This window comes from Balaenoptera physalus (assembly GCF_965194825.1).
Source record: "Balaenoptera physalus genome assembly, chromosome: 2".
In the NCBI taxonomy this organism is placed as follows: Eukaryota; Metazoa; Chordata; class Mammalia; order Artiodactyla; family Balaenopteridae; genus Balaenoptera; species Balaenoptera physalus.
Window position 1 is genome coordinate 150,966,624 of NC_138883.1, and position 576,716 is coordinate 151,543,339.

General features: G+C 46.4%; 2 protein-coding genes across 9 annotated transcripts; one reads left to right on the forward strand and one right to left on the reverse strand.

The window, feature by feature from the left end:
* The first annotated feature begins 3,423 nt into the window (after nt 1-3,423).
* On the forward strand, nt 3,424-92,112 carry WDR37 (WD repeat domain 37). Of its 7 annotated transcripts, XM_082450245.1 has the most exons (15): nt 3,988-4,153; nt 14,381-14,558; nt 18,271-18,367; nt 21,844-21,939; nt 22,238-22,302; nt 25,629-25,764; nt 26,687-26,758; nt 30,839-30,883; nt 33,067-33,143; nt 40,582-40,822; nt 41,976-42,117; nt 53,046-53,180; nt 53,635-53,749; nt 87,635-87,763; nt 91,794-92,103. In XM_082450245.1, the coding sequence occupies exons 2-15, from the start codon at nt 14,421-14,423 to the stop codon at nt 92,085-92,087; spliced, it is 1,782 nt and encodes a 593-aa protein (XP_082306371.1). In that variant the 5' UTR covers nt 3,988-4,153; nt 14,381-14,420; the 3' UTR covers nt 92,088-92,103. The 7 variants fall into 7 exon arrangements, with proteins under 7 accessions (XP_082306377.1, XP_082306371.1, XP_082306372.1 ...); XM_082450251.1 differs by lacking the exons at nt 3,988-4,153; nt 87,635-87,763; nt 91,794-92,103 and adding exons at nt 3,424-3,709; nt 56,654-59,152 and having other exon boundaries at nt 40,585-40,822; XM_082450246.1 differs by lacking the exon at nt 91,794-92,103 and having other exon boundaries at nt 3,989-4,153; nt 18,253-18,367; nt 87,635-87,933.
* Nucleotides 74,567-447,431, reverse strand: ADARB2 (adenosine deaminase RNA specific B2 (inactive)). 2 transcript variants are annotated; one of them, XM_082450243.1, is made up of 10 exons: nt 447,074-447,431; nt 180,642-180,728; nt 171,120-172,003; nt 108,683-108,797; nt 98,386-98,554; nt 96,485-96,636; nt 88,868-89,036; nt 80,539-80,720; nt 77,315-77,493; nt 74,567-76,163 (listed from the first exon to the last, which is right to left on the reverse strand). In XM_082450243.1, exons 1-10 carry the CDS (start codon nt 447,171-447,173, stop codon nt 75,987-75,989), a joined length of 2,214 nt encoding a protein of 737 aa, XP_082306369.1. In that variant the 5' UTR covers nt 447,174-447,431; the 3' UTR covers nt 74,567-75,986. The 2 variants fall into 2 exon arrangements, with proteins under 2 accessions (XP_082306369.1, XP_082306368.1); XM_082450242.1 differs by lacking the exons at nt 180,642-180,728; nt 447,074-447,431 and having other exon boundaries at nt 171,120-173,169.
* Between the last annotated feature and the right edge of the window lie 129,285 nt (nt 447,432-576,716).

Here is a 576,716-nt window from a genome sequence, read left to right on the forward strand (position 1 = left end):
AGGCGCCCGAGGCCCTGCGCTGGTGACGTGCTGATGTCAGGCGTCCCTGCACGCTCGGGCTCTGAGGCGAGGGGAGGCGCCTGTTCGCGGCCGTTCTGTGCACTAAATTGAGATCGGTCGGTAAGCGTGAGCTGTTGCACCCGAAGTGTAGCGACTTAAAATTGTGAATAAAAGGAATTAGAAACCTTGACGTCTACAATTCGGAATTGCTGGCAAGCCACCAGAAACTAAGGGGGAGAGAGAGAGAGAGACGCATGGCATAGATTACCCATCACAGGTCTCAGAAGGAACCAACACTGACACAAACCAAATGTAACACTGACATCTTGATCCTGGACCTCAAGCCTCCAGACCTGAGACAATAAATTTCTGTTGTTTAAGCCTTCAAAGGAATGCGCTGTGGAAAATGTGGACTTTGATGTGGACCTGGATTTTAATCCAATCTTTGCTCCATTGCATACTAGCTCTCCGACTTTTGACAAGTAATTTTTTTAAACATCTTTATTGGAGTATAATTGCTTTACAATGGTGTGTTAGTTTCTGCTTTATAACAAAGTGAATCAGCTATACATACACATATATCCCCATATCCCCTCCCTCTTGCATCTCCCTCCCAGCCTCCCTATCCCACCACTCTAGGTGGTTACAAAGCAGCGAGCTGATCTCCCTGTGCTATGTGGCTGCTTCCCAAAAGCTGTTTTACATTTGGTAGTGTATGTATGTCCATGTCACTCTCTCACTTCGTCCCAGCTTACCCTTCCCCCTCCGTGTCCCCAAGTCCATTCTTTTCGTCTGTGTCTTTATTCCTGTCCTGCCCCTACGTTCTTCAGAACCTTTTTTTTTTTTTTTTTGATTCCATATATATGTGTTAGCAAACTATTTGTTTTTCTCTTTCTGACCTACTTCACTCTGTGTGACAGACTCTAGGTCCATCCACCTCACTACAAATAACTCAATTTCGTTTCTTTTTATGGCTGAGTAATATTCCATTGTATATATGTGCCACATCTTTATCCATTCATCTGTTGATGGACACTTAGGTTGCTTTTGACAAGTAATTTTAACATTTTTACCCTTAATTAGAATTCAATTTAGAATAATTTCTTTTTTAAAAAATTTTATTTATTTACTATTTATTTTTGGCTGTGTTGGGTCCTCGTTTCTGTGCGACGGCTTTCTCCAGTTGCGGCAAGTGGGGGCCACTCTTCATCGCGGTGCGCGGGCCTCTCACTATCGCAGCCTCTCTTGCTGTGGAGCACAGGCTCCAGACGCGCAGGCTCAGCAGTCATGGCTCACAGGCCCAGCTGCTCCGCGGCATGTGGGATCTTCCCAGACCAGGGCTTGAAACCGTGTCCCCTGCATCGGCAGGCAGACTCTCAACCACTGCGCCACCAGGGAAGCCCCACATTTCTTTTTTTTAAATTGAAGTATAGTTGTGTTAATTTCTGGTGTAGAGCAAAGTGATTCAGTTATACATGTAGTTTTCCAATTCTTTTACAGTATAGGTTTACAAGATATTGAATATAGTTCCCTGTGCTTTACAGTAAATCCTTGTTATCTATTTATATATATTAGTGTGTATATATTAATCCCAACCTCCTAATTTATCTCTACCCCCCACCTTTCCCCTTTGATAACCATGTTTGTTTTCTGTATCAGAGTCTATTCTGGTCTATAAATATGTTCATTTGTATCATACTTTAGATCCCACATATAAATGATATATATTTTTATCTTTTTTCACTCAGTATGATAATCTCTAGGTGCATCCATGTTGCAAATGGCATTATTTCATTCGTTTTTATGGCTGAGTAGTATTCCACTATATTCATGTACATTTTCTTTATCCATTCATCTTGTCGATGGACATTTAGGTTCATTCCATGTTTTGACTCTTGTGAATAGTGCTGCTATGAACATAGGGGTGCATGTATCTTTTCAAATTAGAGTTTTGTCCGGATATATGCCCAAGAGTGGGATTGTAGGATCATATGGTAACTCTGTTTTTCGTTTTTAAAGGAACCTCCATACTATTCTCCATAGTGGTTGTACCAATTTACATTCCCATCAACAGTGTAGGAGGGTTCCCTTTTCTCCACACCCTTTCCAGCATTTGTTATTTGTAGATTTTTTGATGATGGTCATTCTGACCAGTGTGAGGTGATACCTCGTTGCAGTTATTTATTTATTTATTTATTTATTTATGGCTATGTTGGGTCTTCGTTTCTGTGCGAGGGCTTTCTCTAGTTGTGGCAAGCGGGGACCACTCTTCATCGTGGTGCACGGGCCTCTCACTATCGCGGCCTCTCTTGTTGCGGAGCACAAGCTCCAGACGTGCAGGCTCAGTAGTTGTGGCTCACGGGCCCAGTTGCTCCACGGCATGTGGGATCTTCCCAGACCAGGGCTTGAACCCGTGTCCCCTGCATTAGCAGGCAGAGTCTTAACCACTGCGCCACCAGGGAAGCCCCTCGTTGTAGTTTTGATTTACATTTCTCTAATAGTAGAATAATTTTACTTTACTGGATTGTTTTGAGGATCAGAGTTACCAAATCTGTGAACTGCCTGGCACGCAACAGGCCCTCAAAGTGTTGATTCCTTTCCTGTCTTAGTTTTGTGACACTTTATGCAATCATTTTATTTACAGTGACTTTTATGGAATCCTAAGTATATCAGAGAAAAGGTTACCCCAATTAACAATACCCTAAGTTTCATCCAAACTGTGGATGCTGTGCTGCAAAGCAAAACCACATATTAGCACGTGAATCAGTTGGAGCCAATATTGTGGTTAATCAGGCATTCTATGTGCTCCCTCACCCAGAGGAATGCCTTGTGCATATTAGGTCTTTAATAAAATTTCTTGTTGAACGATAGCCACAACCTCCAATTTTGACATCCTCAGTTCCCCTTATACAATTTTTTAAAAATTTTGTTTATTTATTTTTGGCTGCGTTGGGTCTTCATTGCTGTGCAAAGGCTTTCTCTAGTTGTGGTGCTTGGGCTTCTCCTTGCAGTGGCTTCTCTTACTGCAGAGCACAGGCTCTAGGCCCGTGGGCTCAGTAGTTGTGGAACATGGGTTTGTCCCCTGCATTGGCAGGCGGATTCTTAACCACTGCAGCACCAGGGAAGTCCCACACCTTATATAATTGATTTTAGTAATAAGCTTTATTATACTCAATGCTGAAGTAACTTCAGGTTTTATTCTACAAACTTTTTGGTTATTTGGATCCCCAAATACGTCAAGTTTGTTCCTTGTGCAACAATCATACTAGTGCTTCTTGACTCCGAATGATGACCTTTACTGTTTAAAAGAAAAATGCTCCCACGCGTCTGATTTCGTCGTTACTTAAGGCTTTAAACGCCCAGCTGGTTGTTCGTAGAGCCGAGGCCGCCTGCGCACCCTGTAATTTTTCCAACCTAGACAAGGACAAGAAGGCCATCAGGTCCCACCTTCCGCGGCGAGAGGCTGCCTTTGTTTCCTCTCTGCAGCCAATGGCTAACACACATTTCAGACAGGAGGCTGCAGTGGGTGAGTCACCCTCCGCAGATCCACCAGGCTCCGCGCGCAGCCACCTCGCTCCCGACGCCCCGGGAAACTGCTCCCGGCACACCCGGCGGTTCTGACTGGGAGCAGCCGTTCCCACATTCCCGACCTGGGTCCCGATGGACGCCGACCTGCGCCAGACCCGGGCGCCCGCACTAACCCGCCGCCGTGAGTACCCGCGGGCCTTCAGCGCCCCCGCCCCCGCTCGGCCCTCCCACGGCGTCTCCAGATGGTCGCCGACCTCGCGGGTCGAGGCCCCGGCGGTCTCGGGGTCGAACAACGACACCACGCCTCCGCCATCTCCCCGACCCCCTTGGGGCCCCCTGCCCGCACTGGCGGCGCGTGGGACTTTCTTCGTGGGGCTGGGCTTCCGGCGGTACTAGCTTGGGGCGGAGGCGGGACTTCCTGCGGCGCCTGCGTGTAGTGGATTTCCGGCGCGGGGCTGAGGGGGGGCCGGGACTTCCGGCGCCGGAAGTGTGGGGCGTCGGGCTGCCGGGTGTTAGGGCTGCGCGTCCGCGTCCGTCCCCGGCGCCGCGTGGTTGGGAAACCACCGGCGGCAGCGCACGGCCCGGCTGGCACTGCGTGGTGGCGGGCTCGGCGGCGGCGTGACAGGTGAGTGCCGGCCTGCTATCTTCAGCCCGGGACGGACCGCCTCACTGTGTGTGGCAGCGGCCTCGCGCCGGGCGGGGCGTGCCTGTGGGGGCCGGCGGCCTAGCACCCTCGGACCCCGACCGCGCTCCCCCGAACCTGGACCGTGTTTCCCCCGAACCCGCACCCCGACCTGGACCGCGCCCCTCTCCGACCCCGAGCCCGGCCGGGTCTTGACGTGGTTGGAACGCGCGCCCCTCGCCCAGAGCGGCCTGTGAGGCGGGTCCTTCGAGGCGCCCGGGAGTCTCCGGCCCGCGAGCACGCAGGAGCCCGGGGGCCGTGGGCCCCTTAGCGGGTGTGGGGCCGCGGGAGGGGCGCCGCGACCTTGGGCAGGAGTTGCCGCGGGTCCGTGTCCAGCTTTGCGTCCTGCAGAGTGCTCGCACGGAGGCATCGGCGAGTGTCCTTCCTTCTCAGGGCTCTGGGCAGCCGTGCGCACCTGCTGTGCCCTGGCCCTGAGCTGACACCCCAGCCCCTTCCCCCAGGGGTAGCGACAGCCCTCTGAATTCCCTAGTCCTGATTTTCCTAAGAAGACTTAATAGGTACGAATTTCGTTCTCGATTCGAGGACCTTAAGAGTTAAGGTCTTTAAACAGTCTTGGTTGTTTTCCGGTTAGACATGCCCCCAGTCCCGTCTCATGTCCAGAGCTGGTGAGCGTGTGTTTCGTGCCTTCGACTGGGTCAACGACAGGACACCTTACCCGGGTTGACCGAGGGTGGACTGCGGGGCTGCCTCTGGTTGATGTCGCTCAGCAGTTGAGTTTGGTGTTTGCCTCCAGGAATTCAGTAACGGTGCTTTCACAGTGAAATGCTGTGAAAAACTCTACTGACCTTTTTGTGGAAATCCAGTCACGTTTTGTATTTTTAAATGCCACATGCAAATTATATCCTTTAACCGTTTTGTACACATGATTAACGTTCATGACATTTACTATTTAGGCAGGTGTTTTTCTTTTGCTAAAAGAAAAGTGTTTAAAAATCCCACTGGATTGTGAGTAATGTTTTGTAGGTGGGGGTAATAGGCGTGTGGCAGCATATAGCAAGGACAAATGAGTTGGGCAGAAGGAGAGTTTATGTTAAATTCATTTGTTTGACCGATAGGATAGGGAGGTTGGATTTTTGGAAGGGACTATTTATGCTTTTTTGAATGTGTTTAAAAAACCAGTAGGACCTTTTAGTTACATAAACCTTCTGTTTAATGTGGTCATATGCCCTGTGATATTGGGTTAGTATGACTATTTTGAAGGAAGATGGTTATCTTGGAATTTCGGGCTTCTGTTTTAGTTTGTATTAAGGTGAAACAGTGCATAGTGGTTAAAGCAGCTTACTCACCTGCGTGAAGAAGTTTTCTTTGTCTTTACAGCTCCATGGCCAATTGACTAAGTGTTTAGTCTGTTAACTACTTGGGAACTGTACCTCACAGAGGTGTTGTGAGCATTATTGACTGTTGTTACTGATCCATTTGAGCCTCACCACAGACTTCCCCACCCATCAGTATCTCTCCATCATTTCTTTTGTCTGTATTTCCCTTCTTGTCTAGCTTAGGTTCCACGCTACATCACTTCAGTATTCTTTTTACATCCCTTCTTGTCTAGCTTAGGTTCCACGCTACATCACTTCAGTATTCTTTTTACAAACACCTGCAACCTGCTCCACTCTCCATGATGTCATCCTGCAAAAACCCTCAACGTGTTATCAGACATTTAAATAAGATTTATGCTAACGCTGACCTGTGGCCTGAGGTGAACACTATAGATATGTCCCTTCCTGGGCTAAGGGGTTGTTCACCACCAGGATGAGCTGTGGAAGGAAGGAAGGAAGTGGTGGTGGGACCAGTGAAGACTGTGGGGAACAAGATGGAGAATGTGAATGAAGAGGCAAGAGTAAAATTTTTAAAAAGTTTCAGGAAAAAGATTGTGATAGATTAACAGAAAAAAAAGAAGAAATTTAAAAGAGGTTAGAAGAACTAGAGAAAACTACAGATCTAATTTTGGAAGAATGGTAAAGTGTAGTTGAAGAAATTACAGGAAGAGACAGAACTTGAATTAGCCAGATAATCTTTGAATGTTAATAACACTGTGTGGCATAGGCGTTATAAACCCATATTGACATATGACTTCACAGAGTTTAGAAAGTTACTAAGAGAGAAAATCAGTATGAAAAAAATCATTTGAGGCCAGGTTTTGGGGAACCAAAACCTCTTCCAGATTTATAATTGTTTGAAATGTATGTGTTTGGTTGGAAATTGATCAATGGGAAAAGATGACCAGTGTTATTGACTATTTTGTGAAGTGACCAGCAAAAAGCAGGCAAAGCCCAGAACAGCACCATGTGGTTCGTGGGGTTGAGGGAGGAGTTAAAGGCTTAGGGACAGGCAGAAGGTGAGGATTTTAAAAGTTAGTTGTGAAGAAGACTGCTTATTTCCTACTGAAGATACAGAGGCTGGAAATGCCGGTGATGTGATACTTAAGGGAAACAATTGTTGAGGTGAAAGGAGGGTTGATACTGCAATTTTCACGCTTCCTATCACCAATTTGTAGAATCTTCGGAATGCATTAACTTCCCAGTTTATGCTTACCAGATGCATAAACTTTCCACTGATGAAGTTCTTAAGGGAGGAAAGAGAAGCTCTTTGCTCTTTTATTTGCTTGATTGAAATGTCCAAAGATAGTCTCCTTTTTTCTTGAGCTTTCACAGGGTGTTAATATGTTTGTTCCTATAAAAAACATAACTTATAAACTGTGAGGTGACTATGATAAATCTGTGTTGAAAATCTTGACAACTGAGATGCTTTATGAAGTTAGTAATTTAATATGTATAATCACTGAAAAAGGGAATTATATCGACCTTCCTTTTTTTTTTTAATAAAGAATATAATTTCTGGATAAGATTCCTTTAAATCAGTTTGATTTCTTGGTCAAGTCAACCTTTGTATATGGCATACTTAAATAGTCTCTAAATGTTTCCATTAAAAAATTACTGGAATACTCTTCAGTGGGATCATAGGAGTTGCTTTATAACATAAATTTGTTATATTCAAATATTTCAAATTAAATATCAATATCTTTTTTTGTGTATATAAAATTCTACCAACCACAGATTCTGCCATTGTGAGTTTTTCTTTATACCTTTGTTTCAACTATTTCTAATTTCTGTAGCTCAAATTTTTCAGATAAATTTCATCAAAAAGATTTGTTCTGTCAAAAATTAATCAAAATTAATTTTTCCATATATCATGTAAGGGACTGATAGTTTTATTTTCTGTTGTCTATATCTATCAGTAATATAACCTTTTTTTTCCTTCTTGCGAAGAAGCGTAATAATGGTAAGGCATTGGACCTGGAGGCATGATGGAGTCAAAGTGACCATCTTTACTTTCTGTGTAGACCTCTTCCAGATTTCTGCATGCTGCCTAGTTCTCTTTTCATCTCTAGACCCATACACCTCCTGCTTCCTTGTATGTTAGATATTCAAAGACATTGCAAAAACATAATACATTCAGTATTAGGTCTTGGTTTCTTCTCCATATCTGCTGCCTCATCTCAGTAATCTGATCTCCGTTTCACCTACCTCTCGCCTCAGAAACAAGGGCTATCCTTGATACCTCTCCCCCGCCCACCGCGCCCCCCCCCCCAGTCCATTCATCTACCTCTAATCTTAACTATTGTCATTTATTGCCTAGACTGTTTCAGTAACTTACTAACTGGCTTCATTCATGGTCATCTAATCTTTCCATGTATTTTTCACATAGCAGCCAATCTAGTGTTGCTTATTTGCTTAAAAACTTTTAAGTAGCTTCCTTTTTATTTTAGGATAAACTATAAACACGAAAGAACAGACTCTAAGCCTGTCTTCTCCACTTATCTTGCACCATTCTCTCCATTGTTTGCTGTATTGTAGCTGTAGTATTTATTTTTTAATATCTCTGATAAACTAGTCTCATTCCTGGCTCAGGACATTTGCACATTGCTGTTCCTGTCCTTAAAATATTTACTCCCTTCTCTGTTTTCCACATGGTTAACTTTTAGGAATTCTTCAGTCTCGATTTAGATGCCAGTTTCTCAGAATGACCTTTGTAACTCTTTAGCTAATAGCTGGCCTCATAATATTTGCATATGTCTTTCGAAGCACTCATCACAATTTATAACTTCTGTAATAAGTTATGAGATTGTGTGTTTAATGTCTGTCTTCCAACTCAACTCTAAGCAACCTGAGGGTAGGGACCAAGCCTGTTTTTTCACAACGTTCCCAGTACCTAGCTCATCTACAGATGAGAGGACTATTGACGAGTGACTTAATGAAATAATGCTGTTATTATCTCTGCTTTAAAGATGACACAGTTAAGCCTTAGGAAGGAGGTTAAGTAACTAGACCAAGGTAACACAGCCTGTCAGTGGTAGATGTAGCATTCATCCATTTCTATTCATGCATACATTCAACAAATATTTGAGGATGAGTTTATGTCAGGCCTAACAAATACAGTAGTGGCCCCAGTTAACTGTGTCCCAGTCCTCATCGTGTTGATGGTGTAGCGGGGGAAACATTCATTAAGTGAGCAAACTATAAATAAGGTCTAAGTACAAACGTGGTGAGGATCATGAAGTGCTGTGACTAGCGGTCGTCAAGGGAAGCCGTTTTGAGGAAGTAACGGTCAAGCTGAGGCTTCATGATGGAAAAGAGCCAACCCTTTGAGGGGTTGGGGTGTGGGGTAGAGGGGACTTAGGTTTGTATGACTCTCAAACTCATGTTCTTAACCATTGGGTTCTTCTATGGATTTTATTCTGAGTGGGTGTTTAACTTAATTGGGTTATTTATATCCATGTTATTCCACTAAATATCTGAAGTGCAAAACTATTTAGTTCCAGTCACTGTTATTCTTTAGGGAAGCAGAATGTTATTCAGTGTATAACCAAAACTAGTGAGTGAAATAAGGTGTGATGGATTACACAAATTCTTTCTCATTCTCCCATCGAGAGTTGGTCTCTGCCCTCTACTTGAATCTGGGTTGGCCTTGTGACCTGCTTTCACAAATTGAATATCCAAAAAATGAGGGGAATGGAAGATTTTTTTTTTTTTTAATGAGAATTTTAGAGATAAAAAAGCAACCTTTTTCCTTTTTTAAGTGTCCTTTTAAAAAGATTTGAGAGTTAAATTTTGTCTATATAATGTGCTACAAAAAGTAAGTGATAATTTTAATGGATTTCAAATTTTTAAACCTAAACACACAGAATTGACCAATTTGAATGTTTTTAGTGTGTTGTGAAACAAGACTTACTTTTTTGTTGCCATTTTAAACCAAGGCCTATACATGTCTAATTTGAGACTCAGAAGATCTCTGCCTTTGGAGTAGATGTACTTTTCCTATTTCTCCAAGAACAGCTAAAAACACTGAGCATTAAATACAGAAGAAATATGAGACTGAGAAGTGGAGAGAAAAAAGTAGACTGGCTAGATGTATGGCGACCTGAGAAATGATGCAGGGCTGAGTTTCCTGGGTTTTCTTTTTGCCCCATACATCCTGGCCTTGGGCCTGGAGAAACCAGCAACCTAGCAACACCAAAGGGCTCAGACAAGCCCCAAGAAAAGCCAAAAGACCAGGAAAGAGACAGCCTGCCAGACAGGACATGTTTAGAAAACATTGTAGCCCCCATCTCACCCTTACTGTCAAAGGCAGGGTGGGGAGTCTAGACTTTCACCCCTGACAGTCTGTATTGAGACAACACTTTGTTCTGGGTGGTATCAGTGCAGAGCTGGGATTTTCATCTCTGTTGGGTCGTAACAAAGAACACCCTCCTTCTTCCTGTTGGGATGGCCTCAGAAGAAACTTAGTAGAGATTCAGGAGTTTTACCATCACCCGTGGTAATGAGGCCGTGTAGGGCACAGTAACAAAGCACCCCTGGTTCAGTGCCTGTGATATGAGTAGAGGTCAGGGGAGAGGCTGAACTCTAACCCCGCCTGGCATTAATGAAGAGTACTTCCACCCAGATGAGTGGAGGCTGAGTGGGAAGCCCTCACTTCCATCTCCACCTTCTACATCCACCTGGCAGAAACAAGGCTGCACACTTGTTTGCCTGCTGGGGCAATGTCAGAAGAGGCCTGCTGTAGTAGAAGGCTGAAACCAGATCCCACGCCTGATAGCAGTGCCCACAATATTGAGGCTTAAGTGGTAAGTATTTTAAAGCAGCCATCATAAAAGTTTTTCAATGAGGAGATACTAACACTAGAGGCAAATGAAAAATAGAAAATCTCAGGAAGAAAATATAGGATATAGAGAAGAAACAAGTGGAAATTTTGGAACTGAGAAGTACAGTAAATGAGCTTGTGGAATCAGTTAACTGATTCTTTTCCTCTGTCCTTTCCATTCTTCCAACAGCAGAATGGAGAGGACAGAGGAGAAGAATCAGTGAACTTGAAGATAAAACAATAGAAATTATCCAATCTGAACAATAGAGAGAAAATAGACTGGAAAAAAGTAAACAGAACCCCAGGGACCTGTGGGACTTTAACAAGAGACCTATCTTTCTTATCATCAGAGTCCCAGAAAGAGAGGAGAAAGACAGTGAGGCTGAAAATATGTTTGAAGAAATACTGGCTGAGTATCTCCCAAATTTGGCAAGCCATAAACTTACAGATTGAAAAAGTTTAGTGAAATCCAGGCAAGATAAACTCAAAGAAATCTATGCTAAGACACATCATAGTCAAGCTTCTGAAACCAAAGATGAAAAAGCAGCGAGAGAGAGAAATGTCCCTTTACCTATAGTGGATTTCTCATCACAAACTACAGAGGCCAGAAGGAAGTAGCACATTTTTCAAGTGCTGAAGGAAAAGAACTATCAACTCAGAATTCTCTATCAAGTGAAAACATCCTTCAAATGATTTGTCACCAGCAGACCTACCCTAAAATAATAGACAGAGGAAATTCTCTAAACAGAAAGGAAATCATGTGGGAACACCAGGAAGGAAGAACAAACAATGGAAAGAAAAAATAAATTGGTAAATTCAGTAGACTTCCTTATTTGAAATTAGGTTTGAAGGTTGAACCATAGCCGTCTGATGTGGTTCTTAGTGTGTATAGAGGAAATACTTAAGATGATTATGTTATAAATGGGGAGGGCAAAGGGACACAGAGGAAGTAAAGCTTCTACACTTTACCATGAACTGGTAGAAGTTGATGATCAGCAGACTGTGATTAAGTTGTGACGAGATAATGAAAACCTAGAGTAGCCACTAAGAAAAGTTATACGAAAGAGAGAAACTCAAAAACTAGATAAATCAAAATGAAATTCTAAAAAATGCTCAAATAACCTACAAGAAGGCAGAAGAAAGAAACAAAATGAGGGAACAAACAGAATGAATTATGCACTATGCCCAAGTGGGATTTATTCCATGGATGCAAGGTTAGATCAATATTTGAAAATCATCAGTGTAATTGACCTTAAAAAAAAAGCCATGTGATCATATTAAGTACTGCAGAAAAAACATGACAAAATTTAACATTCATGAAACTCTCAAAACATGAATAATAGAGGGGGACTTTCTCAATTTGATAAAATATTTACCCAAAACCTACAGCTAGCATCATACTTAATGGTGAAAACTAAATATTTTTACCTTGAGATCAGAATAACGCAAGGGTGTTTGCTATCACTTTCTAATTCAACAGAGTACTGGAATTTCTAGCCAGATCAATAAGATAAGAAAAGGAAATAAAGGCATACAGATGAGAAAGGAAGAAGTAAACTGTTCTTTTTTTACATGACATAATAGTCTACAGAGGAAATGCCAAATAATCTACAACAAAATCTCGAACTAATAAATGAGTTCAACAAGAACGTAGGATACAAGCCCAGTACACAAAAATCAATTGTATTTTTATATACCAGCAATTAACATGTGGAGATGGAAATAAAAATACAGTGTCATTTAAAATTGCTCAAAAATAAAAGTATAATCTTCAGGGTAATTTTAGAATGTACGTGTAGAAATTTTATGGGAAAACTACAAAACTGGGGAAAGAAATCAAAGACGATCTAAAACCTATATGCCGTGTTCATAGATTGGAAGTCTCAGCATAATAAAGATGCCAATTCTCTCCAAACTGGTAAACAGATTAAACACAACTCCTATCAAAATCCTATCAGGATTTTTGTAGATATGGACAAGATTATTCTAAATTTATATGGAAAGGCAAAGAAACTGGACTAGCCAAGACATTTTGAAAAAGATGTAAGTGATAGGAATCACTAATTTCAAGACAGCACAGAACAACGGAACAGAATAGGGAACCAAGAAATAATCCCATAGGAATAAAGCCAATTGATTTTCGACCAAGATGCCAAACTTTCTCAATTTAGTGTAGGATGGATAATCTTCAGCATATGGTGCTAGAATAATTGGATATCACCAGAAAAAAACAAAAACAAAACCCAAAAAACCTTGATCTAAACTTCACATCTTATAAAAATATCGGCCCAAAAATAGCTCATAAATTTAGATGTAACCTATAAAACAAATTTTAAGAAGAAAACATAGAAAAAGTTTGGGATTTAGGACTGGTGAAAAGTTCTTAGGCATGACTCTAAAATTATGATTCTTAGAAGAAGAATAATTGATCAGTTGGACTTCATCAAAATTTAAAAGTTTTGGCAGAGTGGAGTTTGTGTGAATTATATCTCAATAAAGATTTTTAAAAATCTTTAGTTTTTTTTCTTTAAACATACAGCAATCTCACTCTTGGGCCTTCATCCAAAAGAAGTAGAAACTTAAGTTCACACAAAAGCCTGCATATTATTGTCACAGTAGCTTTATTTGCAATAGTAAGAAACTGGAAAGCACCAGAATTTTTTGCAGTAGGCACACAGTTAAGACAACTGTACTCCATCCACACTGGAACAGCACCAGCAATCAAAAGGAGGTGGCTGTTGGCCCACATGGCAAGGGGGCGGGTCCTGTGAGTGCTAAGCTCAGAATCTCCAGAGGGCACATACTCTGTGCTTGGCATTTGTATAACATTCTACGACAGCAAAGTTGGGGGATGTATGGCTGTGGGGTGGGCTCCAGAAAAGGTGGTATACTCTACACCTTACAGAGTGAGGACCCAAAGATGCTGTCAGTAGTTGGAGAAGGAAGAAACATAAGTACATACTTAAATTACATGCACTAAAATAGATTGGGAGAAGGAGGGACCAATAAGAGCAAAAAATGAGTAGGTAATGTCCAAGACGTAAATCTGCAGTTGAAGAAGGAAAATCTCATGTGTAAATATATTTCTTAGAATCATACTAGCTGGGACTTCCCTTGTGGTCCAGTGGCTAAGACTCTGCACTCCCAATGCAGGGGGCCCGGGTTCGTTCCCTGGTCAGAGAGCTAGATCCCGCATGCTGCAACTAAAGATCCTGCACGTGGCAAGAAAGATCCCGCATGCTACAACTAAGACGTGGTGCAGCGGAAAAAAAAAAAAAAAATTAGCTAACGGTGATGTGATTATATTGGGAGGAGGAATTGATAATAGCAGGAAATGAGTAGATAACATCCAAAATGGGTAAAGGAAAATGTTTGCATTATGTGGATATTGGAATGCCGTGCAGGTATGCTGTGTAGCGGTGACCCTGACCACAGGTGTGTACTGGGAACATGGCTGGTTCCAAGCAAGAGGCGTTGTGAGTATGAAGGAAAACGGGGAGCTTACAAACTGAAATACCCCGTTTGTGTTTTTTACATTGACGAAAATGATATTATTTTAAACATATTGGGTTAGATCCTTAGAATTTCACTTGTTCTTTTTTTAATGTGGCTACTGGAAAATTTATGATTACATATGTGGCTTGCATTGGATTTCTCTCGGAGGGTATTGCTCTAGAATCTGTAGCCTGGAAAATGCAATTAGGATTGGTTCCCTCTGGGGAGTAGGCTGAGTCTGCCGAGAGTGGGCTAAGGGAGAGTTGTTCTTTATTTTAAGCCCTTCTTTGCTGTTTGATTTTTTTAAAGGATGTTAGTGAAGTTTGATAAAAAGTTACTTCTTTAATAAAGGCTGTGGTCTCTACCTTAAAACATGATAATTTATCACATTCTAATTTACATAATAAATGTTAACATAGGAAATTTGCAATGAAAAGTAATTGTCTTGTCTATTTTTCCTTCATTTCAGTTTGCTGTATCAGAAATAAAGTACTTGTTTTTCCTGCTCCTGTTTAGCTTCTTGCAGGAGTGACCAGGATATCACCTTTCAGAAGTAATGCCCACAGAAAGCGGGAGTTGTTCAACTGCTCGCCAAGCAAAACAGAAACGCAAATCTCACAGCCTTTCCATACGAAGAACTAACAGCTCAGAGCAGGAGAGGACTGGCCTGCCCAGAGACATGTTAGAGGGACAAGTGAGTGTCTGGTGAAGATGTGGACCATGTTTGCAGTGTTTCAAAAATAGCCAAATATATGCAGGTCTCCAAAGTAGAGAAAAAGTGTGGGTTACCAAAACACACAGCCTCCCTCATAAACCAGTTAAAACTGCTGTCAAGTACAACAGCTTACACAGAGACAGAATTCGGTTTCCAGGTTAATGTGTTTACAGTACTTAATAATAAATGTGGGTGTGACAGTCTGGACTAGTTTTTATTCTTTGTACAGGTGAATTGACAGTGTAGTTTTAGGTTTTCTGTCTCAGAGTCTCCAGAAGAGAAGAGAATCAGGTATAATGATCTCTTTCTATTCTCTGCAGAGTTTTTGGAATCTGATCTTTCAGTAACTTTTCTTGGCTTTATCTTGTGTTTGCTGTAGTTGAGTGTGTTCTCTGCTGTTTATTACATTATGTCTTTCTGATAATTTGATACCACCTTTGATTAAATGATCTAATATTTTATTGATAAGTTTGCTTTTACTTTTTCTAGTTCCTTTATGATGAAGAAAATGTGTTAGATTTTTAAAAGAACATTGTCATGAAGCCTAAATAAAATACATGTTATAATAAAATAAACTATAGCTACATCTGCTATATCTTTACATAGGCCTAAGTATATACGTAAAAAAAAATACATATGAATTTATAATCATTCTTTTGCAATTAGAACTAATTCATCAGCCATAATGTTAAAAGAAAATATGGCTTAAATCTGAGAAACTGGCTCATTTGCATATTGACTTTGTTAGAAGCAAGCCGGGATGTGGAGGATGTGTTTCCAGGAGGCAGCTGTGTGTGCTTGGAACCTAGCGCCACCTTTGCTGGCACGTGGTAAATGTTCACTTAGTGTCCTCTTATGTGTTGACTGGATGAATAAATGAAATGGTTGCATTTTAACTTAAATTTGGAAATAAAATCATAGATTTAAGGAGCCTCCAAAATGGCTTTGATGTTTCTCGTGAGCTCGAATGGCCGTAGCAAAGCATCGCAGACTGGGAGATTAAACTGCAGACACTGCTTACTCCCTGTCCTGGAGGCAGAAAGCTGGAGGTCCAGGTGTGGGCAAGTTGGTCCTCCTGAGGCCTCTCTCGGGTGTGGATGCCATCTTCTCCCTGTGTCCTCACAAGGTCTCCCCTCTGTGGGTGTCTGTGTCCCGATCTCTTCTTATAAGGAATGCTTGAATCAGAGCTGTGCAGTGGAACTTCTGTGATGGAATGTTGTAGATCTGTGCTATCACATATGGGAACCAAGAGCCACATGTGGCTAGTGGGACTGAGGAATTTTAAAAATTGTAATTAACTTACTTTTAAATTTAGTCAAATGTGGCTGTTGGCTACCCCCTTGGACAGTGCAGGTAGTCTAAGATACTTTTAAGTTGTTAGATTTACTTAGATTTCCAGCAGTGACAATTCCGCAGCTGTCTCCGCTGGCATCTTCTGGTGGTAACACCATGTTCTCAGGGCCTTCTGCGCTGTCCCCGTTGTGATGTAGAGCCAGCAGGTAGTTGCATCTTGGGGTAACCCTTTATGAGGGTCATTCAGAACCCTGCGGGCGGGTTGGTGCCTGCTGGTGGATGAGGAGCTCCCTTGAGGGCTGGTGGGGGTGCTCTGCCCGGTTCCGTGGCAGCAGGACGGCGGTGACGGCGTTGGGCATGGGCACTTGGCATGGTAGGCGTGGGGCGGACCTCAGGTGTGAGAGGCCAATGATCAGGGCATCTGAGTGGAGCCACAGGTCATTACCCTAGACAGGGTTGCAGTCAGGCTCTCAGTTGTTGGGGAGTCTTTATGGGAATTTTGTGTCTTGGATTCACGAGTCAGAAGCATTGGAGGCACTGGTGCTTGACTCAGAGGTGGGAGGCCCCTGTCTACACCGGGAAGCACCAACTGAGGCCGGGAAAGGGGCCTCCTGCCTCCTCTTCCACGTCGGCTGGGACAAAACACAGATTCTTTTAGAACTTTACTGAATCGTAGCTTTTGTGTCATGAGTTTTCTCAAATGATACCAGAAGTTCAGCACCTCTCACTTGGGGGTGGGGGTGGGGCGCCTGTGATTGCAGCTCGGAGGTCAGACTGTTGGGAAGCTCGGAGGCAACCACAGAGCTGGGCTGTGCTCCGCTTGCCTCTGGTGGAGAAGTTCCCCTTTCACTGCACGTCTCCTTGATTGTCTTTATTTTATCAAGTGAAGTTAATGCTGACATTGTCTCCCTTTATGATTACACTTACATGAAGCTGCATTTACCATTCGAAGTAAAGGTAACGTTTCAGTTGCTGAATAATGACCTTAACGTTAAATACTGTGAGTGTAGGTGAGTAGGGATTGATACACGGAAGAGAAGATTGACCTTGGGAGGGGCCAGAAAGGCTCAACCGGTGCTGGTGCCGCCCCCTCGAGGAGGGCTAAGTGGATGAGGGGTGTGGGAGAACGGGCGGGGAGGCCACAGGCAGGTGGACAGGGTGTCAGACGTTAATTGTGATGGTTTATTTTGCGTTCTTTGTTATTTTAAGATGTCATTTTTTTTTTCATGATTTTCATTGGTATTTTAGAGGGGTGTTGAGAGAGGCTTATCACCAATTCTGCCAGATTGAATTTTTAAACAAGTGGCGTCACATCTTTAAGTAGCTTGTAAAGTTGACTTTCATGTTCTGTGATTATTTCAAAACATGTTGCTAAACGTTGGTATCATTACAGATCATTTTGCCTAAAATGCCTGTCTTCCTAAGAAGTTAATCTGAGAAAGGATTTAATAAACATACGTCTTTTTTTTTGTATTTGCAACTCATTAAACATCAAAAAGTTTATGCTGCATATAAATTTGAAAACTCACTTGGAAAATTACACTGACATCAGTTAACCATTGAAACATTATTTTAGAAATATCTTTTAAGAATTTTGTTTGAAAATAACTCTTAAGTGGTAGGGTGGGGCACATACAAAATATTGTCTAGGCCGCACCCTGAAGAGGTTGGAGTGGAATATAGCCTCTGTCAGTACCAGCAGTGCCTGGAAAGTGAGTGCCTGAGAACACAGTTGGTGCCTAGGACACCGGGCCAAGGAAGCTGCTGCTGCTTCCTTTGACTTCCCGCCTGGTGGGAGCAGCGCGCTGGTGGTGGGCAGAGCACCTGCGAAGGCCTGGGAGCTTCCACGTGGGTGTTTTCATTTAGCCGATACACGTTTTGCTCTTAGAGCTGAGAGTTCTTTTCCCTGCTTACAACAATCTTCTAGGTATTGAGTAGAGTTACAGGAAATGATCCAGTTTATTTTGCTTGAAGCACAGTGAACATGAGGACTATAAGGTACATCTTCTATTAGTAAACAGCTTATTAAAATTAATTTATAATACCATATGCTAGAGCTTAAAGGATGTTTATAACTTCATTTTCTACAAATTTGGGAGTTTTTGAATAAGGTATGCTTGTTTCTTTCCTTGTGAAAGGAAGTTACATGTTTGAAGACGTGCTTGGTCTTAAATCTCATGCCATCCTGGGTAGCCATTTATACAATTTGATTTTAGTTTCATCTGTAGAAATTTGAAACTTTAAGTTCTTTGAGTGTTTATGTATAAGAAATAAAATATGTAAAGATGTAAAATAAGAGTTTAAATAATTCACTTTGGAAAAATTATATTAGTGCTTGGTGTCAGAGTTTCTTGTTCACTCATTCGTTCATTTTAAGCAGAATCTTCTTTTTCTGCAGGATTCTAAACTGCCTTCCTCGGTTCGCAGTACTCTTTTGGAACTGTTTGGTCAAATAGAAAGAGAATTTGAAAACCTTTATATTGAAAACTTAGAATGTGAGTATCTCTCTTATTTTAAATACTTTTATAACTTTTCACTTCTCCATACAAATATTTGAGAGTTTAATTTGTGGGTAGACATTCACCTTTGTATCCCTTTTCTGTTCTGCTTTGACAAACTTTAAGGGCTCAGGATGGCACACGTTTATTATCTGCCTGCTCTGCACACTCAAGTCAGGGTGTTGGCAGAGCTGTGCTCCTTCTAGAGCATGAGGAGGAGTGTGTCTCCTGCTGGTTTGGGTTGTGATCTCAGTTCCCTGTGGTGTGAGGACAGAGGCCCCCATCTTGCTGGCATTCCCCCGGTCCTTGGCTCGATGGCCTTCCTTCCTCTTTATCTTCAAAGCCATCAGTGGCAGGCAGCGTCCTCCTTGTTCATCTCTGACTCACTCCTAGGGACACGTGGGAAGGATGGGCCGCCTGGGTCACACAGCATCATCTCCCATCAGAGGTCCTTCACCTCAGTCACACCTGCAGGGCATCTTTGCCACCAGGTCATGTGTTCACAGGTTATCTTTGGGGCAGGCAGTATTCTGCTGACCACACCTGGCAATCTGAATTATGATTTTACGAAGAACGAATGCATCTTATAACTTTTCCTACACAAAGTATACTATAAATTAAGAAAACAATTCATTTCTTTAAAATATACTGTGTTTAGAGAATTTCCTAAAATGTGTGTATTACCTGTTTGACTTATTAAAGGTAAATCAAAAGAATTTTTAATTAGCTTGGCTTTAGTTTTTTTTTTTTTTAATTTTAGAAACAATGCATTCATTTGCTTAAAGAGTCAAGCAGTGTAAGAAGGAAAGATCTAACTTTACCCCCTGCCTGTAGGCCCATCCCACACTGCAAAGGAAAACACTTTCTGCATATTTTGCTTTTAGTTCTTCTCATGATAATTTTTGTTTTGTTTTGGACTTTATCCTCTTTTTTTAAATGTCTGTTAAGTTTTAAGGACATACTTTCCAACTTTCCAGCCTTAACACTTAAGCAGTGATTTTGATACAGAGACTTCCACTTTCTCTGAATCCAAGGGTGCTGCCCGGATGCTAGTTTAGAGTTGGATAGGTTGGGAAGTCCCTGGCACGTCTGATCCATTACCTGTGTCATTCACCATAGCAGTGTTTTTGTTTTTTTTTTAACAGAAATTAGTGAAGATTTTCACTTTTTTTTAATTTATTTATTTATTTATTTATTTATTTATTTATTTATTTATTTATTTATGGCTGTGTTGGGTCTTCGTTTCTGTGCGAGGGCTTTCTCTAGTTGCGGCAAGTGGGGGCCGCTCTTCATCACAGTGCGCGGGCCTCTCATTATCGCGGCCTCTCTTGTTGCGGAGCACAGGCTCCAGATGCGCAGGCTCAGTAATTGTGGCTCACGGACCCAATTGCTCCGCGGCATGTGGGATCTTCCCAGACCAGGGCTCGAACCCGTGTCCCCTGCATTGGCAGGCAGATTCTCAACCGCTGCGCCACCAGGGAAGCCCACCATAGCAGTTTTTGATGAAAGGTTTTTCTAATTGCTTTTGCCTGGAAATGATTTTCCCCACGCAGCTCTCCTTCCCTTCTCCTGCATGTCGTCCTGTCCTGGCAGCCAGATCATCAAATCCTAAGAGGAGGGACAGGGAGTTTTCTCTATGTGTCTCTGGAGCTGGTAGCCAGGCATCCACGGCCACAATTAAGAAAGCAGAGGTCAGAAAGGCAGGGTCTGTCTGTGGGCTGCCTTGGCTTCTTGGTCTTGATAATTTTTGTAAATTTAAATAATCTTCTATTTTAGCCATGTCAGCCTTAGGCCACATGTATTCATGCTTCACTGTCAAGCGTTGGGAAATGAACCTGTCTTTCTTTACCCTCTCACTGTTCCATTATCTTCAGTTTTTGTTATTTTTTTTTTAATAATTTTTTTAAATTTATTTATTTATTTATGGCTGCGTTGGGTCTTCGTTGCTGTGTGTAGGCTTTCTCTAGTTGCGGTGAGCGGGGGCTACTCTTCGTTGTGGTGCGTGGGCTTCTCATTGCAGTGGCTTCTCTTGCTGTGGAGCGTGGACTCTAGGCTTGCGGGCTTCAGTAGTTGTGACACACGGGCTCTAGAGCGCAGGCTCAGTAGTTGTGGTGTACAGACTTAGTTGCTCCGTGACATGTGGGATCTTCCCAGACCAGGGCTCGAACCCGTGTCCCCTGCATTGGCAGGCGGATTCTTAACCACTGCGCCACCAGGAAAGTCCAGCTTTTGTTATTTTTATAGGGCTTGTGTTTATAAAATTTATATTATGCAAATGTAACCATAATCAGGATTTTCATGTTTTTTAAGTTGTTTCCAAAAATTGAATACTAATAAACAGCATTTGCATTGTTAAAATATTTTTCACTCTGGAAGTAATTGGTGTGAATCAGTGGTGAAGACTGTAATCCTGTGTCATTTAAACTTTGCTGTTGGAAAATTTAGTGTTTTAATACTGGGTTCTCTTATAAGTCCACCTTGAAAATTTACAGAATGAGTAATTATTCCAGCTTTTTATCAAATAAAAATTAGGTACCGTGTACTGCATCTGATTTTTAAGGGTTTGTTATGAGAGTTGTAGCAACCCAGGTATTACTGAATTTCCATTGTGATCTAAGGCCTTATGTTTTATGAGTTGATGCAGTTTGTTCAAGAAAAACTATAGGGTTACAAACGACTAATGCTGGAGGTACTTGGAGTTTACACTGTCAGTTGCTTAATGGTTTTAGTGGCTTCCTGCTGCTTGTGAACATGTCCAAATGCTCAGGCTGGATCTGTTCCGAGCCTTTTTGCCCTCGGCCTTCCTTCCACACCACCCTCCCCACCCTCCCTGTAGCCTCAGCACACCGTGGGCAGCCTGGGTGGCGGCAGGCACAGAGCCCGAGTGCTGGCTGCATGCGTGGCTCATGGAATCTCAGTTCCCTGACTAGGGATTGAACTGGGCCCTGACAGTGAGAGTGCCAAGTCCTAACCACTGGACCACCAGGGAACTCCCAAATGTTAATTTTTGTTTCTTTTTTTTTTTTTCCCCCCTTGAATTTTTAATCTTTGAGGTATATAATCCTCACTGTGCTCTGTGGTGCCAGGCAGCAATAGTAAGGTTTTGTTATTGTATGTTTTTTCCTCCAATTTCAGTGTTCTCAGCTAGACTGTAAGTGTTTCATTGAGTTTTGGACAGTGTCAGAATAACATTTTTAAGTGCATTGAATAAAGTACAAAGGACACAAACTATATTGAAATCCAAGAGCCCTGCTTGAGGACGCGATAGCACAAGGTCTTTCTGGTGTGGGAAGTGTAGTGGGATTTTTAATTTTGGAATGATGTCTTGAGTTTTTTGGAACTCTGTAAATGTGACCTTGTTTACTGGGATATCATTCCTGTGTTTGTTTAGACAGTACTAATGTATAACATTCTTATGTGCTCACTTTTGGATTTGGTGAATATACATCAAAAGTTCATGTTTTACTTTTCAGTGCGCAGAGAAATTGAGACTCTTAATGACCGTTTAGCTGCCGAAGGACAAGCAATCGATGGGGCAGAGCTGAGTAAGGGCCAACTCAAAACCAAAGGTAAGGCTGCCTTCCCGCAGGGCTCACCCTACACGTTACGCTCGGAGGGAGTTTGGAATTTAGTGGAGGACAGGACTCACTTCCTTTCTGCAGTCATCAGGACTTGGAATAACGTAATTCGGGTGTGGGTGTAGAAGGAAGAGGAGGTTTCGGGAAGCCCCGTGTCCCACGCCCCTGGCTTGCATTGTCCTCCTGTGTGGAACAGAAGGTGGGGCGAGCTGTCTCCCTGTCCCAGCTCTGACGTTCATGGTGCTTTGGTTGTGTGATTGTCTTGACGGTTGGTTCTGTGTCTCTGCAGCCAGTCACAGCACCAGCCAGCTTTCTCAGAAACTGAAGACCACCTACAAGGCCTCCACCAGCAAGGTACTTGTGGCTCTCAGCCTGTCACGTGTATGTAGGGTGTGCACATATGTGCGATAGAGAAACCTAATTTTTAAAAGGAGTATTGTCGATGTTAAGTGGCCACAGTGCATAGACACCTGGATGTTACCTGTGTTACTGCAGCTGATACATTATGTGTTATTTTTGGTTTATGTTTTTTTTTGTGGGAAAGTATATTTTGTATTGTTATTTGGCTTGATATGGAGATTCTGAATTTGGAGAAGCTAATAAATGGGTATAAAGCAGTGGAAGTTACGTTCTGAGCTATAGTTATATTTTAGTTCACCTCTTCTTTAATTTTCTAAGTATGATCAAGAAGTGAAGGTCTGTGTCCAAGGCAAATAGAGATATTTGTCATATTTTGCTTTTTTAAAAATTATCTTTTTCTGACCTTCTTAAAGTGGCAAAGATTTAATTATTTGGGAATTAATTTATCTATGGGGGAGTACTGTTATGAAGTAATATTTTGAGGTAATTTTGTGTGCATCACCACTTTGGAGTATTTGGAATAAACAAAAGATAAATTAATTAGCTAACCTTAATGAGTGTACATTACTTTTGCTAAACCTTAGAAAAAAGTTGAAATTTGTGGTGAGTCTGCTGTGAAGGCTATAGTTAATGTTAGGTTTTTACTTTTCCAATTTGCTCTCTTCAGCGTAAAGTTACTTATTATGATATCCACAGCGAGATGAACTGCAATTCAAGGAGCAGCTTCAGTCTTACGCTATTTCTGCTTATTTGAAAGTCTTTGGTAATTTTTTGTTTTTTAAAAATCTGAATATTGCTGACATTTTTTTGTTTCCTTTGATTATTCTAGAGTGTAAGTGGCTAATTAAAATTTTTTTGTTCTGTATTATCTAGCTTACACTTAGTAGTTTTGCAGTTTTTAATAAATTAACATTAAACTACTTCTTTAAAATGTCAAGTGGGGTTATGTTCTTCCTTATCTAACTTCTTGTTATATTGTTTTGAATTATATTGTTTATTCCAGTTCATGTATACAGTGTATGGTCTTAGAATTCCAAAACTTCGTGATCATTCCTCTTTTTTTTTTTTTTTAATCTTATTTATTTTTGGGTGTGTTGGGTCTTCGTTGCAGTGCTCGGGCTTCTTATTGTGGTGGCTTCTCTTGTTGAGGAGCACGGGCTCTAGGCATGCAGGCTTCCATAGTTGCAGCATGTGGGCTCAGTAGTTGTGGCTCACGGGCTCTAGAGCACAGGCTCAGTAGTTGTGGCACACAGGCTTAGTTGCTCTGTGGCAGGTGGGATCTTCCTGGACTAGGGATTGAACCCGTGTCCCCTGCGTTGGCAGGCGGATTCTTAACCACTCCGCCACCAGGGAAGTCCCTGTGATAATTTCTGAAGTAGAGGAAGAAAGGATTATATAGAGTTACCCCTTACCATGAGTAGTAAAACTTAAGAATTGGGCAAAGGTAAAAATATGTACAATAATTGCTTTAAAAGAATGTGTTAGACATGTTTAAAGCCCCAGTCATTTTAGAGACTAAAAATTCATCTGGATTAGAAGAAACCACCTTCATAGCACTGTGCACCCACCTTAAAGAGTGAAGGTGAACATGGAGACCAGGCGTGTTCTGCCCTGGCCACAGCGTGGGTTCTCATGGTGGAGCCGGGCAGGCTTCTCACTCCCCCGCAGACCCACCCTTCCTGGGGGCCTGGGACGCAGCTCTAAGGCCTGTTGGGGCAGTGCCACATTCTAACCGGCAAACCGCTTTACAGGAACTTGTGAAATTGTTCACACAGGTTTTTATAGAGATAAGTATCTTTTGCTGTGAAAAAGCCTGTTTTGGGTTTTTAGAGCACTTTAAATTGTATCTCAGTACAGAATAATTCGGAAGCATCCTTCTGCTTTTCCATCACAAATGTTCCCTGGGAGTAATTCAGTCTGTCCTGTGGGCCTCTTTGCAGTTGCGACTGAGTCCACATTTTTAAAGTAGTTCATAGGTGGTCAGAGTGTGATGGACACCTGGAAGCAGCACCTGAGACCGTTTGCTCAGTATCATCAACTGCATGCCCTCTCCCCATACTCCTCTGGAAATGCAGTTGGCACGAGTCTTGGCCGTGACCCCAGTTTCTGCTGGTCGAGTTGAGGCGGTTCATGTCTCGTAACAGTGCTGTCTGGGAAGCTTCCCACTGCTCACCGTGCGCTTTGCCCCCGCCCCTCCTAAAGGCGTCTGAGGGGCACTGGAGGCACAAAAGCACTTTTCCTTGTGGAGGGACTGCGTTGTCGGGTTGGGTGGGATATGAGCTTTCAGAAGGAAGAGGAAGGTGAGGGTGTGAGGTTGAGCAAGGCCTTCTTTCTTTTGGAAGCTCATATTGTATCCTGCCCTCCTTTTAAATTTAAACCCAGTCAGTGGAGCCTGTTTATTTAACTGGTGGAAGAGTGGGTCTCTCCGTTGTTCATCTGTTTTAGCCTTTCACAGTATCAGGAATCGTTTGAGGGCTCATCCTGAGGTGGTGGAACAGTGGATTGTGTTTTAAACCTTTAAACTAAAAATAAATTTAGATACATTTTTAGGGCTTTGCTAATAAATCAGTGTGTAAAACAGCTCTGTAATACCACCCATTTTTCTTTTTCACTTGATTTTACGGTTTCAGTATTCTGATTAATTTACATTATTCTAATTTAATTAAAAGCTGAAAAGCCATCTTTTATCTTAGACAATTTAGAAACCAAACTCTTTGTTTTTAATTAGCATCTTCCTTGTGCACTTATAAAAGGAAGTGAGAATTATTTGCTGTTTGTGTCATACAGGAGCAGAGCGACAGCCCTTTCCTAGTGCAGGGCCGGTGCCGAGCCCGTGCTCAGTAACCTCATTTGTTACAAGTGTTGTCTTTTGATTCCTCCCCTACCTTGGACTCTTTTCCTCCTGATAATATGTGGTTGGTATGAATTACCAAAAATAAAAGAGCACAAGTTCCCAAATAATAAGAATAATTAGTGTTAAGGGTTTGGGGTATATGTTCCTAACTTTTTCGTGTCCTGCTACATCTTTTTTTTTTTTTTTTTTTTTGAAAATTTGGAAATTTTGTCTGATGGTTTGGATTTGTGGGGAGGACATGTAAGGTACACAGGTAGGCAAGCATTGGAAGTAGGGGGATCGTGGGGTTCTTCCGAGGCCTTCGTAAGGACTTCCTTCCTGCTATGTGAGATCCAGCTGCACCTACGTTGTGTTGCTGTAACATTTAAAGTTTTCCATTCAGTGATTTATGCATCTTCAAGACATGCTGTCTTATTTTTTTTTAACTTAAACACATTTGCTCAGTAAATTCCCATCACAATTTCAGATCGTCTCCAGCTTCAAGACCACCACGTCCAGGGCAGTGTGCCAGCTCGTGAAGGAGTACATCGGCCACAGGGATGGCATCTGGGACGTCAGTGTGGCGCGGACGCAGCCTGTGGTGCTGGGGACCGCGTCTGCCGGTGAGTCCACACCAGCCTCACTGCTGGCGGGCGTGGCCTGCCCTGGAAGCGGAAGTGGCCGAGCGGCGTTGAAACCTAAGCATGTAGAGGAGTCCGCCGTCAGGAGCCCCAGGGTGGCGTTAGAGAGACCCCCCTTTCTCCTCACTGGAGAGGAGATGCTTTTTAGAGCTAGTTAAGGTGCGTAACCTAATAACCCTTCAGAAAAAAATTCCTAAAATTAAAAATGTGCTCACTTGTGGAAAACGACTGCCAGCCTGTGAAAAGTTACTCACTAGCTCCTACCTTTTATAGTGGAAAGAGGAAATGCTAACATCATTAGAATGATGAAGAAAGTTCTTTTTTTTGTTTAAGACTGTGTTCATATGTGAGCACCCCAGATTGTTTTGGAAATTACAGTTTAAGAAAAGAATACAGAGACCCTTTTCTGATATTTCTGAAATCTCACTTGGATAATCGGCATTTTGTTTCGGGTTTCCCTTATTAAGTCTCCTTTTTATCTTCTTATTACTGTGCCCAGAGAGGAGAGGTCCAAAGAGCATGTATTATCTCAAATAATTTGTAAATGGATTTGGATGCTACTTGCATTTGAATATAGCTTGATATTCTGAAAAGTCTTAATATTTCAACAAAATAACGAGCCCTTGACTCAAGTGACTCCTGTGTCCCAAGTCCCCAGCCTGGTGCTGGCAGTGTACAGCGCCTAGGCATTCAGGTCTCTAGGTTCCCCCTGCCGGTTCTGTGGCCTCGGACGGGTCACCAGCCCCCTATCCTCTCGGATCAGTTGGATCACAGAGGAGATTGAGCACAGTTGCACGAGGTACTGGTGGTGATGTAACTTCTCAGTTTTAGAATTTTTATCTTCCTCTTTTATTAAAAAGACCATAAAATCAGCAGCTCACTCATGTTCGTTTCGATCTTGCAGATCACACGGCTCTGCTGTGGAGCATCGAGACAGGGCGGAGCCTCGCCAAGTACACGGGCCACGTGGGGTCAGGTGAGCAGTGGGACCACGGGGCGTCCTCTCAGAGGGAGGGCCGGGCCTCTGCCTCTGACTGTGTGAGCTTCACGAAGGGGCAGCTCAGCTCCCTGAACAGCGTCGTCCCGAGGGCGGCGTAGAAAGCCGGCCACCCGTGCACACTTTGGAGCTGGAACACGTGCACTAGCATCACGAACTGTGTTCCATTGGGAGGGTCCTCGGGTGCAGAGGTGCTTTGTGTGTCAGCCCCTGGGATCCTGGTGGGTGTGGATGCAGGGCTTTTTCCTGCGGGCACCGGTGGGCAGATGTCACTCTTCCTCCCAGCGCCCCGGCTCCAGGCCATGTGTCACGCTGCCCCCGGCTCACTCACCCCTCACCCCTGCAGACAGGCTTGGCGGTGGTGTCCGCCCTCCACCTCCAGGGTTAGGTGTGTCCCCCACGGACTTGGGTGAAACCCCTTCCTCTGCGTGTCTTCTGGCCTCTTGGTGGAGGGAGTACCTGCTGTCCCGTCAGGGCCGTGGCCAGGCTCCTCCTCCTCTTAGGGCACCTGCTCTCGTCTGTCCCTGTCGCCTCAGCGTGAGAGCCAGCTCCTACCTTCCCACATGGAACATGTCCGTCCGTCCCCCCCCCCCCACACACACACATACACTCCTGCCTTGTCTGCCGTCCCCTCCAGCTGGGACCCACTGTCTTCCCCCAGGTCTGTGTCTGGGTGGCTGCTGCTGCCTGCAGTGGATGTGACAGGCTAAATAGACAACCTAAAAATTAAAGTGTTAGCCAGCCTGTATAAAAAATTCACACCTGTCTCCTGCTCATCCCTCCTCACTCCTCATTTTCACTTCTCAGAAGGCAACCACTTTTAACAGTTTTAAATAGTTTGCTTTTTTCTTCCATTTAAAAAAATAGTCTATCTTATTATTTCTTAATTTTGGAGTTTTCTACAAGGAAGTGACTATGATTAAGGAGAAGGAGATTGGCTCGCTTCCTCCCTCCATCCCTCTGTGCTCCTTGTCATTGTGAAATGGTAACAGCTCGACTTCCATTTAAATGGATGTTCAGGTTTTACCTAGTTGTGGCTGCATCCATATAGTTCACAGCTCCCAAGCACGTACCTTACTTGCAATCCCCAGTTTGGCTTCCTCTGAAGGGAATAGTGGCCTTTTATTTTGGCCTTGTTCTGTGCAGATCTGCCTGACATGTGGCATTCCCTGAATGTCTGTGTTCCTTTGCTGTCACTCTGGCCCCTCCCTGAAGCCTCCCCTCCCTCTGACAGTTGGTACCCAGGACTGTAGCACAGATGCCTGCAGTCTACCTCCTGTGTCCTCCTGGGCTTTCTCTCCACCTCTGTCCTCTGTTACCTCCTGTCTTCTGGACCCTGTTCTTTCTCTTTCTCCAGGGAAGCCTATCTTTCAGTAGCTTCCTTCTTAAAGGGTCTTACAGGAAAAATTTTGAGACTGTAAAATGCTTGAAGAATGTATTTTACCTTTACACTTGATGGGTAGTTTGGCTGAGTATAGTCTTCTATGTAGGAAGTACTTTTCTTTGAAAGTTGAAGGTAGTGCTCTGCTGACGTGTTTTTTTTTTTTTTTGCTTTTTAAAAATTTTTTTATCTATTCTAAATTTATTTATTTATTTATTTTTGGCTGTGTTGGGTCTTTGTTGATGCGCGCGGGCTTTCTCTAGTTGCGGTGAGCAGGGGCTTCTCTTGTGGAGCTTGGGATCTAGGTATGTGGGCTTCAGTAGTTGTGGCATGTGGGCTCAGTAGTTGTGGCACGCGGGCTTAATTGCTCCATGGCATGTGGGATTTTCCCAGACCAGGGATTGAACCTGTGTCCCCTGCATTGGCAGGCAGATTCTTAACGACTGCGCCACCAGGGAAGTCCCTGACTTGTTATTTTCATAGCTTTCAGGATTGATATTAAAAGTCTAATAATGCTCTTTTGAATCTTGGTCCTTCATAGGTAGTTGGAAATTTGTCTCTTGAAGACTTTAGGATTTTTCTTTTAGGTCTTCTTAAAAAAGCATTGTGTTGGACATTTGTGGGACTTGGCAGTCTAGAAATGTACCCCCATGTCCACTCAGTCACCTGCCATCACCCCCATGTCCACTCAGGTGCCATCACCCCTGTGTCCTGTTGGCCCCCTGTGGTCACCCGTGTGTTTGCACCCTGGTGTTTCCCGGGTGCCTCTTCTCACTGTCTTCCGTCTCTGTTGCTGTGAGTTTGTGCCTGTTTCTTTCTGGACTTGTGCACTTAGAGGAGTCTGAGGAGAGAGCAGAGCACAGGCTGCTTTGGGCACTGTCTTTGTCGTGTTTACACCCTGCTTTTGCCTTTTCCTCCTGGTGGTGCTGATTGTGTGACTGAGTTACTGTAATGGAGGGGAGTGTGGAGCCCTGGGGTTTTTAATCAGCGCAGCTCCCTGCAGGTGGGTTGACGTGCCTGGCGCCTGCCTCCTGCCTCCTTCCTCTTGGGTCCTCTGAGCAGAGTGTGCCCACCTGTGGACTGGCGGAGCTGCCTCCAGAGAGGAGGTGCCCGAGGTTTGTGCCCTCTCCCCCCACACACCTCCCAACCCCTGGCGTTGGGGAGCCGAGTGGAGCCGGCGGGGGGCGGGCATGTGTCTTGTTAGACACACACGATCTTGGAGCTTGTTACAAGGAACTGTGGTCTCTGGCCCCCTCTCTTCTATTCCTCATGTGGCTGCTGTGAGTGACATTAGCTGTGCTGTGAATAAGCTGTTGGTGGGGCTGTGGCTTGGCCCAACCCGCTGACTTTGGGCTATAAGGCCTCATCACACCCACGCGTGCTGGGGTTCCCCCGCCCCATGTAGTGATGTTGTGCTGTTAAACGTCTGTGTAAACAGTACTGAGAATAAACTGGCCCTGCAGCTGGTGGTCGTTGGCGCCCACCATTTGCCGGATTCTTGGCTAAGCACGTTGCCTGTGTTCTTCACTTAAACCTCGTGCTCATCTGTGAGTATTACTAAAGTTCCTGCTTACGTCACTAATTTGCTGGAGTCCACATAGACACCAGAAAGTAACAATTGAGGTTGAAATTGGGAGCATTAATACTGTTTGTTAGTAGTGTTTATTTGGGGCATTTTCTATTTAACATTTTTAAGGCAGTTACAGTTTTCACCAGCTCTTCCCACAGTTCTCTCTGGTCTAGTGTTAATGGTAAAAGAGCATCTTCTAGCATTTTTCAGATTCTTAGAAAAGTATCGATCTCATGGCGTACCTGGCAGAGTCTTAGTGGAAGAGAGAACTTGCTGAGGTTTGGGAAGCTCCCTGTATGTCCTGTGTCTGGGCTGTGGGGGGTGTGGGCTGGCTCTCCAGTGCCTTGGGTCGGCCTGTGTTGGGGTGACTGGGAGGTGCTGACCAGGAACAGTGGCCTCCACCCTTCCAGGCTCTCGTTGTCTGCCTGAGGAGAGCGCCTCGGCAGGCGGGCAGGCTCAGGACCGGTCAGTCTCCGGGCAGCGTTGTCATGGGGCCAGAGCCTCCCCAGGACACCTCGGGCAGATTCCTGCATCTGGAGAGGAGACTGGGAGGGTATCGTAACTGTCCTCATCTGGTTCCGATCCGTTCGGATCCAAACCGTCCCTAGGCCATCAGGGGCTTGCCTTCTCTGAGTTCCCGAGTCTTCTGGAACAGAACAGACTGGGTTTTTGGAAGGGTGGGCTTGTGGGCAGCTGGGTAGGCAATAAACAGTGTGCACCACTGTAATCTGCCTCTGCTTGTTATAATTATGTTTTCTTTTTTCATCCTGGTTTATTTTTAACTCTAGGTGACTTCCCTATGTATAAAAAATAGATTATTAATATCCTTTTTCTGTGTAGCCTATTCTTGAGCAGTTTGGTAGTTCATATTTAGTTACTTTGTATTGTACCTCTCTTCTTTTTTTTTGGCCACGGCACGTGGCACTACCTCTGTTCTCTTTAACTTACATGTTTATTCATAGTTTAACTGAATTAGGATATTTAATATTGAACTATCATAGTTCCTTTAGTTTTTAAATTTAACTTTGTAATACATGCTGTAATTATAATAAATATTGATGATACGTTCTTATTTTAAACCTGTTTCTGTAATATTTTTATTTTGCAGTAAATTCCATTAAATTTCATCCATCAGAACAGTTGGCTCTCACCGGTATGTTGATTTTGTTTTTTTTATTTATTGAACAGTTATTGCTGACCTGAAAACAACTGTGTCATCATTCCTTTCTCATCAGTAGCATCAGGATTAGCCACGCCTTTCACAGAAGTTAGTCGTTAGTAGACATTTTACAAAATGCACGAGAAATGAATAAAGAAAACTACACTGAGGGGCACTTTTTTTTTAAATGAGCAGTGGATTGCAAATTAGGTGAACTTGACTTGATGTCAGTTTGAACTCGGCCGCGTTCTCCTGGAGGTCTTTTTACGAAGCCCATCCCTGCCACCTGCTCTTCCTGCTCGCGGGAATGTGCTCGCTTCTCTGAGGCCCTGTCGGCACAGAGATGAGGAATTTAGCAGCCCCGAGTCGGGCTCTCTGCTGGCCCGCATCTTTACTCCTTCCCAGGCAGTTTTCCTGGAAAGAGCTGTGGTACCTTGGGTTTGTTTTCATTTCACGTAGTTTAAAAACACCTTGATTATAGGGACTTCCCTGGTGGCACAGTGGTTAAGAATCTGCCTGCCAGTGCAGGGGACACAGGTTTGAGCCCTGGTCTGGGAAGGTCCCACATGCTGGGGAGCAGCTAAGCCCGTGCGCCACAAGTACTGAGCTTGTGTTCTAGAGCCCGTGAGCCACAACTGCTGAGCCTGTGTGCTGCAACTACTGAAGCCCATTCACCTAGAGCCCGTGCTCTGCAACAAGAGAAGCCACTGCAATGAGAAGCCCATGCACCCCAACGAAGAGTAGCCCCTGCTCGCCGCAGCTAGAGAAAGCCTGTGCGCAGCAACAAAGACTCAGTGCTGCCAAAAATAAATAAAATAAATAAATTTTTTAAAAAAGGCCTGTGTGCAGCAACGAAGACCCAATGCAGCCAAAAATAAATACGTAAATAAATTAAAATAAAAATTAAGAAAAAATAAAATAACACCTTATCATATTGAGGAGTTTTTCCATAAAACTGTCCGACACCTGTGGACCCCCGTGGTGTTTTGGGGACATGGATGGTAACCTGAAGGACGAGTGTTTGTCTAGATCAGAGGTCAGCAAGCTTTTCTGTAAAGGACCAGAAGTAACTGTTTTCATCTTGAGGCCACATGGTCTGAGTCACAGCTGCTCAGCTCCGTTGCCACGGAAGCAGCAGAGATGGTGCACGGATGAGGGGACATGGCAGTGGGCAGTGACCCTTGTGTTTACAGGGTGGGTGGCTGCCTGGATTTGGCCCATGGGCCAGTTCTGCTGACCCCAGGACAGAGGACAGAAGTGGGACTAATCAGTGCTCTTACACTCAAGTCGATCAGGTGGCAGGGTCCTTTGAGGGTCCAGTTTTAACAGGCCTCCCCCACAGAGCTAGTGGATGCCTGAATCAACATCTGGGGAGTAAAGGAGGCCAGGAGTTTAACCTAGTTATGTGGGCCGTTTGTTTTGTGGTTGGGAAGACACGGAGACCAGTGACAACCAGGCTGGAAAGAAGGGATGAAATCGAGACACGTCAGGAAGCTGCAGTGGGAAATGGAAACATAAAGTAGTGGCCTGGAGAGTGGAGCGCCAGATAGGGGTTTGGACAGGACGCTGACTCGGAGGGAGATGGGCAGGTCAGGCACTAAATCCATTTGACGCCACAAGACACGTGCCGCCATCTACTGCTTTGGGGAAGCTGTGCAGCCACGCAGAGAAGGTGGGGTTAAGACGGTGCTCTCATGGGGGCAGTGGAGGTGGCCCTTTCGCACGTCTGCGGGCCTGCCTGTGCCCCTCAGCTGCCCTCTGTCATTCCCAAGTCCAAGCATCGCCTTGCAGCCTGGCTGGTGATAGCAAGGTCTCAGTACCAAGGGCTGCATGGCCAGCTGTGGGGTGCATCCAGGTTCAGTGGATGGAAACGTGCCCTTGAGTTACTGTAGTTTTGGGTTTCCGTTTTCTTAGGTTGGCCAGATGGAGAATAAAATCTACAGCTTGTAAATTTTCTCTGAACCTTTACAGCTTTCCATCCTAAGATGAAGGGGGATTATTTTTATAGATAATCATTATCTTTGTGCACTTTTGCTATTGTCAGTAGCATTACGTAGTCTCAGAAGTAGTTGTTTAAGTACAGTCAGTCACTTGCAATCCCTCAGGTACAGAACTTAGCAGGAGCCTAGCCAGCGCACGTTTGCACCTCGGGTAATTTCCCCTCTTTCTCTCCTCAGCTTCTGGAGATCAGACCGCCCATGTCTGGAGGTACGCGGTTCAGCTGCCCACTCCTCAGCCTGCAGCCGACACTAGTGTAAGCAGCACATTTACTTACCCTGAAAGCACGATATGGGGTATGTTGGTAGGTTCTGGATGCTTGTGAGTTTTAGGATAAACTTATAATTTGTGTTGTGGGCCGAATGTGTGTGTCCCCAAAACTCATAGGTTAGAGTCCTAACCCCACATGCGGTTGTATTTGGAGATGGGCCTCTAAGGAAGTCATTAAGGTCAAATAAGGTCACAAGGGTGGGACCCTGATCCAGTAGGATCAGTGTTTGTAGGAGAAGAGACACCTGAGGGCTCCCTGTACCTTCTCCTTGCACGCACTGAGGAGAGGCCATGCGAGGACACCTGCCAGCTAGGACGCCAGCACTCAACACAGCCAGAGTGCCGCCCCCAGCCTGGCCGCCGAGCGGACCAGGCCCAACTTCTCTGTCTATATCCGGGTGTGTTTGCTTTCACTTTCCTTTCCACAAATGTTAAACATTTACATTAGTTTTTAAAAATTTTATGGCTAAGTTATACTTCTTAATATTTTATGTATTTGATTTTAGACAACTTGTCTGTCTTTCATGTGAGATAAATCCTGTATGTCACTGGTGTGTGTGATACCATTTTCATGTGGGTGAAGTTTGTTTTTTTTTGTGTGCCTGCTTCCTTCTTTTATTTTTTTAATTTAATTTAATTTATTTTTTTATACAGCAGGTTCTTATTAGTCATCCATTTTATACACATCAGTGTATACATGTCAATCCCAATTGCCCAATTCATCACACCACCACCCCCCCCCCCCGCCACTTTCCCCCCTTGGTGTCCATACGTTTGTTCTCTACATGTGTGTCTCTATTTCTGCCCTGCAAACCGGTTCACCTGTACCATTTTTCTAGGTTCCACATATATGTGTTAATATACGATATTTGTTTTTCTCTTTCTGACTTCACTCTGTATGACGGTCTCTAGATTCATCCACATCTCTACAAATGACCCAATTTCGTTCCTTTTTATGGCTGAGTAATATTCCATTGTATATATGTACCACATCTTCTTTATCCATTCATCTGTCGATGGGCATTTAGGTTGCTTCCATGACCTGGCTATTGTAAATAGCGCAGCCATGAACATTGGGGTGCATGTGTCTTTTTGAATTATGGTTTTCTCTGGGTATATGCCCAGTAGTGGGATTGCTAGGTCATATGGTAATTCTATTTTTAGTTTTTTAAGGAACCTCCATACTGTTCTCCATAGTGGCTGTATCAATTTACATTCCCACCAGCAGTACAAGAGGGTTCCTTTTTCTCCACACCCTCTCCAACATTTGTTGTTTGTAGATTTTCTGATGATGCCCATTCTAACTGGTGTGAGGTGATACCTCATTGTAGTTTTGAGTTGCATTTCTCTAATAATGAGTGATGTTGAGCAGCTTTTCATGTGCTTCTTGGCCGTATGTATGTACTCTGGAGAAATGTCTATTTAGGTCTTCTGCCCATTTTTTGATTGGGTTGTTTGTTTTTTTAATATTGAGCTGCATGAGCTGTTTATATATTTTGGAGATTAATCCTTTGTCCGTTGATTCGTTTGCAAATATTTTTTCCCATTCTGACGGTTGTCTTTTCGTCTTGTTTGTAGTTTCCTTTGCTTTGCAAAAGCTTTTAAGTTTCATTAGGTCCCATTTGTTTATTTTTTGTTTTTATTTCCATTACTCTAGGAGGTGGATCACAAAAGATCTTGTGATTTATGTCAAAGAATGTTCTTCCTGTGTTTTCCTCTAAGAGTTTTATAGTGTCCGGTCTTACATTTAGGTCTCTAATCCATTTTGAGTTTATTTTTGTGTGTGGTGTTAGGGAGTGTTTAATTTCATTCTTTTACATGTAGCTGTCCAGTTTTCCCAGCACTGCTTATTGAAGAGACTGTCTTTTCTCCATGGTATATCCTTGCCTCCTTTGTCAGAGATTAGTTGACCTTATGTGCATGGGTTTATCTCTGGGCTTTCTATCTTGTTCCATTGATCTGTATTTCTGTTTTTGTGCCAGTACCATATTGTCTTGATTACTGTAGCTTGGAAGTATAGTCTGAAGTCAGGGAGTCTGATTCCTCCTGCTCCGTTTTTTTCCCTCAAGACTGCTTTGGCTATTCAGGGTGTTTTGTGTCTCCATTACAAATTTTAAGATTTTTTGTTCTAGTTCTGTAAAAAATGCCTTTGGTAATTTGATAGGGATTGCATTGAACCTGTAGATTGCTTTGGGTAGTATAGTCATTTTCACAGTATTGATTCTTCCAATCCAAGAACATTGTATATCTCTTCATCTGTTGATATCATCTTTAATTTCTTTCAACAGTGTCTTATAGTTTTTTGCATACAAGTCTTTTGTCTCCCTAGGTAGGTTTATTCCTAGGTATTTTATTCTTTTTGTTGCAGTGGTAAATGGGAGTGTTTGCTTCATTTCTCTTTTCAGGTTTTTCATCATTAGTGTATAGGAATGCAAGAGATTTCTGTGCATTAATTTTGTAACCTGCAGCTTTACCAAATTCATTGATTAGCTCTAGTAGTTTTCTGGTGGCATCTTTAAGATTCTCTATGTATAGTATCATGTCATCTCCAAACAGTGACAGTTTTACTTCTTCTTTTCCAGTTTGTATTCCTTTTATTTCTTTTTCTTCTCTGAGTGCCATGGCTAGGACTTCCAAAACTGTGTTGAATAATAGGGGCGAGAGTGGACATCCTTGTCTTGTTCCTGATCTTAGAGGAAATGCTTTCAGTTTTTCCCCATTGAGAATGATGTTTGCTGTGGGTTTGTCGTATATGGCCTTTATTATATTGAGGTAGGTTCCCTCTATGCCCACTTTCTGGAGGGTCTTTATCATAAATGGGTGTTGAATTTTGTCAAAAGCTTTTTCTGCATCTATTGAGATGATCATATGGTTTTTATTCTTCAATTTGTTAATATGGTGTATCACATTGATTGATTTGCGTATATTGAAGAATCCTTGCATCCCTGGGATAAATCCCAGTTGATCGTGGTGTATGGTCCTTTTAATGTGTTGTTGGATTCTGTTTGCTAGTATTTTGTTGAGGGTTTTTGCATCTATATTCATCAGTGATATTGGTCTGTAATTTTCTTTTTTTGTAGTATCTTTGTCTGGTTTTGGTATGAGGGTGATGGTGGCCTCATAGAATGAGTTTGGGAGTGTTCCTTCCTCTGCAATTTTTGGAAGAGTTTGAGAAGGATGGGTGTTAGCTCTTCTCTAAATGTTTGATAGAATTTGCCTGTGAAGCCATCTGGTCCTGGGCTTTTGTTTGTTGGAAGATTTTTAATCACAGTTTCAATTTCAGGGCTTGTGATTGGCCTGTTCATATTTTCTATTTTTTCCTGGTTTAGTCTTGGAAGGTTATACCTTTCTAAGAATTTGTCTGTTTCTTCCAGGTTGTCCATCTTACTGGCATAGAGTTGCTTGTAGTAGTCTCTTAGGGTGCTTTGTATTTGTGCAGTGTCTGTTGTAATGTCTCCTTTTTCATTTCTAATTTTATTGATTTGAGTCCTCTCCCTCTTTTTCTTGATGAGACCGGCTAATGGTTTATCAATTTTATTTATCTTCTCAGAGAACCAGCTTTCAGTTTTATTGATCTTTGCTATTGTTTTCTTTGTTTCTATTTCATTTATTTCTGCTCTGATCTTTATGATTTCTTTCTTTCTGCTAACTTTGGGTTTTGTTTGTTCTTCTTTCTCTAGTTCCTTTAGGTGTAAGGTTGGATTGTTTATTTGAGATTTTTCTTGTTTTTTGAGGTAGGCTTGTATTGCTATAAACCTCCCTCTTAGAACTGCTTTTGCTGCATCCCATAGGTTTTGGATCGTCGTGTTTTCGTTGTCATTTGTCTCTAGGTACTTTTTGATTTCCTCTTTGATTTCTTCAGTGATCTCTTGGTTATTTAGTAACGTATTGTTTAGCCTCCATGTGTTTGTGTTTTTTATGTTTTTTATCTCATAGCATTGTGGTCAGAAAAGATGCTTGATATGATTTCAATTTTGTTAAATTTACTGAGGCTTGATTTGTGACCCAACATGTGATCTATCCTGGAGAATGTTCTGTGCGCACTTGAGAAGAAAGTGTAATCTGCTGTTTTTGGATGGAATGTCCTATTAATATCAGTTAAATCTATCTGGTCTATTGTGTCATTTAAAGCTTGTGTTTCCTTGTTAATTTTCTGTTTGGATGATCTGTCCATTGGTGTAAGTGAGGTGTTAAGGTCCCCCACGATTATTGTGTTACTGTTGATTTCCCCTTTTATAGCTGTTAGCAATTGCCTTATGTTCTGAGGTGCCCCTATGTTGGGTACATATATATTTATAATTGTTATTTTTTCTTCTTGGATTGATCCCTTGATCATTATGTAGTGTCCTTCCTTGTCTCTTGTAACATTCTTTATTTTAAAGTCTATTTTATCTGATATGAGTATTGCTACTCCAGCTTTCTTTTGATTTCCATTTGCATGGAATATCTCTTTCCATCCCCTCACTTTCAGTCTGAATGTGTCCCTAGGTCTGAAGTGGGTCTCTTGTAGACAGCATATATATGGGTCTTGTTTTTGTATCCATTCAGCAACCCTGTGTCTTTTGATTGGAGCATTTAATCCATTCACGTTTAACGTAATTATCGATATGTATGTTCCTGTGACCATTTTCTTAATTGTTTTGGGTTTGTTTTTGTAGGTCCTTTTCTTCTCTTGTGTTTCCCACTTAGAGAAGTTCCTTTAGCATTTGTTGTAGAGCTGGTTTGGTGGTGCTGAATTCTCTTAGCTTTTGCTTGTCTGTAAAGCTTTTGATTTCTCCATCGAATCTGAATGAGATCCTTGCCAGGTAGAGTAATCTTGGTTGTAGGGTCTTCCCATTCATCACTTTAAGTATATCATGCCACTCCCTTCTGGCTTGTAGAGTTTCTGCTGAGAAGTCAGTTGTTAACCTTATGGGAGTTCCTTTGTATATTATTTGTCGTTTTTCCCTTGCTGCTTTCAATAATTTTTCTTTGTCTTTAATTTTTGCCAATTTGATTACTATGTGTCTCAGTGTGTTTGTCCTTGGGTTTATCTTGTATGGGACTCTCTGCACTTCCTGGACTTGGGTGGCTATTTCCTTTCCCATGTTAGGGAAGTTTTCGACTCTAATCTATTCAAATATTTTCTCTGGTCCTTTCTCTCTCTCTTCTCCTTCTGGGGCCCCTATAATGCGAATGTTGTTGCATTTAATGTTGTCCCAGAGGTCTCTTAGGCTGTCTTCATTTCTTTTCATTCTTTTTTCTTTATTCTGTTCCACAGCAGTGAATTCCACCATTCTGTCTTCCAGGTCACTTATCTGTTCTTCTGCCTCAGTTATTCTACTATTGATTCCTTCTAGTGTATTTTTCATTTCAGTTATTGTTTCTGGAAGTTTGCCCATCTGCACTTCATTTAGTTGTTTTTCTGGGGTTTTATCTTGTTTCTTCATCTGGTACATAGCCCTCTGAGTTTTCATCTTGTCTTTCTTTCTGTGAATGTCTCATGTGGGTAAAGTTTTAATGTTTGTAACAAAAGAGGTTGCATGTTGAGAAGAATGAATCCACAGGCTTAAACCACAAACCCCTCGGTTACATGCTTGCTTGTCCTGTAGGATACAGATGCACCTTCTTTGGATAATCATGCGGGGTCTTAGTTATCCTTTTTGGTGACTTGATCTTCCTAGTTTCTGTTGAGGGCGGCTCTTTGCTGTGGAGTCTACACATGTTCAGCCCTTCCCTGTGCTGCTCCAGCGGGGGGAAGTTTCGCCAGGCAGAGGGCGCTGAGTGATTTCATGTAGTCGAGCAAACGTTAGGTTTCCATTTACGTTTTGGCTGTAATTGTTAGAGGATTACAGTAATCTTCCAGTTTTCATATCTCTGCCTGTGAATATTCCTTTACTTTTTCTCTTTTTAAACCTTTTAAATGTTGTTCTATTTAGAGATGGGTTAAGTAATTAATGAATTCCAGTAATGAGTAAGAATGAGTTTTCTTTAGGTAAGTGGTCTTAACAATTCATTTTTAATTCAGTGTATTATGTATTTTATTTTAACACAGATTTTTCCCTCGTGGAATTTCCAAACTGTCAAGTGCTGTGCTTAATGCATGCGTTCACTCAAGAAACAGTGAGCACTGGGGGAGGACAGGGCAGAGATGAGCATGAGGACTGATGCTCAAGAAGTTCAGGAGATGAGTTTCCATTGTATGGATTTCTTTTTCCAAATAGAATTTAAAAAGCACCAATTTTGTCAGAGGGATTATTACATATAATACTTAGATTAAAAAACTTAATAGTTTATTTAGAACGTAAGGTTGACTTTATTTTCTTTAGGATTTTGTTTGCGTTGGATGCAGGGACTTTTCTTGCTTGAAAGTTGCTGCCTCAGGACTTGGGGGTTCCCTGGGGGCCCCAGCTTGAATTTGAGATGCACCTGAGGTGTGGTCGGTGCCGGGACCACTCCGTGATCTGCCACGAAAGGAAGACCAGGTGGCGCTCCCTCATTACTGCCCAGCCTGAGCCTTGTGCTTGGATGGGCAGCACTGGTTTTCTTAAGCTTTGCTGGTCAGTCTTGGCTCAGGTCACATCCCTCTACTGTGTTTGTATACATGACATACATCCCTGCGCTGTGTGTGTCCATGTGTGTGTATGCATGACATGTATGTCCATACCTATGACATCTGCTCCCATACCCATGTGTGTGCACTTGTGCCCACGTGTGTGTCTGCCCCCCGCTGGCCCATACGCTCTGTGAGGCGGGGCCCCAGGCCCGCATCACCTCCTACACGAGTTCCACGTGGACACGCCAGGCAGCGGCCATCTCCCCTTCTCTGCTGTGTGACCAGCATGTGGTCTGGCACCGTGTAAGCACTTGATAAATATTTGTTGAATGAATACACAGTATTTTCTTAAAGACCTGAAGCCTAGGGTGACTATTAGGTTTTTTTTTTATCCTTAGCTTTTGACAAAAGATTATTGATAATGTAGGAAAATAAAGTGAACTCTCATATCTATTAACATAGCAATAGAATTCTAAACGTGTTTTAAATAGGCTTCTGATAACTGAATGTTCCTTTTTTTTATTGTGACAAATTATTGATTTTCAATTGTGTTTAGTTTTATTACATTTCTCCTAATCTGTGATGAAAACTTAAAATGTTGAAAATCATTTTATTTTCCCCCCCTTATTGGTTAGTGGAAATGAACTGTAGCTCATTTGATGGTGTAGCTACCTCATTTTTTCTTCTTATGTTTGGCCCAGGGTTTTAGCCAAGTAGGAGATGGTGAAGTTGATACACAGTCACTGAGCACCACTTAGTACCAGACACCCACTGGTGTTGGTCGTAATGGTGGTTAAGTCCTAGAAGGACAGACAGTAACAGTGCGATTGTGCAGCCGTGTCTGGCAGGCTCAGCATTCCCAGGAAACCGCCTCTCTGCTCTCCCCCAGCAGCAGCTCTGTGGCGAGGACGAGGTGGAGTGCTCCGACAAGGACGAGCCTGATGCAGACGCGGACGCATCCAGCGACTGTCCCACCATCCGGGCGCCACTGACATCTCTTAAGAGCCACCAGGGAGTGGTCATAGCCGCCGACTGGCTGGTTGGGGGCAAGCAGGCGGTGACAGCCTCGTGGGACAGAACGGCGAACCTGTATGACGTGGAGACGTCGGAACTTGTTCACTCCCTGACAGGTGTGCAGGCACTGCATTCCCGGTCGTGTGCAGACGACGTCTCGTCTAGAAGGACTGTTGGTTCTCTTGGTGCAGCTGTGATTTTCAGAGCTCCTTTATGATTAATAGAGCTGTTGGCAGTTAAATTTATCTTATCTTTGGGGGGGTTAATTGCATCTAGATACATGCAGTATCTAGATATTTGAATGTGGTTGTTGTATTAGTTTTCTTTTGCTTTGTAACAAATTTCCACACGCTTAATGTCTTAAAATAACATGAATTTATCACATTGTGCCCCTGGGTTAGGAGTTCTGGGCACATGCTCGCTGACCCTCTAGTTCTCAGGGTGTCATGGGTGGAGTGAAGGTGTTGGTGGGGGCTGTGCTCTCACCTGAGACCTGGGGTCCTCTTACTGCCGTTGGGAGGATTCCTTTTCTTGTGGCCCGTGACTGAGATCCCGTTTTCCTGCCTGTTGTCAGCTGGGGGCAGTTCTCAGCATCCAGAGGCTGCCCTCAGTCTCCTGTGGCCACTCCAGAGGCATCTCACCATGTGCTGTTGGCTTTCTTCCAGGCCAGCAGGAGAGCATCTCTGCCGGGACCCTTTGGAAGGGTCCACCTGACTAGGTCAGGCTCATCCAGGACAATCTTTCTTTTGATTAACTCAAAGCCATGTGATTTGGGGGCCTTAGTTATATCTGCAAAATCTGTTTTGCTTTATAATGTACCAAGATTACCAGAGCATTTGCAGGTTCTGCCCAAACACAAGGGCAGGAATCCTGCAGGGTGTGTACTAGGGCTGGGTATCTCTGGGCTGTCTCAGAGCTCTGCCCATCACAGGCCTTTGTGCGTGTTTATCGGTGAGTGCCTTTTCTCATTGAGTGATAAAGGTTGTATTCTACCGAGCGCTCCGCCTATGTATTATTAGAGGTTATTCTGCAAGTGCGGAATTTGGAACTGTACTTATTTACACACTCGGCCTGTTGGAGATCTGCCCGACCTTCCAGCCATCAGGGTCAGGAGTGTCCCACCCACACTTGTCCTGCTCTTCCAAATGCACGAGGGGAATGGACACAGGTCCCACCTCGACCCCACACACCGTTCCCTCGACCCCTCTTACTGGCAGCATAGCAGGGGCCTGCCTCCCTGTGACCGTCTGCCCTTCGTCTCTGTTGCAGGGCACGATCAGGAGCTGACGCACTGCTGCACACACCCGACCCAGCGGCTGGTGGTGACCTCCTCCCGCGACACGACTTTCCGTCTGTGGGACTTCAGGGACCCTTCCATCCACTCCGTGAATGTTTTCCAGGGCCATACGGAGTGAGTCTCAGTCGTTTAGATGTCTCTTTTTAACTATTCGAGAAAGAAGTTTTGCAGGTAGACGTTAAGACTCAGTTCTTATTTTAATTTTCAGTGTTAATTTCCGACTCCACCGTTTTTCAGAATGGCTACTCTTTCCCAAAACACTTAGCTTCATTTTGGAAGATTTCACTGATGTCCCCTCCTGAAATTGGAGGCGGGCAGGAAGTGGGGGAGGGCCAGGAAACGCTCGGGTCGTGGCGTGGACATCAGAGCGGTTCCCTGCCCCTCCTCGTCCTCGCGCTGGGCTCATTCTTATCTAGTCTTGACATGACGCATGTTCGCAGGGCTGTTCCGGGAGAGTCCCCACGTCCCACCCTCTGTCTGGTGGGCAGAGCTGCATCCCGACAGCTTGCCCCCCACATGCTTGTTCTCACCCCGTGTGACCTTCCCAGTGAGTGATGCCCAGCCTCCCAGCTCCTCAGCCTGCAGCCTGGCCCTCTCCCGGCGGCCCCGTGCAGCCCCCAGTGGCACTCCTGTCACCTGCAGCTCCCGACCATGTCCTGTCACCTGCCCCCGCTGTCCCGCAGGGTCCCTCCTGTACGGCAGCGCATCCGTGAAGGCCGGATCGCGGCCATGTCAGCAAACACTTCTTGGCAGATGAACCTGCTTGTCGGCTGCTTCAGTCCAATTTCCTGTCTTTGTCATACAGTCCTGTAAACGAATCCATTTTCTGTGTTTAATGTTAGGTACTAAGTTTTAGATTTAATATTCAAAATTAATAAATGTTCAAAAGGAAGCCAGGACAATGTTCTTCCGGAACCTCGAGGTCGAGAGTTGGTGTGTACAGCCCCAGTGCCTGCCCAGCCGAGTGTGGGCTTCAGTGGGAAGGCCCTCGTCTGCCGGAGGGGCTTGCTCCTGCCAGGGGGACCCCGGGCTCCCCCAAGCCCCTACCTCCTGGGGCCGGTCCTGTTTGTGGAGGGGGGACCCTGCTGGGGTGCCCAGGGGCCCAGGAGCAGCTGCTCTTCCCTGCTTTTCAGGCAAGTCACTCAGGGCCGAGGGAGCAGAAGGGACCGTTTGGTCAGTGTGCTGGACAAGCCAGGACTCTGCCCGCACAGCCCTACTCCTTAGTCAGCACGTCTTTTTTCCAAGTTTCTCATTTTAAAAGTTTAAGCATAACATAAAAGTTGAAAGAATAGTCAGCAAATCCCTAATTACCCTTCTCCTAGAATCACCCATTTTTGTTTCTCCACATTTGCCTCTGTCTCTGCAGACACATGTGCAAAGGGCTGGATGTACAGCACGCACTCGTACTTTCTTTGGCTGAGCCTGTGTCTTTGAGAATAAGGACATTCTCTCAATATCATGGTATCGTTTCCACCTGAGAAAAATAAAAAAGAGCCTGTGACAGCATCTGACATCCAGCCTATGTTCACATTTATCCCTGTTGTCTCCAGAGAATCTTTTATGTTTTTTCAAAGTTTAATTGAGATTCATTCATTACGTTTAGATACTATGTTCCTTGGTCTCTCTTAATCTGGGGCAGTTCCACACATTTTGTTATCGTTACTTTTTGTGACGTCAAGTTTGTGTGTGGAATGCAAGCCAGTCTCTTGTGGAACGTGCACCCTCTGCATTTCTTCTGCGGCTTCCTTTCTGCCGTAAGTCTCACTGCTGTGTGTGCTGCGTCCCGCCCATCACTGCACGACTGGGGCCGCTGGCCTGGACCACAGGTAATGTCTGCCAGGTGTCCCCACAGCCATGAGGGTTGACACGTTGAGGTGACCTTCCACCCAGTGAAAGGTCTCAGCGACCTTCCACCCAGTGAAAGGTCTGATGTCATCGAGGGTCCTTGCCTGAATCAGTTATTCCTTCCAGAGTTGGGAAGGGATGGTTTTGCTGATTCTGTCCTTTCTTCTGCCTGCGTAAGCTGGCACTTTATTCACTGGCATGGTTGAGAGTTAGTGCAGCCTCGCGGACCCTCCTACTCAAGGGTGATGGGCCTTTGTGGCCGTGAGTATGAGCGATGCTCAGGCTGTGCCAGATTCACCGCCGAGCGCCCCGTGGCTCCTCTTCCACAAGACCCTCACTCGGCCAACTCGCCGCCCTGGCCCAGCAGGCGTCTGTCCAGACTTGACCTGCGCCGTCCACCCCAGTCTCCTCACTGAGCTGGCCCTGCTGGTGGTCCTGGACCGAGTGGAATCTGGCTGGAGATCCTGGGCGGGTGGAGGAGTCTCGCATGGAGGACAGGCAGTCTGTCTTGTGGCGCACGGGCCTCTGCCCTGTTCGCTTGAGCCTCCTCTGCCGCACGGGGTAGGGTAGGCCTGCGGGGGCAGAATCCAGGAGGCTCCCCTGGTGAGTGCGGAGCACGGTGAGGACTCGGTGAGTCCTGACAGCCTCCTCCCCGTCTGTGGGTAAACCGAAGCAGGGTCCTCAAGATTGCCGGACTCTGAATTTGGTTCCAGGGAGCTCTGTCTCCGTGTTATTTGAAGGGTCTTTTGGTCACATTTCTATTTTCAGTTGCTCTATTTAACTTCTGAAAGTTTTTATTTTTGTTTTGCACAAAAAGCCAAGAACTTACTTGTCTTACTGGGAGTCGATGGAGGAGCCTGGTGTAGCTTTGAGAGCATGGTAGCAGTGGCCTGTTCCCACCTGTCTTCTCTGACTGTGGAGGGTAGCAAGTACTGTGTCATGTTTAAAATACCTGTTTAATTGCTGGTCTGTTTTTGTAGCTGGTGGGTGTGTAAAACGATGGCTGTTTTGGAGAGAGATACTTACGAGGAGTGTAACCGGGGATGAAGGACTTATTTCCAGTGTGTGACACAGTTTCTTAGGTTTGTTTTTTCTAATGGGATCAGGAGGGGCTTAGAGTTGACAGGATGCTGGGTCCGCCCCTGGGGGCCTCTCCCAACCCCGACCTGAGATGTCGGTTCATGCTTGCGTTCACTTTTACTACGAGGACTCGGGAGCTTTTGGATGGTAATAGAATATACGTAAAGTACCGCTCTTAGAGTATTTACATTTTTTCTTGCTCTGTTAGGATGAGCTAGCATATTTTGTTGATGTGTAGATACAAACATCAATTTTAAAAAGTTCTCTCTTTGGTACTAATTTCCTGCAGTAAGTGTCAGAGAAGGGGAATCTTTACCTTTTTTCAATCCTTCGTGAATTGGCGGGCCCGGTGAGGGGCTGGCTTTTGTGTTTCCCGTCGACTTCACGGTTGCGGCTGCACTGGGGCCCGCAGGCCTTGCAGAGGCCCCAGGCCGCGTGGTCAGCAGGTGGGGCTGCAGGCTGTTCTCTCCCTTTTGGAACCACCATCCCACATTACATCAGCTGCAAGCCTCTGGGAATGACTGCAGTTTGGAAAAGCAGGAAGTGAGACATTTTACAGGCTTTCAGCTAAGGACTCTTCCTAGTCCCTGACTTGACTGCTGCCTTTTTGTGTCTGACATGGGTCTTCTGGGGTCGAGCCATATGAGACATGGTACCCACGGAATGTACTCCCTTTGCACGGGGATGTAAGTGTGGACCCACCAAAAGGCGTCCGTTATCAAAACCAGAGTAGAGGGAGCGCTGTTCACTTTGATCACTCGCAGCTCCGGGTCTCCTGCCTCCCCTCACATCTGTAGGGATGCCCATGACCCCCCGTGCTTGTCCGCATCTGTCCCCCGGCCCCAGGGTTGGCCGTCCTGCCTGCACTTCCAGCCAGAGACAGTTGAGATGTCCTCTCGGGAGCTCACTTCAATGCCTGCAGAGCTTGCTCCTGGGCTGGGAGGTGACTGAGTTTTTTGGGATGGTTTTCTTGATCCTTTTAACCCGATTCTTTTCTGAACATTAAAAGCAACACTCAGAAGTGCTGTTCTCAGGAGCGTTGCTGTTCTTTCCTTGTGTCGCCCTAAAAAGTCCACGTGGAATGTTTTCAGTGGATCATCACTTAAACAGAGGCTGTATTTCTTAAAATTATGTGACCACATATTTCACATTACTATGACGTGGAACACACTTTGGAAAAGCCTATCTTAGGGCATATTTTCATTTATAGGAACTCAGCACAAATTCTTTAGTAAAGAATGTTAGACTCTCACATCTTTCATAATGTGAATAATTCACTTACCTATATGGGTAATTTGAATTTTCTGTGTTGGGTTTTCTTAAGACAAGATGTTGCGGTATAGGCTTCAACATTACGGCTTAGTTCTGCAGTCCAGTTTCTCTGGGAGCTGGGAGAGAGTTTATTTTTCCCTTTTCATTTTCTCTTACCAGGTCTTCGTTACTGGGTGCGGGATCTTTAGTTGCGGCACGTAGGATCTAATTCCCTGACCAGGGATCGAACCCAGGCCCCCTGCTTTGGGAGCACGGAGTCTTAACCACTGGACCACCAGGGAAGTCCCCTATGCCTTTTTGAGAAAGTAGGGTTTGAGATGTTACGCTTCACTGTAAGATAAAAATCTGTAGCCAAATGGGTCCCCTTGAGATTTGTGCTGCATTATTTTTGCTGGGTAGAGAGAGAGCTCCCAGATGGAAGGTCTGTTTTATGGTTTTCCTCATAAATTTTTAGAAAAGACAAAAAATGAGCCCTTTTCTTTTTTGGTATGTTATGTTTATTTTCATTCTGTATTTTAACATAACAGGATTTACTTAGTGGAATTGGGCTGTATTATTGGACTAGCTTTTAGTGGCCCAAGGTGTACAATTTGCATGAAAAGTAATTTTAGAAACCTTATATAACAAACTGTTTTCCTAATAGTGGGAATTGTAGTGTGTACTGTTCTTGGAAATAATAGATATGTTTAATTGGAAAAATTTGGAATGTCACAGGAATTTCAACTCTTGGCAGTTTCTGTCTCATGTATTTCTGTCATCAGCTGGAATTGAAATCCAGTGCTTTTTATCTGAAAGGAGCTAAATCCTTATGTATTCATGTGTTTTCCACCTGACAGTGTAACTCGGGGAGTGAGCCACTTCAAGACAGCCCGGTGGGGACAGTACCTTGGCTCCTCTGTGTACGTTGCATGCAATCCGTGGGGCTGGACTTTGACCTTGTGGGCTGTGGGTACAGAGACGTTCCTGCAAGTGGCTCTACTATAATAAAACCTATACTTAGGTTAAAACCACTGCTGCTCTTGAGAGATGCCCGTGTAGACTGTCCTCTAAAGCAGGGGTCCCCAACCCCTGGGCCGCAAACCGGTATGGGTCCACGGCCTGTTGGAAACCGGGCCACACAGCAGGAGGTGAGCAGGGGACAAGCAAAGCTTCATCTGCTGCTCCCCATCGCTCACATTACTACCTGAACCATCGCTCCTGTTACCACCTGAACAAACCCGCCCCCCTCCCCACCCCGTGGAAAAATTGTCTTCCACGTAATTGGTCCCTGGTGCCAAAAAGGTTGGGGACCGCTGCTGTAAAGGGAGGCTCCTGATCCCTCTCCTCCCAGCACCGCTGCCTCCTGTGGAGCTTGGTAGAGTCGTCACCCCCCCTGTTTTTTTAGATTCATTTTGTTTTGTTTCAATTGCTATTAAAAGGGACTGACAGTTGAGGCAGTCACTGGTCATTAAGCTTCCCCCGTGGGTGGCCGATGACTCCATTCTGTACCCAGCTGACAGTATTTACACGTGCGAATAAATTCTGGCATTGAAAATATCTGAAATTAGCTCAGCACGGGTAAAATGTCTGAGAATGCAAAGTTTTTTGTTTCTTTCTTTTTTGCCTTGATTCTTTTCATATGATTGTAACTTCATCCCCCAAATGTGAACTTAGGTACTTTCTTGCCTAAAGAAAATAAGACATGACATCTAACAAAAACTTTTTTTAAAAAAGTTTAGAGATTATAATGATTGCTTTAAAGTTATGACATTTTCATATGCTTCTCTTGACAAATACCCAGAGATCTAAATTCTAGATCATATGCTTACGAAGGTGAAAGTAGCTTTGAATTTTGTGTCGTGCTGTTGACAGTTTTCTTTATGCTAAGTTTTAAAGAGAAAAAGTGTTTTGACAGTGTGAAACTTTTAACTGGGTGGTGGTTCGATTTAACTGTTGAAGTCTGTGCTTGGTCAGCGACACAGCGTGTGTGCAGGCCTGTGCTAGAGGCGGGCGGCAGGTAGGGGTGGTTGGCAGACCTCTGCGCTGGTCTGAGACTCTGTCATTCCTGGTCATGGTCTTCAGCCCTCGTCCGTGATGAGGAGGAGGAACAGGGATAGCAATGACTGCTGGAGGAAGGAGAGGCCCGGGGCACCACAGGGGCCTCAGAACCCGAACCTGAACTCCCCCCAGTTTACAGCCCCTTCCCCACCTGCCTGGGAGTCTGCCTCTGTCTTCTGTTTGCTTGGGTAGATTGAAAACAGTTTCATTTGGGGAAGTGTAGAGACTTATGTAATTTCTGGCAATAGATGGTTGATATCTGAGGTTACCATCAAACCAAGGCTGACAGCGTGAACTCCCCATAAATTGCCCCGTTTCTGATTTTCTCAGCTCTGTTCGCCCAAAGACTGCTCAGATTCCTAGAGACTGGAGTGGCAGCCGTGGTCTCAGAAATGTGATCTGACCGCAGTGGTTATGAATCAGTGGATGTTTGTCTTGTCGTGGAAATGGGCAGAGGGCATGAGTGGTGGTGCGCGGCAGCTGCCGGGTGGGCGCGTGCACCTCGCACACGTGGGCACTGTGTGGAAAGATCTTGGGAGTGTCTCTGTGTCAGCGGCTGAGGAGCCACCTCCTTCCTGCTCGCTCACCTTGGCTTTAGAGGTAGGTAGTGGATATACAGTAATTTAATTACTGATCCCCGGTGATACATTTAAAAGTTGTTTGAAATTCAAGAGATAGTTTTGAAAAGCAAGAGGAGATTTAATATTTCTCCATTTATCCTTTTTAAATTCCTCATTGAAGAAGGGCTGATTAGTAACTAATAAAAATAAGGACTTAAGGAAATTAGTACATTTAAATGCCTCTTTGTTGTGAGCTGATTGCTTCACTTTTCGTTGAGGTGACCCAGAGCAGCATCGTCAGGTTATTCACACAGATGGACACCTTCCCGACTGCGTCGTTACAGCCTCACTGAGACCTACACGAGGCACGTCTGGACCTGACAGAGGTGTTGGCAGGACCCCCTGAGCGATGGCGAGCAGTGAGCAGAGTGGGGAGGGGGCAGCTGCCGGGCAGAGCCTGGCTTTTGGAGGTGGTAGTGACGGCGGGAGGTTAGTCTTGGCTTACGTTACACACACACACACACACGCATATGTATCTGCACACACATCACAGTCTCTGCAGCCTGTAACACTTCTGGACAGACACGTTTACATGTGCATGTATATGTTTCTGCACACACGTCATACTCCGTGCAGCCTGTGTCACTTCTGTTGGGAACTCCACGCGGTTCTGAGGCGCATTTGCACACGATCTCGGGCTGTCAGGACCCTCCAGCACCTGTTGTCCAGCGTTAGGGGAGTCACCCCACGCTCTGGTGGGAGAGACGCTTTGGGTGGACTCCTCATTATACCAGTGAAGGAGAGGTGCCTTCCCAGCCCCGGGACCATCCGCACAGACCCAGGCCGGGCCCGCTGGCTCCAACTGTGCAATTTAGGGCCAATCTACTAACATATTTGAGAGTAAAAATCTTGTAGTTCCTAATATATTTGTGACTTTTATCTTATGAATAGGGCTTGTTTATATCATATTACTTTCAAAACTTACAAACAGATGTTTTCCTTTTGGAAGATTTAAAAAATAAACCTTTGAAATTTTTTACTTCCAAATTTTTATGCACAGAATCACGTCACATTGATACTGGGACATTGGCTGTTAATTGATGAGCATGTAAGCAGATAAACTCTTGGACTCAGAAAACCAGGGGATGGAGCGTTAAAAAACTTGAGGGAGATCACTCCCCCCCTCATTTAAGTGGAATACGTTCCTCTCAGATTTCTTTAAATTATTGATATAATTGCAGCATTCAAATCTGACTTATGGTTGACTGTTACATTGTTTAGTAAGAATGAAATCATGACCAGGTTTCACAGAAAGGAAATCAGAGTCTTGACCCTTGATACTGCAAGTGTGAAGTTATTGTATCAACCTTACTGATTTTAACTTCTCTGTAATCATTTTAAATCAGGTTGTGTGGACCTGTCATCTTTGAATAATCTGTGGAAAAGGTTCTTATTAATTCGGTTAATAAAATGCTGAGGAGAATTTAGCCTAGTAATAGCAGTGCTGTTTTGACTCCCCCCTTGGAGCCCCTCTCTGTGGCCATGGCGGGCACGTCCCCAGAGCTCTGGCATGGGTGCCGTTGGTAGGAGTGTTGGTGTTAGGACAGCGCCCAGCCCTGCAGCGCACCTGTGTCCTCCGCCAGTGTGGGCTGTGGGGACGTTGTCATGCACCCCTCTGTTGCGTGTTCTCTTGTGGGAAGTGGGACCTGGCACGCGGGAAGTGTGCAGTCTGTCGAGGAAGCAGTTCTGTGGTTCAGACCCGTCGCGAGGTGAGTTGGGAAACTCTCGACTGACCCTAGAGAGGGCGGCTGGGAGAGAAAATAACAAGTGAGACCGAGGCCCTGCACGCTATATGCGTTCCCTGCTTTCTTCCAGGAGCAGTTGGACTTTAAATCCTGAAAAATTAATTGTGATGCAAAACTGACTTTTCCTTTGAATGTTTTTTATCTCAGGGTCTGCTTTTTTGGGAGCCGGCCCTCAAGGACTCTGCAGAAGTGTGTTTCATTTGGAGATGAGTTTTCTATTTCTCGTTCAGGCATCAGAGATCTTGAAACACAGGAGACATGAGTCTCTAACTTCTGAAGAGCACTCCTGATCGGAAGGGCAGTGCTCTCTGAGATCCTGGGTGTTGCCGAAGACTTGTTACTCTGTGGGACGTTTAGCTTGGAAGGCACAGCTTGGAAGCCAGTGGTCAGGAAGGAGGGCGGTGGCCCGATCCCCTACAAGCAGCACCAGTCACAACGGGTCTCCTGTGTGCGGGTGCGGAAAGGCGTTCTGGTCCGTGTGTCATGTCACATCTGTGGGACTGCACTTCACGTGCCCTGCCGCGATCCTAAGCAGGCAAGAGCCACCCGATGCCTCCTGGGGTCTCCTCAAAGGTGGAAGAGCCACAAAGGTTCAGCCTGGGTCCCTGTTTCTGGAGCGCTTGCTCCTCTGGCTTGTACTTCAGGTGGGAAAGTGTCACTTTGCTCCGTCGGAAGCTATGTCCTAAGAATTAGAGGTAGGAGCCCTGCAGATGGTGCCCAACGGGGAGCCAGAGGAGTCACTGCCTCTGTGTCTCCCAGGCTGGCATTTTCCACATCATGTATTTCCTTACTTTGCTGGAAAATTTCGGCAGATTGTTACACAAAGCAGCCGTGTTTCTGTGTGGTGGGGGGACAGCTGTCAGTCCTAAAGAGCAGCGCGAGCTCTCTGGGCGCTCTGTTGATTGAGGCCCATGGAGGGAGCAGAACATTCCAGGCTGCGCAGCGTGTGTGGTGAGTAGGTGCCGCGCCATCAGCTGGAGGCACACACTCGGCTGCTCTCGGCAGCAAGATAAATGAGGCAGTGGGAGCTTGGCGGAGCCGAGCCTTCCCACCCGCCCCTGAGGGACGTGCGTCGGAGGGGCCTTTAGAAGGATGGCCTCACTGGCTTCTCCCTTTGATGCCCTACAATATCTGTCAGGGTCGTGATTTATTGAAAACCTGACGTCTTTCAGCATTTCATTAACATAGAGTTAGACGAGCTTTTGTGGGGATTTTTTCCCACTAATTTAGCAGAATGTTAACTGAAATTTAACTTGGCCAAACCTCCTGAGGCCTCGAGTCCACAGGGAAATCACAGGCAGCAGAGGCATCTGCCCCCAGAGCCTGGCCAATGGCCAAGCTGCTCAGACAGCGCTGTGCCTCGGCCCTAAGGGGCAGCAACACCTCGTTTCTGCTCAAGCCCTTACGGTGTCCTTGTTCTTCAGATGGGGAGTTCAGGTGGGTTATCAGGTTGCTGTTCAGGTTTACCCTCACTTCCACCTCTCTCCCTGTGGCACACGTGGCCTTTGATTTTAACATAGTGCCCTCCAGGTCCATCCACGTTGTCTGAAGTGGCAGGATTTCATTCCTTTTCGTGGCTGAGTAACATTCCATTGTATATATGTATACCACATCCTCTTTATCCATTCATCTGTTGGTGGACACTTAGGTTGCTTCCATGTCCTGGCTATTGTAAATTATGCTGCTATGAACATTGGGGTGCATGTGTCTTTTTGAATTAGTGTTTCTGTTTTTTTCAGATAAATACCCAGGAGTGAAATTGCTGAATCACATGGTAGTTCTGTCTTTAATTGTTTGAGGAACTTCTGCACTGTTTTCCGTAGTGGCTTTACCAATTACATTCCCGCCAACGGTGCACAAGGGTTCCCTTTTCTCCACATCCTCCCCAATGCTTATCTCTTGTCTTTTTGATGACAGCCATTCTAACAGGTGTGAGGTGATAGCTCACTGTGGTTTGATTTGCATTTCCCTGATGATTAATGATGTTGAGCAAATTTTCATGGGCCTATCGGCCATTTGTAAACCTTTCTTGGAGAAGTCTGTTCATATCTTTTTTAAAATTGGTTTTTGTTATTGTTGGAATGAAATTTTTTCCAGTGTTCTGATTAAATTGATTGAAAGTTGCAGTTGGGTTGGATTTTTTTTTTTAATCGTCTGCTGTATAGATTTTGGCAGGTTCTGTCTAATCTAGTCCATCTCTTCTGGGAGCCTTTCCTTGCTCTGTTGCCTGGAGAAGTTGAGGTTGAGTAGGAGAGGTCAGCTGTGCTCAGCTGCATGCCCTGCGGAGGTTTAGGTGGGAGGGCCAGTGAGCGGGGTACACGACTTGCAGCGTTCACATCTCCACCCACCTGCCAGGGCCTCTGGCAGCAAGAGCATGTGTCTGTTACGCAGTGTGGATGGGAACTTCCTGATGAGGTTCTGACCCTGTGTCCTTTACTTGCAGCACCGTGACCTCTGCCGTGTTCACCGTAGGAGATAACGTGGTCTCCGGCAGCGACGACCGCACCGTGAAGGTCTGGGACTTGAAGAACATGAGGTCCCCCATCGCGACCATCCGCACGGACTCTGCCATCAACAGGTGACGGCGGTGCTCCTCACATGAACCATTAGTGTGGCTTGAAGGGGGCCTTGTGGCTTGTGTCTGCTTCATGTAAATTTGTGTTTACTTGGTAGAGCCCTGGGAAAAGTGGTTTAGACTCCTGGGAAAATATTTTTTATTGATTCTCTAATGCATATCTAGTATTCTATAAATACTGAAACTTGGGTGTAAAGTCAGGTTGGTGTATTGAGCTTTGTAAGAATAAGAATGAGCCATTTATGGCCCAAGGTTACTGAGTAGTACATACGTGTAAGTTACATGTAAGTAACTTGGCCTGTTTCCTGATGCCCTAGGCAGATAATACCTGTGGTTTGCTGGTGTGATCTGCCTTGAAGTGTGGATAGTATGAAATCCCTTACTGCATCATAATCTATAAACTCAGACACTTGTGCTGTCATTGTTTTGTATGTAACCTGACTTTATCTCTTTGTAGGATCAATGTGTGCGTTGGCCAAAAAATCATTGCCCTCCCCCACGACAACCGCCAGGTGAGGCTGTTTGACATGTCAGGCGTGCGGCTGGCGAGGCTCCCACGCAGCAGTCGGCAGGTACGCGCTGGGGCCGAGTCTGTTCACAGGGAGCCTGGGGTCCCAGGCCCAGCATCACTGATGGATGGGAACTCCCAGCCAGTCCGGGCGTGTCCAGTGATCCAATAGCCCTTCACAATAGAGAGAAATTAATTCTAACAGTGTATTTTATTTAACCAAATGTATCCGAAATAACATAATTTCAACATATAGTCAATAGAAAAATATTCACAATTTTTACATTCATTTTCTTACTAAGTCTTTGGTTGCTGGATTTCCATTGGAAGTATTTAGTCTGTATTTGGAGTGCATAAAATTGAAAGCGAGAAACATTGCCTGATACCTGAGCTGAGCAGCAGCTTTTAAGTTTAAACTGAGATAATCAGTCTTTCAGTTCCTGGTCTCCCAGCTGTGTTTCAGAACTCCCTGGGCACAGCAGCTGAACTCGCCGCCAGGCAGGCGTGTGCCGTTGTCCTGTGGGGGCAGTGGTCGTGGGTCCTGGAGGCACCTTTCCGTGGCGGTCGTGTCTCCATTTAGATGCACTTTCTCGTGAGGCAGGGGTCGCTCCTGGTTCAACTCGGACCGCGCAGTGCAGGAACCGGTCTCGCTGGGGGGCCTGGGGCTCCGCAGCACCAGCTCAGACCTGCTGAGTCAGCATATCAGGGCGGGGTGCACCTGGGAACCTGGGCAAGTCCAAGTTCAGGGCCCAGTCTCAGCGCCAGCGGGCAGCAGGTGGAGCTATAGTGGACGAAGCTCCTGCTTTCGGGCAGCACCTACAGGCTCTGCTCCGTGGAGCCCACACACACCCACTCTCTCCCCGGCTTCCTTTGGCCTTTTCTGCATTCACAGTGGAAGCTGTGTGGTGGGTCAGCCAGTCCCTTGTTGTTTCCAACAGGGTCTGTGCCTGACCCTGCAGTCAGTGTGTCTGCACCCCTAGTCTCCTCCGCTGCTCCTCTGCCTTGTCCTGGGCAAAACCTCGCAGCGGTTGCTGAGCCGCGGGCCCAGGGCGGTTTTGGAGGCAGATGGGCAGGTAGATTGGTAGATAGGGAAGACACCTCTGCTCTAAGTGGCACCAGCTTCCCAGAGGTCCTCTGTCCTTCAGACAAAGCCATGTCTTCCCTTTTGCAGCTCTTACGTGTACCGTCCCAAGTTAGTTATGGAGCTTTGTTTTCTTTGAGTGCACTTCATAGACAAACTACTCACGAAATTAGAATAACTCAGGAAAGCTTCACCACCCCAACAAAGCCATGAATTGCTTTTCCAGGCAGCTTCACGTTTGCGAACTGCTGGGTATCACCGACGCAGCACCTAAGCTGCACCTTAACCAGATAGGATTCTCTCTCTTAGGTGGGCCTCAGTGTTAAATAGAACAGCTGTACAGCATGTGAGGTCTGCATTCTGACCCAGGAGCCCAGGTCCCTTCATGGCTTTGAGAATCTTCTTCCTCAAGAAAGAGGGAGTTCCAAGCAGTTCTTCGTGGTACTAATTCCATGGAGACAGTTTCATTTTTAATTGTCTGTAAACATTCAGCCTTGTAGGAATTGTAGAATTCGCTTGTGCTTGAATTAATTTCCTCCTAAAGTGGTAGGTGAAATAGATTTATTTATTTATTTAGCTTTTTTTTTTTTTGGCTGCGTTGGGTCTTCGTTGCTGTGCACGGGCTTTCTCTAGTTGTGGCGAGCGGGGGCTACTCTTCGTTGCGGTGCACGGGCTTCTCGTTGCAGTGGTTTCTCTTGTTGTGGAGCACGGGCTTCAGTAGTTGCAGCACGGGGGCTCAGTAGTTGTGGCTTGCGGGCTCTAGAGCGCAGGCTCAGTAGTTGTGGCTTACAGGCTTAGTTGCTCCATGGCATGTGGGATCTTCCCGGACCAGGGCTCGAACCCATGTCCCCTGGATTGGCAGGCAGATTCTTAACCACCGCGCCACCAGGGAAGTCCCGAGAGTTTCTTTTACTTATAGAATTTCTGTCAGCTTTTCTGAATCCTACCTCTTGTACCTGTTGTATGATATTATAGTAACATGTTAGTGTATGTATCTGCTATAAACTTTCCAAGTTATCTGCAAAATTTTTTCCAACATTCTAATATTTAACTGAATTCCTGAAGGTGGCGGGAATCTACTTGAAAGGTCATCTATTTTATCCTTGTTTTATTTGGCACCAAAGGTATATTTCTAGCTCCTTTATTACCTGAGCCGATTATTTATTAAAGTGGTATTTGGGGTCTTTGAGTGAATTTTATTTACTGTTTCCCACATGTCACCCAGCCTCATTTATTCATTAAAAATTTCCAAAGTGACCATTTATGTATTCTTCCTGTTGACTGTGATCTGACTCTTTTTTTTTTTTAATAAATTTTTTAATTTATCTATTTATTTTTGGCTGCATTGGGTCTTTGTTGCTGCACATGGCCTTCTCTAGTTGCAGTGAGCGGGGGCCACTCTTTGTTGCGGTGCACGGGCTTCTCATTGCAGTGGCTTCTCTTGTCGCGGAGCTCAGGCTCTAGGTGCACGGGCTTAAGTAGTTGTGGCGTGTGGGCTCAGTAGTTGTGGATCGTGGGCTCCAGAGCGCAGGCTCAGTGGTTGTGGCTCACGGGCTTAGTTGCTCCGCGGCATGTGGGGTCTTCCTGGACCAGGGCTTGTACCTGTGTCCCCTGCATTGGCAGGCGGATTCTTAACCACTGCGCCACCAGGGAAGCCCTGACTCCTTTTCTTGAAGAAAGAATTCTGAGGCGCTGGTGAGCCTCACTGAGTTCATCCGTGTTCCAACCCCTCATTTCGTGGAGGCTTCTCCACCAGCAACACAGGAGGTGTCACTTGGACTAATTGTGTTCACGGCTCTCATTTCCGTTGGGTCGCTTGGGCGTGTGTGGTTCATCTGGTCCTGCTTGGGGAGCCCTGCTCTGACTGTGCTGTGTGCTTGGTCGCAGGGCCACAGGAGGATGGTGTGTGGCTCGGCCTGGAGCGAGGACCATCCCGTGTGCAACCTGTTCACCTGCGGCTTTGACCGCCAGGCCATCGGCTGGAACATCAACATCCCGGCACTGCTGCAGGAGAAGTGAGGGCACCGCTCTGAGGCTTCTCGGCAGCCAGGGACTGCGACTGCCGGCTCGCCTGGCGCTGGGGAGCCGTTGCTGTGGGTGGTGGATGCTGAGCGGGAGGTGTGTGCTCTCTCCAAGCTGTACCCAGCCTGCATGAAGCGTCCAGAGTGGCCCCTGTTGTTTATTTCTGTGTTGTGTGTGTTGGCATCACGCGCCGTAGAGGTGGAGCCCCTCCCGCGGCTGTTGGTGTTGAGTCCCTGGGTGTGTTGGGGTGACAGGAGGGCGTGGTGTCTGCGCAAGTGAAACATGAACCCTGTTCTCACTGGGAGGTGTCAGTGGTCTCCACGTTTCTGGAACAATGATCCGCTTCTGCCTTGTCCTGGCAGGAGTGAGCAGGGACCTCACGCTCAGGTCTGCGTGGGGTTCCAGCGTGTGTTAACTCAGCTTCACGTCTGTGTTCTGTTACAGTTCTGTAAAGTCAACTTGGATTTTAGAAGTTAAAAAAAAAAAAAAAGCATAGAATGTTGAATTTGCAACATTTGGATAGTTTATTTTGAAAAGAAAGAGTTTCTGCTCTTTTTATAGAAAATCATTTGAGTCTCCTGAAGTCTCATGCTAGCAAATTCTAAAATATAATGATTCTAATCACTGATTCCAGGTATTAAGCAAAATTTAAAGCACTTTAGTTTATAGCTATGGTTATAAACAGTTTTTAGAAGTTTCAAATGACTTGTCCATTGAATGTGACTTGACCTTTTTAGAAGGCCCTGCTACCTGAAAACAAACCTTATTTATTTTCTACACCTTGGGTTTGCATGTTTCCAAGTGGGTTCACTTTCTGGGTGGTATTTGAGAGCCAATAATGCAAATAAATGAGTACTACCTCAAAAGCAAAGTATTTGGAAAACTTGGGGTGTCACTGTTACCTGGTTCATGCACTTTTTGATCTAGAGCTGGAACATGAGTTCGTTCAGAAGGCAGGAGAGGCCAGCGCAGCCCACGTACCTGAAGAGGAAAGGCTCCTTCCTCACTAGCTGCCAGCTCCCAGGCGGCAGGTGGCTCTCGGTGCCCCCTCTACCAGGGAGTCTGTCAGTCTCGCCTTCTTGGGACTTTCTACCTGGTGTTCGTGAGCCATGTTTCTTGTTGAGTTACAGTCTGATAACGAGACATCTCAGTGCCCCTCTCACATATGTAACCCTTGGAGGCCAGCGCTGGGACAGGCACCGGAGGGTGACATTGGAAACTATCGTGATGACCCAGTCCCGGTCACCGCTTCCGTTTTGTGGTGTCGCGGGCAGAGCGTCCCTAGAGATGGCGCCTCGCCCATGGCTCCTTCGCCTCAGGGCCTGCGGTAGACCATCTCAGGCCTCTTGCCCTGGGTCATCGGGTCTGGTTCTGAGATGACTCCTGGCCGGGTAGGAGGGTGTGGGGCCAGGGAGAACCAGAGCGAGGGACAGACAGCAAGAGTTTTAGGGCAGCTTTATAACAACAGCAGCTCAAGAGCTGGTTGTTATAGTCTGACGTTCCCCAACGCCAGGGTCAGGACGGCGCAGGCTGCCGCCTGCCCTTCTGGGGTCTCCACAGCAGGGCTGTCCGCACATGCCGGCTCCTCTTCTGCTTCACTCTCATGTCTGAGTGTCTTAGAATTACTTTTGGAAACGTTGGGAAATGTCTGCAGGTCGCTAAGCCAGGTTTAAGAACCAGATCTCTGCTGGATTAAAAAATTGGAAGCGTGTAAACATATGTGTGTGCGGCCACGTGGCCTGTGCAGACGAGGCTCCATTCGCAGCCATGTCTCCCTTGCCCCCTTCCCGTTCTTCCCCAGGGCTTGGCCCTTCTCAGGAGCAGGACCCGCCACCATGGCTGAGAGGGACGTGTTCAGGCATCGTGAAGGAGATGGGGGTAGTGAGTGTGTGTGTGTGCACGTGTGAGTGTCCGCAGGTTTGTGCATGTGTGTGCCTGAAATGAAGTCGTGTGACCAGCTGCCTTGACCATATCTGAAATGGTGTTTAGAAGTGGAATTGGTTTTGTCCATGTGCCGACATGTCCAGAATTTCATTTAATAACAGAAAGAGATGGGTGGTTACTGAAAACCGTGTTGATGGAGAATTTCATGAGAGGTATGTTGTTGGATGAAGGGGCGCCCTTTCTCAACCACTGCACATCAGCTTATGCAGAGCCAAAATTCTGTACCTGTTTTGGAATCTGAAGAATCCTATGTAAGTCATCTGTTGCTTAAATCTGTGAAAAAAGTTTCTTTTGGGGAGAAGGTGTGCATTTATCAGTGTTGTGTAGAAGCAGTTGTTTTTGTTGTGTTGATGTAATTGTTTTTAAGTGTTCAGTGTCTTCAATGCAGTATGAAATTCATTAAAAATCCATGTTCTGTAACTGCTGTTTTAAAAGTGTTGTTATTAGGAGTCTCTTTTTTTATTATTTTGCCTTTTTTCATGTTTTTGCTTTGGTAAAGCATTGTTAATGGCTATTGAACATCACAATCATGTAGAAGGTAAACAAATTAATTATAGTATTGCCCACTTAAAAAGTTTTAATTTTAGACTTAAAAGCTCAATTGTGTTATATTTTCTATCTGTTATACTATAATTTAATGATCCACATTACACTTCTCCATTCCTGCATCACCACCCCAAAATTTCTGAAGGGAGTTAACAATTTGACAAAATACAGGCATTTGTCAAAGTTCCTCAGAGTTTTCATAAGACGCTTGTCCTGTTCTTACTACAGTTAAGCTTGTTTGAAAGTTGAAAAAAAATTGCGGTAACAGAACGTAGGCCTGTTTTCCATGGGAGAATGCAAATTAGGATTGGCTGCAGCCGCCTGTTCACCGTTCTGTTCTCACCCATGTGGATGGAGCCGTGCCTGTGCTGGGAGCCCTGGCAGGTGGCAGGGCTCTGCCCGGTGTTTCTTGCCTGCCCCAGCCCTGCCTTGGACCAGGAGGCCTCGCTGCCCACCTTGCATGGGCCTCGGGGGCACGTTCAGTCCCCAGAGGGCAGAAATTCTCCACGATTACTCCCTTACCTTACTCTTCAAAAACATGTGAGTATTGTCTAGATTTCATAATTATATCTTCAGTTACATTTAAAAGTTTGCATGTTAGTGTAAAGAATTAAGAAGGCAAGACTTGCTTTGATTTCATCAAAATGCCATTAAGACTTGTCGCCCTCATTATCCATAGGTGTTCTGTTTTGCCTTAATAAGTTAGAAGTCAAGGAAATTATTCCAAAAATTGGGAGCACCTCTGTTTTATATGCAGCATACGATATGTAGTCCATATCGTGGGAAGAGGCTGAAAAGGAAATCATAAAAATGCTGTGAGTTTAAAATCAAATTTATTAAAACGGTCTTTAAGCAGCTTTTGGTCAAAATGCAAGTAGATTGAGCAGCCCTTTGGCGCCCCGAGGGCTGTGTGCCATGTGGGCTGGGGCAGAGTCACAGGGGGCTGCTGCAGGCAGTTTGGTCCAGGAGGCGTTTCCAGAGAGGTGACATTCAAACTGGAGCCTGAAGTTTGACAAAAGTGTCAGGAAATGAAGGGGGGTGGGGCGAGAACAAGTGGGGGAGGGCGCCCCTGATGGAGATCCTTGAACAGGCCTTGGGAAGAGCGGGTTTACTCCACATGCGCCAGGCACTTCGGCATGATGGGGCGGGGGTCCAGTTCATGGGATTTGTGCTGAGGGGTGAGCTGGGGCAGCAGGGTGGGGAGGGCAGGGCTCTTTATCCCACAGTTAGGACGATTCATGGGCTCCCATCGCGAGCACACAGGCATCCCGCAGTACCTAAAGGACGCTAAAGTGAGTGACAAGAATCCCCCACCCCCACCCCCAGTGGTATGGGAATGTGTTGGGAAATTTCAGCCACAGTTTAGAGACTGAGGTTTGTTACTCCCTACTGCTGGGCCCCTTGTCACCACCGCCCCACAACCGTGTTCTCCCACCTGGGTGCCAAGCGAGCCGTCGTTTTATGCTCCACTAACCCAAACGGGGCCGTCAGGATCCCTCCTGGGAAATTTTGGAACTAGAACTGAGAAAGTCCGTCTCTCTCCAGTAGTTCGTCTTCGTGAAAATAATGTCAAGTGCTTCAGAGTGTGAAGGGAAAATAACTAGAATTCTGTGCTCGGCAAGACTTCCTTGAGGAATGTGTGTGCAATGATGGCTTGGGGAATAAACAAAAGCAGTTTTCACCAGTACTCCTTCCCTAAGGGAACTTCTCAAGGAGGAACCATAAGAAGAAAAAGTCATGAAGGAATGGTTCAAAATGGGCCAGTGTGCTGGCAGACATCTGTGCCAAATTACACCTGACCGGAGCTTGTGGTTTAAATGTCCATCTTTGTTTGGCTGGGGGTTTGAAAGATTAAGTCTCTAAGTTATTAAATATTTATAGAGACATTCCAAGGGTAACCACAAAGAAAAAAAACACTTTAGAAAGGTAAAAAAGAAATGATTAAAAGTTACTGTAAGGGGCTGGGAAATGTAAATAAGAACTGGGCAGAAGTGACTTTTTAACGTATTTCTTTTTGTAGTTTTAAAAATTTCAGAACCATTGAAATATATCACCCAGTATCTGAAAAGTTCCTATTTTATGCTAGCAACAAAAACATAAGGTACCTATTGGGAAAAATGTGACAAAAATAAAAAGAGGCTTGAAATCATCCATGGGAATATTTTAAAACTTTAACATAGACATTAAAAAAGACAAATACAGTGACAGATCATCATGTTCATTGATAGGAAGAGTCAATATTGTAAAAATTTCAGTTCTCCTCATACTGGCAAGTAGATTCAATGCAATTCCAATCCAAATCACCCCAGGGTTTTTTGAAGAATTGGACAATCTGGTTCCTAAATTTATTAGAACAAAGGCAAGAGTTAACAAGATGCTCAAGAAGAGAAAAGAGGTGAGAAAGGAGAAGAAAAAAAAAATGATTTACCTCAAGCCTGGCAGGGCTATAGTAAACACACGGAGGGGTTCACACAAGTATGGGGAATTGACCAGTAGAGCAGAAAGAGATCAAAATCGATTCATGCATATATGAAAACCTGCAATATTTCAGCTCATATAATCACAGATCAGTGGGGAGAAAGTGGCTATTTAATTAATGGTTTTAGTACTACTGGTTATTCATGCGGAAGAAGGTAAGGAATTTGGATCCCTACCTCACACCAAAAGAAAATCAATTCCAGCATTATATGTTAAAGGCAAAACACTAACATTAAAAAAAAAGAATATTTTTATGACTTTGTGTTTATTAAACAACTACCTAAAAATACATTAACGATACCAGAAAAGATTGATACATTCAACTACACGAAAAATGAAAAGATCTGTGTGTTAAAGGACTCCTTATAAGGGTGAAACAGTAGGCCACAGAGTGGTTGCAACATATAATTCACAAAGGGTTAGCATCCCAGGCAGCGCACAACAGAATCCGAGAGAATGGGGGAACTGGGTAGCAGACGTGAATAGGTACGTCACAAGAGAGAAAACATAAATATTGTTGGTTTGGATATGAAAGGATATGGCAAATCAGAAACACTCTCTTGTAGGTCTGGACATGTGCAGTCACTCAGTGTGTAGTAGGGACATAGTTTATTAAAGTGTCATGTCGGGAGTCCTTGCCTGTCTATTGAAATGAAGATTCCTGGGTCCAACCCCAGAGCCACTGACTCAGAATCTCTAGGGTTAGGATTTAAGAAGCTGCATTTTACACAGGCTTTCGTTTGTTTAAGCTCCTGTGCAGTTTGAGAGCTGCCGTCCTGGAGAACCTTTTGCACTTGTGCACCAGGGGACACATATGCAAGGTTGTAGCACCAAACACGGGACAACCCAACACACATCAACAGGGACTGGCAAGCAAATCATGGTATATCTACACAGCAAAATATTACATAACAGAAGATGAGTGACCCACGTGCAGCTACGTGCAACTGTTGATATGTATGAAACCTTGTGAGGCACGAGTCAGCCCAGCCACACGTGTGTGATCATGGCTAAGTATTTCATGTGATGAAAACCCAGTGTTCCAAATGGTCGTCTCTAGGCCAGGAGAGAGGGTGGAGTAGGAGGAAAGGGTGGGATCAGGAAGAGCCCAGAGTTGTCAATGTCCAGTTCCTGATTTGGACAGTGGACACACAAGTGTGTGTTCCAGTTTTCACACTTATAACGTAAGTATCTCTACAAATATTCCTATAGTGTATCTAATATCATATAATCAAAAGAGTAATATAAACAATTCTAAAGAGACAGTGTGTGCTGTTCCAGAGATGGATCAAGTGAATGCTGGTAAAATGGGGAAATTTGGAGTAATATTTTTGACTGTGTCAGTCTCAAGCTTATTGCATAACCCTATTTTCTTTTTTCGCTTACAAACGTAGTTTTATTCTAAAATGTTTGATTTTCAGTCATTGTGTACCTTCCATGGGAGGAAACGCAAAGCCAATTTTGTTCCAAGATAATGTTCTTGAAAAAAACCCGTCACCAAGGAAATTGTCAAAAGGCAGAGTGTTATGCTGTCAAAATTGGGTTGTTGTCAAATACATTTTGGAAATCCTGGCTTTAAAGTGGGAAATGTAATAAGGATTTCATTTACCAGGTGTGATCGTAAAACAATAAAAGTTTTCTTATGTTGCTCATAAAATGGGGACTGAAGGTAATTTCAAATCTAGGAGACAGTCCAAAAATTGTGTTGAGCAGGGGCCACACGTCAGAATAAGAATTTTTATTCTCACAGTCTGTGTTTTGGGGAAAGCAGCATTTATTTGGCTAGGTGGATAAGTTCTGGTATATTTGCTGAAATATAATCAGTTTATAAATATAATGTATATACATTACTAATATTTTCTAGCTCTGAATTGATTCTCAATAAATAAAAATGTCCTACTGGTGAACTTTTAATTTTCTTTTTCAGTGATAAAATTAATTGTATATATTCTATAACTAATCCGTCTCTAGTGTTATATGAACCTGATTTTCCTTTTTTTAGAAAAGATTTTATTGTGGTCTAACTGTGTAAAATACACTGAACATATTTTGACATATTCTCCTACAAAATCACCACCACAATCAAGGTAGTGCAGTTATAACCCAAAAAGGTTTACTCATGCCTATGCATTCCCTGCCTCCTGTGCCTCCATACCCCCATCCCTCTAGCCACTGGTCTTCTTTCTGTCACTAAAGATTGGTTTGCGGGACTTCCCTGGTGGCGCAGTGGTTAAGAATCCGCCTGCCAATGCAGGGAACACGGGTTTGAGCCCTGGTCCAGGAAAAGATCCCACAGGCCGCGGAGCAGCTAAGCCTGTGCGCCACAACTACTGAGCCCGCGTGCCACGACCACTGAAGCCCACGCGCCTAGAGCCCGTGCTCTGCAGCAAAGAGAAGTCACCGCAATGAGAAGCCCGTGCACCGCAAAGAAGAGTAGACCCCGCTCGCCGCAGCTAGAGAGAAAGCCCGTGTGCAGCAATGAAGACCTAATGCAGCCATAGATAAATAGGAAGGAAGGAAGGAAGGAAGATTGGTTTGCATTTCCCAGAATTTTATATAAATGCAGTTACATGGTCTGTACTTATTTACTTATTTTTGCCTTTCATTCAGAAAAATTGTTTTGAGATTATTTTGTGTTATTGCCTGTATCAATAATTTATTCCTTTTTATTGCTGAGTAGTAGTTCATGTATGAATGTGTCACATTGTTTACCCATTCAGTTTCTAGCTGTTACAAATAAAGCTGGTATGAACATTTATGGTAAGTCTTTGTATTCACATATACTTTCAGTTTTCTTGGGTAAATACCTAGGAGTGTAATGGCTGGACCATATGGTTAGAATATTTTCAGCTTTTTAAGAAACTCCCATGCAGTTTTCTGAAGTGGTTGTACTGGAGACTCTGGTTTCTGCTCTGACATGTGAAGAGCTTGGCGATTGTATCTCCTTCCCACATAGCAAGATAAAAGGTGAACAAACAAATCATTGATATTTCTTAGGTCTTGTAGAGGACTGAGGGTCAGAGGGCAAACCACTGCTCCGAAAACTGGAGAGACAGACGGGTGATTCAGAGGATCACAGCTTCTGAGAAGCAGAAGCTTCTGGAGCTGGACGAGTCGGGCCCTTAAGTGGTAACCTGATGAACTGCTGAGAGTGGGCTGGCTTGAGATAAAGACCCCAGGGGCCACCACACTTCACCGGTTAGGTTTCCAGGAGCTCCAAGTTCCCATCGTGAAGATCAGAGGAAAGTTCCCTAACCTTTGGTCATAAGCCCAGAGCTAGCTTCACCACAGACACCTCCTAGCCAAGGGAGACGCTTCCCCAGAGCCGTGTCTGACGTGGGGAAGAATGACTCGGCCCCAGCCCCTTCTATCCCTCCTGTCCCTTGTGAAGGTCACAGCCCAAGGCCCCAGGCTCACTGAAAGATGGACCTAATCACAGGTCTTCAGAACACTTCCCATCTCCCGGCCTGACCACCACATCAACCGGCTCCTGCAAAATAGCAGTGGACTTGGACATGGCAGAGATGCTAGAGTTATCCAGCCAGGATTTTTAAACGTGTGATTAACATGCTAAGGGTGAACAGCGTGCAAGAAGCGAGGGGAATGTAAGCAGAGATGCGGAAACGCTAAGAATCAAGACCCCCAGGACAGACATGAAAAATGCCTTTGAGGAGTCTTTCAGTAGACTGGACCTCAAGAAAGCTTCAATATGGGTCAATAGAAATGTCCCAAACAGGAATGCAAAGAGAAAAAAGAATGAAAAAAAGAACAATATCCAGGGGTTGTGGGACAATTACAAAAAGTGTGACATCTACATATGGGAATACCAGGAGAAGAGAGAAAGGAGCAAGGAAAAGATTTAGTAATAGTTGAGAATTTTCCAAAATTAATGACAAAGCAAACCACAAATCGAAGAAGCTGAGGGGATACCAAGTGCATAAATGCCAGAAAATCAACACTTGAGCACATCATATTCAAACTGTGGAACACCAAAGACAAAATCTTGAAAGGTGCAGAGAAAATACACCATACCTACAGAGAACAGTGATAAGAATAACATCAGATTTTCCATCAGAAACCAAGCAAGAAAAGAGTGGAGTTGAATATTTAGTGTGTTTGTGTGTGTACAAAACAATCATTTATTATGCTCATAGATTCTGTGGTCTGGAGTTCAGAAAGGGCGTATCAAAGATGACTTTTTTCTCCTCTGCAATATCTGGAAGACTGAGCTCTGGAATTATCTGCAGGTGTCTTCTTGGGTGTCTGGCACCTGAGCTGGATTGACAGAAGTTTGGCTCAGCTCAGAAGCTGCATACCTGTGTGGACTGGTCTTACAGCACGATGCCTCAGGGAAATCAAACCTCTTAAATTGCGGCTTGAGGTGTCAACAGTTAACGTCCCAGTCTATGAGGCAGAAGCAGGAGTTGGCTGCACAGCCTGTCCCGGGCACTGTCCTGAGTGCTTTGTGTATTAGCTGCTCATTGAGCCTCATGACCACCAGGGAAGTAGTGCGATTATCATACACGTTTTATAGGTGGGTTGGTCCTTTCCCGGTGCCTGTGCAGATCGGAAGAGGAAGAATGAGGTTCTGGCTGCAACAGTTCAGCTCTGGGGTTGGTGCTGACGGCGCTAATAACCCGACCCTGGGGTCGGGTCTCTGCCCACCTGGCCCCTGGGGCTCCCGGGCTGCAGCTGTGCCTCCGGCCGCCCCTGGTCCCCACACCCGTCCTGACGGGCACGAGCTCAGAGCCCTAACCCCTGCTCTGCGGAGCTCCTCCCTGACTACGTCCACATGTGTCACTCCCAGGGGACAGGGTGGGTGGCGTCTGCCTCGAATGGGATGTCTCCTGCCCCTGCCTTGGCCTGTCTGCTCTGTGCTGCCCAGAGTACCCCTGCGAAGCTGCCAGACATGGAAGCCCTCCCCACCTCGAAGTTCTCTCTTGCTTCCAAGGACTTTCACATTTCCCACCCCCTGAAGTGTCCCTCCCCCAGCTCTGGGGACCACACCTGAGCATCATGGGCTGTTCCTGCAGTCATTGCTGGGTCCAACCTGCAACCTGGGCACAGCCGTTCTGTGGGCGTCTCCCCTGAGCTGCGGGGTGTCCAGGAGCAGTACAGCACCCCCCTGTCCCAGGGTCCAGCAGCAGGTACACAACACAGGTGAGAAGGGCAGTGAATGTGTCAGGTCTGGTCCCTTTACAGTGTCTGTGACTTTTTCTCCAAATCTCTGTGCACTTCTCCCAGTGGTTGCCTCTTGAACTAGTTCTCCTGATCTGAAACGACAAGCATTTATAAATCAGGGTTTCTGACATCTCTCCTTGAGGCAGGATGGCTTGCATTTCCCTTTTCTGTCTGCAGAAATGCTGTGGTCTCACCTCCTGACCCTCCCTGTTGATAGACCCTTGCCCAGGGTGATCTTGGCCTCTGACTTTACACCATCCTCATGTCCCTGCCGGGTGCCTTTACCTCCCCCTGGTTATTCAGTCCCCCGGGCACTGGGTTTGCCAGGTCATCCTACTCTGCGGCCCCCTTGCTTCAATTGAAAGCACTGCTGTCCAGCTGCTAATTATGTTCAACCTGGTGACCACTCTTAACTGTTGTTGACACCGTTTAATTTCTTTTAAAATTGCTTTGTGTTCGGTTCCACCAACTAGCCCGTCAGCTCCTTGGGACCAGAGATCGTGGCACGTGTGTGGATAGAGTACAATGACTTGCTCATAACAAGTCTCAATAAATATTATTTATTGAAGAACCTGGAGAGAGTGATCACTTTGACATTCCCTCTCAGTGAGCGGCTGAAATCCCAGTAATGGTGGGAAGGATGGAAAAGCCTTCCTGACTTGAATAAATACCAGTTATTACCAGTTATTACCAGTTATTACCAAAAGTAAGCACTTTCCCCTTTACATACTTATCTCATTGAATTCTCATCACAATCCTTCACTGCATGTATGATTCTGTTAAAAGATGAGGGATTGGGGTTTAAATGCAGAAGCTGCCTTGCTCAGAGCTGTGGGGTGAATGTGGGTCTTTCTGATGCCAAAATCTCTGTGAAAACAGCCTCCACCCACTAAGAAAACCAACTCAGCCAAGTGCCCAGATGGGCTGAGATCAGGGCAAAGAGCTTCTCGGATCTGCAGGGCGCCCGGAGTGGGGCGGGCAGCCGGGGCCCTTGCTGGATGGGTCAGCGGCAGGACCTCATCAGGGGCAGGCTGTCCGCAAAGCAGCACTTGTTTTCAGTGAGCTTTCAGTGTCCAGAGTACTTTTCTCTTTGAAATGCAAAGTAGTCCTCGCTAAGGAGCCGGCAGTTCTGAGACTTGAGTCTTTGGATTTATGTGGAGAAGCTTAGTGGCCGGCAGGGCGAGGGCGGCGCTAAATCCCTGCACGAGGTGCCCGATGCGCTCCTTCAAAGAGAGAGTGTGTGGTTTGGATGTTTGTGGGAAAGGAGATGAAAACCAGGCATTACAGCCAAGGTGGACAGAGGTCACTACATCCCGGAGCTGGAACGTAGCCTCCTTCCCAACCATGCCCTTTCCTCCTCAGCTCCGGCTCCACCCCGCTGATTCGGGAGATGCAGCCCCTTCACAGTCGTCTTGGTGGGGGGGGAGGCTGCTCGGTGCATCAGGCAAACGTTCACAGGAGCCCCCAGCTGCTTCCACTGTGAAGGTGCGAAGGCTCATCGCTGGCTGCCTCAGATGGTCCTTCCGCCACGTCCAGGCCATGTCCAGGAGGCCTCAAGAGTGTCCCCTTCATCCTGGGCTTGGTTGTCCGGGCGTCAAAACCTCACCGCTTCAGCCCAGGGAGTAAATCAAAGGCTTTTTAGTGAAGATAGCAATTACAGTTCCCTTCTGCCTCCCCCTCTGTCCCCTGTGAGCTCCCAGGGACGGGGGCAAAGGTCAGAAGTCACGCTGGACGGAACTGACACTCGGTTCCTCAGCCCGAAGCAGAGTTTGGGGCAAAGCTTGGTAAGGGGAGTCCGCAGGGTCCCTGCCTGGCCTCTTTCAGACACGAGTGTCTGGGTCCCAGCAAAATTGATCATTCATCCGTCTGTGACTCCTGCTATGCTGAGAATCCAAATGCAGAAAGAATTCCAAATGCAGAAAGAATGTTTCCTTTTTCAAATGTCAACAAACGAGTCCTCAGATTTATCCACAGGTAAATAACAAGTGCAGTGGACATTTTTATTCATTTTGGCTGCCGAGTTTCTGAACCCACTTCTCTGCGCAGCCCACCCCGTCCTGTGCCGAAGCAGAGCCTGAGGCCAGGAGCTGTGCGCCTGGGTCATGGAGGAAAGCGGACCGAGTAGAGGGGGGTGGGGTGTGGTCTCCGAGGGCGAGTCCAGCTCAGCCCCAGCCTGCGGGGACTCAAGGCCAGAGGGTCAGCCTTGGTCCGACCTCTGCATTGTCGGCTGTCAGTGTGGCTCCCCCTAGGGCAGGGGCGGTTCTCCGAGACACGCCCAGCAGACACCCAAGAGGCAGATGACCTTCCTTCCCGCCCCATCACGTAGTCACGACAGTAAGGGTCGGTTTCCCGCTTCCTGCGTGTCCACCGCATGGGGAGCCTGCAGTGACCCAGAAACAGCTGTTGCTTTGGGAACAGTGCGGCTCTTACCACAGCCCTGGCTGAAGCATCCTCCCAAGTGGCGGTTTGAGAAACGCGAATTCTCCGAGTGCCTAAGGGAATCATGGAAGTGGGTCCACTTCCTCCCCCTTGGTTTCCAGAACCTGTTTTCCCCCCATGGGGACACGGCTCCGTTGGTTTACAGTAGGTACTATGTCGTGAATGATAGCGTTCCACCTGGGGGTGCCTCCCGCTGCTGCCCCTTCCAGGCCACCTCACCACTCCGCGGTCTGGTCCGTGGTGGGTCACGTAGTCACCGTCCTACCTCCTGTGACGTCAGGGGGGTCCCTCGGTCTGAGATGTGGCACTCAGTGCCTGGGTGGCACCAGTGTTCAGACTAAACGCTCTCATCAGGCCGCCTCTCCGGGAGGAATGACCCTGACCTGATCCACTTGCTGCTGGGTGCCGGCTGGTCTCGTGCTGGCAGGTGTGATCACCCAGCTCAGCTTCGGCTGCAGCAGCCTTGGGGGAAGGACCCACACCCTGTGGTCCATGCAATGCCTCCATCTGCACCCCTGTGGCAACTTTTCTGTGAGGCCCCAGAGTGTCAGAGGACAGAGGGACAGGCTGTCACCTGCCTGCCACGGATGCTCTCGTGGCCTCACCTGAGATACCGTGATGGTCACCTTCTGCTTCCAGCCTGAGCCCCACCCACCTTCCTCCCCAATCCTCCAGCCTTTCTCCTTCCTGGTCCTGGGCAACCAGGGGGCCATTTGTCATCCCCTTTAGTCTGTATGTGTCCTCACCTTTGGCTTGTTTTTCCTCCAGACTGAGTGGGCCTCCAGACCTCTGCTTGAAGCCTGATTACAGGGGGAGTCTCCCCTCACAATCTCACGAGCCACTTCCTTAGAGTTAATCTCTCTCTATGTTCACGTCCCGTTGGGTCTGTTTTCTGGAGACCCCTGGCTGGTAGGTGTGGCCCTAAGTGTCCTCTCTATTTGGGCAACTGACCATAAGACTTGAAAAGTGAGGAGCTGCCCAGCCCTCCCCACCCCCAACCTGAGGATGAAGGAATCTTCAGAACATCCCGTCCTCCCCTACCTCTGCCCCTACCTCCGCCTCCACCCTGAGATCTCACACCCTTGCTGTGCTTAATGGGAAATAAATACAGACGGAAAAACATTTTAAGAAATCCCCACCCTGCCCGGGAGGAACGTGTGTTAGGATTTCAGACTCGGATGGATGAGGCTCTTTCGGATACGAAAGCTCACCTGCGACCATCACACTGCAGCTCACCAGCCCCGTGTTTGGCTCCAGCGCTAGGGTGACAAGCGAAATACTGAAGTCCCTTCCGCCAGCCCGTGGACGGGCAGAGAATGTTGTTGGGAGACGCTCAGTTGAACTCTGGGATGTCCAGCCCGTGCTGAGTCCTGTAGGACTGGGACCGTGAACACCCCTGGGTGATGCTCTAGGTGTTTCCCATGCCCGATAGCCACCTGACTTAGTATTCTGCGGGAAAATGATGGCCATGCCTACACTCATGTGCAGATGTGGGGGGAGCGCTCAGAACACCTTAAGTATGTGCAGTGTTTTTTGAAGCACTGAAATATTCCAACTTTCCCGGTTCCCTTCAGGGGAGGCCCTGGGCACCAGTGGGAAGAGGACGCGGCAGTGAGAAAACGGAGGGAAGGTCCCAGGGACTGAGACGCTGAGTCGGGGTATGGGGGCGTCTTCCACTCCCGGCCCTGGGATACTCTCCGTAGTTCACTGACAGTAAATCCATAAGGGCAGCACCTGGGCCATCCACGCACAGGCGCAATCATTGTAAGGAGACAAAGGTTTTGGAGTGGACTGTGCCATTTCCTTGTGGGGGGCAGACCCTCCGTGGACTCTGAACCCCTAGAACTCTGCTTGATGAAAAAGGCCCAACACCCCAGGAAAGCACAATTGTACTTGATATTTTTATTCTCTTAACAGAAACATTCACTTCTCAGATTTCACTGAAGTGCAATTTACAGAACTTAGAGGTAAATTAACATGTATAAATTCATATTTTAAGGTTTTGGATTTTTTTTTTACAAATATTACAAATATACATCGATTGGTACAATATTGCCATTCAATCATGCTTTTCATGTACATACCTTCACTTAAGAATTACTATTTATTAAGTTCATTTTGCTTAAAAAAATGCTGAAAATTAACTGGGCACTGCTGGGGAAGTTTTTTTTTCTCCCTTTTTTACTGATGCTTATACAGCAGAGTGATAGAAATCTAGTGCCTGTGTAAAAAGAGGCCCTAGAATCCAGATCGTTTGTCTTTATCTTTAGAGGATATTTCATCTCTCCAGCTTTGATTCTGAAATGAGTTGGGAGCTAGGTATTTCCTTCCCCAGGGATTGATGCTGCCTGCATGTCACTGCAGGAGAGATATTGTTTGGTCTAAATTTCTAGAGCTATGGCATCAGTGTCCCTTTCGGTGGACAGTCTCCAGGGGTCTGAAGGGACTTGTAGGTCCCTCTAGACAAGAAGTCACAGGAACACGCCAGGACCTTCTAGTCCTGAGCAAAGGCCTGACCTCAGGTCAGTGAAGTGGGGCTCAGGGGCGGACACGGGCCTGAGACTTAACGCTCGGTCGTACCAGGAACCAGGGGTTTAGGATGGGGAGTCAGCCAAGAAAAAAGGAGGAGGAAGGGCAGGGAGAGGAAATGCAAGAAAGAAGAGGGAGAAGAGGTAGGTTGGGGCCGTGGTGGCGGTGGCCCCGTCGCTGCAGTTCTCCAGAGCCGTCCCTCGATGGCTGCTGCTTCTGTCTTGTTTCTGCTTCCTCATCCCCCCACCCCCCGCCATCCTTTACTTGATCTGATTCAGAATTTGTGGGGGAGTCTTGTCAGTAGCCGGCAGTGTCCCCGCGTTCCCAGAACCAGCCATGCTGCAGCTGGGGGTGAGTCAGCACCGTGGACAGCGGCGGGTACCTGGCAGCTGTGAAGTCCCCACCGCCCTGTCCGCGAGCGCCCGTCACTGTGCCCAGAGGGGCCTCGGAGCGCGGGTCTGTCCCTCCTGAATCACAGAGCTTTCGGTATTTCACCCCACCCCTGACCCCCGCAAGGACTCAGCTGGGACAGCCTTTCGACATGTGCGGGGCGGTGGGTCCCTGCTCCTGGATGGGGAGGGCGGTGGGGAAACCAGCCAGGGTTCACCCGGCTTTGCTGGGTGTTAACGAGGCTTCTGCCAAAAGAGGTCACAGCCATCGATTCGTGGTACATAAACAGAGATTTTCCTAACTTTCCTTTGGTCTTATTAGAAAGTGCTATTTATTGTATTTTGGACCAATTCAATGATTTCATTAGAATGGCTTCTTAAAAAATGGGTATAGAAGTTTCTCTAAATTAAAAATGTCTACTTTAAGTTTCAAATGTCTTTTTAAATTTTTTTAAACAAGATACTATAGACACATCTTGAAATTTTTAATCTAAAAATAGGATTTCATCAAAATACTCTATTCTATTCTGGGCATTGATACACCGTGTATTTACTATTTATGGCTCTCCAGACGTGATAAACACTATACCAAAGAAGAAAAGGAAGAAAGAAAGAAAGAAAGCATTTATCTTTATTGATAAGAACAGAATTCTGTGAAAAAAAATTATGTGGGAAAAATATGAGCTGTGTTTCCTTGAAAAGCAACTCAAGTCAACGTTTCTGAGGAACAGCAGACATCAGACACTGTAGTGGCCAGATGGGTACATACAGACTTAGAAAGGAACAAAAAGGAAACAACAGTTATAGACCTGCAAAATAGACCCGCAAATCATTTGCTCAGCAAAAACAAAACCCAAAGATAATCCTAAACCCAGTAACTTGCTATCACACGTTGTGGGATCACGTGCTGGGAGGGGACAAGCGGAGCCACCGACCTCCTGACCCTCTGGGGCTGGGTCCTGCCAGGAGGACCAGGCTGGGAACTGTAAGTCGCTTACGTTTTTCTGCCTGACGGGAAGTGCTGTGGGCTTGGGAGGCAGATGGAGGTGCTGCCGACTTTATTTGGATGTTAGTGGGAGGGCAGATTGTGGGAGGGTGGATGTGAACACGGAGCAGGGCAAGTGTGAGGCACGGAGACGCAGGATGGTGGTCGAGGCAGGTTCGGCAGGTGGGGGGCCCTTTTGTTGGCTCCGTCCTGCTTTCAGGGCGACTCAAGTGTTTGTTCTCCTCACAGAGACCCAGGTGGGGAGGTGTGCGGGCTCCTCTGGACTCGAATTCCCCCGATTTTTCTAATCGAAAGATGCAGGTGGACCTGCGTAAGTGCTGCTGGTGCTCCCGGGGGCCTGGAGCAAAGGGAGATGCACCTCTGAGCTCCGGGCTGCCCTGAGCCAAGCCCTCCAGCTACCCTGGTGCCATGTTTGAGCCCGGGGCCCCCTCCTCTGGCCGTCCCAGCCCTCCTGTCCCGTCCCCGCCCGCCTGTGCCCGGAGCCCGGGGTCCCTCGTCCCCAGCTCCCTCTCTGTTTCCCACTCACTTGCGGCAAAGCTCCAGGCCCTGAAATGGACTTCCTGCTGCCCTAGGGACTCTTCTCTCATCCATCTCTCCCTCTGAGAAGCGCCCTCCTGACCCGACAGACAAGTCCCCACGCCGGTGCTAACGGGTACCAGGGCGCTAGGGGTGGCTTTCTCCAGGAGCAGATGTTTATACATGAGGAAGTTTGTGTGGTTCTGGAGAGCCAGTGCCTCGAGCCCTGTGGGGTGCTCATCATGGGTGGGTGGGCGCCTTCCAAGCCCCTAGAACCAGGTCCCATGGGCAGTGCCCTCTGTGCCCCTTTGTGGGTCGGCCCCCCCGCATCTTCCCTGCCGTCTGCTCCCTGTAGTAGGAGCTCGTTCATACAAAGCATGGACCACGTCTCCAAGCAACAGCCCAGAGTGCTGTGAGCTGAGCTTCTGGTCACAGATTCCAGCCAGGACTGGACTGTGTCTCCCGCTTTCAGAGCAGGGCTCCAGACACGGGGCTCAGAGCGTCTGAGTCCCAACCAGCCCTGAGGCCTCTGGTTCTCTGAGCTTTGTCCTGATGACACGTCAAATGGTCAGAAACTAACATAAACTGGCCTTTTGATCCCAGCTTTTGTACTGAATTAAGATTTTATTTCCTCGATTTGTATGAAAGATTAATACGAGTCATCTATTTGCAAATCCATTTTCATCTCTCTTGAAACTTTATGCTGGAGAAGTTGTCAAATACCCGGCCCGTTTTCTCTTATAAAAGAACTTGAGTAAGTTTGACTTTATATTAAATCCCAGGAAAAGTTTCTCTCCATACTTAGTATCTCTACTTCTTGTTCTCTTGTGACAATACCTACAACTCACTTTGTTTTGCTTTTGCCCCGTTGTTATGAGATCTTTGTGATGCTGCACTTGCCTTTCTTGGGTTAAGTGAGGTGCCCAGGCTGCTACAGAGCTTTGCTATTTATATTCTGGACGATGAATCTCAGATGCGGATCTTTTAGACGGAGGAACGAGAGGCTGGTTAACCAGCATGACGGAGCCAGAAATGAGTCCTCGGCGGTGAAACAATTCAAGGCATATGATGGACTCAAGATGTCACGGGGGTGCCACCCTCCTGCGTGGACAGGACGTCAGGATCCCGCCCCTCACTCAACCCCGGATGCCCCGTGTGCTCGGGGGAACCTAAAGGGGGCAGAATTCTGCCTCTTGCACTTTTGCAGCTGCTTTAAGTGAATTTTTTTGTTGTTCAGGATGGAGATCAGAGAACCGAGATGAGAGAGCTGGAGGCCCCTCAGGCCTAAGGGGAAGGTTCTGTGAGTTTCTGTGCTTGCTTTCTGATAAAACTCAGTTAAAAAGGCAGGACTTGGTCTGGGACTTGGTTTCCTGATTGATTCCCTGGGGGGGCACCCTATCAGCTCAGACCTTGTCCATGTGGTCGGGTCATCACCTGCCAGGGAAGCAGCTGCGTCAAGCCATGGGCGTGGGGCCCGGGGCTGTGCATCTGGGACCCTCGTCACCAGGACGTGTAGCAGTGGTTTCTTCACGCCCTAAATCTTGGCCCCTGGGTGCTTTGGAAACTGTTCCTTTGCTCTCTGCAAGAATGGTCTCACTCTCTGTTCCTCTTTTAGGGGTTCTTTAATATCATGTGTCTCAAATCGTTTTGAAAGGAGGTGGAGTGAAAAACTTAAATAGTAATGAATATGATAGCTCGTCCTTACTGGCTTCTTTGGGGAGGAGCCCATGGCTTTTCTCTTCACTTGTGGCTTATCCTGAAGTCTCACACACGCTGTGCTCGTGGGAACCCCTCGCTCAGGAGGTGCGTGGCGGGGAGGGAAGCGTCGGGGATGAGCCTGGTTGGTTCTCACCGGCCAAGCCTCGGCACTGCTTTTCAAGGCATCCACTCAGACCCTCTGGCCCAAATGGAAATTCCCTTGGACACACGGAGGAGGGAGAGCCGTTTGTGCGTAGGCGGGTGTGGTGGGCGATCTCGGTCCTGGCACCTTGGGAGCAGCCGTCGGAGAAGCAGCATGTCCCTAACGCAAGGCTATTTGCTCATCTGAGCTTCAGACACGCGTGTGTTTCTGAACACCAAAGGAAAACGAATGCACAGCACAGATCAGCACCGTCAGGGCACGCCACACCCACACACGGCTTCGCCCGCTGCGTGGGGCCAGCTCGGGGCCTCACAGCGTTAGTAGGAACTGGTCTTGCTCTGGCGGCTTCCTCACCCAGGTGCCCAGGCCGGCCTTCTGGAATGCTCTGAACAGCTGCTGTTTGACAGCCTGGTAGGTGCGTGCCCCCCGCTTGGCCTCACAGTACATGGATGGCGTGTCTCCGTGGCTTGGGATCCGTGTGCTCAGCTGTGGGACAGAACGAGAGAGGACGGGTGAGCCCTCGCCAGGAACGGGCCCCGACCAGCAGGACCGCTCAAGCCTGGCAAGCAGGCACTGGCCCTGCCGGTCACTTTTCCTTCTCTCTTCCTTTAAACAGAAAAGCAGCGAGATCATCACGTGGGCTTGGAGTTTGCCAAGAGGGTGGATCTCAGGTTAAGTCCTCTCACCACATGGATGATGGGAGGGGCTGCGTGAGTCAATTAGTGCAATTCTGGGGTCATTTCACAACGTATCAAAATATCCAGTTGTGCACCTTAAATATATACACTGTTCGTATGTCAATTATGCCTCAGTAACAAAGAAAAATATCTATTCTCTCTAATTTGATCTATTGATAAATAAAATTTCATATAAAATTCCAAAAAAAGAAAGACAGTAACAGTAGAAATTTCCCAGTTCTATCAGGCAATTCTGTGATTCCCTGGAAAACCTAGTTATTAGGGAGACTTTGCTTCACAAGAAGTGTGAGTGATTAATGAAAAAAATAAACACAGAACTTGTCTGCTATTAACAACACAAGCTGTGCATAATTTTTTTCTTTTTCGAGGAGGTTTAGGGGGTCAAATTGGCGTGGGTGGTGAGGCCGAGGGGGCCGTGGGAATGAAGGCAGCGTCCCAGGCGGAGTCGCCTGCTAGCCCACTGGGAGGACGGGGACTGGCCCCTGTGTCCAGCGGGGCAGGACCTGGCCTGGCTTCACCACCCATACGCCAGGGTCGGGGGTGCGGTGAGCGGGGAAGTGGTTGGCGGGGGGCGGCACCTGCCACTGGCCGGCCATTCCATCCCTGACACTCACCGCCGTGTAACTGGGGGAACACCTAACTTTTCTGGGCATCCATTTCCTTCCGTCTGAACTGGAATGACATGGACTCCGAAGTTTCTATGGACTTTCTCACGGGCTGCACTGGCCACAGCTGTTCACCAGTGAGCCCCTTTCCACCTATTGCTGGGGCCACAGCATGAGACCCTGCTGCGGGTCGGGGGCCCCACTCGGAGGGGCCACACCTGGGGTTGGCGGGGGGGTGGGCAGGGACACGGGGGCTGGTTTGCGTGTCCCGTGTCACCCTGGCTCTGCCCAAGCGGCAGCTCCCTGGGCCCCGCCCGTGTCCAGCCCCACTGACCTTGCCGTAGAGCCGCGCCCACCGGGCCGAGAGCCTGTGCTTGCAGAGCCTGGACGAGCGGCCGCAGCTCCGCTTGCCGGTGGTGGCATCGATGACCTCCACGTCCGCCGTGCCCACCACCCAGTTCACGCTGAAGTGGGGCGACTTCCCAGGCTGCCGCGCCTCGGCCTGACTCACTCCTGCCGGGAGAGACGGGGCGCTGGGCGTGAGCGCTGCTGGCCGGGCGGGTGGGCAACGGTCCCCACGCTGGTGGGACGGGGTGGACGGCCGGCCCGAGTGCCATCACGGGGGCTTGGATTTGAAGGATTTTAAATGCAAGGCTGTCCTGTAATAACACTCTGCCCACGTTTCCCCCTTTCTCTGGATGTTTGTCGCGTGGACTGGTGAACAGATGGGGCCGCATAAAGGCCAGCTGAGAGCGTGCGTTTACGGGGCACCTGCTGCCTGCCCGCTCCCCACAGGGCAGACGCCAGGGTCACAGTCTGGCTGACGAGATACGAAATGGAGTGAAAACAAGCGAGCTCTGAGGGTGCAAGGCGCCGACCCGGCAAGGTGACTGGAGCCCAGTGGGGACTGGAAACTGGGCCCTGGTTTGAATTTAAGGACCGCAGAGCGTTAAACCGGGAGTGGGTCTTTCTAAGTCCCGGGGCCGCCGAGGATGCTAAACCATGCGGGATGGTGGCCTGGGAGGAGGGGTGCTGACCCCGGGGCCTCGGCCACATGCCCTCCATGCCCCCCGACTCCCCGCGCAGCTGACGGGCTGGCTCCACCCCCAACCCCGGCTCCCACTGGGGTCACGCAGGAGTGAGCAGAGAAGGGCCTTGGTCTCATGTGTGTTCACGGCCACAGTGCTGCAGGATGTTCAGCCTGGACCCCCACCCCCCACCCCGCCGTGCTCCTCCTGACGCCTTCCCTGGATACAGCCCCCTGAGCAGCTGCTCCCATCCACACTCTGCTCCTTCCCCGCCTCCTGCTCCCGAGTGGACGGATTGGACGGCTGGATGGGGCCTCTCAGGGCCCTGGGTGGGTGGGCCCAGGGGCCCCGGCAGCATCTCACGAGGAAGCAGAGCCTGGTGCTGGGAAGCAAGTGGCAACCCAAGGAGCTGGACACATGGAAAAGTTGTCACCTGACTCATCCACATAGATGGAAACTAAATTTAACTTAGACACCCAAGAACTGGACATTTGCTTTTAGCTCCACACCAGGAATTCTAGGTCTTTGGGGGCCACTGCAGAGCTGTTTCTGCTGCTCAACCACAGGAAGTCATTAATCTTTAACATTTTAAGAAAGAACAAGGAGAAAGAAGAAAAGGGAAAGTGAAAGAAAGACATTGAAACTGGGCCCAAAATGATATTTTATCAGAATTACTGAAATTATTGACCGTTTAGAAAATGACTCTGGTTTCATAGACGTTGAATTTGAGGCAAACCTTCCCATCCCCTGCTTGACGATGGTGAGTCAGGACTGAGCCCCTCGGAGACGGGCGTGGGTCTCAGGCTCCCATCCCCACCTCCCACGAGGTGGATGTCGCCACCTCTTCAGCTGGTCTTGTTTGTGTTGTTAATTCTTATGTGGTTAAGAAATGGTGCCGTTGCCACGGGTCACAGTGGGTGTGTTGGGAGAACTTGGCCTTCTGGTTAAACGGGGTTCAAATCCTTGCTCCATGTTGATAAATAGAGCATCTTCACACTTAAATTCCTGTGAGTCTATTTCCACATTTATAAATGGAGGTAACAGCAGCTGTCGTGGTTGGTGTGACAGGGTGTGTGCCTCATCTTGACGTTGACGGGGGTGGCTGCTGGGTTTAGTTAGGTCCCTTCCCTGAATGGTGGAGCTGTTCTCTGGGGGGGACTCGTGGAGGGTGAGTAGCTGCACCGTGCAGACCAGGCCTCTCTGGGCACCCACCCCCGAGGAGAACCACCCACAGGCTGTACGTGGCCATCACCTGCCGGGCTCAGGCCGTAGGGCGCCACAGCCATGGGCACAGCTTTGGGTCAGATCCGAAGGCACCATTCATGGCGAGGACGGGGGTGAGGGAACCCCCTCTGCGACAGGTCGGCCCGAGTCACGGGAAGGGAAGGTGGGGCTGTGGTCCTGGATGGGCACTGCGACCCCTGCTCCCATGGCCTCGCTGTAGTTTGCTGAGTCCCCTCCCTGGACGCTGGGAGCCCCTGGAATCTGACGTGGTCCCCGGATTTGGCAGAGGGTCTTAGATTTTAGGAACAGGGTCTGGTGTGTAAAGAAACCTGGGGCATAGCCACTGAGCCCTGGGCGGTCCCAGCCCCACTGGGAGCATCCTCTTCCGCCCTGTCTGAGCTTTGGGGTCCGTGATGCTGCCCTCGGCTGGTGACTCTCGTGGGAGGGTTGAGGGAGTGGGGAGGTGTGTTCTCTTGGGGGCTGGCCTGGCTGAGAGCTGTCCTCGTGAGTTACCGCCACCCCGTGGGCACCATCGTTGCCCCTGGTTTTCTAACTGAAGACAATCTTAGGGTCCTGGGAGTAACTCTTAGGCCTGACTCTTACCACAACCCTTGACTGGCTCTTTGATCTTCTCTCTCCTCTTTCGGAGGATCTGGTCTAAGCCCCGGACAGGCCAATCGCTGTGGGTCTACACGTGCCCACGCCCCCAGGGCCCCCCACCGCAGATCACGGCTTGCAGCCCCTTCAGAGACAAGGCACCGCCCAGGAGGGAGCCGCAGTGGATTACGGGGATAATTACGGGGGTCACAGCGGGTGGGGCTACCTCCCCAACGCCCCCTCCCGCTGAGCTGAGAGCTTAGCTGCTGCCAGAGTGGTTCACGGCTGCGTGACTCCTGGTCCTCATGACCCCAGGCTGGCTCTGGTGACCTGGGGGCGGCATCCCCCTCCCAGGTTTGGTGCTGGGGGAACATTCAGGAATTTGCTCCTGGATCAGGTGGGGGCGGCCTGTGGCCCTGGGTCCCCCCTGCCCCGCTGGACATGTGTGTTTATTGCCTGTATTTCTCTGGGCACCGCATACACTGCCCTGAAAGTGACACTGTGATGTCTGAGGGGCTCATCCTGTTACACCTTCACTCTGGAACGTCGTCCGGAGATGCTCCGCACCCGGCTGACCTTTGAAGTATCCAATCTCTGCAGTTCTGCTCGCTGAGTCTTAAACGGCCATTGGCCAGACTGGGAGAGCCTGCCTTGGGGGCCTCGGGGCCTGTGGACGGAGGGGTGTGTGCGTTTGAGGACCTGTTCTTACCGCTGAGGAGGGGCCGGTTGTGCCGGTACGAGGCGGGCAGCTGGCCGATGTCCTCGGTCCTGTGGCTCATGACCCGGGAGAGGTGGCCGGTGTGGTGCAGGCTCCCCACCACGATGCTGTGCAGGTACACGGGCTCGATGAAGTGGCAGAGCAGCGCACCCTGCAGCCCCAGCACGTTCCACCTGGGGGGGAGAGGGGCGTCAGCGCCCTGGCTCACTGGCCTCACCTGGGGGAGGACGGGGGGCCTTTCTGCCCCGTTGTCCCCGAGGTGTCACTATCCCCATCATGCAGCTGGCGGTGGGGGGTGGGAGCTGGCCTGGGGCTCGCAGCACAGTGGACCGGGCATGGCTTCGGCCTCGTGACCCCTGGTGACCCCGAGCCCCTCTCTGCCGTCGGGGGGATGGGTGTCGGTGGGTCTGCGTGTGAATAAACGTGGAGCCTTTTCCTGGAAAACGAGTTGTCAGGTGAAGGGGAAGCTACATAGTCTCTCAGGGACTTAAAATCAGATTTAAAAAAAGACCCTCTGTCTCCAAAGTGAATCGGAATTTTTCTTTATGTTCGCTGGGAAATATCAGAAATTGAATTGATTGCAGTTTAGGGGAAAATACTCTCCCTCCCCACCCCTTTGTCAAACTCAGCAGTGGGCGGGACCTACTGTGGTGACGTGAACGACTTCGTTTGGCTCTGGGGGTGATTTGACTTCAGGAGCCCTGATCGGAGGACGAGGCCGTGGTCCTTGACATAAATGAGGCTCTGGGTGAGTGTTTGCTTCTGCCAGCAAAGATGACAGGAGCCTTGTCAGACATTTCCCCGTAAATTTGGGTGGAACAACTTTCCGTGTATCTGTTATTTACGGCAACATTTTGTGGTTTCCACTCTAAATAACATGCTTAAAATCCAGCCTCCATCAGCACAAGCATTATGCAGTTAATTTCTTACATCATTATTCTTTTCATTAATTAACATTTCTCCACGGTTAGAGCAATTAATGTGGTGCCTCCATGCCGTACATTTCCTTTCATGATTAATAAGGAGTCATTCTATTTCCCTTTCCCGAAGCAGTCAATTAACACAGAATTCTTTCCATTAATTACCGAGTGCTCAAACCAGCAGGCCTACCTAGAGATCAGTCTGCTCCGAGAACCTGTGACACCAATTGCCTTAAAAAAATTCTCTTTAAATTTTATTCCAAAAACACAAGCAATTTAGCTGGCGATATTAATTTGCCTCAGAAGCATTGAGGTGAGTGAGAAACATCTTCTAATCTCATGCAAGAAGAGGCAGCCATCTGGCTGGCGAGGATTGAGAAACGGCTCCCCCTCCGTTAAGTGTGGGTCATTAAAGTAATGTGCTCACCCACATAAAACTCAAGTGGAATATAAAAGGTAATATTTATATACAAACAGTTTAGTCCTACAATTTAAACAGTCATTGGTTTTATGAAACGTTTACTTTAGTCTCTCAGATTTGCATAACTTCACTTAAAAAAATAATTGTGGTCATTTCTGTAAGTCACATCCTGTCTCTCAGAAAGGAGTGGAGAATTGCCCTTGGGAGCTAGTGTGTGATTTTCCCAAAGAGTAAGCGTCCAAAAGTGTTGAAGGGGAGCACATTTCTGGAGGCGTGAGAAGCAGGGGAATGGACATTCCCCATCGATAACAAAGCCCTTTCTCCAACCGTGAGATGAGTATTCCAGAGGGGACGCCCCTGTGCTTCAGGCTGTCCATGGACTGGCTTTGAACAAAACTTCTGGAATGTATCTGAATGGCTCTGACTCTGCAGGGAAGTCTAAAGACAAACAAATTCTATATCTGGTCTCCTCCTAATAACCTTTACAATAAAGAGACAATCAGCCTTCTCCTTGCCTGGCTGTAGGAGTTTAACTTATTCAGACAACACCATCAATAAAACCAAATGTCGCCCTGAATACAAACTGGAGAGTTTTCAGCATTCCGGATTGAACGGAAAAGTGCCTCTCCGTTTATTCAAATAGCTGACATGACTGCAGTGTTGACAGAGAAAAAAGTCCCAGGTCTAGTTTTCAATATAGATAATCCCTAAATAAATATATTTTTGTCTGTTTGTCAATCACTGAAATACCAAAGATAAGTGAGGGAGAGATCTTGGGAAAAGGCTGTTTTCTTTAACTGAGAGACAATCTCTGTACCTCGAGGGCTGATGGGGACTGTCCCAGGATGGGCCCCACCCAAGACAGGCCGGGCCCGTGCGCCCGGGGCGTGAGACCGAGAACCGCGGGCACAGGTGCGGGGACTGTGGGTGGTCGGGGTCCCTGTCTGCCGTTTTCACCCCCGAGGCACGGCCGCCGGGAGGAGGTGCGGGTCCAACATGACAGTGAGGTCTGAACATCACCAAATCCATCCTTACTTCACTTCCCTCCTTGTCGGTGGGCAGGTTTGCCCGTGACCTGGAGGCACAATCACACCCACTGGGAAAGGTCACGGTGCAGCTGGGTGACTCAGGCTGAGGCACAGCTGTGAGTACAACGCCATGCGCCCTGGGCTCATTTGGGGGGCTTCGGGGGCCTCCTGCTGCTAGGACCCCCAAGGCCGGGATGGAACTGGTCTGGGTGCAGCCGGCATCCGCGTTTCCAGCGTGCCAGGCAGTTCCACTGTGAGCCGGGTGATGCACAAAGCAGGCAGCATGGACTTGGGAGTCAGTCTACCGGGTCCAGGTGACGTCCGTGTCTTTTGTTGTCACTTAGCCCCTCTTCTGCTTTCCCTCAATGTTTGTGATGTCTCCTGGTCACCTAATTTCTAGTTTGTTTTGCAGCAACGGTGCTTCTCAGCCCTTTGCAGTGTCCTGGGGGCTGGACCGGGGGGTGGACAGGGGCCTGCTGCCTCAGACCTGTGTCCCCGTCTCAGCATTGTTGCAGGAGTAGCAGAGGCGGCAGGTGCGGGCGTGTCATCACTGTTACCACGCTTATGTTGGACAAATATTCCTGAGTTTATCACTCACTACCTTTGAAACAGGAGGGAGAGGGGCAGGGCACAACTTTTAAAAGAATGACATAGCCCAAGGACATGACATAAACTGATTAGAACCAAATGGGTCCAAGATGGCAGACACGTCGACTTCCACTAGACCTTGAGCCTCAGTATATGCTCACTGTAACACATCAGCAAGCTAAATGACACACCCACAGGCGCCAGGACAGTTCCAAGGCCAGACCATAAAGGTCAAAAAGTGGGTGGTGGCCCGATTTTGGGAAGTCCCCACCCCTTCCCCAAAATAGCTGGAATGCTCCTCCCACTCGTTAGCCTATGGAATTACCCATCCCTGTAAAAACTGATACCCTGGTGCCTTTCTCACCTTCTGAGATGGCCCACACTCTGTCTGTGGAGCATGTTTCTCTCTAAATAAATCCACTTGTTACCTATCACTTTGTCTCTCACTGAATGCTTTCTGTGACGAGACTTCAAGAACCTGAGCTTCGTTAAGTCCTGAAACCAGGTGTGTGATCTCAGTTAAAAGACCGTGGGTTTTGGCGAGGTTTGAGTCCCAATCTGAGATACACGGTTGTACCTTCACCACTGGAGATGGGGTGAAGTTTCCCCTAAAGGCTGCAGTAAGGTGACCACGGTCTTCTGTAAAGGAAGAGCAGTGGTTATTACACCAAGCTGGGAACATTTGGGGCTGGGCGTTTAGTAAGAGCAGTGGTTTTAAAATGACCCATATTTGGAGATTGGAAGTATGAACGCATTCCCTCCTGATTTCAGCAGAGCTGTAGGTAACACCATCCGGCTGCCAGGTGGGCTGGGTGCGGAGCCAGGTCCCCACTCTCAGAGGGGGGAACTCTTGCAGCCTGAGATGTCAGTGCGGGGAGTCAGATGGGGCCTCAGTCCCCGGAGAGCAGCCGTAATTCTTTGCAGTTCATTTTTATGGAGAAAGTTTTAATCTGTTCATTTAAAGACACATTGCAATCGATAATCAAGCTCTGGTGCTTAAAATTAGAAACCATATCTAAAGGAACATTAGTTCCAGAAGATTTAGATTTTTATATGCTACTTGCCTCTCGATTCTTAGAGCAAAAACCCCTCCCTGTTTCGCCTGTCCTTTCAGGTGGCCGGTGTTTCCTGTTAGTGACAGTTCAGATCGGCTTCTTACGTCCCGAAAGCCAGGCCAGGTCCATGGGAACATGGGCCTCACTGTGACACTTGTCATCTGTCCTGGGCTCACAGAGGCGCAGGGCTTGGTCTGTTTTATCCCTGAGCTGCAGGAAAATCCAACCCTTTGAGGCGCCTCCAACCTTAACTCGTGGGTTGAAGGTCGAGTTTCCTGGACCTGGTGAAACAACCCACATTCTGCAGTTTCCCTGGGTCTGCACCAGCCTGGCATGAGCGGTGGCATTTTAGGAATAGATTTCACTATGACTTTGGTTCTGTAATTTTGCAAAGACCACATGAGTTGAGCCAAGTGAGTGGTGTCTCCTACGTGGTTATATTGGTTTCCCGGGGCAGGGGGTGAGGTGGGTGGGGAAGGGCTTAAAACATCGGAAATTTACTCATGGTCCTGGAGGCAGAGGTCTTAGGTGAAGGTGTGGCAGCCCGGGGGCACCGGGGAGACCCCACCCCCAGGCCTCGCTCACCTGGCGCTCAGAGGCTTGTGGATGCGTCCCTCTGGGCCCCGCCTCCGTCTCTGTGGCCTCCCCTGTGCACCTGCTCTGGGCGTCTGTCCCCAGGTCCCCAAGGCCTCGCTCACGAGGATACACTAGCTGCATTTAGAGGCCACCTTCTCTCACCATCCTTGGCTTAATCCTGCCTGGTAAGGCCACACTCACGGGTTTAGGGTCTGGGGACAAGGATATCTTTTGGGGCCACCGTTGGGCCCATGCCACCTGCTATGGGGCATTAGGAGACCCCACTGCTTCTGTTTACCCCATACCCTGGGCTCCATAACCCCACCCTGGGGAGTACGTCCTAAGTCTGTACTCGGAGATCTGGAAAAACGCTTCTGCATAGAGATATTTCTAGAAACATGGTGCACGGAGCAACCACTTGTGAGCACCCAGGGATCCAGCAGCAGGGAGGTGCCCTCAGCCTTGCACGTGGATTCAATGCCCCTGACTTTGAAAGGAGCCAGGATCATAGTGTTCAGTGATGGACTGTAAGCAAACTGCCCAAAGCAGCAAAATCCTGATGACAGGAAAAAGCCTGCGTTTAGGAGAAAGGTTAAGGCGATTATAGCCAAGGTGCCTGCTGTTTTCGGTGACGGCTGGGATACTGGCTGGTCGTCTTTTTTACTTTCAAGTCTCCTAATGTTTCTTACTGTCTTTTATGTTTTAATGGGGGGTGAGGGGAACTTCAGATGTGTGATGCCGCTCCCTGTGGGCTGTGTCCACCAGTCGGTGTGACGAGATGGTCCCATCACACTTTCCCTTTATCTGGAGGCATGAGAACGTGTAGCCTTAGGTGCATTTAGGATCTTGTGGCCACAGAGTCTCAGGTTTGGTTCTGTTTTGGATGGAAGCCATTCACCCAAGGGAGAGGTATCCACTATCCCTTGAGCATTGGAACCAGCTTTTATCTGCAAGATAGTATTTTGCTCCAGGGCTTTAACTAAAATTCCTTTTCAGCCAAAAATCTCACTTTCAAAAGACTTCCATGGCCCAAGAATTTTCCTGGGAATTCCAACGACTCTGTCCCAAAGAGAAGAAATTAGATTTCGTTTTCTGCTATGTCAGCATCAAAATTATTTTTAAAGGGAAAAAATGTAGCTGGTGTATCCCCACTTCCGGCCTTGGGTGTTTTTTTCCATGGAAGGGGGAGAAAGCTCTCTCTGCGGCCGGGGTGCTCTGCCCGCATCCAGTCTGCGGTGCTGGGCATCCTGGCTTTGATGCTGGTCCGTCAGACTCTCCAACCTCCCGGTGACGCCCCCGGTGTGCTTCCACACGATGCTGAGCGTGATGTGCCCCCAGGAGCCTGGGGACCTGCGTGCGCTTGCAGACTCTGTTGGCTGTGCACCCGGTTTAGGGAGGGGCGCAGCCTGGGCCTGGTTCCCACGTCTTTGGAGTGAGTTTGATGATAATGACATTCACATAACGCAGCCCTTTTCCCTGGGAGGCCACCCTGACCACTGGACTCATGGGAACGTTGCACAGAGCTTCCGTCCATAGGGTCGACCCCTTCCACATGCTTGGGTCCTGGGCCAGGTCTGACCCAGCCGCTCAGCCTGTGTGAGTCCTGCCCACTGTCCAGCATGGTAGGGGGCCACCCCTCCACTGCCCCGTCCACGAAAGCCTCGCCCCGACTCCGCGTTTCTGAGCACGGCCGTCATCACAAAGGAAACCCCACGCCTGCCCCATCTCTGCTCCAGTCCAGCCTCGCTCGGCCCCCTGCAAAGCTGGATGTCTCTGCTCCCACCTCCCGTTGGGCGATAGATGGGTGCCCACCTGCAGAGACGGGACCCTAACCTGCACATGCACCCCTCACGGTGGCACCAGCGATCCCCTGAGGGTCAGACCTTAGACGCAGAAGCAGATGGTGGGGGTGAATAGGATTCCAGTGCAGGACACGGGGTGCAGGGGGAGGGGAGGCCGAGGAGGGGGAGGGCATCACGGGGGTTGCAGGGAGAGAGGCAGAGATGGTGGGCTTGTCCAGGGAGGAAGGCGGTACAGGGGAGACAGAGAGAGAGACAGAGACAGAGGAGAGTGAGGAGAATGCTCAGGGAACACCTGAGGAAAGTCCTGGGAAGGTGGGCTGGGCTCCCAGGGGACTGAGCGGGGGGAGGGGACCTGGTGCCATGCCCCCAGGCCCCTCCTGCCCCACTGTGTCCCCCACCATCTGGGCCACCAGATTTGGGGACTAGACAGGTGACTGGCAGGGCTACCCGTGAGCTGTATCAACTCCTGGATGAATTTGGGGCAGCCCCCCGCCTGCCCAGAGCCACGGGCATCCCAATGTCCCCAGCATGTCCCCCCTCAAAAGCAGTTAGAATCCTCCTCAGCCCAGGGACGTGACGTGGACTGTGCTTTCTAAGTAGACTTTGTTAAACAGAGCATCACTGGTGGGAAGGAAACCAGGGGGCCTGTGGGCTCCTGGGCACGAAAGCCTTTCTGTCCCCCATTTCTTGTCTCTAGGGAACAGACTGCAGCCTCCATGACCTTCCCTGGGTGCCAAAGGGCAGATTCGAACAGTTGCTAATCAAGAGAGGAGCAGCCAGGAAACCACCCGAGGCGAGATTAAAGGGACCAGAGAAGCCCATCAAGGTTAGGAAACCTGACCACCTAAGACCCTGCACATGGCCTAATCTCGTCAGCAACCCCCCTTGAAGGATTGTTATAAACCCCTCATCAGATCCTCACGGGTGGGGACACATAGTTTTTCGAGGCAGGAGCCTGCTGTGTCCCTCTTTGCCTGGCAAAGCAATAAAGCTATCCTTTCCTACTTCACCTGAAACTCTTGTCTCCGAGATTCGATTCATCATTGGTGCAGAGATGCCGAGCTTTCAGCATCAGAACTGTTGACGCCCCACATCACCCGGGCTTTGTAGCAAGTTTAATTCTCTGTCAATTGACATTTAAGATCCTAGAGACAGTGAAACTTAACTTCTGTATCATTCATTCACTTCATTTTCTAGGGAGTCAGAATTAATTTAGAGACCCAACGCGATCCTGGGAGAGCAAGAGAATTTCCGTTAAGGTGGAAACTGCTGCTTCTCCCCACTTCATGAATAGATGAAAACATTACAAAGGAGGATACGTTTCCTTCTGAAAGATGAGCTAGTTGACGACTACAGGCAGTTCCCTTTGATGCAGAAATCAGTGCTTTGCTGTACTGCAGTCAGGCCGGGGGCAGTCACTCCAGGGGAGTAAAAGGCCGTATTTCTCCTGCAGCTGTTTGGTAATTTCCCTCGAGATTTCGGATCCCTGTTCGCCAGGGCTGAGGTTTTACCTGCCCTGTAGCCTAGGGAGCCTCACAGAGGCACCGAATGCACCTGGGCCACGGCCCGTCCGCATGCAGGCTCGGGTCAGGTTTGGGGTCGGGCCTGGGGTCCCCGCTGCCCTGGCTCCTGAGTCCCTGGGTGTCTGCTTCTCCTCGGCCCCACCTGCCTCTCTGACGGCTCTGTCCGGCTTCCCAGGGAGGCCGTGATGGTACAGAAGGCACCTGGCCGGTGCACAACTGTGTGTGGGGCAGCGGGCGGCCACGTCCCGTGGCGGGTGTGGAGTTCGGGGGCGACAGGGCGGAGTCCGGGACCTCGGAGTGCACCTCAGCACCCGGCCAGGCCCCCCTCTGGGACCACAGTCCCTGTCCCTCCCCCCGCCAAACACACCCCCGGGCGGCACTCGTGCAGAGGACAGAGGGGCCGTTACCTGGCGATCTTGTCCGTGCAGGACATGGTGACCAGCTGCTCGCCCAGCAGGACGCCGTCCCACGTCTGCACCGTGCCTGGGCCACGCACGGGCACTGTCCCCTCCCCGGACTCGATCTTCGTGCGCAGGTGCCCCCGGAACTTCCTGGCCAGGTGCTTGCTGCTGCTCACTAGGGGACGAGAGCTGCGTGAGACAGGGGGGCTGGGGACACGGTGGGGGGGTGACACATGAGGGGCAGGGGGACACAGGGTGGTCACGGTGGGGCTCCGAGGGGAGGGGAAGAAGAGGGGAGCTCTTTGGGAAGCAACTCCAGTGACCCCGGTGCCACCACCCGCGTTCAGGATGAGCAAGCAGCTTTGGAGGTAAGTGCTGGGCGAGACGGACTTGTACAGACACGGGAGGAGCTGGGACAGAGCAACCCCTCTGGTCCAGGCTCAGCCGGCATCACAGCAAAGGGCTGGAGAGTGACCATCGGAGGCTCTGCAGCTGTTTGGTCTCGGTCTGATCCCCGGACCTGCGGCCCAGCTCTCAGCACAGACGGGCCAGGGAAGGAGCTGCATTTACAGACACCGACTTTTGGGTTCCACGTCACCTTCATGTGTCAGGAGACGTTCTTCTCACCCTTTCCAGCCATTAAAAAATGTAAAAACCATGCTTAGTTCTCAGGCGGCTGGTGGGATCCGGCCCAATTGCTGGGCTGCAAACCTTGTCTAGATTTTAGTCCTGGCTCTATGGTTTCCTAGCTGCGTAGCCTTGGAAAAGCTACTTAAAACTACTGTGATACAGTTAGCTCGTCTGAAAATGGGGTAGTGGTGGTGCCTCCCTCCTAGGCTTAGGGACTAAATGAGACGGGACCTGGGACCCCAGAGCTGTTCCCGAGAGTCCCGGTGAGGGGGCGTCTGCTACGCCCAAAGACCGGCCCACGGTAGGGGCGCCTCGATGCCCTGTTACCGCTCTCCTGCCTTTCCTTTCCGGAGTCCTCTCCACACCCATACACACCAGTTATTTGAAGAGCTAGCTTGAACGAGAGGAAGATTAAATTTATTATTTTTTTCTTTTTTAAAAAAAAGTTCTGTACATTTAGTCAGGATTATAATGCGTTATAGAAATGCTTAACTGCTTTGCGTACAAATTATATATGGACTACCATAGTGATACCAACATTGACACGCACGATGGTGGGATGAACACTAAATGCCTTCTTTAAAAGGTTTCTATGTAAGTTTTAGAATTTGTGAAAATGTGTTTCTCCTTCATTTATCTGCACTGGAGTGAGGGTAAATTATTAATATAAATTATTACCCAAATAATTAATAACATTTGGGTTTATATGGGCACGTTCTCTTACAGATCTCGAAGTAATTTCTAGTATATTTTCTCATGATTTCTAAGAACTGAAGTTCCTTTACTATGTATTCATACTACCTAGAGGCCATCTCTTGGGAAGAAAATTGCTGTACTCCGTGGAGAAAGTAAACTTTTGAGAGGTTTTAGATTGCTTATTGACCGTACTACTAACCAAGTCCTTGATGAGATCCAATTTGGACTGGCCTATGAGTCATGTATGGAAGGAAGAACCAAGCTGAGAGACTGAGCCTGGCGGAGGGAGGGGCACAGCCAAGGGATGCCCAGCCCTCCCCCTAGGTAGAGCCTGAATCTCTTCTTTGCAGATTTAAATGGCACTAGGAATCGATGACAATGATGCTGCTGCTGCTGCTGATGATGGTGATGGTGATGATGGTGATGATTCTGGTGATGGTGATGATGATGGTGATGGTGATGACAATAATGGTGATGATGATGGTGATGATGGTGATGATTCTGGTGATGGTGATGATGATGGTGATGATAATAATGGTGATGATGATGGTGATGATGGTGAGACAATCATGATGGTGATGATGACAATGAGACAATGATGATGATAGTGATGATAATAAATTGAACATAAAATGTTTTACCTGACTCAAAAATACTTGAGCAAAACTTTGGTTTGACCTGACTTTTTACACTGTCCAGGTGAGGTCTTTATCACATCAACTTCCTGTGGCAGGTGGCACTGAGGGAAAGGAGGGCCGGCGTAGCTAACAGTTTCCACAATTTACCACAATGTTAGGAACTAAAGTCTTCTGTGTGGGAATACTTTCTTAGGAAATACGGTACTTGCTGTCCCTCTCTTTCTGGTAATTATATTCAATAGTATCCTCACCATTCTCCCAATGCTTCAACTATTGTGTCATTTGCCAGACCTGGAAAGTCACCTATTACATTGTAAGGCTCTTCTGAATTCTTACCCAGTGCTTCTGTGCAACTAACTTTCCCTGAAGCAGACTTTGTAGCCTGTTAAGGCCATGACAACCCGGAGGCCTGGCTTGAGTAACAACTGGTTTCTAGGAGTTAACCTAAAGTTTTCAGGTAGCTGAATTTTTCCTGAAGAGCCAGGTGCATGAGATGCTCCTGACGAGTGTTTATTTTCGGAGGTGTTGAGTCTCGGCTGCCTCCTCCGGCTCCCCCACCAGTGTGATCAGTCCCAGTGGCTCTGAGCGTCACGATCTTGCAGAGCTCGTTTACCCTGGCTCTTTCTTGCCTAATTGCGAGAGGCAGGAGGGAGTTGAAGATGCTGCTTCAAGCAGAACGAAATGCCAATCCAACCAGAAACTGCGGGGAACTGACCTTAAATCATCTGCAGTGGATTTGTCGTGTGCCCTAGACAGTGGAAGTGTGGAGCATTAAGACCCTGCCTGCGTGGATACATAAATGCTCCCAAACCCATAAGAATGTTCTCAGCTAATTCCGATACTTCATCTCATCAGACTCTTCAGTGAAGTGTTCATCTAAAACCCTTACTTTCGGACCCTGATGTCAAGATAAAGTGTGGCTGGTAATATGCTTAAGAAAATTGTTCAAGTGAATATTCTATTTTCAGGAGAGAATCAGATGGCGACTGAGGAAGTCCACCGAGGGAGCAAAGGTCTATCTAAAATGTGATGCATGTTTGCTGCAGTGGTGCAGGGGAGAGAAAGAAGCAGAAATGGGAAAAAAGTATAGGAAAGAAGACAATATTTTTAAACCCCAAATAAGCTTCAAAAGGTATATCCCAGAAGGTATACCCATGATGTGGCCTACCATTTATTGTAATAATGACATCTACAATATTTGTCATGTGGTCACGTGGGTGTTCTTGTCCTACCTGGTGAGGATGGTGACAGTGACGATGTGAGTTAAGAAGCCATTTAAATCCATCGACCCTACAATGCACGGATATTATCATGTGTTGTGTGCTCTGTAGCTCAGTAGTCACATCAGAAGACGGGGCGTCAGGAAGTGTATTTTAGATTCCCTGACTTCCTATGGGATTTTGGGGCGATCTCTTGAGCTGCCGTCATGTACAAAGAATAGAACTGGCTCAGATGTACAGGCATTCAGTTCACACTTGTAAGATAGCTGTGTGATGTAATCATGCTATTTCTCATGGCTTCTTGTGGGAGATAGATCGGAGATTTGAACTAAGTTGTTAAACTCTTGTAAAATGGCAGTAAGGACTGAATTTTCTAGGTTATTTAAAGAATCTGCCAAGCAAGAGGAATTTGCATTAGAGTGTTGGTGAGTTGGAAGGAGAACGGTCACCCAGCCATCGTGACCAGCCCGGGTCTTTTCATTGATCTCTTCATTTAGGTTCTGATCAGAACTGCCGTTGGTCTATCTCGGGCCTCCCAGAGCCACTCTGGAAGTGGACTCATCCCCGTGGGTCTGACCCCCTGGGATGGAGCATCTCTGAGTTGGGTACGACCTCCGTCTCAGAGCCTGTGGCCAGAGGACTTTCTCCCATGTGTGGTCTCCTTCTGTCCCCATCGGGGAAGCCGCATCTGCCCCGGCCCCGCCAGCAACCCCTTCCGCGTCTGCCCCCCTGCCCCGTGTCTGCGGGCCTTGCAGACACTCCTCCAGTCCCCTGTCTGCACGCAGGCCCGCCCTCCGGTGGGAGAGGATAGGAAACCAGTGGGGCAGGAGACAGGTTAGGGGGTTTTGAACCCGGGGGCTCAGAACATGGCTGATCCTCAGAATCACTGGGGAAGTTTTAAAAGTACGGCCCCTCAGACCCACTCCATCCCGAGGCACCAGAATCTTGGGAGAGTGGGCACAGGAACCTGCATTTGTAGAAACTTCCTGGCAGTGCTGTAGGTAAGTCGGGTTTGGAAACAACCAAATCTGTGCACACCTGCTCACAGGCAGCACGCCTCCCCAGACATCTCGACCAACGGACACTGAGTCCATTTCTAAGGACGCTAGGAAGGGAGAATCTACGATCTGTCCAGGTGAATGTTTTTGAGGGAAAAAAACCCCAGGGACTTTAGAATTTCTGGAGACACAGGCGTCCCCGGGGGTGGGGCTGTGTGTTGTCCCTTAGCTGCAGAGCCCCTGAACTGGGCCTCAAGGATCTGGGGCTCCTGCAACTCATGGAACCTTTAGGGCTGTGGCGACAGCTGAGGCCAGAGTCCCTGGTGGACAGTGGGGGCTCTGTCACAGGTGGGTCAGACTTGGTTCTCTGCTGGGGGCCATCTGGGCAGGTCTGCTGAGAACTTCCCTTAGACCTAATCACTGAACAGGTGTGTCTGCGGTCCCGTACGTCAGGCACCTGTTGTGCATGTGTGCCATGTGCTGTGCTCATGTGTGTACTTGTGTGTGAGAGAGGGAGGGGTGACCCCCGGCACCATGGCTGTGGGTTGTGCAGAAAGATGTACAACGGCTCCTGCAGACCAAGCAAGGGGTGACAATCAAACCAGCCAAAGTGACCAGGACCGGCAGGGGACATGCTGGCCAGTGGAGGGGTGGCTCCTGGAGCAGCTGCGGGTGAGAAGCTGGAGGCCTTGGTGTCCAGGGCCAGAGCTTCTCCCGGGTGTGACCCCTCCGGGGAGAGGATTGAGAATGTCATGCTCTGCATCTGTGGACGTGAGGACATTGCCGTGACCTTCAGGGTCGGGTGCCCTGGGCCTGTTCAGGAGCGTGGACCCTGAGGCCGTGGGGCAGTGAGGCTGGGCTTCTGCAGGGGTGACTTGCAGGAGGCGGGAGCGCCCATCCCTGCTAAATGCCCCTCGGGCAGGCCCTGCCTCCAGGGGGCCTGTCACTGTCACCTCTGCCCCGGAGGGGACCCCTAAGGATCCCCATCACCTGCACCCCCTCCTCCGAGGTCCAGCGAAGGAGGCACCCTGAAAGTGAGCCACCAGCAGGGTCACCCTGTCCCCACATTAGCCAATTCTCTCTAAAACTAAACAATTCCGGGGTGTTTGTGCCTTGGGAAATGGAGAAGGCTGAGCCACCTGTAAAGGTCCTCCACCTGGGGGATGGCAGGCATTCGGGGTTTCTTGCCCTGGCCGACGAGTAAGGAAGGTGATGCAGGACACTTGGCTGGCCGTCTGAGGGACAGACCTGCCAGGTGCCCGCTTGGGGCCCCTGTGGGAACCCTGGGGAGAAACACCAGCTGAAATAACCTAGGAGCAGCTTCTCATTTCTGCAGGCACATCTGCAGCAAAAATGTGAGGAAAATGCTTTGTTTTGTCCCTTCTACTTGCACCTGCCACTTCTTAAGACACCACAAAGTAAAAGACATCTGTGCCTGGAGGAGAACCCCAGGGTGCACTGAGAACATATCTGCTTGTTTTTCTAAACCACCGGCTTTGCAAGTTGGAATTAAGGTCGGGGAGGCTGATGAGCTGGAACCGTCCCTGGCAGAGAGCGCAGTCTCGGGGGGGCGGGGTGGGGCGGGCTCCCCGTCCTCACTCAGCCACCCCGACTCCGGCCGGCAGGAAGCTGGTGAGTCAGGGCCTCCCCAGCGTTCTGCGGGACTTTTCCTCCTGGAACCGGAGGGCTCCTGGCTGGGTCTCCACGATGCCAGGTCTTCTGAGAGAAAATGGAAGGATAATTCCAAGTAGCCAATGGACCATATTTCACAATTTCATGTGGGGAGTTGGTACCATGTAGATCCAGCCTGACGAGCGCCTCCAAGAAAATGAATTCTCACGTTTTCTCCTCTCTCTCTCTCTCTCTGAGGCTGCGCGGTCAGAAGGAACACTGCACAACCCCAAGGACCTTTGGAGGGGCCAAAACCCCACTGCTCGCGTTGCCGGTCCCCCAGCCTGCTCTCCTCCTGGGGCAGCTCCTTGGAAGTTCCCTGACATTGAATAGGTTTCCTTTCGTGACTCTCTGTTTGACTTGATTCTCCCACTGACTTTCCAGAGGTGGGTGTTATGGTCTGAATGTGTGGGTCCCCAGATTCTGTATGTTGACACCTAACCCCCAAGGTGATGGTGTCAGGAGGTGGGTCCTCTAGGAGGTGATGGGGTTGTGAGGGTGGAGCCCCCATGATGGGATCAGTGTCCTTATAAAGAGACCCCACACAGCTCCCTGCCCCTCCCTCCAGGTGAGGACACAGCGAGAAGACGCCGTCTGTGAACCAGGAAACGGGTTCTCACCAGACACCGAATCTACCAGCACCTTGATCATGGACTCCCCTATTACAGGGGACTCTGTCCAACCATTCCCCAAAGGGGAAAGCGATGGGCTTGGAGGAACATTGGTAAAAGCAGAAGGCATTTTTTTGGACCCGCATACAATCTGAGTATTAGAGAAATAGTTTAAATTCATGCAGGGTTTTAAGGAGAGCGATTTCCCTGCACGTCCTTATCTTAGACGGAGGCACTCACCGCAAGCCGGGATGCAGCCGGCATTCAGAAAGTGCTCATCGCTCCTGCCCTTGGTAATTAGAACACAAGTGGACCTTCCGTGGGGGGTCAGGGCCCAAACACGCCTTCAGTAACTGTGTTGTCTGTTTCTGCTGTAGGTTCCCTCCGAGCACAACGAGCCGTGGGTGCCTCAGCATCTTAAGCAGGGGCTGACCCCTCATCACACACAGATACTCCATTTCCCCACCCCCGTCAGATTTGCCTCATGCTGCTTCTGGAGGGGTTCACGTGTGTCTGCGTGGGTGTGTGTGTGGTGTGTATACGAGCATGTGTAACGCACACATGTAGCGTCAGTAACAGACTTTCCTAATGGCACCTGGGGAGACACTGACCCCCTGAGACCTGCACAGAGGAGGCTGCGGTATCCTCCCCCCAGGACCATGGTGTCACCTCTTGGGTGGACGCGACTGCGTCTGTGGTCACCTGCTCTCCTAAAATACCCGAGAGGGCAGGTCCTGCCCAGGGCTTTCATACCCTTAGTGGGAGAGGCCAGGTGCCCGGGGAGACGTCATTATCCTCCCCCATGTGCAGACGGAGGCAGACGCAGCCCTGGGGTCAGCTCCACCTCCACGTGACCCGCCTCTGTGCTGCTTCAGCCTGTTCTGTGTACTGGCCACAGGCTGCCTGACCTGCTGCAGCAACGGGGCCCCAGCAATTAGAGAGCCTCTGTCACGTCTCCAGCTACACTGTCCCCAGAGATGTGGGCCCTCGGACCGAGGTTTTAGAGGATGCCATTCCGATGCTGCAGATGCGCTCGCCTGCCTCTCAGGGCCGCGCCACCCAGGCAGGCAGGCGGTGTCTGAGCGGACAGCGGGACCCGCCAACCAGGGAGGAGAGTCTCGGGCTGTTCAAACACAAAGGCAGAAAGCTGGGCACTTACGGTCCGTGGTGAGCTCGTAGGGCGAGTGGAGCCGCGCGTCTCCGCAGGGGGATGTGCTCACGTAGAGGTGGAACAGGACACCCTCCCTCAGCCGGTAGCCGCCCTCCTGCAGCCGCACGAAGATGGAGCGCTCGCTGTCCTCGCGCCGCTTGCTGGGGACAGAGAGGGGCCCCGTCAGCCACGGGAGGCCGGCCGGGGCGCCCGATCCATTTCCTGCATCAAACCTTCTGGACCAGCCGCGGAGCAGCTGGGTGAGAGCAACCGGCCCGCAGAGGCTGCATCCTCGCCCTCCCCGCCGCCCGCGGTCAAGCCCATCCTTCACAAGCCCAGCGTCCTCGGTACACATGACCCCGAATGTGAGCGTCTGTAACACGGCCATCTGTGGGTCACAATGCTCCCTGTGTGCCCGCAGGACGCTGCGCTCTACACGGCCGCCCTGGGCAGGTGGTTCTCTGTTAGACGGAGAACAGGGATAGAGGGGCAGGGCTCGGCCGCAGCCCAGTGAGGAATCTGGTGCAGGGACCCCTCTTCTTCCGCCTCGGCCGTGCCCTGGGGCTGTCTTCCCTACACGACACCCCCTGTGCCCCCCTTCTCAGTGGCGGTGAGGGGCACCCCCTGCACAGAGCGGGACTAGCTGGGGCCCCTCCCGGACCCGTTCTCACCAGTCACGGGCGGCTCCTTCCTGCCAGTCTTGCTGTTTTTACACGTTCTGCCCCCCGGGTGATGGATTCTGAGAGCGCGCAGGCAGCAGAACAGACATTTCTCCCCGGGAACCCTCGAGGCGTCCCACCAGCCTTCCTGCCTCCCTGACTCTGCTCCTTCTGCTGCCCGGCCCCCCAGCCCCTCCCCAAAACCTCGGAGCAAACGCCTGGCCCTGGTTTTCTGCAGCCGTTGCTGGTCTCCGTCCCCTAACCCCAACCCCCTGAGGGCAGGGGCCTGGGTGCCCCCGGCCTGCAGCTTGGTGCCAGCACACAGCCAGCCCTAAACGTCAGCCTGGGGCCACGGTGACACATCCAGAGTTAGGGGTGTTTGGAAACATTTCTGACCTGGCAGTTGGATATTCAGGAGAGAAACCCTTCCCACATTTAGAGAGATTTCCAACTCCCTTCCCCACATTCAACCCTGGCCGCACCATCCGTCAGCCTGGAACCAAGGAGAAACTGCAAATCAGGGGCTCGGACAGAAATTAACTGAGTGTATGAAGGCATCGCTTTCCTGAGTCTACTCAGCACCTCTGGACCCGCCTTCCCTTTGTGTGGCCCCTGCACACGCCAAGGGCAGGCGGGAGTTGCCGCCTGAAGCCCCCAGGCCCCTGTTGCTAGTGGGTTTGAGGAACGCTGCTCCGGAGGCTGTGGAAGGACAGCGGTTCTGGCAGAGACACACGCTGTGCCTACAGCCACCCGTGATTCTGCTACTGCTCAGGGGGTCGTAGAGGGAGATGCCCCCCAGGGGACAGCCTGCTGCTTCCTGATGGCTGCCCAATGGCACTAGGCATCCCACATCTGGGCACGTTGCTCAGGGTCTTCATTACAGACCCCCCCCTTTAAGATGCAAACATGCAGGGAGGAGGAGGAGGCCACAAACGGGGGGAGAGCCCATCACTGGCCGCCTCCGTCGTGGTGCCTGGGGACCAGGTGCAGGAAGGGTTCTGGCTGTGGGGTGGGGTGCAGGGAGAGCCCGCCCCACACAGGAGGACAGGGCTCAGAGCTGCTGGCTGGGCTCGTCCGGGCAGTTGAGCCTGGGGGCCCCAGGACGAGGCCTGTGGAGGGAAACAGACTCGGCCTGGAGTCTGGGAGGGGCTGGTGTGCTTTCGGGGCGTGGCCGTTGGCACGTCCAGGGTCGGCCGGGATAGAGGGACACCAGGCTTGGGGGCTGCATGGCCCCCCAGGATCCCCGCTCACCTCAGGTGCAGCTCCAGCTGTGCATACAGGAAGTGGACCAGCGCCCTCCTGGCCACGATCTCCGCGTGGCAGTCGTTGACCACCAGCCCCTGGTCATTGATGTACTCGCCGCTGATGCACTTGGTCCCCGAGGACAGGACGACGACCTGGGCTTGCCTGACGTCCAGGCCTGGTGGACAGAGGAGGTGTCAGAGCCCTGCGGCCGCTGCCCTCCCCGTGGGGCAGTGAGTCTGCTCTCCACCTCACCCGGCACCGCCCCCCCGCCACCCTGCATCCAAGCCTCAAGTTCACCTGTAAATAGCCAGCCAGTGGGGCAAAAGGTACTGGGGGGTGTGTGTGTGGCGTGTGCACACCTGGCTCAGTTGTGAGGCCGGAGTCACGCCCAGAACTCCGTTCACTCCCCAATCCCAGCCCAGTGGGGCCCCGAGTGTGTGAACCCCAATTCCTGGCCTCATGGACCTGAGGGCTGTGTCTCCCCACGTGTGTGTGACCCAGACAGGGCGGGACACGGGCCTGTGGTTGAGGAAGATTCGCCCCTTAATTGGAAGATTCTCTGACGGGAGGGCCTTGTGCTCAGGACGGGAGGACGTCTGTGAGGACAGACGGCAGGCCAGTCCCCGCCCGCCCGCCTATGCCTCTGAGGCAAACTCAGGACCGTCGGCCACCTTCCCTGCGTGGAGCCAGCGCCCCTCAGAGCCACTGGACCAGGCCCCGGATTCCTGCACGAAGGGACACTTGCTTCTCTGCTCCGCTCACCTTGGCGGCTTTGCCCTGAAGCTGGGGCATGTCTCTGCGTCTGGACTCAAGGCCCAGCCGTGGAGCAGCAGGGGGTCTGGGCACCAGGCAGGCTGGGCCCTGAGGCTCCTGTGAAAGTGCAGCCTGGGCCGAGGGCCACTCTCGACGCCCCCAAGAGGCCAGCAGGGACAGCAGGACACCAGGGCCAGCGTGTCCCTCTCTGGAACCGCCTCTCACAGGAGGTGCGGGGGTCCTGGTGGGGCGGCCCCTCCCTGGGCCCAGCGCAGAGCGGGAGCCACCTGGGACCCTGGCCTCGCTTCTGGGGCCGCATTTCAGGAGCTCCTGAAACAGTCTGACACCTGAGAACAGCGGCAGCAGCAGGGAGAGTGTGTCGAGCTTTCTGATTTGATGGCCCAGGCTCTCCGTTTTCCCTAAAGAGCAGCAGGGCAGATGGGAGGTAGGTAGCGGCAATACAGCCTCCCTTCCATCCAGCAATTTCCGTCCTGAGACCCTTATGACCCCATGGGGGGCATAGGAGGGGCCATGCCCCCGCATCCCCCTCTGGTCCCTTCGAGGGCCGTGCACAGCTGCTTCCTAGCAAAGCTCACGGGTTCGTGGTGAGAACGAAGCAACTGGCCTTCTGTTCGGTGTGGCTGTCGTATCTCTGCACGTGTGTGAAAGTGATGTATGTAAAAGTGATTCACTACCACAATGTTTGCAAGTGAAATAACATGAGTGACCCAATACTGACCCACCAGTAGGGGACTGCTTATAGCAGAGTACGTTCATCTGTATACTGGGCCCCTGTAGAGAACTTCTCTGGAGGAAAAGAAAGATTTCTAAGGGGTATCGTTATGTGAAAAAAGCAAGGCGTGGAGCAGCGCGTGTACACCCCACGTTGTGATGTGAAGGGCAGGGCTGTGGGTCAGGGCTGGGATCCACCCGCCGCCACCAGCTGCTGCTAAGTCAGCCGCTTACTGTCTCGAGGACACGGAAGACACACGATCCCCGGACCGGAGACAAAGGACATTGTGACTCGCAGCACCGCCGGCAGCAAGAGCCTCGTGCCTGCTTAGGTGCCCTTGCCCGTCTCAGGCGGTGTGTGCAGGGGGCTTGCGGGTGCTGCCTGTGCTCGGGGGTCTCTGAACTTGGGGACGGCACCTCTCCGTCATCAATGGTTAGCAAGTCCCAAAGGAAAACTGTACGTCACCCCTTGAGACTGTTCCCTGCAAACACAGCCGAAGAAACGTTCCAGGGAGAGTGACCGCCCCTCTCTGGCTGGCCTCCTGCATTGCCCTCCTCAGCCCGAGGACTGGTGCGCTCATGCCCCAAAGGACTCACCCCACTCTCTCTCCCCCACCAGGGAAACTGCCTCCCAGGACATGCGAAGGTGACTGGGCCGGCTTGCTCTCCAGCGGGCCCACACCTGATGCATGGAACTCCCACGCCATGCATGCACCCTCAGCTCCAACTCTGGGAAATCTCTGGGAATGCACTCTTATTTGTTTAGCCGGGACTAAGCAATTCTTAGCCTCTTCCAACTCTGAATAGATTTTCACAATACTACATCTGACTATGGAGGAAATGATAACCAAATTTCTAAGAATAAAACTGAAGGTAAAATATACCAACCAGTATCAAAGAAACAAATACCCAAACTATAGAAACTAGAGACAGAAAGGAACGGCATTCACCCTGCGTGCAGACCGCCCGACGTTGTGCTGTGTGATTGGTCCTGACGCTCTGTTTCTGGGCCGTGTCTAGTGAGTGTAATGGCTCAAGCATTAGTGTTTCCACCACCCACTGGGGGAAGCCAGGCTCTTCCACCGTGTGGGGTCGGCGTCAGGAGACCCTCCTCCACGGTCCGCTCGATGCTCCTGCACCGTTTCCTTCTCACCCAGGCTCCCAGCCCTGCTGTGGTTTGCACCCTGAGTATTTGCAGAGAATTTCCTGCAGTTTCACATCTAGTCATTATTTGGTCCAAGTCTGTGTTTAATTCTCAGTCTTTTCCTGCGATTCAATATTCTACTCTTCTCAGCTTTCTATTCTCCAAATTTCCTCGAGTCAGTTTGAAAGCAAGCGGATTTAAAAATGCCGGCTCAGACGTGTCTGGTCTGTGACGGATGTGCTAGGACTGAGACTGATAGGAAAAATTTTCACTTTTGATGGGGGGGTGGGGGACTTTCTCCCCCTGGGATCTTGATTTATGGCGTCTCCACAAATCGGAAGGCAACAGTGTCCCAGGGCTTTCAGTCTCTAACCATTGCAAATGCGCCAATTTTAGGAGGACAGTTAGTTATGCGTAGAGATTTGTGCATTGCCCTGTGGATGAGGAGCTCAGAGGGAACCCCATGCAGGCCCTAGGGAGTCGGCTCTCCCCACGTGCCCTGCTGCCAACCTCCTGATGCGGTCTGGTCTTTTCTGGACTGAGGGACGTGAGCTACTTCTGGCTCCAATGGCTGCTGACCATCTGGTTGGTTAGTGAAAACTCTTTCGCTCATGGCGACGATGCAGGTATGAGCCCCTGTGAGATGGGCACCCCCTCGCCTCCCCTCTCCCGACCCTTTCATCCGCGGGAGCCGCCTTCCTGCTCAACTTCCGCCCCGAGGTCCCTGACCTGGGACTGACCCAGCTCCACCTGCCTTAGCTCAGGGGACTGTCCTCTTTCCCAGGCTCCTGCTGGCGGGGTGTCCAGAGCCCTAAACCCTGGGGATCGCCAAGCCCAGCAGAGCAGGACACAGGACTGTTGAGAGGTGCCCTGAGCGGACCTGCAGGGAGGGGCCGTGGTGCTGGCGGCCAAGCCATCGGCAAGAAGCCAGGACCCCGCTTTCCCCCGTTAAACCACGAGGCCTGGGTTTCCTTACGGTGACAGCCCCCCACTTGGGAGGACACCAAGTGCTCCTCCGGGATTTACGTCCCAGCAAGGCCACCTGAGCAGGTGGATGAGTCTTGAAAATGTAAATACAGGGTAACTGGGGGAGAAAGGAGTATAAACCAGGACCCTAAGTGCACGTATCTGAAAATCAAAAGCACGTCAAAGGTACAGCTTTACCCAGCTTCACATTTGCTTATTAATTAGTTCCGACCCTTCAGAATATTGCCGTACCTGCAGCCATGTGGGGTGGGGGGCGATCCGAGCTGATTAAATTCTCGGCTAACGGACAGGACTGTGGCCAGCAACTTTGCTCATGCTTCTTCCTTCCTCCTGTCCTTCCTTCCTCCCTCCCTCCCTCCCTCCTTCCCTTCCTTCCTTCCTTCCTTCTTTCCTCCCTCCCTCTCTCCTCGGTCACAGGCAGGCGTGACCAGCATGTACAACCTGACGCTCATGATTAGGGAGAATGTGGACTATTTTGTTGAATAAGACGACATGGTTTAAACACCCCAAAACAATCCCTGGCACAAAGACAAACAGTACATATTAGTGTCTTCTTTTTATTCTTTCACTAACAAACTTAGTGTTATGTTTCCACTGGGAAAAAAAAAGATTGTAGTTTAAGAGTTTGGAAAAAAAATGGGGTTAGTTTTATGGCCTTGAGATAAAATAGTGTCGGGATTTTTTACCCCGTGAAATCTTTTGGGCAATTAAATGCTGGGTTATGTCTTGATGATCATACAAATGCAGAGCATTTGAGCAGCTTTGATGGGGGGAATCTGATCTCAAAAGAATGCAGGGCAAACTCTGTCTTCCTCCTTTCTTTATGTATTTCCTCACACGCACCTCCTTCCTGAGAAGGAGGAACTAAGGCATTCCGTGGGGGAGTGGCCCAGGGTCAGGGCTCTGATCCATCGGCACCTGGTGATTTCTTCCAGACTAGACTACCGTTCATCTCTACACGAGTCGGGAGTGGGCTGGCTGGGCCTACTGTTCTTTTCCCCTCTATGTTAAGGAGGGACATTTACCATAAACAAGTCAGCATGCGTGCTACGCGGGGTCAGTGGTAAATCTATCCTGCATTTTGTGGTTTAAACCTAACAGTTTAAACCCCAGATTTAAAATCAATTGTCCATCACACTCCTTATTGTGGGGCACGTCAGCCCCCATGGATCTTAATGCTTCTGAGCCTGTGTCCTGTGACTTCACGGAGATGCTGCATCAACTTCACGTTTCTTGGCATCCACTTAGCAATCATTATGATTAATTCCTTGGAATCCAGATGATAATTTACCATCTTTCGTCACAGCCAGGGCTTCTATTTAGGATTTCTGTCCAGTTCATTTGCTGCTGCTTATCTCCCTGTGCCCTACCGGGCATAAATAAAAGAGCCCGCTTTTAATTTTATGATGAAAGTAATTGCCAGTCACTCAGGGAGAAGATGGAAAGAAAGAGTTTTGGAATATGGGGAATAAAGTCCCTGAATCTTGTTTCTGCGAGGGCTCTGTGAAGATGGGCTTTCCCGAGTGCTCCTGGTGAACTGAAAGAAGTTTCACCTGTATTTAAACTGTCAGGATTTATCGAGTGCAAGTGGGAAAACAGTGTTTAAGTGCCAGTTCTTCTCAAGCCAGAGCCCGGCATGGACCCTGCAAATGAGATTCTCCACCTCCCGTGCTCACCTGAGCAAAACGCACGCAGCAAACACCTCCTACAACACACGACTCAGAAAAGTTTGCTAATGTTCCACTGCTGAGTTCATCTTTACGATTAACTTTACGATTTTCCCCCATAAGACAGGCCTGACCACTCTGCCCAGAGCATCTGGCGTTCTGGATGGGGTTGTTCTGGGTTGTGTTCTCTCCTGCCCGACTTCAAGGAAGGTGCACTTCTTCAGGGCACTTATAAATCTCAGATGTTCGTGTATGTTTAAAGCTGCACATTAACTTAAAAGGGAAAGAGTGTTTGTACAAACCATAGCTTCTGCACATGTTTTGCAGGCCAGGCTAGCAAAAGACAGGTTTAAATGTAAACTTCTAAAAATATACACTAGGAAACTCTTTTCTTCTGGCTGTTTAATAACCTTAGAAATAAACAATTACATGGACAGATCTTCAGTATCACACCCGGAGCAACGTCCAGAGGCAACCTGGGCAGGAAGGACAGGAATCTGCAGCCGCATTTTAGTGCCGCCCCCCCAAGATGTGAGGGTCACCCGGCCTCTTGATCTTGGTGTCTGTACGTCTTAAAATCGACAATAAAGATTCCCACCTTTCCCACTTCTCGGGGTCGGAGCAATCAACTGATTAGTGTATGTGAAAATGTTATCAAAATTATAAATTTCATATCAAATAAGAATCATTATTAACAGCCCCTCAAGAATCGCTTCCTTGTGGAAATGCCGGGAGTAGTCAGAGCCATCGCTTGACAACGGGCTCAATAATGTGGTCCAGGTTTGGGTTCGAGAGGGTGGTTTGCTTCTCCTCCCTTTCCAGCCCCCATGGGAAGGAAAGGGTTCCAGAGGGAGCAGATCTGTGACTCTGGCGCGATGGAGGAGGGTGGCTTGACTTCCACAGTCTGCTGGAGAAGAAGCCCTGGGGGTGCAGAGGAGTGAAATGCAGAGGGTAAAAGGGGCCCCGAGTTCCAGCACAGACCAGCTGCCTCAGGGGCTACTCGTGTCCCAGAGAAATCGTGATGCTCCAAGTCAGGGCCAAGGGCAGGTGAGAGCCTGCATCCCAGACGGGACTCATCAAGTTACATTTTAATTAAGTGGCTGCCCCACTGGGCCAACCTCCCAAGAACACAGAGTAAAAAGCAGATTAACAACAAGGAAGGAAGGTAAAAGCCTGGTGATTAACTCAGAATATTAAAAATCTGACAAATATGTGAACGAAGGAAGGCATTTAACAAATAAATGATATAAGGAAAAACTGCACAAATAAACAGCTTAAATATGTCACGGAAGGACTTCCCTGGTGGCACAGTGGTTAAGACTCTGTGCTCCCAATGCAGGGGGCCCGGGTTCGATCTCTGGTCAGGGAACTAGAACCCACATGACACAACTAAGAGTTCGCATGCCACAACTAGGGAGCCGGCGAGCCACAACTAAGGAGCAGACCTGCCACAACTAAGGCCTGGCACAACCAAAAAGAAAAAAATGTCAGGGAAGGTGACTGGCTGACATCCACACAGTCTTATGAAATTATGTAGCATTCAAGTAAAAAAGACCCTTTCCTTCCGTGGGCAGCGGTGGGGCGACCACTGCAACTAAATGTGTCAGACAGGATGTTTCTAGTCAGAGATACTAGATAAGAGATCACAGAAAAATCCCTTGAAAATACTGAGGGCAAGTCAGCTTGAGCTCAGCATCTCCCAGCAAACACTTCCAGGAGCAAGAGAACCAAGTCAAGACACTTAGGGAGACGTGGACATTCAGTTTCTCTCCTGAGCATTTTAAAGGTGTTTCTAGAGACAGAAAGAGGACGGCGTGGATGCTGGGGATGGTGGTCCAGGCGGGAGGTGCGGGGTCCCCTTGGCCGGCTGGGCAGAGGCTCCAGCAGCGGGGGAAGCTGGTCTGCGCCGCGGGTGAGAAGGCTTGGAGGTCACGTGACCTCCCAAAGCCGTTTAAGAAAGTCCAGCTGCTGAACCCGCCTTCAGTGTGACGTGGTTTGAGCTGGTGGTGGGGGCAGGGAGGACAGATGTGACCCCATGGGAGGACGTGCTCTTTCTGCAGAGACGTTCCCGCCACTGAGAACCGCGTGCTTCCAGGAAACCACCTGGCTCTGCCGTGCGATTTACAGTGTCCTGAGCGGTGGACGCTGCTCAGTGGTTTCACCTCTTGGACTCACGGCACAGGGGAAACAGAAAAGACAGTTATGGTACAGGACTGAGTATAAATGTCATTGGTGATGACAGTATAGAAATACGTTCATCGTGCAGAGAAGTCGGCTAGGAAAGACGAGGGTGACTGACGGCCGCCATCCCTAACTTACAGAACAGGAAGTGAAGATGCACCATCCAAACTCGGCAGGGTGAGTATACACTCAAAACAAAGGTTTAAGTGTATACTATAGATACAATAACGAAAAATAAAAAAGTATCTAATTTTAATAGTGCAAATCGATATTTAGAATAGAAAATCTAGAAATATAGAACCAGTATAGTATTCAGAGTCACAAGAACAAAAATTTAAAGTGATTAAAATGTCTGCTCCTGAGTTTGCTTGGGGCCAAGGGTAGGGTGGAGATATGGCTTTTTGTCCGTAAGTTCTCTTCTGTTTGAGTTTTTACCAATGGCTGCAGCATTTTCATAAAGTAAAAACTGTTCTGTTCATAAGTATGTATTTTTGCTATCATATTTCTCAGAACGGCTACAAAATGGTCTTAGTCTCATTCATGAGAAGGACCTTACATGAGCTACTTGATGTGGATGAATTGGCTTCCCACCTAAAAATGAAGGGGGTAACGAATCATGTTTTACTTCAAGATAGGTTTAATTTTATAACATTGTGATATATATTATAAAAACTAGAATAAGACACATCACCCCCTCTTAGAGTTTCTTAGGCATTTGCTTGACTAACTGAACAAGAATTAAGATTAAATTGCCCATCAATTTTAAGTAAGTGAATATTTGAAAATATTTCTATTAGTAATTTTGCACAATCCTCCCTAATCTCTTTTTAATCAACATGTTTATTAAATCTTCTCTTTATAACAGGAAAGTAAATTTCAGCAATTTATCCTTCCATGTTCATAAATTACTAATTACTATAAGTTTACCTTTTAAAGTCTCACTTTCACGTAATACATTTAGTTCCTTTAGATAAATTGCCTGCACGTAAAACAGTGTATTACTGGCCACTTTTAAGTATCGTTTCCCCACCAGTCTTTGTAAAACATCACTGCTTTCCAAGGGAAGTCTGAGAGTAGCTTTCCAGATTTTCTGGAATTGAATTTCCCAGAAAAGTGGAAAGATGTTGGACAATCACAGCTATAGAGCTGGGAACTATTGAAAAACTACTCACTAATCCTACTGACATATGCGTTTGGGGTTGGAGTACATTGCACAACAAAGAAGAAATGTTGGTTGGTGCCTTTGCCCCCTCCCTCCCACCATCCTTCCTTCTCTCCTTCCCATTCATCACGCAGCCCAAGCTAATTTAAACTACGTTATCCTGGAATCCTTGCAGAGAAATGCATGTGACACTCCAAATCTTAAAATTTGCCAAAGTTTGTGGCTGTGACCCTCCAGCCCTGCACGTAACTTCTTTTCACATCGGATCTAAACTCTAAGAGTCAGGAAGGCAGCGCTGGATCTGTTTTGTTCTCTGCTGTTTGCCCAGAAGCCAGGAGGGCCTGCGGCCGCGGCAGATGCCCAGTCATAATCTACGGAGGACACGGACCTGGCACGTCTCTCTAAGTGCTGTATGTACACGAGCACACTTAACCTTCCAACGACCCCCAGGTAGGTTTGACCATCACCCCCTTTTAAAGGTGGGGAACCGAGTCCCAAAGAGGCCAGCTGGCCCGGTCACAGCGCTAGTCACAGGAGTTGCTGGGTTCAACCCTGGGTGCCAACCCACTGCGTCCTGGATACCGTGTCCCCAGGGGGGGCCGTGTCTGTCCTCTGCACCCATTATGCGTGCAGAGTGGAGCCCGCGTCCGGTTAGTGGCTGCCGTGGCTGCGTGGATGGCGTGCCGCCTCCAGCAGCCGTGGTCTGGACTGAGGGGGCTCTTAGCCCTCAATTTGGGACATTTCTTATTCTACAAAGGGGCAGGTGTTACCAAACGCGAGTGGATCGGGCGGGATGCCTGACACCAAATTCAACAGTATCATTGATGGAACAGAATTGCCTTTGACTTAGAACATTATAGAGTAATTTTTACATTCAAAGTTTTTCATGTACTTTATCCTAGGCACCAAGTTACACTGTGAGGAGGCATTTTTATTTCCATTTTACTAAGATGCCCAAAGTGGAAAGGTTAAGTCATATGTCCTGACCCCAGTGGCCTTGCACTTGACACTGCAGGAGCCCCCAGGTGTCCAGAATGAGGGGAAAAACAGGCCAGTTGTCTGGCTGTTAGTTGACTTCTAACATCCATATTTTTGGACATCAGGTAGATGTTCTTTTTCAAGTCTTAGACTTGGTCTACACTGGCAGAGAAAGTGTGTGTCTTTGAAACCTAACTAGCCCAAAAGTCAATTATTTTTTTTCAATAATCATTCTCTGGTAGGTCATTACCAGTTTGCCCCAAACTTTGGAACTAGTTACAGTTGAATTCAAATAACCAGCTAGCTAGTTATTATTAGTAGGTTAGTAGTGAGGTGTTTTCACCAAAAGTGACAGCTTAAAATTAAGCATCACTTTCTCCCAACCTGGCTTGTAAGAGCGGCCACGACCTTGATGGTTGGATGGACTGTTTCCTGCCCGCTCTGTCATCCTGAGAAGGGGACTCCATCAGTGAGCAGTTAGGGGTGGGGGCAGGAAGGAGTGCGTTCAGTCCTCTGTGTGTGTGGAGGCGGCTTTGGGGCGGCTGGTCATCTACTTTGTCACTGAGTCTGGGTCCTATCTCTGCTTTTCTTTCCGTGTCTTCGTGGGGAAGAGAGTCCTGGTTCCCAAGCTCAAGCCCACGCTAGGCTACACTCCTTCCTGGTGGGTGAGGTGCCCGAGGGGAAAGCAAGAGGCATTACCTTGGGTCATGACAATCCCGGCCAGCGCCTTGTGGCGGGCGTGCGCTGACGCCAGGCCCATGGCCAGCTCGTGGAACTTCTGCGTGACCAGCTGGGACACCGTGTCGGCGAATTCCTGCAAGACACAAGCAGCAAGCCTCTGTGACAGCTGCGCCGCTGCCATGTCCTCCAAGCTGTGACCCCATGGGCGTCTGAGGTCCCCCTGCCCTGCGGCGCCCTGTCACCCAGGCACTGTGACCCCCCCAAGGCCTCGGGACATCAAATCTGCGGCCTCGATTCTGAGACTCAGGCCCCGGCGTGGCCCCTGGGCACAAGCCCCTGGGCCTATGCGGAACCTCCGGGTGGGGGGACCATCCCCTACATCCCTCCCTGCCTTGCAGAGGCTTCCTGCGGGAGGTTTGCACACACACATCGAGCAATCGGTTCCTACTTTCTTCTCCGTGTCACAGAACCAATTCTAAACTCCCCCGTGTCCAGGGACTGCTCCCCACAGCTCCTCCACAGCCTGCTCCTTTCAAGTTTCTGCACAAGTGCATGTGTACAAACACACACACACACACACACGTGCATGCACATGATACACACGTGCACATACACATACAGAGAGACCCATGCACATGGCACACATACCCATGCACACCTGTGTGTACATGCATACAAATATGCACACATACAGACATCGCAGCCACACATGGGCACACAAATGCCACACACACACACCACACACACACACACACACACACACACACACACACACAAAGATACATGGGATGTGTGCACGCACACAAACACCAAGGTGATGTAATCCCGGTTGTTGAGTTTTCTGAAATGACCCGTGTTTCTACAACAGCAGCACATGTGAGACTTGCAGGCCCGTGTTCCCCAGAGAGCGAGGCTGTCGACTCCCGCCTTCCTCCTGGTCCCGCGGCTGAAGCACCTGCAGTGGCCCCATCACCGCTTTTCAGTCGACTTTCACAGGCTTGGAGTCGGAGACCCCAGTGTGCATCCACGTGGGCCCGGTTTCACATCCTCTGACCTCACACGGGGGTTGGGGGGGCGGGGGGCAGGGGCCCCATCCAGGTGGAGGATCGGGCCGCTTCTGCCGGTGTGAGAATGGGACCCATCCCCCCCACCCGCCGTTCACCCTGGCAGGGTGGTCCAGCATCCGCGGGCTGTGCCGCGGGGCGCCTCCATCTTTCGCTCTGGAATCGGGTTCTGGTGCCTTCGTGTCGCCTCCCGTCCCCAGGAGTCGAGGGCGGAGCTGATGCCCTTTCCTCCTCCAGTAACTTTCCAGGCGCTTCCCCCGCACCTTCAATGGTCCTTTCCCTTCTTTTTAAAATGAACTTTCTGGATGTGCAGGAGGTGCTGAGACCAACATGACAGAGGAGACATCTCATCCCTCTGCGTCCATTGCACGGGGCCCTGTGGGGCCTCAGAACAGGATGCCCCAAACCACTGAACAATGACATAAACTACACAAAAACCGGTTTCATGCGGAAACCTAGAGGCCAGTGTGCTTCACTCAGGGACGCAGAGCAGACCCGGTGCTGGCACCACCTTCTCGCTGTCCCCGCTTCAGCCTGCAGGGGGGTGCAGGCTCACCCTTCTCACCACTGAAGCCCCGTCTCTGCCAGGATGTGGCGGGGATGGCAGGGGTGGGTGTCAACCCAGCAGCCTTGACTCAGACCCGCCTCTCGAAGCCCCACTCCCTGCTTCTGGGGAAGTGGCTCTCTCTCCTGCGGAGGTTCAGCGGGACCAGCCCGTCTACAAGGGGTCGGGGCTGAGCACTGGGAGTGAGGAGGCGCGTTACCAGGCGGCTTCATCCTGGGTGCCTGGCGCCCTGGTGGAGCCATTCCAGGAAAAGTTGAAGCAGAACAAATCAGAGCTTGTTCCTGACTCTCGTGATTACACGGATGAAGAGTCCCTCCCCTCCCTCCGCCTGGCGAGGCAGGTGGGGCAGCGGACGGAGGTGGGTTGGGTTGTCCAGTCTCTCCAGGGGTGATGAGGACATCTGCTAGTGGACATGACCTCGGACCCAGCAAATCTCCCGTGAAAGAGCTGCACCCCCAAGGGGTGCCCGGGGTTGGGGGGCTGCCCCACCGGCCGGTCAGGCCCCTGGCCTGTCCCAGCAGGCCTGACCCTGGGGTTGGGCTCCTGGCCTGCATCTAGTCCATGGTGCCCCGTCTCTTAAAACCGTCCTCGGCTGAGGACACTGCTTTCCATCACCACAGCCCTCGGCACGGAGCTGGTCCTAGAACCCCGTGCAGCGTCTGTTTGGGGCTTTGTCTGTATCTTGTGCTTCCCCAGCAGCTCCATGTTTTTAACGACGGAGCCCCAACTCCACGCACATTCGAGGTAGGGGTGTGGCTTGTACGCATCTCACACTTTCTTCGTTCTGCCGTGGATGTGTGGTCCCGCGTGTGTCAGTGATGACGCACATCTCGGATGGATGACTGTCTGCACCCACGACTTTTTCAGGGATGGCAGAACACACACACTGGCTGGTGGGAGCGTAGACATTTCAGGAAAAAATTAGTGATGTTTCATCACCCGTCATTCTGGTATTTTCTGACTCTAACATGCTGTCTCAGTCGGCTGAGCTGCCACCACCAGCGCCACTGGCCCTGCGCCCTCGAGGGCTTCCCTGGTGCCCCACCCGGGCCCAGGTTAAGGGGACCATGGCTGGGTGCCAGAGCTGCCCACCTCCACCTCTGAACCACCCATGCTCCATCAAGACCTTTTTTTTTTAAACATCTCCTCCCCTTTAATCCTTTTTTCTTTATCCTTTTTTTTAGGGGTCTTGACATTTATGTTAAGCATGTTTCTCAGTTAACATTTTATAAAGGTGAATTGAAAAAGAAAAAAGCAAAGATTTCTTTAACTTTTCTTACTTTGGGTGAAGGACAATCATTAAGATGTAGAGAGGTATTTAGCTGGTTAAAATTTATCTCTGGTATTTAACCAGTATTACTTCCTAGGACTGCTTTGAAAAGTCTTGCTTACAGTTTTGTCAGGGGGAATTTTACGGAATGTTTATATATTGAACTATGACCCTTAGCTTTTCTGGGTTTAAAAGTCAAAGGAAGAGAATCACGAATAACCATCTCCATTGGAAAAAGAGCATCTCCTCTATTACAGGGACCCGAGTTGTCTCTTTACAGACCTTCTGGAGTCTTTGGGAAATGAACAGTTTTTGGTTTTGGAAAAGGCTGAAGAAACGCAGTCTGCGAGCTTTTCTGCTCCGAGGCCCCCTTTCCCCCAACAAAGCCCGCCCCTCCCCTGCCTCTCCCCGGCACCCCATCTACTGCACCACAGCTATTTTCAGTGATTGACTTTAATTAAATCACATACATGATTACAGCTGTATGTAGTTCTTCATAGTTGGATTTGTGTATGTAAGTGACGTTGTCATTGATTACGTGGGGTGTTAGAAGCCAGGTAGAAACTTGGAATTCACTTAGGGAGACGCAAACTTACTGTCTAATTTAACAGTAGGAATTTTTTATGTTTTAATCACTTGGGATTTAATATATACAGTCAACTTTGGTTACTGCGAACCCAACTAATCAAACCTTGAGATAATTTGATTTTTCCCCACCTGGCACTTGGTTTATGATAGAAGCAGCTAAATGCTCAAAAGCAAGCTTGCATCGAGAATTATTTTTATAAATTCAAATTCCAGGACACGTCCGTGGGCTGGGTGGAGTTCCTTCAGTCTCCTAGGGTGGAGACGTGCGTCCCAACTAACAGCAAACTGTTTAAAGCATATTTTTTGAGCCCCGGGCCAAGCGGTCCTGCATCACTGCTTTCTGGTCTAGTCCGTCCTGGGTGGGAGAGGAGGGATCCTACAGAGATCCCACGTCTGGCTTAGGTCAGCCCTTGGGCACAAGCACAGTGAGAGTTGTGGTGGTGAAGCCCCCAACTGGAAACCTCAGGGTGGGTGGTCCGCCCATCAGGACAGTGAACAGGGGAGGGTCCGGGTGGGGCCTGGGTGGGGCAGGAGAGGCTGGACCTGGGGACAGTTGAGAAGCCAGCTTTGTTATATCAAAAGCCCTACGCAGAGAGTCTCTAAAGATGCACTCCAAAAGTCCCAAATAATGAGCTGAAGTGTCATTTGCAACATAAATTCTTTGTTAAATATGAAAAAGAGAGACATCCAGTTGTACTCATTACTGCTGGTGATTTAGCGATTTAGAAAATGCCTCTGAAGGTCCCCTGGTAGCAGGAGAGCATTATTGTGTCTTCCACAAGTTGGTCATGGCCTCCCCGAGCACTTAAGTGGCAGGGAAGTGTGATCCCCTGAAGGCCCCTCCCTCAGGACCCCACCCCAGCTTTTCTCAGGGCAGGAACAGATGGGGTGGATGGGACTGGGGGCCGTAGAATCTGCAGTGCTGCCCCAAGTCCCTGCAGGGGCCCTATGAGACTTGGTCTGAAATCGGTCAATGCTGTTCATGCAGAAATTGGCACAGGCTGGACATTTGGACCAGAAATGATCAGAGGAGACCGAATCTGGCGTCTGGTTAAATCACGGTGATAATCAGGTGCTTCTGCTTCCAAAGGTTAAGTGGGGAAGTTGGCTCCGCATTTAATGAGCTGTGTGTTACTGTACTTAACAAAAACAGGAACGCGAGGCTACCTAGGCTTCTGCGTGTTGTGGTCTGTGCGCTGCCTGTCGGCCCAATTACCACGGCAAATTAACAGCATTATTTAAATAGGAAAACAAACTTTAAATAGGAACACCAAAAGACTCAAACTCTACTCATTTCCAACACTAATATTTTGAAAGGCTTAAGTAAATAAAATGTGTTCAGATTTGCAGTAGCAGTCCTCAGGGTAAAATTGACATTCAGCCAAAGTGGTGAGGATATTAAAATCGATAGATTATGAGGGAGAGAGCCGTCAGTAAATATTTTCCTGTTGAAATCCCGTCTTTGGGTTTATACTGCTGAAATATCAGAAAGGTTAGATTTGCATATGGACGGGGCCAGGCGGGACCTGGGACACCCTGTGCCATTCCTGTCCGCCTTGTCTGCAGCACACGACGGTGGGCGGGCGCCCTGGAGGTGGGTGTGCCAGGGGCCTAGGGAGTGGGGCCATGTGCCCCCGCTGTTGGGACTCATTCTCCATAAAGCACGGCCAACTTGTGCTCCTTCTTGGCCGTCCACGCGGCCAGAACCGGGAAGGCAGGAGAAACGCTGGCAGGATGGTCATCCGGCCACCGGACAGCGGTCCACAGCTCAGAGGGATCCCAGTGCCTGGGAGGGGATCTTCCCCAGCCTCCATCTCAATACTCCTTCGTGTGTCCGGGGAAAAGCCCACCTCCAGGTCTTGGTAATGACTCCTGTTTGTTGACAATGGCAATAAAGCCTCAATCAATTTCAAAGTCAGGGACTGGTGAACACGTGTCCCACTAAATAACTCAGGTTACCTGACTACTCAATTATTCTATATCTCAAATTACTGAGAGGCCAATAACAAATTTGAAGGAAGGCATGAAAGATGGAAGCCCTTTATCCCCGCTTCTGTGGCATCGTGGGAAAAGCTCTGAACTTGGCATCAGAGGACAGGCTTGCGTTCCTCCACACCTTCTCCGAATTTTTCGACCACCACAGGGCAGTTAGGATCTCTGAGCCCTCGGTCTCCTTTCTGTAAAAGAGGCACTGTAAGAATTACCTGTAAAGTCCACGATCCTGAATCTCAGCGGGGAGACCCAGGCCTGCAGCATCCGCCTAGAACACTTCTGGATGACGTTTTCTTTCCAATGTCGCCAGAAGCAGTTGCTCCATGGTCACCAGGGGCTGTGTGGAAGCGGAAATACACAGAGGCTGGAGGACCGCTCTTCAGAGTTGGCTCCTTCCTGTCGTGGGCAACAGGGAGGTAACTGCACGACACTGCCCCTCAGTGTCCTGTGGCTGTTCCCAGCTCGGGTGTTTCAGTGGGATGGCCCCGAGGCTAGGAGGTACCGCATCCTGGCAGACAGTGTTTTCCAAAGACGGCTGCGCCCTTGTCTCCCACGCTGCTGGCTCTTCTCACCAGTGATCTCCACCTGCCACCTGCCTCCTATCCAGTAGGCTGTGCGTCCTCTCCTCGGAGACGTCTCACCCGCAGAGTGAGAGGGACGGTGGCCCGTGAACGCACGCATCTGTGTCTGGGTCCTGGATGTGACCTCTCGGGACGCAGCTGGGCGTAGCCCCATGGAGAGGCCGCGGGTGAGCTTCCCTGGGAGGGTCCTTGGCCTGCAGTGACCCACGGAGCACAGCCCAAATGACGGCGCAAGAGCAAGACGCACGATGATGTGGTTTTGAGCTGTTGGGTTTGGTGTGGTTTGTGACACAACGACAGCGCCTAAAGCAGATGTGGCGAAGGTGCTGCTAGACCGTGATGGGCAGTTTGGCAGAGGGCTTGGATCGGGCCACTCCTGGCGTTGCTACCTAACAGCAGCCTGACTTTGCGAACATTATTTGGCCTGGACGTTCTCACCTCTCCAACAGGAATAGCGCCTGGGTCATGGGATTTTTATGGGGTGAAACGAGAGCCCAGAAGTAGATGCTGAAAATAGTACCTGGTACTGAAAACTCAGTGTCGAATCCGCCAGCATTAAGTGTTTTGTTATGATCGTCCAAACTGTGCGGACACAGTGCTTCCGGGAGACGGTACAGAGATACCTCTCCGCACTTCTCTGCACCACTGTCTGCTCAGCACGAAGCTGTTTAAAGGAAACGTTTGATGCCATCAGGCAGTGTTGAGCAGTGTCTGTTGAGACAACCGTTCCCGAAACACTTCTCGTGTGCCGAGTGGCTTCCCTGGGCCATCCCTCCCTGCCCGCCTGGCCAACCCTGAGCCCTCAGTGCACCATCTGCCGGGCACGCTTTCAAAGAACCCGGATCACAGGTGAACAATGAGGAACTGGGAAAGCCGCGTGTTGACTTAATCTAAACCCCTGGGCATGGATGCTGTGTGTACTTTGGATCCAAGTCCAATCTTAAGGAGAAATCACATACACGTCAATGTTTCATGCAGTCATTTTTTTAGTGAAATCACGACAATTTTGGGTGAGGAGTTGCTCACCAGTTAAATTATTTGCTTGACCTTTTATCAGCTTTAAGTTTGTTATTATTGTTTAATCTGGAAGACAGTCTCGTTAGTGACAATGCATCTGAACATTAATGTTTGGAGTCAGGTTGACCCGCACTGCAGGCTACCTGGCTTGTCCACTCATTTTGCTGACTTCAGTCTACCCTGATTTCATCCTCGGGCCACAGTGTTCTGTGGTTGGTCACTGATGAACATCATGCTCATGAGCCTGACACCCGAGGACCAGAGCCCCGTCTCTGTCATCCTGGCAACGGCAATGTCCCTCCCCCCCAACATACACCCCAGTCAAAGTGTGCGTTTGCCTCTGGGGCCTCTGGAGCACCCCCCCCCCCACAAGGTAAGCTGGAAAAAGATTGGGAAGGGGTCTGTTGGAGCTGTTGCCATGGAAACCTCACTGTATGTAGAAAAGCCGGGGGAGAGGCCGAGTGGAGGCTGTTTCTCAAGCATTTCTATTCTTATTTCGTCTCTGAACCTGTCCCCTGGGGAAAAGAATCAATCAAAATTTATTGAGCAAGACAGTAGTGAAATCCAGAGACTAATCACACAGGGTCCTCTGTATAGAGAGGCCCGTGACATGACGTCTGTCCGGGGCTGGGAGCCCGCCAGGTGCTGAGTGCCTGGGGCAGCCTGTCCCCTTAATCCAAGGGTCCCCAGCCCCCAGGCCGCGGACCGGTACTGGTCTGCGGCCTGTTAGGAGCCGGGCCGCACAGCAGGAGGTGAGTGGCAGGCGAGCCAGCGAAGCTTCATCTGCCGCCCCCCATCGCTCCCCATAGCTCACATTACTGCCTGAACCATCCCCCCGCACCTCATCTGTGGAAAAATTGTCTTCCACAAAACCGGTCCCTGGTGCCAAAAAGTCTGGGGACCACTGCCTTAATCCACATCATCGTCCCAGAGGTGGTCACTGTTGCTACCCTGTTCACAGACCAACAAGCTGAGGTGGAAGAAGTAGACGTCCCTGCAAGTCTGGTTGGACCCCCCGCAGGTGGGAACCACTGTCCTGCCTGCAGAGGGCTGCTGGGGGTGGGGGGTGGTGAAACGCTGCCCCTTACACCAGTCTGGGTTTCCTGACTGCCTCAAGTCATGAAGTGACCTCGGTTATTGGAGACGGAGGACTTCCTGGAGGAGGCAGGAGGCCCCTCCCAGTAGGAGAGCTGCTCAGGGGCGTCTGTGGGTCAACAGGGCCTGTCGCGGATGCTCTGAATCAGACTTCCGGGCAGCACAGCCGGAGCGCAGATGCTTCTAACACACAGCACATTTGACAACATGTGACAAAGATGCTGTCCCTGAACAAATCGCACAGGGTCCTTGAGCTGGTTTCAGCCACCACCGCCCACCACCCCGTCCCTCTCTGCTTGGTCCAGTTTTAGTGGGGGTCCTGCTGGGTCGGCTTAGCCAGACCCCTCTGACCTGCTGTTCCCTCCTAGTGGTTTTCCGTCCGCTGCCCCACCCGGCCCTGGGCTGCAGCCCCACCGGTCACGCTGTGATCTGAGCTGGGCTCCATGCCTCCCTGCAAGGCCATCGCAGGGGTCTTTACCTGCCACCACTGTCCTCCCCATGAATAAAGTCTTCCTGTTGGTGCTTTAACAGTGACACTGAATATTTCTTTCCTTAACATTGTCTAAAAACTGGCGAGGATCAGAAATAACAATGGGGGAAGGTGGGGAGGGGCAGGAAGCCAGATGTGGGTGGGGACGGTGGACCTGGGACAGGCCAGGCGATGGTGACAGGCAGGCCAGTCGCTCTGCCCGCACCTCCTGGGGCCAGAAAACCGGACAGATGGACACCTCCATGCGAGAGTGCTGAGCTGAATGTGTGTGGTGGGACTTTAGCCCTTGCTGTCATCCTTGGTCTGCGGTCCCCACGCGGCCCCTACACAGCCGGCCGGCCTCCCCTTGCAGGGCTCCAGGCTGGGCCCCCTTCTCTCTCTGTCCCTTTGGTCTACACAGGCCTCACGCCACCTGGGGCTCCTGTGAGAGTCCCACCCAATTCAGCCCTCAGAGGAAGCCCCCTGCCCTCCCTCCTGCCCCTGGACATGCAGAAACCCACCGAATGAATCTTGGAGCAGAACAGCGAGGTTCCCTCCGATCTTGTCTCCCCGCCCCCGGGGGGGGTGGTGTCTAAGCTACGGGTTTCTTGGTGAAACGGAGAATCCTTTGTCTGTGGACAAGAGGCCCCTCAATACCTATGATGGATTCACAAAGACGGGTAGGGAGCTGGTCACACTCGTAAACTCCAATTTTATCAACATGAAGGCATTTAAAATCTTGTACTGTTGGCATTTAAAAATTCTACATGATTAGTTACATTAAAGAAACAGGGGAGGGACGAAGACTCCACGCTCCCAATGCAGGGGGTCCGGGGTCGATCGTTGGTCAGGGAATAGATCCCACATGCGGCAACTAAAGATCCCACATGCCTCAACAAAGATCCCTCATGCCGCAACTAAGACCCGGCGCAGCCAAATAAATACATAAATAGATAGATAGATAAATAGATATTAAAAAAAAAAAGGAAACAGGGGAAATGAAGAAAAGAGGTTTTTTGGATAAGTTTTTTTTCCCGTAAGATGTTACGGAAAATACCGAATGAACCTTTTTGGCCAACCCAATACTGTTGCGGGAAACGGGACTCGTGAAACAGCCCAGGGCCAGCAGGCCGCCAAGTGTAGATTGTGGGTGAATTAGCCAGCTGTCGGCTGTCGTCAGGCTCTCAGGCTCCTCCCTTAGAGAGTGAGTGCAGGGCCAAAGGGCTCGGGGTCGCTGAGTCACTGGGAGCAGTGCAGGTGGGAAGGAGGGGAACCCACAGCTACTGCTGACCTGAGGGGGTCCCCTCCCTTGGGAACCAGGTGCCAGAGGGACCAGCACCTCAGGGAAGAGGTGACCCCGGCTGGGAGAGGTAAACCGACTTCCCACAGGTGACCCAGCTGTGGGAACCAGCAGTGGCAGGGTTAGGATTCACATCCAGATGTTTGAATTGTAGCTCCAATATTTGGGCTCCTGACTACAATGTCAAAAGTGACTTCCAAGGGCTTTTTCATAATCGAGGATTTCAAAAAAGCCCAAGATAAAGATCCCATGTTCATTAACTTGAAAAGTTGAGAATTGAAGTTTGTGTGCACCTGTGTATCTACACATCGATTAAGTAAATTTGTAGCTATTCACAATTACCCAAATTGTTAGATACCCACAAGTTTGTTTAAACATGTTAATAGCAGTTACTGCTTTAACAATTAATTTCAAGTTGGAATACAATAAAAATGTAGATAATGAACTAAAACCGCATTGGAAATGCGATATGTCTTTTTTGTTGAACTGGTGCTTTCTGATGTACTCAGGGAGATATTTTGCATCTGGGTTTAATTAGAATCTTTAAATTCTCATTAGCGCACTAACACGAAGATGCTCACAGATGAGGGCCTCTGTTTGGGGTTGATTCATGGCTGTTTGAGTTCATCTGGATTTAAAAAGATGTAAACAAGAAGAATCATTTCAGCACATCAAGAGAGAAAGACTCTCAATAGGTAACGTAGTTGTTCCTCAAAGGAAGTAATATTTACTTTCTTATCTTTTGTTACATTCAAGAACAGTTGTTTAGCTATTGCCTGAATAATAAGGGATGCTAACACCTGTTTTGCAAAATTATCAGTGACGTCAATGTCATACTTCAAACATAAAGGACGAACTCTCAGCCCCCTTAGTCTCATGACTTTGGCCCCAATCTGCTTTCTTTACACTGAAAAGAGTTTCCACAGAGGTGAAATAAAGTAGGTTAAAATCACTAAATAGTTCCAAACAGTGCATCTGCAGCGCTGACTAAAGCTGCGGCCAGGCCACTGTTGTGCGTTTCTTCAAGCTCATGGAGACCTGAGACCAGAGATCCGCCACCGCTCATTTCCTGTACGTGACAAATGGGAGAGAGATGCTCGAAAGGTGCCTGTTCTCTAAGCTGAACCTCCACAGTCAAGAAAGTCATTGCCCCCATGCCTTGGACTCAGCACCGCCGTGCACACACCTGGGACCTGGACCTGGTGCTTCTCGCTACTGGAACCAGTGCCACACCAATGGTCACCACACATGCCACCCAACTGGCACGCTGTGCCACCAGCAAGTGAAGGTCTTTTCCCGTTGAAGCCAGTCCTTAAAGTCTAGAAGGGGTGAATGTTCAAATGCATAGATACCAATGCAAGGCTACAAGGAACATGAAAATCATGGAAACATGATACCACTGAAGTACATTTCCAGTAAACAATCCTAAAGCATTGGCGATCTATGAATTTCCTGACAAAGAATTCAAAACAATTGTTTTCAAAGAAGCTCAGTGATAGACAACTCAACAAAATCAGGAAAGCAATTTATGAACAAAATGAGGAGCTTAACAAAGAGAGAAATCATAAAATAAAACCAAACAAATTCTGGAGCTGAAGAATACAATGACTGTGATGGAAAAAAAAATACAATAGAGAGCTTTGCCAGCAGACTTGATTGAGCAGAAGGAAGGATCTGTGAACTCAAAGACAAGTCACTTGAAATTATCTGGGCAGAGGAGAAAAATAAAGAATAAAGAAGAGTGGGATTTATGGGACACTGTTAAAGGAATGATGGATGCATTATGGGAGTCCGGAAGAAGCAGAGAAAGAAAAAGAGGCAGAAAGCTTACTTAAGTAAATAATGATAAAAAAGCTTCCTAAATCTGGGGAAGGAAATAGTCACACAGACTCAAGAAGCAAAGGATCTCAAGTAGGTTAAGCACGAAGAGGTCTACATCAGGACACACTGTAATTATATTGTAGAAGTCAAAGACAGAGACTTTTGAAAGCAGCCAGGGAAAAGTGACTCATCACATATATGGGAACACCTATAAGGTTACCAGTGGATTTCTCAGCAGAAAGCTCGCAAGCCAGCAGAGATATATTCAAAGTACTGAAAGAAAGAAAAAGGCCAATCTTTAAAAATGAAGATGAGAGAATGTCTTTCCCAGGCAAACAAAAACTGAGGGAGGGCATTGCCTCTAGGCCTGCCTTGCAAAAATGCTTAGGAGTTATTCATACACGCACACACACACGCATGCACACGCACACACACACTGGAATACTGTTCAACCTTTAAAAAGGAGGAGATCCTGCCATTTGTGACAACGTGGATGAACCTGGAGGGCACTATGCTGAGTGAGATAAGCAGACACAGAAAGACAAACTAGGCCGGATCTCACTTACATGTGGAATGTACAATAGAAGCGGCAGGTGACATTGCAAACTTGTTTAGAACAAACATGACATGGAGATGGCTCCTTTGGGTGGGTGTATTCTGGGGGAAGCACAAGATAACACTTTGGAGTGAATGGTAGACAGGTTCTTATTAGATTTACGTGGGGAGGTGAAAGGGGTTGAGGGGGAGCAGCCTAGATGACCAAGGAGCTGGGCTGTTTTGGGGACGAGAAGCCGAGCTGTTCAGGCAGAGCCTCCCAAGCCCTAGCCTGGATGGCACAGTTTCCCACGGCTGGTGCTGGGGTCTGCCCACCTCCAGGGAAAGCACTTGTGAGCTGTCTAGCATCTATTCGGTGGTTCTGCCGCGTCCTTTTCTGTTACAGATGCGGAGTCTGAGTCCACAGGGGCGTTTGCTGCGGTCCACCCTGACTTCCCCTGGGACCGGCTCAACCCCACTCAGCGGCCGTGGGTCTCAGGTGCTATACTGACTTTAACTTTGTCTGCATCAGGGGTGTCCAGTCGGTCTAGGTGTGGGGGACTGTGGGGGTGACCCGCCCTGTGCAGTTGCTTTAAGGCTATCAGCTCGTCTGCCTCGGGACAAGCCTCTGGGTCGGTGGGTGTCCACCAGGTGCCTCGCCACCGTTCTCTCCCCAGGGAGGCGTGAGACAGAGCCAGCAGGACGCTCGCTCGGGCCAAAGGCACCTGGACTCTGAAAGGAATTGGACTCACACCCCCACTGAGGGCCTCTTATGTGCAGTGAAAGGGGAGTTTGTCTTCACGTTCCCGGCTTCCTCACGCGGGATGAATGTGCCTCAGAATCGGGAGGAAGGATAAAGTGCCCTTGTTGTAGACGAGGTCCGGGCCCTCCAGGCTTCCTCTGAGCAGAGCAGACGCCCGGTAGCTGCTCTGGGGACAAAGGGCCCAGGGTCCCCAGAGGCCTGGCGGGCGTCTCAGGAGGGTGGCTGAGCTGTCAGGGTCTCAGGGTGGGGGTCGGGGGAGAGACTGCATGACGATCAGTGTCTGCCTTGGCCTGGCCTGGCCGCCGAGTTGCCTGGCTACCAGGCAGGTGTCCAGGCCCCGCAGGGCATCCGGCTGCACCTGCGTTTGGCCTTCCTGACACTTAGCCACTTAGCCCGGCCTTTGACTTGCTCCCCTGGGCACAGACCGGCCTCCCCAGGGCCCCCGGGGTCAGGAGTTGCTCCGATGGTGGCTTCCGGCCTTTTCCACCTGCACCTTCCTGCTGGGCGCCACTTGGGCCCCAAGTGGATCCTTGCTTAGGGACGATCAGCTGACATGTGGAGGCCCTGAGTAAGGGTCACGCCCCTCACTGGGATGCAGAGCTGCCGAGAGGGGACGCCGGCCCAGCTGCAGGAAAGGCTCACGTGGGGCGAGGAGGGCCGGGTGACCACGTGCTGGACCAGCACCCCACCGTTCTCCGCAGGAAGCGGGAGCCACAGCAGCAAGTCAGTCCCATGTCGTCCTGGCCGGATGTGATGTGTCCTTCCTCTCCTGTCACCACCTCCTCGGCCTCGGAGCCCTGTGGGGTCCTGGGCCCTCTCCACAGGCCTCCTTATTGGGCCCACCATCCTCGGGACACTTTGCTGGGTCGGGGCGCTGAGCCCAGAGCACGGGGTCCAAGCTGCGCCCCGAACCTTGGCCACACTCTGCTCTCCCGTCCACACCCGCTGCCTGTCCTGAGATTCCTAACCTGTCCCAGAGGGAATTTCAACTAAACTAAGAGAACCTTGAGCACCAGGGCCCGCACTTTTAGTTCCCACACAGCCTGGGTACAGAGCAGACAAATGTCAAAGAAAAACGTTTAGAAAGAAATGGAAAACATTACATAAGTTACTTTTTCAACAACCATCACTTTACCGTGAAGCCTATTTATCCCCCTGATTAGACAAAGTGCTTTGCTCTGAGGCCGGGCTGTGGTCCTTCTCTGTGAAGACATCTGAAATCATAACATACTTCGAAAACCAGCAGTTTTCTCTCTTTTTCCTGATACGGTGAAGTGGGTGTTTGTTGGTGCTGCGTTGCGTCAGGCGTGGAAGAAGCCTCTGCTCGTCTTGAATGGGTGGTGGCAAAGCCTCATGGGACTGGTGACTGCACTGCAGAGTGAAACGCGGTCACTCCCCTGGGACATTGTGCATCTGGGGGGAGGCAACCCAGGTCCTCTGCCTGAGGTCTCGGCCACAGCTAACCCGGGCTGTGAGCCCACTCACAGCAAGTCTGCTGCCCGAAGGCCCAGATAAAGGACTGAGAGACCGAGGTGTGCACCAGGGCCATAGCCTATTCTCCAAGATAAGGGTCCTTGTTAAGAGGATGATTCTGACACGAGGACCCATCCTGGATTTTCTTCAATAACTTGTGGGGAGAAAAAAACCCAAAGCCTTTTGGGAGCAGGTATGTTGCTAAGAAACCAATATTCTTTGACTGAAAATTTGAACCTTTTTAAAAAAGTCTGTGTCACATCCAGAGAGAGAGAGAGAGACAGAGACAGAGACAGAGAATGAGAGAGAGATTTCAAAGCTGCCTTACTTTTCGAGGGGTCGGTTTTATTCTCTTCCCTTCTGTCTTTCTTCTTGTGCACATTTAAAGAACGGTTAATAGGTTTTGGAGCGCAATCTTGCCTTTGTTGTGAACATCTCGGATTTCCCCTTTGCATTTTAAGGGCGCTCCTTGGGAAGGCTTGGAAATGCCAGACAGACTATTATGCCAGTGGAGGTCTGTCCAGTTTCTGATAAAACCAGAACTAATTTATTTTTTGTTTATCCTCCACTGCATTTGACAAAGCTTCCTCTGGAGATGTGTATCTTCATTCTCCGTTCCTTTGGTTTGTCATCTTTTTGCGCTTTGTTTTGCAACTGACAAGGGAAAAAAATCTGACACCAACCTTGGAAGATGGTAATGCATTCAAGATTTTGTTTTCCTCTCAGATCTGATAAAAATCTTGCCTAAAACCATGTCCAACCTTTCAGCAGGAAGTCCAGATGGCTTTGCAGCCTGGATAACAGACTGCAGTCACTGACGCTTTGCAGAGTGTCAGCAGGGCAATGTCTTTCTTGAAACATTAATGCAAAACAAAAGACAGCATCTGTGCTCCAGGCAGGGCTGAGGGCAGAGGGGCCGGGGGCAGAGGGGCTGGCGGTTGTCTGGGAAGGGAAGAGCAAACAAAGGACAGATCTTAGACCTTCTCAGAAGACAGTCTCCTGTGAAGGAGAACTCCATCAGGTGGGACGGGGAGTGAGGGGGGAGACGGCTGAAATCAGCTGCAGATGGCCCCAAAAATGGATGATTTGAGATGAGGAAGAGCTGAACTTCCCTCCCACTGCAGGTGAGTCGTCGCTGATAGGATCAGCTGAGTGTGTCTGCCGCGTCCCTGCACCCGTGTTCCTGCAGTGTCTGCTGCGGGAGATCTCGTTTCCGACGTCCACTGGAGGCTGCCGTGCTGACATTTATCATCAGCGTGAGTGTGGGGCTGGAGGCCCAGGAAGAACAGAGATGGCCCAGGCGCTGCGGGAGGGCCGGCTTCCCCATCTCCCACTCGTTAGCAGAGCCAATGACGCTTCCTTCTTGTCCTCAGCTGGCCACAGCTGGCAGATTATGGGTGGATGACATCGTTTGCAAACTTAGCTGATGAGGCCTTTGGCTCTGGAAAGATGCGCTGTAGGGTTGACTTCTATTTTGCAGCTGGAGAAACGGCCCCAAAGAAGGCGGCCAACTCCTAAGTGACTTTCCCTCGATGCCAGGCCCAGGGGTGCCTTTTCCTACAGTATCTCCAGAAGCCTTCCTCCTTTATACTAATGTCTCGCTACCCCATCCAGCAGCGATACCATGGAGTAAAGCTTCCTTGCCTTCTTCTTTTCTCACTCCCAATTTCAAAGCTTTCTGAAGGCTCCGATGGCATCCAGCCAGCCCATATCCTGTCCTCTGTCGGGTGTTTCCTCTACCACAGCCAACCCTAATTAGCTCCACCCGATCGACCGACATGTGTGCACCCTGGTGTTAAACGGTGGGTCTCCTCCTCGTCTGCATATTATGTTCTCCTGGGGAGATTTAAAAACATTCCAGGGCAAGGCCCCAGCCTGCACGACTATAACGGGTGAGGGCGGGACGGGCGGCCCGTAATGTAATACGGAATGTAAATAGCTCACGTTCGCTTCTAGTGGAAGCACTTTGAATGTCTTCATTGTGTGTGTCCATCTCCTTTCAGCTGTTTACACCTCAGTGTCCCAGGAAGGCCAGCACAACGTCTTCCTGTTTGGGGTCACATCTTAACATGTAGGACGCAGCCCGGACACAGGGACGCCTGCCATGCTGACTGGCTGATTGCTGGGGCCCGGAGGCATGGATATGATCCAGGAGGGAGAAAAGTCAGAAGAATGAAAAACCAAGAAATGACCTTCAAGCATGTTACAAAGTCTTGAAAAGCCTATGAGGCAGTTTGGAGCAGGAAGTTAGGTGGGGATTGCGTGTCATTTGGACACCAGTCAAGGACGTTGAAATGAATTGGTTTGTACTTTTTGGCCTCTTAAAACAACTTAGGAAACGCTAAGATAAGGTTCTGTACTTTCATTAGAAGAAAGCGGGGACAGTGTGAGAGATCACAATGCAAATAGGAGACAGAAGAGGACCATGAACAGGGTGGACGCACTGGTCTGGGCTGTCAGGATGCTGGGTGCCTTTGCTTCTACACCTGCTAAGTACTTTGATGGGGCTGGTTCTGTCTCTAGAATTCTGGTTTATTCAGAGATCAGAAAGTATGTGAAGGGGCTCGTTAAGAATTTTTGATTTTTAGAGTTACCTGACTCTAAAATGTGGAACAGTGATAAATGGCTTCTTTTGTTATTTCAAAATATTCTTCAGAGGAATAATCTCTAGTGTCACCTAATATGGGAGAACTATAGCTTCTTTAAAACTTGGTTAATTCACAGACTTTAGTAGCAACAATGGCTTTATGTGTGGTGTATCAGTAAGTGCTCTCTGTGTAACAAAATATCCCCAAATTCAGTGGCTTAATCAATGAGCATTTATGGTTCACTCCAGTGACCGATGGAGGCTGGGGTCTGGGGGCCTGGTTTCCGCGAGCTCTGGGGTCATGTCTGCTCCACACATGTCTTATCCTCCTTGGTGAGCAGCTGTCTGAGACGTGTTCTCATCACAGGGATGGCGGATAGGCAAGAGTCTAGTCCAGCTGCTCAAACCAATTCAGGTCTCTGCTCATCAGGTCCCCAGAATCCCACTGACCTCATCAAGATACACATATGAGACCTACATCAGTGGGCTGAGAAAGCATTCTCCTTCCATGGAGGAGGGAGGAGAAAGTCAGTCCTCACTGACTTATAACCTGATCTGTCTCTACAGGCTTAGCTACTGCGGAGTGTGGAATAACATAAGGCCCTGGCAAGTTGAGCTAAACATTTCCACCCATGGCTGGCTCTCTTCTGGGACAGACATTCATTAATTTAGACTTCTTGCAACACCGTTACCAGAGGAAAGATTCAAAAGGGTTCTGGCTACTGGTATCTCCTTAGTCTTTGTATATTTGGTGCCTTTCCAAACAGCTACCCAAATGGGACACCAACTGGGTGGGGAAGGGTTGAATGACAGGTCTAGTGAAGGAGGTCCTCTTGTGGCCTTTTGGGATACAGAGGGTCAGACCCGCGGTCAGATGGCGGGGGGGGAGGTCAAGGCAGCTGTCCAAGTTTGCCTGGGATTTTCTGCTTTTAGCGTCTTTCCGTTCACGGCATATCTGATGATGTTGAAACTCCCTGGGTTACATGGCTGGGTGGAGAGCAGGGTGCCTGACCACCTCTGTTTCAAGCTGAGAAGCAGAACTGGAGGAAATCATGGTGCCCGGATGGTTGGCTCCACTTGAATGGAACAGGTCCCCAGTGCTGACCCAGAACCACCTTAGCTGTCCTTTGGGTCTAACTTTTCAAGTCACCTGGGGTCTTCGGCCTCAGTTTTGTTTTGTCTAAGTGAAATCACAATAAGACGGGCTTTTCTGACTTTGACTAAATTCTGGGTAATGACTCTTTGGGATTTTTTAGGATGCCTGTTCCTCGCTAATCTCCCCAGCGGGGTAGGCGATGGCTTTTCTCATTCTCATGACCCCGCCGCCTCCTTCATGGAGAAGCACTCTTACGAAGCATATGTTTCTAACTTCCCTTATTTTACATCAAAACTGCCTCTTTACCCCGCCCCCCACCCCCACTGTCAGAAAATCACTCGTCTCCTCGTCTCCTGTCCTCTGATTCCATCCTCTCCCATCTCCCCCACATGTAAATGATGCCCATCTTTCCTGACTTCAGTCTCTCTGGCATTTTGTCTGTTTGTGTATCTTTTGTGGTCATTTCTTGTTTTCCTCCGGCACAAAATACTTATCTAAACAAACTGTATAGTGAATAGTGTCCCTCCCCACCTTGGACTTGGAGCACAGCTGATGCATTACCATTTTCCACCCCCAGAGGAGCTGCAGTCAAGGACTCAGGCCCCGAGTTGGCCGGCTCGCTCCCGCATCTGCAAGCCTCTCCCAGGCACCTCCGTCCAGCCTCCTTGCTGGGGGCCCTGGCCTGGGCGCCCTTCTCCACTCTGACTCGGGACATTTTCCCACTGGGCTCCCCCTGCTGCCTCCCCTGCCACTTGGTCCACCCCCACCTCCCGCCCTGCACGGCACGTGATCTGACTCTTGCCTGGAACACGGGGGGCCTGAGCCTCCTCCCTGCCCGTCCTGCACTGTTGGCAAGTGGCCTTTATCCCCAGGATCCCAGTGACACCTGACGACAGACCTAAGTGCCCTCCTGCCAGGCTGTGCCGCCGCAGGCTGACCATGCAGAGTGGCTGTTCCCGTCTCCCCAGCCACCTTGCCAGGCTCCTCTCGTCCTGTATGGAGGGATCTTGCCTGTCCTGCTGGGTTTTCATTCTCTGTGCCTGCCAGGTGTTTAAAGAGGATTCTGCCCCATTTGGGTCTCTCGGAATTTTCATTTTTGTTCTCAGAAGAGTGGTGATATAATAGCATATACTAACTGTAGCCTCTTCACTCATCTCTCTGCTTCTCATCTGACTCCCAAACCCTCTTAGCTTTGCTGGAAGATTAAACATTCTCAGATGCAGGTGTAATGTGGTCTGTAGATCAAAGTCCCTGGGGAAGCTGTGGGCCATGCGGGGAGGTGGAGGTCGGGGCCGGGGGGAGGTCTTGCATGACCTGTCCCTCCAGGGTCGCTGCTCCTCCGCCCTCCAGCAGGTCCTCCGGTCAGGCTGCTCCTGCCACGCACTGGACTCTGAGCCTCAGACCTGCCTCTGCCCAGGGCCCCCTCTCTCCTCCCCCCCAGACCCAGCTCTCGCCTCCTGAAGACCCAGCGCAGACAGATGCCACCTCCTCCACTAAGGAATCCCCTCCACTGTGCCCACGACATTGAAGAATTAGCTTTGTTTTTAGGTTACCCATCACATGTGACCGTGTGGTTTGCTCATTCATTCAATAACTATTTACTGAATACTTATTCAAAACACTATTTTAAACAACAAGGTCTTACTGTATAACACAGGGAACTATATTTCAAAAGATACTATTTTAGGTGCCTCCCCGAGGGCAGCAATTTTGTCTTCTTTTAAAAATTCCTGGTGCCTAAATCAGTATTTGTTGAAAAGGCAGCCAGGTTTGGTCAGCTCTGCCAAGCTCCATCTCTGTGGCTTTATACAAAATTTACCCTTGTGCTCATCCACACAACGTGCGTAACAGCCCATCTCCTCCGCCTTGATCTGGACAGTAGATCAAAGAGACAGACACAGGCAGAGGTGTTTGGCAGAAGGCAAAGCAACACGCACACATGAATCCTTCTTGCCGGCGGGTGGGTGACGAGCCATGGAATCAGGGCTCGTGGAGACCAAGGTCCACTTGGTCCCCAAGCCATTTAAAGCCACTGGCTCTGATGGAGGTTTCTCAAAAAACTAAAAATAGAACTACCATATGACCCAGCAATCTCACTCCTGGACATCTATCCAGAGGAAACTCTAATTTGAAAAGATACATGCACCCCAATGTTCACAGCAGCACTATGTACAGTAGCCACGACCTGGAAGCAACCTAAATGTCCATCAACAGATGAATGGATAAAGAAGAAGTGGCACATGTGTACAGTGGAATACTACTCAGCCACAAAAAAGAATGAAAATTTGCCATTTGCAGCATGGATGGACTTGGAGGGCATTATGCTAAGTGAAATGAGTCAGACAGAGAAAGACAAATACTGTATGATATCACTTATATGTGGAATCTAAAAAATATAACAAACTAGTGAATAAAACAAAAAAGAAGCAGGTTCACAGATATAGAGAACAAACTAGTGGGGATCAGTGGGGACAGGGAAAGGGGAGGGGCATGATGGGGTAGGGGAAAAAAGGGTTATTATGGGATTATGTGTAATCAAGTGTGTGAAACTTTTGAAAATTGTAAAGCACTATAGAATTTTTAAAAAGCCACTGGCTCTGATGTCCAAAGCACATATCCCAGGACACTTAGCACTTGGTGGAAAGCCCACGCCTGGTGGTGACAGCATGAGGGCTCACAGGCGCTTCCCCTGCATGACACAGCCATACCAGGTGCACAGATTACAGACCCTGTGCTGGTGTTAGAGACACAAGACAAAGGCACTGAGCTATATATCTAATTGCATTAAAAATTGAAACCAGAGCTATTTAACTTCTGAATGTCACGGACACGGACAAAACTAAGTGGCTGAGCAGAAGCTGTCAGCTCTGGCTGCCGACAGACGGAGATAGTTCTCCGCACGGGCTGAGTCAGAGTCGACGAGACGGGCTGCAGAGCCTAAACTGACGACGGAGAAAAGATTACATGTGTTATTAAGGCAAAAACTCTAGACTATAGAATACCAGCGTGTAACATGAAATCATCAAGACAAACAACCTAACATGGACATGGGCAGATCCATCTTTTCTTGGTGTTTCTCTCTGTCTCTCTGTATCTCTCTCTCTCTCTTTCTCCTCAGGGTTCATTAGTTTGGCTGATTAAATACCAGGGTGACTGATTAGAATCTACAGTGAATATCAGGTAACCCTAAGAAATCATTATAGAATTTCTCTTTTTAAAATATTTATTTATTTATTTTTGGCTGCATTGTGTCGTCATTGCTGCGCTCGGGCTTTCTCTAGTTGCGGTGAGCGGGGGCTACTCTTCATTGGGGTGCACGGGCTTCTCGTTGCGGTGGCTTCTCTTGTTGTGGAGCACGGGCTCTAGGAGCGTGGGCTTCAGTAGTTGTGGCACGCGGGCTCAGTAGTTATGGCTCACGGGCTCTAGAGCGCAGGCTCAGTAGTTGTGGCACATGGGCTTAGCTGTTCCACAGCATGTGGGATCTTCCTGGACCAGGGCTCGAACCCATGTCCCCTGCATTGGCAGGCGGATTCTTAACCACTGCGCCACCAGGGAAGCCCTCATTTTTTTAATACACTTTATTTTCCAGAAGAGTTTTAGGTTTACAGCAAAACTGAGGGGAAGGTACAGAGATTTCCCATGTACCCCTCCTCCCCCACCATCACCATCCCCACCAGATGGGACATCTGTCACAATTGATGAACCTACATGGACACGTCATCGTCACCCAAAGCCCATAGTTTACATCAGGGTTCACTCTTGGCCTTGTGCATTCTATGAGTTTGGAAAAATGTGTAATGACAAGGGTCCATCATTACAGTATCGTCCAGAGTAGTTTCACTGCCCTAAAAATCCTCTGTGCTCCCCAGTCCCTGGCAACCACTGATCCTTTTACTGTCTTCATAGTTTTGCTTTTTCCAGATGTCACAGAGTTGGAATCATACAGTATGAAGCCTTTTCAGATTGGCTTCTTTCACTTAGTAATATGCATTTGAGTTTTCTCCTTGTCTTTTCATGGCTGATAGCTCGTTTCTCTTTTGCTCAGGTTAATGCTCCATTGTCTGGATGTAACCATTTATTTATCCATCACTTACTGAAGGACATCTTGGTTGCTCCCCAGTTTTGACAATTGTGAATAAGCTGATGTAAACATCCATGTCAGATTCTTTTGGTGGATATAAGTTTTCAACTCCTTTGTGTAAATACCAAAGGAGCTGGATCATATGGTAAGAGTATGCTTAGTTTTGTAAGAAACCACCAAACTGTCTTCGACAGTGGCTGTGCCGTCTTGCATTCCTACCAGCAAGTCCACATCCTCGTCAGCATTTGGTGTTGTCAGGGTCCCAGATTTTGGCCATGCTAATAGGTGTGTGGTCGTATCTCACTCTCAAATTGCATTTCTAGGTAGCTAATTTTTGAGCATACCATTTATTTTTGTGGGTGATCTCTTTAGCCACAGGTCACCTCTTTTAATTTTCTCTTTGGAAGAGCAGGATAGAGAGAGAGAGCATGGGAGGCTTAGTCTTCTCTCAATTTAATTTTCTCAGCTGGGGAAGTTATAAAAGCGGTTTTCTAGGACAAATAGATGTGGTTTATTATAAGCCGGTTTTGGCAAGGATCGATTTCTATCAGGCCCGTGACTGAGATGTCCTATGGGAAAAACAAAACAGGCAATAATTCTTTTATAAAATTAGGTTATTTCACTGATTTAGACTACTTGCCCCTCTCCCACAGTAGTAAACTCAACAAAGTTTTAGTGATCGTAGGGATTTGACTGAGGGAAGATGTTTGGGGAAGTTTCCGAGGTTGCCTCTAGGAAGTTCAGGGTGATAATAAATGCTGTCTCTTTGGAGATACTGAGCAATGAACGTAGGAAAAACACGGAGCCATTGCCGAGCACTGTGGAGTTGATTTCAACTGGGTCCTTGACTGCTCAGTCTTATTTTTGCTCACAGACCACCTACCTGTCTGTGGTCATGGTTGTTTTCAGCTGGGTGGGTGTGGAGGTCGCTGTGGTTCCCGGACACGTGTAGTGGACCCGGGTCTGCTCCTCAGACAGAGAATCTGCCAACCTGGCCTGTGAGCCTCTCACAGGGGTGGTCGTGCTGGGGTCCAGTGGCACAATTAGCCGCAATTAGTAGCGATTCCTTTTTTGGTTTTTTCCTGGCTTAGATTCAAAATTTGAGAAGTTTTTTGAAATGTACCAGGACCAATGACTGTCATTCCAACAACAGGGATTTTGGTAAAATGACACATGATGGGTTTTTTTTCCCTGAGCACATGCGTTTACGGTTTAGGATGTGGGAAGTGGGCTGAATTGCTGGGCCCTGGGCTCCAGACCCAGGCCGTGTTTTGCAGTCATCCTAGATTTTGGCTGCGCAGCTGGGGAGGTCTTGTCTGAGGTGGCCTCTGCTTCCTTTTCAGGCACTGGCCCTCTGTGTTTCTCATTTGCTGTTTTCAGGCCTGTCTTCCTGTTCTGTTCCTGACGTCCCCGGCCTTCCTCTAGGTCCTACCTTCTGCCGGCACCTGCTGCTCTGACCGGACGCACCATCCCTCCCGTTCGTCCAGCCCGTCTGCCCTTTGCACCCTCGCTTCACTGTGGTCCTGTCTGCTCTCGTCTGAACCCAGTGTGTCTCTTCATTAACGTCTACCTGGTTCTCAGGCCTTGATTTCAGGACCCCCCCACCCCATGTTTTCCTGCGGCTCTGTCGCTCATTCATTCTCTAAGCAAGTGTTTATTGGGGCTTATTTTGGACCAAGTGTTGTACCAGGTACTGGGTACAGACAGAAATAAGATGTGGTTGGTGGTTAGGCTGTGTGAAAGATTTGAAGCTGTTTATGTTTACGCAGCGGAGCGAGTTCCCATTTCCTCGGTACCTAGTGATGGAAACACTGACAGATATTTGTACTCACCAATCCTCAATTTCAGCGTCACGTAGGGCATTGTCTGCACTGGAGGGTAAATGCTTCTGATAAAGTCTAAGGACCAGTGGGGGGGAAAACTTCTTACTGTCTCTGTGTGCGCATGTGGACGGCTCTTAGAAATTTCCTTGAATGAAAGAAAAATGAGGAAGAAGAAAGAAAGAAGAAAGAAAGAAAGAAGAAGCTGCAGAGGCATTGTAAGGCAAGTGACAAATGTGGGGCGAATCGGAAGATCTGAGCTCAAGCCTAAGCTTTGCCTTTGAGGTGGTGGGCCGGGTGCAGGCGCTGTCCCCCATGTGAACCCCAGTCTGTAAAGGGGGGGCGTGTTGGAGGGTGTGGCCCGGGGACCCTCCGTAGAGCTGTCCCCGCCTGGCTTGCCTAGCTGCACACACCCAAGTGCCCACCTGGTCTGCACGCTGTGGCATCGCTTTCGTTTCTGGGGTCGGCTGTGATTTGGCACCCAACTCGGGCATCTGGACCAGGGGGTCTCGTGCTGGAAAGGGCTGGGGCCCGAGGTGCCCCTCGTGCTGTGCGAGGGGAGGGGTCTGCCCAGCACCCCTCCTGCAGCTGCTCTCTGAGAGCATGTCAGCGAGCCCTCTGGGAGCTCATGGAAGATGAGAGCAGTCACGCCCAGAGTTGTGGTTTGTGATGAGGATTCTCGTGCCCACACTGTGGACATTCAGCCCCGGGATCCCTGCAGACACGCTTCCTGCCAAACGCGGCGAGTCTGCCGCCAGCGCTCGCCGCTCGGTCCAGCAGGTGACCGGGACGGAGTGCACGGTGCTGGCAGCCGGCCCGTTACCTGAGGCCGGAATCAGGCTGAGCCAGCCATGGAGGGCAGCTGTGGGGCAGTGAGGCCCGGGGGTCTCCGAGCCCGAGGTGTGGGTTTGACCTGATTCGTGTCCAGAAGGGCAGCAGGCAAACGTCCCTGGGAGAGTGGGAGTCATGGCCACCGGTGTCTGTTTAGCCGAGGGCAGACCCTTTTCAGCCAGGGGTCAGCCGGAGCTCCTTCCGGATGTGAGGAGGAAGAGAGGAACCCGTGGAGGCCCATCCCACCCACGGCAGTCACATCAGGGACTCAGCGAGAGCCAGCCCCCCACCCCCATGGCCCCCCAGGCCTGTCTCCCAAGACTTGCCCTGCGTCCTCCACTCCCGGGACCCCATCCCCTGGCCCGGGCCCTGCTCCCCCAAAATGATGGAAGCGTGGTTAAAATGAAGTTCTTTCTGGAACCAATGGGCTGGATCTTAAGCCTTCCTGAGAACTGAAGTGTAATTTAAGAAACTGGAAGAAATGATTGAGTCACTGTCCTAATCCCCCGAGAGTCTCTTCTCACTCCAGCGAGCAGCCTAATCCCTGCGACTCCGCGACGCCGGGCAGAATCCTTAATTACCAGCATCTCATTTCTTCCTCGTGGGCGCTGCCTGAGTAGCATCTGTTGCTCAAATGAACTCATGTGAAAATAAAGTATTGAAATCAATAATTCAACTTGGAGGTGAAATGGAACAGAAAAACAACTTTCCTGTTTTCCGGCTCCTTTTCACAGATGTGGTGACCTCTGCTTTCCGTCCGGAGCTGTCAGAGCCCGGGTGGCGAGCAGGCGACTTCACGGTGACCTGGATGCAGGGGCGAAGGCAGCTTGTGCCAGATGTGGGCTCTGCGTTGTGGCTTCTGTGCTTTTGTGGAAACAAAGGCAACGCAGTATGTCTTCCAGGAGCCGAGGCGCCAGCACCCGGGGGGAGCACTGGCCAACTCTCAGTTCCAGACGGGAGGGGGGCTATGGCGGGAGGGGGGCCACAGCGGGAGGGGGGCCACAGCGGGAGGGGGGATACAGTGGGAGGAGGCCACAGCGGGAGGGGGGATATGGTGGGAGGGGGGATATGGCGGGAGGGGGGCTATGGCAGGAGGGGGCTATGGAAGGAGGGGAGCTATGGCAGGATGGGGGCCACAGCGGGAGGGGGCCATGGCAGGAGGGGGACTATGGCAGGATGGGGGCCATGGCAGGAGGGGGACCATGGCAGGAGGGGGGCTATGGCAGGATGGGGACCACAGCAGGAAGGGGTTATGGTGGGAGGGGGCTATGGCAGGAGGGGGGCTATGGCAGGATGGGGGCCACAGCGGGAGAGGGGATATGGCGGGAGGGGGGCTATGGCAGGAGGGGGCTATGGCAGGAGGGGGGCTATGGCAGGATGGGGGCTATGGCAGGAAGGGGGCTATGGTAGGAGGGGGGCTATGGCAGGAGGGGGGCCACAGCAGGAGGGGGGCCATGGCAGGAGGGGGGCTATGGCAGGAGCGTGGCTATGGCAGGAGGGGGGCCATGGCAGGAGGGGGGCCACGGCAGGAGGGGAGCCACGGCAGGAGGGGGGCTATGGCAGGTCTGGGCTATGCTGCTGCCTTTCTCTTAACTTCTTCACATTTCCGTTTCAATCCTGATCAGATGTCAAAGCTTTGTTGACACTCGATAAGTTGCACTAAAGCATTCAGTCGGGCTCGTGGATTCTGGGGACGCAGCAGTAGCCCCTTTCCCGAGGTTCCTCTGGGAGATCAGTCACTTTGGTGGCGCGTGGATTTGTGCGGGTGGGGATGGTCACAGGCCCTCCTGGCTGCATCACGAAGCACTAAAGTGAGTTGTCACCTGTTGACATGCAGGAAGTGGCGCCTGGACACGTCCCTCCTGGTGCAGGGTCCTTGCTGTCCAGCAAAGGCCATGGGCACTTCAGCAGGCGGGATGGACACACGCTCCCCATGGCTTTCGTCACTGCTTTTTAGGAAAACAGGAGAAAGACAAGCAGACGACAAACAGGTGACAGCCCAGCGCAGGGCCTCCTTCCGGCGCCGGTCCAGGGAGGTGCGCGCATGGAGGCCGCGGAGCAGACACCACGGGGAGGCTCCATCCAGGCCCTTCGGCTGGGGAAGCCAAACTCCTGTTTATGAGAAGCTTTCACAAAAACGTGCTTGCTGTCTACTTCCTTGTGGGGTTTGTAGATATTCCAAATCCCCGCGGCAGTCCCGCTGCCTCTCCAGCCACCGGGCAATGCTCAAGACCCTAGCACGACCTTGGCTGGTAATGTTTCTGAGATGGCGGTCTGGGAACCAGCAGTCTGGAATGTTCCTCGGGGCAGCTTCTCGAGTCAGTTCACGACGAAGGAAGGAGGGACGGTGAGCGTGGAAAGGACTCAGGGGAGCTTCAGACGAGGGCCTGCTGACTCAGGGCTGATTACAAACGCGACACTCCCGTCCTGCTACAGTCGCCGCAAGATCGCATGTGTGGCCACAGACTGTGGTCCAGCCTTTCAGCAGCACCGAGAAGCAGCCAGTTCCTCTGATGCCCCCCTTTCCACAGCGACGGCTCCCCTACGCGCCCGGTGCCCACCCTGCCTGCAGCCTGCTCGTTCCCACGTTTGGAGGCCACTGCTGCCCCGAGGGAAGCCTGGGTGGAAGTCCTTACAATTGGGGTGAACAGCTGACCAGGCTTCCACCCCAGCGCCGTCCCTCCCATTACGGCCCCCTTCCTTCCGGGACAACCTCCCTGCGCGGCGAGGCCTGGGGAGCGGGGTGCAGTGCTGCAAACTCCAGGCGCAGACGTGCAGGGTTCAGACCGCTCTTGACCTGACCTGAGCTTCCCTGGACGTGTGGATAACCCACTCCATGGGGACGAATGACGTCCACCCACAAACAGGAAAACAGCTATGGAAATTCCTTCAGATCTTTGAAAGTTTCAGAGGTTCTCAAGGAAAAACAAATGAAACCTCAGTGGGATCCACACCTGGGCTGCTTCCCTGTCCTGTCAGAGTAAACCTCATGGGCCTCTTTGCGCTTGCGTATTTCACTGTTGGTGTAGAATTTTCTAGAATAGGTTTCTTCCTCCTCATGATGAAAAGAGACAAAGGAAAGTCCACCTAGGAAGATGAAGGCGGGGAGGCTGCAGGATATCTGTTCCTTAGACAGCCTCCCTCTCCTCCCCATCTGTCAAAATCACCCTTGACAAGAGCTGACCAGTCGCTCCCACGACGTGGAAAACTCCAGAGCAACCCCGCCCAGCTCTGCTCCAGGGAGGGTCCCCCCTGCAGTCCTGGCTGTCTCCCCATGGGGTCTCCGCACACCCGAGCTGGCGGGGGGTGGGACCGTCTGAAGAGCTCTGCTGGCGTCAGGCTGGCCCGAGCGCAGGGTCCCCTGGTTTCCAAGCCCGCTGACCACCGCCCAGGGTGCGGTGTCCTGGACACCAGCGTCAGCCTGGCCCATGTTCCTGCAGTGCCCAGCAAGCAACACGTCATGAAATATTGATATGGTTCCACCAGACTTCCACCTGACATTTGATTTATGGCTTTAGGTGTTCTTTTTTAATTCTAAGTAGTTGATGAAGGATCAAAGGAAATGTCATATTTGCAGCACTGAGCCCAGAGGGGCACCTCCGCAACCAGGAAGGGGCTGGCCCTCCCGCCATTGGTGGTGTTCCCAGCGGCCGGGGGTCAGGCCTGAGCCCCTCCCTGGTACCACCAACGTTTCAAATATTTATCACATTAAATATCAACCTCCAGAATATTGCCTTCGTTTAAGCTTTTCACGTCCCAATGATTTTTTATTATTTCCATCGACCAAAATAAATGAAGAAAATGTTTTAGACTACACTTGAAAGCATGTAAAAATCAATAACTGGATTTTAAAAGATTTAAAATGTCTTGAATACATTCATTTTCAAACATTTGCCTCTGATCTTTAAATAGCTTTTCTTGGAGCATAACATTTTTTTGAAAAGTCAAATATGGAACATTAAGGGTATAATTACCATTTTAATTATAACTCAATCATCCTATCTGCTTTGCATAGAAATTAAAGCTTTTATGTCAGGATTTTGGGCACTCACAAATGTTCAGGAGCAATTCATGTTAAAAGTTTAATTTTTTTAAAAAAATCGAGTACGAACTTTGCGGTTCTTAATTTCATTCTTGCTCAGACTGAAAATTACAGATGCTCTCACTTGTTATTTTATTTCTAAAGTGAATCCGTTTCCACTTATGAGTCCGTTCCTGTGTCCCTCCCAGAGGCAGGACCACGATGGTTAAGGGGCTCTGAAGGCTTGCTGTCCCGGGGCTGGGGGCCACTGCTCACCTAACACACAGGCCTGCCATGTGACACACGTGGGTGAGCGGCAGACGTTGAGAGCAGGCTGGTGCACACCCTGAGCTAGTGGGATTGTCGTGTGAGCCCCTGTTTGCCATAGGATCTAAAATCATCCCAACTGCTCTGAGAGTTATTGATTTTCCTCCTGTCCCGAATAGAATTGTTTAAAAATTGGTTGTACCTTTAGATCCTTTGTATTTGGGAAGCAGAGGGCTGCTTTCATTAAATCACAGAACAGGACAAAGCCTCAGAAACCTCAAGGACCAGGGGTTCCCCGTGAACCCTGCTCTGGGCTCAAAGAAAGTTATGGGAGGGGGCTTCAAAAGTCTCCAGTTTGCATTAATGAAAACACTGTTTGGCTAAAACTCAGCTAGATTTTCGTTGCATTTAGCCCCGAAAATGAAATACTGAAATGACAGCTTTCCCGTGGTTTTGCTGCAGACGAGTGGCATGCTGAGCGCCGCATCCCGACGCCCAGGCTGCAGGTCTGGGCACGCGTGCGCGCTGGTGTGCAAAGTGCAGTCTCACCATTTTTCTCCTTGTTAAACCCCCATCTAAGATCTGGCCCATTTCCTCCTGTGCTGGAAGGAAAATCATTTTTCTGGGCATTGCCGTGGCAAAATAAAATAATTCCAATTTTAGAAAGTCTGTAGACGGGTCCCTTCCTCTCAGCATTTTTTGCTGACTGCCTCGCTCCACTTTGCTTTTCCCTGGAGCCTATTTTTGTAGTTTGTATTTTTCTTCCTTGTGCTTACATCTTAGTTTTCTGCTTTTATTAGGAAAAATGGCAATGGAGGCAGGCAGACATGATTTAAAAATGATGATCACACCACGTCCTGTGTACCTGGGATGAGACAGCGCCCGGAGACCTACTACCTGACCGTGGTCACCCACTTGCGTGGTCCTAACGGTCACACCACCACTAACCGCCCAGAACTAGAGGCAACCGGCTTCCGAAGTGCGCACACAACCTGGACGCTTCCAGCAGAGGGGGGATTTCACATGATTTTATTATTTCCAGGGAGAAAAAATTTAAAAATCTGAGTAAACATGACTGAGATTTAATGGCTCTGAAAGACTTTTCATATAAATCAGTTCACCCTTCAGAAAACGTCCCTTTCTTGGGCGTCCTCTTCAGGTTTGGGTTCTACAGGAGTTCTCGGTGCCCTCTGGGTAACCTGAGTCCCCAAGCACCGCCGGGGGCTTCCATTTGCCCTCCTCCGTCCCCTGGGGGGCTTCGGCAGTGGGGGCGGGCGGAGCTGGGGGCCTGGAAGAGGAGGGGTCTGTTCCTCCCCCGGCTCCGGCCCCCGTGGGTGGACAGCACCCCGTCCACTGCAGCTCCCCCCCTACCCCCGGCATCCCCACCTCCACAGAATGTGCTCTCCCTGTGGCGTGGCTTCCCCAGTCCTGGCCACGCCTCGGTGAGGGCCTGTCACGCTGAAACTCTCCACCAGCCCGAGGACAGTGTGGGCTTCCTGCTGACTCCCATCCGGGAAAACATGAGTATCAGGAGGGGGCCCCACCCCATCCGAATGGGTTTGAAATGTTTGCTGCTTACACATCTACATTCTGTCTGGCTGGGCAATGAATTCGGTGAAGAATATACCATAATTTTGTTAGACAAAGTGAAATGCATGTCACCTTCCAGTGTTTAGTATTGTGAGAGTTTCCTGGGAGCCAAAGAACAGACACAAACCCGTCCCCAGAGCAGGTGTGGAGTCACTGCTGTTGCCAGGGACATAAAGCCAGAGGCAGGAGGCGGGGCTATTGGCTCATCTCCACAGCCTCGAGAGAGCAGACCGTAACCCGCAACCACTGTGAGGCCCGAGTACCGGCCGCTCCGGCGCAGGAGGGGAGAGCGGTGTGCTTGGGCCGGGCGGTGAGGCGGGAACAGAGCCTCCAGGGCCGTGGGTGGGACGCCTCATCATCCCTCCATCCCCTTATTAACCGCAAGCTCAGCACACACTCGCCCAGGCTGCTGGGTGCTGGCACCTTTCCTGGCAGGAGCAGCGCGGGTGGGACCTCTCCCGCACGGGTCCCCCATCGACAGGATTGGGGGGCAGGCTCCCTCACTCCGCACAGCTTGGTCCCTTTGGGAGAGACTTCTGTGGATTCTAAAGTATAGCCAGGTGTCAGAAAGAGGGACAAAGCGAGGGGACCCTCCCGTTACCATGTGCAGAAGAGGACAACCCGGGTCCCACCCTGACCACGGAAGAGTCTCCCCATCACCCCTGCCAATCCCAGCGTGGCCGACAGGTACTGCAGCCTCCACAGACACCTATTTTAGCAGAAAATCATCAAGAATGGACAGGACCAGCTCTAACAGCTTAGAAGCATGGCACGTGACCTTGACTTCCGATGCCTGCCATATGGCTCCATCCCAAATACTGGTTGAAGAATAGAAAGAAAATCCTAGAAACTAAGAATAAAGAGGGACAGAGGCTGACACACCCCATAAAGTAATAGCTATTAAAACAATGTGAAACTAGATCAAGAATAAGCCCAGATGCATAAGCCAGGACTGTTATCCTAGAACAGACTTTATTACGTATAAAAATGCATGAGAGGGGAGGACCATCAGAAACAGGAAGGAAAGGATTATTCATAAAGGTTTTTAGGATGACTGGTAAGCAAGCATAATCTTGCCTTTGGCTCACACCTCAAAATATATTACAGGTGGGTGGAATAAAATATCAAAATAGCAGAAGCAAACCGCAATGAATGTTTACTAAGCTTCTTGAGGTGGGGTGGATGAGATCTTCCAAAGCAGAGAAGCAGAAGAATAAGTCAGACATTCAACAGATTGACTACAGAGAATTAAACATTTCTCTGTTTCGAAAACCTTTCATCATAATCAAATTAAAAACTGGAACAAAAGATGTATGCAGCCAATGACGATGGATTAGCAAACAAAATGATCACAAACATAATAACTCTGCTGATAAGAACTCACTGCAAAAATGCCTCTCACATCTGGACTTAAGAAAAGCGTGGGCTTCCCTGGTGGTGCAGTGGTTGAGAATCTGCCTGCCAATGCAGGGGACACGGGTTCAAGCCCTGGTTTGGGAAGATCCCACATGCCGTGGAGCAACTAGGCCCGTGAGCCACAATTACTGAGCCTGCGCGTCTGGAGCCTGTGCTCTGCAACAAGAGAGGCCGCGATAGTGAGAGGCCCGCGCACCGCGATGAAGAGTGGCCCCCACTTGCCGCAACTAGAGAAAGCCCTCACACAGAAACGAAGACTCAATGCAACCAAAAATTAAATAAATAAGAAAAGCGTGTTATTTCTGATGAGTGGATAACCAGTATTTTTCCCTTTATGGAGCGCTGGCAACTATGTTTTCCCCTCTGCCTTGAACACCAAGCCGCTCTGCGCTTGGTCGTTGCACCTATCTTTAGCTTGTTTTACTTGCTTCCTGGCATGTCCCTGCCCTTCTGGGAATTAGAGTATACATACAATCTAATGGTGTGGTTGAATTCCTGGCTGGTTAGATAGAACCGTCTTGTCTTTTCCTTCACCAATATGAATAATCTCCTTTGGATGGATTCCCAGGGTGGAATCACGGCACGGATGTGCATAAACGTCTCTGAGATTATTGACCACGGGGCACCTCATCCTTGGTGGGTGCTGGGCCCATGCAGGCTCCCTCTCTGTCCCCTCCCCCCACCCCCCAAGAGGAACAGAGCAAGTGTTTGTTAATAAGTAAATATTGTCGTTAACGCAGCAAAGTGTGGCTCCTGAAGTGTTTGGATTTTAAAAGAGAGAAGGCAGTGATCTGTCCAAGTAAATAAATCAGCCAGACTCAGGGGTTGGTGCCTGCATCTCTCCGATGACATCGCACAGGTGTCATTTTGGTTTGGGGTGAGGCCTTTCCCCGAGGCCAGTCTCGGAGCCCAGGCACGGACTGACCTTAGTGAAGGCAGAACGCCTTCGCTCAGGCCAAGAAGAACGACCAGACCAGGTACAGCTGACCGTTCTTAGTTGTCAAAACTATACCAGCTCAGTCACCGCCTGGGAAGGGGGTTTCACGGTGAGATATTTGGTCACTTTGTTGTTGACCTTGTAACTGTCCTTCTTCCAGATAAGATGAGGTCTGCTGACAGGCTGCTGGGTCCTGTACACTCATCCCTTTTTCCATGACGGGAGAAGATGACAGGTGAACTGCAAAGCAAGAGACAGATGAGAAAACGGTTCCCCGAGGGAGACACGGGGCACAGAAGGGCTGGCGTCCGTGTTCGGGACTTTAGGCACTGGGGTAATGCGTCGTGGACGGCAGGCAGTGTGCACATGGGTGCGGTGTTGCAGCCACGGGCGTACCGAGCTGCCTGAGATTGGACGCTGTGACAGCACAGGCTTATGGGACTAGTTCTTCAGTAGGAACGTATTTTACAGTTAAATGTTCCAATGACCCTGAAAAATGTAAAACCCCATCCCTTAGACAACAGGCTTCATTTCGACTTCCATCTGTCAGACTGATGTGTCACGTGGCTCTGTAGTTAAAAACCAACATGAATCATTTGGAACCGAAACCCATCCTCTGGCTCTTTACAGGTCTCCCCATGTGACTGTGACCACGTGGGGCTCTCGCTTCCCCGTCTGCAGGGTCCTAGTCATCCTTCCTTGGAGTCAGGGTCAGTCATGCAGCGGGCCAGCCCTGGTGTCTTCCTTATTTCAAAGGCCGCACCCCAGCCTGCAATGCTTGGAAAGTCCCACCATGAGCAAAGACTCAGGCACCTGCCTTTCTCAGACACAGGGCAGGGCTACAATTTTAATACCTCCTTGTAAACAGAAATATCTCACTCTGTTCTCCGGAGAATTTCCCAGCCTCCAGGACCTTCGTCCAGGCTTGAGAACAGCACAGGCCAGGAAGCCCAGGGCTCCACATGAGAGGAAGCGGGCAGGGATGGTTTGCGGGCCAAGCTCCAGTCTGTGCACGACTGCATCCAACGTGTAGCTGTGGGAGTGGACGCCGGGCAGGGGAGGAGAGAGGGTCTGTGTCCCCCACAAAGTGGGACGAAGGCTCAAAGCAGAAACAGACTCTCCTGCTTTGTTTCTCTCTCTCCTCAGAGCAGCCCAAGCACTGGGCCCAAATGGATCCCTGGTGATGTTTCTAAGTAACTCGGTTCCAGAGGAAAGTGCAGCCCAGCATCCCTCAGCCTCTTTGATGAGATTCTTTGACGGGTGGGGAGAGGCGATGGGAGATCATTAAGGATGGGCTGTAAACCTGGTCTCTTGAGTTTGGTGCTAAATCTCACTTTTTGCTAGTGGAAAGAACTCAAACCCATTTGATAAAAACTTTGGTGAACACTGTCTGTCTTGGAAACTATTTTTTTTTTAATAAATTTATTTATTTTTATTTATTTACTTTTGGCTGTTTTGGGTCTCTGTTGCTGCGCACAGGCTTTCTCTAGTTGCACCGAGTGGGGGCTACTCTTCGTTGCGGTATGCAGGCTTCTCATTGAGATGGCTTCTCTTGTTGCAGAGCACGGGCTCTAGGCGCGCGGGCTTCAGTAGTTGTGGCACTCGGGCTCAGCAGTTGTGGCTCACGGGCTCTAGAGTGCAGGCTCAGTAGTTGTGGCGCACAGGCTTAGTTGCTCTGTGGCATGTGGGATCTTCCCGGCCCAGGGCTCAAACCGGTGTCCCCTGCATTGGCAGGCGGATTCTTAACCACTGAGTCACCAGGGAAGTCACTGTCTTCGACACTATTTTGCCTTTTTCAAAAAACTCAGTGTAGGGTGGACGAAAACGCCTGGGCTTCAGAGTGGCTGGACTTTTGTTTGAATTCAAATTCTGCTCTCGCTTTCTCTCTGTCTCTCTCTCTCTGTCTGCTTATGCTTTTTCTAATTCTTTAAACTATTGAGCATTTGAGTTGATTTCTTCATTGCTTCCTGCACAAATTTTTGGTTTAGGCAATATAATGATTATTCTAGTTAGTTTAGGGAGCTTCACCAAGTTGAGGAATGATGAGAAAAGAACAATGTTATTTATTAGGCTAATATTGAGGGAGGAGGAAGAAATGTTAAAGAAATAACAGGCAAGGAAATTTAACACATCTAGCCACTTGGGACCCTGTAGTGAAGGAAAAATAAGAAACAGTCAAACAAATCATAACAGCCCTGAGAGCTTCACTCGATTGTAACAGAATATCATCTTCAAAGTCCAAAACGATGGAAGCTCTAGAAACAATATAATTGGTACACTCCCTTTAAGAAGAAAAGGCACTGCATTTATAATGATTCCTATCTAAATTACTTTTAAAAGTTTGGCATTTAAAAATATAATTTTCAATTATTTCAAAATTCAGTGTTGTAGAACTTTTCATTTTTTCATCATGTTGATAAATACAATGGCATCAGTAGTACCAAGACTTGATTCAGCTTTCTCGACGATATTTGGCACAAACAGAAAGAGCTAAGACTCTCTGCTAAACTCATAATGGTGTGAGAATCAAGAAAATACTATGTCTGTTTGGTCTGATGCTGGACAGTGTTTAAAAAGTAAATCAGGGCTTCAAAAAGTATTGAAGGTCAGTAAAGGAGGGAAGCCCTTTTCCAGAGGTTACTTTGTCTTGTTAAGTGAATTAATACACTAATACATGTAGGAGAGGGCTTAGCACCTAGTGTGTGGTATATAAACATCAGTTAATATAGTCGTCATCATCTTTATCACACCTCACAAATTCTCTAGGTTATTTCGGATCTGTACATTGAAAATTATAAAATGTTAGTGAAAGAAACCAAGGAAGACCTAAATTAGTGGAAGGACATGCTGCTTATGGATTGGAAGACTCAAGCAGTGAAAGTGTTGATTCTCATGAAACCGACCTCTAGGTCAGTGTAATACCAGCAAACATGTTTGTAGAGGTACATAGCTTATTCTAAAATTTATATGGAAAGGCACACATACTAGAATAACTAACATATCCATTTTATAAAAAGCAGAAGGAGGGGCTTCCCTGGTGGCACAGTGGTTAAGAATCCACCTGCCAGTGCAGGGGACACAGGTTGGAGTCCTGGTCTGGGAAGATCCCACATGCCACGGAGCAACTAAGCCCATGCACCACAACTACTGAGCCTGTTCTCTAGAGCCCGTGAGCCACAACTACTGAGCCCACGTACCACAACTACTGAAGCCTGTGCGCCTAGAACCCGTGCTCCACAACAAGAGAAGCCACTGCAATGAGAAGTCTGTGCACTGCAACGAAGAGCATCCCCCATTCACCACAGCTAGAGAAAGTCCCCATGCAGCAACGAAGACCCAGCACAGCCAAAAAAAAAAAAAAGTGGAAGGAATCACTACTCAATATTGAGGTTTTCTGGAAAGTGATAGTAATCAAGACTGTGTGGTATTGGTGAAAGGACAGATGCATAGATCAGTGGAACAGAATAGAGAGCCCAGAAGGAGACCCACACAAATGTGACCAACTGTTTTTTGACAAAGGTTCCAGAGCAATTCCGTGGAGGGAGAATCGCCTTTTCGACACAAAGTTCTTGAGCAACTGGACCTCCATGAGCACTGCCCCTCCCCCCACCAGACCCCCAGACCCATCAGTGTATATCTTACACCTTGGATAAAAACTGACTAAAAGTACATCATAGACTTAGATTTTTAGGAAAAACCCAGGAGAAAATTTGGGGGATCTACAGCAAGACAAAGAATTCTTAGACTTGACATCAAAAGCATCACCTGTAAAAGGAAAAATTGAAGGATTAGATTTCATCAAAACTGAAAGACTTTGCCCTGTGAAAGGCCCTCTTAAGAGAATGAAAGACAAGCCACGAACTGAGAGGAAATATTTGCAAATCGCAATCTGACAAAGAACTAGAACCTAGAGTATATGAAGGGCTCTCAAAACTCATCAGTTAAAACACACAGTTGAATTCGAAAATGGGCGGAAAACACTAGGAGACATTCTAGCGAAGAGGATACACAGATGGCAAACGAGCACACGATAAGATGTGCAACTTCTGGGAAATGCAAGTTAAAACCCTGTGCGATACTATTACCACACATCTAGCAGAGCAGCTAAAATAAGAAATAACACCACCACCAAATGCTGGTGAGGCAGTGGAGAAACCGGATCACCCGTACGCTGCCGGTGGGGATGCAGAATGGGGCAGCCGCTCGGGGAAACAGTTTGGGATTTCTTTAAACTAAACACGTGGCTACCACCTGACCCAGCAATGACACTCCTGCGCATTTATCGCAGATAAATACAAATTTATGTTCATACAAAAAACCCTGTGTGCTGATGCTTACAGCAGCTGTATTTGTAATCGTCCCAAACTGGAATCAACCCAGACGTCCTTCACTGGATGAAGGTTAAAGAAATTGTGGTCCATCCACACCGAGGAAGAGCAGTAAAAAAGGATCTATTGATACAGCAACCTGCCTCAGTCTCCGAAGAACTAGTCTGAATGATAAAAACAATCCCAAATGCACACCACGTGATTCCATTTATAGAATATTAATGACGTGATACAATTATAGAAACAAGGACGGGACTCGTGGTGGCCAGGATGAAGGCGAGGTGGGCGTGGCTCTAAAAGGGCAGCAGGAGGGATCTTCGTGCTGATGGATGTTCTGTGTCTTGACTGCAACCTTGGGGACAAAACCCACACATGTGATAAAATCACACAAACCAAACACACACAAATAAGTACAAGTGAAACTGGGGAAAACTGAGCCAGATGGGTGGATTGAATCGGGGCCAACATCACGGTAGTTTTGCAAGGCGTCATCGTTGAGGGACGCCAGGGGAGGGGACCTGCAATCCCCCTGGACCATCTCCTATGAGGGCACGTGGCCTATGACTCAAAGTGGAGTTCACACACACACACAAGCACACACACACACGCACGCACTCTGGGCCTCATCCCATCTGAGTGTTTGGGGCGTGAAGCCAGGTGTGCGTCTGCTATGCAGGGATCCTGTGGAAGGACCCAGCCGGACACTGACCCTCAGACCACCTGGGAGCCCAGCCGGCAGAGTCCTTCCAGCCTTGGGTCCATCCTGGTGCGTGAACCCCGAGGGCAGGGCAATGACGATGTCCCACATAACATGACGACTTCACTGCCTCTTGGGAGGACCTCTGACCCATCACAAGCCCAGCATGTCGATCCCGCAGCCCACCTCCAAGTGCATTCTGTTCTCCTCTGAACTGTAAGCAGTTTGAGGGCTAATGTCATTACATCCAAGCAGGACCGCCTCTTCAAATGACTGCAAATCACTGGGGTAGAATTTGAAGTGATAACGTGAAGTTGAGTTTATTTAAATATTTCTCTCATTCAGGAGAACAAATAAGAAAAGTGCATTCCAGTAGCAGCACGGGACCCCGGGTCCCCTTGCCTCACGGGCTCCACCTACATCCTCCACTGTGGCCACTAACCCGGCATCTTCCTCCAGAGAAAGCCTCTGACAACCCCACTTGGCTCTGCGCTGGGGACACCACTCAAATTTCCTTCTCCTCGTGGAAGGAGCACCGGGCTTTCCACAAGGCCGGTGGAGGGTGGAGTCTTCTAGAGCCTCAGGTAATGTGATTTCTGTAAGTTTAATTTACACTGTTTGCTTTGAAGATGTAGTTTACCAATGAAACCTCTCCCAGAAAATTATCAGAACAGGAAAGGCAATAAAAAGTTAAAACAGTAGATATGCAAATGTTAAGAAATTCTAATCTTGGGGAATTGAATGCAAGTGAATTTGACTTTTTTCCACTTGGTAAACTTACCCATTTAGTGTTTTGAATAAAATTAAAACTACAGAGAAGAATAAATCACTTCCTTGAGTTAAAAAGTACACTTTTAGGAGCTATTCAACATGAAAGGCTAAACAGATACCAATCCATAATTCATTAATTGTCACGACTGAAACAATGTTCTTGGTAGTTGCTTCAGTTTCCTCGCTCGAAAAATACCAAAGTTAACCAATAACCCAAGTGAACCCATGGAGGGGCAAAAATAGAATTATTCTTCTGTGACATTGGCAAAATGATGAGGGTGACCCATGATGAAGATACCGCATGTTCTAATTCCACCTCAGTCACTACTTTTCTACAGCCTCTTTACTGTACTTTTCTGTACTCTGGATTCCACATGTGCAATTGAACTGTTCTCACAAAAGCAGGAGGAGGAACAGGGCAAGAAGAAACAGGAGAAAAACAAGAACCAAAGGAGACTTAATCCCCTCCTCCCGAAGAACCTCTGTTGAGCCCACATTTACGCTAAGAAAGGTGACGGACGGTGGGCTGGCGAGGTGGGAGAGATAGCCCCCCTCCTGCCCGGAGGACACAGGCAGGAAGGCGGGTAGTGATGACGCACAGGACCAGAAAGGGATGCCGAGGGGGTCCTGGGGGCGATGGGGGTGTTTGCGGGCTGATGGGCAGGTGACAGGAGGTGGGTCGGGAGTTGGGAAGGAGTTCCAGGTGGGGACAGGACCTGCAGTGTCTGGGCATTGCGTCTGAGTCAGGGGGACACGGGGCTGGGCTCATTACCGTGCAAATTCATGGTCGGTCTAGTTCAGACGCCGCGCTCTGATTGCCGCCGGCCCGGCGTTCACGGGAGGCTTTGGCTTTGTGATGAGAGTAACAGGAAGAAACGGAAGGATTTTTGAGCAGGTGAGAAACGTAATCAGGGTGAGATCTAGAAGATTAGACCGGCAGCATTTGGCAAAAGCAAGGATGCCCTGCAGTAACTGAGTCCGAGAACAGTGGGGACCCACACCCAGGTTCCCGGGGCCCCGGAAAAGTGGATGCCATGTTGCGGACATGGAGATAAGCCCTTGTGGCCACAGGTTTGCCCCTCATGGGGTGGGGTGGGGGACCCCAGGAGTCAGTGCGGGGCTTGATGGATGCCAGTAACCCTGATGAGGAAGAAGGGCTGCACACGGCTTCAACCTCAAAGAACGGTTCCAGGTTCTGATAGGGAATCAGCAGACACCGACCCTTTGTGTCCTTTCAGTAGCTGGAGCTTCATGAAAGCGAGGTCTGTGTTTGCTACGCTCTCTGTAAACAAACCAAGCAAGGCTGAGCTCTTCACTTCAAGACCAGCTAGTGTTTTTGTTGCTGTTGTTGAACAGTTCAAACCTTCTTATGTATTTCAACGATTACTGTGATCATCCTTTTTTGCAGCTCTTCCTGGAGCAGGGCCTGGCTCCTCCTGGATTGTTCGTAACATGAGGGGAATGTCTTATCACCTTTCCCTGCATTGTCTGTGTCAAAATCACCCCACAGAGCTTTGCACATAAAACTCTTATTTCGCTTTGCTTATCAAGAAAGAGCGCCGGAGAAAGGGGGCTCCAGAAGTTGTCACTGTGCTAATTTATGACCCGTCAAGTTCAGACCCGTCGCTTGGATTCGGTACAAAGTTCACACTCTCACGCTGCAGCCGGTGGCAGCTTTGTAGAAAAAGGATTTAACAAAACGCCGCAATATTGCATTTCAACGTGACAGAGAGCCCTTGGCAGCTGCCGCATATTTTGTGCCTACTGCCAGTTGAGATGTAAAAATTGTCAGACTATTTCTAAGTGGAAATCCAGGTGTTCACGATAATGAAAGTGTAAGTAAAATAATAAGAAAACCTCTGCTATTAAATCTGTTCCAGTGATTCTTAAGAGTTTAAAAAATTAAATCTATTAAAATGTATCCTGTGTTCAAAATATTTCAGACTGGAAACAGAACATCCTGACATTTTCCAATGTGAGAGCCACTGTCGACTTGGTGAGGGAGATGGCGGCTCCAGGCAGCAGGAATTTCTGTGAAGACCCCGCACGCTGACCCAGCCTCTCCTCTGCCCATTCTCCATGCCACACCTGCCCTGTCCTTCTGGCCGTGGTTCCTGACCCCCGAGCTCGCACCTGAACCCCTGCTCTGCACACTCGCTTGGAAGTGTGTGCCTCCCCCGCCCCCTGGCACTTCAGTGACTGCCCCCTGAGCACCGCCTCTTTGCCCCCTTTGAGATCCACACGCGGCAGCCTGGGGCACAGAGTGTCCCAGCCACCTGCCGGCCCAGACTCTCGGTGTCATGGGCCAGCCCAGGCATGCGACAGAAGTGTTCCCAAGCATGGGGAGTTGGGCATGTCCAAGGTTCAGAAGACCCAGGATGGAGGCCCGTGACATGGGGTCTTAGAACTCGTCAGGCTACTTCAAAGAAAATACCTTTTTCTTTTGTTTGCCCCAAACATATGTAGATATGACTGGAGTGTTTCCCAGGACTGAAGGGACATGATCGGTGTCTCTTCCCTGGAAGGGCACTTTTTTTTTTTTTACAAAGAAACATCTCGCCTGAGTTAGAATTCAGGCTTCTTTTTTTTTTTTTTAAAGTTTAATTTTTATTTATTTATTTATTTATTTATTTATTTATGGCTGTGTTGGGTCTTCGTTTCTGTGCGAGGGCTCTCTCTAGTTGCTGCAAGCGGGGGCCACTCTTCATCGCGGTGCGTGGGCCTCTCACTATCACGGCCTCTCTTGTTGCAGAGCACAGGCTCCAGACAGACGCGCAGGCTCAGTAATTGTGGCTCACAGGCCTAGTTGCTCCGCGGTATGTGGGATCTTCCCAGACCAGGGCTCGAACCCGTGTTCCCTGCATTGGCAGGCAGATTCTCAACCACTGCGTCACCAGGGAAGCCCCTGGAAGGGCATTTTTTTACTTGGGGTATTTCCCTGGGGTAAAAGTAGGGAATGGTTGGATAATCGCTGAATCTTATCCCCATCCTTTTCTGTCCTGCAGCCAGGAGGGGCACGTAGGGTCTGTTCAGCCACACGCTCACTTGGTTTCCGCTCAGGCGCTGGACCAGAGGTTGGCAGAGTCTGAAGCGTGTGACTGGAGACGGCCTCCCTGGTGCGGGCTGGTCACCATCATGGCCTTGAAGTTGCCGTGTCTGAACCCAGTGATCTCCAAACTTTCTGACCGTATACGATTATGCCTGAAGTCGTTTTGAACATTCACTCCCCATATGCGTATCAATTCATTTATAGATGATATAAACCACTCTATTCATGTAGCTTGTACACAAATATGCAAATTAAAAAATAATGAGATACGCTCCACAAATGGGGGACCGAAGGGAACTTCCTCAACCTGATAAGGAACATCTACAAAAAGCCCACAGCTCATATCAGACCCATTTTTTTGTGGACACATCTTAAACTCAGCAAGAAAAAGACCCAAATAAAAACAGTTCAAGAATTTGAATAGATATTTCTCCAAAGAAGATATACACACAGCAAATGGCACATTGAAAGATGCTCAGTATCCTTAGTCATGAGGGAAATGCAAGTCAACACTACAGTGACAAAACATTTCACACCAGCTAGGGTGGCTAAAATAAAGACGACAAGGTTGTGGAGAAATCGGAGCCGTCAGACGCTTCTGGTGGGATTGCAAAATGATGCCGCCAATTTGAAGAGTTTGGAAGTTTCTCAAAATGTTAAATACATTTTGAAACAGCAATTCCACCGCTAGGTATCTACCCAAGAGAAATGAAAACATATGTCCACACAAATAGGCGCACACAAATGTTCATAGTGTGCATTATTTATAGTAGCCCCAAAGTGGAAACAACCTAAATGTTGAATGGACCAACTAACAAATGGATAAATAAACCCAGGTATATCCATAAAAGTGGAATATTATTTGGCATAAAAATGAATGAAATACTGATACATTCTACAACATGGATGGACCTTGAAAACATTAGGCTGATTTAAAGAAGCTGGACAAAAAAGTCACGTATTGTATGATTCCATTTACATGAAACACCCAGGACAGGCAAATCCTAAGAGAAAGAAAGTAGGTGGATGGTGGCCGGGGCCTGGGGAGGGGGAAATGCTAATAGGTTTTAAGGGAGGATGAAAATGTTCTGAAATTAGATGATAGTGGTGGCTGCAGAACTCTGTGAATATACTAAAAACCACTTGAAAAGGAAGAATTTTATGGTATCTGATTTATATCACAAGAAAATTGTTATAAAATGATGAGATTAAAATACAAAGTTCTAAAAGGTCTAGACTGTCTTCTCTCTTTTATCCAATGACTCATCTACACACTCCACACTTTGGGGACTTTAACACACTGTGCTAATCAATTATGGACCCATAGACCTATCTATTTGGAATTATTTACAAAGCTTTTAGGAGTTTTTCTGAAATCTTCTTTCCCAGAGACGTGGTGGTCGCCATTTGGGCTGTTTGCTTTCAGAAAAGCTACCCTCACCAACATCAGGAGGCTGCATAAGATGTGGTTTGATCAGACTCGAATGTCACTTACTGGTTTCTCTACCTAAACACATTTAAACATTAAGATTAGGGACCCTGAGAGTTAAAATCCTAAATCTGCAAACAGGCAAGCCTGGAAATGCTTGTAAACCAGTGGCATTCTTTTTGGTGTCTAATAGATGTCAAATACCTTTTGCTGATTAATGAAAAAATACTCCAACCAAGAATGGTGTATTTTTGATAGTTTGACATGGAATTCAAAAGACTTTAAGATGGTGCAGGTGTTTGCCCATTGAAGGCAGAGGATTCACTCAGTTAAGGACCAAAGCCTTCCACTCACCCTGCCCCCTCTTTTATACATTTTTGTGATTTTGGTTCTGTGATGGTATCTGTTCAATTCAGAAACAACTAACTGGTTACTTTAGTGAATTGAAACAGGACTAATGAATTTATTTGAGAAAGAATCCCAGACCTTCAAATGATTTGTTTGGCTAATTTACTGAATGAAAGTCATTGATCTGATTACATAGTTACTGTTTCCCTCTCCCTAGATTTTGGGTTTTCCACAGGCACTTTTGTTGGTGGCAGCAGGGGGCCCTCACCCCAGCAGCAAGTGAGCATCTCAGAGCTCAAGTTCAAGCTCATTAAGGAAAGTGCTGGCTCCGTCTCTCGTCTCACTGCCAAGCTCATTAGATGTGCCCCGGGCTTAGTAGAGTTTACTCAATTTTTGCTATCCTTCTCCATGGTTTTGATGAACTTTGGTGCCATAATTGCTTAGTTTGGCGTTGCCCTTTTATACAACACTCCACCGACCAGCCTTGCGTTGCCACTCGTGTCCCCGTGTGCACCAGGCACCTGGATTTATCCTCACCAAGCCCCGTGCCGTGGGAGCCCCTACTTTCCCTACCTCCCAGGGCAGCGAGAGTGGGCAAAGGGCCTACGGGCATGCAGACAGCATAACGGGCGGAGCAAGAGTCAGACCCGGAGGCCGGGCTCCTGGGTCCACGGACTTGACCACCGTGCCGACCCCCACACCCTGCACAGCGGACGAGCCCGGAATCATTGAGGGTGATTTTGGTCTCAGAAGGTGACTGTCCTCACATCTCTGTGCTTTTTCTCATCATGCCAGTAATACTTAATACTTTTGAACAAGTAGAGCACGTGTGTGTTTAACAGAGAAAAGTTCACAGGAAAGCACAGACGTGTGCAGCGAAGGAGGCTGGGCCAGGGGAGGGATGCAAGCAGGTTACCGAGTGCAGAGGGTAAGACTCATCAGAGAGAGGGGGGCTGAGCTGTCTGCACAGGACGATGGAGATGGGGAGATGGTGGTCAGAGGCCAGCTGTACCCTGTCTGTCCCCTCTGTCTGTCCCCTCTGTCTGAACTGCCACTCCCTCACGCTCAGCCAAGCACTGCAGCGACTGCCCATTTGCAGGGGCATAAAGGCAGCCAAACCCCCAAAACCACGCCTCCTGCCTCTGCTACCCGACTGGGTGAAAGAGGAAAAACAGACCCCCCGAGCAGCCCAGCGGTCCTTTTACAAATGCAGATAAACCTCATAACGGACGTGTTTATCACTTGAATAAGTGGTAACAAGTAGACGGAAGCATAACAGAAGTTACCTCTGTGCGGGGTTCGTCTCTCCTGCGTCGGCTGTGGAGTAGGAATGTTTGGGGGAAGAGGGCCGTGATGCTACAGAGCAGTTGTTCGGTGGGTCTCCAGCAAGCAGGCTGCTTTTCTGTTTCTTACTGATGAGTAAGTTAATGACATGTAGTATGAAAGAGATCAGGCCCTCTTTTGGGTCAGGCATTTGAAAATATTTTATCAAATGCCTTGATTGCTGAGACTGGCTTTGGGTGCTGTGAGCAGTAATGTAATGTCTGAAGCTGTCACATGAGCCTCAGGGACCAATCCCCAGGGCTTCTTAAAGAGAAATGGGCTTCAGGAAAGGAAGAATGTGTCCCTGCACCTGTGTATACACACATATAAAATAACTTGTATCTTCCATGTATGTTTATATATATAGTTATAGTTAGGATTCACATCTGCCAGTCTGGCTACTTCCATATGGGTTGTTAAGATTTGCAACCTTGGGACTTCCCTGGTGGCGCAGTGGTTAAGAATCCGCCTGCCAATGCAGGGGACATGGGTTCAAGCCCTCGTCCTGGAAGATCCCACATGCCACAGAGCAACTAAGCCTGTGCACCACAACTACTGAACCTGCGCTCTAGAGCCCGCGAGCCACAAATACTGAGCCCACGCACCACAACTACTGAAGCCTGTGCGCTCTACGGCCCGTGGTCTGTGAAGAGAAGCCACCGCAATGAGAAGCCCTAGCACCACAACGAAGAGTAGACCCCGCTCACCACAACTAGAGAAAGCCGAACGAAGACCGAATGCAGCCAAAAATAAAAATAAAAAAAATTTAAGATTTGCAACCTTAATAGACGAATCTTTTAGATGTCAAGGTGGATCATCTTCTGTGATTTGGAAGCTTTCCTTTTATAAGAAAGGTTTTTTTTTGCACAAAGCCAAACACGGTTGTAAAGAGTTAGTTAGAATTAACTTCTTATTTTACCGTTTGGAGTTTTTACAGGGTGTGAGGACTTTCTTTGTGCAGCTCCTGTGTGTAGGATGCAAGCTGTGCTATTGCTAACAAAGGGTCTTTATTTCGGGGGATCCGAGTTAGCCCCCTTTCCTCAGCTTGTACAAAACTCTTAGCACATCTCCCCGGCAGCACGATAAAATGTAATTGTTCTCATTTAAACCCTTCCCTGAGTTTAATTCTGAAATTTTAGCAGGACTAAGAATCATTTGGAGTACTTGCTAAAAATGCAGCCTGAGATATTCTGATTTGGTAATTCTAGAGTAAGTGCCCAGGATCTGTTTTTAAATATGGCGCCCAGGCAAATCTTACTCAGAGAATTATTGGGTCACAACTTGGAAAACCCATCGACTAGCTGTGAGTAATTCTCAAGGGCAAGGGCTTTATCTTATACACTTCTGTGTGTTCCTAGCACCTGGCACATTGCCTGGGGCAGAGTACTGCTCATTAAATATGTGTAAAATGATGGATGAATGGATGGGTGGATAGATAGATGGATGGACGGATGGATGGATGGACAGATGGACAGATAGATGGATACGTGGAAACCAGTGTCTTTGCCAGTGGGCCTGCTGTTGGCAAGCCATTGGTGGCACTATGAACAAACGTTGGCAGTCATTTATGCCTTTTCTAAACCTCAAGAAACATTTCGATATGTCTTAAATAAGAATAAATAAGTTCCTGCCTAAATAGGAAAAACTCTGTCACTTTTCTTGGATTTCAAAATCATCAAAGCAGAATTTGCAGATCCTGATTATCTTACTGTTTTTGCAACTAGCTCATTGCTTGGTTTATCCTATTTAGCACATGCAAGTCAGAGATGTGTTTGCATCACAAATAAACTGCCTTCCGTGCCCCAACACTGAATTTGGATTTGAATAATGCTAAGTAGGTCTTCACATTTGGCTGTTATGGTTAATATGACCATTCATAGCATGTTTCCATATATCTTCATTACAAACGTAAACATAATTAGCTCTTATTCAAAAACAATTTGGTTGTAAAATCCAGTGATTTCTAAATGTGCCCCCCATTTTAAGAAACTCCAATATGCAGTCATTCAAATTCATGGAATGCATAAATTCAGCACCAGTTCATTTCAGAACTATTCTTTGCTTTACTATAAGATCCACTGAGGAGGCTTCCAAACAATGGGATTCTGTAAAGCATTTAAAATGTTACTCCCTTTAATAATCAGACATAACCCCAATGGAATGCTGTAGCACCTCCATTAAGGCAATTATCTCATTATTGTGCCTATTTTCATGTCTGTCTCTCATGCTCACTGTGACTTAATGAATTTTATCATGTTTATCTTTGTTTATTCAGATCTTAAATACTTGGTACCTATTTAATGCTCTAAGCATTTAAAGGACATTATTGGATTCCTGCCCATCACTGTATCCCTTCAGATTCCTAATACATTGTGGGAACCCCCCAAAGTATTTACTAAATGAATGTCCTTGCTTCAGGAAGGCAGATAATTCTATATTATGATGTATGGGTAGTGCATGGCTGTGGAAGGAAAATGAAGGGCTTGCAGGTTCCTCGGATATTTCTTCTTGTTATAAAATAAGAATGACCTTTGCAACTCCATTTAGGCTCGGCTGCTTATGAATTATGAGGTGTTCCTCGTGGAAAAGACATTTCCTACAGCCCACTCACCCTCTGAAGACCACGAAAGTTCTCTGTAGAAAAAAATCACACTGTTTCAGTCCACGGAGGGTTACCCATGTCAAGTGGAGTTTTATTATTGTCCTTAGTGCTGGGAAGAATTACTTTTGGGAAGTTTTAGCTCATTACTTCTGGTCTTCATCAGCTGTTCTCGGGGGTAGTGGCCTTTACCGAGCACGGCAGCCCCCCTCTCTGTCGGGTTCCCCCCCCCATTCTCCACGGAAACAGAGCAGGTAGCCTGACAGCAGAGGGAGACTCAGGACACCAGAGGCAGCAGACAGGAGACTGTGGAGCTGGGTGATTTCAGAAGGAATTCCAAGAGATTTATCTCCCTTTTTTATTTAAAGATCTGTTTTGTGAGTTTTATATATAACCAAGAATTGATTTTACAAAGTCAGTTAATTACTGGGAGAGAAAAAAAGTAGATTTATGTAGTAGTTTTATGAGCACGTGGTATAGGGGAGTGTGTGTGTGTATGTGTGTGTGTCTGTGTACTCGTTTGCAAAATAAATCCCAATACTTGCTCATATAATCAAGAATTGGGAAAGACAAAATACCCAGAGTGATTTTCACTCAGGACTCAGACTCTTAACTAAAAACTCTAAAGGCACAACTGTATCAACTCAACTGGGTGGGCTGGCTGAGCGTTGGGGGTCAGCAGAGGAGTCTGGGTTCTCTGAACTGCCCAGTTTAGGGGATGCCCTTGAACCCGTGTGCTTGCGGGCAGGAGTTTACTGCCCACTCCCTGTCCCAACCTCCTCAACATTATCCTGGACGGGGAGGGAAAGGGATAGAGTGAGATCTGACACCCATTCTTTTGTTTAAATCATCCCAATTATCCAGGCCATTTTACTATATTGATTTCATTGGTTTCAATTCCCATTTTCTAATAGCAGGAGAAGTGAAGGGAGTGAGTGAGAACCTTTCCCGGTAACTGGCTGGCTATCAATGGGGCGCGCCCTACTCTCAAGGCTGGGTGGCCGTGGAGTTTGCCTCCCGGGTCACCATACAGTCTTCAGGCCAATCACACACGCGGTGAAGCTACACAGGCCCCACATGGGCTGGGGCTGACGTGTGCTTTGCCTCCGCATTATTATTTTTGGGCATCATTGTTATTTAATCTTGCTGTGGTACTTTGCGAGGTGAATCAGGCTCACTGGCATGCATCATCATGTCCCAAAACAAAAGCCTCTATTTTAAATGAGAGATACTCACTGGAGCCCACACAGAGGGGACAGAGGGGTTGGAGGGGATGGAGGGGAGGAACCACAGTTCTCAACTCCCTGGGCTTTTCCTTAAAAACAGGAAGCACATTAAAATGCGACAGACATTTCTCTTCCCGCCATGCCAGCTGATAAGTACTTAAACGAACGCTCCTTCAGAAGTCCAGCCCTACGTATTTAAATTCATTCAGCCAGAAGCTCAGCTATCTTGGGCTGCAGAGTTTCAATTGACTGTTCCCAGTTCACTGCTTCTCGTTCCTAATAACGACATTGCAGATAAACTACATTTTTCTTTTTATCATTCTTTCCCCATTTCCAATTTCTGTTCTTCAGATCTCTGTCAAATAAAATGTGCAATTTTAGCCATTCTCTCCCGCCCCTCCCCCCCCACCCCCAAAGCCCCGCATAGGGAAAATACTGAAACAAGAGAATCAGGTCCAACTTGTCATCCAAAGTCTTGTCTAGAATGATGTAGAATTTTTACGTTGTGTGAATTTCCCATTCAGGGTGGCCTCCCTGGGAGCTGGTGACGGTCCAAGCCTCTGGGATGTCTCCCTCACGTTTCCCGGAGTGGACAGTGCAGTGGAGCCAAGGGGTTTCGAGGCTGGAAGCAGACAACTCTGCTTTCATCTCTTCTCCCCGGCAGCCGCCCTGGGAGTGGCGGGTGGGCTGCAGGGCTTGGAGGCTGCGGGCCCGCCAGCTGCCCACTCCGATGGCCACGTCAGGCCTGACTCATGTCCAGTCACCGGCAGGCTCTGTGGCCCCATGTTCTGGATTTGACATGTTCCATCCGGAGACCCTTTCCGGTTTTTGGTTGGAGGCTCATGGCTTTGCTGTCCGTCAGGGTCTCTCTTCCCCGACAGCCCAATCCCACCCCTGCTGCCCTGGAGAAAAGTGGGCCAGATCCGAGTCTGCAGCAGAGTGGACACGCCCTCACGGCCACACCTGCTGCTGAGCTGATCCAGGAGAGCAGGTGGAGGTTGTGTCGTTGGGTCACGTTCTTCTGGGAGCCAATCAGAGCCTCTGTTCATTTGTTTCACAGTTTGTGAAGATGCCCACATGGCCCCCGGGCTGTATTCTTGCTCACTTTCCTGCTTGCCTCCCATCTGCTTTGATTACAAAAGGGGTTAAAAACAAACACCACCAAATGAAGCAAAAATACCAACCAGTCCAGGGTAGAGTGGATTCATGCCAAACTTCGAAAATTCTCCAGGTCAACACTTCCGTTAAGAAAGAGGGCTTTCTATCGACACAGGGTGTGCTGGTCCTTTCTAAGAGGGATGGAGAGTCCATCTACGACAGGTGCCTGCCCTCCTGAGCGCACATGTGACATTTAAAAAGTATTCCTAACCACAGAACAGCAAGGTTTGGAATGATCCGCTTCTGACATATATTGTGTTAGTTTCAGATGTGCTCTTGCAGCACCATGACTGCTGTCTTGCTCTAGGACAGAGTCCCCTGAGAAAGCAGGGATGTTGATGGCCAAGTAGAAAAGGAGCAGGTCATACGTGTGACTGTTGACCTTCACATGTTCTGTGGCCCAAAACAGGCTGAGCACCAAATTGGTCTAGAATCCAATTAGCATCAACCAGAAGACCACCTGTCCTCAGCACTGTTTCTGGGGGTGACATGTCACTCTCTTGCAATCAATTACTTCCCTGTGACACCTTCGCCCTCTAACTGCTCCTCCTGCTGTCTGCATCCCAGGCTCCTTGATCAGGTGGTACTTCATGCTTCTTTCAGCCAGATTTTGGCCTGGATTTAGCTGGAATTACATAGCCACAGACAACAGGAAGTGAGATTTGCCAAGGACGCCACGCATCTGGGGGGCCCTCCCACCCGGACCCAGTTCTCTGTGCTCCGTTTCTTCTGCCAACTCTCAAGTATGGTTGTTAAAGAGAAAATATATAGTCAACATCTAACTTGTCGTGAAGGCTCACCCTTTGCCAGGATGTCTCATTTATTCACTAAAACAGCCCTACGATGTGGCCCCTTTATCAACATCCTACTTCACAGGAAGGTAGGTAATGTGTCCACTCACACCAATGGTCACTGGCAGGACCAGGACTGAATTTCTAAGGTTTGACCTCAAAGGTGGTCACCACATCGCCTGTCGCTCTGCGTTCTCCCCTCACGTTAAATGCTGTGCCATCCAAAGTCATTCGGGGCACGACTGTCCCCACTCCTGGACTGTTCCCTTCTCACGATGGGCTGCAGTGGGGCCACTGCCCACCTGTGTCCTCCACAACACCTCCTGGTGAAGGAATGATTCACCTGATCGGGGGTCCCGGGGCAGGTCTCCCCTTGCTCTCTGGGATCCCAGACCTGAGAGGCCCGCGCTCTCAGACGCTCTGGGGCTGGCGAGGCTTGAAGGGCGTCTGCAGGGTCCAGTTAGGAAGCCCGGCGTTGGGGCACCCAGGTCGCCCTCCCCATGTCCCCATCAGTAACCAGATGACGTCCCGATCCGTCTACCTGGCTCCTGTATCTCAGTGGATGGTAAGTTGGTGGGAAAAGAGGTATCTTGCCATTATTAATCCCCTTCTCTCCCACCATTTGTTATTCTGACTTTTCCATTAGCCTTTTTTTTTTTTTTTTAAATTAAATTCTCTCTTTCTCAACAATAAGAGTCTTGGTTGTGTTCATGAAGGGAAGTGATTCCAATTCACAGAATCCACAAAGCCATCCACTGGGAAATGGGAGGAAAATATTAAAACTTTAATTTAAAAGCTTGTGTGATCAGAAAGATTTGTTTTTGTAGTTCCTGCAAACACAGGATTTCAGTTGGCTGTGTTCTTGACATGGGTCAGAATTTGGGTCTCAATTTTGTGGATCTTGGGTTAGACAGAGAAGGTTGCCATGGGCATAGTCTGCATGGCATCCAAACACAGGGTTAGTTATGATCTGTTTGGAACCTAACAGCACAAAGGGTAAAACCGAGGGTAGAAGATACTCCAGGATTAAGAGAAATGGTGTCCACACAGAAGACATAAGTCAGTTGATGGCTCTTCTCACTGCACAGTCATCGAAAGCTTCCTCATAAAAACCAAGTTGGCAGAAGGACTCCTGCTATGAGACGGGCACTGGGTCCCCTTCCTCCCATCAACCCAGCCTCCTCAGGCAGGACTCGAGCTTCCAAGTGTTTGGTGACCATTTCTATAAAATAAGGGCTGGGTTAGCGCTTCTAAAATTCTGCAATCATCTGATTTACCGGCCAACCAAAAAGAACAACAGTGAGTAGATTCACCCTCGATCATGAGTGACCCCTGGAACCAGGGTGACCATGGGGGTCAGATGAACGCCTCTGGACTTGGTCAGCCAGTGTCCGAGGGAGGCCGCAGGGTGGTCTGTGCACCTCCACCTCCGGAGGAGAAAGGCCAGTGGACGGGTCTTCAGGACTTTCATGGGCCTTCTTCCCAGGGACATGGCAGAGAATGGAGGTCAGGAGACTCTGAGTGTGTTCTGTGCACCTCCAAATCACCCGTGCGGTCAAGGCCACCAGCCCTGCTTCACGAGAGGGAACGGGGTCTCGGACACTGGCCCTTGGTCATGCTGGTGAGCGACAGGTTGGGACCCAGACAGAGGGCCGCCTGCCGCCCTCTCCACCCAGCCCCTATGTTCCCAACTCCCCCCTCATCCTTTCCAGGGTAAGAGAGCAAACAGACGGTGGGTTCCGTGGCCTGAGAAGGTGCACGGCTTGTCCACTCCCCGCTGTGCCTGGGAAGATGCAGGTGGACGTTGACCACAGTTGGGGGGAGGCCCCTCTTCACCCCAGACCCAAGGTCATAGCAAGATGAACTGAACTTTCATGGACGCCAGGTCACGTGAGTCTCACAATTTCATACCCTCAACGCCAGGGGGAGCTCAAGGCAGTTCCTTCCATTGGGGAAGCCACCCACATTGCAGACCAGAAACCAGAGGCTTGAGTGAGCTGCCCAAGGGCACCCAGCTGGAAAGGTGGGAGCTGAACTTAAATTCAAGGCCGCCGATCTTGACTTGGCTCTGGTGGCAGCAGGAAGCCCCACGTGCTTGTCCCACGTGTATCTCAAATTTTGCCTGAAGCCGAACTCGTGATTTCTGGCCACTCCCCACACACATCACGCCCTGGCATGGGCGCTGCAGGTGGGGAGGCTAGGGGGCAGCCTACAAACAGCTTGTATTTCAGGAACCACCCAGGCCCGCTGTTGGCTCCCCTCCAGCCGCAAACACGGCAAACTCGGGCTCCTTGGCTGCGACACAGCTGCCCCCTACTGTCCTCCTGCGGTTCCACCCCCCTTCAGAGGCGCCCCCCCACCCCCCCGCCCCGAGTTCCATCAGAATCCATCCACCCCGACTGGCTCTGCTTACGGCCCCATCACACCGTCCTCACAGCCCAGCTGCTGCTGTCGCTGTGATGCCGAGTCCCCCACGGGCACCTGCTTCCTGGTCCCGGGGCTGTTCCTGGCTCTGGGACCTGGATCCCACGGCCTGGCGTGGCTAGGCCATTGGACACCTGACCGAGAGCTGGCAGGAAGAAAGAGCCTTTGCTGAGATCCGGGCGGGCTTGCCTTCCTGTCTTCTTCCTGTCTAGACGCCTGGGGCGAACTCTGTGCTGGCAGGAAGGCCACGTTGCCGAGCGCCTCTGCCTCCGCCTGCCTGTTCACTTCTCGACCCTGTTGTGAACCCAAAATGACATTCCACGAATGCTGCAGGCCAACTCGTGTGCTTTACGGAGGCACATTCTCTCTGATTTCTCCAACTGAATAAAACCTCTACCCAAGACCAGGCAACCCAGAGTCCTTTTTCTGAAATGGTCACAAATGAAACATGGTTAAGATGCGGAGAGACTGACGCCGCTGGCAGAAGATGACTTTTATCACTGATTCGCTGTAATCACGACCTTGGGGAAACAGCCCTGTATTAAAGAGAAGTTTCTACTGCTTGGTGTTTGTAAATTTTGTCCTGTAGGCTTATAATTTTGAGGACTTGAGTAAACTCATAATTCCCCAGAGGGCATTAATGTAGAAAACGCATTTTAAAAATGTTTAATTGTTGAGCTATTGCTACAAATGATTGTTCCTCTTTTCTTGTACCATTTGGGCTCAAACATGCGGGGATGAGGGGTGATGAGACGGAGGGGGGAGGCGATGAGGTCTGGGGACGTGAGCACATCTCTCTCCAAACGGAGAGAGCCTCTCTGCCTCCTGTGTCATGAAGGATGGTGATGTTTCGAACACAGGTCCCAACGCAGAGAACTGGGGAAGCCGCTGCATTTGCCTTAAAAACACGGCCGAGTGTAACAGGGTTCTACAGCACAGCACAGGGACCGATATTCAATATCTTGTAATAACCTACAATGGAAAAGAATCTGAAAACAAATTATATGCATATATGTGTGTGTATAACTGAATCACCGTGCTGCACAACCTAAACCCACCTGGGAAGAAGCGGGCGTTACAACTATGAGGCAGCAACAGCGGGGATCCAGGTCCTGAAGGGCAACTTTCAGACCCAGTTTGCGCTCCAGGCCACGTGTCAACCTTGTCAGAGTAGCCGCGTGGCGGGTCTACACTCGGCACCCATGGAGCCTCGACATCCCGCGATCTGAGGGCCCTCAGCACAAAGAGCCACCCCGTGTGAGTCCTGGGGACCCTGGGGGAGCAGAGGGGGCCAGTGAGCCCAGCCCCAGAGGCCCTACAGGGCGAGGACAGCACAGCCGCCTGGCACAGCTGGGCGACGGAGCTGGATCTGTGTGGGGATGGGGTCTGCAGGGCTCCCTCCCACCGCCCACCCCTGGCATGTCCATCCCTCGGGCAGGTGCAGAGGCAAGTGGCCACGGGGAACCCGCCCTCCTTCTTCATCCTGGGGCTCCCCACACACCCCGCGGCTCCTTGGACTGGAGGCGCTTTCCCCCTGGGATGTTCCTCTTCGCCTCCTCTGCCTCTTTCTCCAAGTTGTCATCTCTTTTCTGCTGTCTCTCCTTTTCACTATAGCAATGTGTCCCCAAGGAAGAGGGAACCTGGCCATCTCGACAAAGCCTGTTGTCTACACGGCCAAGGGCAGCCTCTGCACTGACAAAGGCGGTCTTCCCGAGAGGGAGCTGGCGAGCTCCCCGCCACCCTGCCACCTCAGTGCGGGTGCCCTTGCCCCAGGAGCCCCCTTTCCCCTGCCAGCCCTCCAAGTTGGCTGCTCCCTCCTGCTTCCTGCCCACACTGTGTCCCCTGTGTCGCTCCCATCACTGGGGGCCACGTGCTGCCCCGTTTCCTCGACAAAGCTGTAAAAGTGCCAGGGCCTACGGGGAGGGCAGCCTGGGGTCTGAGGGAGGGTCTCTGCCCCCCTTGGGACCATCCTCCCGGCTCCACCACTCACCAGCCAAACTTTGGCCGAAGGGCTGAGCTTTCCTGCTCCTCGGCATCCTTGTCTGTACAGGGAATGTGAGTGGTGCCACCTGCCAGGTTTCTGTGAGGCCCGGATGTGCTATTATACGTAAAGCGTGTAAAACAACACATGACACAGTTAGTGCCTGATAAATACCAGCTCCTAGTATCCCCGTGGATCATCACCGGCATCAGCAGTGTTAGTCGTGGCTGTAGAATAATGAGGCAACTGGGGAAGCTTGGTTTACAGCCTCTGCTTAATTCATCAACAGTCATGTTAACTGAGACACCAAACACGGTATTGGGAACATATAGGCTTAAATACATATTTAACTCTTCTAACTTAAATTGTACCAAACTTCTTTTAGTAGGAATTCAGATGGTGGGGGCTATTGTATAAATGTATATGGTACATTATATCCATCATGTTTAAGTGTACGTTTATAAGTGCGAGTTGTATACATTGAGTGTACATTGTACAAATTGTATCATATAAGTTATACTGTGTAGACATTGCACACTGTAAATTGTAACATATAAATTATATTATGTAGACATTGAGTGTACATTGTACAAATTGTGTAAGTTGTGTATACATTGTGTACACATTGTACAAATTGTATTGCGTAAATTATATTATGTAGACATTGTGTGTACATTTTATAAATTTCATCATATAAATTATATTGTGCAGACATTGTGTGTATATTGTATAAATTATCTCGTATATATTACATTGTGCATTGTGTGTACATTGTATAAACTGTATCATATAAATTGTACTGTGTATACATTGTGCACACATTATACAAATTGTATCGTATAAATTATATTGTGTGGACATTGTGTCAGTGCGTAAGTGTATTGCTAGCATCTACAGAGCCTTCCACACCCCTGCTGCAGAGGGATTTTTGGAGACTCCTCCGTGTGTGGCAGCCGTGAGGAGACCCATCTCTCCCACTTGGCCATCAGTGCCACTACTGAGGAGACGACGTGGGGAAGGTCAGGGCTGGCTGGACGGGCGGGTGGGCGTCTTCCTTCTGTAAAAGGCTGCTTTTCCCTCCTCGTGGACCACAAGAGGGTGTGTGTGGCCACAGAACGCAGACAGAGCTGAGGTGTTGAAAGGAAGGAGGCTGCCTGAATAATCACGGCCTCGCCTTGAGCAGGGGGCAGAGTGGCCATGGCCGAGCAGCAGAACAGTTACCGGGTGGCGGACAGGCTGCCGGGACCCTGGGCACCCGGGCACCCCGGCATGAGAAATTTAGACCTGGAGCTGGAGTCCTGAGCCTTGCTGCAGGGGCGGGACACCCCAGGGCCTGCTGGTGGGAAGTAACAACTTCCCCTAGACCTACTGCACCCTGGGCACTGGGGTCCAGGCCGGCTCAGCCTAGACAGGCCCTGCCAGCGTCTGCCCCAGGTACCTATCTGAGCCAGGAGGGCCCCCATGATGGGATTAGTGACCTTATGATGGAGACCCCAGAGAGCTCCCACCCCTTCCTCCAGGTGAGCACACAGCGAGAAGACGTGTCTGTGAACCAGGAAGCAGGCTCTCACCAGACACAGAATCTGCGGTCACTTTGATCGTGGATGTCCAGCCTCCAGAACCATGAGGAATCAATGCCTGATGTTTATTAGCCACCCAGTCTGTGCAGTTCTGTTATAACAGCCTGGCTGGACTAAGACAGAGATATACTTTCATAAAAACCCTGAATTGCTAAATTTCAACTTTGTGCACATTGAAAGTAAAACATGAATATTACAGTTTCTTTGTTTCCCCACAAATTCAGTAGAAATCCTCACAGGCAAGTGGCCACCCTCCACCCCGGCTCTCACCAACCACAACCTCTCCATGCTGCCTGCATGGATTTCTACCTGTTCTTTATAACCAGCGTCACCAAAATTAGCCTGGTGTTGAGATCACCTGTCCAGTGATTTCCAAGGGAAGAGACACATTCGATTCCCTGACACCCGGGCTTTTGGGGCAACGTGGTGGTGAGGGTGCACATTCGGGTGGAAAAGGGGAAGGACAGGGAAGGTAGGTGGGTTCTGTACACCACCCCACCCCCAGACCCCCGGCACCTTTTGCCAAAGCCTGCAGGACTCAGGGAAGGTCCCCAGAGACCAGGTGTGTCGCTCTGTCTAGAGACGCACAGGAGTCCAGCTCCTCAGCTTGGGGTCTTTGTGGCCAGAGTCGCTCTAAGTCGGGGTCTGCTGTGCTGGTGGGTCTCAGGATGTGGTGGGGTCCCGTCCTAATCCCAACCCCCCAGGGAACAGAAGGTAAACAGCCAAGAAACTGTGGCCATGAGGAACGCCTTGCTGAGGCAGAAAGAAATCAGCCCTTTTCAGGAAAATAATTAGGACCCAGGACTGTCCCTTTCTGCTTGTAGGACCTGTAAAGCTGCAGCTGTCTTTCGGAGGTCATTCTGGAATTGCTGGGGCTGGACATGCGGCCAGGGCAGAGCTGACCCAAGCGTCTGGGAGAGTGAGGCCCCTGGGCTCATGAGGGGAACCCCAGAGGCGTCTGCTGCAATTTCAGGGTGTCCTTGGGTAGAACATCTCGGACAGTGTTAAACTGTCTCAAAGCCAAGTAGGTGTGATTTCCACACTGTCTGTAACCCAAGCCCATTTAAAATCTGGAGACAGCTCCAACGCTAATTTGTGGCAGCAATATTAACAGTTCTGTGTTACAGCGGTTAAGGTGCTGCCTCTGTTGAAGGAGACAGACCAGCAGGACTGTGAAATTAGAAAAACAACCTGTGAAGTGTCCGGGGTGGCGGGGGTCACCCTGGCTTTTGGGAGAAGGACAGCAGGTCTATTTGTGTCCCAAAGTGCAGCTGTTGAGAACGAGGTGACAGTCAAGCCCTTGGTCTAATTCTGCAGCTAATTCTGGGGGCAGATTCCATGAAATGGATTGCGTATGGGAGCTCTGATCCAAGTTTGCTATAAAATGCTGAACGCTGAAAGCACTGTTCATTTCCATTATGTTATATGCCCCCATGGTTCCCCCCTCCCAGCAGTGAGAGCTGCACCACCAGGGAACAGAGTAGGTGCGGGTTAAGTGTGCCGAGTGCCTGACAAGTGGCCAGGACAGGCCTGGGGTGTCCGCTCCCTAGAAGGACCTGCAAAGGGCTTGAGAAGCAAGCAGGCTTCATGGCTAGTTTTAAAGGCATCCCCTTCTTACTCTCGGGGAGAAAGTGTTTTAGTTGCTTTGACTAAATCTTTGAGACACTGTTAGTTCCACTGCAGCCTGACATGGAAATTAAAAAAACAAAAACAAAAACAAACAAAAAAAGGGAATCACTGCGGGTGAAGAGAGACTCAGGAACAAGACAATAAACCTGGTAGTTTTCAAACGAGGGGCGACGTGTCACCACCTCTCCCGCTTCCTGCATCACCGTAACTTTTAGTCACTTTCTTTCTTCTCTCATCACATGGGAGCTCTTCTGTTTCCACGGAGCCAAAATGCTGAGAGATAAGCCTTTCTGGTTGAATTTAACGCTGTTATTAATTAACTCTTTTCCTGCTAGGGGTGGGAAGTGAAGACCACAGAGATCTAGATTTTGTGATTTTACTTCTGTTTTTTTTTATAACAAGGATGTTCCAGGTAATGAGCATTTATATTCTGACATGGTCTCGTTATTGCTTCCAAGTTTCCCGTGAACCTAGAGGAAATCTGAGGGCTGGCTCTCCCGCCAACCCCTGGGCTCTGCTTTCACCCTGTCAGCTGGTGTTTGCAGAGCGTCCATTCGCTTGGGCCTGCGCCGTTAGAGAATTTAATAAAGTCGTGTTCTCATCACTCTGGCAAAGAGACCTGAAGTCAGATCTCATGAAATTGAAGGAACGAATCAGCCTGGTTCTGAGAAAACCCCCAGGTTGAGGAAATGGTGGAAATCTGATACCGCAGAAATCCACACCTGTGATTTTAATCGTTATTGAGAATGTTATTCTTCAGAACTGTTTTAGAATGGAGGCTGAAACTTTTTACCTCAGCCTGGCCGGGCAGGCACCTCCCTTGTCCACAGAAGGTGATGTCTGGGCGCCGAGGGTGGTGGTTCTTGGGGGTCTGACCCGAGGGACGTCTGGGGGGCTGTGTTGCTCAGAGCTGTCCTCACAACGGGGCGAGCGTCCGACCCACCGAGCTGGCCCTGCCGTGATCTGCTCTGTGGCTGAGGCCGAACAGCCCAGGGCCCCCGACAGAGCAGGTCCTGACCCACCTGCGCGGGGATCAGCACGGCAGGAGCCTCGTCCTGGATTTCCGGCAGCCGGGCCCGGAGTGGCGTTTTATACACGCTCCCCCCACGACCGACACCTTAGAAGTTTTTTGTTCATTTTTCATCACTTAAATAGGGGAGCTCCCCCAGGGATGGTTCTGACACTTCACTCAGAGGAGACTGAGCCTTTGGTTCAAAGCCCTGAGCAGAGGCGCCATCTCTTCATTTGCTTCTGCAGCGCAGGAGCCCGCAAGCGAGCCTTAGAAGCAGACCCCTGGTGTGTCCTGCACACCAAGCCCACTCTGTGGGGCAGAACCCAGACTGCGGGCAGACAGCGTTAAATACTGAGCTTGAGACCCCAGGTCCAGAAGCTGTGTCGCTTCAGCGGTGACCGCTGCTGCCACCCCCTGCCTCTCCTCCCACCCCACCCGGACTTGGGCAGGGTCCCTCACAGGTCAGTGGTGGGAGCTGCCCTTCCTGGGGGTGTGGACGGCGGTTCGGGGGGCCCTGCCAGGGCTGGGGGGCCTGGCTTGTCTCCTGGCACAGGTGCTGATGGCGCAGTTAGACAGGTAACAAAGGTCGTGCCTCTGGCCACCAGGACCTGCGTGAGCAGGAAGCATGCGCTGTAGATGGCGCTGTGCAGAGGAGGAAAGCAAAGCAGCATTTACAGGCACCCTTGGAATCTTTTTTTTGAAGCTCAGTCCCTGAATCCAGACCATGTCCAAGGTGGGATTCGAATTTAATAAAGCCGCAGAGGGCGCCTGGTCCTGAGCGCCCGGCATGCCGGCCCCACCACCCTGCTGCAGGGGCGAGGGGAGTAGGTAATGAGCCTCCAAGACGGGTCTGGTGTGATGGACGGGCTGCGGCCCTCCCGCTGCTCCGCTCTCTCCATCATCCAGTCTGGGTGTTAGCGGACTGTCAGGGAAAAATAATTTAGTGGCTGTGGCTTTAACTGATGTGCTGCATTCTGGGGTCAAATGACTGTTACAAAGTAGTGGTGCCGCCTGGTTCCTGCATCGTGAGAGCTCAGGGTTGACAACATGAAAGGAAAAGGCATCATGGCCGGAACTCACTGACATCATTCAACTCATGGGGATTGGGGTGGGGGGGCAGTGGGAGCTGGAGGAAGGACACTTCTTGCTAAACAGCATCGGGCAGAGGAGGAGGGGGCGCCCACAGCCTGCGGGGAGGGTGACCTTCCAGGGACGGTGGCGGGAGGACACGGGCCAAGGGCAGCCTGGGGTCATCTAGGCCGTGGGGGGCAAAGGGGCTTCCTTGGGAGCTGCTGGTGGGTTTGAGCTACAGACGGTTGTTGGTGGGTGGAGACGCCAGGCAGGAAGGAGGAGGAGAAGAAAAGAGGTGGGGTGGAGGAGTAGGGAAGGGACAGCAGGGCTGCAGTGTTTCTGGCGGGGACTCATGTCAACGCCACACAGCCGCTTTTACCTGGATTGTGTATTATCTGAGGGTGGGTCGAAAGGCAAGACGCATGGAGGTTATGGGCTACCCCCCTCCAACCCGCTCCTAGATGGTGCAGTAAATATTTGAAAATAAATGAATGAATTGGGGGCAGAGGTAGCAGGAGAAACAGCTGCCCCCCGCCATGGGGTTCCCTGTTCAATGGAACCTTCATACGGCCAAGCTGTGGGGACCAGACCAATGTCTGCTGTGCCCGTTTGTGCTCTGCACCTGCCAGAGTCAAATAAATGTTTGTTGGATGGATGAATGGATGGATGGATGAATGGATAGACAGGTGGATGGGTGGATGGATGGATGGATGGGTGGATGGATGGACAGGTGGGTGGATGGATGGACAGGTGGATGGATGGATGGAAGGATGGATGGATGGATGGATGGATGGATGGATGGGTGGATGCTTGCTCCTGGTTTTGATTCAACATAGGGTTCTGTCCTAGTGCATTTGTTTGGTTCACTGTCCAGAACCCCTCCAGTTGCCTGAATCTGGGTGGTGCCCTGGTTTCTCTAGTGGACACGTGACCTCCTGAGGCAAATAGTGGATTCTACCTGAGGTGCTGTGAGGTAAAGATGCCCTGATCTGAGCAATGACTTACAAGTGCCGAGTTCTGACTACGGATCCTGAGCTGGGCTAAAGGCCTTTAACTGTAAAACCTTTCTCTCCTCCATTGATGCCAAAAGTGAATGAGAATAACTTCCTGTAACTAATACCTTAGAGATGCCCACAGATAGTTCTCAAAATGGTAAGAGAAAAGATAATTTGCATAAATAAGCAGTTACAAGAATCGGAAGGAAGAGCTTGCAAAGTGGTACAAGAATATTTCCCGACACAAGGACGGTGCACGAAATACTTCCTGAGTGAGGGAGGTGAGCTCTGTGAGAAGCACACGTGTTCTCTTGTGTGACGAGGCCCTGGAGGCGGCATGAGGCAAGGTCCAGCCCGGAGCTCCTCCCTCCGCCTGGCCCTGTGCTCAGGCAGCGTTCTCCAGCCTCCAGAGCCAGAAACTCAGCCCAAACCAGCACCGAACTCGCGTTCCCACCACAGGTTCCCTCGGCCCAGCTGCAGATAGTCACTGAGGGGCCTTCCTGCCCCTCAGTCCTCTCTGGGGTCAGGAACCCTGCCGCCCCAAACCCCTGCTGCCCCCACTGCCCCCGCACAGCTGGTGTCACCATCACCAAGGTGACCAGTTGCCCAGCTCTCCCTTCCCTCTGCTAAGTCGGGACCAACAGTTTTTCCATTCACACGCTTCCAGGCTCTCTCTCCCCAGAGCCGGCACACGGCTCCGACGCTGCAGTGGGAGAGGCAGCACCTGGCTTGTCTGGGGGGGGGGGGTGCGGGCGCCTCCCACTCACAGGGAGAGAGCAGGGGGTCCTCTGCTGCCCCGTCCCTGCTCCCAGGCACCCCTGCACCCCAAGGACGCCGCCCGCCAGCAGCTACCGGAGAGCTCTCACCTGAGGCAGGAGGTGACTTTTACTCCTGCTGGGGACGTGGCCGGGCAGCCGGATGTCGAAGAGGGCCTGTAGGGCGGCCTGGGCTGCCTGGCCCTTGGCCAGCTTCTTGCTGCGTCCCGAGCCTTCGAATGTTCTCCCGTCCACGCTCACGGCCATGACGAAGCTCTGGGCGCGCCTCTTCTCGGGCTCCGAGAGGCACACGTACCGCAGGCCTGAGCGCAGCTCGTTCAGCAGCACCACTGGGTTCCTCGCGCCTGGAGCCGTGGGGCCCCCCAGGTCCAGGTCCAGGTCCAGGTCCAGCGGGCGGCCCAGTAGCCGGCCCCGCCGGCAGGCTGTGGCCAAGCGCTCGGGGGCGGCAGGGCGGCGGCCCGGGAAGCCCTCGCTGGGGGCCGTGGGCTCGAACCGCTGGAACAGGGAGTCGGGGAAGTCGGCCTGGTCGGAGGTGAAGTCTGGGGCTGTGCCACCTGGGGCCGGGTGGGCCTGGCAGGCGTTGGGGAGCTGCACGAAGGACCTGAGGGCCAGCTCAGCCGCCCGCATCTTGGCCTTCTTCTTGGTGGGCCCGGTGCCCTCGAAGGTGAGCCCATTCACATCCACGGCCACGGCGAAGACGGGTGCGTGCACTGGGCCAGTCTGCGACACCGTGCGGAACTGTAGGCCCGGCCGCAGCTCGTGCAGCTGCACCAGCGCATTCTTGGGTGCCACGGACCACGAGAGCCTCCTCCAGAGGAGCCGCAGCTGGCACAGGTGGCCGCCATTGCCCTCCTCCAGTGGCCGCTTCCTCTTCAGGCCGGGTGCGCCCCCTCGGGCCCTGTCCCCGGAGGGTGGCAGCCTGGTCTCCAGGTTGCTCACGTTGCGGTTTTCCTTCACGTCGGCGCTGCTGGTACCTGGAGGTGAGAACAAACAGCGTGACCCGGGGCTGTGGCCCAACCGAGGGCGTTGTTGCAGGTCACCCCCTGCAACACTCGGCCACCGGACACCAGCCGGCCTGGCACCCTCTGGAGGCCATGGGGAGACCACATGGGCAGCACCTTGGATCACAGGCCCGCAGAACTGACCACACCCCTGCAGGTGGGGGTTAGGGCCCAGAGGAGGGGACCCCCACCCCGTGAGGTGCCCGGAGTGCACTGAGTGGGGTGGACACACACGCAGGGAGCGTGTCCCCACTCGGGGCTGTTCCCAGCTGCCCTCTGAGTGCCGCCGGGTCCCTGCACAGGCCCCCAGACCCCCCAAACCAAAGGAACACGTGGCCTCTCTCTCCATTGGGTTTGGGCGACGCGGAGGTCAGGGAGGCCTTGCCCTCGGGGTGGAATGTGAGGGAATTGTGTGCTCACACCCTGGACGCTGGGTGGCACTTAGGCTTACTGAACTATATCTAGATGCTTCTACGTAGATGAAGCTCTGAAATATAATGTTAGATGATAAAAGCAACTTGCAAAATAATACACAGAGGCTATGGTTAATAAGTTATAAGAACACAGAGGTTACACAGCATTCATGCCTCCACACAGGTGGTAAAGCTCAGACACGTCCCAACTCCCTTGGGACACAGGGAGGAACACAGGCTCAGAAGGTGGCTTCGTTTGTATCTGTGAGGTTTTCTGTCTTTTGCACAAAAAGGTATGAAGCAAATTTAGCAAAATCAGCATTTGCTAACTGTGTGAGAGGAAGGCGGGTAATGACAATTTCGTTTTCTGGTCCGGCCCTCTTGGACCACCCTCCTCCAACACAGCTGTTCCATTTAGGGAACCTCAGCCGTGGGTCCCCACATGGCCACAGATGTGCGTCCCGCTGCCCTGGCCGACGTGCTTCTAGAACGCCCGACCCTTGGGTTTCCCGAGAGGCTCTGAGGATGACAGTGCTGGGCTGTGGGTTACCCTTCCCTGACCTCACTCACACCTTCACTCTGGCCCCTCACTCCTAAAATGCACTCCGGGGTGGGTTATGGCCCTGTTTTCTAGGAGAGGAAACTGAGGTCCCACGTGGTGAAACAGCTGCCCAGGGACACACAGTCGGTTAATCGGGGGAGGTGTGACTGCATCCAGGAAGGTCTGCTGTGTCCGGGAAGGCGATTTTACGGCAACTCGGTCACTTTCTTGTCTGTTTCACAGACGCGGAGCTGGGGAGAGGGGGATGCCCAGGGGAACTCTGCTGACAGCGTGGATGGACGCGGGAGGAAGCAGCCAGGCTCGGGGCCACGCAGGACCTTGATGCCCGCAGATGTCTCCGTAGGAACTCATTCAGCAAGTGGAAACCCGAGGGGGTTCTACCGCCAGCCCAGAGCGCATAGGCAGACTTTGAGCGTGTCTCCCTCACCCCAGCCTGAGAGCTGGCAGCGGGAAGACGCGCTGGGTCAGTGACCTGGTCCCGACGGCGCAGCTGCTGGATGGTCACCACGAGAGAAGGACTGTCTCACAGGCACGCAGGACACGCTGAAGACCGGCGCCCTCGAGAGGCATCCTGGCTCCAGCTCGGGGCCAGCCCTCCTCGACCACGTCGTCCCCAGCAGGTGTGCTCCGCGGAAAGCGTCAGGCTCCGACTTAAGAGCGCTGTTTGCTGAAACCTCAGCGGCTCTGAGTTGGGAGGTGGGCTATCAGCATTCCTCCAGCAGTTTGCTTCTGTAAAACAGTTGGTTTGCAGACGTCGTTTTGTTCAAAGGGGTGAACCTGAGCGTTTTATAAGTTAGAGGTGGGCAACATTTGTTTACAGTCTATTGCGGTAGAAATAATTACCTTCCAAGTATCCACACTGAGTCTCAGCCTCTTTTTTTGGTCACTGTGCATATTGGGTGCACACACAGCGAGGAGTTCTGCCATTTGGGGTATTTCGGGCCAAGGAGTGGTAGATGGGAATAACCATGCAGTTTCCCAAACCGAAGGTAAAGATGGAAAAAAAAATAACCCAATCCAAGAAGCCCACAGCAGATTGCCCAGAAACGCACTGGGAGCTCTCTAATTTCTTATTGATTTCCCACGACGTGGGGATTGAGTGTGGCTGTGAGTGTAATTAAAGTGGCTGGCGTGTCAGATGCCCTCTGAACCTTCTGAGGAGGTTTATCTTGGGGGAACAGCCCGGCAGACCCAGGTTCCCCTCCGCTTGCACTGAAACTGCTTCCACACTCTTCTCTTCGACATCCTAGGACTGTCATCCTTAAAGTCTAAAGTGAGCCACAGAGATCCGAGTGTGGGTGAAGACCCCTTCCTCGATAATCAGTAATTAATAAAAGTTGATGGGAGTGCAGACTTCTGGGCTCCATCCTGATATGCTCTCTGGGGGTGATGTCACACGCTGGTTTTTGCAAACGAGCAGATTAGGGGTTCTGCTCCCACAACATGGCCCAGATGCTCCGTTTAACTGGCCTCCTGAGTTTGTGTGAGGTCAGGGAAGCTGCAGGGTGGGCGGTGGTCACTCCACGGCTCTGGGGTCAAGCAGGTGAGAGGTCACATCTCCCGACCTTGGTGTGTATGACCTTGGGCAGTCCCTCCACCTGCCTGAACTCCATTTTCTTAAGAGGATAAATGTGGGTTTTGGTAGCACTTGCCTTAGGGCTTATTATGAGGTTGAGCTAGAGAACACCCGTAAAGGACTTAGCAAAACCCCTGACACTGAGGAGAGTCAACTGCATTTTTGAAAAGAGCGGGAAAAAGGGAGGCAGACACTTCTAAGCTGCATCTTCTTGTCAAGGCCCAACTTCCCTGCTTATTTCATGAGTTGGGCTTCCAGGACCCCCAGAAAGAAGGGGTGGAGACACACGGGCTCTCGTGATGCAGTCTTGGGCCGAGGAGGGGTGGTGAGGGGGGGACCCTGCCCTGCTGGTCTGGTGCCGCTGAGGTTTGCCAGCCTGGCTCTGCTGGACCCCACGCCCCTTCACCAGGCCCCTGCCAGGTCCATGCGATCCTCTTACAGAACTGTAGCTCTGATCCCACAAGTTCACATTTCCTTCTTCTGCAGCCCCCTCCCCGACCCAGGAAATGATTCTCATTTTCTCCTCCATTGAGTCGATAGGTTTCACACACCTGGCGTCAGAGAGAATAACCCAGAGGTGGACAGTCTAGAGGCTGAGAAGGCTCACTCCTGGCAGACTGGGGAAGCTGCCCCCCACCTGCTTCCTCAGGTTCAGGCATTGCAGGACCCAGGCATCTCCCCAGCCCAGGGCTCTGCTCCTCAGCCCGTGGCCAAATGCCAGGGTCACTCTGAGGGGGGGACAGGGAAGGGCCTAGTCTCCGCCTGCCCTCCTGGCCTGGCTGCTCCCTGGGCCCCCCTGGGGCAGGTTGCCGACCTTAACCCTTTATCTGGGTACGCCGGGGGCACCCTGGGCTGATCTGGTGTCTGCTCAGGACGTGCAAAAGGGAACTGGACGTAGCCTCACACGGCGGCCAGCACGGCAGATCGCCCTTCTCATGCACATGTGGGCAAAGGTCATGCTGATCCCGCGTCGTTGGGAGCCCGTTCTCGCAGGGGACGCTTTTCCCCAGCTCTCCAGGGGTGGGTTTTGTCCTGTCACCAGTGGAGGGCCTGCCGACTCCAGAAGGTGTTTGCACCAGGTGGTCCATCCCTAGAGGCGGGAGGGAAAAGTGTGGGCAGGACTCCGGGTGCTGATGGCTGAGCGGTGTACAAACAGAACCAGCCACACGGGACTTTTCCAGGATTAGTGGAGACAATGAACAGAAACTTTCAGCACAATCTGTGAACGTCGCAGGCTCCAGACCGAGTGTTTTATGTTACGGTGACTGATCATGACCACTGAAGAGGGAACAGCTGCCGTTGCCTTTTAAGTCCTAGGCAAGAGTGGCGGCCCCGCTGCTGGGATGCTCCCAGGGTTCTGGGTGCAGGAGTTGGTCAGAGAATGTTTATTGTGTGATAAAAGCAATCTGATTCTGAAAATGTGTGCGTTGTACACTGGAAGCAGTTCCAGCGGACAGTTCATATGAGGATATAAGAATTAGTGGGTCCTTTAATCCCACTCTGGAATTCATTCCCCAAATAACTGTTATTTTCACCAGTCGTAGCTCAGAGGCTCATACATGTTAGAACCGGGAGTAGCTCTGCAGGAAACCCACCTCCCACTGTGTGTGAGGGGCCGGCCTGGGGGAGGCACATATTAAAAGTCAGCAGTGCACTCAAGTCCCCTTAATGGCTCACCTGGCGCCCCCCCACCCGCCCCCTCTGTTTCTGTCTGTCTGTCTCTGTCCATCTGTCTCTCTGTACAAGCACAGGGCGGGGCCTCAGCCCTGCAGGAGGCGAGCAGGGGGTGTGAGGGGTCCGGGGCCCACTGTGCCCCACCTAGGGCTCACACCACAGTCCCCGCAGAAGACGTCTGACTTGGATGCCAAGTGCCTTCCCTCAAGGCAGCCTCGGAGGCCACGTGTCCTGTGTGCCCCCGCGGGTGGTTGTGGCCTCGACCCTGGGAACTCTCCTGTCCTCGCCGAACCCGACAAGACATCCATGACCACACGTGTCGAAGGTCCGTGTGGGCAGCCTCAGTTTTCCAGACAGTCACACGTGTCCTTCTGTTGTGGAAATCAGGAAAAAAAGAGGCAAATAACCTCAAACGACGTGAGATAAATACCACCCGCGGCAGTAATAGAACCATCGCTGGCAAAGTGAAGACCGCCAGGCACAGAGGGGAACGTCTGAGTCAGAGACACGGGAGGAGAACGTGAAACGGAATTATTTCCCTGTGCTTCTGTCTCCCCGACCCTCTCCTGAGGCCCGGGAGCACCCAGCCTGCTTGACAGAAAGCGTCGGCCCAGGCAGTGCTACAGTCAGAGGTCCAACGCATACGAGGACTGCATTTTGTGGGCAAAGAGCAGACTTTTATATTGGCCTGGCTGTGGCTGGGCTTTCACTTTCCAGGTGAGAGACATTCTTCCCAGTCAAGGTGGGCTTCCCGCTGCCATTGCTTGGACATGGACAGGCCACGCGGGGGCCAGTCCTCGGCTGTCGCCTCCAGGTGGCCAGGCCCCGGGTGAGTGCAGGTGCCTGTGTGTCACCAGCTGCGTCTCCTTCCTCGATGCCCCCTCAGGGCCAGCATCTGTCTGGTCATCACGCTGCCAGACTTCCCGGCACCACGTCCGCAGGTAGGAGATACAGAGAACCGGCCATTGGATCCACCACGTCCAGATCGGATGGGCCTGGCCGGCGGGATGGAGCCCAGGGCCTGGAGTCTCCATTGGCTCAGGAAGGAGGGTCCGAGGTGGTGCTCAGGGGATGGCTGTGGCAGCTGCGGCCGTGCGGGCTTCGGGACACCTGGTCCTGGCGTTGTGGTCGGGCGCAGGCCTGACCCCGACAGCTCCTGTGTCAGGCTCGGCAGCAGACAGGAGACGGCCTCTCTCCCAGGTGGGCCCCACGCGTCCTGGAAGGACCAGGTCAGTGGGGCAGGCGGGTCTCCCTCCCTCCCTCCAGACCCCAGTGCTGTTCTGCGGGCCTGACAGGGAGTGGGCTTCTCGGCCCCTCCTCATGTGACCCAGTCAATCACGCCCTTGGGTCAGTGGTGGGCACGGAGGGGATGGGCTGGGGCAGTGATTGGCTCCTTCTCAGCATTCAAGGAAGATCGCATTCAGAGTTGCCCTCCTGGACAAGAAGAATGGAAAACCTGCATCTTCCCGTAGACTCGGCCGAAACCCACCCTGAGGATGGCTGGTCCACGGGTGGGCTCGCAGGCACCATCCTCTTGCAGGCCGAGCCTCTGACGGCCCGACCCCAACCTAGCTCCACCCTTCACACTGGGGCTCAAGCTCCAGCGCCACGCAGAGATGAATGCGGACCAAGGACGTGAGGCTGCAGGGGGCGAACCCGGTGGTCCTGAGGGGTGAGGCCGCATGGGGAGGGGCAGGGCCTTCACTTCAACCAAACACAGGCGCCCACCCTCAGGGTCTGAAGATAAAACAGGAGACTTCCAGGAGAAATCACCCTGCCTTCTGTCACCTCCCTTCCTCCCTGATGTGTACACACACCACACACGCACACACACACACCACACACACACCCCTTCCCCGACGTCCACGGCATCTGGATGCACATTAATAGCACTGCATTGGCAACGCTCATGAGAGGTATTATGACAAGTGCATTAATTTGGAGGTTTATCTTTGAATAATGTATGAAAACAGGGTCTTCAATAACAGCACATATTACAAAGGGGGATGACTAATCCACTGATAGAAAATAAGATTTTCCAAGCGTTTCAAAGGCACTTTAACATGTAATAAACAATTAAAAATCATTCTCATCTCTAAGTTTCCACCTCTCAGCCGTGAGCTGAGTTAGGGGAAGTGCCTTAATTACTAGCGTCAGCCAACCTGATCCACGTTCCCTGTTTCCCCAGGTCTTTGCCTAAAACGTCCTCGTGCATCATCCCCCTACTTGATTCCATCCTCAACTCTACCACCAGGCCACCCTCCCCGCCCCTCACACGGGCACTGATGCCCTGAGGGATGGATTCACTGCCCAAGGCTGTGAAGCTGGAGCTTGGGGTCGCAGCCATCAGGCTCCCCTGCCCTTGGATGGGGAGAGAGGGCTCCTACAGGGAGACTAGACTCAGCCAGGGTCCCAGCAGCTCGAGCAGGAAAGGGGTGAAACAGAGTAAGATTTTCTTCCTCAAGGTGTCTATTCCACGTGCTTATCAAATAGCTTTGTCCACATGTCCAGGTCAGCTTGGGGGTGCGTGTGTATTTTTAGATATATAAGTAAATGTGTGTGTGTGTGTGTGTACATGTGGCACACCTCAGAGATATGGTGGGTTCAGTTCCAGGTCACTGCAATAAAGCAAATGACATGGATTTCCAGTTTCCCAGTGCATAAACGTTATGTTTACACTCAACTGCAGTCTATTAAGTGTGCAGTGGCATTACTTCTGACAAAACTATGTGCCGATAGACTTGCTCGATGCGGGGTGGCCTCAGACCTTCAATTTGTAAGAAGCATAGTATCCGTGAAGCGTAGTAAATAGAAGGGTGGTAAGACAAGGTGTGCATGTGTGTTCCACATTACTGAAGTAGTTACCAGTAAGTTAACTAAGTTAACTAAGTAAGTTAACTAAGTTAACTAAGTCCTAGAAACTTTCCAATTTTGGTCAGGAGAGAACAGAACCAGCCGTTGGAGCTTCACGGGACCTGCGAGGTCGGGCCTGTGGGCAGTGGGGAGGCCACGCTCTGACCCACTGGCACCCTGTCCACACCCTCCACGCTCGCCTCCATCTAGGAAACAAGGGCTCAAACCACAGGGTCACTGAGGTTGCTCAGTTCTGTGACTTTGCTTTTGTGGAACAGTCAGGGTAACAGCCTCAGCTTCCCATCTTGTTGGTGGTTGTGTTTTATGGGAAGGGGATATTCATGAGAGCTTGTCGTGTTTCTTAAAATCTGAGGCTGAGTGGACAACGTTCCAGGGCCAGTCCCTTCTGCCGTGGCTTCCCGGCCCCACCAAAAACCAGTGACCGGAAGCTAGCCTCCCGCTGCCCACAAGCACAGGCCTGACTCCAGCTGCAAAGGTAACCACCTGTCAGGTAATTTTGAAATGCAAGAGGTGCTCCTGTCATTTGGACTGTTTCATCCCCCATGTTTTCCTTCTACAAGCAAGAAGGAGGTGCACCACCTGACAGACACGCCTGCACTTTCCCTCACCGGCACACATGCTCCGTCTGCTCTGGGGTCTCCTCCACACTCCCAGCAGATCCACCCCCAACCGGCTTTTCAGTCCCCACCCCACACGGCTTTGTTGTCTCTCCGGTTTCATGAGCCAAAACATTGTTTCGACTGCAGGCACCCGTCCAGCTCTTTCCTTGTTAAATAATTGTACAAACTGTTCAAACAAGCTGTGTTCATTTTTCTTTTTCTTTTCTTTTTTTCCCCTTTTTGGTTTGGAGGGGAAAAAATAAAGGAAAGAGAGAAGGGATGGTCCCAGAGAACTGGGTATTTTTCTTGAGAACTCCAGAACCTGGAGTTCTCAATCACACAGTCACTGCTAATATTTCCTACCACCCAGGTGGGCATGGGATCCTGGGGATGGGGAACGGGATTCCAGGGAGGATGGGATCTGGGGGATGGGATTCCAGGTGGGGATGGGATTCCATGGCGCGGGGATGAGATTCCACAGGGGGAGTGGGATTCCAGGTGGGGAAAGGATCCCGGGTAGGGACAGGATTCTAGCGGGGAATGGGATCCCAGGAGGGGATGGGATTCCAGGGGGGATGAGATCTTGCGGGGGGGATGGGATTCCAGGGGGGATGGGATTCCAGGTGGGGATGGGATCCTGGGGTGGGGACGGGATTCCGGGGGGAATGGGATTCAATGGGGGATGGGATTCCAAGGGGGATTGGATACCAGGGGGGATGCGATCCCAGGCTGGGATGGGATCCTGGGGAGGGGGGAACGGGATTCCAGGCGGGGAAGGGATCCCAGGGGGGTGGGAGCAGGTCCTCCTGCTCTGGGAAGCCCAGGTGGTGCCCCCCACCACCCCAGGGTCTCAACCTTTGGGGTCCCCCTCTGCACGTGGGGCTGGGGCTCTCGGGGAAGGGGCTCTGCTTACTGAGGTTGTCCTCATCCTCCGTGTGCGCGGCCCCGGGGCTCACGTGCTTGAAGGAAGCGATGAAGGCGGACAGCATGCTCACTTTGTCTGGAAAGAAGAGAAGGACAGGAAATGCACTTTTGACATCGAGTTTCAGAAAAACTCAGTGCTTTCATATGTTCTTATTACTGAGGGTTTGGACATGGGAGGTTGAAAGGTCATTTTTGGTTTTAGCCACTTCATTCTGGTTCAGTCTTTTATTGAATTTCTGACAGCATTTTATCAAATTCCCCTCTCCAGCTTTAAACTTTATGATTTCCATCTTTCTTCTTTTCTTATTTTTGGAATCTCCATGTCCCTCAAAACTGGAAGTCACTATCTGCAGGGCAGCCCCCTAGCCTGAGCCTGCACGGAGCTGGGTGGGCAGGGCCTGCAGACAAAGGACGTTTCACAGAGAGGAGCTAAGGCCAGTGAAGAAATGCCTCAATGAAAAGAGAGTCCTGCAAACAGAGCCAAGACTATTTCTCCCCAGTAGTGGAGAACCTGTTTGTGGGCTTGAGAAAATGAAAAAAAAAGGACTTATGAAACCTGTAAAATATAGTTACTGTTTGTTTGAGCAAAAGTAGATGGAACAGGAGGAGGGAACGGACAGGGGCCCTAGAGGTTCCCCTTAGTGGGGGCGGTAACTGAAGTAGGAGAGGAGCCCAGGGACCCCCTGCCTGCAGCCCCGGGGGTGGTCCCGGGTGCAGACCTCCTGAGCACAGCGCAGAGGGGAACTCGGACCAGAGAGGAGGTGGTGCTTGGGACCAACGGGCTCAGCTATTTCCCTCTGAACAGAGACGAAGGACAGGTGGGTTGAAGCCCAATTGGGAGAAATGAAAGAATGACTACTGAAGGGACAAGAAGGAAAGCTCCTTATATCAGAGGCCTAACCCTAACACTAACCCCTAACCCCTAACCCTAACCCTAACCTCTAACCCAAACCCTTAACCCAACCCTAACCCCTAACCCCTAACCCTAACCCTAACCCTTAACCCTAACCTCTAACCCAAACCCCTAACCCAACCCTAATCCCTAACCCTAACCATAACCCCTAACCCCTAACCCTAACCTTAACCCCAACCAGAAGTGAGTCCACAGGAGAACTCAGCCCCAACACCCCCGGAGCCGCTGTGCTCAGGCCCCTGCCCCTCACGGCTCTGTCCCCTCGAGGCTGCAGCATTCGTGACTTTCCATGTGAACCTTGACTATGTTTAGAAAACCGCAGAAGGCAGAACCCTTGTTGCTCATCCATTGTGTCACAGGGTCGCCATGGGGTTGCCCTTGCCCTGCCTTTGGCTGGGTTGTCCAGGGTCCCTCGTCAGAGACACTTTAACATGCTCCGTGCATCATGCTGCCTTTGTCTGCTTCTGTTGTAGGAAAGGAGCTCTGGTTTCGGGCTCATCTAAGTGTGATCTCTCCTGGAAACGTCAACTGGTGGTTTATTATGCAGTCAGCCTCCAGGTGTCCAGACCCAGGCCTGAAACTTACTCTTTTTCTTTCAATTCTGAGCCTGTTTTCTCTTTAGCCAAGCTTTCCAGAGGCCAGGGGAGTTCACACTGAAATTCATTCAGGAGCCTGTTAACAGCTGTTGTTTCCATTAGGGACGAGCAACAATACAATGTTCACTCGGAGAACAATAAATAACTCAAATACAGAAGGCCTGCTACCTCTTCATTCTGCCGAACACGAAGAATAAGCCCAGGGAAGGCCCAGTTCCCCAAACCCTCATGGCCGAGCTAATTTACTACACGAGAATGAAATCTCTTGCTTGAGCTATAATTTCATTAAGAGAGAACAATAATGTTCCAGAAAGAGTGTGAAGCTCAAATGATTTAGTCTCGAGCATCTCAAAATGAAATTACAATTTTCTAATAAAGCAGGGCTACCAGCCAGACACCCACAAAAACACACTAAAACAATTCAGAGCTCACCTTAGCCAAACTGTGAAATACTTAAAGATTGTTTTCCATCCATCAGAGTTCTGGATTTCTAGGGTGGCCAGATTTGTCAAATAAAAATTCAAGACACCTGGTTAAGATTGAGTTTTGAATACACAACAGATACTTGTCTGTGTATATACATCTCTAATATCATGTGGGACATACATACACTAAAAAAATTATTCATTGTTTATATGAAATTCAAATTTAAGGCAAAGGACTTGAATAAGCATTTCTACAAAGAAGATATACAAATGGCCAATTAGCACATGAAAAGATATTCAGCATCATTAATCATTAGGGAAATGCAAATAAAAACTATAGGGAGACACCATCTCACACACATTAGGATGGCTGCTATCAAAAAAACCCTAGAAAGTAACAAGTGTTGGTGAGAATGTGGAGAAATTGGAACCCTTGTGTGCTGTTGGTGGGAATGTAAAATGGTTCAACCACTGTGAAACCCGCAACTCCGCTCTGGGTATAGACCCAAAAAGAACTGAAAGCAGGGACTCAAAGAGTTATCTGTACACCCACATTCACAGTAGCATGATTCTCAATAGCCAAATGTGGAAGCAACCCAAGTGTCCACGGATGGATGGATGGATGGATAAAGAAATGTGGTCTGTACACACAGGGAATATTATTTGTCCTTAAAAAGGAACGGAATTCTGACACAGGCTACAACACGGATGAACCTTGAAGGCATTATACTAAACTCAATAAGCCAGTCACAAAAAGACAAATGCTATATGATCCATGTAGATGAGGTCGCTAGAGAAGTAGAAATTATAGACACAGAAAGGAGAATGGTGGTTCCCAGGGGCTGGGGGATGGAGAGGGGGAGAGATGTTTAGTGAAGACAGAGTTTCAGTTTGAGGAAATAAGAAAGTTCTGGACACAGATGTGGTGATGGTTGCACAACAATACAAATGTACTCAATGTCACCGAACTACATGCTTAAAAATGGTGAATATGGCACATTTCATGTTATGTATGTTTTATTACAATTTAAAAAATAAAAAATAATTCAAATTTGACTGGACATCCTGTGGTTTTTCTGTGAACCCTATCCCTTCTTGCCCCATCCACTCCTTGGTGGATTTTGGATTTCACGGGCCGGCTTAAACCCAGCAGACAAACCAGGCAGGAAGCACCAAAGCTGCTGAGTCAGCCCACCTGAAACTCCAACTTCCATCTCCTGCCACGATACTTCATGAAAGAGAAATGTTTAACCCTGAAGGCACATACCCTCTGACTGAGAAACAATTGTTCTTGAGAAAGGACAGACCGAGTATTTATTTATTTATTTATAAATCTTTGGCCGCAGCACACGGCTTGTGAGATCTTCGTTCCCCGACCAGGGATCAAACCCGCACCCTTGGCAGCGAAAGTGCAGAGTCCTAACTACTGGACCGCCAGGGAATTCCCCCAGACCGAGTCTTTAGAATGTCATTAGGGAAAAGGGTGAGGAATTACATTTTCTATTTAGAAAAATTTTTTTAAAAATTATTTGCTGTCGATGACTTTTTCGGTAGTTGTTTCCTTGACATGCGCCTGTCAGTTTGGTATCTACGTCTGCTGGCTCCAGGTGAGCAGAGCCCCAGTAGCCAACTGGTTCTGGTCTTTGTGTTTCTCACGGTCACCTTAGAAAACCTGGTTTCATGCCGGTTACTTACTGATGGAAAATAGAGGCCCTGCTTTTCTTTCTCGCAGTTCTGGTTTGGGGCCACTGAAAGCAGCTGGTTAACAGGACTCCCAGCCTCTCACTGGAGAGTCAGAAGAAGGAGAGGGACTTCCTCCAGGGAAAGCGGCTGGAAGGGCTGGGTGGTCCCTGCCCCGCAGCTGTGTCTGTGGCTCTCAGCTCGGGCCCAGGGGCCCTGCGAACCAGCTGGATGTTGGCCTGAGTGAGATGCACTGACCTGGACTGGCCCCTGTGAGGAGAGCACCTGACGTGGCCTCCAATCAGGGGTTGTTTCTAGGGAAGTTCTGGTCACCATCCATCATATTAACGGTGTTTTTAATGAATTACTTGGAATGATCCAGGGCATTTGTATAAACCTTATTGCTCACTGCAAAATAAATGGCTCTGGCCTAAGTTGATGTGATTTCATATATTTCTGGAGCATGTGGGGAAGCATTTTCAGGGGCAGAAGCCGTTTCCTGGAAACGGATGAGATCCCATTGGTTGACAATATTGATAATGAAGAGCAAACACAATTTGGTAACGACATAAAGATAGAAAAATGGAACAAAATGGAGGGTTCAGAAATGGAATCATACCTGTGTGATCAACCGATTTTCAACAAAGATCTCAAAGTCATACACTGAGGTGAAAGAAAGTCTTTTTAACAAACAGTGCTGAAAACCTGTACACCATCTTGGAAAAAAGTGAATTCTGAGCTCTATCTTGTATCATAATGAAAATGTTCACTAAATGGATCATAAAATCTAATACTATAAAACTCCTAGAAGAAAATATAGGAGCTTACTTTCATGGTCTCCACATTGGCAGATTTCTTAGACATAGAAAGCACCAATCATAAAAGAAAATATAATTTTCATCAAAATTAAAAATTTCAGCTCAATGAAATACACTGTTAAGAAAACTAAAAGCAAGCCACAGATTGGGATAATATATTTACAATCAGGACAACTAATTTTTATCCAGAATAAAAGAAGAACTCTTGGGGCTGACCTGGTGGCACAGTGGTTGAGAATCTGCCTGCCAATGCAGGGGACACGGGTTCGAGCCCTGGTCTGGGAAGATCCCACATGCCGTGGAGCAACTAGGCCCCTGAGCCACAACTACTGAGCCTGCGCGTCTGGAGCCTGTGCTCCGCAACAAGAGAGGCCGCAATAGTGAGAGGCCAGCGCACCGCGATGAAGAGTGGCCCCCGCTTGCAGCAACTAGAGAAAGCCCTCGCACAGAAACGAAGACCCAACACAGCCAAAAATAAATTAATTAATTAATTAATAAAAAAAAGAACTCTTATAACGTAATAAGAAAGGACAAAAAAATTCCAATTAAAAAAATGGGCAAAATACTTGAACAGAAACTTGACAAAGGAAAATATTCACATAGCCAGTAAACACATCCCCAAGCACTCAACAGTGGTACACGTTAAGGAAATGCAAACTAAAACCATAGAGAGATATCAACACACACCCTTGAACGGCTGAGATTAAGAAGACTGACACAGGAAAATCAGAACACTCGTCCACTGGGATGATAACTCTGGAAAATGTTTTGGCTGCTAAGGGCACACCTATCCTATGATCCCCAAGTCCACCCTAGACATTTACCCAAGACAAAGGAAACATATGTGTTCAAGAAAAAACCTGAGCCGGAATGTTTAGAGAAATTTTATTCGTGACAGCTCAAAATTAGAAGCATCCCAAATTCCCATTAACAGAAGAATATGTACATGAAGTGTTTAAAACTTATACACCGGGAGGCTACTAGAAATAAAAATGAGATGGATGACTCTCTAGAACATTATATTGAGCAAAAAAATTTAGGCGGAAAAGAGAACACGCCATGTAATTCCAGCAGAGGCAAAACTACCCTCTGGTGACAGATCAGACAGGGCCTGCCCCTAAGGGTCAGTGCAGGTTGGCTGGGAGGGGCGGGAGGGGTCTTTCTGGTAGGACGAAACCTTCTATATTAGACCGATATGCGTGCTACACGTGTGTGTGCATTTGTCACTGGACTGTAAGAGTACACTTTGTACTTTTCTCCGTATGTAAATTATACCTCAATTATTTAAAAATATTAAAAGATAAAAAAAGTGACTGGACAAGAAAAGAAATGATGTGAAGCAAGCATCAGAGCATTATTTACTCCAGAAAGGAGAAAAGTGAGGACAACAGATACTAAAGGTAAACTATAGGTGCAGTCAGGCCCCCTTATCGGGACCTGGGTTTGTCTTTTTCTTTTTTCCTTTTTGCTTACTTTATAGATTTGGAAGCTCAAATGTATTTAAAAGGCTTTACGAAGACTCTCAAAGATAAGACTCTTTGGAGCGGTCCTCGGACTCACGTCCAGACAGCTGTACACATGGAAACAGAGGGAGCGAGAACCCACGTGAGCGGGATGGGGGCCACGGAGGGTTGCAAGCATCAGGCCCCGCCACACGCCCCGCAGCTGCGGAGACTCCGTTTACCCACGAGGAGCTGGAAAATGTCGACGTTTTGGAGCCTGCTTTTGTGAAAGCCATGTTTGCTTTCACAGACTGTTGTGTTTATCAACAATTTATGAAACAATTTTTACCAAGTAAGATGAAAATTTAAAAAACGCCTTGCGGCACGAGCCCATGTCAGTTACCCGGAAAATCCGTCCATGGGAAATAACATGTTTGCTGGAAATTTTAATAAAAACCGTAATTGCTAAAATACCTAAGGATTTGATCTTCTACTGCAAAGCACTAAATAGTTCACAGGTTATTTTTAAAAAATTAGATCAATCGCGCACTTGGGTTCTGCCCTATTTCAACCGTTTGGAGTGAGCTTTTGTGCTTGTGTCCTCTGCGTCTGTGGGCCAGGCGCTGCTCCGTCCAGCGCAGCTCAGCCGCGAAACAGAAAGAAGGTGACAGTTGGAAGCCACCGAGCGCAGTCGGTACCTTTGGGCTACAAACCCCAGCCTCCTTTACACGTTCCCTTCTTATGTTTTCCTTTTGCCAAAACGCACTCTGACAGATGGCCCCCCTCAGGCTTGACCCACTTTCCTTCCTGACTGTGTCTTCTCCCCCAACACAGGTATGTCTTGAACGGATGCTGCTTCTAGCCAAACACAAACGCAAATCAGCCTGAACAGGTGGGTGACCTCGGGAAGTAAGAAAATAATTAACCTCCATGCAGGCAGGAGAAAGGAATAATGTTTTGGAGGACAGGCAAAGATATTTTCTCGCAGATTTTCAGGAATGTGTGTTTTAAGAGGCCATTTTCAGGCTGCCATCTATGAACAAGGGAATTCAGGCGAAGAAAGACTCTGGGTCTGCACCGAGTTCTGTAACACGAGAGGGTCTGCTTCTCACAAGGAGTGAGGCTCTTCTGGTAACTTCCAGGTGCATAAAACTCATGATTTTGGTCTTGAAACAGGCAGCCAGCCTGTGTCTGTTCCTCATTCTTTGTATGGGCTGAACTGTGTCCTCCCCCAAAATTCACGTCAAGTCCGACCCCCAGGACCTCAGAATGTGACTGCATTTGGAGATGGGTCCTTAAAGAGGTGATTAAGGTTAAATGATGCCTTCATGGTAGATTGTAATCCCATGTGACTTCAAAGAAGAGGTGAAGACCCAGACACTCATGGAGGGACCACCACGTGAGGACACAGGGAGAAGGCGGCGTCCACACCCAGGGGAGAGGCCTCAGAGGACCCGGCCCTGCCCACACCTGGATCTCAGACTCCCAGCCTCCAGAACTATGAGAAATAAATGTCTGTTGTTTAAACCCGTGTCTGTGGTCCTTTGTCACGGCAGCCCGAGCAGACTAATATATTCACTCAACAAATCTTTATCGAATGCAAATTAGTTGTACCCCTAACCAATAATTTCACACTCTAATGCTAGGAAGGAACAGTGCTGAGGGACTTGGCCTGTCCAGGGGCACCCAGGAGGTCGGTGGGGGGGGGGCATCTTGCAGGAGGTGACCTGATAGCTAATAATACTGTCCACCCCTTACTATGCACAGGAGGTCTGGCTTCAGAGCCAAGCGTACTTCCACTGAAAGGTGAGTCTGGGATGACCCAAGTTAGGGGAGGGGAAGGCCAGGCTGGCAGAGGGGCCACCTGTGCAGCTCTGTCTGGGTCTGGAGTCTTGATTCTGAACAGGGGGCCCCAGGGGGCTGGAGGGCAGCAAACATAAACCTTCTGGATTGTGAGGGGTGAGTGGGGGAGACGGAGAGAGAGAAAGGGAGGGAGGGTAGAAGAAGGAGGGGGAGAGAAAACTCTCATCCAAGATGGGTCTGAGGCCCAGACATGGTCCCCATCATCACCCCGCACTTGCCCCCGGGAGACCCGACATTTGGAAACTGTGGCTGAGGGGACACGGGGGCCAGTTAAAATATCCAGTGGATACACCTCGACTTTGGCCAATTAAACAGAGATGTTTCCCCTTCCATCTCCCTGGATGGGCTCAGACTCGGTTATGAGATGGTCAGCTTCCATCTGGGCTGAGTTTCACAGATTGGAAATAACTAGAAAGTCACGGGCCTGCTTGAGACTCACTGAGGGACAAAGAGGAGGAGGGGACAGAGGAGGTTAAAAGAAGAAAAGCAGAAAAAAGCACAATAACCGTCCATGTTTATGCTCCAAGGGGATGAAACTTCCAAATGAGCCGGTAAGGACTCTGCAGCCGACACCCTGGCCCGGGTGTGAGGCTGGGGTCCCTGGGCTTACCCGGGAGACCCTTCGTGCAGGGCTGCGATGGCGGGGTGAAGAGGAGGAGACTTTTTCATCCATTACAGACTCAAAGGAAGTCAGGAATATCCAACGCCTGAATTCCTCTTCAAAGCTCCCAAATTTCGTAGGAAGAGATCCCCTAAGTGAGAGCTGCAGTGGCTCCTGCCGCTGGGAGGACGGCTAATAAATATGCGTATCAAATAGGACCTCCAGTGCACGGGAATTAGAAGCATGGCTCTCAAGGAGTTGTTGGAGCAATAAGAGGTCTCTTATGGAATCCACCATTTCCTCGTGGTTTAATTTCTCGGGCACATTGTTCTCCTCCTGGGAAGCTTCCCCTCAAAGTCATAGGCTAAGACCTCCCCATGCCAGTGTGGGCCACCTGGCCAGGCCACGGTCCCGGTGCTGCGAGCTGCCTTGAGGACCACACAGACATTCCAGCTACACCTGGATTATTTTGGGAAGCGGGGGTGGGAGGCTAAAAACAAACCAGCTCACACCAGATCATTCTACGTGAACAGCAGGCAAAGACACGGATGGCTGACAAATGACTGACGGGATGGGACTCTTTGCCAGAAAGTGCATTTAAACAACAGAAAATCTGCATCTAAAGGTGTGTGTTCACACTTTGCCAGGGCGCTCAGGGCCTTTGGGAAGCCCTGCGCTCCCCTCTGACGCTCCATAGGGAGTGGTGCACATGCCAGTGTAGACCATCTCTCTAGATTCCTTTCGCGTCCCCCACGAACCTCGGGGTGCAAGGGCTACTTTGGGCTCCGTCCCTCACACTGAGGACAGTGGTCCTGCTGGACAGTGCGTGGTGTCAGACCCGACGGCCCTGCGGCCAGACACGCTGTGCGCCACCTTCTCCATCAGGCGGGGAGAGGCCAACCTGGGGACGGGTGGCGGATGGCCTGGGAGGTGGGAAGCTGAGCTCCGCGCGACGCTGTCCAAGGCCTTTCTAGGCTCCGAGACCTGCTGGGAAAGCCGGAGTTGCTTCCAGGACATCTTCCTGATCCTCCTTCTGGCCAGTGTGGTCGAGGCCCACCAGCCACTCCTTCAGCAAACGCCCCTTGTCTGTCCAGAGTGCCTGGCCTGCAGCACCCTGGTTGTTAGCAACTGCCTACTAGACTTTTCTGGGCAAAGTTTTTACCCAGATTGAAATGTGTTTCTCCAATTAGGAAAACAGATGTGTTCTCGCTTCATGTCACTCACACAGGTGTCTGCCGTGGGAAGCCCCCTCGGTCTGGGACGGTCTCCTCTGGTTCCAGGGCTTCTGGCGCTCGCGGCTGGACGGGGGGTGCTGTTGATGTCAGCTCCAACGTCCAAGGCGAGAGGAACAACCTGTTGTCTTGCGGCTTCCTGTGTTCGTCTGTGACACCGTGAGTCGTGCATCCACCGAGGGGTCCCTGGTAGGGGCGGAGGGTGCTCCTGGTCACCTGGTCAGAGAGAGCAGGTGACCAAGGGCTCCAGGGGGAGGTTGAACTACAGGGGGTTTGGGGCTGAAATCAGGAGCCTCCACTGCTCACCGGCCCTGAGGACCCGTGAGGCCTCGAGGGATGGTCCTGTGATTCAGGTCAGGAATTGAGTTAAAGAACCAGCTTGAAGCAGGAGATTCTCAGGAGGTAAGAATTTGACCCTAAAGACCCACGCAAGTCCTCCGAGAACTGTTGCCAGTGACCTGCAGATACGGTGACAGGTACAACCCTCTGCGCGAGGGGCGAGTCCTGCACAGGCTCTGCGATTCATGTCCCCAGAGTCCTCCTTCCATGTTGCTGGCTCTTCACACGTCTGGCGCTTCCTCTGTTGGCATCCTCTGGCCTCCCTGCCCTCTTCTCTTTGGAGACATGCTAACCACAAGTCCCTCTATTTTATACTTTTCCTTCTATTTCCATTTTGTAAAAAGGTTTCTCTGCCCCTTAATACCATCCAGCACGTCACAGGACACAATCATTCTCTGCAACTTTCTAGGCTTTGAGTGGATGCTGTCGCCTCTTACATTCCCAAAGGCAACTGGATCCAGTATTATTTTTATTTTATTTTCTAATATTACTTTAGTTACTTAAGTACTGAGTTGAGCTCATTTGGAAACTAGAAACAAGACATGACAGAACCTCCCCGCAGGTCGCCCTGTCCTCCGCAGGCTTTGTTTAGACGGGTTGTCAACACCATTTTCTTCTTCAGTGCTGTTTGAATGTGGCTAATTTCTTACCTCTTACAAGAATTAGATACTCCAATAACCAAAAATAGAACAACTGATCACATAAGTAATTGTTTAGAGAGCAGGTCAAAGTGTTAGTATCTGAATTTGCAAGTTTAATTATTTCTCTTTAGAGTGGCGCTCCTGGCTAATGTATGAAATGATCTTTATTAATTTGAAGCTCCCTAATGGACTGGTCTCTTCATGCAGACCGTCTCAGGACAAGTGAGGGCTGCTAATCACCCTTCCGGAGCTGACCCCAGCAGCCCTCCACCGTTCTGACGTGTGTAATGATCCACAATGCTCCTCATTACCCCACGTAATGGGGTCACACGTATTGACAAACATCAGTCCTACAGAGTGCTGAGAAGACCCCTCACTCCCGGCCCCCGACCACGCCTGCCCCTGTGCCTCTATGTCCTTCACTTCAAGTACTGTCCCCTGTCAGTCTGGCTACTTGAACCCAGGAAGGAAACAGCTGGTCGTTCATTCCATCATCTGTTTATTCAGCGAAGATTGATGGAGCACTTACTATGCCCCAGGATCTAGAATGTTCCAGAACAGCCTAGAACAGCCTAGAACTCCCTCTTCCTGCTGTATTTTCTGCACAGCCTTTATCAGCATCTTCAACACTACGTGTCACACTTGCTTGACTGCCCACCTCTCCCGACTAGAATGTGGACTTCATGCGGGTGAGGATTCCCTTTTGTTTTCATGATAAGATCCTGTGATCTGCAGACAGGACCATTTCATGGGACGCGTGGGCACTAGTCAGATGGGACTGAACAGAATTTTGGTCAACAGGGTCCTTTTCCTTTGCTCCTGGATTTTACCACAGTGCAGGCTTTCCCTCGTTTCTGAGTGAACTCTGGTCGGTTGGCAGGGTCGTCCACACCTGTGGCTCGGGCCCCCGCCTCTCAGCCTCCTAGTTAAGTTGCTAACGAATGCTCAGGCATCCAGGAGGGGCTGCAGGCAGCCTGCAGGAGTCATGGTGGTGCGGTGTGGATAATCGTGCCCTAAGACTGCCTTGTAAATAAATGTCAGTATTCACCTGCTCAGGGGTTTCGTGGTATCGTTTTGGAGATGCTCCAGTCTTAACAGTTGCTGTTGAGGAAACTGGGGAAGTGACCAAGCAGAGAAGAGTCCCTGTGTCCTGTGACCAGGACTATAAGGGATGCTTTAATAGAGAGAGAACTAGGCAGGGGCCTGCCCAGGGAGCAGGGGTCAGGGAGCCCTCCAGGAGGGGGCAGAGGTCGTCCAGTGATATGACGATGCCCATTCTGTGTCACAGCCCAACACTGCCTGTGTTTGGAGGCAGGTGTGAGGAAGAGGAAGAGGAGAACATGAACAGAAAAGGGAGTGTGTGCCGGACGAGGACGGGGTGAGGCCGGTGAGCACAGGCTGGCTGGGCACTCCAGGTGCCAGACGGGGCGGCCCCTGCGCTGGCCAGGCCTCGGGCGCTGGGCTCCCCGACAGGCCGCTCTCGGCTCCTTCAGAGCCAGAGGCCGTTTACAGAACGAGACACACTGCCTTGTGAAATATTAGTTTCTTATTACTTCTAGCGAGCAGTGGAGTAGAAAGCAGCGTGGTAGGTGGATTTTCTATAAGAGGCAACGTGTGTGTTCTCTATTAGATTCCACGAAAATCAATTTGCAACCCAGTTCAGCCTGGTAAAATTAGATCTAAAACTATTTAATTTTGTTTCAAGAGTGTTTTTCCCATCTGATGCCTGGCCTGCGGACATACAGTGATAAAATACCTTGAGTTATTGCGGGCTCTGTGCGCGTCTGTTGGAGGAGACGCACCCGGTGTTATGCATCTTCCCAGTGGCCGGTGCCCAGGATACAACGCGAGTCTCCCCCATCATCGCGAGGCTCATTTTTAATGCTCTTATTTTGCGTTCCACATGGTTTGGTAATAAGATGTGGCACATGGATGTGTTTAATTTGCCTGAGGACGTGTTTTTGTGTTTTCCGAGTCAGGCCCTGTGCTAGAACTGTTTGGGGCAGAGGTGCCGGGGGTGGGCATGCTGGGCTGAGTCTGGTCAGGTGGGGCTGACAAACACAGGAGTGGGTGGAGGTTGGAACTGTTGCTTCTTCAACTGAAAGTGTCTCCGTTTTGGGCTCTGACAAGACCTGAAAAGTCGGAGGGTTCCAATAATGCCTCATCAGGCACTAACTCTGTCAGCTCCTGCTGACGGGAGAATCCACGTTACTCTTTGCTGGGACCCCAGGCCCTGCCAGGCTCCGAGTGTCACCACGGAGTGTCACCAGTGCTGACCGTCAGGCTTACAGGGCTGCACGGTGCTGGGTGAGGCAGCACCCAGCTGGGCCCGGACCTCAGTTATCTACTTTCCCACGAGTTGCAGTGAAAATGGTGCCGAGCCTGTGGGAGCAGGAGGGATGTGGCCTCAGCTTTCAGGGGGGATGGGGGGAGGCCAGACCTTGCCCTCTGCGTGGCAGCGGGACAGGCGTTGTTTCCCAGGGTCCTGGTGGATGGACGCCGTTGGTGAAGCACCATGCTCGGCACCTGCGGCATTGTCACCACGTCCTGCTTCGCAGCCCCGTCCACCTCCCGTGTCCACCGCTCCCCCTCCCCCCTGTCCACGTCGGAGAGGAAAGTCGCGTGGGGAGAAGTGACGTGACTCTCGGCAGCACAGTTACCACGCGGGTACCATGGTTCACGGGCGATGGTGCCGCGTGCGCCGCACATGAGCCGCCTCAGCTCCCCTTCCAGCCTCAGCATCCTCCCCGATCAGCACACAGGCTCACACAGCCCCCACCAGGCAGCTGAGCTGGCACCCTACGACCACACTGAATTGTAAATGCCTCTGGGAAACGGACTGTACATTATTCAGCGTTGTGTCCTCAATTTATCTCTAAGAGTTGAAGTTTCATCACGATTTGCTGGACCCACCTGCCGGCCTGGATGCCACGCACCTGCCCTTCACTTTTCTGCACGTGGCCTGCCCTTTCTCCGAGCAAAGTCAGCATACAGTTGCGTTTGGTTCTCTTGTTTGTCTTTAGAGAATTGCAGTAAGACCTGGGGCAGCAGTTCTGCCAAACAAAGACAGGTATTATTACCCCAAAACATTTCCATGAGCAAATACACTAGTGGAATCTAAGTTCTGTCAAGTGAAGCAGATTTCTTTACTGCAGGGCTTCGGAGGACTTCAAAGGCCACGTGCTAAGGTCACTAGGAAATCTCAGCCACGAGCGCACAGCTGCTCCCCAGCTGCGGAGCCCATTTCCCCCAGCATCACAGGGACTTCTTTCCAGGAGACAGAACCTGAGACGAGCTGACAGATGGGGCCGCAGAGCCTCACCACGTCCTTGGGACAGCCCTATGGGTATTTCCTAAGTGACGGCTGGGAACCTCTGAGCCTGGGGGAGGGGGAGGGAACAGGAACCTAAATAATTCTGTATTTGGTACAAAAGTGGGTGTAAATGAGTAAAGATGTGATTTAGTCAGAGAAGATCTTGTCATGTTATTTCTGAAGTTCTGTTCAACAGCCATTCTACGTACGCCTGTTGAGCACTGGTCTGTGGGAGAGTCCAGGACAGAGAATGTTCTTTCTCTCTGAACTTACACTCCAGTCTGTTTAAGCTCAAGACGTATTGCCCTTGTCAACCAAGCAATGCAGATTTTGGTCCGAAGGTTAATATCCACACACACCTGAGAAATGATTGTAATAGTGTGTCCTTTACATGTAACCATTAAGTATAAACTATATTAATCGTTCACAGACATCTGCTGAAAGATGAGCTGGCATCTACGAGCCAGATAAAGGCCCCCCACTTTAGTAGGGTGCATTGTCACTCAGCACCTATTTTCCTTCCCCCACTTCCTTGGGGGGCGCCCGTTCCTGACTCCTGGCCTACGGGTTGGGTAAGGCTGACCCCTCTCTGAGCTCCAAGGGGGGCTCTCATTACCTGACCAGCAGAACCCACTTCCTGGCCAGAATGGACCATGGGATCCGCTGGGCCCAGTGCAAAATGGAAACGTGGGTCCTTGTTCAGGGATCATTATGATTTCCAGATGGAGACAGCAGAGGATTAAGCCAAGGGCGGGCCTTTCAAGTGGGGTTGCATGACCATGAAGGGTTGGGCCAGGACCCCCGTTTCTCTGATGAGCAAGAGCAGCCCCCTGCCCTCTGAGCCTGGAGCTGATCCCCTGCAGCCGTAGGAGAGCCCGGCCTCAGGCCACCGTGCATGACTCACAGGGGAAGAAAGCGCTGGGGGCGGGGGGAGCGGTCACCACGCTGCCGGGGGACTCGGAGGACAGCTGGGCCGGGCCAGCCTGACCACTCCACTCCTCAGGCCCATAAGCTACTGCTGGGTGTCTGACCCCTGCAACCAGACACGTCCTAACTTACAAACCCACTCACCCCCTGCCTATTTACACGTTTTCTATTGGCTCATTTCCCTGTGAGATGGACCCACACTATATCTCTGGGCCACTGTTCATCCCAGGACCCACGCATGTGAGAGGCTCCACGGGGGGTCCATTGGTCAGAAATGTCCGTGTCCTGATGATCGTCACCAGGGGCATCTGTCGGCTTCCATGTGTCCGTGTGAGAAGGACCCTGGCTGGTTGTCACCCCCAGCTGTTGTGGACGAGGCAAGAACCGCAGATTGAGATGCAGGGAGAGTCGCAAACCCGGCTACTCTCCTTGAAACTGGGATGTGTTTTTTTTAAAGAACTTTGTGCTACTACAGTCAGGAGGGCCCACCTCCACTTGGGGCTTGTTCTTGGCACAGTGAACAGACTCAGGCGGCTTCTGGGGGAAGCGGCCGCCCGGCCCATCAGGGGAGCTGGAGAGGTCGGGTGTTGTCACAGCGGCAGGCGGGGATTCACTTGGACTGGCGCGTTTCCTCTCTGACACCCACAGCCTGTTCATTTTGCGGGGTATCTGGGGGTGCGTCCTTCCCCCCGGCTCCTGCAGCGCCTCGACGCCCTTCTCTGCGGCCCGTTGTCTGTGTCCTCCAGGTGGCCCGGGTCCCTCGGCTCCTACGCTCCAGGTGTGTCCTCAGGTGTGTCCTCAGGTGTGCTGTCAGGTGTGTCCTCAGGTGTGTCGTCGGGTGTGTCTGTGGAGCTCCCGTCCCAGCAGAGCTGGTCAGAGACGAGCTAGGGGAGCAGTGTCACAGCACCAGCTGCCTGTGAGCTTGGGGTGCGGCTACCCTCAGGGCTCAGAGAGAACTCGGGTCATGACCTTCCTTTCCAGAGCTTGGAGGCCGAGGCCGACCGGGACGGAGGTACCTTCGTGCTAATGGGCTCTCGCTCCGTTCGTGTCTTCCTGATGACAAGCTCCAGAGTGCCCTATGTCTTATTTAATTAAAACATAAGTGTTTTCGTCCAAAAGGAGGAGGCACAGGAGGCAAATCCTTTCTTTGAACTAAGCAAGTGTTGCCGGGAGCAGCCTGTGAACACGGCCGCGCAGAAAGCCGCAGCTTGCGGATGCTGTATTTGAGATGTGAGAGGTTTGCGTGCAGAGGGCTCAGGTCAGGAGCTTCCTCGGGGCCCATCAAGCTTCTGGGGACACATCTCCGAGACTCTCGCAGGCCCTGCCTCTCTGCGAGGTGCATCAGGAGTGATGATGGGGGCTGTGTGTCCTGGTCCCCGGGCGGCGAGCTGACAGCTTGCCCTTGAGTCTCGAGACAGACGATAACTCTGCAAAGGCAGAGCCACTCATCCGCGGGGCTGTCACTGCTCTGCTGGTGTGTGTCAGAGTGGGCCCGGCAAGGTCAGCGCCACTCCCGGGGGCTTGGGACGCACGGACTCCACTCCGGTCGCCTGTGCACCTGGTGAAGACACGTCATTGCAGAATTCAGCCATCTCCTCTCCTGGTGCCCAGCAGCATCGTGGGCTGTGAGCTGCCCGGGACCCAGCGTCCAGCTCCAGCCCCCCCAAGAGAGACTTGCATTGCTTCAGAGAAATCCATGGATCCAAAGGGATGCTGACCAGACTCCCAAAGGCTAAGTGATGGACAGTCTTTTTGAGATTCCCCCAAATTTGAGCTGGAATGAAATATATTAGGACCATCTCTCTCATCCCCGAGGAAGCAGTGGGTTAAGCCCCAGAGCACATATTTTCTACTAGTTCTTCTCATTAAAATTGTTCAAGAACTCGTACTTTGAGGAACCCTACCTCCCTTTTTGCCCAAATTAAACTAAATTAAATTTCAGTTAGAAGCTTCCTACATACAATTCCTGGTGTTAGAGCTGAGTGGGGATGCGGACCCCCCCTCCTGCCTCCTCCATCCCCAGGGAGCCTTCCACCTGCTCCCAGCAGGTCCTCAGAGCCCCTGGGGTGACCTGGGGTACAGCTGCCAGCCGACGAGAGGACAGCACAGCACATCCTCCCTGTGCCCAGTGCCTGTAATCAGCTCGGTGCTGGTAATCCGAGTGTTTATCGCTTATTGACTATGTCTCAAGGAAAAGGTATAAAGCATCAATTTGGTGTATTACCTCAACTGATGCTCACGGCAATCTTATGAGTTAGCTGCTATCATTATCCTCCTTCTCATCAATAAGAAAACCGAGGCGTGGAAGGATTAAGCGATTTCCTCAAACTCAGGTTCTCTGACTCCCGGCTTCCACAGAAAAACCATCTCCATTGAGACCTCCATTCATCGGGGTCCCAAGAGTCAGTGTGCTCTAGGGAAATGTACCGTCACACACCCAAACTTCACGATGCCTCAAACGAACCTGTTTATTAGACCCTCTGCCTATAGACTCTGATTACAATTTGCTCTTTTCAAAGTCGCCAGCCTTGATACAGGCATAGATTTTTATCCTGCTGAATGGACTGAATGTGTGGTCCAGAGCCTGGTGCCGTATCCCGGTGGCTCCCACTCAGGGCTAATCAGCCAACGTGTGTCACTGTCTTCCAGGCCTGAGACACCCCTCAGCTGCTCGGACATGGGCTGCCAGACACCTCTGGACACATGGTCACACCTGCTTTCAACTCCTGTCTTGCAGCCGTGAGCACAAGCTCCCGGGACACAGGGAACGGACGAGGGGGGCTTCTCGGCAGGTGAGGGGAAGGTGACTGAAATCCACTCAGGCTCGTCTTCCTACAGGTCCCCTTCTCGTTCATCTCTGCAACCTCCGTCCACTGACACTGACCCTGGGGGTTCCCAGAAATAAACGTGGCCTTGACTCCCCACCCCCATGGATCGGTGGGTCTCTCAAACTTCAGAGAAACTCTCAGATAGTCTGAGCTTGTAGGCCACGTTGACGTAGGGCAGACCAAGCCGGGTGTTGGGAAGTAGAATGAGAACAGGGAATGCGGATAGAGCACTGGCTCAGTTCTCTTGGGTTGTCTGAAATGAGGACGCTTCGGGCCGGACAGAGAGCGAACACCCTCTGTGACTGGTTCAAGAACTGTGCTCAGTCCAGGGCCCCCAGGGGACCAGACCAAGCCTCCTGCCATTTCTGCCGCCCCGTCAGCCCCATCCGTCCCTGCAGCCCGGGGCCTGTCCTGCCACCTCCTGGGCTGGACAATGGGTTTCTGGCTCTCTCATTTGAGTAGACGATGGATGGAAGAGGGACAAAGAGGGTGTTTGGGAAGCTGTGCAAAACAGCGGGTGAGCCCAGAGCCCCCAAAGGAAACCCCCTCAGAAGGCTGGGAAGACACACAGGGACCCGTCCACAAAGCCCACCCCTGTCTGTGACCCTGCCTTGAATTAATGTGTCATTTCACACAGGCACTTACCAAGCCCACTGAACACCCACTAACAGGCCCGTCAGTCCCTGCTGGGGTAGTGGGGAGGCCTCATCAAACAAAGACCTACTGCTCCCATAACGGTGCTGGCCGGCCCAGCGGGAAAGCCTCTGAGACTGAACTGTCCCCTTTTTCACGGTCCCCCAGGGAGTCGGGGTGATGACCTGTAGTGTCCCCTCTCTTCTGCAGGCGACACTTGAAGGGGCGCCCGGGTCCGTCATCCCAGCACCTCCGGGGGGAGGTTTCACTGCCTTTCACGAGGATGCTGTGTGTATCTGGCTAGGAGGGCGCTGGATCAACCCTGAATGGACCTGGGCGGCCAGGAACACCAGCTGCCCTTGCTTGACCTCCAGGCCGGATGGGCAGGTGGGAGGGGGTCCGGAAGAATCAGTACTTCTTGGTGCAATAGTTTCCTAAATCCTACCTGACTTATACTAGGACTCTCGATTTTTTAACCTGAAGCCAAGAATTTGATGCTTTTCCCCCTCCAGTAACTGTCTTCAGGTACCGAGGGTCCAGTCCTGGGCTGGGGGATGGGACAGGTGGGAATGGGGACCCAAGGTCAATGCAGCCTGGACAGACTGGGGGCGTTGTGGACGGTGCAGCATGGGGCAGCCCCCCGGCCCCCGGTCTCAGCTGGGCCTGGGCGTGGGTCCCGTGTCGCTCGTGCTACTTACAGGCTGCTGTGTGCAGGGAGGTTGCTTACAGGGTGAGAAAGTGCCCGCATACAGTAAGTGCACCTACGTGCTCAACAAAATCCATTCTGCAGCAGAAGCTGTTCTGTTTTTCTGCTTTTTCTACTGAAGTTTGGAAGCTGTCGCCTCATCTCTGTCAGTATCATTTCTCTACGTAAATACTCTAAAACTTCTGTTTAAAACAACTTTTACCTGGAATTGACTTAAAAACACGACAGCAATGGAGACTCCAATAGGGCTGATACCTTAATTTCTGCTTTGCTCTGGCCAAGTGACCAGGAATTTTGAGGAGAGCAGTTGTTTTCTGAGAAACTGTCAAGGACTGCACGGCAGGCTTTTGGGGCAAAGGCAACAATTGAGATGAGGGTGCCTGGTCAAGGACCATCCTGTCCTTGAGCCCAGCACCCCCCACGAGCTTGGAGACGGGGGGGGGGGGGGGGCGGGGCTCACCCGAGGGGGTCAAACCCGGGCAGCTCTAGGATCTTTAAAGAAAGTTGCAAAACATTCTCAAGAGCTGGGCTTCTCTGTTGTTGCCTGTACCACCTGAAGCGTGTATTGAAAAGGGAGTCCAGGAATGTTTGCTAAAAGGAGAGTTTGCAGAACAAAGGAGCTTTAAAAATCTCTGCATGCAAATCTCAATTAAACTTGAGCTTTAGCTCTGTTTGTGACTTTGCTCCTGCTTTAAAAATGCTCTCCGCTTTTCTTTAGAGCTATTATATAAATTCAAAGAAGTCCAAAACAGCAGAAAGTATTTCTTCTGAGCCCATGATGAAGTCCCCAGTAATCCCGCTCTCTGAGAGAATGTGGCCAGACAGAACTTCAGGGATCCACTCGTGAGCGCTGGAAGGATGTGAAGAGTCTTGGGCGTGGAATCTGGCCGAGGAGCGGGTGCTGGGTGCGCCCGGCTCCAGGGTCTGGCGGGTCCGCTGGTCCCCATGAGATGCGGGCGCAGCTCTCGGTCCCACTGTGGAGCTGTGTCCCCCCTAGACCACTCAGTCCTGGCAAGCCAGTCGCCCTCTGAACCCAGTCACCCTCTGAACCCCAGTTTTCTCCCCTTTTTACAGAAGGAGAAGCTACTCATGCATTGTCATGAGCATCAAATACGGCAACGCCGTCCAGTGTGCAGGCGAGATTTGGGGACACAGACTGTTCCTTTTCCCCTGAGCCCGTCACCGTCCTCCCCACTTGAGACCGCCCTGCAGAGAGCGGGACCTGCTCACTGTCTCGTGACCGACAAGAGGGTGGATGGACCCTGGGGCCGCAGACCCTGGATTCTCAGCAGATGAAGCTGCAGGCAGCTTGGCCGAGATCCCACTGCTGAATAGTCTGGAGGCATCGGAGACTGCCCTGCTACCCCCGAGGGGCCACAGTCAGGAGTGGGTGTCAGAGTGAACCTGGGGGACCAAGCAGGGCCCTGTGCAATTTGGAGGGTTGCTGGGCATACGGACTTGGGACGAGGTAGGACAGTGGGCTTCCTGGTGAAAACACACATGAAGGGTCAGCAGGGGAGCAGGGGTTCCACCCCACACCTCATCCTCCGTCCACTGTCCTTCTGTCCATCTCCTCTGTCAGCTGAGTGATGGATGGGTGGGGGTGTGGATAGATTGGTGGATGGATGTTTGGGTGGGTGAACAGATGGGTGGATAATAGATGGGTGGGTACACGGAGGGGTATGGGGATGACAGACACACAGACACTACACCTCAACAGAGCGGAAGAATATATTTGGGAATATGGAGACTCTCCAATTAAGAATTAAATCACTCTTTTTGTGTGTGTTGCTTATATGTCACAAAATGATCGTTTGATTGGATTTTCCTTCACCATTTCATCGAGTTGGTTTTGTGCAAATAAGCTACTTCAATTGAGTGGATTAGCTGTTTATTAAAATTAAAAACAATAATTCAATTTCTGGTAAGGATAAAACTAGACTAGGAAAAGTTATTTGTTTGACTCAGCTGATGAAAGGGTAAAAAGAAAATAATTGTCAGTTAATGTGAGAGGTTATGGCTTCCTTAAATGCCATCTCTTCCAGGCAACCTTCCTGATTAACTCTAAAATAGTAGTGTCCCTGGTCTCTGGACGTTGATAGAACTCCAATGGCACTTACGTTATGGGGCCTCGTGTGGGCGATTCTGGTGTTGAAAGCCTGGATATGAGGCCTGGTTTCATCACTTACCAGGTGTGTGATCATAACCTGCTCAATGAGTGTCTCCAGACCTCAGTTTCCTGCTCTATAAGACGGGAAATAACAGGATCAAACTCAAGAGCGGCTGAGGGGCTTTAAGGGTAGCCCATGTCACAGCCCCTTGCAACCTGAAAGGATCTAGGTAAGTGCTAAGTGTCACTGCTGCAGGTCTCTTTTCCGTATCATGTGCCACATAGACGTTGGACTCAGCCCTGTGTGTGACGAGAGCAGTTTGGGATAGTACCGCTGTTCCAAATTACTTCCTACTCGGTGCCCTAGCTAGTTTTAGGTTGAACAACATGGATAAAATAGTTAAAAATAAAAAAGCACAATGAGCATTCCACATTTCTGTAAATATATCAAGTCTTCCAAAGTTTCTCAAAACATTCAGAAAAACCCAACAGGATGCTGGCATTGTCAGTTGTTTATTTTCTAGTATCATTCAGATACTCTGGGGGAAAAATATCCACATCTCATTTCTGTTAATATTTTTTGGAAAAGTTCCCTTTTCTCTTGCATGTCCTTTATGCCACACACCAGGCATGTATGCATATGTTCCTTTTGTAAGTGTAACTACATAGCCAGGGAAGAAAAAGATTCACCTTGACCACTGGCTTTTGGGCAAATAATGAGGTTAAGGAAATGGGCATGTAGACATACTTGGTTTTAAGAAGAAAAAGACGAAAGCAGGGGTTTATATACACACGAAAATGCAAGGTAACACCATTTGGCTACTGATCATTTCACCTTTTTGGCGTCTGGGAATCTACTCTTGATATACTATATAATTTAAATTTAGAATCTAGTGTATGGAGAATGGACCCTCACTATAATACACTTAAAAAAGTCAAGACAGAATCAGTATAAGAGGTTTATCTGGGCTCTCACCCAAGTGGGCTGAGTTCTAGGGAAACCAAGAGCCGCTCTTTGGAAGGAAGAGCGACTCCAGAAGGTTGGTGGAGAACCCACCGCAGTAAATTACGGGGGATGCAGGGATACTGTTGGCACAGCAGTTTTGTTAACTTCTCATTACGGCTCCTTCCAAGCAGCTCTGGTTAGATAACCGGTGAATTACACTGTCCAAGGTTACCGCTCAGACAGCCTGCTGAAGCGGGAATTTTCCTCTTTCATCACTAGATCTACATGTTGGGTACATGCTCGTTAGCTTTCGCACGACGCTGGAGGGATTCATCAGCTCCTCTGTCTCTGGTACTCGCTTTAAGACTCTTTAGATTAAAGATGAATCAAAGTGATTCAGTTCTGTAAGTTGTGAATTAGAAATCAGTGTCTCTCTGGACATCATCCAAGTGTAAAATGTAACACAAATTGCCTTTAAAAATTAATAATTCACAAAAATCTATGGGCTAAGCCCAGTCTGGCTTGAGAAGATAAGTAAAATAAATATTGTAAAGTCAATTTTTAATAATCTGTGGCGTGGAATTTAAGCACAAGAGAAAACACTTAGCAATTAGGCAGGAGCATTCGGTGCATGATTAAATGTGAATAATCATGTTTAAAGGCCCCGTACCTCACTCGCTAGCAGGAAACATTGTCTGTAGTTCTAACCTAGCACACACAGCTCACGCCATTTCTCTGTTTAATGAGGTCCTGCCTGGAGATGTTCGTGTTTGAGCAGTTACTTTTATAAGTATTTTTACATCGACAGCTCTGTGTAAGGGTGACAAGAAGTGGCAGAGACAGATGTTTGATGAGGGAGTGTCAGACCAGCGCAGTCATGGGAAATAATATAATTAGATCCGTCACTAGGCTGGTAACCAGTGCTCGGTGTATTTATCTAATTATTGAGACGGCACATTTACATCTGAGGGGATTTCATTATAAGAGGTTTATAAGATTTGGAGTTTAGGCTGATCTCCTGACTCTATCTACCAAAGAGAAGCTGGCCTCTGGTCTATGGTTTTTCTCGATGAAGAATAAAATCCCTGATGGCTGATGGCAGGTCCTCATTGTCCAGAAAGAGGCATCATCAGAAAAGGCAGAGGAAGTGAAATAGTGAGAGGGGTGGGGTGTTCTCAGACGTGGGGGCCGCCTGCTGCAGAGGAAGGAGACCAGGGCCAGACGGCGATCCTGGAGGACCGTGTCCAGAACCACAGCCCCGCGCCCAAGACAAACCAGAATACAGTCCTGAAGGACCGCTACTGAAGTTTCCTCTCTATAAGTTATGACGTCCCGGGAGCTTGCATTATGCGTCTACCCTGAGTGAGTCTGCCGAGGAGATGGGGATGGGAGTCTGGTCATCCCTGAACCACCCAGGGCCTTCCTCTCTGCTCTGCTGTGCTCCGCGCCCCCTGCTCTCCACCCACTGCGCCAGGGAAGCCACCCAGAGACCCACACCCTCCACCTATGGTCAAAGCGCTGGTAAGAGTCAAGGCCAACGACACAGGCACACGAAAAATGCTCCACATCGCTAATTATTAGAACAAGGCAAATCAAAACTACAGTGAGGTACCACCTCACACCATTCAGAATGGCCATCATCAAAACATCTACAAATAATAACTGCTGGAGAGGGTGTGGAGAAAGGGGAACCCTCCTACACTGTTGGTGGGAATGTAAGTTGGTGCAGCCACTATGGAGAACAGTATCAAGGTTCCTTAAAAAACAAAATATAGAGTTACCGTATCACCCAGCAATCCCAATCCTGGGCATATAACTGGACAAAACTATAATTCAAAAAGATACATGCACCCCAATGTTCATTGCAGCACTGTTTACAATAGCCAAGACATGGAAACAACCCAAATGTGCATTGACTGATAAAGAAGATGTGGTATATATATACAATGGATTGTTACTCAGCCATAAAAAAGAATTAAATAACTCCATTTGCAGTAACATGGATGGACCTAGAGATTGTCATACTGAGTGAAGTTAGTCAGAAAGAGAAAGACAAATATCATATGATATCGCTTATATGTGGAATCTAAAATATGACACAAATGTACTTATTTATGAAACAGAAACAGACTCACAGACACAGAAAACATACTTGTGGTTGCCACAGGGGTGGCGTGGGGGAGGGAAGGATTGGGAGTTTGGGGTTAGCAGATGCAAGCTATTATATATAGAATGAATAAACAACAAGGTCTTACTGTACAGCACAGGGAACTATTCAATATTCAATATCATGTGATAAACCATAATGGAAAAGACTATGAAAAAGCGTATATATATGTATAATTGAATCACTTTGCTGTACAGCAGAAACTAACACAACATTGTAAATCCACTATGCTTCATTAAAAAAAAAAAGAGTCAAGGCCAACGATGGTGGCCAGGTCACTAGGGTGGGACACTGGGTGGAGAAAGAATGGGCTTGGACACCACCTTGGACCTGCCTTGATCTAATCCAGACAAAAGGAACCTTCTGCATGGAGGTGAGAGTCAAAGCTTCGGCCATGGACTGTCTGTGTCCTCCAAAAATTCATATGTTGAAACCTAACCCTCAGTATGATGGTGTCAGGAGGTGGGGGCTTTGGGAGGTGATGCGGTCATGGGGGTGGAGCCTCCATGATGGGATCAGTGTCCTTATAAAGAGACCCCAGAGAGCCCCCTGTCCCTTCCTCCAGGTGAGGACACAGCAAGAAGACCCCTTCTGTGAACCAGGAAGCGGGTCCTCACCAGACACCGAATCTGCCAGTACTTTGACCTTTGATTCCCTGCCTCCAGAGCTGTGAGGAAGGATTCCTGTTGTTTAAGCTCCTGTCTGTGGTGCTTTGTTACAGCAGCTTAAACAGACTAAGACAGCCTTATGGTCAAGAGCAGCACACGTCTGCGCCCGTGTGTTCCGCAGTCTTTGCCTCCTGTGCAGATCTGCATGGGATACTGGTTTCCAGGTCAGGAGGCTTGTTAGGATTTGGGGATCTGAATTCCAGCTACGCTCAACATAACTAAAATAATGGTGCTCAAGTGACCCCGGTTTTAATTTCAAGGTTGCTACCCGGTGATGTCACGGAAGCCACTGAATATTTCTGGGTAACAATTGGCCCATTTCTAAAACCCGTGGGAGTGTGGGGGTCATGGGGGGTTGGGACATAATCTTCTCTAGGGTCTCTTTGATTACAGAATTTTATTCACGTATTGAAAAATATTTATTGACATCTCCGGGCCAGACACTATTCCAGGCCCTGGGGATATGGCAGTGAACTCACTTACCCAGCCATGGGTTCCGTGAGGAGTGAAGATGTGTGGCCCTTGGAACATGACAACAACACCCACCTTTCTGGTATCTACAGCTGACAAGACTCGCAGCTAAACAATCCTGAGCCGTGGGCAGAATGTGGGTGTCTCCCCGTCTTACAGAGCCCCAGAGAGGTGCCCTGACTTCCACAGCCCATCCTGGAGCCTCCAGCCAGCGCCGGGGATGCCGGGACGAGGCCTCTCTCCGCTCAGCATCCTGCGCCTCCAGGGGCAGGTCCCCAGCTCTGTCTCTGGCTGCCTTTCCAGCCACGCCCCCGCTGCCTCCGCCTAAGTTAGAGGCCCCAGCGCACACACGTACCCCCGGCTTCGAGCCACTGCTCACATCGCTCATCGCCTCCCCTCCTACAGTTACTGCCACTTTCTCTTCCCCGCTCACCTGGATCCCACTCCGTCCTTAAGACCTAGTCTGATCCCTGTGTCCTCTCTGAGGACCTGCACGAGCTTGTAGCCACCTCTCCATCCTCCTCACTCCTGAAACACTTGTGGTCTCCAGCCTCCAGCCAGCCTTGTCAGAGGACGTTTTGCACCAGCAGGGCTTTCTCACGGTGTTCACCATCCTCGAGGTGATGCTCAGCTTTTCCAAGGAGGGGGGGCCACTCGACTTATCTTTTACACATTTCTTCATACCTAGTGGGGTTCTGAGTATACAGTAGGTTCTCAAAGACTCTGTTGACTGATCTTAACTGAGAAACATAGGAGAATATTAAAATGTTTTCACGTGACTTGGGAGTAAGAGGAGTCCAGGGTTATTCCCCTAATTACCTACTAGTCTAGTGGACGCTTTGTCTGTCTGTCTGGGGACAAGAAGACATGCTGTGTGTCCCAAGTGGGGTCTACATTTAGAGCTGTGGTTCCAAACCTCACGAGAGGCAGAGCACTCTGCAGACTCTTCCTGGTGTTTACGGACTTGTGATAAAGCTTCATGTTCTAGTGGGGTGTTGACAAATGACTTTCATATGCCCCTGGAGAGCTCAATCACTGGCTGGTCTAATTTTCTTGGATCATCTCCTAGGAAAGTTTCAGACGTGGCAGTGAGGCCAGCTTCTCAATGTGTTCTTTTAGTGCACATGTAAACTCAGCACTTTGTGTCTCATAACAGTGCACCAGGAGATAGAAAAAAGAAAGAGAGAGAGAGAGATAAATAAAAAATAAAAGGCACAGATGGGGCCTGGACAGTTTCTCATTGCTTGTTCCATATGATAGAACTCAACACATCTGGTCTGCTACGAAAAGCATCTTTGCACTAATTTGTTTGTCAGTATCCATTGAGAGGACGATCTGTCATCCTGTCGTATTTCGGTTGCCCCGAGATGTTTGAAGACAAGGCTAGCCACAAATTGGAACTGTGGACACCAGGGAGTGGTAGAAACCACCAGCTGTTCTAAGTAACATCAACTGTGATATTTTTGAAGCAGAAATTTCAACCGTATCTCTCCAAAGGCATTTAGCAGCTGCAAGAAAAAAGCTCATCACTGTAACAGGGGAATGAGTTTATTTCCCCTCATGTTCTGGTGTGTGTGCATGTGTGTGCGTGTGTGTACACGCACTAACCCTTATTATTGGCTGGAAAAACAATAGAATGGGATGGTCAGAATTCAAAGAGAATGGGACCTCTGTCTTGCTCCTTGGTATTTTAAGGCTTTCTGGTCAAAGGAAACATAGCATCATTCCATAATTTGTCTTGATTTGAAGGAACCAGAATTGAGATTTCATTGTGTTGCTTCGTTTGATTTCACAATGGTATAATCTGGTCATGGCTCCCCGTCCTCTGACTCCACTGCACCTCGTCACCACCTGCTCTTCAGGACATATTATGCTAAATGGCATTCATTTGTTTAAATTTGTCTCCCATAGTTAGTTCTAATCTTCCCAGAGCACAGAGACTATGCTTTGTCCTGGAACACAAGGGATGCTCAACAAATGTTATTTGGATTGAATTAATTTAAATTTCTATCTTTCAACAAGGTAGGAAGTGTGCCAATCTGTTTATACCTGACGGGCTGCCCGTCAACGTTCCAAAGATTCCTTTGCGTCCTCCTGTCCTGTCACCGTTCAGCAGGCCCCTGTGGAGAACCACAGTGCGGTAGGTACTACGTTCGTTCTCCTTTGTGTCTTGTAGAGGACAGTTGGGGTCTCTAAGAAGGAGAGGCTTCCTTTGCCAGTCTTCTGAGGTCTCCTACGGTGCCCACCCCCGACAGCTAGCTTTGCTCTTGACTTGGTAACCCTTCAGTTCCTGCCTTTCTCATCCTTCTCCATTTGTCAGCAGGTCAACGTGCAACCTGATTTTCATGATGCTCATGGTGTGTAGTGCACATGCTGGAACAGACCAGCAAACACCAGCTCCTGCCAACATCAAAGCCTTCCAACGGCAAGTCTGTTGCCAGAGAAAGTTGTGCAAAGAAGGAGGAGAGGATGGCTGGACGTGGGCTGAGTGGGGTGGGCGAGCTCCACAGAGCAGCGCTGCTCAGGAAGGCCGGACTGCCATATCATTTCCTCCCTCTGTCCAGGCAGGTCCTGTGAGCTGCGCTACATTTGTCAGGAGGCTGTGTTTATGTTTTTGTTTTTTGTTTTTTTTTTAAATTAATTAATTAATTAATTTATTTATTTATTTATTTTTGGCTGTGTTGGGTCTTTGTTTCTGTGCGAGGGCTTTCTCTAGTTGCGGCAAGTGGGGGCCACTCCTCATCGCGGTGCGCGGGCCTCCCACCATCGCGGCCTCTCCTGTTGCGGAGCACAAGCTCCAGAGCGCAGGCTCAGTAGTTGTGGCGCATAGGCCCAGTTGCTCCGCGGCATGTGGGATCCCCCCAGACCAGGGCTCGAACCCGTGCCCCCTGCACTGGCAGGCAGACTCTCAACCACTGCCCCACCAGGGAAGCCCTGTGTTTATGTTTTATATTTGATATGAAATGACAAAAGAAACTAGTACAGAGAATGGGACTCAAGATCTGATGTGTAGAAGAGCCTGTGGTTTAACAGATGGTGGTATTTGTGTTCCCGGGTCAGAAGCAATGTGACAGACAGGTCAGTACCTCAGGACAACAAATTTCCAGGTGCCGGAGCCAATAAGTGAGGGCTGCACGATTCTTCAAGACGTACCAATTCTGTCATCTTTGAATGAATCTGGTATTTCACAGTAGAAAAACAAACAAGGAAAAGTCTACCCCACTTCTGGGCATCAACATTTGTAAATGCGTCTCCTTTCCGTTTTTATTTTATTTTATTTTACTCTGCTGTTGCTGCTGTGAAATGGAAGAGCTCTCCTGCACGGTGACCGGGTGAGCTACGCGCTCGGCCTGCACACACATTCACTTCCGCAGGTGGGATGAAGGTGGAAGTCCTTTCCTGTCCTCCCCCCATCCCTGCAAGCTCTCCGGTTCTGTCTTGCTCTCCCACATCGCCCCCAAAGCCCACTGTGCGGGCGGGGGAGGGAGAGGAGTTTGGCTCCGAGCCTGCACCCCGAGGAGAGGGGCTGAGTTTATTGCATTTAATACTGTGGGGGATGTGGGGCACAAGGAACCGAGGTCTGAGATGGGTGGAGGGGCACACGGGGTCAAGGAGGTGGGAGCTGAAGAGAAGGATCAGAGGTCTGGCCGGGAGAAGCAGCATGGCTGGTGTGCAGGCAGACTGTGCTGCTTGACTGCCCACACCATCTGTCCCTTTAATACCCTCTGCACCCACCCCCCCCCCACCAGACCCAGGGCAGAATCTTAAATAGGTGGTTTTGTGTTGGACAAAATACAGAGGTGGCCAGCAAACAAAGGTGGTAAAGAAAGAGCTGGAGCCCTGGTCAGTCCCCAGGAACTCCTGTCCTGAGTCCTGCCTGGTAAAAAGAGGCCCCTCGTGGGGCTCCCAGCTCTGCTCTCCTGGCCCCTGTGGCCAGCCGTCCACTCTCCAGGCTCCAGGAGCCCTGAGCATGCCCTCTCCTGCTGCCCACGTAACAGTAAGAGTTACCAGTAACAGGGTAACTGCTACAGGCTGAATCCTCCCGCCAACCCTGTGAGGAAGGTATTATTCTCCCCATTTTACAGATGAGAAAACAGACCTAGAGAGTCATTTGTTGAGTGTCACCAGCTAATAAGTGATTGAGCTGGGAGAAGACCCAGGTCACTTGAATCCAAAGCCTGCTCTTTTTCCATTCAGCCCCACTCCCTCTAACACAAAGGGTGTTCTGTATCCTTATGTGAATTTTCTTCTAGGAAGGAAGCTCTGTCTCATGTGTGGAGCTCACGATTTCTGCCTTGTTCTTCAGCAGCAATCAGATACTTGACGTTTGTCAAGGAAGCCAGAGCTCTATCCCACGGTATCGGTGTGTCTCTGTGTGTGGAGTTTGGTTTTGCTGTTTTTTTGTTGATGATTTGCTTATGGCCTCACTTCACTGCACTAAACTATAGCTATTTGCTCATCCTGTTGTATTCCTTTCTTTATAGATGTACAACCCAGGTCAATTAAAATGGAATTATAATAAAATGGCAGACTTAAGCCCCAACATATAAATAATTACCTTAAGTATAAATGATCTAAAACACACTCAAACAGACGGAGATTAGCAAAGTGGATTAAAACAACAAAATGCCATGATCCAACAATATGCTGTTTACTTGAATTCATTCTAATTACTATGGCATAGAAGGTTAAAAGTAAAAGGATGGGAAAGGATATGTCATGTGACTATGATAAAAAAAAAGTCAGGAGTGGCTATATTAAGATAGGATAAAGTAGACTCCATAGCATAGAAAATTACTATAAACAAAGAGGGAAATTACATAATAATAATAGGATCAATCTACTGGGAAGACAAAACTATCCCAAATGTATATGTACCAAACAGCAAAACATTGACATAAATGAAGCAAAAACTGACAGATCTGAAATGAGAAAAACAAATCCAAAGTTGTTCTTGGTAACATCAACACCCCGTTCTCAGCAACTGATAGAACTACAAGACTGAAAATCAACAAGGATGTAGAAGAACAGAACCACACTGTTGACCAACAGGAGCTAACTGACATTTATAGAATATTTCAGCCAACACCACAGAACACACATATTTTTCAAGTGCCCACGGTCACCAAGAGAGACCATATACTGGGCCATAAAACAAATCTCAACAAATTTCAAGGAATTGAAATCATACGGAGTGTGTTCTCTGAACATAATGGAATTGAACTAGAAATTAATAACTTAAAAAGACAACAAGAAGGTGTCTAAACACTTGGCAATTAAGCAACACAATTCTAAATAATCATTGCATCAAGGACAAAGTATCAAAGAAAATAAAATACACTGAATTAAATAAAACGAAAATACAACATCTCAAAATATGTAGTATGTGGCTAAAGCCATGCTAAGAGGGAACTTTATAGCCCTAAATGCTTACATTAGAAATGAAGAAAGGTCTCAAATCAATAATAACTTCCTATTGTAAGAAACTAGAAAAAGAAGAAAAAACCCAAACAAAAGGAACAGAATAATAAAGAGAAGAAATCAATGCAATTAAAAACAGGAAAACAGAGATAATCAATGCAACCAAACTTCAAAAAAATCTGTAAAGCTGGTAAACATTTTGCAAGAATGAGAAAGATAAAAAGAGAGAAAACATAAGTCACCAGTCTCAGGAATGAAATTGGGGCATCACTACAGATCCTGCAGCCATTAAAAGTCATTAAAACGATTATAAGGGAATATTATGAACAACTTTATGTCCATAAATTCAACAACTTGGAAGAAATGGTTTCTAGAAAAATACAAACTACAGAAACTCAACCAAGACGGAATAGCATTAAAGGAAATGAATTTATAATTAAAATCCCCCATAAAATAAGTATTTAGGCACCACCCCCCACAATGCCTCAGATTCAGTCAGGTGCCTTTACTTTACGCCCTCATAGCTGCTGCTATTTTTCCTGTATAGCGCTTATCACAATTTACAATACTATATTTATTGATATGATTATTTTATTGAAGTTTCTTTCTCAAAACCTGTTGATTCCATGACTATGTCACTTTGTTTCTACGTGTCCCCAGCATAATGCCTGATAGCTCATGGGAGATGCTTAGCTATTAACTGAATGAATGAATGAAATCTTTGGATGGTAGAAACATAACTGTTAGACTGACTTATTTACATTATGACATTACATTATGTTACTCAGAAATGACATTAATTACTCAGAAATTGCTTGAGAACATAAAAACTGACTTTGTTTAACTTGCATGTCTTTGTCATTGACAAACGTTAGCTACCAAGAACAATCAGCCCCTCCAGCTACTCAAAGCAAAAGTCAATAGAGGTAAGAACAAAGCATATGCTCCCTAATTCTCCAAATTTTTACAAAATACTGAGTTTGTCTTATTTCTCATGAAGTCTTAGCTAATGACTGTGATTTTTACATTTGTACTTTTTCTAGGAATATTTTTTCCTTAGTATAATTTGACCTGGGTGCTCACTTACTTTTCCAAATGAGAAGTCCTAAAACACGGAGTTCCAAATCTCTCCAACGAAGGTCAAGCTCACAGTCTATTTCCTTTGTCTGACAGAACCTTGCTCTCTGGCTCGTAGTATAGGTTTAAGAAATATTTACTCAGAAGTGAATGAATTTTGTGACCACCCAGAGGGGTGGGATAGGGAGGGTGGGAGGGAGATGCAAGAGGGAAGGGATATGGGGATATATGTATACGTATAGCTGACTCACTTTGTTATACAGCAGAAACTAACACAACATTGTAAAGCAACTATACTCCAATAAAGATGTTAAAAAAAAAAAAGAAGTGAATGGAAAGGTCCCAAGGATTCCATCTTCTCCTTTGTCTTCCTTTGTTATTGATTATTGTCCTCACTGAGTCAGTTGTCCTGGGGCAGGAAAGGCTGGGCTGACCATGAGGAGCCCCAAGGGCAGGGACGGGTCTCATGCTCACCTTTGTGCACAGCAAGTGGCTCTCCATAAAAATTCTTGTAAAAATGAATAAATGGCTGAGCAAACAATCCATTTTTTTTAACATCTTTATTGAAGTATAATTGCTTTACAATGGTGTGTTAGTTTCTGCTTTATAACAAAGTGAATCAGTTATACATATACATATGTTCCCATATCTCTTCCCTCTTGCATCTCCCTCCCTCCCACCCTCCCTATCCCACCCCTCTAGGTGGTCACACAGCACCGAGCTGATCTCCCTGTGCTATGCGGTTGCTTCCCACTAGCTATCTATTTTACGTTTGGTAGTGTATATATGTCCATGCCACTCTCTCACTTCGTCCCAGCTTACCCTTCCCCCTCCCCATATCCTCAAGTCCATTCTCTAGAAGGTCTGTGTCTTTGAGTTATTTGTAGTGAGGTGGATGGAGTTAGAGGCTGTCATACAGAGTGAAGTAAGTCAGAAAGAGAAAAACAAATACAGTATGCTAACACATATGTATGGAATCTAAGGAAAAAAAAAAAAAAAAGGTCATGAAGAACCTAGTGGCAAGACGGGCAAACAATCCACTTTAAAGGTACTCCTAAGTAGGGATGAAGCTGGCTGATAGACATACATAAAAAGAAAAAGCAAAGAAACAAGCAAACAAACCAAAAAAAGCCACTTGCTTTCTAACTCAGCCCAAGTTTAAAAACGTATTCTTTTATTTTCCATCTGGTCCATAATGAATTCAAGTCGACATTTCAACCCTGATGTAAGCTTTGAGAAAGGCAATTATCATAATCAAAGAGGGAGTAAAGTTAACAGAGAATAAAGGAAGAACTTGTGCAAGAGAAAGGGGAGCATCAGGAAAGAGAAACAAGGTCACCACGATCACAACATTCTCTGAATTGTGGCAGTTTGAGTCAAATCAAGATTGATGTACCTTATGTGTCCCCCAGAACGTTTTGCATAGAGGGTAATGTAGGGCTTTAAAATGTCCTATTCTTTTTGCTTAATGAGCCCCATTGGAGACCATATGTGTGATGGATTTTTAAGTGATTTGAGGAGAAAAAGAGGGAAAGGCAGCAAACAGTGCAACCAGGGAAATGGATTAAATACACAGATAACCGGCTGCATCCAGGTCGTGTCATTCTTACAACCACTCTGTGCAGAAAGTCCTTTCTCCTGTTTCACAGATGTGGAACCCAAGTCCTTTGACCAAGTTCACCAGGAGAGAGAACAGGTGGGCAAATGTCCTGACCCAACTCTGCCCGGCTCTCCCTCTCAACACCTTCCCCCAGGACTGTGAGTTGACATCAGAGCAGCTGCCCCATCACACTGATGGGCAAGTTCCCGGAAGGAGAAGAAGACAGAGGTTTGAAATACAACGCAGAGATAAACTACAGGATGGGTAGCGGGCTATTGTATTGATGTGCACAGAATGTCTGACAAATTTAAAGGATTCCTTGAGAACCTTAGTAATTCTATAGAAATAAGTCTAAAGGAAATTTGGAAAATGAAAAAAATTTCCACTCAGACAAGCCTCAGTCTACCTTACATTACAGCGTGACTGTTACTCTGTTAACTATTATCCTGGTTGAATGTGCAATTGTTTACTCACTTGACTAGTCAGTGCCCACTGGACAGATACAACATGGCTATGGTAATAGTTAGGTACTGATTTTTTTGTAATCAGAGAGAAAACATTAATATTATTAAGAAGATGTTTTGGATTAAGCTGCTGGATTGTAAGTTGGTTGTGAAAGAAGATTTAAGATGACATAAACAGGTGATATTAACAGAGGTGGGTATCAGAAATTCCCATTTAAATGCAATTTGGAAATGTTTTACTTTTCACTGTTTTTATCTTTTTTTTTTTTTAAAAGATCTCACTATTCTTTTTTTTTTTAATTAATTAATTAATTTATTTATTTTTGGCTGTGTTGGGTCTTCGTTTCTGTGTGAGGGCTTTCTCTAGTTGCGGCAAGCGGGGGCCACCCTTCATCACGGTGCGCGGGCCTCTCACTATCGTGGCCTCTCTTGTTGCGGAGCACAGGCTCCAGATGCACAGGCTCAGTAATTGTGGCTCACAGACCTAGTTGCTCCGCGGCATGTGGGATCTTCCCAGACCAGGGCTCGAACCCGTGTCCCCTGCATTAGCAGGCAGACTCCCAACCACTGTGCCACCAGGGAACCCCTGTTTTTATCTTTTTTAAATGAATATATTCAGCAAACGTTCATGAGGGCTTACTCTGTGCCAGGGTCCAGCCCCTGCCGGTGATTCAGAGGTGACCCAGACCTTGCTCTGCCTGCCTGGGTCCAAGGCTTAATCGGGGGCGAGAGTCAGACCCACGGGAAGTTAAAGCACAACCTCAACACTCCTGAGCTCCCCCGGAGGCCTCTGTGGTACAGGGGAGGGGCTCGCAGCCCACCCTGGGCCAGACCAGGGGTGCCTCTGGCGAGGGGCAGGGTGGGCCAGTGAGATGGCAGGCAGAAGTCCTTGAGGGGCAGCAGGACCTGGGCCCATGGCCAGTGATGGTGGCATCTGAGTCACTGCCTTTGGGTGAAACTAACTTGAGCAAACTTTTTGAAGCTTTAATCCTCTCAGCTTATTTCAGGGGTAGAAAGCTTGTTCAAGACCACAATCTCTGCTGCCATGAAGACCAGGGCCAGGGCACCTCTGCAGAGTCCCCTTCCCTCCAGCTCCCTGGGCCAGTGTGTGGTCACCGTCCCCTCATGGTCGGATGGGGACGGGGACGGGCTGCAGAGAAGGTCCCCGTTCACATCATTCATACTAGGAGATTCAGTAAAATGTGTAATCATGCTTTAATTTCACAGGACGCCTTTATAACAAAGCCACTTGTGTTGGGACATGCTGCTAAGGACCACCAGTGCCCCCTCGATAATGTTTGTCTTATTAACAAACAAATGTCAGCTGAGGCGAACTGGGTGACCTGCAAACTTCAGACATCGGGGGATATTTCAGGGTCAGACCTCAGCCAGCGCCTCCTGTAATGTAACTTCATTTTATAAGAGAAACCACTTTGACAAGGTTCTCACTGCGTGTGTGTGTGTGTATGTGTGCATGTGTGTGTGTGTGTGTGTGTGTGTGCGTGTGTGTGTGTGTGTATGGAATAAATAACCTTATTCATACGTAGCAGCTCCTCAGAAATCACTCACTGTTACCAACCATCTATTCAATTTCTAGAATTTTGCAATATGGAGAATCTTCACAACGGAAGCCTATAATTTCCTAACAGCTATTATTTTTTTATTCCTCTTGTAATTAGCCCAGATCACTTTTTGTTTTAAAGAAACTCTTTACTGATTTTTAGTGAGCACATTTATTTCTTGTGCTTAAAAGCTGGTATTATCAGTGGTTTAAAAGGCAATTATGCCTGGCTTTTCATTCAAAAGCTTCTTTGATATTACAAAATAATGACATGTGACAGTGTTAAGATTGGGATTGGGTTATTCTTCATGTAATGCTTTGCAGTATTGTAAACACTTTCATAATAATAAAAAAAGCATTTACATCCTGAACACTTAATTTTTGTTTTCTAAAAATTTCCACCTTCTGAAGCTTTTAGGGAATTGAATGTTAAAAGATGTTAATGCACACAGATGCATCTGAATTTCCCTTGGAGAGAAGCTACCTTAACTGCCATTTTAAGTTTTACATTTCTGCTAAACAAATGATTTCATTTAAATAAAAAGTTCTCATTTTCTATGATGAAAATTCATCTGCTTCATGTAACTCTGAAGCATTTTGATTTAGTACTGACTATATTCTCTTTCAAGGAGATTATTCTTCTAAAGACATCGTGCAAGAATGCTTATATTTTGGGCGTCCCTGGTGGCGCAGTGGTCAAGAATCCACCTGCCAATGCAGGGGACACAGGTTCAAGCCCTGGTCCGGGAAGATCCCACATGCCGCAGAGCAACTAAGCCCGTGCGCCACAACTACTGAGCCTGCGCTCTAGAACCTGTGAGCCACAACTACTGAGCCTGTGTGCCACAACTACTGAAGCCCACATGCCTAGAGCCCGAGCTCTGCAACAAGAGAAGCCACTGCAATGAGAAGCCTGCGCACCACAACAAAGAGTAGCCCCGCTCGCCGCAACGACAAATTCTTTTTCAATCTTCTAGAAAAAAATGCATAAAGTCTCTTAAATTCTTAGAAATTGTTTCTGTAAAAGATGTAAATAAGGAAACGTTTTTCTACAAATTCGTAGGGGTATATACATGGGTATATGTATATGCAGTTGTAATTTATACATATACACATTGTTTTAGTTTATATGCAGTAAGAGTTCATATACATTTATAGTATGTATCTGTGTGGTTATAGCTCATATATACGTTTGGAGTGTGGATACTGTACATTAGAAGCCCCTCTCCAGCAATGAGCAATAGGAGTCGAGCCGCCTTTCTGTGCAGCATTTGCGTGCTCAGCACTGAGCTGATCCAAGAGATGTTCATCTTGAAGATGTGTTGAAGTAATTTCTAGGCCCGAGGTGGAGCTGCTTCTGCCCGGTGCTACATCAGCAAACAGAAACTGGTGAACTTTGTGTCCCTGTGAATGTCCTGCTCGACCAGAAACGCAGGGCAGTTGGCCAGGCCCCACCGGCCGAACGGCTCTGAGTCTTCCCACAGTTCAGGGTTCACTGATGGCCCTAGCCAGTCAGATATTGTCAAGTGTCTCTTCCTGGTTCTTTTCTTTGTCCTGTAAAATCTTCCTACTTCCCACCCCACTGTACAGTTCTCCGAGAACAGACCATCTGCCTCCTGAAGTATGTTTGCGTCACCTAAATTGTCTTCTTTGATCATTTTTAACACACTTATATGAAATATCTCCTGTCTTTAAGAAATTTGAACTTCTGAGCGCTGGGAAAGACCTTACCGTGGAAACATGATTTTGACAGGCCCGGGGGGGAAGCAGGGGGGCTGGGACAATGACGCGTGTCCTGTGAACAGGCGAGCGTTTCAGGCTGGAGCAGAACAAGAGCAGAGACTTGGAGGTGAAATGGACATGGAATGTGCAGGAAAACGGCAAAGATAAGATGCATGTTATACTTTAAGTAAATAAGAACCTAAATAACTCCATTTATTTTGAACAAAATTTCTATCTTTCTTTATTTTTGATGTGAGATTCCTGACCTGAGCTCTGATTTTTTACACACTCACATGCCAACAGCCTGGGTGGGTCCAGTCAACGCAGGAGAACTGAGATTTCCGAGGCAGCCCTGCCGTTCACCCTCTCCCCTAAGACTGAGACCCTCTTCCCTCCTTTCTGGGGAAGGCAGGGCAGTGCAATGCCAGAGGTGCACATGGAGACCCAGATGAATATCAACTCTGGATTTGGGGCATAGAATGTCTTCACCATTTTTTTTTTTTTTGATGGATTGAGGCAATCATCCACTTTCTGATTCCTCTAGTCTTCACTGCACATTTACATCACTGATGAGCATTAGAGTTTGCAACCACTAACGAACCACATAAAACTAAATAAAAAAGACAGACTGAATTCCAAACTGGACTTGGGCATTTGTATGCTGAATGACCTTGGGTCAGTCATTCTGATCCTCGTGGTTTTCATCATATCTACTCTATATGTAATATTCTATCTCATATCTCTAATGTTCCATAATATTTTCTCCAATGCTTGAGTTATTTCCATTACTCTTTCTTCCCTTTTTTTTTCCTTTTTTGGTGCATATATTACATATCTTTAAAATATGTAGCTCCTGGCTTCACAGATTGCTCTTTGCAGCTCATCATCTCGCAAACATTTCCCCAAACTATAGCACAGTTTCAGTGTCATGATGATGAATGACAGCTATGGATTTTACTTTCAATTTTAATTTTTAGTTTCCCAGAGCCTAATTTATTTGTAGCCCATCCTAGAAGCTGCCCTGTACTAATTTCCTAAGAAATGGCTACTGTCAAATGTAAATCAATCAAGAGTGTGCCACACTCCAATCCAAGGTAACAAACCATGAACCAAATATTAATTGTGAAATACTAACTGTTGTATTTTCCAGAGTCCAGTGGAAGAAATAAGTGGGATACCAGGAATGGGATTCTGTTTTAAATCAAGAAATGGGGTCTTCAGGAGAACATGATCTATGAGAATTAGGTAAGTCTCACACTATTTTTTGTGCTTCAGCCGAGGCTGTGAAAGACGCAGCAATGAAAACTCATGTGCATACACTGCCCATCAGTCATTGCCGTACGTAAGGGAATGAATAGCTTGCAAACTGCAGAAATATTTTGTGATTATACTTTCTTCTTAGGTTCAATGTCAGACCATTTTTTCAGTTCACTTGATAGTATCAGCTGAATCATATTCCTAAGTACAGCTGTCAGGTAGACCAGATGTCAGCTCTTGGACAGGCATTAGGTGCCTAGTTTCATTTGCTATTGGGTAGTTAATAACTTCTGCTTCCTGAATTGTCTTTTATCAACCAGTCAGAGGGGAATAGTTCAGATTTGTAGGGGGAAAAACAATAGGAAAAGAAATACTTCTAGAAAATATTTTTTCTCCAACAAGGTAAATTGCCTGAAAAAAATTGTTTTCTGGGAAAGCAATATTCCTGTCTACTGTGTTCATTATTTTTTTTCATATGCACTGCTTTTAACATATGCTTTCTAGCATCTGAAAGGAAGAAGCATTTGTGTGATTAATCTTTCAGAATAAAGAAGCAACTTCTCTAAGAAAAGTTGTTACAGAAAATTGTTTTCATAGTTCTTAATTTTTGAGGCCAATTTTAATAATAATGGTAATAATAGCTAACATTACTTTCCTAAGCTCCTTATACATACCACCTCAGGGAACTCTCACATCCAATTATTATTAGGTTGGTATTACTCTTCACATATGCAAAATTACACAGGAAGTAAAGCCAATCATTTGTATTTATTTCCAAGAAAATTTAAGTTGTACTTTTTTTCCCCTGTGGCAATTTATTAATGTTGTAATAATCAAAAGGGGTTTTAACATTTGTTGGAGTGCTAAGTGATTTGTACAGATGGTCTCCTTTAATTTTCAAATTTGACATTGACAACAGCATTTTACTCTCTGTATTTTACACAGATGAAGGGACTGAGCTCAGAGAAATTTAGTAACTTGTGCTAATTCTGTTATTCTGTATTCTCTTTTTATATTGTGGAAATGACAAGAAATTATTCATTTGATTTTACATTGCAAGTCAATTCATAAGTGAATGGTGTGGATACTCAACACACCAGCCCCGGTAACATTGAAAAAATGAAACAAAATTCAAATAAGTGGCAGGTTCAATTTTAAGCAATGCATACTAAAAAAATTCTTGAAATAGGATCTTTCCATAGGTTTTTCATAACTGTGAAGTTAAATACTATATGGGGATATTATATTAAGCAACTGAAATTTAAATCATATTATTATACATCTCCTTACTGCCCTGCCTGGCAGGTACCCTGCTGTATTCCACAAAGCCTTCTCAGGTGATCATAGGAGTTGAGGGCTTCTCTCTGGGGTCACAAGTTTGCTGACGTCCTCTTGTCATTTCATCCCAGTTGTTTCTTGTCTGTGCCTTCACAACTAAATACGTGCTGATTTCATGTTTTGATCTAAGTTTCAAATTTCCTCTGTTTTACTGTTTGTTAGTGTTTCCTGTTTTAGACGTTAAGCTCCTACTGCAGGCTTGGTAGGGAGGGCCATGCAGTGCTTGAGCTGAACTGAAAAAAAGCAAACATTTTCATCTAATAGCAACTGTTCAAATGATGACAGTGTTATTCTAGGCTCATGCCTTTGCTGGCCGACCGACAACGAATATTTCCATAAAATGAAAGAACCAGTAGCTGCCCTCTTGAGAATGAGACACTCAGCCCTTATGAAATTAATCAAAAAGATCAATGCGAGACCAGTCAAACATTATATTGTACGTGATAAAAACAGAAAATAGAAAAGTTCAGCTTAATGCTTTGTCTCTTTTGTTTTTGTTCCTTACAAAACTTGGGAGGATAACAAAGAGAATTCTGATCTCTTGTGAAATGGAAATGGACTGAGAGATGCTCAAGGGAAAAATGTCCACGTGAACTGAAACGGACAACCAGGAAAATGAGCAACTGCACCCAGCCCAGCTGGAGAGTAAGTGGACCAGGCCGATGGAGGACAGCAGTGCAGATGAGGCAAAAATACAGCAAAGTGGGTGAAGACACTTCGCGTGGAAATAATGCCCATGATGGGAAGACCTGGTGAGAAGCGTGTGGAAGAGGAAAACCCAACTTCCCAAGGTGAGGCCAAGTGCAAACTAATTAAAAATTTTCCTCCAAGTAGGCAGAGACCCAGGGAAAAGAACTCCCCCAAACCAAAGCCAATCTCTCTGCCCTCTGCCTGGGACCCATTTCCTCTTACGAGTGCCCTCCTCTGACTCACATGGGAGGCTTGATGGAGTCCAGAACCCAAAACTCACTCACGCTCTAGGGCTTCCTTTGCCATTTACTCCCCCTCATACATTCTGTGTCCTGGGTTTCCTTCCCTATCGTACAAGCTAATTGATTCTTACATGTTAATAACACATCCCATTTGTGAAATGCTATATGATTTAGGGTCTGTCATATATAACAACAACTTTGGTTCTCCCAACAAACCAAACCAACAGTCACGTTTAACTGTGCCCTTCAATTTTCAATCGGTTCTCTATCAGAGGAATTGTTTGTGTGTGGGATCAGAGAGAGATGCAAAATTCCAACACTTTTCAAGTCACAGTGGTATGTTTTAAAACTACTGCAAATAGTAAGAAACTTTCTTATCATTTTCCAGATATCAGTATGAGTTGAACTGATTTCACAGCTTAGATTTAATTGGATTCAAAGGGGGAAGAGTAAAACTCCAATAAATGAGACTTATCTAAGAATACTAAGGAAGTCAATTGATGATAAAAACTCGAAATCAGTAGGTTATTTTTCCTTGGAGAATATTAGAAAAAATGGAGAAGTGGAAAAAGTTTTCCTAATTAGCAAGGGGGAATACAGATCTGCCAGTATAACTGCAGGTTAATCCAAGTGTTATTCATCCATCCGTCCATCCACCGCCCATCCATCATTTACACACTGGGTATGCTCACTAGTCAGTCACACACTGTGAGGAAATCAGATCCATGACCTTAAAGAGTTTTTTCTTTAGTTGAGAAAATTAAATTACCAATAATGGAAGAGACTATCCTTTGAGTGGTATGAATTCCCAGAATAGTGATGGTCAGAGAAAAGACAGCTAAAAGGTGACTTCAGAGCTTAGGGAAAGAGCTTGTGGACCAATAAGCTGACCAGTCTGATGGAAGGAAGTCTGTTAAGAGGGAGAAGTAAGGTTGCCTGCTTAGACAGGACACTTCAGAAATGTAATTGACAAAACTTGAGGAGAAAGATAAAACTGGCAAAACCCCACGAACATTTTCTGGACATTATAGTCCATTATTCTGCATGAACTCTCATCACCCGAAGGCTGTGCTCCCTGAAGTGAGATTGCATCTTTCGATGGACATTCTCCACGACACGTGTGAAGACAGATCTCAATGAGGCACCACGCTTCTCCCTGAGACAGTGCTGTCAGGTGGGGGAGGGAGGGAGGGAGGAAAATGTGAAATGACCAGACCAATGCTCTGTGTGTCGTGGAACAGGACATGGAGTCTGAGACAGCTAGGTTGTGCCCGGCTCTTCTACTTTCTGCACAAAAAGGCCCCTTTGAGCCTGTGTTTCTCCACTGAGTGTTGTGAGAATAGGAGAGGACTTTTCAAACTATCCAGACAGCACACAAAATACAGTGATGGTGCAGGAAGAATAATAATGGCCAGTCTTTATCTGGCACCTACAACATGTGGGCTATTGTTCCAAGGACTCCGCGTGTGTTTATTTAATCATTACAACGGCTCTATGCAGTAGATACTACTACAACTATGATGATGATGATTATTATTATCTCTGATCGGATGAGAAACCGAGGAGGAGCTGCTGAACGGCGCCCTCAGGGCTGCACAGCTGGGACGGGAGTGCGGGGGTCCTGGCCTGGGGGGTTGGGCTGCAGGGGCAGCTCTGGGCCTGGAGGCGGAGGACTGGCTCCCTGCACTGCTCTGTCAGCTGGATGCTGTGCTACTTAGGGGAAGTCACTTGAACTCTCTCAGCTCGAGTTCGTCCTTTGCTTAAAAAACAAAAGTGAGGATTTCTATCTTACAGTGTTCATGTGAGGGTTTAATGTTAATATGTGTGGGTTCACCTATTACACTGCTGAGTTCGTGGTGGATTTTGATAAATGCTGCTTTCTTGTGTATTTATGCAATCTTTTTTTCACTCTCTAATACTCCTTTCAAAGTGCTTGACTTCTACTCAGGGAAGGATGTTTGTCTCAGAAGGTTTCAACCTATGCAGTTGTCAGACGTTCTATTTCATTCTTTGCCTTAATTACAGCACTTGGTTTCTTGAAACTCATGGCTTCATCAAGAAAATATCTGAAAACTGACTGTTTAATCACTTAATTGTAAAACATGAATGAGACTTCTTAGTTAACTAAAACTGATGGGTAATTTTGTGTGCCAGGTTTACCCACGTGTCTTAATGGTGGATTGAATCCGGAATCTCTGGGTGAGCAGGTCAGTAGGAGCCTACTTGGAGCATGAAGAGGACAGTCTAGAGGGGAAGGCTGCAAGTTAGATGCTGGGAGAGGGGACACTTGTTCTGCCTCTATGGGTATCTGAGATTATGCTGGAGAAAAAGTTACTTAACCTCTTTGGGTTTCAGTTTTCTCTTCTGTAAGATGGGATTTTTACACCTTTTTCCAGAAGGTATTGTGAGGATCAAATGATTTTCTCTCATGGTTCTTGGGAGTCAACAACCTACCTGCCCTCAGGCTGGATGAGAAAGGATGTGGCTGCAGAGGACGTGCCATGGATTGAATGTTGTGTCCCCCGAAATCATCCCCCAAGGGGATGGTGTCAGGAGGTGGGGCCTCTGAGGGTTGATGAGGTCATGAGGGTGGAGCCCCCATGATGGGATTAGTGTCCTTCTAAAAGAGACCCCAGAGAGCTCCCTCACCCCTTCCTCCACATGAGGACACTCCACGTGTGAAGACTTCCATCTATGAACCAGGAAGCGGGTCCTCACCAGACACTGGATCTGCTGGTACCTTGATCTTGGACGTCCAGCCTCCAGAACTGTGAGAAATCAATGCCGTGTTTATAAGCAGCCCGGTTTGTGGGGTTCTGTTATAGCAGCCTGGATGGACTAAGACAATTGCCTCAAACAAACCTAATATGAACACACAAATAGGTTCAAAATAAAAGGACAGGAAAAGCTATACCGTGTGAACACTAAGCAGAAGAAAGCTGGAATCTCTACATTAGTATCAGACGAAGTGGATTTCAGAGCAAAAAATATTACCAGGGATAAAGAAAGTCATTTCCTATTGATGAAAATGTCAATTCATTATGAGGACATAATTCTGAAAGTTTATGCAGCAAACAGAGCTTTGAACTAACAGCACTGCCAGGAGAAATAGACAAATCTACTGATGTGGCTGAGATTTCAACACCCATCTCTCAAAAATTCGTAGAACAGCTGGAAACAACCTTTGATCCAACCTTTGACCCAACCTTTGACTCTTCCCCGTGTGCTGGACGTGGACCAAGTCCACACGGCCAGTCGCAGGGTGTTGACGAGGACTCAAGGCAAGCCAAGCAGGTTCTCTCGCTGCGATGGAGCAGCACGAGGATCAGCAACAGGAGGAAAAACGCCCAGACATTTGGAGATGGAACAGCGTGCTTCCCAGTAACCCATGGAGCAAAGGAAAAAGCGAAAGGCGAACTGGAAGTGTTCTGGATGGGGTGAAAGGAGAGAAGAATTCAAGAGGCTCAAGGAAACTCCTGGGGCTGCTGGTTGTGTCATCTTGGTCACAGTGAGAGTTTTGTGTGTGAATTCAGCATCCATCAACATTTACTAAGTCATGCACTTAAAGACGTGCTGCTGATTGTATATCAGTTATCCCTCAGCTAACCTGCGGAATCCACAGTCATATACATTATGCAATGAGAAATCGCAGCAAACTCACTGGAGCGGACAGAAAATTAAAGCGTTGACATGGAGAGAGGCAGTGGGCGTCTTCCATGCTGACTGGGTCGTAGATGATACAACCACTTTGGAAGAGCGTGTTGCCATCTGCCGTCAGCAATGCTTCTCCAGGGTCACACCCCACAGCCTCTTTTAATCATGTGGAGGAATATTCTGAAAGTAGCCTGCTTAGAACCCGGAAGGCGTGTCAACACTCAGATCACGGGGCCCAGAGTCTCTGAGTCAGTAGGTCACGGTGAGGAAATGCATGTGTTAAGTTACCAGGTGACGCTGATGCCGCAGGTCAGTGGGCCACACTCTGATGCATAAAATAAAGCAACAGAGATATTAGCAAAAATTCAAGATGATGCTTATCTCTGGGAGAAGGGAAATCATGCAGTCAGGGCCAGCATGTGCGGCTTCAAGTGCACGGCTATGTTCTGTTTCTCAACCTGGCGGCACATTTTCACTTTATTAATTTTTCAGGAAAAACATTCTTTAGTAAACTTCTTTGCACCAATATTATACTTCACAATAAAACAATTAAAAAGGGACTAAGTAAGCATTGCAAAAGATGAGAAAATTAGTAGTACAGAAGATAGAAAGAAGCAGGGCCAGAAAATACTCACGATATACCCACAAGAGACAGAGTACTGGAAATGAAATGAGAAAAATAGTAGCATAAGAAGAAATTAATTATAAAAGATTTGGAAGTTATTAGGAAGTAAGATGGGCTGATCAAGTAGCTTCTGATGCCAATAATTTCCTTTGTCTTATTTACTTATGATTTCTTCCGGTGGGATGTGTGCTTTCATAGATGGGAATCTGTTTTAAGTACCTAGGATGACTAGTAACATTTAATCAGAAGGTAACACAAGTACATCCCTTTGAGGGAAAAAAGATCTAGATATGACCCAAGTGAAATGATTTATTAGGTAACGTTTCGGTTTCCAATTTTAAGGAAGAGAAAATACAACATTTGTGTTAACAACCATCACATTTAACTTGGCTATGTTAACAGTCTGGTGGGAAATGGCTATCTTGTTAAATGAAATATTTTGAAGACAGAAAAGAGCAACTGGCAGTGTCGGAGAAACTGATAAAAATGAACATCTAGGGTCATGACCCAAGAGGAAAGGCAGCCGATATTTTAACAGAAGCTGTTCAAGAAGGTCTGCGCTTACAGAGAAGAAAGTGGTGAGTGGGGATATTCCAAAAATAATTAAGGGGAATGAATAATAAAAAGGGGGTAGTAAGGCAGTATTAGAATGTGACAAGGAGTCTTTAGTCTCAGAGAGAGAACTGTAAGAAACGAGACCCCCAACCCTAATCCCCTCCTGGTCTTGAGGTTCTTGCAGGCTGCACAGGAGAAGCAGCTGGGCTCGCGGTCCGGGACAGCGCTGTTGCCACACCTGCCTGGGGAGCGCGTGTGCACAACCTGCACCAAGTCAAGGTTTGTTTTTCTATTTTTCAAAACCTCCCTGAATGACTCCCACATGCACCCTATGGGAATTACTGCTCATGCTTCCAGCACACGGCTGTCAGAGTTGCTGGGCTGACTTGGCCAGTAGGACCTGAGCGGCCGGCCACTGCTTTTCTCCAGAAGGGTCATCATTCCTATAGATAAACAGTAATTTGTTATTCCCTTCCCTTGGCCTCTTCTATTATTATTATTTTTATTATTATTATCATTTCCACCCAACATGGATGCCATCTGTGGCTGGGATGCAGGCACCCCGAGCCGTGTAGGATCCTGCCCTTCCCTTGAGAAATTCGATGAACATTCCTGAGACTCAGTCTTCCCATCTGTGAGGTGGGGGTGATGACAGTCAGACCCTCAGAGGTGGGGCTGAGCTGACACCTGCGATGAGCATGAAGGACCAAGCACAGCGCCAGGCGTTTGCAACTTGGGTGGAAGTAACAGCTGCTCAATCGATAGTGATTTCAGTATCAACAGCAATAACAGCTTTGCCGCAGAGTTAGTCTTCTTCAGGACACAACGCTGGGAAGAGCTAGGAGCAGAGCCAGTTTAAAATGCCAGGATTCAACTCGGAAGGGTGGTGTGGCTGGTCCCAACTCACAGAGCTATAACAAGGCAGGGTGGCGAGACAGCCAAGAACAGTGCGGAGGGTCTCACGGAAGGGTGGCGAGGCATCGCAGTGGGGCACGTGCATGGGTAAATGGGTCAGAGAACTTGTCAAAAGAGTGGAATATGGAATAACAAGAGAAAGATGAAGTTGATAAAAGGAACATAGTTCAGAGCACTGGGTGTAAGAGAAAATGAGATGCAAAATGTTACTCTGCATAAAATGTGTATGTTTGAATATGTGTGACCTGTAACTGCCTTTTTGTGACAAAGCGTATGAGAACCAGATGAGAAGACACGTGTAAATAAAGATATTATCACAGACTTGGAAGGGTCTGGACGGAAGAAGGAAGGAAGGAAGAAGGAAGGAAGGAAGGAAGGAAGGCCCTCTGGGGCTGCTCCACCTGAAGCTGCCCTGGTGTCGACCACCCTCCTCCCTGGGGCGCGGGGCCAGGGGACCCAGGAGACATTCAAACTTCCTCCCGGAGAGCAAATTCCATCCAAGTCTTTGGAAGGTACATTTTAAGTAATTTAAGTATCATGGAATTTAAATCCCTACCTTAATAGTAAAATTAACATGGAAATAACATGGAGTGGAATGAAAAGGTCACGCGGATTTTTAGGAGGCGGCAGATCTCAAAGAGACTTTACATTTGCGGCCAACTGGCTTTGGACCTGCGCCCAGACAAGGAGGGTCTGAGCTCATTTTCCTCTGCTGTTCAGAGTCCTTCCCGGAAGGTCCCCGTGGCCAGTGGGCCCCCCGCCCTGCACAAGCCGTGACCTCTGGGAGCATCTCAGTTCCACGGAGCACCTGTCTGGTGGGGTGAAACGGAGTCACCTTCCAACGGTCTCCCTGGTGGCACCAGGCTTGAGGATGTGGTCAGCAGGTGGTGACATATCTTCCTGAGATGTGGGACCACAGATCGAAGTGCCCCGACCTCAGAGACTACCGAGAATGGGAAGCTTATGGTTGTACCTCTCGCTTCAGATCAGAAAGATACACGGATGTGTACACTATTAAGGAATCTAGAGGCCCAATTTTTAATCCCAGTTGATGACAACAATTGTTTTTGGAGTGAGGAAGATGGCCAAGAGTAGAAACCAGGAGCCAAACTGTTCAGTTTACTGAACGACTTTTCACTTCATTTTCCTGTTTCAAGCATCCAGCCCCCACCCCAGAGCTGTGATGCAGAAAAACAACTGATCTGACCACACACCAAGGGCTCTGTGTGTCCTTGTGAGTCAGGCTTCCTCTCCAGGTGATCCCCACGTACCACCAGACACAGCACAGGCATTCCTCCCGGGGAAGCTACATGCTTCAGTTAAAAAACCAAAAGAACAGCAGAAAGAAACCACAAAAAACAAACGGGAACTAAGGGTGGTATCTCCACTGTGCAAGTACGTTGCATCCCAGAAACCATGTAATCCCCGTTATCCAGGGATACATCCTAAGGGAGCGATGCCATGTTCTTTTAGCTCCCCAAATCCTGACCACCCAGAAGCCCCCTACTCGGCTCACCAGCGGCCCCAGCCTGGCCCTGGCTGTCCCCTCCCTGACCGACACCCGTGACTGTGACATCGTGTGACCCACCACCGCACCGCCCAGTCTGTCCCACAGCACTCCATCACTTGTCCACGCTCACCCGATGCTTGGCCCTTAGCCATCGCTTCCTTTCATCCCTCATTTTTCATACTTGGACCCTGTGCACCTTCAGATACTGACATCCATCCTTCATCATCTATACGTTCAGCTACTCTTTTATCCCCAAGTAAAATATTTGGAAAAGTCACTTATCCACGATCTTACCCATTTCCTCCCCTTCTATCCCAAACCCCTTCTGTGACCTCTGTTCTTCTCACTTAACTCCTCCCATGACCCTCCACACCAGCAAATCCACAGCTAAGGATTCTTAGAGCAGAAATCAGATTCCTAGTGAAAGAGAATTCCCAAAGGAGAAGCCTCACGGAGACACATAAAATTAGGTCTTTGTTAGCAGAAACGAAAGGTATTGTATAGAAAGAGTGACCCAGCCTTCTTAGTGACCCAGCCCTGGGTGCTTCGGGCAAAGTAGTTCCCCTGAAATTGAAATACGGTCAGAATCTCGGTCCAATTTCATTTCTATTAGGTGCTCAGTGGCTAAATTAAGAACTTTACAGATCCCTCATTTAGATAAACCCCTAACTATTAACCTCTAATAATGTCATCGTTTCACTGAGCAGAAAAGAAAACATCTGGGTGAGTTCAATTAGCCAAGGGTGTGGACACGGAGGCCTCTGCATTCTAATTGCGTCTTGTTGACCTTGACGGAGGACTTGAGCCAGGAGAGAGGGCGGGTGGTGGTGATGAGTACCCGCCGTGGACCACCTGCTGTGGAAGGGGACGGGGCTCCGGGCTTTCACGGAGCCTCTGCGCCAGGCACATGGGCGAGGCGAGCAGAGGCGAGCCCTTCTCTTCATCGTGAGGGGGGAGCTCCTTATGCAGAGCTCCCTCCTCAGTTTTGAGCCCATTTTTTCCTGCTCTTAAAAGTTGGTGACAATTCATCTTCTTTTATCTAATTATTGTCCCCCAAAAGATTTTCACAATCCTGGGAAAATTATTACTAAGGTCTCTGCCCACCTTGCTTTCCACTGCCTAAATGAAGCCTTTTCTTTAGTAGCTGTGGTTGTGTGTTGTTTGCGCTGCAGGAGGCTTGTACATGCAGGCGGGGAGCCTCTGCCCCGACGGCCAAACCTTTGGGAGCTATTCGAGGCTGGTGGGCTCCTGGCTGCCCCATGTGTGTCCTCTGACCCATGATTCCGACCCTGCCTTTATTGGGTGTTTCTGGTTCTTCTCTATTTGAATTTGATCACAAAGGGGACTGAACAGGAATCCACTGTCTTAAATATTTTTCCCCAACAGCGAATTTTGAGTCGAGATCTGAGCACAGGTAGATTTATTCTGCAGGGGCTCCCAGGAGATCTGGTGGGGGGATGGGGAAGGCCCTGGGGCTCAGCCCCCGGGATCCCTGGGAGACAGCATGGAACCTTCCCCATCGTCCCACCGGAGAGACAGGAAGTGGGGTGGTCATCTTCTGCCCCAGCCACCAACAGGCAAGGGTGGCTAGCGGGTAGGGGTGCCAACCACCTGAGCCTCTAGTTGGCTGTTCCCAGATAAAATTCACACAGAGTCAGACATTCCCACAGAAGAGGTTACTGAGTGCTGAGGGAAAGAGGGGGAGCTGATAGTGTCTGCAGTGTGTTCTCATGAGACTGTTCTAGAAAAACAAACAAACAAACAAAAAGATTTGTATTCAAATGAAATTTGGAAAATGATTATATTCTCACCTCTTGGAGAGTCTCAACATTTTCTTAATAAAGGCTTTGTGAACTCCTGCAGTGAAAAGAAACACTAACCTGTGTAACTTTACTTAACTACCATTTTCTGCAAAGAGTTCATGATAGACACTTTTTTCAGGTAACGCTTGGTGAGATTACATAAGACGCTTCATGAAATGAGGTAGGTGAATGCATTTTATGTGAAGGATGGTGACACACATAAAACCTGGGATGCTTGGGAACAGTCATCCTCCAGGGATGGAGAAAAACAACTGAGGGTCATATTAGCCTTCTCAGTAGTGACATGGACCCTCATGTCACAAGGACCCTTAGCGCTCACAAGGCCATGGGAGGTTCACAGTCTGAGTGGAAACAGAGTGGCTTCCTAGGTCCACACGTGGGCTGGGAGCCACGACTGTGCCAGGAGGGGATGTGCCTGACAAGGGGGGGGACACACGTGCACAAGGAGGGAACACGTGTGCACAAGGAGGGTGCAGCAGATGTGGATGGATAGCCCAGCAGGACGTGTAGTCGCTGCACGAGGACACGTGGCAGAATCAGCCCTCTTCTTGTTCACAGGTGAGAGCGATGGGAGGTTTAGGCCTTTTGCTTACAGTCTTATGGAGAAGAATGAGTCTGCATTTTTATTTTTCAGAGAGAGGTCACAGATGATCTCAGCTGTTCGTTAAAGGACAGATGAATGAAAAAGAGGATGAAACAAGAAACCTGGATTCACAGACAATGGGAGAGAGCCGAGGCCCAGGCTCCCTGCCGAGGGCTGTTCCCTGGCTGCAGAGGCAGGTGCCTGGCCTGCAAGCAGACAAGAGGCTGCTTCAAAGGCAGGATCTCTGCCTCTGTCAGACAACAAAGTTTGCTTTAATGTGTGCTGATAACTTTTCAGCTGCAGAAATCTGGTGGCATGATGACTTAGCAAATCTGGGGAGATAATAGATGTGAAAGCACTGGTCCATTGTGACACCTGCTATAAATCTAAGTCTGTGGTTCCATAGAAATCACGTCTGTGTCCTGTGTTTGAATAATTGAGGGGAAAAAAGTCTGCTTTCTCTCCCTCCGTACCTGTCTAGTTCTTTTTCTCAGCCTAAAGAATTTCTAAGAAATGGAAGTTGATGGCAGTGGCTCTCAAACGTTAGCCCTGAGCATCTGACTTAGTAGGGCTGGTGGGGGGATCTAAGAACCTTCATTTCTGGAAGTCCAGGTGTTGCTGGCATTGCTGGTCAGGACCTCACTTTGAGAACTACTGTCTGTAGTATCTTGGCCTTTACCTTGGAGGAGTAACGTCAGCAAGACAGGGGACCACAAAGTTCTGAGCCCGTGCCGTTTTCCCTCAGAAACACCAAGTTAGCAACAACAGATCGACTGAAATAGCTCTGTGGGAGCTGCAAAAACCAGGCAGGGGCCACAGCAACCAAGCAAAAGCTCAATCAAGGAAGAGTCATGCTCACAGCAGTAGGAAATTTTATGGTGTTTTTGTTCACTTGTGTCTCATCCTTCCCCGTGTAGCACAGTGTGGAGGGGAAGAAGCCATCCAATTCCAGGTTCCTCTTTCAGACAGAAGGAAAAGAGTGGAACTTGTTTGTGACACTCTGACTTGTCTGGAAATGGCTGATTTCTGTCTCACCTGAACCAGGACAACTGCCAACCAATAATTCTATATCCAGCAAAACTGTACTTCAAAAATGAGGGAGAAATTAAGACATTCCCAGAAAAATAAAAGCTGAGAAAGTTCTTTACTGGTAGACTGACCTTGCAATAAATGCTAAAAGGAGTACTTCAGGTTGAAATAAAAGATGCTAGGCAGTAACTCAAAACCTTGTGAAAATATAAAGTCCACCAGTAAACATAAGTACATGGACAAATGTAAATCTCACTAGTATGTAATTCTGGTTTGTTATCTCCACTTTTCATTCTTTTACAGGATTCAATCTACCTTAATGAGTACACAATAAATAAAGATGTAATTTGTGACATCAATAACAAAGTGTGGAGGCAAAGTGATGTAAGAGTAGAGTTTTCGTATGCCATTGGAGTTAAGTTGTTAATTTAAAATAGACTGTTATGACTTTAGGATGTTTTATGTAATTCCCATGGTAACCACAAAGTGCTTATAAAATGTACACCAAAGGAAGTGAGAAGGGAATAAAAACGTGTCACTCTGAAAAATCAACTAAACACAAAGGAATGTAGTAACGTAGGAAATGAGGGGAAAAAAACCCAATAAGACATACAGAAAGCAAATAGCAAAATGACAGAAATAAGTCTTTCCCTGTCAGTTCTTACTTTAAATGTAAATGGATTAAACTCCCCAAAGACTTAGAGTGCCAGAATGGATAAAAAAACAGGATCCAACTAAATGTTGTCTATAAGGGACTCACTTTAGATGTAAGGACAAAAATGAACTGAAAGTGAAAGGACTGAAAAGGATATTCCATGTCAGTTGTAACCAAAAGGGATCAGGGGTGGCTATACTAACCCCAGACAAAATACACCTTAAGTGAAAAAATGTTATGAGGCAAAGAAGGACACTATATAATGACAAAAAGGTCAATTCACCAAGAAGATATAATAATTATAAACATATATGCACTAAACCTCAGAGCTCCTAAATACAGGAAGCAAACATTGACAGAATTGAAGGGAGGAATAGACAGCTCTACGATAACAGTGGGAGACCTTGATACTCCATTTTCAGTAATGGATAGACAACCAGACAGAAGATTAATAAGGAAATAGAGGTCCAGAACAACACTACAGACCAACTGGACCTAACACACATTACAGAACACCCCACCCAACAACAGCAAAGCACACATTTTTCTCAAGTACACATGGAACAGTCTCCCAAAATGACCACAAAACAAATATGATTAAATTTAAGAAGACTTAAATCATGTAAAATATCGTTTTTGATCACAATAGAATGAAACTAGAAGTCAATAGTAGATGGAAACTATAAAATCCCATAAATACATAAAAATCAAACAACATACTCTAAAACAACCAATAGATGAAAGAAAAAAATCACAAGGGAAATTAGAAATTATTCTGAGATACATGAAAATAAAAACATAACATACTAAAATGTATGGGATGCCGAGAAAGCAGTGCTAAGAGGGAAATTTACAACTGTAAACAAGTACATTAAAAAAGAAAGATCTCAAATCAACAATCTAACTTTACACCTTAAGGAACAGAGAAAGGAGAATAAACTAAACTCAAAGCTAGCAGAAGGAAAGAAATAATAAAAACTTGAGCAGAGGTAAAATAGAGAATGTAAAATTCATAGAGAAAATCAATAAAACCAAGAGTTGGTTTTTCTAAAGGATCAACAAAATTGACAAATTTTTAGCTAGACTAAGAAAAAAGAGAAGATTGAAATAATTAAAATCAGAAATAAAAGGGAATCTTACTACTCATCTTACAGAAATAAAGGGATTATAAACAAAAAGCTAAGAACAATTATACACAAACAATTTGGATAATCTATATGAAATAGAAAAATTCCTAGAAACACATAACTTAACACAATGAAGAAACAGAAAATCTGAGCAGACCTATAGTTAGTAAGGAGATCAGTAAATCATTAGTCAAAAAACTCATAACAAAGAAAAGCCCAGGACTTTTGCATGGTGAATTCTACCAAACATTTAGAAAAGAAACAATATCAATCCTTCTCAAACTCTTCTGAAAAACTGAAAAGGAGGGGATATTTTTCAACTTATATGAAGCCACTATTATCCTGATACCAAAGCCAGACAAAGACTACAAGAAAAGAAAACCATAGACTAATATCCCTCATGATATTGATGCAAAATTCTCAACAAAATACTGGAGAACATAATTCAATAACACATTAAAAGGATAATATGTCATGACCTAATGGGATTTTAACTGGAATGCAGGGATGAATCAACATTGAAAATCAATTGGTGAAATACACCCCATCAATAAAATAAAGGTATAAAAACCCAACATGTTTTTCAATTGATGCAGAATAATTATTTAACAAAATTCAAAACCTTTTCAGGATAAAAACACTCAACAAACTAGGAATAAGAGGAAAGTACAACAACTAATAAAGGCCATTTGTGAAAAGCTCATAGCTAACATCATGCTCAATGGTGAAACACAGAATGTCTTTTTATAAAGTAACAATGAACAATCCAAAAGGATATTGAGAAAACAATTCAATTTACAATAGCAGCAAACAGAATAAAACACATAGGAATAAACTTAACCAATGAGGCAAAGACTTGTACACTGAAAACTACAAAACATTGTAGAAAGAAATTAAAGAAGTTGCAATAAATGGAAAGACATCCCATGTTTGTGGATTGGAAGACTTAATATTGTTAAGATGTTAATACTAACCAAAGTGATTGAAAGATTCAATGCAATCCCCATCAAAATCTCAATGACACTTTTTCGCATAAATGGAATAATCAATCCTAAAATTCATATGGAAACTCAGAGAACTCTGAATATTCAAAACAATCTTGAAAAAGAACAAAGGTGGAAGTCTCACACTTAACTGATTTCAAAACTTACTACAAAACTACAATAATCAAAACAGTGCAGTACTGGCCTAAAGACAGACATATAGACCAATGGGATGCAATAGAGATCCCAGAAATAAACCATCACATGTATGGTCAAATTAGTTTTGAAAAGGGTGTCAAGACTATTCAATGGGGGAAATGACTGTCTATTCAACAAGTGGTGCTGGGTAAACTGGATATTGACATACCAAAAAGGAAGCTGGATCCTTACCTAACACCATATATGAAAATTAACTCAAAATGGACTAATGACCTAAATGTAAGAGCTAAAACTATTATACTCTTGGAAGAAAACATTGGGGAAAAACTTCAAGACATTGGACTTGGCAATGATTTCTTAGATATGACTCTAAAAGCATAGGAAAAAAAAGAAAAAAATAGATAAACTGAATCTAACCAAAATGAAAATTTTTGTGCATCAAAAGACACAATCAAGGGGATGAAAAGATAATCCACGGAATGGGAGAAAATATCTGAAAATCATATATGTGATAAGGGGTTCATATCCAGAATATATAAAGAACTCCTATTGCTGAACACTAAAAAACAAAAACAAAACCAAACCCTAAAACAAAGAACTTTTGTCTAAAGGACTTGAATAGACGTTTCTCCAAATAAAATATAACTCAATAGAATTGCGAGCAAGGACTCCATGAAATATTTGTACGATCATGTTCATAGCAGCATTATTCACAACAGCCAGAAGTTGGAGGCAACCCTAGTGCCCATGAAAGGATGAATGGATAAACAAAATGCTGCATATTCATACAGTGGAATATAATTCCTTAAAAAGGAAATTCTGACACCTGCTACAACATGGGTGATCCTTGAAAACATTTTTCTAAGTGAAGTAAGCCAGCCACAATAGGAAAAAATACTGCACAGTTACACTTATATGAGATACTTGTAATAGTCAAAATCACAGAGACAAAGAATGATGGCTGCCAAGTGCTGAAGGGGAGTGTATGTGATGGGGACAGTCTCAGTCTGGGAAGATGAAAGAGTTCTGTGGGCGGATGGTAGTGATGGATGCACAGCAGCAAACGCACTTAATGCTACAGCGTGTAAATGGTTAAGACGGGAAATTTTATGTTATGTGTATTTTATCACAATTTTTAAAAAAGAAAAGAGATGAGAACCTTGTAAGGCCAAGATTCAAGAGCAATTCCTTCCTGTCTCCTAAAATTCTGCAGGAATTCAGACTGTTCCATGTTGCCATTTTCATATCGACCGGCGACAGAGGAAGTTCTAAATGAGTTCAATCACATCAGAACCTTGCTGACAAAACCCAGCAAGGGAATCAAATTTTCAAGGGCTTTTTTTTTCCTCCGTGGAAAGAGTGACTCCATTGTCCCAGAACTACGTGATTTTCACAGGTACAATTTATTTACAAGCAAACTTTACATGCTGCTTCCGTGGACAAGCAGCTGACAGATGATTGTGAGGAGGGACTGCAGGTGAGAACAAGGCGACTTGCTGAGGACCAGATGCTTCCCTGATTTCTGCCAGATGCAAATCAAGCGCCACCTGGAAGAAGTTTAATCGTCTGATACGTATTTTAAAAGTTACTATCTGAATTTAAAATGTTAATTTATAATGATTATGATGAGCAAAATAATTAGGAAATAGAGATTTACTAATTTAGGGTGCTGGCTAATTCAGACTTTGAGAATACTGAATGACCTGTGTGTCTGTGGACTAACCAGCTAAGCAGACAAAAACAAAAACAAAAACTTTTAAAAAAGGAAACAGAAGCAATGATTGAACAATAATGCATAGATAAGAACTATTTGACTTTTTTAAATGGAAAGTTAAGCTCTGGTCAGAGCTAACACTATGTTTGGGGTTTGCCTTTTTATTCCCTGAAAAACTTTAATGTGTTGGATCCAATTTTTTCATAGCATCAGAAAAACTTTTCTATTGGGATTGTTAATGCTTTGAAAATTAATATTCTTACTACTATTTTTTAGGGAATCGAGTCATTTATGATTGTCGATTTCTGAATTTCTTAATGGATACAAATCTATTTCTAGTTCATCCAATTACAGAATTTACCAAAAGAAAGTAATATTTGTGTATGGAAACTATTCCCCTTCTCAACCACCACCACACAAACATGTGTTACGTGAATGCAAACGAAATAACACATAATCTTACACTAAAAGAATTCTTTTTTCTTTAACACACATCACTTAGAGGATTGCACTGGTTCATAAGTTGACCAGCTCATTCATAAAAGAGTGGCTGCAAATTTTCATTCATAATAGGACATTCAGAATAAATAACTTTGTTGTAATTATTTGTATACCTATTCCTGGCAAAGCAACAACAGAGCCGAAGTAGTTGTATAATTTCATGCACAACCAAATATTCAAAGCAGTGAAATGCACCCTTTATCTAATTTCCCCAGGGACCTGTTTGTAGAGAAAGCTTGGAGGACTTCTCAGGTCGCATCCACCAGTGAGAACAGAAGCCCTTCTCATTCCTGATATACTTGAAAAAATGCTGGGACAAAGCTGGGCCAGGCTTGCTGTTTCTCCAGGGAACACCCAACCCCGGAGCCAACTAAACAGCTGACTCATCAATTCCAGCAGCTTCTCGTCAAGATCGTTTCCAGACCATCACCTCAAGGTGCCCAGCAGCGTGAAGCTGTGTCCTGGGCTCTGCCTTCTCCCCGCCCATTCTCTGCTTGCAAATCTGCTTTAATGTTGCCCATCCCAGGTCCAAACCCTATAAATATCCTGCCCTAAATTCCCACGGGGACAGGATGAGGTTTCCCCCTCACCCCCTACTGCAGCGAGTCAAACAAGCAGCATCTTCCGGGAGGTCCTTTTGGGGAGGTGACACCTGATACAGTGAATCATCAAGGTGAACTCAGGACACAGCAGGAGGTAAAAAGACCCCCACCCCCAGGAGCCCTTTCTTGCCTCCCCCCAACATGTACCTATTTAACCTTTTACTTTGGGTAAAATGAAAGCTTGTGACTTCTTTAGGAAAAATAGGATCTTTTCAGTGCCTGAGAAGGCTCAATTCCTTTTCTTAAGAAGAGATGGCATCTCGTGATTTCCCAGGAGATCTCGGGTTTTTACCCTAAACAACACATTTTGCCTGAATGAAATAAAGCCAATGAAAACTACAGAAAAGAGAATAATTGTCTGGCAACCGAAGTAAAAATAAATTTAGAGAGACAAGGATTCAGATTTGCTGCAGAAAATGAATAACCAGGAGGACTTAGAGTTGTGGAAATCAACGATCAGTATGAGTGTGGCCCTTATAAACCCAAATCTAGAGAGATCTTGACAACTTTAGTTAGGACGGGCTCTCCCAGCTTCAAGCTGACTTCTCAGGCCAGAGTCTCTTTTCTGATGCTGCCACCGCAAGGCTCCTTCCACCAGGGATGGGAGATACCTGGCATTAGCCACATGCAGAAAGGCACCACGCTGCTTCCTGGGTCTCTGCTCTGCCTCTGATGTGTATATATTCATATATCTATTTATACATCTAGCTGTGTGAATCTCTGCAAGTTTCTGTAGAAGAACAGCGTATGTCTACATTCAAATTTCCTGCAAATATGTCCCATCTGCAAAGCACACTGCAGTTGCCATGAATCTTCCGGCCGCAGTGAACTGATGGTAAGTGAGTAAAAGTTCCTGGACGTGAGCTTCTGGGGTCTCACACAGACCACGTCTTCACTGATCTAAAGGGGAATCTGTGAAATTAGCTTCTTTGCTTTTCAGTATTAACTGAGCAGATGTTGTTATTGATTACGGAAGCAGTGCAGGAAAGGGAGCCCTGCTGAGGACCATGGGGGCTCTTCTTCCTTCCCCAGGGTCCCCATGAGAAACTCCCGTCTTAGGGCTGAAGGCCCACCCCCCCACGATGGACTCTTGTGTTTCTTTGCGTGGACGTTCTGAACCCGGTGTCCCCATCCTGGGAGGCCCCCCAACCCCGCCAGCACTGCCACCTTCACCACGTCTGCTGTGTCTCCTCTCCAGGCTCAGCCCTTCCGCTCCACATGCTTCCTCTCGGGCCTGGTTCTACTCCATGTTATGGGATGAAGTGTCTCGACCCAGATCCACAGGTTGAAGGCCTAATCCCCGGGACCCCAGAACCTATGTGGAGATGGGTCTTCAAAGGTGAGATGAAGGTAAAATGAGGCCATGTGTGTGGGCCCTGATCCCATAGGACTGGGGTCCTTAAAAGAGGAGATGAGGACACAGACACCCACAGAGGGACCACCATGTGAGGATGCAAGGAGGAGACGGCGTCTACACGCCCAGCGGAGAGGCCTCAGGAGGACCAGCTCTGTCAACTTCCTGATCTCAGACCGCAGCCTCCAGGACTGGAGACCATGACTGACGGCTGTTTGAGCCCGTCTGGGGCACCTGTTACCGTGCCTGAGCTGACCCCATCCTCCAGGAGGGCTCTCTGAGTGCATTGCCCCCAACACTGGCTGCTCTGCCAACAGTCGGCCCTCCAGGAGTGATTCTGCCCTGTGCAGTACCCAGAGGGGCTGCCTCTGTGCTCAGGGTTCCTGCCCGTCGCAAGGGCCACATCTCCTGCCTTCCTGAAAAGTCCGGCGTCCTCTCTGCTCAGCCTTACACTGTAGCCTTGGCCCTGCCTCTGTGCTCACGGCCAGGCGTCCTTGCCGCCCGTTTCCTGCCTTCCCCTCACTCTGCAGATAATCATCTATAAACGCTTAAATGATGGGAGACCCCACATCCCATCAGCCTCGTGGAGAAAGCTTTGTGCAATGGAGAGCTGTCCAGCAACACACGTAATCTCTCCTTAATGTATAGTTTTTAAAATTTAACATCAGATTTGCTTAAAGTGGGACAGACCCCAATATTCAGTGGACCGAATGTGAAAAAGGCAATTTTGCGTACAGTATGCTGACAGGTTTTATGGCCATATTAAAACACTAATTTGAACATTATATACTGTGTTGCTTTGACTATCTTTACTGAGACAGAGAAAACTGGTTATATTTGACTCAACTGCATTGGATCCTTTAAAATCAGAATCTGCTGCGTGTCATGGATGGGGCTATGAGGAAATCACTTCAGCAACAATTTTACATTTCAAACCTCGACAACAAAATGCTGTATCAATGACATCATGAAGAAGGCCTCAAAACAAAATTATTTCTGTGTCAGAGCTGCTCAGTACAGCCCTAGCGCTCGTGGGCCATTTTCCATTTCAAATATCTCATCCCATTGTCTTCATAAATACACGTGTACTTGTCAGGTCAGCTGTCCTGATGTTTGGTTCAGAAAATATGGTCCCTATAATTATAGCCCTTCCCAGGGTGAGGAAATGAGAATTCACTCATAATCCCTTTATCATGGGGTTGGAGGATTTATCTCTCACCAAATGAGAATGGAGAAATTTCAAGGGCAATTTATCTAATTCTCTCCCTGCATATAATTGTTAAAAGATATTTGCCCTGATGAGGAAAAGCATGTTTTTAAGAGGGATTCTTTAAAGATATGGATCTCTCGTGCATTCCCTGGCCTCTGGTCGACTTTAAATAATTGTCCCAATTAAGCACCAAGGTGAGTTTCTAAATCTTTTTTCCCTTGAAGGAGCACAGATGATTTTGAAATTATTTTAATAGTTATTTTGCCTTTGGGATTCTATTTTCCAAAGCAAAACTATTCAGGTTTTCTTTCAGCTTTTCAGACCTATGTTTCACGGCCTATGGGCCTTTCTCCTCCATCTGCTCCTGTCCCCTCCGGGCCCTTCTCCCCACCCTCAGCAGCCTCTGGGCTGCCCTTCGGGCTCTGCTGGCGCCTCTGTCAGTGTGCTCGTGTTAAGCGTGGTGGTTCCCATTGGTAAACGTCCCCAGAAAACCTCCTGGTAAACGGGAGCTGTAAGGGAGCGTCTGCGTCCCCCAAATCCATGTGTTGAGTCCTCACCCCCAATGTGATGGGAATAGGAGGTGGGGCCTCTGGGAGGTCATGAGGGTGGAGCCCCCAGGATGGGATTAGTGCCCTAATAAAACAGACCCCACAGAGGCCCCCACCCCTTCCTCCAGGTGAGGATGCAGAACCTGCCGGTGCCCTATCTTGGTCGCCAGCCTCCGGACTGCGAACAGTCAGTGTCTGTTGTTGATGAGCTGCCAGGCCTGCGGTGTTTTGTTAGAGCTGCATGGGTGGACACAGACAGTAGCGCTGCACAAATGATCACGGCTTCCAGCAGGAGCCGGGATGACCGTGTAAACTCAGCCTCTGTCAACCTCTTGGGCCACAGCCTGGCCACAGACTGACCAAATCACAATGGTGATTTGCAGCCTGGGATGCAGGTCTGTGGCAGCAAGAGTGACCCCGCATCTGTGCGTGTGTGTGTAAATGTAGCTACTCATATACAGGCCGAGTGAAGTAACTTATAAGCATGAACACCATTTACAATGAGAAATGGAACACCGCCCGCCCTGCAGACGTCTGAGTGTCTGTAACGAGCAGATCACAGCAACGCCGTGCAGCCCTGCTTCCTGACGCCCCTCAGGGCACCGAACTGTCAGTGCTGGAGAGACCATCTGGGAGCAGTGTGTGTGGGGAACGAGGTGAGGGCCGTGCTGGGCGGGAGGCAGGGCACTTGGGTAGGGCCTATACTGGGGTGCCTGCGGTGGGGTCAGGGTGGCTTGTGAGCCATCGAGACGGACTTGATGTGGCGGTGAGTGGGGTTGGGGTGCTGGGGACAGCTGACACCGCTCCCGCCCCGAGGGAACGGGTGTGTGATGGTGCTGTGTGGGTCTTTAAGGCGAGATGGGCAGATCGGGGACACGGTCACATTTTAGAGATGGCTTCCTTCAAGCACTTGTCACACAGCCTCCATGTATGTCCTCATGAGGGCCTGGACCTGCCCCAGCTCTGGGCCCGGCACAGAGACGGCACTCAGAAATGCTCAGTGTGTGAATTAGCAAGTGGGAAACAGTGGGAGGTGCTCCCCTGGTTAGGGACCTTGGTCCTGGTTAGGGACCCTCATCCTGGTTAGAGACCTTTGTCCCCCTTAAGGACCCTTGTCCTTAGGGACACAAGTGACAGTCCTAACAGGTTTATGTCATTTCTCTCCCACTGAAGGTAGTTAATGGGGCTCCATAAACGTGCATACTCATATCAGTAATGAGTCATTTTACATCTGATTAATGAAATGCCTTCATTCTTTTCTGGCGTAGATAATAAACAAATGTTCTGCTTTATTTTTTATAATTGACCAAAATGATTCTGTCTGAACTTGAGTGCCTGGAAGAGCTTTCGGCACGGACCCACCTTAAAATGTGACTTCATCCCAATTAACAACTTGTGCTTTCGAGGTGCACTTTTAAGAGAATGAAAAGACAAGTCACAGAAGGAGAAAGTATTTGCAGGTCACACAACCAGCATAGGACCAGCGTCCAGAATATACAAAGTGCTGTCAGTGCAACAGTAAGAAAATGAATAGGGACTTCCCTGGTGGTGCAGTGGATAACACTCTGCGCTCCCAATGCAGGGGGCCCGGGTTCGAACCCTGGTCAGGGAACTAGATCCCAAGCGCAGGCCACAACTAAGAGTTTGCATGCCACAACTAAGGAGCCCATGAGCCGCAACTAAGACCCAGTGCAACCAAATAAATAAATAAATATTAAAAAAAAAGAAAATGAATAACCTGATAAAAACCAGAGAAAGGGTTTGAACAGACACTTCGCTAAAGAAGAGACTGGAGGGCAAACCAATACAGGTGAGGATAATCAGTGAACATCAGGAGTTGTCTGGAAATGCAAATTAAAGCCACTATGAGGAGCCTCTATGCCTATTAGAACAGCTAACGATATACAAAACTGACAGTACCAAGTGCTGACGAGGATGCAGGAGACTGGAGCTCTCATATGGCACCCGTGTGAGTCCAAAACGACATGGCACGTTGGCGGAGAGTTGGCCACTTTTTTATAAAGTTAAACAGACCAAGTTCCTGTGACCCAGCAATGCCGTGTCTCAGAAATTACCCAGAGGACGTGAAAACATTCCTTCACACAAAAACCTGTGTGTGACTGTTTCAGCCACTTTACTCATAATCGCCCCAAACTGGACACAGTTCAAAGGATTTCTAGTCGGTGAGAAAGGATAAATAAGTGACAGCGCATCACAGAACGGAAAAAAACCAGCAGCAAAAAGGAGAGACCTGATTCTGACTCCAGGGCTTTGTGCTCAGCGAGAGGGGCAGCCTCGGCGTGAGGCGGGACGTCGTTTCTGCCACGTTCTCCATCAGGGTGGGGCTAGGGGAGTGTTTCTGGGTATTTTATAGGAGATGGTGCTTTGCAGACCGTCTGCGCTCATCACAACTCTGAGGCGTGTGCACTAAGAAGAGTGGGTTTCCTGTGTGTTAGTTACACCTCGACTGACCTGGTTTTTAAAAACTTTGCGCGGGGCCGAGGAAGCAGCATGACTTCTTTTAGTTTGAAAACTTCAAAAAAGTGCGTGAAGTGCCCGCCTCCCTGTGGGCGTGGGAGTGCTTCAGGGCAAGGGGGCCGGAAGCTCCGGCTGCCGTGGTAACGGTCTGGTTTGCTGTTGGCTGGACAATCCCCGTCTCCGCCCCCACGGGACCCTCAGGAGAACCGTGTCCTCTGGGCGCGGAGGGGGGTGGGGAACCCGCAAAAAGATAGTTCTGGACACAGATGGAGAAGAGAGAGTGACAAGACACCTTCTTCACGTTCCCTGTTCATCTTTAGTGATGAGAGCGGGATACCCGGGATGAACCACGACACGTTCTGCTCAGTGAGACAAGCCAGATGCAAGAGGACAAATCCTGTGGGACCCCCTTCTATGAGGGGCCTGAAGAGTGGGGGGCGTGTGCTGGGGCTGGGGGCAAGTTTGGGGGTCAGTGTCCTCCAAGGTGAAATCTGAGAGTCCTTTGCCAGGTGGTGCCCAGGGCCGGCCTCCAGCCAGAGCCCCCAGCTCCAGGAGCCACAGCCCGCCCTCCCCCCCGCCACCATGAAGTCTGACTGACGCCTCCCAGGGATGTGGCAGGAGGGGGTGGTGCTGTCCCCGTCCCTGGAAAGCACTTGGCATAACTTGGGGTTGGTGTGTCAGGTACCCAGGGACACTGGGCACCAGGGAAACACAGGTGGTCCAGGTGTGGATTGGGCACAACTGCGAGGCCCAGAGAGACCTCATCCTAAGAAACTGCACACCGTTTCCATCCAAGTGTTTCCAGGTGTGTAAGTTCTTCCTGAATAGGTCTAGATCCTTTGAAAATGCCACGCATGCAGGTGGATAAGACAGCATCCGCCTGCTTCTCCTGGGATCCTCATGGTTAAGTTGATGTATCCGAGGTCACGCACCGCAGATAGATCCAGGCCACCCCCATTCTCCACAGAGGAGCCACTCCGAGAACATTTTCCATGAGTCTGTGTTGTAGGGACCACAATTCCCACCCTTTGAATTCATCAGACTTTTCCAGACTCGTGTCCCTGGAGGTGGACGGCCTGTGGTCCATCAGCACAGTTGTCCGAGCCCTGGGCTTTGGTGCAGATTCGATTTTAATGTGAATTGGGACCGAGGAAAGACAAGTTCAGGCCCAGGCCTTGCGGGTTGAGAACAGAATGGAGGGGGTTCTAAGAAGAGGAAGAAAAGTGAGGAAGCTAAGGCAGGTGTCAGTCCAGTTCTGAAGGCTCAGCCTCGACTTGGCATCTTGGCTGTAAATCTATTTACTGCCTTTCCTTCTCCCTCTGTCTCTTTCTCTCTCTTTCCCATGATCCATTCTCAGAAACCAGGAGAGCCGCTTCTGGGATTATATCTACCATATAAAAGTTATAATACTTTTTGTCTGTATCTAACAGTTCAAGAGTTTATCAATTTAGCTCTTCGCTACCAACTGGAGAGACTCAGGACTCAGGAAGAGCATTTGTGTAAAAAGGCATCACTGGTTTTCAAGCTCCTGTCAGTTCTTCAAAGCAAGCATCTTTCTGAGTGAACCAAAAAAAAAAATGCTTGGTTAGGTTTTCAAGAACTAATTAAGGCCTGTGCAGCTTTGTGAGAAATAACTTTCTCCTTCTCAGGCCTTGAGAATTAGACTGAGCTTGGAAGGCACATCGGGAGCTGTTCCAACCGTTTCTGTTCGGGCCGCGTCGACTTTAAAGCCACGGAGCTTCCACTGCTGGCGCCTGAGGGAGACGCAGGATTAGAGGGTGACATGACACCTCGTGTGGGCACTGAACCCACGCTGAAACAGTGCCCATGAAACCAACACACACTGGCTGTTAACTGGTCAGCTTTGTTCCCCGGGGATGGCGAGCGAAACTCAAAATGAATAATGTCAGCGTTCCTGACACAGTTCCGGCACTCCGTGCTTTGGGAAAATAAAAATAAATGTTTGTGCTGGCGGATGGCAAAGTCTCCTTTTACTTCCTTTATTCCATCTTGAGCTTTTTATTTAAAAGCACATTAAGCTCACTGGGTAGCTGGCTCTGACACAGCGCTGGGCCCCTCTTCATGAAATGAAAGCCGTCTGTCTGCCTGGGACACGGAGGCCCAGTAATTTACTCCCTCTGCTGTCATTTTAAGTGCTCCCCGCTGCGGGAATGGCAGCCTTCTTTCTATAATTATAGTGGAATCGGAAGTCTAACACTGACGTGCTGCACACCAGGCCAGCTATTTACAACAGCCGTTGCTCAGCGGATATGTTTTTAATATGTCATCCAAGCAAGGTTGTCAGGATCAATCCCATCCTTTTTTTCTGAGATTTTCCCTCTAAAATAACAGTATCACTTGAAAATTCAAGTATTCGTGAAACTGAAAAGTAAAAGAAAAACAGCACCAAGCAAAATAAAGTCAGGCCCAGTTGCCTATTTCGTCCGCTGTAGGAAACGCTTTCAGACGGAGGCCCGAGCTGGTCCGGCAGTGACCCCTGGGGAGTGAAGGCGAGTCTGCTCGGCACTCGGGCCTCTCGCTCCAGGTCTGCGGCGGGAGCTGCCATCTGCTCTGGGCAAAACTGTTCCCTGGTGCTGTGGGTTGACTGGGGCTCAGCGCCTGCTGTCCACGCCTGACGAAGCATGCCCAGCTCACGTACGCCCGCCCATCTGGGTGGGTCCACTTCTAGATGATCTCATGGCACACGGTACTACTCCAGCGTCCAGATGCTTTAGGACAGAGAGGCAGCCAGCAGCTTGTGGGGGAAATACCAGCCACATCTAAGGAGCCGGAAGAGGATCTGGGTCATGGAGGCCAGCAGACCTTTCAGCCCCAGCAAAGCGGCAGCCCCGGCGGCCCGTTCTCATCACAGGACGAAAGGGACCTGGCTTCTCTGAACCAGAACTTCCGTGAGTTTCCTTTTCACAAGCAGAAGTAGCCATCGTGTAAAGCTGACACCCCAAACGAGCTGGGACGATCACAGGAGACCCACATCCATGTCATAGTGAAACACCTTTAGGCTTGCCTGAGTTACTGAGTATGAAATCCAGGAGAGCGACTCCTGAAATTGTGTTATTTCACAGACGAGAGGACGGTGCTCGGAAAGATGAAGCTGTTGCCCAAGGCCCCAGCTGGGCCAACCCGTGGCTGAATCGCCAACCGCCATGCTCCTCTGCCGCAGCAGCGCTACCCTGCCACCCAGCCTGGCCCGATGGCCCTCTAGGAGCAGCCGGTGGCTTCAGCTGCATCCGGCTCCTCTCTTCCCTCTGCAGCTAAAGGCAGACACTGAAAGAGGCATTTCTATGAGAGCCAGGACCGCAGGCTGGGTTCATCTTGGGCGCTTCCATGGCAGAAGGGTACAGATGAGGGCCCCTCGCTGCTCCTCGTGTCTAGAACGTGCTGTTAATTGCACGAGGCCACTGAATGTCATGACCTTCCTTTTGTTGGCAAAATGCAAGGTTTTTGGATAACATTTAGCAGTCACATCTGGACGTACGCCATCTTTAGTCCCTTGCTTGGTTTGGAATTATTATTATTATTATTTAGTATTCTGATCTTAGAATTTGTCTTTAAAAAGTGCAAAAAGTTTTGAAAACCATTAGATACTCCAAGTTTCACTTAATGGATGGTTACCAGTTTTTAATACCACACTTTTATGCTGTTATAAAAGTTAAATTTGGGGGCTTACTGAGAAGTCCCAAAGAATGAAGATCTCTAGAATAGATTCATGGAACAAGAAAAGGGTGATCAAGTGAGGTAATAATTAGCTCGAGAATCCTGATGTAACTTATCGAGCTGATTGGTTTGACAGTAGTTACTTAATTGATAATTTATTCATTCCTATATATGTCATATTTTTAAAACAGCTTTATTGGGTTATAACTGATATAGAAAAATCTGGACATATTTAATGCACACTTTTTTTTTTAACATCTTTATTGGAGTATAATTGCTTTACAATGGTGTGTTAGTTTCTGTTGTATAACAAAGTGAATCAGTTATACATATACATATGTCCCCATATCTCTTCCCTCTTGCGTCTCCCTCCCTCCCACCCTCCCTATCCCACCCCTCTAGGTAGTCACAAAGCACCGAGCTGATCTCCCTGTGCTATGCGGCTGCTTCCCACTAGCTATCTATTTTACGTTTGGTAGTGTATATATGTCCATGCCACTCTCTCACTTTGTCACAGCTTACCCTTCCCCCTCCCCATATCCTCAAGTCCATTCTCTAGTAGGTCTGTGTCTTTATTCCCATCTTGCCCCTAGGATCTTCATGACCATTTTTTTTTCGTAGATTCCATATATATGTGTTAGCATACTGTATTTGTTTTTCTCTTTCTGACTTATTTCACTCTGTATGACAGACTCTAGGTCCATCCACCTTACTATAAATAACTCAGTTTCATTTCTTTTTATGGCTGAGTAATATTCCATTGTATAAATGTGCCACATCTTCTTTATCCATTCATCTGTCAATGGACACTTAGGTTGCTTCCATGTCCTGGCTATTGTAAATAGAGCTGCAATGAACATTTTGGTACATGACTCTTTTTGAATTATGGTTTTCTCAGGGTATATGCCCAGTAGTGGGATTGCTGGGTCATATGGTAGTTCTATTTTTAGTTTTTTAAGGAACCTCCATACTGTTCTCCATAGTGGCTGTATCAATTTACATTCCCACCAACAGTGCAAGAGGGTTCCCTTTTCTCCACACCCTCTCCAGCATTTATTGTTTCTAGATTTTTTGATGATGGCCGTTCTGACCGGTATGAGATGATATCTCATTGTAGTTTTGATTTGCATTTCTCTAATGATTAATGATGTTGAGCATTCTTTCTTGTGTTTGTCGGCAATCTGTATATCTTCTTTGGAGAAATGTCTATTTAGGTCTTCTGCCCATTTTTGGATTGGGTTGTTTGTTTTTTTGCTATTGAGCTGCATGAGGTGCTTGTAAATTTTGGAGATTAATCCTTTGTCAGTTGCTTCATTTGCAAATATTTTCTCTCATTCTGAGGGTTGTCTTTTCGTCTTGTTTATGGTTTCCTTTGCTGAATGCACCCAATTTGATGAGTTTGGAGATACGTATATACCCATGAAACCATCACCACATCAAAATAATAAACATACTTCACCTTCAAGTTTCCCTCCTCCCCTCCTATTTTTGGTGATAAGAACACTTAACATGAGATCTACCATCTTAACCAATTTTTAAGTGCACAACACAGTACTGTAAATACACACACTATGCTACACAGATCTGTAGAACTAAGTCATCTTTCCTAACTGAAATTTTATACCTTTTGAACAAAAACTACCCTCAGCCCCTGGAAACCACCATTTTACTCTCTGCTTTAAGAGTTTGACTATCTCACATAATGGGATCATGCAGTATTTGTCCTTCTGTGACTAGCTTATTTCACTCAGCATAATGTCTTCAAAATTCATCTATGTTGTTGCATAAGGCAGGATTTCCTTCTTTTTAAAGGCTGAATAAGATTCTATTGTATGTATATGCACATTTTCTTTATCCATTAACCCATCGGTGGACATTTAGATTGTTTCTATATCTTGGCTATTGTGAACAATGCTGCAGTAAACATCTTAAACTCTTCCCAGAAAACTGATGAAGAAGGACTACTGCTCCAAGCAAATCTTATGAGGCCAACATCATCCTAATGCCAAAGCCAGATAAAGACACTGCAAGAAAAGAAAACTATAGTCCAATATCCCTGATGAATATAGATGTAAAAATTCTTAATAAAATGCTAGCAAACTGAATAAGAAAGCGCATTAAAAGGATGTACACCATGATCAAGTGGGATTTATCCCTGGGATGCAAAGATGGTTCAATATATGCAAATCAGTAACAGTGATACACCACATTAACAGAATGAAGGATAAAAATCATATGATCAGGCTTCCCTGGTGGCGCAGTGGTTAAGAATCTGCCTGCCAATGCAGGGGACACGGGTTCGAGCCCTGGTCTGGGAAGATCCCACATGCCGCGGAGCAACTAAGCCTGTGAACCACAACTACTGAGCCTGCACGTCTGGAGCCTGTGCTCCGCAAAGAGAGAGGCCGCGACGGTGAGAGGCCCGCGCACCGTGATGAAGAGTGGCCCCCGCTCGCCGCAACTGGAGAAAGCCCTCGCACAGAAACGAAGACCCAACACAGCCAAAAATAAATATAAATAAATAAATAAATTTAAAAAAATCATATGATCATCTCAATAGATGCAGAAAAAAGTATATGACAAAATTCAACATCTGTTCATGATAAAAGCTCAACAAACTAGGTTTAGAAGAGATTTACCTCAACATAATAAAGGTCATATATGACAAGAGCACAGCTAACATCAAATTCAATGGTGAAAAGTTGAAAGCTTTTCCTCTAACATCAGGAATAAGGCAAGGATGCCCACTCTTGCCACTTCTATTCAACATAGTATTGGAAGTCCTAGCCAGAGCAATAGACAAGAAAAAGAAATAAAAGGCATCCAAACTGGAAGAGAAGCAGTAAAATTTTCTCTGTTTGGAGATAAATGATCTTATATGTAGAAAATCCTGAAGACTCCATGAAAAAAATTAGAAACAATAAACAAATTCAGTAAAGTTGCAGGATACAAAATCAGCATACAGATATCTCTTGTGTTTCTGTACACAAAGAATGAACTAACCGAAAAGGAAATGAAAAAACCAAGGCCATTTATGTCAAAAAGAATAAAATACTTAAGAATAAACTTAACCAAGTATGTAAAAGACTTGTACACTGAAAACTGCAAATCACTGATGAAAGAAATTGAAGACACAGATAAATGGAAAGATATCCCATGTTCATGGATTGAAAGACAGTATTGTTAAAATACCCATACTAGCCAAAGTAATCTACAGAGTCAATGCAATCCATATCAAAATCCAAATGGCATTTTTACAGAAAATTTTTTAAAAATCCTAAAATTCATATGGAACCACAAAAAACTCAAATAGCCAAAGCATTTTTCTTTTCTTGAGAAAGAAGAACAAACATGGAAGCATTACACTTTGATTTCAAAATATATCACAAAGCTGCAGAAGTTAAAACAGTATCGTATGGCACTTGGAGACAAGAATGGACGGGACTTGCATGGGGAATGATGAGCAGTTTAGTTTGGATGAAGCAAATGTACTTCACATGGACATGAGGTGGGAACTTGCATGTGAGTCTGAGTAGTCTGGATGGTGGCAAGGCAGCCAGAGAGCTGGGACACTTAGCATTGGAAGGTCCCTTCAAGGTTATGTAGCCAACTCTCTCCCTGATGCACAAACCCTGTCTCAGACTTTCTCAGCCACAGTCCATTTAGCAGGGCAGGTACCCTGAGCCACCTCCCAAATCCATTTCTGTTTGCCTGCAGCAAAATAAATCAGATATAACCACAACTGTTTCCAGTACCAGCACATTTGAAGGGCATTATGTGCTTATCTACTTTATCAAAAGGGGTATTGATTACTGATATCTGAAATGCAATACATATATCTTTCCAACTCCAGTGATTGGAAATTATAAGCCAAAATATTGTTGATGCAAATATGTACTGCCATACACTATAGGCACTGTAGGGTTAACAAATGACACGTAACAAAGATAACTGAAAATGTTAAAGCTGAATGAACAGAACTTTATACTTAGAATGAAAAGCAGCAACTTAAAATCATGACTAGCTCAAAATAGCATTAAAGATATATTCCTTTCACAAACTGCAGGAATCTCACTTATCTGTGTGTGCATATATTTAATGGAGCTTTGTAATAGCCAGGATTTATCATAAACACATTAATTTCAGTCTTTATTAACTCTGGAACACCAATTTTTTATAAATCTTATGTCATATGGCAGATTATGTGTAAGTGATCTTCAGATGTAAATATAGATAAAATCTATTGTGTAAATTGCTTCTAAGAGCCAAAGAAAGGAGAACCCATAAAGACACCCTCACATTTCTTAGCAGACTCACACCCTACGGCAGAAAGATCCCAAAGGAGTAGTTTTCAGCCTCCAAAGAATGTGAACTCACTTTTCCACAAAATATTTCATTCCACAGTCAGAGCTCTCCAGAAAGGTTTTCTTACATTATTATAATCTACATCCTTGTAAAATATACCCACTGTCCTCCTTCTGAAACCCCACAGGGCTAGAGAATTCTATTTCTATATGTCTTCAATTATCAGGAGAAAACTAATTGTTCTTATTCTGGTTTTCATTTTGGGGGGTTGTGTGAAACTAAGATATGTTTTCTTTTTGAACTTTCAATTGCTTAATTTCCTCCAGTTCTAACACCCACTACACTACCCATGCTTCCAGGTCTGTGTGCCTTCAGAAATTTATGATCTATTTCCACATCTAAAAATACTGAATAGGGGCTTCCCTGGTGGCACAGTGTTTGAGAATCTGCCTGCCAATGCAGGGGACACGGGTTTGAGCCCTGGTCTGGGAAGATCCCACATGCCGTGGAGCAACTGGGCCCGTGAGCCACAACTACTGAGCCTGCGCGTCTGGAGCCTGTGCTCCGCAACAAGAGAGGCCGCGATAGTGAGAGGCCTGCGCACCGCGATGAAGAGTGGCCCCCGCTCGCTGCAACTAGAGAAAGCCCTCGCACAGAAACTAAGACCCGACACAGCCAAAAATAAATAAATAAATAACTTAATAAAAATAAAAATAAAAATATTGAATAAGGCAGGACCAAGGACAGCGTCCGCACCTCCCCATTAGACATCATTCTTCCCTGAACAGTAGCCTCTGCGTACTACCATTTGAACAAAGCAGTCGTCTTTGCCTGTGGTCATTTAGATGATTACAAATCAAGTTTATTTATGTTATAATTCAATACACCCTTCATTATCTTGCCCTCAACGAAAACAATTCAGTCTAAGATTTCAACAAACATATTGGGCATCTCCTGTGTGGCAGATAATGAGACCACTGAGATGAACAAGATATAATGTCTACACTTGAGAAAGTGGGTCCAAACATTACAGTAAGTGCAATGGCAGAAGAATGCATGGGGTGACAGGGTGGGCGAGAAGGTGGCCATGATGGTGGCCTCGTTCATGGAACCTTTCCTAAAGGATCAGTAAGAGTTACCCAAACACAAGGGAGAAGCGCCATCCAGATAAGGGAATGGGATGAGGGGCCTGGAGATCTGTGTTGCTGGGGGGTCATGTGTGGGCTGTGTGTGTGTGACCCTGTGGGCCTCAGATCAGAGAGAGCCTTGTCTGTGGGGAGGGAAGGGAGTCGAGATATATTAGGACATAAATTTACAGGACCTGTCGACTTGAAATATGGGATAAGGGGAGAGAGAGGTTTGGGGTCAGACAATTTGAGTGGATTCTGGTGGTTTTCACCAGGACAAAAAAATGGAAAAACAGAAGCAAATTTGTGGAGCGGGGAACGACGGGGAGTTCAGTGTTGGAGCTTTGAAGTGCCTGTGGGTCACTCAGGTGGAAACACAAAACAGGTAGTGGGATGATTTACGGGAGTCAGGGAAACTGGGTGACACAAGACGCAGCCTTCTAATGCCGAATCCTTGTGTCGAGTCCACTGATGTCTGCTGTTCTGCAGGCCTCGTGTTTATATTTTGTATTAACACCTCAGCCTGTGTCTCATCACACCAGCCTTTCCTCCGGCAGATTAATGCCTTCTCCTCCTTTTGTGTATTTGTATACAAAACACATTTTGCTCTCACACCTTGAACTCTGGGCACCACTGCGCAAATTCCAGGGAATCACGGGGTGTAAAACTCGGCTCCTGTCCCAGGGGGGTGACAGTCTAGGGAGGTGACATTGGTGCTAACTGGCAAAACCTGCAACCCAGGGACCGGTTCTGTGGTGGAAGCGTGTGTGGGACACAACAAAGAGGGGGTCGGGAGGTCTGCAGAGACTGGGGGCCAGACGTGGGGAGGGAGAGGATGGCAGGGGAAAGGGTCTGAATCACCCTGCAGGAGGCCACGGGGGTGGGGGCACGACTGGAGGAAATCGAGGACACCTGGTGGGCGCGTACCCGTGACCACACGGGCTGGGGAGACACTGCTGACCTGTGACCCCAGGTGTGGCGGGAAGTGAGGGACAGACGTCCCCACCCCGGTGGGTGGGTGGAGGTAAACACCTTCCAGGAGCGTAAGACTTGTCTGTTCAGAAAGCTGGATGCACCCTGTGTGTCCAGAGGTGCTGAGCTGGGAAGCCAGGGAGGGAGAGCTTCAGAGAGAAGAATGACCAGTCCTGTGCGTCCCGGAGGGAGGGTCCTGCACATTCACTCTGCAGTTTACTGTGTATTTGTCACCGTCCCTGCCCTCCTCGATAGTAACTGCTCCCACAGGCGGGGACACCCATTTGCTTGCTACCCAAATTACAGCCTTGGTCTGCACTTGTGGGATAAATGGATGGATACGTGCACTTTAAAGAACAGTGAGAAGGAATCGGTCCCCCCAGGGAGGCTAGGGTGACATGATTAGGACCCGGGGACCCCATCTCCTCCCCAAAGGGCCCAGGCAGTCACTGCTCCTCTGTCCTCAGGGGCCTGTGGGTTTAAAATAACCAATGGGGAGAAATGAAAACCATGTCCACAGGCAGGTTCACAGGTTTTCTGAGCAGTTTTCTTCCTTGGGGTTCATTGATTTATTCTCTTACACAGTTACTTAAAGCAATGTGATGGAAGGCATGAGACTTGAGTTCTAATCTCCTGCTTTTTCTCCCCAAACTACCAGTTGCTCATCTCTAAGCCTCAGCTGCCTTATCTGTGAAAAGGGAGAATACTATTTCACCTGCCTCACTGTCAGGAATCAAGTATATATCAGGAATCTCCTAGGCTTTGAAATTTCCCTTGGAATTGTCCCATGGCCTGAGCAATTCTGAAAGGAGAAGGAGACAAGTTAGAAACAGAAACAGAAGCCTGTTTATTTCGCCTGATGTTGCTCCTGTGCATTTATGTTCCGGTTGTGGGAGAGAGACAATCACATGGAGATTCTGTGAATGTTTCATGCTCGATGGATATTTTGCATGAATCTGGAGCTGAAGTTAGGGCTGACCAATGGGAAGGAAAATGTGTAAATCAATTAACCTTTGTGTTTGTGCTTCATCTCAAGACGTAAAGGCCACTGGGAGTGAGTCTCAGGAACGTCTCCCAGGCAGCCGAGGAGGTCATTGCATGAATTTTCAGGCAAAAGAGAACGGTGTCTGTTCAGTCTAAACACAAATTTTTGTTTCCTCCCAAATCTAGGTGAAAAATCATTTGTCTTGGAGACAGTTAAACACGCCTAAGAGAGCATTCTAGCTGCTTTGAGAACAGTGGGAGCACAATGTGTCTCCAACAGAAGAGATGCATTTGAAGGTGAGAAACTGTCACCTGTGATTCGAGGGAAACTTCTGCAGGAGGAAAGCAACCTGGGGGGGAGGGGAGGGGGGTCAGAGCAGAGACTCGAGCAGAGCTCTGGGTGGGTGAGGATGGGCTAAGCTCTACGGTCAGCACGAGCGAGACCAGCAATGTGGGCAGGGGGCCTCGAGGGGTCGGCCTCACAGAAGCGGCTGGGGGCCGGGGGCTGGGGGTGGGGGAGCATGGGGGGGCAGGTCACCCCAGGGAGCCTGGCCACCCTCCTGCTGGGCTGCACCCACTCGGAGCAGGACCCTCCAGGAAGGAGCCTCAGGCCCTGCGGTGTCACAGAGGGAGAGCTCCACGCCCCGGCCTGGGTGGTTTGGGGGTCCCGCGTTATGAAGGCCCCATAAAACTTGCGGTCTGACAGCTCCTGAGAGGAGGTCTGAAGCTGACTGACAGTCCGGGAGGCTGAGGCTGGGATGGCGCCTGGCGAGTGGATCTGCTCCTGCTTCCATGGAAACGCACAGGATTGGGAGACAAGGTGCAGGTTTTAATGACAGCCTTCTTTTTATAACTTCCCTACCTTATCCTCTTCCATCTGACCGCTGTTCCCATGGCTACCGGATCAGACAGGCCATTGGCAGCCAGAGCTCCTATCTGCCCAGGGGATTTCTCAGAGTGTTGAGGAAGGCCCGGCTTCCTGGGGAGGCCGGGGCAGCGCCCACAGCGCACACCCCTGCTTGCGTCCGCTGGGTGGAACCCCTGGAAGGGTCCTGGATACTCGGCCCCTGTTGTGTGGGTGGAACGGCAAAGGCTGCGTCGACGGGGCCCAGGCGTGGCTGGCCGTGTTCCAGTCACACGTTGTGGACGACTTACAGCGGTTTCCTCTCTTAACAATTAGAAAGAACAGTATCGGGCTGCCTAGGTGTGGAAGATTAGTAATCTTGGGCAAATCATAGTAATTCTCCCAAGAATGCTTCCCCAGCACACGGGTCAGGAGCCCAAGGCACATTTTATTCCCAGTTGAGAAAACACTGCCCCTCGGGATGGTGCTGCCTCTGTATCCACCCACTGCAGGCACTGGGGCAGCCTGGTCTCCTCTGATAGGAGGGGCTTACAGTCCTTTATTGGAAGAACCGTTACCTTGACCATGTGATGATGGTCCCACGAACAAGGAGAAGCAGCAGGTAAATACCTGGGGTTGTCGACTTTGAAATGAACACAGTGAGGCCAGAATAAAGCGTCACCCTGTGCGTCTCCTTTCAGATGAGAATACAATGTTTAATTTTCAGGGAACTTCTTCTTTGCTGCTATTGTCCTTAGACTTAAATGTAGACAATTTCTCTCCTATTTTCTTATTTCTAAAAACCTTATAAGATTTAAATTATAGATTCAAATGATGCTAAGAGCAAAACTGAGAAAAATAATAAATTTCAAAATGGCATTTTCAACACTCCTGCTCCAAACAACATAGTTATTACTTTGTCAGTTATTTTTCTGGACACTGTTAGCCATAGGTCTTTGGGATCTAAATATCCCCATCACTGAAACAACAGGATTCTAGTGGTATAATAAGTTGTGGCAACCTGAGTGACAACTTACAATTCGGCAGTAATTCCAAGAAAAATTTAGTCATTTTGTCCTAGCTACGCAAATATTTGCAGAAAACAATACTTAGCTCTCTAGTGAGCAAGTAATTTCCAACAGCGTTTTGCTTGAGAAGAAACAAAGGTCTGTCTGGAAAACTCAGAGATCCTTTTGTCTTTCCCATCCTAAGACATTGCTTTTCTGATCTCTCAGTGGTGTGCTTTACATAATAAGAAAGTCATTTTGACTGTTACGTGATGACCAACAAATTTTTAAAAAATGATCTGCCTTCTTCCATCTCCAGTGTGGAGAAACTAATGAAAAAACAAAACAAGTGAGAACAACGCAGCCCACTGAGGGCTGCCGATGTCATTGTGACCTGCGGTGACCCGAAGATGCCTCTGTCGTCGTCACTGTCCCGGACTTGGGGTCGTCCTCTGCTGCTGCCTTTCCTTGAGGCACTTTCTCATGTGTGCGTTCGAGAAGGTGGTAAATACACAGACGGCTGTGATATGGTGTCATCTAATCAGGGCAGAACTGAGCTTGTCCGAACGGGTTCAGCTCCCACCGCGTTTACACATCGCCGCTATGGGAACTGCTGACCCTCCAGTCTCAGCCATGACGCGGAAGCAACGTGATGAAAACATCTCTTCTTCTTCCACTGGGTGTCGGGGGATTTGCCTTTTCCTGAGTGAGAGGCAGCCTCTCATCTATTGACGACGCAGATACACATCACAACTGCTTCAGGTCTTTCTCTCCCCATTTATTTTGCCTTCCTATTTCTACTCCTGATATTTCTTGTTTAACAAATTGTTCTTGATGTGACGTGTTCACAATAAGCCCATAAGCACAGCTGAAACACAATTTCCTGCTCGCTGCAGTCAAAATACATTAATCCTCTGGATATTTCCCCAGGACAATACTATCTCTCATGTGCAGACTTTATTTCTCTTACTCAGCTGCAAAGGAAACAAATCCTTGAAAATTGGTTTGAAAAGTGACACACAGAAAAGTCGGGGCTAGAATTCCTGGTGTGCAGAGTTCTCCTTAAACGCTTGTGTTTGCAAGAAGCACCGTCTATCAACCCTCATGTGTGAGAGAAATTAAGAAGAGTCACTCCACAGCTGAGTCAAGGGGGTCCTCCAGAGTCCCCTCACGTCCCCAAACTCAGGGGGGAGCCGTGTCAGCCCCCCCCCACCCCATCCCCCGCAAAGTCCTGCTCTGTCCCAGTTGCAGCTCCAGGGAGACCCGGCACCACCTCAAGGGACACAAGCTGTGCAATTTTCAAGTAAACTTGGGCATCTAGGCGGTTTATTCTCCTAACAGTTCAGTTGGTGGGGACTCAGGTGAACACAGCCTGCTCAGCTCGAAGCCTGGAAGCTTTCTACGTAATCAGGTAGGTAGGTGTGCACACCTGCACCTGCACATGTATTTTATGTGTCAAGGTGCATGTTTAGGTAGGCATGTAGGTAGGTATGTATGGAATATATGTAGGTACATATGTATGTATGTGTGAAGTATGTAGGTGCATATGTAAACAACTATGTAAATAGACACGTAGGTAGGTACGTATTTATGTAGGTACACAAGCATGTATGTACATATGTATATGTGAAGGTAAGTATGCAGGTACATATGTGGATAGATAGTAGGTATGTAGGTATGTACACATGTAGGTACATGTGTAGCTAAGTATCTGGATAGATATGTAAGTATGTATGTAGGCACAGGTGCAGGTGGGTTTGCACCCATGTAGGCACAGCTGCAGGCAGGGATTATTGACTCCTACTCGCCAGCCTCTCATGCTGCCTTCTGGCAATGGGGACGGGGCAGCACCAGGTCCTCTGGCCCATGCAGTGGGACACTGCCTTCCTAGCTGCACTGAGGCTGCATCTCACAGGGAAGATTTCACACACGGCTGATGTGAGAACCCAGGTGGCCACAGGCCCCGTGTCCACCCAATGGCCCTGCCCTCCCTGTTCTGGGACAGCATGTATGCTGGGACCACAGCCTGTTCACGTCCAACTCCAGCAGGACACAGGGCCCCAAGCGCTCAGGTTTCTCCTGATGAGAAACAAAATGTGTGACTTTCCCCTCTTCTGGCTGCATCATCAGATTTCAGCAGGTGAGTGTCTGAGAAGCCTGGCCAGGAATTAAAATCTACTTCAGCTCCAAGGTGCTGTGTTTCTGGTACCTCTGAGGCCTTATTTATTCAAGAGAGTAAAGGCACAATTCCTGGAGGTGCCATGTCAGCTGGTCATTCACCCGACATTTGTCCCTGGGCCTGTTGCCCCAGAGAACGTGCGTGTGTGTGTGTGTGCGTGTGTTTACTGAGCACCAGTACACATGTGATGGTTGCTTTCTAGATGGTAACTCTGACAGAGATCTTTTCTGGCATTTGGGAGGTGACAGGCAGAATTCTGAAATACCACGATATTCTCCCAAAATTCCAAAGCGTTTTATTCCGAATAGGTGAGTCTAGATGGACAGTTGAGTAAATCATCTGATGAACTGAGGAGACAAAACGTCTGAAAACTTTAAGTCAAGGGATTAAAAACACAAATGTCTGTAGGTATCTGGGTCTGAAATTTAGATTTGCTTTGATTGCCTACAGTCAGGACTGCTCGTCTGCAATGATGTTCTACTGTATTCTTCTTGGTCTTGTGTTCTGTTCTATTATTTTGAGAGCGATATGTGTACACAGGAGTCATTATCTACCTCACAATAAAGTACCAGCACAGAAGTAACGACAGACAGTTCACACGGAGGGGTAACAAGGGTCAGCGAGGCCGCCTATCACCACAAGGGTGTGGCCAGAACCGCCAGGTATTTCAAGAGAAACCAGAAATCCAGATGTATGGGTGGGATTCTCAGATGTAAAATGCCAAGAAAGTAGCTGGGATTTAGATCTATAAACATGGGTGTGTTGGTCTGGGACCAGAAGAGGAAGGAAGAGAGAAAACGTAGAACTGTTCCCTCAGTTTTCAACTTAGACCTTGCTCGCTGGCACTTCTGCGGCTCCCAACCCTCGCTGTGTATCCGTATGCCCGAGGGTGCGGCTGGGGGTGGGGGTGGGGGGAGGGGGCGCTGTGGAGACTGCCAGAGCCCTTGGGTGGTGCTGTCTGAGCCCCAGGAGTGGGTCGGGGTGTGCTGGATTTCAGCTCCGGCTCCCTTCGCTGGGGCCTTGGATAGCAAACCTTGAAAATCAAACAGGATAACTGGGCAGGGCTCAGGGGGAAGTTCCTCAAAGTCCTAGGTTGATTCTGATGCAAAGTAAGAGGTTGAGAAAGACTCAACACTTAAAATGCTTGAGCTCTGTGGTTGCAAATGATTTAAACCAGCAAAAAAAAAGAAAAAAATCCCCACCCACCTCACTAAATTAACATTACACACACACACACACACACACACACACACACACACACACACACTCACCCTGGGGTGCAAATGCTTGCTGGTGCAAATCCACGGGAACAAGGGGAGAGTCCAGCTCAGGAGCGGGATTATTTGCAGCTCCCAAGAGGAAGGAGGCGGAGGGGCCACCGGAAGCCTGGGCTTGGACCACCTGCCCTGCCGCCCCACTCCCCAGGCTCTATAACTTCACCAGTTGGAGGTCATAGGACCCTGTTGTGACATATGACGTACTGCTAAGACATAGTCAGACTTCAAAAAAAAAAGCATGTATATATACTGCAACAGGCAAGCTTTAGGAAATCCATGTGAAGAATATAAAATGTACAAAAAAGATGTTTGTTGTTCAAGTCACGCGTTCAGGCTTGTGCTAAACAGGTACAGATTCACGTCTCTGCAGAGTCGAGAAGGGTCAGAGAAATAAAAGCAGGGGCAATGGTTCTCCACCTATGAGTGAAAAGGATTGCCCTTAGCTTGAGTGGAGACTGCTGTGAGTTCAGAGGAGGAAGGGAATTAATTGAATTTACAGCAGATTGGAATCCTTCCATTGTAGTAATATAAATATTAATATGTCATCTCATTTTTCAAAAATTACATAAATTACAAGAGGGAGTCATATTTTTATTTCTTGCTTTGCTTCATGAAAGCATTTAATATGAAGTATCCATTCTATTTTTTGTCTATATAAAAAATCTCTCTTAAACGTAGGATTATTCCATAATTTATAAGAGATTATAGACTTTTGAGGCAAGTAGTTTCTTTTAAAAGACACAGACATTATCTCAGATTTGGTGAGAAAAATGGATGTTCAAAAATTCTACGGTGGGTGCTGCCTTTTAAATCCTATTCAAAAATGATCCTCAGCAAAATGAAAATGGCAATATTTGTTCACACCTCATGAGCAGGCCTGAGTAGCAACGATCTGCGTCTGGGCTGCTGTCACGTGATGTACTGTGGGTCCTACACTTTGCCCCAGGCAGCAATCTTAATTAAAGCCTTTCCTAAAGAGTGTTCCAGGGGTGCATTACCAAACTGGTGCAAAAATAGATGAATGCCCAACTGCCACCAGTGTGGGACCCCACTGAATACACATTTCCCTTCAGAGATCGTGTTGTCATCAATGGGGTCAGCCTGCAGGACCCTTCAGTTAGCCTTGACCTGCAGGGAGGAAGATGTTAAAACTGGGCGGGGGGGAGTTGAAAATATCACTGTCTTACGCGTGCACCCTTGTCTGCGGGTTCACAGCCCTAACGGGGTTCTGACTGTGAGAACCACGGTTCCTGATCCTCCTCTTGTCCTGACCGGGATGTATTTGTCTGCTTTCCACCAGGTGGGAGAGACTGCAATATTTCTGGGGTCTTGAGGATGCTGCCTGACAGGCCTGTATTTCAGAGCATACTCTGGGTCTGGTCACACGATAGATGTTTGCACCCCCTTTTGAGGAGCACGGGGAGGTACCCTCTGCCCGTTCACAGACGGGTCGCTCTGCTTACGGCACACAGACCCCAGCAGCAAGCCTGCCGGTACAAGAATGCGGCTCAAATCAGCAGTTTGCTTTCTTCCAGATTTCTCTGGGCTGTGTGAGCTACTGTGGCCAAATGTTTCCCAATCTGCTCATTCCTCAGCCAAAACTATTCCCTGATATTTTAACTCTGACACACCTGACTAGCATCTCACTTACTTAAGGAGCCCCACAGATTCATCCGACCTTGCATCTCTTGGCGGGATGTGACCATGTAATCCTGGAAGCTTCTGTCCATCAGGGCACTAGCTCTGCTTCATCATCTGGTGGCATTTGTACATCAATCCACCTTTCACATTTCTCAGCTTCCTCTGATGGAGCATTTTTTTCTGTGATTCCAGAGGAACAAATATCTTCATAGTCCCAACGTAATGTGTTTGCCCAGGAATAGTAAATCTACAAATTTAGATTTTCCTGTTTGCATTAGCAGAAGGAAGACAACATCAATCTCAGCCTTTTTTAACCATGAGGAAAACATAAATATGGAGAATGTTTCTGAATAATAATTCTTGGGTAAAAACCACCACATCTATTTCAACCTGACCAGTCCTTAAATGAGATGAACTCTAAATTTCCCAAAGTAGCACCTTTAAAAGCCCAGAATAAAGATATTTAGGGAAGGAGACACTATAGCACAATGTCTGTATGGAAGAAACACTGGGTGATTTCAGCATTTCAGGATAGAGGCACTGAGGGAGTGACAGACATGCTGTCTCTTGGCTTCTTTTTCTTGAGTGTGATACCTTGTGAGAATAAATGAGACAGAGAGAAAATACTATAGGATATTTATATATATATATATATATATATCACATTCATGTGATGAGGTCCATCTATACAAGCCGCTGCTATGGACGCAAAAATGGCTAGGACACCCCTTCTTTACCCCCAGCTATCTGACGCAGGGAGATGAGGGCAAGTCTGTCAACGGCAGCAGCATCAGAGCGCTAGCGAGCAGAGAACTGCTCTATGGGGACTGGGGGAAGGCTGCACTGGACTTGCGACGGGACCCAGCCCCGGAGGAGGAGAAGCAGTGACCAGAAGGTAACAGCGGGCAGCAGCGCGCTGCTGATTATAGGGAGATAATTATAAAGAACTGGTAGTTAAATGCTAAGATAACCTTACATCTGTAAGCATGTCATTGTTTACAAGACACGTCCAAATCCATCAATTCAAATGATCTATATAAAAATCCCGAGAGGTGGTTATCATTCCTTTTTTATAGCCAGTCAGATGGCTCACCGAAGGTTACGTACAAATTGAAATCAGATAACCCAGAGCTTAAGTTGGTTCTTCTGCTTCCAAAGCCGATACGCCTCCTACTCTGTGAAGTGGGTTTACAGGAAGCCAGGGGTGGGAGCCCAAGCTTAAAAGGTAAACATCTGCAAGAATTCAGGGATGGGCGCTAGAAAGCTCCCCCACAGCAGGATGCTGAATATCTGTGAGGAAGAATTGCCTTCTGTTGTCCCGTCAGTTTTGCAACTTCTTTTTAGGACTATTTTGTATCCTTAAAAAAAAAAAGAAATGTAATTGATATGTAACATTGTGTGAATTTAAGGTGTAGGACATGCTGATTTAATACATTTGTATCTTGCAATATGATTGCATTTGTAGTGGTAACTAACATCCTATTATATCACAACCCGATTAAAAAATGGGCAGAGGAACTAAATAGACATTAGAGAAGACATACAGATGGCCGGCCAACAGGTACGTGAAAAGGTGCTCGACATCCTTAATCATCAGGGAAATGCAAATCAAAACCACAGTGAGATATCACCTCGCACCTGTTAGGATGCCCTTATCCAAAAGAAAAAAAAAAGCAAAACCACAGAAAATAACAAGTGTTGGTGAGGATGTGGAGACAAGGGAATCCTCGTGCACTGTGGTGGGAATATAAATTGGTGCAGCCACTATGGAGAACAGAAAGGAGATTCCTCAAAAATTAAAAATAGAATTACCATGCCACCCAGCAACCCTACTTCTGGGTATTCAGCCAGAGGAAATGCATCCTTTGGGTTTAACCAGTTTTATGATCTCCTAGACACCCACCATTCGTGTCGTGTGCTGCCCCTCGAATTGTTAAGTAAGTACTGATAACGAGAAAAAAAGGGCAGCCTTCGTGGTGTGTCCCCCCAGGAAGCCCACCCCTTTGGTCCAACTTCTTATTCCCTCAACTGTCATTCTGCCTGACGGTGAACAGGGCCAACTAGTAAAAATTCCCAACGGAGATGCGGTTTTCATAGAGAATGAAATGGAATGAACACGCTCAGACTGAATGGGCAGCACATCCCTGAGGACACCTGCTCAGACCTCCTTGGACATGGGGCCCGTGGTCCACACTCATCTTTTCACATTAACACACGGCCCTCCACAAGGCGAGGAGCTGGTTTGAAGTCATCATTCAGGAAGGGAGAAAAGAGAAGAAAAGCAGAGCCCAGGATGTCCTCACGCCTGTGCTGTTCGCGGCTGAGCCTTCGCCTCCCCGAGTCTCTGCTTTCCATGTTAATAACTGGACCACACGCCCCCTGCTCGGGTCACTGGACTGTTGTAAAAATCACAGGACGTGAGAAAGCTATCTTTAATCTGTAAAATGCTGCAATAGGAGGGTTATTGTTATTTCTCTGTATATTGTCAAGATGCCACTGGCCCTTCATGTCATTGATAGTTTATTTTGTGATATAAATATATGTTCATTCTGTAACTGTTTATTGAGTGTCGTCTTCTCGGTTTTGGGAACTGAGCGGAGAACAGGACAGAAAAGGTTCTCTCTCACTTGGCCCTTATAGCTTAGTGGCTCGAGACAGAGAGTAAACCGAGCAGGGAACAAGCAGGACTTAGCAGGTGGCAGTGAAGCAGGGCCGTCGATGAGAATGACTGGGTCCTTTAGGGAATTAGTTATTATAGGTGGAGTCGTGTCCCCCAAAAAGATATATGGAGGTCCCACCCCCAGGGGCTCAGACGTGACCTTCTGTGGAAAGAGGGTCATTGAAAGTGAAATCAGTGAGGGTGAATGAGACCACAGTGGGGTAAGGTGGACCCTGAGCCAACCTGACTGCTGTCCTTGTAAGAAGACAGAGACTCAGAGACCACCCTGCCCGGCCTGCAGGAAGGACCCTCCCCTGGGGCTTCGGAGGGAGCATGGCCCTGCCGACACCCTGGTTTTGGATCCTTGCCTCCAGAACTGGGAGCAGCTAGACGTGACTCACGGTGACGGTGGGTCATCTGAGGCTAGACGGGGCTGGGGGGTGTGGTTAGTCTGTGAACCAGGAACAACTGTCCCTGTGGCCCATGGGAGGGGACTTCAGAAAGGGACCAGGACTGAAGTAGGATGGGATGAGTGTTTAAGCTTCGTGCACAGGCCACAGTGAGGGCTGTGAGCCTGGTTTTTATGACACTGAGCTCAGACCCAACGGAGACACTCGGGCCCGTGTGGGCAAGCCAGTCCACCTGACACACCCTGAAATGCGCTGAGGCTGTGAAACACAGACTCGGACAGGCCACAAGCTGTGCGACACAACACAGATTTAAAAACGCTTCATCAGAACTTTACACCAGGCCACAGTGACCACCGAATGCGCATTTTGGCCAAGTAAGTAATAAAATTGGCCCCAGACTAAAAACTCAGGATTCACATTTTTGGCAACAGTGTCAGTCATAGTATTTTATTTTTGCTATTTGATAATGGGAGTGTTCGCCCTATTTATGAAGTATTAAGTGGTGCACATTAAAGAAAAAAATTAAATTCCTTATTTTTGGCTAATTCCTGGACGGTAGGTTTATTCCATCTTTTGTTTCTTTCTTTGGGTATATTTTTGCAGTAAGTCCACATGCTCTAGTTTTAGACCGTGATAGATTCAGGTCAGGATAATGAACACATGGGGGTGCGGGGCATCGGTAGCGGGTGGGGGGTAAAGCCAGAATGTTCTGTGTCTCTGCGAGTCACAAAGAAAGTCATAAAGGAAGGAAGAGGGACCTTCATTCACGCTCGTAGTGCTTTCTGGTGATCTGCCTGTGGTCCTCTCAGTGACCTGCTGGGACCTGTATCATCATGAATTGATTAATTTGTTCATCCATTTACCAAGTATTTACGAGGTGCTGGGTACGGGGAAGACAATGCAGTAACAGAGGTGTGGTCCTGCCCTTGGTCTGCATTTTACTCCATTTTAAATTCTCCTCTAAACAGACTTTAAAAGCTTGATGGAATAAGCACACCTTTTTAGCCAGTAGCCGCGTCTCCTGAAAATCAGCTTTGCGTCTGAGGTTAACGAGCTGCCTTTGATTGAAATAGTGTCCTGTCTGGATTCCTGCTTCTTGTTTACCTTTAAATACGGACATATTTGTGTGCGTGGTAAACTGAAATCCTGCACTTGCTAGAGAACCTCTGCTCCGTGACTAACACTGCAGTAATAGCACTGCCAGCTATGAACGCTAAGGGAAAATAACCCTTTGTTCTAATTTTTAAAATCTGTGGACTAAAACAGCACTCATGGGGCTGATAGCCCAGGCAGTAGATTAAAAGCCTGTTAAGTGCTATTTTCAGCTTGGCAGGACACCAACTGCTGGCAGCTCCACTCCTTCAGCTCCACGTCTTTTGAAATAGGCAACCTTACTGTAGCCAGGTGACCACATTAAAGTGTCGTTTTAGAATGATTAAATAACCATACACACAAACGGAATTAGGTTTACTCTCTAACTCCTAACTATAGAATGCAGGCTGAGCCAAGGGGTGGGAGGGGGCCTTTGACCTCCCAAATGCCCACCGCATGCCCCAAACCACCCTAAATAAATTTATAATCTAGTAAAAAGTATGCCTGGTGGGTTAGTCCAGCTTCAAGAGAAGCCACTTCCTTTACTACCCACCCCCCAACTATAAACCTCTCCTATATTGATATTCTTGAGTAATCTTTGGTTAAAACCCCAAACTTGTGCTGATTTAGTGATTTTCTAGGCTTTCTCTTTTTTATTATTTTAAATTATCAACCAAACTACAGGTATAACTTGTATATTTCTGCGCAGGAAGGCTTGGACCACCCACTAATTTTAAATAGTTTGATTTTGGTTAAAATAGTTTTTAGATCACAGTTTGCATGATATGGCTGATTTGAAAATTGCTTTTCGGCATAAGTAGTAGAAATTGGCAATCTGAATTATTTTAAGTCTTGCTACAAAACCAATCTTGCAAGAATATTTCCTCAGTTACAGCACGTGGCTTTAAGAGAATTATCCGTAAAAAGCAACCAGTTGGAAGCTCCATGCTGGAGGCAATATCCAAGTTGTATGTCAAATATGCAAAGTTCATATCAAGAAGGTCACTTTTACGTTCATTTATAAAACCCCCCAGAGAATTTCTACCTTGCTGAGGACAAAAGGAGAACTCATGGTTTCCAAATTCAATGGAAAATGTCTCAGAGGTTATGGTGCCAAGTAAAAATAAATCCAATCCAGGGCCACTATGCAATGGTGAACATGCACACCTAAACTGAGGAAGAGAATTCCAGCCCCAGTGCTACATTTGGGTACAACATAGTCTTACAAAAGATTTGGAGCAGGCTTCAGGCATTAAGATGTGTGAGCTTTAGACATTTTCCATGTCACTGAGTCAGAAATAGAGACTAGAACCCCATCATCCTGTTTGGGTCTGAAGAAAATTACAAACCTTTCTAGTCATCATGATTGTCATCACCATCACCACCATCATCACCATCAACATCACCACCAGCATTACCACCATCACCAACATCATCACCATCACCATCATCACCACCATCACCATCACCGTCATCACCATCACCACCATCACCATCATCACCATCATCCACATCATCACCACCACCATCATCACCATCATCACCATCATCACCATCATCACCACCATCACCATCATCACCATCATCACCATCATCACTACCACCAGCATCATCACTGTTATTATGAATGTCACCACCACCATCATGTAACTGAATTTCATCCTATGAAGAGCAATGCACACTGGGCTATGAGCAATGGGTGCATTATTGTGTACTTTGGCTTGTTGGACTGAGACATGTAGTAGAAACAATCAAATATTAAGGAGCTTTAGAATAGTATTAATAGTATTTAGTATTTATAACACGATGATCTGGTGGTAAAGACTTGGAGCACAGACTCAGAGAACCTCAGACCTAGTCCTACCCTGGCAGTCACTAGCTTTTGATCTAAGACATGCCCCTTAAACTCCATAAGCCTAATTTGTCTCATGGACGAAATGTGGTAATAATAATAATACTTGCTTCAGAAGTTGTTGAGAATTTCACACAATATCAAAATGCCCATTTTGCAAGGAGAAAACCAAGCTCATTAAGGTTAAGGAACTTACACAAGGAATCACAACTATCAATTAACGCACTCTGAGTATGGATTGGGGTCTTTCTGTTTAGAGAATTCATGTGCCTAACCAATTGCCTATATTGGCTCCATCATTTGGAATACTGCACATTTATTGATGATCTGCACTTTAAAGGCTAGCAAGAAACTTCTAGGTAAGTTTGCTGAAATAACACAGAAAATTTACTCTTTTATTTGAGATGGATTTTAGAACAGGCTCATTTAAAATGAAGGTCCATTTATAAGCTGTTTTCTTATCCATCCACTGAGTTCCTTTCAGTCTTATTACACAGTTAATTTTCCTCTTTCTCATATAAATAATTGATAGAAAACTACTCATAAATTATATATACATATTATACATAATTATGTAACATAATTACAGATATATATATACACACACACCCATAATCACTAATTATGCTCTTTCAGACACTAGTCCTTATTCTCTCTTCAACCTGGAATCATCTTTCAAAAGTACCTTGTTCAGTGTGAAATAAAAAATTATATATAAATATCATTTTTGTCTTTCAACAGCTTATAAGTTAATTGAGGAGATCCCACATACACACTTAAAATATCTGGTTAGAAAATCCAAGTCTGTACAATTTGGCTAAATAAAGAAGTAATTGTTTCAGAGTATAAATTCCATAGAAGTTGAAGGAGGGGTTACTGTTGGCTGATGAGGTGGAGAAGGCTCCCTGCAGGATATGGAGTTTGGCGTGGGCGACAGTGAGACTGGTGAGGATGTTTCCAGACATAGGGAAACAGTAACATGACCTGACTGGCAAAATGGAAATGTCTCATGAGATCAGATGTGTGTGTATATGTTTGTTCATTGCTGTGGTGGTAGAAATCAGTAGATACTTTGGAAAACTATTTGACATTGTCTAATAAATCTGAAATTACACACATCCTATGACTAATAATTTCATTGGTAAATGTATGGACAGGAGGAGCTCCGAGATACATTATCACTATCGTTTGTCAAAACTTTCCTTAATTTCATCTCCTCCTCAGTAACCCTCCCCCTAACAAACACAGACACACAGACACACACACACACAATTGCATATCCAAGATGCCTTTACGTAGGTTCTTACAAACCTAGTTTTATGTCTATGCAAATGGCTTACATCTTTAATCAAATTTTCTGGCAAACACACCCTTTCCCACTAGCCTGGAGTTAGCAGTCTTCTCATCACTCTTGCTTGTTCAGTAACTACTGCGGGAGTGGAGATGCTGTATGTGGCCAAAGTGCCTAAACTTTGGATGCCATCTCCCTGCTTCTCATCTCCTGTAAGAAAATCCCATAATTAACCATGCGTTTTTAGATATGTTATTAAAATTCATCAATGGCTTCTTCTTTGGGAAGAGACCTCTTGGGTCCCCAGCACACGGTGACAACAGCAAATCTCCATGAACCGTAACCAAAACCAACTTCTAAGCAGGTGTAACACTATCTCCCCATATCAGCTTTTAATAAAGCTCAACTCTTAGCTACCAATACACATTTAAAACTTTCATAATAAAAGCGTAAGATTTATAGAATGGAGCCAGAAAAAAAATCAGATTTAAACTTTTCAATGTGTATAAATGTCATTAGAAAAAGTCATCGAGAAAAAAATATGGAACTCCCTAGTCCTGATTTCAAAATGAAAATGCAAACGGAAGAAAATAAATCCTAGAGACTATTTTGTAATAATGAGAAAATCGAGTTCTTCTTGGTAGTTTTCAAGACATCTTTAACAAAGTGTTTCTCAGAACACGCACAGTCACAGTAAAAACCAACAAATAGCTCCTGTGTGATTCTTCCAGAATTTACCTAACGAGTAAGTGTGATTATTTAGATTTCGACTGTACGTATAATCACAGGGTCAAGACCCCATCCAAACCAAAATAAACACTTTAGCGTAACATTAATTCAGGAAATCATGTTAACACCTGTATTTTAAAATCCAAAAGAATAAATTACTGTGATTCACTGTGGACCATGGGTCCACTAGCTCCTCAGTCATCACCACCTAGCATCTCCATCCCAGGCCCTCACCCCTCACCCCTCACTCCTCGTTCTCCTCTCCTGCCTCCTGTCTCTCATCTCTGATCTCTCATCACTCACTCACGCCTCTCTGTCTACACTAAGAAGTGACTTCTAGAATCGTTTAACCCTTATTCGGCAGGTATTTAAAATGACAACCCACACTCGTGACACATTTTATGTGGCATCATATGCTATTTTTGGATAGTTCTACCTAAAAAAGCTAGGTTTTTGACTTTTTAGAAAAACTGTGGTTATTTATCATTCCCAGTTCCCTACTTCTTAACAGTGACTCCTCCCAGGTCTGGTCCCCTGGGTCCCCACCCCGCCCCATATTCACACCCCCACCACCTCCCCTCATGTCTAATTGTCCGCCTGGTGCCTCTTGTTATTTTGGTTTTCTTCCTGTGCTCTACAGAGTTTTTAACCTAATTACAGGTTACGTAAACCAAAGTGCTGATGCGTTTCTGTCTTTTTTGAAAGTTTTAGGGAGTAGAACTGGCACTGCTGGGAGGTAATGATTCCAGTTGAAATTCCATTTCCATAGCTGTCAAAAAGGGCTCCATGGCACAAGCAGTGGAAATTCCCAAACCAAGTCTTGATACCTCTATGCTGGTTTTAACTATTAATATATTTGCTAATTCAAAATAATAAATTTAACTAATTATATCTAATTATATTCATAAATACTTTCAACACAGAGGATAAAAACAAATTTTGGGTGAGTAGTAGCATGGAACAATTTGATCAGGCCAATAAGATAGGAGTCAAAATAGGGACACGGCAAAAATCTTAAAATCCTGTCCCTCCATTAGAGGTGGGTGCACAGTTAGCTAAGAGCTTCCTTGTCATCAGTGCAAAGAAATTATGATCTCTGACAAGATTCACAATAATCATAAAATAAAAACGAACTGCTTGTTCCAGAAAAGCACTCATCTTGCTGAGTCTGAAACCTGGAGATGGATTCCTAGCCTGTCCTGTAGGTCAGCTTAAACATGTATGCAACAAAAAGTTTTTAGTTTGGTATCCATGGAGATCCTCCTGATTCTCCTGGAACTGGGCACAGAATTTGGTGTTGTGTATGTACTAATTTTTGTAGCATTACGTGTCCAGAGCTTCCTCCAGGTTCTCAAAAGCAATCTTTTTCTAAATGTGTCCCTCAGACCACTTGTGCCAGAGTCACCGTGGTGACCTGATAAACTTGGGGTCCTGGGCTCTGCCCCCAAAAGAATGACCGAAGGGGGACCAAGAACCTGCATTTTAATAAACGGCCCACATGAATCCTCTCCCGACATCACGACTTTCTCTTCACACGCACGTGAGTACCCAAACTCACTCATTATCTGTTTCTGGAAACTATCCTTAATTCAATTAAAAACAAAAAATAGTGAAGAACAGATTACAAAGAAGCAATTCCACAGAGGCCCCGATCAAGACAGCGCAGATATATCGCTCTCCTGCAGCCTGTTTGGATCCAAGGGTAAATGTAAACTAGCCGGGGGAATTTATGGACTTCATGTCCTTCAGACAATCCTCCATAAATATCGCTTCTCCCCACTGGGCATTGCAGGAGGATTAGAAAACAGAATTCAAGGTTTTCTTTACTGACAAGAGCCTGGAGGCCAGAAATTCAGTGTCTCAACTAAGGACAAAGCCATTTGATTTGTTAATCAGCCGGCCGAGGGCAGGATTCAGATTTTATTCTCTTCTTTCTAAGAACTCTGCGCACTGAATAGTCATTACCCCCCGGATACCTGAGGTGGCCAGTGATACACACCACACTCGGGGAACAGCCTGGTGAGATGGGAAATTAAACCCGCAATCGTGAGGCAATTCTGGAGCTGAGGCGGCCACTGGCAGCCAGGGTGGTCGGCAGGAGAGGATGCGGCTGGCACCTCCTTGGGAGTGTCTGAGAAGTGACCCCGTTTCCACTGTTTTCACAAAGGAAGACTTCGGCTCATGCGCCAGCCCCCACTGGGGGTTCCCAGGGGTCCTCTGATGCTGCACCGCCTACACCCGCGACAGCACTTGCATGAGCCCTGAGATGTTTCACACTGCATTTAACAATTTTCTATTTCATGCAAACACACCAAGAAAGAGGATTGAATTCCGGGCTCTGGGGAAACATGTGTATACACACTCACGCACACACACATTCTCATTCTCTCAAGAGGAAGAAAATGTGGTTTTGTGCACCGCCTGCCTCCTTCAAGATGCGAAGTTCTCCCCGAGGCTTCCTGTCGCCCCTTCCCAACTCTGAGACTCAAGACGCAGCAACCCTGGAAGAAGTAAATCTACTAAATCTGTCTCTGCGAAGGAGTTAGGCTGCAGCACACCCACCCCAAACCTCAAGCCCCGTGCTGCTCGCTCGGGCCACCTGCCTGCTTCCCGCGGGCTCCATCACGCCGTAGATGCACTAGTCTGAAGCCATCTCACTTCCACGAGCGTTACCCGGGGACGCGGGGACAGGCCTGGTGGCTGAAATCATCCGCTTCCCAACCTGTATAAACGCAACATTTATTTTGATAGGGGTCCTCACAACCCCTGTCAAATAGGAAAAAAAATGGGATCACGGTGTCTGATTATTGCATGAAAATAATCTTTATGCGAGCAAGAAGGAATGATTTTTCAATAAATCTTGCTAAGATGTCTGTGTTTTGGGTAGATCTGGGTAATAACATAACCATATGGTGCCATTCTTTTTCTCTTACCATTCTACTCATTTCCTATTTTTTTCTGCTGCCATCGAGCATATTATCTTAATTCTGTTTTAAATAACTTTTGGAAAAACGTTAGAAAACAGCAGTAAGGTTAAGCCTAAATGCATACATAACATGCACATTCTACAATAAAACTTACAAGAAAAAACTAAAAGAATGCCCTATCTCCACTATCATTAATTAAATTACACCACTTCTCCCAGCAATTCAGGCCCCTTCATTTCTCCAAAACTCTGCTCACGTCTTACTTCTCTCCCTGCTTGATGGGAAACAGCCCATCTGGCTCTGAAACTTCTGGCACTATCTTGGTGCTTATCTCTTTGCAAACATGTGCAGTTGTGTACGTTTTTTAGAGCTACATTTTTTCAATATCTAAAAAGGTCTTTAAGGTATTTTTACTGTTTATTTTTGCCACTCAGAAGATACTATTGTGTCACAGTCTCAAGTCTCGCCCAACATTAAAAAAAATTGTCCTGGACTGTGCAATTCTCAAACGTGGGAGCCTCGTTCTACAAAACACACACACGACACACCACGAATAAATTCACTCCCTGCAGAGCTGTGCCCACCTAGTTCCACCTGCGCCCGTGTTCTGCACAATCAGAAGGTCTGTGAACGATGATGAAGCTGAGAAGTACCACGGTCGTGAAGGCAAGTCTGATGCGAGTATATGAAAGCAGGTCTTTTTTTCTTTGGGGGGCAGTAACAAATGACTCACATGCCACTTTCCTTTCCGGGGAAGTTCATGGTTGGGTAGCTGAATCGCAGGGAGGTTAAGTGAGCTCCCTGTGGCTTCTCTGACACACACACCTTCCCGCTGAAAAGCTCGTTCTGCTTGAATTAGAACCCAAGCACCTTCTAGCCCTGAGTCATTTGCTCTGACTACTAACCCAGGGAGCCCGCTGGCTGGGGCCCCCGCCGCACAGCACCCCACAGCTCTGCGTTCTCCTTCCTCACCATCTGTTTGTCAGCAGACATCTTCTTTTATTAAGTAGACTCCAAACTCTCTCCTTTATCTCTTTCTGTACATGTGTGGCACGTTAAAAAAAAAAAAGGTAATAAATAATTTTTCAATTTTATCCTTTTTTATGGCTTTTCTCATCCTTGATATCAAAATCAGGACACATTCTGATAATTATCTGTTACCAGTTATTTCTTTTACTATCTGATAACGTACGTTAACGCTTGGTCTGATCTCTATATTACTGCATCTTTGGGTAAAATAAAATTAGGTGTGCTCATTGCTGTGACGATCCTCTGAATATTTTTCACATAAAGATGAATAATATGGTGCTATTGGTCAAGAAGAAATTTAATGACACATGAATTTGTTCATAAAAGTTTGAACTTGGTCATGTGGCTCATTTCCAGTTCACCTCCAGCAACCCTTCTGAAATAGAGAAATTCTGTCTACAGTATTTATGGTTTCTGGGGGGAAAGGCTAGAATGCCTGTGGAATGTCCCAAATGATCGAGTCTCAGGCCTACAGGTGCCGAGAGGTCACCTCGTCCAGCCCCTCTGAGCTGAGGGGCGAACCCTAGCTGGGGTGTCTCCGCGTCTGAGACCAGACCTCATCGCTAACTGAGAGCGATGGAATCCTAGCGCATTTACTGTGCACCCCTGGGTCCCCCCCCTCCCCCCCGCCCTGGGCTTGGAGCTCATCACTGTGTCCATTTTATACAAGAGGAGCACGGAACTTAGGAGCAAGGAAACTGCTGGGAAGCACCTGAGGCTGGAATGTTCTGACCCCTTCCCTCTCCCGGGCTGAAGCACTTACTCGCCCTTATGGAGGGACTTCCTGATATTAGGGGCAGGAGACAACAGTGCAAAGTAGCCACGACAACTAAATCTGTGTGTGGGATGGTGGAAGGGGCCTTGTGCTGGTGAGTGTGGGTCCAGGGTGCTGGGAGGGGAGGAGAGAGGACGAAAGGATGGGGCTGAGGCCGGAGTCAGCAGGAGGAAGGCTGGACCCGCTGGGAGACACACACACACAGAGCCCAGGAGGGTGGGGTGGCGACCCCTCCTAGGGTTTCCTCTGGGCAGAGGGTTGGTTCCCTTCTTCCCCTGGGTCCCTCCCTCCAGATCATGGATCGACACCTGCTCCCGGCGCCTCGGCTCCTGATGCTAATCTGACAACCACGTTCCCTGGAGTTTGAGTGTCTCCCAGCGATGCTCACACTTGATCAGGGTGACAGTTTTCAACAGGGATTAACCTATGAGTGCAGCTTACACTTCAGCATCAGCTCGTGCAGGGAAGGGACACGTCTCCCCCGCCCGCCCCGTGAGCTGGCTCGGGAGACAGGTGAGGAGACAGGACCGTCTCTGGGGGCGGCGGGGGGTGGTTCTCCTGGGGGTGAGTCATCTGGGCCAGACAGGCGGCCGGCAGAGACCCGGGGAGTGGGGCTGCAGATGGCCATTAGCAGGAAAGGGCAGAGACCACCGGGGAGAGGGGCTGGACCCAGTATCCTCCTGCCTGGAGGCCAGGCAGGTGGAGACGACCTGCTTCCTATCAGCTCTTGGCACCGTGGTCGGAGCTTTCCTCGGATCTTAGGCGTTTGATCCGGGCCCCACGATTCAGTAAAGTGTGAGCCCAGGAGAGACGAGGAGTCGTCATTCGGGGATCTAAAGGGCACAACGGAGAGAAGTACGAATACCCATGCCACATGCTCTTCAAGGTCAGGAGGGGTCATTTGTACACGCATGAACCACCCGGACCAGCACAACCAGGAGCCCTGGAGGACGTCGCTGACTCTAGATTCACTAGAAAAGTCACAAGAGCCCTAGAGGACGGAGGGCCGAGCAGGAACTGACTCCCTCCAGCTCTGGGACCTACAGAGCCTCAGCCAGAGTCCCCCGGAGGATGGAGCTGCGGGCGGGATTGGAGGCTGGCTGATCCTGGCCTGGATCTGCCCCTGGGAACACCCAGCCTCAGTGTCCTCACCTCCAAGGTGAGGAAAGTCCAGCCCACCTCCCTGGCACGCTGGTCTCTGCATGCCCTGCACGCGGTATGGACGCTGCGCTGGGTCAGGTTGGTCTCTGGGGCAGCAGCGCGTGTGAGCTCTGTCCTGCCTTTAGCGACATCAGGATCTGCAGGGCTCCCAGAAGTCCCCTGTGAACCCAGGCTCCGCTGAGGGCCGTGCCCTGTTCTGCCTTCAGGGGAGGACGCCCCATGAGCCGGCGGTGCAGAGACTGGAAGGAAGAGCCGCTATAAACAGGCCTCGTTTCAGCGCGTGCCATGAGGAGCCAGGTCTATACAGACCCCATAATGGTTCTTGTTTCCTGCTTTTATTGCATGCCATGCATTAGATGATTAGTGTGGTTTTCGGGCTCACGGCAACAGCATGTTGAACTAAAATGCCGTTCCTGGATAAAATGATCAATCTTGTTGACTTTCCCCGTAAACATATCCCATCGGGGGGTCGCTGATATGATTTTATGGTCTCCCTGTCAGAGAGGTACCATCACCACGCTTGATAAACTATTCTTTGGGGGCTTCCTTTTAATTTTATTTTTTATGCAATCATGGGAGACCATAACCAATAAATTTAGCCTGATGCTTTCTCACTATTAACTAATCCTGAAGAAGCCCTCTGGGGTCCACCCGGCACAAACCCTTCACAGAATTTGTGCAGGATATTGGAAATGATATCCACCCTGGGACGGAGGTTTAAGGACTGAGCCGTTACTGCTTTCTCTGCCATTAGAGTTACAACTTGGCTAAATGTCATTTAGTCAAAATGCTGGATTCTGCAGGATTTGCAGGAGGGACTGACTATTTGCCTTTAATAAATTCATTGACTCGAGGAAGAGGTATTAGATTATTTGTCTGAGGAAAGGATGTGTAAGTGGCACCAGACTGCTGACGCCCAGCTTCTCATTAGGTCCTCATGGGCTTGAAAGTGCTCAAATCCAAATTAAGCTCCAGAGTCTTTTTGGAAAACTTTGTAACAGCTGTGAAATGGGAAAGGGAATTTAATGAGGCTCCCAACCAGGGATGCAAAGGGGTGTTGGCCGGAGCCCTTTCCAGGATGAAGCACCACGGGCGCGGCTCTTTTATTCTTTCCCCGAGTCGAGGCTGGGCCTTTTAAATTGTGCTTCAACCTCGAATTGCTTCTGAGCCCCGCCATCTCTACCCCTCACTCGCGGAAGCGGTTTCTATTGTTTCAACCACGGCAGATGACCATTTTCAGACTAAAACTCACATTTAAGAGACGTCTTGTGCTAACTGTGGGAACAGTTTCTCTTTAGAATTTCCTATTAATAAACCTATCTGGAGATCTTGGGAGATGCAGGGTAGAATCGATGCCACCATAAGGCCCCTTATGATGCTGTAATAATTATTCTCATCCTGGATCGATAATAGCAGTCACTTCTTCATTAGAGTCTGACCTAAATCTGCACTAGACATTAAAACCATTTGCCATAAAATCAGTGATAATCAAATATCATTATAGAAGGAACTCTCAATTCCCAGGTCTTTTTTCTTTTGCTTGTTTTGTTCTATTTGCTTGTGTGTGTTGCCTGGGGGTTGGGTGGGGTGTCCTCGAGGTGCACTTAAGAGGTTGGTGAACATAAGCGTTAAGTTGAGTAGCTGATTTCAGGAGAGAGATGATTTGTGGGAATGACTTTCATTAATTCACCAAATGTTTACTGAGCACCTCCCCTTTGGTGGGGCCTTGTGGTCACACGCAGAAGGAACAGGGAACAGAACAGTCAGAATCTCTTTCCTCACGTAGCTCGAATTCCAGCTGGAGGAGGCAGATTGTGTGTGTGTGTGTGCGTGCCCGTGTGCGTGTGCCCATGTGCGTGTGCGTGCAGCAAGTCCTTTGGAGGACACAGCAAAACCGACAGGACAGGAGAGCTGGGGCTCGGGTGAGGCCTTTGAGCCTGGAGGGAACGGACAGATGGCACAGGTGGTCCCCACATGAGGCTCCAGACCAGGTAGCCCTGTGGCTGTCAGATCCTCAGCTTGGCCGAATAGAGCTGGCGTCACCGTGTCCATTTCATAGACGAGAAATCTCAAGTCTAAAGAATGGACGCTCTTTCTGAAGAAATCAAGATCGTGCGTTGTTAAGCAGAGGGTTAGGGTTGCAGCCTCTAGACTGCAAGGCTCAGAAGCCCCGGGTTTGCCTCCACGCTTCCCCCCTCACTGGCTGGTGACACCTTCTCTCAGGCTGGACCTCCCGCCACAGACTAGAGACGAGCAACGCTGGAAGAGCCCCCCCCATGCTGGGAAGACGCTGCTGGTCCGTGGGGGTGCTCAGCGGGTGTCCATCGCAGAGCCTTTTGCACAGTGGACGTTCAACAAGGACCTGCTGAACAGAAGGGAAGCTGCCCCGTCGATTCCTGTAAAATTCACTTGACAGCTCACCTGGGCGTTTACCAGTTCTGAGGACCTGTTTCATCCTGCGCTGCAGCACACCCACTGATCATGACTCAGGCAACTAAACGCGCTCCACCAGTGCGCTCCGCGGGGGAGGGGGGCTCGCTGTTACGGCACTTTGCATGGGTCCCGGATGAAAACCAAGGCTGCTTCCTGAAGCAGCCCCTCCGTGCAGGTCGCCCTGGTTCAAGGGTATGGCAAGGTGGCTTTTCTTCTCCCTCTCAGCTCGGGAACTCTTTTTTGCCTGTGTGAGTTTGGGACTTTGGTTGGTTCTGGCTGTTCCAGGTGTGGTTTGTAAGTAAGTGGAGAGTCTTTCACTACAAAGTGTGTACCCAGGATGCCCTGGCAAGAGGAACACAATGAGTTTATAGCATCGCGCTCAACGTGACTAGTTGAGACACAGTGGCAAGAGCGATGGTTGGATTCGCTTGGTGAGGAGGAGCCGTGGGACGGAACCGTTTTGTCACGTCAACGCTGATCAAACGTCTCCCTCTGCGTTGGTAGCTGAGCAGCTTTCTATTCGTGATCAAAACCCTTAACTCCTGAGCATACTTCTGTGTCCTGTCCGCTCTCTCTGGCTCCCTCGTACTCTTCTACCTCAACTACCTGCCCCGTTCTTATCCTCTTGCGTCTATGACTTAGCCACTCAAATATTTTTTGAATGAGATGGTGTGTAAACAAACTAACCAAAATACACAAATGTATAAAAATATATCTGCTATTGCTGATACAGAGCGCTCCTGAGTGCTCAGAAGGAGGGACTTAACGTTTGGGAACAAAAGTCAAGGAGTTAGTCTCCGGCACATTTGTACAGCTCTCTATTTCAGTGGAACAACCATTAACTCCCAACTGCTTTTCAATTATTTGAATGTGAAATGAATTTGGGATTTTAATGTCTTTCAATGACCATGTGATACTGAATATGTTTATTTTAATGTCTATTATCTGGAAAATATCTTCCATCTAATGTTCATCCTTCAGTAGCATAATATTCCGTCCGGACCAGGGCTCCGATCAGAACTTTCTGCAGTAACGGGAATGTTCTGGGTCTGGACTGTCCAACACGGCAGCCACCAGCCACACGTTGCTACTGAACACTTGAAATGTGGCTGGTGAGACTGAGAAACTGAATTTTGAATGTTGTTCTTCAACTGTTAACTAAATTTGAGTAGCCGCATGAGGCTATTAGCTCCTGCATCAGCTCAGGACTTAAGAGAGATGTCTAAGACGCCACCGAGAAGCTCACGAGTTCAGTCACTCACGCATCTGATGGGTCTGATGTAGTTAGAGTAAGACATCCTGTCTGCAGATGTATTGACACCTTGCCAAGCACATGGAAAATTATTCATTTCGACCATGTTGCAGGCAAAGGTGGAACCCGCCATGCTCATGGCGAGGCCAGAGGGAGAGTGTGGGCTTTAGCACTGATCTCGGGAAACTCGGGAAAGTCACACCTCGAGGCAGGAGATGACTGTCCTGGACACGGTAGAAAAAGAAAACAGAGAATGAGGGGAAAGAATAAAATGGAAAGGTCATAAGAGTGATCAAGGGCTGATCACTGACAAGAATTCAACACCTTTGGTTTATAAAGGCTGAAAAACAACTCTATGTTCAAACTAAACTTTAGCTGTAGCAGTGACAGTGCAGGACCAGGAAAAAGAGGGGAATGGGAGCAGGACAGCGGGATTCATCAGAGCTGTGGCCTCGGTCAGCGAGAAGGGGGTCCGGATGGCCCTGCAGCCTTGCCCTGGGGCCCACCGGATCCTCGTGGTTCTTTGATAGGGTCCTGGGCTCCGGCCACTGAGCACCGGCCAGGGGAGGATGGAGCCAGTTGGTTTCGTGGGGAATCCCGTGTGTCCGGCTGTCACTGGGACCTGTTCTATCCCAGTTCACACCTGGGGAAATATCTGTCACTGGACAGTAAGGACGTCCTTCCAAGGCTACCATGCGGCCGACACAAACGTTTATGGCGACCCTGCTCCCTGGAGAGCTGGAAGAAGGCAGGAGGCTTCTACCTGGACACCCTCCAAGCCCTGGCTGGACCCCGCTTTCCCTCCACTCTCTGCCCGTCTCCACGGTGGAAGGACAGACCCTCCTAACTGCGGAGGCCCCGCCCACCCCTACAGACAGAGTCCCCTCAGGGCCCAGGAAGAAGTGACTTGAGATGCAAACCACTTTATCCAAGTCCTAGGAAAGTCAGGGGGCCGCCGGGTCCTGATGGTTCTCACTCAGAGCTTGGTGAGAACGTCTCTCCTTCCTGAGATTTCGGGAAAGCTTGTGCTATATTGCCCTTGCTTTTGTCCTTAGCCATAAACACTGCATGTACAACACCGAGACTCTTCCGAGCCCGAGCCCTGTTCCCACAGTTGTGGGTCCGGAACCTGAGCCAGCCTCAGATCGGGGGGGCAAAACCCCATCACGCTCACGCCAGGCATCCCTCCTGTGGGCATGCTGAGGGGACACTGTGGGGCTCTGACTCAGCCGCTTGCCTTTCCTGGTTCCCTGGGAAAGTGAACTCCCACCCGCACTGCCACGTCTGCCTGGGGTTTTCTCCCGGGCAGGAGCCCTGGAGGCGCTGGGTCGGGAGTGGCTGGTGCGTGAACAGCCAGGGGCGTGGTTCTGAGGCTTCTGAATTGACATGGAATCAACCGTCGGTTTCCCCATAAGGATGAACTCCAGCTGTGCACTAACCACCCCCGCCCAGGCTCTCTGGCTTGAGGATGAGCCCCGAAAGGCTGACCCTCCTTCCTTGTCTGACCCACACCCCCAGTCTGGCCTGTGTGTCCTGCCAGCTCACCCCAGCCCCGGCCTGAGAATCTGCTCCCACCTGCGGAAGCGGAGGCGGCCACAGGGTCCTCTGATGGATGCTGCAGCTAACGGCCCCCGATTCAGCAGGGGCGACCTCCTCCTTCTTCCTTTCCCTTCTCCCTTTTCACGAGGTGGATGGAGCCCTGATTCAGTTGCCCCGGCCAGCCCATCGCTCCAGCCCGCGTTCTTGACACCCGCGCCTCGCTCTGGACACCTGCTTATTTACCTCTGTTGATGGGTCTACGCTTCGGAACAGGAAGGTTGGCGCCGGCCCCTATGCTGACATCAGCCTGTTTCAGGCCGTGATAAGGACGAGGAAAGGAACACTTATTTAATGGGCTGCACACTGGCCTCTCCCGGGCGCCCTTCACGAGAGCCCCGCTGCACACTTCCAAGCGTGACGCGATGGAAATGAGGAGACGTGAGTTCACGTTCGAGAATAATTGACGGGACGATGACAAAAGGGTTGCAAGTGGCCTCACTGGAGGCATTTGGATTTTAAAGGTCTCAGTGAATGGGAGGTCTGCCAGGCGGTGTATTTTAAACCCATTTGTTTGTGACTCAGCCTGACATGTGCGCGGTGTAAGGAGCCATTATTCATCTCAAGGAGCAGGCGAGATCGGGCGTCACCCCTCACACCGGTCAGTGCTCCCTGTTTTCAGCCGAGCGAGCGCTCGCTCTGAGGAGCCATGTTTGATCCCAGCGATTCCGGCTGCCAGGCTCCCTGCCCACTGGAGGGAGGATTTCCATTAGGAAATTTCAAAGTTTGAGGCAGCTGTGCTGAGCAAGACAGAGATAACGTCACTCAGATGCTGCCCCTGTAAGGAACTCTTGCTTTCCGCCGTCCTTTACTGGAAAATGGCAGTATTTGCTTAAGTGGTGAATTGGACAGGAAATGATTCTAATTCATTTTCCTCCTTCAGATCATTTAAGCAAATTAATATCAAAAAGCAAATTTTACTTGTCCTTTATACTCTCACTGAAAGCAAAGTGAGGTAGAGGAATCCTGGAATGCTATACTTTTCTCTGGGGAAAAGCAATTATTGTCAGTAGAACGTGCCACTGGGTGTTAGGGGTCTGAAACCAGCTGCTTGTTTGGTAAATCAGCTCTCGATATGACCAGGAAAGGAGAGGGACATGCTGGCCTTTTTCATATACTGGGATCTAAGTTTTTATGTTTAGCATTTCCTTTTCCATTTTCCCGACCTGCATTCTACCTGCATTCACCTACTGAATTTGCTGACACCGTAAGCTACCTGGGTCCCTAATGAGCAACTGTGCTGGGATGCACACAACCTTCCCAGCTGCTTGCCCAGGATGGCGTGGGTCCCGGGAGCCCAGCCCATGGTGACAGAGAATAGTGACAAGAACACTCAAGAGAATCATGAGATTGGTTCCAGCTCTGCTGCTAGCCAACTGGGAAATTATTTAATTTCATTAGGTTTCTGTTTCCCCATCTGAATCACCAGACTATAAGCTCCATGAGGATGTAGTTTTCCCCACAATTGCAGCTTCAGTGTGGAGGATGGAGCCTGCGACATTGTAGGTGCTTACTCAGTATTTCTTGAGTGATTGAGGATGGTGTGATTCGCATTCCTTTCAGTCCTAAGTCACCAAGAAACAGAACTTCTTAGTGAGAAGGTAAAGTCAATTCAAGGATAAAATGGTAGGTGAAACAGAGCAGGTGATATTGAGTTTGTGTGTAAAGGACCAGCCCATTAAAAAAAAATCACTCTGGCAATGAAAGTTATGGATACAGGATCCTTCCAATCAAATCAGAAAATGTCATGTTGACTAACTTTGGAAACTTAGCTCCTCTGAAGCAGAAGCAGTGGTTCAAAAAGATGAACTCACATTTATTATTTATCCACTACTTAATTTTACCACCATTCTTACTTCAAAAAAACAAAACAAAATAAAAACCAAAACAACACTAGATGATTTAATTCCAAGACAAGTGATGACTTTTCAAGTTATTTAATGATTGTTCTAAATTTTATTTTGAAATTTGTATCCATTGGTATGTCCTACACCATGGAACTCCTACAGCATCTCTGAAAGCATGTTTGTTTAATGTTTCAGCAAGGATCCTGTTTAAACTCTATTCTGTACATCAAGTCTTCTGGAGAGAAATACTTATTCCTGAGTCTCTCCTAAGAAGTACTGGGTAGAATCTTCGGGTGTAAGACCTGCACATCTCTATGTGTGTCTGAAAAGCCCTGTGGAGGAGTCATCCTGAAGCTGAGTCAGAAGAGAAGCATCATTTCTCCAGGGTCCTGCTACGACCTGAGTGACCTCAGATGGCATCACCGACCCCTCCATCAGCCCATGTTCTTCTCCTCTGGTCTCCACTGACTCCTCTGTTGATCTTTGTTCATTTTATTATTAGCCCATGAAAAGGTCACGTCATTTGGGACTTGGGTCTTTTTGTAGTGTGTTTCCATCTTACATATATTTTGTAACTTTTTTCTCCTTTTGGTCTCTTGAAAAAGAAATTTTAGAATATTCAAAATAATTGCTATGCAGGCTACATTCTGTCAACTCTGGCACTTAAATGCCCTGGACAGATTATGTTATTTGGTATCAGGGCCCATGCTGTCTTTGACCCCAGAATTCACTCTGGAATTTATCCTAAAAAAGTAATTGGATAAGTTCACATTGGCAAACGTGCGTGAATTTTCAAGCCAGTGTTTCTCATAAGATCAAAAAAATATCAGCACTATAAATATTCAACAGAAACTAAATTAGGTTGTATCCATACAAAGGAGTATATGCAACATTTTACCTTGATAACATATTTTACTTCGGAATTTCTATAACTTTTGTCAGGTTAAAAATTCACTTATTGAACAACATCATTGTATGATCCTATTTTTGTAATAGCTTTGTATATATGTGTATGCATAAAAATATATCCAGAAGGACATAAACCAAAATGATAAAACCACTTAAATCTGTGTGGTGGGATTGTGGGTGATTTTTCACTTTCATTTTTAGTATCTGTATGAATTGTCTAGATTTTTACTGTGGGCACATATTATATTTTTAAAAACCAGACAAAGTACTAAATTTAAGGAAGAAAGACCAGTGGGGTCTTACACTCCTTTCCAACACATGATAACAAGTAATGCATCCAGGCTGAATGGGTGCGGAGAGCTTTCCCCAGTTACCACGCGGGCCTCTACTTGGTGATGTTCCAGCACAGAGAGGGAAGAACTACCTTGTCTGGCCTGAAAGCACTTGAGTTAATGTAACCTACATTCATCTTTGCTGGATATAGATCACGTCCTACAGAAAGAAAGTTAAGGGAAGATTACATCACACATTTCTGGGTGATGGATTGTCGGGGATTTCTTAGGATAGGACACCATTTCCTACATGATGAGGATATCAAGTCATATTTCAGTATTTACTACGTATACGACACCAAGATGCAAGCTTTTCAGATCGTTCTTTGACCTTTTCCATTCCTGAGAATTAGGCAACACCACGATCCAAACCAAAATGTTTAGTTTGTCAGCACACACTCCAGAATTTTCAAGCTCCAAGCCCCTTCTCTTCCCACGACTCGTGTAAATTCCCAGTTTTAAAAAATATTTATTTTATATAATTAATTAATTAATTTTCTTTTCTTCTTTTGGCTGCGTCGGGTCTTAGCTGTGGCATGTGGGATCTTTGTTGTGGCGCGCCGGCTCCAGAGCGCGTGGGCTCTGTAGTTTGCAGCACTCGGGCTGTCTCGTTGAGGCTCGCGAGCTCGGTAGTTGTGGTGCACTGGCTTAATTGCCCCGTGGCATGTGGGATCTTAGTTCCCCGACCAGGGATCGAACCGACGTCTCCTGCATTGGAAGGCGGATTCTTTACCACTGGACCACCAGGGAAGTCCCAGTTCCCTGTTTTTGAACCTCATTTGCTCCTTTCTCTTCCTCTATGTGTGTTTCCTTGCAAAACAGGATTCTTACCTCCTGGTGAAGGCCTACAACAATTTCCCTTCTTCAGCAATCATGTTTTTCTCCTTCCTTCAAACTGCCATAATTCGTTACTAAATGAGTGTGCTTGAACCCTGGCTTTCTGTAGCCCGGTGGAACGTTCCAGTTCTGCTGTTCAGAACATTTACATGGTGCACTTGGGGGCAGCGTGTGCCTGAGACACAGGCAGGGCTCCTCCCGGCAGCTCTGCCTCCGTCACCTGCTCTTAACTAGATGCCTCGTTTGTGCCGATTTTTCCCCACAGTGTGAACTACTTCTCGCTCTTTAAGAATGAGGATTCCACGGTTATTGGTTACAGAGCCCTTACGGTCTCTTTTCAGGTATGTTTCCAATCTTGATCTCCCTCCACCACAGGGCCCTGCCAGCGCCGGGTTGAGATGGACAAAGTGCGGCTTTCCCTCCGTGGCATCCAACCTCCCTCATTCACAGGAGCCCTGTTTAACACGCCTGTTGGCAAACCGATAGGCTAAGGGACAAATGTGAAGTCAGCCGGGGTATCAGTCAGCTTTCGATCTGTGCTTTCTTCACAGGGGCAAAGTACGGCAGTTATATATGAATGTATTTAATCAGGTGGCCAATTAGTTAACAATAATAACAGATTATCCAGTTAGATAAGCTGAATAATATTTTATAATTTTAAATCAAAGTCATAAATTTCAAGTATGTAAGCAAAAAGATGACGTAGTCTTAATGTCTGATGTTACAGATTTGAGAGCGGACACCAGCGCGTGAAGTGAGGGTGATGGCGGGGTCACACAGCTTCCAGCAGGTAAAGGAGGACACAGTCTCTGCACCTTCTGACCTGTCTCCCTCCTCACTGGGTCTGTGTCGGGGCTTCGGCAGAGTTGGCTGGTTCCTCGCATCGATCCTCCCGTCTCTACTAGTACAAGTCTGGCATTTCGACCGTAATCCAGGTCCAACAGACCAGAGATGCTTTAGATCCCCCGCCTCCCTGAATGTGGTAGCTTTATTCCAGCTTTGTATTTCTCAACGTACTGGTGGCTCTTTCCTTCTCGAACACAACCAGTGACACCAGTGACCACAGCAATAAGGTGCTTTGATCTGGATTTAATCCCCTCCCCTCTACAACTGCTTTAGATGCACCATATCCCGGTCTCATCACCACATCATCCCAGATCCTCAGTATTTCCACATCTAGTCTATTCTCCGGTTAATCTCCTCTCTGTAAGCACCCGTCCTGTGTATTATAAGCATGCACAGAGTGGCTGCTGTGCTGTCCCAATCGGTTTGGTTTATTTGTTTACTTGTCATCCATCCGTTCACTTATTCCTTAATTTCTATTAAGCTTTTCATTCATTTATTCCATACTTACTAAGTTCCAGACAATGTTTGAGGAATATGGAGATGATAGATAGATAGATGATAGATAGATTGATAGATAGATGATAAATACATAGACAGATGATAGGTAAAAAGATAGGTAGATACCAGTATCTTTACGGTTCTCAGAATTCTACGGGAGCGTCTAAGATGGAACAAATTCTCGAGTACAACAGATGTATTAGGTGCAATTGAGCAAAAACAAGGTCTGGGTTTTTGATTCCTATGCACTCAAGTCCAGCAGATCTTTTCATGCTTATACAATCACTAACTACAAGCTTCACGGAGGTAACAGCCATTCATTCCTAAAATTCAGCAGCAAAGATATAAAATTGAACCTAAATTATCAGGGTTCCTTAATCATCACTTTTTTCCACCACGATCATACATCCATTTCCTTGATCTTTTCGGCAATTTTTCAAACCCACTGGCATCACAATTCTGAGTTTTTGCCAAGTTCCCTGAAATAGACTGGATTATGGGTCAGCAAGAAAGCAGTGTTCCTGAGCCCGCAGCCTAAGAGCTTTGGAGCAGTGGATCTAATGAAAAATTTAGTATCTCCCACTTCCCCTTTCTATTGCCTTTTTGGTTTTCACGGTAATCTATTTCTGTGAGTGTTTGCTGCAGTCAGACGCTTCCTTGCTCTTGGCCTTTGATTAAGAGAACAGTGCAGCCGGGTGACCACCTGGAGGGAGGTGGTGGAAGGGGTCAGGGCGAGGGCACGTGTGCTTGTGTGCTCACACACGCATGTGTCCACGTGTGATGTGTGCGTGCACGGTGGGGCTCCGGGAACCACCGGCTGTGGATGACAGAGGCAACGTGAAGGTTGGTAACTCTATGCTTAATATTTCCAGTCTCAGAAATTGCAATCTGGCTGATATGAAATACACAGAGAATAGAAGAGTCAGATCTACGTTTGAGCCTCAAGATTTAAAGGTAATTTATATCCACAAATACATGGTGCCATCTCTTTGTACCCTTCCATTTTCACAGCTAACTGCCAATGGAAGTAAGCATCCCTGCCTTAGAGTTGGGCTTTAGTAATAAAATAATGATAACTTCACAATAAGGACTAGATTTTACAAACTGACTTTCACATCAGGGGATCACCTCAGGAAACACTTTATGTGCTAATAGCTGTGAAAAAGGCAGCACCCTGGCTTGAATAATTTCTTTCCTTTGGAGACTTTTGGGGGAGGAGGAATTCCAGGTTCTACTTATAATGTGTACAAGTCACGATACAACTGGATTCATCCTTACAGAACTCATTATCCTGAAAATTTAAAATAATCATAATTAATGCTGCAGAGTAAAATGATCAAATATTGCCATTATCTTTTTCTTCAGAAATCTCATAATTCCGTCTGGAAGAAGACCTCAAATCTGAAAACGTTTATTTCACTTACTACAATTCTTTTTACTCTAAAACCTTCTTCCAATTTTTCTTCTACTTTTCTGAAACACTTTTAATCTCTGTTTTGCATAGTTTACCTTAAAGGTGCAATTCCACGGAGGGCCTTTCAATTCAAAGTATTTTAAACACACAAACAAAAACCACCACCAACAATAACAACAACAGAACAAAGTATTTCAAACGGCCTGATGCGACTGTCCCCCAGTTCAGCCCGTAGCCCTTTCCCCTGCTGTGGGGTGAGTGCTGGTGAGGGAAGGGGCTCAGCCGCCGGGCTGGCTCAGAGACACCTGTCAGCAGCAGAGGCAGCTGGAGGTGAGGCAGCTGGAGGTGGGGGAGCCCTGGGCTGCACCCAGAGGGGGTGCTCTGAGCTGCGGGAAGGATGCAGAGGAGAGGGGAGGCCCGGCCTACGGTGAGCAGGACGGTGGCCCTCTGTCCCCTGCCGTGGCCTCCTGGGTGGCGCACGGCCAGTGAAGCAGTTGCTTTGGGATTTCCCACGGTCCACGTGGAGCAGAGGGGAGCTGACAAGCCCGTCCCAGCTCCCACCATCCCCAACAGCGAGTCCCAGATAGAAGCTCCCAGAGCGTTTGGATCTGCGTTTGTTAATAATTATATGAGATACAGAAAATGGGTCATTGGCACAGAGCTGTCATTTCCAAAGCAAACCCTACCCAGGTTTTGGAACCTTCAGCGTTTAGGGGTGATATCAACCCCGTGACCACAGAAAGAGAGGGTCACCGGCCAACTATCGAATCCAGGAACCTAGCCAGAGGGGCTCAGTTATCATCAATTATGTTTGTGTGGTTGATTTAAAATGAAAATCCATGATGAACAGGTTTTGAATATCCCCAAACGTTTATTAAGCTACTATACGCAAACTCATAAAATCATCAAAGTATAATGTTAGGCAGCACTTGCTTCATCCTTGAGAGAAAGGGCATTGCAGACACTAATGCACATTGTAGGGACAGAGCGCTCCTACGAGGACAGGACGCGTTTACTATACTGACAGAATCCTAAAATAAACAAGGATGCCAAGAGTACAGGAAGCAGCAACGTAACAGTTTCAGGGTATTTAAAAACTTCTTCATCACTGATTTTCATTTTAAATCAATCACACAAGTGAAATAATCAACAAAAACTAAACCTTTCACACAGCTGGCAGGAAGGACTCTATTCTGGGGTAAAGATCAGTAGTAATAAAGCCCATCAATATACATATGGGATGATTACAAATTAAAAATGTAATGTGTGATGCTATTTGGTTTGGTAAAATGGGAGTGTGATATTATATTAGAATAATTTCCCTTCTGGTTGATTGCGTATTTTACTAAAGGAGCAGGAAAGCCTCCCAGCTGAGACATCTCGACTTGTATTGGTGAGAACATCAGATGGATGACGGAGCAGAGCGGGTGATCCCGCAGCAGCAGGGGGACGTGGATGAGTGATGGGCCTTCGCTGTCGCTAACATTCAAAAATCTATCATTCTGGATGCACAAATTAAAATTACTCACTAAGCAAGCAAGCCATTGAACTGTACCTTATAAAACTCCTGGAGTAAGTGAAAAAGTGCCAGGCTGATATATCTGTGCAGTAAGAGACATATAATCACACCACCATCAATAACAGCCCCGCACTTTATGGGCCCTTCTCTTCTCGAGGTGCCTGTGAATAACCTAGGTGCACACGCAGCCTCCTGTCAGACCCCCAGGGTGGGCTGTATCCCGCCTGCACCACCTTCGGCCTCCGTCTGAGCAAGTCCACAGCCGCTCACTCCTACAGCCGCTGGCCTGCCCAGGTTTTTCAACCGATAGCGAATGACGCACCTCCATTTAGGGTCCCTGCGGGCCACGCTGGAGTCTCTTTTTCACAGTGCCTGGCCTCATTTCACTCTTCTTTACATACAGTATCCAACCTGTGAGCAATTATCTGTTGAGTCCTTTCCACACCTCAGGCACTCAGTTAAGAGTTACATGTATGCCAGAGTGAAGTAAGTCAGAAAGAGAAAAACAAATATCATATATTAACGCATATATGTGGAACCTAGAAAAATGGTACAATGGTACAGATGAACTGGTTTGCAGGGCCGAAATAGAGACACAGATGTACAGAACAAACATATGGACACCAAGGGGGGGAAAGGGGTGGTGGGGTGGTGGTGCTGTGATGAATTGGGAGATTGGGATTGACATATATACACTAATATGTACAAAATGGATAACTAATAAGAACCTGCTGTATAAAAAATAAATTAAAATTCAAAAATTCAAAAAAAAAAAAAGAGTTACACATATGCTAAATTATTTCACGGATGGCGCACAACAATTCTAGGAGGTTCACGTTTTATCCCCATTTCGTGGGTTAGTAAACGGTGGCACAGACTTAGCGAGTTCTCTGTCTGGGCCTGTAGGGAGGCCACAGGGCCTGGCTCTGCACCATTCCACCTCCCCAGGGTTTTCTGTTTACAAACACTAACACGGCTCCCCCATCAGTGCCCCTAGGGTGAGGAAAGTCCTTCCATGGCCCGGGGATGCTCTCCCTCTGTAGTCAAAATATATAGATGCTGCCCCATTTGGTGAAACGCTGAGTAACAGAAGGTGGAATGAGGCCCTAATAGCCCAAGAGGGAAATGGTTCCCTTAATGTTTCAAAGATCCATGGAGCCGGGATTTGGAAAGTGCGTTTCCCGTGGTGCGGCTCACGTGGACTCTTCCTTCCTTGTGTAGCATGTGAGCTGCAGGGGCCGGCCCCGCCCTGGGCCCTCACATCTCAGCATCCGTGGCCCAGATCTCCGCTTCACGCTGGTTCAGGTCAGCCCGTCGCTCTGGGGACGTGTGTGATGCAGGGAGCTGAGTGACCTCTGCGCTCTCCTCCCCGCATCACCTGGCGAACTCTCTGCCACAGCAAACTCTCATTACGACTTCCCGCTGAGCACGTGGTGACAGTGCCGTGTCCACTGCTCCTGCCAAGTTTCACCCTCGGATGGAGGCGGAAGGTGAGAGTCTGGAGAGCCCTGTGCTCCCCCCTCACCGGTGCCATCATCGCAGGCCTGCCCATACCTGTCCATACCTGCCCATACCTGTCCATACCTGTCCATACCTGTCCATACCTGCCCATACCCGTCCATACCCGCCCATACCTGTCCATACCTGCCCATACCTGCCCGTACCTGTCCATACCTGCCCGTACCTGCCCATACCTGCCCGTACCTGTCCGTACCTGTCCATACCTGCCCATACCTGCCCATACCTGTCCATACGTGCCCCACGCCTGCCCAATCTCTCTGTGGACAGCCAGCCTGCCCACCTGCTCTGTGAATCCACAGCCCCCCTCCAGTGGGATACTCCTCTCTTCCCCTCATCATGTTCGTCCCTCAACTGCATCTTTACCACTGGATTGTAAACATTTTCAAGTCTTTTATTTGACCCTCATCTTCCTCTAACTCAGCAGTTTCAATGGGAGGCGGGGGGATTCCCCCAGGGGACATCTGACTGCGTCTGGAGACAGGTGTGGCTGTCAAAGCTCATGGGCGCTCCCGGAGTAGAGGTCAAGGAGGCCATTAAACATCCTACAATGCACAGGACGGCCCCAATGGCAAACGATGATCTGGCCCCAAATGCCAATGGTACAAGGTTGGGGAGCTGTTCTAAGTGCCCACCTGCGCCCACCATCTCCTGCTCACCTGTCGACCTCCTGCCCCATCACCCACTGAAGCATCGGCCTCCAAGGCCACTGACGGCCCCTTCTCAACCCCAGTCAGGTCTCGCCTTGCTTGGCCTCTACAGCGAAGGCATCACACTGCACGCCCTTTCCCTCCTTCTTGAAACACTTTCTTGTTTTTTTTCACCTGGTTTCGGAAGCCAGAGTCTAGTCATAATCACATGCATCCTTTTCCCTCCAATCTCCCCGGTGAAGTGAAGCCACTTCACCCCCTGTCCCTCCATCACCTTCTCAGTGCCGGCTCACTTGGTTAGCCCATCAGCTCCTGGCTGGCTCATGATGTCACGTGAACTGCCCTCCGACCTGCCCTTCATGCCGCAGCCAGAGCGCTCTCTCCCCTCACAAACCAGGGGCCAGCGGCCCCCACTCCTGGTCCTGCAGTGCCTGCCATCCTCTCCCGCAGGTCTCCTGATGAGAGTTGCATGGTCCCTGCAGTCTGGAGGCTCCCAGCCTCTCTGGGACCTCTTTTTTCACTTCTCGTGCTCACGACATGTTCCTCCCCACCTGCCTATACCTGCTCGTCTGTCACTTTCTCAGAGAGGCCTCCTGACCACCTTGACCTGCCCGAAAGATGGAGGTCAGATCCTGAATTAGAAGCTTTCCTAGTGGCCTTCCCATCGTAAGCAGACTCAAGGCCCGGCTGAAGCCGGCACCGCGCTCCACATGGGCAGGGCACAGGCAGTGACCATTGGACGAAGGAATAAACCAACAGGCCTTTTCTTCTTGAGAGACCAGGGGTCATTTTACAAATCTAACCTTACAGGACAAAAATAACAAGGATCTGTGTGTGTCTCACACTCTTCTTCCCAGAGACCCTCCCGTGCACGGTGTAAGCGACCCTGCAGAACACACCTGAGTGCTTCCTGGCCTCTGGCTGTTCACGGTTCCTAGACTGAAAGTCCCATGTCCAGCCCCAAATGGACCACAGATTTCCAGTATCCCACACTGATTGCAGCTCAAGTGAGCATTTTATTCACTGAGGTGGTAGCTTTACCAGCTGATTTTTGTTCTAGCCAAGCAGTAAGAGCACTTTTTAAATCCAAGTTTTCTTTCTAAAAAAGGAATGAAAGAATTCCATGTCTGATTTCCCATATTGCTTCAACTTCCTGCCAGCACTCTGTATTTTCTGCTTTTTTCAAAAACCATCACAGGCATCTCAGGCTGCAAACTTACTTCAAACACTTTTATGCCTGCAATTTGAATTAGAGCAAAATATCCCTGGGCACTGTCCCCAAAGAGTTAATTATTACTGTTCGCACCATCTACTTTCCACAGGCATTTTCTTATATCAGCAGCACATCTTACCCTGAAGACAAATCATCCTTTGAGCATGATGTGGATGCTCTGTTTTTTCCTCCAAAATACTATGTCAATCTCTGATTCCCTGTACTATTATTTTTTTTCCTTTAGGAAACCAACAAAACCAATATCAGAGAGTAGCTCTTCATCCTTACTGTCCCATCTGAATCTGCCTCTGAAGGCAGGAGGAGATGGATGCCTCAGCTCAAAGACAGTTGGTCTGAGAAAAGAGCTCTCTCTTGCTCTGCCTTTTGTTCTAGTCAAGCCTTCACCTGATTGGACGAGGCCCACCACACTTGGGAGGGCAATCTGCTGTACTCAAATACTAATCTCGCAGGAAACACCCTCACAGACACTTCCAGAAATAATGTTCTACCAGATGCCTGTGCATCTTGTGGCCCAGTGTAGATGACATCACACATCTACAGGTCCAGCAGCAGGACACGACGGGTCCAGCCCTCTTCGAGCCCTTGGGGGCCCTATGAGCCTCTCTACCCCCTCCAGTGTCTTTCTTACTTGGGCATTCAATTGTAAAGCCCTTGATGTTGCAGCCTAGTGGTTCAGCCACGGGTGCCCTTGCACAGGCTGTGGGGCAAGTCCTCTGGTCCCTTCAGCTCAGTGGGTGGACTCAGGCAGGTCCCTGGGCCCCCTGAGCCCTCTGCCATGGACAGAAATGCGGGGTTGGACCACGTTTGGGGTGTGTGTCAGGGAAGTCGGCATATGTTCTGAGACCCAGCCTCCCTGAGGATCCTGGTTCTTCGGGCAGGTGGGGCATCTCCCTGGAGAGGTAGTGAGGACCACTGGGCAGCCCAGTCCTCCTGTCTTTGGCGTCTGGGCTCCTGGTGGAGAAACCGGGCTGCCCCATGTGATACCCACGGAGCTGCAGGTAAATGCACGGAGATGCGGCCCACGTCTCTTTCCACAATCCCCAAGGCTAGAAGCTGTCACCTTACGCATGTCCTCAAGCAGAAGGCAGCATGAACGTCGCCCTCCAACTATGACAAGGGACGGGTACCATGGGTCTGTGTCTGGTCTGGGTCTCAGCCCCTCCACACCGTGCGAACTTGTTACACGCTATTAACTCTTGGAAAACAAACTACTCTTGGAATTCTCTCTGCATATTCTCTAAATTCCCCTCTGACCAAACAGCACACTGCAGCTTTGACAATGAGCTTGGGGAAATACCAGTTGAAAGCTGGATCGGGGGCTTTTGAGACGATGCTGTGATTATTTCTGCATTTTCCTTTTTCACGTGGGGCAGGGGCCTCTAGACACGTCTGGGGCTTGCTGATGCGCTTGCTGGTTTTGACCTCCAATTAGTTGTCACCTGCTCTGAACCAGAAGTGAGGAATGGGCTGCTCTCGTTCCTGAAGCCCAAAGAGGCCCCAGCGGGCAGGATGCTGGAGCCAGGCTGTCGGTGGTCTCTTCCCGGGGTGGACACACAGAGGCTGGGGCTCGGCGTCTCCAGGGTAGCATGTCATGCCTCTGTCCCTGATCACTCACATGGGACCACAGTCACTGACGTGTCCTGAGCTGCAATTTTTCCAAAGCACAAATATGAACCAAGGTTCCTACAAGGTTGGTGAGAAAGAGTCCACGTACTGAATGGTTTTCTGTGAAATCTTAAACTACATGGTGCCTGCTCTCCGATGGGCCCCGTCCTGGATGTTTTACAAACATGCACAAGCTAATCATCCTGTGATTTTTGTTCTCATGTTAGAGAAGAGGATCAGCCTCCCCTCCGCGGCTCGGAACACGGGAATGTAAAGCCTGCGGAACATCTTTTCTGAGAAAGAAAGGAAAATATTAAATGTTGCCCATTATTTCCAAACAAAAGATGAGGTCACATGGTCTGTCAACGAAAGGAACAAACGCGAAAACAGAACGGGAGTGGGCTGGAGTTCTCTGTGGAGTTGCCATGAAATTAAAGCGGCCACGAGACGTACACGGATTAATTGTGCGAAACAGCAGACAGGCTGGATCTCGCTCTGGTTCGTCTGAGCGGACCTCACAGAAAGCGCTCCAGCCCTGGCAGGGAGGGAAAGCCTGGGGCAGAGAGTATAGAGACAGGTGCACAAATGCGTGTGTGCTGCCCCCAGCGCCTCCCCTGCCTGTGGACATGGGCTGGGAGGAAGCTCCTCTCCGTCAGCAGCGCCAAGAGGGCACAGAGCAAGGAGCCCTCAGACCAGAGCAGGACAGCGGCCTGTCAGGCCCGGGCTGCCCTGAGAGGCAGTTTGGGGCTGTCAGGCTGTTGGGGGCAGGCCTGGGCCTGGCGGAAGTGTGGTCTGACACCTGGGCCAGGGTGGGAGGATGCAGTTCCAGGGACCCGACACCCTCATCCACAGCAGCCCATCCCCTCGCGGTGCCTCTTGGACCTCAGGTTCATCCCAGTGCAAGGGGCCTGGGTCCCTGGGGTGCCGAGGGGTGTGGAACAGGGGCCAGCTGACAGCTCTGCACCCACACCCCACCCCCTGGGACCCCACAGACACACGGATGGGTAAGTGCATCTAGGTCTGTCTGTGTCCCTATATCTATACGTGACATACTCATAATACACGTTTATAACCCGGGGGTTCTGTTCACTGGAGGACCTTGAGCACTCCACAAACATTACTAGAAGATGTCTTTCCCTGAAAGACCAAAATTCTCTTCTCTTTCCTGTTGAATATCCCTCATCAGCTGCCCCTGTCCTTTCTGTGTCATCATCCAGCGCTGGCTGCTTGGGTGTCAGTTTGGAGGGACTGAGGTGCAGACGTGAATAAGCGGATGGGGTCCCAGGCACTAGCAAGTCTGTTCCAGGGGACAATTAAGCAGGTCACTTCGAGGCGGCGTGTGCTTTGATAGAGAGTCTGAGAGGTCCTCCAACCCTGTGTCCTGGAAACACGGAGCACGGAGCCCACCAGCCCGCAGGGCCGTCATCAGGCTGCCAGAGGGAGATGGCGGCTCCGCTGAGGCTCAGACACGGCAGTATGGGCTCCCTGATCAGGAGAGGGATGGGGCTTCCAGGCCCATGAGACACGGTGATGCCCAGGGGTGCGTGACACACAGGGTGCCTGCGAGAAGCCCAGGATGAGCCGGGTCTCAGCACACGCGATGCCACAGGGGACAGTGGGTCAGATTACAGGGCGCAGGGCTCATGGAGGGGATTTTAAGCAGGTAAGTGGTGGTCAGATAAACACTGGGTTAGATTTCTCTGGGTTACGGTTAGGGTCAGCACAAAGGATTTGAGGGAAAAGACAACCACCAGAGACCGTCTAAGAGGATCTTAGGAGATATCACCCGAGGGGTCTAGAAGTTAAGTACACGGTGCTCAAGATTCGACATTTAGTAAGTGATGGAATCAGAATCCAGCCCAGGCCTCCCAACCCGAGTCCATGCTCTTAACTGGCCTGTTATTTTGTCATATTCGCTGACAGGCACGTGGAGTTCAAAGGGTCTGTGGGCGGCAGGGTAAACTGGGCAGACAAGTCCCAAGTCCAGGGAGGCGGCCAGCCCTGGAGATACCATCAGACCAGCCCGGGTGGATGGGGTCAACACACGTCAGAGCAAGTGTCTAAAAGCCAGGAAGCTCGAAGCTCACACGACGGTGCCCAGGGGTCTGTTGCATGAGGCTCCCAAGGTCGGAGTTACTCACAGCAAGAGAGGCCACGGGGAGGTCGGGGCAGTGCCCAGGGCTGTGTCCAGGCTGGAATAGGGGCCAGGCTCTCAGTTACAGGTGACGACCTCGGGGGACAGTCAGCTTGACCTTCTGGGTGGGGCCCCGAGACACAGCCTCAGCCTCCGTGTAGCCAACATGGAGCGTGCATGGGCCTTGTGGTTCTGGAAGGTTGTGGCCTGCAGCCCGCATGGAGGCCTCCAGGCCCCCGGGCTCAAGAGCCACTAGCCTAGAGCTGACAGTGAAACCCCGACAGAGAAAACAGAGCTGAGCAGATCTGGAGGGAGGGTGGGGGAATGGACGCGGCCCTTGGGGAAAAGGACTTGCAGAACCAAAGGCCCTGGGCTTTCAGTGCTGACCCTTGGTAGTCTCCGGACCTGACCTGACCTGACCCTTAGCTTTGGGAAAGGGGTCGAGGAGGCCTTGCCAGCATCAGGTCTGGGCTCTGGGTGGCGTGGGAGCCGATCTCTGCATCTGAAGGGTTGTTGGGACGGAGGACCTGCAGATTCTATCCTGGTCTCCTAAGAACCGTGTCGAGGCAGGAAGAGCTGGTGACCGGGGAGAGTGGGAACCGTCAGTGGGAGGTTTGACTTAGGGGCAATTTCAGGTGGAGGGGACCGCCTGCGGGGGATGGATATGCTGGGGAGACTCAGGGTGATCACGGGGTGAAGTCGTGAAGGCGTCCCGGGCTCCCGCCCCCCATAGCTTGCCTCCGCAGGGTCAAGTTCGTGGGGAGGAAGGGCAGGGGCTGCAGAGGCCTGGCCTTGGCCTCAGGGAAGGAAGCCTCCCGGGTGTGCCCCTCCTGCGCTTTGTGCCAACCAGCTCCTTCCCCCTAAAAGCCACTCATGCTCACGCTGACCACTCACCCGGCTTTTTAAAAAACTGCCATTATGGAACCAGCAGTGCACGGGACACAAAGGAAAATCTCAAACACGACAGATACACGGCTGGTCCCTATGGAGTTCACAGCCCAGCAGGGGAGCAGACAAACGTGTGGATGTCGGCAGGTAAAGAGCGTGTGGTGGTGAGACTGGCAACAGGGCAGCCGTGCTGTTGGTGTGCGCAGGATTCGGAGGGTCCGGAGAAGCTGAGACAGGCTGAACAGACGCGCATCCAGAGGGCTGGCCTCTCTCTACTCCCCGTCACCCTGTGCCGTAGAGGGTGGGCCCAGGCCGTGAGCATGCACAGCACCTGCAGGGTCTCTGCTGTGCAGGTGCCTGGAGTTGGGGGCCCAGCTTGTGGAGGAAGGACGCCAGGAGCCCCGATGCCACCACCTCCTGAGCCCTCCTCTCCTTCTGGCCTGCGCGAAGATCTTGGGTCAAAGTGACCTCAACCTGCAACCTGACTTCCCAAGGGAAAGTTTTTCAAAAGGCAAGCATCTTAAGAAAAGACTCACTGGGGGCTTCCCTGGTGGCGCAGTGGTTTAAGAATCCGCCTGCCAATGCAGGGGACATGGGTTCGAGCCCTGGACTGGGAAGGTCCCACATGCCACAGAGCAGTAAGCCCGTGTAAGACAACTACTGAGCCTGCGCTCTAGAGCCCGCGAGCCACAACTACTGAGCCCATGTGCTACAACTACTGAAGCCCGGGCGCCTAGAGCCCATGCTCCACAACAAGAGAAACCACCGCAATGAGAAGCCTGTGCGCCACAACTAGAGAAAGCCCATGTGCAGCAATGAAGACCCAACACTGCCAAAATCAATCAATCAATCAATCAATCAATCAATCAATCAATCAATCAGTTAAAAAAAAAGACTCACTGGCCTTAGTTAACCAAATAGTAAATGTCTCCAGTGATGGGGGGTTTCTTGGGACTGCACTGGCAGCTTGGTCCCTGGAGGGAGCCCAGGAAGAGCGGCTGGGTCCTCCTGCAGTCACTGGTGTCAGTGTCCTTCCCACACCGCGGTTGACATCACAACCACCGGCGGGGAGGGGGACTCCCAGGGGTGTGACTGGTGTGATGTTGGGTGTAAGTGCAGTTTCCCATCACCCTACAAGCCTCGCTAGCCGTCCACAGGCATTTGGAGACGCCATGCCCTCTGTAGAGGCACCGATGGGACACCAGGCAGCAGAAGGTCACATGGAGACCACGGGGGGCCTGTGTCCTGTGGGAGCAGGCTCTTGTGTTTGGTGTTTCCTACAACCAACCAATGGGGGTCCTGACCTGGGTCCACCTATTCCTAACAAACAAGGTCCTTCTGCCCCTGGGAAATGGAAACTTCGAAATCTCTTTGGCTGGTAAATTCTAGGTAATTAGCATCAAACAAACATTTATCAGAACCCTACTATCATGTCCCTTTGCCTCCCCTGCCCCCATAAAGCAGGTGTCTTGAAAGGCACATGTGTCTGTGACAGCAGATGAACTGGGACATGGGAGAAAATCTTAGGATGTCTGTTTGTACATTTATGCATCTCATTTTTGTGTGTACATGTTTATTACCTACACCATATATATACATTTAAAATAGTACATGTCAGTAACAGAAATACATAAATACACAAAAATATAAAGTGTTTGCTAAAAAAAAGTATTTTCTAATGGGGTGTGTGATCATATGTCTGGAGAGAAAAACAGGCAAAACTCATCTATGTGGCTGGGAGTCAGGCTAGTGGTCATCCAGGGGGCTCAGGACTGGAAGGGGTTCTTGGGGTGCTGGCACGCCAGGAGGTTCAATCTGTGGACATCTGTGAAACTACACTGATTTTTGTCCTTTTTCAAATCTTACGCTTCGATAAAAAGCTTTAGAAAGTTTGGCGATGGCTCCTGTAGAGATCCCTGACTGATGACCAGTTGGTTAAGCTGAGTCTCTCCTGGCTCCTCGGGTTTGCTCTGGAGCTGAGAACCCCAGGGTCCTTGGAGACACCGAGGGTATTGCAGGTTTCATGAGATCTCGGGGTTCCCCCATGGATGGTTTGAAGCCCAAAGGTAGGTGCCAGGCCTGCTGCCGTTTCGTGTCCGGGACTGGCTGAGAGCCACCCGGAAGGCACGAGCTCTTGGGGGAAAGCCCACAGGTGTTACTAGGATCTCGAAAGCTGTTCTGAGGTGTTGTGGTCCCTCCGCCAGGACCATCCACCCCACGACCCACAGGAGGACAGGAGACGCCCTCTACTCCTCAGGCTCCTTGATCTCAGGAGGCTCTGAGTTACACCTGCCGTTTTCTACCTTCACAGCTGCTCTGACCTTGCACTGCACACTCCTGGTTTGGGGGAGGGTGGCGAGAATTGTTTTCTCCATTTGTAATGACATCACCTGTCTTTTGAGAGCCAGCAGACGCGTGCATGGCTATTCCTTCTGGGCCCGTCTGGTAGCACCGCGGAGAGGCTGGGGCGGGCAGGGTTCAGGCGGCAGGGACAGGAGGTGAATCCTGACACTGGCGGTGGGAACACTGGGTTTCCGGTCCTGGGAGGAGCTTCGTTTCATCCTCCCTTCGTTCCTCTGTGCTTCTGAACCACCTCCAGGGCAGACGCACCCTCTCGGCTCGCTCCTCACCCAGAGGTCCCACCCCGTCCTCTGGCGCGCGGCCCCGTGACTCAGAGGAAGCGATGTGGCTGCGAGTCAGTGCCAGTCCCCACCCCCCAGGACGGCACACTTGGGGGATTCGCTCCTCTTCCCTCCTCAGTCTGTCCTGGCTCCAGAGGCCCCGCGACATCGCCGTCCTGGGGGACGTGGAGGACAGAGAGAAGCCCCGCTTTTCCGTCCCGTCCGGAGCAAGCGTGGGGTGCCCAGGAGCCTCCCTCCGGGAGCGGCGAACCTCTCCTGATGCGGGTGAGAGAAACCCTCAGCATCAGTGCATCCGAGCTCTTGGTAAACACAATAGACGGAGCTGATGCCACACTGTTTCCTCAGATTAAATGTATCTCGTCCCCAGATTTATATGGCACTTTATGGCTTCTGCAAATGACTGCCTCAGCCCCGCAAAGTAATTCCACCCTGTCATATTTGTCTTTGGAAATTGTAACAAATTACGGTGATTTATAACATCAAACTCAACTCTCTCTTTTCTCCCCAGACGGCGGTGGCAGGCTGCTTGGCTGTCCATTTGTTCTGTGCGGAGGTGACAGGGAAGCATGTTTCATCTCCCGTGTGACACTTGCTCCCCTTTGAGGGGAGCCTGTCAGCATAAGTCAAGCTGTCGCCACATTTTCCAGGGTTCTGAGCCGGCCCAGGCCCTGCTCACCTGTGGCCTCGTAATGAAGTGTGACTTCCCCTCAGGCTGGATGGATGGCACCTTCTGGAATTCCGTGTCTCGGACCCTGGCCCCCACCAGTCCTGATCTGTCCTGGGGGGAGGACGGCGTGGAACCTGGGTCACAGGACCCGGCCGCCTGCTGTGGACACACCCCTCCCACCATGGCCTCTGGTCTCCTTAATCCCAGTGGAAGCAAGTGCCACTCTGCTCTCGCGGTTTCCAGGACGACTCAGAATCCTGGCCTTGAAGAGTAGAAAGAAAATGGAGCAATGTGGGCCCTGAGGCCCAGGACTTGTGGGAGAATGCACAGACTGCAGTGGCCCCAAATCCAAGTGTAGACGCCCAAGCCCAAATGGTGGTGTCAGGAGGTGGGGCCTCTGGGAGGTGATGAGGTCGTGAGGGTGGAGCCCCCATGATGGGATCAGTGTCCTTATAAAAGAGACCCCGGAGAGCCCCCTCACCCCTTCTTCCAGGTGAGTACACAGAGAGAAGATGCGCCTGTGAATCAGAAGAGCGCCATCACCAGGACCCACATGTGGCACCTTGACCATGGACGTCCAGCCTCCAGGACCATGAGAAACAAGGTCTGCTGTTAACCCCCGACCTGTGCTATTCTGTCCCAGCAGTGGCTGCTCTCAGCTCAGCGTCCTGCGGACCTCAGGCCGCCCCTGCCTTTGCTCCAGCGGCAGAGCCCCTGGAAACACCCGTCCCCCGGCACCTCCCTCCCATCTCAGGGACGGCACTGCCTTTGGGTTATTCACAACAGTAACATCTACATCATGCATTTATTCATAAGGAACTCTGACCTTAAACACCAGGTAATAAAACTTTTTTCCCCTTAAATTATATTGAGCAAATGAGGAGATTAAAACTTTTTAAAATTGGAAGCGGCTTCAGAACTGCCAACTGTAGCTGCCAGGGGGGCAAGTGAGACGCAGTCGTGTGTGATCCCTGCTCTGACCCCGCGACAGGGCACCAGTATGTCACAGGAGCAACAGAACTCCTCCCCCCCGGAACCTCCCCCCCCACCCGCCCTGGGAAACTGGAGGCTAAACTGACAGGGTGAGATGCCGAGGACGTGGCCTCTGCGTTGGATCCAGCCCCTGAGGGTCTTTCTCCCCCTCTGTGTTTGTAGCTGTCAGTGCAGGGTTGACGGGCACCTCAGAAGGCGGGGAACCCGGCGGGATCCCGGCACGCCCGGCTCTGTGCCCACGCAGGAGGCTCAGAAACAAAGGACAAACGCTCGAGGGCCTGGGGAGGAGAGAGCTGGGCATTGGCAGTGAGGACGTCGGTGTGAGTTTTATCCTGGAAACGCAGGCACTGCCAGGAGGGCCTTGGGACGTGCTCCTGACCAGGCCGTGGACGTAAGACCTGGGAGCCCGAGCCCCACGGAAACTGCAGGAGTAAGTGTGCACGGCAGAGCTTTCGGGCATGGGTCGCGTACAGCAGGGGCACCGCCCTGCCTGGAGGGACTGCCCTGCCATGTGGCAGTGAGGCCAAGGCCAGACAGGCCTCTTTGCCTCCTGAGGCCAGTTTCCTCCAAAGAGTCACAGCAAAGGGGTAACAACATCAGAGGATGGAACTGGGGGTGGAGGGGGGATGCGGGCACAGAGTCTGGCTTCTGGAGAAGCTGCTCCGTGACCCCAGCGTGTGACTTCAAGTTCCTGACCTCAACCTTTTAAAAACTGCTCTTTTGTTCCCTGTCGCTCCGCACGTGCTCTATGGAAAAGCTGACCCCGGGGTGAGGCCCCGCCAGCACACGCACCGCCCACCCCCACTGCCGGACGCGCTCACTGGCCAGCAGCCATGAGCCCCTCGCCCCGTCGCGCCTGGTGCAGACACGTCCCCGCTCCCCTGGCCTCCACCTCACGGGATGTCAGGCCTGGCCGCTGTGAGGCCAGGATGTGAGTCACCAGAACAACCCTAACGGAACTGGCCCCGTTGCTCTCAAACCGAGGGAAGGACACACAACTGAAAGGGGGAAGCGCTGGACGTGGGGAGGCCGCGGATTGTGGGTCCTGCAGAGACACGTCCCCCACCACTGGGAGCCGGCTCTGGCCTCACCTCGCCAAGAGGTGTGAAGCCGCCCAGCCCTGGCGATAATTCTGCTCTTATTTACAGGGCCTGGATCAAATGTGTATTTTACGTGATGAGTGGGGAGTGTCAGAATGAGCCACATACAAAGTGGTGACAAAAGAAATCATTTCAATAAAATTACAAAATGTACAACAAATCACTGAGACAGCCACATTAAACACGATCTGCAGACAACATAGCATTATACAATTTTTGACGTTCTACAGAGAGGTATTAGGTCTGAAGTAACTAGGTTGAGAAAGCAATTTGCAGAATTTCTGTTCTTTTAGCTGGTTTGAAAGGAGTGATAATTTTTTTTTTTTTTTTAATGTGGCTGACAAGTGAACAAAAAACCAGTAATTGAGTAGTACCATTTCATCCAGAAGGCAGGCTGATAATTAGAGGTGTAGCAGCCAGTTTGGATTTTATCTGAACAGTGGCAGCTCTGACTTTTTTTTTTAAAGCTGAGAACCGAATCAAGGCCCGTGTCCTCAACAAAAATGAGAAGAGGACTGTCTTCCATCCCTCATTCCTGGCTGGGCCCTGTTTTCTTGTCCTGAGGGCAGGTCTGTGGGCCCTGATTTGGGAGGGAGCATTCCCGGATATCCCTGGAGACAGAAGAGATCTCAGGAGCCAATGTGGACGGCAATGTATCGTCAATAAAATTGGTTTATGCCACTGGGAGCCTCCTTGTGAAACACTCTGTTGGATGGGATTCTCCCCTGTGAGTCTTAGGAGGAAGGGCCTGACCCGGACACGGTTTAGATCTGGTGTCCCGGCCCTCGGGTTTCCAAGCCTGGCATTTGGTCCTGGGCTGTTGTGGCCGTGGAGACGAGGCTAGGTAGGGGCTGTGAGGAGTCCCATCCCACTTGGACGATGGGGCAGGTGGGTTCACACGTACAAATGCTCCCTGCAGCCCCATCACATTCTTAGCCTGAGAAACGTGAGTCAGGTATGGACCCTGCGAAGCTGACGCTCAGGGTCCTCTAGCCTCCTTTCCAGCCCTCCCAGCTCCCACCAGCCGCGCCAGGTCCTTCAAGCCCTGGAAGAACGGCCCATTAGAGGGTGTCCTCGAGGCATCTCTGCAGACAGAACCCAGGGCCGGGTGCAATCAGAGTGCTGGGAGCACAGTTTTAAATCCCTCCCTCCTCCTTTGAGCAGCTCTCAGACAAAAAGCCTGTTATTTAGATTGCATTTTTGATAGCTCATTGTATCTAAAAAGAGATCAATTAAAGCTCTCACAAACCTCTCATACTTAATGGGAGGACAATTCAGACATCACAGCAGCGTGGACAATGCGTGTGCGAGTTGCATTTATTGTTTTGGAACTATTTGCGTCTCCCGCAAACCCTCTGAGGATGAGCAGATTCACACAGGAAAAGAAACATCCGCATCAGAAGGAAGATAAATTGTCACCAACTTCATTCTTCAACGGATGAAGGGAGCCTCTGAAGTACAAAGTACCTCTGACAAATGATGTGGTGGAAACATTCGTGCCTGTATTGCTCTGAATGACCCGGAGCTTGTGTTCACCATCCGTCCTGCGGGAAGAGGGGTCCGGGTTACTTATGAGACCAAACCGTGGAGAAGTGTATTTACAGCTTCCCTGCAGAGGCGGGGCCCCGGGTCACAAAGCTCAAGTTGGTCCCATCCAAGTGGACTTTGTCTTTACTTCAGGAACGTCTCTCTTGCAAAATAGGGCTTCTCGGTGTTTCTGAGGAGTCCACAAATAGCTCCTGTTGAAAGTAAGACTTGAAAAGGCACAGAGTTGATGCTGAGGGGATGGTTTCCATGAGGAAAGCAGAGTGGTCCTGGGTGTGGGGGGGTCGGATCGGGGGCAGGTCCTGCTGTCCCAGCTCAGTGCACTCCAGGCGCTCCCCCTCCAGGTGCGCTGGGCTGTGAAGGACCATCAGAGAGAGGCTGGGTGGTCAGGGCCAGGGGCCAGTGGCACATAGGCCCAGGGGTGATGCAGGGTGTTTGGGGCTCTTCGGATGGGGCAGTATCGCCCGTGGACGCCCACAGTGGGTCCAGGTGTCTCACAGCAGCATCCGGGGAGACTCATCCACAGCCTGTACATTCAACACCACCACCAGCCACGGGGAGGACGGGCAGTGCGACCAGCTGCTCGGCCGCAGGGACAGCACCTCTGGCTTCCCTGGAACCCACCCGGGGCCCTCGGGACAGGAAAAGGCGGAGGTCAGCAGCGGGGTGTGGACAAGACTGTGTGGGTGCTGGTGCTGCATCCACAGTGGGGAGGGTGATGCCAAGACCTGGAGGTCCGTGTGCACAGACACGTGCCATGCTTAAGGGTGCGTGTCAAGGAAAGTCTGTGTGACGTGTAGGGTCTTCATAGCTCATAGATTCTGGATGACTTGTAGCATCTATATAACATGTGGCATCTGTGTAACATGTAGTGGTTACAGAACATGTAGGGTTTATAAAACATAGGAAGTCTACATAACATGCAGAGTCTATATTATTCTATATTATATATGTATAAATATATATATTTATAATATATATATTTATAATATACGTGTATATATATGTATATATAAAGTAAACATATATATACATGCATATAGATATATATATATTTTTAGAGTAGGAGTCTGAGTGGTCCCTAGGAAGTCCGGGAGGCTTGGTGAATCAACTTCTAATGAGCCCTCAATCACGGAATTGGAAAATCGGTCCTTGCCTGTCCCACTGCTCTCAGCTCTGTGCCCTCTAGACTCCGTACACCTGCATTCTGGGGTGTCTGGTCCACTTCGAAGAGTGTGTACGATGGCGTATACTCAGTGATGCTACAGGGACACTTCCTGAACCAGACCTGGTCACCGTGATTAACCACTCCTTCTGGAAGGCTGTGTGTGCTGCAGCTCACTTCCATTTTCTGTCACTCATACATTTAAAGATATTTCAAAATGATTGAAATCAACTAGCTTTGGGCATTTGGGGTATATATTCAACTCCCCTGAAATAAACAGTAGATAGATATTCTGGGTGTAACATAAAGACAAGCAAACTAAGATCGCAGAGAACAGAGAAGGAGGACGGATCTCCTTCTACACCAAGAAGTTCCTGTGAGTTACAGTGGAGAGCAAAGAAGATGTTCTTGTGTGAATTTTCCCTCCTTCAGGCTGACGCTTTTCTCTCTCCTGCTCCCCTCCTTCCCCTTAATGAGGACACTGCTCTTAGCCAGGACACGTTGCTCCATCCATGGAAATCTTGTTGCCATAGCAGCCTGAAGTTACACCTTCTGGGGGGGGGGTGGCATTTGGAGGGGCTGGAGGAGCTAATGCCGACCACGCTGCCCTTTATAAAGGCAAAGCAGGAACCCTGGCATCCCCCGAAGCTCGGATCCCCCAGCCTGAGCTCCACACGGTTCCTGTGATGTCCTCGAGTTACAGCCCATCTGGACAGACTTGAGGGCATCCAGTCGGCTCCCGGAAGCACCTGTGTGCTTGGGACATTAAGCCACGTACAGCCGGCAACTGTGCAGGGCCCAGATCCGGATCCTGCATTTGTACCCCAGCCCCACTGAGTGGAGACGTCACCGAGCCTTGAGCTCAACCTGCACTCAAACCCCAGACCCATTCTGACCTCGGCCCCTCTCTCCTTCCTCCCCCTTCCGATCCCAGGCAGAGGAGGCAGGTGGTAGGGGATTCCCAAACTGGGGAAAGGGGTCAGTTCCCTCTCCAGCTCCAGAATTGCCACTTGCCGCTCACAGTCTGAAAACCTGTGTGTCTGCGTCCTGTTCTTTGGCAGAGGAGAGGTGGGGAGCAGGCCCCCAGTCCTCTCTACCTCAAGTCACCAGTCCCAGGCATCGTACCTCAAAGACAAGAGTGCAGTGTCTTAAAGGCCTCTCTCTGCCATGACGATGGATGCTAAAATCCCTGTGGAGAGGATTCCTTCCAGCCAGAGGAGGAAATGGTTGAGGAGACCGCACAGGCTCAGGGAGGGGACAATGCTGGGAGGTCAAAAGAGTCCAGAGCCTGTTATGGACCTGCTGAGAGCCAGGCCGACGGCAGGGCCCTGACAAGTTGCTCCCACAAAGCTGGATAAGCCCTGGCTGCTCCTCACGGCAATGCTGTGCTCCCAGAGGGGCCGACGTGGTCAGCAACGCGAGGCGGGTGTGAGCAGAGTGCTGGAGAGGACCTCACAGAGTCGGGACACAAGAGGCAACAGCCCCCGCCAGGCGGAGTCAGCAGAGGCCACGAGTCAAGGGTAGGGCCTGGGTCAAGGGCCAGGCTCCAAAGAGCAGGACGTGGAGCCAAGATGTGGGCCACGTGGGCCATGCCAGCCACAGCGCCAGCGAGAGTACAGAACGCGGGCAGAGTGCACTCCTGCGTCTAAGGCAGCTGAGAGCCAGGATCCTGGACAGCACGCCCTGCTGCCGGGGCAAGTGGGGGGGGTGCTGTCCAAGGTTGCGTGGCTGCCCTTGGACTTGGATGTGCCCGTCCCCTCCTCCGTGTGCCACACCCTCACCACCTCTTCCTGTGAGCTCGGCTGCACTCGGTGAACACACACAATAGCACTGGATTTGTTCTCCTCTCTCCCACTTCTGACCAAGTTTCCAAGCCCTTCTCTTCATTGCTTTGTTCTCCCTGAATTTCCTGGAAGTGCTGACCTCAAAGTACCCCCGAGATGCCTTCTTTACTGTCCCTCCGACCTGCCCACGGAGAGCGCCAGCTATTTTCCAAGAAAGATCATTCTTTCAAGGGTTTCAGTGCTGTTGTACTAATTTCTCAGGTTCCGGAAACCTCGGCAGCACCACAGGTCTTTGAAAACCAAGAAAAATGCGGCAAGACATTTTTGCAGCTAAAGACTTTGTGGAAGGGGCATTAGCTCTCTGGCTGATTAAAGCCAAGTGGCTCAAATGGGCAACACACCACTGTTCCCCAGAGATCTGGATACACGAGTCTGTCCCCTCGGGTGTGTCTCCTCACACAACCTCCATGGGACACACTTGAGGTGATCGTGTGGCTACAGGGTTAAATGACTTGTTTGCATAATGCGGTTACAGAGTCCACAGAAGTGGTGGAGACTTCGGGGAACATCTGGTAGTTACCTGAACTCTACAGATGGGAAAGCCAAGACCCCAGGGGACTCTCATTTGGAAAGAAAGAGGCTAGAAGACTGAAGAGCTATGACCTCCACCACAATCTTCCAATTGGAAGTCACGTGCTCTTTCCACGTGGGGCGGGGCAGCCGCTTTGGTCACAACCGGGTGAAGTGGTGCAGAATTCAGAGACTTCAACGTATCGTGCTTTTAAAATATGAAAACAGGGCTTCCCTGGTGGCGCAGTGGTTGAGAATCTGCCTGCCAATGCAGGGGACGCGGGTTCGAGCCCTGGTCTGGGAAGATCCCACATGCCGTGGAGCAGCTAGGCTCGTGAGCCACAACTACTGAGCCTGTGCGTCTGGAGCCTGTGCCCCGCAAAAAAGAGAGGCCACGATAGTGAGAGGCCCGCGCACTGCGATGAAGAGTGGCCCCCGCTTGCCGCAACTGGAGAAAGCCCTCGCACAGAAACAAAGACCCAGCACAGCCAAAAATAAATAAATTAATTAATTAAAAAAAAATATGAAAACAGTAGAGAAGTGCTGTGCTGTGGTCTGAGTTGTGTCCCCACACAATTCACATGGGATGTGCTAACCCCCAGGACTCAGAAGGAGACTGTGTTTAGAGATGGGTCTTCAAAGAGGTGATGAAGGTAAAATGGGGTCCCTAGAGTGGGCCCTGATCCCATAGGACTGGTGTCCTTATAAGAGGAGGAGATCAGGACACAGACATGCAGAGAGGGACAACCACGTGAGGACACAGGGAGGAGACACGTCTACATGCCCAGGAGAGAGGCCTCAGGTGGAACAAGCCCTGCAGACATCTAGACCTTGGACTTCCAGCCTCCAGGACTGGGAGACAATGAACATCTTCTGCTTAAACCCCCAGGCTGTGCCGTGTGTCACCGCCGTCTGAGCAGACTGATCCAGGGTCCACAAAACATGCTCCATTTGCTTTGAGAAAGGAAAGCACATCACTCAGGATAGGTCCTGGGGTGGAATCCTTCCGACCAGACTACTTCTCAATGACCTAAGAGATGCCAAGGCAGGCGGATACAGTCAGGAAAACTGCACAGCAATCAACGTGCTTTTCACTCTTCCTTTCTCGACGGCACCGCTCTCTGTCCCCCACTAACTGTCTTTCTGTCCCTGGCTGGTTTTTGAAAAACAGAAAGGGAAGGTTTGGGTATCCAGAACAATCTTCCTCCTATCCATTGAGACAGCAGAATGAGTGCCTCTCGTGCTTTCAAAAGGACAAACTACCGAGTGCTTTTGGAAGATGCCACCCTGTTTGCCGAAGGCCGTTAGGGCCAGTTATACATCAACCGTGTCAGATAACCTCTTCAACCCAGAGAATCACAGGACCTCAGACGTGGAGGAATCTCAGGGCCAAACCCAAGCCTCCTGTCCACTGATGACTGACCTGGGTCCTCAGGGCCCAGCTCCCCATCAGTGCTGATGCAGCCCCTCTGCCGGTCAGGGGACACTCGGACACCCTGGATGCATGGTGACAAGTGCCAGATCCACACACCTCAGCTCTGGGAACCATCAGCTTCAGAGACCTGGTCTTTCCATGGACTGCACTGTGTGAGGGTTAGAACTGATGCTGTCTGACCATGAACGAGAGCAGAAATGAATGGATTTCCCTCTTCTGTGCATTTCTAAGGAAGGGTCACCTCGCTTAAGCCAGCATCTCCCTCCCCCTGCACCAGAGCTGGGGGTGTTAGTAGCCGTTGGTCATGCTTTTTCTATGAACTTCAGCCTCGTGTGTATCGCAGACATTTTCTCTTTGGTGGTGGACTTAAAAAAGGCTGAGTGTCCTATTTAAAAAAAAACAAAAAACTGAAATAATTCCTCACTGCTTGTCACAGAAGAACGGTCAGAGTCAGGGGAGCAGGGGCCGAGGCCCGTCCCCCATCCTCCTGGCTGGGCCCTGCCCTTCTGTGTTTTGGACCCAGTGATGGGCCCGCCTGGCTGTGTCCTCCTGGGACCCCGGCTGCTCGGCCCTTCCCAGTCCTCATGCCTTTGGGCCTACATTCTCCACTAGGGGCAGATTCTGGAACTTCTTAAACTTTTATCATCATTTTTAAAGCAAGAAGTCTGTCTTCCAATGAACAGGATGAAAAAATAAAGCAGGAGCCCCTGGGACACACCGAGGCTCCCCAGGGCCCAGGAGCCTGCACTTGCAAACCTCCTTCAGCCCCTGGGTCGGGGGTGGACGAGACCTGGAAGAAGCAGAGCTGGGGAGTGGGCTAAATTGATCACGGGGCTGCCGGTAGTTAGAGGGAATCAGGCCCCGAATAGACAGGAGACTAGCGCTGACCTGGGTCGGTGGACGTGGTGTGAAAGCATCACTGCAAAGCAGAGAGTGGACAGGGGAGCAGACCCCGGCCTCAGGCCAGGAGGCTTGAGCAGACGGCGTCAGACACCCCGAGGGAGGACAAGTTTGGTGGGCTTCTTCCCTGGCCCTCGATGTGGCCCTTCATCACTAGGACCCTGGGGAAACTCGTGAGCAAGTGACCAGGATGCTTCCCTCAGGATGACCATGTGAGAAGTCAGGGTAACTCCTGATGGGGGTGCACAGCCTGGTCCCCCTCCCCACATTCGCCCTCCTCTGAGCAGTGGGGGTCATCGCTGTGGACACGCCAGCACATCCACAGACGCCCTCTGAGAGCGGGGGAGGGGGCAGACCCCAAATGTCACCTGTGCACCCCATGCGGACCTCCCTGGCTTGGGGGGGCGCTCCCAGCTAGTGCAGGGAGCAGTGGGCGGTCTGCTCTGCACTTGTTCAGGGGTCCCAGAGGTTAAGGGTCAAAGGACATCTTTCTTACATCAATGACTAAATCTACAAAGAAGGAGGAGGACAGACTTTCAGACTCCCTGGGGCGCCAGCTTGGGACCTCAGCCAGGCCTGGCGCAGCGAAACGGGAAGGATCCCGCGGTCTCTGCGGGTACTGCTGCTGGTCTACATTTTCTGTTTGCTTGGTTTTTGCTTCCCATGGAATCGAACCATTAACTACTTCATTGATGTAGTCACACATTCAGCAAATATCTGTAAGGAGTTTTGAGGCAGAAACTGTACACAGGCCTCACAGTCTGTGCCCGTCCTGTCTGGAACGTTCTGGGTAGAGATGGTGCAGCCAGCCTGGAGCACTGAGGTTCCGGGTGGGGACACTCCTGCCACTGCAGGGAGCACAGCCCGGCTGGCGAGTGCTTCTCTAACTGCCACCAGACACCAGGTGGCTGGTAACGTTGGGAAATTACTGTTTTAATCATTAATTACCAAATAAATGTCACTTTGCTGGTACAATATATGCAGTGATTTCTGTCATAACTTGACATCTGTAAGTCATAAATTGCTTAGTTTTAGCTGCTTTTAATTGCTGCATTTTCCCAAGCTGCACGGCACATGCATTTTGGACTTGGTTCAAACTCCACTGGCACTGACACCTCTGAGAACTGGCCCTGGATCATGCAAACACTGGATTCCGAGGGGTCAGCGGAGCAAGAGGAACTGGCCCCTCGCAGGAGCCTCTGGCCTGATCCGGGAGGGAGGGTTCAGGAAGCAGGAAGAGCACCTTTAATCAGAGAGGTGATTTCAGCCTTAAAGGAAGTGCAGTTCCTGTGTGGAAAATGGAAATCAAAAGAAAGGATGCTCTAATGGGCTCGAGGCGTCTGCACTGCTCAGAAACATCTCCGTTCCTTCTGTTTGATTTCAAACAGGCTATTCCTGGAGGAATCCACAGTCCTTTCTACCCAGAGGCCTAAAAATATACACGTTTGAGAGGGAGGCGTAGTGGGGTAGGGAGAAAGGAGGCATTTGGAGCCCGGCTGAAAAGCTCACATGTTTCTCCTTTCTCCTTCTCTGCACGAGGCGATCAGAGGCGTGAGCGCCCAGTCCCCACACTTGTGTGCCCGGGAAGCCGAGCTCCACTGCCCAGTCTATCTGCAGACGAGGTCCATTTTTCCCTGTGGACCAGGAGAACTTTGAAATTACAGAAATGAAGGCACAGGTGGCCGCGTCACGCCTGCCAGCAGCCCATGACCGGAGAGGGAGGGGAAGGGGGCGCTGGCTGGGACGCGGTTGGGGGTGGGGACGGCTCTGCGGGCTCAGAAGGGAGGGGCCTGGCGCGCCTGGCAGGTCTGGCCCCTCCCTGGGTGCCCAGGGGGGCCTGCCTCTGCCCTCCCTTCCTCTCTCTGTCTTGCAGGATAGGACCCGGGTCGGGCGCTGCGGGGTGGCCGGGCTCTGGGACCCTACCTGCTCCCCTCTGTCCCCAGCTCAGGCCCCTCTGACTTCCGGCTGTACCCAGTTTTCTCGTGGCTTCTCGGCCCTTTCCTTGCCCACAGAACCAACTCCCTGCGCTCATGCCCCCTGTTTGAATCCTTGGAGGGGGCTTTGCTCTCTGGTCGGGACCCTGACAAGACCCACCAATGCCCCCTCCTCCCCAGTCGGTACTAGAGACGAAGCTTTCGCTTAAGGGCAGGACCCAGACGTCCGCCCGCTCTGGCCGCCCTCTGCCCCGTGGCCCAGCCTCCGCACTGGGACCTGCACACCTTCCCTCCTCCCCCTGCATATACCCGAGTGCCTCTGACTCTTGACCCCATGGGACCCCAGCCCCTGGCCCAGGAGGAAGCGCCTCCTTGGAGCCCGATGGCCATGTCCCCCCAGTGCCTCTCAGCACACGTCCTGTGTCTGCCTTGCTTCTCACTCCTGAGTTAACTTCAACCACACAGCTAAAAAGGTGCACGTTGTAGACACGGTTCGCTGCCCAGTCGTCCTTCTTAAGTGGCGCAAATAATGTTTGGGAAACATTTGGCTCAAGGAACCACGCGTGTCTTTTGGTAAAAATGCAGGGTGGTCTGACTGTCCTGGGACAAAAGGAGGGTTTCAGTCTTGGCCTTGGAGGGCTCATCATCTTAAACAGGCTTCTCCACGGCTGGGGTGCGTTTACTCTCGTGACGGCCCTGAGACTCTACGACCCCAACTCTTGCATCTCCATCCTGCTCAACTGTTCTAAGGGATAAAGCCAGGATTTCATCCTCCTTGCACAGGTTGGTCCAAGAATGACGGAGTTAAAAAACCTCAATACTTTTGTGATGGTTATTTCTCCTCTTGGTTGAGATTAGTCTGGTAAAAGCCAAGAACGGCCCTGTGCACGTGTGTGTAGGTCACTGGAAATGTTCACTGTTTATGTGTAAGGTCGGTTTCCTTCACGCTGAGCTCTCTCTCACCCTTGGTCCCTGTGTGTAGGGGGACCGGCTGTCTGGTTCCCTAGGGACTGGCCGCGTCTACATCCCTGGTGCCTGTGTAATTTGCTTGTTTTGGCGACCCTGATTTCTTTCCTCAGTTGTTACTCTAAATACCAGGTCCCATGAAGTCCCGACTGCTCCCCTCAGTAGCCGTGCCCGTGAGAAAGAACAGATAATGGGGAATATAGTGGAGACGTCCTTCGGGCAGAGAAAAGCACATCCGTCCCTGGTAAACCGATTGTCATGTGTCTCAGTGATGTTTACTTTCCCACAGCAGATGGCTGATTCAACTGGAGGAAACACAGCTCTAACCATTAGTTAAAACTAAAGCCACTTTGTAGATAAGGCAATTTGCATTCTAAACGGAGAGCTCAAAGTCATACACAATTTACTTTTACATGTTCTATATATAACCACTTTGTATATTCTATATACAACCATTTAAACTGATAAATTCTTAAATTACATTAATGCTATATGTTCTTTTTTAAAATTGCTTCCAAAAAGCCTGTTTTTTAAAAAATTCTAAAATGCAGCTAAAGTGATTTTTATGAACATATAATGATGTGACTATAATTGACTCAAAAGCAATAAGAAAACCAGACATGAAGATACATAAATATAAAACACTCCTTTCAGAAAAGAAAATAAAACTCCTGGGGTGAAAGGAATAGAATTCAAGTAAGAATTCTCTTTAGTTTAGACTTTAGGGCAGACACAGAGAATTGAAGAATTTTACAAAGTGAAGAATTCTACACTATCATTAAATCCAGTGACTGTAAATGCTGGGGATTAAGATCCTTTTGACAATCACATGAAATGTGTGAGTCCTCTCCCTAGAAAAAGAAACCTGAAACCTGCTGACAATTTTGTGTGTACGTCTGGAAGGTGGTGGTCTGACCTGAAAACCCACCCATGGGCTTCTGAGTTCTTCTGTAGAAACACCTGACACAACCCAGTGCTTCTAGATTATTTCTACCAACAACTCTTAAACTTTGGACACATTAGCTCCTTAACGTGCAAGATGGGAGACAGAGAGACAGAGACAGAGACAGAGAGAGAAAGAGACAGAGAAAGGGAGAGACAGAGAGAGAGAAAAACAGAGAGACAGAGAAAAACAGAGAGACAGAGACAGAGACGGAGAGGGGGAGAAACAGAGAGAGAGACAGAGAGAAAAACAGAAAGACAGAGACAGAGAGAGAGAGAGACAGAGACAGAGAGAGGGAGAGACAGAGAGAAAGACAGAGACAGAGAGAGGGAGAGACAGAGAGAGAGAAAAACAGAAAGACAGAGAAAAACAGAGAGACAGAGACGGGGGGAGAAACAGAGAGAGAGAGACAGAGACAGAGAGAGAGAAAAAAACAGAGAGACAGAGACAGAGAGAGGGAGAGACAGAGAGAGACATACAGAGAGAGACAGAGAAACAGAGACAGAGAGATAGAGACAGAGGGAGAGAGAAAAACAGAAGGACAGAGACAGAGACACAGAGACAGAGAGACAGAGACAGAGGGAGAGACAGAGAGAGAGAGAGACAGAGAGGAAGGGAGAGAGATAGGGAGCAGGGACTCCTGGCTGACCCGCTCGGGCTCCGCAGTGACCATGACTTGTTCTGGCCTCTACAGCACCCCCGCAGAGCCCAGGCCTCGCAGCTCGTGGCGGGAGTGGGTCGTGGGCTGCGGGAGTGCTGCTTGGGGGACAACAGTCCTCTTCATCCCCGAAGGCACGGGGCTGCTGCACCGGACACCTTTGCCACGTAACGAGGCCGACTGAGGGGCCTCCGGGCTCCCACGCGTTCTACCCTTCAGTTTCTGATTTTACTCTAAACTCCACCCCGAGGAGCTGCAGAGGAGGGAGCTGAGGAGATGAGTGTTTTGCCTTAGCACCTGTCTATCCATTTGCCATGTCTTCAGATCAGTTAAGGATTTAATTGCCTATGAACCTGACCATCTTTACCTTCCTTCTCTAGACACAGAAACTGTTTTCTAAGAAGACCATTTTTTTCCTTAAAATGTAAAGCCACTGCTGGTTTTATAAGATAATACGCTCAAATTAATCCCATTTCTTTATTCCAGTAAATAAATACTGAATAAGGTGAAAAAAACCAAGTGTCTAAGAACAACTTCAAACGTGCCCCCAATTAAGGTACATTTAACAGAAAAGACAGGTCCCCAGATTTCTTCCCCGCGGATCCCGCCTTTGGAAACCCGTCCACCCTACAGGAGGGTGCACTTGCCCAGCAGAGCTTGGTGAGCATAATGAACTGTTACTTAAGTAAAATAGGGTACGTTCAGAAGTGCAACTTTTGATCTGCTTTTATTATTTTTTTTAAAGCCTGTACGACAGATTTTGTTTGCAATTTCATGGAAATATTTACAGAGTGTTTGCTTGCAATACTATAATTTATTTGTCATGTTTGATTTCTCAGATATTCTCTTTGTAAGTTTAGGAAATGAAACAGAGAGAAACAGCGCATTCTGTTCAGAGCAGCACAACCACCGGCATGTGAGCCGTGTTCCTGCTGAGGATTAAAGGGGGCGTGGACGTGTCACCCAGGGGGCACGAGAGCGTTTATGGATAAGCCGCAGAGCCGGGGATGGGGACAGCTCTTCCTCCCACTGCCCTCCCTCTGGTCACTGCAGGGGTCAGGGCCCCGTCTGTGGGGGACCTGGCTGCAGCCCCTGGCCAGTGCCCCTGAACCCGCATGCCCGGGCATGGACGTGCCGGCTCTGACCTCCTCCTTCGCTCCTCATGACCTCAGAGGCTTTCAGATGTGGGTCCACAGCACATGGCAGCCAGGGAGGTGGGCCCCACTGCTCCTTCTGTCTTTATGTAAAAGGAGAGTAAACTCAGCAAAACCCAGTCCTGACTGCAATGGAGGCTGCTGGGGTCCTGGGGAACCCAAGGCAGGGGTCTCGCGGGGGATCAGACCCATGCCCACTGCATCCACCCACCTCCCCGGATGGTGAGCAGACAGCGGGTCCAGGTGTGGGCTCTGGCTCTGGTCCAGGAAGCTCTCTGATCAGGGATCAGGAGGAGGACCGTCTGCAGACGCTCGCTGGGGTGCGGGCGCAGGCTCCACATGGCCTGTCCAGGGAGGGTCTGGTCATCAGAGGGCAGCTGGACAGTGGGGAGATGATGTCCTTGAGGGTCAAAGGATTCATCAGAAACGAGCCCAGAAGGCTGGCAACTCAATGCAACTTTGTTCAAGCTTAAAATGCTGCAGGATCGAGTGCCCCGCCAGGCACACCAGCCCCGCCATGTGCTGCTTCCTTGGATGAAGCCGAGGCCACCACTTGGAGTTGGGAAGGAAGCAGTGGGATGCTTGTCTGGGCCCTGGAGGACATTCGGGCTTTCTGGCCCGGGAGGCAGGACCGTCCGTGCAAGGAAACCAGACTCCCAGCAAGGCCTGACAAATAACATGCAGTCGTGTTGGTCAGTTGTGCTCCCCAGACACATTCCAGGGAGGTGAGCAGGGACCAGAGAATTAAAGAGGGATGGATAGCGAGCCTGGGGAGAGGGAGATGTCCCGGTCTTGAGTGAGAGGAGGGCGTGCGGCACAGGGGTGGCAGCAGGGTTTGGGTGGGAGGTCAGGTGTGAGCAGGGCTGGTTTCTCTTGAGGCCTCTCTACTTTGGGTATAGACAGCCATCTTCTCCCTGTGTCCTCACATGTCTGTGCCCTAATCTCCTCTTCTTATAAGGACACCAACCCTATGGGATAAGGGCCCCAGCCTGTGACCTCATTTTACCTTCATCACCTCTTTAAAGGCCCATCTCTAAATGCCGTCACCTTCTGAGGTCCTGGGTGCAGGGCTTCCACATATGAATTTAGTGGGGACACAACTCAGCCTGTCACACCTGCCATGAGGTAGGAGGGAGGGTGGTGAGGAAGAGGGGAGTGAGGGGTGTTTTCTGGGGTGTAGGAGATGCAGGACCGGCACCAACAGAGAGAAACACAGAGCCCAAATGAGAAACTCTGGGCAGTCATATTTTAACAGGTACCTCAGTTTCCTAACTTCCCTTTACAAGTTATTAAACTGAATTGGTTTTGTGGGTGAATTAAGATTATTGATAGAGCAGGATGAATCAATAGCAGTAAAACCTTAATAAGTAGTGCTAATTAATTCACCCCTCATGAAGCAGCTTGCCTGGGATTGGATTTTATGAGCAGAGCAATTCTGCTGTTTTGTTTCTTAAAAAAAAATTAAAACTAACATATTCCCCTGGCTGCTTAAGAAGCTGCTGTAAATTAATGGCCAGGCTGCTTGGCTCATTAAAAGCCAGAGGTTTGATTCTGTCGTCTCACTGCTGATCACTCCCTTGGTTGGGAGAAACAGATGACTCGTTTGTGCACAGGTGGTAACCACGGGAATGCAGGTCCTGAAGATGCTGGACCATCGAGAAATAGAACAACGGCAAGAGCGCTTCCGAGTGAGAACCTGCTGGATCAGAGAGGCCCTACGACACCTGTTTCTCTCTTTCCTGACACACACGTCACAAGTGCTCGGTCACCTGTAAATGCCCGCGTTGGAGTTGTCCTGGTTTTGGGTTCTGCTCCTGACGCTGGCCTATCTGGGTCTCATTCCCCGACCTCCTCCCATCTGTGGTGTCCTCAGCCAGGTAACAGGTGGGACCAGAAGGGTCCACGCACCTGGTGTCCAGACCAGGGTCTTTCCGACACCCCCATCCGTCACGTGCATCTGTGCAGCCCGGTGGAGCCCCCGACTTGGGCACTGGACATCTCTGTATCCTTCTAGAGGAGCTACCGCTATGCAGGAGGTACCCTCCCCACACCTTCCTGGAGCGAATCGGGTCCCTCCCCACAGACGCCAGGAGCTGTGCTCCAACGTTGGGCGGTGCTGGAGGCTCCTGAAAACCGCTGTGCTGGGATCTTAGGGAGACCAGGCATTTCCCGGGGGTGGTCCTGGGATGCCAGTCGGTGCCGGGGGACAACCAGGGAACCGTGTGTATGCACGGATCTGGGAACCATGGGGCCCCCGGGCGACCCCAAGCAGGCAGGTGTACACTGTGTGTCTTTTCCTGGACCACATACTGCCCTGTGTCTTGTGAGGCCATCTGCCCATGGCCCCGTCCCCGTGTGGGTCTTTGGGGACGAGCTGCTCGTGGCACTCGTGGAATGATGTCCCGGGTCACACGTCCGGGCCCCATTCTGCTCCTCACTGTGGGGGGTTCTGGGCCGTAACCTCCCCCAACTCTCAGCATCTCCTCTGGGACATGGAGGCCGTGGGGCGTCTCCACCGGCCTCTGAGACCTAAGGGAGGTGGTGAGCGCCCAGCACCTGCCCCCTCACGGTGGGCGGGTGGGCCGGGGGGCAATCAGAAGATTGGGAGATTGCTGTTCATTCAGGGTCCCTCAATAGACCCAGGTGCTGTGAGCGGTGTCACCCTGTGACCCCGAAGTTCCCCACCTTGGGATTTACAAAGCTCCTCAGGGAAACAGCACTTGGAGCAACAGCGAGGAGTAAAGAGGCTACCAGCAGGCCAATCCTGCCCAGCACTGGGGGCGCCACCCTCGAACTAAGACCAGGAGGCCCATGGTAAGTGAATTCAGGCAAACAACGGGTAAAGTGTAAGCTCCAGATCTTCATTTACTCCTGTAGCAGCTCTGCAGGATGGGAACTGCCACCCGCTACAAACGCAAACCAAGATGATGCGTTTCCCTGAGTGACAGATGGGCTGTGGCCCAGGGGACTCCATCCCAGGCCCCAGAGGAGGAAGAAAGAAGCTACAAAACATTATGTAGAGTTTTATCGCAGTTTTCAATAAATATTTAAAAAATATTTCTTACTAAAATTTTTTATTTTTCTTCAACGAATATGTATTGTGATATTTTTTAATTTAAGAAATGTTAAAACCAATTTTTTACTAGTAGCGTCTCTGAAACCTAAATGAAGAGTTTCTTTTCAGGGCAACTTGAAGTTAAAACAGTATTGCTGTACAGTTTTGCATTGGGTCACACGTATGGTTGCATGCGGCATGTGTGCCATCGAGGTTTTCCCAGGGTGACCTTAGTGAAAAGCTTTCTGGATGTGCTGGGTACGTTTTGGGGCAGCCAATCTCCCAGTTCCCCTCATAAGAACGCTTTTCTCAAGGTGCCCCTGTTTCTCATACTGTGCACTCCCTACACACGTACACACACACACACCCAGGTCTCAGCCACTGAAGGAAAGGCGGCGACGGACCCAAGATCAGACTCGAGGTCAGGGAGTCACAGTAGGGAAACCTTGAGCCCGGCTGAGGAGGGTGAATGGGGCCAGGAGGGTGACTGGGACGCAGAAGGGATGTGGTGGAGCTGGGACGACACAGGGCAGAGCGGTGGCCGAGCCGAGCGATGGAGAACCTCGGTTTACACCTGCTTCCAGCCCCTTCCCCAGCTCCTCCGGTGAGTCAGGCAGGGAGCACCTCCACATTCCTGCACTGTCCCCGGTAAGAAGGACCACGTGCCTGCAGACTCAGCCTGGCAACACCAGGCAGCAGACACAAGCAGACATCAGTTTCCTTAGACAAGGGCCTGGGTACAGTCTGGCCACACACTTATTTTTGCAGCTGATTCATGTAACTCCTGGATTTTATTAAAAAAGATGATCATGGGGAAATTATAGGATATTCATAACTCGAAGTTAATCATCTCTTTGTGTCGACTGTATCTGAGAGCTTGCTGTGCAGCAGCAAAGTGCACACAATGTTGCCTGTGTTCAGTGGAACAGATGTTTCTCAGTCACACTCGATACAGTCACAGGCTCGAAGGGGACCCCAAATGCTCTGCATCCAACGTCTACACAGAGCAGAAAGTCTTCACAGAGAATAAAATAAGATAACAACTTCCAGTCAGAGCAAGTAGGTTACCTAAGTCTTGAGTTTCTCATATGGGAAAGAGTATCAACAGAAGGAGAATTCCTTGACCCCAGCAGACCTCTAACCTCATCACCCATATTCCTTATCCCACACCTTCGGCTACATGGCACCTGATCTCCGAGTCCCTGTGTGGGTGGCACAGGCGGGCTGCATGGGTCTCCTGTGGCCGACTCTTCTCCCTGAACCTGGAACCCTGTCCAGACACCGATGGCAGCCACCTCCCCTCTGAAAGCCTCTCTCACCACCTAAGCGACATTCGCATTCCCTGTTTGTAAAAACACCGTCTCCACTCTCGAAGGACTTAAAATTGGCAGACGAGATGCACAGGCAAATCATCTGTTACGGACAATGCACTCTCATTGCCTAAATTATACGCCGTATCTCCAAAATAGCAGGTATATCTGGGTCTGGTACAGTCATTTTTTCACTGGTATTCCTTTTTGGGATGAGGAAATTTGTCTTAAAGCTTCTTCTTTTTTTAAAGACTTTACTTTTTAGAGCAGTTTTAGGTTCACAGCAAAACTGAGAGGAAGGTACAGACACATCCAGTGTGCTCATATTCCCAGGCTTCTTCTACATTTACTCGTAGAGGGATGTCAGCTACCTCCCCTGAGAGCAGAAGGGCTTCGAGCCCCAGGCCAGCAAGCTGGGTCCTGGTGACTCCACTTCACGACTGTGGCCTTGGAGAGGTTAGTAACGTCAGGGCGAGTCTGTAAAATGGAACAACAGTACCTACCACACATGGGGATAGTTTCTGAGTATTTAATAGTACCTCCTGGAGGGGTTATCTCTTTGAGTATTAAATGTGTATATATGTATATATTTCTACATCTATGTAGATCTAGCTAGAGATCGAGACATGCACACACACACACACACACATAGATGACAGTATATACATATGTATACATATGTATATATGTGTACCGAGAGATACGCATATATACACATATAGAGAGAGTATATACACACACGCTTATGGAGAGCACTGCTCTCGATACAGAGTTCTAGGATGACGCCCATGGTGCTTTCACGGCCCTGAAGCCGAGTGCTGCCCCTCTCCCGTCAGGGCCCCGCTCTCACCCAACGCAGCCCCCAGGCTTGGGTGGCACTCAGGCTGCACCAAGTGCCCTTGAATTAATGGCTGGTTTACAGTCACAAAGCCCCTGGTCCGATCCAGAGCCTCCCCTGCTCTGCTGAGCTTGTCATTTGATGAAAGTTCAGCGTGGGTCCCCTTTGAAAGTCCCAGCTTGGGGACTCGCCTGCTTCTCTGGCCCACAGACCACTTTGCCTCTTAATGATCAGTGTCGCTCGCTTCCCCGGGGCTGCTGGACCCCACCCGTCACCACCAAGTAACTGCTGGGTTGTGTTTTAATGAAAGACCCAACGATTCACCAGAACTACAGCAACTGTGGCTTCACGGCTTAGAACACCGGTGACCAAGCTCATCTCCGCAGAGGCCACATTTCAACCTCAAATGCTCTGAAAGGTCCGCGTCCCAGGAGGTAAGTGAAAAATGCCTCACAATGAGATGGGGCAAGTGTCCCGCGTTTCATATCCCGACAGGGCCTTCATAACACAAATATGGTCTTAAGCATCTACAGAGCTTTACACCTTACAAAGGGCTTTCAAATGTGCTCTGTTATTGGTCTTTACGAGACAATAACACAGCAGGAGGTGGAGCGGCATTTCCCAGAGGAGGACGGAGGCCTAGAGAAATAAAGGACTCGCCACGATCAAAAACCAAGTCACAAAGGAACCCGGACCTGCACCCAGGCTGAGATTCCCCACTCCTGCTCAGTCCCGAGAGAGAGAGGACAGCCAGGAGCCTGGCGGGGGGATGGGAGGCCGGGCGGCCGCAGGGAGTGGGCTTGGCCACTTAGTTTGAGGGCCACCGAGTCTTGGACTTAAGAAACTCAGACAGCTTGGTGGGACGGTCAGGAACGAAGTGCGACACTCCAGAAAGAAGTGAGAACTTTCACGTGTGAAGATTAACACGGGTGGATATTTAGAAAATGCCCTAAAATGGGGCCATTGTCCTGATTTCACCTTCCCAAGTAAACACCTGGTCCCAGGGAATTAATCCACTCACCGTCCTCTGTCAGGTGACTAGAAACCTCCCCGGGACCTTCATCTTTCAAATGGAAACAGGAATCGACTTTGCCTGGAAAACCAGGAGAACAGACTCCCTTCTGAACAAATACTGGCTTCCTGGTTTCTCCTTGATTATTTATATCAGTTAAACAACATCGTCATTATTACAGTGGAGAAAAAAATGTGCTGCACAAATGCGATTTCTATTCAAGCAGTACTTTGGGTTTGTAAGTGGTGTAAAGGAATACACATAATGGCTCTTTTATTAACTTGTTAAAATGTGAAACAATAAACAGAAATGAAATACAATGTAATGAAATCAATATATAAGCTAGGTTTGTTTTTAATTATAATTTAAATTAACCAGCTTATCTCTATTATGGAAGGATTAATTTCCAAAACAAAAAAGAAGTCTATAAAAGTATACTCAATTACACTGGGGAACTGCAAATTTTCTGTCTTCTGGCACTCAAAAGATTTTGTCTTAAATTCTGGTTAGAATGATCATGACTGCAAGTATACTAATTTCTTTACCACGGGTTCTCATCTCCTTTCTTGTTTGCACATAATTTGGCTGTAAAATTGGTTTTCTCCTAAGCAATGGTTTTGACCTCAAAAAATTAATGATTTCTGGTGAAGACTCCTGAGTATTAATTGAGTTCCTTGGACCCTCAAGGGTCCCTTTGGCCAGAGAAGAGACTGCTGAAACTTCACCCTCATCCAGAAAACAGAAAAGCTCAGTTTTATTTGTTTTAAATGTATGACTTTTGCTTATTTTGAAAAAAAAAAAGAAAAATATTTGAAAAGCACTGTGTCCACAGGGCTGGTGATCTTTGCATGGGGTAGGTTTCAGGTTCCGCCTCTCTTCCCGCCACAGGATCCACTGTTCGTGGCTGTGTCCCCAGCAGACGTGAAACCACGTCTCTGTTAAAGCTTCCAGACAATGAAGACCCCCGGGAGCCCCCCAGTTCTCTCCGGGTCAGGCAGTGGACTCAGTTTTCTCTTCTAAACCTTCAACACTGAAAACTTAAAACTGCCTTTCTACACTGTGTGGGACCAGATTCTGGAGCTGGTAATTCCAAATTACAGCAGATTTGGGGTTTTCTGAGGAGGGACCCCTGCCCGACTCCAATGCTCAGGTGAGTGGTTCTCTCGTGTCCTGAACCTGAACAAGGGCTCAGAATTGACCCTTGGTGGACTCCGGGGCCCTGCTGTCTCCATTCCCTGTTTAAGACCCTGTCATGTCTCCGGGATTTGGGGCTGACTGTGGACAGAAGCTCCCCTGCCTCCTCCAATCACAGTCATTTTAAGAACATGGTGACTTCCAATTCCAAAGTCCCAAAGCATCCCCACTGGTCCCCTTTGGCAAGGTGGGTTGCTTTGATACAGTTTTCCTGCCCACCCACCTGCCCTACAGAAATGCTTGGACTCTAGACCTTGGACATCAGTGATGGCCCAGGGGGATGAATTGTCGGCTCTGCGGTGGGTCTGGACACAGTTCCTGGAAACAAACACGTGGGCACAGGTCCAGCAGGACCCGGGAGACTTGGGGAAGGAACCACACAGCAGTGGGAGGCCAGATGGGGCTGGGGGGGCCCACGATGTGGTCACTGCTGAAGGAGGGGGGCAGCCAATCCCACCCAAAACGCCATGGAGAACCCACCTCCCTGCAGGTACAGGAGGGGCTCCTCTGGGCATCTGGGCTTCCAGAAAACAGCACTGCTGAGAGATGACTGACTCCCAGACCGCTTCAGGCTGGGAGGAACCCAGGAGGTTCATCCTCAGTTCAATGCCCAGGACTCCTGGAAATGCTGGGACCCCACAAAGATCAGTTGGGAGCCCAGGGCAAGGTCAGCCCCATGTGCGGTGGGCGCCCGTCTGGTCAGCACAGGCGGGCTCCTTCCCAGGAACCAGGGAGCCCCTGGGGGTTTTGTGGGAGAAATAAAACCACCTCTGGAGGAAGGAGCTTCCTAGTAGAAGCAGGACCATCAATAAATCCTCAGCCTTGAACTAAATTCTTTCATCACACACATCTTTGACTTTTACGTAACTCTTCTGGCATCAAACCCTGAGCTGAAGTGATGTGAGGCTATTTTCTTCGTTGTTTACCCCACTTAGTCAGAATGCTCACATATCCGATGCACAAATTATTAATATGGTTCCATAAACTCTACTGGGCTATCATCTGATCTACACTGTTTTACTTTCCTTCACATCTGAAAATCTCCCAAGCTCTGAATCCTGAAACGCACTTGGAACAGGATTGGTGGGCCAAGTCTCGGGATTTTTAAGGACCGACATCACCGTTCCAGACCCTGTGGGCCATCAGCCCAACCATCCACCGCGATGAGCGAACAGGGGTCCCTCGAAATGCTTCCTTCCATGGCTTCAAGGTCCCGTGGTCTCCAGCAACACCCTCCATGCGCACTGACCGGCCGCCCTGAGTTTAAAGCTTCCCAACCTCCGTCCTCGTCTGCTGGTCCCCACCCCATTCAAAAGGCTACTCCACCACTGCCTGGGTTGGGTGGGGGAGAACCTGGTCTCTAAGGCCCCACGGGGTTAGGGGGGAGTCTTTCTGGGGTCGGGTGAGCCCAGAAGGGGAGCGTGGTGGGTTCCAGACACGCCACGTGAAGATGTAGGCTCCAACCGTCACCCTCTGACCACGCGTCAGGGCTGCCCTCCAGCCATGGGGGCCTCCGGGTGGTGTTTGCTGTTCTACTTCCTTCTTTCTCCCTCCTAAAAATGCATCTCCTCCTCCAGCGGAGGCCTATTCCTAGTAACGCTGTTCAGGGGTCAGCTGATTCGGGTCTACTGTTTGCATCTGTTGGTGACTGCAGGGACCCAAAGGTGTTCAGGGCTTCGGGCAGTGGGGTTACATTTGGGGCGGGGTCTTTACCCCACGCCCATGCGGGTGGCTCTGCTCCCTTCTTACCTTCAGTGTCTGAACAATAGGCAGAGCTCCTCTCTGTTTTGTTTTCTCTTCTGTACTAATCGAACCTCCGATCTCTGTCTCTTCCCCCCGCTCCCCCCCACACAGACACTCTCACCAGGAATCCCACCCCATCTTGTCTGACGAGGCAGCAGGATTGCATTTTGCTTGTCCGACATGATTCCACGGATGCCTCGACATGGAAAACCCTTTAGGGCAGAAACTTGGTTCAGCACAACTTCATCTATTATTCAGCAATCTCTATGTAGCTCTGGTATCTTGTAAGTGATAAATTATTATAATGAAAGAAAATGTGCTCGCCAGTTACTCCTGGGAAACACGAGATCAGATTCTTCCAGCCAACATTATTCACCCCATTCATGAGCCCAAGAGAAGGGGTCCTCTGAGGCCCCAGGAGGGATGTTCTGCTCTCTGTCTAACTTGGCACATGCTGCGTTTCACACCTTCTTGTCTTCCCCTGATTCTCAAATCATGGTGGGACGGAGATTCTGTCTAGGGAGGCTCAGGAGAAGACGCGGAGAGCACCGGCCCCCCGGGGAGGGGCGTCACATCCTTCACAACAGCCGCGCGCTCAGCCCCCCACCCTGGCTCTGACACAGCGGAGCGGCCCTGACCGGCCGGCCTCCATGATGTCCTGTCTTGTCGCACGGCTCCCCTTCCAGTTACGTCCTTTGATTTTCCCCTCCTGCTTCAACATGGAGCCAGGCACACCAGGGCACGTGATAGTCTTGAATTTCTTTAATTTACATTAAGCATCCTTTGGGGAACTTGCAATTAGAAATAAAAATAGTGATGATAATTAAAACATTATAATTTCCAGAGCATGTTCCATTGTACACTATTTCTGTGAAATATTAAGTGACAGCTTTAAAAAAACGGGAGAGGATTCTGACTTTTTAAGAGTTTGGAAAAGTCTTCTTTAAATTGATTGATTATTTGTTCACTTATTGATGTGGGACTCCTCAGAAAAGTCAACATGCAAACGTGAGTGAATTCACAAGAAAGCTTGCTGTGTGCATTTTTTTCCCACAAATTTGACCTCCACCCGCTCCCTCTTTTTTTTCCTACTATAGTGCTTGGTGGGACAGTTTGGGAAAACTTCCTAAGAATAGTCCCTGAGAGTATTCTCGACCATCTACAGGAGGTCCTAAATGCCACCCCATCTCCTTGGGGCCCTGAGAGCTTTGGGACACGGAGCTGGACGCCACGGGCATGGGGCTCGCACAGCGACCTGCTACCTGAAAGGCCAGCGTTTCTTTTCTGCTGAATTATGAGCATGTTTCTCTTTTGGTGCACGGTCTGCCGAGGCACCAGGCTTCAGTCTCACAGCCATGACTTGCTTCTCTTTACTTTTTCACTAAAACCCTCAGGGACGGGGCCATTTACATCTCAGCCTCCAAGAGCTGAAGCTTTCCACCAAGTGTGGTTGGAAAGGATTTTGGCACGAATGCTGGAGCTGATGCTGCTAATTATGTATCAAATGGCCCAGACTCTGCAAGTGGGCCAGACACTACCCCGTCCAGGCTCTGGAAGTAACTCCTTTGAAGCTACTGGAACATTCGTTCATCTCTGGGTGGATCAGAAGACTTCTTTCCAAAATTAGCATCTAAAGCAGCTTCAGCCCCTGGAGCAGGATGAAGTGAGTGTGGGAAACATTTACAGGGCCTCCGCCACTCTGCAGCAGAGCTTAGACCCTGAAAACCCCGTGAAAGAGAGTCACAGAAGCTGAAAATGAGGGATCCCATGGCTCAGTCGTCACTGTATTGGGGGGAAACGTGTGGCCTGCCTGTGACAAGACTAGTCCCTTCGCTGGTTTATGCATTTCCTCCCCAACATCGATGAGGCACCTGCCGACTGTTCAGTACCTGCTGGGAATCAGGTGTAGGGAAGAATCTGAGGATGTGTGAGCCGGTCTTCCTCAGGGGTGGGTGGGACTGCTCACAAACACACACACTCAGCACGCACGACACAGGGTGCCCAGCGGGGTCTGAGGGCCCAGGGAGCTGCAGCTGGGAAGTAACGTCCACTGGTAAAGCAGGGAGGCTTCTCAGGGCTTTTGGAAAAATCATGGACTTTGCCCTCAGAGGAAAGATGATATTTAAAGTCCGGAAATGCTCTGGAGGCTGGCCTGCCGACCGCTGGCCTATCCCGTTGAGAGGGGAGGGCCCTAGTTGGGAGACAACCCATGGGGGGCAGAAGGGCCTGAGGCTCCCAGAGCGGGGGGAGGGAAGCCTCTGGGCACATGATGCGGGCTCTGGGCTTTGTCCAAACATGAATCTTATAAGAAAGTTTGGGAGGAATCAGAACTATTAGACTTATATCAGACAAATCGTGTGGAGGGTAGCTTGACAGGGAGCCACTGGGGGTAAGAGAGTGGGTCTGGAAGCCATTCCTGCCCTGGGGATGGGAGGCTGGGCGGTAGAGTGGCTGTCAAAGTGCAACCAGGCGCTGGGCGCCTGACCTCTGCTCTGGCCGAGGGCCGTTTTCCCTGTGCTCTGCCCCGGGATCCAGTGGGTCTGTGAAGATTCCAGAGGGAACAGAGAGGGGGTGTACAGGTCAGCACCTGTCCTCACAAGGTTTACAGTCCAGCTGAGAAGACAAAATTATCCCAAGTGAAGCATTTTTAAAACATTTTGGTGCTGATGGTAACTGACTTCGAAGTTGGCTGTTGGAGATACCCGTGGAGACTGGAGTAACTCTGTGTTCTGAAACGTCTAAAGTCGACTTCCGGGGGCCTTACACGTGGAATGAGCAAACCTCCAGGAACGTTTCACTGGATTCTAGGACCTGCTGCCCTTGGTGACAGGCTATGAAGCCTCCAGCAGGTATGTTTTGGTAGGAGCCTTTATGTCTGCAGCTGCGTGGTCTGTCTGCACGCGCAGCTGTGACTTCCATGGGACCCCATGAAGATTCGTTCGGAGAAACAGGAAAGAACGCTCAGCGTGGGCACTGACTGCTAGACACAGGCAGTTCCGGTGATTGGATTTCAGGGACAAGCTGAGGTGTACACATTTTTTTTGGATTTTTGCCTTCCAAGAAACCATACTTGAAAATGACAATAACAGTCTGAGACGGTACTCAATGACAATGATGTTCTTAGACAAGAAATAAAAGTGATAGACAAGGATTCCAACAGCACAGCTACTTTCCTTATGCCACATGTTCTTGGAAAATAAAGTTAAAAACACAATGAATCTATCTCGTTTAGGGAAAAAACGGCTCAAGTATAAAGACAAGTCTGGGGCTTCCCTGGTGGCGTAGTGGTTGAGAATCCGCCTGCCAATGCAGGGGACACGGGTTCGAGCCCTGGTCTGGAAGATCCCACATGCCGCGGAGTGACTGGGCCCGTGAGCCACAACTACTGAGCCTGTGCGCCTGTAGCCTGTGCTCCGCAACGAGAGGCCGCGATAGTGAGAGGCCCGCGCACCGCGATGAAGAGTGGCCCCCGCTCGCCGCAACTAGAGAAAGCCCTCGTGCAGAAACGAGGACCCAAAACAGCCAAAAATAAATAAATAAATATTTTTAAAAAGCCATGTATATAATTTAAAATTAAAAATAAAAAAAGACAAGTCTGTACATAAAGGGGGATCTGTTTTGCCTCCCTGCAAGTATTATTGTCCTGTAAGTGATTTAATGACACTGATCATGACACCAGCGGGTAGGAGAAGAAAATCTGACACCAGGAAGGAGGTATCACTTAACTAACACATTTGTGCCAAGAACTGGGCAGAAGCACGAGCAGACACCCACGAGAGGTGGGGTTTTCGGCAGCGTGGAAGCCAGCCCAGGACCAGCCCTGCAGTGGCCCAGGAACTGGGGATGGGGGTGTGGGTAGGGGCGATGGCTGCCAGGAACAGAGAGGGTCAGCCAGGGCCCGAGGAACCGCACAACCGGACAGAGGCCCCTGTCAGCTCCTGTGACGGCTGAGATGTCCACGTGGTTCAGGGAACAGAGAAAGTGACTGAGCAGCAGGGAGGGAGACGTGATTTACCAAAGGGCAGAGATCTTACACTTTGTTACTCAGCTTCCCATCTTTGTGCCAGCGGGGTCTACTTAGACCTGAGTGATGGAGGAGCTCCTGATATGACTGTCACCACGGCAACTGTCTCCACGGCAGTGCCTCCTGCTGGACCCACGAATGCTCACTGGAACCGACCACAGTAGTAAGGAATTATGACTATATAAGCAAACAGCGTAAAGTGATTATACTTTATGCCTTTCTTTTGAAGAGTTGGAAGCCTTCAGGAAGGCTCACAACTGCAAATGACAGTAATGGAATGAAAATAAAGCCTTTCAAGTCAAGCCCTCTGGGTTTTTCTTTCTTTCTTCTTTTTTGATATGTGTACATAACAAAAATAAAGCAAATATTTAGGAGACTGTGATAAGAAGCTTTTTTTTTTTTTAAATCATCTTTAAAGCAATTCCACATCACCCTGTCTTGCTTGTAAGCCCATGAGTAGACGAGGAGCCCATCTGGAAGTGAGTGATTTATGGTGAATTTCTTGGTGCTCCAGGTTGGTGGGGGCCTGTTTCCTCTGTGCACTGGCGGCAAGCTCCATGCTGAGTAGCTGCAGAAGCTGCTGGGCATGGGGGCCTCGGAGGACGGAGCAGGACAATCCTGGAAGACCGGTCCAGGGGGACCCCTGGGAGCCGGCTGCAGGGGGAGCCCTGGAGCCCGGCAGTCACTCTGCAATCACTTCCTCCCCAGAGGGTGGCCTGGGCAGGAGGCGACAGCAAGGTCCCCAGGCTGGAATGGAGCAACTGGGAGGAGGTGGTCAGCCCGGGGTGCACGGGTGGGATGGGGGAGCCACATCAGGGAGCCAGATGCCAGGACACCGTCCCTTGGAGCCGGCACCTCTCCTGGCCTGCCACCCACGCTGGTCGCGCTGAATGAAGGGGGTGAGCCCCCAAGGGCACAGCCTGACCGCTGTATGGCCGCCCAGTGGGGACACGAGGGCTCCGTGTTGGACACACGCTTCCTTCCTGAGCTGTGCAGGCGAACAGCCTGACTTATGGGGTGATGATAACAGAAGCACCAAAAATAAGCTGTGTTGATGAATCTAGGAAGTGTGCTTTATGAGCAGACAGTACACCTTCGACGTCTCAGGTTCTGACTTGGTTCTGGCAATCCTCCACCACCTTCGACTTGCTTGGCAAAGGTCCCAGGACCGAGGGGTACGTGGGAAACAGACCTCAAAGGCCACTGATGACCTCACTGTGTATCATCAGGCCTTCACGTATGGCCTTAGTTTGTTAATCTGCAAAATGAGGAAGACAATAATCCCAATCCGCAGAGTTATTGTGAAAATTAGGTGAGAAAACCTATAAAGTGCTGAATGCACTGTCTGACCCACAAGCACACAATAACTCCTTCCAGCCACTGACACTGTTATCGTTATGACCACCACGACCTCCCTACCATCCTGTACGTAACGCAGGCACACGCCCCGACACTGCAGATGATGTAGAAGGTGCTGGATAGTGTGGGCTTCGGTCCCACAACAGACTGTTCTTTGGAGTGTGTAGCCCTCCCAACTGACCTGAAAATCACAGCAGGAAGAGGGCTCACTCACCACGCTGTCTTGCTGAGTTTTATGTCACCAACGATAACAACAACAGTAATAATGAGTCTAGGTACTGAAAAGCCCACATGCTTCCTGCTGTACTTCCTCCCACCAGTGAGCACAGCTGGCGGTGGCAGGAACAGCCGCGGATATAAACCTGTCACTGAAGGGGGTGCTGGATTTGGGACAAATTGCGCCTCAATTTCTGGTTAATGGTTTATGTTTCTGGACAGCTGCTGCCCCATGAACTTTACGTGATGGAACGTATGTACTCACTCACCAGTTACACACACACACATACACACACGTAGCCCTGCAGCCCGTGTACCAGGAGCACGGGTGCTGCAGTTTTGCCCGCGTGGGGCTGACGTTCTAGTGCAGCCACGTGGAGGAAGGAGCAGGGGGCTGGGGTTAGGACCGGCTGCGGGCAGGCCACACGTGGCAAAGCAGCTCAGAAGCAGGAGCCGCAGGAAATGAACGGACCTCTCCGCAGAAGAAGTGGAGATTTGAGGATGTGCTCGCACTTAGGGGTTAATTGTGGATTAACTAACTCACAGCACGACCTACAGGAACTGGCATCGGTGGTACTCCTGGTGGATGCACTGCCTTCCTCTATCTCCGCCATCCAGTGTCAGCGTGAACACCGAATACACATGGATGTTCAGTCAGGAAACGGACACAAGCTGCAGGCGCACAGATGGCCTGCTTGAACGAGTGCATGTGTGTCCATGCATCACAGGCTGCGCTGCACCCGACAACCGTGCCTCTCAGCAAATTCACCATGTTCCAGAGCCTTGTTTCATCTTACTTTTCACTGTAACCCAGTGATGGTGATGGTTCCTCTGTCACCATTTCTGTCAGGACCACGTGCAACCATGATCACGACGCACTCAGCCTGGGGTCCTCAGAGCAGATCGGCTAGTGGTGACGCCACGGTAACAGCAGCATCAGAGTCACGGCAGCAGCGGTGGCAGCATCTTAGTCCCAGAGGTCAATACTAAATACAATTTTACTGGAAGAAATGGCCTCTTCCAGTCCCTGGAAGCAACATCACACAGGTGCTCACTGGCCCACAGACTGACTGCTCAGAGCAGGAAGCCAGTTTGCCTGTTCCCTTCCTCCCTGAAACTCCTAATGTGGTTCCAAACTTCCAGAGACACCAAACATGGTTCTGAACTTGAGTGAGGGCACCACATGGATTTTTGTTATACTTGTGAGTGGTCATCTGAGCCCAAGGCATCGATGACCAAATGGAGAATGTTGTCAAGAAACAGGTAGGTATCATCAGGTGGGTGCCAGGTGGGTATCAGTGTGAGTAACAGGTGAGTCAACAGGTGGGTAACAGGTGAGTATCAGGTAGGTAACAGGTGGGTAGCAGGTGAGAAATAGGTGGCTATCAGATGGGCAGCAGGTAACAGGTGGATATTAGGTGGGTAACAGGTGGGCATCAGGTGAAAAATAGGTGAATGTCAGGTGGGTATCAGGTGAGTGTCAGGTAGGTAGCAGGTGAGTAGCAGGGGGCTATTAATGTGTGACTATCTGAACCAAGTCCAAGGTCATCAGCTTGATCCTCTGCGACCTGGTGCTAAGCCTCCTTTTCTTCTAATTCTCCTGCCAACGTGCCCGCCTCCTTGCACTGAGGTCTCATTCACACCATTCCCTGCGCCCTCAATGATCTATCTCCCCATACCACCCTGGCCAGGTACTTTCAGTTTTTCTGAAACAACCTGATTAAAAGCCTACTTTCTTCATAAACACCTCTTAACCTACCTACCCTCCAGGCTGGAAGAATAGTCTTGCTTCTGAAAATCTCACAACAGTTTATCTTTAATTTTTCTCTTGCCATTATCTATATTTATCTTACATATTTTATACTATATATTTTATGCTGTATTTATATATTTTACATTTTATATTTGCATTATATACACATTTACATTATATACATTTACATTTGTTACATATATTTTATGTATTATATGTTGCATATCTTACTTTGCATCACAGTTTGAGATCACGGACTTGGGATTAAAGTCCTGGGACAGGACCCTGGCCCCTGGCTTGCTGAGTGACTCTGGGTCTATCCGGCATCTTAGACCCCAGTGCTCTCGTCATCCAGGGATCGCGGTACCATCGGTCACAAGGGGTCATCAGGAGGACTTGTGTGTCTGCGTGTGTGTGCACGTGCACGCGCTGACACAGCCCTTCCCAGTCAGCCTCTTGAGCCTGTGTCCTCTGCTGGGCCTGGGCGCACACACTGCAGACATGCGCTCAGTCAGCCAGTAACTCATGAGGACCAGGCTGGCTGGTCCTGGGCACCCACCCCGAACACAGCTTCAGTGGCTGCTGTCTGTGTTTGGATACTTCCAGGTGTATTTCAAAGACATCTTTAGGAACCTTCCCTAATGCAATCCTCACGGATCACAGTTACAAAGAAAACGGAGCCAAAGAAAAGAATAAAACCTATTACGAGGGAGGGCTCCCTTCCATCTTAGACACCCAGGGCTTAGAGGAAGCCTGGGCGTCATGCACACCCTCCCTCGGGGTGGCATCTCACGGCAGCCGCTGGCAGGGGAGCTCACGGGATCTGTGTGCTGGTCTCACCTACAAGCTGGGGAAGAAGACAGCTCAGCTGGGAGACACGGCCGAGGGCCCCAGGGTGACGCCGGGGCGCCATCCTCCCTCCCCACCCCCCCGTGCCGTTGGCAGGTGAGATGCTGGTCCAGGTGTGCCGGGCGCCCTGCCAAAGACCCGGGGATGCAGTTGCTAATCGGTGCTTCCCTCTGGGAGGGCCATTCACAAGGTTGGTGCCGGGCCCGGGGGGCACTGTCTCAGGTCCCCCAGCCTCCACTCCGCTTTGCCGGTGCTTCTTCCCACGTGAGCTCCTTCCCTACGCCCTCCAGAAGCCGGCCGTCCCAGGGACAGACCTTGGGAAGAATGGGGGCGCCGGTGCCTTCTCTCCCCTTTGCCTCCCTCACCTCCATAACGCAGCGGACACATGGCTGCCCTGCCGCGCAGGAAGGCGCCTCGAGGAGCTGTCTGCACGGTAAGGCAACTGGGGAGCCCAGCGCAAGGCGGAGCGATTCTAGGCGAGTCAGCGTGGGGACAGCTTGGGATGCGAGCAGACAGCGTCGGGGCAAAACCAGCTCTGAAGCTGCTCAGTCCGCTCTGGCTGCCCTAACAGACACCACAGACCAGCGGCTTGTAAACAGCACACTCTCATTCCATGCCTCCGGCTCTGGAGGCTGGAGGTCCAAGATCAAGGCCTCCGCAGATCCGGTGTCTGGTGAGAACCCTCCTCCTGGTTCATAGAAAGCGTCTTCTCGCTGTGTCCTCACGTGGAGGGAGGGACGGGGCTGGGGGGACTCTGGGGTCTCTATTACAAGGACACTCATCCCACCACGGGGGCTCTGCCCTCACGACCTCATCACCTTCTGACACCATTACTTTGGGGGTTAGGTTTTTTTTTTTTTTAACATCTTTATTGTAGTATAATTGCTTTACAATGGTGTGTTAGTTTCTGCTATATAACAAAGTGAATCAGCTATACGTATACATATATCCCGATAGCCCCTCCCTCTTGCGTCTCCCTCCCACCCTCCCCATCCCACCCCTCTAGGTGGTCACAAAGCACCGAGCTGATCTCCCTGTGCTATGTGGCTGCTTCCCACTAGCTATCTATTTTACATTTGGTAGTGTATATATGTCCATGCCACTCTCTCACTTCATCCCAGCTTACCCTTCTCCCTCCCCGTGTCCTCAAGTCCATTCTCTACATCTGCATCTTTATTCCTGCCCTGCCCCTAGGTTCATCAGAACCATTTTTTTTTTCTTTTTTAGATTCCATATATATGTGTTAGCATATGGTATTTGTTTTTCTGAGTTACTTCACTCTGTATGACAGTCTCTAGGTCCATCCACCTCACTACAGATAACTCAATTTCATTTCTTTTTATGGCTGAGTAATATTCCATTGTATAAATGTGCCACATCTTCTTTATCCATTCATCTGTAGATGGACACTTAGGTTGCTTCCATGTCCTGGCTACTGTAAATAGTGCTGCAATGAACATTGTGGTACCTGACTCTTTTTGAATTATGGTTTTCTCAGTGTATCTGCCCAGTAGTCGGATTGCTGGGTCATATGGTAGTTCTATTTTTAGTTTTTTAAGGAACCTCCATACTGTTCTCCATAGTGGCTGTATCAGTTTACATGGGAGAAAATATTTGCAAATGAAGCAACTGACAAAGTATTAATCTCCAAAATATACAAGCAGCTCATGCAGCTCAATATCGAAAAAACAAACAACCCAATCCAAAAATGGGCAGAAGACCTAAATAGACATTTCTCCAAAGAAGATATACAGATTGCCAACAAACACATGAAAGGATGCTCAACATCACTAATCATTAGAGAAATGCAAATCAAAACTACAATGAGGTATCACCTCACACCGTTCAGAATGGCCATCATCAAAAAATCTACAAACAATAAATGCTGGAGAGGGTATGGAGAAATGGGGGTTAGGTTTTAACGCACGCATTTGGCATTTGGTGGGGACACAGACCATAGCTCAATTCTACCTGCTTCAGAATCTTCATGCTCCCAGCAGGGCCAGGCTTATAGGCCTCCCATTAGATGCGGATGTGAAAACAGAGTCCCTTAATGTCTTAGCCACAGCTTCTAAAAACCATTCGAATTAGAAGGATTTCCTTGGCTTCTAAGGGAAACCTGAGTGCCCAGGTGTCATACTGTCAGCTCCCCAGTGCCATGTGGGCGTGATCCTGATACTACAACTTACACATTTATAGCTTACACTGTAACTCACAAATTATTGATTTTGGGGGATGCATAATCGTCATACATTCTGTGATTGCATTAACTTATAGAATTGTGATCAGTGGTTCTACCTGTTTCAAATTACACAGTAAGAAAGTGCATCCCCAAATTTTGGACTTAGTGGCAAACTATGGTATGAAAATAACCAGCCATTAGTCAATATTTATTCTGAACTTTCTAGATAAATACCACTGGGTCAACTACTACGGGAATGAGACAAATCCCACCTCAGTTCCCAGGACACTGGCTTTATAAAGTGGTATCAATAGTAGTAGTTTCTCTGGAAGTGGTATACACCCTCAGACTTTTTTCTCTGATCTCATTTTAATCCTTACAAGAGTTCTTCCACATTGACCTGACTTTCACTGCTACAGCTGATGTTGAAGGCTGAGTTCTTTCTCTGTGAAAGGGTTGCAGGCTAGTAGCTGGTGGAGACTTTTGACCTCAAAGCCCAGGGTCCCCACGCTTTATCGACAAGGAAAATGGAGAATTACCGAGAGTGTGTGAGGCTGAATGCTATTTTGTTAGCTTGGCCACAGTTTCTTTTCATGCACTAGAATTAGAAATATTTTAGCACAAGCCATTGGGAGGAAAAACACAAAAGTACAGGTTTTGCAGTGTTCGGAATCCTCTATCTGCCTCTATCCTCAGTGCTGTAGTTTTGGTAAGCCACAGTCTTGCACGAAAATGTCCAGAAAATGTCACAGCCCCACAGTCTGGTTGCATTTTGGTCTCATCATAACAAGTGCTCTTCAGGGACCACTGTTAGGTTTTCTGTTTTTGAAGAGGTCGCAATTATTCAAAGGCAGAAATCACACACAGAAATTGTTCCTTGAGTCGATATCGCCAGTCTCACCAGAGAGTCTTGGCAGGTGAAATTATCAAGATGGCACAATGGCCCGAAAGCCACGGCTAAGTCTGGATTTGGGACTGACTCTCTTGGGCCTCTGAAAGCCCTTCCCATGAGTCAGGTAATCAAGGAAGTCTGTCAGGTAATCTTTGAAGTCTGGGGTAAATCTTAGTACCAAAAGGGCACGTAGAACTACTTGAAACCTGGACAGCAGTATGGCATACTCTCTGAAATTGTTTTACAGCTTTAAAACAAGTTTGCTTGAGTCAGCTTGGATTAATTATGCTTTAGAGTCTTTCCATGTGCCCAGGACACCTGCAGGCCGGTGCACATGAGCTCAGAACAGTTTCTGTGAAGCAGGTGCTGTGGTTTGGTCCTGTCATGGCTTGTCCACATCATCTAAGAAGCGGGGGCACGACAGCCGCCCATAGCTGGGGCCCTAGTAGCCCTCCTCCCTCGTGGAAGTTTCACTTTGAAAACGTTTGAAATACAAAAAAGGGACTTCAGATACTGCTGACTTGTTTCCCACTAGCATTATTCTGTGAAGTTATTCAAAAGTGTTTACCAGTGGCCCTCGTGCAGGATTTTACACCCAAATGTAAGACTGAATGATTCTGTATTTTGTGTGTGTGCGTGAGAGAGAAAGAGAGAGAGAGAGGGAGAGAGAAACAGTGTTTCCCAATTACCTCTCTACCCTCTGGGTGTCCTGTTCAGGACCGAGGAGGAAGACTCTTTGCACAATGTTCTCTTCAGCTTTGACAACAAGGAAGAAACACTAGGCTTTGCTTGTTAAAAAAATGTCAGGCAGGGCTTCCCTGGTGGCGCAGTGGTTGAGAATCTGCCTGCCAATGCAGGGGACACGGGTTCGAGCCCTGGTCTGGGAAGATCCCACATGCCGCTGAGCAACTAGGCCCGTGAGCCACAATTACTGAGCCTGCGCGTCTGGAGCCTGTGCTCCGCAACAAGAGAGGCCACGATAGTGAGAGGCCCGCGCACCGCGATGAAGAGTGGCCCCCACTTGCCGCAACTAGAGAAAGCCCTCGCACAGAAACGAAGACCCAACACAGCCATAAATAAATAAAAATAAAAAAATTTATTAAAAAAAAAAACAAGTCAGGCAATATTATTGCTGGAATCAGAGACACACATATACATACACATACATATGTTTGCACATGTATACATGTACATACGTGTGTGTATACATATATACGTGCATTTACACTGTAGGAGACCAGGAGATGCCACCCTGAATGTGCCTCTTTGGCATAAGGATTATTTTGAGAAACAGCAGACATGAGAGGAACTCTGAAAACAGAGTAGAAGTTACCCTTTGGGAGGGAATCATGAGGGAAATCTCCACTTGTCAGGGTGTCTCCCCTGTGTACCAGGAGGAGGAGGACCAGTCTCGGTGGAGACGCCCACTCCCTTCTGCGTGACAAATGTTAGCCGCATGGGTGTACATTTCCGAGTCACCTCTCTCAACCGGCCTCCCCTCACCCGTCTTCCGGTTGTAGCTGCAGGTGGTCCTGCAGCCTGAGTTCTAACCTCCCTTGTGAGCTGCTCTTTCCTGAGCTTCTCCCACGTGCACACGAGGGAAACATGAATACCTTTCTGCCTGTTCATCTTGTGAATCTGTCTTTAGTTACTGGGACGCCAGCTGAGAATCTAGGCGAGAAGGAAAAGCTTATTTTTCCTCCTTCACACACACACACACACACACACACACATACACACACACACACGCTTACGCCTCTTTAACACTAAAGGTCAAAAGTTAATTTTATAATGGCATCTGAAAGCACACTTAGGGATTGCCTTGGGGACGCGTGTGGAAAAAGGGACGAAACAAGCACCATCCGTGGGTAAGTCTGCATCTTTTTATCAGTTTACACCAAATGTCCTTTCTGGAACAGCATGGGGGTGGCATGTGAAAAACTGTGACAAGAAATATTAATTTTTAAGCAGTTGGTTGGTGAAACTGTCTTTTTCATATAGAAATACATAGTATATTCTCTTTACTGTGAGCATCAGAAGGAAACAACCCACATGGATCTGTTACATATAAATCGATCCTGGCCTCTTTTTAGCTTACTGCACCTTTGAGTCTATGCCTCCTTAATGAGTGAGGATGTAATAATACATTAATAACCAACTATACTACATGGTATATTTCACTGGGTTCTAAATTCAGAGGTGTCCAACCATTTCCAGTAATAAATTTGGTGAGAAAGTTTGTGTGTTCAAGCTCTGAATAAAATTACACTTTCCTCCGAATTTTATCATTTCTGCCATGCTGAAGAAGCATGGCATTTTTTATCTGCTCATTCGGCCATGCCCTCAATATCGTAGCTAAAACTCAGAAGACTGAGATAAGAAAAAGGGCAAAATAGAATGGTCAGAGAATTCAGAAGGCAAATTTTCCATGCAATTATTTTTGTAATGGCAGAATAAACCCATTTATATAATGGAGTTATACTAATAAATAGTATAGTAAGCTTTCCTATTGGGAAAGTAATGTAGAGATGATGGAAATCTGATCTATAGAAAGCCAGGTTCAAGAAGCTGTTTCCAGACAGATTCCCAGGGGGAAATTGGCTCCTCGGATTTTTTCCTTTCCCATCTTTTTCTTGGCAAATCCAACCTTGTCTCTGTGACCTCAGGGTCCCCGTGAGCCTCTTTCCCATCATTCAGTGAGTTAGAGGAAACTTCCGACGTTTGCAGCCACTAATTTAATCAGGCTTTTTGGATTACGTGCTGCTCCTACCTTAATTATGTCATTGTCCCTTATATTAGCAGCATTGAGGGGTGTGGGGAGATGGCCCAGATGTCACCTGCTGGCCTTTCTTCCATGTGAATCTGATTCCTCTGAGGAAGTCGGGTTCAGTAAAACCTCTAGGGTGGTCACTTCCCCCAGTGGCCTACAGTGCCCCTTGTTGGGCAAGAAAGAATTCTCTGCAACTGGAATTAGTAACAAGTCCTACGGTGACTTGTAATTTATTTTAAATCTATGTAGGTTCTATTGGGGTAGAGAAAATGTACTTTATTTATTAAAGTCATAATAGCTTTCAGTTATTATATGCATTTTCTTAAACTACCCAATCTAATGTACAGCATGGGGACAATGGTTAATAATACTGTATTGTATTCTTGAAATTTGCCAAGAGAGTCGATCCTAAGTGTTCTCATTACACGAAGAAAATAAGAAAGGTGACTGAGAGGGCAGCCATGCTCGTCAGCTTGATGTGGTGATCACTTCACAGTGTGTATGTTTATCAAGCCATCAAGTTGTGCACCTTGAATATATACAACTTTTACCTGCCAACTATACCTTGGTAAAGCTGGAAAAGTAATAATGAGGCCAACCTCCAGCTACTACCATGTGATACGAGGACCCCAGAGATTCTGGAATTTGAGGAGGACCTTCATCTTGAGGACTGGGGTTCCTACTCAGTGAGATGTCTCAGTAACATGAAGGGTGATGCTTAAGGGCTTCTATATATAAGGACCCAGAACATGAATTTATGGACAAGTTAGGGAACATCTAGAGGAATACAGCACATTATTTGCCAAATTTACCCTGTGTGTGGTCACCTTTCGGGGTGCAGAGGTCTTCAACAGTCTCCTGGGAGCTTGTCAGATCCCTGAGCTGGAGTCCTGGGGAAGCCCCCCAGTCTGTGCCCCCCAGGTGACTGGAGGCACCAGAGCGGAGCCAGGGGTTCTTAGGCCCACTCCTCTCCTTAGAGTCTGGGACGGCTGGGCTTACAGCTCCCTGGGAGGGAGGGGAGGAGGTTTGGGGTCTGTGAAAAAAACAAAGCTTTTAGGCACGAGGCTGGCTGTGGACTGGTGATGGGACGGAAGCTCCAAGCCCCCCGCCCCCCAAGACCCCAAGATAGAGAGATAGCTGGGGGGGTCGGCTGCAGAGCCTGACAACATTAAGAATGAACGGGGTGGCCAGGAAGGGACAAGTCCCTTCGGCAGGAACCTGCTTCTCTCTGGATTGGAGGCTGAGAGGAGGGACTCCGGGTGGTAGGTGGGGATGGGACCGGCTGGGGGCTGCCTTGGTGCCCCGGCAGCAGCCCAAGGGGACGGCGCCGGCAGAAGCCAGCGAGGGAAGCCAGGCCCCAAGGAGCCGACACATGTGTGCAGGACACGTCAGACCTGAGGCTCCAAACATCTCAGGGAGAGGACGTGCGCTTTTGTACCGTTTTATACCTGTTGTTTTGTTTGTATCTGTGACAAACGTGGGGCAAGCAGACCGTGGTGGGTGACAAACAGTGAAGTATTCCCCTTAGGACCTTCCAAGGGGCAGTGAGGGTTGTTAACTTAAAAACACATGCAACACAAAACAACAATAAAACCTGTATACAAGACATGTAACCACTGGCTTGCATCTTTAATTTATACGCAATTAGATAATCCATTACAGAAAGTGGGTCTTTGCGCTTTGACAAAGGACAGTGGGTACCACAGCCTCCAGCTTCATAACTCTGGCCCCTCTGGTACCCCTCGCTGACTTCTTTATGGGGTTGGGTGAGATTTCAGTGGAAAAGTGGCTTCTAATAGGTAAGCGATGGCTACTGTAAGCTCCACCGTCTCGTCTGCCTGGTAATTCCAAACACTGTGATCTGCCACTCACGCTGACACCAGCGTAATGACAGCCTGACGTAATGTCATTAGCTCCTGAGGTGCTAACCCTGTCTCAGCTGGGGTGATCTCAGATCTCCGTGTTGTGGGAGCCTAAAAGAAGGGTGGAACAGTCTCTGCCATCAGACCATTTGTCGTCGTGCTCACAAGATAGGACTGTACAAATGAAAAGCAACCCACGTAGGGTGTAGCTTAAAACTAAGAGCTGAAGTCTGCACACAGCCTGGAAGGTCTGTGGGACATGGTGGGGAGGGAACAGGGGGAGGGGACATTTTCTATTTGCCCCACAGTTTATCCCATAGATTTATGCTAATCGGGTCCCCATCCCAGTGCTAATGAAGCCAGCTCGCCTGCACTCAGCCTGCACCGTTTGTCCAAGAGAATCTAAATCTAATCACCAGCAGGAAATAGGGAATGAGCAGAGCATAAAAGTGTCCTCCTAGTCTCTCCAGTTGTGATGGCAGAGGGAGAGGGAGGAAGAGGGAGGAGGAGGAGGGGGAGGGGGGAGGAGGTGGGGGAGGGAGGGACCACAGAAAGCCCTGGGCTGACCACATCTCCAGCTGCATTATCCTGAGCCGTGTGGCCTTGTAGACGATTCTGTCCTCCGTTACACGTAACTTCAGATCACACTTGGGTGACGGCACCCCTTCTTTGCTGCCCCTGGAAGCTGCTGGGCTGCATGTGGATGATATGGGAGGCCAGAAGCAAGGACAGAAACACTCGCTGTGTGTTATCCTGAGGAGCCTTGGTGTCTCCGGGGCAGGTGCGGGCCGGGGAGGCCCCCCAATCCCAGCTCCCCTCAGAGGCTGACCCCGCTGCTCCCAGAAAAGCACAGCTCGGATTTGTTCAGGTCACAGGCGGGATGGAAATGAGCTCCTGTGCAGCAGCTTCATACATCCGGATTTAATAGACTTTTTTCCACTGATAAAAGAGCACTAATGAGTTCATTTTCAAGCTATTAAATTGGCTATAATAGCTAGTTCTGCTGATGGTTGCAGGAGACCTGCTGGTCGCGCTGGGCTTTGTCTCGTGTTAACTGTTTGCTGCCGGGCCCTGCCATCGACACAAACAGTGGGGTGGAGGCACCAGCCCAGCCCTGTCTGCGCCTTTGGCTTCTAAGTCTGTGAAGCTTGCACACTGGCCCCACGGTCTCTCCTCTCTCGCACTCGTAAAATCACTAAATCACTTCACTCCTTATTAGAAATCGTCAGTCTGGAGCCAGAGTATTAGCTTCCTGTGGTTCACAAAGGAGAGATCCATAGTCACACTTAACACCCCGGGTCCCCTGCACTCTGAACGGTGTGCTTTAAAAGGCCAATCCATGGGATTTTGCCTTTTCGTGAAAAGGGACTGAAAAAGACACTTCACTGGGATCTGCTCATCTACACTGGCTGCTGAAGCATAGGGGTGTGGCTGGAATCCACGCACTAGCTTGTGTGGATGGCAGGGCTGTTGTGTAGCTCGTCTCTCGTGTGTCTATTGTCATTATAACGTGTGCAATTAGTGAGCAGCCTCTGCAGGTGTCCGGTTAAATACACTTCTCCAGCGCTGAAAGGCCAGTAATTCATAGCAGGGCTGCTCGCTGCTTCACCTGCCCTTTTCATTATGAGTGTAGCAAGGCGTCTTCAGAGCGCTGTGCAATGCAATCATTTATTATCATTTTGTTTTTAGCTATTTAAGGGAAGGTGCCCGGAGACCTTCAAGCTTGGGCAGCCATCAGCTGAACTGATGGCTGTTTTTTTTTTATTATGATTACTGCCTGTTTTCCTTTTTGAGATTGTTTTGTTAGGAGGGGCCCGACAGGTCAGAGACATTCCATTGCACGGTGATGAACTGTACCCGCAGCGATTAATGACCAGGGCTCATCCTGGCTGGGTTGTGGCTGTGGTCCTTCTGGAAGTCCGGCCCTGTGCGGATGAGCACCTCACTTATACTCATTTCATGAATGTCCCTCTGAGCAGCCTGAACGGAGGTCTGGGTGGAGCCAGGTGCTGCTCCACACGGGATTCATAAAGGAAACCCTAAAACAAGGTCCCCATGATTTCGCACAATTCTTCTGCCAGCCAAGCTGGAGGAGGTGCCTCAGTGAGTGAACCTGCCATTCTATGTGCCTTCCCAAACCTCTTACTTAGTCTCTTTGGAGGGGTTACCTTTCTGTGAGGCCGTCTCCTGGGACAGGCCTTAGGGTTGGGGGCTGGGGCGGGGGGTTGAGTGAGAGAGAACTGGGGAGGACACGCGCTGCCTGCCCCTCCCTCCTCGCCGCCAACTCCTGCTGGTCCCTCGAGGCTCCTCTGCCAGTTTCATCCATCACCTCCCGCAGCCCCTGTGGACCCCGCACTCGGCTCCCTCTACCCAGCACGGTTCTCTGTCTGCACACACGCTCACGGCTCATGTAGAACAGGGTCTGTCTTTCTCAGTAACGTGTTCACATGCCCCCCCTTTCCTGGTGTGTGGGCCCCAACCTGCCTCATCCAGCCCTGTTCTCCACCCCCAGCAGGTGCTTGGCTTTTCCTTGGACATTCAACACAGGTCTTTGCAAAGGAGGGGAGGAGGGTCATTTTCAGCAGTTGGTGCTGCTTTTCTAGGTAAAATAAGCTGATGAAAAGTATCAGGAGAGGGGCTTCCGTGGTGGTGCGGTGGTTGAGAGTCTGCCTGCCAGTGCAGGGGATGCGGGTTCGAGCCCTGGTCTGGGAGGACCCCACATGCCGCGGAGCGACTGGGCCTGTGAGCCACAACTACTGAGCCTGCGCGTCTGGAGCCTGCGCTCCGCAACAAGAGAGGCCGCGATAGTGAGAGGCCCGCGCACCGCGATGAAGAGTGGCCCCCACTTGCCGCAACTAGAGAAAGCCCTCGCACAGAAACGAAGACCCAACACAGCCATAAATAAATTAAAACAAAAAAAAAAGTATCAGGAGACCAGGGGCCTGTAAACTGGAACAGTTTACTCAAGTTACTCTTGGTTCTGGTCCGCTGTGGCTGATGCTGCTAGTCTAGCCGCGACCAGCAGGAGGAGCCAGAGCCTCGCAGCCCCATCCCCGCCATCTTCCAGTGACCGGCGGACTCCTATGGTCCACACGCTCCTCGAGGTCAAGAGCTCTTTCTATTTGTGTCCTAGTATGAGCAAGGTCCCTGGGCATACTAAGTCCCCATCAGTTTGTGGATATTGCCTCCAACCTTATAATGAAGATTCAAAGGTAAAAACAACAAAACACCTGCTATATAAAGCCACTCAAGAATCCCTTGAGGGCTTCCCTGGTGGCGCAGTGGTTGAGAATCTGCCTGCCAATGCAGGGAACACGGGTTAGGGCCCTGGTCTGGGAAGATCCCACCTGCCGCGGAGCAACTGGGCCCATGAGCCACAATTACTGAGCCTGCGCGTCTGGAGCCTGTGCTCCACAACAAGAGAGGCCGCAATAATGAGAGGCCCGCGCACCGCGATGAGGAGTGGCCCCCACTTGCCACAACTAGAGAAAGCCCTCGCACAGAAACGAAGACCCAACACAGCCATAAATAAATAAATAAACCCAAAGAATCCCTTGAGTGTTAAACCATCAACCATCAAGGCCACAGACACGTCCATCACCTCCCAGAGTTTCCTCAGCCCCCGTTATTATTATTATGATTTTGTGGTAAGAGCACATAACATAAGATCCACTATCTCAGCAAACTTCAAGTGAACAATACAATGCTATTAACGATAGTCACTGTGCTGTCCATTAGATTCTCCAGAACTTATTCATTTTGCACAGTGGAAACTTTGTGCCCTTTGACAAGCATCTCCCCAATTCCCCTCTCCCAGACCCTGGTAACCACCATGCTATTCTTGGCTTCTATGAGTTTGACTATTTTATATTCCACATATAAGTGAGATCATGCAGTATTTGTCTTTCTCTGACTTATTTCACTTAGCATAATGTGCTCAAGGTCCACCCATGTTGTCAAAAATGACAGGACTTTCTTCTTTTTTATGGCTGAGTAGTATTCCATTGTATATACCCCACAACTTCTTTATCCATTCACCTGTCAACCAACACTTAGGTTGTTTCCATACCTTGGCTACTGTAAATAATGGTGCAACAAACACGGGGGTGCACATATCTCTTCAAGGTACTGATATGATTTCCTTTGATACTATACCCAGAAGTGGGATCATATGGTTTCATGGGTGTATACTTATCCCCAGACTCATCGAGTTGTATATATTAAACATGCACAGCTTTTTATGTGTCAAAAAAATAAGTTGAATCCTTTATTTGTAAAGTTATAAAACCTACCAGAAAAATACCAAAAACAGGAGGAGAGGGAAAAGGAAACTTTTCTCCATGGGCTAGCTCTTCTCCTAAAAGGCTAAGAAAAGTCACACATTGGTGATTCTCACTCAGTCCACTTTGGAGGCCCACATATAACGACTGCATGTTAAAAGGAGCTGACTTCCCTTTTTCCTCTGGACTGTCAGCGGGCCCGCGGCCCAAAAATCAGCCGGCACTCCCAGGGCTGCTGAAACCTGTACCACCTGGTCCCTCTTTCAACTTACCCTCAGAACAAACAATTTAAGACCCTAGATAGTCACAGTATATTTGCTCCAAGGGGGAAATCCACACCCTTTCCTTTGGAAGTCGCCTGTCTAGATGATATTCTTTCTCCAATAATTGATTTTCTCCTCTCGCAGCGTCACCAACCAAGACCCACATCCCCTGAGCGCCTCACTCCCCAGACGTGGATTTGCAGAGGGCCCACAGGGTAGGACTCGGCCTCCGTCGCCTCTTCCCCACGCTTGTCCTAAATGCCCTGTCCTGTCCCTCTCTCCCTGGAAACAAGGCCGTCCTTGTGTGACAGTCTTAAGACAGGAATATGACACGTACATTAGGCTGAAGGAACGGAGAAAAAAATAATTTTGCCTTTGGTATAATTTCAGCCCAGAAGGATAGGATTCATTCCAGATGACCTTAGCTCAAGGTGACTTGATATATTTTCCCAGCAATGAGATTTTTTTGTATCTCTCGCATCTACCCTTTCCCTTCCGGGAGAAATCCTTGCACTGGTAAAAAAACAAAAAAAACAAAAAAAACCCAAAAAACCCCACAAACTTTTAAATAAATAAATAGGTAAATGAAAAAGACAAGCCCTGGCAACGCCTGGTCCTCCTATTACTGCACGAGGGGTCCTGCCTGGCACACAGGGCAGGAGGGCCACCGTCTTTTGGTTTTCACCTGTGCTGAACCATGCCTGTCTCCAACATCACAAGAAATGAAGAAGGGCCACATCTCAAAGGGCTGCAGGGCTTGCTGAGGTTCCTCAAACCCAGCCTATGGAAATAGCAAGGCCTTTTCAGGACTTAATCACTCAGTCCCTCCTGAGGGCCTGCAGGGCCTTTGCTCTGCCTGAGGTTATCTGTAGCACTGGCCACAGGCTGGTTCCAGAGGCAGGCTCTGAGGGTCACCAGTTGGGGGAACCAAGGAAGCAGGAGTGGGGGGCAGCCGGCAGGAAGGGACGGGCTGGGGCATCCTCCAGCTTGTCCAGATTGAGGATGGGGACTGTATCTTCACGTTTCTCTGCCCTGGGGCAAGGCAGCTGTCCACTGAACAGGAGCTGTCGGCTGCCAACCTTCCAGCAGCTGGGGGTACGCGAGGCATCCACCAAAATAACCATTGGCCAAAACCCATAAAATAGGAGAAGGTGCTCATGAAATTTTGTTGAAATAAAGACTTTACAACAGTGGTAGCAGTTGTCCGGTAGCTATCACGAACTATTAACATTATTCATCTTTACAGCTCCAAGGTAGCCACTACTATTGTCCTCATTTATAGAGGAGAAAAATAGAGCCGAACGATGCTGAGTAACTTGTTCAAATCAGGAGCAATATTGCAGCCCTGGTTGGCCTGAATTCAGAGGCTGTTCTGTTAACCCTTAGTTATTCTGCCCGAGACTACTTAAACAGAGGTGGCGAGCTACGCCCTTAGGCTGAATCCAACCAGCTATTATTTTGTTTTTTGTTCTGTTTTGTGTGTGTGTTTATCTATTTATTTTATCAGCTGTAAGCTAACAATGGTTTTTACATTTTTAAGTGGGTGTACTTTAAATGGCTTTGTAAATACCTACATAATATCCTGATTTTGCCTCTCGACCCCCAAAGCTATTTACTACCTGACCTTGAGGAAACATCTGCTGAACTCTATTTTAAACTATTGGGCTATAGTGGCTGGTGGCGGAAAGAAAATTTGTTCTAAGTTAAGGGGGTGTCTGAAGTTTTGATGAAAGCCACTGATAACAAGGAGTGAATTTTAGAGTTAACCTATTACGGCGCATACTGATTAAATGACTTTGAGCAAATCTATAGCGTTTTGGAATTATAAAGGGTCTGATGTCAGCTCTTGAGGATGTGTACGCCAGAGATAAAAATAACTTTCCTATTATACTAACATCTCAAGAATAGGGATATGTGGAAGGAGAAATACGCAGGGAAAGACACTTACAATTAACCTATAAAGCAGCAACGCAGTTCTTGGAAACCTCTGGGGCAGAATAAGCACTGGTCATAATTGAAATGTGTGTCCGTACCCAAAATCACTCCATGAAAAGATTTTTAAGCAAAAATATGAATTTTATGATTCTTCAACAGGATGCCTCTATACACGTTTTTCTGTTCTTCTTATCATTACTATTTTGATGTTGACATCCACAAAGGCGTTCTTCAAACCTCAGGATTAGCCGTGATTTCAAAGAGAAACTTGAAAGTCAGCTGCAGCAACACTCTGGAGTAATTTGTTCAGAATCTCAAGGAACACAGTGCAGCCACCGGAAACAAAAGTCACTTTTAAAGCAGGTGTTCGTTTTAATTAATTCTGATTTGAGTAATCCATTAACACCTAAGTGTGTCCAGGTTCACGCGCTGTAATCTTGCTGGTCCACGAGCTGGAACTGGACTGGTTGTTATCTTCTGGTATCGTCTTCAAAGGTGGAGCAGAGCAGACATGTCCTGATTAGCTGGTTTCTGCTGCTTTACGATTAGAGCACGAGGGCCCCGTGTCCTGAGCTCACAGCCAAGATAAGCTGCAGCCCGCGCTGGGCGCCAGGAACAGCCCGCCAGGGGTTAAGCACGCTCACCAGCACCCACAGACTCAAGCAGTTTATTTCTCCAGGCTTACAAATTTGATTACTATAGAGTACAAAGCTATTAAAAATATGACCTTTCTATTTTTCATGCCTTGGCGAAAAGCCAGATAATAACTTTGTTTGACTTGGTTGGTATGATAGAGTGCTTATTCAGATGGAAATAAAATGACTTTTCTTTACTGGAAATTATACCTTGAAGTCTAAATGTCCATCATCAGTGTAACACACAGACAGACACGTTAATTCAGGCTTGAAAGCAGTGAAGCTGTTAAAGAGGGAAGAACAGTGTTTCCATCTTCTCGAGAAGAAAATGAATATTTTTGTACAGATACCATCAACTTAAAATGGTAAAAGGTAAAACTATTGTTTTAGGACAAGTAAAGTAAAAAAAAAAAGTTGATTATACTGTATTATCAGAATATCAAAATAGACTTTATTGAAGCCTTAAAAGCAAATAAATAATATTTTATCATTAAACCATTGTTTTCTCCTAGAGATTTTTAAAACCAGGCAAAACGAACACATTTAACATCAGCCATGGCTTTAAGTGGAACATCAGAAAATATCAAAAAAGCAATGATTTTATTTTCCTAAATGATGGATCAACGTTTGAAAGTTAATAAAACCTGAAGTGTTGCTGCGAGGGTTTACAGTGAGCGAAAAAGCCATTGGGCTTTTGTTGTGCAGTTCTCATCAGGAGAGCAGGTTCCTTCAGTGTGTGTCAGCAGGAAGAAAATGTGTCTACTGCAGGATTCCTTGGAAGAATTTTATAAAAATATCCTTTTCCTCTCAGGTCAGGCAAACAAGCAGACCTCTAGGTTCGATGAGCTCTTTACCTTCACGGGCAGCCTTGTAACAGAGCTGCTGATGGGCCCCTGTAAGCCTTCGTCTACCGAGATGGGTTAGTGGCAGATTGCTGTTACAAGCGACAATAAAAGTACTTTTTTCCAGAGGCCTAATATTTTGTTTTATTTTCTTGTTATTAGAAGATGGTGTGAAGCTGGAATGGTGAAATAAGGTGAAGGGGAGTTCTGGGGGGAGCAGACGGCGTGGGGTTCCCCGCCCTAAGGGCTGCCCTGTCCCCTGCAGCGGAGGCGATAGCTTTCCTTCCTGCCCTGCGAGGCCCGCGGCGCCCGCAGGCATGCACTCCGGGAATGCCTGTCCAAGCACCACCTGCTACCCTGGAAGCTGTTTTCCTGGGAGGAAGTGCCTTCTGGGGCTCAGACCCCAGCACTCACTTCTCATCGCCCAGCGGCACCTGACTTGGAAGCAGGACAGGGTAGAGGCTTCAGGGTCCCCAGGGTGGGTGGAGCGGTGGGCGTAGCCCCTCTCACCGCTGTACCTCACATAAAGGGTCTTTCCTCCTAACCCACAACCCTGGGCGTGGTCATTGGAGCTGTTAGTGACCAGAAGTGTCCATCTGCCAGAAAAGACGCCACAATTCCCTTAACGGGAGGCGAAGGGAGCTGCAGGGACACTTCCCTCTCCTCGGTCCCTAAACCCCCTGGCAGAGAGGCCACTGTCCCCGGTGCTTCCAGCCGTGGGGCAGGCCTGCTGTGGGGATACACAGAATTCTCCAGCACTCTGATGTCCACTGACGTGGTGACTGTCCAACAAGGCAGACCACCCAGGATGGAGTCCTGCGGGAAGGAAAACTTGGGCCACTCTGCCCATTACAGTGTCTAACCGGCTGGGGGCTGGCAGAGCGGAACGCAAGTTTTACAAAGTCGGTGGCAGACGGGGGTGGGGGGAGATTACACAGTTATGCTCTGTACTCTGCTTCGAAGTGAAGAGGGTGGCAACTGTATTTTGTGCAGATTAATTATATGTTTCCCCAATTTCCTGCCACCACAGGAAAGACACTGAGGGTGGCTAACATTTCAGTAGAGGATCCCAGTGCGGGTGTGATATCATCACTCAGAATAACCTCTGCTGATGGGACTTCGTGTTTCTCTTGTGTTGGGAACTTGACTGTTTCTTGCAAGAAAAGAAAAGAAAGGAAATGAATGGGGGTCCGAAGGAATGAGCAGGGCTGGGCACTCCCCACCTGCCTGTCCAGCTCTGCTCCACCTCCTGGCAGCCTGACCTCAGGGTTGTCTCACCTCTGGATCCAGCTTCCATCAGGCAGACCTACTTCAGAGGTGGGTGGAGGGCACGGGAGCTGTCTGTCCAGCCTCGGTTCCTCCCTCTGAGACCAGGCTTCTCCTGCTGGCTCCTCTCCCTGGCGGCAGACCTCCCTGCCTTCAGATTCAGCGCCCTCCCTTCCCTGAAGCAAGGGCTTCTGTCTGTTACCCTTTCTGGGGCTTCACAACCTCAGTTCCCCTAGTGTTCCCGACACCTCTGAGAACTGTCCCTATTAAATGACCTTATTTACCCCTATGAGTATGCCATGTGTTGTCTGCCCACACTGGTGCGCCTAAGTTCTAGTTTGTGTTATAACACATGCCTATAGGCTAGTCATATAATTTCTTTGTAAATTTGAAGAAAAATGGGCTTATGTATGAGTTTTTTTCTCATTTAAGATCTTATGATTCTAGCTTTTTAAAAAACATATCCACCATCATTACTATCACCCCTTTACTATCATTCAGCAACTAAAGATGATAATTGTTTGATGGATATTATAACATTTATTGTTTATCAAAATTTTTGAGCAAATCCTCTAAAAGTAACAAACTAAAGAGGAAATGAGAAGATTCTATCAATCCTGAAAACCCATATACTTATAGGAAATGCTGATATAGTCAATCAGAAAATTTTGTCATAATTTCTCAAAGTAATTTTTATGCCAATGAGTCATTTTTTCCAGGTATCAATGTCACTAAGTTTTAAGTGAGGTGGTTAAAACCTTGCTGACTGACAGTAGTTCAATGAATTAAACAAATAGGATAAAGGCACTGTTTAGTAGAGAAAACATTGCAGCAAGCTCAACAACAACAACAATAAAAAATAAAACGTCTAAAAACAAATTGCAGGCAGGACTTCTAGCAATGGACAATTGAAGAGATCAACAAACCCTTTCCTCAAAAAGCAGCTATAAAACTGAACATGCTCTCTCTCCCTGTAGCTGGTGGCAATTCTGCCAGGCTAGGGCAAGCTGTGAAGACCTGTAGCCTCTTGGCTGTACTCACTGGCTCACTCATTGTAGCAACAGATGATGTGAAATAGTCAACAAAGGAATTAAAGTAACACAGTCATTCAAAGAGAGATCTGAGAAACAAAAAAGGCAGGAGACAAATGGAAAACAAATAGCAAAATGGCAAAGGTAAATCAGGCCATATCAATAATTACATTATATATAAATGGTCTAAACACTCAAATAAAAATGGTAGAGTTTATAAGATTAGATAAAAAAGGATTTAACTATAAGTTGTGTACACAACACACAACATAGATTCAAATAAGTTAAAAGTAAAGAGAATGAAAAAAGATATACCATGCAAACAGTAACCCTAAGAAGGCTACATTTGCTATATTACTAATTCATTGAACAATTAGACTGAAAATTAGCAAGTATTAGAAGACTTAAACAATGGCATAAACCAACTCAACATAATTGACAAATATAGACATTCCAAATAATAACTGGGGAGTATATATTCTTTTCTAGCAGAAATGGAACATTTTACAAGGCAGCCAATATGCTAGGCTGTACAAGAAATTTCAATAAATTTAATAGGATTGAAATCATACAAAGTATGTTCTCTGACCACAATAGAATTAAATTAGAAATCAACAAAAGGAAGAAATGTGGGAAGTCCCCAGATATTTAGAAGTTAATGAATTTCCAAATAACCATAGATCAATGAGGAAATCACAAGGGGTATTAGAAAATACTTTTGAACTGAATGAAGGCAAATTATTGCATATCAAAATTTGTGGGGTGCAGCTAAGACATTACTTACAGGACAATTCATAGCTTTAAACACCTCTATCGGAAAAAAGGAAGGTCTCAAATCAATAACCTGAGCTTCGACCCAAGAAAGTCAAAAAAGCAGAGCAAAATAACTTAAAGTAGGGCTTCCCTGGTGGCGCAGTGGTTGAGAATCTGCCTGCCAATGCAGGGGACATGGGTACAAGCTCCGGTCTGGGAAGATCCCACATGCCATGGAGCAACCAGGCCCGTGAGCCACAATTACTGAGCCTGCACGTCTGGAGCCTGTGCTCCGCAACAAGAGAGGCTGCGATAATGAGAGGCCCACGCACCGTGATGAAGAGTGGCCCCCGCTTGCCACAACTGGAGAAAGCCCTCACCCAGAAACGAAGACCCAACACAGCCATAAATAAATAAATAAATAAATAAATAAAAACCCGAAGTTAAAAAAAAATAACTTAAAGTAAGACATTATAAAGATTAGAGCATAAATTAATGAAATAGAAAATAAACAAAAACCAAAAAAATTGACAAATCTTTAGGTAGACTGACAAAAGACAAAAGCCACAAATCAGCAAAATCAGGAATGAAAGAAGGGACATAACCACCAATCTATAGAAATTAAAAGAATCATAAGGGAATGTTATGAACATCTTTATGCCCACAAATGAAACATCTTAAATGAAATGAAGAAGTTTCTGGAAGTGCACACATTTCCAAAAGTGACTAAAGAAGGAATAGAAAATTTGAATAGACAAGTAACAAAATTAAGTTAACAATTAAAGACCTTTCTACAAAGAAAAGTCCAGCCCTAGTTGGTATCACTGGTGAATCATTAAACATTTAAAGAAGAAATAATAACAACCTTTCACAAACTCTTTCAGAAAATAGAGGAGAGGGAAGCAACTCCCACCTCATTCAATAGTTCCCATGCTATATTGATTCCAAGCACAAAGATATGACAAAAAAGAAAGCTACAGACCAATATCCCTCATGAGTATGGATGCAAAACTATGAACAAAACATTAGCAAACTGAGTCTAGCACCTTAAAAAAAAGGGTATATATCAAGACCAAGTAAGATTATGCCTGTAATGCAAAGTTGGCTTAATATATGAAGATCAATTAATGCACTGCACCATATCAATCAAATAAAGGTCAACAACAACTGATCATCACAATAAATGCAGGAAAAAATATTTGACAAAAATCCAAACCCATTCATGACAGAATCTCTCAGCAACAATGTAGAAGGGAACTTCCTCAATCTGAAGAAGGGTAAACATGAAACACCCAAACTAATGTCATACTTAACTGTGAATGGTTGAGTTCTTTCCCACAAGATCAGGAAAAAGGGAAGGATATCCACTTTCACATGCCAATTCAACATTACATTGCTGGGTGTAGCTAGTGTGATAATACAATTAAAAAAACAAAGAAATAATAAAGGCGCCAGCTATGAAAAGAAAGAAATGAAACTGAGTTTATTTGCAGATGACATCACTGTCTATGTGGGAAATCTGATGGAATCAATAGAAAAGATACTAGAATGATGAGTGATTTCAGCAAGATTGTAGGATACAAGATTAATATAAACACATCAATTGTATTTTTATGTACAAGTAACAAGCTGAAAATGAAAGTAAGAAAATAGTTCCATTCATAAAACCATCAAAAAAATAAGTAATTAGGAATAAATTTAACAAAAGAAGTGCAAGACTTGTATTTTGGAAACTATAAAACATTGTTGAGAACAATTAAAGAAGATCTAAGGAAATAAAGAGACACTCCATGTTTGCTGATTAAAAGACTCAATAATGGCAAGATAGCAATTCTTCCCAAATTGACCTACAGATTCAATGCAATCTCATTCAAATCCCAGAACACGTTTTCTTTTTTTGGTAGAAAATGACAGCCTGATCCTAAAAAATATATGGAAATACAAAGGACCTGATAGCCAAAACAATCTTGCAAAATAAGAATAAAGTTGGAAAACTTTCACTATCTGATTTCAAAACTTACTATAAAGGTAATCTAGATTAACTGAACAGAACTGAGAGTTCAGAGATAAATACTTACATTTATGAGAAACTAATTTCTACAAAGGTGCAAAGACAATTCAATGGGTAAAGGACAGTCTTTTCAATAAATGGTTCCAGGACTACTGTAATCGTATTCAAAAAAATGTACTGAGACCCTTACCTCACACCATACACAAATATCAACTCAGGATAGACTACAGACCTAAAGGTAATAAGCTAAAAATATAAAATTTCTAGAAGAAAACATAGGAGAAAATCTTCATTAGTTTAAATTTGCCAAAGAATTATTAAATACAACACAAAAGCACTATATATAAAAAAATCAAAAAATTATATTTCATCAAATTTTGAAACTTTTGATCTTCAATAAACACCATTAAGGAAATAAGATATGCTTCAAACTGGAAAAATATTTTCAAATTATACATCTGATAAAAGACTTGTATCCAAAATTTATAATCTTTTAACTCAATAATAAGAAGACATAAATCCAGTTAAAAAATGAGTAAAATTTTGAATATTCATGGCACCAAAGATGATACACAGAAAGCAAATAAGAACATGAAAAGATGCTTAACATCATTTGTCATTAGGGAAATGCAAATAAAACCACAGTAAGATATAATTATACTCCCACTAGAATAACTCTAATTCAAAGGACATAAAATTCCAAGTGTTTGATAGAATATGGAGAAACTGGAATTCTCACACATTGCTGTTGGGAATCAAAATGGTACAGCTACTCTGGAAAATAGTTCAGTAGTTTCTCAAATCATTAAACATACATTTGCCACATGACACAGTAATTCCATACCCAGGGGTCTGCCTAGAGGAATGAAAGCACAGGGCCACATACAGGCACCAAAGGGACTGTTCATTGGCATTATTCATGCAGATGGGAGCTGGGGTCAACACAGATGTCCATCAACAGTGAGGGATAAACAAAAGTGGAATGTCTATCTATCCCACGAAACAGCAGGCAGCCATCGAAAGGATGGACTTCTGATACATGCTACACATGGATGAGTCCCAAAAATGTGCTGAGGGAAAGAAGCTAGAAGCAAAACACCCCTTACTGCCTGATTTTATTTACATGAAATCTTCCATAGAGGCAAATACAGAGACAGAAAGTGGGTTAGTGGTTGCTTAGGGCCGAGGGTGGGCATGCAGGAACTTGTTGAGGTGGTGGAAATGTTCCAAAATTGGGTGGTGATGGTTGCTCAACTCTTCAAATTTCCTAAAATCATTGAGCTGTACACTTAATATGGGTGAATTTCCATGATACATAAATGATATCCAGTAACTCTGTAACAAATGAATTGCATTTGGTTGTTTCTAGTCTACTGCTGGAGTACCACTTACTCTATTTCACTTCAGAAAGAATATAAACTGTGATTTGGGGAACATTTTTGTTACAAAACCAGATTTCACAAAGCCCACTTGAGCCTGTATTTTTGCTACTAACCAAAGAGTTCCATCTTTGGCATCAAATCCCTCTCCCTCCCGGGCTTCTCCACCAGCAGAGCTAGTGCACAGCCAGTGGTCTCCCCCAGGACTTGCAGTCTGTACTGTTTTGCTCTTCCCTGTCATTAAATAATGTGCAGCTTTAGAGAAGTGTCTCCTGCTTTGTGTATGGATCCTGCGTCTCCTCAGAGAGATGGACGGTCCCCTTGAGTATAGCATATCCATCATGAGGATGAAGCCTGGTCCTAACCCTCACTAATACTCACGGAGCCTATTAGATGAACGTAGCATTTAATCCTCAAGCAGCCCCACGGGATTGACACTACAGTTCAGCTCGTCCTATGCACAATGCAAATGAAGGACAACAAGGTAAGATGATTTGCCCAGGTAACTCAGCTAGTCAGAAACGGATAAGAACCCAGACAGCCTCCACTTTAAACCATTAAAGACTATTTCAGATTCTTCCCATAATTCCTCGTGGAATTACAGGCACCACTAGCTTTTCTGCAGTGGCTTTTCAACAGGCGATTTGAATCATGCCAATCATGAGTTGTCATGCTGTCCTGTCCTTGCCATTTCCAAATGCAGGCCCAGGATAGTCTGGGATTTGCTGTTTTTCCAGGCACAGCTGACAGTTCTTGGAGCAGCAAAGCACACATACTTGTGAAGACTATAATCACAAACCCAGTAAATCCTCACAAGGTTATGACAATTCTCTACCTCGGAAAATAACATTGATTGATATGTTTTTAAGAGACTGACATATGTAACTCTTTATTAAAAAATTATTAAATAACTCCTTGAAATAAAAAGGCAGTCGTGTAATTAATAGTTATGCACCGCATGACAGCATAATTATTCATTACCAAAATGCAGGAGCAAAATGACTTCTAATTTCATCCTCAGAGTCTTTGAAGGTAAAAAAGTACTTTAAGAGGAAGTAAGCTAGGAAGAGAGGATGGTTTTTGTAAGCACTTGAGATCTTTCTTGACTTGAAATTTTAAAAAAATCTAAAGCGGAAATGACAGATGATGTCACGCTATATTTATTTAAGGAGAGGCAAGTGACTAATTTAAAAACACATGTATAATTCAATAAAAATAGATTTAAAAAATGTACACGTAGAGGGGTTTCTAACTCTTTTATTCCCACTGTTGTTTTAGCTAGATTATTTTTTTGAGCTCTCTGGGAAAATGTGACTTTATCTGTGTCTGTTTGGAATTGGCAAAACACTTCTATAAGTTATTCAGAATTAATGAGTCCTGAGAGCCAATCCCAAGAGACATTTTTACAGCTTGTTTTCTGTGACATGACAAGGAGTTTGGCACTGACTTAACTCAGGCCCGGCTCCAGGTGCTGGGCTGAGTGTTACACTGAGACCTCAGTCACCTCTCTACCCTCATTCGAAGAGAGCCTTCTCCATGGCTAACTGGGACATAGGAAGTAAATGTAAAGCCATACCAAATGACCCCTCACAGGTGGGTGAGGTGGTTTAGGGCAGGCGGGGCCAGCAGGGATGAGCTTATGGGGACTGTGGTCTGGACTGCTGGCCGTTGTTGGGTTGGAGGGACCACTGGCAGCAGGGGTCAAGCATCAGTAAGGAAACAGGGGTCGGTGCCAGGTTTGTGTTCTGACGAGTCTAAGCTTATGTTCTTTAGGAATCGGCGAGCCAGTGAGAGTTTCACAGCATAATCAAGTTGGCATTTAGCAAGAGTAGGCTGGCAGTGGACAGGGGACTAAGAAATGTCAAAAGCAGACAACAGACTCAATCTTGGATGATGGCCTTCAGAACCTGGGGCCCAGACGGCCCAGGTCAAACGTCTCGTCCCGCTGTCTGTCCACCCCGTCTCGTCTCTAGCTGCCAGCTGCCTTCCTCCTCGTCCCCGCAAAGCTGGCTGGCTGTTCCCTGCCCCCCTCCTTGGGATGCCGACACCCCTCAGTCTTGGATGCCTCTTTCCTGTTCTTTCTCTTGTGTGGATATTGGTCTGGACTGGACTTCCAACAAGATTCTGCACCTGGCCTGCTGTCTTCAGTCTGTCTTGACCCTTCACCACCTGACCTTCTCTTCCACCTGGGAATTCTCCTCTGTGTATTGCATGGAGCTGGCTCCAGAGACAGGAGTTTGCGGCCATCCATATATGGAGGACTGACTTCAACTCAAAACCAACAGTGACTGCCTGTTTTTCGTGGTATTTTGAGGCCACACCTGGGCTCAACAGGGAAGAATAATGGGAATGACTTGCTGGGGCCACAGGTAAGGTGGGGGTGGCCATGGTCATCCTAGACGTCTGCCTTTCCTATGACCGATTGAAAGTCGCTCATGAACTAACCTACATATTCTGAATGTGCCCGATTATGTATTTTGTGTAACCAGATTCAAGTGTCTGCCCTGGTTGTCTACGTCCGTTCTCATTCATCGCAATCCACCGTGCGCCTCTTCCGCTGCCTGCCCTGCTCCTCTCTCCTTGCCCACTCCTCCCATCACCACGGCTCAGCTCCCGTGTCCTGTCCACGTGCCCTCTCCGAGTGCGTGCTCGCTGGCCCGGGCTGTGTGCGCCTGACTGGCTCCCCTCTTGCCCTGCAGGCAACCTCTCAAGTAAACTGTTAGCCCCTCAAGGACTCAGGCTGAGCTTATACATTTTAACAGCTCGACGTGCACAAGAAGGGGTTGACGAGCTGAGCTGTGGATTGATTTATTGATTCAGAGGTTGCTGTTCTAGCCCAAGTTACTGAAGATTAGAGTCTGGGGAGATTGGATCATAGAATCTGAGCCATGAAAGGACCCTGGAGATCATGAGGCACTTGATTCCGTTTGGAGAGCAGGGCTGGTCTGCGTGTCCAGGGTTGTATTGAGTTAAGGACAGAAATGCCTCCCTGTTCTTTCTCTTGATTGCTTTTGTGTCTTAATTTTTTTTTCTATCTCACCTCCTTCTTACATCTGCTGGAGGTTAAAGGGCAGAGCCCAGTGTCTAACACACCAGTTTGACTTTACACTTAAATCTCAGTCTTTGCACAGACCTGATTCCAAAGTATAAAACCACACACTGAGAAAACTTTATGTAGAAGGAGCAAATCCCACTGCCTGGCGGCCCGCCCAGAGCTCCCTAGCAACACTGCCAGCAGACTGATCACCTTCCTGCATCAGCAGGGACCCTTTCTCCTGTGGGGCTCTGGGTCTGGGAAGGCGTTTGTCAGTCCCGCTGCGATTGGGTTGGATCTGCTGCCACGGCCACGGGAAGACAGAGGCACTGCTGATTCTCCATGAGACGGTCATCCTCGGAGAACGCTGGTGAGCAGGGCTGTAATGGGATGTGAGTAAACATCCCAGGAAATCGAGTTCCCAGAGCCTTCCTTCTGCTTTTCCTGATATGCTTAGGGGGAAAATATGCACTTAACACATACATCGTAAAGGACCAGTGGGGCCTCGTCAGTGCTTTATGATAGCCAAGTGTAAATCCTCTGCACCATGGGTAGTTCCATGATTAATTGCGTTCTGTCCACATTAGGCTGCATTATTATCAGCTGCTTGCTGTTCAGCACTTGCTAGGCTGTTAATTATTGTTGTGTGGCTCTAAGGAATGTTTTCAAAACATTTTAGAATTCTACTACAGTGATGGCACAGGGAGGGATTTAATAAGCCACTGTTGTACATAAGAAAGACAAACAGATATTTTAAAACATGAAAATAATTTAGTTATGTTTTTTTCTTCCCAGGCCATTGCTGGCAAAAAAATGTGTTTCTAACATTGCACTGCATGTCAGCAATGACTCTCACCTTGGATTCCAGTTTTATTCTGCACATAAGTGGGACAGAATCCCTCAGGGCCTATGAAGTAAAGTCAGAATGAAGGGGAGGGATTCAAATCCTGAGATACTGCAGCATGATCTTTACATTCTCAATCAAACACTCATTACTGGCCCTTCCTTGAGTTGGGGTGGTTATAGACAGTGTTTATTGGTGAGTCTGTTTCTTTCTATAAATATGGAGAAAATGAAATTACGTCCATGACTTTTTTCTCAGTTCTTTCCCACCAGGCCCCGGTGCCCCCTTCCCAGGTACACAGGTGTTGCTGTCCACGGTTCAAGGTGCTGCACTGGTATTTCTGGAGGCTGGGGCTTTAATTCAAGATCAACCTGTGCTTCTTTGTTTCATGTGAGCACTGGGCAAAGAGCTGGGATTTTATTTTGTTTCATGAGGGACTTGGAGACTCGGATTAGTACAAAGTACAGGACAAAAGTGCAGAATCTACATGTTCTGAGTCTTCACAACGAACCCAGTGGAAGTTGTCATCACTGAAACGGAGAAGTTCCTTCACAAGGAAACATAATTAGAACTGGCTCGAGCTATTCATGAGCATTTTCTTTCAAATGTCTCTTAAACATACGAAGAGTCCAAGAGTAACGTGTTCCTTTATATTCAGCAAGTCTAGTTTTCGTTTTTATTTTTGGCTTCTGTGTAGATCTTTGAGGTTACCTGATTAACCCTTTCCCCTTTATTTACATAAGAAAACCGAGCTCTGAGACCTCGACTCCAGAGCCTTGTCCACAGGGACCCCGGGCCTGGAACTTGGATTTCTATCTCCCATGTTGGAGTTCTTCCCATGGTGTTTTGCCATTTTTTAAAAATCTTAAACAACTGTGGGTTTATTCCTTATAATGCTATTCCCTTAGAATTGACAGGAATCTCTTCATCACGGCATTCAGATGTCCACATTTGGATCCGCATTTATTTTCTTCAACTTCGTCTCCGCCCCCATTCAACCCAACCCCATGTAGCCCCGCTGTCTCCACGAGCTGTGCAGACGTCTAGATGTTTCTACCCTGTCCCCTCCTGCATTTCCGGACCCCACGCAAGGCCGGCTCAACCCTGCCTCCTCTGCAAATCTTCCTCAAGCTCTTCTGTCCCCAGTTGCCGTCTGTTTGCTAAACCCCTCTAGGCTTGTGATCTGAGATACACAACTTAGCACGGAACAGCAGAGAGTTTTGTCTTTTCAGTGACTTCAGGAGAGGAGATGGGGAAACCCTGCCCGGCGATGTTCGTCTGCTTGTGCTTGTGGAAACCCCAGGAAGGCAGACAGAGGAGCTGCAACCACAGGACAAGACTGGGTTGAAATCCACGGTCAGCACAGCAGCCCTGCTCACGGCACCCACTAGAATCCACCGAATGAAACAGCACCAAAATAAAGCAAATTCACCTGAGAGGCTGGGGTGGAAGAGACACTGAGGTGAGACACAGAGAATGAGGGGAGGGAGGCGGGCGACGAGCAGCTGATCTCACTCACTCACCCCTTCCTTTGTGCATTTGATCTACACCCGTCCCCAAGGAAGCCTCTTGTGCCAACCCTCCTGCCCCGGAGCTCCCGGCCTTTCTATTGGCACTTTTATGCCCAGGGTCACACAGCCGAGGTCCTAAGTTTTACTGGTTGGAGTTTCAGTCCATTTATAAGAGATGACCGATCACCAGGTAGTTTGGCATTAAGTATTTCAACCCAGAAAGAGGAGATACCGTTTTCTTCACGCATTTAGCAAATATTCACAAAGGGCCATTGCAGGTCTTCGAATAAGACAGACAAGGGCTCTGCCTTGATGGAGCCCATTTCTGGTGAGGGTGGGGCGAATACACATGCGGATACAGAAATAACTCCATGTTCCTGGCCTAAAGTAGTGACAGAGAATGAAGATGGGGTGCCTGGGGTGGCTGCTTGGCTCTGCTGGTGACATCGTTCACCTCTGCACCACGTGTCGTGGGAGAGCTGGCAGAGGAGAACATTTTACCCTCTGCTTTGGCTAAAGCAGACCCTCAACCTGAAGAGCTGGATCATTTACATTTTGGATCATAAGAAGCGACCTTGGTCTTTACCTCAAATAGGTTCACTATCTGGGTCTTACTTGCTGACAGCAAGTCTGAGCTGGCGGTGGAGGTGGTGTTGGGTGCCATCCAGAAGCTGCGGTTTTAGGCAGAGGAGGTGATGCTCTAAGGCACGTGTCAGCCCGTGTTTCCACAGGCCGCTGCGGGAATTGCATGTGCAGGAAACGAGGGAAATGCCTGTGCCTCCGTGGGGGCACCTCCCACTGTAAAACACAGCAAGAGGAAGGTCTATACACCCACACACCACCCAGGGACACCTCGATTCCCGAGAACGAAGAAACTAAGATTTGTGACGCACGTAACCCTATACCCAGAGCTCGAGAATGAGTCCCAGGCTGTGCCATGCAGATCCACCCTTTCTTCCCTCACTCCGTTCCTTCCTTTCTTCCTTCCTCTATTCTGCAGGCTTGTTGAGCACCCGCTGCCTCTGAGACAGAATCTGAGGGCCCAGCAGGGGGCAAACCACCCAAGGTCCCTGCCTCCGATGCCTTGCATGCTCGGCTGCTCTTACACCACCATGAGCCACAGTCCTAGTGACCTTGTGGCCTGGACTCAGAGCCAGCTCCTCTCATCCCAGTGTCAATGCATGTGTTAGGACGCAGCAACGTCTGCTCAGCACAGAACTCCAGTGAACAATCGCACAAAGCTGGGCTGGAAGGTGGGGGATGGATAGACAGATGCATAGGCTTATAGACCGAAGGATGGATGGATGGATGGGAAGAGAGATAAGGATAGACAGATCTGGTTATTTGATATCGTTTTAGCGGGGATTTTCGGTAAAATGTTAACGCTACGCAAGGATATGGAACAGCAAGTATTTTCCATTCTCCTCTAGCTACTCCATCTAGGAAAATGTGACTCTACTTATACACCTTTATAAAGAGGAATATGTAATTTTAAATGGCGATCTGTAAGAGCAATTGTGAGAATTTAATCAGATTATTGTAGTTATTTTGGAAGCATATTGTGTCACAGAAATTCTAAATAACGACTATTTTCTCCCTTAAAATGATCACTTTCCTCTTCGGAAACTGCTACCAAAAGGTCGGTGAGAGTGATCGAGGGAGGGTCTCGGCCCGTGTGCTCCCAGGAACACACCTGCCCTTTGCAGAGAGAAGTGAGATTGCAGTAGTAGGACTGAAAGGCATTTTAATGAAGTGCTACTGATTTTCAAAGTTATAAATCGTAGAAACGTAATGATTTTTAGCAAATATCTTCTACACTTCTCCTAGGGCCAGGCCATAAACTTGGATGATAAATATGAAGAAACACAACGTAGAGCTTTCCAACCGCATAAACGCACACAAAAGTGGACACATGTACGTGCACATGTGTGCAGACGCACACATGTGCACACACATGTGCACGGTTTAAATTTCAACCCAAATATGACAAGATTCGACTTCAGCATGTTTTATTTTGAAACCAGGGCACGGACACAGCACATGGAAATGCTGTTTGGTAAAAACCAAACCAAACCAAACCACAACAGGGCCACTCCTCTGAAATTCTCTGTGTCCCCATCTAATTTAGGCAGGTCACAGAAGTGACCTCAGAGATCTGGTTGTTCTCAACACTGACTCTTTAAGATGGACCCCCAGTTACCACCCACGATCAGACAGTGCATAGCCCCTGATCCCAAACTAGTAGGTTCTTCCCCTGGCTGAGCCCCCCACCCCGGAAAGACATTCTCTCTTCTGAAGTTTGCAGGCTATACTCACTCCAGTTGTAAAAGATGAATCTGCCAAATTCTGTCACACACTCAGGGACATTCCTGCACTCATTTGTGTTTCCTGTAACATTTCAGGTCACTTCTGAGCTTTAGAAGCAACACAATGCCCACACTATTCTTCCAGTTGATACAATTAAAGATGTACATGTATGTGTAACAAAAACACTTTGAATTGAATTTGTTTCATTACCAGAACAGCCAATACTGGTTAACTGAAAGCAATATAAGTGTGCAAATATTCATTAATAATCCAGCCTTAACTAGCTCTAAGAAGCTTTTCATAAAAACCAGGAGTTACTTTCCAGAACAAACACTTGTTAATTTTTCTGGTCAATTTTCATTCTAGACAATTTGCTGTCACAGCTGGATGCAGTTAAGCAAACCAATCTGTATTTATAGAAGTCAATTTTTTTTAAACCCTTGAAGGCGGGTATAAACTTAAACATTTCTCCGGATTCAATACATATTAACTAAAATAAGTGTATTTGTGAAACTGAAAAGATCATAAGGTACACTGAGAATTTATGGAATCTTTACAGTTTTTTGTTTATCTTACGCACACCAATGCTTCTATCACCTGTGGTCGTTAAGGTTAAAATATGCATAATTTTAATAGGTTATCTTGAGAAGGATCATCTCCATTATTTAAACCACTTGTCAAGATGAAATGTTCGTATGTGAATTCACTCACTAGGAGATTTTGGAGTCCTTCTGTTTGCAAAGCTCTGGATGGGGTGGTCCCTGGCAGGCGTGGTGCCTGGGAGTGTGGTCCATTCTGTGCACGTTTAGTGGGTGTCACATGTAACCTGTGCAGCATCTGAAGGGCCCTCACCTAGGACGGCCTCTCAGAAAGTCCCCTTGTCAGACTCACCCGTGGACAGCACCCAACCTGAAATGTCCAAGTCAGACATGACTCTGCCCACAGTCTGTAAAAACCTCCAAATAAAAGCCTCCCTACATGGTCTGCTGTGACCCTTCCCACCCTGGGCATCCCCTCTTTCAGGAAGTCCTCACCGTGAGCTCAGAGCCACCCACTGTGTGCACGTCCGTGTCCTCCGGAGGCAGAATCAGCTGGCCACACTCCTCCCCCAGAATTTAAGACCATCATTAAGTGACTCTCCAGGTCCCTCTATGTCATGTGGGGTGATCGTGGCCCCCTTATCTTCCCTAAAACATCCCTCAAACCCAGCTTCGGCTTCTCTCCAAGCCTCTCTGTGTTCATCTCTAGACCATTCCTGGGGCTGTTATTAAAGCACTGCTCTACTTCCCACAGGGGAGGCCTCTCGCCTGGCAAACAGGGTGACCAAGAACATTGGGAAGAATCCTGAGTCAGTAAAAACTAGACAGAGGCTGCCCGGTGGTGCAAAGGCAACTGCTCCAGGTTCATGGGTGGAATTCACGCCCTTCTCCGGGCGGGCTCTGAGACACGGGCTTGGAGTACTGCGGTCCTTTCTCAGGTGTAATTTTATGTTAGGTGATGGCTTTCCAGCACAAATCATACTGGAAACACTCATCAGAAGCTGGGCCAGGGGCCCGAGTGACAGCAGGGCTGGGGGAAAAACTGAAAAAGAAGTTGGTGAAAGCGGACTCAGTGGCTTAAAAAGCAAAGGAGAAAATGATGCCTATTTCACGTGGCGACATTCCGCTCACATCCACAGCGCTAGGAGGAGTGAAGAGCATCAAAGCAGTCGAAGAAAACTTTAAAGACACAGTATCTGAACTTGTTCAGTTTGAATATACATATATTATGTATATCATGTATATAATACTTTAAAAGAATTTCCAACCAACAATTTTTAGTTGCTTTTGTTTAACTTTTGGCACTTAAAGGAATAGGTCTTTTTCTTCTGAAAAATGACATTATGACTTAATACTCTTTCATTATTGAGAGGCTATTGCTTGAAATCTCATAGGAAGGTGTCCCTGACATGACTGGGCAGAGCGGGTCCCTGCTGAGTAAGCCGTCTTATTTAAAAATATTGAGGTTCCTTCACAAATGGCTCTGCTGTAGACAACATCAGACACATAAACCCTGCTCCCGTGGAAACCTTCAGATTCTATGTCTTGCCAGTTTCAGAGCAGGAAGAAGGAGGAGTCACGAGTGGCACCTCCACCTGGGCAGCCCTCACAGCATGGTCCTTTAAGGACGGCACTCTTCCCTGGCCAGAGCTGTAATCACAGTGCTTCCTGGATCCCGGTTCCTGGAGAAAAACTCAAGTCTAACGAAAGCCGACATATTCTTGAAAACCAAATGTGCTTTCCTAGAGTAGATGGGGAAGAGTTTTTCTTACGTAATTACACTCAACTTAGAATTTAAAGTTTTCAAGTACTTTTACATCAACTAATTCATTTGTTCCTTGACACTTTTTAAAAAACTAAACAGGATCCATGCAGGATGGAAAATATTGCAATAAGATAACCTCTGTCCTCTACCAGAGGACCCTTAGGATAAGCTCACGGCCCCCTCCTAGAACGGGGTACCATGTAACTTTGCTGTCATTCTCGAGTTACGTTTCCAAGCGGTGCTGTGCTGTAACTCCTCTCAGTGAGTCACCCACCTCCTGACCAGGTGGAGGTTTTGGGTAAAATGTAACACTACATGAGGATATGGAACAGCAAGTATTTTCCATTCTCTTCTAGCTACTCCATCTAGGAAAATGTGACTCTACTTATACACCTTTATAAAGAGGAATATGTAATTTTAAATGGCGATCTGTAAGAGCAATTGTGAGAATTTAATCAGATTATTGTAGTTATTTTGGAAGCTTATTGTGTCACAGAAATTCTCAATAATGACTATTTTCTCCCTTAAAATGATCACCTTCCTATAAGCAAAGCAGGACCCCTTCTGTGAGGATGCGTCCAGATGCTCTTTGGCCATTTCTCCAAAGATATTTGTATCAGGGGTGCCAGGTGGGAAAATAGAGATTAAAATGACAAACGTTTGGGTCTGGCTTTGAAAGAATACCAGTAAATATTTTGTGTGAGCAGGGACAAACAGGGGTCCTCCCACCAGCGGACAAAGCCTTTGAGGTTTGGGCAGGGAACGGGTATTTTCAAAATTTTTTATTGGAGTAACACTGGTTTATAACGTGGTAGGTTTCACGAATAAACATTATGTTTCTACTCCTCTACACGGGAGGTTGTTTTTAACCTGGAGGAAACTTTACAGCAATGAAAAGTCTCCTCTCCAGCCCCCACCAGTCCCCAGTATATTTCCTGAATTACCCTGTCAAGTTCAACATGCAATATAAATGAAACAACTTTTAATCATTCCAGGAGAGACGCGTGACAGATGTAGATATTACACTTCAATATATGGAAATAGCCTCAAAATGTCATTAACTTTTGAATTAACAATGAGCCTTGATTGTTTGAGAAGAGGTGACATATTTCCCCATTTAGAGTTTGGGACAAGAAGTTAATTTAAATGCCAAAAGTACATATATTTGAGTAACATGATGTCAAATAAATCTTTTAGCATTAATATAAAAATGGCATTTATAAAAGCTATAATGAATGTAGCTAAAGGCACGCTTTCTTAAACAGTTTTACTCAATTGAGACCTTACAAAGCTTCAGTCTATTGTTCCACTTTCATTAGTGTTTTTTTTTTTTAAGCCCAATTATAGTAAAGGATATCTATTTCAAGTTAACATTTGCCGAGCATCGACTACAGGACAAACACTGTTCTTTATGCCCTGGGTGCATCATCTAGTTCTCACAACAACCCCAGGAGGCAGCTCATTGTGCTATCATCCTTTTCCAGGGGAGCAAGTGAGCCTTTGGATTAAGTATTTTTTCTGGGGGGACACATCCATAAACAGTGTCTCCTGGTCCAGCCGGTTTTCCTGGAAGGTGCCCAGTTCTCCCAGGAGCTGCATTCCTCTCTGGACTCAGCGTCCACAAGCCGTGGCACTCAGCCCTGCCCTAAGCCGAGAGGCAGGACAAGCAGTCATTGTCTGAGCATATTCCACGTGTTAACACAGTCACCAGGTTCTCCTGTGTTCCCAGTGCCTGCACCCACCTGGCAGGGAGTGTTGGGTCCTTGTTTTCACCACCTGCCCTGAGATCAGAGTGTGCCAGGTGGGAAGGGACAGTCTCAGTAACTTTCTATTTTGGGACATCAGGGCTGTTATCCCTCATTAGGGTCAAAGGGTTTTTGCAGCTGGGGTAGGTAGCAGTGACACCAAAAACATCTGATAGTGTCAGAAAGTTCTAGAAGAATGGAAGGAGCCCATTTGTAAGACTGTGGTCTTACAAACAACCTGCTTTCCCTCCCCTCTGCCCGTGTTGGCCATTTGGGAGCTGGGCTCAGAGCCTGTGCGCCGTGGATGCCGCTGGCTGTAGAGCCATCCCCCAGCTACAGGGGAGCCCCTGGGAACCCGTCAGCTTTGGTCCAGGCTACCTTTTATCAGCTGCGTCTCCCCCTCTTCTCCCTGGACCATCTGAGAGGAGGCTGATGAGGAAGTATTTGCTCCACACTAATAACAGGAAGCCGTAGCTACCACACCGACTCTGTCCAGGTCCCACATCATAACATTAGGGGCCCCGGCACCACCTCAAATCCTCAGATGTGCCCTTGGAACACAGGGCCTTCAACGCAACTCTACCTCTGAGTGAAACCTGGGACCCCACTGGGTACCAGTGTAGGCAGGGTCAGAAGACAGGTCGAACCCCACTGCTCACAAATGTTCAGATGCCACTGGCCGAGGGGCCACATTAGCTACACTTACACACCTCCGGTGATGGGGAACTCACTACCTAACAAGCAGCGTTTCCAGTTCCTCCTGAGGAACTCTATTCTATCTGTAGGTAATTCGTTAGAGACTTTTCTTTGTAGACTCTCAGCTTAACTGTCTCCCTAATTTACAGTTGATGATCACAGTTTAACTCCTCAGATTGACAGGGTTAAATCTAAGCTCACTCCTAAATGCTCAGTTCTTTAATGGGGGCAAGCTGGAAGGGAGAGGTGGAATATTATTTTTCCCTTTCAGTATGATAATCACTAGAAATGTTTAAAAGAAAGTGGGTGAAAAGTGACAAATGAGCAAAAAATTCTACCTTTTAGTAAAGGTTAAAAGCAGGTGTCAGACCTCGAAGTTTATCACAGCTAAAGGGACTCAAGTGGCCCATCAGCATTTTGACTTGAAGTGTGAGGCAAACACTTGACAGAGAAAAGCAAAAATCTGTGGAGGCTCTAAACCAAACATTATAGATAAAGGACCAACCTAGAGTGGATTCTGTTGTTGCCTGGGACACTTATACAGCTGTGCAAAATATTCTGTGTATGCCTATTTTATATGTGCACACACACACACACACACACACACACTTAACATACTTTCAATACGTATTTTTATGGGAGATCTGAAACACAAGTCAACTATAAAAAGAAATACTTTCTTATTTTCTGCCTTGTCTATGTCAGTTGAAAAATATATCAGTGAGAAAATTACTTTTTTAAAGGGAGACTAACTTTAGTAATAGAAAGTAAGGAATAAAGAAGAAATATCCAAATGAAAAGCCTGGTAAACCCAGCTTACACTGACAGGGAAAAAGCTGCCCTTTATTCCTGCCTGGCAAAAATAGCAAGATTCTAAAATCTATTCTTGGCTACAGTTAATGTATACTATGAACCCAGAAAGAGTTAGGCTTTTAGGGAAAAAAAGATTGTTTCTAATTGTTTTTATCCTTATGCTGAGGTATTCTTGCTGAAAGATAAGAATTAGCTATATCCAAGAAAAGTTTCAATAAATCGTAAATACATATTCAAAGGAAAAAATACATGTAGTTAATATGGAAGCCATATGTTATCAACGTAACAACTCATTATATTATTTAGTGCCTGATATAAAATAGCTCAATAAAATAATCTTGGAGCATTTAAATCTAAATTGGCATTGGCAAGGAATGAAATATCTCCAAAAGGGTGAAGAAGCCAACAGATTTCACTCAAAGCAACACCAGGAAATGGGTCTGTTCCCATGTGGACCTGCCATTCCTGTAACTTCATAGAAAATGATGAAACGGCCCGACATCAGTTCTGAAAACCCACGCAGAGCGTTGTTTAAACCACTGTGTTTTTTTAAAGAAAAGAAAAGGTCTGCATTTCCTTCTGGAGCATAGAAGCTATTGGGTTTTACACCCTGGAAACGGTCTACAGTCTGCAGAGCTGCACGAGCTACGTCTTGCAGGCAGTTTCCTTTGTTGCCCTCATCTTTGTTTTGAAAGAGCTGCCGGGAGATCCCAGACCCAAACATGTCCTGCTAGTGGTCAGCCAAGGACCCCGCCGCACTTTGCATCCCCAGTCAGCCTGCCAAGGTGATTTTTCTATAAATCTTTAAAAAATCTGCTCCAGATGGTTGTAAATCATTATACACTTTACCTCCGTGTGGATGTGACATTTATTATGGTTTGTTTTTTATTTTTTAGATCAAAAGTTCTCATTCCCCATATTTGTGTCATTAATGACCACTTTTGAGAATCTGGCCCTAAAGCTCGGAAATCAAAGTCAGAACATACGTGAGATCATAAATTCCCAAAGGACATGGATTTTGTCTATATTGTTTCAAACACACCCAAGCAATGCTTGGCATGTGGCAAGTGATGGGGACCATGAACCCACACCCTCTAGCTTTGAGTCTTCTTGGCCCTGAGCACAGGATTTCAGGCCTCCTTCAGTTTCCGTGTGTGGGGAGTGATTAAATATTGGTGAAACTGGTCAACGGCTCCAGGTCACACATGGCTACTTTGGCCGATGCATTCAAGGATTTATTTGTTACAATTAAGCCTTTCCCAGCTCTCATTTCTCAAACTGTACATTCCTGCCAATTGGATCTTTTGATCAGAGTAAAACTACCACGTTGATAAAAGTTATACAAAATGAACAAACGCAAGAGGAAAAGCTATCTCTCAGAGTTGGCCTCCTACCTCTGGGTTTTCAAACTATCAGGTCCCCTCAGGGGCATCCCCAACAGACACACACTCCCACACCCCCAGCCCCGTGGCCGGGGGCCTCACGGACCTTCTGGGAGAAACGTGAGAGGCAGACGGGCTGCAGCACTGACCCCAGGACATCATCTCCATTTACAGATGGGGGGACTGGGGTGTCAGACCCCAAGGCCACAGAGCTGGAACTCGAAACTCAGCCCTGACAAACTCTGGCCCGTGTGCTTTAACCAATGCACTACGTCTTAAGTAAAATAAGCCCTAGGAAACAGCAAAAAACAAAATCTTGCAGGCAGGACATTAAAGATTTTTGAGAAGTAGTTTTTGAAACTCTCTCTTTTGCAGAGTTTTTTTTTTTTAATTGAAGTATAGTTGATCTACAATGTTGCAGGTGTACGGCAAAGTGATTCAGTTACACATATATATGTATTCTTTGCAGAATTTTAATACAAAGCACTTGAACCTATAAATGTAGCCGTCTGGAGATGGAAGGGGAATGATCCTGTTACCCACCACACGCACACACACACACACACACACACACACACACACATGCACTCACACACACATGCACACACACACACACACACTCATTCTACAACGGTCTTGTACTCCACATGCTGATGCTCCCAGGCCAGAAACCACAGGTCATCCCCACAGCCAGGTCACCGGGATGGTGGCTCACAGTGGGGCCTTGGTTTACCTTGTGAGTTTATTTCCAAAGCACCAGTGACTTCCGCTTCACAGAAGGTGAGGAAGTGCGTGAACGAGGTTGGGGAGGGAGGCCCTGGGGCTTCTTAGAGACCCTCTTTCTTGTCTCCCAGTTTCTGCTGAGGAGAGGCGCTTGGCTGACTTGCCAGGTCTTCAGAAACCCGACTCAGATCCCAGCCCTGTTCTGAGAATGACCAGGAACTCAGGGGGGACAGTGCAGCCTGGAAACCCGTCCACGGACTGGCCACACCGGCCCAGCCACGTGAGACCAGAGGCGCGGCTCAGGGGACGCCACCCGCCAGGTCGCTGCAAAGGCAGGGGTGGGGCAGCATTCACCACACCCCTCACACAGGCTGAGGACCAAGGATCAAAGCTCCGAGTCAACCACAAGGAGCTCGGCACAATTTTCAAATGCAGGCGGCACTTCTCCAGGGCTCTGAGTGCCTCTCCTGGGCTGCAGCAGCCTTGGGGAGCCACGTGACAACACACGATGCCACGCGGTGCCACACGACGCCACTGCTGATTTACTGCGTGGGGAGCAGCACTCCATCACTGTCCCCCGGCTGCCGCTGCCACCAGCTCTGCCTGTCCCCGGGCAGCTTGCTTACAGAGGAAATTATTCACTTGCTTGTATGGTACATGCAAAACAAACTCTTTTTAGCTGTCTCCATCTATCACCTGGCCTGGCTGTGGGCTTGGTAGGGAGCAGGGGGCGAGGGCAGAGGAGTGGAAGGTACCGGCTTCTCCTTGAAAATGCAGGAGGAGCACATGCGGGCAGTGACAGAGAAATGCGCAGGCCGGCCCACGTGCTGTTCCATGAGCTCTGTCTCATCCTGCCGGTGCCAGCGCGGAGCGGACAGTCGGTGGCAGCGCTGGGGAGCCTGCAGGGTTTCTTGTCCGCAGCAGTGGAGCTCCGTGGAGTCCCCTGCCCGGCAGCTCACACTTTCCAGAAGCAGGAGGCCTTTCAGACTCTCAGATAAAGTGACAGGTTGCGCTGGCATCGAAGCTTCTTTCTGGGGTCTGGGATTTTTCATTTTGTGTCATTATTATTTACATTTAGGACATACAGCTTCACTCTCAAAAAGATGATGCCCAGAGTCTTCAGGTGTGACTCTGTCACACTAATTTTCACAGGCGCTTTAGAAAATGCACATAATGTCCCTGCAAACACACTTAAACGAGATCGGAGAATACACGCCAGTTGCTGGTCGAGTACGAGCCTCAACTGCCTAGCGGATGTAGAAGAAACGGGTATTTTGGCGAAAATCTCAACACATGGAATCTGGATGCTTGCGGATGCTAAAGAAGATGACCAGTAGAAGGACAGACTCATCGCTGAGTGGATGCCCTGCCCGCCTGGCTCTTCATCTGGCCTAGTCGACTGGACGGGCTCTGAACCTACAGTAGGTCCCCACTTGGGGGTGAGATGGCTCAGGTGGGGGATGCCCGCCGGCCAACAGAGCTTAGAGAGACATGGCAGAGAAACATGAACTTTCCAGTCCTGGGGAACAGAGCCCTGGGATCGAGGCGGCCGTGTCCCTGGACTCCTCCCAATTCCAGCCGCAGTCCTTTCCGTTCCTAAATTCTCTGCTCACATCAGCCTGGCATCTCCAGGCAGTCCCACCCTCCTCTTCATTTGTTTCAATACCTGGGAGGGGCTGTGCCGCGTCCTTTGAGGTGCTCCAGGCTCAGTGTAGACCCAGGGGTGCGTGAAGGGCGAGGGTTCTGCACGGGGCCCTGAGTGGCGATGGGCACCCAAGTCCACATGGTCAGCCTCTGTCAGCGCCAGGCCGGCTTAGACAAGCTGCTGTGCCCTGATTCTAGAAGCACAGTGACAGCCGGCGGGGAAATGCAAAGTGCCTGAAAATGTTGGGGGAGAAAATCCCGAGGGGAAACTGCACCCAAGTTCCACCAGCGCCCCGTGGCCTCTGTTGTCACCACTAATGTTATTTATTGCAGCTCCACGTTCCTTTTGAGGCATAATTAAAAAAGATAAATAACTGGAGAGACCCTCGCCAAGATAAATGAATAGTTTGAGGCCTTTTCATTTTGTTGCCTTTTCAGGAACATTAGAAAGAAGGCAAGTGCTTTGGAGCTGTCTGTAGAAACTTCCCAGAAAAGGGCTGCAAGGTCGCAGGAGCTGCTACCTGCCGTCCTTTATCTGTGGTTCCTTCTACCACTGGCGCCAGGAGAAAACAAAAAAAAGATATTTCATTTTATTTACTTAGGGTGTATCCAGATCTGGAAGTTCTAATATATGAGCCTGAAATGCCACTAAGTTGATGCAGGAAATTCTAAATGAGTATGTGCATACCTTCTCCCCAAGGAATAATTTAGGGAAATCCAACAAGATTGGGTTTAAAGACACACAGGCACTTTAGCAGAAAGCTTAGGACACTGACAAAAATATTTTTTACAGTTTTAAAAAGCTTCTGCTGCTTTTTTTTTTTTTTTAAAGTGTAAAATTTCTCTGGCCTTTTGAGCTTCTGAAGATTATGATATGAGGTTTATATCCTGTCTGTCCTGCACTCTTTCCTTTGCTTCCTAAAATAATCCCTCTTCCTCAGTAACGACCTCTTGAAAGCAGGATTTATCTCTAACCGTTTTGCACAAAACCAGGCACAAAGTGACTTTCTTCAACCAGAAGCTCCCGGACGTGGGGTGGGCCACACAGCAGGCTCTATTTTCAGCCTGTTCCCCAGCCACCCCAGGACTCTGCATAAACTGAATTAATTCACACTTGCCTAGACACACATTAGGAATTGGCGAATACTTTACTTTAAAAGTCTATTTTCTAGGAAATATTTGTTCCACTTTTTCTCATGCTACTTTCCTAGTTTTACAAAATAAACACATTGTGCCTAAAATCACTGCTGCATTCCCTGGAGAGCTATTAACCTAGAAAAAACATGTGTGCCCAAGAATGGGTCCACACTGATCTTCAATCTAGAGATTCGAGCCCTGATAGGAGCGTCTGTCCACACGACCAGCCTCTGATGCTGTTTCAGTTGCCTTTCAAGTTTACATCACATTCAGAAGATATGTCTAGAGTTATAACCACTCACAAAGTAGTAATAATGAAACCAGTATCTCAGTACAAAAGAGACAACCATTTACTGAGTGCTTTTTACATGCCTTCTGTGTTAAAAGCATCTTCCATGCATTGGGCATATAGTCAGCGCCATGTGCCATGGAGGGCACTGCTGCGACCCTATCTGCAGAGGGACTTGGGCTCAGAAAGCCTGAACAGGTTGTGAGGCGTCAGACAGCTCTTCACCTCTTCTCCCAGGCTGGGTTAGGTCTCCATGGTTTGACTTTCTGCAGCATTTCACATGGATATTATTTTATTTGATGCTTAGAGCAATGTTGAGAATGTAGGTGCTCAGATGAAGCTCAGAGAGTCTGAACACGGCACCCAGACACACGGCGACTAAGTCACAGGCCCGAATCTCAGACTGAAACCAAACCACATCGACTTGAACCTTTGATCCATGTTTGATTGAATCAAGCTAATTGGCTTGTATGCAACACATTTCAGAGAAAGGGGAATTCTTCTTATAGTCTTTGAAACATCCCCAGTATGTATCTAGTTTGAGATCATATTACAAATTGGTGCTACTTACAGATTTGTTGAGTCCTATATGACTTCTAATTTGCTCTCTCCAGCGCTGGGTTTCACAATTTTTTCCAGAAGATAGCCTTTTCTAGCCTCCCCTACATATCTTCCCCGATCCTCTTCCACATTTGACTCTTTCTTGACTGTTCTAATCTACAATGACTTCTCTCTCTGTTGTCTCCATTGTTTACTTGCTGGCTAACGTGCGCTCACATGTACCGTTTACATTTATTTTACAGCTACAAGTGCTTCTTTACACGTGGTGTGGGTGTCTCACATGCTTAGGCCCGCAGGAGGAATTCTAATTTGTTGATTACTTTGCAAGAAATAATCCTGTAACAAGGGTCAGCCTGCCAGATGGCGTGGAGGCCTGGGCTCCCTGGGGCAGCCAGGTGTGACGAAGTCGGATGCCCCTGGACGAGGTGGCTGGTCACCGGGGTCCGGTTTCCCCTCCACTTTCCAGCTCCCTGAGCCACTGTTTTGCTGGGGATCAGTTGTATCTTCGTAAAAAGTATGTATTGACACAGACAGGATAGCCCATTAGGTTCTGCTGAAGTTCTTGCATCTGTGATTTGCACATAATTACTCTCCAAATCACCTGAGACAGTGTCTGAAATCGTGTGGATGCTGAGGTCCTGAGGGGTGGTGGTCACCCCCGCATTAAGGGCTCGGCCTGGAGGTGTTTCTCATCAATCCTCAGGGCGTCAAGGGCCCACGTGGATGGGAACTGCCCATGAAATACTGTTCCTTTTCATAGTTAAAACACAATTACAGACTCCCTGAGCATCTTCACAATATCAAACGTGGGTGGACAATGAAAGCCAAGTTATGTGCTGGCGTCCCGCACTGTGACACCTTAGGGACCCTCCACGGTCACCACTTCCCATTATATTCTTTGAGGCACGGGGTTAAGTGACAGATGGACACAGAGGGGGCCTGTCGGCTGGATCACATGTCTACTCACCCTCCGTCCAGGCCCCTCAGGGAGGAGGACGCTGGGGGTGCCTGGGAGCTGGCTTTTCCTCCAGCCGGCATCCACGAGAGGAGAGGGTGAAACACCGTGAGCACATGTTGACAAGCTGAGGGCTTTCGTGGTCGCGATGCAGGAAAAGACACGCCAGGAGGAGAAGGACAGAGGCAGGCCTGTAGATAAGCCAGGAAAGCAGACTCGAAGCACAGATTTGAAAAAACCAACAATGTGAAAATGGAAGTTTCCCCAAGTCTCTTCTTTGTGGACTTCATCACCTCCCAACATAAAAGAGTCGACTGCTGGTCCACCTGTTTCAAATCCGTGCTGCTGGCCCATAACACGTCCAGTCTGCTCTGTCCTTCACTCTCCTGAATTAAACTGGCACCTTCCCGACCCTGACCATCAGCAAAGACCCTTCCAGAGGTGGGATATCTAGTCCCTGTTTGTCCTCTGCAGTGAGACACGCCTGGCTTTTGTTCCATAGGGAGGGAAAAACCCGACGTGCTTGAAAAGACGCACGCGGTTCAAGGTTCAGTGACCACGGGCGTATTCCTTTACACGGGACGCCTCCAGCAAAGGCTGACGCGCAGCCACTTAGATCCCACGTGCTGTGCATGGGGGCAGGCATGTGCCGCCGTGTCAGGACGGGCGGCAGGACAGTCCCAGCCTGACTTTCAGAACCCGCCCCCCCCAGTTGAGGTCACCTCAAGGACATCAGGGAGCCGTGCCCTTCTCCCTCCTGCCGAGGTGACCCAGGCTTTCAGACAGTCACACTTGGAACAGGCTGCTTGGCTGCTCGGCCTCGGGGCGGCCTGTGCAGTCACCGCCGCAGGATGACAAATTGCCTCTCTGCCTGCTGGAGCTGCGCCAGCCCCTCCGCGGCCCCTCCAGATGGGCCTGACTGAACTCCCAGCCGTGGGAGAGTGTGACGGCTCCATTACGAGGCTCCCACAGGCAGCCGGCAGGGGCCTTTCCAGGCTCGCCCTGGGGTGCGGGTGCGTGGGTCTGCATCAGCAAGGCCCGCAGAGATGCTAAGCAGGACGGCGGGCGCCCTCCGCAGCCCCGATGATGCTCCTGGGGCACTGGGGGCATCTCTCCCTGAGCTCCCCGGGCCCAGGTACACACTCGTCTAAGGAAACGGTGTTGGATCTCACTTGTATGTGGAATCTAGAATAGTCAGCTCCCTAGTAACAGGGAGCAGATGGTGGTTACCGGGGAGAAGCAGACCCCCTCCCTCAGGTGGTCCCCTCCCCAAATCCTTGCACAAAAAAGCTCTACCTGGTGCCTGGTGCTCAGAGAACCCGACCAGCCGACCCCCAATCAGCCCACGTGCCGGCCTCCCCGCTCAGGAGGCCCAACCCTCCCACTGCTTCACCAGGACCTTGGGTTCCCCCCAGTGGCCGCCTTCCCTCCACGCCCCACCCCGGACCCACCAGGAAGGCCAAGTGGGCCCAGCTCCAGACCTACCCAGAGCGCCCTGCACGTCAAGCCCCTCACGCCCTGGAGCCACTGACCCCCGCCCTGTATCTTAGCACAAAGGCCACTGGATCCTTTAGAAACCTGGGTCAGACGTGCCCAGGCCAGGGGCTGCAGTCCTCCCAGGTGACCCCATTGCCCTCCACACGGCTTTCTCCAGCCGCCCTGGGCTGTTTCAGCTTCCTGAAACAGGAAGCTGTTTCATTGCTTCCTCCCCCAAGTGCACACGCCTGCATCCCCAGGGCCGTCCAGCTCCACCCCGCAACTCTGGGGCCTCTTGCTGGTCCACGGCCATCACCCATGTCATGTCACGGTGTTGGTAGATCCGAGGCAGCCGTGGCCCTGATTCAGTCTCAGTGTGGGGCTCCGCCCAGGGTGGGGAGGGGGGCAGGGGGCTCCGGAGTGGGCTCCATCCCTGGAGGGTCAAGACCAGGATGGGTGGCAGGAGGGGACTGCGGGCGGCGGGAGGGCCAGGGGACAGGCTCCCTCCAGGGGCGTCCGTCGGCTGTCTGCTCCATCCGACCACCTCGTCCTGAGAGGGACCCCCTAGAACAACTGGGGGGTGGTTTCCAAACCAACGCGAGGTGCAGCCTGCAAGAGCAGGTGCCTGTTAGTGCCCCTTCCTGCACTGACGGGATGGGTGTGGCAGGGGACAGTGGACGGGCTGGGTTGTGGGGATCACCGGGCCCATCAGAAGTGAGCGCTTCATCGTGAGCGTCCGACACCTCTGCAGTGCACATTTAATTATAACTAATTCACTATCGATTAGCCATTTGTGCTCAGGAAACCACAGCAAGAATGCCCTGCTTGTTTAACCATCAAAACGGAGGAGCACCGAAATCCTCTGTATTTTCAAATACTCCGTCCTCTGGGTGAAAGATCGGCATTTTGACTGATTCTAGAGCAGATGTGGAAAACAACACTAGTGAAATTAAAGAAGAGTGAAAGCTGGAGGACGCATTTTTCATCGGATGCTCCCCCAGGCGTGGCCGACCGGAGCAGGGAATTCACGTGGTCAGCGCCCGGGTGGCTCGTCCTGTCCCGAGTGTCGTAGGCAGCATCTCCGCTCCTAAGTTGTCCTGTGGGTGTTGAATGACCTCTCCGGGGAGGGAAGAGACCTGTTTTTCATGTTTACATTACATACGAGCTTATGAATTAGTGGGTTTCAGGAACACTTGTTGTGAGGTGTGAAATCTACTGCCTCCCATAAAATAAAGCACAGATTTACTTTTTCAGATAACTGTAATGAGCCCACGCAAGAGTAAGGTCTGTAGAAAATTTTAAGCATTTTTATTAATATATTTCTGGGATGTCTTACTCACTGCCTGCCCTTCGAAGGAGAATACACACAGTGGTTCAGCCATTTTTAAGGCAAGTGATCATCCATATGGGTATCAATATCTTGGAAAGTCATTTTAAAATAATTTCCTTTGGGTTAATGGAGTGTTCAGGACAATCTATGCTTATCTGAGGGTCCCAGAAGGTCAGTCTCAGACCCTGGGATTCTGCAGACATCACTCTCAGCTCACCTCCTGCCTCCCCTCCATGGATCCAGAGAGAGAGAGAGAGAGAGGGAGAGAGAGAAACAGAGCAAGCGCAATTGTACAGAACTGTTTCCCTATATTATAAATACTTGGCTTTGTGAATGGCCTTTACACCTGATATTGGGACCCTAAGATCTGGACTGGACAGTACCGAATGTGGGATCAGTGTAGAATTTTACTAGAACTAAATTCCTTTAGGCAAATATGCTCTCTGGTATCAAGTTAATTGTAGTAATTATAACTAGTAATTTTAAAGTAATGCACTTGTCATATGGGGTATTATTATGCTTGGGGCAGAGCTCTCCTTTGGCCCAGGGACACTGGAGTTTCTCCCACATGCAAGCATCAGGTCAGGCAGAGAAAAGCAAAGCCAACCTGCTACAAGCAAGATGCTGTAGGAGAAAGAATTTAGAAACCCCGTGCCCCTGAAGCAGTGCTTTCTATCCAATCTGCTTTGAGCGAAGATGCAGGTGAAGGTGGGGTCTTACGGGGCAGCTCCACGCCCCACGCCCCACGCGTGATATTCTCCAGCCCATGCGCCATGTAAAGTGTCGGCAAGAGATCCAAAGGGGTCTCCAGGTGGCATGTCTCTTCAGATCTAGACTTTCAAGAAAACATGAAAGCAGTGAAACGCTATTAATCAGACTCCAACAGTGTCTCTCAGCCTCCATAAATCGTTTCTGGTGGCACTGCCGATTCTAGTTAATGGCGCACTCATTGCTAATAGGCAGTAAGACTCAGCCCTGGGAAAGGAAAGCAAGAATAACTCATGGAATTTGAAAAATTCATATTCTTTTGTGCTTAAAATTTCCTTCCTCCTTTTAAAATAATAATAGAAGCAACACTTTCACTTCACCTTACTGAAAATTCTCAAGGAATTCCTGCTCCTCAGCTCCTGGCCTCTCCCATCTCCTCCAAAACTACAACATCCAGGGCATATAGCTCCTTTCTCTAAAGTCTGTTGAGGGGCCCAACAGCAGGTGACATCTCCTTGGCTGGAAGTGGTCACCCAGTGACAGATCTCAGAAGACTTCCGAGGATGTAGTGCACTTTATGCTTGACACTGAGTGGAATATTCAGCATTCCAGAATCAGAGCGCAGTCAGGAAAGCTCCCTTTGGTTGGAAGATATTGATGGAAGGACAGAGAACCTGGGAGTTCCCAGGGGGCCCAGAGGTGCAACCCCTCCCCCGCACTCTGTCTCTCTGTCTCTGTCTCTGTCTCTCTGTGTCTCTCTCTGGCTCCGACAGTTCAACACAGCACACAGCGGTGACGAGGGTCCTGGGACTGACATGGACTCTTCTGTACTGGGTACCCTGGCCTTCAGCTCATCACGGAGCAACCACCGTTCCATGTTCAGTGTAGTCTTTGTATTGTTATCTTGTGAAATCACACTGAATTCCCACTTTTCTGTCTGAAGTGCCATGATACCAACCAAGTGGGGAGAAAAGGTTCTTCTGAGATTGATTTTTTTCCAGACACCACGGTTTTGTTCAATTGAATTCACTCGAGTTGTGGTTAACATAAACACTACGGAGAGTAGGACATGTCAAATTAGCAGTTTTGCAAATCTCCTGTTAATTGTCAGCCTAATTAAAAAATTGCTAATTATAATGTTTATAACTTCAAATAACTGCTCAGCTATAAAGTACGGGCTGTCAGGTGTAAACAGGGGACTGGAGGGAAAAAATCAATCGACATCTGTTAATTTATCAGCGCAGCACAGCACACTGAAGCACAGATCGCCTATTGCACTGTAAATCTGCATTGCGATAAAAAGATCAATTCATTCAACACCTGCTTAATAAATGATAATGGCCATCGTCACTGGCTGGCCTCAGGGTGTCCCTGCTTATCAAATCCCATCGTGTCTAGAGTGAAAGGCAAGAGCCAGCACTCAGGACAGATCTGCTGGAGGAGGAGCCTTCGACAGAGAGCTGGTCCCGTTCATCAGAGAGCAGAGTCCCCTGCAACTCGGCTAAAGAAAAACATTTAACACCCGGTGCTACGCAAAATTAAAAAGAGGGCTTCCCTGGTGGCGCAATGGTTGAGAATCTGCCTGCTAATGCAGAGGACACGGGTTCGAGCCCTGGTCTGGGAAGATCCCACATGCCGCGGAGCAACTAGATCCGTGAGCCACAGCTACTGAGCCTGCGTGTCTGGAGCCTGTGCTCCGCAACAAGAGAGGCCGCGATAGTGAGAGGCCCGCGCACCGCGATGAAGAGTGGCCCCCGCTTGCCGCAACTAGAGAAAGCCCTCACACAGAAACGAGGACCCAACACAGCCAAAATAAAAATAAATAAATAAATTAAAAAAAAATTAAAAAGAAAAGCAGAAACCTGAACGCACACAGACACGCGCATTCAGACAGTAAAAGCAGAAGGTCTCGCTTTTCCAGAAAGAATCCTGGAGCCCTGAGGCTCATCACTTGCTGCCTCTGGTCCGAACTTCCACTCGCCCACAGTGTCACCGCCTGCTAGATCCTGCGGACACAGGAGGTTGGAGGATGGTGCCCTCGGTCTCTAAATTCTGTACGACCCCCACTCTGTCCTCTGCAAGCTCACCCACTGAAACCAGATCTGCAACTGCACAGGGCCCGGCCCTGCACTGGGTCATATTCTCACTTCACCTGGGTGCCAGGGTCTCGAGACCTTCCGAGGGTGGGGCCCTCCTTCTCTGACCCTAACCCTTGTTCCCGCCGCCCCGTCGTGACGCTCTCACTCCCACTCGCTTCCTGGCCTTCCCACAGCGCACTCAAGAGTGTCCACTGCTTCCCAGAGGAAAAGTCCTGTCCTCACATGGTGCACAGCCCGGAGGGACAACACACAGATCTACGTGTGACGGGCATGGCAGCAAAGCCCTCCTGACAAGTTCTTCCTGGGCTCGATGCCGCGGCCCGAGACAGGGCTGGTGTCTCAGGACAGCTTTTCCCCAAGATTCCCGGATCCATCATTTGGATCCAATTTACCGGATGAGAGCATGCAGGGAACGGCAGACCCCGAGGGGGGAACCCAGCAGCCCCATCCTCCAGCTAGGCTGCCTGGCTTCCTGATCTCGGCACTTTTGCTTTGAACTTGGGATCCTGGTATAGCTGCGTCTCACCGGCCCACCCAGGTCCCCCCTCGGTCAGTGTGGCACCTCCCCTCCGGCTCCCCAGCTGTACTATAGAGCAGGTGGATTTCCAGTATTCACAGACGGCCTAGGTCCTGGGGGCTGTCCCCTCCTTCCTGGCCCTAAGATCCTCTCAGCTCATCTCCCCAGGTCTGGATCACCTGGGCCCAATCTACCACCTGTAACAGCAAAGCAGAGAACTTTCTCCCACAGAAGCAGAGAGATGCACGCTACAGGGGTCACAGGGTCATGAGAAGGGGTTCATCCCCAGCCTCTGCGAGCAAAGACTGCCCCCTCCTGCTGACAGCCTGGGATGGGGCTCAGTCCTACAGCCTCAAGGAGCTGAATTCAGCCACAGACCCATGAGCCGGGAAGCGGACGGAGGCCCAGAGCCCATCTCACTGAGCCGGACGTCTGACCATGGAGCCAGGAGGTGATAAATGGCTTGTTTAAAGCTGCTAAGTGGTGGTAGTTTCACCACAGCTGTTGAGACTAAAACAAGTCAATTTCTTGCTCAAGAAGCTGTCAAATCCGGGTGGCAGCTCCTCACGGTGATTTGAGCTGTGTGGTCACCTATGGCCCCTTGAAATCCATTGCTTCCAGCTGGTCAAGGAAAAAAGAAAATTCTTCTGAAGACCCCGGCCTCGAGGGGCTTCACATCATTCTGCTCGTTTTCCGCCCATGAGTAGCCACACGACCACGGGGATTCCCGGGGCTGGAACTGGGTCCTGGCCGCACAGCCTCCTCCCAGCAGACACTCCGTTTGGGAGGAGACAATGCTTTTCTCAATGGACGGACAGCTGCCTTTGCCCTCGCCGGGCATAGAGGTGTCCTGGCTGTCAGCTGGGTGGGTATTTTGTTCAGGTAAGGACAGCGTCAGCAGGGCCCTGGCGATGACCTGGGAACTGCTGGTCCAGTTGGACGGAGTGGCCCGTGATGCACGAGGAACAGTCAGCATCTCTGCGTCAGGAAGTACTGGGGCAGAGCCGAGCTTACATCCATGTAGTGTGCACATGATTAGTTGTATGTTCAATTTAACACTGGAGCAATTCAGTTAATAGATTATTATAGTGGGCAATCAGACATTTTTAAACCAATAGGCTATCTTTCGAGCAGCCAGCTTAGGTTTAAGGAAAAACTGAGCAGGAAGAACAGACAGTTCCTGTATGCTCCCTCTCCCCTCCCACACGCTTTCCCCCATTCTTTACATCTTGTCAGTGTGCCAATGGATGAAGCAATATTGATGCATTATTATCGACTAAATTTACATTTGGGCTCACTCTTTGTGTTACACAGTCTCCTGGGATTTGATAAATACACGTCTGCTATGAGAGTACCACCCAGAGTATTCTCACCGCCCTAAAAATCCTCTGTGCTCTATTAAGCCCTCTCCAGCCCCAGCCCCTGGCAACCACTGATCTGTTCACTGTCTCCATAGTTTTGCCAGGATGTCATGTAACTGGAATCACACAGTAGGCAGCTTTCTCACTTAGTAACATGCATTTAAACTTCCTCTATGTCCTTCATGGCTTGATGGTTCCATTTCTTTTTAGCACTGAAAAACATTCCATTGTCTGGATGGACAACAGTTTATTTATCCACCACCTACTGAAGGACATCTTGATTGCCTCCCAGTTTTGGCAGTTATGTTTATGCTATAAACATTTGCATGCAGGTTTTTGTATGGATATATTTTCAGCTTATTCGGGTAAATATCAAAGAGTGTAATTGCTGGATCATATGGTAAGAGTATGTTTAGCTTCGTAAGAAAGCACGAAACTGTCTTCCTAAGTGGCTGCACCATTTTGCATCCCACCAGCCAGGAATGAGAGTCCCTGTTGCTCCACATCCTTCAAAGACCCAACTTAAGCACCTGCACACAGCTGATCTCAGGGCTTCCCTATAAGAGGGCTCATGCTCAGAGAACTGCGTTTACTAATGAATTTCAATCAGTTACTAAAAGTGGTCACTGTCTATTCAGTGCCTGCCTTGTGCGGGGCATTTCCATAGCCATCACCTCTTTTAGTCATCTCAGTGGGCCATTGGGCACATACCTTCTATGCTCTGTCCTTTGCTGATAAGAAATTGAAGACTGGGGAGGCCACAGAACTTTACAAAGATCACAACCAGCAAGCAGCGGTGGGAAGCTGAGACTCAGGTTTGCTGAGTCTGGAACCCGGGCTCTTCCCGCCCAGACGATCTCTCCACCCACATCAGCTTTACAAGCATGTCCATAAATGCCTCTGCATCACTGTCCAGGGCAGTGCTGTGCCCAGTTGGGCTGTGTAGGCTTAACTGCTTAGAATGAGATGGGAGAAGAAGGGGAGGAAAAATGAAGACAATAGATACGCTCGGGAGGGCACAGAGCCAAAGGGAAAGCAGTCATGGAACCCAAGGTTCATCTAGTGCCTCGATGGGCACGGTGGGAGGAGCCCCAGTGTTTTGTCATGAAAAGCCCTGGAGGTGCCAGAACTCATATTAAGAGCTCCCTGTCTTCCACAGGAAGCAGTGGAATCATAATTTAAACAAGGAAAAGCTTAGGTTGTAACTACTGCTTGAGCATCTCTAATCTTGGTGATTTCCCCTGGCTCTTCCCTCACTGCCCCAGATCTTTCCTTAATATTTAAAACTCTGCATAAGGGTCCACATAAAAGCTTCACAGCTGTTTCCAGCTACTTCACAAAGCACACGGAGGGAGGTGGTGTGCAGAGGCCGCAGCTGATCACCGTGGGGATGGGGCAGCGAAGCAGCATGAGGCTTGGATGTGGGGCTCCTGGGGGCAGGGGAACACTGCAGACCTCCCTGCCCTGTTGGAGCGGGAGCAGACCTCCAGGAGTCACCCTCACACGAGCCACCTGAGGCTGCGTGGCATGGCCAGCCCCTCCACGGAGAGTGGCTGGGTCCATGCCACCCCCTGCCCCCTGAACACCCCGTGCCATGTGACCATATCATGATGGAGCAGAGCGTCAGCAGCTTTGGAACAGCACAGATGAACTGAACTCCTTGGTGCTGAGGAAATCCAGGGCAGAATCATGCGGAGTGATGAGAGGGGCGGGGCAGGATGGAGGGGCCTTCTTCGGGGAAGGTCCCCCAAGAGGATACTGTTGTGTGTGGCTCTGCTTCCCAAAGAGAAAGGGAAGCCTCAGACCAGCAGCGCTGACGCTCGGAGCTTCTCAGATTGGCAGAATCCCAGGCCTGACCCAGACCCCAGACTCAGACTCAGGGAGGGGAGAGGACGAGAATAACTCAGGACAGAGCAAAAGCGGATGTCAAGTTACAGGCGTCACACCTGTGGGACACACAGGAGGAGGGACATACCGCGTCCCAGGAGGTGATCGAGGTGGTGGGGTGAGGCGTTTCCTGGGAGGGATGACCCCAGGCAGGCCATGTCCAGGGTGAGTTCTGGGCCGATGGACAGTTGGGGGGACCAGCTGAAACCTTGGAACGTAACAGTGATGGCTTAGGTTTCCCGATGTGCAGAGGGGGCCACACACCATCATCCTCCTGAAATGCTCGGGGTTTCCCTACCTGTCCCCTCTTTCTTGGGAAACAGTCTCAACAACACCCCGTTTTCTGACGTTCATTCCAAATCTGCTCTTTAGCTTGCTGTTCTGCAAAGACGCCCGAGCACTGGAAGTGTATGAATCCACAGGCAGACAGGCTCTATCAATAAACATCAACCGTTCTGATGGAATATCTCAAGCCTCTGAGACTCAGAGATGCTCAAGCTTTGCTAAGACCCATTTGCTCAAGGCTCACATGGGTATTTTTGGCAAAGATGTGTGAGTTTACACACCTTCAGAATTTCTGTGGACTCTGAAAAGACCCCTAATGCACTCTACTAAAAACATAGGGTTTGGGTTTTTTTTCAATTATTACCATAGAATTAACATCTGTACTAGCAGTTGATTTCAGGAAGTGCTATTGCATTTATAGGAGGTACATTTGTGTGAAAAACTATTTGCATAGACTGTCCCAAACAGAGTTTAATTTGAAACCAGAGGTTTCATGATCTTGTCTCATTGGAAAGTTCAGGATGATGACATTAAATTAAATGTCACATGATAATTAGTCAGGTGCTGTGAGCTCAGACCTAAGATCTATCTGACTCTCTCTCTCTCTTTTCTTTAGGTAATCAGGGCTGAAGCACATGTTTTATGAGGGTTATAAAACAAGTGAACATTTCATTTAGCTATCTTTTAAGGACTATACAGACATTCAAATTTGGTATGTTTAAGTAGAACTCATATATCATACAGGGTAAGTAAAACTGCACGCCAAATTACAAATGGGATTCTTTGTAAACATCTTAGCTAATAAAAACGTTTTCATTTTGTAGATAATGCTGGAGATAGTCCCAGGAAAATAAATCATGCATTTATAAACAGCGAGTACTTAAAAGAAGCCAACTAAGCAATTTTCTGATCTCCACTGGAACCAAGGGATCCTTGTTTTCACAGCTGAATATTCAAAGGGTTGTTTACCATAATTGGAAGATACTTGACAGTTTAAGTAGCCCGCATTTAGCAGGCTTCAAAATAGGTCCTAAATTATTTGTTGCAAGCCCTTTAGATAAACAAGGGAGAGAGCTGCTCAATTGTCTTCAAAAGCCACCAATTAGAGGCACTGGGCTATCCCAAGTGACTTCTGATGTGACAATAGAATTCTGAGTGTCATTTGTATCCTCTTCTTGAACTTCACAAGAGCCATCTTTCCAGCTTAATAACCTTTCATAAAAACAATCCTAAAACTCTCAACAGACAACCGGAAGCCGCACAGTAGACTGAGGCCTCCCCTGTGGCCGTGGGCAGTGTGCTGGACTCGTGAGGGACGAGATTCCCTTGTCCACACTTTGCTCCAGCTCCTCAGGGCCCCTTCAGGACCAGGCCTTGTGCTGCCAAGCCTGCCCAGCTTTACCACGAATCCCGCTGAGCCAGTTTATAGAGAATCCCCCAGCCGCCGTGAAAGCCCCCCTCCCCACCATCCGGTCCTAGTGGGGTGAGTTCATCTCTCTCTCCGTTGCGATGGTCCTGAATAAAGCCTTTGCTGCCTGTTTAGCTGGCCAGGTGTGATTTCCTTTCACACTTAAAACACTAGCTTTTAGAATTCAGCTGCACGATGATGACTTAATTTATCCTGAATGAGGCATTAAGAACATTAAAATAAACTTCTCAGTTAGTTCAATAGAAAGCCTCTCATATACACCTCTGGAGACAAGTTACCTGTATTTTAGGTAGACATTGAAAAGTCTTGAATTATTGGTTTCCAGGCTCTCAGTACATTCAAATTTGCTGATTAGAAGCAGCAGAGACTACAATGCACATTAATAGTAGGGAAATGTGTCGATTGATTATTTACAGTTGAAAAAAGTTACAGAAAGCATAGGAAAAACCAGGATGAGAACTCAAATAAGAAACTGCAATTTGGGCCACACAACAAAGAGACAAAGATCATAAACTTTAAGAGGTTCAGTGTCTGTGGTCCTGCGGCATCTTCTGTTAGCTGATTTTCCAAGGATGAACCTTGGACTCTCCAAGAAAAGATTGATTTATGTCTCTGATACTTTTTCATCGGGCAAAAGGCATTTTAATCTCTTAAAGTTTTTAAAGTCAGAAGATGTCTCCCATTTTGCTGTTTACAGAGGGAAGCTCTGATGTAGCGGGACAGTTCTGTTACGTTCAGGAAGACGCATCTCTGAGAGGTCCTGGCAGCCCAGGTCTGGTGCGTGTGACGGGACTGTAGCGGGCGGTGGCAGGGGAGTACCACCCCCATCCCATGGCTCTGGAGTGCAGCCGGGAGGAACTGGGACAGGAAGAGGCGTCCTCTGCCCCCAGATCCAGCTGTGCGCGATCCCGGCAACACAGTGAGGAAGGAAAGTGAGGCAGCAGGACTGTCTCAGGAGGTGGTGGGGGGCTGGGCGTGACCCTCCCAGGACCTGATGGACAAGAGGCCCCACACTCGGGGTTCTGTCTCTCCTTCAACCGCGTTCTAAGCCCGGGTGGGCCTCGCAACCACGGAAGCACCTGCTTGCTGTGCCCACCTCTCACTCTGTTCTGGGGTCCCACTTCTTTGCTGTCTTGGTGTCAGTCTGGAGGGAAGTGGATCCTGAGCCAGGTTCTGGGGTGGGAGGGGGACGGGTTTTGAGGGGGCAAGTCCAGGCCTGCCTGCAGTCCTCCACCGGCGGGGGGATGGGTCCTGAGTGCTGCACCACCGTTGGGCCCTCGTATTCTGGGTCTAGATGAGACCAGCCAGGCTCCAGAGAGGAAGCTTCCAGAGTGACCATCCTCCACGGGTCAGAGGTCTGTTCAGTGTGGTCGGCCAGCCCCTCTGTGACTTACAAGCCAGCTTCCTCTTTGGGTCCCTAGACAACTCCTCATCCCATGAGGGACCATGCGGAGGCCCAGGGAGGCCCTCTGGGTGGTTGCCACATGCGTCCTTGGAGAGGATTCCAGTAGGGAAAGGGGGTCCCGCTCCCAAGGCCGAGGACTTGCTAAGGCAGGCTGCCTGGAGGCCTCCGTCACCCGCCCCCTCATGCGGAGGGGGCACACACAGTCCACAGACGCACAGACAGAAGCAAGGAGCACGGGGTCTGCAGTGTTCAGCCCCAGAGGCTCAGAGTCCAGCACGTCTGTGGGATTCCAGCAGGGATGGTGTGGCCACGGGGAACCCTCAGCCCTAAAGACGCAGAACAGATGGGAAACGTCTCTGTGGTCCAGTCCACATCAAACTTGCTTTTTTCTTCTGTTAGCACCCAGTACATTTGGGTGTCATCCTTGTGTTGGTCACATCGTTTTGGTTACAACAGTGACATGTGGAAGGTTTTGCATAACTGGTTGTTCATCAAGGCTCCTTTGATAGCACGTGGGCTTTCAGAAGTAACGTAACATTTACTATCTTTCCCAGAGGTTGATCCAGGTCATCAGAGGGCTGAATCTGGCAGGAGATGGATTTTGCTTATGCCACAATATTTTTAAAAATTTAACTTCTTTGTCAGTTTGGAAACCAGGAATTTTTAGGTTAAGATTGGGGTCACTGGCGTCCCTTGGAAGACCAGAGGGTCTGGTGCCCTGGATCCATGTCGCCCTGCCCCGCTCTGCTGCAGCCCCTCCCATCCTGTCGCCTATGCCTGTCCTGGTTCACCCACGTCTGTAATTTGTCCAGTGCCTGTAACGCCTGAGTTGCAGCGCTTGGGGAAGTTCCATGCCTGGGAGACACCCCCCAGGTCCCCAGTGGAGCTGGGATCAGATTTCAGTTTTCCCAAATTGTCCAGTATGTCTGCTTCCTGACCCTTCCTGTCTGATTCTGTAAGAGAATGACTACGGGCAGGCAATTGGGGTGTCCCTGCAGGAGCCGAGGCAAAAACCCAATTTTCGGACAATGGGAGACAGACATGGGGAGGGGGGGACGTCAGGGCCTCAGATAAACGTGAGCCACATTTACTACCCCGCAGCTGAGTGAGTCAGCCACACACCTCAGCCTTCTTCTTATTTTGATTCTTAAATGGAATTTCAAGTTCTTTATATGGGAAGAAACAGAAAGGTCACACCCAGGTAATGTCATCTTCCTGCCGTGTACCCACATTTCAGAAACGATTTTCACGCCAGCAGATGGTTCTCATGTCTCCCTCTTCCTCCTCTGCTGTGTACTCAGCCTGCCCCGGGTGATGAGGGCCCTGGGAAGGCCCACGTTTAGGTCCTGGGGGTCTGTGTCTGTTTCTCTCCCTCCTAAGGACCTTCCATCGCCTGAATCCCACCAGGGACGTCACCTCCACTTGCCCTGGGGGAGGGTATAGGTGTGCTTTGGGGTCTTCTTGTTTATGAAGCTGATAGTACTGGTTGAACCCAGCCTGGGTGAGTCTGTCATCACACTGGGAACGCTGGGATGAGCCGCCCACTGCACCTGGCCTGGTCCTCTCACCACATGCAGTGGGAACCTGCCCCCAGGGCCTCGCTGGCCCAGTTGCCCCATCACCGTGCCCTTCTCGGTGTCACTGTCACCTTCACCGCAGCCATCAGTGCACCATTAAACCACGTTCTTAGGTACTCACTACAGCCCTTGGCCAGAGGATACATTTAGCCTTTGCAGCCGCATTAGCACCCAGTGGTGCCCTGCAATCAGGGAAGCACAAGAATCGGTGTCCCACTGGAAGGAACGCAGCTCGTCTGCCGAAATATTAATGTTATTTTGTACTACGATGCCAAAGCGTGTACGGAAACACTTGTGTGTTTTCATTCCCTCTCTGCTGCACAGAGAGGAGTGGTGGTATCTCTAGAACTGTTTTCACTGGACGGGGTCTTGGGCGAGGCCTCTGCGTTTTCTCCATGTGTGGTGCTGGCGGGGTGGGGCGGGCTGGGACGGCATGTGGTGGCCCTCGTCCACGCCCTCCGCTCCTCAGCCCCCCACGTGCACTGCCTTCGCCTCCTGTGAGCCGGCGTTCCCATGGCCTACGTGACACTGGAGCACGTCACCTGGCATCCGGGTGAAGGATGCTGAAGGGGACCGAGTGACCCAGGAGGGCGTCTCAGGCCTCCCTGTGCACCCGGCCTCAGGCCTGGACTCTGACATAAGGGCTGAGGCTCCAACTTTGAGGACGGAAGCCTGACTCAGGAGCTGATGCAGCAGGAAGATGGGGGCTTGCTCTGAATGACGTCCCAGAGCCCCCAGGTCTGACTGCGCCCCTCACACTTGGATGTGAGCGGGAAACTTCCTTCCTTCCCGTTCACGTCACTTCTATCTGGTTCTACAGCACCCAGTGAGATCACCCCAAGTGATACGCAGGCTCTTAGGAATATTTCTAGAATGAACGGTCTACGATTACACTGACGGCCTGTCTGAGCAGGTAACTGAGAGGAGAATCAGACCCTGCCGGCCAGGAGGGCTTGCCTCTGATGGGACTCGGGTGCCCGCGGCCCTGCCTCTCCCTCTGGACTCTGCGCCAGGCCCTCCCTGCCCTCCCTCTGGTGCAGATCCAGCCACGCCCTAGTCTGGTTTTCTTGACAAAATAAGTAAGTTGCTGAAGACAAATCCTTTTACAAATGAGAAAACTCAGGGCTAGCAATGCAGAGCGATTACTCCAGGAGGTCACCAGGCAGGGAGGGGACCCACTTTTAACCTTGGGCTCCCCTCCCGCCGCTCAGCCCTCGGTGCCGGCTGACCATCCAGAGCTGCTACCAGCTGCAGGGAGGGGGCCGGACCCACCCGGGGACTCCCTGCAGCCGCCACTGCAGCTTCCTGTTGGCGGAGCTTCTCCAGGGCTCAGGATCCCCAGCCAGGAGTCCACCCACCAGCCACTTTCAGAGGACTGTCATCTTGGCACTGGAAACCCCCAACTAAATTCTAAAAGCGTTCATTCTATTAGAAAGAAAAAGTGAATATTTTTCAGTGAATATGTATCAGATAAAGAACAAGTGATTTGTTGATGTTTTGGCTTAAAAACATACATGTATTTATTTTATATATGTTATATATTTAAATATATATTTATTATATCTAATAAATAAAATATATAAAGTAGATACAGTGAATTGCTACTTACCAAGTATTTAGTCTAAAAAAATACATATATATATATATTTATAGTGTGTGTATATGTATGGCTACTTTGTAAGCAGCAATTCCCTATCAAAATCTAAGACTTAGAACATTCCAAGGGAGGGTTCATAAATTTTTTTCTTAAGGGAAATATTTGTGAAACCAAGTCACTGAAACAAGAAAAAGCATGAAATGATGACTATTTCTAAGTAATTTCTTTACGTTTTAGCAGCAAAGAAAGGAAGCAGCAAGGTCTCTGGCCGCACAGGCTGCATCAGAGACGCCTGACTTGATAGTAAGATGAGCTGCACAGCGAGAAGGCGGCGTCCATGACGCAGAGAATACGAACAGAAACGTCGAAACCTGTGCGCCCAGACCTGCTGCCGCTCGCCGAGCTGGCTGTGCAGAGCTGGGAGCAGCGCTCACGGCGCCCCGGCTCTGCGTCCAGGGCTGTGATCTTAGGTGGTATCTTACCTCCCTGGGCCTTCCTTCCCCCATTTGTAACAGAAAATCATTAGATGCCTGCCGGGGTGGGGTCCTTGAGTTCTCCCTGAGAGCGGCTGCTAAGCTGAGCCTCTAGATTCGGCCGCAGCATTTGCCTACTGCCTTGGTCCTGGCTCCCGTGGCTGGGTTTGGGAGGGTTTTAGTGGCGCCCACTTTACAGTGGTGGCACCTGTCATCAGGTGGGTTTCACCAAGACTGAGTGGCCTGCAGTGGAAAGTCAGAGCCCAAAGCTGCTACAACCTAATGTGAAACTGTGACATTTGGGTTTGGTAAAAGGCCCCCAAATCGTAGCCCAAAGCCTCAAGTTATTTGTGCCGAGCACTTGGCCACGTGTTTTGATCTCCAGTCTGCAGGTGGCTCCGTGACACTGCTCCTGGGCGTGATGGGTCCCTGAGGTCAATCTACTCACTGGTCAAGTCAGGACCAGTGTAAAGGAGACAAAACACAGCCCCAGAGAATCCAACAGTTAGAACGATCCAGGGAAAGGTGATTTGAACCTTCAAATCAGAAAGGCTCCCCGAAACCGTCTGTGCTATGGTATCCTTGGCATCAGGCACTGGGTTTGGATTCAGGGACGCGTGGTGACTCCCACTCAGAACCCAGGCCCAGGGCTGGTCACCCTCGCGCTCTGAGCTGCTTCCCCATCTGTAACAGCCAGGGCATCGCAACACTAAGTCCAGGGACCGTGCGGCAGTGTGTGATACAAGTCCTTGCACGCCGTAGGCACTCATTAATCAGGAAAGGACCGCTGACCCCAGCAACCCGTGTCTGCGCTGAGAGGTTGCCCCCCACCGCCCTCCCCGAGGAGGGGCATCAAAGGCATAGGCGTCCTGACAACCTTGAGTGGCGGCTCAGGAGCCGAGCGGCTCCCACTTTACTGCGTTCAGACAGCTTAGTCCCCATAGACTTGAATCAAATGCGCCTTCTTGGAGTCTAATGATCGGCCGATTAGACCCAGATGTACATCAGGGGATGCCCGGGCACAGCGCTGGCTTTGGCCAGTGCTGTGTGTCTGGGTGGATTTCTCACTCCCGAAGCCCACCTGGTGCTCAGGGGCCTCTGGGTCACACAGTCGCCATGTGCCTGCACACGGGACACGGATGCCCTTGGGCCACAGCCTTCTCCACCACACGGCCCCCCGCTGGCCTCTCTCATACCCCAGATTCATCCGGTGGCCAGTGCACCAGCTCCCTGGGTCTCCCTGGCGGTCCCAGCTCAGAGGCACTTGTTACTTCTATGTAACTTTTTGCTTCCAGGAAACAAGTCTGTTTTTTCACAGACAGCAGGTACCTATCGAGTGGTTATAAATGTGGCTGCCTCTTCCTCCACTTTCTCCTGTAAATGCCTCTGACAAGGGCAGCCAGGAAACCCGGGGGAGGGGACAAGCTGGTGGACGGTGTGAGGACACCGCAGGCCAGGGGGTCTCAGGGTCAGTGCTGGTGACCTGGGAGGTGTGACATGAATCGAGCGGAGGCACAGACCACACAGCTCTTTGTGAAGCGACTGCAGAGGGTGTGGGGATGCCAGCCTCCCTCTCTTCCTCTGCGTCTCCCTTTCTGTCCTCTGCAGCCCCTGCAGGCTCGGAGCCTACAGCACACCCCGGGGGTCTCTCCCCACTGGAATTCCTCCCAAGGGCTCCTGCACGTTCTCAAATTCACACATATCACGGTGTGTGTGGGGGGGTCATTTCTTTTTAAGCAGCATCTTCAGCTGTAGGAAAATCCAACTGTGGGCGGCGAGGCTTCCAGTGCTGAGAGTGGGTGTCCATCTGTCCGTCCTCACCTGCTCCCTGCAGGGTCCCACAGCCCTGGGTGTTCCAGGGCTCCAGTTCCCTCCTGGTCTTCTCCACCCACCCCTCCCCTCCAGCACTGGCCCTGGTCCTGGCCCTACTGAGCCCACGTCCTCTCAGGGACCCAGTGGGGCTCCCGCTCCTATACCCGCTGAGCTTGAACACAGTTACCTTCTCCTCACCCTCCCATGAGCATCCGTGAGTCACGATCTGGGCGAGTCTAACAATAGCAAACGGTCGTCCTATGCTCCATTTCCAGAGAGGCTGCTCCCAACAACAAATATGGGGCACTTGCTGTTTCATCTTCCCAAAGAGAACTCAGGCCGTTGGAAAATGAAAGGTGCTGTAGCGGCTGATCCTGGGAGGCAGGGTGACCGCATGGCCAGGCTGCCTGGGACGGGCCCCGTTTGTGCCTATAGTTCCGGCACCAGTGTTAATAGCGGCCTCCTTCGCTTTCAAGGGTGTCCTGGTTTGGATGAAAAATTACAGCAGCCCCTGTTCCGAGGAGGCCTGTGCCGTGTGTCACCACAGGCAAGGAAGGAGGCTTTATTTCCTTCCCCGACCTATCACTGCACACATGTCTTTTCAGGCAGAGCTAATTAGAATTTTGCATAAATGGAATTACTGATGAGAGATTTACCCGTGTGCTATTATTTTTCCTTGAAATCTGTCCTGACCAAAGTGGCTGATTACAGTCGAGGTGATGGGGTATCACCCAGTGCAGCTCCTGGACCCTTAAACTCTCATCTTGTGTGACCCGGTTAATTGCAGCGTTTTCATCTTAATGCCTCATTATGGCCACTGAGGGGAGAGTTTCAGTTACAATACTTGGCTCACGCTCCACCCCGGCCACTCTGAATTGCTGATTTTAGAGCCACAGATTGCTCTAGCTCACGTGCAGCATGTAAGTCACACTAAGATTATCTATTATTTAAGAAATGCCTGCACGGCTCTATCACCTGGGCTCAGCCCGGGGGAATCAGACCCAGGAGGGCAGCATTCTCTTTACTCAAATGTTATCACTTTTACTCTCTGCTGGACAGTTCTTTTCCCAGCTTCACTTTTCTCCCACTTTCAGGTATTCAAAGGTGGGAACCCCCTCCGCACCCTTGTCGACCACCACAGGGGCCAATGAGTACGGGGCTACTTGGCATCCAGTAAACACACCACATTCAGCCCAAATGCTGAGCCCAGCTCTGCAGACCCTCCACAGTCTGCCCCGCTCTCTGTTTTCATGAAACTCATTCACCTACGCTTTCTTTCCTGTGCGGAATCCATAAATCCGACAAAGTGGTTGGTGTTGGGTCATTTCCAAAACCCGCGTCTCCGTGCTCTTCTCCCGACTCTGCTCGCTTTTCCTTCATCCACCTCCTCCCATTTCCATCTCTGCCTATTGAAATCTTAACCAGGGCTGGTCCTGTTTCCCAGCCAGGACTCCTAGGCCATTTCCTTTACACACGCTGTGCCGTGTGTGTGTACCTGCGCTTTCTAAAGCAAGGACAGAGACAACTGTATTTTCCCACCAGCATTCTGTGCCAAAGGTTCCCCATAAGGCACACTGAACGAGTGAAGGCCTCCCCTCTGTATTAGAGAAAAGCCCACCTTCCACCTATCACCTCCCCCACAGCTCCAGGACCATCGCACTTCCAGAGGAGCAGGCCAGGGTACAGTGACTAATATGGGTGCTTTGCTAGACGTAACTCAAAATGACAAGTGCTTCTGGGTTATACCAGGCAGTGGGCAAGTTTTCAGGATACACAAATATATTTAAAAAATAAAAACTTTTCTACTCCATAAACTCCACAACAGAGGATTGTACCTGCATCGATCATACAATAATCTTGTTTTTTTTTTTGCTAGAAGAACAAGGTATCCCCATGCAAACGGTGATGGCTGTCTATTTACTAGGGGTTAGGGATCCTTCTGGAATCATGACTTAAAAATGCCATAAGAGAAAGTGGAAAATGTCAGATGTCATGGCATCACCTGACTGGGAAAATTGTGAAGCTCTGGCAGCCCCCTCTCGTGAGAAGGGTGGTCTTCTGATCATCCAGACTTACAAAAATAAATCCCCTGCTTGGCTTTGCTCAGGGAGGAAAAGCCTCCCCCCACACTAGCAATGAAACGAACTTCACGTACAAGTCCTGCAGACCAGACCCATCTCCCCACCATCCACCGCCCCAGTGCCGTCTGTCCTACAACAAAACACGTTCTGTGACTTTTTCATGTTCTTTCCCCAACAACCTGCACGAGAAAATGCCCCGAGAAATCTCATTACGACGGTCATTACTTCATGTCTCTCTCCTATAGGAAAGTCCAGAACTTAAAAAGGCAGAGTAACAGAATTCAAAAACCACAACAGCCTTTAGACAGGGACTTAGGGCACAGATTCTAGTCCTCGGTCTGCACCACGATAAATTATCTGTGTCTTTGGGCAAATTGTTTGGCCCCAGGGTCATCGTATCTGCACCTGCAAAATGAGGTGATGGAATCCAGTGGTCCTACGGTTTCCGCGAGCTCTGCAGTCCTGCAGTTCTCCAGGGAGGTCACCTCTCCCAAGACCCCCTGGCTCCACGAGGGCCTTCTGTTACCTCAAAAGGCCACCTGCCACTTTCATACCGTGCCTGATCACACTTATCTCATGTTCAGTGCAAGGAACCCCACCCACAGGGCCTGGGGGTGAGGCCTTCCCTGCAAACACCCCTCCCCGCCACCGAACCCCAGGGAGAGGGCAGCAGGTGAGAGCACGTGGGGACGTCCCAGGGGCACGGGTTTCCCCAGGATCTTCTTGGGACAGGAGGTGGTGGCACCAAGCTCTCACTCTCCTCTCAACAGAGAAAAGGCTCTGTGCCGTGTGGCACCCTGGTGCTTGTGTACAGAGATATTTAAATGGATTTCACGGAGGCTTCTCCCAGACCACCTGACTCATGAAGGAAGAGTGGGGGTGAGTCAGGTGTGGAAAAGTGTATGGGAACTGTGGGAAGAGGGAGAAGCACGGAGGAACACAGGTCGTCCTCTAACCAACGGGCTCACGGTCCCCCTCAGACCAGCAAGCTTTGTCATCTCTGCCCAGCACTGGGTCCTGCACTTAGGAATTTAAGACGGTAGGTCTCAGGTTGAGTATTCTTACCACAATAAAATTAAATTAAATTTAAAAAAAGAGCACGGGGCCTCACAGATGGACAGACGCCAGCACGAAGCTCAGAGCACGCCAGGCGGCAGAGACTCAGCCACGAGAAGAGGGCCAAGGGGCCTGGCTTCCCTTCAGGGTTTCCCCAGGGCCGCTAAGTGACAGTCAGGGAATTTTCCGAATGAGCAGTGAATGAAGGAAGCAGCCCAGCAAGAAATTACTATTTTCAAGAGGAAAGTATACACAGAAGGTGTCACCTGAAGGTCTGTCTTAAAAAGCAACCAATCACACAAACAAAAAAAGTGACCCAAAGCCAAAAAAGCATTCAGTATGAGGTAGTCTAGGCTGGTCACCCCTCCCATCTGGTCTGGAGTTGACGCTCAGGCATGATTTTTGAATACGACACGGTCCCTAGCCCTAGCCACTTCAGTTGGCTGCTTCTCCGGGTTCAGAACGTGCCTGCCTGACGGGGAGGAGGCAGGTGGGACCTCCCAACTCCAGCCGCCAAGAGCATCTCCCAAGGGCTTGAGGGCGTTAGACGTGATTCTGGAAACTAACTTGCACGTGTTGACTAAAACGTAAGGATATTCAGAGCGATGGGCAGTGAAGGAGCCTTGAGGCTGACTGACTTCTCTGCACTCAGAATTACCTTCCAAAGAGAGTGGAGGAAGAGGCCAGTGATGGGCACATCTCTTTGAAATGTGGGCCCAACAGTTTAGGGTGGAAAAGGACCACGGAATTGGATCTCAGAAGCATTGAATGTTGCAATTAATCGTGGGTTTATCGGAGTGGAAACAGAGATGATTAACTCTATATACTTAATTTTGTGTGTTTTTCACTAGATCCTAGTTCACAGATGAAGACAGTGGATATTGCTCAGGGTCGCATAACAAGACAGGCAGCCCGAGAATTCCTACGGAGGCACGTCTGATCCCAAGTACAGCTCACTTTTCCACTATGACTCATGCATCTCTTGGGTCTAAACTAAACTTACTTGTGAGAACATTAGAGTTGTTTCTCATATAGAACCCAAACTGACCTGGCTGGTGGCACTTTGGGTTGTGATTCCAGAAGAAAGAAGCAGGACACAAAAGAGGGAAAACGTACCTTGACCCCCACTAATGATATCTAATTTGTTTGCAAAGAAGGGAAAGGAGTGAGCATTCATCTGGACCCAGAGCTTGCCTCCTCACTGGAGTGTGGCGACACCTGTTTTTGGTCATGCAGTGCCGAGAGGCCCCCAGCTCCAGGATGCTCCTTGGTGTTGGCTGCAACACGTGGGACCAGCAGGACCAGAAGCAAGAAGGGGATCGTCTGTTCTCAGATCCACAGATGTTGGGGGAAAAGCTTCACCAATTTAAAGCATGGAGTCAAGACAGAGCATAACAACACATTTTGATGGGTTAACTTTACACAACTATCATTTTTTTGAAATAGAGGAGGAGAGAAAAGAGAGAAAAAGACACCATCCCTAATGAAACTGCAGTGTGGAGGCGAGGACTCGGTTTGGGCGAGCAGAGAAATGGGGGAGGCGAACAGGGCTGTCGGAGCACGTGGGGGCATTGCAGGGCGGCAGGCGGCTGCTGCCCCGGGAGGGGACCCTGCTCTGACCTAGGCTGTGTTACAGGGATCAGGCAGAGTGAGTTAGGTCTGTGAAGCTCCTCTGTCCACGTGTCAAAATCCCGGAACTCCGTGGGCTGTGCTCAAAAAGAGGAGCTGATAATCAAGCAACTCTTTAGAGAGAACAAGAGCATTTTAAGACCCTGAAGAGTGTAATTTAATGACTTTAAATAGAGAAGTAAACTTCTCAATGATTCTTCAAAGCAAAGAGGTCAGATCCCTCTGTGCTGTTCTAAGGTCTTGAATCTAAGAGAATGTCCCTCTGAAATCTATGACAGAAAAATAGGCTTCTTCTCAAGATATTTTTTGAGAAGAAAGTGAAAAACTGAAGCCATCCTTCTCAGCTACGGAAAGGCTTTAAAAAAAAAGCTTCCGGAAGCTCTAAGAAACCTTAAAAATATTTGCCAGATTCAGAGAAGCAGTAAGTGCAAAGCATCTGTCATAAGATTCAAAGTAGAATTTTGTGCTGAAAAAACATACGTGTGTTCATATGCATATACATATATGTACATGTATGCGTGCATGTGTGTGTGTGTGCACGTGTACCTCAATGGAAAGAGTGAATGGAATATAAGGACAGTTTCCTTAAGACACTTTGGGTGAAATCACCAAGAATGAGCTTGAGAACTCAGAACTGATTGCAGAAAGAAAGTTCTACATCTCCTATTTCTCTTGGCCCCATAACTGAAGGTTTATGTATCTGTCCAAATGGGAATAGCTTTTTACCCCTTCTAACCACTCCTATGGCAAACACTCCTGATTACTCTATAAATCCTAAGCTGTTGTTTTGTTTTGTTTTTAGGTATTAAATGGTGTTGGGACTGGTCAGGTTTTGGCAAACACTAAAGGTTGATTTCTCCAAAAGGTTTTCCAATCTGGGAAGTTCAGACAGAGATTCTTTGTGAAGGAGCAGCAGAGCTGACCCGGAAAGCAGGTCTCTCTGCGTCTCAGTCAGGCTCCTTTCCTGCGCTGACAGGCGGGTGGGGCCGTGAGGACAACAGGGAGAAAATGGCATCAGCCTCGGGGACAAAATGCTGCAGTTTAGGGACCCAGAATCCTTCTCAACAACACGCATGTACTGAAGAGACCCTAGAATGAAAGAATAGGTTTATCTTAAAGTGCCTAATCCTTGAGAAAATTTTAAATTTTACCTGGAACGAATTTCAATACATTCTCATTTCCTTATAAAACCAAACCCAATATATAACTCAAAGTGCTTGCTATAGGCTTGCTTTCTATTTTACAATGTGCACTAACCTTCTCACCTCTGTCTACAGCAGGAATTTGGCAGAGGAAAGGGCGGCGACTCAGGAGGAAGATTTGAGTTGTTTAAACTATAAATATCAGCACCTCTTTAATTTTTTTTTTAATAAATTTCTTTCTTTCTTTCTTATTTTTTGGCTGTGTAGGGTTCTTGTTGCTGGGCGCGGGCTTTCTCTAGTTGCGGCGAGCGGGGGCTACTCTTCCTTGCGGTGCGTGGGTTTCTCATTGCGGTGGCTTCTCTTGTTGCGAAGCACGGGCTCTAGGCGTGCGGGCTCAGCAGTTGTGGCTCGCGGGCTTAGTTGTTCCGCGGCATGTGGGATCTTTCTGCACCAGGGCTCGAACCTGTGTCCCCTACGTTGGCAGGCAGATTCTTAACCACTGCGCCACCAGGGAAATCTGATTGCACCTCTTTAGTAAAAGTCCCGCAGCCCTCTGCTTCCCAGGGCGAGGCTCCCGATGGGATTGTCAGAGGAAACAACTTGGGCCTCCCTGCACCCCGGAGACTGGCTGGCCGGGGCACGTGGGGTGCTGGCCCCCGTGACTGCTGGCAGGAGCCTGGTGGCCCCAGCACAGGACCTGCGGGCTCTGACACCCCCAGACCCACTCAAGGCGGCTCAGCCTTCACGGAGTTTCCGCTCCAGCTTTCTTCCATTTTAATAGAATCAGGCGAGAGGGAGAAACACTTGTAAGTGAAATCAACCTGGCATTTGAGCTACTGGACTTCTCATCTGCCTCTGAAAATAGTCTCTACAGAAATACAAACAGACACAAGGGAAGCCAGGCAGTCAGGACCACAGCTGGAGCGATGCTGTGTCACCATCGGTCCCCAGGTGTGGGAGACAGGGCAGCAGAGACGGCGGGGGCTGGGCACAGAGTTAAGTGAGGTGAATGGGGTGGTTACAAACTGGTGGGAAGGAATCAACTGAGTCAAACAAAGGGAGGATCACGTGCCAGGAAGTTAGGACCAAAGAGGTTCAACGAAATGATGGTCTGAGAGGTGCAGCTGCACGAGCTTCCGCAATCACGGGATTGATGAGCAGTTAATATGCACGAAACCACGAAAGGGTCTGATGGAGTCGGAGTGTTGAGGCACAAAAGCTGCAGGGGCTGATGGCCCATCCATCTCCTGGGAATAGCCCGTGGCTCGACCTGTGGCTGGTCCCATGGCTCCACGCTAGGAGCAGAGGCCTGGGCACCACAGCCTCTCTGCAGGTAGATTATTTCCGTAATTGAGTTGTGCCTCGTGAAGGTTGGAGGTTCTACCTGAGACCATTCTATGTGGTGGGCACACGACAATATTGTGTATTAATTATGATGATTAAGAATGCCATTATTCATATAATGTTAACATTAACACACGTTATTGTTGCTCAAGCTCGCAATGATCATCCAAAACAATAAATAGGCTGGACTTCGACATTTGAAAGTTCCAGCTAATTCATCATGATCGAAGTCTAAAGTGAAGAAATTATCATTTTTTATGTGCATTAATACCCTGCTGCCTACTTTTCATGTACATTTGACACACCTGAACCCAAGGTGGGGTCCCCGCCTCCCCCCAGCCTGGTCACCTGAATGCCACCTGAACTGCTGCTGTTTGGGCTCCAGAAGGAGGGGTCCTCCCATATCTGTTTAAAGGGAGAGTCCCGGGAAGGCTGGGTTATCTACGAAACCACCACCATCACCTGCTTCTCTGTATCACAGACTCAGGATTCCCTCCATGGTGGAGGCTGAAACAAGTTAGCAAAATCCAGTGGGCGCCAACGCTTGCATAAGAGTAAAGCTTATGGAAAAGTAATAATAAAAATAAAATAAATAATACTAAAATAAAGTTGCTAAAATTCTCAGCTTTAAACTTTGGTGCTCCAAAACATTCGTATCATTCTTTTTGATTGATTTTTTATGACGGCAAAGTTATAGGTTTGAGCCATAAAATGAATTTACAATAATCAACATAACATGTATAAAGTTTTAATTTAAATAATAATATCATTCTCTTTGTCAAAGAAGATTTTTTTGTGTGTGATAAGGATACTCCTGTCAAGAGTGTAAAGACCCCAGGGTCCACGCTGGACCTGGAGTTGACGAGTGGCCAGGCGGTGGGGGATTGAGATGGGAAGCCTGGGGGCCTGGGTGTGGGTGACACTTGGTGACAGAAAAGCCACCCCCTACTGTTTTCCAGATTAATGATGTTGGAATAAGAAAATATTAAAGTTCCTAGTGGGTATGAAGTGACGGTTGTAAATGGAACGGTTTAAATGTCTGCATGTCACGTGTGTCATTTAGATTCACAGCCTGCTTTAAAAAGGCTCTGAGCAGATGGCACTTTGCTCCTAGTGTCATGATTCTAAGATGCGGTAGAAGAATATCTCAAAGCCAAACCTACTTTAAGTGGAACAATGTAACTTACTCCCACTGCCACGAAGCCCTAAGGTGCCGGGCTGTCCGACTGTGAGGCCAGGAGGATGTGAGGAAGTGGGATTCTGGGGCGACACGGCCGTGGGGAAGCTGCAGGCCGGTGGGGTTGGCGCTATGGCCACAGAAGGCCCTGTCCTGCTCGCCCTCTGCACGGCCTGGTCTGGGCTCCCTGCTAGCGACCCCGCGGGGTCCTCCCAGTGGCCTTGCCGCCTTCGCTCGGCCCTTCCCGCTGCTCAGTCTGGCGGGGTCTGGTTCTGAGCTGGAGACCGGTGAGCAGCAGAACCGCTCCGCGCCCTGAAGGCCGAGCCTCCCCTGAGGTGACACGTAGATGCTGAGCCCTGGGCCCGGCTCGTAGGTACATGCCCTTCGGAAGAAGCATGTTCTGGGGGCTTCGAGAAGACCAGGGAGTGTGAAAGCGCAGCCGGGACCTTCCACACCCTCCCCCCTTCCCCCCGATGCTGGCTCCCTGTCAGCCCTTCTCCCTCAGTCTTCCCCCTCCTGCAAGGAGAACAAATGGAAAAGAACTGAGGGTGATTTCTCATTAGATGACGCGGGCTGGAGAGAAGCTGCAGCTTCCAATTTACCGGTTCAACTCGAGAGGGAAACTGCCTCTACTTTAACCTCGCTGTGCTGGCTCCCAAGCCCTTTCCCACATCACAGAATGTTCTTCTAAGCTTTCGTGCTATTTCTACTTCTGTTACCAACGTGGAGGGATGGATAACTCTTTAAAATTATTTTAAAGTAAAAAATGTATTAGTTGCAAACTGAAAACATATTCACAAAGAATCAAAGTATCTCTATACATAGAAGAGTAAGCGCCTCACATCCTCAGCACCCCTCACCCTAGAACTAATGCCCACAGGGTCTCGTGTCCCCTCCCTGGAGTCCTTTAGGACACAGGGTCATCTAGAGTCACATGACATGTGATACAAAGAGGCATCCCTACAAGACACTCAACAACGCATTACGAGAATGTTCCACATCAGCATGGGTAGACCTGCCCTGCTGTTTTCAGGGACACACGTCGTAATCCAGGGTATGGCTGTACCATAATGGGATATGTATCCCAAATCCACAATATGGCTATAATGGCATATGTATATCCAGGGTATGACTAGACCATAATGGCATATGTTTCCCAAATCTATGGTATGGCTGTACCGCAATGGGATGTGTATACCAAAATCCACGATATGGCTATAATGGCGTATGTATATCAGAATCCATGCTATGGGTGCACCAAAATCTCCTCTTGACAGCATTCAGGCCGTCTTCAGCAGCATTTTGCCCTCACAAGAAATGCTGCCATAAACACTCATTCGAAACCTCGTTTGTTGCATATATGTGCATGTGTGCAAATACGGCTCATACATGTCAAGATGGACTGAGTCATAGGTTAAGTGGATTTGGGGTTTTGCTGTAGTTGAACTGACCACTGAGTAACATTCACAGCAATTAGGTACTTGTCTCTCTTCCTACATCTTTGAAGTGTCTTTTTGAAAAATGCAATTGGAAACTCCACTACTAAAGAAACAATGATTTTAGGAAGAAACAAACTTCCTTTACAAAGCCTGCTCACCTAAGACTGATACCAAGGAGTTGGTGGCTGTGAGAGGGAAACAAAACATTGCATGCGAGTATGCTAGTTATTCTTGGACAAAAGGCACCACAAAAATGCAAAACCAAATGAGAGACTAACTCCCATTGGGAAGTTGCAGGAACGCCACACGGGGCCACGCTGCAGCATGAGGCCCAGCCCCCGGACGCACAAGCAGTGCTGGAGTCTCAGCACAGGGGTGATTCCTGCAGAAGAAACAGCACCGGAAAGCCTTGTTTTGAGATCCAATTAAATGCCAACAAGCGGTTTTGGATGTTGGCAACTGACAACATGTCTGCTTCAGGACAGTAAACACAACTTGTCTGGGGTGGTGGGTATAGCTGATCCAAGGCTTTGGTGTTAGACACAGAGGCCCTGGATGTGGGTGCAGATGGGGTGGAAATTGGGGGTCCTGAGGAAAGCTGCAGGGCCCCCATGCCAGGATTCAATCTCGAGTGTCAGAATATCAGAGATGGTTTCTTGTTTCCTGTCCCTCTAACAGGCAAGGGTTTCCTGAGTGCTAGTGGGAGACGAATGGAAAGAGAAAAGCAGAAGGGAGAGGGAGAGGGACGGAGCAGCGCACCTGCTGGTGCCTCGTCCTGCACCTGTACGTCGACCGTCACCCCGATTGCTCACGCCCCACACCTGCGGCGTCACCCAGGCCCGCCGGCCACACTCCTGGACATGCCATCCCTCCTTCCCCCACAAACACACAGAGGTACGTCCTCTCCGGGGTCTCTCCCACGGCCTCCTCTCAGTCCCCACCTTCATCAGCCTTTCTCCACGCAGCAGCCAGAGGATCTTTTCCTGCAGATCTGACCCTGGCTGCTCAACATTCTCGGATGAAACCTGGCGCGTGTGGCCCCCGCCTACCTCCCCTCCCATCCGGGTACATGTGCCTACCTCCCCTCCCATCCGGGTACATGTGCCCCAGACATTCTGGCTGTTATGGCTGAATTGTGTGCATCTCCACCCCCCCATCCCCTGTTCATATGTGAAGCCCTAACCTTCAGGACCTCAGAAGGTGACCATTTGGAGATAGAACCTTTATGGAGGTAATGAAGTTAAATTGAGAGCCCACTAGAATGGACCCTAATCCCATATGGCTGGTGTCCTTACAAGAGGAGATGAGGACACAGACACACACAGAGTAACGACCACTTGAGGACACAGGGAGAAGCTGGTGTCTACACACCAAGGAGAGAGGCCTCAGAGGAACCAGCCCTGCCCACACCTTGATCTCAGACCCCAGCCTCCAGGACTAGAAGACAATGCGTTTCTCTTGTTTACGCCCCTTCTGTGGCATTTGCTATGTTCACCGAGCTCACTAAGACACTGGTCTTTTAGTCCTGGAACTCACTGTGTCTCTGCCTCGGAGCCTTTGTTCTTACAGCTCTCACGGACTAATATGAGAAAAATAACATAAAACATCACATTTATAATGTTTTATATTGACTGCATGTTGAAAGGATAATCTTTGTATATATTGGGCTAGAGAAAATGTACTGTTGAAACTAGTTTCCTTTTTTCTTCTTCCTCTTAATGCAGCTGCTGGAAACCTTGCAGTCACGACTGCACCCCCAGTGCGCAGATGGCCCCGCAGACAGTGAGGCTCTGTGAGGAGAATATTCTTAGGAATGAATCGAGCCCCATTAGCTTTCGGTGACTGACCCTTTGATCTCAGCAGCCAAGGCCTTCGTAACTGGAGGGCAGCAGTGGGCAACGCGTAAGAGTGACTCCACTGAGAGTTAGAATTCTAAAGCATCACGTGAAGCTCTGTGCCAGTTTTTAGGATTAATAGCAGAGACTCGGCTCTTTCCACTGGAACGATTAAATCTGCGACGTGGGATGACTTTGTATGATCATTTCCCCCACACTGGTTTTCACGACCCCCAAAACACTCAGAGTAGGGAATCCCTTGGCACAGGGATCTGCTGGGTTACTGAGTCCCCTGGCCTTGGATTTGCGTTCGGACAACCTCTGAGTCGGGCCAGCAGATACTCCCCACGACTGTGTCCAGATCCCCAAATCCAGTGGGGATGGTTTTGGACCCAGTAGGAAGATCTTGATAAAAACACTGACAGCTTCTGAGCATGTATTCAACATCACGAGAGCAATTAAAGGTGGCGGGGGACAGGGGGAGAGGTTTGGGACAAATCTACGCCTCAGATACTTTATGTGTCCACAGTTATCTGACTTTCTACTGAGGCTTCTCTAAAGCAAATGCTCCTCTGCTTGGCTGCTGGGGGCTACACAGTTTTTTCTTCCCCCCCTTAAAACTATAAATAAATACACAAACAAACAAATACATGAAATGGAGAACCATGAAATGGACTATTGGGACAAGAATGTCCAAAATACATCCCAAGTACAGCAGTCACAGAACTGAAGCATTTTATCTCCAGTTTCTAGTTACCCACCCCAAACAGCTGAGTTATATTTTAGTTTAGTACGTTGGTTGAGACCAAAGACATAGGCACCCACAGCTTCTTGAGCTGACCAAGCTGCTTGTCAGTACATTTCCCCTCTTTCTTTCTCATTCATTCTGACCCTATGGAGTCAGAGTCCCAGAGCCCTCAGTCTCTGGAAGGTCCCCTGTTAGTGAAGCAGGGTTGGGTGTCACTACTGAGTCAGCTGAAACTCACCAGCACCAAGGGCGAGCTCTCCAGGGATTTGCTAAGCCTTTTATCTCTAATTAGAGAGCAAATGGCTTTGTCTCCTATTGAAGGCTGTGGAGAGCCTGAGAGCAGGAAAGCCTTGGATTTCTAACCTGCGAGGGGCCTTGGAAACACTGCATGCCCTATGCCCGCTCCTCCTTTTCCAGATGAAGAAGCTGCGGTCTGGGGAGATAGTGGCTCCTCAAGGCTGCTGTGCCCAGGGTCCAGGGCAAATGCTCGGCTATCGTGATGGTGCAAAGTGGGCACCAACGGAAGACCTGCAAGCCGCTGAACTGCTCCCATAAATCCCTCCTATTCTCTCTTCCCTCCCTTTTGTCATCTTTCCCATTTAGTAAAAGGATACAAATATAACTCAAAACAATAAGCCAGCAAACCAAATAATTTAAGATATTGTTCTTATTGGAAACCATTTGGAATTACTTCACTTTAGAACGATCTGCAGTATTGTTTTCAAGTAAGAAATACTGGCAGAATCACAGGTGATAAAATTCTTATAAATTAAAGTGAAATTCATTCATTCACTAACGTACTTGACTTTTGTACCATGGAACATACGTGTTATAAAAGCCAAAGTGCTAATATGATGGCCCTTGGGCAATACTGACCCGAGACCATCACTGCAGAGGAAAAATAGTAAAAGCTTAAATTAAAAGTCATATCAAATGTTTAGTTTTATTGATAAAATATTAAAATAATACATTTTTGGAAATTCCCTTTGAAGAATGAATTCTTGCATGTGTAGTGTCTCTATTCTTCCAAAATTATTTTCAAACAGTCGATCATCAGCTGAGGCTCTGCTCTCAGCAGGCTGGTGACGCAGTAGTACCCACCCACTCTAGATGGTTCCCAAGGTGTATGCCCTGGGGCTCCCATCCATGGTGGCAGCCAGAGCTGCACAGGGAAATGACTCTTCAGCCAAAGAGCCTTGGGAAGATGAAGTCCTTCTTCACTGAAGGACTTCTCAGAGCCTTTACTTTAATGGACATCTTGTAGGGGTACACAGCATGCAAATTCCCCATATTTATTTGATTATTCTTAGAGCAGTAATATTTTTGTTCAGATTTAATCCAAAGAGTAAGTGTTTCTCCATATTCTGTACAGTTTTCTTACAGGTATTAGCTACAAGGAAGCATTGATAAGGTTCACTTCTTGGTATGAAATATGAAGCTTTTGAAATCCATACTTGTGAATAGCAAACCGTTTCATATATTAATTAGAGTAACATGATATTTAGCTGATTCACTATCTTGCAAACTGTCAGGTGGAATACAGAATTCATCTTTCGCAGGGTCAATGGAGTATAAACGCTGTATATGCTTCTTTTGTCTCCTGGACGCTGATTTTTGTTTGTTCTCTAATTGGACACGAGTGGCCTATGAACTCTGCACACAGACCACCCTCAGTGGCTACTGCACTTTCCTGTCCTAGAGGGTTCACCTGCCTGCAGAGCACAGGGGGGCGAATGCAGAGGTGCTACCTGGTGGGGCTGCAGGGTACAGAACCTTGATCAACGCTCAGATCCATCAGTCCTGCTGAGGATATTTTGAAAAAAAGGTGTGTGTTGGACATTCAGAAAAATGGGCCAAGCACACACACACTGCAGCCCATCTTGGAAAGCAGATGCGGCCCTGGCGGGAGGGGGTCTGGCAGAGTGAGGGGAGGGTCAGCGGGCTTCTGGATGGTGAAGTCGGGGGTGAAGCAGCAGATGTGCCCCTGGCGGCTGGACAGCAGACCAGCGTGTGCGTGGGGGGTCCCTCTCAGGTGAGCTGCTGGGATGGGGGGCGACATGGAGGGCGGCCGGCCCACTCCACTCTCAGGGCAGTGAGGGCAAAGGGGATTTTCGGGGTCACAGACTTTGGGTGTCAGCTAAAGCACCTCTGGGATTCTGTGCCACAGACTGAAAACCAGATCTGGTCAGGAGGCAGCTCCGGCAAGCTGGGACCCTGGGAAGAGTTACCGACTGCCCGAGCCTGAGCCTCCATCTCTGCATCAGCAAAGGGAGGCGCCAGCAGCCCTGCAGGGGGAGCGTGAATCCACTGTCCCTTGAAAGAGCAGGGTCTGCGGGACCCACCTACCTGGGGGCAGCTGGCCCTCCCTCGGGTTCCCTCCTCTGAGCAGGGCCACCCTAGCGAGGGCGGGGCGCCCAGGGGAGCCCGACAGTGACGCCACCTTCTCCCCAGCAGGCTGGGTGATCCTCCAGCCTCAGGGGAAGCTGCCCACTTGGCAAACAGACAAGCTTCACCCTCCCAGTTCCCAGGGAGTGCGGATCCCATTTCCTGTCAGAATCACAATGTGGAACGTGGCAGGATTCAAACATTCTCCCCCTAAAGCCCTAGAACAGCCACTGGCTAACACTGCAGTTAGGAATGGTTATATGTATGAGGAAAAACTTGATTTATAAAGCAATTTCTAATGTTGGAAAAAGGCACAACTGCGAAAGGGTTAAAAGTGGAGCAGGAAATTTGTTTAATTGTAATTAGAGAGGGAGTTTAAAATTGTTTAAGGGGCAAATGACCTTTCTCTCTCTCTCAAATTTTCTTTTTTTAACACCTCATTTGGTCAAGGATGATACTGGAGTAATTTCAAACAAGAAATGTCATCAGTCAGGGATCTATACACCGCCACCTGCAACATGCAAGGACCCCATTCCTCTGAAAGACCAGTCACTTCCTAATACGTTCTATCGTGTGAAGTGGGATGTGTGCGGCTGGGGGAAAGGAAGAAGCTGTGGAAGAGACAGAGAGAGGGAGGAGGGGAGCAGACGTCGGGCTCAGGCATCACCCGGCCATGAACACCCCTCCTCTAACTGAGAATGAGAGATGGTATCACCCAGGTAATCAGACCTGAGAATCCAACACCTAATAGAATAAACCTGCCTACTATCCAGAGTTGGAAGAGCAGCCAAGCTTTTACACACAAGGACCTAAGCATGGGTGGTTAATTACTGCAGCACACTCTGTAAAAGCAGCATGTTTGAAGTCCACTGAATTACGGACAGTAGTTGATGATAAATCAGTCTCCTGATTTGGAGTGTCATGCAGGTTTTCTAACTCTTCTCTGACACGAAGGCTGCAGGGGCAGGGGAATGAGCGAAGGAGACCCTGGGACCATGACCTCTTTCCTCTCTTGAGGCCCTGGGGTTGGTGGGACCCAGAGGGACCCAGAAATGTCCTCTGTGCTGCCACCCTTTCCTTGTCTCTCTCCAGCCCTCTTGACTAAAATCCAGATTGGCCTAACAGAGGCTGCTAATCCACAAAGACAGTTCCTCTATTCCCAACCTCTCTGAACACCAGTGACCCCTCTCCTGCTAAAGCCCTGTAAGATATTCTGCCGGGGCTCCCTCTAGCCTCAGGCTTGTATTTGGGAGTAAACACTTGGTCCTGTGGTGTTCTGGTTGATCCTCCCTCCCTCCGCCCATAGGATCTGCTTGAACTTCAACTCACTCTGACTGTCGCTCCTTCAGAAGAGTATTTCATGATCATGACAATGTGCATAAGGTTAATTTTGAAAAGCAGACTGAATGCAGGCCACAAGGTGTGAGACACTTGTTACAAAGTCATAAGCTTTGAATAAAGACTGGGAGGAGATTTAGTAAAATATTAGCTGCTGTTATCTTCACATGTCAGGGTGACAGCTAATTTTAATTTTCTTTTCAGTACTTTTCTGTATCTTCATAAATGTCTGCAAAGAACCTTCAGTAGTTTTTTAACAAGGAGAAAATAAAACAAAAAAACAGATGCAGAGTGATTTTGAATATGAGATGGTGAAATGCATGGCAAAGCAGATATATTCATTGATTCATTATACATATTTATTAAGCACTTGCTGTATGCCAGGACCCGCTCTAGGTTCTTGAGATACATGAATTAAAAGGAAAAGAGATAAACCCTCCTGTCTGAGTGGTAAATTTTCAGGGGGTGGAGAGCAGGGATAGACCCTGAAGGCACAGGGATAAGTAAAGAAGGGTCAGGGCTGCAGGCCGAGCTAGGGTTTCCAGGAGCATTAGATTTAAAGCAGCATTTGGACAGATTAAGTCCACCAAAATCATGTGACCACTGTTTGTTATTTGCTAGTGTACAACTGGATCCAAAGTTTGCTAAGTGGGGCCAAGCATGGGTCATTAGTGGAAATCTCATATGGCACTCAACCACAAGAAGCAGTGTCCAGCCAGGGGGTAGGACTCAGTAAACCATCATTGATTTTGCTTGTTTTTTACTGTCTACTGCTGTGTGACTAATAACCTGTGTTACTAATTATGTAGCAGCCTAAAAACGAACACTATTACAAAGGTACAGTAATCCTAGAAGTATGGTACCGGCATAAAGACAGACATATGGATCAATGGAAAAAAGTAGAGAGCCCAGAAATAAACCCTCACATATATGGTCAAATGATTTTCAACAAGGGAGCCAAGAATACTTAGTGGGGAAAGGACAATCTCTTCAAGAAATGAAGCTGGGAAAATTAGATGTCCACATGTGAAAGAATGAAGCTGGACCCTTACTTTATGCCTTATGCAAAAATTAACTCAAAATGGATCAGAGACCCAAACATGAGACCTAAAACTATAAAAATCTTGGAAGAAAGCATAGGGGAAAACTTTAGGACACTGAATTTGGCAATGATTTCTTGGATATGACACCAAAAGTGCAGGCAACAGAAGTAAAATTACACAAATTGAACTACTTAAAAACTTCTTTGGGGAGGCAGAGCCAAGATGGCGGTGTGGGAAGACGTGGAGTTAGCGTCTCGCCACAACTAGGGTGTGTGCCGGCCACTGGTGAGGGACTCTGACACCCAAGGAGATGGGAGGAACCCCAAGGTGAAATAGCAGCTTGCAGGATCTTGGTTCACGAGCCCAGGGTCAGACTGAAGCTCCTGCGGTGGGAGCTCCAAGTCCGAACCACTGGACTAACAGAGAACCTCAGGCCCCAAGGAATATTCACCGGAGTGAGGTCTCACGGAGTTCCTCATCTCAGCATCAAGACCCAGCTCTACCCAATAGCCTACAAACCCCAGAGTCGGAAATCTCAGGCCAAACAACCAGTAAGACAGGAACACAGTCTCACTCATAAAAAAAAAAAAAAAATGAGATGGCAAAAAAATACGTCACAGATGAAGGAGCAAGGTAAAAACATACAAGACCAAATAAGTGAAGAGGAAATAGGCAATCTACCTGAAAAAGAATTCAGAGTAATGATAGTAAAGATGATCCAGAATCTCAGAAATAGAATGGAGGCATGGATTGAGAAAATACAAGAAATGTTTAACAAAGATCTAGAAGAACTACAGAACAAACAAACAGAGATGAACAACACAATAACTGAAATGAAAAATACACTAGAAGGAATCAATAACAGAATAACTGAGGCAGAAGAACAAATAAGTGAGGTGGAAGACAAAATGGTGGAAATAACTTCCGAGGAGCAGAATAAAGAAAAAAGAATGAAAAGAATTGAAGACAATCTCAGAGACCTCTGGGACAACACTAAACGCACCAACATTCAAATTATAGGGGTCCCAGGAGAAGAAGAGAGAAAGAAAGAGTCTGAGAAAATATTTGAGGAGATTATAGTTGAAAGCTTCCTTAACATGGGAAAGGAAATAGTCACCCAAGTCCAGGAAGCACAGAGAGTGCATACAGGATAAACCCTAGGGAAAACACACCAAGACACATATTAATCAAACTAACAAAAATTAAATTCAAAGAAAAAAATATTAAAATCAGCAAGGGAAAATCAAAAAATAACATACAAAGGAATCCCCATAAGGTTATCAGCTGATTTTTCAGTGGAAACTATGCAGGCCAGAAGGGAGTGGTAGGATATACTTAAAGTGATGAAAGACAAAAACCTACAACCAAGATTACTCTACCCAGCAAGATCTCATTCCGATTTGATGGAGAAGTCAAAAGCTTTTCAGACAAGCAAAAGCTAAGAGAATTCAGCACCACCAAAGCAGGTTTACAACAAATGCTAAAGAAACTTCTCTAAGCGGGAAACACAAGAGAAGAAAAAGACCCACAAAAACAAATGCAAAACAATTAACAAAATGGTAATAGGAGCAAACACATCTATAATAACCTTGAATGTAAATGGATTAAATGCCCCAACCGAAAGACACAGACTGGCTGAATGGATACAGAAACAAGACCCATATATATGCTGCTTACAAGAGAACTACTTCAGACCTAGAGACACATACAGACTGAAAGTGAAGGGATGGAAAAAGATATTCCATGCAAATGGAAATCAAAAGAAAGCTGGAGTAGCAATACTCGTATCAGATAAAATAGACTTTAAAATAAAGACTGTCACAGAAGATAAGGAGGGACACTACATAATGATCATAGGATGAATCCAAGAAGAAGATATAACAATTATAAATGTTTATGCACCCAACACAGAAGCACCTCAATGTATAAGGCAAATGCTAACAACCATGAAAGGAGAAATCAACAGTAACAAAATAATAGTAGGGGACTTTAACACCCCACTTACACCACTGGACAGATCATAAAAACAGAAAACAAATAAGGAAACACAAGCTTTAAATGACACAATAGACCAGATAGAACTAACTGATATTTAGAGAACATTCCACCCAGAAGTGGCAGAATACACTTTTTTCTCAAGTGCACATGGAACATTCTCCAGGATAGATCACATCTTCGGTCACAAATCAAGCCTCGGAAAATTTAAGAAAACTGAAATTGTATCAAGCATCTTTTCTGACCACAACGCTATGAGACTGGAAATCAATTACAGAAAAAAACTGTAAAAAACACAAATACATGGAGGCTAAACAGTGCACTACTAAATAACCAAGAGATCACTGAAGAAATCAAAGAAGAAATAAAATAAATACATAGAAACAAATGACAATGAAAACACGATGACCCAAAACCTACGGGACACAGCAAAAGCAGTTCTAAGAGGGAAGTTTATAGCAATACAATCTAACCTCAAGAAACAAGAAAAATCTCAAATAAACAATCTAACCCTACACTTAAAACAACTAGAGAAAGAAGAACAAAGAAAACCCAAAGTCAGTGGAAGGAAAGAAATCAGAAAGATCAGAGCAGAAATAAATGAAATAGAAATGAAGAAAACAATAGCAAAGATCAATAAAACTAAAAGCTGGTTCTTTGAGAAGGTAAACAAAATTGATAAACCCTTAGCCAGACTCATCAAGAAAGAAAGGGAGAGGATGCAAATCAATAAAATTACAAATGAAAAAGGAGAAATCACAACTGACACTTCAGAAATACAAAGCATTATAAGAGACTACTACAAACAACTATATGCCAATAAAATGGACAACCACAAAGAAATGGCCATATTCTTGGAAAGGTACAATTTTCCAAGACTGAACCAGGAAGAATTAGGAAATATAAACAGACCTATCACAAGTAATGAAATTGAAACCGTAATTAAAAATCTTCCAACAAACAAAAGTCCAGGACCAGATGGCTTCACAGGTGAATTCTATCAAACATTTAGAGAAGAGCTAACACCCATCCTTCTCAAACTCTTCCAAAAAATTGCAGAGGAAGGAACACTCCCAAACTCATTCTATGAGGCCACCATCACCCTGATACCAAAACCAGAAAAAGATATCACAAAAAAAGAAAATTATCAGCCAATATCACTGATGAGCATAGATGCAAAAATCCTCAACAAAATACTAGCAAACAGAATCCACCAGCACATTAAAAGGATCATACACCATGATCAAGTGGGATTTATCCTAGGGATGGAAGGATTCTTCAATATACGCAAATCAATCAATGTGATACACCATGTTAACAAATTAAGGAACAGAAACAATACGATCATCTCAGTAGATGCAGAAAAAGCTTTTGACCAAATTCAACAACTATTTATGATAAAAACTCTCAGAAATGGGCATAGAAGGAACCTACCTCAACATAATAAAGGCCATATATGACAAACCCACAGCAAGTATCATACTCAATGGTGAAAAACTGAAAGCATTTCCACTAAGATCAGGAACAAGACAAGGATGTCTACTCTCACCACTCTTATTCAACATAGTTTTGGAAGTCCTAGCCATGGCAATCAGAGAAGAAAAATAAATAAAAGGAATACAAATTGGAAAAGAGGAAGTAAAACTGTCACTGTTTGCAGATGACATGATACTATACATAGTAAATCCTAAAGATGCCACCAGAAAACTACTAGAACTAATCAATGAATTTGGTAAGGTTGCATGATACAAAATTAATGCACAGAAATCTCTGGCATTCCTATACACCAACAACAAAAAATCAGAAAGAGAAATTAAGGAAACACTCCCATTTACCACTGCAACAAAAAGAATAAAATTCCTAGGACCAAACCTGCCTGTGGAGGCAAAAGACTTGTACTCAGGAAACTATAAAACACTGATGAAAGAAATCAAAGATGACATAAACAGATGGAGAAATATGCCATGTTTTTGGACTGGAAAAATCAATACTGTGAAAATGACTATACTACCCAAAGCAATCTACAGATTCAATGCAATCCCTATCAAACTACCAATGGCATTCTTCACAGAATTGGAACAAAAAGTTTTACAATTCATATGGAGACACAAAAGACCCTGGATAGCCAAAGCAACCTTGAGAAAGAAGACCAGAGTTGGAGGAATCAGGCTCCTTGACTTCAAACTGTACTACAAAGCTACAGTAATCAAGACAGTATGGTACTGGCACAAAAACAGAAATATAGATCAATGGTACAAGATAGAATGCCCAAAGATAAAGCCACACACATATGGGCACCTAATTTACAACAAAGGAGGCAAGGACATACAATGGAGAAAAGACAGCCTCTTCAATAAGTGGTGCTGGGAAAACTGGACAGCTACACATAAAAGAATGAAATTAGAACACTACCTAACACTGTACACAAAAATAAACTCCAAATGGATTAAGGACTTAAATGTAAGACCAGACAGTATAAAACTCTTAGAGGAAAACATAGGGAAAACACTCTTTGATGTAAACCACAGCAAGATCTTTTTTGACCCAACTCCTAGAGTAATGGAAATAAAACCAAAAATAAACAATTGGGACTTAATTAAACTTAAAAGCTTTTGAACAGCAAAGGAAACCATAAACAAGACAAAAAGACAACCCTCAGATTGGGAGAAAATATTTGCAAATGAAACAACAGACAAGGGATTACTCTCCAAAATATACAAACAGCTCGTGGAGCTCAATATCAAAAAAACAAACAATCCTGTTAAAAAATGGCTGGAAGACCTAAATAGACATGTGACCAAGGAAGACATACAGATGGCCAAGAGGCACATGAAAAGATGCTCAACATCAGTAATTATTAGAGAAATGTAAATCAAAACTACAATGAGGTATCACCTCATGCCGGTCAGAATGGCCGTTATCAAAAATTCTAGAAACAATAAATGCTGGAAAGGGTGTGGTGAAAAGGGAACCATCCTGCACTGTTGGTGGGAATGTAAATTGATAAAACCACTATGGAAAACATTAGGGAGGTTCCTTAAAAAACTAAAAATAGAACTACCATATGAACCAGCAAACCCACTAGTGGGCATATACCTTGAGAAAACCATAATTCAAAAAGAGACATGTACCACTATTTACAGCCAGGACATGCAAACAACCTAAATGTCCATCGACAGATGAATGGATAAAGAAGATGTGGCATATATATATACAGTGGAATATTACTCAGCCATAAAAAGAAACAAAATTGACTTATTTGTTGTGAGGGGGATAGACCTAGAGTCTGTCATACAGCGTGAAGTAAGTCAGAAAGAGAAAAACAAATACCATATGCTAACACATAAATATGGAATCTAAAAAAAAGAAATGGTACTGATGAACCTAGTTGCAGGAAAGGAATAAAGAGATAGACATAGAAAATGGACTTGAGGACATGGGGTGGGAGGGTGAAGCTGGGGAGAAATGAGAGTAGCATTGACATACATACACTACCGAATGCAAAATAGTTGGCTGGTGGGAAGCAGCAGCATAGCACAGGGAGATCAGCTCTGTGCTTTGCAATTACCTAGAGGGGTGGGATGGAGAGCATGGGAAGGAGGCTCAAGAGCGAGGGTATATGGGGACATGTGTATGCATATAGCTGATTCGCTTTGTTGTGCAACAGAAACTAACACAGTATTGTGAAGTAATTATACTCCAATAAGGATCTATTAAAAAAGAAAAAAAGAAAATAAAAGAGCAGGTGTGAGCAAAGGGAAAAAAAAAACTTCTTTGCATCAAAGGACACAATCAACAGAATGAAAAGACCACAGAATGGGAGAAAATATTTGCAAATCACATAGCTAATAAGGAGTTAATATCTAGAATACATAAAGAACTCCTACAACTCAAAAACAAAACAAAAAATAAACACTGATTAAAAAATAAGCAAAGGACTTGAACAGACGTTTCTCCAAAGAAGATACACAAATGGCCAACAAGCACATGAAAAGATGCTCAACATCATTGATCATCAAGGGAACACAAATCAAAACCACAATGAGAAACCACCTCACATCCATTAGGATGGCTACTACCAAAAAAAAAAAAAAAAAAAAAACCTCAGAAAATAACAAGTGTTGATGAAAATGTGGAGAAACTGGAACCCTTGTATACTGCTGGTGGGAATGTAAAATAGTACAGCCATCATGAAAAACAGTATGACAGTTCTTCAAAAAATTAAACACAGAATTACCATACAATCTAGCAATTCCACTTCTGGGTAAATGTCCGAAAGAACTGAGAGCAGGGTCTTGAAGAGATACTTTTACACCAGTGTTCACAGCAGCATTATTCAGCTAAAACATGGAAGCAACCCAAGTGTCCCCTGACGGACAAATGGATAAGCAAAATGGGATACATACATACAATAGAATATGACTGAGTCTTAAAAATGAAGGACATTCTGACACAGGCTACAACATGGATGAACCTTGAGGACATTATGCTGAGAGAAAGAAGCCAGTCAAAAAAAAGACAAGTACCATAAGATTCCACTCAGATGAGGTACTTAGGGTTGTCAAACCCACATAGGCAGACAGTAGGATGGTGGGGGCCGGGGGCTGGCAGGACACTCATCCTGTCTCATTTCCCATGGGTCAGCAGCCCAGGGCAGCTCAGCTCGGCCTCTGCCTCAGGGCTTATCTGAAGACCTGACCGAGAAAGATCCACTTCCAAAGTCACTCCTGTGTCCACTGCCAATCTGCCAAAGAGCGGGACTGAGAGGGCCATGGGGGTGGGAGTCTCAGTTGCTTCGTCACCTACTCTCAAAGAGGCCTCCCCCATGGTTTCTATCACATCCCGTCCAGTAGGAGGGAGTCACTAGGTCCATCCAGCCAACACTCACGGCGTGCTGTGAGCGGGGGAGGGTGTTACAACACATTTCATCTAAATGTGTTTTGGTAACACACGTTTAATAACTCATCCTTCACCTTTCAGTGCAGTGTATGACTGTGTTTTGCTCCACTCTTTACTAGGGATATCTGATGCAGAGAGAAAGGAAACATTAAAACACAGATGAGTACCCAATCACTATAATATAAATTTGACTTTTATTCTGAGCATACTATCTGGTGAGCTAAATACAACACACGCTGTTTTGTGGGACAACGCCATTTTCAGGGGTAGGAAGAGCCGGCCTCATGCCTGCTCTGCGCCCTCCTTCCCTCCGTCCACCCTCCGCACCATCCATCCCTCAGCAAGCTCTTACTCCTTTGTTCTGTAGGTACTTCATCCCACTAAACCAACCTGACTCTTTCTCCAAAAAATGGGAAGCATCTGGAGCCCTTGATGGAAACTCAAAATTGACGGCTGGTGGTCCATCCCAGGAGCTGCCTTAGGTAGCTGTCATTATTAGTGAGCTCCGATTGTTTGCCTCCAGCTTTGATCTCACTACCCGCCCAGAACATTTCTAACAAATTCTTCATTTAAGTTACTTAGATTTGATTTCTGTTGCTTGCCAACAAAGAAGTGAAATTGGTACAGATGTCTCTTCCTTGCCAGGCACCATGCTGGGCGTTGAGAACACCATGATGAAAGAATACAGCATGTGAAGGAACTCCCAGCCCAGTGGGGAGACCACACACAGAAGAATAATTAGAACACAAGGTGGTTAATCCCATAAAGCCAGTGTCCTAGTTAAATGTGTGGCCTTGGAGAGTCAATGGAATATTTAAACCAAGAATCAGTAATTAGATTAACCCCCAAGAGGAGGGTACAAGATTGTCAGGCAAGAGATGGTAGAAAAGAGAATTTTCCAAAAGGCAGAACACTACCAAAGGGTTGGGATTTTTTTTTTCTGTTTTATTCACTGATGCATCCATTAAACCTGGCCACATACTGGACATTTGAAAACTTATCTATTTGATAAATATACCAGTGTGCTAGGCACCAAGAGCCTGAGTATGATGAAGGAAGGGTGACATGGGGACGAGATGTCCTTGGGGAAGGATGGTTGGGTCAGATCGTGCAGCCCTGGACCCGCCAACAAGGGTTTGAGTCAGATCAGTTGGCAAGGGGAACCCACTGAGGATTCTGAATCCACAGAGTGACATGATTAACTGTGCTCTTTAATAGGTTAAGTTTATGAACAGTGCAGAGGACAAGCTCTTTTGGGAAAAGTGTCTATTTAGGTGGGAATTCCATTTAGGAAGTGATGCAATGATCCAGATGCAATAATAGTAACGACTGATCCTCATTTCCCGTAATTTGAAGTAAGCATGGGCATAAGCCCTTTACGTGTTGTGCTGTTTTAATCTCAACCACAAGGTCCTTTAACAGCTGAAGAGCAGGTTCACAAGGTCAAACAGCTACCAGGTCTCAGAGCTGATCCTGTGACCCTGGGATCCACAGTCTTTCCTACTGTGGCCTCCTGGCGAGACACTAACAAGACCCTCGGCCACAGCAGTGGCAACTGGACTGGCGGGGAGGACGGGCTTGACAGGTAATTTGGGATTCGAGGGATAGGGCCTAGCAGCAAGTTGGCGATGAGAATTCTGAGAAAGGGATTTATGGAGCAGCTTGTGATTTCTTGTGTAGACAACTGAGCAGCTGGTGATGACACCCACGTGCCCTTCCCACTCCCCTGGGTACTGACCGCCCAGTCACTTTGGGAGCTGGTCAGACACTGCAGCCTTCACGTGTCCAGTTCTGACACATCTCCTCTCTTTTTTCACTTCTATTTAACTTACTGGTTCATGGTCTGAGTGGGAAGAGAACAAATGGAGAGCTAAGTGTGCAGCAACTAAGCCCTAATTGCAGAGGTGTCCAGTCCATGAGCATGCGTCCGTCAGCAAAAGGGCAGGTAGAAATACTTTTGAATCATTTCATTTGGTGTGAAAAATTATACTTAAAATCTCATAATTTCATTAAAATCAAGAGACAAAATTAGATTGGGTTTTCCATTATTTAATTAAAATTTCATTTCCCAAACTTAGAGCGTTAGCATGGCTTCGACATGACCATCACCTTGATGTAATAAATTGGCGATTTCAAAGCTTTTTGGCCCAGGGAGTGGCTGTGCTGTGAAGCGCGGGGCCCGCGTCCTGGGCTGACTCCGTGACTGCGGAGGGTGGACGGGGCTTGGAAGAGTTGCTGGTGGGATGGTTGAGGTGAGGAGGTGCGGGCAGGGTTGGCCGGTTGTACAGGAAGGGTCCTTCGCTTTAGCACTGCGGGAAGCCCCAGGCTGGGGATCAGGAACACCAGCCGCTGGGAGGGAGGGGTTGGGGGGTGGGAAAGGGCAGTGCCAGCCACACACGGTTGCCAAGGAGAGGGGGGCGGGGAGGGTGAGGTCTCCCGAGGAAAGAGGGGCCAGGAGGAGTCAAGAAAGGGAGAGAGACAGTTTAAAGGGACACTTGTAATGAGGAAGATTATTAAACTGAAATCTTCAGGCATAGAACCAGAGCGCGGCCACTTCAAAGACAAGACAAAAACCCGTCTCCTCCGGAGGAAGCAGCGTTAAGACGGCAGATGGGAACGCTCCCACCGCGGCCTCTTGACATGCTCTTCTCTGCACACACCCAGCCCCAAACAAACGACACCAAGCGGTAAACTGGCCAGGGCTGTCCTTATTTCATGAAATGGACATACAAATTATTTCCATCAAAACAGAAGTTGTTTCCAAAGACGTGCTCCCTCGCAGGATCCCTTTCTCACAGATGCCTTCTCTAGGACTCCCAGATTCCTCCACAATTTCACAGGTCAGCATGCTCGACCCTGGCTGGCCGTCCACCTCCCCCCCACGATGCTCCTTTCCTGCTTCCCCTTCATATCTACTCCTCTGAGGGACCGAGGGGAGACCCCAAGGGGAGGAAGATGTAGATGTGCACTAGGAGTCTTCAAATTCGCACTGACCCCATTTCATAGAATCTTCTTTCTGTAGACGTTTGCATTACCCAGCAATGTCTCAGTTTAACCTCAGATTAGAAATCTGTTCAGTCCTATAGTGCTCTCCTTGTATCCATGCTTTGTTTTGTTTTGTTTTGTTTTTAAATACCATCGTTTTGACTCAGTTTCATAATACTGTTTTCTTCAGTCTTCAAACCTCTGATTACTTGGGACGTGAACTTTGTTATTTTATTCAAGTGGCATTTGAACCCTGTTCCGGGCTTGGCCTGCTTAGTGGAGCCGAACAGAGGCCCAGTGCCACATGTCACCGGAGAATGATGGATTGAACCAGCCAGTACACACAGAACCACACTGGACTTGTTTTGGCCTCCCCAGAATTTTCCAAAAGAAACATTTTATCTTCTCTTTTGGTTATAAATAGACACTTGACTCAGGATACTGTCATGTTAAAGTATAGGATTAAAGGTCTGGTTTCTACAGCAGTGGGAATTCAGGTTTTTCCCTGATTTATTCTCTACCTGTGGTGGGAACCAAGACTGGTCTACACACAGGATGGGCAGGGACTCTAAAGAGTTAGCGACCAAGATCCTTTCTGATCACGATAAATGCTGTATTGAGTGTCTTCGATATTCCACAGTGCGCTACAGCTTAAGACTTGGGTCTTTTTAGGGGAGTGTCACTGACTCATGCTCACATTAGGGAAGGAACCGCAGATACACGATCTGGAAACCACATGGCTGGCAGCCATTCTGTCTGGGCTTCCTGGAACCCTGGGGATTTCTGCTTCTCGATGGCAGAGATTCTGATTTAACTCATATCATCCAGAACCTTGTACAAAGAGGAAGACTAGAGAAACCCGGGGAAAATCCTGTGTGTTAGAGGTGAAGTGACCAAATAAAAAGTGGCGAAGAAAAGGGAACTTGGATCCCAAAACCAAACCACTGATTTGCAATTTACCCAACAGGCTTTGGTCTGAAAAGCACAGTGAGTCCCTCAAAGCTGATGAAATGCTGTGTTCATTTCAGTGGTCAGTGGTGATAGCAATGGGCCTGGACTGCAGGAGTGTTAATTTTTTTATGGAAAGGGCAGCACGGATGTGTTAACCCTTCCCTGTGCAGACCCTCCAGGAGGCACTGTGCTCACAAACACTGAGAATAAGGGCTCATTTATTTAAGATGTGACCAAGAATGTGTAAGGATTGCAGGATTCTACTGTACTTCTCCCTGGGCTTCCAGGATGGTTTTTCACAGCTTTCCTGAGATATAATTGATCCACTGCACATCCTCAACGTGTGGAATCTGATGAGTGTGAACGTGCGCTGACACCGTGGTGGCATCACCAGAGTTGGGTAAGAGACATCCAACACCTCCCGAAGTTTCCTTGTGGCCTTCTGGGGTGGGTGTGTGTGTGTGTGTGTGTGTGTGTGTGTGTGTGTGTGTGTGTGTGTGTGTGTGTGTGTGTGTGTGTGGGGTAAGAATACGACATGAGTTTTACCCTCCTAACAATTTTTTTTTTTTTTTTTTTTAATTTTTTTAAAGCTGGGCAGGGGAGGTCATGGTGAAGGGGACTTCATGTTCTGTTCTGGATTGTCTGAATCTTTTTTTTTTTTTTTTTCCATTTTCATTTATTTATTTATTTATTTATGGCTGTGTTGGGTCTTCGTTTCTGTGCGAGGGCTTTCTCTAGTTGTGGCAAGTGGGGGCCACTCTTCATCGCGGTGCGCGGGCCTCTCACTATCGCGGCCTCTCTTGTTGCGGAGCGCAGGCTCCAGACGCGCAGGCTCAGTAGTTGTGGCTCACGGGCCCAGCTGCTCCGCGGCACGTGGGATCTTCCCAGACCAGGGCTCGAACCTGTGTCCCCTGCATTGGCAGGCGGATTCTCAACCACTGCGCCACCAGGGAAGCCCCCCTCCTAACAATTTTTGCGTGCAAAACAACACATTGTTAATGTCGGCACATTGCACAGCAGGTCTCTAGAACTTACTCCTCCTGCAATAACAAATCTTATACCTGTGAAACATCCCCCCATTTCCCATGCCCCCGGCCCCTGGCCACCATTATTGTAATCTCTGCTTCTAAGAGTCTGACTATTCTAGATACTCAGATATGTGGCATCAGGCAGCATTTGTCCTTCTGTGACTGACTCATCTCACTTAGCATAATGTCCTCCAGGATTATCCTTGGTATCAAAAATGGTGGATTTCCCTGTTTTTAAGACTGAATAATATTCCAACTCATTCTGAGATATGGGTAATTTCCATATCTTGGTCACTGTGAGCAGTGCTGGAATGGACATGGGAGTGCAGATATCTCTTCCAGATCCTGGCTTCATTTCTTTTGGATAAATACCCAGAAGCAGGATTGCTAACATACTGAATGATGAAAAATTAAAAGCTTTTCCTCAAATATCAGGAACGAGGCAAGGATGCCCACTGTCACCACTTGTACTCAACACAGCACTGGAAGTCTTAGCCAGATAAATTGGACAAGAAGAAGAATGAAAAGGAATCTAAATTAGAGAGGAAGAAGTAAAATGATCTATATTTGCAGATGATATGATCCTATCTTTAGAAAACCTTAAAGACTCCACAAAAATATTATTGGACTTAATAAACAAATTCAGTAAAGTTGTAGGATACAAAATCAACATACAAAGATCAGTTGCACTTCTGTAGACAAGCACGGAACCATATGAAAAGGAAATTAAGAAAACAATCTCATTCACTATAACATCAAAAAGAATAAAATATTTAGAGATAAACTTAACCAAGGAGTTGAAAGACTTGTACACTGAAAACTACTAAACATTGATGAAGGAAATTAAAGGAGATATAAACAAATGGAAAGACATCCCATGTTCATGGATTGAAAGACTTAAAGTTAACATTTTTAACATTTGTTAAAATGTCCAAACCAAAACAATCTGCCGAGTCAATGCTATCTCCATCAAAATCTCAATAGCATTTTTAACAATACTAAATTCACGTGGAACCATAAAATACTCCCTAAAACCATGTCAATTTTGAGAAAAATGAACAAAGCTGGAGGCATCAGACTTCCAGATTTCAAAATATATCACAAAGCTACAGTAATTAAAATGATAGGGCACTGGCATAAAGACAGATATACAGACCAATGAGACAGACAAGAGACCCACAAAAACAAACAAACAAACAGAAAAACCCTCATGCATATACAGTCAACTGGTCTCTGACAAGGGCACCAAGAAAATACAATAGGCAAAGTACCATGTTCAACAAACAGTGCTGGGAACACTACATACCCCCACAAACAAGAATGAACTTGAATCCTTATTTATACCAAAAGCACAAGTTACAAATGTGAAAATAAACAAGTGGGACTACATCAAACTAAAAAGCTTCTCTACAGCAAAGGAAACCATCAACAAAAGTGAAAACATAGCCTACAGAATGGGAGAAAAGATTTACAAACCACATATCTGAGAAGGGCTTAATCTCCAAAATAATAAGCAACTCTTACAATTCAATAGCAAAACCCAAATAACTGATTAAAAATGGGTAAATGACTTGAACAGACATTTCTCCAAAGAAGATATACAAATGGCCAACATGTATATGAAAAGGTGCTCAACATCACTAGTTATCAGCAAATCAAAATTACAACGAGATATCACCTCACTCATGTTAGAATGGCTATTTTCAAAAAAACAAAAAACAAAGAATAGCAAGTGTTGGTGAAAGTGTGGAGAAAAGGTAGCCCTGGTATACTGTTGGTGGGAATGCAAAATGGTGCAGCCACTATGGAAAACAGTATGGAGGTGCCTCAAAAAATAGAGCTGCTTGGTGTTTCATGAAGAAGGTGTGAGCTTTGAGAGGCGGTCTGGTATCCTGGGAAAAGTTTAGGTTCAAGTCCTCTTTTTGCCATATTCCATATCATTTTAGGACCTGATTTTCCTTTCCTGCAAAACAGAAATAAGAATATCTACCTCACTGAGTCATTGTGAGGATTCAATGAGAAGATATCTGTGAAAGCATGTTCTATGCAGTAAGTGATCATCAGATATCAAATTCTTCCTTCCTTCTTTCTTCTTTTGACAGTCACCTGTCCAATCAAGTCACCAGCCTGTGAGCCACATGCAAGAACACCCAGCACAGTGGGCTAATCTGGGAACGGGACCTGGGGTGTTGCATGAAAATAAGAGTAAGGAGCATGTAATAGTGGATGGAGGAAAGAACTGAGGTTATCAAAGAAGGACTCGTCAAGGGGAACGTGTTAACCATGGAGGAATGAGAAAAAGCAGTCTCAGATCCTGATGATCATTTTCACCCTCAACCTCCTGACACCACTGATCTCTTAACCTAAGAATGGCATCCCCTGGGCGGTTCTTGCTCCTGTACTGAACCAGTGTTGGCCACAGCTGCAAACCGGAGACCCACTTACCTTCCTATCTGAACCCTCTGTCCAGTGGTTTATCAATCAAACCTCATAAGGTGACAGTGTGGACTTTCTACAAATGACTACAACTAATTAATAACAAAAGATTGCTTTGACAAGTCACAAAGTGTTCCTTGCCCAGACTGAAGAAAGATGCTATTTAGCCATGAAAAATTGTAAATATTTCTTTTCTATCTCCTGCCAAACATGTCTTGATAGAATTAGAAACAATCCATCTGTTTCCTTGCTGTAGACACATTAACTTTCAGGGTTATTAGCTCTTATTTGGACTTGAGTTCCAACAGGCAAATAGAAAGGTGTAAGATTTGTTAGCTGCTGACTATGACATTGATGTGTTTGTTTCTTCTTTCTTCATATTTTTTGTTCTTTTCCATGCTGTATTTTGGACTTTTGATCTAAGCGAAGCAATATTATGTTTCACTAGATGGAATGGCTCTTCGCACCTGGCTGGTGACATGGGCTCCCCGGGGAGAGAAAACTCTGAAAGTATCTTCAAAGACAGGAAGAGAGGCTGGGGGGCATTCTGAGGATTTGGTATTTTCTGTCAAAATAGGTGTGATTGCATACCTGGTTCTTACAGGGGAGGATCCAGGTGTGCACCTGTTCATCTCCTTCCCTTTACCTCAAGCAGACAATTACCTTGGCAGCTCAGCTGTGTTATTGAGACATTTCAGCATGAAATTTGTTTTTTCTCACTGAACTTTAAGCAGAATTTCAAGTGCCAAGTCTCTGAAGCCAAGGGGGGCTATTAAGAGATAATTACTAATTATGCTAATTTGAGAAGTTGCGGCCTTCTCCTTCCCCGGTCATTTTATGTACGTGCCGCTCTTCTGAGAGCGTCTCCCCTCCAAGGTGTCTGGTGGAGGACAGCACGTCCTGGGCCTTCACACCCTGAGTATGGAGGTTTATCGTCCATCAGAAGATGAAGGAAGACAGGAGGGCTTCTGGGCAGTCCATGTCTTCGTCATCCCTGATTTATACTAGTTATTAACTTGTCCCATGTCAACAGTATTTATTGTCCTTTGTACTCAGACCAGAAGCGTACATCTGTATTTCTCCTCATCATCTCTGAATCTTAATAATAAGCCTTAAGCATCTTTGTCCACGACAGTGTCCCAAGGCACTGAATTAGGCACCAAGGGCGTCCTGGGTCTTGGATAATTATCACCCTTTCTCCTAAAAAGTTACTATTTAGAAGAAAAATACATATGAATCTCTGTGTTTGGTGCTGATCACATGAACACTGTATCTGTGATTGGCATGCAGACGAGAGGTTGGATCAGTACAAATAAGATGATATTTAGAAAATTTCACCTTCACGTGGGTGTAGGAGAGGTCCCTTCAGCCTGATTCACTCCAGCCCTGGGGACGAGGGGACACCTGTGCAGCCAGTGAATTCGGGGGTGATGAGATCGTCTGCCTCACTTCCAGGGGCCGGACCCCAGGAGAACCCGAGGCCACCGACCACCTCCTCCTCGGTCCCCAGCCGTCCACTCTGGCAGTCACACCTGCTCCTCCCTCCAGCCTTGTTTTTTCTGCCATAAGGAGAATATCGGGGCTCCAGCTTTGCTCCTGATACCGTTTCTCAACCTGTTCAGACCACGTGGAGAAGAGCAGGGCTCTCAACGCGCTCCCGAGACTCTTCCACTGACGGCCCGGGGAGGCTGCGGTGTCGGGAACCACCACGCTCGGCCCAAGTGTGGAAAGACGTCTGTGTGTTCAGTGCAGCATCTCATGGTGTTGGAAGTCAGTTCTCGCAAACTCTCGGGGAGATTTCGGCCAGCGGCTGTGAGGCAGTGTGCTCACCTGAGCCTTGGCCAGTCCAGGGCTCACCAGGTCCCTGAAATGGCTCCCGTCTTAGAGCTGTAGCTGCATCTGCCTGTCCCGCTTCCTGTTCTTTCCATGGGAGCTGGCGCTGCCACTGTCAACGTGAGAAGCCAAGGATGGACCAAGGTCTCACACCAGGAAGGGGCCACACTCGGCCCCCTGGAGAGGACTCAGCCCAGGCCCGGCCGGCACCGCCGGGGAGGTCACAGGAGTGGTGGGAGCGCCTGTCAGCACCGCTAAGCGGCAGGTGTGTGTCACTCTGCTCTCTGATGGAGGACGCCTCGTCACAGGGAGTCTTCACGAGGGTGCCCGCCCACACTTGACAGAGGAGAAAGGTGCCAGCGGTAAGAAGTCTGGAGACGTTTAGAGCTAATTTACCAGTTTATCATCTTAATCAAGTTACTTAATTTCTCAGTAACGCAGTTCTGTCTCGTATTATAGGTTCCAATAATTGGGGGCTGTGACCATTAATTGCTAGGGCTCTGAAACCGATGAGTGTGATCCTCTTTTCATGAAAATAACTGCTTCCTCTCTGCCCAGGTTATTGCAGATTTACATGTGTAGATTCCACCTTTGTAAGGAATAGGAGTGGTGGTTCTGGCATTTCTGGGTGATTCCAGATGGTGGTAGACTGCTTACAGCCGCCTAGAATTTCATACAACTCTGAGCTGTGCTTTGTGCCTCCAAAAGCATCCTGAAAAGAAATTCCAGCTTAGAGACCTTCTCTGGGCGCCCCCATTCATGTCAGACTGATGTTTAGTTCTGGGTTCCCAGGATTCTCAAACTGCCCATGATTTTTGTTGCTCAAAATACACCCATTAAAAAAAGAAAAGAAATTTCCAAATTATGTATGCCTAAGATCCATTAAGAAAATTCACAGAACAATAGTGTTATAAGCCGTATTTAAAGCAGATGTTTAAAATTCAGGCACCCAAGTTCCTCCAGGACAGAGCCCTAAGTGACAGCGACTACCTTCTTATTTGTAACTGACTCTTTGCACAGCTCCTGACACACAACACGTGCTCAAAACTGTTGATTTATCCAAACTGGCCATTTTCCAAGCAGAAATGCAACCCTTTCTCCTCTTGTAAAAATTAATATATTTGGGAAGAATTCACACAGCTCTTATACAAGCAAAAATTACATATGTTTGATGGACTCTGCTATATACAAAGGTAAGAAATTACCAGGTGTATTACATTATTCATTCCTTTCATTTTCTGTGCATGTTTTGCATGAAGAAGTGGGCATGAGAAGCCCTTGGTGGAAGCATGCCGTGTGGCTCCTGCCTGCAGAGCTGGTGGCTGCCTACCAGTGTGACTGGGAAGGCTCCCCTTCACCCTTTCCAGAAAGATCTCGCTCAGTCTTGCCGCTGCTGCTGCTGAGAACCACCATTACTATGTGCACTGGGCAAAAACTGTCTTCCTGCTAACACTCAAGCCCCCTACTTGTGACAATGCATTTTCTGTTTGTACTTTTTTTTTCATTTATACTCCCTGTAAGAGTCTATCACATCATTTCCAGTGTCAACTGGGTGACATCAGATTTTGAAAGCGGCCTTTGGAGGAAAATGTGTAGCTGAAGGAGACAGGTGAGAGTCTCATCTGGGGGCCATGCGGACCCTGGGGACCTGGGAGGAGGACACACACGCAGAGGTCGCAGGTCACTCAGGTGGTGATGCAGGTCAACACTGGCTGATCCGTTTCACAGAAGCTTTGAGCTGAACAGCACAGAGTCCCAGCAAAATATCCAGGGTCCTGACCAGCACTCACCTACCTACAGACCTGTCCTGGCTGTGTGCAGAATTAGGGAAGAAAATCACATCAGGCCACGTTGCTCTTGGGATGTCTACAATTTGACGAGTGGGTAGCAGGGCACGAAGCTTGTGAAGAAACAGAGCACTTAGAAATGATGGATACAAACACAGGCATGCAAGTCCTGCATGTGTGTAAATATTCACAGCGAGACCGTGTTACAAGGTTTTCTTCAGTTTCTAGCAGGTTTTAAAGATCATTTTTAAGGCCAAAAATGCTCTTTTGTTTGGCCAAAAAGAAATGAGAATGAAGTGTTTCAGGTGAGGCTTTATGTGAAGAGACTGTAGGTCAACCTAAGCATCTTATGTGCAGAAGTCTGTTCCACAAGGAGGTGGACCAGAATTCAATGTACGCACATTAACTGAACACCCCCCATCGGTGAAGTTCCGGGCTCCAGATCTCGTGGGGAACAAGGAGAGATAAGAGTCATGCTTTTTGTCATTTTCAAGCTGGCCATCATCATATTATATTTACTTGCTTCCATAAGAAAATAGAGACAGCTTAGCTGGGGGATGCAGCACGGGAACACACTATGAAAGGTAACTACTTTACAAGTTGCATTAGGGTCCAAAGCTTGGTCAACCAGTGGTTTACAAAATGTGTTTCCTAGACGTCTAAGGGTTTACAGACCTGAGCACTTTCTTTTGCGTAAGGAGATCCACATGATTTCAATGTAAAAATATTCCACTGCTTTAAAAAACTACATGACATGGCTAAGCAGTATGTGTGTAGGAAATTTAAGAGAAGGAAAGTTCTCCTTGGGCTATCACGGTAGTTTTTAAAAAAATGAAAATTTAAGCAGTTTCTATATACAATTGGAGGCCAGAATTTGAGAGCATCAGAGGTCAGGGTCCAGGTCACTTTTGCTCTGGGAGGAGGGGGTCACACAATTCAGGCTGAGTTTATGATCGACACCATGAAGCACCTCCATAAGCAAGGTGTGAGCCCCTCAATCTAGAAATGGGCATGAGGAGCAAACAGAATTGAGGCACAATTTTTTAAAGGCAAATTGCTAATTTTGTTTCATTTTAAAAACCAAAAGTAAGATAATTCACCTAATGAGCATTTGTAGTCTGCTGGGCCTTTGATTCTCATTGCTGGCTTATTGGGTGGGCATCCAGTTCAGAATGTAAAATGGGATCCTCAAAATTCAGCTTTATATGCAAAAGCTAGGTCTGAGTCCTAACCCACTTTTTACGTTTTTTATTTAAATAACTTGAGTTGGATTTTATTCAATTGGGTACTTGCTCTCTTGCTTTTCTGGTCCTGACACAACCCTATCAGCATGAAACCTATGAAGTGATGCTGGGTGCATGTTTAGAGCTGGCTCTGCCTGGACAGTCCATCGGAATCAGCTACTTAAAAACCAGATGCTTCATTGAAACTTTCATGTTATATCTTCTCTCATTTTTTCCCAAGTCAAATAACCTAATTTTTTTCTTCGTGTGGTTTGTCATCCTGAGCTGATTGCTTCTGTTAGAAAAGAAGTCTCTAACTCTTATGTTTCCCTTTTTGCCTTGGCTACCAGGAAGCTCAGCACTTTATCTCATGCTCAGTTGAAGTAGTCATACTGTCTCCCAAGACTGTTCTTTTCAATCTGAAAGTATATTTTTATCTGCAAAGGTCCACTGTACCTCTGTGTTTTATGGTGACTGTGTAATATTCTTTTTGAAAGTAAGTAGGGTTTAAGAATAAAATTAAAGCCACTAAATACACTTTAGTGTCTTTTACTGTATGAATAATAGATTTTGATTACTTGGTTGAGAAACATTCAAGGTTATTTCATAGTAAATGTAATAATGGAATTCTTTTTAAATTGTGGGTGAAAATTGACCCAAAGTTCTAGGAAATGTAGGAACATGCAAGTATCACGATGTTGAAATTCAATCGTCTCCTAAAGAATGCTGACCAGGAGTAAAACAACTGAGCTGGAGGCAACCCGGCCAATGACTTAACAGCCACTTCTCATCAGTGTGGGTTCCATTTTTGCTTTGCTCTATTATTCTAAAAAGGTCCTGAAAAGAAAATAATGTGCTAGTACTTATTTATAAGCTGTTGAAACTAAACCCATTAGTTTTAAGAAAAAAGAGCCTTTATTACAAGTGAACGGACGGGGCCAGGGGCTGAGAAAGCCAGGCACTGCTCAGGAAGGCTCAGAACTGGGAGGCTGGACATTGGGTCGAGGCCCCCCTCACCACTGCCCTCCCTCCTCCTCCAGCTGCTGGACCAAGCTCTGGGCACCTTCCTGGACAGTCACATGGCCACCAAGGAGGCCAGCTGCCAATTCTGCTTTGCAGAAGCCGCCGCAGATCCATGGTTCTGGGAGCTGTGTCACATCCCAGCGCACAGGCTAGTCCTGTTGCCAGGGTCCCAGAAATAGGCAGGCTTCCCTGCCAGGAAGGCGACTTAGATCCCGCTGGAGTACAGACAAGAACACTAAATCTGGTCAGCATACGTCCAATATGGCTGGTGACAGTAATAAAGGCGTGAAATGTATGGCTCTTAGGAAGAAAATAGAAATTTTAGATAAATTCAAAATCGTTACACAGATTACTTAGTGGCGGAGTCCGTTGTGAAGGTGCCTGTGAAACGTTCAGTAATGTTCAGTCATCTGGGCATTCCCTAAGCTTTATCCCACTGAGTGCTGGTGTTAGGTGAGATATTAATGTTTTGTCTCCCAAAGTTTTCAAGGTTGAAATAAGTTTAGAAAACACTGTATGCTTCTCCTTGCCTGGGATGTTCTCAAAATGCACTGGACTCTGAGAAGTCTCACAGCAAACCAACTTGCTACATTTATATAAATCAAAATATCCCAAACTTAAAAAAAAAAACACATCTCACACGTTGTAAGGAACTTCACTTGGAGATTTTACTTTGCGTCATGGGAGAAAGGACCTGCTTTGGCAGACTTAAGATTCACAAATCTCTGAGTATATATCTCTTATGGATGTCAAGGATCTAAATGTAGAGAATATTATAATAAAATGATAATCACTTTTTAAAGTCTAGAAAATAACCTCAAAGTTCACGTGTGCCTTGGATAACAGTAAGCTATACCCAAGTCTTTTAAACTCACACTGGGACATACGGAATTGAGAGCACACCTAAAATTCCCTACTGTGTGTGTTTTGTCAAACATGTTCCTTCGATTCTGTTCATACCCTTTACTTATGGCCTCACTACACAGGTGTTACACAGCAACATTTCCTGTGCCTCCACCTGGGTTTGGTGTGCTTTTCTGCATTCGTTTTGTTTTTGGTTTTTTATTTGGAAAATCTCCGAGCTCTTCTCATTTGCATTTAAGATTTGTCTCATTTCTCAGTGATTTTGGGGCAGAAACCACAACAGCATGTACATGTGGGGGCCTGATGTCCAGCCACTGGAGCCCCTTGAGTCAGGCTGCCGAGGGGTATGACAAGGGGCAGCTCTCGGACCAGGGGCAGCTGAGCATCCAGCAGTGGACCCGCCTGACCGCGGGCGTCATGGATGTGGTCCCCTCGCCTTGCGCTCCTCTCCTCCGCCAGGGACTTTGGCTCACTGCACTGGCTCTCTGCTTGCACCCCGGCTCTGAAGTCCTGCTTAGAAATGGTTCCAGTCTCTCCTGACATGGATGCAGACTCAGGGTGATGTGCGAGAAACACTGTAGTTTAGTAAGAATTAGACAAATATAAAGCAGGAACATTACACCCACAAATGTATGGTGATATATAGCTCAGGAAAACGTAACAAAGGAGGGAAGGATGTCTTGAGGGGGTCTTTGAGTATCAGTGGGATAATAATAACACTTAGCATTGTTTCATAAGTTACGGGGCATGTGATTGCGTGGTTAGCCGTCTTAAGTCGGGATGCTTACAAGAGTGAAACAGGGAACCATGTCTAGTCAGTCCTACACTCAGGTGTACACAGGCAACACCTGGGCACACCTGGGCACACGAGTGCCCTCCTTAAGAAACAGTTGGCGAAGGCTTGACAGTCCACTGAAAACACACTTTGAGAGCAGCTAACACAGCAATGAAAAGAAGAGGAGTGATGAACAGTTTATAGATTGCTCTTTTTTGGCTCACGTGTGCCTGGTCTCTTGGCAACACTTGCTCACCGTGGATGCTTCCATTTGCAAGGTTATCAGAAAGTTTAAGGCATCCATTATTTTCCTTAAACGAGTCTACATTGAACATTATCCATTTGATCTTCCCATTGATTTAGTGAAAGTGATTCCAAAAGCGTAGTACCTTTGTGAAACTTGATAAGGAAAACAATGAACATAACTGGAAGAAAAATCAGCACTCGTATGAATGAAATGCAGGAAGATGTTAATGAACAAACCTAAATTTCAAGCTCAAGTTTTCTACCTTCTTCAGCTCAGAGGGGCCTCAGCTTCAAGACTGACCAGTACAGGGTAACTGATTCATTATCATTCAACTTGCATAAAAAGGCAAAGTCACTTAAAAAAATAAGGCAACCAAGAGAAGAAAAGGAATCAAAATACTGCAAGAGGCGAAAGTTTACTGTGTGTTTTAAGACCAACAAATGTTAATGTTGATGTAAAAGAATTAGGAAAGAACAAGTATTGAAAATAAACTTTGAAAATATAAGCTCATTATCAGAGTACTTTCTAAATCTGCCCATGCATTTTTTTATCTGTAAAGATTCTACTTATACTAAGTGACCTGGTTTTTCTTTTTCCATATCTGTGACATGGTGTGCAAAGGCACACCACTGCACCCACCCTGTCTCTCACACACACACACATGCACACATGTGGAGACACTCAGATTAGGGACAACTTCTATTGTAAGTCAGTTGGGAGTTGGAAGATATTTTTGCAAACAGGGAATTTTATGCATGGTTGGTACATCAGCAGGGAAGTTCACAGAAGCCTGTTTAAGCCGCATACACTGCCTGCCACACGTAACCTGAGTCCCATGTATGATGCTGTTGAAATGCTGCATCCGTGTCAGACCTGCTCTGGGCCAGGGGCTCAGAGGTCCTTCCATTGGACACAGCCTGTACTTTTATCCACCCTCAGCTCCTTCCTTGACCCAGCTCGGGGTCTGGAGCCTCCGTCAGTTCCACAAAATGATCGGGGAGGGGTCTAAAGAAATCCGCTCAGGTCACTCTCCTCTCAAGGTCAGTGGCACGAGGCAGCCTCTCATTCTCACTGCTGAAGGTAAGGGATCCAGATTCATTCTCCAGTTATAAACACAATGTCACCAAGAACTGGTGGTTTGTTTACAAAGAAATTTTACAAGCCCAGAAATCTACCTGTGTGTGTTTATGTAAAATGATTTTATAAATAAGACATTGAACAGATGGGAAGAGCAATTTCAGTCCATTTGTGTCAGTGGAGTTGCATATATTCCCTTAATGCTAATATTCCTTTGTTACACTGTGGAAACACTCTGTTTACTTATGAGGGTCACTGTTATTTAACTGCTTTGTTTCAAAGTTGATACTTCCAGGATCAGTAGTCATATGCTGAGTTCAGATGTCCCATTTGACTATTCTCTACCCAAATTTGTTTTGTAATCCACTTTTCATCCATTTACTCAGTGAATTTGAAACAGAACCTATATGTTTACCTGTGGCTTCAAGCTGATTTTGACTTTGTACAGACAGCACACACTCTGAGCTGTTTAATCCAGGAAATGGGAACATTAAATGTATCCTTTATGCATGAAAGTTTATGAAAAATATCCTGTGCGCAAGCACAGACACACACAAGGTAGTTCAGGATGTTCTCCGTTTAAATCCAGGTGCACAGTAAACAAAAAGGTATTTAAGTATGATGAGAACATTTTAGAGCATTCAGATTTAGTTCCAGGGTTACATTGAGTGAAGAATAGGCTTCATTTTCACTGCAAAATATTAACTAATTTGAGTATCACTATAAACTGTGTGCTCATCTAGATACACTTTTTTTGTGTGTGTTGTGTATGCAGAGGTTGTGTATGCAGGTAGTGTGTAGGCAGATGTGTATACAGGTGTGTATGCAGATGTGTAGGCAGGTTTTCTGTAGGCAGTGGTTGTGTATGCAGGTGTTGTGTAGGCAGTGGTTGTGTATGCAGGTGTTGTTTATGTACAGCACTCGGGCCTTCTATTTTTGTATTTGATTTTTAAAAATAGAATTTAAAATTTCCTCACCTCTAATATTAATTCATTGTAGTTGTTGAATATTTTTACCTTGTGCAACAATTAATATTTATTGTGGAGCAAATGTGTATTATTTAGATATCTGAAAAATGAAGATAAAAATGAAAAATGTCTGAGTTGGTTGAACCATCTCTAAGGGTTTCTTTAACCTTCAAATCAGATAATTGTGTTGCTGAGGCTATTTAAGCAAATGAAAGCACAGTTGTGTATAAATATCTCTCTATATATGTATTTACATATATGCAAATACATGCCCACAAACACATGTTCTTACACACACACTCACACACATGACGGTATCATGAGCTGGCTTCATGCTCTTCAGCATCTTTGTGAAAACGGGAAGCACAGACCCCACAAGTGCCTCACGTCATGCTCCACGTCACGCTCCGTGCCGCGGCACTCACGGGCACTGGTGACGTTCTCCGAGATGTTTGCTCCGGGGTCCCCAAGTGGCAATGAGCCCCTCTTTCCCAGAAACCACGTCACCTCACCCTCCAAGTCCCCTCCTTCCAGGGACCTGCATGCTCAACTCCACAGCAGGACGGCAGGTCCTCACCAAGAGCATCTGATTGAAAAACACAGGATCCAATTCAGGTTCTCTCACGACCCAGCTCTCGGCAGTAGCCACTTGTCTCGGAGTCTCACTCCCCTCATCCAGAAATAAGAGGATTTTTAGTTAACCTCTCAGTAAGAAAGGCATAGGACGATTCTAGTCAAGCAGGAGAAAGAGCCCTCCGTGGGGTGTGTGTGTGCGCGCGTGCGTCTGTGTGATCCTCCCACCACTTACACTGTGGAAGAGAACCCGCCTCAGAACATCACGGTTCACGCTACCTTTAAGTAGAAATGGGAATCTTCACGGGGCAGGAAAGGACGACACAAGAGGCCGAATAAAATAAAATCCACGTAGGTTTACATCATCAGATCAGATGGCAACACTCATGACAAAATAATCAAGAAAAAATATTATGGACATTATTTAATCAAGTCTAACGTTAGTCCCATTCTACAAGCATTTCTCAGCCACTAGAGATTTTATGGTTTATATACTAGAGATATCATGGTGATGAAAATGGAACATGAATTTTCTGGCCCTTATTGAGGTGGAGGTAATGTTTCTGGAAAGAGGGCACTGATAAGCCAACAGTGTGCTTTAGTTTCAGGAAATGTCTCTAAATGTAAAAAGAACAGTGCTTTCTGCTGTTACGGGCTGAGTTCTGTCCCCCACACATTCACACGTTGAAGCCCCCAATCCCCAGGACTCAGAATGTGACTGTGTTTGGAGACGGGTCTTTAACGAGGTGATTACAGTAAAATGAGGTCATTGGAGTGGGTCCTAATCCCATATGACTGATGTCCTGATAAGAAGAGGAGATGAGGACACAGACACACACAGAGGGAGACCACGTGCGGACACAGCGCGAGGCAGGCCTCAGGACAATCCAGCCCTGATGACACCCTGACCTCCATCTCCAGACTCTAGCACTGGGAGAGAATAAATTTCTGTTGTGCTGTTGGTTACAGCAGCCCTAGCTGACTAATATACTCTCTATGTAGACTTTTTTGTATGGTTAACTTAGACTAATAAGTACAAAAAAACTCCTCTATTCTACATTTTATCTTAAAGGTTCATTTATAGGTCACCTAAATATGAGGATGTTTTGCTAATCACTGAATGACTGTGTATATATATGCACACATATATGTACGTGAATGTATGTGAAATATATATTTATATATCTCACAGTCTTATGGTTCAAATACTGTTCCTACTTTATAGATAAGGAAATGGTGCAGCAGAGAGAAATTTCTGGAGTAGAACAGTGTTAAGTGCGCAATAAATATTAGTGACTAATTTTTAGTTCTTATTGTCTATGGGCCAAATGGACAGTCGGTTGAATGGCTTCAGCAGAGCTAATTTACAAGTGACTAATCAAGACAATCTTGTTGAAAACTCAAGAGCAGAGTATCAACTACATGAATCTTTCAGGACTTGTCCTCCCTTGTGTTTTGTTAACTTTTTGGGTGAGGCTAACTTTCTGTAAAATAGACACATCCAGGCTCATGAATGTTTAGTTCATACACTTTGCCTGGGATGTGGGTAAACTCAACATCCCCCACTCCTGGACCAGGGAGTCCAGTGATGTCACACCGGGAGTGTCTCACACCAAGTTCCTATTTATTTTATTACAAATATATACAAACGGGATGTAGCACTCAATCCATTGTATGGTTTCAATTTTATCAACTTGCATTTTTTATTGTTTCCCTGATGTTCAAGTTTGGAGACTTTCCTAAGTATCGTTATAGATAAATATCAAGTCCTAACTCGTGCAGCCAGCATCCCTGTAGCCAAAGTGAGCAGACCACGTAAGTCACGCACTAAAGAATTTTATCTCCTAGTGCTATACACACGTCACCTGCTTAATTAATGTATGTGAAATAGAGAGAGAGATCATTCCAAGGTCATCTAATAGGTAAGAGATAAGAAAGACCGAGAAACATGCTATCTACACAAAAACAAGGGACAGGATCAATGGCTCATCTTTTCCACAACATATCCTGTGTCCACAGTATTGAGTGGACACGGTGGGAACGCCTCCTATGGCTGCTGGGATGAGCCCTGTACCTACTTTGCATCACCTCCAGGCAGAGAGATGCCAACCATCCCACAAGTTAGACGCCTGGTTTACTCACTTTCTCAGGCTTGGTTCTAGACTTCTGAACTATACAGATGCACACAATGTTTACCCTCAACCATGAGGACAGAGTGGAATTTTGTGAAATGAGAAGCAGGATGGCGGCTGAGTTTGGGGTGGTGCCTGGTCCTGTCTCGAAGGGGGGAGTCCGGGCGCTGGTTGCAGGTAGGATCGATTCAAGGACACGTGTGCACCCACGAGGCAGGAGGGGGTGTGCCTCTGTGCCCAAGCTGCAGGCAGAGGACAGAGAGGCGGAGAAGAACTCCTCAGGGTCAAGGGTGGGGGGGCACCAGTCTCATTGAGAAGCACCTTGGGAATTTGTCTGGGTCTGAGGGTTGCACCTCACCCCATCCACACAAACACCCACGAGCGTGACGATCATCGGCGGGGCTGGTTTGGCAAATGGCAGAATGTGCCTCCCCAGCTTCCGGTGGGGGGACTGTGCACTATCTCTTCAGCATGGACTATGGAGAAGCCAGGGCCGTGTTGAGATGTGCCGTCTGGCTCTTTCAGAACATTTTCCAGAGCTTCTGTGACTGCTTAATCCCTGCCATTTAGCACGATGGCTGACACATAAAGATGCCCCATAAATGTTTGTTGAATGAATACATTCAAATTTCCCTAGCAATGGCTTAAAAATAAGTCAGTCAGTGCCCTTTATAAATTGACTCTGCAACAACCATTTATTGATGGTGTACAATGAGAGAGCCTGTGTGCTAATTTCTGGGACCACACCGAGTACATCTGGCCCCTTGAGAAATCACCACGCACACAGACAAACGCCCGCTAATCAAACCTGCAGACAATTCCACAAAACAAGAACGGGAGAAGCCACATCTTTCCCTAGCGGTCATCACCCCCAAGGTAACATGAATATCATCCCACCCACACCCCTCATGTTGTTTGTTCCCTGCTGTAAACTGTAGCAGCTCATGAGATCTGTACCCAATCTCCTTAGAAAAGCTTCCCTTTTACTACATTCTGATTATTTCTTTAAACAACTCATTTCAAAAATGAAATCAACTTTCTCAGTGAATTTTAATTGAGCAGCTATTATGTTTTGCCACTGCGGAGGGGATAAAAAGGCTTAAACCTACAGGAGTTTATATTTTAATGATTTAGTTTTTATACAGGAGGTTTCACCTGCAATGATAAAAGAAATACAATAGAAATTCAATTTTGTAAAATATATGCTACTATTGGGTATTAAAAAAAATTCCCGTAGGACCTAATACTATGTTGGGGTCCTGGTGGTCTGTTTTTGTTCCCTGATTTTACATTTGTGTGTCTATATCCCCAAATCCAATACAAGCTCAGAGAGAAGGAGGACCCTGTCGACTTTTTTTCTTGCGTCTTTTTAGTTCCTAGTTCTTTGCCCAGTCCAGAGTAAGCACCCGAGGAGACACAATTGCAAATGAATAAAAGGTACTCACACAGGTCCAATACAGCCCTTGTTTGAATACATATGCAATGTTTAAGGCAAACTGCAAACAGAGCAGAACTGGATCTCACGTCCCCTACTTTTCAATCAAGAGCCCTCTCTGTTTTGGAAGATACAGAAAATATGCAGGAAGATGAACTCTGATTAGAGCACAGGAAGAAAGAGATCTGTAAGTTATTCTCTCTCTCCTGTCCCCTCTCCTTCTGTTCAAATCCCTTCATACCACCATGGTTTCTGTTTCTCTCATTTTATGATGTAAGGGGATAGATTAAGTCTTATTAGAGGAAAAGACAAAAAAGATTTATTTCACATCTTTATGAAATTTTAAAATTTAAAAAATGATGTTTTTCTCAACACTAAAAAGCATGATCATCAACCAAGTTCTTTTTTTCACTATTTCTCAAGGAGTTCATGCTCTCAGGATTTTTTCTATACTTAATTTTTAAAATGTTCTTCTAAAAATGAGTATTAGACTTCTGCTGTTCCAGACAGCTGATGGAGAATCTTTTAATATTTCAATATTATTCAATATTTCAAAATAATGAAATCATTATTTCAATAAATGCTTATATGTATTTTAAATTTTGAGTCTGTCATCTGTATATATTATACATATATATTAACAGTCTACAGAAAGTGCAATTTTTAATAACTTGAACTCTATTCATTATCTATATACAAAAGTCCCAAATAAATTTAACTTCACTAAAAAATACTTGTTTCTCAAGTGATAACAATAAAATGACATGAACTCCACATTTTTTAGGTCTAAAATGAATAAACTTATCATACTAAATGCTTAAGAAGAAAATATCTCCCTGGATTTCAACCAGCCCTGAATAGACCCCCCTGCAGCTCTGAGAAGGGCTGGTGCAGTGACACACGTGCTGCCACCAAAGCCACCGTCAGGCGGACAGTATTTGCTCTCAGTTCAGTATCGTTCAAGGGCTGTCAAAGTTACTATATTCCCTGTTCTACTGTCTTAGAGTATTTTTAAAGCTATTATTTAACCTAGGGACAAAGCAATGATTTTTATTTCAAATTCACTTCTTCTTTAGAAAGAAAATTAGCAGCATGGACTCATTTGAATTAAAAAAATTTCTCCTTGAACCATATGTTTTGAATTAAAAAGTCACTTTCTGTTAGAATTCTGTTAGAATCTGGATGGTCCTTTACAAACTTTCATCCACAGTGTGAATATTTAGAGTTAAAACACAAATAAAATATCTTTATGTCTGTGGTTAAAGTAGGCCTTCCATGATTTTATTCACCTAAGGAATAGTAAAAGGCAATATTGTTTTGCTCAACATCCAAATTCATAAGAAAATCTTTTAAAATTGTACATGACTGGCAGTCTCTGAGCTTGTGCACCTTTATGTTTCAGTCCGAGCACAGTGTACTAGAAAGAGAGCATGTTTCCTTTAAGGACACATAGATTCCACAGCCATAAGCCAAATGCAGGAGGAGCATCTGTTCCAGACAGGGATGAGTGAGCGCAGCCAGACTTGGGGGTAGAGGAGGTCAAAATCTATTTTGCTGACGTTTCTGTCACGTTTATTAAATTGGACTTTTCCAAAAGCAATTAAACTTTTAGGAAATATTGCGTTAATTTTTAAGAGAGGACATCTGTGTACTTCCGATGGACTTAGATAAAATAGTTTTTAAATCAATTATTGGTGTCCTAGGTGTACGCTGTGAGCTACTTTATCATGATTCCGAAGTCCTGCTTCTGAGAAACAGAACCGCCCCACTTTTTGTCTGATTTTAACAGAGAAAGGATTTGACTTGGGCTCCAGTTTCAGAGAACTGGGTCCCCCTCTGTCCTATTTTCATGCCATATTTGAGAAATCACCTAAGACATTATACAATGATGAGGCAGATCTTCTGTCTATCGGTGGTAGGAAACAAGAATTAGAGATTTCATCTCAAATAAATGGAGCGGCAAAGATTAATTAAATCTGTAAAAGTCTCCAAAGCACACCCTAGTTGAAGTATTTAAAGGAACACTTTCTATTATGTGCGATCACCTGGCAGCCCTGAGCTAACATTTGGATGTAAGAGTCACCTCTATATAGTAGAGAGTCCAGAAAGGAAGGTTGGCTAATATATTCTGAGCAATATTAGCTGTATTTATCATTCAAATGGTGAAACAGCAGCAGAAAGAAGCCTCGATCTCTTTTGTGAGAAAGTTCTCTGTGGGCACCGTTATAAAAGCGCTTGGTGGAATGGATGTAACCAGATTTTAGCTAAAGTGAACAGGTAATTACACTGGAAATGATAACTGTCTTATTCTACCTTTTGTCTACACCCCAGCTTCTCTCTCCAGTCGTGGGAGGTTTTGATGGTAGCCGGTGTGGACATGAGCTGGAACATTTTAGCTGCAGGGCAGCCCCTGTGACTATTCACGTTGGGGCTGTGTTAGTAGGTATACAAGCAGGACTGATCTGTCTGCCTTCTCTGCATCAAAGCAGCCACATGAAGCCACCTCCAGTCCTGTGATTTTACGTGAACACAGCTTAAAAAAAGCTTTTAAAATTTCATCTCTTAGGGATTCAAAAAAAAATGGTCTTAAAATCTAAAAGTCACTTGATATGTCGCTTCCATCTTAAATGCTACTCTTTATCGTTGTAAGTGTCCCATTTATTGGACACTATTTCCTAATCAAGCATAAAATGCCCTCTTTAGTATGAATATAAAAGTTATATTACCTGCTTGCTATTTTTTGAGATTAAAAAATTTTTAACATTAACTTGATAATTTTCATAATTTAAAACAGATGATAGTGAATTTGTGTGTGTGTGTGTGTTTTATGACACAAAGGGACACTTACTAGCTGCTTTCTTACCAGAAACCAGATACTAGTTGTATTCATTCCCCATCCATGAAATAATAAAATGAAATTATTTTGCTACTCTTCATAGTTAATACCTGTAACTATAATAAAAGATGACTAAATGTCCACAGTGTATGGAGGGAACTCAGGCACTCAGATTAACTCTTTATTTTCAAATATTTATCATTCTTCAGAAAAAAATCAGCTGTCTTTGCAAGTGGCCAAGTTTATTTTGGGGAAAATTACTGATATCTTAAAAAGCAAACACTTCCACTTCTAGGTTGCCATTTCTTGGATATGGTTCCTGGGAAAATGGATTCACTCACAAATCTGTGGATGGAGGTTTAGGGCTCTCAGAGCTACATTTGCTGTGATGTTGCTTAAACATCAGGAAATCAGAGGCAATAGCCCCCGTCCCCCATTCCTTTTAAATAAAATAAACAGGGAAATAAAATTTTAATCACCCAAGAGGGATGTTTGGAACCAAGGCAGTCACATATGCAAGTACAAGAGTCTAGGTTTTAAATTTCTCAGTGTGCCCTCCCGTTCTGTTTCTGGAAGTCCCACATGAGGGTATCAGATTCACATGTGGATCAAGAATTAAGCAGGCGTTTTCCCCTCTTTCTGAAAGTAATGTCCCTTTCTTTGATAGTGATACATTCTTAAGGGAATTATAATATATTAATAGCGAGGAATAAACAATTCTCTTTGCATAATCCAGTATTTCACAGCATGTATTTCTGTATTTCAGTGCAGGAGAACCATTTAACTGAAAAGACGGGTTTTGGCTTCACTATTTACAGAGACTCGACAACATGAAACAGGTCTTTGCTGCGCTCAGGCAGTACATGGCTGTGTGGCTTTTTCTCGTGATGTATAAGCTCATGGATATGCTAACACTCAATAGTTTGACTATTTTGTGAAGCACATCGTGCTTTTCATATTTCACTTGACATTCACCTTGTTTTCTTTATTCAGTTTAGTAATGGCTAAAATAAGTGCTTTTAAAATCTTGCTTATCATGTGAAAATTTATCCTTTTAGAAATCTTGTTTGCTAGTAATTAAGAGCTCCATTTACCAATGCAGCATTTAGAGATAATATTTTTAAATGATGAAGAGCAGAGTAGTATAATTATTTTTGGGTTTATGAGTTGTTCAAAACTGTCCATATTACAAAAACAATGCTTTCATTTTTAGCATTTTAGAAAAAGAAGCAGGCAGACATAAAAAATGCTCAAATGTTTCCGCTGTCTTCACTGTGTATATATGTATATAGGTATACACACACAACTACAAGCACCTATGGTTTTTAAATTGAACATTGAATGCTTTCAAAGCATAAGTTGTCTCTCCATGCCTCAAGAAAAGAAAAATGCAATTTCCTTATTCTGCATTTCCTTACATAATGTTCTTCTGGGACAGCACTTCTGCAGTAACCGAATCACCACTATTTAGCTATGGATACATGAATCTCATATTTTTATTCTAAATTCAAGTTCACTCATCATATCTAATGCCCTTGAAGCAATCTCAAATTACTGCTATTACACGGGTCACTAGAAACCAGAGTTACTAATACAAATTTTAAAAAGAGAAAGGAAGAAAAAGCCCTCACATAATTAGAGGATGGCGAACAGTTTCATCAATTTAATTTTATCACTAAATCCAGCCCTTCCTCTGGAGCTGTGGGCGAGCGAGGTAAGCGGCAAGCATGGATGCTCGGCTGTGATGCAGGAGTTAAGTCCCCAGCAGCCAGGATGAGCCCCGCCGGCTACTCTGCCGCTGCGGGGGCTGACAGCCGCAGGCCTCCCACCTTCATCCTTGGCCCATCTTTCTATTTCATTAGCTTTGCACGGAATTCCATTTCACAACAAGCCTGTGTCTGCAGTCCATATGCTCTACTTATCCTGTTCCTTTTGCCAACTTTTTATCTGCATTTCCCCACGTTCATCAACCGGCCACTCCTACCTCCTCGTGATTCATCACCTTACTTCTGCAGAGCTTTACCTGTGTGTTAGCTTCCAAAATTCACCCTCAATTTTCTAAAACTCTGTGTAACTTATCCCCCTGGAACAATACGTGAAATTCAAGCATTAACTTAGTTTGCCGTCAAATGCCTCAAAAAGACAGGTGGTGTGTTGATGCTGAATTCAAGGGGACCGAGTTACCAAATGATTGTTTCTACAGCATTTAAAACAGTTCTCCAAAGTTCCCTCCCTTTCTCTGTTTTAATGATTGAGGCACTTCACTTAAAACCCTGTCTTCCTGTTTACCTCCTGGAACCAACTGAATTTGTATCGGTTCCCAATCCATTTCCTAATATGTTTGTATTGAAAGAGCAATCTTTTTTTATTTCCAGAGATTTCAGTCATTTTATACATTGTATATACTCATGGGTCAAATGTTAAAAACATTTTATTTACAAAATTCATTTCATGCCAATACACAGCTTCTTTTTGGAAAACTACTCTCACCAAAGAAAGATCAAGAGAAACAAGAGAGAATACATATACTATTTTAATAATTAAAAATATACCTATGAAATTCCTCAGGCATATTACCCTGGAGGTATCCAATGGTCCAGAGATTAACTGATAAAAATTTAAGTGACTTATCTTTATATACTACACTGTTTTGGTGATTCTGCCTCTTGTGCTACCTGCTTGAGCTGATACTAATTTAAGAAACCTTCAACCTTTGCCTTTATTATTTAGGGTTAAAATATATACCTTTTACAATATTCACACATTCAATTCTTTTGTAATACAGGCAGACATTTCTGTAATACAACCACATAACAGACGTGGTTGTGTGCAATCACCCCACATAATTTTACCCAGAACTGTAAAGCAGAGCACAGTCTCTTAGAATTCTCCGAGAGAGATGAGCTAAGTGGGTATTTTGTGTGGGCAGGCAGCAGTCAACTCTCCTAAACTACAAGAGCTGCCAGGGTTTTCTGAAAGTCTTTGCATGAAATAGAAGCAGAATAAACTGACGGGTCTCACATGTTACAGGGGAGGTGAACACTCCTTAGCCACATGTGTAAAAAAAAAAAAAGTGTCCTTTTCACAGATTTTTTTTAACTGCCTGTTTTTTTCCCATAAAAACGTCAAAATTTGACATTTCTTGTTTGTACAGAAAATGTAAAACATTCATAAATAATTTCTAAGGTAAAGTCCCAACTAAAAAATAACACACAGAGAGAAATGGACAGCACTGGGTCCTAATAAAATAACAGGAGGATTGGTGGGTGGGGAGGTTTGCTCAGTATCCTTTTAAAAGTTTATCTGAGAGACAAATGCAGGTCTCAGCTAGGTAATACCCAAAGTCATATTCTGTGACTAAGTTTTATTTTTATTTTTAGTTTTTTTGGACTTTTAACGATATAAACTACTTTCTGTGTGGTATGGTGACTAAAAAATACCTCCTACAGGAAAAAATTTTATTTCCGAGACTCTGGATCATAGTTAATAATAATGGGAGTATGGTATCAATTCCACACTTATACTGTAGTGACAGAGTTTTTATTTCAGAGCCCATAGATTATTTTGACAATAAAAAGCATAATAAAGAAATCATAACAAAGCCACTTTTAGAGAATACCTATAGCAAGCCGGTAGCACTTCGGCTGACAGCTCCAGGAAACTAAAAGTTATGATGCAGCTTCAAAATGACTCTTGTTCATTAGAATAGGTGGAAATACACTTATCATTGGCCAAAAAAATGAACATTTATTTTAATTTATTTATTCACATACAAAAAGAACTCCTTCTTTGTGCTCATAATCAGTGGCTTTAGTTAGTACTAAGTAGAGCCTTACCAAAATTCCTTAACAGCCCCCCATACACATGTGGATTTTAAATTGTGACAAATACAGAGCTTTATTATTAGATAAGCTTAAAAGCTGAGGCTATGCTATTCAATTACTGTTATTAAGATTCATGAATATTAGAACATAATTTAAATTCACTATTGTCCTGATAGAAGAGGGAAAAAAAGCATCTGTAATAACTGGGAGTTATATACAAACTGATCTATTCCCAGAAAAACGCAAATAAAGATTTAAAGTGCTCTGTCATTGCTGTTTTCTTTTCGTTTGACCACACACACTTACACTGTTAACTTTCCCCTTAGAAGTGAATACTTAGCAGTTTGATTTGACTCATAGACCATGATAAGCTGTCGGCAGATGCCATAGGAAATTTCACCCCACGGATAAATTTACGCATAACAGGAATTAGCACACACATCCTGATTACCCTTTCCCACTTCAGCTTTTGGCTATAAAAATTAAGAGACTTGGTATATTGAAAACAAAGCTTATAAATATTTCATATAAAATTTATTTTGAATTGTCATAGTTAAGTAGATAGCCAATGAAGCCCTCCTTCAGATTTCTTGTCTTCCTTTCCGAAATCGAATGCCTTATAAGCTGGCATGACTGACATTTAAAGGTACAAAAAATGAATTTGGAGAAAGGCACAAATGTTCATCAGCTTATATTTTCTTTCTATAGGTTTTGCTTTATTGTAAAATATTATTCCATGCTTTTCAATTTTAAATATTTAAATATACTAAATAAAAATACTGGAAAACATGAACTCTTTAAGTACACAAGACAACGTTTCCTTTTTATCTCTTTTAAAAGTTATATTCATTATTAAATTCTGTGATTTTTTTCAATATCATTGTCACTTTCTGTTAGCGCTATTTTTGGAAGACATTAACAGATCTGTTTCAGAGTGAAATTTTCAGGTAACAAAGTGAATAGCTGGTATTCATTTTAGCAGCTTAAGAGTTAAACTAGAATTACAGAATCACCCCCTTTGACACCGAAGGCTCTGAAACCTTCCTGGGAAGTTGTCACCTTGCTCCCTGCCACCCTGACATACAATCATAATTAATGACTGTGTGCTATTGGCATTTATGTCTTCAAACCGCCCGGCTAATTTCTATTATTGGAAGAAGTCGGGAAGGACTCGGGGACTGTTTGAGAGCAGTTAGGAAAAGATGGGGCAGAAGTCCTCTTGGGAGAGGACTTAAAACTTCAACCACATCTAACTTGGCACCCTCCGGCAGAGAAACCGGAAAATCTGGTACATTTTAGTTGTGTCTTTTCAACTGTTCTTTATGGCTCTCTGGTCACTTTAAAAAAAAAAAAACAAAAAAACGACGCATTTCAAATAATAAGAACTGAACTTTCTCCTGCAGACTCATGATAAGGAGCTGCTGATAACAAGTTCCTCTCTGGGGAAGAGCCGGCAGCCCTGGAAGACTCCTTCCACCCTCCCGTGGAAGGGACACCGGCTAGGATGGCATTTCAAGACCGGCCTCCTCCGTGGAGCAGCGGCAGGCTGTGCACCAGCCCCTGTGGGAGCCCCGGGCTACTGATGGGACTGACTAACTTCAGGTGGCTCCTCTCCAAACAGATCGGTAACCAGGCACAGACACGACGGTGTGTCAGGAGCAACCTGTCATCGGCTGCTTTTTCTCCTTTTCTGGTTTGCAGTTTTTCTCACCTCTGACAAGCTGTAATGCCTGTTTCTCTTTTCAGGTATTAATTTCTGGTTATTCCCCCCAGATAAACCCTGGTCTCTCTGCAGGTCCCCGTGCTTACAAAACAACGGGTACCACTCTAAACAGAAACTGTCAGCCAACGAAGGGACGCTGTTTCCCGGGTTTTGCCCACTCCTTCCTCCAAGACAGTTTGGATGGAAAAGCTGGCACGAGGTCCCGTCCCTCGTTCTTAGGGATGCTGGCTTAAGAGAGGGTTTCCTTTGGCCCCCGAGCTAACGTTGCCTCTGCGAGGGTCGGAGGCAGTGCCGGTGGCCAGCGGCCAGGGAGTGCGAGTTCAGGGAGGCCCCGTACGTACTCCGGTCAAAGGAACAGCCCCGTCCTCCGCCCCTCTCCTCTGCCTTTTGCGGAGCCCTCTGCTCCGTTGGTTCGCCACCCTCTCTGGGCTTGCGGAAGCCCCGGCATTTACAAAGGGATCTGAACTCCAGAGCCGAGCGCTCTGCTTTGTACCGACCGACATCCCACCAGCATCCTGAAGTGAAGCTGCTGGAAACAGGCAAAGCCCACAGACAAGAGGAGGCGGCGCAGCGCGGAGAGTTCGCGGGAGACAGCGCAGAAAGCCGGCTCCTTACCTTTCCGCTTGGACCTCCTCCTCCTCCTCCGCTTGGACTTGCATTTCAGTTGACTGCTCAGCCCTCCGGACCCTCTGCTGGTCCCCAAGACCGATGCCATGGCTGGGACCCGGTAAGTGGAACAGGGCAGGAATCCTTCTTAAACAATTTCACCTTTCCTGCTCTTGTCGCCCGCCGCCGCCGCCGCCGCCGGTAAATGCGTCTGCAAATCAGGGAGCAGGTTCACTTTTTAGGACTGAGCACTCAAGCGCTCTCCCGCCCGCCCTCCTCTCTAATTGTTCTCTGTCACTTGTTTCCAGCTGGGCTGAGAGCCGCGATCTGAGCTCCAGCACCAAAGCGCTCTAGGGCCGGAGGGACCGCGAAGGAAAGGTGCGCCCGGCCCAGGCCCCCCTCCTCCTCTTCCCCCTCCTCCTGCCCCGGCAGCCTCTCTTGATCTGGGCTCCAAACGCAGGGTTCTACTTTGGCACCTCTGCTAGTTGTTTGGCACCAGCCACTTTGAAGCCAATCACGCAGGGAGCTTGTCTATTTGCTGCTGCAAAGTCTAATTAGATCCAATCACAACTGTCTGCTGGCTCTGACATCAGCACCACCAGCCCTGTGCATGCCCTGTCAGCTTGCAAACTCAGCTCCCATTTGGACGGATGGAGCTGCCCAGGACCCGCGGAGAGGGAAGGAGATTGCACAGGAGGGAGGGAACAGGCAGGCCGAGCCAGCTTCTCAGGGAGAAGCCTGAGGGGCAGCTTGCAGAGGAATCTACCCCGGATCCAGGCTTCCTGCTCAGACCAAAGGGACAGGGCATTACGCCTCTGCGCGCTCAGAAAGATGCAGAGACTGTATCTCCAACCAAACAGTTTTTAACTAGTTAATCCATTATAATGCTTGTGTGTCAAGGGGGAAATATCTCTCTAAGAAATACCAAGCTCTCACTTCCTCAGAAAGGGGCTAAGATTTGCAATTCCCCAGGAGACAGCCTCTTAGGGGTATTCATTTTTCAGAAACTGCATGTTTGTCTGTTTGCTTGTTTTGTTTCTTCCTTCATATCCCTTGGCTGTTACCTCTGCACAAGAGAAATACTGCATAAAGACGGAGGTGTTCGGATCTGAGTCTGATTTTTAAAGCGAGGGATTTCAGTAGGTTGCTCTATTTAGGGAACAATGAAATGAAAGGCAGAAAGGGCTTTCATCTAATAGTTTTATTGCCAAATGTAACATTCGGAAGAAAGTAATATTTACAAGGAGATGGATTGCAAATTGAACTAGTTTTGAACAGTTTTTTCAGGGTTATCCTATTTTTTCAAGACTATGCTTATGCAACCTTAAACATCTAAAGTAAAATATAAAAAGGAAAATAATCCAGCCATCGTCACTGCATTCTGCATTTAAATCACATAAGCTATTAATTATAATAGTAATGGTTTGGGAAAAAATCCACTCTAAAAGTCATTAGCATTAACACGATGATGTGACAATGACACACAAATACTTCTATTTCCTACTTTACATACACCATTTTCAAGCTCCTTATTGACCTAGAAATTTCCAGATAATTTTCTATGAGGTAACAATACTCTCTCTAAGGAACGCTGGAAGCAATCAGGATGTTGGGATATGTTGCTATGTGGTGAGCTGCTGGATCCTGGCTCAGTTGTCACTGAAGAGCGGGAGAAAGGAGGGCATCTGATTTCAAGTCCTAACCCCACTGCTCTGACTTTGGGCAAGTGATGTAAACTATGCCTCAGTTTCTTCATCTGTGAAATGGGGGTAATCACAAAGCTGCCTCACAGGTTCATTCGTGCTTGAGAATCAGTATAAACAGTGACTGGTGCATATTAATCACTTTATGATTATTTAGTAAATCAATCCAATAAATAATTTTGAAAGAATGAGCACATTATTACAGGTCGGGCTCAGAAAGCAGGGGCTTGTGTATTTTCCATTTAGGAGTTTAACTGTCTGTCTCATTTCAGGCTGATAAATGCAGTCACACCAGGATCCCTCTATTTGCCAGGTTCAGCCGTTTCCTTCCACCGACAGCACAGCTCAATGATGCTGCTAATTTCTAGAGAATGCTGGAAAAGTGCACTGCCCGCCTACTTACTCTCTGTAGCATAAAAGATATTTGAGAGCATCAACTGTTATCTGGAAACACAGTTGTAGGACTCCCCCTGTGGAACCTCTGAGCTTCCACAATACACCTGTACTAACCCAGAGTTTCCCTATATAGGCTTTTGCCAAAAACCAGTCCCTGAGTTCAGAAGCCAAGGGAAGATGCTTTGGGGAGAAATACAAACAGCTGCACCTTCCAGCCTGTCTGCATTGATCAGGGCCCCCTCGCATCCCACCATCAAAGATGCTGCCTACGAGGCTCTGGTGTACTGAATCCCCTTTATTGGAGAGTGGATGTGGTTATCGGAGAATCCAGCTTCCAACCTTGGGGAGGGGGATGGTCAAGGCAGCAAAATCTAAAACTGGACTTCAGCACTTAGTTTAAATCCTGATTTGAAACTTGGTCAAGATCAAAATCTTGGCTAATCTTTACCTTTCTTAAAGTTCCCTCCAATTTGGTTATTTTGGGGGTATAATTTATGCAAACGTCATTTTTGCATAGATAGGTGCTATTTTCTGTTCTTTACTTATTTTGCATAAGATCATGCATAATAGGTAAGGCAGGGTACACTACGGCCCAGCAGCAGCAATGAAGTTGTATCTCCTTGGAGGAAAGGCTTTTGAACAAGAGGCTCAGGATCACACACTTTTTGATGCAGGACGGCAGGAAGTGATCAGTGCTCACAGTCTTCCCATGAGCCTTTTTGCCTTTTATCTGTTTCTAGATCACTTCAGCACAGCTTGGCAGCTTAAAACGCTGCACAGAAGTTGGAAGAGGATCAGGCGCCCAAGTCACCCTACTGGCTATCAGGAGATGTTGCTGGTGTGTGTCTTCAGCCCGTCTGAGCCAGAACAAAGAGCTGGGAGTGGGGGGCCCCAGCAGGCTCGGGGCTGCCCAGACAGTCACATGTGACCCACATGTATCTGTTGGGGGGGAGTTGGACAAGGACAGAAGGGAGGGCTGACAGAGCCTGGAGGGAAGCGGTATCCTCATGCCGACACTGCCTTTGTGCCGAGGAAGGTGTGGCTTCAGTCAAGGCTGGATGGGGTCCCCGTGGGCTGTTCCCAGCACCCCAGGATTTCCATCCTGGGTCCTATCAGGACTGTAATTGCATAGCTATTCTGGGTGGCGGTTTTGTTCATTCCTCAAATGTCTCTCCCTCCTTAGGCCCTAAGAGCTGTGAGGGGACCCCCGTGCCGGGTCTGTGGTCCAAGCACATGTAGGGGACATGGAGCCAGCCCAGATCGGATCTGCCGCTAGTTCAAGACACGTTACTGAGTTTATACAGAGTCTGGTTAGATTTTCGCAAATCTTCCTTTTACCCAGGAGGAAGCTGAGGCTCAGAAAATTTAGGAAATTTGCCCAAATTAACCGAGGTTAGAAGGAGGCTCTAAATGGGATCATTCCAACAGTGATTTTTACCACTCTTCTCTGCTCATTTTTATGCTAGAGTTGGAGACCCAGTAACTTTGTGAACTTCTGCAAGCCTTCTTGGAGAGAGCTGAAAATATGTTAAATAGTGATTCTGAGCTTCAGTGAGCATATATGTGTGTGTGATTTATAAATACATAAATACAGAAATAACTCAGCTCTCTCTCTCTATATATGTATCTTTACATCTGTATCTGGACACCTCTTTCTAGATGGGCATCCAGACACAGATGTGCACGGGTGTGAGTGAGGAGCTGGCGGCCCTGGGACATCCACTGGTGCTGAGTACAGCCGCAGGGGCCTGTGAGTGTGTTGATGGCTCTCAAGGGCCCCGTTTACCTTTCCTTCTCAGAACAAACCTGGGGTGTGGACATGGAAGACCTTATCCTAGTGTCCCCCTGAGGTCATGGAGGCTCAGCATGCGGCAGAGTCTGGGCCAGTGTTATATCACTAGACAGAGGCAGACTCAAGACGTCTAGAATGTTCCAACGTATTCCAGGAAGAACATAGATCAGAAATCTCACACTCACATGGACAATCTGACTTTCCATTTCTGCAGGAGAGGAACCTGAGGCCTGCGCCAGGACACAGGGTCACAGTAACTGCACCTTCTCACCTAAAGGCAAGTCCTCTTTCCCTTCCTGTGCGTCCCCTCTAGACTCCTGGACTCAGCATCTGTAGTTGATACCAACATATGACTTCTCTCCTTAATACATCACAACCTCTGCATTTCCAATCAGTTAAAAGTATTGTTAACTTGGTTTCTTACAGGTTTCCAAAAACAAATAACTCCCACAGAAACAAACTGGACTTATTTAGAATCCAAATTTCAGTTAATCTCCCCTCCCCCATCAGACAATTTCCCCCAGGTAGAAAATAGCAGGACAAAGTGTTCCCTGGAGGGATCTATGTTTGCTGACTCACAACATCGTCATCTACAACACTAAATCATTACTTTTCACAAACAGAGAAATAGCATAAGAGGGCTTTCTTACTCTTTCATCTTCAGCCATTGTTCTTCAATTTAAATAACTCACATTAAAGAAGCTGGGCATGAGACCTGCAAGTACTAGGAAAGAACACATCGGGATGACTTGCTGTGACTTATTCTCATCCAACGTGTGGAAGCAACTTGGCAAGAAGGGGAGGGGTGTGGAGAGGTTGGGGCACAGAAGAGAGCTCTGAATGTGAGAATGCTCTTTATACAATGTTGCTACTAGAATTATCATTTCCTTTGTTCTTTTTCTCGCTCCCAGGCATGCCTGTGGTTTGAGAGAACACCAAATGCATTCTTTTCAATTTCCGGAAGGAACCTGGTATAGAGCAGATTTGCAAAGATACTTTTTCCAAGTTCCATGTGCTGCTGATTGCTGATTATTTCTATGTGAGCTTCTAGGTCAAATAATTTTGGCATACAGAGTTTTCTTTCTTGGTCAATATCACAAATTTTAATTTACCAAAGTATATCTTCCAGCTAAAACTTACCTGAGTTCTGTATTAATGTTTAAAGGATACTTGGAAAATACTGGTAAAGAGAAAAAAAGATGCTAAATTTGCTACCACCAGACCAGACTTCACATTCTACTTATCTGTGCACTATGCCTACTTCTGGAAAAGGCATTTAACCCTCCTGAGCCTCTTCTGTCAAATGAGGGGAAATGACACCGCAGAGCTGCTCGGAACACCGAATTAAGAACAAGCACGCCAAGTTCTTTGTAAAGGGATCCTGAAACACTAAAGTCACTTCAGGCGCTTATTGTCTTTCAACACACAGTGCATTGATTTTAACCACTGACTTCCCAAGACCAGGAAAAGTATTCAAATCAAGATGGTCTTTGCAATAAAAGAAGATGGTCTGCCACTGCGTGGGTCCCGAGGGCACCCCAGGCCCTGTCTATGATGCCATACAAGTGACCTTGAGGCATGAATCTTTCCTGTGGTCTAACTGTAGCGTTGATTCCATTTCTTCCTAGGATGCAGGTTGCCAGCTGCAAGACAGCGTCCAGAATCAGTGTTTTATGATCTCTGTGACCTTTGGGATAAAGTATGGTATCTTACCACTAAATGTTTGTGCAGGATATGAGAAATAATGACCTGAAATAATCCTCTTCAACATTATGGATAGATTCAATAACTTACATTTACATTTAAAATGCCCTTGGTTGCTAGTTTCAGAAATGTGAAACCTTAATATTTTATTGAATCATAAAGAATTACCACTATTTAAAGCTTCCTTAATGCACACCCTATCCTAGATTTTCCCTTGTGTCTTAAACCAATACAGTTCAAAGAGTTAATTTTTTTTTTAATGTTCCAAATCTTGTCTTGGAACCAGTGATTTTCAGAACGAACAATGTCATATCCCCAGAGTGCTGTGTTTGACAGCATGAAGACAGGAAGAAAAGGAAACACAGATGGAATTAATGGTTTGGGGTGTTAATCAATGTAAGAAATTGAAAGGAAGCGAAGGGAGCCTGTCGGGAATACATTGCTGGTGTTTGAATTGCGGTGGGCTGATGCTGTGGCTTTATTTTGATTCTCTTCCCGATGTTTAAAGTCTAAACACTTCATTTCCTCCTCTGGTTTCCTGGATTCTTCCCTTGCCTGGGACATAGGCTGTTCATATATTACGGATCTTAATTGGCTGTTTACCTGGTCTTTTCCTTACCTCTGCCCACAATAGTCACAAGCAGAGAAATGAAAGGACATCGACCTATCCCATGCTTCAGATGGTTTGAACCAGGATCTTTGGACCATTTATGGATGTATTTTTTAAACACTTGCTCTATAATTCCCTACTTTTGGTCAAGGCAGGGAAAGGAAGAGTTAGGAAAACACTAGAAGGAAGATAATGTGGGCTCCTTATTGGGTTTAGAACAGGGATGGGCACGGGGGAGATGGATGGCTCTGGGTGGCCATTTCGCAGGACACTGGACACCCCTGCCCTGGCTCTGCGGAAGGTCATGAAGACCCTCAGCCCAGGCCCCTCCTCCTTTCTGAGCCCTCCTGAGCCTACGTATGAGGAGCGTTGGCAGTCATAGCCGACGGCTCGGCAGGGATGGGGGTGTCACCATGAGCAGAAACCACTTAATATAATCCCATCACCGAGTAGATGTGGTCCCTGTGAAAGGGGACTAGACATATTGGCAAGAAATGTAATTTGGTTAGAGGAGATCTGAGCAAACAAGAATGTGACAAAGCTGACGCCCTCAGACAGCCAGCTTTGTTGTCACCTGTCAATGCAAGATGTGTGTTTGAAGGTCCCGTGGCTCCATTCCACAAAACGCAGCATTATTCTTTTATTAATCAAAACCCTGGGCCCAAACAGAACAGCCCTTGCTCTTAGGACTACTAGGTGCCGGGAAGATCACTCATCCCCACTCATTTCCATGGAGAACAGCAGCACCTCCCCACTCCATCACAAAAGAGATGCAGGAAGAACCGAAGACAGTGAGGAACTGCCCTGCGAGTGTGCCCACAGAGACCGTCGGCCGAGTGCATGGACGACGGACACCTTCCCTGGGGCCCTCTTGGTCCAAAGTGAAAGAGAAAAAGCTTATCAAAGCCTTCTTCCAGGGAAGCCATTCTTCTCAGCCTGACTCTGGAAAACCTGGGCCTTCATCCTGGCCCTGAGCTTCACAACTATACAGGTCGTCTTGGGGATGCCCTGACATCGTCTGAGCACGAAGCTGCCTTTCCAGGAACTGTGCCCACGTTTTCTTCTTCGGACTTCTAGTGCCCACCAAGTTATTTACACAGCAATCCTGCTTTCCACATTCCGCCCAGGGACATTCCCGGAGGGGCATTCTGCACTGCGGAGCGCAATCCCCTGGACGGGGCCACCTCTGTACCAGGGAAGCACCGTGGAGATGAGAGGGGCTAAGATTTGTAAAAGTTGTTGGAGTGGTGGAAAGCTGTGTGCAAATACAAGACAGCGTTGTTATTGACACGAGCCAGTATTGTTTCACCAAACTCCTCACTGGTCCACAGACCTGTGGCACCTGGACCACCAGGACCGGGCAGTGCTGGGCACGGTGTCCACAGCACAGTCGGCAGAGCTGGCCTGACTCCCCTCCTGCCCAGCTTCACTTTCGTCCCTGGCAGGAGGCAAAGCCCATCAGTGCCCACCGCTACGGCTGTGGTGAAGTTGAACTAATCAACTCTGTAGAGCAAGCAGGCCAGCACCTGGCACAGGCACTTGTTAATAACGGTGGGAGTTCCAGGGCACTCCTGGCATCACTCTGACATCAGTGTGGGAGGGTCACTTTCACGCCAGGTTTGTAGCCTTGGGAAGGTAAGCGTCTTTCTTCCACCTTCCAGATCCCGCCCTTCACTGCGTATCACAGATGTCAGATGCCTGGACTCCTTTCCCTCTTCCTAGGTAAGCTGTGATCCAGAATAAGGTGGGGCTTTAAGGGAACATGCTGACTTCATTACTTCCTCAATTTCTGCTTCTCTTATAGGATCCTTCTCTTTACCACAAAGCATCCTTAAAAGATATTTTGGAGAAGTAATGGGAGAAGGATTGCAGTCTTTGAAGAAGACAGGATGCAGGAAGGAGACAGTGCAGAAGCATCCCAGGAGAAACAGGTTGAGTGTGAGGGAAGCTAAGAGCTGGGAAGACAAGTGAAACCAAACCAGCTCCCCTAAGACGCTGTACCTGAGAGGTTCACGGGGGTACATACAGAACACGGGCAAGGGGCTGGTTTTTCAAGCTAAGTGGACCTAAGTTCAAATCTTACTTGAGTCACAGTTTGGCTGTGGGAATCTGGGCAAATCACATGAAGTCTGTTGGCCTCAGTTTCCTCATCTGCAAAATGGGCCCATGAATCTCGATTTCACGGCTTCGCCATGAGGACACTTCGCCATAGTGTCACACTAACAGGTGCTCACTGTGACTACTTACGGGATCTCTGCATGTTACACAAAAACAGGGCAGTGCTATCCACGGCCTTGGTTCTTTTCCTGTGCGTAGTTCTGGTGATTCATGGCAAACAGGACGTTCAATACAGCATACTTCCTAGCTTTGGTGAAATTCAGTTGTCTGAAGCAGCGTCCAGTCCTAAGGGCACTTTGGCATTTTTGTCCCCAAAGTGACACAGGGCTGTTTCAAGTCACGGTGGTTTCTATCAGACACTAGTGATGGCCTCTGGTCCTCACCAACTAGCCGCCAGCCTATCAGAGGGGGAATGGGACTTTCTCAGGACCTTGGAAAGCGATCTCCGCAAACTGCAGTTTCAGGGCAATCAATAGATGTGACAAACAGCCAGTGCTGGTCCTGGGGACATAATGAAGGTGTGACTGTGTAAACGCACAGATAGCAATGCAGGGGAGATTACAGGGCAGGGAGCATTGGATAAGTGGGGTGCAAAATGAGCTGCGGCGCTGGGGTCAGGCTTCCTGCTGTGCGTCTGTGCCCCTGTCCCTGGTAATTGTTAGTGGCAGCAGAGCCCGCAGAGCAGCAGGGGAGGGACTCAGCCCCATTTGTTCTGCATCTCAATGCAGCGCAGGCTGCTTATCTGTCCTGTCAGTGACCACCTCCCAGTGGACAAGACACCACAGAAAATATCAAGCCTCCTCAGCCAGAGTCAAGAAGCCCATCATTAAAGCAATAATGAATTCCGGGGCTCTCCTGGAAAGGACTGGAATGGAAAATCACTTTGGACTATTACTAAAATGTTTTCAGTTTCTTCTGTATCCAGGAAACAGTTTGTGATAAATGAAGGGAAATATGCTAATATGGTATTTCTTTTAAAAAGGGAAAATTTGAGAGATGCAATTTGAAAAATTTAATCTTACATCTACAATCCATATGTACAATGGTATTTCAATAATTTTAGTATTGAATTTTAATAATTTTGAAATGTGAGTTTTTTTTGAATTCTATGATTTGTGAATATATTTCTATTTCCCTAAAACTATGTTTTTTTGAAAAAATTATAGTAAAATATTACTAGGTGCTGCCATAATTGCACTTTTACAAGGGACTCACAGTTTTATGACTGAATTGATCATTTATGTCTCTGAAAATTGCTGTATTGATAATTAAATATATTGCTTTTTAGAGTCTTTAAATTTTTAAATGCAATGGAAAAATAAAATCATTTGCTAATCGAGTCATAAAAGTAATATGTGTATTAAAAAATTAAAAACACCAAAAGAAATGGGTGTGGCTACTGAATGGGAGAAAATATTTGGAAACGACGTGACTGACAAGGGATTAATCTTCGAAATATATAAACAGCTCATACAACTCAATATCAAAAAAGCAAACAACCCAATTAAATGGGCAGAAGACCTGAATAGACATTTTCCCAAAGAAGACATACAGATGGCCAACAGACACATGAAAAGATGCTCAATATCCCTAATTATTAGAGAAATGCAAATCAAAACCACAATGAGGTACCACCTCACACCGGTCAGAGTGGCCAAACTCCAAAAGACAAGGAATAACACATGTTGGCAAGGATGAAGAGAAAAGGGAACCCATGTGCACTGTTAGTGGGAATGTAAACGGGTGCAGCCACAGTGGGAAACAGTATGGAGGTTCCTCAAAAAACTAAAAATAGAGCTACCATGTGATCCAGCAATTCCACTCCTGGGTATATATCTGAAGGAAACAAAAACACGAATTTGAAAAAATACATGCAACCCAATGTTCATAGCAGCATTATTTACAGTAGCCAAGATATAGAAGCAACCCCAGTGCCCATCAACAGATGAATGGATAAAGAAGATGTGGTGGATATATACAATGGAATACTACTCAGGCATTAAAAAAGAATGAAATATTGCATTTGCAACAACATGGATGGACTTGGAGAGCATTATGCTTAGTGAAATAAGTCAGAGGAAGACAAATACTCTATGTTATCACTTACATGTGGAATCTAAAAAAATAAAACAAACGAATATATGTTACAAAACAGAAACAGACTCAAAGATAAGAGAACAATCTAGTGGTTACCAGTGGGGAGAGGGAAGGGGGGGCGAGGTGGGGGTAGGGGGTGAACAGATACAAACTACTATGTATAAAATAAATAAGCAACCAGGATATATTGTATAGCACAGGAAAATAAGTGGAGTATAATTTACAAAAATATTGAATCATTATGTTGTACACCTGAAACTAATGATATAAATCAACCATGCTTCAAAACAAATTTTTTTAAATAAAATAAATGGGTGAGGTCCCTACACTCAGGTTGGTCACATTCTCATGATATATAATTGCAGTGGTAAATGGAGATCAAACACAAGCTTCCCACTTCAGAAAGTGGGGCCCCTTAGCTCTAGAAGAAGAGGAACCTCCACGGCACCGAGTCTCAGAGTCTCAGCACGTGTGGCTGGTGAGGGTGCGTAGGAAGTAGGAAGATCCCTCTCATTCTCGTCCTTTTTCAACGACCGTGACATTTAATCCACATACTTATTTGTCTTTGCTTTTCAAATAACAAGTGTGGTTAATAGTCTTGCATCCATCGGTCATGACCATCACGATGTTTACGCATCATGTAACTTTCAGCTGAGTGGTATCAGCATCCTGTTGAAAAGCATCTGTTTTGTCAGGATTAGCCCCTGTGTGGGCCCAAGTTTTCCAGAGGTAAGCAGGACTCAGAAGGCATTTTGTGGTTCATCCAGAAGAATAAATCCAGGTAAGGTAACCCCGGGAATGGAAGACGGGGTTGGGGAAAGGGTGGCACAGGCTCATGGCCCATCATTAACACCATCCACCTTGGGCACAATTTTAAAGGAAAGTCAGATTTAAAATTTTAAGTAAATTTTGCTTCTCCCTCTCTTCTCCAAATAATTTGATCTTCCTCATCCTGGCATTCCGTGGATTTTATAGAAAGTTAGAATGAAGGGAAACCTTAAGTGACCGACCTGAGTAAGAAATTTCAAAGCTCTTCTAGCCCAGGGCACTGCTGTTCACATAGGACTGTGGACGTCAGTGTGTGGGGTCCCTGAGAAGGGGGCTGTCTGTTGGGGGCAGCTTGAGTTCTACCAGCGGACACCCCCACTCTCCAGGAGCCCCTGGAGGCACAGCCACGCTCAGGCTCTGCGAGGAGCAGTGTGATCATCACTAATCTGCTCCACCCCGCTTCATTTTCCAGATGGGGAAACTGAGGCCTTAAGGTCAAGTAAATGAGCCCAGGGATTTCCTTCATTGTCTGATCCTAAGCAGTTCATCCAAGAAGATACACCTAATGGTCTTGTTTCTAAAATATTCATCTATTTTTCTATCAAAATTAACTTGAAACTTCTTTTATGAAGCTTCACTTCATGCCCTCGCAACCTAGGTGGCACACTCCAGCGGACCTGCTGCTGAGTTTGTTAATCACGTGGGATCACAGCTCCCTCCACCCACAGGAAACAGGAAGGTGATAGGTGACCTTTATTTTAAAATACCTTTATTTTCAGAAGTGAGAATTCAGTTTGAATTCCTGATCATCAAGCAAAAGAATACTGATTTTCTATTTGAATGATAAGACTTCCAGTTTCCAGCAGGGCATGTAAAGAAAATCTTCACTCTCATTTTTACTACCAGAAGAAAGCTGAACCTACTGAAAATCAGCAAGTCTTCTTGGATCCGTCAGAGAAGTGAGGTCACAGGGAAAACTGCTGCCTCGAAAACTGGAGAGACAGACAAGCAGACAGAGAGCATCACAACCCACAGGAGCAGAAACCCACAAGGAGAGCCTCCCTGGGAGACCAGAACTACAGCTGATGAATTGCTGGAGGCTCAGTACAGACAAGCCTGAGAGTTAAAAACTCCAGGGGGACCCAGCCATAGGGGGTCCCATGCTTCTTGAGAGTTTTACCCCCTGGAGCCCTACTAGGTTCTCATAGTGGGTGTTGGAGAAAAGTCCCCAGAGGCTCCAGCAGGGGGACGGGAAAGGAACCATTCTGAAATGGGACAGAGCACTCTGTTCTTCTTAACAAGACCTGCCTCGCGGGAAACCAGTTAACCTGAGCCAGTTAACTTTAGCCTCTGATACCTGTAGTTACAGCAAACAGTAAGCCTGGCTTAACTCCTAGCCAGATAAACATAAACCCTCACACTAAAAGTCTATTCACCTCATTTCCTTCTATTCAGTACATCATGTTCAGCTTTAAACAACAAAGCACACACTTAAAGACAAAAACAAAACAAAACAAAAAAAAACCCACACAGTTTGAAGAGACAGACCAAGCATCAGAACCAGACTCAGATTTGGCAGAGATGATGGAATTATCAGATGGGGAATTTAAAATAACTATGATTAATATGCTAAAGGCTGTAATGAAGAACATGGATAATATTCAGGAACAGATGAGTAATGTAAACAGAGAGATGGAAACTCTAAGAAAGAACCAGAAGGAAAGGCTAGTAAAACTGTAACTGAATGAAGAGCACCTTTGATGAGCCTTCAGTGGACTGTGGCTGAGGAAAGAATCAGTGAGCTTGAAGAAATGTTAAGAGAAACTTCCAAAACTGAAATACAGAGAGAGAGAAAAAAAGGAAAAAGACACAATAGAATATCTAAGAACTATTGGACAATTATAAAAGGTGTAATAGGAATACTGGGAGGAAAGGAAATAAACAGAAGAAATATTTGTAACAATACTGACAAAATTTTCCACAGTAATGGCAGACACTAACCACAGATCCAGGAATCTCAGAGAACACCAATTAGCATAAATATCAAAAAATCTACACACAGGCTCATATTTAAACTTCAGAAAATCAAAGACAAACGGAAAGTTTTAAAAGAAACTGAGAAAAAAAAGCCTTATGTACAGAGGCACAAAGGCATGAATTACATTAGACTTCTTTTCAGAAACCATGTGAACAAGTAGCGAATAAAGTGAAATATTTAAAGTGTAGAAAGAAAAAAAACCTCACCCACCTAGAATTCTGTATCCAACAAAATTATCCTTCAAAAGAGAATGAGGGGCTTCCCTGGTGGCGCAGTGGTTGAGAATCTGCCTGCCAATGCAGGGGACACGGGTTCAAGCCCTGGTCTGGGAAGATCCCACATGCCGCGGAGCAGCTGGGCCCGTGAGCCACAATTACTGAGCCTGCGCGTCTGGAGCCTGTGCTCCGCAACAAGAGAGGCCGCGATAATGAGAGGCCCGCGCACCGCGATGAAGAGTGGCCCCCACCTACAGCAACTAGAGAAAGCCCTTGCACAGGAACGAAGACCCAACACAGCCATAAATAAATAAATAAAAATTAAAAAAAAAAAAGACTTCAAGTGTTCACTTGGGACCCCTGATAATAATATCTTCCAGGAATAAAGGCAAACTAGAAATTATTTTAAAAAAAAAAGAGAATGAGAAGACAAACCACAGACTGGGAGAAAGTATTTGCAAAACACTTATCTAATAAAGAATAGGTATATGAAATATACAAAGAACTTTAAAACTCCATGATAAGAAAATGACCTAACTAAAAAGTTGGCAAAATATCTGAACAGACACCTGACCAGAGAAGATATACAGATAGCAGATAAGCATAAGAAAAGATGTTCAACGTCCTATGTCATCAGGGAATTGCAAATTAAAACAACGAGATACCGCTATACACCTACTGGATTGGGCAAAATCGAGAACACTGACATCACCAGATGCTGGTGAGGTTGTGGAGCAACAGGAACTCCCATTCATTGGTGGTGGGAACACAAATGGTGCAGCAAATTTGGAAGACAGTTTGGTGATTTCTTACAAATTAAACATACTCTCACCATACATCCAGCAATCATGCTTCTTGGTATTTACTCAGATGGATTGAAAACTTGTGTCCACACAAAAACCTAAACCTGCACATGGACATTTATAGCAGCTTTATCCATAATCACCAAAACTTGGAAGCAGCCAAGATGTGCTTCAGTAAATAATAAATAAATAACTGTGGTACATCCAGACAATGAAATATCACTTAGCAATAAAAAGAAATGAGCCATCAAGCCATGAAAAAGACACAGAGGGAACTTAATCTCATGTTGCTAAAAGAAAAAAACCCAATGAGAAAAAGATACATACTATGTGATTCCAACTATATGACATTCTGGAGAAAAAAAAAAACTATAGACTAAAGACTGTAAAAAGATCAGTAGTTTCTAGAGGTTGGAGAGAGGGAGGGAAGAATAGGTGGCGCATAGAGGATTTTTAGAGCAGTGAAACTACTCTCTATGATACTGTAATAATGGTATAAGTCATGTTATATTTTCCCAAACCCACAGAATGTACAACATCAAGAGTGGATCCTAAAGCAAATTATGGGCTTTAGTTAATGATAATTAACTATTAATTAATTAATAATATTGGCTCCTCAATTGTAACTGTGTACCACCCTAATGCAAGATGTTAATCATAAGGGAAACTGGGGTAGGGGAGTGATTATATAGGAACTCTCAGTAAAATTTTTCTGTAAATATAAAACTGCTCCCGGGACTTCCCTGGTGGTCCAAGGGTTAAGAATCCGCCTCCCAGGGCAGGGTATGCAGGTTTGATCCGTGGTCGGGGAACTAAGATCCCACATGCTACGGGGCAACTAAGCCCATGTGCCACAACTACAGAGCCTGAGTGCCGCAACTAGAGAGAAGTCTGCACACTGCAATGAGGAGCCTGCATGCCACGGTGGAGGATCTCGCATGCCGCAACAGAGATCCCTCGTACTGCAACTAAGACCCGATGGAGCCAAAAGAAAAAAAACTGCTCTAAAATATAAATCAATTAATTATAATCATATAAAAAAGCTAAAAATACCTCTTACTCCAGATCATTTGATAAATGTATATTCAAGTACAATGACTGTTCCTGTTTTAGAGATACTAAAAAGAAGGTAAAATATGTGAGTAAATCACATGGGATTAAAAATTAGGACATCTTTATAGAAAGGGATATTTTTTCAACATAGACCAATGTTATATGACAAAGGACATAATTCTCTAAGCTCTCTTATAAGAAGAGTCATTCTGCTTAAGATGAGGCCAATTATTTAATGATATTGGACATCAAGTCCTCTTGAAAATGAAAGTATTTCTAATTAGGCATATATTTTAAAATATTAGGTAACACTAATTATCTTGACTGCTGGTAGGTGACACTAGCCACCCAAGGAATAGCATTTTCCATAGAACCCTAAACTAGTAAAGTTTACTAGCAGCTCTAACCAACCACAAGAGCATTCAGTCAGATACAATAATTTTCAGTACTTAACAATTGGAAACCACAGAAAATGGGAAAAAAGAAAAAACAAATCAGTATCAAAGATTTATAAAAATTCAAAGCATGTTTTAGAAAATTTCCTGAGGTCACTACATAGATCCACATTCACACAGTGATTCTTAACCTTGGTTACTTACTATAATGTTAAATAAAAAACAGATGTTAAAGTCTCCACATATGACAGGAATTGGATTTCTAAAGGTAGAGTCAAGAATTAGTACCTTTAAGGCTCCACAAGTGAGTGAATGTCTAGTCAAGTTTGAGGACCTCTGCCCTACACCATCTACAGGGGAAGTGAGGACCCCTGCCCCACACCATGTACTGTCACCATGATGGTCACTCATTCGTTCACCGGTATGCATTTAGTAAATTTTAAGGGATAGACACTCTCTTAATCACTGGATACTCTATATAAACTTGACTTAACTGGTCTTTACCTTTAAGTCATGTTCAGTAACGAAGGCAAATAATGATTTTTGTAGAACGTATTAAGTGGAAGGGGAGCTCTGAAAACATCAGGCACCCAAAGAAGAAAATCCTTCAGCACACAGTTCTCTTTACTACCAGCCTTGAAACATTTGTGTGTGGGGAGCATGCTTAAATTATTGATATGAAAGAGGAAAACACTGTGTATTTACTTAAGTGTCTACTAAGAGAGACCCTGAGGACAGATGATGTCATCAGGTTACCACTGGGACACAGATCATTAAGAGAAACGCTGTGGCCACTGAGCAGGTCATTGAACTCCCACCCCCTCGACTGTGCTTTCAAACGCACTGGAGCCTTTTTCTTATGGGAAGGTTCAGGATGTGACAGCCACAATCCCTCTTGACATGACGTCCCAGAGAGCTAGGAGAGGAGGCAGCTGTCTAAAAATGGCAGTGAGGAAAAATAGTAAATCCACATCTCTACAAAAACCAGATGTTTCCAACCAATACTATTATATATGACAATTTCTACAGTTTGTGGAAAAGCTCCCATAGGATTTGGTTCCAACTATACATGGGTATGGCCACTAAGCACATTAGTCTAGATAGTTTTCCCAAAACTCAAGATGGAAATTTTCACAACTTGCACATGTAATAGGATCTGGCTTACTTTTAAAGCTCAATTAACATCCAAATGTTCAATTCCCCAGTGGTTTATTTCACATTTATGTGATGTTTTTACTTTTACCTACTCTGTCTTTAAATTTTTTTTTTTGGTAAAAGTGGGAAAAAAGGTATGAAAGAGAACTTTCAAATCTTTCCGTGTTTAACATTAATTCACATCTTCAAACTTAAGGAAATGATGTCTGTAAATTTTGCTCTGTGCTTCCTAAGTGTTTACTTGAGGTATGTAAAATTTTGGTTCTCTTTTCTATTTTTGTTGTTGTTTTTCTTGGCTAGAGATATCTCATTGCACAAGGATTTTGTGTCTATCAGCCATCAAAGCTGTAATAAAGAATGATCCCATCAAAGCTGCACTTCATGTGTGTCTTCACATGTGTTAAAGTGAAGATATTCAAATACACTTTCCAATTGTCACACCCCATGGACAGTTAGGTAAGGCTTTTTTGGGATTCTTGCATCATCTGTGTCTCATGAAATGAATCACAAGGTAAGTTGGCAGGAACCAAGCTCTTTTACAAGAGAAATAATTTTTTGGTATTTTAAGTGGGTCTCTTGGTCAGCAGAGGGTGTGCAGGGCTAGTCACCTCAGCTAAAAACAAAGTCACAGTGTAAAGAAGATTTTCTTTTCCGTGTCACCAACGCCTGGCCCGCATGGACACTCTTTTAACATTTCATCAGCGGACCTGGAGAAGAGAGATTCCCTTGTGGAGTTCGAGGCAGAGGCCATGCTGCTGATGCTGACGTCTGCCAAGTGTAATCCACGGGCGAGAAGCAGGGACAATTACAGCTCCCCTGCACTTCCAGAGCACAGGGTCATGACGATGGTCTCGTTATGCTGCAGGAGAGCGATAATTCAAGCCCTGCTTGCCTGTGCGGAGCCAGGGCCAGCTGCAGGGTCAAACATGGTTATCCTGTTACCAGACGTCCTGGGATGTGAGGAAAGGGCTTCCACCAGCACCGAGCGACTTCCGGTGGCTGTACAGAGGTTGTAATGACCCTCAGTATATGCCATCTCCATATTCGTGGAAGAGGGAGAGGAATGCGTCTTTCATCTCCGAAACACAGACTTTCCTGGAACCTCGAGCAAGCAGCGAAGAAGCCAGAATTCCTCTGATCTCTGCTTCTGTTCCCCCTCTCCTCTCGCACGTCAGTCTCCCAGTGCACAGGGGGTTAATCACCCTGCTCCTCCAGAGGCTGGCCTGGATTTAAGGAGGCTGCAGCCTTCGGGTTTGAGTCAGATGGCAGCATTTCAAGGAAGAAGGGCACAACACAATAAAACAAACACAGCTGAAAACAACATGAGGAGACGAAGAGAGAAGAAACAAAAAGGGCCCGTTTGCAGTTACCTATCATGTGCATGTGGTGAGCTAGCTGCTTCCCTGTGCTTCATAACTAATGTGTCCTCACGGCCAAGACACACGTTCTCTTCTGTGTCCTTGGAGTAACATCTGCAGTGTCCCCCCCAGCACAGCTCACCCCTCAAGGCGCCTCAGTTTGCTGACGATTTTCAACGCTAAATGTTCATGATCGTCTGAGCCTATGTCCCAAATGTTGCCTGTTTTCTGTTACTGGGTTCTGAGAAGTAGGAGTCAATTTTCAAAGAGCCACACTTTCAGGTTAATGTAACTCATCATAAAATCTGTCTACCTGTTCTCTCCAACTCATTCACACGCAGATAGGCACATGCACACACTCAGACACACACAGACACACCAGCAACCTGAGCCCCCAGGACACTGGGACACGGAGCCGAGTCTCCCCGAGCAGCCACCGGGGGGCACTGCAGAGCAGCCCAGGTCCCTGCTCAGGAGAGGAAGCCCTCCTCCTGTCTTTCTGTGGTCATAGAGCATCGAAGTCATCAGAAACACTCCTGCTCTGCCTTAGAATGATTTTATAAAGAATAGGATTTTTTAGTGAAGCAAGAATATTTGAGGGGAATCTATTCCCAAGGATTTAATAAAGGGGAACAAGATTCACAGATAAATCATCTTGTGAAGATTCCTTCTCTACAGAGGCTGCTGTACAACAGCAATTTTGGTGGCTAAGTACCCAGATGTTGAGATCTCAGAAAAGAGCTGAGAAAAAAGTGCCAAAGAATTAGACCTTAGAATTTAAAAAAGAAGTTTTATTGCTAAAGGAATAGTTAAAAAAAAAAAAAAAAAAGCCCACAGCAATGGATGGATGTAATGCCATAGTGTTTAGAGGATAAATTTGAAGAGCATAATAATAACTATTGTGCCTGATTTAGTAAAAGGAAATTGAAATTTTTGACATGCTGAATCTAAAACCTAAAGTGTGAGAGAAGATTGTGTCTTATTTCATTCTCTGGTATAATCTACTGAGTCAAAAGGAATGGGTAGAGTTCACCAATTTGATGGGTATATCTAATCTTGGGCAGCCGCATTCCCGAAGGAGAAAACACACGCACATATTAATTCTTATTTCAAGTAAGAGAGAGAGAAGGTTCGCTGTGGGCCCGAAAGGTGAGATAGGTTTCTGAGAGTTTTCAGTTACCAAGAATGAGTTATCAATCGTGTAAATCTGGATTAGTGATGGACAGAAGGACAGTCAGTCAAGGATCCCGGAGCGCCCGCTATAGATAAGGCACCACAAGATGTTTCGTGGGATGTGTGCATCATGATCGCTCAATGGGAGCTGCTTAGTCTAGTGTGCAAGAGGGTAAGATCCTGAGATACGAAAGCTAACTAACTAATAACTCACAATAACCTAAAAGTAAGTTCTGGGAGTTTTGACATAAACAAGAGGAGATTATGGTTTAAGAACAGACATCATGCTAGCAGTCTGAGAAATGTTCATTTAGTAGGTGAGTTCTTATTAATCCAGTACACATTATTGAGCACATAATAACCTTGCTGTAGAAAAATGGCTTTCCTTGGCATTGCAGATTTATGGATTTGAAGACTGGAGAGATATTTCAGGCAGAAAGGGACAGGGATGGTCTCGATTTTTTTTTCTTTCCCCCAGGGACTCTGAGGAAATCATTCTGGCTTACACAGAATATAAGAAATAGTAGGAGATATGGCTAGACAAACTGAGAAGAGTCACTGAAAGGCTTTTAATAGGAAGATAAAGATTTTGAATTTCATTTTGCACAGAAGCCATGGAAAACATTTCAGTGAAGGAATGGCTGGCTGTTGTGAACACAGTCATGACCTCCTGCATCAAAACTCTCTGTGGTACTCATTTTATCTTTAGGAATCTTTTTCTACTCGCCTCCTATTTTCCTGGCTCTAATGCACCCCAGTGGAAGTTTCCCAGAACTGATGAGGAGTTGAAGAGCAAACACTTGGCCCAAGCTGGTAAGCTACTGTGTTGGTCATCTTTTGTAGGTTATACTGCAGTAACAAAGTCCCGAATCTAAAGAGCTTACAATAATAAGGGTCCCTTCTTGATGTGAGTCTTCTCCAGAAGATCTTCTGCCTTCTCCAATCAAGGACATGGCTGTGCTCATGGTAGAGGGAAAAGAACAATGGCAGAACCATGAACCAACAGCTTTCAAAGCCTGGTCTAGATGTGGCATCCATCACGTCCAGTCTCCTCCTGTGGCCAGAGCAAGTAACACGGCCAAGCCTGAAGTCAATGAGACGAGAAGCATGATCCTATCACAGGAAGGGGCAGTGGGTAATGGCAGCAGAACGGACATCCACCTACCTGGAGAGAAGGGTTGCTTCGTGAATTAGATTCTTTCCCCAGATTTTTCTTTATCTTCTTCTTGTCTTTCCTGTGGCTTGGGCAGTGGGGAGGTTGTAGGGAGGAAAGTGTCTTCTTCTGTTGGGAATTGGGGAACACACAGTGTCAGAGCCCATCAGCCAGCATCTTGTCGGGGTGGTTCATGGTGTTCGAGAACCTTGAACTTGATTGCCTTCCAAATGGGGCCCTGTGCTCTCCAATTTTCCATAAACCACAGCTGCCCTTCATTCTCTGATTTCTGACTTGCGTCCCCTGTCCCTGCTTCATTCAAGATGCTATGGACATATTCCCTGAAGGGAGGCCTCTGAGTTTACTGCTCAGCCCAAAGGAAATCTGAAAATTCAGAGGAAAGTAAGTAGAAGTCCATAACTTAATGATAGTAAGTGCTGGAATTCATGTTCCTTAAGGTGGTAAATACAGCCTGAAATCTAAGCTATGAAGAGAAACTTACGGTATGTCTTCAAATATAATAATGCTGATGATGGAATATAAGACCTACTGGAATTATCGTATCCTTTTTACAGCAGTTTCTTGGCTGCATTGGTGACCAGTCATACCCAGAAAAAAACAAAAATTTTATGCCAAAATGGTTTTAAATTTTACAAATGTCAAAGATAATTGGTTGTTCTGCTATAGCCATACATTTTGATTAATTCTGTTCTGATTCAGGGTGAAGAGTCCAATAATAAAGGCAGTTTTCATATGTTTAGAAGCTGTAGGGTCTGCTTATCAATGTACAGTCAACATCATGAGATGTTGGAGCATTTTGCTATTAAACATTGACCAACAAATTAGCATGATGAAATATGTACAAGTTGCATAGTGATTCCTGTGCATTGGAACATATTGGTCCTTGTCAGATAATCTATAAGCAAGTTTGGTATCTTATACACATTTTTAAATGTTATGAAAAATTAAAAGAAATATTTCATGAAAAACAGTGTTTTTTTAGTTTGCTTGCTTTTCTTGACTAAGGTGAAGGATGTAACATGATTATTGGAAACCTTGCATGAATTATTTCCAAACCCCAATACGCATCCCCAGATTCTTATGAAGTCTGTGAAAGAGGACGAGTTGTCTAATAAGCTACCTGTTTCAATGGGAAGAGGTTCTTTTCTCCACCTCACTGCACCCTCCCTGGGAACTATTATTATCTTCTGATGATAATACAATATTACTAGCATTTCTTTATTGATCCATATGCTAAAATTTTAAAATGTAGCATTTATGTTTATCCTCATTACTCTTAGTTTTCCTATTTGTGAATCCACCCACTGGGTAAAATGTATTAGTCATCCCTAAATCAACACCGGCAGGCTTCTGTGGAGGCTGTCCTTGGATATGTGCACAGCCAACAAAGTTTGAGTCGCCCATCACAGATGTTCCCAGCTGAGGGTCCACAGGGCAATGCTCTGCCTTCTTGTTTCAGATGACAAGCAAAGGTCTTTTTTGCATTTTCATGCTTTTTGTTGGTGATTTTCCTGTTAAAGTGGCTCCAGCCTAGTGCTGAAGTGCTGTCCACTGTTCCTAAGCTCAAGAAGGCTTACATGGAGAAAACACCCATTTGCTAAGTTTTTTTCAGGCATGAATGACAACGCTGTTGGCAGTGAGTTCAATGTTAATAGATCAACAGTACACATTGAATAAACTATCTTTAAACAGAAACACACAGAAAACAAAGTTAGGTGTTGATCGGTTGAGTAAAATGTGACCAGAAGCTTGCAGAAACCTAACCTTGTATTTCCCCTACAAGCAGTGGCTCAATATTCACTAATTCAGGGTTCACGACGAATTTATAGAACATGACCACCATGAATAATGAGAATCACTTTCTTTAATCTGCAAACTGTCTTATTTAGCTACCCCATTTTAATGCCTCTTGAGTGCCTGACACCGCGCTCTGAGGTGGGGCTGTCGCTGGACCAGGGCAGACACAGCCTTTCCTTCTGCGTTTTCAGTGAAGACCGTACCACACGCTCAGCAAGGCAACCCTTCAGGGACCTCACGGATCTTTACCAAGGAGGGAATGGGGGCAAGGAGCACCCCAAAAGAGGGGGTGCTATTGAAAAGCCCCGAGGCCAGAGAAACATTGCCTTTCCTAAGGTTCTGTTAGTAGAACACACGGTTGCTGGAGGGAGGGGTTAGGGATCACTGCCCCTATTTCAGGAAGCAGAGACTAAGGAAGAGAAGCAACTTGCAGAAGATCCCACATTCACCCCGGACAGTGCTGGCCGCCTGTGGATGGGATGCAGAAGCTTTTGACTGAAGCCCCCGATACACTCATTCCCCTGTCCCTTCACCCACATCCTTCCTCCACCCCCATCTCTCCCCACCTAACCTTCAACACGGTGGCTCTTCAGCTGAGTATTGTTTTCTTATTTTATGGGGGGAGCAAGAACCTTCTCCTTGCCCGAGCCTGCCCTGAAATCTTAATTCCTCTGTTCCCAGAAAACCAGGATTGACACTCATCTTAAACAGACCTAGAAAGGCAGCCTCATGCCTGCCAGGGTTAAATGCCCAGAAAACTTCATTAATTAATTGCATTCTGTATGATTAATCCTGAGGTCAGAATAGGTCAGCTCTGGTAAAAGCTGATGCCCAAAAGATTGAAATGGGTAAGAAAGTGGTCCAGGATACTACAGAAAACTTACATTACTGCCACTTTACCCAGCTCCCCCGCCAAAAAAAACCCAAAACACCCTGGTACTTTAAAAACATCCAGAGACCTGATCTCTTTAGAAATATCTTCATATCTGTGTAAGTTCACATATGTATATGTAGGTATACACATATATTTATATATACTTGTACACACACACATTTCAACCTTCTGCTTGTAAAAAGTTACTTTCAGAAGTTTATTCAATTTACTGCAGTGGCGAGATTCTTTCATTGCTGTTATTGATAATTGCTGTTTGTTCTTTTATTGGTTTGTTTTTAGTTAGACAGTAGTATAAGTTACAAATGTTTGTACAACTCCAGTAAATCAGTGCATGTGTGATGTCACAAAACCCTAAAACTGCCAATTCTTTGTACAAAAATTGAGTCTCGTGGCCGACCTCAGAGCTCACTGTGAATGGAAGTGGATTTCCCGAATTGCTCCATAGGAAACCCTCTGCTCGCAGACTGATTCTCTGTGTGCACTGGTCACTTCCAACTTCAACTGCAGAGCAAACAGCCTGACTTGCTTCTCCTATTGCTCTGCAGGGGGGCAGTGCCCCACACAGAGGGACGCTGGCCTCAGAGCAGTGGGTGCTGGCCGTGTGCTCTGAGGAAGCCTCAGGAATCGGCCAATTCTGACAAAGTGAGGGGAGCTGCAGGAGTACGTACCTTCTGCTGTTTGAGTAGAGGCACCGTATCCTGCACTGGGGCAAAGGATGCCCTGTCTCCTCAACCCTTCTCTCCCCAAACTCTCCTTATCCATGAGCTGGCCCTCTATTTCAGCCCACCCACAGCCCCAGCTTCACCTGCAGTTCCAGAGTTGTCTTGTTTTAGGGTGCCTCACTATAATTGTTCCTCAAACAAACCTGCAGTACAGAAAATGGCGTTTACTTACATGGTTGGACTAGAAATTCCGTGTGCACACGCGCTCAGAACTCTCCTGCTAAAGTGTGAAACCTGCACCGTCATCACACGAGTCTTCAAGCAGCGCCATGCAAAGCAGCACCGTGCACTTTTAAGGTACTGCCTGTGGCACACGGCTGGTCCATGGCCAACCCCTGCCCCTTAAGGAATCCCCATATGGCAGCAGGACAGATGGACGATCATCTCTACAGCCTCCTTTGCAACAAAATGTGCTCCCATATCAATTCTGTCCAAGGAGATATGAACAAATTCTGCTCAGGGGAAGAGGGGCTTCTGGAAAGGGATTCTACATCCTGATAAAAGGAACACAGGAGAGACTGCCAGCACTGCCCATACCCATCCTCCTGGCTTCAGTACGGGGAACTCGGGCAGCTTTAAGATTTTATAAGGAGGAGGGACAGTAGAAAACCAAGAATACCAAGCACAGCAGAGTGGAAAGATGTGAAGACAGCACACTGAGCAGTGCATACCTGGAGTCTCCTTGTTATTTATAATAATGAAGTGTTTTTGTTTCATATGTATATAAACTATTTCAATACATTTTATATGTACGTAAATTGTTCTTTGCAGCTGAGTTCATCTCTAACTGACTTACTGTGGCAAATATAGTTGCCCCTCGGTGTCCAGGGGGAATTGGTTCCAGGAGCCCCCAAAGACACCAAAATCCACAGATACTCAAGTCCCTCATATAAAATGGCCAGAGCATTTGCATATAACCCACCCACAGCTTCTTGAACACTTTAAATCACCACTAGGTTACTTATAAAACCCAATGCAATGTAAACGCTATGTGAATAGTTGCCGGCACATGGTAAATACAAGATTTGCTTTTTGGAACTTTCTGGAGCTTTTTTTCCAAATATTTTTGATCCCTGATTGGCTGAATCTGAGGAAGTGAAACCTGAAAATACGGAGGGCCGACTGCACTGCTGTGCCTTTTGGAATGTGCCCCCGGCCCCAGGCTGGGCTCCTCAGGGCTGGCGCTTGGTGGGCCTGTGAATGGCGAGGGTAACACCAGCTTCACAGAGATGATTCCAGGGGTCTGTGTTTCTCAAACGGTGCTGGGCATTCACCTTCAGAAGGCACGGCCCCTCCATTCCTCCTCATCTGGTCATGTACTGGAAGTGACTAACCACCCCAAAATAGTACCTACTCCTTATCTCACCCAGACTCTGAGGCGAGGCATCCAGAGGCACTCCACTGGCTGGTTCTGCCTCAGGGCTGGGCTCATGGTCTTGGCCAGGGATGCCGCCTTGTGTAAAGGCCTGACTGGTGGAGGACCTGTTTCCAAACTCACTGAGGTGGTGTTGGCCGACCTCAGGTCCTTGGTGGCTGTCCAGAGGAGACTTTAGTTTATCACCATGTGGGCCTCTCCGTAGGCTGCCCTAGTGTCCCTGCAACATGGCAGTGGGACTCCCCAGAGCAGGTGATGGAAGAGGGAGAGACAGAGAGAGGGAGAGAGTCACAGAGAGAGACAGAGAGAGAGACACAGACAGAGAGAGACACAGACAGAGAGAGGGAGCAGGAGCCCAAGATGGAAGCAGCAGTAGTTTGAATATTTTGTAACAGTCTCTGAGGTAACATTCCATAACCCCTGCCATCTGCTCGAGATGCTCCTGGTCACACCTGGTACAGGTGTGAGCACCAGGAGGTAGATGTCTTTGAGGACCATCTTGGAGGCTGCCTACCACAGTCCTCAAAAGATACTTAGTTGCAACAATAATTAATTCATTTGAAGTAATAAGAAACATCAACTAAGTTGATCCAGTGATAATAAGAAGTTCAAAATGACCACAGCCTAGACCAGTGCTGCCCAATAGAAAGAACGCAAGTCACAAATGTGAGCCACACAGAAAATTTCAAGCTCTCTGAGTCCCAGCGACTCTGCCCGTAAGTGGGAGAATCTGCAGCCCTCTTCCTAGGGCCACTGTGGAGACTGACTAGAGCTGTCAGGGGAAGCACCCAGACGCAGTGAGTTCCCCAAAGGTGCGGTATGAAGAGGACTGAGCTGCTGTCTTTGGATTCACTATGGATTTGGCCCTTGTGGTCACTGTGAGAAGCAAAGCAACTGGCTCCTGAATGAATCAGCTTGATGGTGAGCTGAGCTATTGACCTAGAGGCACTAGAAAAAGTTAAATGATATGATAATAATCAGAGCTGTTGCAACTGTTGTTGTGAACAGAAAATTTATTGACAAAGTTTAGCCCCAAAACAGCATGTAAAAAAAAGCTTGTTTTCTAAAACCATGTCTTCCCTGCTTTGATTACATAACTCATAAGGTTTCTGAAAGGAGAGCCAGAATCACTACTCTATTTCTATTATTGCATTTGCTATTCAAGAGATTATAGTTACATAAAATACTGGTCTCTGTAATGCCAATAACCACTGTGAGCATATGAATTTAAAAGTATTATCAATTTTTTATAGGGTTAAAAATGCAGTTTTAACACAGTTGTTACCAATTAAATCTGTGTGTGTGTGTGTGTGTGAGAGAGAGAGAGAGAGAGAGAGAAAGAGAGAGAGAGGGACAGAGAGAGACAGAATTTTAATAGAGGGTGGTAACATTATTTAATCTTCTTTTATATCAAGTGAGTTTCCAAAATATATTTAAAATTCTCACCTCTCTACTTTCTTTATGTCATATTTGGTTTTATGCTAAACTGAATTCAGAAGATTCTATTAATGAAGATGGTTTAATGCCTGTGCATTATTATAATGGACCCCTTTGTTCTACAGTTTCTCCCTGTGTCACAGACTAAGTCATTAATCAATGGGTGCTGAAAAATAATTGTCTAGTTCTAACAATCGTCTATTGTTGAAACATTTGGAATTTTAAGATAAAGATGTACAGGCTGTTCTGAAAAATGGTTTAAGATTACCCTTCATGGAATTGTGGACATATTGTTGGAAATGTCGAACAGCTGACCTGGTTTTAATGCATTTTTGAGTCCCGTTGTTCAACTGCCTATTCAAATTGTGCTGGAAAAGTTGACTTCATTAATGTCAGGAAATAGTGATTTCGTGTTTTTTCTTTTTATTGAGCTGGCACAATTATTAAATGCAGAAATATCATAGGATTCTTTAGCATTTTAAAATAGAAATGCAGCATGTTAATAATCATGATGACAACTTTTCATCTACTTAACATCATTTTTTTGTACATGGCACTCCCATCCTAGATACCTGTTATAAATAAGAATCCTGTATCTCTAGGTGATTACTATTCAACATGAAATATATGACTACACCATGCTGTTTTCAGTAGCTCAAAATTAGATACCTTTCTCATTGAAAATGCTGTAATTTGAAATGTCAATAAATACATTTCATGCCATCTCATACTATAACAGATTAGTGCTTAAATCTGTCAAGATTGAAGTCCAACTCACAACCTGAAAGAAATGTGAAATCTAAATTGAGGGAAAATGTGTGTCTGACTTTTTAATGTAATTCATCTTTATGTAAATATCTGTATCACTGCATATTTATTTGATTATATGTCTAACTCTTCACAGACAGGGCGTTCTCATGGACAGTCTTTGGTCATATTTATTTCTGGTAGATCGCTAACCTATTACAGACCTAAGTTAATAATTATACATTGGCTTTTATTTGATGAGTGCCTGAAACAAATATTATTTCTTAATTGGAGAAGAAATAACTGTATTTCTCTCAGTACCTCCACTCCAATGGGACCAGTTGTAACTAATCTCTCTTCTCTTGTCCCCAACCATAGACTAAAGTGAGGAGCCCTTTCCTCTCTTTGATATGTTTTCAATGAATCTTCATAGTTCATTTGGGAGCAGACTGTTGGCATCAGCTGGTCCCTTCCATCCCTTTAAAGTCTAGGAGCGTGAGACCTATCCAGGGCACCTGATTATTTGAATGGTAAGACTTGTCCATTAAGTAGCTTCCTTGGGCAAATCACCATGCATGCTATCCATTTAAGGATATACATTATCATAGATATACAGGGAAGGAAACAGGTTGAATGACCCATCTGTGGTCCCACAGAGAGAGACACAGAGCTAGAATTTGAAGCCATTCTGTCTGATTCCAGAGCCTCAGATTCCTCCATCAGGAAGGGTACTTTCCCTTCTTCAGCTGGACTGACTGTTACATAAATTATATTATGTTAAAAATATGTATTTATATCCATGCACACATTATATGTATTTGTACACATACATAATATATACGATATATTATATACATAATATATATAATATGATGTTCCTCTTTCTTCATGTAAATGGCTTACATTAGATCTATTCTTTACTTATATACCTATGCCATCAAGTTAGACTGTATTTTACAGGATTCAACTTCCTTCTGACTATGTATGTATTCTGTGTATTGAGTGATTTCCTGTAAGACTTACTATCTATAAATTTGTTACCTAGTAATCCATCTTCATTCAGCAAGAACATGGGCAAAAATCAATAATTCTAATAAAATGATATGGATGGCTATAGATGAAATAGGGTTCTGAGGTTATTTTACTTATTGTCCACATTATAATACTTGACCATCTTCCCTAAGCCTTATGAGTCTTTCTTTTGGCTTCACCCACGTGTCCACATTATTACGGGACTGCCTCACATACCAGACAAGCGCTGGTGCCAGGCTGTGTCTGTCCCCCGCTCTGTCTTGGGGTACAGCCATGGCTGTGAGGAAGCTAAGTCACCTCACAGGTTAAATGCATGCAATTTTAGAGCTAGAAGGGACATTTAAGAGAATGCAAACCAAGCCTTCATTTTTCAATAAGGACCCTTAGTCCCTGAGAGATGTTAACTCGGACTCTTGAGGGTTAGATTTTGGAACAGGATCTGAAATAGGGACACTGCTCTTCTGAACTCTGCTGCGTCATTTGTGACCTTTTTGGTGTCCCTCCAGGGCAGCATGCCTTCTCATACCCCCTGGACCCAGGAGGGATCTTTCACTCCTTTGGAACCAAGCTCACAGCTCTGGGAGAGATGCCCGTGTAAGGGAGAAAGGAAAGCATCTACTTGATTACCCATGTCAGCTCAGTCAACTCTAGCAAAACTGGATGGTGGGCATTTGCTGCTTTTAAAACAGCTCATAACCAAAAATTATCAAATAACAAATGTGCACTGACTCTGTGAAGAAAGTAAAATGTTAACTGCCCAAAGTAAAAGCGCCAGAAATCTATCTGTATAGTGGGAAAGAGCAGGAAGTTACTTTGGAGAAGTTTTGTATCAAATGTAAAACCATGTTGAAAGCTGGCACACGAGGATACCCATCACATTTCTTCTGCATAAAACCCTTGTCTCCAGATCTTGGTGTTTTCAAGTACAAGTCAAGCAGGAGCCAGTTTCTGATGAGTGTAAATAGGAACTGTCCCAGCCAAATGGATTTTAATACTGTTCTGCTTAATGATTGATAAGAAGGAAACTAGAGAGTATTTAATGTGCTTTTTATTTAAAATTCTGTTTTTACTCAAGTGTGTTAATGTCAAAATCATATTGATCCGTGCAATATATTTATTAACATGAAAGATCTTAGAAAGTAGGTCTTGGTATTTGTCCATCACCGTGACCCAAAATCTGTGGAACTTAGAGCTGTTTCTGACAGCTGATAGGCACTAAATAAACACACACATTCTGCCCATAAATAACGACATTTTGGAGCACTGCATTTAGAAGAGACTGTACTAATTACATTGACAGTTGACTTATGGTCAGAGATGAAACGATTTTGTATGCTTACTTATCAGGATTTGTGTACGAGAGTCTTCAGTTCTGGGATGTCACAGGAGGGTCCTGCTATCACAGATTGAGTTACTAAGGAGAAAAGGATAGAATTCATGTCTCGGAATGAGGATTTTTTTTCCCCTGTTACTTTATTGGGCAGGATCATTCATTAAATGAAAAATCCCCTTGGACTTATGTGAAACTTTAAAATAGAAACATAAAAATTTATAGTAATAATAATGATGCAGATCTAATAATTTTTAGTCTATTTACTGCTGTTTAAGAACTTTATGTATTTTGTACTCCTTTCCTAGATGCATGTCATAAATAAAGGGCTTGAAAGTGATTATCGGCCAGCTGGGAATATGTGGACACATAATTCAGTTTTAGTGTCTAATATGGGACAGAGAACGCGTTAAGATCGGTTTATTTTTATGTCCCCTCTACTTGACTGGCATGTCTAAAGCGACGGAAAAATCCATATTGGAGGCGTGAGACAAATGGCTTTGCTGAGAGATATTCTGCTTTTTACAGTGAGTGTTTCTGCCTTTTACAGTGAAGACTTCAGTGGACACGTCGCCCGTCTTACAACTGAACAGAGCTGAAGAAAACATCCCCCTATATACCCCAGGAACTGTTTTGTTTCACGTGACTTTCACTCTTGACCCTGTCCTTGAAATCAATGACTGTTCCCCATTTATCTGGGACCTTTTCATTTTGCACTCACTTCACTTGCATTTCCTTACAGTCTCCTCTGTATTTTTTATACCATAATCTGTCTCTCTCCCCTCCCTCAGAAATCCAGCGGGCGGTAATGCTGGACCAAGGCCAAGAAAAGGAAAGTGACAGGGCTCTTTGCGAAGGCTCACATTTAGAGAAAACAACAAAAAATCAATTGCTGAATCTAGATCTGGAGAGACCTCTTTGGGCCCAATACCCGCGCGTGAAAGTTGCGAGCTTTAGTGGGCAGTAAGCTCAACGGGAATCAACAGCGACGTGCTGAATGTTCGCGGGGCCAGTGAAAGGGAACCACAGGGGGCGTGTCTGGGACACTTTGAGGAAGGGACACTGATAACTTATAATCTATCCAGGGAAGAATGAGCGGGATAATCAATCAGTAACTGCTATTGTCGGCTGGACTGTGCTCAATCCACTGAGAGTGGCTGAGGGGCCTTTTCTGGTTCATCCTAAAGAAGCACAAAGGACAGTCCTGAAAACTGCTTTCAGTCCCAGGGGGGATGCAGCACTTTGCTCCATGTGGTTCCAGAAGACTGGACTGAGAGGAAGGTTTAAACATTCAAAAGGAGCCAATTTGGGTATAAATGCAAGACTTTCTTAATTAAGGGGACCAGCTCTCCAGGAGGGGGATTTCTTGGGAGGAGGTGAAGAATACAAGTGGGTTGTTTGCTCTGGAGGAAAACCAGCACGGCTCCTCCCTCCTCCCTCTGGATATGTCGGAAGCCTGGGATTACATGTGCCCCATCTCCTCGCCAGCCAGGGATTCTCTGGTGGCAGCGGTGGGGGGCTGGCAGTGGGCCTGAGAACCAGTGACTAGAGTCAGCGTCGATCCCTGAATTCTGGAATTTCTCCAAGTCATGCTTTCTCAGTCCTTTCAAAGCTTGCATAAATCCAGATTTCCTTGAAATACCAGAGACGGTTTTTGTCACTGAATACTGACCCATGCGTTGCTGAAAAAAGATGATTCTTTGTCCATCTACTTGGGCCTATTTTGTGAGTATAAATCCCTTGTGTTCCATGCAGGAGCGCAGAGGGTAGAGGTGTGAGCAGGGAGGTGAAAGTGGAAACGAGTGCTTTTGTGAGGAGCTCCTCTGCCCACGCCCCCAGGCAGGGCCAGGCTTCCTGCAGGTGCGTTTCTGCATAAAGCTGGGCTCTCAGTGTCCCTTCAAAGCCCTGCAGTCCCAGGTAAATGACCAGGTAGGTAAAGAAAATACTGTTTGGAGTCAGAGCTTCAGACTGCCCTCTACCACCAACTTGCTGACAGCCCCTGATTATATGATTAAGGCCTCAGGTTTTGTCCTTTGCTATAAAATGTGCGAAGTTTGCTAAATGATCTCTTAGCGGATCCTCCCAGCTATAATGTCTCCTGAACGTGCACCTGGCCGCCCAGCATTTATTGAACCCATTGCTCTACTGAACAAATGAGAAACGCAGGTAATTGTGGAGACAGAGCTTTACTTAACCTGGGCCAGTTCACAGAAATGAGCACAAATTTGACCTGAGTTTTTTTAGACTTAATCTCACGGCCCTTTGGAGAGAACTTCTGAGCTTGTCACACACCTTCTTTAATTTTTTTTTTTTTTTTAAATTTACTTATTTATTTATTTACTTTTGGCTGTGTTAGGTCTTCGTTTCCGCGCGAGGGCTTTCTTTAGTAGTGGCAAGCGGGGGCCACTCTTCATCGCGGTGCGCGGGCCTCTCACTATCGCGGCCTCTCTTGTTGCGGAGCACAGGCTCCAGACGGGCAGGCTCAGTAGTTGTGGCTCACGGGCCTAGTTGCTCCGCGGCATGTGGGATCCCCCCAGACCAGGGCTCGAACCCGTGTCCCCTGCATTAGGCAGACTCTCAACCACTGCGCCACCAGGGAAGCCCCACACACCTTTTTTTCATGTTGTCTGTGGTCCAGAGAGGCTGGGAGAAGAGGATTCTGGCTGTTTAATTAATCCCATCTGAGTGAGGACACTTGAAGGCCCCTACCTTGTTGCCTTCTATTCCGCTCTAAAAGGAGTAATAGTGCCAAACAACAAACAAACCTGGGCCCAGGTAAGCGGTGGGGAGCAGCGTCCAACCTTAGCACCTCTAAGGATCTCAAAGTCAAGCAGATCAGACTTCTCCATAATAGGGAGGAGTGAGCGCGATCGGTGACCACAGGGTGTCTACACGTGGGAGCAGCCTAGGCTTCCGTCTGCCGGTGCTGATTCTGGAGGGGCTGCTGGAGGGGTCTTCTGTGTTCTGATGTAGCTCAAACCAAGGCCAAGGGCCTGGGGGAGAGAAGCCTGGCTGAGGTGGGCTCAGTTCAAGTTGTCCAGAGCTGATCCTCGATGAGGCAGAGAGCAGGGTTTGGGGGTCTGTGCCTGGCTTTGTCCCAGGGTCAGACGGGGTCACCGCGAGTCTTATCTAAGTCCTGTGGGGTTAACCCAGAGTGGTGGGAGCTTTCCATGTGGCTGTTTCCAGAAGCCCAAGTTCAGCACTGACAGTAGAGATGGAGAGTGAGAACTCTGAATCCACTTCTGAGAAGCCCAAGCCTTGTCCTGGCGCCAGGACCACCCTGAGCACGTGAGCTCCAGGGGAGGTCGGGCCCCAGGTGGGGTCCTAGAGGCTGAGACAGGTTGTGATGTCTGGGGCTGGGGGGGGTGCTGCCCATGGGGCAAACCTACTCGGAGTCCGAGCATGCAGGTCGGCGGGGGCAGGGGCGGCTGGGATGTGTCTCAGGTGGGTCCAGCTCTGGCCTGAGGCAGGAGGAGGGACTCTGGGGTGTAGGGAACTGCGGAGTTTCCATCTTGGGAGAAGGCAGCTGGCGTTTGCCCTTCCAACTGGGCTTCCCTGCCTATGGGCCACCCCTGGAGAGGTGGCTTCTGTCGGCCAAGGGCGTCTGAGAAGGGGGCAGCAGAGTCATTACCAGCTCACAGTCAGAGCGAGGGGAGAGGGGGGCTGGCTCACCTGCCCAGGTAAGAACATGTGGACGGGGATCCAGCTCCCCCAGGGTCTCTCTTTGGCAAATATGGTGGCAGCAATATTCAGGTTGAATAATTATTACATTACTTGGACTTCTCTTCTTTAATTAGGTAATTAATTCCCAGCTTGATGCAGAGAGGTGAGCATGTACAGCATATTCAACAGTGTTTCTGATAAATGGAAATTGTACTGTGCTGTTAGGACACGAGGAGTAGACCTGCTTATAGATCAGTAAAACCTTCAGTTCATGTCCCCAGATTGTTCCCCGTGTCTGCTTTTTCCCTTTTTTTTTGTAAGTCATGCTGCATCAGCGTTCCCTTCACGGGCCATTCATTTCAGGAGAGGTTTTGAAGTCAGATGGAGGTTCAGACCCTGGCTCTGGCACTGCTGTTTGACAGTCGGCAAGTCCGTTAACTCCCTTGAATCTCCACACATTAAACTGGGAGAGAAACTGCTGTGGGAGTTAAATGAGTTGACGTGTGTAAGCAAGTGTCTACCACACAGCAGGTGCCAGACAGGGTGGCTATCACTGCCGTTACTGGTACCATTTCCTTAACCAGAACACACATTTCCTGTCTGTCTAGAGCGTACTTGCCCTTCAGACCAGGTGTCCCTCTCCCAGAAGCCTCCTGGCTGATCCACCACATGCATCCCTCTCTCTGAATGCTCACAAGACTTGCGATGTCCTCACACAGCTTGGTACTTGATCGTACGATGTAGTCTGTTGTCTTGAGTGTGATGATCCCTTCTCCCCTCTTAATTATAAATATTTGAAAGTCACAATCCATGCTATGGATATATGGCCCTTCACACTGGCCCTTCATAAAATTTTCTTGATTGACTGAGAGGAAGCAATTTCAGCTGCAGGTATAGCTGTAATCAGGTGTCACACTTACCATGTGAATTACCTGATCCATGCAACTCCTCCCTTTTCCTGGCAATCGGCTAAGAAACAACAGGATGGTAATATGCTCCAGGGATTTTAATTCTCAGCCTCTTAAAAAAATAAAGTGATGTGTAAAATGTTGAATCTGTGAATTTTAGACATTAAGCAGAAAAACTTAATGTATTTATTTTAGAGTAGTAACCATATTTAGCCAATACAAATAGTGTGTAAATAATATCTCAGCCACCTATGAATAAACCTCTAAAATACAGACTATTCTCCTCTTTGTAAATTGGATGTACATTCTACAGTCAAAATCCAGTAAAAAAAATGAACAGAGAAACTCTTGCTGACCCCAGAGTGATTTTCGTCATGAATTCAAAAGTTTTTTCTTAAAAGATCCCAAGTTGAAAAAGGAGGTGTTTTGTACTTTAAAAGAGATGACAGCAAAATCAGTCCTATTTGTGGAGTTCTTTTTTCTTTTCTCTAAATTATGGCTGTCAGAATAAAAATTTAAAATATGGTCAAATATCAGATAAGAATTTGAACAGCACTGTGTCTACTGTATTTAGATATAATTATAATTTTTCAATATTTTATTAACAACAGAGTCATATTATGAGAGCAAGACATATTAGCATATTTATAATTTTAGCCTCTGTGACCAGCCAGTAACTTGTGGGCTCCCTCATTTGAACAATCTTTTGTTTAAATGTAACCACCTTCCACTGCTAACAACACCATTGACCCTGATGTCAGGCAACATTATCTACTCAGTAATATGCACCAATAGCCTCATTGCATTTCATTTAGCAGAACGCTTATCAGGGAAAAACAGGAAGAGAAAAATCCACAGCTCTTTGCAAAATAAATGGAAGTAATAATAATAAAAAGATAGGACATTAGGAAGCAGACTGGGAGAGTCTGTAGACAGGTGACGGAGAGACCGGGTATTAAGCCATTTGATGGTGGTGATAAAACCAGGAATGTCACCGGCCTGCCCGCCCCTCCCCCTCACGGCCCCCCATGAGTGGCTCTGGGTGGGGAGCGTGGGGGTCACAACTGAGTCCTGATCACAACTGAGTCCCTGTCAAAAGCAAATCTCACTTCTGGCTTTTGGGTTTGAAATAAAACAAATGCAGATGCTTACAGATCTTATCAAGGAGGAGGTGGGAAGAAGCGGGAGCTGGTTACAGAGGCTCTGAAGCCCTGAAGGGAACTCCTGAAAAGATGGACCGGGCCTTCCTTCATTCTGTGAGTCTTTGTCTAACATCGCATTTGTGTCTGGCTCTGTTTAAGGCCCCTGCTCTCACGGTCTCCACACTTTGCTTGGTGGAGTCTTTACATCAAATCAGTTCCCTGTTTGGCAGGGTCATGTAGCAGCTGGAGGACGGGCTCTGGAGAGGCTGTTGGTGTTCAGATGCTGCCCTTACTGGTTGAGTAGAGAGTAGCTGCTGGATCCCTTGCTGCCGCAGTGCCCTCCTCCTCTATAAAGTGTGGACAGCAATAGGACCTTCCTCACCTGCGAGAGGCTTAATATGCAAACGGACAACAGCCAGACCACCTAGACAATCGGACTCAGACCCTCGGGCTGCAGCCACCAGCTGGAGGAGGCGAACCACAACCTCTCCAGCAACTGGCCGATATGGACCAATAACTGGCAGCTCCTCTGATTTCTGCTCCTGCTTCCAACCCAGGCCCAAGCAGAGAAAGTCAAGGCTGCTCCCTAAGCTGTCTGGTGGGATGCCGCCCCCGCAGGGCACACCTGGACCCTTCTCTCGTGCCGGGAGTGCTCTACCCCTGCCCTGCCTGCCTTTGGTCTCTTGCCGTCACAGCCCAGGACAGACAGCCTTCACTTGCTCCTCAGGGTGGTCTTCCTTGACTTACTTGTGCCTGGATGGTGCTGCTTACAACACAGCAAGCAGCGGGTCGGGTTAGTTTTAGACGCTTGTACTCAGATGTCTATGGGCATTTCCAAAATACTGCAAATCATAACTTCCTGTGTATTAGTCCATTCAGAAGACGGTCGACTCCAGCCATGAAAATATAAATAGATGTGAGAGAAAATAGAGAAAGAGAAAAAAGGGCTATTTAAAACTACAAATGATTCAACTACAAATGATCCTGTACCTAAGGCACTCCTGGCCTAAACTGTCTTCTATTTTCATCAATCTACTGTTAATTACACTTCAGATAAGAGCTTATAAAGGAAGAGAGAGAGCAAACATTTAAAAGTTGCTAAGCAGCTCCACGTGGCAAAATAACAGAAAATGGTTACTGGGTGGGTCCAGGGCACCAGGGACTGAGATGACCCTGGAGGCAGCGAAGGACTCATAGGAGCTTGGTGGCCGAGGGCTGGAATCAGCCAGAGAGAAACTCCCAGAGAAATAGTCTTCACTGTTTTCCTGGGACCTCTGAGCTCTTTGCCTTGGGATGCCACCTCCCGTCCCGCTTCCAGAACTTCATTAAAGTTTGCAACGTCCCACGTGCTTGGTACCCCGACATCATTGCCAAGAAAAGAGGGAGGTCAGATATCAGGGAAGCTGAGGAATCCCACAGGGACAAGAGTTAGGGAGGATTTCAGGACACTGGTGGGCGGGGGACAAAGCTTCCCATTCACTTTGGGTAGAAGGCTTTATTCAATTTTACTTAAAACTCAAAGGACAGGGTGATCCCAACAGACATTCAGCTAAATTTTAAAATTAAAAAGTATAATAAAAAAGGGAACTCGGTCATATATGGTTATCTTTTAAACTAAACCAAAAGCTTAGTTTTCAGCTGGGCTATGTGTGTGGATATTTAAGGCCATAGTGCTTTTCAATTACTGGCTATTCTTGCTCTATTGTGTTCAAGCCACAGAACTTGTGATCGAGAGAACTGCCTTTGAGTGTTATGTATTAATCAGCACACAGTTATACACAATCTGAAATAGTGTAATGAAATCCTCCCAAGACCATTCTATTATGGAAGAAAACAAATGAAAAAAAAATGAAACAAACCTCTGACTACATGCACATGTATAGGTATATGTACAGGTGTACGCGACCATACATGGAAAGGTTATTTTACTCATAGCATCTTTGATACCTTTGAAAATTTGTGATAATGTCATATTTCCCAGACAAAAACTGACTTTTTGCAAAGCTTTTTTGGAGGGAGATACTTTACTATGGAATTTTTTTTTGCCATTAGCAACTACCGAAAAAAAGTTGGAAATGTGGAAATGTACGCTTTTAATGTCATTCCTAAATTTTTGGTCAGAAATTAAATGGCTGCATGTAGTTGTGGTTATCTGAAAATTGTGGGGCAGTAATTTTAGAAAATGTTGGTGGAACTAATGCCTGACTCTGCTTGGTAAATACACTGCAAAGACTCCACAGGAAGTAACGGGGCGAACGAACATGAATTCAGACCTGGTTCTATCATTTACAAACTCAGAGGCCGTGGGCTGGCTATTTAATTTTTTGAACTTTCCTTATGAGAACTGATGGTAATAATCACCTTTCAAGAGTTATTTGCATCAAATACTGTGATGAGCCTAGCTCAGTGCCTGGCTCACACAGATGTTCATAAGTGGTAGCAAGTTTTTTATTATCATAGATATTGTTGCTATTACTATCATTACACTGGGTAAGAGGCTGATTGTTGTTGACTTTGGCTTGTCTACTGGTCCAACACTAGCTACTTTAATAACTCCTTTAATATTCCCTGGTTAGAATATCAAGTTAACCTCACTGAGAAGACTATTTAGGATGCGGAGGTGGGGTCATTTATTTCAAGCACTCAGACAGTAATGTTGACCATATTTTAATCTGAAAGAGAAGCAATTGCAGAATCACAGAATTTTTCTGCTGGGAAGGACGCTGAATAATTGTTGAACCCACTCACCTACCCTCCCAGCCCCCGCTCCAGCCACCATGTGGTGAGGATACTTAGGCCAAGAAAAAGTACATTTTTCAAAGTCAGGCAGCTAATAACAGCCCATAGTAGAGCTAGAACAGGAACCTGGTCTCCCATCCAGGGCTTACTCCTTTCAAAATCAAGCTTAGATTTGGGCTTGTTGGTATTACAGCAAGTATTACAGCAGCCTTTTCTGGTGTCTCAAAAAAATATGATATAACAAAAGTTAATTACACACAACCAGCCAAGTAAAAAAAAATCTCAAACTATAATTCATGGTAGAATCTTTGTGGTTTCCATGGTAATGGGAGGTTGAGAGTTTTCAAATAGAGCAATCTTGCACAAGAAATGTATTTGGTGATTTTCCCGACATCTGATAAGTGGTTAATCAGGCCAGATCCGTCGTGATGTTACTGGGAGCCGAATGTTAGAGGAAAAAGCAGGCTGCGTTTCAGTTCAATCCCGTGGGCACCACACTCAGCACTTCCTTTGAGCCCAAGCTCTGCTCCAGGCAGCGTGATCCTGAGACAAAGGGGGAGGGTCCTCGGTGGGCAGGATCCACTAGAAGGGGTCCCTCTCAAACACCCTTTCACTGCTGCAAGAGTCCCAACAGTGCAACAAAGGCAGGTCTGGGGCTGCGTGCACTGGCTCACAGTAAAACCACTGACTGAATCACAAACAAAAAACAAAACTAGAAACAAACAACTGGCAGAACAATTATAACAGCAAAGGGCACCCATGTTTTTCTATTATGAGGCTGACAATTACTTTACTGCATTGATGTAATAAGACTTCTGCTCACTGCTGAATCTCCCTCCCTCCCTCCCTTCCTTCCATCCATTCATCATAGTTTACTCGCTTCCATTATATCTTGTAAGTGGTATTTATTTGCATATATAAAGGCTATTAGTTCTGTGTGTTGATTTTTCAACATGCTACTGATAAATTATCTTATTTTTTGGTAGTGGGCGTCTATCAATTCCTCTGGTTGTATCTGATACATAATTATACCATCTGCAAGTAAGAATAACTTTATCTTTCTTTCCAACTCTTTCTCTTGTGTAATTGTGTGACTGCACTGTTGGATATCTCCACACAATGCTAAAGAAAAGGGGGTGTACAACGTTTTTGCGTTTGGACTGAAAAAATATATAACAATGAGAAATCATCTGAGATTAACAATGGCAAAACTATAACCAAAATATAATTATTGAAAAAAAAGTTTCTTACATATATATGGATTCTATAGGTATTCTTGAAGTGCTGTCACTTTCTAATGTACTGTTTTTAACTTGAATAAGTGATATGTGTTGATTTTGCAAAATACATTTTCGGAATTCTTAGGGATGACCATATGATTTCTCCTTAACTGTATTAATATGAGATATATAATACATTAAGTTAAAAGAGTTAATTCTTAAGAGCTAACAAGTTGTAAGTTAAAAGTTAATAGATTTCCTATTATTAAAGCACTCCTGCATCCCTAAAATAAAGCTTCCTTGCTCAGCTGTATTAGTTCTTAATGGGACATTAGATTCAGTTTGCTTGTATGTTATATAAGATATATGTGTTTATTGGGTTGGCTAAAAAGTTCGTTCAGTTAATGAATATGTTGTTCCATAAAGTTCTTGGTGAAAATGAAAAATGTGTCTTTTATTTTTACTTGAAACCTAATGAACTTTTTGGCCAACCCAATACATTAATAAGTGAAAATGGCATGTAGGTTTTTTTTTTTGTCAGCATTTTGTCAGGCTTGGGGAATCAATATTTTACTTTCTTCATAGAAAAAAATTCGAGGTCTTACTTTTTCTATGCTCTGAAATAATTTAAGTGACATAGTGATTTTCTGACACTTAAAAACATGGTAGAATTCCTTTGTAAAACTATCTAGGCCTGGTGCTTTTTAAATTTTCATTTTTCTCTTTCTTATGGTAGTTTATCTGTTAGACTTTCTCTAATGGGATTAATTTTGTTAAATTGTATTTTTTGGAAAAGTTATGTTTTTCAATTAGGTTTTCAAATTTTTTTTTAGTGCACATTAATCTCATAATTTAAAGAATCTATTTTAATGGTTATTTCTTTAGGTGTATTTTCTGCTCTTGATAATTAGTGCTTTCTCCCTTTCCCCTCTTCTTTAAGGTTAGCTGGGTGTTGGGTTTTTTTTTCCAATTTTATTGAATTTTTCACTTATTTATTACATTGTTTTATTTGGAAACTCTATTGATTTTTTTCTTCTTTTTCTCAAGCAGTAAGTCTTCTTTTATCTTAATTCCTTCCTTTTGCTTTTTATTTTGTCTTGCCCTTTTTTAGTTTTTGTAGTTGGGTGATAAACTCATTTACCTTCTTTTTGTCATTTCTATTTAAAATGTTATTGTATACTATACATTTTCTTCTATTTGGTTTTAGTTGGATTCCATGAGTTCTTATATATTTTCATTATTACTTTCAAGAGTTTCTGAAATTTTGCTTTGACTTTCTTGTCTTACTCAAGTGTGTGTGTGTGTGTGTGTGTGTGTGTGTGCATGCTTGTGTGTGTGTGTTCAGTTCTCCCTCTCTCCCAGCCATGGTTTAACTTCACAGTTAAAAGAAGCTAAAGGAAGGTCTTTTTGCTTTAGATCTTGATATCCATTTTAATTTTCAATATTTTTGCATAATGATCAGAGAGTGTTGGTTTTATTATTTTTCTTTGGGACACTGAAGTTCTGGTCATAACCTAAGTTTTTCCAAGTTTTGAGAATGTTCCAAATGCACTTAAATGCTCTTCAAATACAATGCAGTACTACCTAGCTGGGTTTAGAGTATGATTTACAGCAATACAATATGCCTTCTTGATTTGTTGTTTACGTCCTCGCCATTCTTTTCGTATCTTTGCTATGTTTTGTAGTGAGACAAGTATATGAAGGTCTCTTATTATTGTCTCTGTCTATATAACTCTGTGTTGCTTGTAGTTTCTGCATTATAAACAATGTTGCTGTTTTATCTGGTTATATTTCTCAATGACTGCTAGATCTTTATTGTTAATTGTATCCTTCAGCATTATGAAGTGCGGACCCTTCTTTGCTATTAAATGCTCTACCGTCTGGGCTTCTCTGCCTTCTTGCCAGCATTTGTCACGTATCAAGGTGTGACACCTGCTTCGTTTTCATTTGCATTCATCTGGCATAACTATATTCATTATTTACCTTTAATCTCTCTAGAATATTCTCATTCATTTGTGTTTCCTGCATAAGCATTGTATTATACCACCAGCACCAGAAATGAAAGAGAAAATTTTACTACAGGTTTAATAAACATTAAGGGGAAAAAGAGATGACATTCTGAACAAGTTAATGTCAACAGATAAGGCAACTTAGCTAAAAGGGACACATTCATAGAAAAGTAAAATTAACCAAAACTGAATGCAGATGAAATAGCAAATATAAAGAGCCCTATGTTAATTAAACTAATTTAATTAATTATCAAAAACCTTCCCACAAAGAAAACTCCAGGCCCAAGTGGGTTCACTATGAATTTTCTAAGAGAGGAGTAACACAATCTTACATATTTCAAAAATTAGAGCAGAAAGGAACACTTCCTAATCAGACAAAAAAAGGAAAATTTAAGAAGTATATTCCTCATGAACATTGACCTAAAAACCAAAATTACTCATGGGCATAGATGCAAATATCATTAATGATTTATTACCAAACCAAATCCATCAATAGATGAAAAAGATAACATACTATAACCTAATGGAGTTAATCCATGAATACATTTGTTTTAACATTTTGAAATAAAATAATATAATTTACTATATTAAAAAATGAAGGGGGAAAGACATACAATCATTTCAATAGATGCAAAGAAAACTGACAAAATGTAACACCCACTGACGTTGAAAATAAGAATCTCAACAAATTCTCAGGGAATTTACTTAACCTGGTAAAGGCTATCTATGAAAAATTTACAGCTACTCTCACATTTTATGTGAAATATGAGTTATTTCTCCCTAAGACCAGGAACAAGGAAGATATCTACTCCTACCACTTTTATTAGTCATTATACCAGGTGTCCTAGATGATATTACAATAAATAATGAAAAGTCCATAAGGGGCATAAGTATTTAATGGAAGAATTAACTCTATTTTCAGAGAATTTTTTTAAGCAGAGAGAAAATCCTAAATAATCCACAAGAAACTTGATAATCAAATAATTGAATTCAGAAGATTTCAGAATACCAGGTCAGTATAAAAGAGTCAATTGTATTTTTACATATGAGCACCAAAACTTGATAAATGAAATTAAACAGAACATTCCATTTACAATGTTTTCTAAAAAGACAAAATACTTGGGAATATGTTTAGCAAAAGATGTGCAAGATCTTTATACTGAAAATTGTAAAGTATTGAGAGGAATTAAAGACCTGAATAAATGGTAGATGTACCATGTTCAGGCATCAGAAGAGTAATTTTGAAGGTATCAGTTCCCCACAATAGGTTCACTGTGCTTCAAATCAAAATCTCAGAAGAGTGTTTTGAAGAATGAACAAACTGACTGTAAAATCTATATGAAAGTGCAAAGGACAGAGACTTTTCAAAAACAGCCATGAAAAATAACAACAAACGTGGAGTACTTATTCTACCTGTTGTTAGGACTCACCACACGTTACTGTAGTCAAGACAGTGTAGAACGGGCACAAATATTGGCAAATGGATAAAGTCACAGAACAGAGAACCCAGAGACAGACCTGCACTTGAATAAACAACAGATTTTCAACAAACGCACCAAAACCGTGCAGCAGGCAAAGTGAAATCTCCTCAATAAATGGTGTTGGAACAATGTTATTTTCATGGACCTCAAAATAGACTTCACCTTCTGGACCTCATGTTATACACAGAAATCAGTTTGGGATGCATTATGGATATAAACATAAAAGGTAAAACTATAAATCTTCAGAAAATAACATAAATGAGTATCTTCACAACAGGGGTGAGCAGATGTTCCCTAGACAGATCACCCAAGCAATAACCATAGAGGAGTTAAGTGATAAATTAGTTGTCATCAAAGTTTTTAAATCTCTTCCAAAAGACATCATTAAGAAAATGAAAAGGAGGGTCCATAGTGGGGATGAATGTTCACAGAACAAATATTTGAAAGAACAAATATATTTGAAAGAACAGTGGCATCCAGCATGTACAAAGGTCTCCTATAACTCAATAACAAAATTACAAGCAGCCCAATAAAAATGGGTAAAAGATGGCATGAGATACCTCCCACAGGAAGACATGCAGGTGGAGAGTAACCATAGGAAAATGAGCAACCGCTGCATGCTGACTAGACCGCTGAAGTGGAAAAGCCTGAAATACAGAATATTGGTGGGGATGAGAAGCACCCAGAACTCATATATTTTTGGTCGGAGTGTAAAAATGTTAAAGGCATTTTGAAGTAACACATAGTAGTTTCTTATAAAAATAAATATGCAACCCTAGAGTCTAGGGCCCAGTAATTCTACTCCTGGGGTATTTACCCGAGAAGTGAAAATGCAAGTTCACAAAAAGACTTGTACAAGGATATTCATGAAGCTCTATTTGTAATAAACAAAACCTGCAGATAGCTCAGGTGACAATTAATACAAGGATATATGAACAAACTGTGATACAGCCCTACAATGGATACTAATTAGCAACTAAATAAAAACTACTGATACATGCAATAGCATAAATGAATTTCAAAAAACAAATGAGCTGAATGAAATGTGCATTAATAAAAAAGATTACATATTGCAGGCAATACTTTCTATGTTGAGATAAAAGATCTGAACATTTACTTTGGTGGTGGTCGTGGTGGTGAGAGCCTGGTGGACTTGGGAGGAAAGTTTCTCGGGCAGTGGCAATGTTCGGTACCTCAAACACAGTCTGGGTTGCACAGCAGCAATTATGTGACGGATTTAGACACTGAAAGATTTCAGAAACGGGAATTATCAATTCTAGGCTATAAAATAACTAAGTATGAAATATTTAAATAAATAAATATTACCACAGAAAAGTGAGCAAGCAGCAAAAGACAATTAAGGAGAGCCAGGCAGGTTTGAAAACAAATGGAACAAATAGAAACGAAAATTACAAAGGCTGAATTTTAAAAGTCAATGAACAAATTAAGAATCAGATCTGACTCACATGAAGGGAGAATTCATGAAGTACAAGATAAATCTGAGGAAATTACTCAGAATGTGTGACAGAAAAAACTGGATAGAAGTTAAGGGATATGAAGGCTTTAGTAAGAGTATTTAACAAGAAGTAAAGACAGTTCCCAGTGGAAGCAGTGAGCCCAAGGGGACAGAAGTGTCAGTGAAACTGCAGAGGAACACTGATCACATGTACAGAGAGCACAAGCACCACCTGGGAGAAAAAATAAAAGGAAATAGATATCCCAGTATGTCATAAAGATACTGCAGAATAAAGGAAACATAAGGATCTTAAATACAGACAGAAAGGCACACTGTCCGCTAAGGAACTTCCCAACTACAAAAAAGTAGAAATCAGAAGATGGAGAGAAAAGGTCTTCAAAATGTTGAGAGAAAATGAACGAAACTTAGGTTTGTGTACCAGCAAAAACATCTTTCAAGAAGAAGAGTAAATACAGATATCTTCTGATAAACAGACACTGAGAGTTTTTCTCCAGCAGATCTACACCAAAGGAGCCTGTAACAAACGGGCTTCAGAAAGGGGAAAATCACAACCGGAAAGAAGTCTGTTGTAGAAAGTGTACTTATTTTTAATAAATCTGAGATAGTTACAACTAGAGAAATGACTTCCGTTGCTTGATACTTAGTTAGAAATTTTAAGAAAATAATTCATAAATATAGTTTTTATTTATAATAAGAAAAAAATAACAGAAGTACATCCTGAGCATCTGGGTAGACTCTCAACTCTTGTGCTCTGTCGAGTTCTCTAAAAATATCTTGTCATGGCTTTGTCTTTCTTAGTAGAAAAAATAAAGGTTGCTGCACTTCTATTCATGAAGATGTTGAACATCACAAAAGAATTATAAAGTCTGGACAGAACTTGAAAATGTGTGTAGTCAGTCCGTAATTGCAATACAAAATGAAAAGTTGAGGTATTTGCGGGGGGGGGGGGAGACTTAATTTTTAATTGTTGATTCAAGGGTTATGTATGAGAATTTCTTAATTTGGTAAATTCATTCTAGTATATGTATTTATCTATCATCTATCATCAATCATCTAAAAACATTGAGAGGACAGTTTTGAAATTCTCAACCGGTAGCCTGAGTATCAAGCACACACGATCTTCAAACAAAGAGACTTTAAATAAAAGAGGAACTTTAAAAAAATTTACACAGTATAATCTATATTTTCATAAAATGATACACAGATCTTGATGAAACTTAAGATATATAGACAAGGTCCATAGTCTAATTCACCTGCTTTCCACAGAAAGGAACATTCATGAGGAAGATTAGGACACATTAGAGGAACTTTACTAGGCTGTCCCAGAATGTCCATTCTTAGGATGTATTGTAATTCAGCTAAGCACTTTTCTCCTGTTGCGTATTTAGGCTGTTTCCAATTTACATCTTCATAAATGATGCCATCACAGACATACCTCCACAGATCTTAGCATGAATCTCTGATTAGGAAGGTGAAGCTGATTCTTAATACAGAAATAACGAGTAAATGGATCTGAACTCCAAAAGATCTCTATCGACAATCCCAAAGCAATTTACAGTATTCTAACACCAATATTCCCATAAGCAGTGCATGACAGCTCTCTTTTCACTGTGCTTTTGCCAAAATTTAGTACTCTAATTTAGATACATTTTAGGCCTTTTGAAATGGAAATTATGGCATCTAGTATATTTTTGCATTTTGTTGCTTATTAGTAATGTTGCACACATTTTATATATGTATTGAGCTTTTTTCTCTTTAGATATTTGCATTTATTCCTATGTTTCTGTTCATATTTTATCATTTATTTGTAAGAGTATACGTTAAGGCTCTTAACTCTGTAATTCTTGAAGCAGATAACTTTCTGAGTTTGTTGAGTTTGTTTTGTGCGTGTGTGTGAGAGAGTCAGAGGGACTTAATATTGTTTTCCTTTCTTTGATTTGTTTCCTAATGGACTTACACATTGGCCAGTGTTCAATAGGCCCTATTTTAAATGTACTTATTCAGAGTGGATAATTTTATCATGTTTACCCAGTGTTTTAGTTTGTTCTTTAGATGTTGGTTATTTAATTAAGGGCCATAAATGGTTACATTTAAAAAAACTGTTTTATAGTTGTTTACCTGTATCTAATAATCTATTCGAAGATCAATGTGGGTATTTCTCATCATGCTACAAAAAGGCAGACTGTATCAATCCTTTTTTTTTGGATGTGTGGAATGATTTACTGACAAAACCAGTTTATAGATTGCATCTACTAAAGAGGTACTTAGTAAGGGAACAGTTATGCATGAAAATCTATTTATTTTCCCAAAACTTTGCAAATCTGTGAAGATGAAATCTCACGTTACCACCTGTTTGTTCTGCTTCTTCTTTCTAAGGAATGTACGCTCTCTCTGAGAAATCCAGGCAGCACTATGGACAGGGCGCTAAATGAACAGGAGGTGATGTGAGGGCTCAACACAGAGTATTATGGAAAAATCCAAGGACTCGGAAAATTAGAACTCATCCAGAATCACAATGGAGATGTCTTTAACTTCTTGGGTAATTATTATGTCAAAAAGGGCAAACAAAACATAAACAAAAGGTGCATACAGTTTTGAGATTTCAGAGAAGTGTTCCTTTGAAGCTAATCTAAGGTCTGAGAGCAGAGGCTTAGAAGACCTATACGAACATTTCAGGAGGAGAGGGTTCTTAAGATGGTGAGACACTTAGAAACTTTAGCAACACCCGTTGCGTCAAATCAGCATAGAATAACATCATATTGTTCAGACCTGGTCATCCTGCCTCTGGAAGAGCTGATATTCTAGTGAAGAAAGACATACAGAGAAAATCATAACATATCTCATCAGTATGGTTATTAGAGGAATTTCAAAAAGCTAGCCAGAGCCTAGAAAAGAGAGCCACTCTGTGCGTTTAAGGAGTTGTGCATTTAACAGGTGAGTTGGCTTCTGAGCTAAAGGATAAAAGAAAGTGGCTGCATGGCCAGTGGAGATGGGGAGGGAGCCAGAGGTGTGAAGAGCAAGTGCACCGGGGCTGTGTGTGGTGGGGTGTGAGCACAGGCTGTGAGTGCATGTGTGAGTGTGTGCATGTGTATTCATGTATGTCTGCGTTTGTATGTGCATGTGTGTACAAGTGTGCATGTGTGTCCATGCTTGCAGGCATGTATGCACACATATAATGTGCATGTATGAGTGTGTATCCATGAGTGTTCATGTGTTTATGCATGTGTGCATGTGTGAGTATGCATGTGGATGCATGTATGTGTGTGCATGTGTGGTTATGAGAGCTGTGAGGGAGTAAGACTCCAGGGGTAAAAATAGAGCTACCATACGATCCAGCAATCCCACTCCTGGGCATCTATCTGGAGAAAACGCTAATTTGAAAAGATACATGCACCCTAATGTTCAATACAGCACTATTTACAATAGCCAAGACATGGATGCAACCTAAATGTCCACCAACAGATGAATGGATAAAGAAGTTGTGGTACATATATACAATGGAATATTACTCAGCCATAAAAACGAATGAAATAATTCCATTTGCAGCAACATGGAGAGACCTAGAGATTATATACTAAGTGAACTAATCCAGACAAAGACAAATATCATATAATAACACTTACATGTGGAATCTAAAATATGACACAAATGAACATATCTATGAAACAAAAACAGACTCACAGACATACAGGAAAGACTTGTGGTTGCCTTGGGGAGGGGAGTTGGGGAGGGATGAATTGGGAGTTTGGAGTTAGCAGACGCAAACTGTTATTAGGATGGATAAACAACAAGGATCTACTGTATAGCACAGGGAACTATATTCAATATCTTGTAATAAACTATAAACTAAAATATATTACAATATAATATATATATGTGTGTGTGTATGTGTGTGTGTGTATATATATATATATATATATATGTATATATATATATATATATATATAGGACTGAATCACTTTGCTGTACACCTGAAACAAACAAAGAAAAAAAATCCCAGGGATAGGATGGGTCTGCCGCACAGTTAGAGACCAGGGAGTCTTCTGTCAAACTTTTCCAGTTCACATGAGCAGGTATACAGTTTAGATTTTGGAAGAAAACAGAGAACTACTGTTCTTCAGAGACAAATGAGTACACAGACGTCCTTCTGAACATGAAGTGTTGAATGGGGTGGACTTGAAAATGTAGCTGCCATTTGGAAATTATGGAAGACATTCTCTCACAGCCATTTGGAAATTATGGAAGAAATTCTCTCACTGCACTTTTACTCTTAAGTCTTAGAGGAAGTCCTCAGCAGGTAAAATATAAATTAACATGTTCTGTGAAAACCCAGAGAAACTCTATTGTGATTCTTTCATATGATAAGCTTTAGCCATCTGTTTCAAGTTTTCATTTTCTTAATATTTAATCTGTGCTTAAAAATTAATTTATATCATGAAAAGTGACAAAGCTCCTCAATAATTCATGACTCAGTTTAACAAGATAACCATTGAATAGATGGATGAAGTTCTAGCCTTTTTTTCATAGTGATTAGACTTCAGCAGACATATTTTTTCAATCTAATAATAACGAAAATTAAAATGACCCTTTAGTATTACTTTTTACCAGTATCTACAGTTCTGTGATTTCACTATATTCATAGAATGAATGTTAGAAAAATCTTACATTAAACTTTATAGACAATGCGATAGATGTGTTAAGTGCAAGAAAATTTCAGATTAACAAGAATACAAAAGAAACTATATCTTCCTATGTTTACAATGTTACATTCCTGATAATTACACAATAGAGACTAGATATTTTTAATATAGAACTTTTTCAAATATTTTTTACTATCTTTAAATCATGCTTAAAAACTACAGCTTCATATTTTTATTCAGAATATAAAGATAATGATTCTACCTTTTATGAAATTCTAAAATGATCTTTATGATTCATGTAAGTCTTCCAACACCAGATATCGGATATGTTCACAGAAAGGCACTGGATTGGAAGCCGCGTGTCACGTGTCTAGTCCTGGCTCTGGGTGTCGGGATGAAAGCCAACCTTTCTGAGTCTCTGTGATGTGATCCTAGGCCCCCCTTTCTGAGGGGACCGATGAAAAGAGGATTACATAGGGATCAGGTGCTGCCATGAGGCAAGCGCGGTGCAGGAATCAAGTATCTAGTTTCCGGGTGGGAAGAGCCAAAGGGCTCTCGGGGGTTATTGGAAAGAAGCAACAGTCACTCACAGGAGGGGTCATTTTACAGCTGCTGCAGGACTCGGGGAGGAAGACCACCTTCTTCAAATCTTCAGCTGGCTTGATCTAGGTCTATCCTCCAAGTCCGATCGATGACAGGGCTATTTTTTGTTTTCTTCTTTTCAGTCTAGCTGATTCTTACTCTTACAGTCCCTGAAAAGTTCTTACTGTCTCAAACTATAACAAGCAACCACAATATTTGGTACGTTACTATGCTTATATACGCTATAAAACAGTCCAGGGAAGGTAGAGTGACAGTCCTAGTGGAGGGTGTCGAAATTTCAGATTGGTTGGTGCAATCCAATGGCACAGAGACACAGGAGCCGCTAACAGCATTAACTGTCAGCTGTACAACTTAACTCGGGTAACACTTGATCCCTATCAACACTGATTTCTTCATTTGCAAATATCGATAGTGATACAGACACATGCCTTGCAAAGTGAGGTAATGTATACGAAAGACCCTCCCCTCTCATCGCTGGTGCACAGCAGACCTGCAGCAACAAACTCTGCTCACTCTTGCCCCACCTCCCTTGTCCTTTTTAAGAAATTCCTTCCATGATTCTTTCCTGCTGTTATGGTTCCAGATGGAAACAGAGATGGAAAAATGTTGGCTTGCCTAATGAGAAGCGTAAGCCTGATGGTCAGAACATGGATTTAAAATGGTTTATAATGTTCATAAATGGGTTTTATGATTGTATTGCTTTTTTAAAAAATTTAATTGTTTATTTATTTATTTTTGGGTGTGTTGGGTCTTCGTTTCTGTGCGAGGGCTTTCTCTAGTTGTGGCAAGCGGGGGTCACTCTCCATCGCGGTGCGCGGACCTCTCACTGTCGCGGCCTCTCTTGTTGCGGAGCACAGGCTCCAGACGCGCAGGCTCAGTAGTTGTGGCTCACTGGCCTAGTTGCTCCGCGGCACGTGGGATCTTCCCAGACCAGGGCTCGAACCCGTGTCCCCTGCATTGGCAGGCAGATTCTCAACCACTGTGTCACCAGGGAAGCCCGATTGTATTGCTTTTATGGACCTCGATTATAGGCCTTTGCAGGCTCTTGCTCTTAACTGCCCACAGGCCCAGCTGTCTGCTGGTAGAGCCTGAGGCTGTCACCTTCACTGCCTCCCAACAGTGTGACTGTCTCAGCTTCCCCGGGGTGAGGCCCAGCCTTCATGCCTGCCATGCTGAGGGCCACCTGGAATCATGGCGCCCACCTCTTCCTAATGCAGACGAGTTGTCATGAAACGGGAGTGGGGTCTGAACATCCTACTCAGAGCCGTGCGGTGGAATCTGGGAGTGTGGCGGAATCCACACCGAGGGCCACACCTCGGGCCCACGGGTGACAGAAAGGAGGTTGTAAACATTCATCTTCCTTCTCCCTCCGGGGCTCTGTTCTGAGGGGTGGGGAGGCTCAGAGGGACCTGCGTGGGGGACTGAGCAGCAGCTGTTTTCCCTGAGATTGTGTCAACCTCTGCAATTTACAGCCTTGCATGTTTTCTCTCCTTTCTTGTCTCACCTTCACCCCCTTTATCCCCCTGTAGTCTTTCCGTGTTGCAACTGCACTTCCTAATCAAGTCTTAGTGTGAAAACTGTGCCTGGCCCTCTCTTTTCTAGGGAGCAGAGAGAACTAGGAAAACCGCTACTGTGATTTGCCCTCAAAGGCAGATCTGCAGACTAGAAACTGGGGGGTGAACTGCCCACTACCTCAGCTTTCCATTCAGCAGGAAAGTGTGAGCGCTACTTCAGCAGGAGACACCTTGCCCAGAATGTAGGGCACGACCACACCCTCCGAGGCAGAGAACACTCCCCATTTGGACAGCATTGTCCACTAGCTGCTACTGGGTCCTGCAGGTACCCAGCTACTGCCAGTGCTCAACGTCCAGCACTCCAGCATCAGAGACGATGCTTAGCTCTGGGTATGGCACCATTCCTTGATGGGGCAGGGGGGTAAGTCACACAAGAGAGAGCAGGACAGTTACACCTGCATAAGAGGGAGCAGCCATATATCCCACTGGGATTGCACATGCTACAGGTGTGGGTGTACCTTCCCTGCCGGGAATACCTTAGCCATTGCAACACCTGAGGCCAAAATTGCCTGACCAACAGAGTTAGTAATTCACACAACTTTACCTCTAACACAGAGACCCGTTTAAAGGAGAAATATGTGTACCAACAGACTAAGGATGCAGAATGTGCTGTTCTCTCCTTGGGCTCATCGCCTCACCTGGGGCACTGGACACCTAGAGCGGTGGAACCACCTGCTGACTATTCAGCTTGGTAAACTTGTTTCTTCAATGTTTTCTCAGTGTTTTTTGAACCCATACAGTTCTAGGGGAAAACACATAAATGATAAATTTGAAAGGTGATATGGAAGCACATTCAGGACAAGTGTCACAGAAGGACTACACTGAATATGATGCTATAATGCACAAGAAAACATCTAAAAAGCACAGCCCTTTGTTGGTAGTCAGCAAGATTTGTACACTATTTACAATGGTGTGATATTCTCCCAATTTATTTAAAATATAATTTAACACATCTCCTGTATGTTATTAAAATGAGGGGTTGAAATTGGAAAGGTAAACATATTTTTTATACTAACATCAGTTGAGAATTTTTTATATTGGAAAATAAGTTCTATGCAGTGAAGGGATTAATAATTGAGTAATATTTTAGCCCCCAAATGTCAAACTAATCTTGCACTCCTGAGATCAATATGATTTGGTAATGAAGTATTATTTATATATATGCATATACACATACATATATAATATTAAATGAATATATAATATATATACACATATAAAGTATATTATATATATATGCTTTACTTTGTTAACATTTTACTTTTATTTTCTGAGTGATTATTGACTTTTAATATTCCTTTATTTTTTAGTCTTCAGTAGAAACTGGTTTCAAGATTATGTTTGCCTCATAAAAGAAATGCATTGGAAATGTTCTTTCAGCTCTTCCTGGGAAGATTTTCGCAAGAAGAGAACATCAGTTTATTCAATATTTGGTAGAACTAACTTTTCATGTCAATCTTGTCACTCCCATCAGTTTGTGTTGGTGAAAGGGACAGTCCAAAGTTTTATACTAATTAAGGCAAAGAAATCAAGTTTCAGGGAACTCATGAATAATTCACTGGATAAAGTTATTTCTCTGACCTCATGCTTGGTAATGGGGCATGCAGTTTAATGCTCCCTGTGCTATGATGGTCCATCCACTGAGGATCACACCTCATCCTTGTTGGGTAAGTTACTTTAAAGATTCTTCATCAAAATGTACTCATTAGGGACTTCCCTGGTGGCACAGTGGTTAAGAATCCGCTTGCCAATGCAGGGGACATGGGTTCGATCCCTGGTCTGGGAGGATCCCACATGCTGCAGAGCAACTAAGCCCGTGTGCCACAACTACTGAGCCTGCGCTCTAGAGCCTGCATGCCACAACTACTGAAGCCCGCGCGCCTAGAGCCCGTGGTCTGCAACAAGAGAAGCCACCGCTGTGAGAAGCCCACGCACCACAACAAAGAGTAGCCCCTGCTCACCGCAACTAGAGAAGGTCCCGGGTGCTGCAATGAAGACCCAACGCAGCCAAAAATAAATAAATAAATATATTTTTTTAAAAAAATGTACTCATTTGCCACGAATTGCTTAGCTATAATTCCTGTCACTTTTTTTTTACAACTTGATTCGGGTATAATTGACATGCATTTATCTACATATTTTAAAATGTAGAATTTGATGAGTTTTGACATATGTATATACCTAAGAAACTATTACTGCAATCAAGATAATAAATATATACACCACCCTCCAAAATTTCCTGTCTCCCTAACCCCTTATCCCCAGGTAACAATTTCTATTATTTCTTCCAATTTGCTCACTTTTAATTTTGTTAAATAGTTTCCTTTCTTTGTTTCAGGACAGACTCAACTGTTTATAACACAGATTTTGTTCTGAGAATCAGTGATCCTGGGAAGAGCTTGTTCTGCAAAGTATTGGGTTTTCCTCTTTTGCCGCATTTCCGTTTCACTCTTTTACTTTGCAGTCTAAAAACAGGTGAACATGCACTGCCTAGCTGATTGCTTGTTCCAAACTGCAGAGCATGGCAATGCCAGGCAGCATCTGTTCTCTTTGACAAGGCTCTTGGAGGTTGACTTTGCTAGACGTTGAAGGTCTGGTTGGCAGATGTTAACATAAAAACCAAAAATATAATTATTGGAAAATTAGTTGATGGCTTTTTCAGTATGTCAGAAAAAGGCAATATGATGTTTCTAGTATATGTTGATTTGTCTGCTCAGAAATAAAAACAGAGAAAGATAGCCTGATGTTTTTCTTTGAAGATTTTTCAAATAGAAGTTTCACATATTAAAGTTGTAGATATAAACTCAGGGTGCAAAGTGGCTTCCTAAGCCCTTTGACTGCCGAGTCACTAAGAAATCCAATCTTAATTATAAATAGGTTGACTTTTTTTCCATCAAAATCTCCTCATGTTCATATTTTACTTAGATATAATTAGGATCAAATATCAAATAGTGGATTCTGGGTTGGTTAGCCCCTTTCCTTGGTAACTAGATATTCCACTGGGTTGATTTTTTTCATATACTTTCTCAGGCCTTGTTCTTTTAAATCTTCTGAACATCCTTTTGGAACTGACTCAGTTGGTTATAAAACACTAAAACCAATGCTATTTCCTCCAAGGCATGTCTCATAGCCCCAAGTCATTCTTTACTATTTGTGTTCATTTTTTAAACAAAAATATGTTATAGTTCTAAGTACTCTGGTGAAGTATCAATAGAGCCCGAGGCTGGTGTGCAAAATATACTCCTCAGAAGGTTATAGGAATGTGAATTCAGACTTGAAAAAGGACGTGGGGACAGACAGGATGAAGGAGGGAGAGACCGTGTAGGAATAAAGAGTGGGAGAGAAGCAATGCATCGGAGGATGTGTACAGGCAACGAGGAGACAATCAGAGAAACCTTCTTACTGAATTAAATTAAGTAGGAGCAAGAGTTCTCTTAAAGACGTTCTTTTATGAAAATCAATCCCTTCATTCAGGATGAATTAAGTTCCTATTATAAACACAAAACCATTCTGGAAATCATTCCTAATCTTGGCTTTTCCTAATTATGCAGTGACTTGGAATCCTAGAGCATCAACACTGAATGTACATGGAGTTTATATCTACTCTAAATAAAGCAAAGAGACATAGATTAGTATAGCATTTGGAGTCAGAGGCGGGATGCTTACTATTTATGAGTAAGGATTTATATCCCACTCTTTTTCAGACAGAGAAAGACAAATACCATATGATATTACTTACATGTGGAATATAAAATATGATACAAATGAACTTATTTATAGAACAGAAACAGACTCACGGAAATAGAGAACAAACTTGTGGTTACCAAAGGGGAAAGGATAAATTAAGAGTTTGGGATTAGCAGATACACACTACTATATATAAAATAGATAAGGAACTGTATTCAGTATCTTATAATAACCTATAGTGGAAAAGAATCTGAAAAAAAAAATATATATCTCTGAATCACTTTGCTGTACAACAGAAACAGAACATTGTAAACTAGCTATACTTCAATAAAAAAATAAATATACCCTACTCTTTTCCATCATACTGTAAGGGTTTTCAGTGAAGATAGGTCACTTGAATTCTACTTTGTGGATGGTGAAAATAATTATTTTAATGTGCCTTGCTGTGCAATAAAGTTTTCTGTTTTGAGGGAGAAAAACTGGCAATGTATATCATAGTCAAATATAGAAATGTAAGAAGAAATTCATTTCAGTGTTTTTTCATGCTTGGTTCCATTCTTGCTTACAGTGCACACACACATATTTGTTGAATTCAAATTTTGATAATCCATAGTCCTTTGTTTCCCAGTTAGATTTACTGATAAATTGCTTCTTCTCTTTCCCTTTTTCTTTTGCCCATAACTTCTTATCCTTTACATAGCTCAGTCCTTTCATGTGTACATATCTCTTTGTAACTTAGTTATCAATATTCTCACTCCCTTTTTATTTTTCTTTGTAATGAGCTAGTAAAGCATAGCTGTTCCATTTTTCTCAATATTTCTGTGTTATTTGAAAATACGTTTATCCTTGAATGAGTATATGACTGAGAGATACTTTTTACATTAATCTGATATTATTTTATTAGGAGAATATAACCCATTTACATTTATTGTTAAAATGGAAATTATTTATATTAATCTAGCAACAATATATTACATTTTCTCTTTATTATACATTTTTGTTGTTTTCTTATATCCCATTGTTAACTGATACTGATTAATGAAATGTTACTGTTTCTCATATCATAATCCTAATAGTCCTAGCCCTCTAAATTTTTATAAATACATTTAAACTTTTGTGTCTTTATCAACATCTATAGAATAGAAACATTTCTATGGTTCCCACTGATATAAATATGCCTTTATTTCTCTCCTAATTCCACTCTACTACAAATATCTGAGGTTTTTCTTTTAATGGTCTTTTAGTTTTGTTTTTTGACATTAAGCATCTTTAACTTAAAATTTAAACCACTGAATTAAATTTTATAAGACATATTATCAACAATTATTTTGACCTAACTCTGAATTTTACTAGAGTTAATGATTATCACTATTTTTTCTACTGTATAATTTCTTCTTTTTAATGTTTATTATTCTTAGGTTTTGCTTGTTTGACTTATATACAGCTTGAGTATGTATAGGAGGTATGTTTTCAGAATCATATTCCTGTAAACATTCCTTTAGTTGCATCTATTTTTTAGTAAATTTGATTCTTGGTTTTGGAGGTGCTGATGCTTCTGTTACCTCATTACACTCCTGGGTAGATGTTCAGGGTAATCAGTCAGTATGACGTATGTGGCTTTGCTGACCACTGGGAGCCACTGTATGGTTTTCCTAGAGCCTCATCTGAGCCTGGCAGTGCCTTCATTCCCTGGGAGGGCTCCATCCCATGTGTTTTCCTGGGAGGGGAGTCTTCTGTCCCACATGCTGGCAGGGGGTCAGCCACAGTGGGAGCCCCCTGAGAAGGTGAAACTCTGGGGCTCTTCCCTTCTTCCTCCCTAGGAGTGCCCTGCAAGAGAGCTGACTGTTGGTGCAGGATTCAGTGAATGTGCAGGGAATTCAGACTGTGGCCAGCTTGAGGGAGGCTTTCCTGGGAGCAAGGCTGGAGGAACTCCCACCCCCGTGATTGGCATCACTGAATGTCATCAACTTCTGAGTATGCAAAACCCGGAATCAGGGTCACTGGAAAGACTGGCCTTCACAAAGAAGAACGGAGGTTAAGGAAGAAGTTTATAATTGTGGGGCTTGGAAGACTATGGAAAAAAACACTGCTCTGATGAATAATTTATCAAAGCAAGATTAAACAACCCTGTCTTCATTTTGCTGCATTCACCCCACTAATGCAGAGGCCAGACAAGTCACTAACCTCTGTATGGGGGGCTACAGTCCTTGCCATAAGTACCACCACCAATGAAAACAAGGTGATTCTACATCACTCTTGTAGCTCACTCTTTTACTAGAAATCAGAGCATAATTCCCCACAAGCTCATTGCCCTTTATCATGGCCGTTTCATGAGCTCCCTGGATTAGCTAATGTATGTGTCTTGCACTATTTCTTCCTCAAAGACTTCTGGTCCTCACACATGCACAGAACACACATACACACATGCATGCACACATGCACACCCACGTGCACCTACCCTACCTTCTCGGTGCACACAAACTCACTATTGGTCTCTCTCTGAGCTTCTGTAATGCAATCTGCTGCAAACCACTCACAACCTCAGAGTCCACTGTGAAGTTGATGTCAATTTTAGGACTGCAACAACATTACATAATTTTTTCGTGAGACTATGTCTTATGTCCCATTATTTGTCCCAGGGCATCAAGTACAGGGCTCTGTACAGAATAGGTCCCCAGTAATTGTTTCTTAATCTACTGATTGTGACTAATATTTCAGGACCTCTTTGAGAAGCATGAGTACAACCAGAGCACCCGGGGGAAAAGGGCAGGGCATGCCCCCTGGATGGTTTTCCTATACCAGGTGTGGGTTTACACTTTTTCTCAGCATTCTTATATAATGAAGTAAGATGCCTGCTAAAAATACAAGTTTCAGAGAAATTTTTTCCACTTGGACTGGAGCTGAATTGCTTTGCACATTCTTTGGAGAAAAGACTGAAATCCTGTTAGTTAGCATTATGAGTCAGCTGTCTATATTTATGACATCGATTTTAAGGAGTGCACATATTTATTAGGAAATGGTACCTGGGGGAATAAGGAAATCAAGATGAGTGTCTCAGATTGCCTCTATGTGATACCTGAGCAACTTACATATTCTACCAAATCAGTTAAAAAATCATGCAAGCATGCAGGATAATTGTTTGGAATTTTGAATGCAGAAAATCTGAAAGAATGAGTTTTTCATTTTTCTTTATTTTGCTCAGTGCAGATACCACTGAAATACTAAGAATTACATCACACCTTTAAACCAAATACATAAAACTTTTGTGACCCTGACATTCTCCAACTTTCACACTTATTTGTGAAGGGGTTCCACATCAGGCATCAGATGGGGGGAAATCATTGTTTGGAAAAATATTTTCTACCCTCAGTGCAGATCAAGTCAAGACCCTGGGCGTTGGGGTCCCCCAAGGTGTCAGGGAAAAGGGATGCTTCTTGGCATGACCAGCCAACTTGAATGTACTTACTGCTCTGCAGAAAGAAGAAAAGGGTAAGAGAGGAGGGTGGTTAGACCATGGAGCAAGCAAAAGCATGTGTGATGGGCGACGGGCATTGCCTGCAGGCAGGCAAAGAGAGAAAGTGGAGTGGCCAGTATGAACTTAGAAACTAGGAAAGTCCGGCATGGATTGGTTCCTTGTAGGAATCGTGACCACACTCAGATCCCCGTGGCTGTCAGCATAGTCCTCCAAATGCTTTCTTTAGGTCAACTCCATGGACCACATGAAGCAGGTATGGACACGCTGAGGAATCTTGGAGAACATGCAGAAGTAGGGACTGGGGGGGACAGGGGGCCTTCGAGTTTCCCCTGGCCGAGAAATGGGGGATCCAGGCGACCTCTATGGCAGAGGACAACCTAAATTCAAGTTGCATTTTCACGGCACCTTAATACTAACAATATTATCCTATTTAAACATATGACAGGTTTTAGTATCAATATTTAATCAATTCAATAAACACTTGCTATTGGAAAGGCACCACGGCAAGCTTTAGGGAGGATGTCAATGAGCTTGGAAGAGACACAATGCACCCATGTACAGAAACTAGATAAGGGAGAAATGTGATTGAGTTAAAATATGCGAGAGCGCTGTGAAAATACAAGAGAGCGATCACTTTGGGATAGAACTAGGGGAAGATTTCTTTGCAGAAGTTGAGAATAAAAAAAGGGAATGGGCTTGGTTTCTAGGGGGAAGGGATATAAATAAACCAGGGAGTTGTGCCGTGGATGCACCACAGAAATGTGACACAACAGTCATAACCAGCTGTCAGTAAAATGCCATCATTTAGAGTCCCGGTACCTGAGTAACCAGGACCTGAGGCCATGCCTCCTCCCATGCTCTCATTGACCTCTTTCCTGACCCCAATTCACACTCCTCAATTCCTACAATCCTGCCACTTTGGCCTCCGGAACTGCGAGTCAAAGATTAGCAAAATCTCCGATTCTCAGGCCTGTTCTTTATTTGCTCTTCTAGGCTGGCTGAAACCGGGTCTGCTCAAGGGCACAGCTCCTCTGGGGGCTGGTTCCTCCCCCAAACCCCTCCCAGTGCCAGGCGAGGGTCCACCCTTCTTCTCACTGTTGTGTCCACCCAGTTCCATCTCCATTTCCCCTATAATCTCTGAATGTCCTGAATGGGTCTGAGCCACTCATTCATGCAGCATCTCTCCTTGTGGTTCCTCTGTCCTCCCCCACACATTTCAGCCCCTGATCCCTGTCACATCCACCTGGAACATCCCCCAGCCTGGGCCTGGCCTCCTCTCCCCTTCTTGGCAAGGCCATCTGAATCATCCTCTCTGTGAGTCAGCCCCTTTCCTGATGCATTTCTCTCCATCTCTCCTGTCACCTGTCACCACTCTGCATGTGCACACTGTGCTGGTTGGCTCATGTTCAGCCTTTTCTCACAGCAACACTCCCTGGGGGAGGGGAGATTCCCCTGCTCTGTTTACTGCTCTGGCTTCAGCACCCCGAACAGCTCCTGGCACACAGATTCCCTCAGTCAATATGCTTCATGAATGAGGAGCCTTCTGAGCAAGCTCTTTAGAAACAGAGATAGATAACAGCTCCTTAAGCAGTCTGCTGGGGTGGAGACACAGCTTCATCCTTGGCCAACCTGGGCATTTTTGAGTCTGAACTGACCAATCTGTAAGGAAAAGGTTAATGCATTCCAGAATCCATTCCTAAGTCCAAAGATATTTTGTTACAGATAGAATCAATTAAATGGTTAACATTTTTTATTGATACTTAAGTAAAAGATGCTATACAAACTCAAATGATTTTTTATGCACGATACAGCTACTCTTTCTGTGTTTGAAGCTTGTAAATGAATGTACACATTTATACCTCCTCTCATTATTCTAAACAAATACACTGAAGAGTTGGGGCTATACAAGAATTAAAAGCCACAAAAGAAAAACAGTATAGCTATCATCTGTATCTGCAAATGCATTTTCCTTGGGCATAACTGATAAGAGTATAATTTTCTGCCTGTACAGCGTTGCATTTCCCCAGCTATTTTCAGGGTGGTGTCTGAGGGCCCCAGGAGTGAGTGTTCAGCCCTACTGCCTTGTGCAGCTTCTGCGGGTACTGGCTGAGTGCACTGGGAGGCGGGCTGGACCTTGAAATGGAAATGTGTGGGATAGGAAAGGAAAGGGTTGAGTACCAAGTAGACGTCTTGTAGAAGGACTGCTTTTTCTGTGGATCAGGCAGCTGTGCTAGAGTTAGGAGTGAGTGTCTGATTCTCAAAAATACCTGTGAAACTCCTATCTGGAGGAGACAACCGATTCATCCTCTGGAAGAAGAACCCGACAGAGTTTCCTTTATATGGAAATTTCTTAACAGCCATTCTGTATAATATTTAGAAAAATGTTTCTTTTGCATCCAAAGAGATCAGCCTGGGAGTACTGGGGGATGCTCTGCCTGCCTGCTTTAATAGTTACTTTATTTTCTAAAGGAGCAGGGCTTTGATATTATCAATAGGCATATATTAACTTTTGAGAAATGAATCCATGACTAACACTCCAGATGTACTTTCTGGGGCTAGAACACTGAACAACTTTTGACCATTCATTATCTTGTTTATTTAAAAAAAAAGGACTGCTCATGAGCAGAATTTGATGAATATTGGCTCAGCTGCAGCAATCAGAACTGATCATGGACATGGAAGCAAAGAGCTCAGCGGTTTAGTGAATTAGATATGAACTTCTGAATTAAAGCTAAATCCCAAACAAATGTTCTAAACGACACTTATCATTTAAGAAAAAATATACCCACACATGTGCAAGGGATAAGTTTAAAATTCTGCTATTGTGTCACATTATGTCGAACCAATATGGCTGGTATTTTTCTACACTTGGGAATTTATGAATGATCTAGTATACAGGCTTAATTTTGAATATGGGCACTCAAAAGATAGTCTGTTTTTAGTATATAATACAACTGGAGATATTTATATTTTTATTAATTGCATATTAATTTTATGTGCTTTAAGCTCTTTTATGTCTGTTATATCAAGGCTGATGTGGTTCTATATACTCCACTCCTTATAAATTTCTGTTATTTTTTTTTTATCAATTGTTTGTTTCATGTATTTTGGTGATATTGTTTCAAATGTTTTTAAGACTCAGTATGAGATTCACTGTCTTTTAGGAAGCTACTGTTTCCTTCTGCTATGTTTTTATTTCATTTTTTCCCCTGATCTTCCTTTTTTTTTTTCTTTCTATTTGTATATGCCAGTAATTTGGAAGGAAAAATACAGAACTATTCCTTTTAATTATTTTTGTTTTTACTTATCTAATTATCAAAACATATTTTGGCTTCTGCGAGGGGAGGGACTTATACATGTATATTACACACACCACTTCTTATGTCCACGCTGACGAATACCTAGTCTTTTTAAAATGTTTATTTAACAATCATCTAATTTAAAATTTATTGACCCCTATTTATCACATTTAGAATATGTGACCCAGGTTTATGCTTACCAGTTTTCAATGTTCATCATCAGTTACTGTATTCCATGTTTTTCATCCTAGTTTAGTCCTAAACATTAGTTTACCTTTAAAATGTTTATTGTCTGATAAATTTGTAGTTGAAATTGTGTTTAAATTCTTTTTTTTTTCAAGAAACACAAGAGAATAATTTATAAGTTGCATAACATTTTTTCTGATACTTTTATTTTTGGTACCATGACATGTCAATGAAAACTTGGCTGGTTATAAAATTCTCAAGTTCTCGTTTTTACTAAAAGTACTCTAAAATGATTCATCATTGTCCTTTGGAAATTAGAACTAGAGGGAATTAGGAGGCTACTGTGATCTTTATTTATTCTTTGGAATTTTAAAAATTAACAATATGCCTGTACAACATTTTTTTAGTTTTATAGTGAAAATTTGCCCTACTTTTCTGTAGTTATTCTATTTAAATAAAAAATAATCTGTATACCGTGTTGTTTTTTCACTTCTGGATTTTATCTTGTGTCCTTAGTCTTGGCCTCTGTTCCAGTTTTTCCACGTTCTTCCACAGGTGTCTTAAATATTCAAATTAGGTCTTTCTCTCTGCCTTCCATTTTTATCATCTCCTCATGATACTTTCTTCTCTTTGTACTTTTTCTCTTCTAAGATGGTTTTTCATGTCACTTATTGAATTTTGCATTTTAATGACTTCTGCATTGTAACGAATTTCAGAGGGATTTTAGTTACTATTGCATCTTTCAGGTTTTTACTTCTCTTCTCCCTCACTTCTGCTTTCTCTCCTTCACGTACCTGAAGTGTCAACATCTCTCTCACCTTTAGTTTATGAAGACCTCACCTTGTTATGTCCAGTTAACACATTCTTTTTAAATGACCTCTGGTTCCTTCAGTAACTCACCTTCAGTTGTGTTATATGTTTTCACAACCCTCAGTATTCCCTTTCCCTGTTGAGGTGACATCATGGTGGTACTCATGGAGTCCACTCCCATGAGCACAGGTGGGACCTGCCACGTGGCCTCTAGCAAAGGGGAAGGATGTCACTGTCGTGCGTTGCTGAGAGCTCCCCAGTGACAGCCAGCAAAAAACAGGGCCTCCATCTCCACAGCTGCAAGAAACTGAATTCGGCCGACAGCCCTGTGAGCCTGGAAGAAAATCCCGAGTTCCAGGTGAAATTACAGACTATCCAACATCTCCGCCGCAGTCCCGTGAGACCCCGAGCAGGCTCCTGATCATGGAAACTTTGAGATAATAAATATACGTTGTTTTTAGCTGCCAAGATTTTAGAAATTGTGACTCAGCGTTGGAAAACAATACGTTTGCTCAAAATACGAAGTATTTTGAAAGTTCTATGTTATTCCTTCTCCTTACTCATTTTTATAAGCAACCCATGGCTGAAGGTCCTCATTTATTGCATAAACTTTATTTCTCTTTCTTCATCACTAGAATAAAGAAAAGGTAAACTCAGAACCAAAGCTTCACATTTGTAAAAATTTATTTGAAGGTAAATACATATTTCTTGTCTGTCATTAATAAAAGCTCTTAAAGTTGCTATCTAGAGGTGTAGAGATATTTTTCCATGCCTAGAAAATATTTGTGATATTAGTCAAAATACCTAAAAAGTTGGAGCAATTTTGATTGACACCTGAGAATAAAATGTTGCCTTCTTCTTGGCATCCCGAAAGATGTTTTCAAAGCTTATGACTGAAAAAATTGGTCTGTTCAGTGTCAACCTGGGAAAAATATGCATAAAATTTACCCCCAAAATAGTAATCCTAATTTATTTATATTTTCTATTTTCCGGTCAATGCCACAACTAAAACCTTTGAGCCCCGTGGGAAGGCTATATTTTTGTTCTAAATAGATACACTGGCATCAGTAGGGGTGTATTACAGCTTTGTAGTTGCGGTCACTCAGCGTTCTCCTCGCTGTTCCTGTGGACACGTCATCTCTTATGGTTTAGTAGGTAGTGCAGGTTAAAAAGAAAGTAGAACTTCCTGCATTATGCTCCATGCGCGTTTGCAAACCTCTCTCTAGGACCAAGAAGAGAGGGACTTGCTGGTCCTCTGGAGGCTGGGGTGAGGGTCACCTACCAGGAAGTTGCTCCCAGCCACCCCTTGCATGGGACTGATGCTACTAGGATCTCTCTGAGCCCACAGAACCCCCTCAAAGCCTGTATTAGTGAGCTCAGGCTCCCATAGCAAAATTCCCCAGAGTGGCAACTGAGACAATAGACATTCATTGTCTCCCAGTCCTGGAGGCTGGAAGTCCATGGTTGAGATGTCTGGAGGGCTGGTTCCTCTCGAGGCCTCTCTCCTGGGTGTGTAGACGTGTCTCCTCCCTGTGTCTTCATGTGGTAGTCCCTTTGTGCACGTCTGGGTCCTCATCTCCTCCTCTTATAAGAACACCAGTCCTGTGGGATCAGGGCCCACTCTAGGGACCCCATTTTACCTTCATCACCTCTTTGAAGACCCATCTCCAAACACAGTCACATTCTGAGTCCTGGGGGTTAGCACAAAATATATGAATTGTTTGGGGACACAACTCAGCCCTCAAGACTGCCAGCTTCTGCATCCAAAGAAACGACATTGTTCTACCATGTAATCTTTGATTTTCAGGTCTTCATGACTTCAGCCCCAACCTGTTCCTGCCTTAAATCAGCCCAAAACCCACACAGGCCCACGGACCTGTGCATGGTGAAACTGAAAAAAGGGGGTTCTCACGGTCTTTTCGCCATTTCTCCTCTGTTCCTCTAGGCTGCCAACTCCTAAATGTATGAATTGATGATAAAAGACACTTCCAACTTTGGAAAGCAGATGGAGTCTGGGGTGTCTCACTATGATTCTCACTATACATTTGGCTGTTTGGCACATCAGATACATAAAGAGCTGGCTTTTCTTTAAAAATCATAACATTTCCTATGTTAGTATAACTGGTGATAAACACTGGTAAAATAATCTAAGAATTTTTTTGTAAAAAACTTGGAGAGGAAGGAATAACCAAATGTACTACTCAATCTAACTCCCATTTCAAACGATGAAATAGTTTGCCTTTTTAATATAAAACCAAAGCCAAGGTGGGTAAGGAGAATTAATTTATGAGGAAGAAATTACTTACAGAGAGAATCTATACCTTGGAAAAATGTATCTGTTAGCAGTGACATATGGGTTTCTCTTTAAAAGCATAAGTTTTTTCAGATCCCATTAGGTATGCATTTTTCTAAATAGTTACCCTCAAACTTCATAAACAAGCCAAACAACATATGGAATGATTACGATTTGCATAAAATATGATGTGAGAAATGCCCCATAAATTCTTCCTAAGTTTGTTGTGCACTTTCTTTTTGGAAACGACAAACCCAAAAGAAAAAAAAGGCTTTACTTCATGATTAAAATCTTTTTCCATTGACCTTTCTCCTAATAACTAAGACCTCATGCTGCTCCAATGAAGTGCTGCACACTATTCTGTAGGAGTCGAGTGAACCTATCCTGGTCACAAACAGTATTTTGTTTCTATGGTGTTCTTCTAAAAGAATAAGCATCCTGCCCCCAATGCTTCCAATAGGCCATGATCAGTAAAGTTAAGGTGCTAGACAAACACAGGAGGCTTCCAGAGCAGACTCCAGGATGAGTCCCCTGAAGCCAAGAAGGGGATTCTCCTGTGGGCTGTGTGACAATAGTACATCATCTCCCCCACCACCTCCCCAGGACAGTGAAAGGAGGCTGTTTGTGATCCCATGTGATCTCTGTTACCACAGGCATAACCAGGGCACAGGGCGGCCTCCTCCTTCTTTAACTTGATTTTACCCACTCATGAAAATCTATGAATGCCACTGTTTTTATATTGCTTAGTATCTTACACTTTTCTGGAGGAATTGGAGGGTGTGGGTATCTGGGGGTAGGGATGGTGAGACTGAGTCTATACACATCTTGACGTTCATCATATTGTTTCCATTCACTCCATCTGTCCCTCCTCCACCAAACATTCCTTGAGGGTCACTGAGTGTTGAGCTCCCTGCTCTGTGACAGCACATGGGTGAGTGAAACCAGAAAGGGGCCTCCCTAAGCAGGAGGGAGGGCGCTGGGCTCCACTTCTGCTCCTGTTGAGACTCTCCAGGGTTCCAATTTCGGAGAGGTGTTGTGTTTTTAAACAAGCTAATGTACAGGAAAGCACTGCGAAACATGCACAGCACTTAAAAATACAAGGAGTTCTTTTATCTTATTCATCAAGTTGATTTGACCTTAGACAACACTCTGCCATCAGAGCCTGGGAGAAACCTGCAAAAGAGACCCCACTTCCAGGCAGAACTGAATGACTCCCAAGAGACACGATCCCTCATCTCCTTTATTGTTAGAATAGTCCTCTCTGATGGTCCTACATAGTCTCAGTGGTAGTTTAAGTGGCAACCATTTATGAAGGACTGCGATCCAGGTTGGTGATGACAAAATATAAGGTCACTCATTATCTTCATATTGGCCTTTTTCTTCCACTTTATTTTCTTCATTTCTACACTAATGGAATTGTTACCAACAATATTTCCAATATGTATGGATAGACTTTGACAAATAAGACAGCTGCCACTAAGGGCATTCCCCAGCACAACAAATGGGGCAGAGAGCTTTCAGTTTACAGGGTTCTAACCCTCATAACCTTTGCAAAGCAGACTTTGAGCATCAAACTCTAAGGGGCTCAGGTGACTGCTGGCACAATGACCTCTTCCATAAACTCAGCCAGTGGCCTAACAGCAAAGGAAGTCGAAGACAATCTCCAGTGTAGATATGGATTCAGATCACATTTTAACAACACCAAGAAGTGATACCATGCTCGGACGATGGAGGCCTGGACAAACACATTTCTATCCACTCTTTCTTCTAGGTGCCTGCCTGCCTACCAGTTAGCTCTCGGCAGCAGTGTACCTGGACCCTCAGAAATGATGATTCCAGTGAAAGAGGACTGGAGCCCACAAAGGACAACTTTAACAACAACCATCAGTTACATCCTGAGAAGCCACCTTCCACAACAATGTCAGCAAGACCAAAATGCTGAAAGGATGCCTCTCTTTTTACCGGGCAATTCTGCTCTGGGGATCTATGACATCAAGGTAAAGGCACCGTATGTTACTTCTACTTATAAAAAATTTAAACGTTTACTTGGTGTTTGTGACCTGGAGAAATTTAACAGTATTTTGAAACATGAACTATGCTCTGCTATTTCTTTTATCCACTTGTGTGTCTCTTTATTGGAAGTGAAAAGTAGAAAGGTTGGAAAGACACCCAACGTGGTAGAGGTGTCTGTGAACTGGTTACAGAAGGCAGAGTAACTGGAGGAGAGCAGAGGGCTGAAAGCGGGAAGGCATATTTGATGCAATGGTGTGATGGTGTGAACCCGTTTAGATGGATGTGTGTGTGCGTAGACATGGAAGCATCAGTCAAAGATGGACCTGTCAGGGGTCAGATTTTTTTATGGATTAGTATTTTCTTCCTTATACGTTATTTCTATTTCTTATTTTCTTTTTATTACAAGCATATGTCATTTAGATAATCAGAAAAAAAAACACAAAATGAAGCTACGTTCTCTGTGAAATAAGAATGGTATTCATAACAAGATTCAACGGTAATTTTCTGGAGCAAGAACTATATTTTCTCTATCTTTGTATTCCATAAAATGTCTAGCTGAGTTCTTTCACATACACCTCTAGTAAATATTTTTGAACAATCAATTCTGAGATCTAAAGACATTAGATATTATTCACTGTAAGAAATTTCATTCCCATGAAATATTACTAAAATAGATGAATGTCAATTAAAGGTATTAACATCAGTTTTATTTAAAAAAGTAAATAAAATTTAATAAAGAAGATTCAGCATTAAAATTTTTCTTGGAATGGGATATGATGAGCCATCACTATTAGCAAAATTTCAATTTTTTATTAGAAATATATTTTTTTTATATTTTACGTTTTTTTTAACCTTACCACTGTTTCTATATATAATTCTTTAAAATAACTTCTCCAAATATGTCAAAGTAGCTGTGACTAAATGAAGGGTCTTTGTTGCCTCAGTATGGTGTGAGGAGTGAACAGTGAGTGGAAGGGTGCTGGCTTTTTCTGGAGGATGTGATTACGTGCACTCGTCCATATGTTTCTTGAAATCCAGCTGTGTCAGGAATTGCCTAGCAACACAGCGCAGAGACAGGATTCAGGAAGAGTGGCAGAATTTGTGACAACAGAGAAGAGAAAACACTGCATAAATGAGTGTCATAAATGCTGACTTTTTTTTAAAGGAAAAAATATGAGATTAACTTTCAAGTTATGTTTGCTATAAAAGCTCAGAGGCCCAAACCAGCCAGCAGTACACGTGTCACATTCTAGGCTTGGGTGACACACTCTCACCATCACATTTATTGCTCCCAGGTCCCTGTGGATAACGACCAACAGCTTTCCTTCTCGAACCAGCAAAGATGGAGGCAGCTGTATCCTAAACCACTCCCAGGGGCTCTGTGTTTGTGTGAGTTTGTGTGTGTGTCTTTGTGTGCGCACGCATGTGCACACACAGTATGAATATTTACATACGTACCTACACACTATAGACACACCTATTAGGTACACACACAAAGATATCGAATGTATTTACTACACGGAATTGGCTCAGTGATCATGGAGGCGGGGAGTCCCAGGGTCTGCACTCTGTGAGCTGGAGCACAGGAGAGCCTACGCTTCAGTTTCAGTCTGAGTCTGAGTCAAAGGCAAGAAGACCAACACCTCAGCTCAAAGATAGGCAGAAACAGAGCTCTTGCTCACTCAATCTTTTTGTTTTCTTCAGGCCTTCCTTCAGTAGATTGGATGAGGCCCACCCACGCTGAGCAGGGCCCTCTGCTCTACTCAGTCCACTGATTCAACTGTTCATCTCACCCACAACCACCCTCCCAGACACACCTAGAATAACGTGTGACCAAATGTCTGGGCACCCTATGGCCCAATCAAATTGACCAAGAAAATTAACCACCATTTCATATCTCCATATATAGATGCTGGTATAGGGAGAGCTATAGCTATGGGTTGATGAGGGCACAGAGATAGATAGAGAGGGCTCTGTGAAGACCCTAGAATTCTAGAGGCAGCTCTGTTGTTAACTAGCTCTGTAGAAGGTGGAGATTCACTAACTTTTCCTAAGTTACACACAAGATACTTTTTTAGACTCATCCATAGCAGCTCAAATAGAAAAAAACAATTTTAAGTAATATATATTCACAATACAGCAGCTGAATAATTTCTAAACTATGAGGTAACCTTGAGGAAATATGCAAAAGACAGTCACTTTTCTCTAGTTTTGCATGATTTAAAACCTGGTTTTCTTGTTTTTCCCTTAACACTAGGATAATCATAATGTTTTTGTGACTAGAATGGTACTGTCGGTTTCAGTATATAGAAATTTAAGAGCAGGCGAAATGATTTGTCTACCTTGTCATTTCAGAAAGAGTTTAGGTTAGACCATTCATTAAAATACATTTCTGTCTCAGCATTCCATTTTTGATAACATATTCATTCAAATGTAGCTGTGCACATGCATTCAAATTTATAGGTTGAAATTTTCTTACCATATACAACAGGAGGAAATCTAAGAAATAGTATGTATATATTATATATATACATTATATAATACATATAAATAATATGGCATAAAAGGATCCTGGGATATCTAGAATTACTGGAGTTCATAAAGCAATGTAATGAATCTAACATTTTAGAAACAGTTTTTCTTCTTTACTTCAAGTGTAAGTAAATTCAGAATCAAAGGAGAAATAAAATATTAACTTGGATTTTAAGACATTAAATCTGTCTAAAATGAGTAAGGCCCACATTCATCCACAGGGCTGTGCATATCTGAACTTGTAGATACATGTGTGGAATGATTCTTTTGGTGAGGAACCAATTTGTCCTTTACAAATGGATCACCACAGGTTTCGTTAATGTGTTCATTAGGCCTCCATATGGAGCATGCTGTGTTGAGAGACAAATAGAAACAATTTGGAATGAATCTATAATGTAAATCAGAGCACGTGGATGAAAGGAGAACCCAAGATCGTGTGGCCTTTATTTCCTTTAACTAATAAAATTTCACAGTTCCTTCAGGCAGTGTCTTGGCATTCCCCATCTAATGAGTAAAGAAATGCAGGGAAAGGCTCAGTCCCCAACAAGGATGAACATTTTAGGGCTTTGTGTTTTGGAATTGCCCAAGAAAGGGGCATATTAAATTGAGCCATGTGAAATTAATGTGTTTACAAGTCCAAAACGATCAATTATTGGTGGTTTCCTAGCTATTCAATAAAATCAGTGTCAATGGATTTAAGGGAATAGGAGAAAGGATGTGGATGCTCCCTCAGACTGGAAGTAGGGACTTGGGCTTTTTAATAGCGCTATTTAAAAACAGATAACTTTTGAGGTTGGGTGGGTAACAGAGGTTTTAAGTAATAAGCTAAGCATTATTCAAACAGGTGTAAACAAGGGCATGAGGGAGAAGATATGAAACAAAATGTGGCACCACAAAGCAAGAAGTGATTGGTAGACGTGTAGGCTCATCAAATGACTGAAGTACCGACCACACACACAATTTTCACTCTGTCTCTAAATTACCTGCTTACCCTCTCTCCATCACTTTTATCTTTTATTCACAATCCATCTGTCAACTACATTAGTCTATAATTCTCAAGTTTGATTTGTACTAACCACACAGTTTCTAGTCCTATTATTTTTAATGGCTTACATCCAATTTCTTTTTTGGTATACCTCAGACAAGCCCTACTCATCTTTGATGCCCATACCTCAAGCCCCACTTCCCCTAAAATCTTTCGTGCTTCAAATATCATATTTCTCAGTTTATCAGACACTTCTGAACAATATTTTCTATACTCACAATTTATAACACAAATATTACTCTTTATTGTATATCAATTTCTCATATGTTTTACTTCTCCAGTTAGACTATAAGTTCTTTGCAGCTTGGATCCAGTCTTCACCATTATTATCCCCCAGAGATACACAGACCTTAATAATTAAATAATAATAACTTATTGATTACCAACTCTACCTAGCAGACACCTATAGAAAACTCCACCTGACAACATCAGAATATGCATTAGCCTCAGGGATAGACCATAGGAGGACATAAAACCGGCCTCAACAAATTTAAAATATTGAAATTTTAAAAAGTATTTTCTCTGACCATAATGGCATGAAATCAGAAGTTAATAACAAAAAGAAATTTGGGAAATTCACACATATATGAATATTAAACAACACATTCTTAAATAACCAATGGATAAAACAAGAAATCACTAGAAAAATTTCTAAATACTTTAAAACTAATGGTTTCAAATTACTATGAAATTAATGAAATGAGGGCACAACATCCTAAAAATTATAGGATACAACCAAAACAGTATGTAAACAGAAATTTATAGATAAATGCTTACATTAAAAAAAGAAAGATCTTAAATGGATAACCTAAAGTTTTACCTTAAGACACAGGGCAATGGAGAGTGAAGTCAACCCAAGGCAATCCAAAGGAGGAGAAGAGTGAAAATTAGAAAGAGGATTAATGAAACAGAGAATAGAGAAACAACAGAGAGCCAACAAACCAAAAGTTAATTATTTGAAAGGAACAACAAAATTGATAGCTTTTTAGCTAGACTGAAGGAGCAAAAAAAGAGAGAAAATTCATTACTAAAATCAGAAATGAAAGAGGAGAACTTCTTGCCCATCTTACAGGAATAACACATATCATAAGGGACTACTATGAACAACTGTACACCAACAAATTAGATAACTTAGATGATGGGACAAGTTTTAAGAAAGATGCAAACTACTGAAACTGACTCAAGAGGAAATAGAAAATCTGAATGGACATAACAAAGAAATTGAGTTAGTAATCAAAAGCTACCAAAAAAGAAAAACCCAGACCCAGTTGGCTTCACTGATAAATTCTACCAAATATTTAATAAAGAATACCAATTTTTCTCAAACTCTTTGAAAAAACAGAAGAGGAGGAAACACTTCACAGTTCATTCTATGAAGCCAGTATTACTCTCATCACAAGAACCAGAAAAACATATAATAAGAAAATCAAACCACAGAGCAATATATCTTATGAATATAGACACAAAAATCCTTAATAAAATAGCAAACAAAACAACCAGAGGCATATAAATGGATTATATAACATGACCTAGAAGGATTTATTTTAGCAATCAATGTAAGATTTGATTAGCATCCTAAAATCAATTAATATGGCACACGCTATCAACAGAATAAAAGATAAATAAAAACCTCAGAATCATCTCAATAGACACAAAAAAGCATTTAACAAAATTCAGCACACTTCAAGATAAAACAGTTAAAATAATAATGAAAAGGAACTTTCTCAAACTGATAAATGTCATCTATAAAACACTCAAAAAAGGATTTGCCTATTCTGGACATCTAAGAAGATTCATATTTGTCCTTTTGTGTCTGGCGTCTCACAATTATCATGTTTTCAAGACTCATCCATGTTATAGCATGTGACAGCATTTCAATCCTTTTTATGGCCAAATGATATTCCATTGTATTGATATACAGTAGATCTTCATTACTTGTGGATCTTTTTTAAAATTTTATTTTATTAATTTTTTTATACAGCAGGCTCTTATTAGTTATCTATCTTATACAAATTAGTGTATATATGTCAATCCCAATCTCCCAATTCATCCCACCATCACCACCACCCCCCCGCCACTTTCACTTGTGGATTTCTTATTTGTGAATTCCCCTACTCACTGAATTTTATTTGCAATCCCCAAATTAAAAGACTGGTGGTGATTTTGTGGTCATTTGTGAACATATGCAGAGGGGCAAAAAATTTGTGTCACACCGCACTCATGTCCTCATCTGAAGTTGAACAAGGCAGTGCTCTGTTTCTTCTTTCATGTCTTAAACTACAAACAAGTGTCCTATTTAGTGTCCTAGTTTTTTGGGTTTTTGTGCTTCTTCTTGGTGATTTTGCGTTTAAAGTGGGCCCCAGGCACAGAGTCCTATCTAGTATTCCTAAAGGTAAGGAGGCTGTGATGGGCATACGGAGAAAGAATGTGTGTTAGATCAGCTTTGTTCAGACATGACTTATGGTGCTGTGGCCAGTGAGTTCAATGCTAGTGACCCAATAGTATGGTGCACACATAAAAAGGAAGAGGACGTTTGCTGACCTGTGCATGAATCCACTCTGGAAACATCTGTAGTGTATGATGAAACTGGAAAAGATAGAAAAGTAACTAAATTCATGGATCCATGAGATGACAACAGATAAAAAGTGTAGTGGACAGCACTGTTGTGAGACTGAAAGTCCAAGAAATTTATGGTCACGTTACCCGGGGTCAGGAAAATGCCAAACCCTTCTCAGCTAGTGCTGGCAGGCTCCCATGCTTTCAAAAGGCTATAGAGAAAAATGTTAAATCTGCAGTTGAGCCAGATCACAAGTATGTGGAATAACCTATAAAATACCTGCTGAGTGTGATGCAAGAAAAGTTTATGTGGAAGAGCGGGTTTGCAACACTGATGAGATGGACTTGATTTAAAAGGATGGTGGAAACTGAACCTGAATAATGCAAATGGCTTCCAAAGTCTCCGGGTTTAAACCATTCAAAAACAGTGCAATTAATTATCTGTAAGACAAATATGTTAAATAATGTGTCTTTAAGTGGAAACACGCATAAAAGAAGAATATGCATGGACCCATTGATGGAAGAGTGAGGAAAGGCTGGAAGGAACCTGACCCTGGCCTCCCCGGACCATGGTTCCTTAGTCCCTCACCCACTGTTCGTGGTGATTCTGTATGGACACAACTAACGTAAATAACAAGGACCGGCTGTCCAACCGCTGCTTATCCATTCATCAGTTGATGGAAATTTGGATTGTTTCCACTTTTTGGCTATTTATGAACAGTGGTGTTATTAACATTTATGTACAAGTTTTTGGGTGAACATATGTTTCTGATTCTTAGGACAGATACCTCAGACCAGAATTGATCAGCAATATAATTCTGTGTACTTTTCTGAGGAGCTGCCAGACTTTTCTGCAGTGGCTGCACCATTTTACATTCCCATCAGTGATATGAGGGTTCCAGTTTCTACACATCCTCACCAACAATGGTTACTATCTTTATATTTTATTCTGACCACAGCCATCCTAGTTGGTGTGAAGTGTATCTCACTGTGGTTTTGATTTGCATTTCTCTAATGGCTAATCATGTTTGGCATCTTTTCATGTGCTAATTGGCCATTTGTGTATCTTTGGGAGAAACGGCAATTTTTTAATTGAGTTATTTTTCTTTTATTGTTGAGTTGTAAATTTATTGTATTTGTCATATTCTAGATACTAGACTTTTATCAGATATGTGATTTGCAAATATTTTTTCCTATTCTGTAAGTTGTTTTTCTTTTTATGTTCTTGATAGTATCCTTTAACAGAGTTGTTAAAAATTTTTTTGATGAAGTACAATTTATTTTTTTCTTTTGTTGCTTGTATATTTGGTGTCTTTACTAAGAAATTGTTGCCTGGGCTTCCCTGGTGGCGCAGTGGTTGAGAATCTGCCTGCCAATGCAGGGGACACGGGTTCGAGCCCTGGTCTGGGAAGATCCCACATGCCGTGGAGCAACTGGGCCCGTGAGCCACAACTACTGAGCCTGAGCGTCTGGAGCCTCTGCTCTGCAACAAGAGAGGCCGCGATAGCGAGAGGCCCGCGCACCGCGATGAAAAGTGGCCCCCACTTGCCGCAACTGGAGAAAGCTCTCGCACAGAAACGAAAGACCCAACACAGCCAAAAATATAAATAATAAATAAATAATAAATTAAAAAAAAAAAAAAAAGAAATTGTTGCCTAATTCAGGAACTAACAGATTTATACCTATCTTTCTTCTAAAAGTTTTGCAGTTTCAGCTCTCACATTTAAATCTCTCATCCATTTTGAGTTAATTTTTGTATACAGTGTGAGGTAGGAGTCCAAATTAATTCTTTTGTATGTGTAGATCTAATTGTCCCTGTACCAATTGTTGAAAGACTATTTTTCTCTTCTAAAGATCTTGGCTCCCATGCCAAAAATCAGTTGATTAAAAATGTATGGGTTTATATCTTGCCTCTTAGTTTTATTCCATCAACCTGTACGTCTATCTTTATGCCACATTTTCTGAATTACTGTAGCTCTGTATTAAATTTTGAAATTGGGAAGTGTAAATTCTCCACTTTTGTTTTCTTTTTCAAGACTGCTTTGATATTTTTGGGTCCTTTGACTTTACATGTGCATTTTAGAATCAGCTCCATTTCTAAAATAAGGCAGCAGAGATTGCATTGAAACTATACATTAATTGGGAGAGTATTGCAATCTTAACATATTAAGTTTTCCAACCCATGAAATGGAGTATCTTTCCATTTGTTTGGATATTCTTTAATTTTTCTTATCAATGTTCTGTAGTTTTCAGTGTACAAGTCTTGCTCTTCTTTGGTTATATTTATTCCCAGGTATTTTGTGATTTTTGATGCTGTTGTAAATGGAATTGTTTCCTTAATTTTATTTCAGATGGTTTATTGCTAGTGTATAAAATATACAACTAAATTTTGTAAGTGGATCTTGTACTCTGAACATTCCTGACTCATCTATAAATTCTAAATTTCCTCCCTTTCTGTCAGGATTTTTTATACATATATGAGATCATCACGTCTGCAAATAAAGATTATTTTTCTTCTTCCTTTCCAACCTGGACCTGTTTTATTTCTTTTACTTTCCTAGTTGTTCTGGCCAGAAGCTCCAGAGCCATTTTGGGTAGAGTGATGGGAGCACACACCCTGTTACTCCTGTTGCTGTTCTTAAGGGGAAAGCCTTCAGTCCTACACTATGAAGTAGGACATTAGCTGTAAGATTTTCATAGATGTCATTTTAGCAGACTGGAAAAGTTACCTTTATTCCTAATTTGTTGAGTGTTTTATCATAAAGTGGTGTTGAATTTTGTCAAATGTTTTTTCTTTATCCATTGAGATGATAATGTGTGTTTTTTTACTTAATTATACTAATGTGTTACAGTGATTAATTTTCAAATGTGGGCCCAACTTGGCAACAAATTCCTCTTTAGTCATAATGTATAACCCTTTTTATATGCTGATGTATTTGGTTTGCCCATATTTTTTCAATAATTTTTTCATCCAAATCATAAGGAATATTGGTCTGTAGTTTTCTTGTGATGTCTTTGATGACCTTTGGAAACAGCATAATAATGGCATCAAAGCATGAGTTGATGTCATCCATTCTCTTTTTTTTGAAGAGATTGAAAAGAATCGGTATTAATTCTTCATTAAGCGTTTGGTAGAATTCATCAAAGAAGCCAACTGGAGCTGCATTTTCCTTTGTGGGTAGCTTTTTGATTATTAATTTTTCTCTTAGGTATTACAGGTCTAATATGATTTTTAAATTTCTTCTGAAACAGGTTTGGTAGTTCTTTCATTTCATCTATTATCTATAATTATCTAACTTGTCGGCATTGAGAGGTTCATAGTATTCCTATATAATGCTTTGTATTTCTGTAATGTTGGTAGTAATGTATCCTCTTTCATTCTTGATTTTACTAATTTGAGTTCTCTCTCTTTTCTCTTGGTCAGAATACTTAAAGTTTTGTCCATTTTATTGATATTTTCAAAGAAATAACAGTGGGTTTCATTTATTTTCTCTACTGCTTTTCTATTCTCTAGTTATTTTATTGCCTTCTAATATTTATTATTCCTTTTCTTCTTATTGCTTTGAATTTAGTTTTCTCTTCTTTTTCTTGTTTCTTAAACTGGAAGTAGATTATTTGCAATTTGTGGGAACTGTGCAAATTTATCAGAATTGGTTAAAGAAAAATGACAAAATAAAAAAAATATTAGAGGGAAATTAAGAGTAATGAAGCTATAATAATATATTCCAACAGAATTTTAACAGAATTTTAAGAAGGGGAAAATTGGTAAGGTGGGGGAAGAGAGATGATTATTTTTCTAGAAAGAGGGAATGAAAAATGTCCTCACATTTAAGGTTCACAAGGAACCCAAAATAGGGTAAATAAAAAGGAACTATACCTAAATGGTGTGCTGAAACTTCAGGATGCCAAAGAGTGGTGTTCTAAGCCTGACAACAGACCACGGCAGATGGCAAAAGGCACTGTCAACCTGGGATTCTATTCTCAGTGATGCTGTTTTTCAACAGACTGGGAAAATCAAGGGGTTTAAATCTGAGAGAAGTGACCACTTACACTAAAAGATCAAATAGAGGATATTCTCCAAGAAAAGGAAAACTACCCCTAGAACCTAAGTCTAGGATTCCAAAAATGAGTATGAGCGAAGATATTTGTAAATATGGAAGAGATTTAAATAAACATCGACTGTGTGGTAGGCTGAGGAAAAGATACATCCCATCACCCTTCCTCCCAAAAAGATGTGTCCACATCCTAACCCCTGGAACATAAAAATGTTATCTCATGTGGACGAAGTCTTTGAAGGTGTAATTAGATTAAGGATTCTGAGATGAGATCATCCTGGGTTACTCAGTCCTTGTAAGACAGGGAGAAGGAGCTGAGGCAGAGAAGTCTCCTGAAGACTTTGAGGGACTCAGGGGCTGTGGGCACCTCAGAAATTAGCAGCTCTCTCATGCCACAAGCAATCTGGACGATGGTTGCTGCCTCCCCACGGCTGGGGGGTGGTGTACAGCACCCCTTGAAGCCCCTACAAACACCAATCTAACCAGCTGAGAACTCCGAGCGCATCTGGGCAGGAATGGACTGAACCTGCCCTCAGTCTGAACAGTTGACAGCTAAAACTGGACCCACTGAGGAGCGGGTGGAAGATGAGGTGACCTCAAGCTGATCCTCTAGGCACATGAAAGAGGAGCATCAAGCAACGGGCTTGAGGTGAAGCAGGGAGATCCGAATGTCTACACAGAGGGGTGCTCAAGGCGACCCCAATCCTGAGAAACAAAAGGCAAATCATCAGAAATAAAGATGGATTTGGTTTTAGATCCGAGAGTGTGAAAACCTGAGTGCCCAGAGCACAGGGCCGGATGAGAGCGTCAGGGCCCCGGGGACGGCTGGCAGGGCAATGGGAGGGGGTGGGGGACCAGCCCCGCCTGCTGTCAGGGTCCAGGTGATCTGGAAATATTCAGTGCTTAACAGCCCAGAAACTTGAAAATGTCCAAACTCCAAGTAAAATTGGTAATCTCTGGTCTTCTTCTGCACTTTTTTTTGCATCTCGGTAACATGGTTTATTTTTGGCCCAGAACCCCGACCCTGTGGGATGGTTCTCATTCCCAGAGGAGATAAATTAAATAGGACCTTGTGCCTCTACTCTCTGTTGTATCTCTGATCTATGCCCGAGTGCAGATCCCAAAAGGCAACTCTGAAGAGACAATCTGATAGGTGAATCGGCTTTTCAAAGTTTAGACCAAATCCCTCGTGCTATTTTTGCCTTGCATACATGCAAAAGTTACCTCTTACACTGTTCCAGATACAATTTTTATACAGCTCCTCAGAGCCTCATTCACTTTAAGTTTCTCTTTTCCAATCCTATTATCCCCTCAAGCATTGCACATAATTTTTCTCTGCTTGTTAGCTCACTGCCTTGTTAATAACTCTGATTCTTTATTTCATGCCGGGTGCTTGTTCACAGTGATGAGGTGGAGCTCACCTACCATCAACTGAGTGCCTCTTTCAGCAATGAATCTCTTACTTGATTCTCATCAGCCCCATCCTATGTATCATTTCATCTTCACTTTTGTCTAATGCTTTGTATCAATTTCTCTGTTCTGGCCGAAATTGTTACTTTGTCACATCATCAGCTAAACATGAGGCATCAAATATTTCTCTCTCTTTCATAAACAGCCCTGAGCTTCACTTTCAGCTGAAATTCAGGGAATTAGTAATACATATACTACTTCTAACGAGGGCATTTACATGACTCTGCAGTGTCTACGTCAGATGCCACGCTGGAGTTGTGAAGTTTACATCTGTAAGTCAGACACTTCTGCTCCCAAGCCATTAACTGTCCACCACAGAGGTCAAGACATTCATTTGTATACAGAAACTCAAATACCTTTATTACCCAGTGGGATGTAATAAGCACCGTGTGGGTGGCACTGCTACCCAGGGACTGCCAATTAAAGTCAGAATCACAGTTTGCTAAGATCATATTACGGGGGCATTTGAGTTGGGACTTTAACAGAAACCAAGGGGTTGATAGGCTGGGAGTGTGGTCTAGGAAAGACTAAAACCAGAGAAGTCAGCGAGGGAAATTTTTTTAACAATCCATGTTGATGAGCATCAATCACATTTATAAATATTTACCATTTAAACATGGTGGTATACAACTTTCTACCATCAGAGGAATTTTTGGAGAGCCTCTTTTGTTTTCTGATAGTGATTGGAATGCCCATGCACCTGGGTACATGATGTCATTTTATTCTAGTCACTTTCCAAACTCCTGGAGCTCTTTCAGCCCCAGTGTAAAAGCAGTTTTCCTTCCCTGACTAATCATCAGTGCCAGATGCAGGTCTTGGCTCCAGAAAATCTTGACTGTTGATGCCTAGATGACTTTTCCCCATGAATATGGAAGAGGAAATATGGATTTGAACTTCTGATGGACAACAGATGTTCCTTCCTTCTATATGCTGAGGGGAAGGAATTTCTCAGAGCTCCATTCCTAGTTCAGCATTAGTCTTCCACATCCCATTTAAATGTCCTTTTGCTCTTTCCTGGGATGTATATTTATTTTATTAGGATATGAAAGTTTCCCTAATGACTCATGACTGGCTTGGTCTTTGTCTTTTCTAGGTCATTCTAGAGGTCCCAACAATCCAGAGGTGTTGGTGAGGGTTAGGATGAGAAAGTTACCATGGAGATGATATTGTTCCTCTTTGGTTGATGACTCGTAAAATCACACGGACACTCTGTGAACATGGTAGACTTCAAAATACAGTTAATTCAGAGGAAATAATGTAAACACTCTCAGGAATTACATATTCCATGTTAAGTCTTCGGACTCCCAAAAAAGTTACAAATGCTTTGTCATGTTCTTTACTCTTGAATAATTGTAGAGATATGGTTTTTGATTTTTCTTGGGTTAATAATGATTTGCAAATTTTTGGCTGAGTTAATCAATAATAATAGCTAATACTTAGCTAGTGCTTAATAGGTGCTAGGAATTCTGCTGTGTTTTAAGCATTATCTCCATATAATTTTCTTAAGAACTCTGTGATATAGATACAATTATTATGCCCATTTTTTATGAAGAAACTGAAGAACAGAGAAGTTGGGTAGCTGCCCTGTGATCACACAGCTAGAAAGCGGTGAATCCTGGAGTAGAAAGTAAGATATCCAATGCTATATTCATGTTCTCAACCATGAGGTCTTACTGATGGTAATTTATTAGTTATTCCTGATCCGTCCTATCATTAACACATTCAGTTCATTGAGTGTTTGTGTGTGTGCACCTAATGGTCGGCTATTGGTTTTTCACATAATATACTTTAATGGATCTTTAAAAAATTTGTCATTAAATTCATAACTGATTTAAAGTTAGCATAGAAAATCCCTTTAGAACAAATGCAGATTAAAGCAAAAGAAATGTATGTCTCCTGTGAGGGCGCTGCTTGTCTCGAAGTCTTAGTTTCTGAGCTGATGGTCTCAGCTGATATGAGGAAACGTGCAGCTTTGTGAGGACCTGCCTGTTTTAAACAACCATTTGGGGAGAGATTATCCAAAATCTTCTCTTTCTGTGAAAACGGTCCTGAACTATGTCACATATATTTGAATGTGTCTATACTAACTGGCACATTTGACTGTATAATCCCTGGAGAGTTAACATTTTAATGAAGAGCTTTAAAATGAGTAAATTGTGCCATCTCAAATCGAATTCTAATGATTTGATTTCTACCGGAAATCTCATAAGAAAACAAGCAGACATATCTCAGGAAATAAATGTACTGTTAATTCAATAGAGAACAGAAAGCTGTGTCTTTGGTTTGCTATAAAACAATAAAACTATTTTTTTCATATTTGCATAGGCAACATTATAATTAGTAGAGTAAGTAGGGGCCAAAGACAGGAAGTGAAGTCATGTTATAATATTGTTTTTACAACAAAATTATATTATTTTTTCTAAACAAAGGGGCAATGAGTTAACCTGAAAGTAAGAATAATATGCAAAATTAATTTTGCTCCTTTTCCTTAAGAATATGAAATAAAGAACGGAAAATGTGTCCAAAGACAGTATACATATATATCAATAATTTTCTGGAAATGCTCTTGCATTTCCAGAAAATGATACTTAGAACACTTGCGAGGAATGATGTATTTCTTTCAAGATCAGCATTCTGTGCTCCTCTAGAACGCGGTCTGTCAGGGTGGTAATTATGGGCCGCACAGCGAGGACACAGGCTAATCACTACCTGCAAATGTTTACATATTAAAAGATGCACTGGAAGAAGTGCAGCTACATTATTTTAGATGTAGCCATTACCATTCTTTGAAATACATGATATTTTTCATTTCCATATCATTTTTAATCTCTGACCCCAAAATTAGGATATTGAGAAGGTCACAAGGAACTAAATTCCTTAATGATCCTTCATTATTCAGTAATCTGGTTGATTTCCTACCTTTGCTGTTTGTCATTTGTTAGATGTGGCATTTTCACCCACTGACCATTTTTTAAATTATTCATCAAAGGTCCTTGTGACATCAACCCCGCTCAACATTTCTTTTATAAAGCTTCTTGCATCTGTTTTTCTCCCATTCCATTCTCCAAGATGAGATTTCCATGACTTTAAGCATGGGCTACTTCAATAATGTGAATACATTCACCAGCAAGCATGCATTGGTGTGTCTACAAGAAGCCAGGTGCTTTTCAGAAGTCATTCCCAGGCTTCAGAGAGCTTACCACTTACTAGAGGAGATGAGCAAATAAACGCACATGTGTAAACACACACAAAGTATACACATGCATAAACACATACACACATAGATAAACACATACACGCACATGTACACAAACATGCAGACATACACACATGCATAAACACACATTCGCATGACCATAAGTAGACACACATAAATACATGCATAAATACACACACTCACAGTTTCTAGTGCCAGTAACTGTCTGGTACTGAAGGCATTTCGTTATCTGGTCCCAAGCTCCCTCCCAGCTTTAGCTTTCACCATTCCTCACACAAAACACCAGATCCACAAGGATATTCCACCATGTGGAGCCCAGGTAACCAGCGTATCCTTGCCTCTGTGCCTGCGGACTGCCCATCCCTCTCTGATTTCCTAGTCTTATCTTGCATTCAATTCCCACATGGAGCTCCACCTCCTCAATGAATTGTGTTTGTTGAACGGGGCATAAAGGATGGCACGGCTTGTAAATGGCCACACCAGAAACATGCACTTGAAAAGTGGCCCAAATATATGGACAAAGAAACATCTTTTGTCATTTACAGTGCACAGAACGTTACAGGGGTTTTCTTTGGCTCCTCCAGCAGTGCTGCCCATAGGACTCTCTATGACAGTAGAAAGGTTCTCCGCTCCACCCAGGACAGTAGCTGGTAGTTACACGTGGCTATTGTGTGGTTGAAAAGTGGCCAATGTAAGTGAGTAACTGAATTTTTAATTTTATTTAATTTAATAAATTTAAATATAAATAGCCACATGTGGTTCACGTAGCTTTGCAGCAATTGCATGTCATGCAGTCTCTCTCTGGGAAAGAATAAGCTCTATCGCTTGTAATCAAAAGCTGAGATAATGGAAAGTAGTGTATTTTCACTCTTACTCTACACTGGGCATGATGAGTAACATTATGGGCATCACATAAATGTAAAGTGCATTTGTTGCTGTCAAAGAAATTTAAAATCTAATTGAAGGTGGAAGATAAACCCACAGGCGGCAGTAACAAATAAGAGAAGTATTTATATGTGGAAGTATGGAATTTAGGATGCAATAATGAGGGAAGAGCTCACAGAGCAGCTGGTGTGAAATTAACTCATTTACAACCCCAGCATTTTCTGAGTCTTTGCTAGGTACTGGGCATCCAGCTAATCCCTGGCTAAGTTATACGGCTACAGAAGGCTGCACGTGGTGTGAATAGATGAGAGGCTAACAAAAACATAACTTAATTATTTAGGCTTGTTCTGAGTATGCACAGTAGGTCACGACCTTGGAAAAGGGACGGACACACGTCACAGACCACCTCACTAGCACACCCACTCCTGCTCATCACATACGTGCCTGCAGCTTTCCTGGACTCATCATGGAGCTTCCACTTTTTGAAACTTCACAACAACCTGGATTGGGAGCCCTGGAACCTGAAACTATGAACCATTTTTTGGAGGGACAGAGGCTCTGGGAAAGGCCATCAGTGGACCGTTCTGGTGGAGATGGGCAGGGAGACTGGAGAGCTGGTGCCCAGCACATGGAGCCACAAGATGGGGAGGAGACATGTGGGCATCCACACCGACAAACAGTCCAACACCCAGAACCCGCTTTCTGCCCTTGAGCTTCATGGAAGCACCTCCATTTCTGCAGAGGTGTCCTAGCAAAGCTGGTTCACCTCTGAACAGCTGAGTGTCAACAAAGCAAAGGCTAATAGGATTCGACAGGGCCATAGCCATGGGGTTTGTCCAGGCTTGTGACCGAGGAGCCATTTCGTCCTTAGGGTTAGCTCAAGGACCATATGCACACGGGCTCCTGCCCACCTCTCCCTGAAGCCCCCCGCCTTGTCACAGCCCATTCTTCTAATTCGCTGCGTTTATAAGAAGTGGTGATTATATATTTTCATCTTCTCCCCCATGGCCTGCACCCTCCCTGAGGAGTGATTACTTCTGTCGTGCCCACTGCTGTATCTTCAGCCTCATGTGCAGCACTCGGTAAACATCTGTCAAATTGTGTCCAAAAAAATGAAAAAGGAGCGGATGCTGAACCTTGAATAAGTCCCTTGTGACTCTCCTGACATGTCCCCAAATCCCAGGTGACTGGAGTTGAGAGATGATCTATTGAAAGTTCTAAACTCTCCCGGAAATCAAGGTCTTTTACAGCTTAAAAAATACAACACCTCAAAGAAAATCAAAAGATGAAAGCAGTAGGAATTTGATAGCCTTCTGTCCTAGAGAAAGTAACTATATCCTATACTAGAATCAAATTTTCACCTCTGAATGTGGAAGATAGCAGGAAGAATCACAAGCTAGCTTATTCAATTCCTGAAATATGACTTTTTCTTAAAAAGTTGGGTTCGGAATGCCTCAAAGTGGTACTTACATGTACTATTTGGAAGAAATTGAAGGAAAGCACACGCTACACACACACACACACACACACACACACACAGACACAAGCATGTTCCACACAGAAATTAACCAAATATTTATCAAGTACCTGTCATGGGACAGACATCATAAAACTCCTTGTCCTTGTGGAGCCTAGATCTGGTGCCTAGATCTGGTGTGGGAGAAACTAAACAAGTAAAATGTACAGCATGTGAAGGAGTGATAAATGCCACAAAGAAAGAAAATTTTAAAAAGATATTTTCAATTTTAAGTAGTGTGATTGGGGGGAGCCTTTACTGAGAAAGCTGGGTTTTAGGGGAGTACTTTAAGTGGTGAGGAAGGGAGTGATGCAAATATCTGATGAAGGTGGTTTTCCGGTAGTGGGAAGAGCAAGTGCAAAGTCCCTGCGGCAGAAGGACATCTGGCGAGCTGGAGGAAGAGGGAGGACTCGTGAGGAGGAGAAAAGCAGGTCAGGTGGGAGGTGAGTCTCATCTTCGGGGCTCTGTGGGTCACTGCGTGTACAAGCCCTTAATCACCTGCCTGAAACTGAGAGGTTCCAGAGTGTTTCGGAACTCAAAGTTCCCCAGATTTGTATAAAGTTAATGAATGTTTTTAAAGGTAGTTCTCTAATTAGAAGACATATTTAGCAATAAGTTAGGAAGGTAATGCTCTGCGTATTCTGGTTATTCCACAATCCCCCATGGGGTCTATGACGACACCTGTAATTCCTTACACGACAGAACTGCAGTGAAAGAGATGGACCATTCTCACTCGGCTCTGGTCACATCTTGCTACATCCGATTTTGAGAATTCGAGTTTTGAGGAACCCAGAGCTATGGAAAGGGGATTAGACCCTGTCCTGCAGCTGTGATTCCGAGTGAGGCGTGGTGCAATGAGTGTCGGAGCTGACCGGTGTGAACGTGCCAGGCAGCTGCGTCGAGACATGAGTGAAACAATCCTGGAGGGCTTTGTTTCCCACACCAGTTCTATAAAATACAATGAATGTCCCGTTTTCTGTGTAACCGAAACATACCACAGGGTGATTGTGTTATGGAAAATTTGCTCAGCAACCACTCCTTAAATTTTTAAAGTTTGCACTTTAATTAGCTATTTTCCCTAAGATCTTTCTTATGTCGGGTCCCCTCACAGGAGACCTACAAACTTTATGGGTGAAGTATTTTATTTTTTAACTTTCGTGTTTCCCTGGTATTTCTTGAAAATCCCTTTTATTGTTTATATTACACATGGCATGTTGATATTACTTTATCTGTGGACTGTTAAATAAGTATCTATTTTGAGCACAAATAACAGTTGCTTCCACAGCTATCTCGTTGCAACAGCTAATTAAAAAGTGACATCCAAAGCTATCAGAGTGATATCTGTACTCGACAAACTTCTAAACGCTGATTTCATTTTAACACATTCTTTCTACTCAGAGACAGAATTCTGCTTCGTGCCTTTAGTGTCCTCAGTAGAAGTTAAATGGCTAGAGTCATGTTTTGTTTTGTTTTCCTTTCATTTTCCTTATTGTAAAGTTGATAATTTCAACATTTTCCTAAAATCCAACATGGGGGACCAGGTCCCATTTCTTGCCTAGGAAAAAGATGCCCCGACAAATTGCTTTAAGGGCTGGGTGGGGTCCCTAGTGCGTGGGAAGAAGGCCCACTGTCCACCTCAGTCTGATGTGCTGGGCTGCAGTCTGCCTGCGGGGGGCTCTGGTAGGGCTAGTCATCTGCTTGTCTGTGATCTGAAGTGATACCAATGGGACTGCTCTTTTTTTAAACAACTAAATATATTTCTTTCTGTGTAAATTCACTCTTTTAGATGGAAAGGAGACTGGCTGGAAGAAAAGCTGAGAGACCCTCCTTCCTCTAGTCCTGGATGGAGCGCTGACAGTGCGTGCCCCTGCCATCTGGCCCTAGAGGGGCGTCTATTCTCCCTAAACACGGTTCTGCGCCAGCTGAAGGGCATCGTGAGGATGCCGAGCGAGCCCCTGCCCCACCGGGGGTCCTGGCCCCCGCTCTGTGTTACAGCTGGCGTCACTGATGTCCCTGGACGCCCTAGTGCTTTCCTCCTCTCCTCTCCTACGAGGACCTCACGTCCAGGGGGAGGGCACTGCTCCTGCTGGTTTTCTGAGCCCAAGTGTACTGTGCCTGCTACACTTGAAGTGCTTCAGAGGAATCAGTACTCAACACTGTAGCTGAGATTCCTATGTCTTCTTTAAAATGCCAACATCTTACTTCCGTCTGGGACCATCATAACTGCAGAATCACCTTGGAAGTGATCCTAGGTCTGCTCAGCTCAGTCTGGTCCTCTCCCATAGCACCACCAATTGTGCTGAAGGCGGAGGTTCGAGAATTCCTCTTGCTCTGAGAATGCCCTTGTAGCCCATTCACAGCCAGCACTCCAAGAGGTCCCGGTGATTTTGTTTTTATTTTTTTCCTATTTCTCGTCATGAAACTTTCCCCCCAATAATCAGTGTTTCAACAATAATGGCAGTGTATTAACCAGGTATATGACACAGCAGAATTACCTATCTTGAAAATATAAATATTCAAACAATAACAGAACAGAGGACAAAAAATCATGTTTCAAATTTGTCTAGTTATTTCTCAATCATTTACCAGAAATAGTATGATAGTCAGATATTTTGAAATAATATATAATTAAGATATTTTAATGCCCTACTGGCTTGCTTTTGTAATTAATAAATTTTCACTTTTAAGAATGAAAATAAATAACTAAACATCATTCCTTCTGAATGTCCAGCCTCGTTGTAAAGTCCTAGACGCGCACCACTCTTTTGCTGGAATGTGTACCAGGTTAGGAAGCAGGAAGTCTCTCCTAAGAGCTTTGTATCAGTTACACCACTCATTAGCCTTTCTTGATCTCCACTTTCCCATAATGATATTACCTATAGCGCCTCTTTCAGCTGGAAGATTTTATACATTTTTCCATCTACCTCTTTAAATAAGGCTCTTTGTGTTGTTACTACTAACATCCCGGCAATTAAAATACAAGGTGCTGAGACTTTTTCAACATTGCTAAGCCCTAATATTGTATTAAGGTGCCTGTGGTAGTTTTGAGGGAGAAAAAACTGTAAAACACAATTTGTAGCCTCTAGGAACTGTTTTTGAGAAATGACAAAAATAAATGAAAGAGTCAAATGGCAGTGTGTAGAGGGTATAAAATTGAATGTCCCAGGGGTGGTGAAGATAAGGAGTGTTCTAGGGTGAAGGCCAGGGTGGGAGGCAATTGTGTCCAGAAAGATCACGGAGCTTCTGGAGGCAGGGGCACCCTGACTGAGCCCGCCCAGTACACCCTGGGAAGCTGGATGGCCTTCTGCAAATGTTAATTGTACGGCACAACAAGAAACAGATGATAATAGGCCAAGAACACAGAAGCAACTCTGGGTCTTTGTAACGGAGAGACTTGAGCCAGACATTGATTAAGCAGGTGATAGAACAGGCTGACAAGCCAGAAATAGGGTGTGGAGGTAACTGGGACCTCGCAAGGCAGAGGGAGGCTCTCACACCCAGGCTGGAAGCAGTGCTCAGAGCCCATGAGCTGAAGTCCCTGCAGAGGCCAGAGTCCCTCCACCTCCCTCCCGTGCTTCCCTTTCCTGGAAGTCAGCTGTCAGGGAGCCTGCAGGGGAGGAGCCCCATGGATATGAAGGGAAGCGGGTGCAGGGCCAGCGAAGAGAGGGGCTGATGTCTATGGAACACCCAAGGGGGATGCCGTGCTTCACACAAACTACAAGAGTTAATCTTGCCCCACATTCTGTGGCATAAATTTTAAAGTTCAGAAAATGAAACAACAGAAAGATTAAGTTACCCTAATATGACTGCAAAACTACTAACTAGAAGAACGGAATTTGAGGTTTGTCTGATTCCGAGCCCTGGCTTTTCTACTGTACATACTAGAGATGCCCAAATGAGCAGGATCCAGTACGATGCAGTGATTATTGACAAACTGCTCTTTCCTGGATTGGAATATTTGGTACAACATGGAACATTCTAGAACACAGGGGGCATTTTGTAAAGAACTTTGGGCTAAAACATAAACCTCACTGACTGTTCTAGTGGTTCCTAAAACCATTATGGATGTTTTAGCTACACTTCTTTCAGGAGACAGATGTCTGCTGCTGTATGAGGGAGAACTTCAGAGAGTGGGCGTATTTAAAAGTTCTGATGGAACATTCCAGAGGAAAAAAATAATGAGGAGATCAGGTTTTATCATGTGGTTGATATGCAATGATCTCATAGCAACTTCTATACATTGTTTGGAATTATTACCAACTTGATTGCAATGAAAAAGAGCAATCTCAATTACTTTTTTTAAAATTAAAAAAAAAATTTTTTTTTAATTTTTAAATTTATTTTTATTTTTGGCTGTGTTTGGTCTTTGTTGCTGTGCGTGGGCTTTCTCTAGTTGTGGTGAGTGGGGGCTAGTCTTCGTTGCGGTGCGTGGGCTTCTTGTTGCAGAGCACGGGGTCTAGGTGCTTGGGCTTCAGTAGTTGTGGCATGCTGGCTCAGTAGTTGTGGCTCACAGGCTCTAGAGCGCAGGCTCAGTAGTTGTGGAGCACGGGCTTAGTTGCTCCCCAGCATGTGGGATCTTCCCGGACCAGGGCTCGAACCCATGTCCCCTGTATTGGCAGGCGGATTCTTAACCACTGTGCCACCAGGGGAGTCCCTCAATTACTTTTTATAGAGCAGTTCTCTTTTCAAACGGCTTGGTGAGGTATCTGCTATCTTTGAAGCAATACCTAGCTGACCTCTGACCCACACAGCCAGCCAGGTGGGTCGACTCCTTCCACATCTCTCTTATATCCTGCCTACAGTGTATGTTGAAGGACGTGTTGGTTACTGAGAGCACGTCTGAACAACACTAGATGTTTCTGGTGATTCTATGTTGCATATATGTATCAAGTACCAGAAATATTTTAATTGTGTATAATGCATTTTTGTCCCAGCCCAGGTCTCATGATGTCAATCCCCAGCCTGGGTTCAGGGACCCAGGGTCCTGACTGGGAGGGGAGGTCAGAGAAAGGCAGTTTTATTCAGCTGCTAGAGGTACAGTGAATGCTGATGATACACATGTATGTACACATATAGAGATAGACATGGCAGTTTATCCTTAAAGCTGGTTTTGATTCAGAGCCGTCATTAGGGAGCACTAGACAAGACCACTTGGTTGATACAGGCAGAAAAGACTAGGAATAAAAGAAAGGCAACAGAACGCCCAGATATAAGCAGACAGCTGCTCCCCATCCCCGTTTCCCTCCAGCAGCCTTGCACAGACATGCCTTTACTTACACAGCCTTCAAGATTTTTAGGGGCTTGAGCTTTGCAGTTAGATCCCTTATATTAGATCCCAAGGATGCTTTTTGTACATTTCTCCTCAATTGCTTTTAAGAACCAATAATTAGCATTTCAAAGACAGGGGTTAGATATTAGCCAGAATGGAAGTGATTTGTGTATACCATGTATAGTATTACATTTATGGACTTATTTTTAGCTTCTTTAAAATGCTCTCATTAAAAGTAAGATCATGACACGAATCAACTCATCAAAAGCACACATCTTTCACTAAGAGTTTATTTATTCCTGTCTTCCTCTTCATACAAGGGACAAACTATTACAGGCTTATTAGCTGAAAAGTAATGAAGGGAAGTTTATTTATTAGGTAACAGAATGTCATCTGTTTATTAAAGAGCTTCCAAGTTCAAACGAGGTCTATAGATCTTCAAAAAGTTTTAAAAATGTCTAACTAGAATCCACAATAAAACTGATTTTTTTCCCCTACTGATTATTTTACAGAAGAAATAAAATGATAGAAAAACAGCTCCATTTCATTTGGGTAGCTAAGATTACTAAATGTCAAAGAACACGCCCTATTCAATTAGTGAAGAACTTGACACTTTAACTTATGTGCCACTATGAAGTGACTACATGGGGGCAGTCGAGGTCACATATGACAGCCAGTCATCAAACACGTTTTAAATTCTTCCCACGGGAGTCATAACTTCTAGAAATATTTTCGTCAAGGACACACACGTTTTTCCTGGAGCTTGGAGACCTCTAGATTCTAATCTTAGCTTTGCAACCAATGGCCAAACCCAGAAGATGGCTCTTAAATACCTGTGCACAGTACTGTCAACTGCAAATTGAAAAATGAACAATGGAGTTTCTTTTTTTTTAAACCCAACAGTTTCTCCTTTGGGGAAACATATCCTGCCCTTGCTTTGGCCACAGAGTTTAGATCGGTGCTACCAGCTCCTGGGCACCCATTCATCACGACCTCCTAAGCTAGTGTGAGGGTGGGCACTTGACCCAGGTCTCATCTAGGTTGATTTCTTTTAAACTGGAGCTGGGAAAAGACTCTTTTTTAATGCTTATGAGGTCTTAAGATTAGGAGGCCAGGATTTTTAAAAAAATGTATTTATTTTATTTATTTTAATTTTTGGCTGTGTTGCGTCTTCGTTGCTGTGCGTGGGCTTTCTCTAGTTGCGGCGAGTGGGGGATCCTCTTCGTTGTGGTGTGCTGGCTTCTCATTTCGGTGGCTTCTCTTGTTGCGGAGCATGGGCTCTAGGTGTGCAGACTTCAGTAGTTGTGGCTCACGGGCTTAGTTGCTCCCCAGCATGTGGGATCTTCCCAGACCAGGGATTGAACCCATGTCCCCTGCATTGGCAGGCGGATTCTTAACCACTGTGCCACCAGGGAAGCCCCGGAGCCCAGGATGTTAAGGGCCAGCTCCCCATCTCATGTAAAAGTTCAGCTAAGGGGGAGAAACTCACCACTGAAAGAAGCAGAAACCATGGACAAAGTCCTAGATTCCAGCCCCTACTGAGGGAAAGCCCATCCTGTCTTTTCCCCATTTAATCTTGGAAGACCCACTGCAGTCCAGCCAAATTCAAGTTGGCTCTCTGACATTGCACCTTGATCAAAGGTTTCTAAGGGCACCAAACTGAATGGGCTTTGAAATCCCTTCCACTTCTATGATTCTATTAGTTTATGGTCTAGTAAATGAAAGTCAAGGAACGATTTCTATGTAAACCTCAGTTAATCAGAAAATCGTATTAGCCAAAAGACTCGGTTTCATGAACATTTTAAGGATCTACAACAGAATAGTGCCCAACATACATTAGGACCTGTAAAAACAGCTGTTACCTGGCAGAGTGAGTCTAGATAATTCAGATGTATTTATTGGTGGGAATGCACGTATAAGGACGTATACTCGGTTGTCAATCACAGTGACTGAATCCTGCAGGTTTGTGGTGGACGAGGTACAGTCATTTGGAGGAGTGTGGTCTGCATGATATTTACTGGGCATAAAATGGTAAGTACTAAGTCCTCTATATCCTCATATCCTATGAGATGTTCAATACACTATGTACAGGCAGCTTTCATGAGGACTAAATGTCTACCTAAATGGAGCATCAGGTCCACATGAGGGGGAGAGGTTCTGCTGAAGCAGAAGAATTCCTGTCCTCCCTAACGGACAGGAATAAAACAAAGGGGGGAAAAGGTGGCGGGAGGGATCAGACACCATCTAGCAGAAAAATCAGGCCATTTTCCAGAGTAATAACAAAGGAATGTAAGGCATTGTATAAAGCAAATCTCTACAGAGACCCTCTGATAAGCTCGTACTTAAGATAAACTTTCAGAAAATTCATAAACTGAGGCTGAGAGTAAGAGCCTGGAAACCAAGGAAGTGACACCCTAACGTAGATCCAACAGGATGAAACAGTATGGAACAGCAAGACATCCTGCATACAGAAAGGAAGAAAAACACAAAAGAACCCTAAGAATTTCCACCAGTTCTTTAGTGAAGAGGAAATGAAAACAGAATCTGATTTTACATCATTTATTCTTTGTTCCACGAAGTGTACATGAGCTAGCTGGAGAATAAAGAGCGTCTTACACTCAAGCATATTGCTTTCAACTCTTGGCAAAGGCATAATCATTCTCCAGTGATTCATGTTATGTGTTGATTTGTCTGTGTGTGTAAAGAGTCTCGAAACTAGAATCCAGTTAATTGGACAGAGATTTCTGGGCTGCCTAAAGCCTGAGAATTTTAGTCAATATTCTGATTCCAAGGGAGAACTAAATAGGGAAGATTCCCACATTAATGCTGTTGCATTTATAACATCTTATTTTTCACAGAAAATGTCAACATCATCATCATTGTCCAAGGGCTGTGCCCCAGGAGCTGCCTCTGAATCACGCTGTAAGAATGCAAGTCCCAGCTCCCTGGCTTTTGGCTGCCTGAGCTGGTCCTTCTTACTCAGACTCTCCGCCTTCGGCTCTTCCATTTGTAACGTAAGAAGTGTGTTGTAGTCGTGTCAGAGTTGTTGAATGGAATAAACCACTTAATGAAAATACCGCTCTGAATGCGGTGCTTGGCGTCTGATGAGTGCTCAGTGAAGCTGGCTTCTGTCATCACCACCTCCATCACCATCGTCATGCCCACTGCCACCAGCATCAAGAAGCAGAGCTCCTGTGCTTTCAGTCTGGAGTGACTGACACTAAGCAATTTCTGGGGGATAAAAACAATTTTGAATTTTTCCTTTTTTTTTTTTTTTGAGGGAAGAAGGACAACAATGTCTACTTGAAGGAAGAAATGAGAATATCAAGGTTAGTTCATACTTAATTTGTCATGTTCTAAATGAGTGGCTCTGGAACTACTTTTCCCCAAAAGGGAAGCCTCCTGAGAAAAACTGGGAAGGGAGGAGACAAGCAAGGGTCTAGAAGGGCTCTCTGTCCTCTGTCACCTCCTTTCTTGGAGGAAATTACATAAGAAATGTCCTGGTGGGGAACTGCTGATGTATAGGGAAGCCGGCGATGAACATGGTCTCCTGAGGGTCAGAGCGCTGGCTACATGTTGTCCAACAAGTGACACCTCATCGTCCAGTGCTGGTGACACGTGGTCAGCACATAATGACTGTAATCCACTCAGTGCACTCGCCGCCTATCACACACAAAGGTCTGGGCACATGCGGCCAGGGCCAGGCGTCTCTGTGCAGGGAGCGAAGACTCACTGAAGTGCTGGAAGGCCTCACGTGGATGGCACTCTGTCACAGAAGGGAGCACGGCCATGATGAGGGTCTCAGCAGTGAACTTGGAACGTGTCCCTACAAGTTACTGCCAGGGGAAAACGCATTAATGTAAAAACCACTTACTCTCATTTGGGGGCTTTGAAGTGAGGAGGCCATAAGAGCTGGTATTAAGATGGTGATGTTTTGGGCACGGGACCCACAGACACGTGAACACTGCCCTGGCCCTGAAGTCTTCCTGCTCCTCAGAGAGAAGCAGTCACTGGGGCTCCTCCCCTGGGGTCCTTGGCTCCCGCTGACAGACCAGCGAGGGGTGTGCATGCACAAAGAAACCAAAGGGAAGCAAGACGACAACCTATGGTGGCGGTTGTGTTTTGAGACCTCCTCCAAAAAATCCACTAGTAGTGTTTATACTAGTCCATAGTGACTGTTGCTCAGGCAGCTGCTCTAGGCTGCGTCTCCCTGGTCTCGGTCGGTGGGCTGTCCTGCAGCTTCAGTGCCCTGGTGACTTTCAGTTCTTCCTGCTTCTTCTTCTTTTCAGGACAGGTGTCATGTGTTCTGTGCCTTCACATGCTGCAGCTGGAAAAGTCTGTGTGTTTCTTAAAGATGATAACAGTCTAATATGTTTCCCATTTTAGGAAAGAAGACCATCCTCTTTGGTGAAGGTTTTGGTCAATCTTTGATTAATTGAATTAAAGTCCATAGTAAATATCAGCATTAATTGCAGCTGACGTAACAATACAGTAGAGAAGTGTTTTCATTCTGAGGGTTTTTTTCCACTGTTCATAATCCTTTATGCTTGGTCTGAAGTTCTTCTTTCACTCATTTTTTTATATTGGCCCTTCAAGACATTAAAAAATATTAAAATGTACACACAGCTGGATTTCCTTTCAAGATGTTTGTTAAATTCCGGAGCTTCATTGGGTAGGAGACTAAAACACAAAACCAAAAGCTTTGAAAAGCAAAATGGCCTTTTTTTCACATTCTTGAACTGTGGAGGAGATAAAGCTCAGAGTTCAGGTTCTGCCTTGCCCTGATCATGTGAAGCCCCCCCTTGATCACTGTTGAAGTGTTTGGAGGGCTACACCTCTGACCTAGGAAGTGGTGAGCCTTCCTGACTCATGTCACTTCTATTGCGTCAAGGTGCTAAATCCTGCCAGCTGGAGGAAGATGCCATCATGTTTTTATACACAATGCGAGGCATGTTACCTGGATCAAGAAAGATGACAGAAAACAATCCCACAATAGACCCTCTCTCTCCAAAATAAAGACTTTAAGATAAGCATGATTCATATATTCAGTATTTTAGGGGAAAAGACCCAGATGACACAAAGATGAGAATTTCACTAGAGATGTCTTCCTTGGAGATGTTTCCATGTCCCAGCAGGAAACAAGTGCATTTTGGTTTGTTTGTCAGAGAAGATTTTCCTGGCTGAAAAGCCTGGGCATCGACTACTGTCCTAGATGTGTGGATAGAAACCGTTGACACCTTCACCAGTCTCTTACTGTCTGTCAGCCTTTGTCTCCACGTCTCTAAGGGGGATCAGACAGTCCATGATGGCAGGTAACATATTTGCTGAGTTCCCCACTATCCTAGTGCCCAGAATCATGGTGCTCAAAACAGTACTTGGCCTCTCCACCAACTTAACAAACATTTGTTGAATAAGTGAATGAATGATTAATAAGATAATCATAATAAGATAACACAAAGCACCCAGTCAGCATCTGCTGTATTTCAAATGTGCAGAAAATGGTGAATTGATCTGAAGTTAGGATTTTGATATGTTTGCACACAGCTGATGAAGCACGTTTGAGTACATTTGATGAAATTAATGAAATTCCGGCATAGAACTGCAGAGTGGTTTGGGTTTGGTGAGAAGGGAGGCCTCACTTGGATGCTGGTCTGGGCATCCTCTTTTCTTCTGAGCCCGTGAGGAAGGTCACGCGAGCTGGATAGAGAGCTCTGATCCTGAAAGATTTCGTGACACATGGGAGCATACTTATTCCAACTCTAGTGACCACAAGAATGTGGAAAAAGGGACATTTTACCTTTTTCTGTGCGAACCTCAGGGAATCAAGGCCATATTTATACACTGATGATTTGTCAGATTTAGGAGTATTGGGAAATGGTGTCCTTGGTTTATACTTTAACACCACGGTAGCAAGCAGAGTGCTCCTGTGAAGTGCCACCCTCAGAGAGCTCCCTGAGAGTGGTCGTCCATGTGGCAGGCCATGAGGGGTGGATGCTTCGAAAATAAAGGTGGGAGACTTCCTTAGGAATGAGGGGCTTGAAAAACTCAATTAAACTTATATATATATGTGTGTGTATATAATAAATAGATAATAAATAGATACATTATAATATGGTATATATTAATATAAATATATATATATTTCCTTGTTCAGTTGATCTGAAATACATTCTTCAAATTTAGGGAATAATAGTCTAACACTTTGTTCTTCAGAATACCTGGAATTAAATGCTTATCATGATGATAATGATAACAGCAACAATAATAAGAGCTAATTTTTATTGACGGCTTTGGTACAATTCAGTATATCTTTATATCTATCTTCATCATCATTATGATCTATCTATCTCTCTGCATTGTCACCTAACATCTACCTACCTACCTACCTACCTACCTACCTATCTATCTTTAAATATTCAAACCATGCATGTAGGTTCTCAATATCCTGGATTTATGGGTGTAATTTGAGGCACAGAGAGAAAGCAAATTCTCCAGGTTCACAAAGCACTAGTGGTGGGAGTCTTATTTGAATCCAGTCAGTCTAACTGTAGAGCCTGGATGTTTTATGTGAATGGAAAATGAAACAAAGCAAAATCCTTAAGTTAGTGAATTCCAGCTATCAAATCACGTGTATACGTATCAGTAACTGATAGTTATAAAATGGTATTCTATATTAAATCATGATGGGCTAAAGTACTTAACCAAGTGATGAAATACACTTAGTTACCAGTCTCATGGAGGCCCCATGACCTTCAATAATTCAGCTGTCAGTCACCTGGAGGAGAAAGTTAAAGTCCCAGCATCTCCAGAGGACAGAGTTGGCTTGGGAAGGAACCAGGACTCACCTGGGAAAGTGGGGAGGAGTAAACTACTGATGGAACTAGAGATGGAGAGGGGGATGGCAGGAAGTTGATGAGCCAAAATATAAATCCGAATTTCAGGTCAGAACAGCTAAAATGGGGCTTATTTCTCTGTGTGTACACATACACACACACACACACAATGTGTGTGTGTGTGTGTGTATATATATATTTCTGAGATTATTTAAATCTTTCTTTCACAGATATAATTTGAGTAAACACATTGACCACATCATATTAAAATAATCTAATTGTCACAGCTTTCACTTCTCCAAACAGCTTTTGAAAACACACAAACTTGACAATTTATACAAAGCTTCTTGAGAAGACTTTAACAGACTTCTTATAAGCGAATGAACTAAATATGATGGAGCCTTCTAAACTGTACTTCAAAAGCAGCACAAAGGTCTGTAAACAAAAAAAATGATATCACATTTCATGCATTGACTAACAATTTGTGGGGGTTTGAACAGTTTAATCCATAGAAGAATTCACAAACCTTTGTAGAAATAGAAAAAAAGTATCTTAACCCTAGAGTGAATGAACTTTGTGATTCCTTTTGGGGGTCATTTCTTTTCTGGTGAATGCTTTGTGGATTATAAGTATAAAGAATGAGCAGAAATTTTTGTATTATTCATTTTGAAGGCTCTTTTTATTAAGAGAAGAAATGAAATTCAATGAAAATCATTTTGCTGATAATTATAGTGAAATATGAAGTGCTCTGAATATATTCTATTGCAGGCAATAGAGAAGAAATGGCTCTATCTGCTCAATGCCTGATTTAATGGATGGGCTCCACGAAGCTTGGTCCTGGCTCATTTCTACACACAGTCATCACAGGGATAGTTGGTGAGGTTGCTTCCAAAGGGGAATTTGGTTCAAAAGATCAGGAGAATCACAGAAAATCTTGTTTTAGTTCCCAGAGGCTTAACACTTTGTGAGTTGTTATTGGACAGCATCAGTTAGCAGTGGTGGCTGACCTGTGATATAGTCTAGGCAAACCATCTTGGTGGCCACAGGGAGCAAAGAAAATCATGACATTGTGTCAGACTGAGGTCAGGGATATAGCCACAGGCCATAGTTTTCAGGGAAGAAACAGGTAGGATAGAGTCATAGGTAGTTATATTCAAATAGTCCTCACATTGTTTAGTTCCAAATGTCAGCCCTTCATTTTTTCTAACCTGCCTAATACAATCCTGTTCTTTCTTTCTTTTTTTTTTTAAGAGACTAATGACAAGACTACTTATGTCAAACTAGGTATAAGTAAACGAAAGCAGTAGTAAATAAGTGAAGATTTTTAAAAACATGTTGGGATGTAGATCCCAGACATACATTGTGTCTAAAATCAGGAGCTGCCTCAGAGGGGACCCACAGGCTGCAGCTTCCTGCATTTGTCCCAGGCTGCTGACTAGATGCTCGGTGCCCAGGGACCCTTGGGATACAACTTTCATTATACAGAGGTGTAGCAAAGACAAGATAAGGACTTTAAAATACGTGGTTGGAATCCAGGTATGGGTATTGTGTCTTAGAATTCAACTGATTATTTTAATTATGAATAATGGAATTGAGAATCTTTTGATAAGGTAAATTAAGACCTAGAATATACACTTTTAAAACCAACATAACTTTCAGAAGATTTAGAGCGATATAGATCATATACAAGCCAATCTGTTACATATTCTTAATCTAAATAAAGGTAAGATTTAAAATTCAGAATGATAAAGTCCCTAAAGAATTTTTTAATCGATTTTATTGTTTTTATTAGATTCTATTTATAATTTTTCAGTTGGAACACACCTTAGCAGTTAAAAAGCCCAACTTTTACATTAATATACAAGAAACTATACAAACCAGAAGCGAACCCCAGAAACCTAATTAACAGTAATAGTTGGACTTAACACCTAGCAGTCCTGAATGTAATCCTTAGCTGTTTTTAGTTATGCCACTGAGGTAAGTGGGTTTCAATCCTGTTTCCTAGATAGCCAATCTGCCATTTATTAGATGTGAGTCCTGCAAGTGACTTGCGTTTTCTCATCTGTAAAGTGGGGATAATAATAATACCTATACTGCAGAGCTGTACTGCAGGTTATATGAAGAGAATACACACAAGCCAGGCACACCTGTGAGCACCCGTAAACAGTTAGCCACTATTATGAAAAACAACGGCAGTGAGAATTCTGAGTGACATAACGGAAATACTAACACACACACAGAGTATGAGTGTGTGCTTCCACAAGGAAATCAATTTAGCCTTACTTACATTATATTATGTCTGCTGATTGACTACCGGGAGATGTCAAATCAGTCTGTGCATGTAGGTTGTCACTGAGTTCCACTAAATATGAAATGCTGCCATCAAAGGGAAACATGGAACTCGTGAAGTCCTAAAGGCAAGGTTGCAGGACTCCATGGTCAAAGATTTCCAAGGAAATTTATAAATCGAGAAAACCAAGAACCTCCATGTTAGCTTGCAGGAACAAATCAACTTATATAGATTCTCATGTGGGAAGCTTGGGTTCTGTGGCAATGCCTCAAACAAGCTGAAATTTATTGGATTTGTTTAATCTATTCAGGAGTCTCTGATTGTCACCTCAACACTTTCTGAAGCGTTATCTTCTACTTTAATGAAGATAAAAAGGTCGGAAATATCTGGGATGGAAGGGCTCTGTCAGATTTACAACTGGGAAGATGCAAGCCTTTCAGCTTACAATGCACTGACATGATTTAAAATATATGAATGTTGGAGCATTTCAGTTTGATTTAGAAAACCTCAGATGAAAACCAAAATCATCACTCCTGTCTGTATACAAATGATATTAAAATTTATCAGACAGATCCTTCTTGAATTAGTTTACTATTTAAAACATGAAGAAACTCCCAAGAATGTGAATTTACTAATAAACTTCCTGTACATTCAATACCTGGTCAAGATTTTGGAGGTGACCATACACATCTGCCACAAAATTCTCTTTGCTTGGAAGCAATCAGTACTTAAAAATAACATCTTTTTCTTATTTACACATAAAGCCACTTTTATGCAGTGCAAAATGTCAGTGCCAGAGAAAGAGCTCAGAAAAATTAGGGAAATACAGTCAAAATTTCTCAGTATGAGTCTAGTCAAATTTTGATGGTGTTACCTATCACAGCGTTAGAATGTCTTGTCCATCCTTTAAATTCTCGTGTGAAATCAAGAAAAAAAATGGAAAAGAAAATAGCATCAACTTTGTATAATAACTTGAACTGTGTTTTATTATCATTGCTGTGAACATATTTCACCAGGTTGCTGTCTGAACTCCTCTGGCCTGTTTCTACATAACTGATTTAAAACAGTTGAGGCAGGCGTTAGAAGTTGATCAAGGTAGGAAGTAATTAAGATTTGTTCTCTTCTTGCATTTTAACTGTAAAACAGGATTTCATGCATTTCAATCCTATTAGTTTATTTGGTATAAGTGGCCTTCCCAATTACCTTTCTCAAGTACAGGATGCTGGGCTGTGTTTATCATTAGCAGAGAGAGCTATGCGACTTTTAAACCTATTTTCTGATTCAAATTTAGTAGATCTAATGAAAAAAAAAATACCTTAGGCTTTGCAGCTGCATCCATTTGTACATGCAAATTCGGTAATTGCATCTATAAATTGAGTAAACTGTACATGAAAACAAGCTTTTAAATGTTCAATTAATCAGTGTGCACAAATCTCCCAGTGTTCTTGCTACCAGCAAACTCTTCAACAGATCTTTCCTAGGAGCTGAACGACATTCTACTATTTCATTCCACATGCAGCAAGCTTTCTTACTTCCCATTCGTTGGCTCTTGTTCATTCATTCAAAACTATTTCCTACACACTGTGTCAGGCACTGAGATTCTCTGGTGAAGAAGAAGGGCAAAACCTCCATGTATCTCAATTCATTATCTAATGCTGAGTAAATAAACATCAGGGATTTAAACTAAAGTTACTTATCCTCTGGTTTTGTTTCTTCCGTCCTCTTTCTTCCATGTGGCCCTCAAAAGTAGCAGAATTAACATTCTACAAAAATATTGAAGCATTGGGATCCAGTTTTCACTTTCAAGGATTCAAATTTGAGCATTTGTGCAAAATAATTTGTTTTTTTGACAATTTCTTTGTGTGTAAAATGAGGGGGTCAACCAGACCTCACTGCGTTGCTCTCACCTGGGACGCTCCATGAGCCACACGCTACCTTTGTCTTTCACCGTCTTCCTCCCTCACAGTGTGGTGGTCCAGACGGTACTGCTAAGACTAGGATGTGCCCATCCACCTCTCAGGCAACGAATGCCTTAAAAAATTGACTCTAAGGAGGCAGATCTGATGATGGAGAACCTGAGTTCCTAACATGCTCCAGGTGATGCTGGTGTTCTCTGCCCCTGGGATGCGTGGCCAGGGCCTGGCTTAGCCTGCTCCCCACCTCTGCCCACCTGGGCTTCTACTTATAGATTGGTCTTGGGGAAAAAAAACCAGAGTATAGTTAGAAAGAGGAAGGTGTTCTTAATGAAGGTAAACACAGGCATGGACAGTGGCCTATAGTCAGGTGCATATGACAAGAGGAAGGCCCTTCTGCGAATTATACTTTGTGGTGATCACACACACGGAGGCTCAGAGGATGAGAATTTAGCCCACCGTCTTCATTACAGGAAACGACAGGAGCTACTGTGTACTGCTTACTGGTGAAGAATGTCTTCTGAGCGCTTTTCTACATCATTACAGTAGAATCCTTTTCATTGCCTGTGTCTGACATAAGAAAACTAAAAAAAAAAAAAAAAAAAAAAAAGAAAACTAAGTCCTAAAGCCGTTAAGTAATTTCTCCAATTTCATACAACTACTGAATGGTGGAGCTGCAATTCTAAGGCAATTCTGTGTAACTCCAGAGCCTGTGCTATGCAAAATTCTTCCCATTATCACTCAGCACTATGTCCTTCCATATCTTGATACAATGACTGGTTTGGTGGTAGAAGGCACATTATGCAGAGAAATGAAAGAACACTGATTTTATCAGCTTGATATTATTTAAAACATCAACATTGGGCATAATTCATGTTTCTTGAAATGATGACCTATTCAAGAATTTGGATTTTTACATTTCTCAGATTTAATGAAGATATAGTTCAACGGATACAGCATTCTATGAAAGTTCCTATTAATATGTATGCGTAACAGGAAAAAAGTGTCTCAAGTGCTCAAAATGTGCATTTGGTTATGTGGTTCTCAAAAATCCTTTCTAAAGTAAAAAAATCATCTAGTCATAGCATTTGGGACAAAAAGTTCTGAGAATTATTTTTATCTACTTCCTTTGGGAGCTGAAGAAACTTTATTTTCTTAAAAGTAAAATTGTAAGGGCTTCCCTGGTGGCACGGTGGTTAAGAATCTGTCTGCCAATGCAAGGGACACGGGTTCAATCCCTGGTCCAGGAAGATCCCACATGCCGCGGAGCAACTAAGCCCGTGTGCCTCAACTACTGAGCCTGCACTCTAGAGCCCGTGAGCCACAACTACTGAGACTGCGTGCCACAACTACCGAAGCCTGTGCACCTAGAGCCCGTGCTCCGCAACGAGAAGCCACCGCAATGAGAAGCCTGAGCGCCGCAACTAGAGAAAGCCCGCGTGCAGCAACGAAGACCAAACACAGCCAAAAATAAATAAATTTATTTATTTAAAAAAATAAACAAACAAACAAAAAAACATTTTTAAAAATGTAGGAGTACGAAAATAAAAGAGTATCCTCAGTTCTGGATGTTTTCTTCCTCCTCTGTGCATGTAACCTTTCTGAAGCAGATGGAACGCTTTGTCTCCAGAGTTCTCCTTCTGAAAATACAGGGAGAGCTAATCGTGTTTATCACCTGCTCTGATGTGATGGTGTGCGGTGACCCCAAAAATAAACGCTGATTTTTCTGGAAGCATAGTTTAGGAAAAGACTGATTTCCCCTTTCCTCCGCCTTTTCCAGACAATACAGAAATACGTTTGTTTAGTTGTCAATGTCATACATAATAAGGATATAGACAAGGTGGGATTTTTAAAATAGTAGCCGGAAGGGTGAACGTCTTGTGAGTGAGTGTTGAAAGAACTGGGAACATGGGGGGTGGTGCGCGGAGAATTGGTGGAGGTGCAATAAGTGTTCCAAGCATATGAAGGGCTGACCTCTGGAAGAGGAGGGCGATCCCTTCTATCTGACCTCCACTGTCCACTAAAAGCTACACGTTGACATCAGAGCAGCAGATTTTGGATCCCTATGAAGACGCTGCCCCTCGTCAGAGCTGTCTGAGGGTGAAACCCTGCGTGGGCTGGCGCAAGGTCTAGGAGTTGGGCATGGACAGAGGCTGGCCCCACAGAGCAGGACTCCGTGAAGGGTTTAAACATTGGGGGCACTGGACAAGGGCCTCTGTAAGCCCCTTGCCAATATGCAGACTGGGGCGCTGTGGTTTGAAGCTATTTACCTATAGGCAGGCACTGGTAAGAGTCAAACTGGTTTAGGCAGAAAAGATCTGGGGCAAAACCGTGAACTATCAGGCTTTTATTATTTTAAATTTTCCTTCTTCTCATGTGCCCTTCCTGCATGTGTCCTCTGCTTTCAAGTTTCTTTCCATCCACTCGGCAAGTTCCTCTCTTCTGATGGCGTGTTCTGTCCTGGAGTTCAAGTTATTCCACTGACCTCCGCTCCAGATCAGCAAACCTGCCTCTCCTTAGGCCCCGACAGACCAGGTAAAAGCGGGCCTCAGGAGCGCCTGGAAAGCAGCCCTGCCAGCATGTCGGGGTACATTCATCTTCTCAGGCAATGGTCAATGTGTGGCTGTTATAGGAGCTTCAGTCACAATGACAAGCCGGTGGGGGCCTCTTTTAGGACCACACTACTCTAGCCATGCAGCAGTAGTCCTCTGTCTTCACTGGCCACGGCCCCTGAGTGTGAGCACATGGGGAACAGTAACAGGATTCTGAGTCCTAACAGGTCTAGACTGCATGACTGGACAGTGCAAACCAGAGCCTGGCAGCCTGAGAGTTACCACTGGCTGGGATGACTGATTAGGCCTTATCCTTTCAGGAAGGAGAGACAGCTTCACACATCAATCCCAGGAACAGGCAGAAATAAGAGTCAAGAGGAATAGCAACATGTTTAGAGGGAAAATGAATATCAATCTCAAATCCAGCTTCTGAGAGAAATAAAGGCAGTTTTATAAGTTTTACAGGTAGCATAAATGTAAGGACATACACTAATTAATATTAAAACAGACTAAATAACCAACAAATAGGCTGTCTGAATCCCAAACGCATTTTCAGAATTCAGATTTATTTGATGCTATAGTGATTATTTTCTGAATCCCTTCAGGTCTACCATTGCAAGTTTGATTTTTAACTGATTAAATAGTCTCTTAGTTATAAATTTCTCAAATAATTATGGTGCAGAAACAATTTTCCATTACTTATTTGCTGATACATGACTTGGTTTGGGTGAAAAGCAGGAAGATTTATTAAAGAAGAATCAAGTAGAAGAACAGTTAATCTTAATGTGTACCTTGATATAGTTCTTAAGTTATTCAAAGTTGTCAGTTTTATATTCAAATCAGAAACTGCTCTAAAATTGCATTAACTATATATTTGTATTTATGTATTTTATTATGTATTTGAAAATGGTATTAAAATTATGACTATTTTTTAAAGACTTAAATATGTATAACTAATGCATAGGCATTAAATATGTATGTATAAGCAAATGACTGTGTTAACATTAATTAATTAATTTTTAACATCCAAGTAGGCCACATAGCAAGGAATATTACCACATAAAGAGAGACTTTTTTATTATATAAAAATAGATAATTCATCAAGAAGAATTAATGTGCATGGAACTAATCACAAAGGTTCAAGATAAATCTGACAGAACTGAAAACGGAAATAGGCAAATCCAAAATTACTTTTGGAGGGTTGAACACCTCTTTCTTAGTAATTGATAGAATAAATAGACACACAGAAATGAGAGCCCAGAGCCCTGAACAATACCAACATGCTGACTTTACTTAGCCGACATTTTGTAGGATACTCCACGCAAGAGCAGAGGAATCACGTGGCTGTGAAGTGCACATGAAGCATTTGTCAAGATATGGTCCTCTTGGCCATAAAAACAAATATCACCACATGTAAAGGCACTGAAATTATACTAAGTGTGTTCTCTGAATGCAACAAAACACAACAGAATTAAACTAAAAATGTCAGGAACACAGAGGTATCTCGACAATATCCAAATATTTGGAAATTAAACAACATTCTTTTACATAATCCAATAGCCAAAGAAGAAATCTCAGGGAAGTTATAGTACATCTTAATTGAATACAAATGAAGCAGAATTCATCAAACTGGGTGAGATGCATCTAAAGTAGTGTCTGGAAAGGGCTTTAATTCAAGAAATGCTTATATTAGAAAATAAAACATGGTCTCAAATCAGTGGTATAAGTTTCCAAATTTTGAAAATAGAAAAAGAAAAGTTAATTAAATACCAAGAAAATGGAAAAGGGAAATTATAAAGAGCAAAAATCAGTGAAGTAGAAAACAGAAAATTAGAGAAAATCAGTTAAACCAAAACTGACCTTTTGAGAAGATATTAAAAGTCTAGCTAGAGTGATCAAGAAAAAAAAGGACACAAGTTTCCAATATTAGGAGTAGAAGAGTGAGCTCACCATAGACCTTAATGGCATTAAAAAGATAAAAGAATATTAAAAAACTTCAAGGCAATATATTTGATAGATTAAATAGAAAGTATGCAGTCTCACCCAAGAAGAGATAGATGACCAGAGTCACCATGATTCCACTAAAGAAATAAAATTCCCATTTCAGATGTCTTCCCTGGTAAAATCTAACAAATAATTTTTGGAAGAAATAATAGCCATTCAACACAAAGTCTTCCAGAAGATAAAAGAGGAGAGAACACATTTCAACTCATTTGGTGAGAATACAACTACTCTGAGAGCAAAACCATAAAAAAAATTACAAGAAAAATACTACAGAACATACATTGCTGATGTAAATGCAAGATAGTACAACCCATTTTGAAAGCAGTTTGGCAGTTTCTTATAGAATTAAACATATCATAAGGCCCACTATAGGTATCTACTCAAGTGAAATGAAAACTAAGGACACACATGTGCATGAATGTTTAATCATAATCACCAACAGATGGGGAAAAGAAAACAATGCCCACCAAGTTTTGAACAGATAAACAGATGACGATGCACCTGTAATAGAACAAGACCCAGCATGGACATCACGTGATTCACACAACAGCACTGATGCATCTCAGAAGGTCCATGCTAAGTTAAAGGAACCAGATGCTGGAGGTTACATTGGTATGATTTCAGTTACAGGTTGTTCCGAAAAAGGCGAAATTATAGGGAGAGGAATCAGACCAGTGTTAATCAGGGGCTGGGAGTGGGGAGGGGACCGACTGCAAAGCTGAATAAAGGAACATCTAGGGTGACAGAAATGTTACGTCTTGTTTGTGGTTGTGGTTAAAAGGTCTGTAAATACATTTGTCAAAGCTCATTAACCTGTACCCTTAAAATGAGTGCATTTTACCATTTGTCACTTACGCGTCTAACAAGCTGATAAAAAAGAAACTGAAAACTCTCACTATAATGTGGTACATGGATTGCAAAGAGAGGAAGATGCATGTGGTGGAAACTAGTGAGGTGGCTGGTGGCAGCGAGCCTGTCCAGAGTCACTCCTGTATCCAGTTTGATTGAACTAATTAAGATGTGCAATACGCCTCCGTCCTTCTGTAATTCCATAGCATCAGCCATTTTCACATGCACTAAGAGAAAACCCTAAAACATTTAAGCAATGTCACATTTTAGCAGAAGAAGCCCAGAATATCATCTCAGCTTAACCAGTGTTTTTATTCAGTAGGTCCCCCACCCCTGAACAAGTAACTGAATGAAAAGATACTGAACGTGGATTCAGGCTTGAAAGAGGCTCCCGGGTCACAGTCTCGTGGTAACAATAGGAAAACTTACCTTAACACCTCTTCCTTCTCTGACTGTAAAAAAGAGAACGTTTTCTTTTGCTCTTACTGGCACTGTCTCCGGAGACAAAGCAATAGATGGACTGAACTCTTCCAGTGGGGTCCAGTGGGGTTTTTAGATACTTTTGATAATGGACTTAAACGAATGACTTTTCCCATATATTTCAGTAAGGGTGACTGATTTTCACCCTTTTCCTACTTTTATTCAGAGTCCTTTTGCATAAAATACTTTTCATGAGCCAACATCTTTTACCGGAGTTTATTTGTCTGTGGAATCCCTGAGTATCTTGTAATACTTACTTCTCCACCTTCAACTTCAACGATTTAACAAGCCCCGTGCTGACGACTGCCACCAACCCTCAGAGCCTGCAGAATCCAACCCATGAGAGAACCCTTGACAGTCTGGTTGCACTTAATACGTCTAATGGAAATGTAATATTCTCGCAATTGCTTTCGCCCTCCCAGTAGCCTTGAATTATTTAGGAATAACCTCATATCTCCCTAAGTAAAATACAGCTACTCCAATGAGCCAAAGCAGGAGCAGTGGTCCCAGGTCGGCCGGGAGACAAGTGCTGAGCACACACACCCCGCGCCAGGGGGCTGCTTTCCTGGCCCCCAGTCACGATTCCTCACACTTGGGCAAAGTCAGAGAAACGCTGCTCCCCACCTCCCGCCTTGCAGCATTGTTTCTCCTTATGTTAGAACCACGCACGCACACATTCCACGTCAACGGAGCATCTATCTGCTCACACATCTGCAGAACAATGAACTTGAGGACCCTATGGCCCCTTACCAGTGCAAGGCCACCGGAGTCTGCATCTTGGAAGCTGTCGCCCCTCAAGGTGGACGTCAATCCTCCCACAGCGAGGCATGTCGTGTGTCCGGCTTCTTCAACTTTCTGGAAAGCTGCCAACTTCCCCTGGGGTTAACCTTGCTCCCCAGAAACATGGCAAGGAAAGTTATCCAGGTGTGACACTGGCTTTAAACCTGGAAGAAGCAAGTTTGAATTTCAGCTCTTCACTTAATCCATCATGCTCAGAGTGCTCTTCTATAAATAGAGCATAACAATAATTACCATACCAGGCTATTGGGAAGATTTGAGAAAATATCTCTCAAGTTCCTAGCACAGTGGCTTATGCACAGAAGATGCTTAATGAACAGTAGCTACTGCTATTTCTGTCAACTCTGGGATCTTTTAAAATAGTATCTGTTTAAGTGATATTTATCATATCTTAATAAATATAACAGTAAGAAAAATGGCAGTGTGATTTTTTTACATGGGCGAACCATACTAGGCAATCCATTATTATTTTTGTTTGGGGTGGGGGGTGGGCAGAAGGACCCATGCAGACTTTATTCAGGTACGGAAGACCTTTGTCACTTAGCAATCTTACAATTATCTATGAGGCATAGAGTCGTAAGTGTGGAGACTCGTCTGTGTCCACACACACCTCTGGGCCACATCCAGGGTCCCTTGTCCACTGGGAGAGACAAGAAAGGGACTGGGCACCAGAAAGCACGTGGGCAACTGCTTGGCCTCACACTCAGACCTGGTTTTCACTCCTTTATCAGCTGCCAATTGCCTTCTTCTATGAAGGAGATCGTGTTACAACCTCGTGAGAGATCAGAGACCAGCAGTCTCTCTCATTGGAGGTCTGGGTTTAGACAACACTGACTTGAAAGAACAGAGCGCGACCCCTGCCTTGGCCCATTCAGGACATTTTAACAGGACACCACAGACAGGGCAGCTGATAAACAACCAACACTGATCCCTCACTGTTCTGGAGGCTGGACATCCAGGATCAATGTGCCTGCAGATTCTGTATAATGGAAATTCATGACCAAGGACCTCTTTGGTGGAACTGGGTAACTTTATGACATAGGTGATACTTGAATTGGATCTGGAAGGATCAGCAGGAATTTGACAAGCAGAAAAAGTCCATCTCTGAAGGGGAGGCGCGTGTGCCAGAATGAATAGTGTTGACTTTGGGAGCCACAGTCCTAATAAGGCACAGCGGGGTGCTGGCCAGCTCCCCTCCTCAGGACCCGAGGACGGGGGCCAACGGGGCAAGCGGCCAGGGAACCACTCAGGGCACCGTGGCCCTCCAGGAACAGACAAGAGAGCAGATCCAAGCTGAAAGCTGAGAAGCGTTTCCGTGCGATGCAGTTCTGAGACACTGGCTTGGCTCTCACAGGAGATCAGCTTCGTGTGGGATTTCCTCTGAGAGTCTCCTAATTACTTTGCGGTCTAAACATCCCCCATTCTGTTGTCGGGATCGCTGTGGACAGCCAACTCCATTCTGCTAAACAAAACCAATGATTTGGAAAAATTACAGCCCTGGATGCTATTGCTGGCACCGCAAGGACACCCTCCCTGCTAATGGTTAAAAAAGAGAAAAAATTGGCTGGCGCAGCAAACCAGGAAGGCCTCTTTGTCAGTGCAGAATGCGGTGCTCCTTTGGAAAGGGAGTAGATAGAACACCGTGAACTTGCACGAGCTAACCGGGTGGTGGCATCTTCAAAGGTGGTGGCTCCTTCTTTTTGAACAAAAATGGCACACTCCACTCCCCAGTGCTGACCAACCACGTGTAAGTGCTGGTTAGCAATGTGTCCGCGACGGCCAATCCCTCTGAGGGGCTGGACGTTTGTAGATGCGGAGCTCCTCTTGCTAGCGACTCATCAAAACACAGGCCTGTGAATATCTGAGTCATCAAATCTGAAGCAGGATGCTGAGTGTCACTTGGATTTCTGCCCCCCTTCCTGAAACTGGCCTGAGATTTCGCAGTTCCTGAAAGGAGGCATCTCGACTCAAAAGCTTTGCCACTTGATACTTTCTTAATATTCTACATACATACCGTAGCCCAAGCTTTTTCTCCCACAGACACAGTTACTCCCGTGAATGTGCACTTACTCAAGTATGTGGGTACAGACAGGGCACTCAGGCTTTCCCATCAGAGGCAGGAGAGTGAGTAGAACGATACTCTGACAGACCTTGTATTTCTTTCATAACAAGTATAATGATAATAATAACAGCATAAGCGGCATCCTCTCTCCCTCTGACTCCCTAAGGTGTGTGGCTGTGAGCAGGTCTCAGTCTTAACTCAGCTCCTCAAACCAGTGCAAAAGCAGATGAGGGATGACTGGGGGTTTAGTAAGAGCGGAGTCTGTGGTCACCGAGGCAGGTCAAGTCTGCCCTCTGGCCACAGGGATGAGCCTGGTGTTTCCTCCACGGGATTGTCTTTCAATAAGCAGAGTCAGGAGTTATGTTTCATCCAACATCTTTTGTCACATGATTTTTTCCCCCAAATTGTTTAAGCAGAACCGGTCTGGTCTCACATCCAGACACAGAAGACCTGTCTTATTCCGGAGCATTCCATGTTTCTACTGTTCCTCTTTTCAAAAGATTGAGGCACAAACAAAACAACACTGTATTCCAGGTTAGGGTTTTGCTCTATTTTGTGTATTGTTTTCCTGATTTCATTGACTTTCAGTACTCTGGACGGGGAGAGAGAGACATGGGCCTCTGTGACAAGGTCCTGTGCAGCTGGGAGGCCAGCACTGTTGCACAACCTCACTGTCCCCCGAAAGGAGAAATCATGGCCCTTGGCTTTGCCACTTGGGCAAAGCCAGACCACTCCTGGTCCCTCTTCATTGCATCTGCTCCTATTTTTTTTTTTGCTCCAAAGGTGTGTGAACTTCTCTGCTGGACCCCTGGACTTGAGGAAGGCTCTCGAGTCCACAGGTGATCATCTAAATTGGGGGGCAGACAGTAGAAACTCTTAATCTTCCATGATGACATCACTCCTAACTGCACATTTTGATCTGAGGCTTTGGAACCATTCTAACTATGGATTTCAGTAGTAGAATGATGTCAGCACATTGTGGGTAGAATATCCAAATAAATGGGAAATCAACATGAAAGCATGGTAAACCGTAGAATTTTTTAGGACAGAGGACTTTGGGCTTATGCTGAACACGTTGCATGGATGGAACCAGCTGTGGTGTTTAGACAGAGCCCTTTGGGGAAAATAGTTTCCAAGAAAATTGTTTATATTCAAAAAAGGTTATTCCGAAGACAAAATGAAATGTATAGATTCTTCCTCCGGAGACCAGACAGCCTGGGACCGCAGTGTGGCTGGCCCCCGTCAGCTGGCTTAGAGATTTCAGGGGCTCTACCCTTGGTGCCGCCTGCCTGCAGCAGGACCTCACTCATGAAGACATGGAAGCTCAGGAGTGGGCTTGATGATGTCATTTCTTACCTCCACTTCCGCATAACTTATCAGCTCAGCAAAACATAATCTAAAATAAACTCAGGATACTGTCGCATGTTGATCTGTACGATCAAATGTGTTTATACCCTGACTCTCAAATAAGACTGAGGACAAGTCTGGAGGTCTTCAGTCAGAGGAAGGACAGGTCAGGTGGTCTTACATCATATGGCGGACACAACGTATTCCTAATACTGGAGAAAACAGGCATAAGCCTCACTCACAGGTAATGTAAATCTGTTCAGCAATCTGCATGCTCCTATTCTGTGGTACTCACAACGCTTCCCACTTCCCTGAGCCCACATGCCCCTATGTGCCTCCCAGACTCCCTGAGGTTTTTCATGACATCCTCTAGAACAATCACTCCACAACCAGCACCCTCTGTATTGTATTCACAAGCTCTCATCAGAGCACACGTATCACCTTCGTGTCTTAGCTCAAATCTAACTCTACTCTTGAAGCTCTCTAGGAACTGAAACCAGTTAGTGGCTTTACATGTTCAGTATGTGTCAGTGTCCAAAAAGAGCATGTGTCTTTACAATTCCCCTCGTCATAAAGCCAGACTTTTCATCCTATCCTCTCTCTATTGTCTGCATGATGTAGACCCTCATTCATCAAAGACGTTGGCCCTTGGTCCACAGTCTTCTCCCCAACCTAAGTGTAGTTACTGCTCTGTGTGATCTCAGTGCTTGGAGACCCCGGCTTCTAAGGGTGAACATCTCAGTGGCCGCCTCACGCATCCTGCTTACACAGGCCGCAAAGAAAGTCTCGGGTCCTGCTACTCCCTGACAATCCTCCTCATCTAAACTCACTGTCCAAACCTCTCTTCCTCCCAGATTGCTTTTCAGTCATTCCTGTTACAATCCTCTGCTGATTCCACTGGGTGTCTAGTCCATCAGAGACTCTTGTATCCAATTTATCACCACTCTCCCTTCTTCATGTTCCTCTTATGGAAACACCCACGTTTAGTCTTTTTGGACTGTTGTTGTCATTTCCTTTGAGATCATTTCTGGAAGTACAGGTGGGTAGAGAGGTTTGCTCGTATTTCCTACTCAAATATCTTCACTACACCTTAAATTGTCATCTATCAAGTAGATCAGTTAAACCACTGCTCAGGTAGAAGCCTCTGAAGTTGTCCTTTTAAATCACATGGTTTTCCTCTTCTCTGCTTTTATCACAATAATGGCCATGAGTTTTCATGATACCTGTATTGGCAGGAGTTGGGCTAATAAACTTTCTATGGACAGACTGGAGAGTGTTCACAGGATGGTGACTTTTCTCCCCAACAGTGCTCAATTCAACCACGTCTTACACCCTTCACATTGACTTTCTCTTCCTGTTACTCACAGTAAGTAGGACCACTGCTTACACAACCGTTTTTTGTTGCTACTCTCATGCCCCAGATTAACATATATTGGGTTCTTGATTACTATGAATCAGGCATGATGACCATACGGGGTAGAGAATATCTTCCTACTCATTTTACATATAGGAAAACTAAAGCTATGAAGTGTAAGTTCGTTGCCAAGGGCATCTAACTCTTAAGTCTAAGAGAGCATACACTGGGAGCCAAGTCTGATTACAGAACACTTAATCACTCTGCTATTCTGCCTTTCTGACAGAAGTATCCCCTGGCTTCTTGGCAAAAGCTAAACATCTAAACAAAATGGAGCAAACAAACCCAACTACCTTGCATGGATTCCTAAGTAGCTGACTCATGGGGAATGAGTGTGTCTGTACACAAGCAACATTCACTGCTGGGTTAAAACACTTGGCCATTCTCACAAAGAACCTGATTCTCCAATGATTCATGTTTACTAATAAACTTGGAGGCTACCATGTCTTTAGGGGGAAATGTATATACAACTGCAGCTAACAAGTGAGAAATTGATCTGATTCATAAAATTGGCACCTGCAGCCTCAGCACCCTGGGCCAGTCTTACATAAATGTTTTCAAAACAGTAAAATTCATAAAGCACCAAAACATTCTAGTGAGTTAAAGCCTCAGCTTCTGTGCCCCTCCAGGTCCTCCTCAGCTTATTTCTTGGTCCCTTGCGGCACAGACACAAGCAGAGAACCAAACAGGCAGTCAAGGCAACAGATGTGCCCTGGCTGGGGTCTTGCGAGGCTCAACAGACCTTGTGAGCCAGGAAGTAGCCAGAGGAGGACCATGAGGCGGCCTCTCTGTGTCTCTCCTTCCTTACAGGTGGAGTGAAGAACTGAGGTGACACTCTCTCAAGCTCATGCCAGACTTCAGAATTAGACTCTAGGTATGTGGAGGTTTTGTCCTTTTCTCAGATTAAATTTTAACTAAAGAACGTTTTGGTAGAAACAGAATACATCCATTGCTGGTCCATTCTATGTGTCAATTTCATTAATTTATCACATTAAAATTTTGACATGATCTGCATTCTCAAAAGATTCTTTTCTGAAAGTCATCATATGCACTGAACCTGACCAGGAAAGACTTCTATTCCGTCATGTAGTTTGTAGGGTTCAGCCCACTTCCACTCTTGTCCTAGCCTATCCCATCTGAGTAGTCTCATATTATTATAACTCTCTGTTCCCAGTTTGTTTACTTGGTTGTATATGTTGAACCCCAATGAGTAAATACAAGTACTGTCAAGGTAACTGTTTCTCTTAACTGAGTCTCATATTTATCCTTATCCACATCCCTCCCTATGATTGAATCTTTCCTCATACAATTCCTGATGCAGAGAGCTTCTGGGGTAAACTGACATGACAGGAAAGGAAAACTCTTCACAAACATTCTTCCTAGAAAAGCTCTTTATATGTGGCAGATGAAACTATTTCAACTGCAAGTAAATATGGAAAAGCAAAATTGTTGTGGAAAATCAACAGATTTGTTTAAAAATTGTAAGATGTTTGTTAACTATGCGAAAAAGGTGAAAGAGATGCTAAAGAGATGCAAACAGCTGAATATCCACAACCCAGAAGTGACCATTGTTAATGTATTTGCCTCATAGTTTTAAAAAAAGAAATAAAATATATGGATAAACTTAGATTCTTCAGTGTAGTCATAGCACACCCTCAAAAATAAATGGAATTCCCTCTCATCTATATGGAAGCTATGGATGCCCTTCCTCCCTCTTTCTCTGTCTCTCTCTCATATCTCTCTATCAATGAATTAACCTGTCTATCTATCGATCTATCTCCTATCTATTGATATCTATCTATCTACCTGTTATCTATCTATATCTGTTTATCTATCATCTATCTATATCTGTCTATTATCTATCTATCTATATCTATCTATCATCTATCTATTTCTATCATCTATCTGTATATTAATGGACCCTGGCACATATTTATCGACTGAATTGACATGACTTGGGTCAGATAATAAAACTAATTTGGTCACTGAGATCTTCCACATCAAAACACGTGGACAGATCTAGAGTCTGTCATACAGAGTGAAGTAAGTCAGAAAGAGAAAAACAAATATCGTATATTAACGCATGTATGTGGAACCTAGAAAAATGGTACAGATGAACCGGTTTGCAGGGCAGAAATAGAGACACAGATGTAGAGAACAAACGTATGGACACCAAGGGGGGAAAGTGGCAGTGGGGGGGGGAGGAAAAAAGAAAACAAAAAAACCCCCAAACACCCCCCAAAACAAAAAACAAAAAACACGTCAGATGTTTAAAATTTCCACCACTGCCCAGCAGAGTGTGGAATTAAATCACATGCAGGAGGCGTGTAATGAAATGGTTATCAAGAAACGTACTTGGCTTGCTCAGCTCTGTGGTTAAATCTCTTATGAAGAGTAAAATGCCTAAAATCCCAGGTCCCTGTTAGTTGTTGGTAAAAACTGACTCATGGTCCCAGTCACTTCCTCACGTGGCTCTTTGCACAAAACAGCGTGTACACAACAGTGTTCTGAGGAGCCCACAGAACTGCGCGGAGGCGGGGCAGCACCTCAGCAAGCCCCACCTGAGGGCTGGGTTTCCTATGTCAGATTCCAAGGCAGGTGCTTAGCAGCTCAGTGCTGCCTCTGGGGTCCTGAGGGCACAGGGTATCCTTGTTGCTAGGAAGCTTTGTTGAGGAGAGGTGTGGTGTCCCTGCCATCTCCCTGTCCTGCACCTTCACAGTCCCAGGCAGATGACAGCTTCTCGGTAAATATTTGTTGACTGATGAAGAGGGATAAGTGGATTCCACAGATAAGTGGAATTAACATGGAGCAAATGACATGCGATGCCAGAGTCATTTTATTAGACTGCTGAATCGGAAAGGTCTCAGGAATTGCACTTACAGATAGACTATGGGAGAATAAATTTCCACGAATTTTATTCTGAAAGAGAGGGCCTTAGGTTCCTTTGCTGCTCATCCCTTTCTTATCTCAAATGCTATGACTTTTGTTCAAATAGCTTTCCAGCCCCCACTGCAGACCTCTGTTCCAGGTAGAGATTTATTCCCCTCAATGAGCTGTCTCCTTAATCTCCTCCACTTCAAAGAATGCGTAATAGTTTCACTAACCTTTCTGAGGAGCTAGGAAGATCTTGGAGTATCAGTATGGTTCTTGCTTTCCTCTTCAGCGCAAATTTCATTTCTGTAATATCAAGTTAAAAATAAAGTGAGCGTAATAGTCTACAGTATTAGACACACCTTTCTAGCACACCTAACCGTCACTTTTGCACGTTTATTTGAAACGCTGGCTCATGTATTTCAGAATGCTGTATACTCTTGTGTTTACAATATATTTCATTGCTTATATTTCAAGTGTTTCTATTGTTTCATGTTTTATATTGCTGAACAAAAATTAATATTTTCTTTGCTTCTTTTTCTACTTTACTTTCATACCATTGCATCCTAAGTGCCCCATATAGCAGTTGTAGGAGGAACACAGAAAGTCATCATGCAATAAACCAAATAAAAAAAATTATAAGCCCTTTCCTGTTCCTTTCGTAGGTGATGCAGTTGGTATCGGAATCTTTTGATTTACATTGTGATGTAAAAAACTACTAGTTCCTTTTGTGTTAATTTATAGTTTACAAATTATGTTAGGAGACCCATCCTAAACATAGCAAGGATGAATAGTCATTTTTTTTTGCATGTGACTAGTCATTTTATATAGGATCATTTTCTCCTGGCCTGTTACCTTTAATCATTACATATAGTGTCTCCATCATTTTAAATGTTGAGTCCTTCATAGGATTATTTTATGGGTTATCAGATTATCTGATTAGTTTGCCCTGTAAATTGGCCAATACTGTTGTTACCAGGTTTCAATGCATCATGATTCAGTTACATTAAAACTGGAATGTACTGAATATGAATTATCCACACCTAATTTCATTTCTGAGTTTGGATTTCTGAAAATAAAGACTCAGAAACTAATTTATCTCAGATATATAATCATAACAACAAATTTCAACAGTTTCTGAAGCTAAATCTATGGAATTGTGCCTTATCCCGAATAATTAAATTCACATTTAGCTTTATTCACTGTTCACTGCCTAAGGAAGAAAAATTTGCTAACACAATTTTAGTATTACAACAAGTATTTATGTTACATGGAAACTTCACTTCATCCTAATCACTAAATACTAAGCATAGAAGCTTTGCAAATTAAATAAGCAGAGGATTATTGGTACCTGGACATGATTGATTAATCATTTCTTGATACTAAATGGTAAAGACAACAGGCTTTTAATGTGATTCGATCTGAGGGAAGCTTGCTTTGCAGGAAGGGGCATTAACTGTGGGTCTGGATCCCCATGTCTCGCCTGCCCTCCATCTGGACCCAGGCAGACGAGGAGGAAGCCTGCACAGGTTCTCAAAGCTTCTCGGTACAGGTGACACCTGCTTCCACTTGCAGCTCACAGGTCGAAGCCATGTGTCATGGGCACACCTGAGCTTAACAGGGTGGGGACTTTTACATAACCCTCAAGGTGAGGGCGTGGGATATTCCACACCCAGTACCAAGGGTGATGCATGTTTGGGTCCAAGGTGATTTTCTAGTCGTGCAAATTGGGATTTGTTTTGGCTTTAAGTTTCCTGAGTCTCATTTTCTTCATCTTGACCACAGGGATGATCATGCCCATCTTGAAGGACAGTTGGAGCTGAGGTAGCAGAACGAGCCTGGACGGCGTTGGGTTGGAGGAGGCCGTCAGCAACCGGCCCTGCTCAGAGTGGCCGCACTGTGTTGAACAGTGTGAGTGTGTAGGAGTTTTATGTGGACTCCCCCATTTAGTGCCTACACTAACAGGTGTGTCATTGCCTCCGCTTCACATATAAAGCCAAGCGTGAAGCTGCATAACTTGACCGCGGTCAAATTAAACTAGATGGTGAAGCTGGGGCTGGGCCCTGGTCCTCCCCACCACAGGAGGAGGCTCAGCCAATTCACAGAAGGAATACAGTTGTTATCAGGGCTCCAGAGGCGTCCTTGCTCATCCTGCCTGGCAAGGAAGTTGTCCGCTTCCTCCCCCTGGACTTCAGTGGACCACTGCTAATGGCACTCATCCTGCCAGACACAGTGACCTTTCCCCACAGGCAGACCTTGCCTCAGTTTGTGTTTCATGAAGGAGAGCTCACTTTGAGGAGCCAAAAGAAGCTGAAGCTTGGAAGATCAGGACGACATTAGGAGTTACTGAACTATGAGTAGGGAATGCAGACAGGAGCAATGGTTTGTACAGTGAAGCACTGATGTTTACAGTCCCTTTATAGACCAGGCACTGTGGACGGCATGTTTCTCACATCATTTCATCTAGTTCTCAGAGTGTATCTGTAACTTGCCCAAGCCTGCCCAGCTGACCAGCGGGCTAGCTGACCTTAAGCCCAAATTGTCCACTCTAAGCCTGGCATTCTTTCAATTTCATCCGGATAACAATAGTAACAGTAATAAATAATACAGAACTTCCTAAAATACATCCACACATACTCAACGTAGAAATAAGCTTCTACTTTGTCTTTGTTCTGTGTTTTTTCTGCTTTGCTTACCCTCATGCCTCTCTCTCCTCAGGCTGCCTGAGCTGCTTGCTGAACAGCGCTTCATGCTCTGGGCCATTTCCGCATCCATGAACCGGTGCTAATTGTTTCACCTTTTACTAGGACTCTGTTACATGATAGATAAATTTATTTAATACAGTGGTCCATGCAAAAGGATTTGCTCATCTCCTGAACTGTCTCTTCTTTCCAAATGTCCAGTTTGGAATTCCTCAACATTGGACACTAGGAAATGTGTCTCTTTCTCTCTCTACATCTGTCTCTCTATATACAAATATTAATTTAACATTATATGTTTTTATAATATTTACATATTTATATATGTATGTAAATTACATGCCTGTAACTTCAGGGCGAGTTTTAAACTCCTTTTACCTTCTTTATTCAGTATCTACATCAAGTGAATAGAGACTTCTGCACAGATAAATGTTCCTGTCTCAGTTTAATGGCTGCTCCTAATAGTGAGATGAGCTTGATCATATATATAAAGATACCAAGTCCAGACATGGAGAGAAATTAAATGTTTCTGCCATGTGCAATCCCACAGGATACGGAAAGGTGGCCAAAGGTTATTATATAATAACCTTCTCTATTTCTGGAAGTTCTCTATTAAAGGACAAGTGGTTAGAATCAACTTCACAAAAAAATGATTTATTGTAATCGACATAGTTCTTCATTTGATTAGAAATATCCCAAGTGTAATAAATGCATATAAATCCACACCATATAATGTACATAAATACCACAACACATACAATACTGTGGTAATGTTTGCATTCATCTCAAAGTCATACCAAATACACAATTATACAATTTACATTTTATTTTTCTCTCATATACTGAAAATCCTTCTTTTTGTTTAGTCAGCTAAAACTTCTTCTTCTAGATACTTAGCAAATATAAAACCTGGACCAAAAACCTTTATGAAACATCTTTCCACAAAGTTCTTTTTCATAATCTTTTTGACTGTATTAAATTATTAGGAACCATTAACATACTGTTATCAAGAAATGTTTATGGCATCTGACATTTAAGACATATGCTAATTAAAAAAATAGGTTTAGACATAAATGTTTACCTTTTATATCAAAAGCCAGTTTTGGTAAATAAACATGAACTATTCTTTTCAAGGAAATTTATCTGAATGCAAACCAAGGTGCACCTGACCCCCAAACACTGCTTCTGTCACCTTCACTTCTGTCCACCACAAACAGTCCTTCTTCAGAATCTGTCCTGATACACATCCTGCTGTGGACCTCTGCTGTCAGCCTGTTCCACCGGGGAACGCTTCACAATTTGTACCTCCAGGAATTTAACTAAAGGTATAGCTGAAGCCGTGGCAGAGTGAGGTCCTTCGTGGCGCCTTCATTTTTAATCAGATGGCATTTTTCTTAACAGTTATCCTATCTCAGTCTGCGTCTCCTCTATTCTCTCCAAGTATTCCCACAAGCACTCAATTTTCCCGTGATCTCTCTAGATGCCTTGGCATTGGGGTATAGACAAAGCCTCTTACAGAAGTAAATGAGACACACAAGCTTTTCAGATCCCTGGGCTCCACCACAAACTTGCTGAATCCGCATCTCAGGGAGTGGCCAGTGTTTCTCCATTGTGCCTGAAATGCAGTCTTTTATAAGCCATACTGATGGTGTCATTGAGGATGTGTCAGTAGAATGGCTCCAATTATGTCACTAATCCCTGTAACCTAATAATATGCTCTCTCACATGGCAGAAGGGTCTTTGCAGATGTGGTTCAGGTCATGGACCTTAAAACAGAGACATCCTGGATTATCCAGTGTGCCCATCTAATCACGTGAGCCCTGAAGAGGCGAGAACATTCTTTGGCTGGAGGCAAGAGAGGCTGGCAGAAGCAAAGTCTGAGAAGCTCCAAGTGTGCAAAGAGCTGGACCCCAATGGCTGGAGGGAGCCACATGGAAACCTGAGAAGACATTCAGGGGCCTCCAGTAGCAAAGGCCAGCCCTGGCTAGGAGCCAGCAAGGAAACCAGGGACTTCAGTCCTACAACCACAAGGAATTGAATCCTGCCAACACTGGAATGAGCTTGGAAGCAGATTATTCCCCAGAGCCTCCAGCAAGGAATGCTGAGAAATCACTCCAGGAATGCAGCTCACACCCGGAGGAGGTAGAAATGTCTTCCTATTCGGAATCAAGTCCTTCACGAGATACATACATCTGTGTGCCTCACCAAGGGAAAATTTTCTTCTAAACATCACAGAGAGTTTCCACGGTCTCTAGTGTGTATGACAGTCTGATCTGGACACCAGGCCTTGCTGGGCCTAGCCTGAGGTTGGGCTTGTTGATCCTCAACAATCCTCCTCCTGGCTTATCTTACCAGTGTCACTAGCTGATACTGCAGAGGCTGCAGATGCCTTTTCTAGCAGTATGGTGCTTGGTGCCACAGCCCAGATATACCTGGGCATACACAGCCATCACCTAGAACTCCTGCTTCTGCCCTCAGGTGTGGGATTCCAACACCAGTCCAAGTGGACCCCAGTTGTTCTCTCTCTACACTGGATGCTGCTATGGCAGATGCCATCTTCCTGGGGACCATCTGGGCTGCCCGCCCTGGCCTGTTTCCTCCACCTCTTCCTTGCTTGCCTTCTGCTTCACATCAGGCTGTGGCTATCTCAGGGTTTTCCCAACCAGGCCCAATTAGGTTTTGATGTTTTAAGGGAAAACACAATATTTCGAATAGGACATTAGGGGATATTTTGTATCAAAGAGTAAACATGTTGACCAGACCATTGTGTGTGTGTGTATTCCTGGGCATGGAGCCAGGACTCTGCAGCTATGACAAGTGTCTCCAGGTGATTCTGAGGAGCTGGTATAAATGCTGAGAACCACATTCTAGGTATTTCTCTGTTCCTTCTGAGCCCTCGTCATCATCGTCTCCTCCAGGGGACTGGAAGCTACATGTTAATCTGATGGACCTAGTTCATGCTCAAGTACAAATGGCTGATGACTTGTTAAAACCTGTTACTCTCTTAACCCCAGAAGTGAACAAACTGGCATTTTCAGCAGTAAAGACGGTGACAAAGCCTTTATGGCTCCTAACAACAACTGTGCACAGCCTTCTCCCAGCACTCAGCCCTGGCAACCTTTGCCCTATCAGCCACAACCTGCGGCTCTCCAGTCTGGGAGGGGCATATGGCTGAGAAACACATCACCAAGGCTAAACAGGATACATTTATGTTCACAGTAGCTTGCCTATGGGGACCAATCCCTAAAATTGGATTTCTTCTTTTTTTTACTGACAAATAATAAAATGGACAGTTAAAAATCAATTGGATGTTTGACATGCATGTAAATGAAATAGACCCCGGGCCCATCCTGTGGGAACCGTGCCCTCAGGTTACAGTGGAAATTGCTTTGTCGTAATGCTGTGGACAACCTCCTGTGAGGAAATCTCATCCAATTCTCAACAGGGACAAAGGGTGTTATTGGTTTGTACTTTGCTGTAGGGCTGATCTCAGTTTGTTGTTCCCCTTCAGCCTTGATATCATTCCTGTTCATGATTTACAGCTCGGAAGCCAAATGCACTTCAGAGTCTGCAACTGATAAAACCCGGTGGATAATGACAGAGACAAAGTGCTAAAGGCAGCTGCTCACCCCACCTCCTGCCTGGTGACGTAGTGAGGACCTGGAAAGCTGTCCCGGAAACCCAGCATCTGTCACCTGGTTTACAGTAAGTCCATCTGCATTCAAGGGTTTGGAAGGAAAGGAGTGAAGGCGGGAAAGAAGTAAGACAAGAGACAGAGAGCCTCAGAGACAGAGACAGAGAAACACGAAGAGAGAATGTTCACCTCAAGGTTTCATATGCTCCAACTACTAGTCCCTCGTCCCATGTTCACTGGCAAATTGTGAAACCCACCCACACTTTGATTTGTATTATTGAGTCATTGTGACAAAAGGGAGTCCCACATACATTTAAATGCACAGGAACTGGGGGGGTTTGATTTAGGCCTCCCTCCCAGAAAGACACTAAGAGCTGCGACATGCTTGGTAGGTACTGGCTGTGTGGGGCATGGACGGAGACAGCACTGCCCACTCCAGCAGGGCCATGGCCGAAATCAGCCAACATCTGCTGATGTCGTATTTTAGCTCTGTGATGGATGGGCAAGGTGCTGTGGCTGTCGGGATGAAGGAGAGGATCTCCGTCCCCTTGGAGTTCAGATCCAGGTAAGAAAACAGAACCATATGACAGAACAGTCAGGAAACAGCCGTGTAATAGGACAAGTGTGAAGTTAACCACAGGGTAAGTGCTGAGGGGCTGGAAGGGGAGGGGAGCGAGATGAGTAGGGGCTGCAGCAGTCAGAGTTCTGGGGGTGGCTGTGAGGAACCCCTTATGCTTCTTCTGAGAGAAAGGACTGGGTTCACAGCAAACAGTGGACCCGTATCCTCAGGAGATGGCACTGCTGGGACGCCTGGGGCTGGTAAGACAGCAGTTCTCACCAAGGATGTTTCCAAGGTGGTCACCCTGTGAGGTGCATTTGTCAAAGGACACCTTCAGGAGCAGCACTGGACTTCAGTCTCAGACACACCAAGAAATGGTGACCACAAAAGAAGGAAGCCTGAGTGTGGAGAATTTCACTTCATTTGACTTTGTACAAATGATTGTAGCTAAGAGGATTATTTTTCTCCAAAATACATTTCCTTAAAAAACGTAGGCAGCAGATGAGTAAATTTTAGGGGAACTTAAATGGTTTTTATTTGTATTTATAGATGAGTAATCTGTTTCTTAGTTGAGCTGTAAACTGAGGTCTGTATTTGGTATTCTTAGGAAAACAATTAAATCATTAGCACGTTTAAACTTTAAAAGGGACAGTTAACTGTGAGTAAAACAAACAAACCCAAAACACATGACTCAGAAGAAAAAAGCCATCCCTCAAAAGCTAATATTTTTCCTCACTTTTCCTCAGTCTGGGGGTCCAATGGCCACTGGCTGTAATAGGACAGCAATTTTCCCTCCTGGAAGCAGTGACATTTTAGTGATTGATAAGGTGCATTATTTTAAGTACATAATAAGCTTGCGGCCATTCCAGCTGAGTGGAGCTATCTAAGTGGAAGGTCATCATCATTGCCATTAGGAAGGAAACAGTTTCTAATGATAATCCCCTTTAACTTTGGCTGTCACTGCACTCCAGTCAGTTAAAGAGGTGATCTGGCCCCATCGCAGCCTAAAGAGCCCGTTCGGTGTGTCAAGGAGGCCACTGCTTGTGTATTAATGTAATGCGCTCCCTTCCCAAGCGGCTGACTGTTTCTTGTTGCTGTGTCCACAGGATGTGGGTGGAGGAGGTGGCCTGACAGATGGAGTGATTTTTCAGGTGCTTTAGTGGTCATGTCTGACCAACTGACATATCCTAAGGGACACTTCTGGTGAACTTTTTCCCAGGCGAAAATGATGAACTGGGTTTGTTTGTTTTTTCTTCATCTCTATTGAGGCCAGATTTATGGAACTGAAGTAATGCAAGATGACTGACCACAGGTCAGGCATGAGGGGTGTCCACAAAGCTCTCACAATCCAGGTGACCCCTCCTGGCCTGCCTCCTGTTAAACTCTTTGCATCACCAGCATGCTTTTAACATATTCAGAAACAAGCATCATAATCAGCCCCACGTGTTCTGGGTGGGAGGTGGGGAGAAGCTGCTCTGTACTCTTGGAAGGAGAGAATAAGGGGAGAGTCTTCCACTCTTCCCTTTGGTTTGACTAAAATTTCAGGATGAATCGAACTTGAGCTTCATGGTGAGTATGAGATAATAGAGAATATACAATTAAATACTCACTGAACCCAATACAAGGATGATTCAAACTGAAATGAGTTTCAGGGGCATCCTGGCTGTCAGAGGTCCAGACCACCCACTCAGACACAGCAAAGCAGGAGGCTCTTTACGAGGCAGTGGATGCAGAGAGGGCTGTGGGTGCCCGGAGGTCACCTCTTTGCAGAGACCGCAGGCGCTCCAGGAAGCCGACGCCAGCCAGCCCAACTGACACAAACCTACAGTCAGATTCTGCTGAAGAGTCAGAGCTCCAGTACAGCGAAGGGATCCTTGGAGGGGGTGCTTGGCAGTTTGGGAACTAGAAATGGGAGGCAGCATTGTTCAGTTGAAGAATCCACGCTGCCTGTTTTTAATTAATAGATTTCATTTTTGGAGCAGTTTTAGGGTTTCAGAAGAATTGAGAGGAAAACACAGTTACCATATACCTCTTCAGGGCTCTCTGAGTTTCCCCTATTATTAACACATTTCATTACTGTGGTATATTTGATGAGGCAATATTAATACAGTATTATTAACTAAAGTGCATAGTTTACATTAGAGCTTACTCTGCATTGTACATTCCATGGGTTTAGACAAATGTATAATGACACGGGTCCATCATTATAGTATCGTACAGACTAGTTTCACTGCCCTAAAAATCCTCTGTACTCCACCTATTCATCCCTCCCACATCACTCCCACCCCTGGCAACCACTGAACTTTTTACTGTCTTCACCGTTTTGCCTTTTCTAGAATGTTTTATAGATGGACTCATACAGTGTGTAGCCTTTTCAAATTGGCTTCTTTCACTTAGTAACATGCATTTTGCTCATTTTTTTTAGCGCTGAATAATATTCTGTCTGGATGGACCACAGTTTATTTATCCATTCACCTACTGAAGTACATCTTGGTTGCTTCCAAGTTTTGGCAACTATGAATAAAGCTTCTATAAACATCCATGTGCAGATTTTTATGTGGTGATGTTTTCAGTTCGCTGAGTAAATAACCAAGGAGCATGACTGCTGGTTCACAGAGTAAGAGTTTTAGTTAAAAAACTCTTTTTATGACTTTTGTAAAAAACTGCCTGTTTTCCAAAGTGGCCATACTATTTTGCATTCCCACCAGAAGCAAATGAGAGTCCCTGTTGTTCTACATCCTAGCCTTTGACGTTGTCACTGTTTTGGATTTTAGCTATTCTAATAGGTGTGCAGTGGTATCTTACAGATTTAACTTGCATTTCCCCAATGACATATGATGTTGGGCACTTTTCATAGGCTTATTTTCCTTCTATGTATCTTCAGTGATGATTCTGTCCTGCTCTTTTGCCCATTTTTTAGTTTTTTGTTTTTTTAATTGTTGGATTTTAAGAGTTCTTTGTATATTTTTGATACCAGTCCTTTATTAAATATGTTCTTTGCTAATATTTTTTTCACGGTCTGGCTTCTCTTTTCCTTCTCCTAATATGTCTTTGGCAAAGTAGAAGATTTTAATTTTAATAAATTCCATTTTATCAATTCTTTCATGGATTGTACTTACAATGCTGTATATAAGTCATTGCCATACCCAAGGTCATGTAGGTTTTCTACTGTGTTATTGTCTAGCAGTTTTAAACTTCTGTGTTTTACATGTAGGACTATGATTCATTTTGAATCAATTTCTGAAAAAGATGTCAGATGTCTAGATTCATTTTTTTTTTTGCATGTTAATATTCAGTTGTTCTAGAACCATTTCCTGATGAGACTGTCTTTGTTACACTGAGTTGCCTTTGCCCATTTGTCAAAGATCAGTTGATGATATTTATCTGGGTCTACTTCTAGGCTATTTTGTTCCATTGATCTATTTGTTTCTTCTTTTGCCAATACCACACTGTCTTGATTACTGTAGCTTTATAGTAAGTCTTGAATTTGGGTAGTATCCGTCCTCCGACTTTGTTCTTCTCCTTTGATATTGTGTTGGCTACTCTGAGTCTTCTGTCTCTTTATATAAGCTTTAGAGTCCACCTATCAATATCCATAAAATAACTTGCTGGGATTTTGATAAGGATTGCATTGAATCTATAGATCAAGTTGGGAAGAACTGGAATCCTGACAACATTGAATTGTCTAGTTTTATTTTGTTTTTAACTTGTGCTATGGACTAAATTTAACTTCCTGCTCCAAATTTATATTTTGAAGCCCTACCATCCAATGTGGTGGTATTTGGAGATGGGTGTCTTTGGAGGTAATTAGATTTAGATGAGGTCATGAGGGTGGGGCGCCATCATGGGATTAGTACCCTTTATAAGAAGAGACACCAGAGAGCTGGAACTCTCTCTGCCATGTAAGGACACAGAAGAAAAGTGGCCTCTGCAAACCTGAAAAAGGCTTTTCCAGAACACAACCATGCTGGCACACTGATCTCTCAGGTCCAGCCACCAGAACTGTGAGAAGTCAACTTCTGCTGTTTAGGCCACCCAGTCTACAGTATTCCCATGTATCAGCCCAAATGGACGATGACAACTTGCAAATAGGCAAATATGAGGTTCATAAACTGAAATTATTTTTTTTTAATTTTTACATTACTTCAATGTAATTCTATACAATTATTTAAAATTAATTACTTCAGACTTATTTGGGTTCTTGTAATATATCAATTTCTGACAACTTGCACATGGATTATAGTGAAATCAACTGATTATCATTCTTTGGAGCACATTTTTTTCAAAAGAGAATGCTTTAAATATACATAAGAGGACATTTCAACAAAAGAGAATGCTCAAGTGAAACTGTGATTGTCTAAGAAACACATATATGTTCATTTCAGAACAGCATTATGTTATACTGATAGAGAGTCTTCATTTTCTCTGGAAAAGCAACATATGGGTATTTCGACGTCAATGTAAGTACCTGAAACTATAGTCTTTTACGAAGAAAATAATCTGCTTTGAAAACAAAGGGCTACTGATCCTAACAATACATTTTTTGAAAAAAACCTGTTTTCTAATAGATTTGCAAGAAGATTATAGCAACATTTACCTTTTAATGGAAGTAATTTGTGTACAATCTGACTTCAAAGACCCAGTGATGTGGATTACTGTGTTATGTTATTCTGTGCCTAGTGTGACTGGCAGTTTAGAGCACAGCAGTAATGAGACCAGGATCGTGATGGAGGACCTCTGAAGACCAGTTAGATGCACTCAGTCCTGCTGCCACAATCTGTCTCTCAAAGCAGGACAAAGTACCTTGATGGTTGATGATCAAAGGCAGACAGCAGAGGTGTATGGAGGAATTGAGGCACATGGGGATGGGGTGGAGGCTCAGAATACTGGCTTTGCTGAATTGATTCTGAAGCAGTGTATGTAGATGGAAAAAAATACACTGATTTTAAAGGCTAAATCTCCTAAAGTGGGATTCAGCCTTCTTCCATATCTTACTCTTACATCATTCTGTTAATTTTTATTTTTAAAGTCTGGCTTCTGGAATCATTTTGCTTCTTTTTCTTAATTTTATTGCCATCAATTTAGTCAACTGGTGTCCTTAGTAGTACAGTAAGATGCAAGTAAGCATTAGCTTGATATTTATACACTGAGTTGGTTGCTGGGTAAAACCAAATGTGTTGGTGGACTCTGGGAGGGCTCACGCCAAGGAGTACTTCCCAGAACTTCTGCTGCCAGTGTCCTTGTCCTCACGGTGAGCCACAGCCACCCCCTGCCTCTGCAGGAGACCCTCCAACACTAGCAGCCCACAAGTCAGAGAAGATGAGAGAGGGAAGCTTGATGGAAGCCGATGGAGTTGTCGCCTGAACCACTGCCCCACATCTACAAGTCGTGTGGATGAAAGGCTCTTGGTGCTCCAGCCAGGAGTCAGTGTTGTGCCTCTGAGGTGGGAGAGCCAACTTCAGGACACTGGTCCACAAGAGACCTCCCAGCTCCACGTAACATCAAATGGTGAAAATCTCCCAGAGATCTCCATCTCAATGCCAAGACCCAGCTTCACTCAACGACCAGCAAGCAACAGTGCTGGACACCCTATGCCAAACAACTAGCAAGACAGGAACACATCCCCATCCATTAGCAGAGAGGCTGCCTAAAATCATAAGGACACAGACACCCCAAAACGCACCACCAGACGTGGACCTGCCCACCAGAAAGACAAGACCCAGCCTCATCCAACAGAACACAGGCACTAGTCCCCTCCACCAGGAAGCCTACACAACCCACTGAACCAACCTTAGCCACTGGGGACAGACACCAGAAACAACGGACACTACGAACCGGCAGCCTGCGAAAAGGAGACCCCAAACACAGTAAGTTAAGCAAAATGAGAAGACAGAAAAACACACAGCAGATGAAGGAGCAAGGTAAAAACCCACCGGACCTAATAAATGAATAGGAAATAGGCAGTCTACCTGAAAAAGAATTCAGAATAATGATAGTAAAGATGATCCAAAGTCTTGGAAATAGAATAGAGAAAATACAAGAAACGTTTAACAAGGACCTAGAACTAAAGAGCAAACAAACAATGATGAACAACACAATAAATAAAACTTAAAATTCTCTAGAAGGGATCAATAGCAGAATAACTGAGGCAGAAGAATGGATAAGTGACCTGGAAGATAAAATAGTGGAAATAACTACTGCAGAGCAAAATAAAGAAAAAAGAATGAAAAGAAGTAAGGACAGTCTTAGAGACCTCTGGGACAATATTAAACGCACCAACATTTGAATTATACGGGTCCCAGAAGAAGAAGAGAAAAAGAAAGGGACTGAGAAAATATTTGAAGAGATTATAGTTGAAAACTTCCCTAATATGGGAAAGGAAATAGTTAATCAAGTCCAGGAAGCACAGAGAGTCCCATACAGGATAAATTCAAGGAGAAACATGCCAAGACACATATTAATCAAACTATCAAAATTTAAATACAAAGAAAACATATTAAAAGCAGCAAGTGAAAAACAACAAATAACACACAAGGGAATCCCCATAAGGTTAACAGCTGATATTTCAGCAGAAACTCTGCAAGCCAGAAGGGAGTGGCAGGACATATTTAAAGTGATGAAGGAGAAAAACCTACAACCAAGATTACTCTACCCAGAAAGGATCTCATTCAGATGTGATGGAGAAATTAAAACCTTTACAGACAAGCAAAAGCTGAGAGAGTTCAGCGCCACCAAACCAGCTTTACAACAAATGCTAAAGGAACTTGTCTAGGCAGGAAACACAAGAGAAGGAAAAGACCTACAATAACAAACCCAAAACAATTAAGAAAATGGGAATAGGAACATACATATCGATAATTAACTTAAATGTAAATGGATTAAATGCTCCCACCAAAAGACACAGACTCGCTGAATGGATACAAAAACAAGACCCGTATATATGCTGTCTACAAGAGACCCATTTCAGACCTAGGGACACATACAGACTGAAAGTGAGGGGATGGAAAAAGATATTCCATGCAAATGGAAATCAAAAGAAAACTAGAGAAGCAATTCTCGTAACAGGCAAAATAGACTTTATATAAAGACTATTACAAGAGACAAAGAAGAACATAACATAATGATCAAGGGATCAATCCAAGTACAAGATATAACAATTGTAAATATTTATGCACCCAACATAGGATCACCTCAATACATAAGGCAAATACTAACAGCCATAAAAGGGGAAATTGACAGTAACACAATCATAGTAGGGGACTTTTAATACCCCGCTTTCACCAATGGACAGATCATCCAAAATAAAAATCAATAAAGAAACACAAGCTTTAAATGATATATTAAACAGGATGGACTTAATTGATATTTATAGGACATTCCATCCAAAAACAACAGAATACACATTCTTCTCAAGTGCTCATGGAACATTCTCCAGGATAGATCATATCTTGGGTCACAAATCAAGCCTTGGTAAATTTTAGAAAACTGAAATCGAATCAAGTATCTTTTCTGACCACAATGCTATGAGACTAGATATCAATTACGGGAAAAGATCTGGAAAAAATACAAACACATGGAGGCTAAACAATACACTACTTAATAACCAAGTGATCACTGAAGAAATCAAAGAGGAAATCAAAAAATACCTAGAAACAAATGACAATGGAGACACGACGACCCAAAACCTATGGGATGC

Bases quoted from the DNA above. Each gene is read 5' to 3' on its own strand.
- WDR37 (XM_082450245.1), top strand. From the start codon at position 14,421: ATGCCCACAGAAAGCGGGAGTTGTTCAACTGCTCGCCAAGCAAAACAG. The intron at 25,765-26,686 runs GTGAGTCCACAC...TCGATCTTGCAG, and splicing joins GCTGGGGACCGCGTCTGCCG to ATCACACGGCTCTGCTGTGG. The intron at 40,823-41,975 runs GTGTGCAGGCAC...TCTCTGTTGCAG, and splicing joins ACTTGTTCACTCCCTGACAG to GGCACGATCAGGAGCTGACG.
- ADARB2 (XM_082450242.1), bottom strand. From the start codon at position 172,379: ATGGAGAGAGAGGCCACGTGTTCCTTTGGTTTGGGGGGTCTGGGGGCC. The intron at 108,798-171,119 runs GTGAGAGCTCTC...TGTGTCTTGCAG, and splicing joins AAAGTCACCTCCTGCCTCAG to GAATTCGCCGACACGGTGTC. The intron at 98,555-108,682 runs GTAATGCCTCTT...TCTGTCCACCAG, and splicing joins CGGGATTGTCATGACCCAAG to GCCTGGACGTCAGGCAAGCC.